At 39.9% G+C, this 576,716-nt stretch overlaps 1 protein-coding gene across 4 annotated transcripts; it reads left to right on the top strand.

Annotated features, from left to right (window-relative positions):
• The first annotated feature begins 123,575 nt into the window (after window positions 1-123,575).
• LOC115608805 (VPS10 domain-containing receptor SorCS1) lies at window positions 123,576-412,521 on the top strand. Of its 4 annotated transcripts, XM_030488153.1 has the most exons (28): window positions 123,577-124,659; window positions 211,946-212,013; window positions 246,636-246,735; window positions 298,626-298,784; window positions 315,541-315,614; window positions 331,602-331,666; window positions 340,383-340,501; window positions 343,370-343,459; window positions 348,576-348,755; window positions 354,024-354,170; window positions 360,794-360,896; window positions 361,236-361,312; window positions 362,538-362,629; window positions 363,573-363,680; window positions 364,697-364,814; window positions 366,428-366,558; window positions 374,022-374,135; window positions 375,131-375,302; window positions 385,727-385,913; window positions 389,911-390,044; window positions 391,738-391,861; window positions 392,860-392,972; window positions 395,743-395,874; window positions 405,039-405,138; window positions 409,015-409,120; window positions 409,292-409,452; window positions 410,787-410,905; window positions 412,159-412,521. In XM_030488153.1, exons 1-28 carry the CDS (start codon window positions 124,036-124,038, stop codon window positions 412,213-412,215), a joined length of 3,774 nt encoding a protein of 1,257 aa, XP_030344013.1. In that variant the 5' UTR covers window positions 123,577-124,035; the 3' UTR covers window positions 412,216-412,521. The 4 variants fall into 4 exon arrangements, with proteins under 4 accessions (XP_032775859.1, XP_030344013.1, XP_030344015.1 ...); XM_032919968.1 differs by lacking the exon at window positions 410,787-410,905 and having other exon boundaries at window positions 123,576-124,659; XM_030488156.2 differs by lacking the exon at window positions 409,292-409,452 and having other exon boundaries at window positions 123,578-124,659.
• Window positions 412,522-576,716: the final 164,195 nt, after the last annotated feature.

The following is a 576,716-nucleotide window of genomic DNA, read 5'->3' as shown; positions in this document are numbered from 1 at the left end:
TATGCCTCACTGTAGGCAAAATATTCCATGATTATCGGCCTAACTTCAACCTGATAGGAATAACAAGGGCAGCCAAGATTAGGTCTTAATTTAGGCCAAGACCTGCAGCCTGCTGGGAGAAACAAATGGCAGTGATCTTGATATTCATCTGCAGAGTGCAGCAAAAGAAAGTCAGACCACCCCCGAACGAGAGGCTGATATGTGGAATAAGATCAGCTGTTGGAGAGAGGACCATTCCCTGCAGGATTCTGCCTTCTGTCTCTATGGTGTCAACAGATGCATGGAAGTCCAACTTGAGTTTCTTCTTTACACTCTTCATGGAAGTTCTGACCTTCTCATGGCAGGTGCAGCTCATCCTTAGAGTGGTAAATTGAATTTTCATATGTTTCTGAGAAGTGTTGAGCCAGCTCTGGGTGCATTAAGAGAGCTGGCCAAAATCCTATTGGCATTACTGGGAATGCTGGATAGCTTGTTCTGTGTTAAGTGCTTAAACTCTGATGCTCTATAGATCTAGGCTTAAACTGATACCATTGTGAGACATTAATAACAAGGTTCTGTCTATTAAATCATCGATCAGTTCTGGGGCTGTCAAAGCCCACAGTATGGGAAAATTGCTGCCTGACAGATAGAAAAAGCTAGAGAAAATAGAAATTGAGCAACTCAACAGCTTTTGAAATCATCAAATTGATGGCTCAGTAGATACCTGGTGAAGATATGGCTTTTTATAAGGACAAGAAAAGACTTAGTCAAAAATCCATTTTTTTGGGTGAAGATTCATGGAATGGTTGGATGGAAAGTAAAACTCTAATAGTAAGAAAAGAAATCCCTAATTGGCAAAGTGATTATTACTTATACCACTGATTACACCTGAGACTGTATTGCTTGAAGCCCATGTCAACTGTCTTTCCAGGTAACTAGGCCTAGATTGTTTGTCCTCAGCCGCTCTCCAGTTCTGTCAATGTGTTTTGGAAATGATTTGTCATGTTTTGCTTGAGCGAGGACACTGCATTTAGAGACAAAGACACAAGCATTGGTAAGAAGGTGCCTCGTGCATGCAGCTAAAAAGATCACTGGTACTCTAACCAGTGTCTTATATGGCTTCCACCAAATGTGACAGGACAGTGTTTCCTTGCAAGTGAATCAGCTGTCCTGCTAGATATCAAAGGTCAGCAATTTGCCCATTACAGACAGAACAGAGATGGTGCCTGTTCTGTCTGCCCTTAAATCTTTGCCTTCACAACTAGCCTGGCTTGTGAAGATACTGGTCTTAAGTATAACTTCAGAATCAGCAGAAACCAGCCATTTTCCATTTTCAGGGAGGCACAATGAATGATCGGAATAGGTATAAAAATCACTTTCTGCTTTATGATGTGTGGATTAATGAAAGTATTAAACCATTCTAAATGATAGATAAGAAAATTATTTCTATTGTAGCTTGAAAGAAATAAAACTGCTCTGTCTTAAATTTAAGAGGTTTAAAACTTTGCAAGCTCATCAAAAGTGCATGGGTAACAAAGAGGGGCAAGTTTATAACCATTTATGGATCACCCTAATTTTTTAACATTCATCATTTTTCTGCTTCATTACTGTTAGTGTTTCCCATAAGCTTTGAGAAACCAACTAATTTCACCAGAAAAGAAGAGTAACTACAAGTCAGGCTAATATGCTTTTATGGGCAGTGCTGGGATTTTCCCATTTTATTGCCATTTTGCACTATTAATTTTATATCACTGACGTTGTCTTCATTGCTCATGTCTCACAGGCTCGAAAGGGATTATTTACTGTGTTCAAAGGTTCAAGCTGGAACTGAAATGATTCAAATGTATGGTTCGGTTGGACAGTACAAGTGCTATAATGTGACTGTTTCTGGCTTTGTACGTGGAGCTTTTTGTTGTTTTCATTTGCAGCTGTGATTGTGGCTTGTGCGTGGTTGTATTTGCATCGGAATATGTGCAATCATGAGTGTAACTGTACATGAATATGTGGTCTCTCGTGTAGTTGTATATACTCACATGTAAATAATGTCATCTTGTTAATGTATAATCCTGATTGTATCCATATACTTGTACTAGTGTTTTCATAGAGGTGCAGTTTAATGAATTTGACATAAAGATGTGTGAATTCAAATGAGAGAATGATGCTCTGTGTAGAGTGACTGCAGAACTATTCATGCATACTTTGTGCAATAATAGTTTGCTTGAGCATGATAATTGCCAATAGAAGTTAACACAGATCATAAACTATTATGATTATTATTATGATCATAAATTATTTCATCTCAAAGAACACCTGGAAAATGGAAGACATGGGTCTGTTTATTGGTGCCCGGAGTTTGTCATGCTGTCTTGAAAACTCAGTCCTAAATAGGTAATAGGCTTTTCTTAACCTAATGTACTGGATAATGACTGGTAGAATGTGATCATTTATTGCATTTATGTAAAAATAGAGAGCAGCTGGTTTAAAAAGAGGCTGATATGTCTCATGTGGGGCAAGAAGTCATGGCTCCAGTGGATGAGTAGAAGAATAGAATTGCAGGGCTAGGGGAGAGGAGTAAGAAGCCAAGGTTTCTTCAGTGAAAGTGGTGAAAAACTACCTTTGATTTCCCAAGAAACAGTCTGTTCCCTCCCCAGCTGCTTTCTGACTTGCACAAAACTTTGTGTAGTTTTCTGATGCTCTAACAAACCAGTCTGTCTATCCTTTTCAAGAACCAGAATCCTCTTGACCTCATAAATCCAGACTCAGAATCATAACTGTGTTATTCATAGTACTAGTTACGTAAAACTGAAGACTCATCTTCCAGATCGTGCACCCTCCTCATATTGCCTGCTCTTGTGAATTTTGATAACATAAGAAACAACTCGAAACAAAGCAGGAAAAAATTACTTTAGCTTTCAAGTCCTGTGTCCTTCAAAACATGTGACACAGAATTTCACCTTGCAAATCTTGTGTCATGCCTGCATAATTAGCAATGGAATTAAGAAGTGGAACTGCAGTGATATCTTTAAGACATCTAGAAAGACAAAAGGATTTTAAGCTGTGACAAATCTGCCATATCCCTGGGTGTCCTGGATACAGAAGATCATCCTTAAAAAAAGAAAAAAGGGGGATGAAATAGACATTTATAAACTGTGATCAAGGAGAAAACTCTCCAACTCAGCCTTCTGCCTCCTATAATGTAATGATCTACTGCTGCTACAATGGTAGAAATTTCCTACCCGGCAGTAGCATAGCGTCACTGGGCTTTGACATTCAGTTTCACCAAAACCACATCAGCTATGTGAAAATTAACAAGGTCAAGTGAGATAATTTTTAGCTGATTAATAATATCCCATTTCTAATCAATAGTTCATTTATCTTAGCAAAATTGGTTAATGTTTCTTGCTTTTTGCTATATCCATTTTACCCCTCCCTAGCACAGGGCAAACCTATTAGAATATTACATAATACTGATGCCAGAAAAATGCTACAGTAATCATGACAGTACTGTCCCAAATCATGATATTCATCTTCTCTTGCCTCTCACTACAGTAATTTACAGCTGATCTGACTTCTCCATGTGCTGGATCCTGTTGTTCAGATGCTGCTGCTTATGCTAGGCACTTCAGATGACTTTCTAAAATTATCATTATCTAATGCATTTCAAAGTCTTACAAGTCATTAATTAATAGGCATGCTCTGCTCAGCTTGTGTATCACAGGGCCAGCAGTTGCTCAGTCTGCTCCTTCTTACGCAGTTACATCAGCTTTCATTATTTTGGTGATCAGAGATTTCTTGAAGAAACCACATGGAGTTCATTAAGCAGATTATAACATGTAGACTTCAGTACCTATTGAATGCCATGGGGATAACTGAAGGTGGTGTTGACTTGATTAAATAATTATGCATGCGATACTACTTGAATGTTCTAAAAAAAATTTAAATATTTATTTTCTTTTTACTACTTCAGATTTTCAAATTAAGTATGGCTCTAATCCTTCAAACCTGGCATATTTGTATCCTTTCAGAGCCAGGGTTGGTATTAATTTATCCCAATTCTACTTATAAGAAACATGAACTGGAGTGGTGTTAATTTCTACAGAGTAATCTGCATGAGTCATGGCATCTCTAAGCAGGGCACAGCACTGGGAGAGCAGCAAAGCAGAGCTAGAAGCAACAGCTGTCATACTAACCTGTGAAGTACCAGGCATTGAGGAACCATGATAAAGCTGCAATTGGTTAAGAGAAAATACTTTCGCAAAACCTCCCACCAGAAAGAAAATGTCAGTGTGTTTATGGTAAACTTCCTGTTACAAAAATATCTGAATAGAAAGCCCAAAATTAAAATTATGAAAAGATAACTTTAGTTAAAGCAAAATTTCAGTATACGTCATAAAATAGTTTATATAGATGTCACATATAACCAAACAAAACTCAGTTCTAACAGAACTGAAATATTCTGGTTATCTGTTCAGCATTTTGAAAAAAAATGAAAAGATATTTAGAAAAACGTCATTCTAAACAAGAGAGTAAAGCAGTGTTTAAAAAACCAAAACACTAAAACGACCATTCAGAGCATCCAGCCTGTAGCTAAGGTATTGACAAACTTCTGATACACTTGCAAAGTGCTCCAGTTGTGCCAAACATGACATTTTGACCAAAAATGGTGTCAGCATGATAACTTCATGTCATGTCCAGGTTTCGGCAAAGCAAATATCTTTAGAAAAATAAGTTCAGTTGGTTTTGGGGCAGGAGACATCCTGTTGTCCTTTCACCTCAACTAAATTTGTGGCTAATGCTGTGAGAGCAGCAGCCACTGACAGGTACATTCTTTTACTGTCAAGCTAAGCAGACGTGAGTGAAAGTTTGTTCCCTGCTCACATCCCATCAAAGTGTTGGGGAATTTTTAAGTGCAGCAACAATCCTTAGTCTTTCTACTTATGCAGAAAGCAATTTTATGTCCCCTTATATGACATCACGTGCTCAGAATCATCCCATCCTAGTTATATTTTATGAAAATGCTCTTTTTCACACATCGGTCAGTAATTTTTTCCCCTTGGCTTGCCATCTCTGACTGGTCATTTGTTATGGCTCTTGAGCAAAATTTCTTCTCTGCCCAGAATACGGTGTGAGAAATTTTTCTACAATCTTGCTGGAGAATGATGTAGAGTGAAAATGAACCTTTTATATAGGATGCTCTGAGCCCAGGCTAAAATTATTTATGAGGCTATGCTAGTTTCTTCCAAGTCCATTTGTTCTCTGACAGGGATGGTTGTCGATGCTCCATCCCTGGTGGTGTTCAAGGCCAGGTTGGACAGAGCCTTGAGCCACATGGTTTAGGGCAAGGTGTCCCTGCCCATGGCAGGAGGGTTGGAACTAGATGATCTTAAGGTCCTTTCCAACCCTTACGATTCTATGATTCTATGATTCTATGTTCATACTTTCCCAACTACGGTTCACACTGACAGTTTTCCAGGCACCTTCAGGCTATGTATGATATTGAGAAATGAGACCAGATAAGAGCTGGCTTGTTTTCTGAACCTGGGTAGTGCTAGTTCTTGATCTTTTTGGTATCTCAGGGGATGGACTGGGAGGACATATGGGTTGTACAGACAACACTCACAATACCTCAGTGGGCCTGATCTTAAAAATCAATGTCTTCAACGGATTTTTGGATCCCAGTACCTTCCCATGGACATCAAGGGAAGCTAGGAGAAAACTAATGACTTGTATCTTAAGGTAACCATGGTCCAAGCACACAAGAGTGGTGCTTCCTAAGAATACAAGTTCCCCTGAGCCTTGTAGTTGGATCAGGACTAACCTCTGAATGACACAGATCTCTTAGATCAAGCCTCTGACCATTTCTGATGCTCATTACCTTCTGTAGTGTGGAGCTGCTGTCTGTTACTCACATTCTTTCTCCTTTGTTGTCCATAGGTTTGACAAAGGGGAAATTCCAATTTGGGATTCACCAGTGACTGTCACAGATCAGTGGCATTTACCCAGGGAGATGTTAAGTGGTGTCATGGAGGCAGAAGAAGTGATTCTTAATTTATTGAGGTTAACTTGTGAAATTAGCTTAATTTGCAATTTATGGCCCTTGACCATCATGAATTGTCCTGTGCAGAAAAATTCTTGCTGCCAGCATAATGATTATATCTTTGAATTAATGTGGAAAGATTTTTCTTTTCGCTTTGCTCCAGCATGCTAGTACACTGTCTTTTTCCCATGCCAGGTGAAATTCAACCCTTTTTGGAGCCTTCTTTATTAACCTGGCTTTGTTCAAATCCTCCAAGGACTTTTAGCTCAGATTTAATATCATCATGTTAGGATTTGATCTTACACGCTTAGGATAGACACCTTTGCAACTATAGACCATACACACTGCTTAACTGCAAGCCTCAACAATTTCTCTACAGCTAAAATGAAAACAGGAGAAGTTGCAGGTGTTGACATGGGCTGTTGCTATGAGCAAGGAATTTCACTTCCTAACTAGATTCTTTGACACTTTGACAGGTCACTTAGACATAGATGCAGATGAATGTAATTACACCCAGGAAGTGATTGCTGAAGTTCTCTTATTGATATGCATGCTGCAGTACTGTTAAGATGGGTTCCTTTTTTCTTTTCCATTGAAAAAATATTCCCCTAGGGATTTATATGCCTTGAGTCAACTTGTCAACCATTATAACAGGGATGCCATGGAATATCTAATGTGGAGGAGGCTTAGTTGAGTGCAGGAAGAAGTGGAGAGTTTTTTTCTTTAGAAAATAAACCAGAAAATATTTCTTTTCTCTTCCGTTCACATCCTGACTGTCACTTTGGTGCTGAGTAGAGGCCACCCATGCTGTCCCATATCTACAAGCAAGAGGCCAAGGTCCTGAGAAGAGATTAGGTGTTGATGGATCTAGCAGTAAATGTGTGACACAGTTCTTATACACAACTCCTCCTACGCTAGACCCACGTATGACTCAGTACAGGCACAGCGAGATATTCATGTGTGACTAAGTATAGCAGCTCATGATTTTTTGCTCTGGGGACCTTGCTTTAGTATCATGGCCAAAATAATTAAAGGTCACACAAGCCTTATTGGAATGGGAACTGCAGCTTATTTTATTAACACCACTGAAAGCGTAGGAAGAAGAATGTGTTAGAAGCATCAGACTGACAACCCATAGGTCCAGAATGGGTGGGTGGCAGCTCAGAAGAGTCATAAGGAGGCTGGGAAAAGCACAGCTGAAATAGCAGACACTAAGCTGGGCCTTGGGGAAAAATCATAAGAGAGAAAATGAATTACTACATCTTTGCTCATTGGTATCTTTCAAGGGGTTGTCCCACAGCTGAATACAGCCTCTCTTCATTAATCCTAAAGGAGGTTCAGTGAAATAGCATCATCTGCCTATTCCCTATGCTCCAAAATCACTGCTGAGTTTAACACACATGACACTAGCGAGGAAGCAAATTCAGATAGTCCAGCTCGTTTCTGGATTTCTGTAATTGTATTCAACATTACCAAAGATAATATATTGGAGTAAATGGTCTAGCAACCAAGGACAAGGGAATAAAAATCATGCTGATCCAAACTGGGATAGCCTTCAAATGGGCTGATATGAAGATGGTTGATACTTCTGCAATGCTAAAAAAAGTTACTAATAGCTATTTTTTTGTCAATGGGAAATGAATTCACAGAATATGGTCTTTAGGCTTGATGATGTGATTGCAGGTAAAAGTAGTAACTAAAGAGAAAATTACTTTCCTTGTTCTAACTCAGGGCTCAGTTAGAGTGCTGTAAGATCAAATCCTGCAGGGTTCTTGGTAGCTCTGCTTAATGGTGCTAAGCACTTCTTATTAAATCAGAAGTCCAATTGGTCTTTTCCAGCAGTTGAGGTTGTTCTGTGCTTCTCTGCTCATAATTGCTTTTGTAAAGAAGAATCAGCATATTGAAATGTGCTCAAGCCCACTTGTCAGCCTCTGAAGCAAAATGACAAGGCAATAAATCCTGATTGAAAGCCTGACTTGATGCTCAGACCTGGACTTTTTAATGTTGATGAAAAGATTGATTGGCATGGCAGGGTGTTATGCTTGCTCTGCAAGCGCGAGCGCTGCAGGGTGATCCAGTAACACTCAAACCAAGCCCTACTCTGGGATAAGAGATGGTTTGATGACCTCAGTTGAGGCTATGTTTAATTCTTTGTGGGTTTAGAAATAAATGCGGCAGCAGCTGAAGAGCTATTGTGGAGATGGTGGCAAACCTGCAGCAAAGAGTAGGGCAGGAAGCACAGAACTCCCTCCCTCTCTTTCACATATTTTTCTGGTTTAAAACAAAAACCAAACAACCCAAACAAACAAAACTCAAAAAGTCTTACTCCACAATAATAACAGACTGTTTTATGGAACCAGTCCTCTGATTTCTGTGCTGATTTTTTATGGTTTTGTTTCTAGCACCCTTTTTGAGAGATTAAGATTTTAAAGGTTTTGAAAAGCTAGGGTTATTGAAGATGTCCTGAAGCGGGCATCCCAAAATAGAGCTCCTCAGGTTATCTTTTTAAAGGGGATTTCCTTCAGTCTTACAGAAAAGCTTGTGGTTAAGGTTCTGAAACATCAGGGGCTATTTGGAACATTTCTTCTCTTAGATTCCTCTAGAGTTTTTAGGCCCTGAATCTCGTTTCCACAAAATCCAGTTAGACTGGAGTTGCTCTGAAAGCTATTTTGTTGTTTGTGAAGCAGTTGGGAACTCATAAGAGATTGGCTGAAGACAAGGGAAAACTTCCCTTTACTATCCATGGACTTTGGACTAGTCCCTATAAGAGGGGTGTATGACAATGTATTGGTGTGTAAATTCAAATTACAGGATTGTCAGGATTATGACTTTTTTTTTTTTTTATTTAATCTCATGTGAAATGTACTAGCTTAATTTGTTGAGCTATGGTGGGGCCATCTTGATCAATTTAGGTATTGTGGATGCTGTGACACAGCCTCATTCTCCATCTGTCAGAGCTACAGGAGAAAATAATTCCTCCTCTCACCCATCTGACATGGCTTTGTTCTGCTTGTCATTAAAAAAACCCCAAATATACCAAAAAAACAACCCCACAAATAAAAATACTTCGGATGTGGATGAGACCATGACTAATAGCTCACACAAGTTGCAGTACTGACAACTGGAGAGGAGCTTAGTTGCACGATCTGAAAGAAAGGGACATGGAAGTGAAACGTGCAGTTGTTACGGGGAGCTCAGTTTCAGAGAGATTATTGGTTTTGTAGTTTTCTACAAAATGCTACAAAATGTTCTGGTTTCTGGCAGTGCTGTCAATTAGCTGGGACTGAAACAGCCTGATATAATGTCTCATGTGAGTTGCACCACATTATTTTGCATTTCCACTTTGTGTTTGCTGCTTACATGCTTGGTCTGTACTGATTATATGCTATTCAGAAATTTTAATGTGGATATTAAGTGGTTAACACAACAATTCTGTAAAGTTCTCCCCTGACATATGATGTTACTTAAGGTATAACAAAATTATTAATAGAAATGAAGGACAATATGTCAAAGACAGTTGTGATTCATAATAATGTTGTGATTAATGGTAAAAGTAATAGTAATATCAATGACAGTAGTAGTAGAAACACATAAGGAAAGAAGGAGAAACCTCTCCCAGGACTCAAATCCTCTTTGCTGTAACATATAAATGATAGGAAGAGCCATGTCGAGTGAGGCCAGAGACTGCTTAGACCTTTAACCTGCTTTTGGCAGTAGTTACTAACATATATATCTCCATGTACGTAAGGAAGAGTCTAAGGGCAGAAAAAGCATGCAGTGCTTTTCTTGTACATGTTCCCAGACCCAGTGATTTGTGGTTTGGGAATTTCCTGAGCTCAAGATGGCATGTTCTTGTTTAATAATCTGTTATTGATTTTTCTTCTATAAATGTGAATTTGCAAACATTTTGGCATGTTCGGTAGCCTACAGGAAGGAGTTCCAAAGTTTATCTTTGAGCTATGCAATGAAGTCCGGGCTGCTCTGAACCCATTGCCTTAAATTTCATTGCCTTTAATTCTTGCATTGGGAGAGGCAGAAACTGACCACTCCTTATTTTGCTTTGCATGCTTTTGAAGGAATTTCCTTCACTCTGGCAATTCTAAACCATCCAGTTTTGAGCACTAACTGAGGCTGACAAGAAATCACTAGGGGAATAATATTTAAAATAATATATATTTGCCATATCAACCAAGTAAGACTCCTTCCTCCACATTTTCAATCTCCGAATCAGTGAATTATAGCTAGATCGTAGTAAGAAAAGTAAAAATAAATTAATGGATAAATAGATCAATAGCAATAAATCCTCCTCCATCACCACCCTCCCCTTCTGTGCAGCACATCTAGTTTTCAGCAGCTATTATTATCTTCTCCTGCTTTCTGAAATGAAATTGATACATTCTGCTGTAATTTTGTACAGTTGCAGCTCTGGGGGTTTTTTGTCTATTAGGCTATTGGTGATTTTTTGCTAAAAAAAAAAAAAAGGTCCAAGTGAACTAATTTTGTTCTTTTAAAAGACTAGCTCTAATTTACAGTAAAGCCATTTTGTAAATTGGAGCTGCAGTCTTGTCTTGGTGTTCGATGGGGTGCTGGTCATTCCCTTTTGAAAAGGATACGTCTGACGTAGAGGGGATTCAAAAAAGGCTGAGCAAAGTATCAAGCACTGAAGAAGACTCCTCCATGAAGAGGCATGAGAAGAATGTGATAGCTCTACCAGCTTCTAGAAACTTCTCAGAAAAAACAAAACCTGGCCATTCAAACCCAATACAATTATCTAGAAAATATAAGATTCTGTTGTGGCATGGCAATTCAATTCAATTAAAAGGTAGGAAATTCAAAACTTACTGAAAGAAATGCTTTTTTGTATGATGTGTAATTACACTTATGAACTCATTGCCACAGGAAATTTCTGAAGTCTGGACAATTTGAAACCTTAAGAAATAGATTGACCACTTATGTGGAAAAATAAAGATGATGGTGCTGAATGCTAAATAACATAGTGAAGAGATATTACTCTTCCTGATTCATATCTTAAACCAATCTTTCATGCCATGTTCTTCTGCATGAGGCATTGGGACGAGGTCTAGGTTAGGTAAAGGAGGGAAATCATCACCCATACATTTGTTGTGGGCTCTTACACCTTTCTCTCTTTGGTTTGTTACTGTACTTTGTCAGATACTGGACCAGATTGTTGGCTTTACCTTAATATGGCAATGTGTCTAGCTTTACTCAGGAAGGGAGAGATGGGAGACAATGATCACGTGTGCTCTTCACCAGAGCCTGAAGTGGAGGCTGTTGCTGCCTTTTACAATTAGATGTTGAGGTACAGGGGCAGAGTAAAACTTGGAGGCCATCACCAGCCACCACCATATCACCAATGGTGATATGAATCACCATTCATATCGCTGAATGAACGAATGAATGGCTGGAGATGCTATCGGAAAAGCTGGAAAGGGCTGGTTGTCCTTATATATATGAGCATGTGTTTTGTTGTCCGTGCTAATTGCTGCATGAGGTAACTTTTCTTACCTGTGGTGCTACTTAAAGTCTTTCCAGAGAAACGTTGTACATCTCCAGCTGGAACTCTGGAGCTATACTGATGGTGTGTCACCAGATTAGGGTGTTCTACCTCTTTTCTCCTAAATGATGCTTTATTCATGCATGCATGACCAGCGATGCAACGGCCACTGGCTTATCTGGTGTGCAAATCCTTCTTCCCTTCTTCTACTCCCAGAAAGACTTTTGAGCTGTTCTTGACTACTGAATTCTTATGAATTCACGGTTATCATATGGGAGACACAGACATAGGAGCTGACCATCCAGTCTATCATTTGAGACATATTTCTATTGCAATTCTTTGGTTTCCAGTATAGCAAATCTTCCAAATATGTTTAATAATAAATCTATGAGAAGTCTATGCAAATCAGGAAAATATTAAAGAATCAGCTTCATTTTTAGTGTACCTAAATCTAGTCCACTTCAACACTGGCAAATTTGTATTAAGCGAGCACTGATATAGGCCTCCAACTTTAAGTACATGTTTATAATCCACTGAAGTGGATTGAGATCAATAGGTTTGAGAAATGTGCTTAAGATGAAGAGTGTACTTGAGTGCTTGTAGAGTCAAGACCCTGGTAAAGAGCTCATCAAAGGTTTTCCTAGATGCAAAGTTGCACTGATATAAATTTTAAAGTGACTTGAAATTGATTGGATCAAACTCATCTGAAAGTTTGGTAAATGTGTTTGATAAAAAGATAGGTTTAACGGATGAGAGACAAATTTTTCTAAAGCTAGTCAGATTCAAAGGCACTGCAACTTTCCCAGGTCTCCTTGCCCCTATCCTGAAGATCACTGCCCCCAGGACAGAATGGCAAAGCAAACGTGTGTTTCTCCCTCTTTGCAGGCTCTTAGATTAAACTGTCTGCAAAAGTAATTTTATTCTAAAATCTCAAATAAGGAACAGAAGCAGTTGAGAGATGTGTCCACATTCCCTTTTGGTCTTACTGAATTAGTGGCCAGTAACCTCTGGCAATGGGACAGGCAAACAGCCAGGGATTCAGAGCATCTTCATCTGCTCCTGCTGCTTATATCAGTGTGTGTGTGTGTGTTAGAAATGGAAATGAATCAGTCCAGAGGGTCTTCATGCAGAAGTATTTAAAGAAGGCTTACATCAGTTTAACAGGATCAGCAGGTTACAGTCACTAAAACCTCTCAAATTTTCACCTACAATACTGGGTTGGGGATGGGAAGTCACTAGTCTAATATGCCTTCTTGAGTGTGTGTTTGTTAGCCAAACCAGAAATTGTGTGCGTGTTCGCAGCTCACAGCAGCCACAGTGTAAATTGTGTTAAATTCATGGTTCACCAGAGTGCCATGTAGTCGAAGCACATTCCCAAAGTTTAATAAAAGAACTCATAAAGCCTTTTACTCCCTCTCTGCCTGCACACAGGGTGTGTCTTTAACATGCTTCTGAATAGGCATCACACTTACAATACACTGTTGATGTCAAAAGAGACTTCATAAATTAGGATGTGGTTCTACAATTCCACACCTTGGGTATTTGTTGCTGCAATGGCTTTCTATTCTATGCAAAGTATTACTATCTATTATTCACTTTATTTCAGCCCTTAATCTCATTCTCATGCTTTTTCTCTTCCTTTTGAAACTTTTATGTAAATGAAAAGACATCCTTAAAAATCTCTCGGTATTCATTCTCCCTGCTGTAGCTTCTGGCAACACAGTCTACTTCAAGTTGAGTTACTTTTATTAAGCCTTTGATTCTCGGGGAAAATAAAAACTTTTTTTTTCCCCCATTATTGCCAGTATGGGATCATCATATGTTTGAGTTCAATCCATTGCCAAGGAAACTCTTCCACAGATGGTCAATAGTTCATGCAAGAATGCAGCAGATCATGTAAACTAAGCGGTTGGATTCAGGCATTATTATTACCAAAGTAGCTTAGTAATAAGGCTAAAGCCTTTGAGAAACTGCTCATTACTGCTGTTAACATTCAAGCCTAGTCTGATTTAGGATTTTAAATAAATGTATAATAAATTGGACTGATGGAAATCTTATTTTTGTTTAAGTTTATACGTATGTGTGTGCATACATACAATTGTAAGAGATAATCAGAACTAGTCTGCTCTGACTATATGTCAATCATTTTTGTTATGTCTCAGCCATTTTCCCGAAGTTCTAAAGTATATGGGATTTTATTGGTATGCATGCTATAAAGTGGAAGCAATAGGAGATCATTATATAGTATGTAGACGCCACAAGGAATACCAGACACAAGTAATAGTTCCTCAGAAGGAAACTGTTCTTTCAGAAGAGGGATTTTTTTATTTTTATTTAATTTTTAGCTCTGCCCACTCTTGATTCAGGATTTGAGCACAGGTTTCACTACTGGATTTTAAATCTCTATGGATGCTGTGCACTACTCTTTAGCCCACCAGTGACAGCTTCACAGCTCTGCAGTCTCATTTTTCTACAAGAAATTTCATCTAGAGAGATCCCCCCAAAGTCCTGAAGAACAGCAGCACTGCTCTTACTCATACTGGCATCTGGCAGTTAATGATTACATTTTAGAAGAATTAATCATGGTTTAAGTTGCTCCCTAGTTTTTAACTTCTATAGAGAAATGGAGCCACACTGCCCGCATGAGCTAGTGGGACTTGGGGGGGGAAGGAGAAGCAGCAAACTTGGTGGAAAAGGAAGCCAGAAAAACGCAGTGGTGCTGGATACAAACTTCATTAGCTATAAGCAAATCTTGGTAATGGTCTTTGCAAAGTAAGGAGTCAGCTGGGTACTGGTGAGTGAGTGGAAATCACCTTCATGTACATGTTCCTGCTCAGGCCTATAAGAAAAAGCAGAGAGGTGAAGGGCTGCTCCTGCAGTTCAGACTTTGGACTGGACTTGCTCTGGAAAAACAGAAGGTGGGAAGAATAGCATGACTCCAGCATAGATGCATTTCCGTTCCCTTTGCTGCTCCCAGGCTTGAGTTAGCAAGAGAACAGAATAAGCAATACTAATAGTACTCTGCAGAGAGCAATGGGGTTTTCTGCTCTGCTGTCTATTTAAAATTCTCCATGTTGTTGACAAAGTTGAGATGCCCTGCTTACCTCTTTCTATTTTTAGGTTGTGATGTGGAGAAATGGGAAAACACATAACCACAAACACTCTTGGGCTCTCTAATGCCCAAGAAACTGTTGAGTTCCCCTAAAATTATGTTTGCTCATTGCCTGAGGAGAGACCACCCATCACACTGCACACATGCATCTCTTATCAGACCTCAGCATATATACTGCCCATTGCAAGACCACTGGAGGCAAGCTGTGGTTATGTGAAGTTGCTAGCTGGCATGTTCCCAGCAAAGCAGAAGTGGTCCTATTTTATATGCCGTGATACCAAACCTCATTTCAGGAAGAACTTCCAAGAGATCCAGAAATGAACTGGATATTTATAAAGCAAGAAGCTACTATGGAAGATTAATCACAAAGACCTCAATTCTCACTCTGGAATGCCATGACCCATAGATTTGTGGATCTGCAGGAGCATTTCTTGGGGGATATTTCTGCTTGCCTTCTCTACTTAAGCATCTGCTGTTGACTGGAGCTGGGCACAGGATGCTGAACTGAAAGGTCTTTGGTTTGACCCAGTATGATTTTCTTATGCATAACTAACACTGAAGAAAACCAGGAGGGCTGGCTCTGCGCCTAGTGAACCATGGTTAGCATTGAATAAACATTGATTAGCCCCAGCTGAGAGCAAGTGCTGGTATGGATTAAATGTCCTATGGCCATGGAACAAGATAGCAGGTTTGTATTTCTTGTGCAAGCCACAGTCATCCTGTGCCTTAAATCACTCTTTGTGTGTGCTGTGGCATTCCAGCTATGTGCTACTTGGGTGTGTCATGTTTCTGAAAGGTGTGTGGGAAGGGGGAAGTCGTATCTTCACCATTCCAGTGATGATCAAATCAGTAGTTATCTCTCTGTGTGAAATCACAGTTGTGTCATTAAAAGCTGAATTGTAGCTTGCTATAACTAAGCTGTTGCTGCTCCTTCATTGGTTTTACGGTAATGTTCTCAAATTGTGTGTAGTGGTCAGCCCTTTTGTCCAGGAAACACGTATGATTTCTTTTCCCGCAATGTCCCTTTCAGCATATAAGGATTTGTATCTGAACATGCCACAGGCAATGTTTAAGATCCATATTTGCCAAGAACAGAGAGAGTACTAACATTTAGAAAACTAGGAGGATGAATCTTCACTGAAGTTACAAAGTTGATAAGGAGACTTGCAGCAACTTGAGAGTAGGTCATGTTGACCTATGTGAAAATAGAGAGAAAAGAATGAAAGGAAAACAAGTTAGAAGAAAAGGCAGCACAAAAAATGTGAGCTGCAGCCATTAATCGCAGTACTGTGAGTTCCTAAAGAGCCTGGCAGTACTTTGCCTTTCCTTGTCTTCTGTGCAGAGGAATCAGCCTGTGCACTGCTCTTCCAGTAAACAAAATAGGTCTGATTTCCTGAACAGGGAAACTGCATCATGGATCAGAAAAATGTTCAAGACCCCATGAGCCTCTGGCTCTGTTCAATCAATGACCATTATGATGCTTTTTTTCTCTCTGACCTCAATGCTTTGGGTGGTGATTATGATCCACAGTTTTATGTCATTACAGGAGCTCTGCATACAGTCACGTAGGATAAGGGGCATGGTTGAAAAAGAATTCAACTATGTCCTTCATCACCCACCAGCCTTGGTACTCTTTGCTTTATGTATTCCAGGCTGGGGACCGTAAAAGAGAATTTGAATGAACTGCAAAGTAGATGTAAGAATATTACACCTCCTTAATTTTCACATTTGTCATGTCCAAGATGTTAGTTGCACAAAAGCATAGGGTGGGGGAAGGAATTTCTTGCCACGTGATTTGGAGATACTCATGGGGATTTTTCTTGCTCTGCAAAGAGATGTCAAGGGAGCAACAGTTAGGATACATAGGAATGTCATAATTAATTTCCTGAAATTACACTCTGAAGTTGTGTTTAGAAAATGAATTAATATTGGTGAAAAGCACAGATATCCTTGGATAAAGGGCAACAGAGAAGAACATATTGTTATTATTAAACTGTTGTAGAAATCCTATCCTTGGCTTTGACTGAATTATTGCAGTGAGTTTCCTTGGTGATGTGACGTAGAATTTACTGGAGTGTTTGTGCTGTATAATTGAAAATGACACTACCTTTATTAAACAATCTATGGGACTCTTTTTTCTATGCTGCAAACCAGCTCTGCTAGTGATTCTTATCAAGGGTCCTGAGCCAGTAAAGTGGAGGCTGGTCAGACATCCAGTATGAGACACCTAAGTTAAGGGAAGGCTGAGGGCAAAATATACATCCCTTGCTTGATGTAAATGCAATAACAGTAGGTGGATAATGAATGTGGCTGAAGTATCAATTAACCACTCCTTAAATTTTTGCCCATTGATAACAAAGGAAAGAGTCAAACGGCATGTCATCCTGTCATTTTCTTCCTCAAACTAAGAACATAAGGTTCAGGATGAAGAGACCTATACGTAAGTCATCAGTTTAGAGCCAGCTTTGTTGGTACTACCTGAAAGCTGTCACCAATGGCTGTTCATTTATCTGTGTAAAATCAGTCAATGGTTCTAGACCAGTTTTTTCTTAGACAGGTGTCTACACCATAACAAATCTCATCTCAGACAACGCTAATTGTTGCTCCTGGCAGCAGCCTCCCAAGAGAGTCTTTAGGGAGCAGGCAAGCTGTGGAAGTCAGATCTCATAGGGTAACACACCTAGGGACCAGTAACAAGGTTTGCCTTTCAAAAGCTGCCAGTCTCGCATTAGATACAACAAGTAGTGGAGACTAATATTGTGGTTTGAATTTCTCTCATGCCTGAGATGTTGGAATGCACAGATTAAAGACGTCTAGCTTGTTAGGTGTTAGTGCAAATTACTAAGCCATCTTTTCAACAGTGCTCTGTTCTGGTGCAGCAGGGTGGTAGTGTTCAGCAACAGCTGAACTCCATCCTACGGCAGCACGGATTTTATCACCTATATTTGCAGTGACTGCAATGCAGCAGTTTTGCTCTCTGATAGTGGGTTTTACTGGTGTTGCATCTATGGTAACCTGTGGGTGTTGATGAAGGAGCTACAGGACTTAACTGTGTTCTCCAAGTATACGTTGACCTCAAAAAAGAAATTACATCTTCATAAGAATATAATCACTCCATTGTCAAATTAAATTGAGTAAATTTTGTTCTCTTAAATTGAGTTTGATTTTCCTAATGACTGCTTAGTCCTACAAATATTCTTATAATGGTAATAGAGATACATTTGATGATTGAATATGGATACTCTCCTGGATAGCCCAACTTGATTACATATCATCACAGTGGATCCTAACTAGGAAGCTGTGATTTCCTTAAATCAAAATGGTTGTTTCTTTGTCACACCATGAAGAAAAAGCCAGGAGCCTTATTAATAGCTGGATGCAGGCCTTCTTCATAAAGACGAGAGAAACTCTGCAAAGAAATAAACAGGTATGCTAAGTATTGATACCTGTGTGGCACTGATGATTTGTAGGTTCTCATTCTGGGATAAGATAGAATAATATATGATGGAAAGAAAGCAGAGTTATTATATACTGTAAGTATATTTAATGAAGGAAATTTAAATTATTTCCCTATTCAAATAAGACAATTCTGTCATTACCAGTCGGACAGTCTCTGATGTTAGACATTAAAATTCTTCACTGTTTGACTAAACAAGAATTAAATTTGTTGTGGATGTTCTGGGAGATCTTAAAATGTGGCAGATTTTTGTTTTATGTTTCTCCCTAAACTTTCTTTTGCCACCCTGTAAATTAATGGTTTAATATAATACTTAATTTCACACTGGTGCACAGCAGGCCAGCCATAGGAGTTGGTTGAACCCTACATCTGTAAAACCAACAGTTACCAATTTGGCAGACTTTCCATGACAGGGTAGACCCTCTCTATTTTATCTTCAGTTTGTGAAATCACCGAGGCATCAGATGCAGAATGGCACAATCCATATCGGTACAGATGGGGGCAGAGTGTGAGCCGAAACTTGATATTTTGCTAGTGATTTGCTTATTACCTACATCTCCCCAGCCTTTGAGGACATGCAAGCCTTGGAGGAGGGAAAGAAAAGCAACTGGATGAATTGAGGTCAAGGAAAAAACACATGACACATTAGATCAAGTTTGAAACTAGATCAGAACAGACAGAAGTTTATCTCTTTTTGCTTTTTCTATGTGTTATCATTACAGATCAATTATTCCTAAGCTATTGATGGTGACACCAGGAATAAATGTTTGCTTTTGGGACTTGTTGAGTACTTTACCCCTGGTGTGAGACCTACTCTGGATCAGGCTTTGCAGCAGGATTTGGGGCTGCTTCCAGCCAGAAGCCCAGTTTCTTACTTTCTCCAAGAAAGTTATTTTTCTTTGTTACTCTAAGTTGTACAAATCTTTCCTCACTGGAATATGATGTCTTTGCAAAATTAGACCCTTTTTTGTTTTGTTATCTAATCCAAAGAATTAAATTATTTTCTTCATATCACTGGAGTCAGAATGGGACAAATCTGAATGACAAAACTCACCAGTGGGCCAGTTCCCTTTCTGTCATCCAACATAGAGAATTGGTGTTAAAAGGCAGTAGGAAAAGCAACTGAATCAGTTTAAAATAACTGTGGAGTTTTTTTCCTGTTGAGTTCTCTCCTTGGATTATTTGGGGTTTTTCCTTGTAATGAGTGCTTGTGAAGATTACAAATGCCAAGAACTGCAACATACTCTGTGCATCTACTCCCTCCAATTACAAGCCATGTACAGTTAGAGAGTGGAGCTACAGCTGCTAATCCCTTCTGACTTCTAGCTGAATTGAAATGCTGGGTTAATACATACCAGGTCACAGGTTCATCTCATTCACAGGGAAAAGTGAGTGCTGTCTGCAAACAAGCCACCAGCTGCAAAATTGAGTCAGGCCAGATTCATGATTCCTTTCCTTTCAGGTCATCAAGTCATCTGCTTCAGAGCCCAGTGGACTCCATCCAAAGCCTACCTTCAATTTCGGAGGTCCAAGGTGGTTATGGGACTTATCCATGGTTGTACCTAGGTGACAGCTAAATGTTGTCTAGGAGCTGGATGAAAACTAGACCATGATTCCCTGAAAATCTTTTTGGATTAACCAACAGTATTAATTAAGTTTTCAGGTCAGGCTCTGCTTCCTGTTAGCTCACGAAATTGGCTTTGTGACACCAATGTTGCATGAGACATTACATCAAATGTGGCTGGATGGCATTGACTTGCTCTGCCATCTACATACTCCGTGCAGAATCCTGAGATGTCTGTTAAAGTTTTCTTTCCTCCTAAATAGATGTCTATTCATACATTCTGTCACTTACTACATATGGATATGTATAATCTGCTCACAATTACTTGAAACTGTTGATTTCATATCCAAGCATACAGTGCATTTAAACTGTTAACATGTTTAGGAAGCTCTATTCCTTTTTGATGCCTTATGCCCAAAGGAAATAATGAAAGGAAACACTTGCATTTTTGAGCAGGAGAAGAAAGAACTGCTCTCAGGAGACTTTCTCCTTAGATTCTGTGATGAGTAATGCTCCTGTCAATTATTGGGTTATTTAGAAACAAGCTTAAAAAATGCTTAAAGTTAGCTTCATTCGCTCTTTGGATTGGTGTTATTTCTACTCCTGTGAAAATAGGTATTCCCCGTGGAAGCGAAGATCTCTCAGCTGGATGACAAATCAATGCCAATTAAAATCACTGTAATGATTAAGGACTTCAAACCCTGGGTCTTCATTGAAGATTTTATTAATAGTTTTGGAGAGAAATATTCAAGGAGTTGTGAAGTTTCTTAACAATATTAGATTTGGAATATTTCATATAAGTCACAAAGTGCTAAAATGAGTAATTTTCTTCTTTGTAGCTATGGTTTCTTGGCATAGTACTATGGACTATAATGACTTGATGAATTAACATCCATGACTTAACACCTGTTCTTGGGGAAGGTAGAGTGTACCGTGCTGCTTGCGTTGTGGTTTTGTGTGTTTGGCTGTTTTGTTTTAAATCTGTGTTAATTATTTGATAGTTATATGACTCTTTCTTCAGCAAAATCCCTCTCCCAGGATGAGAAGTCAGTGTGAGATGTAAAATCTAAATTGATGAAAATGAGGATTTATATCTCGTAATTTAAACAAACAAAAGTGTATGTCTCTAAAGCAGGTTAATTATTTAGGAAGATCCTTCTCTACCTTTGGTGCGTTAAAGAATTCCATGTCTCTTCGCTGAAGAGCTGTAACAGATAGGAGCAGGCTACTCTGGCTTAAAGAATTCTATGTCTTTTTGTCCTGAATTCCACTGCTCCTTCCAGTACTGCTGGACTTTCCAGTGATTTACCACAGATGCAACTGCATTACAGTTGTGGAGCAACAAGTTTAGGTTTGAAACTTTCTAATAATTCTAACAGACAGGTAGTCACAGGACAAGGGACTATTCCTTGGAACAGTATGGAGTGCTACAAGTCTGCAGAAATTCATGCATGGATATTTGCTTCTTTGTTTCTAAATTTCTTTAACCTGCTTTAGTGAAAAGGCTTTGCTCTTGCTGATGTGCCTGGATACAGCATGATGTTTTCCTTTGGGAGCAGATGAAGCTGTAAAAGTCACAACAGACAGCAAAGGTCCTAATTTCCTTTCACAGTCAATGGGGCTTATGCCCTTAAAATCCCAGGAATTTAAAATGGTTTCTTTTTTGTTGGTAAAAAGCTCTACAGTCAAACACAAACATTGCATTAGAAGTGCTTCCTGTTTGTAGTAGCTGAAAAGTATCTTGTGGGTGAATGTTGTATGGATAATGCAAAAATCTGAAAAATAAGAAATGCTTCAGAGAGGTACTCTAAGACTTTTCCCAGCGTCTCTTTACATCTTCATCTTTTGAGCCCTTGACAAAACTCAGTCACAATGCAAATGGAGTAATGTTGGTGAGATATAGGAAAAAAAGAAATTGAAAAACTTATTTGTTAAGTACTAGAGAGAAGGTTAGAGAGAGGGAAAACAGGAAAGAAAAAAAACCAAAACAACCACCAACCTCCTAAGCTAATTTTGCCCTCTGATAAAGGGTTTAGTATTTGCATTATTCAGTGCAATCTGGAATGTAGGATGTAATTCTATGTTGTAAACTCATTTAAGATGAATGAGACTGCCAGTTCACATTCCTCTACCAATATTTCATGTGCCTAAGTTTATGCGTTGGTCCCTTACACTTAGTGAATTTCTTAGTCCTGGTGTCATCCTGATTTCAAAAGGAAGAAAAGAAACCAAAATGTCAAGGTTTGTAAAGGTAAGAGATGCCAGCTGAGCCCTTCTTGCCTGGTGTCCTCTGCACTTTCACTCCCTTCACTTCATTTCCTAAGTCCATGTTTTCTTTCTGCTGATGCATCTGGGGAATGGCTGGTCAAGAGACATGGCAACTGAGGCTTGGATCTTCATGTCTAGGCTAAGGATTTCTTAGGATTTCTTTAAGGATTGAGTATGGAAAAGTTGTTTCCATGAATTGAATGTTGAGGTACTTTCAGCAGATGGTTTCAGCCCTCACCTACATCACAGTTATCTGTGTCTGAGGACAGTGACCATTTCTGGAACATATTGCAGAATCCCTCAAGAGAGCCCTGCATGGTGAAAGAGAATAAATTGCTTCTTCACTTGTAGAAGTGGTCCCCAAAGTTCAGTATAGGAGAGATTTTGCTGCTCCTGTCTATAATAAGGTTAAAAGCTAACTTGATCACATTTTCTAAGCGTCTCCAGTGGGGATATCTAGTATATAGTGCAGAGATGGGAGAGGACTCATTAATTTTAGACAAAGTCATAACAAGAAACAGTAGCTGGAAATTGAAACTAGATGAATTAAAAATGAAAGTGAGGTCTTTTTTATTTGTGTTTTTTTTTATTTTCTTAACAGCAGAGATAATTAACAACCTTGGCTGACTGCTCAGAGATAAAGGAAGGTTTTCCATCACTCTCAGTCTTTAAATTGCAATGATGTTTCTTTCTAAGAGGGAAGTTTTAACCACTCCAGAAACTATTGAGCTGAGTAAAGGAATTCCTAGGTGAAGTGTTGCCATTAATATTATTGAGATTTTGAGGCTGGAGGGTCACCAAGGGTCTTTTTGGCCTTAAAAAAAATCTATAAGCAGCTGTGTATAATACAACCTCTCAAGTCATTTTGTTGAACGGTTGAGCTTTTATGATATTTTCCCTGAACATTTCTGCATACATCTATGCCTCCTTCAGGCTATTTGTGCAGTGCTCTTAAGCTCAATTTTAACTGTACCATAAACTACATTCTCCTTAAAACTGCTGCTGGAAATGAGTAAAATACATGGAAAAAGCACAGATTGTTGTGGTTCTGGTTCTAATTCATCCTCAGGCTCTCAGACTGTTTGAACTCCACCCCAACAGATAGCAATGTGTTTTAAATCCAAATCTTTGTTGGAAGAAAGTATTCAAGTCTCTAGGACTTTTCTTAGCCTGTGCTTATTGTCCTTGTAATTCCTAGAGTTTCCTTGTATTTTCCTCTCCGTGTAAATCTACAATCCCTTTAAATGACTTTAAATGACTTTTCTCCTTCTCCATGGGCTCATATCTCCAGCCTCAGTCCAATGAAGATCTAAATGATTTCCTTCCACACTAATCAACCATCCTCGCTCAATATCATCTGCAGCTAGGGCAGGAAAAGGAGATGAGGTAAAAGAAGGGATCTATTTAGCACCCATATCAGGAATCAACACTCATTTTCATAATGAATTTGCCTGTGTTCATCATCACTGCAGCCTTTCATTAGGAGGATGACAGCTGAGATTTCTACATCTGCCATTTCCATGGTACCCTCAGCAGCAGGTTGCTCAAGGAAAGATCTCTTACTTTAAACACTGCTGTGAAGCATTGGATTGTGGGTGGGACTAGGAGTGTTTCTGACAAGACAAGGAAGGGGAGAGAATTAAAAGAAATCTTTCTGTGCCTACGGCATGTCAACTTAGCACTAATATATGTGCTCCTGAACTATTCTCAATTTACTTCTTTATCGATTTATTTGTATATGTGGTAGTTCATGAGGAAGGAATACTGTCCACCCTTCCTCCAGAAATATGGCCACTTCTGTGGTGGAATGTGACAGGTATTTAACCCCAACAAGACAACATGACATTTAAGAAACAGAAGAAGGGAAAAAAAAATCAAAACAAGATTTCGCAAAAGCTTAGGGAAAACTAAGGAAGTAAAAACATTACAACACCATTTTTGGAGCCCATCTAAACAGCATACAAACATGGCACCTTCATGTGACCCAACGGGTTTTTATATGTGTCTAGCTTGCAGAAGTACTAACCAAGGCTTTTTAACCACACAGTTTAAGATTTTGATATCCTCAATTTACAGAAAAGAATTATTCCTTCAGGAAGGAGGGCGGAAAAGCCCACTAGGCTGTATCAACAACTGGCTTGCCTGCCAGTGTTGTCCCTTGGCAGCTGCTGGGGAACTATAAGTAATCAGTGCGAAGGAACAAAAAAGTGTAATTGCTTTTCTTTGCTGATTGGGATTTATCTAGTCAGTCTTCTGTCATCTGCTTTGCAGTATGAAGAGTTAAGAGTTGAAAAAAGCAGTGGTCATGTATAGATAGAAGCTTCTAGCAGTGACTTACATACATGCATGCACACAGTGTGGCTTGACTCAAGATGAAGACACACGGAGGCTCCTCTTGACGCACTTCAATTTTTCATGTCTTTGCAGGCAGAAGTACCAGGGGAGGTCTCATGTAAATTGGAGACAGAGAAATGATTATCTGTTTGTTTTGCTTTCCTTTCAGAGCAGTACAATGAAATCAGCAGAACTCTCCTCCCCCTCTTCTCTTCTCTTCTTAGCAAATAAACCTTGTTTTAGGAAAATTAGAATGCACTGTGGATACAGGAAGGTGACCCTAGGTCTTGGATCCGTTTTCTTCATTAGCAGCAAATCGGCATGTGGTGATTGCTGCTTCTATTATCAATGCTGGAGCATTTAACTAGTCAAAAGAGTTTACAGATGCCAGAAGAGAAAGCCAGTGATGCATATAATATATTGCTGGACCCATAAATAGCTGAGACAAGGGCTGGTTATTGCTTAGTTCAATATTGTTGTTTAATAGCAACTCTAAATACACTCGCTGTGTTAAATATTGTACTATTAACTCCAGAGATAATGATCTTCCTAGATTGAATGAGGGACAATCATACTATGGTGGGATGTACTTCTTTGATCTCCCCATATGTAATCAGGGTAATTGAGGGGACTAGCAATTCTATAAGCCATTCTGAGGGTCAAATTCTCTCATTGTATGGGCTCCTCATTCCTAGACAAGGCAGGAGGACTTACTCTATGAATACAAAAGCATTATATGACCCTGTTTTTTGTATATTTGTAAAGCACCCATCAACCCAGCTTCCCACACTATGGGTATTATCAGTCTCTATTTATAAGATATCCATTCCAGTAGCAGCTTCAAAGGTAACCATTTTTCTGGGCCTTTCCCTCATCCTTTCATATAGGTAACTGAATGAAGAAATGAGTAGTCTTCTTGTTCATCTTTTTTTCTCTCTCCTGTCTGAGCTAGAAGAAAAATGCAAAAGGACTCATCAGAGAAAAGGGGCCCTGTTTCTAAAGGAACAGAAATATCCCTAGAAAATGTCCTACCCTTAAACCCTGCTGAATACTTCAATGAGATCATAGACAGTTGGAGTGGAAGTTTTTGTGATATTTTAGGAATATATTTTTAGCCATTCAAACAAAAGAGAAACCTAGAGAATGAAAGAAATGTCCACAGTTTACCTTTGCTTGCAACAGTCTATTCACTTTACTCATCTTGTGCATTTGTTACTAGTGTTCCTCCTTTTCTATTTTCCATGTTCCCAGTTCCTGTTTTGTTCAGTGCTGTATTTAAATGTTTCATTTAAAGTATTCAAGTTACTGAGGAGAGGAAATTATATATTTGTGTATATAAATATATACACATATACTCGTGTGTAGGTATATACACATATAAAGTTCTCAGTAACAAAGCTAAATTTTATATAGATCTTTTCTGTTCCCTGGTAATATTTAACCCTTTACTCTGCTTACTATTTTGTTTTAAGTTCAGAACATTTAGAGAGCAGCCTGATATTATCTAAATCCACAAAGGCTACCAGAGGCTGGCATCAGCAGTCAGCAGAGACTTGCACTTCATTTCTGCTATCTCTCCTCCAAATACCATTTTATTTTGCATGATGGACACTTAAGGTCTGCAGAAACTCCACACAAACATATTGAAGAAAATTGTGCTGGTAAGTTAAGTGAACAATTTTAAAACATTTTATTTTCAACTCCAGAACTTTGTGACTCTCTCCACAATTAAATATAATTTACCTTAGCTGTTTGGCACTTTCCTAGTAGCAGTGGTAAATTAGGAATTATCTAGCAAGGACTATAAACAGTTGTTTAAAGTTTAATTTATACTGATCTATCTGCAGAATGACCTCTGGAAGTCTTGCTTACTGGGGGCATTCTGAGCTTCTGCTTACTCTCAGGTTTGTTTCTTTTCTCTCTTTGAAGGTCATTTTCAAAGCAGGTTATCTTTTAGGCCTCCTCCTTCATGAAGATGAGGATTTATTTATATTGCTTTTACAAAACAGGTTAGATGCTTCTGATTTGCTTGCTGGCATCTTTTTAATTTCATAATGGGAGTCTTGCCACTGGACAAACTGTGATTTTGAGTCCTACTTTTATTGTCTAGGTAAAATGAAGGACGAATTTGAAATGTTTTCCACTTGAAGTGCAAGGATACTTTTGATTCACAAGCCTGTTGCTGCCTGTGAAACTACTTGCAAAGTAATGACTGCTAAACTCCTGTAGACATATCCAGGTGTAACTGTTGGGTATGTAAATCTTCACATGATCATCAGCTATAGAATAATTTAAGATAGATACAATAGCAGAGACACATTAAAAGTATAGGTATCTGAATGGGAAGTTTCAGATATTCCTGAACCAAAACAGAAGAAGCAACCAAAAGAGGTTGCTTCTTTGTTATCTTTGTAGTGACTTATGAATTTTTACTTCGCTCCCATTGTTCTATAATACAATTTTTTTCCAGTTAGTAGTCTTTAGATTTGTCTCGATTGCCAGATCGAAGAATGTCTATTGGTTTGGGATTTGGCTTTATTCTATTTAAATCCTAATATGGAATAACACAATGTACTAGAAATAAAACACACACAAAACTTACACTATTGCTTGATTGCAATGTTTTGGAGGAAAACATTAAACTAGTCATATCATTTGAGAGTATATTAATTTGCACTAATTCAAGACCCAGTTATTTTTGTGTCTTCTTTGTTATGATTCTTTTTTCCTTAGAAAATCTATCCTTTTACTCCCAAAACAGAAAGAGACTGAAATTCCATGAGGCATCATATTCTGTGACAGAGACCAGAGAGATATTACTCTAAACCACTTGCATGCTTTATTAAAAAACAAAACAAAACAAAACCAACTTTATTGAATAACTATAATGTAGTGTAATACACAAGATCATAACATGAAGAGACATCAACCATTCTCGTAACAGAAAAATAGAAATTATGGAAAGTTATTGAAGTTGCTATACAGCAGATACTCCTTTTTATGAATGACACAGCCATTAACACTGAAAGAAATATCTGCCTACCTGAACTGACATCATAAGGTAACATGCTAAACCTGAAATAAAGGAGCATGTTGTTTTGGAAATGTCTTGGTTGTGAGTTTCATGAATTTTAATGCTTGAAGCAACATTAGCCTGCCTGCCTACCTATGAAGTAAAGATTTATCTATGTTTTTTGAGGGGGAAGGAGGAAGGAACTGAAAGAGCAGCGTGGGGGCATAAGAGAGAAGTTCCCAGCAAGTGGCTTAAAATAAATGTGTACCAAAAAGAGAAGGGTACAGTTAGTTATGTATCTAACGTTAATCCACCAAGAAATGATGCTGTGTCACCACAAGCAGAGTACCAACAACAGCACAAAATGACAGGTTTACTTTCAGAATAACTGCAGGATGTAGCTGCAACTTACGGTACTGAAAAAAAAGTCATTTTAATACAAGAATAAAGAAAGAGCAGATGGAGAGAGCTGCATCTATTTGTTGGTGGACTAGTCAGTTGTCTAGTACCCCCAAGACCTCTAGTAAGGGCAATAATAGATGTGTTTTTTGATATGGAGAAAATGTTCTGTTGTGTTTAAAATCATGAGGAAAAAAAGATATTCTGTGCAACTGTCACCCCATTGGTCTGATCCCAGTTCTATATAGAGGCTTATAAAGTATTTGGAGAAAAAGAAAAAAATAAAGGCCTGCATTTAAATAGAAATCAGGGCAAGACACCACATAGGTTTGCTAAAAGTTGGTCATACTAAGCAAATACGTTTTTATTTTACTAAACATTTCTCTATACAAGCAAAAAACAGGTATAATTTTTCTTCTTCAGTAAAAGATTTGATGTAGGATTACATGAATAGTTGTTAATTAAAAAGAGGAAGATAGGGTTGAAAAACGAGGGAAGGACTGTATAAAAGAGAATATTAAATGGGGAAGGGTTGGACTGGAAGTAGGCTGCTAGCCAAGTTACTTAAGGACTGTTCTTAGGCTCCGCTTTGTGTAACATTTTCATGAGGGACTTTGGTCCCTCATGGGGAATAGGAATTTGCTGATGGTACAAAATTTGGAGATAGCAGCACAGAGAAGAATCGCGATCTTTTTCAAGTGAACTCAATGACCTTCAAGGGGAAGCACTAGAGGTAGAACGAAATTCAAGCTAGCAAAAGGCAAGTTCATACACTTTGAGAGTAATCATAAGATTTTTCTTATTTAGGCTGGGAACTCTGTAGTGGAAATGATAGAGGAGGAAAAACAAATGGATTAGTTGAGCATGGGATGACTGTGAGTCCTCAACTTGCAGTACTTCAGAAAGAAAAATAGGACCCTTCAGCCTATCAAGATAAGCAATATCCAATGGAGACAGAAAAATCTGAATTCTGTGGCACAACGCAGTGATACAAAGCAAATCATTGCAGAGTACAAAGCAATGGTGAGGCTTTATCTGGAATACCATGCTGAGCCCTGGTGGCTCCTAGAGGAGAAAGGACATGGTTCTGGAACATTTGCAGGTAAGGTCTACCAGGAGAATAAATTAGGGAAAACTGACACAGGCTCATTTGGCAGCCACCGTAGAGGCTGAAGAAGTCCAGTGTACATCGGAGGAGATCAACAGAGCTTGTTCAGGCTGGACCTGCCCGGTTTGCAAAGGCATATGGGCCAGAGCTGTTGAAGTTAATCGCTTTTTCTATCTATCTGATTAGATATACACTGCTGCGCATGTACATGGTGGATCCAATGGACAGCAGCAGTGGGAGACGTGCACCGTATCAGGCCCAGTGAGACTGGGGTGTGCTCTCCGCTTTCCTCTGGTCTGAGCTGAGTAATTCTCCCATCTGGATGAGTAGGGTACTGCAAGCACAGTGTACACCTGGAGACAGAATCCATGCCAACTGCTGCACTGGGTGAGTGGTGTTAGGCTTGTATCTGCTCCTATAATAGAGCTTTCCAGTAGCTGGTTGGTTTGTTTGGTTTGTTTTTCCAGTGGTTTATGCTATTAACTTTCCACCTTGGACGATAATTACAGTTCTGCTCTAAACTTCCCCTGCCCCCAACATGATGGGTCACAGGGTGCATGCTGGACCCAACATCATGTCTCTGGTCAATTGCCGAACTGTGGATGGACTTCGGCACCACATATTAACTTTTATATACCTGCAGAAAGCTTAATTTTTGTGCTTAACTACACTTCTGAACATCATGATTCACCTCTGTCTTGTGCTATCTGGCACCTCCTAAGGTGTCATGCTACTATGTCACAGATTTCAAATAGGGACAACATAATCTCAGTCTGTCATCTCTACTGCTAAAAATTAATTAAACATTATCAAATTAGTCACAGCTTGATGACTATCAGCCTCTTGGTATAATTAAGATACATGAATTATACAAAAGTTTCCACCTACTGGGTAGGCAAGATCTACTGCCACTTGATATTTTTCTGAATTAATCTTTTAGGCTTAATAATAATAGGATAGGCTACAGTGAAGTGTGAAGCATGGCGCATGCAAGAAATTCAGTTGCACAAACACAAGACTATGGCTCAGCAACAGTACTTCTATAAAGGTTTCAATACGGCATAATAGAACAGGGCTCTGCAATAAAATAATCATATTCTCTTCATAGAATCATATAATCATCAAATAGTTTGGGTTGGAAGGGACCTTAAAGGTCATCTGGTTCCACACCCCTTGCCACAGGCAGGGACACCTCCCCATATCATAATAGAGACCTTGAAAGATAACCTCGGAGGGTTCTCCACCTTCTCTCTTTCATCATTACATGTATGATGAATCTCCGGCAGTTCCAGCCATGGATACAGTTTGACCAGAAGACTATGAAGTTCCTGGAGAAAGAGCTGTATTTTCTTGTGTGAAGAAAAAAAGAAGGCATAACTAACTGTATAAACAAACACAGTTGTTCATGAACAACAGATTGATGCAGAAGACATGCAGGATAACTATGTCTTTTCCTCTGGGTCTCTGAAGGCTTCAGGTTATAAAAAAACCTTGTAGGACAGTTTAAGTTGAAATAGGCCTCTGAAGGCGATGTTCTGCATTAAATTTTTGGTACCAGATACTGAGAATCATTGGAAGTAAGTTCTGGAGGAGAACTGCCCAACAGATGAAGTAAGAAAGACTTGCAAAGAAATGTTTAAAATTTGGGTTTGCTCTGGCTGGAAAACGGTAGACTGACGGGGAGGTTTTATTAAAGATTTTGACAATCAATGGATTGTTGTGAAACTTATTATTGTTATGTTGATGTATATATATTGATTGTTGTCCAGACTGTTGGACAAGATGTAGTTGACTGAAATAGCAGGAAGGGAGATTAGAGGTGTATATTAAGCTACAAATTAAGAATATATTATTAGACAAATATATTTCTAAGGTAAACCATACCCTGCCCCAAAGAAGGGAAGAAGGAATTCTATACAGAGAATTTTAGGATTCAGAGAAATTTACAAAAATGGAGAACACAGCCGATAAAATAATGAGACTGCTATATCTACTGAAAATGTTATACAGTCCTGGAAAACTGAGATGATTTCACTGCTTTCAGATGCAATGGGATTCACAAAATGTGGCAGGGACTCTGATCATGAAGGACTTTTATTTTACTTCTCCTGAAACTGTGTATCTTTCCTTTTGTTTGTTACTTAGGCAGCTTGGTAGTCTAATGCATGAAACAAACATGCAGAGAGAGATGAAGTGTAAAAATCTATTTCCAAAGCTGGGGAGTATCTCATTGATTATCAAAAGTACTGTGTGTTAGCTAAATTAGGGTGAAATACAGCTGCAAATAGTTCAGGAAAGAAAATTGTCTGATGAAATCAACAGAAGTTCCCACCTCAGGTAAATCTGTTTCTAATAACTTGGTCTTTCAGGCTGCTGTAAATCCTTGGTGAAAGTCAAGGAAGTGAAAACACCACGCACAAGCAGTGTGTGCCTTACTAGTTCACTGAATTAAGTCTTAGAGCTATTACAGAAGACTCCATAACTTCACGAAAATGCCACTGTTATGATTGCTTGCTTTATTCTTGGAGGATTTGTCTTCCCTAGGAGTCTGCTACAAATTCATCACATCTAACCACACAGGGCAAAAGGCATAAACAAAGCATTTTTTCCACCAGGTGAAATTCTTTTTTAACTTGGGAAAGACAAGTTAACAGGTATGACAGCTAACTGTGGATGAGGAAACTCTCATTATGGCATCTTCCTTATGGCAGATTCTTTTTTCTAATGGGCCTACAAAATCCCTTACCACTTGAGGCATATGACTGACTCACACATCCATTTGTTTTTCCAGGTGAAGATGCAAAGGATTTATTTTTTCTCCTGATGTTTTCTTTTTCTCCTGTGTAGTTCTATATTTGATATCTACAGTGCTTGATTCACTTGGGAAATTTGTATAGTAACTCAAATCAGATCCCAAGTTTACAAATGGGTAGTGTTGCTCTGGCAGAGCCAGATATGCAGTGCTGGCTCCTCTATTTATTGTAGCATTCTGTGGCACACAAAGCCATACAGACCGCATACAGATTAGGTTTTCTTCCACTTTTTCTGCAAACATCTGAGGGGAAAGTGTGCGTCAGTGTTTGCACAAATGTTTAGAGATGGTTGATTCAGATGCACCCCAGCTCCTCAGGGTATATGGAGCAGGGTGGGAGGATGAAAGCAGTGCCTTGCAGAGTGACTCCCAAACAACATAATTGGGCTTCCAGACCAGCCGGCAAGTGCTGATGAATCCTGAAGGCAACCTAATGATTTTTGTTCAGGAAAGGGGTCGGTGAATGATAGATTTGAAACCGGACCTCCCATCTGTTCCCAATTCATCTTCTACTGAAGCTAAAGAATGAGAATGAACAACCACGCAAAAGCTTCATCCAGCTGTCTGGGGATCATGTCAGCAAGCCAGACGGCAGTAATTTAACTTTCCTCTCTTGTAAGACCAGTATATACTGGCAGAAATTTATTGTTTCTTCATTACTAAGGATTTACTGGATGCTCCGTTGTTCTTGGGGGGAAGGCAATATTTCCTGCTTTGTAAATGTGACCTTTCCTTTCTGGGTATTTTTTTAGCCAGCTATATTTTGCTCGTATGAGATAAATGTGTGGAGCATTACAGAGAAGACAAAGTCCTAGGGGAGGATTAATAAGGATAGACCTGCATGCTGAAGAATACTTAGCTGTGTTATTACCTAAATCTTCATATAAAATACTTTCATAGGTCTGTGATATAGCACCAAATGGCTATAGCAAATCACCAGATTGAACTGGGGGGAGGGAAGGTTGGAAAGCAATGAATTTTAGAAAAAAAAAATTGACCAGATCCTTAATGATTAAATTAGTTATGCTTGCTTGGAGATAATGACACTTACATCCACAGAAGTTCTGGCCACAGCAGCTACAGCCAGGGACCTGGGGCTGCAGGAAGTCAGGCCCCAGGATGACATGGAGTATGTACCATAGACCAGTCTGTTCTCAAGCGATGTAAGTACTTCTTGTTTTGCAAAAGGGCAAATCTGCTTTAGCTTAGCTCTAATTAGCCTCCTGTCTCTATGGTTGCAACTGAATAGTGTGGGGTTTTTATGCTGTAAATCTCTTTTTAGTCTATAAGTCTGTCATTTATTTTTCAAAACAGCTGTGTTTTTCTGATAGATAGAGAGACATCTGTTCTGGTTATTGTATCAGCCTATCACATTCATGATGGCTTTCCCACCACCTCACTGTGCTATCACCTCCTTTCCTTGTGAGAGGAAGCAAGAAGGGAGGCATCTTTGATCTTTGAAACCTGTTAAGATTAAGGATGCTATACCTATGTTGGCTATCTGAATTAGGTGAAAATGCAAACCACTGTTTTATAAAATAATCAAAACTTCAAAACAATAACTTTATTCCCTGAAATCAAACAGGCTCCCCATAACATTCAAAGAAGCAGGCTAGGAAAAAATTCCAAATGAAACTTACATAAAGTGAACAAGCTACTTATTGGAAAATTGCTCCCACAGAGTATCAGCTCATGGTTTCCAATCAATTTAGAAGGATGTCTTACATTGGGTACACAGGGAGCTGCTTTCAGGACTGGTGCTAATTATTATTGTATTAATAAATTACATATAAATTAAAATTAATAATTATTTTATTAGCATATCCTGTGATGTAGGTAGTATAGCCTACTGATGGTATGAAACCCAGAAAGTCTGCATATACCACAGACACTGAGAAGAATTCAAAATGAACTTCATAAATCAGAGGAACTGTGTGCAAGAAAAGAAGTCTGTGATTCAGTAAGAGCAAATGCAAAGTATCACATGGAAGTCGAGGATTACCTGGCTCAGCAGGCTTTCTGCAGGAGTTGTTCTAAGGCTTCTATGAGGTTACAGAACAGCAAGAACCAGGAATATCACAAAGGTGCAGAAAACCCAGGGAGCTTTTACCAAAATATAGAGGAAGGAATGTTGTGCATTAAAAAAAAGTCAGCTGCAATGTTTCTTTTGCTATTGGGCTCCATGCTTTGAGAAAAAAGAGGTAAAACTGAAAACAGTCTTATGGGTGGCCTTGGAATTGATCCCAGCATCTAAAAAGAGCCAGACATATGGATTATGGAAAATTCACTGGAGTTTGCAAAGAAGAGGTTAAATAGAATGTCAGATTAGGTATAAATATATTAATTTTCCAATATGATTGAGGAATAGACCAACTGATGTCTCAAAGTCTGGCCATACTGCCTCTAGGTCATGATTTTCTAATTCTTTTTTTTTTTTTTTTCTATTGGAAGTTGTATTTTCCCCACCTTAAAGGAAAATGTGATTTTTTTTTTTTTTTTTTTTGTACCTGGATTTAGAGTAAGAAAAAAAAAGAGTATTGTGGCTTTCAGTGAACAATCCTTAAACCTTTGTTGATTGGAAAACTAGAAGAAATCCATACAGCATTTTAGAGAGTATCTATACCTTTGATAGAATTACACAGGATGAGAGTGCCTGATACCCAAACCTCAGGAATTAAAATGTCAAACCACATCCAATTTGCATAATGTTATTTGTACCACCATAATGCCAAGAAAATGAAGAAAAATTATGATGCTAAAGCACAAGGTACTGTACAAACCAGGTTTGGATGAAACCTCTTGGCCACAGAATCAGGAAAGTCCAGTGTAAAGAAGGATAAACGATGATCATTAGACCAGCAAGCTCAGCAGTGCATAAAATGGTGTGAAGTGGGCTGTCCTTCTGCTCTCCATGCTGGAGGTGTCCATTTAGACTTTGCATTTAGAACAACATCTGCAGGTGAAGCTGCTGCAGTGCAGACTATCAGTCATACCCCTAAGCTGCTTCAAATATTCATCACTGTCTTCTCTTTTAGGGCTTTCTAATATCTTACTATGCTCTCTTGGAGAAAGATTATAGGAGAAATTAACTTCCAGCCTACTGCTCGAACCCCCTTTTTTATTAAATAACCTTTTTTGCTGTCTATAGCTCCTCTTCTTGCATTTATCTGTTAAGGCTTGGTATGGTTGTGATGCTGAGACAGTTTTGTGCCAGCCAATGCAGGAATCGCTTCACTCCTTTCATTACCAACACAGCAGCTTCTATTTTCCAGACATGATGCCAAAAGAGAAATTAACTCCTTTACTTAGGTATCCTGAAGCACCAAGATCAATTATACAAAATCCATGATTTTGGGCTTTAAAGACTGTAGATAGTGCGGATTTTGGAAATTAGACTGAAGTAGTTATGTGTTGCAAATTTTCTCTCTTGAGCGGCTGTGGCTTGATACAGCTGCTTAAAGGATTCTTTGGCAAATGGATTGCATTTCCTAGTGGGATTTGTGCTGTGAATAAATAAATTTCTATAATCAACTACTGATACTTCTGCACTCTTCATAGCCTGTTTTTCAACTAAATACACATGTGTATAAAAATAACTGTTAATTTGAAATCAAGTAAGGCATTGAACTGGCATGAAAACCCCATACCTAGCAAAAAAACCCATGTTTTTTTTACTTTGCCTTGTAAATTTGTGAACTTTGTTAGTGCCGTGGCCTATTTAATGCTAACTATGTGTCAGTCAAATGCAGAGCTTACTTGCCAATGAGAGTGCTCTGGAAATCAGAGGTAGCATCTTGGAACATCCTGCATTTAAAGACTGATATTCCCTCAGCTTTCCAAAGATGTCTAATTTCCTTTTAAAGTCATTCTGCCACAAATCCGAAGAGCTCTGTTGTTTCAAACAGAAGCAGAATTAGGGAATGCCAGCCTGGAGTAAAGGGAGCTTGAGGGAAGAAACTCCCCAAGCTAGACAATGAAAGATCTTTAGGCATTATATTTATGCTTAAGTTGATAGTCGAGCTTCCAGAATACTGATAGATTTGGCTGCAGTTTTTGGCATGTCTTTCAGGGTATATTTTGGTTTTGTTTTCTCTGACCTTTGGAAGGCCTTGACACTTCATATGCACCAAAATAAAACCTAAGTGAAAATCTGGTCACTTATGTGGTCCTGAAGTGGAAAGAAAACTCTTCTGAAGATATTGTTTTCATAGTAGCATCTGGTATCAGGCACAAGGCTGGGGAACCTCCACAGTTACAGTTTTGTGTCTTAATAGCTTCTGACATAAACAGACCGACTGTGAGAAATATTTCCACAGTTGTTGCATGTTGTACACACTTGGTGATGCACAATATTGTGACTGCACCACTCTTCTTCCCTAAATAACCTCCTTACTGCTCTTTGAGTCTTAGCATAGAGATGTCAATGCTCCTGTCAACTTGGGAAGCTCACTTCTTGCCAGTGTGAGAATTATCTGTGAGCTCATTAGTGCTATCTCTTTGAACATCTTGCTCTTGAACTGCCAGCTGTTATAGGATCTGATCTATTTTCTCGACACTGTTGAAGTAAATAAATAAATACCCTACCCACAGCAAACACATACTCACACTTGATATCTATAATTTTCTATAGAAATTTTTGTTCTTTCACTTGTTTGCTTTTCTTTTTCTCCATCCTCTTCTCAATCCCTCCAAACATTAACTTCACCTAGAAACAGAGCTTTGTAGAAACGTATTTCTAGGTGAGTCTCCACTTTGGAGAAGTGAATGTTATCTTCTTTTTCTATTAGAAAATGAAGTTTCCATTTTCAATCATACTACTGGGCTATGGCAACAAGCACCGAGTGGCACTGAAACTTCCAAGTTTAAAATAAAATAAAACAAAGTAAGCAACACGGACTGGTCTTCCAGCTCAGAGCCCAAGAACCGAGGATTCGGTCCTAGTTCTGACAAATAGACTGTTGCCATTTCTGGTGGGAGCAGGATGAAGATGGAAAATAAAGGGTTTCCACTCCATTGGAAAGGGATATAATTGCACAAAGATGGGAACTTAATTCTCTGTCTTATGTCCACTGACTATGGGTTGGTAGTCTAGCTTTGTCTTGCTTTTTTGTCTGTTTTGGCAGCAAAGATCTCGTTCTAAGTTACTTCCTGTAACAACAATACTTCTGTTTCCTCAAATGGTCTATTACATTCATTAGTAGAAGATAACTACTCTTTTTTCATTAACTCACTTAATACTGCACTTGATTAAACACGAAGTGCCTGGAGCTTACACACACACGCACACAAACATGCGTGTGTATATAATTCACCTAAGAAACCTGATCTTCACACATTTTCGATTTGTTTGACTTTCATTGACTGAAGCTGAGCCATTTTAAAAAGCAGAGAATTCTCAGTTGTCACTACTCTGTCACAGCAATTTAGGAGCCAGGTAGCAGAACTCAGGATCCCAATTGTGGCGATATCAAAGCTGTAGCTGTAGCTGCAGCTGCTGATTCCTGGGGTAAACCTTTAACAGGGAAATAGTAGTAGAACAGCCTCCTCTGCACAGAGGTTGCAGCTAAGACTCTAAGAAGAATTTGAGCAAGCAAAAGAATATCTCAGTTCCCTGCCTGAACCCCTAACAAGGGGAGTTACTCTTTTCCCTTACATCCTGTCTATTACAGAAAGCCTTAATATATCTTCTTTGTCAGTTTCCACAGAAAAACTCAAAAGTTTTTGCCTACTTTTATTCTTGTCCTTGCTTACATCTTCATGTGGTTGTCATCATTAATGGAGCCAGCTCTCAGAAAACTATCACAAGCCTGTGGAATTTGGAGTTTGTCTGAAATCCTCAGCTGGAGTCAGAGGTTGTGGGACCAATTTTAGTTCTACAAAATGAGTTTCTAGCTCAGCTCACACTTTAGACTGTGTTCAAAATGTACTGTGCAAAGAACACATTGTTTTCCAGAGCTCTAACAGCATGGAAATGATTTGGTTTCACATGATTGCTTTGAAAGATGGGAATAAGGTAGTTTGGCAAAGACAAGCTCAAAAGTACATGGCTGTTTTCATACAGAAGATGAACGGAGGGGACTAATTGCTATGGAGTGCAATGGAAGCTTCCTCTGTCCTGTATCTGATTATGAGGATCTTTTATTGACTCTGGGAAGCAGATGAATGGTACTGCCTAATAAGTAGAATTGGTCTGAAAGGTGAGTTCCAAAATACCTGAAACAACCTATGACCTGTTGAGTCACTAGCCCACTTTTCCTTTGCATAACGAGAGGGTTTGGGGTAGATATATCTTTGTCCAGCTAATGCTGTCCGCAGCTGAATTCCTGAACTCCATGTTGCAAGCAAGGTGTGATTGGGAGGTTGAGTTGGCATTGGTACATCCAGCTGGCATGCCTGTTTAAATCAAGTGTGCTTTTTCAGCAGTACCCCAGCTGCTGGTGCCAAAGAGATGGTGAAATAAGCCACCTCTTTGGTGGAATAAGAAAGTCAATGGTGGAGGAGGAGCAGCAGATGCCAGGAAAAAGGAGGAAAAAAAAAAAAAAAGGAGAAAGAAACAATAGCATCAATGGATTTTTGATGACAGTACTTTGTGTTCAGCAATTAATGTAGTAAGTACTGCCCAATTGGCACGGACAGGAAAAAAGTTGCAAATAACTCCTTTGACAAATTAAACTCAATTTTCCCCAAGTGTCTTCACCCATTTACAGCCCCAGAAATTACTCCCATGTGCTAATAGCTTTCCTTTTTGTCTTAACAGAATATACAATCAGCATGTCTGCTCTTGAAGTATAGTTATTAGGGTTGGCTTCACCATTCTAGTGAACCTGTAATTTCACAAATAACACCTATTGCAGCTTCATCTTAGGTAAAGAAACGAGAAAGAAAAAGGAACTGGAAGAGAGCAGGGGAATAATTTCTGTCAAGCAAAGGTTTTGGGCCAAATTTTTAGCTACTGAACAACAGTGTGGCAGCCAACGGATGGCACCGTTCCCAGCTGTTTCTGTGCCTTTTTCCTTCACTGAGGCAATAGGTGCTAAGATTTGTCCAGGATGTAAACAATGACTCCAAAGCGGTGCTCAAGTGTCACTCAGGAGCGCTTGAATTTGTCAGAAGAGATGATTCTCCATCCTTGGTTTATTTTGTATTATCTAGATATTTCTTCAATGGGAAGGTTGGATTTACCGAACTGTGTATTAATGATAAGCTCTGTCCAGATGGTCATGAGACGATAAAAATGAATGTCTAGCAAATGAATTCCTCCCAGCTTCATCCAGCTGGAAGGGGGAACCGCTCAAACAGACCTCGGAGTGGAAGGTTTTTCCTTTCTTTGGTTCTTTTACTGTATCTACTCCCCAGCACACTTCTATCAGAGAACCAACAGAATACAGCTGGCAGACACAGAAAGAGCATCTCTGAACCTTATCTTGTCTGTACAAACCAAGGTGCGATATAGTAGTCTGTACACTCCCTACATTGATACCTTCGCTTTTCACATCTATGTTTACAATAGTTTTTGATGAAAACCCTCAGTAAGTGACTTTATACCCTCAGGTAGTAGGATTAGCTAATGCACAATTCTGGGGGGGTTTCTTTCCATTTTTCCCCCCTTTGTTTTTTTTTCCTGCTGCCTGGACTGCACTATCCCTCCAAACCTGCATGGCTTCTATTCTGAAGCTGCCTTGAGCCCAGACAAGTTGGCTCATATGTGGAGCTGGCTTGTGGTCATGCAAACCTATCTTTACTTTCCCTGTTATCTTACATACATTTCTACACTCCGTTTATTGGTTATAATTTGAGCCTGTGTGGTGTTGACACACTGCCTAGAGGACTAAGGCTCATTAGAGTTGTATTATGTGTTTGAAATCACCTTGATTGACGAAGAAGGATTTCAAAACACATATCTAGCTCCTAGCCATAATATATCCTGTTCCTCTGGTATCTCCCTCAGCCTGACACGCTGAGGCATATCCTGATCTCCTAGGCAAATTCTTCTGAATCGCACTAAGTGTCTGTAAAATACTTTTTTCCATAGAAAGGTATAAAACTAGGGCCAGAAGAGACTTATAGGTCACCAGGCACCGTCCCCTGGAATTGCAGGCAACCATATAGTTTAATTCCTTTCATAAGCTTATCAAGGTTTTTCATTCTAAAAGTAGTTTGGCCTTTCTGGGAGACCCAAAAGGAATCTGAAAGGGCAAAGTATATCCGAAGCATTTGACGATAGTGATCGCACAGGCCTTAGAAACCCACATTCTCTATGCTCTTTGGCTTTGCTCCTGTGTCTTGAATGCAGCTGGAAATTTTGCCATTAGAAGCAATAAAATTAGGGCTTCATGGGGAAAACTCCCCAACTTTTTTAAAAAAATTTGTATCATTCGTCTCTTCTCCCAAACTTACAATATTAATACACATTTTTTTCCAATGGATCCTTTATTTTTTGACCTCCACGAAAGGACCTCCAAAATACGTCTTTCTCCTCCCTTTCCCCCACAGTTAAACTTTTATTTGACAAAGTCAAATGAAAAAGTCTCATTAAAAAAAAAAAAAAAAAGAAAGACAGGAATAAAATAGCCCTTGGGACATGAAGGAGAAACTGAGTTTTTGTTTAGAGTGAGTTTTTGAGTTGAGTAATAAATTGGAACATGGAGATGTTGACGAGGCATCAAGTGAAATGATATTTAGCAGTGTTGCCATCACAAATTCTCAGCAGGTGCTAGTTGATATAGTCTGCTATTTACAGGAAATTCAGAAAAAAAACCCAAAATCCAACTGGAATTATTCCTAATATACATTTTTAAAAACATCACCAGGCTCTTGCTTGGCCACTAGTTGGAGGCAGTGCCATGACACGCAATTTCCTTCTTCATTAAGTTTTCTTTTTCTGTTTCAGTTGTTTTTCCATTCTTGTTTCATCTCTTAGCATAGATGCTTATTCCTGATGGTCTAGTTTTACTTGAAAGGAGAGTGGAACTTTTTACAAAGTGTAGGTTTGATTTTAAATATCTTGGAAGTCTGCTTTTTGCCTGTGATGCTGGGAGGCACAGGGAAGTTGTATGTGGTATATGAGAGTTAAGGAACGCATAGACATCATTTAACCATCTGCATCTGTCTTCCAAGCAATTGGTCTAGCCATGGTTTTGTGTGCATACAGAATTTTTGCTGAAGTCAGGAATGAACATCAAGAGACATCCCACAGCTTGTTCTGTGAATATGAAAAGTTTACATGGGTTAAAGGCATGTTTTTAGCTATTCTCTCTCCTCTATATGCCTACAGGAAGCAGCATATGGAAGAAGTCTGCCACCTCAGTGTTAAGATGCTAGTGGAGTTATGAATTTTTGGTACCTTTTCCCTTTTTCGTTCACAAGATGACTGTAGTGCTCAACTCTTTAATTTTTGTAAGGAATCAAATCCCAGGAGGCTTAAAATCTGGGATGACAGGCAAAAGGGACTTGGTCCTTCAATTTGCTGCCCTTCAATTTCCAGACAGTAGGTAAAAATTCAGTTCTGGTTTACCTGAGGGGAGCCCTTGAACTAGTCTGCATGAAAATTTCTTGCTTTGCTCAAAAATGCTCTGAAAGAAATATTAGAATGACCCAAATATACAGATATTTATATGAATAATTAGTTGCATTCTGGGCACATCCACTCCCCTGGCAGACCTCACAATATATCCTCTAGCTGGGTCTTAACAGTGAGAAATGTAACTAAAGAAATTGAGGTTATTCAAGACAATAGTGTGCGAATATTTAAAAACATGTTTTTTATATGGTTGCTTATAACAAGAGTGAGTATAAATATGCCCCTTTCCTCCATCTGTCCTCTGCTCATGCACTGGGGGCTGCTGCTGCGCCTCAGACAGTATAGCTCCATAAATATATTTAAGGCTTTGTTTCTTTGTATTTGGTTGGTTGTTTTGGTTTTTGTATTCTGGACATTTGTTGGTTTTTTTTTTTTATTATTTATTATTATTTTTTTTGTTTGTATTTTGTTGTTGGTTTTGTTGTTATTTTTGTTGCTGTTATTGTTCTTTCTTTTTTTTCCAAGTGGTGAGACAACAAGCACTGGAACCTCTTCTGATAATTAGATCTTGGGAGCCAGCCCATCTGTTTCTGTTTATATGCTACCCAAAAAAACATCTATTTTAGAAACACTAACTGCCAGCAAGGTCCAGAAGTCCTTTTCAGTAATTATGTACTTTTGGTCTTTAGAAAACACATTTAGTAGCCAGCTGACCCTAGAGGAATACCATTTTATAGAGAATATCTTTTCTAGCAGTAATTGGCCAGCTGGAAATTTCCCTTGGGCAAGTTTAAAACACATCTTCTTTATCTACAATGGAAGTTTGTCCTATTATCCTCCCAGACATAAAGATGTGCTTTAGCCTCACAGAGAACTTTGAAAACATTCCCATTAGAGATAGCTCTGCTTATGTATGGGAGGGCTCAATACATTTAGTAATTATTACACAGAGTGCATTTGCAGAAGAAAGGGAATTTTGTGGCTTCACAGTTCATGTATTTCTCAGCCAGATCTGCCATTCGCTGTCACACCTCTAGACTCTTTGTAGCATTTTAGTAAAGAATTAAAATACTGGGTCTGACTCTCCACTTTATTTCCAGCCTTTATAGCAGTGGAACTTCATTTAGCACCGCCATTATGTATATCTATCATCTCCTGGAGGAGGGAGTAAAGCATAGAAAGGTTCTGGCTGGCAAGTCAAACATTGCTAAAGTTCTGGATTGTAATAAAAATATTCATTTTTTGGACAAAATTACGGTGAAGAGGAAGAAAAAAAATAGTTTTCTTATCAGTTACAAGTGACCTCAAGGATATATGATAATATCAGAAGTGAAACCAAGATATGCTAATTTTCAGTATCAGATTTTAATGAAAAGGCTATTCTTTTCCTCTGGTATTGTCACAATTAGTTTCTAGAGGGATAATTGAAATAAAAAGTGATTGATTTCAGGTAGGAAAGCAAGCAGCAGGGGCAAGTGAACTTCTGAGCCACAAAGCTCTTTTTTCTTTCTTTCTATTGTTATTAAGAATAATAATTAAAAGGAGGCATAGCTTAGGATACAGTATTTCTTTAGGATACAATATTTCAGCAGAAATGTCCTTAAAATTAATGTTGTACAAGTTTTCCACCAAGTCTCAGAAGCTGTTTAACTTTCGATCTCTCTTTTTTGTGCTGGTAGCCAAATCCATGTTTCCTCCATTAAGTGTAAGACCATCTATAAGAAAGACTGTCTGCTGCCTGTGGCAGACAAGCACAGGGAAGCTTGCTAGGGCAGGGAGCACTCCTGCTGTGCTGCTATTATTTCATTCACATCACTCACCCAAATGCAGGTTGAGGTCTGCCCCAATGGAGGAGCAGGATGGAGACACAGCTCTGAATGTTGAGGACCCGCCTCGTTTGATTTTCTCACACTGGCTGGAAGATGTAACAAAACCTTTCAGTCATGATGCTGTTGGTCCTTCAAATGCCTGTGGGATGAAGGCTGCTCTGGCACTGCCTCAAGAGCGAGTTTTCATCAGCCAACATCATTCCAGCATTTTCTTCCAGACTAACGCCTATAACAAACCTAACCCATTTTAGCTTATGAATCACTCATGAACTCATCTTCCTGATGGAGAGGCACGCATTTCCCCTAAGCACCTGAGAAAGAAATGAACTGTGTATGGGATATTTCCAGAAAACTCCCTGCTGCTATTTTGCAATTGATGCTGTAAGTAACAACCTGTTTCTGCTCCTTGGTAGGATGACTGCACACAACACAAATATTGCATTGCTGGTGAGACATTCATTTGAAAATGTCATTCAGAAGATGCCAGACAAACTTTTTGTCAGGGTGGGGTTTTTAGTGACTTAAGGTGGCTGAAATCTTTTCTTGTGGAAACATAACTGTTTTGTTGTGACACAGAATCTTGCTTTGACTTTTTTTTTTCTGATGCATTTTGCCGTGCCCAAATCTTGTCCTAATCTGTCTTCGCCTATTTGTTACTAACATGGTCAAGAAGTTTTTCATGTGGTATTAAAAGTTTCAGCTATTTACCTCTTTTTTATTTTTGCTTTTGAAATAAAACCTTTTCATTGTATTTTTTTCAGGAGAAAACTTTTCTTCTGTTATTTTTCTTCACTTAATGAAAAATGTTGAAGTATTGTTATCCTGCTCTGATTTAGAACTGAACCCATTCATGAATCACCCGCACACATAGACACACACACAAACACCCATGACGAGATGGGAATGTAGAAGCTTCTTGCCAAGGGTGCCTCCTTTTTCAGTAGTATAATTTTCAAGAAAACATGTTGGCGAAGCTGCTCAATTGAGAGTGCTGCAAGAAGGGTGGATCTGTAGAGGAAAATGGTGCTGAAAAGGTATGTAGATCTTACAGGTATTTCCAGAAGTTTTACTTTGGTTCAAGTTCAATGGTGTCCCATGAGCTGAAAGCAGATGGAGTGTCTTGGTTTCATGCTACAGGAGTCTAATTCACATGCTCCAAGGCTATGTGGTGAGGTAAATCAAAACTCTGTAAATTGATCAGGAGCTTAAATTTGTTTTAAGAAGTTACTGCAAGATGTAGTCTTAGGTAGTGCATTCTAGCAACTGACCACTGCTATGGACATAGTCTTCTTTTATATTTTACTACCTTAAAATGTTCTCCGCTGCAAATTTTGTATAAAAGGTTATACAGAACATGACAATAAAGGGTGTCCTAGCATGCTTTCTTAATGATCCTGCATTTGTCACATAGAAGGAAAAAAAATCACCATTTGTTGTTATTAATAGCAACTGTTGACTGTGCAATGGTAATTGTAATGTGAATTGCTATGAAAGAAGGGTTATACATTATTGTTGTTAAGAAAACTGTTGCATTATGGAAGCTTTTGTTAAATAAGTCTGAAGGCAAGTTTGGAGAGTTTTATCTTGCTGTTTTTCATCTAAATAAGTGTAATTTCAAGATCTGAGAGACCAAAAATCATACCATTAAATTCCAGAAACATAAATTGTTTTGTCAAGTTATTAGTGGAACTGTCAATTTGACAGTTTTTTTGTAAATGCTGACATGACATGTACATACTTAAGTGGTTTCGCTCTGCAGGAAGTAGATTAATTCAAACTCTTTTTAGCCCCACAAACTGTCATCTTAAGGAGATGGTATTAAATTTACCTGAACATGAAATTAAAATGTGATTGATGTCTTTTTATTTGATGTATGTATAATTTTGTGATACTAGTGAGAGCTGCATATTTTGAACATTGTGTACAATGAGAATTCAGTTGCAATTAGGATAAATAGAGGACGAAGGAGCAGCTGATGAGGTAGGTCTTTCATGACTAGTTAGCTCTTGTAGTCTCAGAAATGCTAATCAACTGGGGAGGATCTGAGGTAACTCTAGCTATTGAAATTGAACTGTCTTTAGGGAGAGTTGTCACTTGGAGGGCAGTTTCTGAAGACATTGACTTTCTGCTATTTATTCATTGAAATCTTTTCACATTTACAGTACTACCTTATGCTTTTATAATCCCAAATGTCTACTAGAAGAAAAAATTTTATTGGAGCTTTCCAAATCCTTCTAATTTTATGGAGATATTAGCAATACTAGCCTGATAATGTTCAGAAGTAAACCAAAGATAGGGTAGTAAAGTTCCACTCTGCTGAACTAAAACTGATGCTGCAGGTTCGTCTCAGAATGAATCCTTATTTCAGTGCTTAAATATATGTGGCTTTCTTTTCCTTGATGGTTGAGAAGAGATTGTAAGTCACTACTCAGTTGTGTTGAAGACATTTACAAATTAAAGTCTTCTAGATAAATCTTGTAGAAAAAGGATTTACATTTCAATATAAATGACAGAAATGAAAGAATTAGTGATTTGCACAACTTCTTAAAATAGTTAACGCAAAAACTTCCTGTAATGCAGTGTTCTGGCTGAAAATTAACATGCAGAAATCCAAGACAATTTAAAATTATAGTTCCCATAGCTACTGTAACTCATCTAGCAATGCAGTTAGGCAGTCCTTGATAAAAGTGTATCTATCTGTCTGTGTCTAATTTGGAGTTTTGGAAATGGATGTATTAACTCTTCTGTGGGATAAAGGTAGATAGATAAGTTGGAATTTTAGTTGCCCACCCACTCCATAAATAAGCATGACAGTGACTCAGCTAAGTTGTACCATAAAGGTAAAATTCCATAATCACCTGGACACATTATTGCAGAACAAAAATGCTTCTTACTTCAAATAAGGAATCTTCTTGGCTGCAGGGTGTTTGGGGAGGGACCCAGACATGTAGCTCGGATTTGCAGGTTGCAAGTGGATGCATACTGTGAAGAAGATCTTCTAGTCTGTCTTCTGCAAACCACAAACATCCTTTTTCTTGGGCAATAAATGAGAGAATAAGAATAAAAGACAACAAGAAAGTTAACATTTCCCTGCCTGTGATCAGAGATAGCTGCCATTTAAAACCTAAGTAACAGCAGCAGTACTGGGAAAAAGGAAAAAAACAAAAAAAAAGAAAAATTAACTGTTAGATGTGTGTGTTTTCAGTAAAAGTGCCTTCTGAGCCTAATAAATCTTACTATCCTGATGATAGTCTCTGAAATTTGGTAGTCTAGATAGTTCAGGGAAAATGGAATCTTGTATATTTGACAGCATAATTATTATGCTCTGTCAGATTTATACAGCTCTTTCATAAGAAACACTTAATACTTCATACGGATATTACTTTTCCCATCAAATATCACTTTAGAAAAAGTTAATAATTTAAGAACTTTTATATTAAAAAATGGCTAATTCGACAGATACATCTGATACCATCATCAGACATTGCGTGAAGGCCACTAAAACTTTTCCCTTTCGTCTTCAATTAAACTCGGTGTTTATGCCAAACCCTCCCAATCTTGATGATCCTGGATTTCAAGCAGTAGTTTAAAGCTACCCTACAGAGGATAGATGGTTGCTCCCTTCAGTATCATTCTTCCTGAGATTCATAGCCAGTTTACTCTCTTTACAGTTCCTTTGCCCTGCTGTACCTCTGACCTCATTAGAAAAAGCCTATTCTATTTATCCTTCTCTTTAAGTTTTGATTGTCAGGTTTATCCCAATTTTATTAGCATAAAAAAATCACCTGTAACATTAAGCACACTGTCAATAAATCTATTTCTTTGAGAAGTAATAAGATCAACCTCTGATACAGTTCTTAAGAACTGGAGAAAAGCATGGGCTTCACTGTGAACATGAACATTTCTTTAGCTAGTTTGAAAAGTGAATATTTCCTTGATTTAGAAGCAACAAATTAATCAGGATACACAGCATAAAATGCGAGACTTGAGGGGAAAAAGAATAAAAATCCTGCTAAATATAATTAATTTAATCTTTTTTTTCATTCATAAATGCATGCTGAGTAAAAGCCTGGATGGGACTCCTTCCTTAGAGACAAATATGAATTAAGATTCATATTTTTTACTCTGCAAACATACACACATGTATTTACTTGAGCCAAAATGTATATATGTGTAATATAAGTACAAGTATATGAGCTTCTTTTCACCTTATTTGCTAGTCACCCTAAAGAAAACAAAGTGCTGTGAAGCCTTGCTGTTTTGGGACCAAACATTTTATTTGGGTGGAATAAATATCCAATGAGTACTGTTTTAGGATATCACTTTGGCTCAAATCTCAGTCTGTGAAGTCAGAGGGAAATCTGGATAAGAGTGAGTAAACAAAATATTGTTTCTGAAGTGCCTTCCATGGGAGCTTAAATATTTCATCATTGACATTGCAAGTGTTCTTACTCCATCAGGGACACCATTGCCACATTCACCTCACTGATTCTCAAGGAAAAAAACTGTAACGCCACTTCATTCTTCACTAATCTGTGGAAGAGTACAATAGACTGGCTGCAGCCCATTAAGTGGAATTAAGGAATGTGTGTAGCATCTTTCTACAGCAGTTCCTGGGACACCCTTCTTCCACTTTGCACAGGAAATGGTAGATCAATGCAACACAGAAGCTGTGCTGTTTAGCTCAACTGAATGCCACCAATAGCCAAACGGATAAATTTGATCAGCCTGGGGTGGGGGCTGTTATTGATTGTTGTGGCTTTTGAAAGTACAAGTGCTTTGTATGACAGGGTTATTTTTCTGCATGTTTGTCTCTTCGAATCTCAGGAGGAGGCAATGTAAATCGTACATCACACAAAAGGTAAGTATAGTGGGAAGTAGCAGGTTTTGGTAGACAAGACTTTCTTCAAGAGGCATTAAGAGTGTTTCTCTCCTTTTATCAGGTAGGGAGTTCAGGCATTTACTTTCAGAGGATTGCTCAGCACCTAAAATTATGTATGACTTGAATTTGCAGTGCTTTTTTTAGGATTCATCAGTTGATACAATAATGGAGTGCAATACCTAAAATTTTTAGGGGTATGAATCCCCTCTCTGGATAGCTTGCTTGATTCAGAAGTAGGGAATAACTTAAAATAAGGATCTTACCTGCCTGTGGTAAGTGAGGTAACTTTCCCACTTCAGGCCTGTCCGCTGTTAGCACAGAAACCAGCACAGAAAGCTGAATTTTGGTAGCTGCTGATACGCAAGCATAGAACTTTTGGGAAAAAACAAACAAAACAACAGTTTTCCTTTGGGAAAACTTGTTCCACGTGAAGTTCAACTCAAGGAAAGAGGTAAGCTGTAAGCCTGTAGAGATGGTATTTACCATCACAGCTGTGTTCTTACCTATATGGAATGAATGGCAAGCCTGCCTTCAGACTGCACTAACCTCCAATTAACAAAAAATAAAAGAGAGTATAGCTGTGTACAATCAGAAGCATCTGGGCAAACAACATGCAACTCCTTAGAGAAAATTGCTTATCTGAGTTGGAGTTGAGGGAGAAGGCACTGACCTTGGTATGTATCCCTGTAAAGATATGGAGTCATCAAATATATAGGTTTGCTTCAGATACCAGCAGTAAAAAAGAGACATTCCTCCAGAGCTATGAAATGCATTTACCAAGAGACTAAGCAGCATATCCACCCTTGAAATATGTGGTCTAGTGAGTTTCTTAAGGATATTTGGCCTGCACAGAAAACATTCAGTCATCCTAATCTTCAGGGATCAAGGAAAATGACTGTCAACATGTTGAGGAAAACTGCAGAGTGAATAGAGCCCATCCTTCTACCTTCTGCCTTGGCTGGACAGAAAACCACTATTAAGAAGAATCAGAGAGGCAAGTGCTGGCACCAATAAAGGGTCTTTGCCACTGAATCCTAACCTGGGATACATTTTTACTAGACAGTGTTTTGCTTGGCCAGGCCAAGGGTTAAATCCAAATCACTGAAAATGAAAATGTTTCTACAAATTTACAATTGGTATTGCTATGGTGACAACTATTTTAATATCCTGTCATGATTAATTGAAATGCTTATCTAACACTTCCTACATATCTGCTTTAAGCATTTAATTCCTTTACTTTGCATCTGTTTCTTGATCACGTGAAGTGTAGTTGAGGCAAAGCATTCAGAAAATCCTATTATTCTGGAAATAAACAGATTTCATCTCTTCCTTCCCCCTCTTCCCGCCCCCAAAATCATAGGCAGGTGTGAGGATGAGGAAGACGGAGTACCTTTACATAGGTGCAGTGTTTAACAGAGAGAAAACATATGTTGTGCTAAAAGAAAAGACATTTTCCAGAGCATAGCTGAATCATCAGTGTGTTTCAGTAAAGCAACACCAGTTTCTACAGCCAGTGGTACCCATGCATGTCACTGGAGCATTTCTGTTTCCAGCCTGACTGCCTGGGGTTGCAATTTTGGGGAGGGAGGAAGGAAGGATAAAAGAAAAAATAGGCAACAGTCCAAGTGGAGATTTAGGATTAAAGGATCAGCATTTCTGGAAATTAAGGCTACCGTTTATCTTTTTGCTATCAAGAAAGTAACTTTTATTGGATAACAAAGCAAATGTTTAGCTAGCATCCAGCTACACCAGTTCAAATAGAAAAGAAACAACATCTAGAAAGGAAGGAATAATTGAGCTTTGGGAAGTACAATCCTTTTTTCTCCACCTTTCTAGGTATAACACTTCTAATTTACACTATAACTTTTTTGTATTTTCATAGTTTTATTATTATTGTCTATATTATAAGTATACAAGGGGACCCATAAAGGTTTGACTGTATTTAAACTGGAGTCATACTAATATGGAAGGTGAGCTAGCACTTTTTCTTGTCTGCTTCTAACATCTGAGTGTATGATGTTGTATTTCAGCACATTGCAGCATTATCTCAATACAACGCAGACTGGTTGTGGTGATCTGTTTGTATATTACCTTCGAGCAATGGAGCAAACTCAGTGTGGTTATACTTTCATCAGGAAACACAATTGCAGTTGCACTTAGACTAATGCCACCAACTTGCAGGCAAACTCTTTTCTGCTGTGTATTGTACATGTAACCAAAAGCTTTCACTGTTTTCCGAGTACAGAGAACCATGTTGCACAGGTACTCTCAATTAAATACATGCATTGAGTAGTTTTCTCCCAAAATATGACACTGGTTCCTGCTATATTATTCTTTGGTAAGGCTTCTGTAAGATTGTCCATTTGGTGGGTTTGTGCATTAAAGATTGCTTCCTTTAAGACTGTTTCCTTGAGACTAAACCAACTGTTATAACAAGCAATGCCAGACAGATAGTGCACTCTGATCTAGATCTTTTTTTCACACAATTGCTAGTTAGCAATTTGCTGCATCTGTGGATGTGAGTTGAGACACAGTAATTGCCCACACTGATGCTCTTGGCACAGCCCAACTGCAAAGAGAGAGCTCGAGTTCAGTTACAGCAAACCTGTTTTGTCTCATAATTGGGGTGAGCTAGAAGTCAGCATCCCAATTGCTATGTGCTGGCTGGAGGTGGGAACTGAAGATGCAATAGGCTGGCTTGCAAAAACATGAGTAGATTCTGTCATTCCTTAAACACAGCTCACTGGGAGCTGATGCAATAGCATAAAGGAAGGCAATGTAAGTCTGATACTGGTCTAACCTATTTCTGGTGGAAGAACCAGGGGAGTGGTGTGAAATCATTAAGCAAGTAACCGTGCAGAGTTACCCATTTTCCCTCTTTTATTTTCTCTTTCTTTTCCTTATCTGGTTCAATAGCTTCTTTGAAACTGCTCAGGGACAGTGTGACTTCATGGAGAAAGGGAATGCGTTGAACCAAAAGAAAATATGAAGTACTGTGGAGATCAGTGCAGAACCCTGAGGTTTTATTAACTAAGTAAAATGACTTGCATGCCAGGAGCCAAAAGGTAACTTCTCAAGCCCAAGATGATGTAAAAAACCACCCCACAACAAAACAAAAAAACCCCACCTGCATAGGAATGGATAATTGAAATTTTGCAAAAGGCATACGAAAAACTGGATTCTATATTAACTCCAGTGGCTGTAAGTTTCTAAAGTAGCTGAATATAGATTACAGCATATTAAAAAGATGCAGCAATGTGAAGGAAAAAAAGAAAAGGTATCTTTCCGAAGTGAAGGTGTTGAAAGCTGCATGCTGACAAGGGGAGAGACTTGGGAGTTTAATCGAAGGTAAAAAATAAAGTAAAAAAATAAAAAGCCACTCTGTTCAGGTACATTTCAGGATACCATAAGTATTCTAAGTAGTCTTGTAAGAGAAATGTAGCATAAATCAAAGAAGATAGTGTTATTGCTAGAAGGCTTGGGAACGAGGACAGCAGTGTCCAGGTTTGGTGACTAAAATTGAGAAAATATATAATTGCGGTTGAAGGGAAAGCAGTGCTGAGCAATCACAGATTAGTTAGGATTTCCAAGATTCAACTACACTAAAAAGAGTAAGAAAAGTCAGGCTTATTTCTGACTGCTAAAGATAAGAAAAAGCTCCATGGGGACCTACACATTTCTGATAGAATCACCAAAAAGCCTGAGAAAATGTGATCCAATTACATTATTTAAATAACCGGCAAGTGGGAATGTTTGGCCGGGTGTGTGGAGGAAAGGAATTTCAAGTGAAAGCCTTGGGTTTTGAAATGACATTGGCAAAATCAGAAAATTGTTTTTTGATGGGGCTGGTCAAAGATCCATTTTACCCATACAGCTCAAGAGTAAAAATGAACAAGTCTTTGTCAGTCTAATAAACCTCTTCCTTATTCTTCATAAAACTAAGACAAAAGTGACCAGAAGGTGCCCTTTGGAAGCACAAGCTGAGAGTGTTTCCTTGCACCTCTCCATTTACATATGACCTACACAAATTCTGTTTCCTAAAGCTGAATGACACTGTTTCACTATTGTAGAATCCTGGGAGTTGATATCAACTTCACAAGGGACAATGGTTTAGTATTTGTACTGCAGTAGTTCATAAATGCTTGAATCTAGTGTTGGTCTCCATGATGAGCAAAAATGGATTTTTCCCTCTCCTAAAGGTGTTACAAGCCACAAAATCAGGAGTTTATTCTGAAAAGGAACTGGTTTCTATATCCCAAATGATTGTGATCAAGGACTTAGGCTGAACTTCTTATATGTTTGGAGCATCATCCAGTGCTTCTAAGATACCATAAAACGTAATAGAAATGTAAAATGGTTGCTAAATGCAAAGAGATCATGTTCCTCATAGGATCTGCAAATCTTTAAAAGCTGGGAGTTATAAAAGCAGAATACTGTTTTTACAACTCTGTTACAGAGTCCGTGTTGTTTCTGGGAAAACAACACTTTGAAAGATGAACATTTGCTCTGAACCAGTAAAGATGCTCTTGTACTATGCATGTTGTATATGAGAAAACTTCCTGATCACTTTGAACTCTCCAAGGTGGTGAGTTCTTAGTTTTGCCACAGTCCACATCAAGCCCTAAATCACTAGATGGTGCTAAATATAATGACACTTTTACCATTTTCCAGTTTGCATGGGTAAAGAAAAAGCTATGTTTAAGGAGGTCTTTTTGCATTCTTCTTTAACACAAAATGTATGAGCTTTGTAAACACTTCAGTGGAAATAAGTATGCAAAAGAGAATTTGGTACAGGCTTCTGCGTGGTTCTGCAGTGGTTTGTGATAACTTATCTGCTTTAAGCTGCTGTGGATTGCATTTGTGCTGGTTTTGGTGCAAAGGGAAAAGGTATTCTGATAAGGAAGGAATGATGGGGGGATCTGACAGTACATGTGAAAAGGCTAAAATTCATTATGCTAATTTTAATTTAAGAGGCTGGTTAATGGAAAAAAAATCATCCCTAATGGTATTCTGGTTTGTGATTTGCCCTTTTTGATTATGAGTGAAGGAGGAAGAGTAAGCCTTCCAGGACCACGTCAAATACCTGACCATTTAAAAGACAATATCTTTGATAGCTTCTCTAGGGGAATGGCTAGGAAAGCATCAGAGAGGGAAATTAGCACAAATCTGCCATGGGATCTCATCCAGAACTGAAATCCAACTAAAAAAATTAAAAGGTCAAAGTTGAGATTTGAACTTCTGATCCAGACCTACCATTTCTGCTGATGCCAATCTCCATTTCAGCTCAGGTTTGTTTGAAACAAGCACACTTTGAATGTGACCTGAATAGGCACACTCATCGTTCAATGAATTATGCATTTGGAATGTGTTGTCACAAGTTTTGCACTATTTGTCACTTTATGCAGTAAGTTTCGCCTTCAGTAGTCTTTACTAGTAACTTTAAAGCAGTAGGCTTTAGAGAATATTTACTATTTAAAGTATCAATAGCAGCATTCAGTTAGAAGGGGGATCTGTTCTGAAAATTTTGGTTTGACCACACATAGAGCAGTCCAAACATGAAGCTTTGCAAATCTTTGCAATGTTTTTCTAGGTTTGTCCAAATTCCTCATTTACCTAAATGCTTCCTGAAAATCCAGGCATGCTTCAAGGAGAAAACTTAGAGAAATCAATGTTTTAATTTGCAGATAACTGTTCAGATCTGCATACAAGTAACCTCATTGCTAAGTACTCCTGGTCATAATTTCCTCAAGGATACAGCATCTCTCTTTTTATTTTTCTTTTTCTTTCTCTTTCTTCTTTCTATTTTATTTTTGTGTGTGTGTGGACATCTATAGCTTGTTACGAGTGCAGAGGGAGTGAAGGATGGAAGTGTAATCTGGAAGAAGCTGTGAGGGCATGAAGGGCCTGGTGAGAAATGACTGGTATCATCTGTTGTTGTTGTTCCAAGCAGCCATAGCGTAAGTGACTTGTGTTTCTTTTGAAAAAGTTCCTCTTATTCCATCTGTTGGCCATACGGGTGCAAACATGTTTTCAGCATTCCCACACCTACTCACTGGCTAACAATCTGTCCTGGCCTAAACACTGCTGCTTACTGTGCCATAGCAAATTGTTCTTCTTAGGAACAACGAAGGAAATCTCTGCCTGCAAAGTGGGCTTTAGGAAAAATCTGAGAAATACTAACATATGCATCGATCTATTTTCAGCTCGTGGGATTCTTTAGCTTGCCTTGCTGCTTTTTCAGTGGATAGAGAGAAGAATTGTGCTGGATTTTCAGCCAACTGGACCAATTGAGCCAGTTTTCTGAAAAGCCTGCAAAGACTTGGTATAAACTAAGCTAGCCACAAGTCAGAAGAAACCAAAAATGGGTCATATCTTAGAATCCATCTCAGATTTTATGCTGGATTCATGTACATTGATTGATTTAGTGTACTGGAGAGGTTGCTTTTAAGTGGGAATCTGCCTTGTGTTTATACTTGGAGTCTTTTGATATGCCCTTGAGCGCAGTGCTGCTGTCCTCAGAGCGGTTTTCTTCCTGGCTGAGCAAAAGTTGAAGCCCATGCTTGAGCATCATCAGAAGCCTGCTGCATATTAAGTGGATCCATGCCCTCCATCAGTTAGCTCTCTACATATGCAAACTGCACACCTGACAAAAGCAACTGGCATAAACTTCACTGCAATAAGCACAGAGTAGACATATGATCCAGAATCGTAAAGGATTTCAGCAAATTAAACTCTGTTCCTTCCCTCTTTCCATTTCACCAGGCAGGAAACATACACACCGAGACCAGGGATTTCTGGAAGGCTATGTGGCAATTCACATGGTACAAGCACCAAAATCCATAATTGTGTGCTTTATGAATGAATCTGAAGATCTGATCCAAACATTATTGATGTACTATGGGAAAGCATTTAAAAAAATTCTCATTGACTTGGTTGGACTTTGGCCTAATTTAGTGCTGGCAATTTTCTCCTAAATATCAAATAGTACTTGCCACAGTTGGTATTCTTTGCTTCTTTTCGGTGCGGAGAAAGAGCATATTCCCATTTACATGGGAAAAGTTTGCTCTCTTCTAATAGTGACTTTTTTTAATTGTTATCTATGGGTGTAATGTTTTTAGTCAAATTGTTCTCACAAAATGATAATATTATGGTAGCCTTCAGAAACATTACAATTTTAAGTTTGTAGCTCCATAAAATATTCTACTCTTTATATTCTGCAAGTTAGTGGGAAAATGATCTCTAACCTCCTATGCATTCAAAACCAACAAGGACTGAGAACAGAGTCTAAAATCCAAAATTTGATCATGCTTGGAACATGAACAACACAGCTTAAATATGAGGTTTGGGGCCCTGAAAAATCTCGACTGTAATGCTGTTAGCTTGCTTCAAAAGCTGTGGGAATCAGAAAAGACTTCCAGGATGAGAAGTGGTTAACGAGGAAGATGCTTCTTCAGCTGATGCCTAGTTTGAGCATTTGGGTCTACTAATTCTCTTCCTGACTTTCTTCAGCTGTTTCTAGATGTGTTTTGGAGTGTGGTTTTTTGCTGCACCCATCATCTATGGGGCTGGGATTTTTAAGAGAAAACAAAGTGAAGTATTAGTCTTAGACTTTGCAGTTCGCTCCTTATGCTATAAAATTACATATAGAGGCAATATCTGGAAGGCCCTGGATAGTAAGTAATCTGAACCGTTCATTATTCTCTTAAACATTGATGCAAATTGCAGGTGCCTAAATTCAGCTGAAGATGTGCTCAAGTATACTCTAAATACAACTCTAAGTGGCTATAAAATGTCAATGTTCCATACCAAGGAAGTATGGAATGATATATGGAATGGAATAACACTTTGGTGACTGTTTATCTCTGTTTTTACAGAGTTACATGAAATTTCTTGTGAAATTAGGACTGTATGTATTGCTGTTGAAAGCAATTATTTTGCTGAGCCTATGTGCACGAAGTTGTTTTTCTCTCCTTTTTATGGTGTGCAGAACTATGTTTTGCCAGGACAAAGGGAATTCTGCCTGTCTGCATTATTTCCAATAAATGCAGAGTCCCTGTTTGCTTCCAGACATCCTCCAGCACTGTGGAGGTAGGTCAATACTTTGCACATGCCTGAACTTTCCTCTTAGATGGCAAGGTATCTTTAAAACCCCAACTATCAAAGGTGGGTGAAAGAATAATGTTCTTATCTAGCAGAGCAAATCTTCTTAATATTCCACTGCTAATGACTTTCTGGGAGCTGTATCTTGGGGGCGTTCCCTTGCTTTTTCACTATCTCCCGCAGCAGAGCAAATAGATTATCCTTAAAGTTTAACTTAGAACCAAGCAAGAGAAGGAAGGAGATGGGCAACATCACAACCTGGCATTGTCTCTTTGTCTGGATTTTCATTTTGAAAATCACCAGGCCACTTTTTATAAGAGAGAAAATATCTTTTTCAGAGTCCTAATGTCAGTCTGTAGGCTCGCATGACTGTATTGAGAGGTCATAGCAAAATCTAGGATACAGTTTCTGGTTTCAAAAAGAGAGGAAACCAAAATCCATTTCAGCAGGCATAGGAGCTCTTGCTAACAGTTTTTTTTTTCCCCCTTGGTTACACTGCAGACTGGTGTGCTCTTCACCTCAAGGGAAAACATTTTTCTAGGTTGTTAACTAACATTATGAACATATTACCTTTTGGTGGAACGTGAGTTTTTATTGCTGTTGCTCCCTGATGCACAAACACAACTGGGAAGGAAAAAAAAATCCCATCATAATAAAACAGATTTATTAAACTGGGGCTATTTGCTTACAGACTGATGCTGAAATTAGAAAAGGCCTTGTTCCCTCAGATAAACTGGTTCTGAGACGTACCTTTTATTAAAGCTAAACACCTACACAGTCCCCTTTTGCAGTGGTGTAAGATAAAAAGAAAAAGGAAAAAAAACCCCAACCAATCGAAGAAACTAAATAAAGTGAAAGTAACTGTGGATTGCACACTAGCTTATAGTGAAAGGAGGACTTTCATGGTAGAAGAATCAATTAATTAATGATCATCTTTGATTACCTGCCCTCAGTGTTTCCTTGCATTCTTATGTCATAAGGTGTTCTAATGTGGCTGGGATGTTCTGTGTGGGTATACTGTGATATTTCTATTTAGTATATAGTCCCTAACTAAGAAAACACTAAAAGTCTGTGAGTGTTCTGCTGAAATACCTGGAAACAGGAGCCTTAGTATTGTTACCCCTAGCAAGTTATGGCTGTTAGATATTAGGGAGACTATATGGCCTACTGGGAGACCTCAGTTTTCTTCCTCATCCTGCTACTTCTGTGAGGTCCTGACTAAATTGTCTCTATTGTTTGTTGGTTGTTTTTTTTTCCCTTGCACCTCTTGTCTGCCTCCCAGTTTCTCTGAAGGCTAGAAATACAGTTTTTTTAAAGCACTCATTACTTTATTTAGCTCTTACTTCATGCCAAATTTTTGCCTGGTAATTACATACACAATTAAGCATTTGTTCTTGATTTAGAAAATCTTTGCAAGATAGAAGCTTTGTCCTTGTGTTGTGGGTGCTTCCTGGTAGCAGGGATACCTTATGGATGAGTCTGGAGAAAGATTTGGGATTTATGAGTCTATGTTCATTCTTTGTAACTGAACAAGTTACAGAACCAGAATGAGCTGCACAGATGACAGCTGATATGGCCTGGGTCTGAAGGCGGCCCATGTTTATCTTATACCTTTCTGCCCCTAAAAGTTAATTGAAGTTGGAGGCAGCTGTTATATATTCTTTAAGGGTTTTCCAATTCTCTACCCAAGCCACCTAATGGAAGTCTGACACAGGTTACTACGTGCTGTAGTCTTCCCCAAATCCAGATGCTTTCTGCTTGACTTGCATGGGGTTAACTAGAAGAGCTACCTCTTTAGTGAATGAGATTCTGCAGGGCTCTACAAGATGTCAGAGATGTAACTCAGGCATGTAAAAGTGCTAAAGGGACGTATGAAGAGAGAGAGGTTGAGGCTAAAATCTGTCCTTTTGTTTGGGGAATGCCAGGAACACACTGTAAGTTTATTTAGGATATGACAAAGACTGTGGAATTTGCAAAGGTTTGTGGTACAGGTCAGCAGTGAGAATCAGCTCATTTTTGTCCTCTATGTGTTATAAGAATACCCTGCAACAGTGCCACTGTGCTGACTTTTTGCAGATGAACAGAAATTCAGACTTCAGTTTCCCTTTGCCCTCCCTTTCCTGAAAAGCTGGATGCTCATCCTCCAATCTTAGCTGCATTTCATTTCTCCAGTTAGCTGAGTGCTTTGGGAAATGTATGTCTGAGTCAATGAAGGTTAACAGGATCAGATCCTTAGTTGGTGTCAAGCAGTATTGCTCCATCGTCACTGAAGAAATGTCACCAACTTAGGTATATCCTATTGTATTTCTCCTGAGGACTAGCATCGTAATGGCTTTGTGCTCATTAAATGGTGTCTTCCTGACTGCTTTTCTCCGCTCCTGTGGAAATACATCAGTTTGAAAGTTGAATCCCTGTAAAATAGCATGTGTAAGGCAGCTATTCACTGAGTAGAAAATTATCTGGTTGGTTACTGGAATGCATATGTAAATCACTGTTGGGAAACACTATGTTAAAACTTATTGTTACCAAATCCTCCACATTCTGAATTGGAAGCATTGTTAACCGAGGAACTATTTTTCCTTGGCATTTTGTAAGAGGGTCCTAAAGACGTCAAGAGGAGAAATGATGTGGGTGTTGATGAATTTGAAAACAGTGACTCGTTTTAGCTCTGGGGCAAAGATGGCTGGTTCTTTGCCATTCCAGGAGAAATTCAGGCTTTATCTGAATAGGTTTTACTAATGGCCAGGACAGAGAGTTCCTTGCTTGGAGAGCTCAGGCTCTGGGTCACTGTAGTGGGAGGCGATGGTAATGAGTGTGGTACAGACCGAATGTGGGAGATGAGAGCTCAGCGAAGAAAAATGCAGGAAGTGCCAGACTGGTTTGCTGCTGTCACCTCACTCTGAGGAGCCAGGTGGTCTTTTTTTTTTTTGCCTCAGCTATTATAAGAGCATGTTTTCTCTTAAAGCCTCTTACAAAGAATCCCTCACTGTCCTAAATGAGTTGGTATCCTCAGGGCATGAGCCACTCAGGAAGACGTGTCCTCTCTCATCTGTCTCCTGTCTAGTTCCTTGGTAGATCACATATACTAACCTGTGTTCATGCTTTTGCTTCCTTCTTGCCATGGGGAAGCATCAGTTTCTTCTAAGAACTCAGTCAAAATTCAAGAGTACTTGGCTAAGGGAAGTTCAATCAGTGCTGCTATGCAATCAATGTAGAGTTTAAATAGAAGTTCAGGATGGTAGAGGTAGGCCAAATTCAATGTATGGGATATCTTGAACTCTTTGTAGAAACATGTTTGCTTTTCCTGTCCTTATCCAGACCCCTTTTTTAAGCATACCTTTTCCAGACTTGGAAAAAGAAAGATGTCTGACCAGAAGATGAATGAGAGCTCTCTCCAAGAGTCAGTCTGAATTGTGCTGAGTACCCTGCAGCCCTCTTGCATGTGTGTGTCATCTCTGTGCCTTTCTTATGCATAACAGGATGATTCTGGGGTTTGAATTAGGTGAAGTATTTTTGTTTAGCCTTTTTAAATATTTGATGGCATAGTGTTGCTTATTCCATTTGTATCCTTTGCATTGTGGGTTTCTGTGGCATCCAGGTCTGTTTCTTAGTTTTCAGGGTTGATTTTTTGTTTATTTTGTGGTTTTGTAATGTGACTTTCTCTCTCTGCCTGTCATGATATTTCAATTATTCATAATCGCTACTATAACACAAGACATCTCATTTACCTGGATTCTTTTGACATTCCTTGTGCTATATGTGACTAAATCTACCTAGATGTTGATGTGACACAGGATTTGACAGCTTTCAGGGAGCTTTCAGAGCCACAGAGCCTTCCTTGTTCCCATGATCTTTTCAGAAACTCTTTCACATATCTTCTCAATTAATATCCATGAGCTCCTAATGGCTATTCTGACTCACCTTCAGACTAAAAGCTAAACATAATGACATTTAGGCGAAATTTTTTATACGCCTTGAAGCAAAATCTTGACAAACTTTGTTTTGAGATTGGGACTGAGTGTCTCGTAGTGTTCATGACAGGCATACGCTTTCCAACTAAGAAAACAGGTGAGAGGCTTATTTATATATTTATGTGCTTCCAGATTCTAGTGGCACCTATCAGACAGCAGTATAGAGAAAGACCAGCAACAGATGATGACAGCAAAATATCTCACTGCTGAATTAAATACCTCTCTACCATCTGGAAAGGCACAGCAACAGTGTCTCAATGCTGAGTCTTTATGTGCTTATGTGTGCCGTGACACAGACACTGACACCAGGTTTCTTTCAGGTGCAGATTCCCAGCTGAAGTATCCTGAAATTCAGGGAATTGTGCTTGGGTAAAACAGCTCTGAGTGACAGCACAGGGGTGATGTGGGAATGTGACAGCAAACACGATATGTACTAAAAGTCTAACCTCAGCATTGCTCCTTTTTCCTGACTGGCCCTTTTTAAGGTCACTGTCTGACTCCTTTTGGTTTATGTAGTAAGCAGTACCTATTTTATTTATTTATTCTCCACTTTTTTATTGTGGCACTTTTTTATAAACAACAGTGACTGGGTCAGGTGGAGGCACCTCGTGGGAAGGAAACATTGCTCCATCCGAAAGGAGCAGTTGAAAGGTGGTCACAGACTTCATAGCAGGGCAGGAAGAAGAAAACCACTCAAGCGCCTGCAGAGCCAGGAGTGCTGCTCAGCAGTGGGGAGAAGTGGGCATGGATACACAGACAAACGTCTGTGGTTACAGGAGAAACCTCCCAGGGAGCAGGCAGGACTGTTATGAGTTTACTGTGCCCCAGAGAGCCTCTGAGCTGACAGCAGCCACACCAGCAACTTCGACCTACCCTCCAGCATGTGAAACCTCCCAGGCCATAAAACGTTCTAACAGTCCTTTCTCATCAAGTCACTTTGAGTTGCCTCTTAAAAAAATAATTGTTCTAGTAAAGCCTGAATTTTGGTTTAAAAGCTTTCAGGAGAACTCATGAAGAAAAGAATGAGGTACATTGGCTGTTTGATGGGATGCTCTGTGGCTCCAAGTTGTTACCAGTGGGGTTTTGGGTAGGGGCAGTGAAAGGGAAGAAGAGCTAAACGTTTCACTGGAGGTTTGCAGAAGGCATTTGTGAGATACAGCACAGTGTGGACAAACCTCCGGATGCTGCTGCTGCAGCCACAAGGTATCACAAAAGTTATTCAGACACTTTCTCATATGGATGACTGCTTTTCTTAAAATATGAATCATAAAGTCCTTCTCAAGATAGGTACCATTCACCTTAAAAAATATCAAGGGAGTGCAGGGAAATATTGAGATCACAAGCCAAAGTAAAAACAAACATAGCCTGTCTAAATCATACACAGTCCCTCCTGTTTTCAGGTCCAGGTGATTTCTATTCAGTTAGAGATAGCCTAGGGGAAGTGGGGGGAAGAGAGCACTGAGAAGATTTTGGCATGAATTTGGATTGTCTGTCTCTAGTTCCCAGCAGCGTGTTGTCACAGATGCTACTTTATCACTTCCCACAGATAAAACAAGGGCAGATCTCCCTTCTCTCCCCACTCCACTTCTTAATTTTCAGCAACAGTTGCTGTGCTTGAATCCTGCTCCCATTTTCATGACAGTGGAACATCCTACCTCCTGGCTAATTGGTGCTCTAGCAGCAGGAGATAATGTGTGGAAGCACCAGAATTCGCTGCCTCTTCAGCATCTGTAGTCTGTTCACATATGTAATTTCAATATGAAGTTTAAATGTTATAAAAGTGAGTCCAGATAGTAATTGTTTGAAATATGCACAGGGATACCAAAGCTTGTGTAGTTTCATGATTCCACTTAAAGTTGCCAGCTTCTTAGAAACAATCATGAGGAACATGCTTAAAAGAAAGTCCCTTAAAATGTATTTTAAAATTTCAGGGTTGATAACTATTGATACATTACTAAGACAAAGACAATGTTCTCTGAGAGGCTATTTCCTAAATGAAGTGTTTTGTATGTCTAGCTTAACAAATACACGCATGCATCCACACTGTCCAGAAACATTCTCTCTTTTAGTGTAGGCTCAAGAATTGCTTCTTATCATATTTACTGTGTAATGTGCTCTTAGGATCCTGCAGATATTGAAGACTAACCAGATAGGCCGTCAGATCAGCCAGGCAATCTCCCTCCTTTCTTTATGAAACTGCTTCTTTCTAGGCCCCAGGCTGGGTGTTGTATGCAAGAGAAACTGAGGTATCCAGAATTTCAGTCTGAAATCATATTTCACCTCTGACCTGTAACCCCCTTAGCTACATCCACAATGCACTGAGATCCACCAGGAGCATCCTCTCAAGCCCCTGTCACCTTTTTCCCTGTCAATGGGGAAGGAGCCATGACAGGAGACAAAGTGTATTCGAAATCTATGCTTGTGGGAATGGTTTATAGACAAAAAGATGGATGTAATCTAATCACCCCACAATAAATTCCTGCCTGCTTCATGCTCTGTTGTTCTATTGCTGTCCTCTCTTGTTCATTCCCATTACCACCCAGGGCATCCCTTTCCCCTTGTCCTGTTCTCCCTGTTCCTGAAACCCCAATCTGCATTTAGTAAATAAAGGGTGAAATGAGTTCTCATCCACCCGACTGTCGCTTCAGGTCTGAAATGAGAAAGGCTCTGTTGACGATGCAGTGCCCAATTTAAAGCAATATCACCTGTCAGTTTGATAAAAGGCAGGGAGAAAATATCCTGTCTTGGCCAAGGGGGAAAAGGTGTCATCTAAAATAAATGCTAACCTTAGAAAAAAAATATACACAAACAAATGGCTGGGAATTGTTTTTATGGTTCTATTCACTGGGGCTAGTCCCTAAAACATAAATTACTGCTTATTTGTGACTCAAACAGAATGGCCAGGAATAAAGCTTGCAGGTTGGCAAAGATGCAAACTTGCTTGTGGTAGTTTTTTATCATAGCCATTGAAACGTGTGGTGTAAAAGGTATGTTTGCAGAACCTTGGGCTCAGCTGTCTCTGTCATCTGATTTTTCTTTCTGTGAGAAAATTTTGCCCTTGCCCTCCTGAGCTTTTGCTCATAGTTCAGCCTATAGAAATGAAAACAGTGTCCTGCTTGCTTGTTTGTTTTTATGTTTGGTTTTTTTTTATAAACATCTTGATGCTCCAGCTCTTTGTTTCACTGCATGTCATGCTGTAGCAGAGCTGCTTCAAGGAGGACAGATGTGGCTCTGGAGTTGGTGCTTGGTTTACGAACGCCCTTTTCACCTTCAGTTGTGGGTTATCATACAAAAGGCTTTACTACTTGTAGACAGTTCACTACCCCATTGGAAATTAGCTCAGTCGCCACCATTCATCAATGATTGCTTCCCCATACCTACGATTTAGAGGGTTTTCCATCCAGATGACCTGCAACACTTCCCCTGAGCAGGAAAGCTGCAAGATACTCGTCTGTGAATGGCAGAATGGGAGTAAATGCTGATGAAGGTGATGTTGCATAACAAGACACCCATCAGAGAGGTGACTCTTCTGGTCTGGGCCCAGCTGACCTGTCCATTAAGCCACAGTATGTGGCTGCTTGTGCAAAAGAAGCACAAAACCTCCAGATAGGTTCTGGGAGTTGACAGCTAGAGCAGGGTTTAGACAAGTCTCTGTTACATGACTTGAACAGATGGTTGCAACAGAAGACTAAATATCTGTGAGATATATAAACAAGTATGTGGTGTTCTGCAGTATAGGAAATCATCATCCAAGAGGTTGTCATCTCCCTTGAGCTGGCTAAGAGAAAGATTACAACAGATATGTGTAAGAAAACATGTATTAACTGGAAAGTGAGACTGAATTTCATCCTAACAGATGACAAATAAACGTTTCCACCTGAGGGTGGTAAAAGATTGAACGGGCAAGAGATCCAGTCTATGTGCCCTCTAAAGAACAGACAGTTTAACCTAGAGCAAGACCAAATTTATTGGCGAGGCTGTGTTTTGGACTTGGGCACTGTCATAATTCTTATTACTATTTTGCTAACTACTAGACTGCAGAGAGGGCAACCTAGCTCTCTCACCCTCAGGGCTTAAGTTTTGCTCCAAAGCCAGTTTGAATCTGATTTCAGACAAAGGCTTTTACTCAATCTGTAATGCACTGTGATATCCAGCAGGTAGAACCCATTGAGTAAAATTGCTTCCCGTGATGATATATAGAATCATTCAGTCACATCTCTGAGCTATTTAGGGGAAATTATCCATGGGATTGTATCATTAGTTTAAAAGCTGCCTCAATTGTTTTTCTGTCAGGGTAATTTTAAACCACACAAGAGTATTAGTTGGAAAAACATATTTGAAAACGAGTCTAACTCCTTCCATATTACTCAAATCTGGTTTTCAGGTAATATTTTCCTCTTCATTTGTAACCACTCTATTGAGGGGTGGAGAGCAGAGTTTTGTCTCTGAGTTGTCCAGTGACTTTCTCTCTGAATACAACTATCCTCTTCCTCTTTTAATCAGATACTCAACTTTCATGGGCTTATAATTCAGCCACTGGCCTTGTCTGCCCTTGCTACATCAAAAGAAAAGGAATACAGCTTTGAAAATTTCCAACCACAGTCCTAACTAATGGCAAAATCCATGAAAACAAAGTGCTAGCAAAGGAAAGACCCTGTTCACATTAATCAGTAATGTGAGCTGGTTTTGAGGCAGTTTGTTTAATTAGAAGTCTCTAGAGCCAGAAAGGAAATTTAGACTAAATGATGAAACTACTCAAAACTAGAGATACTTAACAACAAATATGATTGTTGGAGCATCAATGAGTTGTGAGTTGGTGGAAATACCAAGTTAGAAGCAAATGAAACTTTCCGTACATCATGAAATGTATATGAAATATAAATGAAAAGTTCTGTACATCAAAGAGAAAAATTGAAATAATAAGAATGGTAAATAGCAATGTGACCTAAAGACTGAAGGAAAGACGATGCAGGCAGGCATGAAGGCATTAGGGGAACTCCCAGGTGACCTTTGGCAAGTTGCTTTAGCTTCTAGAAATAAAACGAAGTAGCACAGCTATGTTACATACTGAGGTATAAGGGAAAAGCCATAATGAACTTGAAGAATATGAGTACTCTGGCAGTATGTGCTCTCTGTTGCATCTCAGAATGTAGATTCTGTTTTCAGCTCCACCCTGAGCCTATCATGACTGTGGTTTCCCTTTTGAAATTTGGATGCATGTTAAGATAACAGAGACAAGCACTCTGTCTTGTATGGATGACCTGGACTGGCAAAATGCTATCAGAGCAGGCAGGCTGGGATGACACAATTTGCATGTTTGGTTAATCACAGTGATCTTGAGGCACATGGCAGGACCAGTAGCCTTAGCAATGAAGAAATGTTTTGTAGTAACTGCTCTAAGGGCAGATAGTGAAGAGGGATCCCTCTATTTCATCCATAGTGAAGCAGGATTTAACTTTAGTGATAGGCCAGCTGTACTTACTTGCTTTTTCATAAGCAGCAGTTCAACAGGCCTGACTGTCTTCAGGTAAACAGAAATAATTCCAATATTTCTAGTCCCAAAATTGCTTTTTCAGTTTGAATATTAAATTAGATTTTTCCATCTGAATCCATAAGAATGATCCAAAGTGGTGTGATGTGTATTCAGTTAGCAGAAAGATGGAGCTACATGTATCCTAGACCATGTTTATCACAAAGAAAGAAACAGAGCTTTTGAAGTTGGCTTGGTCTCACTTGTTTTCCACTGGAGGGAAAATAAGACACTGTCATGCACTACTGGCAATATGAATGCTTCTTGAATGAAGTCTGTAACAGAACAGCAGCACTGATGTTTGAAACACACACAAGGAGCAAGTAAGCAAGTAAGCATCTGATGCAAGGAGCATTTCCTTGTGCCTTTTTAATTTTTCAGCAAAAGATACTCAGTAGTTAATAGAAATGGATTCTTCTCACCCTGAAAGAACTGTATAACATCAGACCACAAAAGACAGTATTTTAGAAATGTATGCAGGCAAAAAGGGAAGGCCTTGAAAGATGGTGGTTTATTTTCTGGGAGGAGTCTGGAAATGCATCATTACCATCCTCCTTCTTTCTGTCCTCTAATGTGATCCCTTGGCATTTATGAGCATCAAAAAAGCATTGGTCTTATAGGAAATGTCTTTCTGAAATTGGTGTTATCAATCAGAGAAATATCCAATGACAAAACATTTGAAAGCATTAAATTTACATGACCCAAAGGACACATTTATAGAACTATACACAGAGTCAGATTTCAAGAGCTAACTCCAAGTGTGCTTCAAACAACTGTAAGGTGCCAAACAAATACTTAGATGTAAATAGTAACAAGGAATTACTGGAGTCTGGAGATACTCTGGAATTTATTTGATTAGAGGACTTCTCCAAAACTCTGGATTTGTTTGGATTTGAGCTAAATCTGATTTTTTTCAACTTAAGATCTTCTCTAATTCGAAGGGATGGGATGCAAATGCTGCCTCTTCAAAGTCTGGATTTTATGCAACTAGAAAGGAAGGCTATCTGTATCTCCTTTTCTAGACTTCCCTCTCTCCTATTGTCAATGAGCATTGCAGCAACCTTAGATGGGACTCAGTTGCCTAAACAAGTACATTGTGTCATTTTAGATGTCCTAGGACATTCTACCTGCCTTCCAACTGCCAGAAGAACACATGTCTAGCAGACGAGTAAATTTTACCCGGCAGCCCTGTGCATGCTCGGCACATTGACATTTGTGCAACTGACTCTTAAGTCCTCTCAGCACTGTTGTAATTAAATCCTGTCCCTCCACATATAAAACATACAGATCCTGGTAAAAGTGCAGTTCTCTGTCACCATAGCTGATAGTGTTAGACAGTAAATAGCAAGCCATTACAAGGAAAGAAGTCCGGCCCATGGACAGAGAGATATTACAGACACTAAATTAGTATGTCCCTGAAATAGATGCTCTGAGTAAAACCAGCAAAAAACATCAAGTCATGCCCAAATCTGTGTAACCTGGATGTTACCAATCATGTCAGAGTTCAGTTCAGCTCATTCAGGCATTTTGGCAGCCTTGGGCAATTTCAGCAGAATAAGAAAGTCTGTAAAGAAAGCACCAAAGCATAAAGCATATTTTAGTGTGGCACATTTCAAACAGAAGTAGATGAAGTTTCTGCATAACTGAGGGAAAAAAGAAAAGTCTTTGCAACAACAAAATGTTACCAGAGGATAAACAATCATGTGTTATATTCCTGTTCTTTGTTGTGCTCCTTGCAAATCAAACTTACCTGTCTGTGTATTGTGCTCCATCCTGGTCACTAATGTTGTAAAAAATTTCAATAGAAAAAAAATCTGTTGGAAGAACTGTCCATAACAAAGCCATTTCTCAAACTCCTTGTTGGAAGAGACTGGGGACGGCTGACTATTCTACATATGCTGTCTATGAGCTCATTGAAGAATAGATACTTGGAGCCTGATTAACACATATTTTATGCACTACTAATAATCATTCGTCGTAGATCTACCTCTGAAAACCACATTACGTTACTTCTGTGTTAAACTAAAAAAGATCTTTTTCTGTCTAAGGGCCATTAAGTAGTGATGCGCCCAGTGATCTTGAATACAAGGACATTCGGCATCTAGTATTGATGGAGAGCAAACCCCATCGTCTGTCCATGGTTTGTAATTATCCCTTTTTAATGATTTTCCTGACTGCATGACTTTGTGAAAAATTTTCCACCTGCAGCTTAAAAAGACAATCTCCATTTCATCCTCCAGAGGTACAATACACTACAAGAGATCAGGACTCCACCTTGATTGGGGTACCTTTGCATTAGGAAGAAGTGTGCGCTTTGCACATCTGCCTACTTTGCTGAATCTCAAAAGGCACAAATGTAAACTGTAGTTAAATGTATTCAGAGAGAAATAATATCCAGAATGAACATAAATGTTTATGAGAAAAGATGGATCTGTGATTCAGAATTAAATGTTGTATGAGCCTGACTAATTGAAACCCATGTGTTTGTAATAGTTACACCTTCCCACTTCATGAAATCAACATAGGAGTCTTTCATTCTTATCGTAAATCTAGTTAAGTCATTGTAAATAATTACAAAGTTCATGCTACAATTTTTAACTGATGCTTTTTCAGTGTTCAGTCATGGTAGCGTTTTGGGATGAGAGGATAGCTTCTGAAAAAATGGGGTAGCTCACACGAAAGGCATTACCATAGGAAATGTAACTCTGAGAAGTGCTTGACAGAGTGCAGATGACATATATTTGGAAGATGCAAGATGTATAGTGACTGACTTGGTGAGACCCAAGGCGAAACGTGATAAGTGAACACCAAATACCCAGAGATGCTACAAGTGTTGAGTGATAGCAACATTTCGGCATAATCCTTCTCAGGAATGGTGTCATATTCTCTGATATATACTGAGCTGGTGTCTGGCTTTGCTCTATACCACAGAAAATATGCAGACAATAAGAGAAAATATTAGTGTGTGTGCATGCATGTGTGAGACAGTGAGTGAGAGAGGGAATACCAACCAGTGACCTTTAATGGATGGAGCCAGAAGCAATCAACTTCACGTCATAAGATCAACTGAATGTCAGAAGCTTTTCAGAGTGTTTTCAGACTGTCGGAAATTCCCCTTTACCTCTAATTTTTGAGCTTCATAAGTAGGATGATTTCAGCATCACACCAATATCTCTTCAAAGTTTCTGTGAATTATGATGTGAAACACAAAGGAAAAGTTCCTAAACAATGGTGGCTTTGTTCCAGGGTGTCTGCATATCTACATCTGGAGAATTTACAAATATGAATCTAATGTTAACAAAAGGGAGATAGTAAAACAGCTAAATCTCCTAGGATTTGATGCTTTTGTATTTCCAGTTTTTCCACAAGGCATTTGGTTTTAGACTCTCAGTTTTGTGGTGAGGTTTTTTTTGTTTGTTTGGTTGGTTGATTTGGGGGGGGAGGGTGTTTTTTTGGTTTGGTTTGGGGTTTTTTGGTTTTGTGGGGTTTTTTTTTGCGGAGGGGTGGTTTACATAGAAGTTGTTGAGTAAACTATTTGAAATTCTGGAGTAGGCAATATCAGAGCAGAACAAAACTGTATTATGAGCTCTTCTCACTTTGGGTTTTGCAGGACTAAATATGCCTCTTTACCCTTTTCTCATCTATACCACCTTCAGTTCCGGAAAAACCTGCTGCTGTGGATACTGGGTACTGCTGAAGTACTTTTCTAGTGAAAAAGATTTCTGTGAGAAAATGGGGATCTGACTAAGCTGCTGTCTTTCACAGACAAGTTTTGATTGTTCAGAACTTTTCTGTGCTTCATTTCTGAGAGCCACAGGAGCAGTGCTTCAGCTTCACATATAATAATATGCAATTCAGTTAACACAATCCAATCCATTGCAAGCACTTTTACAAAGGTATTGTGGTATTACCTAGAAGTCTGAAACTTCTGCTTTCTGGCAAACCTCAGAGCTTCAATCTTTTGGTCAACTTTGGGAATAACCCAAATGGTTGAATTTCTTGAGTTTCAGTCAGTTGTAACATGGGTAGATGAATAGTATGCTGAGGTTAAGTGAAATACTGGTGCCTTTTGAGTTTATGTGGTGCGTGCCGACCAAAGCTGCTCTGTCACTCCCGTCCTCAACTGGGCAGGGGAGAGAAAGTATAATGAAAGGCTTGTGGGTTGAGGCAAGGACAGGGAGAGATCACTCACCAATTCCTGTCACAGGCAAAACAGACTTGACTTGGGAAATTTGTATAATTTATTACCAATCAAATCAGAGCAGGATAATGAGAAATAAAACCAAATCTCGAAACACCTTCCCCCTACCCGTCTCTTTTTCCTCAGCTTAACTCTATTCCCAGTTTCTCTACCTCCTTGCCTCCAGTAGCACAGGGGGATGGGGAAGAGGGAGTGTGGTCAGATCATCACATGCTGTCTCTGCTGCTTCTTCCTCCTCATAGAAGGACTCCTCACACTCTTCCCCTGCTCCAGCGTGGGGTCCTTCCCTGGGCTGCAGGTGGATTTTTGCTCCACTATGGACCTCCATGGCCTGCAGGGGCACAGCCTGCCTTACCATGGTCTGCACCACGAGCTGCTGGGGAATCTCTGCTCCGGTGCCTGGAACACCTCCCGCCCTTCTTCTGCACTGACCTTGGGTTCTGCAGAGCTGTTTGTCTTGCATATTCTCGCTCCTCTCCTGAGCTACAATTGCTCCTGTGCAATAACTTTTTCCCATTCTTAAATACACTATCCCAGAGGCGCTACCACCATCTCTGATGGGCGCAGTCTTGGCCAGTGGTGGGTCCATCCTGGAGCTGGCATTGGTTCTGTTGGACATAGGGGAAGTTTCTACCACGCTTATCTCAGAAACCACCCTTGTATCCCTGCTGCTACCAAAACCTTGCCACACAAACCCAATGTAATTTGCAATCTGTCGGCTACTAATTCAGTGCTGAATTTTAGAGTCATAGAAATTGCCACTTGGACTTACGGTAACTATGGTTAGGTACCACAGGTCAGACTGACATCTCCTACTGTAGTTGCAAGTTTGTTAGATCATTTGCAGTTGGAGGAACCTGGGAGCCATATCAATGTCTGATGAATATTTAAGGAATCCCAGCAGCATTCTTAGCTCTCTTGCTTCTCTCTTGTGTTTACCTCAATTGCTGCTTACTCTTATTGCTAGTAATTGCTCCATGGGGGGAAAGAGGTGTCAGTGAAAAAAGAGGTCAGAGAGCTAAGAACAGAGTTAATGGGTAAATTATCTTGCTCTGTTTTGCTTAATGATGGTGTAATCTTGCACACTGGTTAGTTCTTGGCTGGATTTTTGGCAGGGCTGTTTCTCTGGGCTGGTTTGGTGATGCTAGAAAGTTCCTTTCTTCCTTTGTTCAGGATATTTGTCGGAGATTGGAACTGGAGCTCAATAGACAGATTAAGAGAGAAACAAAGGGTCTTTCCCTGTGTTACTGTCTGTTCAGTGAGTATTTTCAGGGGGGCGACAGGGGCATAAAAACCCTAGGTGCCTGAAAAGACTCTTCTCCTTGCTTGGGCTGCAGATTCAGGACAGTTAAAGACCCCTGAGTTATCCAACGGCAACGCCCTGAGCTCCCAGTATACTTCATAGCTCTGTATCTTTGGACCCAAGAATGCTTTTGATTTCATTGACTTCTATACAAATAGGGGTGTTCCTGTACATGCATTGTCTCTCCATGCTTGACATGCATGATGTGCTGGTTTCTGTGGGAAGGAGGTTCAGATCTCGGGATCAGAAAAGAGCTAAACTTCTCTCCCTTGATGCTCCTTGCCTGGAGCATCAAGGGGCTACACTCAGTGTGTGACCAACTTTACTTTTCTATTTAGACATAGCTATGATGTTTCAAAATTAACCCTTGGAAATTTTTGTCATAAACCTACTTTTGATAATCCTTCCATTCATTTCAAACAGAAATCAAATTATGATCACATGCACCTGTTTATCATGCAGTGGCTGCATCTGTAATCTACAAAGACCTCAGTCTTCTATAAGCTGTAAAGACCTCGAAGTTTAGCAGTATTTACATTATATAACACATACAACTTCACATTATTGCTGGACTGCTCCCTCCAGAAATTTGCTAAATGCTCTGTGCAATAGTAAGCAGCTTCCAGCCAGAACATGCTCCTTTTTAACACTCAGGTCATAAAATGCCTATTAAAAGGACATTAAAGCCAAAGAAAATCTATCTGAAGCCTCAAATAGGCACTGGATAAGGCCCACACTAGAGAATATGCTATATAAGCATGCTCATAAATCATTAAAATTAAGATAGAATCTATCATTAATAAGTAAAGTTCAAGGACAGCCTTTATCTTGTTAAATTATCCAAATTTTGCTGTCTATTAGCATAGCATTTAGAATGTAAGAATGGCTGTAGGGTTTTTTTCACCCTTCTTGTTAATGGCATATTATGCAGAATAAAAAGCCTTAACAACTGTTCTAGGATGCCATAATAATGCTGGAATTATTCTTTGGGGGAGGTTGTTGTATTAAGCAGCAAGTAATTAATGGTAAATTGCACTAGAAATTCTTGGAAAAAAGACAAATTACATATGCTTTTGTACTCATACCCAGCAAGTCCCATGTAATTAACAATATTAAGATAAATATGAGAGGAATTATTAATGATGAGATTAACTTCACATTATAGTGCAAACAGATGTATTTCATTTATGCATGTGCTAGAAATTGAGTTAGTTGTAATTGCTAAAAATATCTGACATTATTGCTTCCTGGAAATTCACTGCAAAACTATTGATTATTATACAATCCCTGATATTTGTATTGTGACTTCTGTCCCCACAGATCTCGAGTCACAAGATCAGTTTTGCTGGGTGGATTGAGAGGTATTTTATTGAAGCTGCAACTGTTTGAGAATGTGGAACACTCATCCTAGATAATGTGGGTCAGAGCCTCAGTAAGCATCAAGCTGCTGCAACCATGTAATATATTATAAATTTCTAGCAGGAAAGGGAGCTGATCCACTTGGCACTGTATTCAGCCCAGGTTCATGAGTTAACTCACCATTAAAAAACAAGAATAGGTAGGGAATTACCAGAAAATAAAAGGCAGGACATAACAAGAGAAGGCAACCATTTCAAATGGGAAGTGAAGAAAGGTAGTGTACTCACATGAAGTTTCAAAGGCAAGAGGTGGAAGAAGCACAATAATTTCCTCATCTGAATTTGTCTTCAGTGGTGGTAGTACTTGCTTTAGTACATTTGTTCTGTCTCTTTGGGATCTTTTAGATATAAGAGGAATTCTGCAGATTATTCTTGAATTTAGAAAACCTGTTTTCACTTTCTAACTCTAGTTCAGTTTTTTTGTGCCTCAGTTTTCCCACCTGTACTAACTAATAACTTGATATCCGTTCTCAGGCAGTTCAAGGTATGTTGACAATATGGACTGAGTTCAGCTGAGCTCTCACAAGAGACATACAAGGTTTTATTCTTGTTTCTAGGCAGAGTCATGTGTGCTAATATCAGCTGAAGGGCTATTGCCTTGAGGGAATGTTCACATTTCTCAAGTTGCTAAAACCATTTCTTCTTTGACCTTTCTGGCCCCTGATATTCCTGCCTCCCTAAGGATCTGATTGAATCCTGCTAAAATCATGGATCTGACCAGCTATTACAGTAGACATCACCTGTTTCCACCTTGAGGCAGGCCCTTTACATAGTGGTTTTTAATTCGACAATGAACAGAACATCACTTTGGTGACAGCTGAGAGCATTTTGCTTGTTAAAATTGTCTCCAGGAAGAAAGAGATTTGTGCCTACTTTAGCACAAAGGCATAGGGGGAGTGCTTATAAATCCTGCCTTGTTTGACCTCACTGGCACGTACAGAGGAGCAATCACAAGAGCTTCTATGTTAATTAATCAAGGCTCTCAGAAATGCAGATTCTTAATGGCTTCAGGTGCCTTTCACCTTCGTTGTATGTCCTGGTTTGAATCCAGCTGAAATCGGTAGAGATGGAGGGATGCAAGTGCCTTCTGCCTGCTTTGTTCAGCAGTGGTAAGAACTGGTGACTTCAGCTGAGCCTCTGTTTCACTAGGCAGCTACAGGTTTAATATCAGAGTAGTTATTAGCCACCGTGGTGGGCAGGCTTGGGCTGAATGTGTGTAGAAACACAGATACTAGTCCGAGTCCCTTCAGGTCATGCTGGAGGGATGCTGGTACATGATTGACTGAACACTTCAGGTGTCACAGTGTGCTCTGTACCTGCTCTCATTTTCCATTGCTTGCTCTCTTGCATGTTCCCTCTCTGAGGGAAAGAGGAATTAAAGGCTATCATTTTGCCTGCCAATCAAGTAGACTGGTGTCTCTTGTGAGAACCCAGGTGCACTTGAAGTCATTCAGCTTATTTTCTAGCCATAAGAATAATAGAAAATTGTTCTACTCTTGAATTATATTTCTCTTAGATTTTGTTTATTTATTTATTTAAATACAAAGACCCATTGGTGCCTTTTCCAAGGTAAAATCATTATCTCCTAAAGGTAGAGGTGCCAGACTGTGTGTGCCTCTATGGATTTTTAAAGCTTTGCTATGGGGTCTGTATTTTCTGGTATATCTGTGCAGTGCCTGGCACAAAAGGTCGCCGCTCTTCACTAAGGTCTGCAAATTGGTCCTTGAAGGGAACATGGGGCACTGTATCATCATTTAATGCAATTTTATACATTTTCATGTGTATACACTGCACTTCTGACAAACTACATCCCTTTATTAGGATTTGAAAAGTCTTCATGTAACCTGAGCCAAGGCAGACACAGAGATAGCAAATTATTAGAGGGAACAGTGAAGACCATGGGAAATAAGAGGAAGGAAAAATGTTAGAGAAGAGAGGTCCTTTGGGGTAGACTTTCTGTTATTCTTCTTTTACAGTACTAAATTAAGTTGTTTAAACCTACAATGCGAAGGTTATAGGGAGGAAAGCATGCTTCCTGAAATTGTTTAATGCAGTTTTCCTACCTGTTTGGTGTGGTAATAAGATGACTTTTCAGCTGTGTCTGGTGGTTAACTCTCACATTTCTTTGCTGCCCAAGACAGTGCTTTGTTTACTGTTAGACTGTGGGATTTCCATGGATATTTTTAGTTTCTAATATGCCTGACATATAAATGAAAGAGTTTTGGAATCCACACATAAATAACTGACCCCTAGCATTCTTTTGGGAACCCAAAAGGTTTAGACTTAAAAGTCCCCACAAAATGCAGCATTATTCATGTATGACCTCGACAGTATGTTGAACTTTTGAATGCTTACATCCGTCAAGCCTGGCTTGATGTCCTCATCAGTAATAACGACTCAGAAGATGCCGACAATAATGATTTTTTACTGTGTCCACAAAAGTGCTGCTTTAGCAACTGTAACTTCTGCTTTAAAAGAGGATGTCATCAATGCAAAGGGCAGCTCTATATTTTTCTGTGACTACAGCAGTACCATTACTGTCCTGAAAAATGACAGAGGAATGGATTTACTGTTTTAAGGGCTCCTCAATACGTCATTGGTTTCAGTGGAGAAGCGTTTGCCTAATTTATTGAGGAAGCAATCAGTCACCAGAAAATACATCCCATACATTAAAGTAAGCCTTTGGGTCTCTGCCCAGCTCAAGCAACTAACCCGACACATCTCTGTAATGGTAGCCCAGACTGCTAGTCCAAGTCATTAGGTGGTTTGGAATTTTTTTGTTAGTGGCTTCACAAACAACTTGGAAATGTTAACATGTGGAAGTCACAAGCCTTGAGAGACATCTGAGAGCACCTTGCACAGAGAAAGGGTTTCTGCTGTGAAGAGAACAAGGAGTTGTGGGCTTACATTGCCAAGAGCAGTATCCAGGTCAGGCTTTAGAATAAAATATCTAATGTGAAGGATCACTATGCTTTTGAAATATTCTAAGTTTACAAAGTATAGTTATTTAGTCATTTGGAAGTTTTAAGACCAGGCAGGATATGGTATACCTGTAGGTCATTATAGTAGCTTGAGAAGCATATCACTAGGCCAAGCTTTTTTATACACCTTAGAAGAAACACCTAGAGAGAAGGAGGATATTGAGAAAGAAAGATGAAGCTGAAGTCTCATAGTCAGCTCTTAGAGGAGTCATCCCAGCCTTTGTGGCCACAGGTCACTTGCTCAGCTGACGGGATGAAGGAGAGGGTAGTCCATAACCTCAACCCATGCCCCTTGTTTCTACCAGATGTCATCCTTCACTGTAGTGAATCCATGGTTAAGGCCACACAGGGTGTTCTTTATCCCTGAAAGACATGTTACTGAGGTTTGTCCTAACTGGCTCTCATGACTGCTTTACAGATCTCTTTCCTTGGTGTCAGCATTTTTCCATTTCTTCATTTGCCATAGATGGCAAATCCAGGAACCACAAATGGTCTGCAGCCTTTCAAATATTTTCTGAAGAGCAGGATTTGGGTATAGGTAATAGCTAGTGAATTTAACCACAGGAGATGAAGGAAAGTTAATGGACGCTGACCTGATCCTGTACTGTTGTTCTTAGCCAGCAATACATCAGACCATCAGAGAAATGTACTCCTTGACCCTGGGTTGAGGGGAGCAAACACAATGGCTATTAACAAGTGGCTGGTGCAGAGCACTTGCCACCAATACCACAGCATGCTCAAGAACAAACATTTTATTGCAAACTGGTCAGCTCTACTGTGATCATTTTGTAGGTGACCTCTGCTCTCACATGAGCTATTTACTTCCTATGCAAAAAATGAGCTAACTGCAGCAGCATAAATAATAGGTTAAGTAGCTTTATAAGCTATCATAACAGTCTAATGAAAACATTTCCAAGGTTGAACACTACTGCTTCATATGTGCCTTTTTGATTGCATGTCCTGAATTTGTACTCTAATGGACAATAGTAGAAGAGGAAAGAATGGAGTAATATATATACAGTATTGCAAATTTAACTTATTTCACTTCACTGATTTTGATATTTTTCTTAACTGTCATCTATGAAATATTGTTATGGCTAACATTAACCTCCATTAAAAAGAAAAGTTGATTTTGACCCCTCATAGCCACAGTGAACAGTGAAAGTGTGAGCTGTGAGCAAAAAGCTACAAGGCACATTCTTTTTAAAAAACAACAAAACCCCCACCAAACTGCAAAACATATTTTTCTTTAACCTTTCTCCTTTCAAACCCATGTCATGATTTTGAGACACATGATTCCTTGTTGCTGAAATCATTAGATTAAAAATACCGTGTATGTCAGCAGGCAAAGAGGTATCACTTCTAATGGTCAGGTCTGTTCTGCAGGGGTGTTGTCATACTATTGATTTCTTTTGAAGTCTGCATCTTTACTATTGACTTTCCTAGCAGCCGAGATATTTCCCGTATTTTTTGTATCAGTCCTGCTGGGATCTGGAGCTGAAGCACAAGTGCTTGCCTTTTCTATTTGTATTGCAAATGTTTTATAGCAGCTATATAGCTAGTTGAATAATTTCTGTAAAAACTGGATAAAAGGACAATTTTAAATTCAAAGCTCAGCTTTCAACTAAATGCTACTTTAGTGTTCAGAAAATGTCTGCTACGTTGGGAAAATGTAATCTTTTGGTCAAAACATTTAAATTCAAAGTCTTAAGTAGTTAAACCAAGAAACTGCATTGCCCCGAGTGCAGCGCCTCCAACCTGTCTTTCTCTTCTCTGGGGTGCATCTCCACCACTTGCTGTATCTCCAGCAACTGCTCCTACTCTCGTGAGCACCTGATAGATAATTTCCTTTCCAGAGAAGTACTAGTGGTGCATCATAGAAAATGCATTATCCTCAAGATGCTTCATTTACAAAGGCATTTGAGGCATTTCAGCTACAAGTCCCATGAGGTACCATGAAAGAGCTCGATATCCTTCCTAGTACTTTCTGTAATGGTTCCACTGTGTACACTAATCCTTCCAAGTAGGTGTCTTCGGTTCTGGGATTTTCTTTCTCATTCTATTGATCTGACAAAGTTATTTTTTAAGCTTCCTTGACATATTGTAAACCTTATCTACTCATTCAGGCTTTTGCTGTAGGCCAGGAACTTGAGAAGGTTGAATTTAATTTTGCAGGTGTGAGGGAATTTATTTGAGCTGGTTCTTAGTCAATTTCATGTCTTGTTAATTGATGTTTTATCATTCTTGTACATGCATCCAGAGGTGATCCACATTAGAACCCTTTTTTATGGTGTGTAAAATAAAATGACATAAAGTTCCTCCCTTTCACCGGTGCAGTCTTCTGTAAAAAATGGTGTGGATTCTTCAGGGGTCACTAATTGTTCCAGAAGTCTGGTAGAGATCCCAGGAGAGACTTCACCTTGTCAGATACGTCAGGTGTTAGTTTTCCATTGGGCACATACCCTCTGTATATGGATCTACTTTCAGTATTTGACTTTTTCTAGTGCCATCTTGGGTGTGCAGAAGCAGATCTGTGAGGGAGAGCATCTGAGCATTTTTCTTTGAAATGGTAAGATGTCACTTCATGGGTTTCTTAAAAAAAATAAAAAATACTGAGTGGTATGAGAGCACAGAGTTGGTTACAGAGCACATGCCCTGTAGTATTTGAAATTTCTCCTCCATGGTAGCAATAGCATTGCAGAGCTATGGGTTTGCCATAGCCAGACACTTTAATTAGTGGGACTTTATTTGATCTGAACCTACTAACCATCAAAGAATAAGGTCTCCATAAATATGGTTTAAAAAAATTAACCAGCTAATGCTGATAGAAGCAACTATCTGCTAGACATGGTCTCCATCCTCCTAAATGACATTCAGTTCATATTTTGTATATGAATACAGGTGAAGATACCTCTCAAGTATTTTAAGGCCAAAGAGACCATCACAATTGGTGATTTATACTGTCAATAAGAATATGCATTCCAGTAAGCTTACCACATCCCTTTCAGAAATATTTTAGACAATTGCTGCTTATTATGAATTGGTTTTAGTATTACTGAACCACTTATAATGTGGGGGTGAGTAGAAACTTAGTATGGACCTTTTCCTTGAAAGCTTTCTTTAAGGTTTCATTCATAGTGCACACAGTGTCATTTAGTAAAGTTTCAGTTTAAGCTGATATTAAACTCAACTTCTCTTTTCAACTAGGTAGTTGAGAAAAGAATTTTACACAGATTTTGCAGGTGACCGACGTTTTTATTTCCACTGCATGTTTTCTCCATTTTCAGCTCAGTTTTTTCTGTTTTATTTACTGGAACATATTTGTCTAGTCAAATCTTAGACTGGGTCTGGAAATCTCTTGCTGAATCCCCAAAGAGCTGATCAGTGTGAAAATGCTTTTGTTTGAATAAGCACCATGTGTAAAATATATCTTTCAGTAGTAATTTCCCTTTTGTGATTCCAGTTCATGTGACCAGCACAGCCTCCTATTGTGCACATTGTGAATATTTCTGAGAAAGATTATGAAAATACCTTTCATGTGAATGTATCCAGGGCTTATAATTTTTTGATCTATTTCTCATTTTCCTCTAACTTGTTACTGTCTTCTGATTTCACTCGTCAAGTTCCTTGCTTTCTTTCCCATGTTGATAAAGGCTCTTCATGAATTTCTATTTCTTTCACATTTCTTCCTTCCCCCTTCAGTTCCTTTTTTCCTTTTTAGTTCTTTGATTGATGCTGGGGGCTAAGGTTATAATTTAGTCAGCCTGTTCTGCTCTGCTGCCTAAAAAAAATCCACCTTCTTCCTCAACACTAAATAATTCTTGAGCTTGCCTGCCTGTCCTTCAGCTTACTCTATTATTATTATTCTGGAGTCTTGTCCTGCTGCTACAGTGTCCTCTCACCATTCAGTGGAAATGCCTTCCTTCCCCTGACCTCCCTGCCTTCCCTGCTTCATGCCTTACATTTCTGGGCTGCATGTGACACAATGGAGTGGGATGTCTACCGTTAGGGATTGCAAAGAGATGATCAACCCCAGGGCCATCTCTTCAGCAGCTATGTAGACAGCAATACCTTCTCTATTTCCTGCGTTGCTAGCTGTAATTTGAAACTCTGAATTCTCATTTAAAACCTCAAGCCCTTGCAGAATGATAGCTGTAGTAAATTAGATGTTGTCTTGTTTCAATGAAATGTAAATGAGAGCCAGTAGTGGGCTAAAAACAACACAGGAGATTGAATGAGCATGAACAATGAAGGACCATCTGAGCAGGGGGTCTGGGCTGCCTGAAAGATTATTGAAGTTATGGCTTGATTAAGCTTTTGATCATATGCCTTAATGAATGGTTTTTTTTATGGTGAATCACCACACAGTATGTTTGCTTCAGGAATGATGTTAGGGAGGCTTTTATAAATACTTTTGCAGTTAAGGGCAACAGGTCAATGCTCAGTTTCTGTCTGATATAGATACCTTGTAGGGTGCTCAGCTACTCTTTTAAAATCTTTATACTTTTGTTCTGTAAAATAGCAATGGCAATAATTTTTTTGCTGACCTTGTGCATTTAGACTGTGAACCTTAGGAGCTCTCTGATTGAACAGTACCTGGGCAATAGACCTCCTAGTGCAGAAACTGCACAAAACCTTGGATCCAGAATCCAAATGCCTCTTTTGGTTTGTGACTTCATAGTGTGATGAATCAAAATCTCTAGTTCTGCACTAGAGGTTCTCATGCTCTGCAACTTAGCTGGAACTCAGATTGGGGTTTTAATCTTGCAATTGAAACTCATCTGAAGTCCTTGTGCCACAAGTAACTTCACTGATATACAGAGGACAATACTGGAGAGCAAGGAGTTGAGAACAAATGTGGAAAATTGAAGTCCAGGATGTGATAACCCTCAAGCAATTTTGTACACTTGCAATTCAAAGTTACATCTTCTATCCCCATTTTTTATAATGAAACATAGGTATTCACATGTAGCTCTATACCTCTGCTTACAATCCTAAGGAGAGACACTGCTGATGCATTAATAAAAAGTACCCTCAGCCCAGAAGCAATAAGGAAACTAAAACTGAAAGAAGAGATCATTGCACATTGCAGAGTACATGTTAAAATTCATCAGCCCAGAGGTTATACAACTTGCAGAAAGAACAGATATGAATTAGGAAGAGTCACCATATCCCTGCTATGAACAGATTTGGGAGTCTCAGGAGAATTTCTAATATCAAGAAACTCATGTTTGCAAAAATGTGCCTGGCTGTCTAGTTGCCACAACAGTAAGGGCAAAACTTCAAAAGTATGAAGCACAAATGCAGGCATAACCTGGGGAAACTGATTGGCTTGGACAATATAGGCAGTCTGGTCCTCTTTCACATTTCACTTCATCTGACCTAGCTTCTCTAGAATTACAGCTGCATTTCATTCAACAAAACGCAGAAGAGATATAAAGTGGGGTTTGTTTCAACCAAGCCTTCAGCAAAAAATTCTATATCCTCTACAGCTTCAGGGAATAAGAAAACATTTTATAATTCCCAGTTTTCAGTGAGGGTATTACTTTTTATCTATCCACTGCTCCTCATGCTTTATGCAGCAAAAAAAGGTATCCTTTCACTGTAGTTGTCCCAGCCTTATTAGTACATCAACCTCTTTGTCTACCAATATTTAGAAAATCATTTTCTTGCCAATATCTAGTTCATAATTTTATTATTTCCCAAATTATCACCAAGCTTTTGTATGAGAAAATCTGATTTTATACAGAAATACATTCTCTTTCACATATTTATGTAACCCACTGACTGTGTAGAAGACCTACTCTGGTATTATCAGTTCTTATAATATCAGGTTCAACGTCTGGCTTTTGCTATTGGGTGTTGTGCTTCTAGCTCCTGAGGTTGTTAGTTCAGATTTTTTTTTCATAGTATATAAGATGGTGTATCACAGATTTGTACACACACATTTGTTTTTGCATACATGTACATTACTTTTTCCTCTAGCATATGATATATTAAAGAATAAAGAATATACTATATTAAGGCATATGCCATCCTTTTACATAAGTACATAGATGTGCACAGCCCTCCACACATATATTCTCCTATTGTTAATGTGTTCAAGAAGGAAAGTCTTTGTGCCATTCACTACGACTTCGTACCTCTTGATATTTTTTAACCTTTTGAAAAATCTCAGATCCTCAAAGGCAAAAAAATCTCAGGCGAAAAAGAGCAGAGATGGAGGAGGGTGTTTTTAAGATAATGATAAAAAGCTACCTTGGAAGAAGGTAACATGAGTATTTCTTATTTCTTTCTCTCTCGATTTCTTTGCAAACCTCATTCAAAAAGGAACCATTGATGGGTAAGTTAACATGGATAGGAATGGATTTTAAAATGGATTAAGTATCAATTTGAAGTTAACAGCTTAGGAATCAGTCAAATCCATAGAGATTACTGAAACAAACATCAAAAGACACATTTCAGGACAGATAGTGCTATGAATTAAAAAGGGAATTTGGTATTGATTGTGGGCTGCCTTCTGTGGCAGTCCCATTACTGCTCTAGTCTGAGTAGTTTGAGATTTTCCTCGCACTGCTTTCCTAGTGCGTTGTATCTTCATAGTCCACTTATTGCTCTTCCTACGTCTTTATAAAAAATGTTGCTATTTTCTAGTGGGTAGAATAGAGTGGAGAATTGCTGGGAACTCTTCAGAGAAATCCCGATAAGCCCAACCAGCAAGCTCAATTGAAAAAAAACCCCATTTCCAAGTCAATGGTTTTTAGAAATTTATCCTAGATGAAATATGAAATACTTCCATATGCTGGAGTAGTAAGTTCTCAGAGCTGATGAGTGAGACAGAACTGGTTAGGCTTCAAAGTCAATGGGCAAGCATTGGGCATTGGCCTTTTGGGAGGTTCACTTGTTCAGTACTGTGTGTTTTAGGTGACTGATAGATCTCGCAGTAGTGGCACCAGAGAAGAAAGACTGATGAGTCTTCTTCCTAGGTTTCAAAAGACAGAAAACAGAAGGGAGAAGATTTTTGGAAAGGGGTTGCTGGCTGGGTAGGAAGTTCTGTAAAACTTGCCCTGTGCTTTTTTGGTAACAGCCATCAATTTTGCATCATTTCCATCTGTTGCAGTAAACGGAGAAATAATTTTCTAAAGGTCATCATGCTGGCCAGGCTGATCAGGAATAGACTGAAAAACAACATAGAAGGAGGGAAAAGATCAAAGATGCATTGTTTTGGCACAAAATTAAGGTATTAAGAAAAAATATAAGAACAAAGAGAATTGAAAAGACTGGAGTGTGTTATTATCTATTCTCCAGTACTGGGAACTTTAGTAACAAACAAATCTAATTTTTCATTTATAACCCCAAATTTGTTTTGATGTGTATTACTGAAGTCTAGTAAGCATGTTTACTTGCTGAAATCATGAAAATCAATATTTATAACCAGTTTAGGAAGGCTCAAATTGACAAAGTTTTCTTTTTCAAGAATATCATCTCTGCCATTGACAGCTTTGAGAATGATCTTCTACATTTACAGATCATATTAAAATATTCAAAGAATAAGATGGACATTGGTTGCTGCTATTAACTACCAATCACCAAAGCACAAGAGAACAATATAAACACATCCTTAAAGGTCCCTCTGTAAGCCATATGGAGTGGGAATTGTTATGGGGAGACTGGTATGTTCACACTGATAGTACTAATACATCCTTTATATTTCACAACAATTATATTGTGCTCAACACCAGGGAATTCTGTTTCATGCTTTACATCCACAGTCAAAGAGAAATTGATCTGGGAACTGTGAGTGAGGTGTGCATGATCATGACTTCAGTGCAAACAGAATAAATTCAAAATCATTTATATTTATACCTTGTGCTTTAAAAAGGTCAGATTCTCAGAGCCAGAAACACTTATGAGGTAAATTTGCAGAGAGCAAGCATTTAAATGAAAAAATGTAAAAAATAATTGGGACTTGTTTATGAACGTTTTACTAAATGCCAAAAAGTCACAGTCACATGCTTTGAGGAAAACATTATGTTGCTCAAAAAAACTTGCAACTCTGCTTAGAATGAAAAAGAACATAGCCAAACCTGAATGTGTGTGTGATACATACGTATATACAAGTGACAGCTGGAAGCAAAAAGACATATGTAGAAATTTGTACAGAAGATGTAAAGATAATACCAACATTTTTATATTTTATTTAAGTATGTCAAAAGCATAAGAAACATAACAGTAACATTGTTACATTACTTAGACTTCTCAATAATACTGAAATAGAGCTTAGTAAGGTTTTCTGTTCCAGGTCTCAGAGCCGATGAATATTAACATCAGATAATGATCACAATGAAGAAACAATTTCAACTTGAACAAAAACCTAGGATAATGTCAAACAGAACTTTCAAAATCAGCAGATACAGAGAGCTTGCAGCTAAGAAAAAGAAAAGCAGTTTTCAGTGACCATTAATATTGATTAGCTCTAGGAAGGCAAAGCGTATCCCAGAGAACTTGAATGAAATCACAATACCAATATTTGAAAAAAGAAAACAGGATTATTTAGGTAATTACAAGTTTGTCAGCCCACCATCAGTTCTGGGCAAAATAAAGGTATGCCTGAGACATGACTCCAGTAATAAGAATTAATGAGAGGGGAAATAACAAATGACAATCAACACGTTTTTATGAAAAAGGATCTTTTTTGACTGAATTTATACTATTTTTCAAAATTAAATTTCATTACTTTTTATCAATGTAATATTGTTGATATAATAGACTTCTCAGATATTTGGAATGATACTTACATGATGTATTGATTTGTAAGCTAGAGTGATACAAAATCAATGGGACACACATTGAATGCATTGGAACCCTGTTAAAAAATGGATCTCAAACTAATTACAAAAAGAGATTTTTTTTGTCAATGTCTGTGTTTCTCACAAGAAACTTGCACTATTCAACAAACATATCAACAACTTGGAAATAAAAAATAGAATGTAATTATAGTTTAAGTCTATAAATAAGACAGGCTTGGGGGAGAATGGAAAGGAACAGATTGCTGGCAGTTTGAAGCTACCAAGCAAATAGCATGTGTTTTGGCTGAGCCAAATCTAAGTTTATATGTCTGAAAAATAAAAATATAGGATATGCGCATAACATGGAAGACCTCTGAAGGTAGTTGCAGAGAAGTCATGGGAGTCATAACCTTCCTGCTCCCTGAAAAGCAGGGTTCAAAAAGCTAGTGTAATCTTGGAATGTTTAAATGTGAGAGAACTCAGTAGGAGCAGTGAGGTTAAATTAACTCTGCATTTGGCACTGGTGAGATTGCTGCTGGAATACTGTTTGGTTCTGGTGTCTACACTTCAAATGGATATTGATGAATTGGAAGGGATTCAGAGAAGAGCCACATGAATGGTTGCGGGCTTGGAAAATGTGCTTTGTTGTGAAATACTCAAGCAACTCTATTTAGTTATCAAAGAAGGCTTAGGGGATGACCTGATTGCAGTCTAAATATATGTGCAGCTGGAAGGGAAAGGGCAAAAGGAATAAATTTGATAAGGCTCTGCAATGTAACAAATAAAGGTGAAACAATGGCTTGTAGTTCAAAAAAGTCAAATTCCAACTAAAAATTAAGTGTGGATTTGAATAGTGAGCAAATTAACTGCGACAAGTTGCTAAGGACTGCAATAGATTTCCTATCATTGGAAGTTTTAAATTCACCATTAGATTTATCTTTCCTTCCCTAAAAATTAAAAAAGAAAAAAAAAAAAGGCAAGAGAAAAGCACGCTGGTTCATGGATTTGGAATCTAAATGGGTCTTGTGAAGACCTATGCCTTGTGTTACACATGTCATGCTAGACAATCACTGGGGTCCTTTCTGCCCCCCCCAAAAAAAAAAGCCTATGAATCATTTTCTCCCTACTGACTTCAGGGGATGAAACTGAGCCAAGAGAAACAGAGCCAGAATATAAAGTAAAACCCTCTAACAGTGACTTACATTAATTTCTGGAATGGTCTCCCAAGAGCAGAAGCGGGGAGGGGGCACTTACTTATTTAAAAGGAAAGTGGTAAATATAAAGGAAGAAATATCTCAACATCGAGACAGCAAGCACGGTAATAAGCTCAGGCATATTTTCCTACCCTGGTTTTTATACTGTTGAGCATTTAACAGCCACAGCTGGAAATGAAACTGTCTTGAAAATCTGCTTTACTCTGCAAAGCTGTCAATCCCAGATGTTTGTCCTGATAGGAGAAAGGAAGCCCACCTTTCCGGGCTCTAGTGGTGACCACTGTTCTCATCTCCACTCTATAGTTTAAACTGAAAGGTGGAGTTGGTCGAATACCTCCCCATCAGAAACATGAGCAGCCATGGAAGAGACAAGAGGACACTGAGGGAGTTTCTTTACCCTGTGTTGAATATGGTTCTGTTTGAAACATTATCCTAATGGTAATTTTTTACCTCCTGCCCTGTCTCAACCTGTTCCTTTTAGTATCTTTTTCCATATGCTGCCATGTCTTCCTTTCAAAGGACAGTCTGTCTTTTAGTGGGACATTAAAGCAATATGTCTGGCTTAGCCTGGTAGAACAATGTCTGAAGTTCATCGCTATCAGTTTATATGTCAGTATGCAAATATTATGGAGGAAGACAGGCTATTTCAGTTAAAATAAATATTCCCACAGAAAGAAATGGATATAAATTTTCTACAGCCAACTTTCTGCAGTGTTCTTGCAGAATCTAGAAGAAGGAAAAGCCTAAATAGCTTTAAGATAGATCCTGATATTTTTATCAAGTAATTATCTGCAGTATCAAAGAACTGGTGTGGCTGAGATTTCTTCAGTATGTTTCTGTGAAACATACTTCCATTTTTATCTTTATATGACATATTCCTCTACTTCAGGAGGTCTCTAGTGGCTGTGTATTTCTTATACAGCATAAATCCGTAAGTCTAATGTGGTTTGTCGTATTTAGAAACTCACTGCTCTCATATTCATGACATGCAAGCATCTTTCCCCCAAACCCACTCATAAATCCAAAGTCACTGATAGGGCTCCTGCATGTTCTTATTTATCAAGGAGCATAATGGCGACCCTGGACATAGTAGTAAATGGCAGCAATGATGCAGCTGCAGCTTATAAAGTGATAAAAATTCTGGTGTACCAGAAAGCTGAAATTTCAAAATTAATAAAAACTCCCCCAAACCTGCATGCTAAAGGCATTCTTTTACAGGGAGAGCAAAATTAATTTCCCTCAGAAAAAGATGAAGCAGAAACAAACATATCTCTGTTCCCAAATCCAGTTTATGGCCACAAAGCCTGAAAACACGTTTTTATGATCCCCAAATTATAAATTGCAAAACCTTTAAGTTTCTGTCTGCTTGTTTTTCTGTTGGAAGAGGAAAAGAGAAAAGAACAAAAATTATGTGTTGGACTGAAAGGCCATTTTTCTCTGAGAAAAAAAAAAAGAAAAAAATCAGTGTTGTTACAATACATGTTCAGGCTGCGACAGTTGTCTGAATTTTAGGGGTTCTGAGTGTTGGTGGCTCCCTCCAAAAGGCACCTGTGAGTAGGGACTTGGGATTTTACCCAGGACTGAGTTTTCCTGAATGAAAGTTATTAAGGAAGTACTGAGCAATATTTGCTCTAAGTCACAACTACCAGTACTCTTTAACCCTGGCCTCTTGAGCTTGCTGAGCTCTGCTGGCTTGTGCTCCAGGTGAAGTTACAGCATTTTTAGTTTTGCAGCTAATTGACTGAGACTACTGTATTAACTTGCTGTTGACGAGGTTTAATTGAAAGTACAGAGTTTGCTGCATTAACACCATTTTCTGAGCATAAGCAGGGTGCTCATCACAGCCAACTGCGTCATGGGCTAATGCCAGTTCTCCTTCTATCCCAAGCTAAAAAAATACAGTCTTTATGAACAAGAAAACTCAACACTGAGTAATACTTCAAGGAGCAGGGAGGGAGGGGAAAGGAAGGGCTTATAATCTTTGTGTGTGTGAATGTTTTCTTTCTCCCTTTCAGAGCACGTTTGAGTCACTTCAGTGTGGCAGGTTGGTAGGTCACCTTGTTCACTAGACCCCAGCATTAGGACTGGATTTGGCATTAGCTGAAAATCAGTGTAACTCAATACCCATCAGACAGTGGTGACACTTAGGTGTGGTCTTGAATATTTTTTCTATCCCCTTTCTGGAGAAAAGTGAGGATTTAGATACCAACAAGCCTGCAATAGTCAGCTTAGGAGCATGGCTGGCTTCAGGTTCCCTGCCCAGGAGCTCTATTTTGCGGGGACATATTGGTTTTGCTTGTATGTGATAACTCAGAAGCTTCTGCCCTGTGCAGTGAAAATGTATGTGATTTACATCATCTTACTGAGGGTGAAGCTCCTCAGGGAGTTGGATGTTGCAATGTGAAGTGCAGCAATACCAAAATATGTTTAAAGTCTGAGCTTTAGCCAATTACTTTTCAAGGACAGGGGATTCTCGACTCATTCTCACTATCTCTGCAGCAAGCACATTTCTGACTCATCAATATCTTCCCAAAGCCAAATTGATTTCTTTTTCCTTGCCTTTTTTTTTTTTTTTCCTTTCACTTTGGCCACTGAAGTCAAACAAACAAACATGATTTCCCCTTCCAGCAGGCAGCTTAATGATGGCTGTGGCATCACCAGGGTTTGGAAGGTGACTTTCCTCTAAGGTGGCTTTTCTCGATAATGCCTTGGACCAGCATTGCAGAACTTCCCCAGGGCGCCCAGGACAATTACAGCAGAGCCAGGAAGGATTCCCTTTGATCACACCTTACACCTCTTGTTCTTAAGCATTTTTTGTAATGCACATCCATCCTGAGCCCTGCCCCTCATGTCGTGGCACCTCTGCTGATGTTTTGGGATAGATATAAATGTAGTCCACTTAGCCTTAATCCTCATATTTTCTGCAGCGATATAGTGGAAAGCTGACAACTTCTGTAAGCTCTACTGTATTTTAATAACCCTCTTGACTGCAAAGAAAAGGAAATTAAGGCATTGATCATATCAGAGTTCTCCAAAGCTGTGCACTCTTCTCTTTGTCTTTTTCAACAGGGTATTCTATCAGTCTTCTCAGAAATAAAGATCAATCTCTGAAGACAAGTTGGTGCTTGCAAAAACATAGAAAACTGTCTTTTTGGTATTAATTTTGACTTCTTGGAAGTTATTCTGTGGTGCAGTCTGGGCCTTGAGCATGGCCAACCATATCCTGGGCTGCATCAAAAGAAGCATGACCAGCAGGTCGAAGGAGGTGATCCTGCCCCTCTACTCTGCTCTCGAGACCTCACTTGGAGTGTTGTGTACATAAAAAGGACATGGAGCTGTTGGAACAAGTCCAGAGGAGGCCACAAGGATGGTCAGGGGGCTGGAGCACCTCCTGTATGAAGACAGGCTGAGAAAGTTGGGGCTGTTCAGCCTGGAGAAGAGAAGCTGTGTGGAGACCTCATAGCAGCCTTCCAGTATCTGAGGGGGACCTACAAGGATGCTGGAGAGGAACTCCTCATCGGGGACTGTCGCGATAGGACAAGGGGGGATGGGTTCAAACTTCAACAGGGGAAGTTCAGGTTAGAGATAAGAAAGAAGTTCTTTACAGTGAGGGTGGTGAGCTGGAATGGGTTGCCCAAGGAAGTTGCTAATGCTCCGTCCCTGGCAGTGTTCAAGGCCAGGTTGGACAGAGCCTTGGGTGACATGGTCAAGTGTGAGGCATCCCTGCCCGTAGCATGGGGGTTGGAACTAGATGATCTTACAGTCCTTTCCAACCCATACCATTCTATGATTCTATGTTTAGAGGCAGGTTCCTACCACAGAGCTGGAGCTAGAGTCTAAAGCTTGTACATAGGAAATATGCCCAGTTCCAAGAATGTGAGATGTTTTCAAAGCACACACTACAATTAGATTCATATTTAAAATACTCCAAAATGTTAGTTTATTAAATATTTTCCTTTATACTTAGTTTGTATGTACTATATATAGTACAAAAGACCACTAGTACAATTCTATTTTTAGCTCAGGAAACCTTATGCTTCTATTTTCTCGATTATGCCAGCACTGATTACAAATCTGCTTCGCGATATGCTTAAAATGATACTGTTCTCCAGTTTCTCGACAGTAAGAAAATGCTCATAACATTAATGCCTCAGAGACTAGAGCATGGGAAGGATCATGGAGGTAAGGATGGGAAGAATCATGGATCTAAATTTTTGCTGGCAGTCCTAAAAAGCAGGTCCCTTCCAGACAAGAGTGAGGAGTACTTGCAGTTAGAGGAACTTGCCCTCCCTTTTTCTATCTATTTTCCACATGGCAGATTGATGGAGATTTTCATCCTCCAGGTGTAAATCTGAAGTCATATACTAGTGCACACTCACACAAAAATCATTTAGAAAGAAAAGAATAATGCTATTTGCTGGATAATTAACAGTAAGCAATATCGTTCTGTGATTTATATTTTCATTGAAATTCTTCATCTCATAATAGTATGAACAGAAAATATATTTCAATTATACAGCTATGCATGTCTTTTACGTTAGGTGGAAATGTTTTAATAGATGTTTCAGTTATCCATTTATTGATCTTAATGTATTTTTAATATGCAGGCACCGGTCTCTGCTAACTGAGATATACCTGTTTTTCCCTAGCTGAGTTCTACAAATTAAAAATAATTCTTTATCTCTTCCAATAAGTGGTATATGGTGGGTTTCTGTCTCGTGGGCAGTATGTGCTGTGAGCTGCCTTTTAATTTATGAGATTAATCTGTGTTCACAAAGGAAGATCTGAATGTGAGCAGCAGAATTTGGCTATAGACTGCAGGATAAACAAGATCAGAGAGAAATGTTGACCTAGGTTTTTTGCTTTTTCACGCACTATTTGAGGCCTGCTTTTAGCAGAGAGAAGTCCAAAGTGGACAATAGTTTTTTTTAAATAAAAAGGTTGTTTCCTTCTTCTGCCCTCAAAGGATATTTCCCAGAGATTTTTAAACAGAGGCCACAATCCTCTCTAGGGTCTCTAAGGATCTATATGAAGATTCCTTATGGGAAGTGATAAGCGCTAAGATCTTTATTATTTTCCACGGTAGATATTTGGTCATTTGAGCAATATTTGGTCATTTGAGCACTGAGATAACAGGGAACCTTCATCCTGCAATGATCTGGCTTACTCCAGCAGTTACCTTTACATTTTGTGTCTTATTCTCTTTGTTGGTCAATGAGAATCATAATTTCTGTTTTGCAAAGTGTTTCCAGATAACCAGCTCTGTGAAAGGGCTATGGATTACTTGTGGTCATTTCTTATGCTAGGGTTCTCAAAGGAAATAACCCTTCTCTCAGTGAAACTGGGACCTGATTGTATTGAACTACCTTTGTAAAGATTGTCTGATAGTAGGAATAAGGACATATTCCCAAGATTCCCAACATGGGACTCTAGCAATCAAAATAAAAGTGTGATGAGATTTGATGCACCAAGGCAAAACAAGAAAACCATCCAAAGAAGGTATTAACTTATTCACACAAAAGACAGGAACCACAAGGAACAATAACAGTAAAGAAAATAGTGAAAAGAAGATGACTTTGTGTCATCTTCACCTTGGCAGACAGTAAGCAATGAGTGGAGCCAAGGAGGAAATGAAGGAAGTTGTAGGTGCAAATGACAAACTCAATATCAGATAAAATATTGGAGATGTTAGAAGCACTGAGAATGAAGCTGGAGGGTGGTAAAAGACATGAAAAGTCCTTTGAAGGGTATAGCAACCAACACAGTGGTAACTGTGACAGATTTTTGAGTGTAGTGAATTTGCTTAAGTAGATGGAGATATTTTTTCTTGTTATTACTTTTTGCCCCCTTCTCTTCACTTTTCAGAATAATGAGGCCAAAAAAAACGGGGGAAAAAAACCCTTTTCATCATAGAGAATAAAGATGTCCCTTGTGCACAATCTTTCACCTGCTCAGGTCCAACCTGGAGGTTGCGTCAAATATTGTTGGTCTCTAGTCGTGCATGTTGAAACAGAGAGTGATTCATCAGGAGAGCAGGGTGGCTGCAATCATCCTCCTTCCTGTATGAATCTACTGGAAAACCACCATGTCACTGGGAACTGTGCATCCATCATTAGGGGGTAGCATCATTCCCAGAGGGGGTCCCGGGAAATAGAAGAGATCTTTCATTTGCAACCCAGAGCACTTCTACTCAGGAAGCTGAGGGAAACAGCATGTTTGGACTCCCACCAATTCAGTAGTGTTGATACACCTGTCATCTATCCTAGAACTAGTATACTGCCACTAGTTTTCTTGCCTAAGCCTGTCATCTCCTAGTTCGTATCGGTCTCAGTTGTATGCTGATTATTATTATAAGGCAGAGTTTATTCTTCCCTATGCTGATGTTTTATGGAGCATTGACATGCTTTGCCACCTCAGTGCAGGACTGGTTCATAAGGCAGGGAGTTAATATCCTCATTTACACTTACACAAAGCTGGGCATACTTTTCTCTTCACAGAAATATGCCAGCAGGGTGTAAAAAGGATAATTTTCCTACAGAATATAAAAATGTTCTTTCATTGTTCTGTGAACTTGGGGTTCTGAATGCAAAATGCAAGAGCATGTTCTTGCAAATTGAAAAAAAAAAAAGAAAAATACAAGCTTCAAAGAACTTGTTTTCATCTCATACTAGGGAGAAAAAAAGAGCTAGCGTCCCTTACGTAATTAGTTGACCCACAAGTGCAAGGCAAAAGGTGGGAGCATCAGTACACGTGTCTATAAAATAGACTGGTTTATTAGTGAACTGTCAATTGTAGCCATCATAAAAATGCTTACAGAGGGGAAACAGCATGTTGCACTTGGTAATACACTAAATTAAGAGCTGTGAAACATGCGATCCATTCCTAACTCTTCCAATTTGTATGGCTTTGGCAAATTTGCTTCCTTGTTTTTAACCTGTGTCCCTCTATCTCAGCAAGTTCCTTTGTAATCTCCAGGTTCACCAAACACAACACAAAAAATATGCAATTCCATTGATGAACTCTATCTTATGCTATGATAAACATAATAATGCAATTGAAACAATAATCATGCCTTTGTGTTAACCCTCTTGTAAGAAAAGCCAGTAATCTCCCTGAACAGAATATATAGGCTATTAACTTGTTCCTAGACCAGTCTTTTGACAGCAGGCCATGCAGCATTAGCAAATAGATATATTTCTCATGGTTTTCTGATTAGTTCTCCTAAATGCATTAAAAAAAACCCCAAACATATCTGCCTGAGCAGAAGTGAGCAGAAGTGGAAGTTTTAGATCCTTTCAGATCTATAAAAATGGCATATTTATAATTGAATATTTCTAGGGCATTTGCTCCTTTATTATGTAGGTATTATAAAGATGACATGATATAATATCTGTATATAGTGATGGAAGCATTTGTGTATGTGTCTGTGTGTGTGTTAAGCATACTAGTACATTTCTTGAGGGTGGCAACACTGTGCCATTAACTGAGGATAGGAAGACAGTTTTGATGAGCTCTTCAGAGTTGAAAGTGAGGGCATTTACCTTCTGCAGAGGTAACTTGCTTTGTATTTTGACTTGCTTTGTGTTTTGACAATACTAGCAATGTCATCCTCTGTATTTTGAGTATGAGAATAATGTTGATAACACTGAACAACTAAAACACTGAAGTTTTAGTTGTTCCTGAGTAGCATTTACCCAAATCAAGGGCTTTTCAGTTTCCTGTGACCTGCCAGTGAGGAGGAGCACAAGAAGCCAGGAGGGAGCAGAGACAGTACACCTGACCCAAACTAGCTGAAGGGGTATTCCATACCACAGCATGTCGTATATAAACTGGGACTGTTGGCCAGGAGCCACTGACGGCTGCTGAGGATGGGCTGGGCATCGGTCAGAAGGTAGTGAGCCATTGTATGGCGTCTCGTATTTCTTGAGTTTTACTCCTCTCTCTCCTTTTCCTACTACTATTGCTGTTACTGTTCTTATGTTTGACTTAATTTAAATTATTAAACTGATTCCAATTCTCCTCTCCATCCCACCAGGGTAAAGGGTGAACACGTGGTTGTGTGGAACTTAGTTGCCGGCTGGGGTTAAACCATGACATGTGCCAAAAGGTCTTCCAAAAGCCATGAACAATGTGAACCTCTTATTTCCAATAAAGGAAGTTCTGAAAGCAAGAGTCTAAATACAATGGATGAGCAAGAAATCACAAAGCACTGAAAAAAGAACTCAAACCAAAGCTAAACAGTAAAAGTATAAAGCAAAGGAAAAGCCCATGTCATTATATGCCTACAGTAATCTGTGGCACATGTGGTCTCTTCTAATTACTAACTAACATAGAAGCTTGTTTATGGATGGACTGGAGATAGCAATTGCTTGCTGTCAATGCCTTAGCAATTGTGAAACTAATTATAACCCTTCCTAAATGTAAATAATTAACAGCAAGTATCTTCTCAGCCTTTTATTTATTTGTTTATCATTTTGGAAACAACTGGTTCATCTAGGCATGGGCACATCTGAGCGGGAAAAGCAGGCAATAATTACAGAAATCACAGATGTTCTAAACAATCCTCACCAGGGGAATTTTTCCCTGGAAGTCTGCAGAGGTTTCGTCCTTATTTTTTACAGCATCTGGTAGAACAGTAGGATTTCCCAGGCATAATGCCCATTGTAAGGTCTCTGAAAGTGTTATGCTCCTGTGATAGGATTCAGTTCCACATTAAGACACATTAATTTAGGTGTCCGTGTATCTAGGTGTTCAGTGGCTGCCTCTGCAGTCAATGGAGATGTAGTCACTACAGGGAGTTGAGCCAAGAGAGCTGTTCAGTTGACTGAATATAGGTGTAAACTTCAGACAGAGCTGAGCACCTTTCTGTACTCAACAGATGTTACTGACTAGATCCCTATCAATTGTAATGGAAATATAAGCTCTTGGTTCATGCATCAACCCAGTTCTGTTGGAAGAAGAGGCATTTGAGATGTTAGGGTATTCAAGGCATCTGCATGCAACTAGTACAAATCCATACCTGCGCCATCCTGGAGCAGCACAGGAGTCCAGGAAGGATAGCATAGTGCAGCTGAAATGACTCCACTTGGTACCAAATTCCACCTCTAATCTGGAATTGAATACCTCACTAGGGTTTTACCACAAAGGCCAAGGCCTTTGTGATGGTCCTTGGCCCAAAACACTTGAAATGGTATTCATCTAAATATCTGCACTGTGGATGTCTGCCTTTTAAACTAGACATTCTCTGCTCCCTCTGGAGTCCATAGACAGAAGGAGTACTTTGAGAATAGGTTTTACACATACTACTCTGAAGAAATATTTTAAAATCAAATAAATCATAATCTGGAAGTATCTTTTCTCTCCAGGGTTTATAAACAGGGTCAGTTTGAGACCCAAGATGATTTTCATTGCACCAACTTAATGAAGCATTTATAACTGCACCCAATGCCTAGGTTCCCATTAAATCAGTGTCGCTCTTCTAAGTGCAGTCAGTTGGGTGTGATTCATCAATTCATCCACAAATTAAGAGAGGTATCCACTCAGAATGCAGCAAATCATTCGCCAAACTCCAAGGATGATACTAAGATTGTTTCTCTGGTTATAAATAGAAGGTCTCTCACATTGTAAAAGCTGTACTGAGTCTTATGAATTTTGTTACACAACATCTTCTTGAGCAACTTATTTCCACTTATGTCACCATAAATTTTAATGCCCTTAAGCAGGTGTCAGGAGCCTAAATATTCTGTACTATGGAGAGTTGAAGGTTGCCTCTCTAGTCTTTTTCATTTATCACCTAACTGTAATGACTTAGAGATTACATCCAGAATGAGGAAAACCTTCAGGTCTCTGCCTATCAAGTAAAATATGTATGGTTTTCTTTTCTTCTTTTTTTTTTTCCTTTTTTCTTTTTTTTGGGGGGAAGAGTGGCGAGATATGTTGGGGTTTTTTAGGATCCAAATACTCTTTGGAATCAGAGGCTTCAGGCAGACATCAAACTGAAAAAACAACAGTTCTTCAACGTTCTACTCAAAGCACTTAGACAGCAAGAGATTTCCACTGAATGTTTTCTTGTGGAGAAACAAACACACAGACATTTGTTGAAACATTTGTTGTGGTTCATCAGGGCTGACCATGTTAAATGATTACATTTGCATATCAAAGAGCAATGCATATCTGAGTGGGTTATTACAAGCAACACATACAGGAGCATAGGTAGGGTATCGTTGAAGATGGAGGGCTACCTGCGCCACTTGTGAAGAAGGAGGAAAGGATTAGACAAGAAGGTGCTGCTGGATTTCTCCTGTAGTTTTTGGGTTGCTTGTAGGGTTTTCCATCTTGTCAGACAGGCAGCCCACACCTGACTGGGTTTACTAAAACACAGAAACCGGCAGTGAGAAACAACATAGGATACCTCCGGGAGCAGCCTTAAGGTGCTTGCAGCTGCAGGAGCTCTTGGAGAATCCTTTGAAGTTAGAGAGTTTAGAAAGAAGTGATCTGTCCCCCCTCTGCTTTTGCCTATGGGAAACAAACATCTAAGTCAGCCTAGCTGTATGGTCACAGAGGAGCATGAGATGTCTGGTTGACATGTAGGAGCTCTGGGAAGGGAGCAGGACTTGTTTGGAAAGTTGTCCAACAGGACACTGGGGACAGAGGCAGCACATTAAAAAGTATTGGAAGGGGAATAGAAAAATAACCGATTTTTTTAAAAGAGCTGGCTACTTGCCCCATGAAAAGATTTGATGCCTTCAGATGACATCCTCATTTTCTAAAAACATCTTCTGATTGGTGACATGTACTTGGACAATTTGCTCTGAAAAGCAGGAAGTATTGTGTGCAACAGTAAATTGCAATCATGATCCCTGCAAATTAACAGTGACTCAGAATTCATCAGGTGGCCTTCAGTGATAGGTACCAATTCCATTCAATCCTGGAGACAGTGTTGTGTCATTTTTGCCTATGTTGCTAATTTAGATAAATGGTTTTTATTGTTGGTTGTCAGTTTTGACTGATTAAACAGTAAAGTTATGTTTCATTTCTCATCTTTCATAATGGCACTTAGTGAGAAAAAATACAAATTAATTCACATGTTTAATTGGAGCATAGAAGTATTTTGGGGGGGCTCTGGTTTCAAGAACAAGCACAGGGAGCTGTGTAAAAGCACTAATTGGGCTAGTGATTGTGTTAGTGCAAATTCTCTAGTTGTTTGTTATTTCTATCTGTGGTGAGTAGTTCAGACGGTTGTTTTTCATTGCCAGCTTATCACTTTCTAGGATTCTGTAAATACCTGCAGAAAAAACCCCAGTCAAACTCCTGAAAACAGGGGTTTTTTTTTCCCACTGCCTCAACTTCGGCTCTCTCTCTGAATTTATTTCCTTCTTCTGTATAATCTTCATCTCACTCTCTCTGACCTACCCATAGAGAAGGGAAGGAAGCCTGAGAAAGAGGGCAGGTGTAAGAAGTCAGTGCATGTGCAAATTTAATTGGATACAAGAAAAATGTCAGTCTTAGAAGCTGATCAACCCATCAATGCTGGCAAATGCTCTCATGGACTTTCATAAAGGGTGAAAAATGGACAGCATGGGAATGTCCTTTCTAGGTTTTTTCTACCTGAGCAGGAGAACAGTTTCACTGTTCTCTCCTGGACTTCAAAATGTCATTTTGGTAGATGTTGTAATGCTGAAGGACACCAGTGGCAGTGGTGTTTGAGCTGGTCAGTCACAGGCTCCTGGATTCTATGGGGAGCCAAGTTCAGTCAAAAAGCCAGTTAAACTTATTGGAGTAATGAAGGAGCTCTAGACCCTGAAACCATTGTCCATAGCACTGAGCTGTAGGGAAGTCAGAATAAATTACTTGGAGTGAGCTGTACTTTCTGCAGAAAGAGTGGAGAAGATATTTCAGGTCTACAGGCCGTAGGGCTTGGGAAAACAGGAAAGCTAAGAAGAGGACAAGCAAGGGGATAGCATAGTAAGAGGAAATTGAGTGGAGGAGAGGGAGAATAAAAACCATAAACTGACAGGCTTTCTGATTTCTGGCAGTGATTTTTGACCAAGGACACTACTTTGGTTTCTCACTACACTGCTCAAGAAAAACAGAGCCTGGGTGCGTGTTTTTCAAAATAGAAGAATATATTCTTCTACTGAAGGGAGTATCAGTCTCATAGCACTGGTGATTTTGTATTTCTCTCAGTGCAAAAGAACCTCCAGCACATCAGATGATGGATCACAGTCCAAAAAAAAGGAAAATAGATCTCCTGGGTTGAGCAGATACATTTACAATTAAGCTATTTTTTTCAAGATGCCAAATATACTCAATCCTCTGATCTACTTGAAGTACTTGAGGCCAGGATCCATATCTGTGCTGACCTACCATGGGTGTTCCTAAATCCCATTTTTTAAATTCTTTTTTGAAAGAAGAATATATTTTAGCTATCTAATATTCAAAAAGCACCAAAACATTGTGTCTGACAACAGTGCTTGACCAGATTTGGAGAGTCCTGCAATGGAGACACTTCTAATCATTGCCTGCACTCTGAAAGCTCTTGTGCTAGCGGCCACTAAACATACCTGAAATGCTAAATTAGCAGATTTCCTGATTTGGTGGTAACCTACTTTCTGTCTTTCCATTTGTTTCCTTTTTCCCTGAAATAAATTTGGTGTTGGTAAGCATTGCCATAACAGACAAAATGGCAAAATGCAGGTGTCTGTTGTGTCTAAGCACATGAAGGGCTTTGCTAATTATACAGTGCTCTGCAGTAATTGTATAAACAGTTGTAAGGGCAGGCTTAAGGTTATCGGGTGTTGAAGCAAAGAGTGAATTATTAAGCCTGTGAGTGCTGCCCAATAGGACAGCAATGAGACAAGCCATGATGTGGGATATACTCCTTCCCCTTTTAGGGTCAGAAGAAATAAGTGTGATTTCAAAGAGTTATAATTTCTTCTTTCCTTGCTCTGGAAGTGCAGAAATATTGCAGCCCTTAAAGGGAAAGCAGCATATTCCCATTTATTTCAAGCAGTGGATGAGGAGTCTGCAGAACAGGGAGGAATATGTTCAGAAGGAGTTCAAAGTCCCAACTACTTTGTCCAGTGCATTTTAAAAATCTCCTTAGAAAACAATTTCTTAGTTCTTTGGGGATTTTTTTTCTCTGCAGTCAGGACATTTTTGTCTCTGTTCGATGAGTTTTGTTGTTACCGGAATGCAAGCCATCAAACCTGTCTAGTCTCTTTTCTTCATAAAAAGTGAGCCTGTGCAAACCATGAGCCTTAAATCAGAACTTTGGTAAAAGTCCACTGGCAAGAGGATTCTGGAAAGTTTAGAGGTGAAAATGGCAGATACCTATGAAGTTATTTTGGGAAATCAAGTTGATATAAGGCAAATAATTCAGGAAAGGATTAGGCACTTACATGAATATGAATAACATCAGCAATTGCACTAGCAAAGAGAAAATTTACAGGGGTTATCAATCCTTATGCTTCAGAGCATAGGGCCATTTCTAGGAAGAAATATTTTCCTGCCTATATAGCCCTTAATCCTCAGAGGCCCCTATGTACGACACAAGCCTTTAAAGCACCTCTGAGTGGCTTGGAACAAGAGGCATAACAAAACTCAGGGTGAGGTGGGATGTGTTTCTTTAGAAGCTTAGAAAGGCAGGTGGGCTGGCAATTCCCACTGAACTCTACTAGTCCTGAAGCAGGGAATTAACAGTTTAGCTGTTTTTCTTGGAAATACTGAAATGTGAATTTCTGTTGCCAACTGAAAGGCAATAACTCTTTAAGTGTGGTGGGGGTCTCTGCCAGGTTTCCCTCAGAGTTAAATACGGGAAAACTTTACACTTCCAACCTTTGGCCTGGTGAGCATTTTATGGAGTCACTGCTAAATCATGAAGCATTGGGAGGAAAGTTGTCCTTTGCTCCAACTATACACACTGTCACCTGAATTATGAGCTCCACCTCCAGATACTGTCTCCTTCCATCCTCCTCTTCCTGCTGCAAGGTTACACTCCCTGGAGAAACAAAGAGTCATGAACAGTTTGCACAACTGTGGTGTTAAATCAGTGCAACAAAATTTATGGAAAGATTAAGAGAAGCAAGTTTGTACTGTAATGATGCTCTAAATAGTAATTTTCTGCTGCCTTTCTCAGAAGGCAGAGAAGAGGGATTTATCTTGGGTGTAACTCTGCCAAACTACATAGTGCTGTGTTGGGAGTTTGTCCCTTGTGATGCTGTCTTTACTTAACTGAGGGGGTCTTACATTTAGATTGCTTAAACTACTTGTTCCCCAGCCCAAATGACAAAATAGAGCTTTAGGCTCTGGATGTCCTCCAGGTTTTCCAGTAGGAGTATTTCATTGCCAAAAATACAATACAACCTCATGCTTGTCAACCCTCATTTGCCTTGATGTCTTGAATGCAGTATCCTGGATTTCATCAGGAGATTCCTATCCAATGTGGGAGACAGTGAAGCCAAGGGAATCATTTCGAATTCAAACCCTCCTAAGCACAGCATCATATCATGGTGAAACCACCAGCTGAAATGAAGACTGACAGTTTAATTTCTTGAAGTACTGGAAAAGATGTCTGCCATGATGGCTACTGGCTTCCACAGGCTGATGGTAATAGACAGTGAGGCCCTTTACAGCTAAAGAAATTAATCCTTTTTTCCCTTAACTTACTTGTCATCTTATATATGAGAAAGTATGTTTTTTACAATCTACAGCATGGCTATTTTGTCTCAGTATCTCTTTCTGCCTCTAGCCTCTGCTCTCCATGGATTTTACAAATTTGTCAGTCTAGTCTACCTCGGGATGAGGCAGAAGTGGGTTTGGCCAACAACAAAAGCAAAGACTTGAAAAGGTTTGCTCAAAACATTTTTTTGCTTTGCTTTAAGTGATCATGTCTTGGTTGAATACAAACAGAGGACTTTTAAATAAAATTAAAAAAAAAAAATCTCAGAAATAATCCTCCACATGACACGGCATTTCATAAATGGCTGTTTTCTTCCTTGACTCAGTAAAAGCTTCTGGTATCTTGAATTTGTGACAAAAAATCACCTGAAAGACAAAAAAAAAAAAAAAAAAAAAAAAAAAAAAGGGATGAAATCTGGGATTAGATGAATTAACTGCAAATTTCATAAGCAGCAGAGCCAGAGCAGTCAGATTATGGGTGCATCTGCAGTTGTCACCTCTCCCACCAGAACAGCAGCAGCTTCCTTTACCCATCCCAGTCCTCTGTGTGCCTGTGGGGTACTTGGATCCCTGCCCGCACTAACTTGCCAGCCTTCCTTCCCAGACAGGGTGTTCAGAGCTGAAGGCTCCCTGCCTCTCTTTGCATGCAACCAGTCCTTCACATCTCACTTCTTTACTCAGGCAGTTCAGTGAAATTTGTAAAACATCACTGTTCCTGAGACTTTACCTCCTGCTTTCAAATGTGGTTGAAACCGGCAAGTGTGTTCGAAAGTAATTAAGGGAGGGATGACAGACAGTTTGACAAGGTATCTTATTTCCTTAGGAAATCAGGCTAAAAATAGGGGGGGGGACACACTGTCATGTAAAAATAATAAATTTTTTCCAAAACAAAAACTTCCTTTGTTCCCTTGAGCATTAAAGATTAGCAAAAGCTGGAGGAATTTTAAACTCCAATTTAAACTTCAGTGCTTGCAATAGTGGTTTACTGTTGAATTGTCAATTATCTCAGTCTTTTTAATTAACTCTGCTTTCGGGCTCTGGTACAATATGTATTTATTCTGTTTTTAAAGAAAAAATTGAAACATAGAACTTACAGGGAATAAAACCATTCTTTCATGGAGGAAAAAAAGCCATAAACATAATTTCGTTGCATCTTTGAAGTTTAAGTTTTTTAAGGTTTTCCATTAGTGTGGTCTGGCAAATGATGGGAAAATGATTGTTTTCTAATACATGCTATAGGCTTGTTCTTTCCTGATCAATGCATTATTTGTAGGCTTTTTTATCAGGCTCATTTGTATAGTGTTTTTTCTCTTTTCTTTCTTTTATTTAGTGGAGAACTGAAGGTGCAAAGAGCAGTGTCTGAGATGGCCCATGGTGCGTATGTGTAATTCTTCAGATGGATGTAGCATCTGAAAACAGCCATAATAGTCCTTAGACAGAGGGGAGAAGAAAAGACTTTGCTCCCTAAAGGTTTGACAACAGGACAGAAAACCTCAGTATCATAGTATATAAAATGCAACAAACATTGATGAATTTGTACATTTCCTGTCAATGTAAATGCAGAATTATGGAGGTTGCAAATTGGTCGTGAAGCGAAAAAGAGATGGAATAAAGAAGCTCTCTTCTTTGGCTTCAGCCACAGAGTTTGCAGGATCATCTTTCCTGCAACACTTTCGTAACTCTGTGTGTGTGGGTACTTGACTTACACGCTGGGAATTGGACTGGAAAGCTACAGATCTACAGATTGATCTGAGAAGCAGAGCATCTGTATATTGAGGCTATAACCTTTCATGTTCTTTATGGATTGAGAGAAGAGGATTTTCATGTACGCTGTTTACTGGGTTACATACAGAATACTTAAGCAGAGACAGACTGAGACCAGTACTGCATGAAATTGTACACAGATAAAATTAGACCTTATGCTAGAATGTATCTGTATGAGATTTTCTTCCTCCATACCAAAACAGTCGAATGTTTGCCTAGAGTGCTGCAGAAGTGGCATCTCTCTCAGGAATTCCTCATGAGCTTTCTGATGCACTAAGCTGAAATCTCCTAAAATCTAGTGTTGAGGTAAGATTTTGCAGAACCAGAACCAACAAAACCAACATTTTCACTGCAGCACAGGAACTTTGAGATGTTTTATTTAGCAATTCTGTGAAACTAGATGCCCAAGGTTTGTTTATTTTTTTTTCCCTCTCTATGATTTGCAACAGTACTTCAAAATGTTCTGTCAGGAAAAGGAATGTTAGGAAAAATTCTTTTGACCACTTCTTCATTTTAGGACCGTTTCTTTGGGATATTGTTCTCTCTCAAATTCCTAGGGATGAAAACATAGCAAACATTATCTTGAACTATTTTAATAATGTATGACTGATGACTAGACATAGATCTTTTTGTAGCTTTTTAATTGAATTTTTTTTCTTTAATTAGACCTTGTCTTCGAACAATATCCCAAATCACAGTTTTAATCTTTACCAGGAGACAATTTCCTCTACTTGCACTGTGTTGGTGTCTTTCTGTTGCCAGCAATAAATAAATAAATGCCAGTAACCTAACTTTTTATTACATTGCAGTGGTACACTGAAATCAGAACATTCCAGAGTTATGACGGGACTTGAGTTAATCAATGGACATTTGCAGAGGGCAGACAGGTTCCAGCATTTTCTTCTGTGTCTCTTCCCTTCTATATGGAAATTTATCTATAATCAAGCTGTCTCCAACATAATTTTGTAAGGAAACAGACAAGTCAAACCCATGCCTGTAGGGTTCTTGATGATAGAAATTATGATGTGCCCACTGGGACTCCTGTTACAAAGAAGGAAGAAGGGGAAACTCTTATCTTTTTCTTTTGTAATGATTCCTTATTGGATCATAAGAAAAATTGAATTCAAGATCCTCACTACAGAATTAAAGGCATAATTATTAAGGTGCAAATAGCTGTAAACTCACACATATGTCTGATATAGACTAACATTTGGGAAGGTGAAATGCCTTTTATTCACAAATACCCATTTTCACAGCTCCTAACTGCTGTTGTCAAAAAAAGAGAGGATAACATTGAAAAATCTGAGGAAGAGGGGAGTAATTAACATGCACACATGTTGTATATCAACGTGCATGGTGTATGTGTATTTACATCTATATATATCACATACGTGAGGGCTTTATATGTGTGTATATATATGCATATGCAACGCTTAAAAAATATAGATGTTCTGCTATGGAAATGTAGGAGTCTGGGTATGATTTATATCTTCAGATGGACCACAGAGATTTTCCTGTTCATTTTGACTTCTGTGTATCTATATAGCTGGGCTCCTACTGGATTGCATTAAAGTGTGTGTCCTTATGAGCTGGTGAAAAACTGTGACCTTTGTGGAAATGCTAATGGCACACGTGGTGTGTGGAGGTAGAATCTAGGCAGAGGGGATCTTTAAAAGGCAGGATGGAATGGAGTGGGAAGAGGAAACACTTCCTATAGATTTGCACTTCGTTTCAGAGTTAAAGTGTTTCTGAAAGGTCAAACTGGGAGGACAGGGTCACCAAAGTGAGTTGTGAAATGATCTTTGTGACTTTCCATTGCAGCCATGTATGGTCCTTCAGTTTACATCTGAAATCTTCACCCACACTGAACCTAGCGGTAAACCAAACAGTTAATTGTTCAAGTGTCCTCGTAAAGCTGTAAAAAGGGTGATGGTGTTTCTGTCCTCAGGAAGTAGAAGAGTAGAAATGTCGTAAAGTAAGAATTGCTTGCAGTCAGTATAGTTCGATGTCGAACTGCAGTAATCGCAAAGGCTTTCTCAGGAACAGCCAGGTCATAAGTATTCATTTGTGCTGCCTTCCCAGACTCTTTTGACTATTTTTGGAGCTAAGTGCCTACATGACTGTACTGGGTTCAAGTTGCTTTGGCAGCAATATGGGACTGGATCCAGCCACCGTGCTTCAGAGTGATCAAACTCATCTTTTAGATAGAAAGAATTTCTATTACAGTGATTTTCAACATTTTCCTTGAGAACGCTATTTCCTTGTTCATACTTTCACTTAGAACTGGTGAAGATCCAGGTCTCCACATCTTCCTCGCATCAAGCTGGGAACAGTATGAAATTGCTTCTGCTGGTTCTGGCCAGCATCAATGAACCAAAGACCGAGCAAACTTCTTTCTTCCTCTCGATTATTTTTACTGTCTCCTTTTTCCAGATAAATAGCAGTGAGAGAAGGGTATGTGGTAGCAGGAGAAGGACTGTTTTGAGAAGCAGTTGGTAAGGGGTTTAAATATTTGTCTGCTCCATGTCCCAGGATATTATCTGTGTACTTTCTCCCTGTCCTTACTCAGATTTGCACTGTCCTTGTAGCAGGTGAAGTGCTGCTTTGTGGGCTGCCAGCCCCTGAAATGGCTAAATCAAAATGCTCTGGTGCATTGAATTTTGGCATTATTATTCAGTAAATCATTTATCTTCCCCTCATCTTCTCCCACCTGATACGTCTTGTTATTAAACAGCCACTGCCTCTGACACCAGATGAATGCAGCCCAAATATCCAGGCAGAGCAAAGCACACCCAGGAACAGAAATTGCTCCTGAGGCAACCCTCTTGGAGTGTGTGTCTCCAGACACATTAGCAACACTGCATCCAGAGCTGTTTATCAAGTGCCAGAAGTGGCTCCTGAAGTGCCCGTGGATATGTTTCTAACTCTGTTAGACTGTAAAGCAGAGAAAGAACCAAATCCCAGCAGCAGCAGGAGGTGGGCTGGAAGAGTAAAGACCGTACAGGCTAGAGATTAAATCCAGAAGTTGTATCCCAATGTAAAATCCCCTTAGCTTTTCAGTGAATAATCCTCTGGTCTGCAATATTAATTCACCAGTTTGGAGAAGTTTCTCCAACCAAAAAGGTTCATTCAACCTATGAATTACGTATTTCTCCTTAGCTTGGATTTAATTTGGGTTTGGGGCATTGCTAACTTCCTATAACAAACATATGGTATTTACAGAACTATTTTATTTCAGTTGGGTCAATCTATGCCATGCCCAGATGGGCAGAAAAAAATACTTCATTTTTGAATGTTTTTCAGAAATGAAGGACCTGCTCTGAACCTAATGGTTGATCAGTCTGTTTGGGCTCTTTTACTCAGTTTCCTTTGGTGCTTAACTCAGGTCTGCAATGCCCTTTCACTCTGCAACCTAAAGCATGCTTAGCTTAAGAGTTGTGCCTGTATCACCCTTTCAAGGCAATCTATTATATTTGTGAAAGTTTTTCAATCATGCTTCCAAGTTCCTTGGGTCAGGTAACACTGGTTATCTTTTGGTTAGCTTTTCTGATAATTGCTTCATTTATACATCTCTGTGACTAAGAACACACCTTGATGATGTTGGAATTAGTGGGGAAAGGCCTATACTCAGTGAACACAATCAGTGATTACAAGACAACACAGCTCTTTCTTTGATTTCTATTAATTCTCTGCCCATTTCTTTGACACTGCAACCCTGCTGGCTGCCTTCCCTTTTTGTATGGTCAATCATTAGCCACTGAACGGAGGTAGGTTAACACCTGGAAAACCCTTCCTTCTAATGGAGAAAATCTGAATACATTATTTGAACTCAAGATGATTTCAGAATCATCTCCTTATTTTCCGTCTCAGAATGTTGTACACCACCTTAATAACATCACCTATTGGCATAGCCCTGTGGAGGGCTGTGAGTTAGATGTCTGTATGGCCTGTTCCAGAGCCCAGAGAAAAGCCTGTGCAGAAATTCTCACTGAGTTTATTAAGCTAAGAATTGTGTCTCTGCTAGGATAGCTGTGTTACAGCAATTTGCCTGTTGACACTTGGGGAAGGTGGAGCCAGTAAAATTTGGCCCATTTTAAAAATGAAATTGCTGTCCTTCATAAAAAGCCTGTTTGTTGCTTTGCAATTGCTTCTGGCAAGCCCTGACAAATTGCTGGGATCAGTGGGATGGTTTTGGCAAGGTAGCTTGCTTCTTCTGGTTCTCCCACCCCTCATTTGTTTTGCTAAATTGATGGCATTTAAAAAATAATTAAAAAATGTGGGAAAATCCAGCAAAACAGCTGAAATGCAAAGGCCTTTACTTTTTTGTTGAATTGAAGATCTATTATCAAGGGTAAAACCCACAAAAAATAACAATTTCCTTCAAAAAAGAGGAAGAAAAATAAAAAGGAATAAGCTTTCCTCATCTTAAATATACCTGCAAAACTAAAGGTTAAGCTGTGAATTGGGAATAGCAAAACAGGCCAGTGAAAGAGAAAATCTTTGGCAAAAAATTCAGTAAGGTCTACATGGCACTGATTTGGAGAGATACAGGGGTATGGGACATACAGGGATATGGGAGACACTACTTCAGGACATATGAGCAGTTTCCTGGTGAGAAAGTGTCTCCAGGTACTGTAAGGCTGAGGGATCTGGCTGTCTACTACCTTTATTTGCCTCTCTAGTGTCTCCTGGAATAAACGCAGGCAGCTTTTGCTCAAAAGCTTCATGCTATTGAATTGGTGTACAACCCTGAAAAGGATCGCCATGCCAGTGTCCTTGAGCTTTGTCAGATCTTCAGTCCATCCTCAACCCCTGCAGCTGCAGCAGGCTGTGTTTCATAGAATCATAGAATCATAGAATGGTCCGGGTTGGAAAGGACCTTAAGATCATCCAGTTCCAACCCCTGCCATGGGCAGGGATGCCTCGCACTAGACCATGTTGCCCAAGGCTCTGTCCAACCTGGCCTTGAACACTGCCAGGGATGGAGCATTTACCGCTTCTTTGGGCAACCCGTTCCAGTGTCTCACCACCCCCACAGTAAAGAACTTCTTCCTTATCTCTAACCTGAACTTCCCTTGTTTCAGTTTAAACCCATCCCCCTTGTCCTCTCACTACAGTCCCTAATGAAGTCCCTCTCCAATATTGTCATAGTTCCCCTTCAAATACTGTAAGGCTGCTATGAGGTCTCCATGCAGCCTTCTCTTCTCCAGGCTGAACAGCCCCAACTTTCTCAGCCTGTCTTCATACAGGAGGTGCTCCAGCCCCCTGACCATCCTCGTGGCCCTCCTCTGGACTTGCTCCAACAACTCCATGTCCTTCATATGTTGAGGATGCCAGAACTGTACACAACACTCCAAGTGAGGTCTCACGAGAGCAGAGTAGAGGGGCAGGATCACCTCCTTCGACCTGCTGGTCACGCTTCTTTTGATGCAGCCCAAGATACAGTTGGAGATGTTAGACCTGATGGAGTGGAAGCTGAAGCAAGTGATGGACCCCAAATCATGTCCTATATCCAAAGCCTCTAACGCATACTGTGAGTACGATCGTCATTGAAACGTGGCTTCACATCCATATTCAGGAGAATCAACTTGCTGATAAAACAGGCAAGGGAGATCATTCAGCCTGATGGCGTGAGTTTCGCAGGTGGCACCCAGATGCCACCAGCTTGAGCATCAGTGTAAAATTCTAGCCTGATTTCACTGCCTTGTTGCTCATTCCATTCTGATAACTGGCATATGCTCCATTTATCTACAACAATAGACAGTTTCCTCATCCCTTGCCCTCTCGGTGTGTGACATCTATAAATCGCTGGTTACAAAGCCTGAACATTTCAGAATCTAGTGACATTTAAGGAAAAAGATTCCCAGCCCTTGAAAGAAACACATCACTGAAACAAACAAAGCAGCAAGCACAAATTCCTTGCTGTTAAAGTGATAAAGAAATTAACAGCATACCAAGTTCCAAAACCCCACTGCTGTTTGGAGATACCACCCTTTTTCTTCATAGTTTTTCTAAACTCTCTCTCCCTCCAACATGTATAAAGGTAGCTGCAGTTAAGGGGATGGCGAGACGCAGGAAAGATATTGCTTCCTCTGAGTTTTATGAAGCTGATATCAATCTTTTTTTTTTTTTCATAAACTTCAGGCCTGTTATTACCCTAAAAGCGTGTTCCACGGCATTTAATGTGACACTGATGAGAATACAAATAAGGGGAAGTGAGGGAGATGGAGGACAGGGAGAGAAAAATCAAATGATGTTAAATGCGAGGACCTGAACAGCACTTCCATATCCGTTGCCATTGAGGAGAGTTTAAAAGGGCCATGAAACTGCAGAGCATCTGAATTGTGTTTGGGGGTAGTAAATCAATTTAAGCATCAGCAGTGAGAGGAAAAAATACCATCTGAGGAAGGTGAGAAAAGAAATTTGGGTTATGGAGGCATGAAGGCTTGCATGTGAGCTAATGAGGCATGTTTTCACTGAGTGCTGTGTGTAAAGTCAGATTATAAATGCCCTTGAAATTGGGATGATTTGGAATGCAAAAAAAAAAAATGCTTTGGATTTTCTGAACTTTCACCTGGAAGTGTATGAAATGCTGAATAGTTTTACGCCAAGCTTATCCAGTGCTTGGCTAGATACTAGTCGATGTGCATAACTTTAAGTAGAGAAATGTTCTTGCTCCTGAGTGCTGAGAAAAGGTTGGATTACTTGTTTTGCTTCTTCTCCAGTACATGAAGAGCCAACAATTGGCACATTCAGAAGAAACCAAAAGAGGTAATTCTTCATACAGGGTGTATATATGAAATTCCTTGCTGCAGGACATGGGAATATTTAAAGTCTGCATAGATTCAAGCAGAGACTGGACAAGTTCATGAAGGGAAATCCACTGAGAATTACTGCGTATATATGAACCATGATTGGTTTAGGAAGTCCTGGAGCTGCAAACTGCTGGAGATTGGAGAGTATTCTGAAGAAGTATTGCTTCATGACTGTCCAAGGCTTATATTCCTTCCCTGGCATTTGCTTTTGTTGCTCTCAGGAATGTGATCCCAGGTGACAATGACTACGTTCATTGTGAAGATTATCAGCCTCAAGACAGGAACCATCATGATCTTAGGCATGATTAGAGATTATTCTTAGGAGCATGAGGGACTCCATCATGTCCCACCCCAAGAGGATTTTTGCATGTTTCTTGGAAGCAGTCCACCTTCCTCCTTAGCCCACAGGAGACAGCTCCACAGGCAAAGATGGGATGAGAGAGCAGGTCTTGCCAAGATCATGGTCTTTCTTGACATCATTCTTCCATTGCAGTAGGTATTTACAGGGAGGCATTGTTCAGTGCCAGTCTGAGCCACAGCTAAGTGTCTTTTTTGCAGTTACAGAGCTAGGCTCTTAGATGACATTCATGAGGCTATGTCTGGGGAGAAAATCTTGACCTATCTCAGCTGAAGATCAGACCTCCAGTGCTGTTGGCACAGATGTGCTCACCAGACTGCTGCAGTGATCACTTGGGTTACATAATCCAGCTGCAGTGCCACAGGGTAGCAAAGTGAGCATTTAGCTATCTCATGAATTCACTCCTTTCCCCAAGCCACATCCTCAACTTTATTGCTGTGGGGAAGTTTACAGGATTGGGGGGACCAGGAGGAAGTAACATATACCATCTCTGAACTGAACCTGGAAGAGAAGTGATGGAGTGCAACCTGGACACGGACTTGAATGCAGTCAGAGCAATAATGTCTTTCTGTTCATCCCAATTTTCCAATAGGTTGTACCATCAGCTCTTAAGAGAGTAGTTAAGGAATCTGAGAGCCAGTTCAACAGTATTCTGAGAAATCTATGTTAGCACTTTCAAGAAGTGTTGCTGTGAACAGTATGTAGTTGGTATGGTGATAAATTACCTGATACTGCCATAGGAAACAAGACTGCAGGTGTCTTCTTGCTAACCCTTCCAGACTCCCTAAATGCTCCATAAACATATTCATTTTCTTGAATTAATTGTGCCATATGTATTATCAGTTCTCAGTTCATAACGTAATCTCAGGTACCCTGTGCCAAATTTGCATGTATGAGCACATGAGGAAAATTATGTCATTTTCAGATTATTATTCCAAATGAGAATTCAGAATCTGCACATGAAGATTGTATGTAATTTTCCACATGCATGAAATTTTTCATATAACTCAATATATTACAACTATTACAACTCAACGTTTGTCAAAACAGCTATAATACTATTTAGAAATGAGAAAACAGTGATAAAAATTATAGTAGAGTATGTATGTTTTGAGTTTTGATGAGATGTAAAATTGTCTGAAGTTATTTCTGACTTCTGCAAAAGAAGATCATCTTGAAATGTCAGTATTTCACAAGAGTTTTCAATAGCTCTTCAAGTGACACAAAGTACTCTCATGCCAACCTTAGAAACTCGAATCTATGCAGCTGTTCCTACCTAAGGAATTTCCTTTGCAAAGATAATTCATAGTTGAGGGCCAAAAGAGGACAGTTAGAGAAAACAAGTTTCTGGAGAGACTGGAATTCTGCAAAGCAATGTCTTTCTCATTTTTTTCCTGACTGAATGCTCAATGAAGGAAGAAGGGATATCTGTTGCCATGTTTTGAAAACAACCAACATTAACAATGTAATCTGAAGGCTTAATCCCGGAATTTTTTTGTGGTGAAGTTTTGCTTCAGCCATGTATTTTACACTGACTTAATGTTCGACAGCTTTCAACTCCTCTGTGTATAGGCTAACATCTCTTAATGCTTGGATAACTTGGACTCTAACTTTCTATGGGAAGGGACTGTGGTCTTTGTTCAGTGGTCAGTTTGGGATCTCTAAGATTTTCAATAATTTGGAATTAATTGGAAAAAAATGGTACTTCATGATCTTTAGGCACACTGTTTGTTTTGTGGGGAGCTGTTCTTGAAAAGTGTAATAGGTGTGTGATTATTTGTGGCTTTGGTACATCACACACAGTAGAAATATCCTCCCATGTATCTGTGCACCCACATTTAATCCAGTGCTTAGGATGCCACATTTTTGAACAGCAAAACCCATCAATTCCCAAATAAAAATTCCACTCCAACACTATCAAATCATTCCACAAAAGCCCCAGATCTTTTTTTTTCCTGAAAAGCATTCCAACAGTGGAAAGACACCAAAGAATTCCATTATTTTCTTTAAATCAAATTCAGAAAGAAACCATTCTGAGATACTCAAAAAAGCATGGGGTTTGGACATTTTAAGTAAAGGTAGGAAGGTCACCAGAAGTGTCCAGGTTGTGAAAATAAAAGCTATAATGATGGCATCACTAGGTCACTGCTTGTCTTTCGACAATGGTTGCATGAGACCTTCATGCCATGACAACCCCCAACTTCTGTCACAAGTTTTTTCCTCAGCTGCTTGTGAATATTTTCAGGTATTTTATGAGCAGGGGTAGCTTGTGCTCTGCCTATCTCTCCTTCAGAGGACTATGTTTCTATTTGCTTGATGAACTTCTTCCTATCCTCATCAAGTCTTCATTCTCTTGCATAATACAGGGAGCATACTCTTTTTCCTTAGAGGCAACGATGACCTGTAAGCTAGAGGCAGGACAGGGAGAGAGAGACCAGGTCATGATGTAATTACACCCACTCTCATGAGAGCAGGAATTGATTTATGCCTTCAAAACTAATAAAAAACTCACTTATTTGTGGAATGATTCTGCCAGCGCCCAACAGGTGGCAGAGCAATTTTCACCCAACTGAAATTGTATGCTTAAAAAAGGTCCTTCAGGAAATAGAAACAATTTTATTTTATTTTATTACTTAAAACTTGATTCTGCTGAATACTAAAAGACCTATCTAATAGCGGTACACATTTAAAGTAATGAAATATTTACAGCTGGAGCCTTCAGCAGAGGAACAGTAGAGTATGTTTATTTTGCAGCTCAGTAAATTATATATATACCAAGAATCAAATGGATGTTTTCAGTTGATCATGCTAATCCAAACAAGCTTTCTTTATGCTTTTTAATCTGGAGAATTTGTTTTCCATTCCCATGAACATAATTATCAAAGCATCTATTAAACACTATAAATAAATCCAGGCCCTAAAATTTGTCTCCAGACTCTAAATACATAGTATGACTGCAGGGCATATAATTTCTCAGCAAAAGCTGCTGGGTTTGTCACTCTCCTTGGGCCCTTAAAGGGAAACTGCAGTGATAGCAAAGTAAATATTTGCTAAATAAGAACATATATATTGAAATTTATGCAAAACTGTTGAGAAATATCTGGCAAAATTTCCATCTCTGTACAGTACTAAAGGGTGCTTGTAGCTTTCCACAAGCTTTGCCAAGTTCAGGATGGACGAGAGCAGGATTCATTTTTGACAATTGTTTCCATAACTTGTATACAGAGGAAGTCCCAATGTGGACTTTCTACAGCCATATTCCCCTGAGCATTTGGGAGAATAGGGACAAATTATATGGAAATATAGTGGATGCTGTTGGCCAGACAAGCTCTGCAGTTGCTTGAACTCAGCAGAGTTCATCCCAGCATAAGTTAATAATTTGAGAAAGGCAATTTGCGAGAGAGAAAAATACAAATTCAGAAAGCTTAGAAGACTTGAAAAGTCAGATAAAACCTCATAAACCTGTTAAAAAAATAAGGAACTCAGTTTATGTGAATGTATGTTTACCTGTGCATGAACATCTTTACTCAGAAATTCCTCAGCTTTCCATCAGCTTTCCAGTATCAGTGCTCATCACTCTGGGTACATAACATGAACTGCAGGATCTAATGTTTCTTGGATCTCACTGGAGAACCAGTGGCATGACCCTGACCCTGATTTGTGCTGAAGGCTGCTCCTGGTCACATCATTCAGATATAGCCATTCAGTCACTGGGTCACTAAGGAGGAATTGAAAGTGGCTGGATGTGATGGTACCATTTTCACTCACTGTTTATTATTGAATCTAAGGAACCTCAAGTATGCTAAGCTGCAAGAAGGAAGAGGCATGGACATTATGACAGACAATAAAAAAGAGAAGTGGAAAGAAAAGGGTCACTCAGCCAAAATCAGACTACTGGTTTACCACCAGTCCCTCCAGAATCCCAGACCTGCTCTGGGATTTATGGAGAAGAATCCTTACCACCAATACTGCATTCAGATGGTTTTCCTCTTGCACTTTTCTCCAACGTTGGAACAGGGGCAGCCTTGATTAGATGAACATGCCTTTTGCTTCAGGATGAACTGTTGGATCCCCCCTACACAGTTATTTCATAGTCAGCCCAGTGGAGTCTGCAAGTTAATCTCCATTAGCCAAAGAAAGGGCCCAAGTTGTTATTAGGGTCTTTTTTAAGAAGTTAAATGAGAAAAAAATATCACTAGAAAAAGTGAAGAAAGCAAAAAGCTTGGTATTGCTTAGCTGTTTCTTTCCAGCTGGATTGTTCTCTAATGCTGAATGTTAATTGGGAAATAACAGCATTCCTGCCTGCTTTTAGAAAATCAATACACATTTTTCTGTCCCTCTCCCCCCATTCAGGTTAATTCACTACTGGGGTATTTTTAGACAACTGAATAAATACAAAAAGCCCTTTTTCAGTCAAAAATTAATAACTATACCCAGCCAGAAAGACCTCCCCAGTACAGTCCTTTCCCTGCCTTCAGTGTTGCTCACTGTTGTCCATGCCAACTGCCTGCCCCAAATCACTTGTTACCAATTCCATAAAGCTGGATATGCATCCAATGTTCCTTTGAACTGGAGCAAGTTGGAGGACCAATGGCTCTGTTTGGCAGGGGCTGAGCTGCTGGACATTTTGCAGCAGCAACAGCTTGGCAGTGTTGCCTCAGTACACGGATGTTAACGCCAGTTCACCATTCCCTGTTGACCAAGTGAAAGAACAAGGCAGGAGAAGAGAGGACAGAACTGGAAATGCAAAGAGGCAACATCATATTTCGCAGACGATGCCTCACAAGATAAACAAACAGTAATTCTAGCAACATTTTTTTGCCTTTTTTTTTAGCGCATAGGCCTGCTTAAATCCCCCTGGATCTAATTAAAACTTTGTTGGCCACCCACCAATCAAGATAATTACATTGTCTGGCAAAAACAACAGCAAGAAAGACAAAATAAGATTGTGCAGAGAGATGCACCTATGTGGCGTGGCAAAACAAAAAACAAACCAGGAAAACAATCCAGGCCCCATGCCTTGTTTATCTATTTTTGCCTGTTTTGGAAGCTGCAAAAAGAACTGAACTGTGTAAAAGATGTTGAGTTTGCACCACCTCAAAGAGTCCTTCGACAGATGTTGAAGGCAGTACAATGCCCAGAGTGTGTCAATGAGGATTTGAAATCACAATAAGGGAATCTTGCAGGAGACCAAGGCACCATGTTAAATATTAAAATGAGCTGACTGCTGGGAGAGACTGAATCAGAAAAGAAGCTCTTACTGCAGTGAAAGAGCAGACACTCAAGATGTGTTATTTAGAGCAGTCATCACTAATAAACCAGGACTTGCTTAAGTTCCTCCCAAGCAAGGTCTGAGATCCTTGATTTATTCCTTGCTCTCTCAAGTTCCCTGGCTGCTGCTGCTGTGATAGCTGGCTTTTTCCATGACAGCAAACATATGTAAGTTATGCTGCAAATGAATCTGAACCAAATTTCACTGAAATCAATGAAAAGACTCCCACTGATTGCAATCAGTCATAAATGAACTGAAATGTACACGGAGACTTGGCCAGACTGGAAAATTGAAACCATTTTAAAACAGGATATCAAAGAGTCTTTATCAAAATGTTAAAAATTACTTTGGATTGAACAAATACAAAAGTGAAGCACACTTAATATCTTTTGAAAAAACATTGTTTCAAATGGAGGAGAAAATCAGAGCAATTCAGACTTGGACTACTATATGCGTTTGGAGGGCTCCAAACATTGGCAAGCACAATTTTGGCATAAGAAAACAGAAACTCTGAATTATTATTAATTGCATGAAAATACATTCAAATGGAGTTTTTCCCCATGCTTCCTTGATATGAGAATAGATATTAAACACAGAGGGTAAACACTCCTGAAAATAAATGGAATCTCAGAGAATGGTTGCAATGAAATCAGCAGAAACATCGCTTATGAGTTTCTTCCACTGCTTGGGCTATTTATTGACCTTTGTGTGCATGTGCATGTATTAGACAGACTTACTGTTTTTTATCATCCTTATTTCATATATTTCATTCTTCAAAAAGAAAATATTTTGACTGAACATGAGGGGATTTTTTTCTTTTTCTTTTTTTTTTTTTTAAAGACATTAATTGAAAACTGACATAATTTCAGTTCATTTTGAAATTATTTTATAGAATACCCTTATACCTAGTATCAGATTTAATCTTAACATCAATTAGCATTATCAGGGTCCTGTTTACCAGAAGCAAGTATCCGTATACGAGCTTTATATAGCTTAATCTTCCAGCTGCTACACCCACAGATGTCCCAGATAAATTGCTAAGGGCTCTGAACCCAGTACCAAACTCATGGAAAGAAATTCTTTTATGTTGCAAGGTGTTCTGGCAAGCATCTTAAGTAATTAATGCCATATGAATAACTGATTTTTTTAATTCCCTGTCCAAACTGATTGTATAAAAGGAACAAAAGAGATTCAAAAATTAAAGATTCATTTCAAGCTGAATGCAACGGTTTGTTCCACTTCCAAAACAGTATTTTGTTTTCCTTTCATGTATATATATTTACATATGTATTTAAAACGTATATATTTTTAAAAATCTTTCAGGCAGACCAAATTATCTCCAGAACCATTTTTTAAGGAGGAAAAATAAAGAAAGGAAACCCTTCATTTTCAAAGTGCTCAAATGGAATATTGAAATTTGACTGCTTTGGTTTCATATTTTGTGTTGAAACACTTACCTAATTCAAATTAGATTTTGAGCCAGTAAGAGCCTTGTCTTCATTCTGTTCTCCACAGTTAGGAGGACTAGTAGTTTTTTTGATTTTTTTTTTTCCTTTTTTTTTGGTGGGATTTTTTAAAGGAAGAAAAGAAAACAAAGGAAGAGAGTTGATAATCTCATATAAAACCATGATACCAGGAGCTCAAAATTCACTACATGACTCACAACTAAAAGATTGACAACAGACCTCAAAATTCACTACATGATTCACAACTAAAAGATTGACAACATAGAAATATGGATTTCCTCTGCATTTTCTCCTGATTTTCCACCGCCCATTCTAAGACCTGATACTTTGGTCAGAAGACTGTGGTTTCTCACCAAACATGAGACTGACACATTATCTCTCATAACTACTTCTGCCCTCATTAGAGGGTATAACTTTCTCTGTCCCACCAAGCTACAGAATGGTAGATGGATGCCACAGATCTGAGAAGCTGTTGAAGAAGCTACCAGTCTGGAGGAAGAAAAGGTCAGAGGAAGTTTTCCTCTCTTCATCTGTGTTTCTGGCCAGATAGATCCTCTGAAACCATCACCCTTCCAAACATGTGCCCCAGATGTCTCTGACTATGCATTGTGATGTTCAGATTGTGGATGTCTGTTGGAAAGTATCACACTGCTTATCATGTAGCACAAAAATTCATGCAATTATCCTCTAACTTGCTTTAGGCAGAAATGAGCTGGGTTAGTAAACACAGCTTTAACTGATGGCCAGATGTCTCTCTCCTGGCTTTGTACCATGGGAGTGTGTGTATGAAAAGTGTGTTGGTTGATCTGTGAGTGATGCAAATGTCTCCAGAAAAGGACTTCTGACCATGACTTAAGAAATGATGTACCAGTGAAGCAGGACAGAGTTGCCTCACAAAAATTTTTGCCTGATCATGTTTTCAGTTCTGAAACAAAATACGATAAATGGGCAAGCTCACATCTTCCATCAGCCTCAAAGGTTCTTGGGTGTTTTTTATATGTTTTATTTTTCTTGCAATAAAAATGTAGGATAGAAGAGTAATATTTTTTCTCTGTCTTCTCTTTTTTCTACTAGGAATTTTATCTTTAATTGCACCTGGAACTTCGATGTTGTCAACACTTCTGGCTAAGAGAAGTCAAGCAAGGTGCAGTAGCAAGAAAACACCATCTGTAATGATGACAAACTATAAACACCATTCACAGGCCATTAAGTTTGTAATCTTTTTCTCTTCATCATTATTCTCTTACTTCCATTAAATTCTTCCACAACCAAGTGAAGAAGCCAAAGGTGACAGTGATAGAGTGATAGACAAGAATTTTTATTGTCTTGTCGATACAGATAAACCTAGGGCCGATAGAATGTCAGGTGAACTTCCTCAGTGATGACTAAAGTTCAGTTATGTCTGAAAAAGGGAGAAAATACAAATGATTTTTATGCCTGTTAGGCTTTTAAGAAGATTTATGTGACTGAAGTATCCTGACTTTATGGAAGATGTGTTGAGTGGTATTTATTGTTCACAGGAAACTATTATCTGCACTTGATCAGTCTGCATAATATTGCAGAATTTCAAGGTTGCAGGACAACTAGAGGCATCCCACAGCCACGATTCTCTTGAGGAACAGGAAAGGCCTAGAAGGGAATTAAAATGACTCAATGATCACAGCTAAATGACTTGCAACTGGTTTTGAATAGCTGCAGAGACCCTCTGTTGGTCATGGGAAGGAAGGTTTTCATCTCCACCCAAGGAAAAGAAGAGAAAGGAACATACAGCTACAGAACACATACATGCCTGTGGTAACCTTCCTCAGTTTTCTCCATGTCCCTCTGGAATGGAGGGCTCACACCAGAAACAGTACTGCATGTCCAACCTCCCCAGTGCTAAGAAGGAGATCATAATTTGTTTTGATCTCCTGATGATGCTTTGCCAAAGGCAGATGAATATGCAATTTGCCTTATTCACAAAGAGAGATCCCAGTACAGTCCCCAGTCTTTTTCCAGTCCAGACTGGTGATCCAGCCAACTTTCAAACCTCTCTCAATTGCTTTGACCTGCCCATACTTCCTCAGTTTACCATGAGACTGCTGTGGGAGCCAGTGTTACAATAGTCAGCTATTTAGTAACAGAAGACAATCAGGTTGGTCAAGTGTTATTTGCTTTTGCTAAAACCATTTTCATTTTTCCTGGCTACATTCTTGCATTTCATGTGGTTGGAAATGTCCACAGCGTACATTTCAGTTATTGATGGCAAAAACCTTCTGGGTATTATGGGGTTGCTTTAAAACAGTCAGGATGAAATGTGACAATTGCTGGGTCATCCCTGTGGTTATCATTCATATTGGTGGTGAAGGGCTTGACTACGAGATACACCTCAGGCTTCCTCCTTCTGCTAATGTTTACTAGTTTAAAAGTTGTTATAAAAAACCTCATTCTAGCTCTGAGCTCCAGCTCAGATTTTTCCTTAGCTGCAAGCTCAGAGCAGTAGCTCAGTACGTGCAGTCCTTGCAACTGTACTTTACACTCAACTAAACGACAAAACCCGACAGAATCTAAGACCAGCTTTTCAGGGCAGCTTTCCAGATTTCTTGGGCTGCAAAAGCTGACCAAGACAGAATGCCAGCTTGGAATTCCAAGCAGAAGTTTTTCTCACTGACAGTCTTGTTTGGCCTGGGGTGTTTTCAGCTCCTAAAGTCCATGGTAATCCCTGACATGGGAGCAGCACTGAGGAGCACAGGGTGGCAATGGATTGATGCCTCCAGATAACAAGGGGAGAGCATCGCTGGACCAGTGAAATGCAAGGGGAGCACAGAGGAGCAGATGACACTAGAGAAGAAATGGGATTAAATAACAGGATCCATAGGCATAGTGGCAAAGAGAGCTAAAGCCAACATCAGTGTGGATGTGGTAGTTCAGCAGCCACACAAGTATTGCTTCAGCATGTGACTGGGAGTACAAGCTCATTGGAGGGGGGGGCAGTGGGAGGCGGTGGTGGGGTGCATGTATCATATGCTGCCTTCCTCCCATGGCAAATTCACACTTGGTTTATCACTGAAATCATTGTGCAAAGCTGGCCCAGGAAGTCTCTGCAGCTGTAACAGCAGGAAGGAGGTCTGGACCCAAAAAGTAAAATGCAGAGTCTGTGCCATGGGTATGAGGTTTGCCATCTGTGGTGGGATGGTGCGAGAACCCTTGGGATCCAGAAGTGGAAGTGAAACAGAGAAGCCTACATGAGAGATTTTCCAGAGGAGAAAGATCCAGAGAGCTCCTATTGTGCCCAGAGAGAGCTGCTGGCTGATAAGCATCATTAGGTATTTCAGTATAAACACTGCTTTCAGGAAAACTGGCACCAGGTATTGGTGCTGAGTACTTACTTTCCTGTACTTAGGGACAATCACACTGATGGAATCTGCTTGCCACCCAGCTCTTCTTGCCAGGTAAATTGCTATCTGAAATCTCCATCTGAGGATTTAGCAAAGCAAAATGGCTCTTTAAATTATAAAGTGGAAAAATCTTGCACTTTTTTTTTTTTGAGATTACTTTAAAACTCAGTCTTTGCAACAGGCTGCAGCAAGAGGGAGTAAAAGAACAAAAAGCCCTTGCTGTTAATATTTATGGCAACTAAAGCAAACTCGCATCACATTTGCAGATGAATGGGAGCCCCTGTTAAAAGCTGCAGCAGCTTAATTTGGGGATGGCACGGGTTTGGGGCTTGATTGTCTGGAATAACAAAGGAGAGCTTTCATATTAATTAATTTAGAGGAATTATTAGTGTTAAAAATAAATAGTTCAATCACCTTTCCAAAAATAATCTGAGTGATGGAAATGAAATTCAGTGGAAAGAAGACAGAGATTTTATTTCAGTTCAGATTTTTTCAAGTAATTTTTGTGTGCCAAATGCATTGCCCCTATGTGAGGTCCTAGGATTTACTTTTGATAATACCTACGTAACAGTTATCTAAATATTGCTAAAAAACAAGCTACATAGGTAAATAATTTCCATTTGTTCAGTGGAACAAGAGGTATTTGGAAATAGTTGTTTTGATGTATATAATTAATCTCTATTTTATTTGAAGACTGAAGTATTCAGAACCTTTAAAAAAAAATAAATAAAGCTCTCAAAAGAGAGTTGTAAAAAACTGTAAAACTATATTTACATTTCAAAACCAAGATTTTTTTTCCTAAGGGAAATTGCAACAAGCACTGTTTTATCCTGATTTGTAATTTTTTTTCTTTTTTTTCAAACAGAGATTCCTTTTGAAGGAATTATGTGTAATGTCAAACTACATTATTCATCACTCACCGTGGCTTGATAGGAATCAATGGAGTAGTGTTCTTCTTGGGCTTCCTTCATTACACAGTCTTAAAAGAGAAAACTGATGACTTAAAATGAGTGTAGATTCATTAAATCCTTTTTATACAAATATTTACCAGGAAAAGATTATACTGCTTAGCCTAGAAGACATTTGAGTGCAAAATAGACCAGGCTGTGCTATATCCCTGCTCCATATTGAAAACTCAGCTGGTAAAGCCCACTTAATTATATTTTTTTCTCTCCATCCTTTCATTCCTCTTTCCCTCTTTCTACTCCATCAAAGTGCAGGCAATGTTAGCATAGTCCCTGAGTTGCTTCCATCAGACAAGTTACATAGTCCAGCATGTTTCAGAAGACAGGGAACGTGAGGAGCCAGGAAATATCTCAGCACCACATTTTCACAAGTAGTTTCTGACTGTGAGTGTGAAACACTCTGGAGGAATGGACTCCTGCAGATGGCAGATTATTGCAATCACTGTTGTGAGGATTTACATCCTTGACCAAGCCTGTATTTCCACCCGGCCCTGAATCTGCCCAGTCCCAAATGAAGATTTGTGTACTCATGGACCTTTCATTCTGTTCCTGTTTCTCTCCTCAATGCTATATAAATCCTTAGGAAGATTCTTCCTTCACTGCAACAGCTGCCCAGAACTGCCACCTCCTCCCTTCTCTAGATTCCTCCTTGTGCTTCCTGACACTGAAAGAGAGAACCTCCTCAAACCCTTTTGCAGACCTCTGCCTCTGCAGTAGCTCCTGCCTGGCAAAGAGGAACACCCCCTGCCACTGCTTATCCTGCTAAAGGCAGAGACTGAAGAGGCCAGCTGAGACCTGCAGATTTCATTTGCTCTCACAACTTGTTTTATTGTGCCAACAAGTGTCTCCTCTCCCTGTCTGCCAGGGCTTGCCCCTCTCTCCTCCCTCAAGGCAACACTGGCTGTGTGAAATATAAGAGCAGTCTTCTGATCAGGCAGCATAGCAGTTCTGGGAAAACACATTCTCATCAGAGGTTGAAGCTGGGCATATGATACAGTCTGTGCTATTGAAACATCAGATCGGGTGTAACCTCAGCTCAGGATACCCACGAGTGCAGCCTTTCCTTTCTTGTGAGCACTGCCAGAGAGTTCAGTCACTACACACCAGTGCTTCTTTTTGGCTGAGTATATGAATTCCAACCCTCTCTCATGACAGCATAGCTGTAGCTCCCAACTCAGAAAGCTACCCCTTACATCAAAAGACAAGGGATTATTCTTTTGTGCCAAAGACTCTGGCTTCATATCTCTGATGGCTCAATCATCACAGCATTTGTGGCAGAAAGATGGCTGGCAACAAGATTAGATTACGGCAATTTAAAATGTCTTGCTCAGATTAAGTGCAGACCATGAGTATTCAAAAGCACACATAATCAGACTACAAAATTGAGTACTACAGCATGCCTCAGACACCAAGAGTGTAAATAAGGATTAGGCAAATTTAAGGAAGATGGGTCCATCCGTAGCTATTAAACAGAAGTAATCAGGTGCAATTTCTGCTGCTGGAAGCTCCTAAACTAGTGATAGCTAGAAACAGGGATGAGCGAAAGGCTTGTACTGTACATCTCTGTCCTATATTCATTGACAAAAAAGGTTATGATGAAAAAAAGAGGCTGTGGCCCTCAGGTTGGATCCAGTATTTTCTCTCCATGACTGAGCTGCGTGCATTTGTTGAAGAGCTCTGCAGGTATGGTATTCTCACAGTATATAAGGTGTGCACCATCGCAGGCACATCCACATCTATCACTGGTCACTCATCACAATCCAGAGATTATAATCTGCCTAAATGAGACAGCTATGTTGTTTCCCTCGTTAGCCTTAGCCACTCATTGGCATGCAAATCTCTATGACAATCCCAGAAGAAATTTTCTCTGGCCTCTTATTAATTTCCCTCTTCCAAGTTCTTTTTCTGCATCGCCCAGTCATCTCTTTGAATTTCATCCCTTTAGATTAAAAGGTCTTTAAGACACTTGTCCTAGGAAGGTGTCACTCTTTAGTGCATCGTTTGGGATAGATCCATCTGGTCACTCTATTGCATAGAAAACAAAAGAGTGGATTGATAATAAGGGAGTTCCATCTCCAATCCTTACTGCTTGGCCATTCACACTGTGACTCAGTTTCCCCATTTATACAGCAATAGTGGCCTTTGTGAAGAGCTTTGGGCTTAGTAAAGGAAAGGAGCTGTTTAAATGCAAAGTGTTAATTATTATTACCAGCAGGCTGCAACTAATAGTAACCATTTAGCTGGGAGATCTGGGAACAGGTATGCAGTTAATTGGTAGATTTAGCTGAGGTCTGGTGGTTACACTGCAGACAATCCATCATTGTTGTAAGCAGCATGAAGTTATGCCCAGCTTCAATTACTGTGAGTCTCCCTTCACCTGTGGTCTTGTGCTAATATCCCAAGACGTGTCACCAGTGAGCATTTGAGTGAAATCTCTAGAAGAATGTGGAACAAATCGGTAAATCTCTTTCTGTAATTCACTGCCAAAAAATACAATAAAGTCTTCCATGTCAGGAAGGAAACGTTAAAAACATTAATTAAAAACTGAACTCTCCTGGAAATCAAATGGGAAGGAGTGAGAGCAGGAAGATGGGGTGGAATAAAATTCAGTGGAAGAGTCTTTTAATTCCCACAAGTGTGTAGGCATTTGCAAGTGCCTGTTAAACCTAGGGCCACTGTCCTGCGTGGACAGTGATGCTGCCTGTGGTAAGGGACCAGTGGCTCCCATGGCCAGCAGGCTCCAATCTCTGCAGAGTTTGGTGATCTCCTCTGGCTACTGTTTGTGACTGCTCCCTGGGGAGGAGATCTAGTGAGAGACGAGCACAGCTCCTGGGGGAGAAATTGCTGGTCCTGAAAATGTGAGACAGAGCAGAAAGGGTTTTTTTTTTTTTTTTTTTTTTGTTCTGATAAACCAGTGGTGGAGAATCTCTCTCCCCATCTCCCACCACCAACTGCTGCCATTTAATTTCCAAAATCTTGTCCCTGTCTCCATCAGCATTTATGTGAGTACATCTCTGCCATGCCCGAGTGATTTATTGAAACATCGACAGCTACTGTAAATGACAGTAGAGCGAAGCAAAGGCAGAGGAGGGAACGGAGGGGTAGAAATGTGACTTTCCCTCTGTCAAATCAAGCACAGCTGCCTATTCCCAGCAGCTCTGGTTGAGGAGTTTCAGAGGGACATTTCAGAGCCTGATCAGTCATTTAAGCCCACTTAACAGAGTTAAAATATATCCTCTGGAAACACTATACACACATGTATGTACTTTTATATGTATGTATTGCTCCTTCGCTTTGCATGTTTGCTTCCAAGACCATATGCGATGGGTTTAGTATGTTGGGGAGTGGGTTTTAGGGGTTTGAGCTGATGGAACGGATCGGAAGATGTGAGTTTAAAAGTTGGGGTAAGTAAGTCCTTCATGAAGTGTTATGTGTGTGTATGTGGGGGGGTGGGTGAGTAACCAATCGCTCACGACACACGCGGGGCGTCCTAGCGGGGCGGTTGCGGGAGGAGTGTGATGCAGAAGCGGCGAAGTGGGAGCGAGCAGAGAGAGAGCGAGCGGGAGAGGAGCGAGCGGAGACTTCCACCGAGGCAGCCGGGAAGAATCACCAGCCAGGATTTGCTCCTCTCGCTCTCCCTCTCTCTCTGATTTCAATTCAGCTCCTCCCCCGTGTGGTTGTGGCTTTGCCTTCCATCAAAAGCCTAGTCAGCGACGCCAGTCTTGGGGGGGAAAGAAAAAAAAAAGAAAAAAGGGGGGGGGGGAGGAAAAAGAGGAAAAAGGGAAAAGTGCAAAAGAAGCAAAAGAAAACAAGGGGTAAAGAAGAGGGAGGAAAAGCGCAATCTCCCCTGCCCCCGGCTGCATCTAACACGGCAGAGTCTGAAACTTTGTGGAGTTCTCGCTGTGTTTACCCCGCGGCGGGTAAATCGGCAGCACCCCGCTCTCTCGCTCCTGCTTTCTCCTTCTTGCTCTTTCTCCCTCGCACTCATCAGCACTCAGCAGCGATGGAAAAAGTTGCTGGCTGGTACCCAGCCTGGCACGTTGCTCTCCTATACTGGACATGGCTTTTCCTCTTCACTTTTGGCTTTACCGGTGCAGAAATAACTTGCAGATCCTGCCATTCCCAGGTGAAGCCGCAGCAGCAACATCCGCAGCAGGGATTACTAATGCATTTGAGGACCGACAGAGGAGAAAAGGAGCAGAGGAGATTCCCCGGGAAGAAGGGAGGTGAGAGAGGGCAAGGGGCCGGGATGGAGGCGGAGGATGCCAGGCTGCAAGCGAACCTCTCTCCAGCTCCCCCGGGGACGAAATTCAGCGGCTGGGAGACCCGGCGAGTGACCAGGGACACCGAGAAAGTGGCTGGGGAGAGCCGACCCCGAGCGGCGGCGGCTCCTGCCGAGGACCAACCTCTTCGCGGCCGGGGCTCCCCCGCGCCGGGCGGCCGGCCGGGGTCGGTGCGGCGGCGGCGGGGCCGCAGCCCGCGGGGCGCGGCGGGGCGGGAGCCGGGGGAGGCCGGCGCCGCCCGCTTCGGGCTGGAGGAGCTGCGGCTGGGCAGCACCACCTTCGCCCTTGCCGGCGACTCGGCGCACAACCAAGCCATGGTGCACTGGTCCGGGCACAACAGCAGCGTGAGTACCGCCGCGGCGGGCTGCGGGAGGGAGAGGGGTGCTTTTGTCCGCGTTTCCCATTTTTTTTTCCTTCTTTTTTTCCTTTTTCGTTTTGTTTTTTTTTTTGGGGGGGGGGAGAGGGGAATAGGGTGGGGGTGGTGGATTTTAATTCTTCTTCGAGAGGGAATTTTGCGCCTCCGGGCGCCGGGGATTGGCTTCGCTTAGCAGTGTGCAGTGGGGCAGAAGTGCTTCAAAAGGGCCATTCTTCTGGAGCAAAAAAACTTTCCGCCGCCCGCCCGCTGAGCACAGCCCCCTCCAACCAACCCCCTTCTCCTTCACCCCGGAGGCAGAGAGGGATAAACCAGAGCACAACCCCCTCCAGCCCACTTCTCCCTCCCTCTGGGAGCAGGGGGGGATAAACCACCGCCTGTGACGGGGAGGGGAAGGGTCGCTTCGCCGGGGGATCCGTCCTTGCACCCTGCCTTCTCCCCAGAGTAACCTCCGCCGGGAGCCTGGTAGGCTCAGCTGCAAGCAAGGCCTGGGAAAGCCGCTCTGGTGCTAGTGCTCCTCCTCCTCCTAGCCCTGGGGCCCACGTCAGCCCAAGGGCTCATCCCTAGGCTCTCCTGATAGGGAGATGCTGGAGGGCTTCAGGACTTTATCTCCGAGGTGCCTGTGTGCAAGGGATAAAGCTGCTTTTAGCCTCTTGTCAGCAAGGTGTTAAAATGAGCCAATTCTTGTCTCTTTCCCGGAATAACAGCAGAACGGCTCCAAGATAAGCCAAGCAAAGCAAAACCAGCTACAGCAGTAGGTGACTGGTTTCCAAGTGGGACCGATGGTCACGGCATTAAAGTTAACTTGGTAACCTGAGCCCTGTATTCCTCCTCTGTTGCGGGGGCAACCTGGAGCCAAGGGCTTATGCTTGGGAAAGGCAGAGCGAGTTGCCTGGTGGGCTTTCTGCTTGCCATTAACTCTGCTTGTGGACTAGCAGAAGTGAGGGGAACTGCCTGCCTGAATGCTCCAACTTCTGTCACTTTGCCTCTTAGAGACAGCAAGCAGAACACTAGTAAGAGAGAAAAGAATGCTGGCACCACATGGTTGTTCCCCATACAACTTCCCAGGAGAAAGGGGGACTTGGGCTCTTCTCCTTTAAGGTGTCTGCAGCTGTAATGCCAGGTGTCTGGCTGCTTGGCAGAAATTCTTCACCTCCTTTTCAGCTTTTAGTCCTAGGAGCCTGGCAACATTATGAAATAATGGTCTAATCATTATGAATTCCTCGTGGTATAGATTGTATTGAGGTATATCACAGCCACCCAATTTAGAATTACAGCGGATGTCATAAGCACCTCACTGTGAGGTTCAGCCCTACTTAATTGGGACATGGTTTTATGGTCTTATCAGGAGCTTTTTAATCAATTAATTGACAGAGGAATACTTGTGATCTCTGTTTTGAAGAACTTTCCCCTTTCTTCACAACTCAGCTAGCCTGTCTCTTACGTAGTTGTGTGAAGAGAAGCTGCCCTGTAGGAGCTCAGGTCTGTTCATACAAATTGATTTGAGGCTGACGCTGGTTTAAAGTGACCCATTTGCTAAGAAAAAGCTTCTGATATAAAAAGTCATCCAGCAGGCATCGGTTTTCCTGGTCTATCACTGCAGTTATGTTTCATCTGTACATTTATCAGGTCAATCACTGCAATTATGTTTCATCTATATATTTATCAAGACACATACATTATTATTATATATGTGTTTTATTATACGTGTGGTTAGGTATACACATACATGTATCTGTGGTTCTGCCCTCTATAGTAGTATGGACTACTAATGCCACGGACTGATTTACTTCCCTATTATATTTGTTATATTTCCTAGTGTCATGGTGTACAAATGTTTTCAGGGAGCTGTGGGGAAATGTTTCGCTACTGTCCTTCCCAAAGAGCTGCAGGTTATATTGCACATGGGGAGATTACTGGGGGCTCTGGCAGCGCTGTGCTATCTTGTGCTGTGATTGCATCCCCCTTGCAACATGGAATGAAGCTGGGTCTCAACAGGACTTGGGTGCTCAACAGGCTCATCTGGGCCCAGGTGAAGCAATAGAGTGTGTTCATTAGGTAGCCCAAAGTGGCACTGACCCAATGTCCCTGAAGGTTTTGAGGACTCATCTGTGGAAGATCTGGGAGTGGGTTGGGGTGAAATGCTTTCTTTAGGGTACAACATATGTCTTTCTGCCTGCACAGGGATCTCTGGGGATCCCATGGTGTTGCTTGTGAGGGATGCTGTGTAACCCTGGTGTTCCAGCCACACTCCAGCAGTGGTAGCTGCTGGCTTCCTGCCTGCATTTCTCTGCCATGGCAAGGGAATGCAACACACCTCTTCATGTTTTCATTTTATGTGCTCCCTAAATGCTGCTGTCAAACAGCTTTTGCCTTTCACCCAGGCACAGGGGCACTATGAAGATGATCATAGTTTGTGGCATCTGTGTCAGTACAGGAAAAAAACAAAACAAAAATCAAAATATTTGAAATCTCTTTAGATGGAAAAGCTGGAAAATTAAAGCACTATCAGCACCAAGTTTTTCTGTTGCAATGTATTTGATTCTGCCAGTATCAGTGTGGTTCCTTGAATCCTGGGTATAATTACAATGCCTCTGTTGGAGGAGAAGGGACCTCTGAAAGGACTCCTGGTTTCTATAAGGGATTGTTCTTAGTGTTTGCAGATACTTTCAGCCTTGGCTGTGATTTCATGTTGAGTGTGTGCACCATCTCACTGACAGCATTCTGGTCTGAGAATAAACTTGCTGTTTGCCTGGCCACAGGTACAATAAGAAGGGTAAATAATAGTCCGAGTCATCCAGGTATAACTCCATGAATTTAAATTGTCTTATATCAGGGATTATTTTGGCCTATCAACGAATTTGGGTACTCCCTCGACAGCTTGCCCACCAGCACAATATCCCTATCTAGACATTTGGGGCGTGCCCAGCTCACACAGTAGGGATATGCTGCACATGTAAGATAATCCCTCCTGTCTACCTTAGCTTTTTCACTGGTGGAGCCAGCAGGAGCTCCCCAGAGGAGAGCATAGGTGTAGGGAGACTGGATGTCAGATGTCTGATGAGGAAGAAGCCAGGAGTGTATCCAGTGTTGTATTAAAACACAGGTTGGCCTCATGCTTTCTCTGCTCCAGTGGAGGTGGGCAAGGCCACACAAGGCTGACTGGCATCTCCACAATCCTGAGCTCTCAAACTGCAAAACAGAGGAGAGTGGCTGCAGCTAAATTGGGTGCTGTAAATAGTCTTTGGCTTTTTCTGAGCCCCAGACTGTCTGGGAATGATCCAGGAAGGTGTTAACTGGCCCATACCAGCACCCTACCTGGAACCATTTTGGCAATACAATAAGAGTATAGACTATTGAGTCTGTGAATGGGTCCTGGTGTTGCTTAATTTACGTGCATTGATACATCCTGAGGAGTTTTCCACTGACCTCTGTAGTAACTGGAGTAAAAGATCCTGTAAGGTAAAATCTTTCTCAAATGACACACAAGTGAGATCTGCCTTTTTGTATCACTTCTTGCAATTTCATCATCGGTGTGGAAGTTGGCATGTTTTCTAGTTCACAGAGATAGCAAAAGTGCTTCCTGATGTGGTGTATTAGACACTGTAGATTTGGAGTCCCCATAGCTCCCTTAATGCTATGCTATAGACTAGGAGAAAACAGCTAGCAGAGATTTGTGTGAGGAGCTAAAAGAGGGGCTTGGTTTAAATGGGGAGAAGCAAATCTCTAGGAGACGTCCATTACGAGCTTTTGGGAAATGGATGGCTCAGAGCTTACAAGACACAAGACTGCTTATGTCCTCTCCTGGCTTGGAGTGAGATCAGTGCCTTACTTGTGCCTCTGAAGGTATCCTGGAGAAAGAGCAAAAAAACTGGAGGAGGTCAGAAGGCAAGGGAGTCTGAACAAGAGCCTTGATGCTATAGTTTGTGCTATTAAGTGTGCAGTGAGGGAAAGCAGCATGGGTTTCACATTTACTTAATAGGGCAGCTTACCGTTGCCTTGCACTGGACTGAATGCTCTCCTGGGCCAGACATTGGTGTAGATCTCTGGGGATTGGCTTTCACATGGTCACGATATCTTTAAACAGTGGTTCAAACTTCTGTGATTTACATGGCTGGAAAGACAAAGCGGGGCTTCTCATAGGTCCTCCACAATAGAAGATCCTCAAAAGACTGATGGAGGTGGAGTCTGGACCAGATGCAAAACAATCATGGCCAGACAGGTTTTATATTCCATCCACAGCAGAAAATCAATACAACTGATGGTCCAGTGCAGGATGAAACCTGCAAGGTCATCACTGCTGTTGTCAAGTGATTACACTAGACAACAGGGGAAGAGTTAGGTCTCTTATGAGAGAGCTTTTAGGCAAGATGAGACTCTGTGTTGCAAGATTTTACTTGACAGGACAAAGTGGGTACAGGTAAGGCAGAATAATAATGTACCTATATATTTCCAGTGTGTTGTATTTCCTGCTGGACAAAGTAATTATGAATGACCTGTTGTTGGATTTTGAGTTGAAGTGTTCAAACCTACTTTATAAATTAGGAACTTCAAGAACAGCACAGGGCCGCAGCAGGTACTGCATCCTATAGCCATAAACTGATCAAACTGCGTCTTAAAAACAGTTGGGTTTCTTTCAACCCTCCTATTGCTGCCTTCCTTTTCAGATAGCTTTACAAGCCTTATTCTCCTGGCTGCTGGAAACTTCTATCTGATTTCTATTCTAACATTGCCATTGGGCAGTTTAGATTTTTTTTTTTCCCCATTTGTGCATGTACCTTTTATTTAAAGTTATCTTCCCTTCCTGGCACTTACGCCCCCTGGAATTATTTTAGAGGCAGTGATCATATTCCCTTTCAGCCTCTGGTTTGCTAAATCAAGCAAGCACTGTTCTTTCTGTATCTGCTTGTAAGACACGTTGTGGAAAGTGAACTGTGAATTTCTAGGAGTCAGGTACCCGAGAGCTCTAATTTGAATCAGATTTTTGCTTTTTATGAACGCATTCCATGCAGATGATAAGAAATGTATTCTCTTTTACAAGTGAGACAGCAAAGTCATGGCAAAAATACATTAAATCGCCAGTGTTCTGTTCACACCAGAAAGGGGTATCACAATCAAAATGTCACTTTTCATATCATCTCACTCTAAGACTTCTTTGCTCAGATGCTGTGTTCATGCAGCAGGCTGTAGTTGGCAGCCTTTGTCCTTCCCTTGCTGGTAGAGCTGTGGCTCCAATGTAAAACTGCCAGGGATGGATGAAGAATCTGCAAACATCATCCCATGAGTGACCGACATTGTGTTGTATGGCACTGATAGCCTACTGCTCCCTTCTTCCTATGGCAATTGCATTATTATAAAGGAGGAGTTTTAAGGACATGAACATAGAGGTGGAGCCCAGACCCAGATGCGCAGTGAGACACACAGTGAGGAATGACCCCACTGTCAGTCACTTTGCATTTAGATTGGTTCCTAAGGTGCAGGAAGCAGGTCCCCAAAAAGATTCATCTGAGGAGCATGCCTGCATTAAAATACTTCAGTGAGATGTAGTATCTACTGCTTACATATTACAACAATATGTAATAGTATTAATAGTGTTATGCACCAGATGCAGAGACTGTTTCAGGCTAATCTCTTGCTAAAGCTAATGAGAATATATTTAGAAAGGGCTGAATAAAAAGTGAGGAAACAAAAATGAGGCTTTAAACCAGAAAAAAAATCAAGTAAAAATATAGTATTGCTAAAAGTCCCCTGCTTCAAATTTTGGTCTTCTGAACTGGATTTACTACTGTGTAGATCATAAAATACTTCACATCCATTCTACATATGAAGCATCCTTTAAAAACAAGCCTCCAGTGAGAGAAGACACTGGACAATTTCCTGTAACTTTGAGTAGGACTTTATTTAACCAGAATGTTTTGAGGTGTGTGGGTTTTTTGGAGGGTGTGTGTGTTTGATTTGGCAAAAATGAGTCAATAGCCATAGTATTTCTTTTTTCTGTGTTGCTGTCCATCTCTAGATATATTTCTTGACCGGATAAAACGTAGGCTTTTCCTATACAGAATATGAAATAGGATACGTGGGAAATCATTAATAAGAATAGCTGTGCACTGAGCGAAAGCAGTGGGTGAAAGAGAATCCCTGAGGACAAGAAGAAAGTCTTGTCTGTGTGAATCTGGTCTCTGTGAAAGTTTGGGAGATGGTGAGGAGCTTCCACCCGGACTGACAGGTGGAATATGCAAATCTTATCATGAGGGAAGATTAAGGAGAATAATGGAAGAGCTCTGACAGTTGCAATGGCATTCTTGCAATATTGAGAGGCTATAAACTGTATAAAGCAATAGGGTTATAGTTTTCAATCTACTTAATACTGTACTTTATAATAGAAAAGTTTTTTTCCCCCTTTCCTCCTGACTTCAAAGAAGACCTTTGTATTTCCCTGACCTGGCAGTCATGATGAGGGCTGTCCAGAGGGGGAAGCAAGGAGGTCAGAAGTCCTCAATTCATTCTGGAGAGGTTAGAGACCATTCTGACCCATTCAGCTGTGGTTCAGCTTTACATGTGAAGGGCTGCAAGATTAGCATTGGCCTTGGACAATCTTGTGTCCTCTGGGCCTTTCTTACTATGCCAGACTGAATACAACCCCCACATTGTGCAGAGTTCCAGTGAGGCGAGTGAAACTGCCCCATCAAAGACCTCTTCCTCTGGAAAATACTGTCGTAGCTTGGCCAGAGCATTTCATAGGTTCACACTGATTTCCTTTAGATCCCAAGGCTCCTGAGAAACAGCCCCAAGCAAGCTAAAATCATGAAAGCTTACATGTAATGCCTTTTTCATTGTTTTGTTTCAAGGCAGCATTTTTTTTTAAATGGATTTCCGATTCCTTCATTCTATATTTAAAAATGATCCAGTGATATAAATACCTTGATTCAGTGCCCCACACCGTGACATTTGAGATGGCATTGCCTCTAGCTGCTGCTTCACAGGGCAAGAGCATCCTGTGAGCCCTACGTCATAATCTGGTGTGCAGGCCTGGGAATAGTAGAGCATCTAAAACTGTATTTGCCTATATTTGGGCAACTAGTATCATAAAAACTGTGTTTGTTGGTTCTTGTTCATCCAGAGCCAAAGCTACACTCAGGTTTTCATTTCATAGGAGGAGAAAAAGAATCAGACTGATAGAAGGCACTTCTTTTCTCTCAATTTTTTTTTTTATATCTGGCCAGCAAACCAAAAAATCAATGACTCCCACAGCTCTAATTGACATTTCTATGTGAAATGAAAATGGGCCTTGATTCCAATTCAAATGGCAGCATTGGGTGATAGACTAATTATTTTTGAATTTTAAATGCATATAAAAGTTGATGCAGTAAAATGATTTTCAGCCACTTGCAATTTTTTTGGCTGTCTCTTAAATCAAACAACAGTTAACATGAGAGCACTTAATCCCTAATTCTCTGTGCTGGTAACAAAATAACACTTTTACTTGGTACCACACTTTCTCTCCTTGGGGAACATAAAAGGAAAGTGCTTTAAGATGGAAATGGATATTTAAGGATATGTCCTAAAATGTAATTCCTTTCTTTTAGAGGGTCTCCAAGAACTTAATTTAACCTCACATTCTGTCCCTAATTAGGGGAGTGATGTTCTCGTGTGATAGCACATTGGGACTCAGAGCTGCCTCTGAACTTCTCCCCTGTGTGCTGCCATGCCAGGGACATGCTCGGGGCAAGCAGTGCTGAGATGCCTCTGACGTGGGGCGAGAGGGGAGGAGAAGGCTGAGAAAAGAGATGGAAATTTAGGCGATGCAGGGGAAGAAGATGGGAAGTCAGACCTATTTCTGCTGCTATGGAGGGATGTCAGTGCTAAGCATCCTCACCATGAGCAGCCCATGCTGGGGCAGGGCCTCTAATGCTTGCTCCCTGTGCTGTGGTTAGGGGCAGAACTGCTTCTGCAGGGGTAGGAAGTTAAACGGAGTCACAGGCCTTGTGATTTCTCTTTTCGTGGAAGGAAAACTCAGAGACAGCCCAGATGAGGCAAAGCCCACCTCAAGTGATTGGCAGGGTGACATGAAGAGGTTGACCTATGCTGTGCTGCTGGGAAGTGTGGCTGAGGAACCTCAAGGCAGGATAAGGAGACCACAAAGTGTGAATAAGGCAGCAAATTACATGATACCAGCAACCATCTGTCACCTTCACCCCTGGAGAGGTGGTCCACATGAAGAAAAAGAAAGCTACTTTTCCCCCTAGTATTGCATTTCCTAATGCAGAAGCAGCAAAGCAGGGAAGATACTTTTGGACTGTCTGGGCTGGCAAAAATATTGGAGTGCATCTAGTACATGAAGATATGGCTGGTGTTTAGAGAGGGTGTCTGAAATTCATCAAGACAGCTTTCAGACTGCCACCAGGAATTTGTCCTCCATGGCCTGTGTATCACTTCTTGCTGCCTCTTGGAACCTAAGAGCCCGTTTGCAGAGTCTTCCATGCTTTGCACAAATATGGTAAATCAAGAGATGAAGGAGAATAGATGGAAAGGGAAGATTTGCAATTTTCATTTCAAGGCAAACATGTTCCCAAGGCATGGAAGGGCTGGTTTGGGGATTTTTTGTTTGGTTGGAGCGTGTTCAGCTGCACATGGGAAGCTCTTGATTCCTTAAACACTGCTCCCAACTCATCATCAGTACTCACATGCTGTTTGTGTTAGGTTTTATATCACCTTTGCTGGTGATTATTTAAGGACAGCAGTGCCAACAGCTCTTGCAGATCATTTTCATGCAGGTCTTCAGGAAGGAAGTGAAAGGCTTTTTAGAAAATCTCAGACTATTTAGATAACCCAACAGAGACATCCCATGTCTTTCCCCAGATGTCTTTTCCTCCCTCTGTCTCACCTCTCCCACTACATTTAAGGTTGAGAAAATACATTGAGAGAAATATTTTATATAACAAACGTAGTGTTGTTTTTCTCTTCATAAATTGTCCCTGCTCAATATATGATTTTGTCAGGTGCACTTTTTTTTATTCGGAGGGGGGATGGAGTAATCATAAAATTCCTGATTCAGAAATCAGTGGGAAATTCTTCAGTAACGGGGGAATGGACCCCATTTAATCATTTGGAATAGGTTTGCATGGAAAAATTTTATTTTAAATCTAAGGTATATTTTCAATAGGTGAAAAAGGTCATACTCTCTCTTTCTCTGTGTGTGCCTGGGTTGGTATAAACCTTTAGAAATAGCTTAATGTTCCCTGCCTTGGCTAAGGGTGTTGCCAGTACCTTTCACTTTATATTCTATGAAAACAGACCAAGGAGAAACGAATTCCACTGAATATTCAAATTGTCCGTATTTTTTTTTTTTTTTGAAGAATTTACCTATGTGTAAATGTAAATATATGTAAAAATCATACTTGAGGTGAAAATCAAGCTGTATGTGCCAAAGAATATGATATGGAAAATTAATTTGTTTTCTGTTGAGTTTTGGTTCAGGTTTCGAAGAGGAAAACGGCATTTCTATAGACGAAAGAGAAACGCTTTAAATTAATCATTATTAGAAACAAAATCAGATTTTGGAAATGACTATCTGCAAATAAATTTTTGATTTTACATTGATTGAGTGAAACTTAATAGATGATTTTTTTTTTTTTTTAAGGAAAGGATAAACAGGTAAATAAAAGACGCACGAGTGAAACAGCAGATGCATTAAACTTAATACCTAGGCTAGAGATAAGAATATAGATCTGGGCTTAGCCTGGATCCAGTGATCTAGCATCTCTACAGAAGAGCTGCTGAAGTTTAGCAATAACAATTTAGGGTATTGTAACCCAAAGATGCTTTGATGCAGATCTGCATCTGTTTGTTTAAATGACAAATGCCTGTTTAATTGTGTATCTCCTGAAAAACAAAATGAAACAAAACATTCTCTGGCTCATCTTTTGGATGAAAAACTCCAAGATCAGTGTTGCCTTCCATTTCATTTTCAACTTTTATAAGTTGACATGTGGCCTTTCATTTGTCTTCAGAAACTCCCCACCCACTCCCAAATAACTCATTTTAAAGTTGTTAAACGAATAAATGTGGCTGATTCCAGCTGTCTCTAACTACAGGCTGTGCCCATGGCTGCAAGCCAGGCAGGACAGCAGAGCTCTGCCAGCCCACCTGTGATGGAGGGAGCTGGACCATGGACACCTATGAGAGCTGGAGCAAGGAACCCAGCTCTGCATTACTGTGCCCTGTGCCATGGGCCAAGGTCCTGTCATCTTTTCTTCCTCCACCAAAACACTGGATTTTGCAATCACTGAAATCCCTGTTATTTTCATCATACTGCAAGCAGGGATCCCATCAGATAACCTTAGCCGGCCCTGTGCCTCCCTCTCCCATAGGAACGTGAGTTCTTCCTTCCTGCAAGCTCTGGTGTGCTTCATCCTCCTCCTCCTCACCAGCCACCCACAGCCCTGTCTGTTGATGCTGTTGCCTGGCGACCACCCTGTGATGGACAGCTTGGAGGGAAGCGATGATTAAACCTGAACTGGCTTCTGAAAGCCGCGATCGTTATTGTAATGTGATAAGCAGTGACAGCTGAGACAGCAGCACATTTGGAGTGTGACTCCTAAAAACCCATAAAACAATAAACACATGAGGAAAGAGCCACACTCACCTGTGTGTAGGTGTGCTAGTGCTGATGTTTTCCATTGATGCAGAAGGACTGGGGAAGGGGAGTGTTTCTTTATTAATGAAAGGCAAACATAACCCTAATAATTGTCATGATGAACAGGCCTGCCCACGAGCCAGTGCAGCTTGCATTGACAGAGTAGCTGTCAAACATCTCAGATACTCTGGCAGGCCAAGCAGCAATTAGATGGGATGCTGCAGGTGTTAGCGACAGGGAGCTGCACAGCCAGCAGCCCTTTGCTGACTTCCAGCAGGAATACCCTCTGTGCAGAGAGGAACATGCTGAAGCTTCCGTGGTGGTCCTGCTAGGTCCACCTGCTGTTTTTCCTCCTGGCTTCCAGATGGATGAGGCAAGTACAGACAGGCACAAGGATGCAGGGTGGACTCAGCAGTGATAGGAAATGCATGTGGCTGTATGACCACAGTGCCTGGTTTAGAGAGCTGTGCATCACATCTTCTAGCATCAACTGAGAGACTCCTGTCCTGTTACCCTTTCTTCCAAATCCAGGTGACACCAAGTGTTGTTCTTGTGGAACAAATTCGAAAACAAGAACACATGCGCCTTAAGGATTGGGTGGGCCAGGACACTGAAGAAATGAATTCCTTCTAGTTGAGAAATCTGAAGAAAGCCCTACTTGTTAGGTTGGAGGATAAAAAGCTATCTAGGTTTTCTTTGGGTTTATAGTTGGGTTTTTTTGTTTGGTTGGTTTTGGTTTTTTGGGGTTGTGTGTTTGGAATGCGCCAGTTCTACAACAGCTGGACTGGGGCTGTGTAGCTTTAGTAATTAAAGTTTCTGTAAGATACAGGTTCCTATAGTCTCTTCCCTATTACACAGTCAAAGCCTTCCTGAAAAGCTTCCATAGAAAACATAGTGTTTCCTTTTTAATTCAGCTTCCCTTGACTTCATTCCTTGTAACATAGCTCAGAATTAGGCCAGGAGCTGTGATTGCAGTAGGCTATTTGCATAGCTGAGGAGCTGCTGGCCAGGATACAGCTGAGGTCTGACAAAACTCAGCATCCCCACATTGCAGAGATGTGGGCCAGTTTTGCCACTTTTGCTCTGAAGCCCAGAAATAGAGGATTTACATCCCCTCTTTTTTTTTTTTTTTCTTTTTGTTGTTGTTGTTGTTTTCAAGTGTAACAGGCTGTAGGGAATTTAAGTGTTGTCACTTTTCAGGACTCATTACAATGTTAAAGCTTGTCTTTATGATTTTCCCATGCACATAGGACGTAGATCCACTTATACTGATGGTTTTTCTGATTTGTGCATGGATTTGGAATGGGTCAGTTGATTTAGAGGGAGAAAAAAAAAAGTTTCTAGTGCTTCCCACTTTCTTCTCAATATTCCTGTTCAGTTTTATCCCAAGTTAGAATTGATTTCTGCTATTCTGTCCTATCTGGGTTTTGATCCCTTTCAGCCATCCTCAGGGAAATAGCCCTGTCTTGGCAGGTTCTTTACACCTGTATTTTCTATACCACAAAGAACAGTGTGGGTAAAGTACAGCTTCAGTGCAGGTAAACATCACCTTTCTCTTAAAGTTAACCAAAGATATGCTGCTGTTTCTTTGAACTTTTGAAGTGATGTTAAGTGTAGTAAGTATTTCCAGGAAATGTTTGTGCTCTGGATGATCTGCCAATGCTTTGGTGGCTGCTTATGTCCTTTAAAAATTACTGTCAATGTCTGTGCTTAGTACAGCAGCACCGATTTTCTTCGGTGCTATTCAAGTTTTTAAGGCACACATATCAGCAAGGCATCTGAGTGATGGCTTTAAAGTGAAATAAGAAAACAAACTCAAAAGTACTTTACAAAGATCCTTCCAAGAAGAGTTAAGAAGTGCTCCTGTCAGACTAAAGAGAAAGAAGCGCACACACACACACAAACAGAAGAAAATTTTGTTGCCTGCCTTGCTCTATCCTTTCCATATCTCCATTGTGTCTGGCACCATGTCAGAATGAAATAGTTGAGGAGGAATGTTGAGTCTGTGTGTTTGGGCCTTTTCCACTCATGTAAATCAGGATTCACTTGAAGGAAGCCAAGAACTGCTTTGTGGCAAGCAGAAAGAGAATCCATCTATTCCTTTCGAACGTTGAGGTATTGAAAGACCAGGCAGAAAGAGTAATTTCTGAGAAATCCTGTGTTTGACAAGGTGGATTTTGATGAGAAACAAACCTTTATGAGCAAGTAGGGGAAAGAGATACTTTGAGAAATTTTATGAGCAGCAGAGAATATAGTACAAAGGAATCATCATCTCATTATAGAATGTTACTCAGGAAACCTGCACTTAATCCTTTATATAGAGAGCATTTTGTTTAAATAAGGACATACATGGGGATCTTTACTTGAGAAAGTTCAGAGAAAAGGAAAGATGCCTGTAATTTGGTGCCTCTGCTTAAATACATGAATTTTGTGGTTGACATTTGAACTGGGATGATACGATATTAATTAAATTTTAACCCATTTGTGAATTTGTCCTTCTAAGAAGCTGCTCAAATGAACCAGAAATATGTTATATGGTAGCAGCTACTAGAAGATGAAAATACGTCATTGTAGAAACACATCGTATAATGAGGTATGGGAAATGAATGCAGTATCTCAATAAGGACAAAAGAAGATAGATGACATACAGTTTTAAATATTCACCTTCTGTGTTGAATTTACGAAGGACAGATGACGTCAGTAAATTGAAAACGCCACTGAGACACATAAATTATTAAACATAACTATTAAAGCCACTTGGGGAAAGAAAGTTGTCAACAGAGTTCGCCATTAAAAAATATAGTTTAGTCAAAATCAGAAAATTTCTTGGGGGTATGTCATTTTCAGTGACATTTGCTACATTAAAGTATCAGCCAAAATTGTCTGCATTCTGATAGTGTCAAAAACTGTAGTGAGAAGCATTCCCAGTTGACTTCTGTTTTAGCACAAAGATTATGACAAGATATTAATGCTGTATCATGGACACATCTTTTATACTGACTATATATGAATATGTGGAGTATATGGGACTACATGATACATTATCTCATTCCCAGGAGGCGTAAAGTTCATTGCTCCTCTGTCCTCTTCCACCTTCCCTTCTGGGAATGGGCCCTATGAACAAGCTGTATTCTTTCTCCCTCATAGACTCATAGAATGTTTGGGTTGGAAGCGACCTTAAAGATCATGTAGTTCCAACACCTCTGCCAAGGGCAGGGACACCCTTCACTAAACCAAGTTGCTCCTTCAGGGATTTTGTCTTCTTTTTGCATGTCTCTTTGTTCGCATGGTGGGTATCACCGAAGGTTTTTTGCTGAAGGTAGTAAGTTCTTTGCCAGTGATGAGGGCACCGCAGAGAGGCAAGTTGGTGGGTAGTCTCAAAGGCAATGCAATGTTTTCGTTTCAGAACCAGTACTTGTGGGGATTTTATCACCGATAACCCCTGGAATGTGTGGAACAACATCTCTCTCTATGTTTTAAATTAATGTGCAATGTTCTGACATTATTAAAAGGAAATGCTTTAGTGCTGTTGATTATCAGCTGAAAAATATTTACTGATACTAATTTTCATGGGAAATTTCATGGTTTTACCTTTCCCTCTTGGAACAGAAACCAAGCATTAGCCTGTCTGAATCCCTCACGTAACAGAAATGCTGGCTTCTCAGAAATTTAGATAGAGAATGTAGCTTGGAAGGCAGCTTTTAAATGAATCTTGGCAATTTTTGCATTCGATAAAATGATCCTCATTGGCTCCTACAAATTTACAGTGAAGGTAACTTAAATAGCAAATACTCCTTTTTGTTCCTGAAACAGTCTCAGCTTTACTAACTATAGATGTATGGAAAGTCAGAAGTGTAGCAGGTCAGCCATTTCTTAACTAGCCAGAAACAAAAAGGGAGAATAGATGGCAAGAGGAACATTTGGAAACTCAAATAGCTCTTTTTCATTGATGAGCAGATTGACAGCTGAGATTCTATGGTACACGATTTCCACCCAAGCAGGATCCTCTGAAAGGTGTTAATTGCACGCATTGTTTTAGTGTTTAACAAAACAATGTTTTCTCTTTGTTAATTGCAAATCCTGTGCAGTGTTCCTTTTACGGCCCTGAAATGCTTTAAAAACAAGTACTTGATTCCTGGCTTGAAGAACTGACAGTCTCAGCCATGATTTGGGAGGCAGATACAGTCACCACTGCAGAAAGAGTTACAAGGAATCTTTGGGATTGCTTTATGTAGGAGTCAGGTAACTTGATTGCAGTGGTCTTTTTTAGGCAGGAGGTAGACCAGGTAGTTGGTTCTTCCTTAATTGTGTGAACAGGCAACAAGTAGCAGCAGAAACATGAGGTTTACTAATGCATTAGTTATGTGATTGCTCAGTTCAGCCTGGTAAAGTTTTTTTGTGATTTATATAATTAAATTTTAAAAGGAAAATAATAATAATAAAGGCGGTACGGATGGGCACAAACACAAGAGACGAGCATGGATTCTAGGGTGTGGTGAGGCAGTTGAAGGCAATTAGAAGGAAGCCCTCAGGGTGTAAATTTCTTGAAAGAAAGGCAGGCAGGGGACTTAGCTGACTGTGATTGCCTGGCTTCTCAGGTGGAAGAAATAAGTGATTAAGAAGGAGGAGGATGAGATATAAGGGTAAGAGTAGAGGGGTGAGGGTCTCTTGTAGGGCTGCATGAAGTTGTAGGTAGTCTGTTGAGGAATAGTTTTGTTTTTTCCTACTAGAGAAGCTGATCTGTGGTTGTTGAGTAAGCTTTGGAAAAAGCAAATGCTGAGTGATCTCAACAACTGAAGAAAAACACTGTGGTCTGAAGCGTTTCCTACTAGAGAAGAGGTGTCAAGGAAGAAATGTGTCCTAAGCAGGTAGGAAGTCTCTCTGTTGGGGGAGGGTGGTGGTGGTGGTAAGTGGAGAATGAGAGAAGATTGGCAGAATAGGGGAGGGTAAGGCTGGGAAGCAGTGTGCCTGAAAAATGCAAGGAATGGAGCAGCAAATTGGAGTTGCTGATAGAGTAGAATAATGTGATGGTATCAGAAAGCAAGCTTTGTGGAAGACATGGTCTTGAGAAGAGAAAGAGCAAGCAATGGAAAAAGTGGAGACAAAACAAGGTTTGTGGACTGGAATAATGTAAATCAAAGCAATTGGTTTTAAGGATGGTTTTAGCTCTGGAATTGGCTAAAAAAGATATGCTAGAGGTGAAGGAACATTTCACTAGTCAAGATGCAGACAGATGGATTGATTTAATTAAAATCCAAGAGCATGAGCTTTTTGAGAAGGAGTGTGGATTTTCTGTTGGGGATTTTGGACTTAAATGATGTAGAAGTACTGGCTGGTAACAAGGAGGCAGAAAGAGGATGAGAGCCAGGATAAAAGTGAAGAAGCCTGATTATGCACTGGTGAGTGTTGTATGTCACTGGTGAGTGAAACAGCTTGGAGGGGGAGATAAGGAAATCAATTGGCAGATATTAAAATTGCTAGCCAAAATCTAATATTCAGTGAGCAGAAAGTTGCTGGAGGGTGGGACATGGATGGAATAGTTTACCCAAAAGTAGTTTTCCATGCTGTGACTTTCCCTGCATGTGCTGTGCTATTTGTTCTCAGTATCTCTGAATGAAAGGCATCTCTTAGCCACCACCTGTGGCGATTTGACATGAGCCAGCCAGCAAGTCATGTCTGATGCATCTGGTTTAATTGTATTTCAGTACTTAGAGTCAGAGCATAATATGTGAACAAGACTCTCTTCAGGGATGTAGGCAATTACACAAATTGGTGTGGAGACATTTTGCCAGAAGAGATGTATTTTGTTTACCTTCTTGAATTTGGCAGGGAATGGCCTTGCTACTTGTAGAGGTACAAGTTCTTATAGCTGGAGAGTTGCTGTCTGGGCTCAGAAAGGAACAAAATAATTGGCCACTACAAAAGCCTGTAGCCTAGCAGCTAATGTTTTCAGAAGGATGATGTAAGCAAAACCAGAGGCCTTCAGACCCTCCTGTATGTTTGTGACAAAAGCTAATATGGACAAGGGATTGCACTGGTCTCAGTGGGGAATCCTAGTGGTGCATTCTTGCCTTTTGAGCATGCAGCCTTAGAAACAAGCTGTCCTGTGGCTGATGATGCAACTGCAGCAGAATGTTTGCAGCCTTGCTTGGATTTGAGGCTTAGACCGCAGGTACAGTAGGATGGCACTGTTCAGCTGGGGAGGGGCACGTCATACATGCTCTTGGCTTGCAGCAAGTTACCCAAAGTCCCTGTATTTACCTCAGCTTATGTGGAGTGGCATTCAAGCTTAATTTTGTGTCAAGATGGGAAACCCTCATGTGGACAGTTACCGCAGATGGGCTAATGTGTGGCAACTCCTTAAGTTGTACTAATGTGAGCTACTTCTTTTAAATCCTCAGTTTTTTCTAGCTGAAGCTTTTGCATGTCTGCCCAGAGAAGCTTGCACTGCAGCATTGCTGCTTGGTGGCTTGTTGGTTGTGGTTTTTTTAAACTGGTCTTGGCAACCTGTGGCAAAGGGTTGATCTTAAATAAGCTGGTATGTTATAAAAAGCACAGAGGCAGCTTCTAGCACCTGATATCCTGCAGTATGTCACCTCAAGGGAGCTGGGAGTCTCTAGTCTGACCAAGAATCACAACCCCCTTTACCATCTGCTGAGTCCCTTTAGCTTCTTTCAAAGGTGATTTCTCCCATTCCTATTGAGAGAGATATATATATAAAAAAAATTATTTTTCTTTTATACCCCCAACCCCCCCATTCCAATTTCTTTAACTTGTGAAAGTGAAGCACGGCTTGGCTTGCTTCTCTTGAAGATTTGCCAACACCCACATTAACCCACAAGTATCTTCTTTCTAGCCAGTGTTTTGGCAGGAACTTCACACTGCATAGTTCCTTCGGGAGAGCAGAAGGGACAGATTTTGCACTGCTGTTCATAGTTCCACTTAGAACATTTTCAAATTTGTGCCTTGAGGTCAAAAGGATTTTTCTGCACGAATTTCTGAATTTTCTACATGATTTCTATTGTATGAGATGCAAAAACAAACTGGTGATCTTCAAGGATGCATTTGGCTTGCTCTGGCTATTAGTGTTGTCTGGTCCTTGGCATATTTGTGTGCATTGAAAGGCAGTGAGGTTGGCCACTTCCATTGGTGAATGATAACTGACAGATAATAACATCCCAATGTCCCTTCCTCCACCTCTTACACCAGCACCCCTTCTGGTGTCACACAATGAATGCTATCACTGAGAAAATGGCAGATAGTATCTTCCCAGAAGATGAAGATGATGTAGCTGTCAGGTTAACGCATTGCAGTTGCATGGGCCAAAGCATAATGCAGCCAATGGTGTAGCTACTCCACGTACCTCAGTAACAATTATCATCTGTCTGCTTATTGCTCATTTGCTGGTAGAACTGATAATATAAACCTATGTTCTGCAGATGTAATAGGGTGAATAAGATCTTGGACTAACCCGGAAGTGATTTTCTGAAATCAATTGATTTAGGTTGTGTTGTTTCTCTCCTGAACTTTGCAGTTTGATATTTTTCATCACTTTTTGGTATTAAAAAGATGAGAATAAGGAGGTCTAATATTTTATTCTTTTGTTTGGCTCTAATTATGTTGGAATAAAGGGACCATCTCAATGGAAGTCTGGGATTGTATCTTGTGCTGTATTACTATTGAATCATTGAACAGTTAGGGTTGAAAAGAACCTTAAGATCATCTAGTTCAAGCCCCCTGCCATGGGCAGGGACACCTCACACTGGACCATGTTGCCCAAGGCTCTGTCCAACCTGGCCTTGAACACTGCCAGGGATGGAGCATTTACCACTTCTTTGGGCAACCCGTTCCAGTGCTTCACCACCCTCACAGTAAAGAACTTCTTCCTTACCTCTAACCTGAACTTCCCCTGTTTCAGTTTAAACCCATCCCCCCTTGTCCTCTCACTACAGTCTCTAATGAAGAGTCCCTCTCCAGCATCCTTGTACGCCCCCTTCAGATATTGGAAGGCTGCTATGAGGTCTTCACACAGCTTCTCTTCTCCAGGCTGAACAGCCCCAACTTTCTCAGCCTGTCTTCATACAGGAGGTGCTCCAGCCCCCTCATCATCCTCGTGGCCTCCTCTGAACTCGCTCCAACAGCTCCGTGCCCTTCCTGTGTTGAGGACACCAGAACTGCACACAGTACTCCAAGTGGGGTCTCATGAGGGCAGAGTAGAGGGGCAGGATCACCTCCTTCGACCTGCTGGTCATGCTGCTTTTGATTCAGCCCAATATATTGAGGTGCCAGCCTTTCCTTGTCAGTGTCTTCAGGGTAGGAACTGACTTGTTCAAGACAGTTCTTGGCACTTGTCTTGCCTTTTAATCCACTTCAACATACCCCTAACTTTCTAAATAAATTAGAAGTGTTTGCTTTGGAATAGAAAAGCGGTATTTTAAGGGTGTGTAGGAGAAGTGTTTGTTTCCAGCTTAGTCCTATTATCAGAAATTAAATGCTCCAGTAATTCCATCCATTATGCAAAGTGGGAAGAACCATGCAGAAACCTTGAAAATACCCTTCCAGTTGGTCTCCTTTGCCACTGAACATTGTTTCCCCTAGTGCATGCATAAGCAGAATGTAGGTCTGACCACATAGCCACAACTAGCTGCAACCTGCCATTGACACCACTTCTGTTCCCTCACACAGAAGGTAGATTGTAGCCAGGATGAAATATTTTCCTAATTAAAAAACATTAAATGATCTCCATCTACCTTTTCCCCAATGAACAATGCAATTGTATTATCATTAGAGCTTGTACAGAACCTTTGATAACAATGGAGCCATTTCTATAAAATTCAGCCTTAGTTTTCTTATTCCACAAAGTCCTATCATTGTGTTCATTGTACTTTGAAGTCATAGCAAGCTTCCCTCTCCTGCTATTCACCTGATTTATTTTAGCTCTAGCACATAGCTCCCAAATTCTTTTTAACTTTGTTTCTGAACAGAAGGACTAAAATCAGAGTCTCTTTTAAATGAAAGACATGAGGCAGTTACGGTTCCATTCATTTGCTTGTATCTATTTGCTGTATCTAGAGAGCTATTGTTATGCATGCAGTACTGGAAAATAATAATACTAATGAAAAATAATAATTCTCCCAGGGTTTGCTGTCAATAGCAACAATCCAAAGAGAACTCAAGCCTAGAAAGTGAGTGATGATATTTCAGTTCTGCTGCTAAACTTTAATGCTTTCTGGATGTGAGAAGTGACAGGAGAAGACAGACAGGAGCTAGAGGGATCTGCTCAGCCTCTGAAGCCAGCTCCTTGTGTATTGTAAATGGGGTCATTCAGCTTTACCCTGGACCCTTGCAGTGGAGATATGCCAGCTGCTCAATGATGTGTGACTTTGAGTGTTGTTATAAAGGAGTGGTAACCTATGTGGGAACTCTGCCTCCTCATGGCCCTTCTGTCTTTCTCCTCTTTCCCTGCGAAACACTTTCTGACTCGGGTACATGCAACAGCTGAAGTTTTATCTCTCTCTTGAGCAGGCCTGGAGCAGGAGTTCAAGAGCTTAGGGAGACATTTGTGTGAACTTGGTGTGTGTGAAAGGGTTATAAAGCTGCTGGAGGTTGTTTGTGGCTCTGGGGACTGTGTGGATGATGCTGAGTGTACAGTAGGATGTTACTGCTGCCTTTAATCCTTCAAATATCACGCATTTGACTGGCTTCTGAGAACTGACCTTTCCCAGAGAAGAAATTAAAACTTCTTGTTGGCACTCAGTTTGGGTTGAATCAGGATCAGCATTGGTGATGAACTTGGCCTTGTAGAAGTTATGTTTCTCCAGGCTAGGTGGATTGTCCTCACTCTGAGGAATATTCTCCCCCCCCCCCCTCCCCCCCAACATAGATGAGTAAAAACCACCCAAACCTAAGTTCTATGAAAAGCCTGAGTGTTTAAAACCTACTGCCTCTGTGTCAGTCTCCTCTGAAAACAGAGAACAGAAGAGCTGGGCAGGTGGGATTAGTTTCCTTTTTCTGATGAAAGCAGATTAATTTTAATGCTGGCTAAAATTGCATCCATTTTCTCTTGGTAAATGAACCATAAGACACATTGTCAGAAGTGAGCCTTCCATAATGACTGTGGTTAATATTTTAGAGCCATTTTCTCTGTGGATCAGAGCTTAGACTCGGGTGCGTGAGAATCTGCTATATATGCTGTACATTAGCTTGATTTCTATTCATTTGCAGCTCAAGAGTGTTCTTCCCTTCCCCCATGCTAATTTCAGAATACCCGAGTTCTGTAGAGCAAGGGATTTGCATCTATTTCATACCTAGGTATGTGTGTATTTACTTTGGGAGAGTTGTCTCACAGGCAGAAGCTCATGTGCTTGTAGGTCTAGGCTGAGGCTTGTGAAATCTCGGTTCGGTTATCTGTTCTGCTGCAGAGTTCCTATGTGTTTTCCAGAGAATCCCTGTGCCTTGTGGTGACTCAGTTTCCTGAATTGCACCATGCATATTAAAATCCTTGCTCTGTTTCTCATGAGCTTAAATCTCTTAAAAGGCTGGGGTGCATTAAGAAATCTCGTTAATAAGATGCAAAGGTAAAGGGGGAAGATATCCTAGGGCTATTTGGCAAAGACATTCTAGTCATGCGTAGTTCTTTCCAAAGGCTCACTTTGGATGTTACTTCTACTCTCCTGATTTTTGTTCTTTAATCATGGCAGTCAGCTTAAACATAGCTCAGCAAGAAACATTCATTTTCATTTCTAGAAGTGGCTACTGAATTAGATAAGGACCATTTCTGCAGCAGTTCTATGAAGCTCATGTAAGTAATTGTTCCTACTGTTCTGACTTGGTCCTGTCCCTTCCTGGTGGAAGGAAGGGATGAAAATTGTTTTGGGAACAATATGGAAAGTTGGACCCCAGCAGGGAGTAGAGTGGCTGAGGCAGCAATGGAACCATGCCCATGGTGTAATGTGGCTAGTCAAGTTTCTCAGCCTGAATGTTTACTGTGGGAGTGGGAAGAGACTAGTGAGAGGAGGTTATTGTGGACAGCACTTCCACTAGTGTATTTCTCTTCAGACTTGGATCCTGCAAAGTATTTAATGAAGAATTAGTCTTACTTGCTGAAGGACAGCTGGTTGAATTGTGCAAATGCAAATTCCTGTGGTCTGAGGAATATTGCATATACCAAGGTGTGTGCCCTGACTGGTTCTACTGGTCTTCTTCCTTGGCTTTCCTGCAATGCTACATCTATTCTGTACTGCACAGTACAGGTAACACTGGGACCAGCTACAAAGTGCTCAACACATACATAGACAGCGTGTCTTCTCAACCCGATATGAATCTCAGGACAGTACCCCTTCCTTAAATGCCAGGCAAAGGATGGCTTTTGTCCCATGTTTTGCTCCTGTGCTAACCATTTTCTGCAAAGAGGGTCTTTGGCCAGATCCCACTCATATTGTCCATGAGTGCTGCTTCATTTGGAGAGAACATGAATGGCTGAATGCAGTTTCCATTTGTGATGTACTCTAAACGGCTGTTTTCTGCCTGATTCCTGCTCTCACTTTCCTGGAATAAAACATTGCATTTCAGACCATGGCACCTCTGCTGTTAAAGCCCCGTCTGCGTCTGACTGCCTGGGTTTCTCATTATTTTCTAGTCCTAATGCTTAAACCAGTGCTGCCAAGTAAACTATATAGTGCTTAAAAATGACTTGACCATAATATTCATTCTTAACATCTGCTTTGGCACTGCTTGGGGTCTGGAACAACTGAATAGCCCTTGTGGCTGGCAAGGCTGTAGTTGAGAAAATACAGCAGGAATATTAAAGTTTTAAGACAGCCACTTGGGAATGTAAGTTGAGACAAATTATGCTGTGAATGTAGGATAATGGCCTGAGTCTAAGAGGAGAAGTTATAGGACAAATGCAACAGCTCTGGTGTGCTAATAAAAATAATTGGGCACAGCCAAGGTAGTAGTTTTCTTAAGAGCTCTTGAAACAACTGAATTTGTTAACATTGCAATTATTCTCAATAAAGTAGTTTTCTTCTACTTACACATTCTGTTGTCTTGCCTTCCCCCCCCCCCCCCCCCATTGGGGAAGTGAATTTCTTTCATAATTATCCAGTTCTCAAGCCCTGATGTAGATTTCTGACAGTTTGAGGTATATTTAACTAGATCCTTGTTTATGAAGTTGGGGGGGGGAGGGGAAACAGGGGTATTTGGAAAATATATTTACCTCCAACAAGTCCTTAGTGAAAGCATACTGTTCTACTGATTGATAACCAGTAATGCTAACTGTCGTTTCTAGAACTGGGGTGTTGTATTCATTCCAGAGGGGTGACAAGATGGAAGCAGTTATTCCTGCTGTTTTCCCTTGATAAGCCATTATGTTTTCCCCGAAAAACATTTACCGTTTTAATACTTTTCATCCTTACATAAGGAAAGGGTTCTGGAAAGACTCAGGAAAGGTTTCAGGACGTTAACCCTTAATGAAAAGAAATTAGGAAGCACCAGCAACACAGCTGGTTGAGCCAGAATTCTCATTTTACATCTTTATTATGGGACTCCCCAGGGCTCTTGCTGGGACTTTGCTCTTTGCTTTCTCTGCCCCATTTCACAGCTCTGTCACTGCAGCGTTGCCACAAAGGAGCCCACTTTTTAATTTACAAGTATCTGAGAAAGAAATTATCAGCACCATCTGTTGGAGAAACAGAGGTATTGGTTTCTTCACTGATTTGAATATGCAAAGTCTTATGGGTTTTTTGCTTGGGGCCCTCCCCCCCCCCTTTTTTTTTTTTTAATTATTCCTAGCTATAGTTTGAAGTGAAAATGTGCCTAGACAACCTGCTTGGTTTTTAACTTATAGCAACCTGAAATATGTGCTTGGGGGATTGTTCCTTATTTTAAAAGGTACCTTCAAGAAATGCGGTGAACCATTTAAAAGAGGGCAAGCAGACAAAGATTCAAATGTCAGAATGGTAGCTTAGCCATGGCAGGTTCTGTCACATCAATAGGACAAGGGCAACAGTTGAGAAACAATTTGCAGCTGAGAAGATAGGCATGTCTAACGCCTGGAGTCAATCTAGACTAGCGTGTCTGAGAAATTTGGGTGAAAAATGGGATATTTGACCTTCTTGTTCCTTTTAGGAGAAGGAAAACTCTATAGCATTAAGAAAAAGCATAGGAATTATTATTGTTAGCAGAAGACTGACCTCAAGGCATGTCTTGGGGTTAGAGAAGAGTCATGATCTCAAGTAATTTTAGGACAAGTGTGGTTTGACTGGTGTGGTAACTGCTGATAAGATTAGCAACCTTCCTAGCATGTTTCAGGCAATTTGCAGGTGTAGAGCCTACTGAGACTTCCACGGTGAAGTTATCTCTGAACTCACTTATTCTACTGTATTATGTGTTTATTGCTGGTTTGCTGGTACTTTTATTCATGGCATTTTTGTGCTGTTCCTGTAGCTGTACGTCAGAGGTGCTTTTGTCTTTTCCCTGTGTTCCTCCTTGATTAACAGGTAATTACTTGCTGGGAGCACCATGCTAGCAGGCCAAGGTTCAAATCCCACTATTAATAAGCAATGATACTGCAAGAACACAGTAGGTAGCAGTGTCTTAGTTCAACAAGGTCTGATCCTTGCTGTTGTAAGAAATACGTAGCCTCTGAACTAGTGGATCCAGGTCTGTTTTACTTCTGGTTTTAAATGGTTTGCCCTACAATATTTGTTGGTGAACACTTAAATCTTTCTGTCCATTGAAAAATCTTTCCTTAATGTCCAGCATAATTATATTTAGATCTTGTTTATTCATGTGCTGTTCTGCCAACACAATCTGTTCATTTTCACTCTGTAGTATTTGCACTGCCACCTTCTATTTAGAAATAAAAGTCGCATCCTTTTGTAGTCTCTATTTTGGTTGGTAAACAAACAAAGGTCTTTTATGGCATGGCCACATGATTGCAGCTAACTGAATTAGTGCTTTAAGAAGCTAAGGTCTCACAGCTAACTCAATCAGTAAAAGTTTAGCTTTTTAAACACGGGACAATTTATTCCAGACTCTTTGCATGGCTATTGTAGAGACCCAGGTATTTTCTATCATAAATTCCTATTTTAGTAGCTTGCTCTTTCAGTGATAAGATTGCTAGATTTCAGATAATCAACACCCTAATACTCGGTGACTGTTAGCTACATGAATGCCATTCTGAGAGTATGGGAGGATTAAATAGGAGAGGAGCGAGCATAGAGCTGTATTACCTTTTGGAGCGTAGACTTGTTATAGATACAAAAAGGTTATTAAGACGTTTGTGGATAGTGTAAGCTGGACAGCTTTGACTTTGATCCCATGGGCTAGAGGGAATTGCAGCACTCCTGAAATGCAAACTGTAGAATTGCTTATGCAGTGACAACCTCCGGAGCTCCTTCATTCCAGTTTTAAATGATCCTGGTGGCAGGTTTCCTTGCATGCTTCCCTTGAGAGCTGTGAGCTCAGTCTAATTGATTGACCCATTAGCAAAGCAAATTTCTCTTGCTATTCAGCCAAAATTTTCCTTCTGCTTAATTTCAGCCCATCACTCCTAGTTATGCCCCCTGTGAGCCTGCCTGAGCTGCTTCTGCCACACTATAGCTTTATTGATCTTGTCTCTGTACAAGTAATTCTTAACTGACTGAACTTACTATTGGCAGTACCAGGGCAGTGATGGCACTGGGGAGAACTTGTTTCTTGGCTTTTTCTTCCATGGGGCTGGAAGAGAGGAATGAAGTGAAAGGCTTTGACATTGTTCAGTAAACTTTCTGAATGGCTGATGAAGTGATTTCTGAGACTTCCCCCAAGTCTTCAGATGTTTGAGTTTGCAGAGCTCTGGGAGTGTGTGTGTGGGATGTTGTGCGCAAATATCCAGGCCACTGTCCTGAAATCAGAAGCTGCCTCATAAGTATCCGGCCGTTGGAAGATTTCTCAAGGGTAGTTTTGTGTATTCTTGTAAGTCAGTATGTGGATGTGTTTTGTGGGGACAGGAGAGGGATAATGTCTGGGGAAAGTGTTTTTCTGCAAGCGCTTAGTTGAGAAAACCTGTTGCTGTGTGGAAGAGAAGCATCAGGAGAACCGACCACCAAAATTCATACCCTATGATTCCAGTCCTCATGAGCTGGGCGGGGAGAGGATAATCACCCCTGGACTTGCTCACACCCTATTTAGATCTACGTCGTACTGGGTAGATTTCTCTCTCACCATAAGGTTTGTGCTAGTGAGTTTATTCTGCTTCTGGGGGTGCCACTCATCTGAGTGGCTGAGCAGGAAAAAGATTAATGATGCTGCTGGATTGCCAAGTTCCACGCACGTATGCTTTCTGTGCCTCAGTTTACCCCTGGATGCAACAAGATCTCTTTTTTAGAGGTACTGGTGTGGAAAGGGAGAGAATAGTATTTCTTTCAGTGAGATTTAATTTGAAGGCCATTTACAAGACATTTTGGGCAGCCTGCTCATGCTATTGTGGAAGCAATAACAGATCAACATGAGAGGGGCACTATTAGTAAGAGCTGTAAAACTAAACCCACTGATCAAAGTGTTTACAGTATAGGTGAAAGTAAGGGAGCATGTGTGGGGTAATATATGCTAGTAATATACAACCATTCTGTGGAAAACCAGCATATACTCATCTGTACTGTTACTTTCCCCATAGAGTTTGTTGAAGGACTAGCAAGAAACTGTAGCTCTCAAGCCTTAGGCACTACACAGTGTTTAAAAGCTGAGGTACAAAACTCCCTGTTTTAGGATACAGCAGCCCTGTCAATGTAAGGAGACGAGCTAAGCACGTAAAAATTGCAGCAGCCTACTGCCGAAATACTGATGGACACTGAGCCACCCACATGCTGCTGTGTCTTCCCAAAGGCTGGCTTTGTGAGTATATTAATAAATGTGAGCTGTGCACCTTTCCGCTGTGACTGCAGAAGCAAAGCCAAGCCAATTATTTACCCATCAGAGTGAGGTTACGGTGTCCCTCCTCCCCTTTTCTCTATCCATTCTTTTGTTTTGTATTGTTTTGCTGAGAGTGTAAATGCAGCGGTGATTAATTGCCTTGCTGACCTGATTCTGTCTCTACATGGGATCTCCTTATATCAAAATGCTCCAGCTCAAATGACTAAAGTGTGGTGATTAAAGAATTATAAAATACTTTCTGAAAATCCTATTCTCAACTCGCTGTGTCTTTGGACAGAAGCCAGACAAAAGGAGAGGAGAGAAGGGTGAAAAATAAAAAAAAAAAAAAAAAAAAAAAAAAAAAAAAAAGACTAAATTCAGGGAGAGGAATTTCTGCAATATTTTGCTCCCATTTTATTGAGAAGATTGATAACAAACATTACTGAGACAAAATTACAGTGACTTGTATAAATTCCCAGGTGGGTAAGTTTAACATTAATAAAATACTATAGGCTGCTCTATCATAGAACTATTGTACTGATCATAAAATGAAAGGGCTTTATATATAAGCAGGTGAGTATGTGTGCTCTTATAATAAGGAGGCATCTCATTTTCTACTAATAGATTAAAATCCTGTGATGGGCTGGAACACTGAAGTGTTCAACTGTCTGTTAATGCTGTGGATGATTACTCTGGGAGAGGATGCACCTGGCAAACTCTTATTCAGATGCCAAAGCAAACCCATAGGGTCTTGCTGAAAGGACCCCATAGCCACCAGTCAATGCCTTAAACCCAGCAGCTCAGGTGCCCTGTCTGTTTCTGTTGAGCTTGTCAGCAAGCTGTGCACCCCTGTGGCTCTTGTAGGTGTAAGTGTGGCGCAGCACATCAGAGTTGACAGCTTAAGTGCTTTCTCCCTGCTGCTCTAGAGTCTGTGGCAGGAACTGTGCAAAACTGAAAAACAACTAAATAGAAATAAACACTTCATGATGAGAATCTTTTATGTGGTGTTTTAAAAATAAGCTGCTTTGGGGTTTCTTTAATGACTGGTTTTATTTTATTGCAGATGATGCTGAGTGATAGGCTGGGTGATGCTGCCTTGTGCTGGCTTACCAGCAGTCATCTGCCTCTGCTATGGTGGGAGAGGAGCTGATGTTCCCTCCTGATCCTGGGACACTTTTCTGGTGATTGCTGTAGTTTACAGCAAATACCTACTGATCTGGGGCTCTAAAGTGGTAGAGGAAAAGCAGAGATGAATTTCACCATGATGCAACACCGTTTACTGCTGCCTTGATGCACTGACTTTGGCCACACTGCCAAGCAGGTGAAATGAATTTACTTTGAAGTTTAGCCCTCCTGTGTACTTCAGGTGTATCTTAATTTCCTTAACTTAGTATGTTTAACTTATCACCAAGATAAAAGGAGAGGCAAATTTGTGGTGATCGTATTTAGCCAATAAATTCCTATTGGCTTGATGTTTCATTCTCCAGAGTGATAAACTAGTGTGGCATACTGGACATCTGCTTTCCCTTAAAACATGCAGAACTGATGAATTGCTAGTTTAATTATTTCTAGGAATTTAAAAAATGAAGTTAATCTTTTCTTCCAATATTAAATATTTCAAATGCTATTACTTTTTGCGAAAGAAAGATAACATTTACTGCAAAATCATGTTTGTTTTGACAGCGTTGTATGTTTCAGTCATGTGAAATGAAGTAAACAGGTAAACACTTTAATTTCTTTCACTTTATTTTGGCTAAAACTCCTGTTTCTGTTTTCAATTAAAGAACAGTATCATCCTAACCCTGTTACTCTCTCTGGATTTTTGCCCCAACCTGTTTCCAGTTTTTCCTACTGTATATGTTTAAGAAATAGAAAATACAAAAGTAGTCCCTACTCTCCTTTCTTTTCTACATTCTCCGCCTATATTCTACATACTGGTTTGAAATGAGATGTAAAGAAAAGTTCTTTTTTTTCCAAACAAGGTCAAAGTAAAACTCAGTCTAGAAATCAAATCAAAATTCAATGGAGAAATTTCAATAAACATTTTCGGAGAAAGATTATTTTTCTCTGTGTTTTCCTGGAAAAGAAAGCCATAGGTTTTCTGACCAACTCTCATTACTAATAACAAAGGGGACTATCAGAAGGAAAAGTGATATTGATGCTTCACTTAATTTCCACTTTTTTGTTTCTCTTTTGAGTCAGATGATTGACTGATGCTTCCCAGAGCTGGAACTTGGGATACTTTGGTTCAGCTTCCTGTTCCATCATAGTGTTCCTGTTTGGGATCAAATAAATTAATTTCTCAAGATGGGGTATATTTTTAATCCAGGCTTATCCTGCCACCAGCACACTGGAGTTCCTTGCTGTGCTTAGGTTTTTGAATCCTATCGAGAGCAGTGCAGTATCTGGCTCTGGCAGAATATATTTATTGGTTTTGGTCCTTTCTCATAAACTAGTCTTTACTGCTTGCTGTGAGTTCTCTTATGCTTTGAGTTCACTTTAATATATGGGAGTCTTTTGTCATGTGCTGTGGACCAAAGAAAGTAAACTGAGAAGGGACGTTGAAGGACTGTGTGTGTGTACATTTGTAAGTTTTCCTAAGCATGAGCTATGGGGTGCAATGTTGGAGGAATGGGGAGGGAGATTCAGTCCTGCCCATGCCAAAGATGTACAGTTTTTTGGAAATTATTGAAGAGAAACTCAGTAGAAGGGGGAAATCTACAAAAATGTTCAGATTTGAAGCAACAGTTCTCATTACACCCTGAATTTTTTTTCTCTGTCAGGTAATTTCTGTTCAAGCAGACCAAGTGGTCCTGTATTTCAGATGCCTATATTCTGGGGGAACCAATCTCTGCTCTTTCTTGAGCAGAAAGCAAGAATGGAATTAGGACACCCAATTCCATTGGTTTAGTTCATAGCTTGCTGACTCTGCTGGGCAGCTTCTAGCATGTTCCTCCACTGGTGTGCCAGTTCTCTGAGGCAGCGGCCTTCCCTGGGATTGTTATGTTTCTTTTGGAGTCTTTGGGTCAGTGGTCTGCATGCCTTTCTGATCAGTAGGTAAAAATATAGAGCACATAACACCCTGGACTGGCTGAATCTTTTCCTTCCTTCCTTTTGAGGAAGGCATGACTGCTTCATGTGGCCTCAGCCTGGTATACAAATCTTCAGGAGCCAGAAGTTAGGTACCACTGCTTTAGGTGCTGCTGTTAGGCATTTATTATCCCCAATTTTAAGGCCGCTATCCATGCACTTCCCTTTAAATAGACTGGGGGGCTGTAGTGGGGGAAGAGCTCTGTAAAGCCATTATTTCCCCCAAGAAGTAAAGATTAACGTTTCTGCACAGCCTCTGTTGTTATTCAGGCAGCTTTAGAACAGCTGCGCTAAAAGTGAAACCATGGGTTGTCACTTCCAAAATGCTGGTGCTGTAAAGACAAGGAAGGAAAAGAATGGCAGATGTTTATCTCCATGTTTATACCAAGTTTTAGTGCATCAATCACTCGGTGCTATCAAGACTTGTGGAGGAAAGATAATAAGATTTATTGGTGGCTGTTGGCATAACCCACCCGGTGCATAAATATGTTCGTAAAACTCTGGGGAGTCTTGGTCTATCAAAATGAAATCAGCAGAAAAGAGCATGGACCTCCCAGCTATGGAGCAGATGAGCTCTTTGCGGGAGGTCAGTTCTCTATGATCAACATGAATCGCATGATGCTCCTGGTGGCTATATTTCTCTTCCCCCTACATTCGGTGAAGGACTGAGAGGCAGAAATCAAGAAAGCAGAGACTTGCAGTGTAGGAAGGGTAAACGGGAAGGAATAAGACGTGCTTTGCATGTTTGCTTACCTCTGGTGTTAAGCTATTAGCGTGGCTATGGCAGTTAGACTAGCAGTAGGCTGGTCGCGTGATGCTTGAATGGAGAAGTAGGGATTGTGACAGGGGAAAAAACTCAGCTGAAGAACTGAAGTAACCTATAAGCAGTTGAACAATGAGGAAAAAGTTTGACTTATGATTACTGGTAATTAAAGAGTAGTAAATAGAAGTGGATGATTTGGAGCATCTTGGGGAAAGAACAGCCCTGCTATGACTACGTCCTCTTCTTGATGAACACCCTGTTGTCTCTGAGTGTGACTTGTGAACCCCCAAAGCAATCTGTCTGGGCTGAGCAAGCCTTGTTCCTGTAGCCTGTCTGCAGAGGTGCTCCAGCCCCACCTTCCAGGCAGCTCTGCCCTGAGCAAGCTCCACTTTATTCAAGGCTTTGCTCAACTTCATTCAAGGCTTCCCTCCACTGGAGGTGCCAAAACTGCAGATGGTATCTTACAAGTGCTGAGCAGTAGGAATAATCACTTCCCTGGATCACTGGCTGGGTCCTAGAGTTTTGGAGGCTGCCAGGCTGCAGGGCTGGCTTATGCTCTGCTTGCTGTCTGCCTGGGCCCCCAGGCCTCCCCAGTGAGCTGCTCTCCAGCCAGGCAGACCCCTGCCTCTTTTGAGAACTTGGGATCCCGTTACAAGAAGCAGACCATAAGCACAACACAGTTCCTGGGCTTGTCCATGTTACATGTGTCCAGAAAATGAGGTTGCATTCAGGCATCCTGATGCAGAAGCTCAGTTTCTTTGAGCACGTTGCAACTTGCCATTGTTTGAAGCACGAGTGTGGCAGTCTTTTGTCATGTGCTGTGGACCAAAGAAAGTAAATTGAGAAAGGACATTGAAGGACTGTGTATGTGTACACTTGCATGTTTTCCTAAGCATGAGCTATGGGTTGCAATGTTGGAGGAGTGGGGAGGAATATTCAGTCCTGCCCATGCCAAAGATTGTTCAGTTTTTTGGAAATTATTGAAGAGAAACTCAGTAGAAGGGGGAAATTACAAAAATATTCAGATTTGAAGCAACAGTTCTCATTATACCCTTAATTTTTTTTTTCTCTGCCAGGTAATTTCTGTTCAAGCAGACCAAGTGGTCATGTGTTTCAGATGCCTATATTCTGGGGGAACCAGAATAATTCTATGAATAAAAAACAAAAGACCTCCTCCTAACAGCCCTGAGTGAAATGTTTTATACCTAGAGTCAATTCTAGTCTAGGGACTTTTTTATTCACCTCTCTTCTCTTCCTGAACAGGATGTCTTCAAGAACACATTGTATAATCCAGGAAATGTCTCTGAGTCTTAAACAGCAGCTACTCAATGTGACTGTGTATTTGCTTCACCACAATAAAAATTCTTCTTTGCAACCACTTGTTACTGACATTGCTTGGAAGCAGCACTGCATGTGCTTCCTTCCTTTTCTCAAAGATGCTGTAAAATTCTATCTTTGATACGTTAAAAAACAATCTCCCTCTTAACTTCTGAATGACTCAGCTGGGTGAGGATTAGCTGCAGAGAGACCGCTGTTCCTTGTGCTTAATTGAACCGGTATGTTAGGCTGAACAAATTTTATTTCAGTAGTGTTAAAGCTCCTTGGGTGTGTTAACTAGGTGTCTTGGTTTAAGCCTGGCTGGCAAATCAGAACCACGCAGCCGTTCATTCGCTTCCGCTTTTTGTCCCCCCTCCAGGTGGGATGGGGAGGAGAATCGAATGAATGTAAAACCCTTGCCCCTCCTCACTGCAGAGCATGAGAGACTGAAAAGTCCTTGATCAGGGTAGGCATTACTCAGCAACAACTAAAACATTGGTATGTTATCAGCATCGTTCTTAGACTAAAACCAAAACATAGCACTGCACCAGCTACTAGGAAGGAGAAAAATAACTGTTACAGCTGAACCCAGGACACTAGGGTTTATCTAACAGGGGTATTATTACTTTATAATCAACTTTTAATAATGCTTTTTAATTAAAAAAAGTAACCATACAAGGCTGAGAGTGGACTTAATGTATTTTGGCTTTTTTAAATACTGGCATGCTGCAGTTGCCTTGCTAACAGCATTAGTGGTGGGCTCTTCCCATCACAAGAGCCCCACGTGCTATCATGGGACCAGATAATGAAGCTGATGTGCTGTGCTTTGCCCTTGAGTGAATGGACATGTGTCTAGCCCCAGACCTGCATGCTGGTTGGAACCCAGCAGTTAATTTCTCTAGTGGGCTGCAGAAGCTCTGTGGCCTCACAGAGCACAAATATTTGAATAGCTCAACAAGAGCCTGTTCTACCCTGTCAGTCATCCCATAGTTTGCCTAGTCCAGCTACGGATGACTCCATTTTTAGTGACAAATTTATGCAGTCTAACAGAATTAAAATGTATTTCTCCACTTACGTTTTCTGATCTGTTTCATCTTTAATTTGTCACACTACCATATTTACTCAAACACAGACCTTTTCCTTTCTTCGATTCCATCCCTTATCTATTTGTATTCCATGCTGTTTTCTTTGCTAAAACTATTATTCAAACATAATGATTTACCAGGAGTACTGTTTTAATGAACAATAGATTTCGTAGCTTGAGGTGTATCCTCCTATAGTTCTGATTTTTCATGGGCACTGAAATTATTCCATGCAAGACATATCTGATGTCTTGTTTTAGTTATGTACAATCCAGTTTTCCAGCTGCTGGAGAGGCAGATTGTGACTAACATTTAACATCTTTTGTAGCACTGGGGGATGTAAAGTTAGGGATGGGAGGATCTGTTTTATTTTTTATTCTCTTATGTTTTCATTTTTGGACTCAAAGGTGCTATCCACCTACCTCTAGCCAGCTGGGAAGCAATGCTCTGACTTCAGGTGCTTTGGAGCTCAAGAAAAATCATGTGGCTGGAAACTGAAAAGAAAAACACAATTTGGCAATAAAAATAGACCTGACATGGACGGCTTATTTAACATGAAGTCCTAATTATCAGGGACAGTTGACTGAAAGATGGACAAGCTTTTGTTACCACTTTTCTGGATATCTGCAGGAGGAACTCCATCTGCTTGGAGTTTCAGGTCTGCATCTAAGGCCAGACTCATTGCCCATACGCACAGCGAGTCAGCAAGGCTGGCCCTGCAGGATGCTTTCCAGAGCCTGTGCACTGGGATGGCTGAAGCTGATCCGCAAGACACAGGTTTCACAGTCAGAGGCGAGTGAGCTGCTGTGTACCCAGTGTTTACAACTGCTCTTGCACCCAGCTATAAAGCCTAGCCTAGGCATAGCTGTGGTCCATGCAAAACCAGAGCAGAGGTGCAACTGAGCAGACTTGCTGTGAGATGTGGCAGTCTTCAGATTGAGCCAAAGTAGGAAGAGGTTCAGAACAAATCAGGACTTGCTAGTTTCATCACAGTGTACTGATTGGCCTCCTGTGCAGATGGGGCTATCTGGGTTTTGTGCTGTGGAACTGCTGTAAAGTCCTGCAAATGTGACTCAAATTGAGTGCCTTTATTGGAGAAAAAGACCAGAAAGGCAGGACTCATGGGTCCTTGTGCCGCACCTCCTGTGTGGTCACAGGTAACTCAATTAACTGCTCAGTGCTTCAGTGCAAGCCATCTGTAACATAAGCATACTTACCTGCTTCTGAGAGCCATTTACTTAATTAAACTGCTGAGATCCTCAGGTAGGAGATACTTTAAACAAGTAGTTCTGTATGCAGTAGAACTAATGGAGCTTGGTTTCCAGTGGTTTTGTCTTGTGGTTCATTGCCAGCTATGATTGAAACTTTCCCCCTGGGCCAGGACTTCATGAGGGTTTTCTTTCTCTTTCTAATTCTCTCTCCAGGATTCACAGGTGTTCAATAAAAGGTAAGCGTGGCCTTTCCTGTAGAAAGGGCACTCCCAGGGGATGTTTCTTGGATGTCTCTTTTCTGCCCAGTTGCTTGGTGCTTTTTTAGAGATTTTTCTGTGTTACTGCAGCTGTAAAACTTGGTCCAAGTCAGTAGGTTTAAGCAGAAAGGGAAAATTCACAGCAATGCTTGCAAAAGCCTTGCTTTCTTCGGAAAGCATGTGGAAACCTGAGCACGACAGCGCAGACTTATTGCTTATAAATGATGGAGGAGCAGTGAAATGATGAGGCAGGCAGTGAGGTTCAAGTGTCCAACTTGGCCACTATTAGAAAGAGTTGTGACCAAGGCTCCTAAATCACTTGGACACTTTGCTTATCTGCTCCAGTGCTGTCCTAAGGATGCCTATATCCCTGTCTCCTTTTTAATTGTTCCCTTTGCATTGGAGCCATTCCAGTGAGGAAAATGTGGTTTATGGATTTTCCTCAGTTCTTAAGGCCAAGGAGAGCCTATCAAAAGCAGTTAGCTGATCCCAAGTCTCTTGTGTTAATAGCTCTGCTGCAGCTCCCCTTCCTGTAATTCCTTCCTGCTGACAGGCTGCCCGATTGGAGGTTTTGTAGGATTTTCTTCAGCTGTTCCAGCTTTTGTGCACACTGCCTTCTGGGACTTCCACAAACAGGCTGCGGATAATGCACCTTGGCACCCTACTTTAAACTAGGCTGGGGAATGCATTGCAAGTCTAGGACAGTATCTGGAGAATTGCTCACTGCAAAGGGTGTCTGAAGGGGCTTGAGATGGGGATCAGGGATTGGGGTGAATATATCTGGTGGCCTCTCTTTGAATGTGAGTATCACTACATCTGCACCCTTTAGGCAGTACTCCTGTTGTGGTTAAGCTTGTTATCAAATCAGTTCAGGAGTTCCCACTTTCTCTCTGTTACAGTCTGAGTGAAGCACAGAGAAATTCCTCTGAGCTACATTTCTGTTTCCTTGGGTGCTGCTCAGCTGAAGCTAGGAATAAAGTGAATGTAGGGTGTAAATGCAGAGTAACATCATTTACTGGTGGAGGAATCCATGGGTGCAGGAATTACACTGCAGATGCAGAGTCTGGCTTCTGGGCTTGCAGCTGCAGAGAGAATGAGTAATGAATAGGCAGTTAATTGAAAGCTAAAGTAGCTATTTACTGACAGTATAGTCTTGCCTTTTCTCTTATGTGTAATCTGTGTGAGATCACTCGAAGTAAGCCTCTTTGACCCAACTCGTTTCCAATATTTGTTTGTTTTCCCTCTTCCAGCTGAATTTTTATGTCATGCTTTTCATGCTTTTTCTTTTTTTGATGCCAGCTTCTTGTGTTGTTGATCCTCACTGTCAAACTGCATCAGTGATGGAAAATTGGTTCTTTCACTGAGCCAGTTAAATTCTGCTAATCTCCGCTCAAGTAATTGCAACTTTAGAGAACAGGGATGCAAGAAGGACTGCTTGAATAAAGAAGGGTTTACAGGTCTGGGCAAAAAGGGTTTTAAAATTCTTTTGGGATACCTAGAGTAATGATTGAGTTGGGAAAAGAGGTAAATATTTGTGGGATCTCATTGAACAAAGCTACTTAAGTCTGCTTGAATTTTTTTCAGGGCTGAGGGGTTCATTCCTTGAAAGAATAATGTGGTTAATAATGCTCCTACTGACTGAGTTGCTGAGTGGTAGTTTGTACCTGCTCAGCTTTTTCATATTTAAATACACTGTCTTATGAATATGTAGTGTCAATGCTTTCATTTAGAAAATCACATTGGTTGCAAGTGTAGATCGGGAAAGCATTTTACTGAGAAGATGAAGTTTCTCATGTGGGAGATTATAGAAAACAGTACAATAGCATTCTTTACTATTCTGATGATGAAGCTGCTCATGGCCTCTGACTCTAAAAGCTCCCCATAAGCTGATGCAGAATGTGATTACCGAGAGGAAGCCCTGACTGTGTGTGTGTGTGGATACAGTATTGACAGCATCTTAAACACAGCCAATATAGGAAATGTTCAGGAGCAGTTGCCAGTAGAGCTGGCTGGCATTTCTTTCATTAATATTAAAAATAATTAGCAGTATGTGAAAGTTTTTGGTTTGGTTTTTTTTTTTTTGTTCTCCAAAATGTCAAAAAAACTGGGAGAAGAACGGAAGTGAAATATAGGTCTCTTTCTACTTACATAGAAGCTTCATGCCCCATTCCCAATCTGTCTACAGATAGAAAGTGAGGCCAAGAAGAGCTTTCCAACTGAGCTGCCAGAGACGGAGGCAGGCAGGCAGGCCATCTTCAGTGAAATCCATGAGTGTACTTAAAAGAGCTTGCATAGCTGAGAGGACCAAATGGAGGCACTCTACTTCTATCAGCCTGCTTCGATACCACTAGGCAGGTATTAGTTCTATTTTAATATATATATATATTTACTTTTTTTTCCCCCTCTGGTAGAAAATCCCTTTTAGATGCAAAAGGGAGAGAAGGAAATGGATCTGAAAATGATCTATGGAAAACTCATTTTAAGAATGTTCCCAACTGCAAATTACTCTGATACAAAATTCCCAACCAGTGAGTAATTGTCTTCAAATATTTGAAGAGCAGTCGATCACAAGAAGTGTCTTAGGACAGGATTTTGCTTTAATGAGGCTCAAGGTGTGCAATAAAGAAGGTTAGAACAGCTCTTTAACTGCTTAATATCTGGACGCCATGCTACTTCAGAAAATGACACTTCAGAAATGCCAGAAGCCCAGAACAGACTTGCGTTAGTTTTTACATTGAAGAAATGTCCACATCATAAAACAAGGACCCAGTGTTGTAGATGCTAGGCAAGAGATGGTTTATAGTTGGAAGGTACTCATGGCAGGGGCACCTTCAATGAGACCAGGTTGCTCCAAGCCCCATCCAACCTGTGCTCGAACACTGCCAGGGCTGGGACAGCCACAGCTTCTATGGGCAACCTGTGCCAGTGTCTTGCTGTCCTCACAGTAAAGAATTTATTCCTAATGTCTAATCTAAATCTCCCCTCTGTCAGTTTAAAGCCATTCCCCCTTGTCCTGTCATTACACGTCCTTGTAAAAAGTCCCTCTCTGAGTTTCTGTAGGGCCCCCTTCAGGTACTGGAAGCTGCTCTAAGGTCTCCCTGGATCCTTCCCTTCTCTAGGCTGAACAACCCCAACTCTCTCAGCCTGTCTCTATAGGAGAGGTGCTCCAGCCTTCTGACAATCTTCGTGGCGAAGTCCCTGCTCTTGCCTTCTGTGACTTGGGCGGTGTGGCTGGAGCTCTTGCCAGTGAAGATCAGGGCAAAAAAAGTCGTTGAATACCTCACTCTTCTCCATGTCCCAAGTCTCCTATTTCCTTCTGGAGGGGACCCACATTTTCCCTTATCTTCCTTTTATCCCAAATGTACCTATAAAAGTTCTTAAGTTCTGTTAGGGCTTTAGCTTTCCTGACCTGATCCCTGGCTGCTCTGACTATTTATATTCCTTCCCGGCTTCCTCTCCTTGTTTCCACCCTCTGTAGGTCTTCTTTTTTATGCTTCTTTTTGTCCAAGAGCTCCTTGTTCATCTACGCAGGCCTCCTGGTGTTCCTGCCCAACTTCTTTTTTGTCAGGATGTATTGCTTCTGCAGTTGGAGGAGGTGATCCTAGAATATTATACAACTTTTCTGGGCTCTGCTTCTCTCCAGGGCTTTATCCCATGGCACTCTTCCAAGCAGATCCCTCAAGAGGCCATGACATAAAGCAGTAGCTTTTAGTAAAAGGCTGGCTTTGCCATGGACTCTTGGTTACCAGGTGGCCCACCATACTGTCATGTACTTGTGTAGCTGCTGTGTGGGGTCTTGCATGTAGGGAAGAGAACTATTTTGAAGAGCTTATAGGTGTCTAGTGCGATGTGATATTGGGCAAAGGTTTGGCCAGCTTTCATTTTCTTTATTGTGTCAGTTTGAGAGACACACTAAGATGGCTTGCCTTGCCCAAGATGGTGGAAATGTTCTGTTATTAAAATAAGTCCTCCAGGAAAATTGAAGTGATGCACCATTTTCTGAAAATGGGAACTTCTGGACAAAGTATGCAAAATAATTAAAACTTCAACCAGCTAAACTAGAAACCAAAGCTTTAATTATTCACCAATGTTCTAATAAGAAATCAAGGTCAGTTGAGAGCAAGTCAAGAGCACTTATGGTAATCTTCTTTCACATTCTGGTAGAATAAATGCTCCTTCACTCAAGACCACTTTTTTTATTCTCGGTGGCTCCAACTGGATGAAGCTTCATTGTAGTGCTCAGAAGACCTGGGTTCCAGCTGTGCTTGTCTGATGGCAGAAGATAAGCTGGTTTGAACATTCAGTGGCCCATCAGATTTGCACCCACAAAGATGGTATCTGCAAGGGGGTTAAATTAGAGCAGTTTAAGGAAGCAGTGTATTGCATCATCAGGGCAGGAGCCAGGTTACTTGGCTTGAGATATCATGCTGAAGCAAGCTCTGATCTTAGGTGGCTGTGGAAGACATAACCATATGGGTTAGCGTAGACAACAGTGCATACTCTGTGCTTCTGTCTGCATAGCCATGCAAATTTAATACGAGTGCTGACCATCCCTAGCCTAAACAGCTAGGATTTGGGGGTTTGGTTTGAAAATCTGCCATGTCCCCATGAGTTCCAGTGCTTCCAAAGTAAGACCTTGTTTGTTCAAAGTAAACCTTCAAATTGTTGATACTAAGCTGCTACGAATACCACCTTTTGAGGGGAGCTGGCTTGGCTCTGACAGGTTTGGCCTTAGTTTTCAATTCTGTTCATGCATGTGCAGCATTAACAGCTTGAATTGATGGAATAGCTGAGGAGCAGAGGTTACCATTTCAGCTGTCTTGCAAATCCGATATCCAAAGCATGTAATGTGGTGCTACAGCAGCATTTGTGCTTGTTTGTTGTTTTGGTTTTTTTAACTGGAAAGTACAACCTACTTAACAAAATGTTACCAACATAACAGCTGCTCAGAAAATTGGCCTATAAATATCACCTACTGAATGTGACAAGGGATCTGCAGATGCTGTTTGTGATATATGCACTTTTCCTGTCCAGGATGGGACTTCAGCTTGCTGCAGGTGAGCTGCTGTAGCCATTTAAAAGGAAGCAGTGCTGGCAATAAATAAGGGGGAGCAGAATCTCCAGAGACTCACAGCATGGCTGTGCATTGCCGTGAGCCTTTGGGTTGTAAATATCACCACTCCCACTCACACAGAACTACCGCAATAAGTTTTGGAACTGAAAGGATGTTCAGTTCAGTGGCCCAGGTGTGTGCAGGAGGTGAAGGGCTTGTTAAGGGGATGTGTGTAGGGGGACAGTGCTCAGAAGGAAGAGGAAAGAGGATGCTTAGAGAGAACAAAAAAGAAATAATAAAATCTAGAAGAATGAGAAGAGTGGGTGAAATTTCTAAGTAATGGAAGAATCCAAACCCTGAGATTTCCACAGATTCAGAAGGATTGTTTGCACGGTACCTCAAGGGATGGCTTTAAACTCCTTGGGGGGAGTTACATTAGATAACTGGAACAATTCCTTTAGGTGATGAAAACCCACAGACGTGGCAACCTGTCCTAGGGGGCTTGCATTGAGATGAGATCAAGTAAAGCAGTGCAGGATAAGTGATGTACCCAGGTTACCTGCAAAGTCGTAAGCAATCCCTTACTCCCTGGCACTCCTATTCTGCACTCAGTGCACCCTGCTTGCCAGACAGTTGTTCAAATTCATCACTGTAGCAGTGTTCTTTCTGAACTCTAGGGAGAACAAACCCAAAAAACCCCCCAACAACAAACAAACAAAAAAACCCTGTGAAAAACTCAACAGCAACAACAAAAAAAACCAAACCAACAACAAAATGCGTTTTAGTTTATTAAGGAAATAACAGTCGTGCTTCTGAGGATGTTCAAGCATTCACTTTCTGAAGATACAGGCAGCCTGTCTGTTTGGAAACTGAATGAACCCCCCACTTCCTTCTTTTTCTAAATGGAAACTAAATAGTACTGCAGTACAAATCCAGCAGCACTTCACAGTGAGAAAGGGCAGTTCAGGGTGAGGTGCTGAAAAACACTAAAAAGTAAATAAGTGAGCTGACAACAGTGAGCCCAGAGAATGTATCACATGTTGCACTCTGTCTTACTGGAGAAGGACTTACTATGTGGGGAAATGTGCAAAATGGTATCAGTGCATGTTTCAGGAGTGCTGCTCAGTAAATGGTTTTGAACCAAGTCTGTATTAGTACTGGAGCTGTAGGGAACTCAGCACAGTGATGGAGGGACCCTTCCTGTATGTTTGACAAAGCCACTTTTAACTGTGTTTTGTTCCTTTAGTGTGTTTGAAAAGTGCTAGTGTTCCAAGGAAAAAATTTAGTGCTTAATAAAAAATAAAAGGAGGGAGAAAACCCCCAAACATAACTAGAAATAAATGCCCTCAAAATTCACATTTTTGCTAGAATGGTTCAATTTGAAAGGATGTCAAAATACCTCTTGACTTTTTATGCCTTAAGGTCCCTTTCTCTCGGGGTCTGCAGTGCTCACCCCCAGGATGGGCTTGTCAGATGGACTGTGTCCATGTTGTACTTGCGTGACTTCATCTCCTCTCACCTATTATCACACTTTCCACCAACATTACATGGGACTAACTTCAGTATGGCACATACTACACCTTATGAAGAGACCAGCATTTTTAAAGTTAGTTACCTCTTTTGCCACAATACTTATCTTGGGTATTACCAACAGCTAATTTTTTCCAGAAAGATATCTGAAGTTCAAGTGAGGAACAAACATCCTTTGAAATCCAGTCCTTTAAAAGAGTATAAACTTTACTGTTGATGGCAAGATGGTTTTCCCCTTGCTAGTCTGAAAGTATGGCACAAAAAGAAAACAACTGCTTTCTCAAAAAGCCTGATACAAAGCTTACAGACATTACTGAAATGATTCTTGTCTCCTAATGAGCTGTAGATCAGGCCTTCATTAGGTTAAGAGGCTGAATGAAACATTGCTGAGTCTGCTTCTCATTACAAACTCTTTCTTGAAGTATAATAGAAAGTTCCCTACACTTCTATTTGTTAAGAAGATGGACCAAGCCCAGGCTACTTCCTTAAATTTATCATTGGCAATATGTGCAAAGTTCTTGGTGGAAGGTCTAAATTACCTTTGATTATGGTAAGATTTTTTTTTCAGGTTTAATTAAATATAGATAGAAGTTCTTCCTTAGTAATTATTTCTTGGGATAATTATTTTAGAGTGGATACATTTTATAAGAAATGTTTCTAAGGGATTCAGTCTTGGCAGAGACAGGAGTGATGGGAGCAAAGTGGGACAAAAAGTAATTTTATCACTTGATAATAAAGTTTTGCTAATTTTTAGAGTTAAACTTACTGTGTTCTTAGCTGCTGCTGAATTAAGAGTTCCTGAGTGAAACATTCACACAAAGCACTTGGGTTTCGAGGAGCTTCTGCCTAAGTTCTGGTGCATTAACCCTATTTGGATTTGTTCTTTGCATTGTGACTGTGGCCCAGGTTTTGTGTCCTGGGCTCTGCAGATACCAGAGTAAGCCCCCTTATTCCAGGAGTGTGCAGTGTTCAGTAAAGATGTGCCTTCACTGTTGAGGTTTTTTTGGCAAGAAAAATCATAGGATAGTTTGGGTTGGAAAGGACCTTAAGATCATCTAGTTCCAACTCCCCCGCCATGGGCAGGGGTACCTCACCCTAGACCATGTTGCCCAAGGCTCTGTCCAACCTTGCCTTGAACACTGCAGTCCTGGGTAGTCATAGCTACATTCCGATGAGTATCTAAGTTCATGTGAAATCAGGCTAAGCAGTTTTATCCTCTCCTGTATTTTGGATAATGCAAAGGCAGTGCTGTCATCTCTCCTGGAGTGGAAGGTTGGAATAGCAGTAGGAAGAAACTAGATGGACTAAGCTTTTTAAGGAAAGCTTGTAGCCAAATGAGAATTGTGGCAAGTTCTCCAGAGTACGTAGTTTATGACTTAAAGCAGGGCTGGCTTCTCTTTCTATTGTTTCTAAAAGTGTCGTCTTTTTTTCTTCTGCAATTTCTTGTGTTGCATGTATTTTAGTAATCCGACAGAAGGTTGGGTTTTTTTTTTTTTTTTTCCTGTTTCTAAGTCTACTGTGACCAGTTACAGCTGTGTTAAGGCTGTTCTGCTTTGTCTTATGATTGTATTCTGACTTGGCACAGAACAGTATTCATCTTCACAGTAAAGAGCAGTTAATGACTCCACACTGTTCCCTAAAAAGCATGAAGTAAATGTAATTGTCCTCATTATGTTGATTACAAAGCTAAAGTAATATAAAAACTTTCTAGTCAGGGTAATGAGGCCTTAATATCACTCTGTGTGGTTAGGTGCTGAAGTAAGAGTTAACCTTGTAAGACAAGTTTCTTGCTAACATCGATGAGAATTGGGAATTATTCGCACACTTGTGTATGTTGACATTTCATTGACTCTACTCTTGCTGCAATGTTGATATTGCTGAATTGTTCAAGGCTGTAAGAAAGATAAAGTGGAGATCAGATCCAGAAGAGTGTTTTCCTGTCCTGTGCTGGGGTCTTGCTCTTTCTTGGCCTCAAAAAAATTTATTGATCTTCAAGTACTGTTGTTGCTAGACCAAACTGTATATTTAAGTTGCTGTTTTCTGCTGACTGGTTTCAAGTTTCACATAGTGTGGGGAATACTGGCTGAAGTAGTAATCCTACAACAGGGAAACCTGTCAAGTGTAGCTATTAGGTATAAATATCTGGCAATACAGAGGCAATGCAAAAGTGTGAGCATGTTTTGTTTAGAAGTATTTCATTTAGTATTTAGTATTAGCCTGTATTCAACTGAGACACATAAGATGTAGCTAGCTGCAAACTGAATGTGGAGTCTGTTATAGACACCATGCCAGCAACGTGCAAGAGCCCCCCTTGGAGCTGCTTGTCTTTATACGTTGAGTGTAATGGGAGTCTGCGCAATGACAGAGCATTGAGAGAGAGAACTAAAATGATTTTAGAAAACTAAAATGATTTTGGCTTAATTCTGTCTTAAGCGACAAGTGGCATCTACTGTGGAAAAATGAATTGGTGACTTCTTCACTCCAAATGACCTAAGATATCTTAGAGATTGTATATACGCAGATATTCCCTGAACTGCTGACACAATCTTTAAACACAGTTACCAGTGATTCTGTTAACTGTGAATTCTTGCATGCTTTTATTTTTTTTTGTTTGTTCCTGAATTAGAAGGGTAGGAGAGACTTCTTCTTCCCTAAAATCCACAGGTATGATTTCTCTTGTGTAGATAGTATTCTTCTGTGTGACAGTTTAATCTGGAAACTGATGATAATGTTTTTGTACTTGCACGAAAAGCTCATGAACACTTAAAAGCCTGTGCAGTCTGCAGACCTATTCTTGCCACATCTCTCCTGACAGGTGAGATGTACTTCTTTTTAGACCACCTGTTTCAAAGGGTTTTATACATGTAGTGGATAACTGACAAATATCAACTGCTTGAAAGACAGAAAGAGTTTGACTTCGCTCTTTGATCAGGAAGAGAAGGGGCCATTCAGTCACAATCATATCTAGATCCTTGGAGATCTTTCTGTAACAGAGTCCAACTAAATCACCCACTAAAATGCAGAGTAGGAAGAGAAGAGTCATCAAAGATATAACACCTTAGTGAGGTTTTCTCTTCCTTCTCTCATTATTGAGGTTGACAGCAGTCCAGAAGCAGGCTTACATCTTCAGGCTAAGGATGGTACTTTCCAGCATCCCATAACACTGTCATGTAAAGGTAAATATTAAAGAGATCTGAAATAGAGTTGGCACTTGTTATGAATAAGCAGTTCTGCCTTTTTTTTTTTTTTTTTTTCCCCTTAAACGCATGCTTGAGCTGACCTGTGATAGGTTTCCTTGGTATTGCATCAAAAATCCTCTTCACTGAAAAACTGGAGCTGTCATATACCTTGTCAAAAGTGTCAAAGATTTAAAGCACAAACTTGCTCGACTAACCCTGCTGGTTCACTCTGTTAGTACATGGTTACCTAGGAAAAATGTGCCTCAGGTAAGGTGATTTTTTTTTTTTTTTTTTTTTTTTTTTTAATGCATACTAATCACAGACTTGGAGAGACCAGTGGAAGCTGTGGAGACTGGTGATGAGTGACATTCCTCAGGTGCTGTTTAACATCTGTGTTAGTGACATGGACAGTGGAATTGAGTGCACCCTCAGCAAGTTTGCTGATGACACCAAGCTGTGTGGTGCAGTCGACATGCTGGAGGGAAGGTATGTCCTCCAGTGAGATCTTGCACGCTTGAGAGGTGGGCCTGTCTGAATGTCACGAAGTTCAACAAGGCCCAGTGCAAGGTCAACACGTGGATAGGGTATTTGCTAGTCAGGATTTAGATCATACATTAAACCTGGCATTGGGTCAAAAACATCACCTTGGACTGGTAAATATTTCAAATCCAGATTGTTTTATTTCTAGAGTAAGTAATTGGAAGACATTTGTACTAGTATCGTAGTTTCATAGATGTACTGAAATGAGATATACAAGTAAAATATACTCTTATGTTGAGTTGTAATGACATCTGCAGGTTGTTTCTTTAGCTATATTGATTTATAAACAAAATTATAATGAGATCATATGTGTAGAGGAGACCTTAGAGTTGTGTTTATGTAGCCAAGGATATGGAGACATAACACACAACACAACAGTGCAATGAAAAGAACTCAGGCTGATAATTTTATATAAATCACATGGTAACAATTTGCAGGGGAAGGACACATGGGTGCTTGGTGAAAGCTATCTGAAAAAGCTGCTCTGCTCAAATTGTGAATAAGGTGGGTGGAGATCACTTTTGGGAAGGCACATGACAAATGTTTTGCCTAGAAATACTTGATGTGTCAAGGAAGTGCTCCAGTCTTGCTCTGTCTGCTTAGCTCCAAAGCACAGAGGTAAGTATGATGGAAGAGCTTTCAGCAGTGGCAGGGGAACCATTTTAAGCAAAGCAGTATCTTTTTTCCCCTGTGTCTCAACCTCAATTCAGTTTGAGTACTTGGAGGAGCAAATTAAATTCACCGTTGCTAAATTTTTCTGTAGCAAGGGTCAGGAAGAGTTTGGGAACCTCACATTTTAGTTAATGTCAAACTGTACAAGTATGGTTGTGGGAGGGGAGGAGAAAGTGAGGCGATATCCACATGAGTCAAGGTCCACAATGTTGTACTTGCTTTGTCACAACCAAAAGTACAGTGGAGAATCCTGTAAGAACCAATGTGCAATTTAAAATCAGAATTTTCTGAACTTTCAGATTTTTTCAGATGCACAAGATGACTAGCTCCTTTTCCCTTTTCCTAATAAAACATAACTAAAGCCATACCAGACACTTCGACATTATGATCACATGTCTTTTCATGGGAGTACTGAAAGCTGTCAGTTTTCCATGCTCTTCTCTGACCAGGAATAGCACTACTAGGCCACCTATATTGAGCTCAGAGTAATTTCTTTTGTTAAGAAATTCTCTTGAGTGTGCAGAAAATATCTTGGGAAAGGGGACATTGTTTTGGGAAATTGTAGCTGTCTTCTTTCAAGGTATCATCAAAACAAAGTCTACATTTACCGTTTCCTGTTGAAAAAAGAACTCTTTTTAAGTTGCTAATGGGATTTGTTTGCGAATGTTTTAACAGATTTCTCTAAAGCCTCTGTTTCTGACTTAAATACTGCTCCAAAGCCTTGTTTGGTGGTGTGACAGTAAGCTGACAGGCCAATAGAAAACAAAGGGCTTATCTGGCATGGATTATGTGAGGGGCATTTCATGCATGTGTTGTTGTGTCTGAGGAGGAGAAAATACGTTCTGAACATGCTTCATATTTTCATTGATGAGTTTTGTTGGTCTCAGAGGCAGGTAACACCATAAAATAATTGCTTTGTATTAAAATGCCTGAAGCACTATTGCACTTTCTAGCAGTACTGAGGCACAGCTTTTGCTTTCTAGGCTGGATTAGAGTGTTCCTTTTGCAAACTGCATTATGCCAACATGCTTACCAGGTGGGGAGAATGCTTTTCCAGTCTGGTTTAAAAAATTGTAATTTAATTTTTCAAAAGCAAGGTCTGGAAGCACAGAAAGAAATAGAGCTTCAGAGCTGTGTGGTTTTCAGGAGGTAAAAGTACCTGCCCAATACAAGCCTAGACTTTTTCCAGTCTTAATGAGGTGGGTAGCCAGGATCATTAAAGACTTCTGAATCTTGAGCTAGATGAACGTGGCTTCTGTGATACTGAAGAGTTCACCTGGTAACTCTAGCACTTGTTTTTTCCCCCCCACTAAGGAAAAAACGAATCAAACAGTCCTGTTCATCTCAAATGAGACAATAGTGCTAATACAGTTTGCAAGGAGTTCTCTTCTTGGAATATAGGGCCTGAATTCATGCCAGCTAGTAGCAGTATTTTTTGGTCACACTAAGATAAGTAAAGCAGTACTGCTAGAGCTCTTGAGATTCCAAGGGTTTGACCAGCAGAGTTAAGGGGGGAAGAGATATATCTGACATACAAGGAATTAAATCAAAGGTCTTTATATTTAGAATTTCCTGCCTGAAACACGTATAGGTTTTCATAAAAGATATCAGATCCAGTGTATTTGTTATCAGGGTCAATCTACAGTATATCACCCTTTTAGTGAGATCTGGTTAGCTAGATCTCAGTGTATCTGTGATTCCCCCCCCCTTTTTTTTTTTCCCTCCATCATCTCTGACTTCCCCTGGTTTGTTTCCTTTTTTTTTTTTTCCTTCTCAACTGACAGTTCTGTCCACCATTTCTGTAATTACTGTCTATCATTTTAAGCGATGGCTAAGGGCCAATATTTAAGGTCAGGGCCATGAACATCTGACTTCCCTTGAGAGTGAACTGGTTGAGTAGGAGGAATATTGATTCACTGAGTAGATCAACCGAAAACAAGGAAATTTTTTCAAATGCTTTTGACCTAATAGCATCCAACTATCTCTACTTGAGGCAAGCTAATGAAAGGATAGATCATATCTTGTATGAATCATGCATCAAAATACATGATTTGAAAAAGCAGCCCAGAGGCTAGCTGCAGACAGCTGGGAGTGTGTCTTAGCCAGGGGTTAGACTAGATCTATGGAACATTTCTAGATTTATAGAAAATGCAGAAATGAGTGAATTTGACTCCTAATTCAAAGTGGAAACTGATTCACCTCTGTGGCTACTTTAGTGGATTGCATACAGCAGCAGAATTCACTGTTTTACCTAAAACTTTATGATCTAATTCACATAAATGGAGACTGTAACTTATTCTTCCCAGTTCTTATTCTTCCCTAAACTTGTCCCAGTTTCTACTTGGGTTCCCCCCCCCCATACGTATAACAAATGAGCAAACAGACTTTTCATCATTAGGTAGTAGCAGCAATTACAGAGCACTAAAAACTTCCCAAGCTACTCAGAGATCATAGCAGATAGCAGATGATGAAAAAAACCACTCTCTCCTGTTCCCTAAAAACAAAACTGAAGATGGATCCATCATGCCCCTTATGACTGGTATTTAGAAACATCCTAATTGAGTTCAAATGCCCATCTACTAGCTGGAGTCTACTGGTGTCTGATTATCTGAAACCCTTGAATTCTGTAATTCTGCTCCTGGTCTGAATGAGTGATGTGGAAATGTTAAAGTAGATTTTTGTATGATGGACAGTAATAGGGAGAGAAGAAAAATAGTTATCTAAAAAGATCTTTAGATGGTTTTGGCCAAATTTAACTTTCTTGGCAAGTCTTAGCTACAAATAACAGAAACAGCCTGCCCTACAGAAGGAGCAAAGTAGCATGCAAGAAATGTCCTAATCTTCTGGGTTATCCACTTGTCCACTCTGATACTTTTATCCTTGCACATGAATAATTTATGCTCAGGAAGTTGGTTTCACTGTGACAGACAAGTATTTGTTGAGAAAGCTCAGCATTGGTCTTTTCAAAGCTATCAGAGTGCTTCCTGTTGCCGTTTTCAGAAGAAATGGAAAATGAAGAAAAGCTCAGGCATTTTTGTAAGGGAGTCTAACAGAAATGCTTCTACCTTCTTTGATTTATTTATTTATTTTTTAACTCTGTTAAGAAGCTCATGAAATACTGCTGACTAGCAGAATGCTATTGCTGTTCACACTTAAGCATTTCAATACAGATGAGCAAGAAAGTATAGTGTAAATGGTGTTGCAATCAGGTGCAGTGGAAATGAGGTCAAAAGGATAATGAACAAAGTGAGGGCAATTTTGACAAACCTCTCTAGGAGAAGCTTCTGACAGTCAAAGCCACTTTCTGATGTAGCATGGCACCTTGTCTGTTCTGGCAGTTTTAGGACCACATATGCTAACTAAGCCAGCCTGTGTATGTGGTGAGGCTGGAATGTATCTGGCTTGACGGAGGTGGGTTCAACTACAGATCTATAGCCTGACCCCACTCCTTGTTGATGAGCACTGACATGGCCCAGGTTTTGCCTGTGGTTCTGGACATGAGGTTTGTGATTGTTATAATCCAATCTTCCTCTGCCCACCCTTAGAAGAAAGATATGACGTGATTTTTGTTCTAAAGTGAAATACTTTCATTCTACTGAGAGCAAAGAAAAGCAACTAGAATTAGGTAAAATTCATCTCCTTTGCTGCAAAGAAAGATGATGTAACAACCCAATTTGTATCATCGTGTGTTGTCAACATGAGCGTTAAAAATGAAAGTAGCTAAAACTCTTATGGGCATAGGTCTTAAAATAGTTACCTTGTAACAACAGAGAGCAAATACAGGACTAGAAATAAGCAGAGAAATTAAAATAAGCAATTTGCTGGCATCAGTATGTTACAGACTGAACTCTGGTAGGAGGGAGCACAGCTGTCCAGCTCTCAAGGTGTGCCTACTGCAGTGCCCAGCAGAGGTACTTGGAGGTAATGTGCCCTTTGTAGCATGATACTGAAATTACACTAATTATTCCTGCTTCTTGAAAGGGCTAATTAGCTCAAGAGTAGGGTCATGCAGAAGGGATACCTGCCTTGCAGGGTCTCAGTTATTTTCTTTTCACCTGAGGCCATTTGAACATACTGTCTAATTCAAGCAGAGTGGGTTCAGATACCTCTGTACCTTCGCACTTTGCCCTTAGCAATCGCCAACTTTCAGACAAGAACAATGTCTAATTAGCTTTTTCTTTTTGCCTTTTTGTTTGTTTGTTTCTGTGCAGTTTTTTTGTTTGTTTTCACAGGCTCTGATTTCACTAGCTGTTGTTGAAAGGAAGCTAAACAGAGAAATCTCTAAGCTCTTGTCTCTTTAAACTCAGGACAGACAGCGAGCTGCATCTTTAGTGGGAGATGTTTTGTCTCTGCCAATTGCTTCCCAGCTGGAAAGAGTATCCAGCAAGCAGTTACTTTTGCTCATATTGTGTATTATTGGCTACTTTATTTTTTTGTGGTAATGGCCTGTTTCTGCATAGAGAAGTGTTATGGTTTCCTGGGAAAAGCAAAAATAATATTGCCCACTTAGGTAGTTAAATTAGAAACAAGTTTAAATGGTACAGCTAAGTAAGCGTTGGAACAAGTGATCTAAGGGTTATGGTAGATTCACTATCTCACAAAACCTTCATCAAAATTGATATTTCTCTACAAGAGATTTTCCAGCCCAAAGGAGCTGTTGGTCTTAATGTGAGACTGTGAAGGGTGTTCTTTGATCTGCATTACACAAAAAGGTGGATACCACCATTATAATAGCCTTAAAGGCCATGGGTCTGATTAAATTGCAATGGTTCAGTAGACAGTAAGAATCTCGGTAGTCTTTTCTATGTCCAGTGCTGGTACAACTGAGAGTTTGCCTAAGAGACTATGGAAGTTTCTGGAACAACCAACTCTTATCTAAAAATATTAAATAATGTTAGACAAGAGCTGAAAGTTTCACTCCCCCCCCCCCCCCCCCCCATTCATTTCCTCTTGTGCCTCTCAAATGTAAACTTTGTTTTTCCTTTTCCATTTTTGCAATGGTGATCCGTTCCTCCTGAATCACTCTTCCTTGAATCTACTTCCCTTGCTGTTTGCATCATTACCATATCACGATGTTGCAGCTTGGCAACATGTGTGATTGTGGAGGCAGAAAGGTGTAACCTTGGGAAGGATGCAGTAGGTTAGAAAAAGAAGTGCAATAAAATGTGAAGCTTCAAAGTTATGTTTTCTATCTTTGAGATGTTTAGTGATTTTTCTGACTTACGGGCTTCAGATAGTGATTCTGAAGAGCAATAAAGAAACTAGTTGGATCTGAGTTGATGGCCTTCGATCTCTGGGGCTGATGAGCAATGAACAGTTGCATCACTCCCTATTTTTGTTACCTTATTTTTAATCCCATAATACCTTACCTCATGTTTTAAATGACACATGCCCACACAAAGTAATCAGTTCTTTGTGCTGATTTTTTTCTTGTAACGTCTGACTGGATGTATTAACCATAAGGTTAAAATGTTATGTTGCACAAAACATTAAAAAAAGATCCAAAAAACCTGTTTCTTATGTATAGTTTAAGACAAGTATAGGTGTATTAATGTATGGAAACGGTGAAGATCTCAGTGCTTTGAAAAAGATACAACAACTTAAAACTTTTAAATTTCTGATCTTAAAAAATATGGAATTGTAGAAAAGTAGAGCTGGAAGAGATCATGAGAGATCATGTAGCTCATCTCTGCCCTGTGGCAAGAACAACTCAACCTGAACTCTTTTTGACAGAAGGGCATCCAGCCTATTCTTCAAGATGTCCAGGCTACTGATAATAGATGCTCCACAAAAAGACTCACTAACTTATTCTCAGGCTTTATTGCTGTAGGGAAAGTTTCTTTTACTGTCTAGTTTGCATTTTCTTTGTAGGTGTTCTAAGTTATGATTCCTGTTGTGTCCACAAACCTGGAGAAAACTTACTTTTTTTTTCCCCCCCCTCTTTGAAACAGCCCTGCTCAAATCTGTCCTAGACAGGGTTAGGATAATACATTATGATGGTTTAAAATATTTTATTTTTAGTTCTTAAATTCACAACCTTAAAAAGTTGTAATATAGGAGAGGAAAGAAAAGCATCAAAAAATGAACTGGCTTGTATAGCTCAACAAATCCAAAAGTAGAGACCAGCCCTCCTGACTCCAGATCTGATTCCTTGCCTTTTACATAAGTCCATCTTCCTTACCTAAAAAGTACTGAGACACACGAGGGACACTTGTCATTAAAGTAGCCTATTAAAATAGGGATAGTCATTTGGTCAGATTTGAATCCAGGTGCTGGTGGTTCTATGCAAGCCAGATTGCATGAGATTTGAGCAAGCACCTTTTGCTGCAATAGCTCCAACAAATGGGATGCAGAAAGAGGCATACATAGCCTATACATGGTGAAGAGAGGCACTGAAAAGAGATGCTGCTAAAAACCTAAAAGCTCTCTCCGAAATCCCATCATTTTTTATTGCATAATTAAGCACTATTGCTGACACATCCTCCCTTATGATTCCCTTTAAGTTGGAGCATCTGGCCGGGTGTTGCACAAGAGCACAGTTTTCTTCTCTCTATACAACAGAGTTTTGATTAATTAATCATTGCTTCAGTTTGAATAATACATTAAAGATACACTTGAATGTTCTAGGAAAAAAGTAAAATAGATCCCTTCAACACACAAAAGGAAATACTGCTCTGGCTTGTGAAAGGATGTGCTCTTCAAATGGCAAAACAGTTGTAAAGGTAAATGTGTTACCGGTCAGCCTGTATTTCTCTTCCTGCTTGTTTATTTTTTTGTGCATTTGACTTGACACTTGCACCATCATGCACAAAGAAATATGAACTTTACACAATAATATTAAAAAATGCTACAGTTATGATGAATATACATTCCAAGTCAGTGTTTTGCTGTATTAAACCAAAAGGAATTATGAAACTTGTATATTGTTGGCTGCTGTCCATACTTGTGGCTTCACAATTCCTGTTTTATGCTGATATGACCACAAGAAGTTGGGTAGTTGTCATTTGAAAAATCCTACTATGCTTTCAAAAGTGCAGGGTTTGTGTTTGCTCAGCACTGAATCTGCCGCTTCAGCAGCTATTGACAGTCCTGAGGTTGTATAGGGACCTTAAATCTAAACCATGCATATTCCCCTACAATCTGGAAGCAGTGAGACACAGTTTCTGAAAGCACAGAGCAAAAATGCGTTGTATCAAAAGGCCGGGCTTTGGTGGTGATGTGCTTTTTTTCTCCATATCTAACCATGGTCAGTATCTTCAAAAGAGGACATCACGCAGCAGTTGCTATCATACTGCATGTAGGCTTTAATGTAGGTGCTCAGTTCTTGAAAATCTGGATTTTAACTCATGGACTGAGATTTTTTTAAAGAAATGTTCAGGGTTGGCCTAAGCTTGTCTTTACATCATTTGAGCTTTCTGGAGTTGCTCAGTGCTTTCTGTAGAAAGCCAGAGAAGCAGCATGTGTTGATGTCAGATCTGGCATGTTCTGTGTACCTGGTAAATGTGACTCTGCAATCCTGTTGTATTGACTTTAAAAAGAAGTCTTAGTAGTGTTAAGAATAGAAGAGATAACATGATGCTGAGTGTGGAAATGAGACATAGCGCCTGGGTAACTTTGATCGCTGAGGAGTTGGGGTGTGAGAAGAGCTTGCTGACAAAATCCTGGCTATGCAGAACTGAGGCGGCTTCTATACCTAACCTCGAGAGACTAAGCGCTTCCTTGTTCCTAAAGGAAAGAATGTGGGGAAATTAAGACCCAGTGCAAAATTAATGTCACTGTTAGCATGTGTCTCATGAGTGGTAGCAGCACCAAGGTACAGGATGCATCTGCAGGTTTGATTTGGATCTGTCTTCCTAGGTGACTGAGCAGGAGAGCTTTCCAATCTTTGCATTGACCCACTCCTGCTGTTAGATGTGACACTCAGCCAAAAGCCCCTGCTCTGAAAGCCATCAAAGTGGAGCCCAAATGACCACTTGATCTCACTAGATGGAGTGGAGGCACTGCTGGATTTTACCCTTGGAGGCAGTTGTAAGAGCTTTCCTTCCTCCCTGCTCCCTTTAATCCATTTTCAAGCCTGGCAATGCCTCATGTTTACCCAGCAGTCCCACATGAAAAGGTCAGTTTTATTTCTTTGACCTTTTTCAGCTCAGTAAACATTGGCAGCTGGAGGTCCTCACTGTAGTCATGTCAGCCGCAATGAAATGGTGTTGCAGGTAATGACATGCATACAGAGCATCTCTGACCTCTGATGTTGTTCGACCATCACACAGTAGTCATCCCAAAATCTTAGCCACTCCAAAAGCGTTGAGACTGATCTGCTCTCAAGGAACTTGTAGGTGGGTTTTCTTTCCTTTTCCCTTTGGCACTGTTTGGATTTCCCCCTTTTTAAGTTAAGATCTAATTTGCAATTTTAAAATTACAGGTGTAATGGTTACCACTAGCGCGTAGCCCTGAGTTTTATCCCTGATGTGTACTGTCAGTTTCTTAGGATAGGAGGAAGATATTTTTCTTGACAATTTGCTTCGTAACTTTTCCTTTGAACTGGGAGCTGTTGTCTGGGACCTGCATGGACTAATGTCTGGTGAGGGTGGAGGGGAAAGTAGTGTGAGGTACCCACTGATACTTGGATTGTGGCCTTATAACCAGCATCAACCAGAAACCAGTTATTGAAATCAATGACGCTGCTATGGAAGTACAGAGGCAGTGTGAGCACCATCAGTAGCAGAGGTTTGTCCTGCTTCCATTTTAGAAGTTTGCCTCTAGCATCTCTGGTCCCTCTCTGAACCTTCTTCCTAAGATAGAAGTTAAAGTAGTATCCATGTCTCCAATGTCAAACTTAATCTGTGGCCATGTATTATTGTCATCCACTGCTGTGTAAGTCCTGTAGTCCCATCAGTGGGAACGCTCATGGGAAGGGATGAAAAGCAAGATGTCATGTTGTGTTCAACTTGTGAGTGGTTCTAGGTGGAGTGATAGCTACACAATTCCCATTAGACAAGTGATGTTTTCCTACCTGTCCTGTGCAAATCTGAACCTTATTTACTACCTTCGATTTCTGATGAACATGAATATCTCTACTGACTGAATTACAACCAACGTTCAATCTGCAGAGTGTTTTTCATTTTCTGGAATGTAGTGTAGAATTTGTCTTGATGAATTTTGATAAAATTTTGACAAATTTTATAGCTTGATTAGTACCATACAAAAAACGCAAGACTATGTGTGATATAGAAAGTGTCTACTGTGTCAAATCTGTTACTGAACTTTCAACAAGCACAATAACCTTAGAAGTAATTTCTGAGTAGTAATAGGAAGACTCGTGGGTACTCTGTAAGTACTTTTGTCCCTTGTTAATACCTCATTTTGATTGTTGCATTTTTAATACTTGGATTAAGACAGTGACACGCTCTGATCATTTCTGTTGAATGCGTGAACATCTGTTTTTTGTTGTGGTTTAGTGGTGTTTGCTGTTGGCTGGGGATGAAAGGAGAGATCAAATGGTTTGAAGTTAACTTTTTTAGTTTTTCAAAGTTGCCTTTGTTCATAAGATATAACCCAGGAACTAAGCAGCAATTCTAACTGTGACTGGCAAGCAATGATGGGAGGGAAGAAAGCATAAGTGACGATACATTAGCTGTGCTAGCTCAGCAGTGACAGAAAAAATCTTGCGATTGCTCCTTAAAATTGTCCATGCTTTACCTAATGGAGAGATGAGGTTGCAAAAAGAAGGTACTTCATTATGCACTGAGCAATCCAAGTATGCTGCATGCTGATTAGGGACTTGCTGCTTGCCCAGAAAAAGAAAAGTATTTGGCATCTGCAGCCTGGTGACCCGAGGGCTAGGACATGGGTTCTCTGACCTGTGCCAGCTCAAAGTGGTAAAGAGTGAAACCCCTATGCCTATAGATTATTGAAACCTGAACAAGAGCCAAAACCTTTCAACAGGTCATAGTTTGTAGGCTTCCCCTCCCTTGCCCCTCCTCTTTTCTTTGAATATTTTGTGATTTCATATAGTAACAATGGTGGTTACTTTGTGCCATTAAACAATAACGTCAAGGAAAGGCAGTTCCACCGTGTGTGTTTAATGATATATGTTTGAAGATGGATAACTGGCAAGCATCAGTGTCTAGGGAGAACTTGGACAGCTCAGGGTACAGAAGTGGGTGATTAAATGATCTGAAAGCATGTACAATTGCTTGCTTGCTCTGTGAGTGAAGTACTTTTGCAAGCTTGATGAGTATTGTTTCATGCAATGTGCTGTATGCAGCTGGCTAAAGGTTTCTTTAAATACTTACCACATCTCCTGTGCTTGTTGGAGGGGCTGTGCTGTCAGCTCTGGAGAATGGAGAGATCAGTCTCTGCTACACTTGCTCTGAACAAATACCCTTTTAAATGAAAACACATCTTCTGTGTTTCAAGTTAGGCAAGAAAAATCTGTCTTGCTGTAAAAACTAGTGCCTGAGCTCCTGCTGGGCAGAGAGGAGGTGATACAACTTCCAAAGGATAAGCCAGAAAAATGTATTAAATGGATTTTGCAAGAATGGATTATTTTTTCCCTCTAGGACTGCCTCTCTTACCATTGTTCAGAGAAAGTGTTGGGATGACCAACTTAAATTCCTGAAATTTAACTTAATTTCTGAGACATGAAGCCTACCCTGAGTGAATAACAAACTTCTGAACATACAATAATTTCGGTTAAAAACTAGACTAGAAGGTGAGGAGATAGTAAGTACACCATCCCCCTGTCTTGAAGCTGGGGTTTAGTGCCAGAGTGTTGCTCAGTGCGGAGTCTGGTGTCTACACCCGCAACTGCCAATCACTCCACATCAAGGAGGTTGCTTCTGTGGTCTGTTTGCTAAAAGTCTTATTGGTCTCAGTTTTCTTGTTTTCCTCCTTGTGCTTGGGGAGATTCTGACTTAACATTATGTAATGTGTTTTAGCTTAGGAAATTCTTATCACGAAGATGATAGTTGATCTAGGTGCTCACAAACCCCTTCTTTCCACTCTTCATGTCATTGCACCATCCGCGGCTGAAATGACATAGTTTAATGCTGCTGCTAAAAGAGACACGAGTACACCATGTCCCCAGTACAGCAAGCAAAGAACAGGGGGGAAGAATGGGATAAATATGCTGGTGGTATTATATAGGGATGAATTTAATCTGCTTAAGCCATGTTAAAGCAAAGGGAGGAATTTGCAGAGGCAAATAGCAATTACCTCAATGTGAATACGGCCAGGGCGTCAAGATTAACATTAGTGAAAAAATGCAATATGATGGATCTTTATTGATTCTTGGGGTTAGGACCTTGGCTTTACATCTGATCTGAGACACAACAACTTCTGAAGCACAGCACAAGATGGTTTGGTTCAATATTTGATGAAAAGATGCTGCCTGGTTATTTTGTAAATAAAAAATTCTGCTATCTGTCCCTACACTACTGGAAGGGTGCACAAAGTGAAGTACTGCTGTACCTTCGACGTATTCTAGTCCCAGTTGGGAGCAGGACGTATACAGTGCCTTTGCTCTGTCCTGGGCTCACAGTTGCTCTGTGTTCTTATGGCAATGTTCCTTGTGGGCCTAAGTACTATAGCATGTCCAAACCTGGTCACGCTAGAGGGTGTGCAGTTCATTAGCCTTGATCTATCTGTGCTCAGTGGCTGTAGAGAGGACTTTTACCAAGGTATCATCAGTGTCAGACCTAATTTACAGGAGTTGTGCTATAGCAAGTTTCCAGCCCTCTGTGGGGGGAAAACTAAATTTGCTTAAGCAGCTTATTTCACAGAGGGAAGTTCCTATTTAATATCCTGAAGACGGTGATGTGTAGAAGAGCCTCAGTTTTTCTAACCATTGGACTGCAAAATCTCCTCTATTGAAAGCTTCAATGGACCTGATCAATTCATTTGTAATCTCTCTAAGCATGAATAAAAAATGTTACTCACCTGATTAGCCTGTTTTATAGCACTTCAGAAACCTTGATAAAACTCATCAATGCAATAAATACATAATGAGCACTGAGCCTCCTTCCTTGGCAAATAAATAAATAAATCATAGTACAAACTCTAGGTAATGCTTTCAATCAATCAGCATAAATCCTTCTTTGGCTGCAGGAATGAAGCCTGAGAAAATAAAATGCAGCGGCTTTGGATGTGCTACACTGATTACATGAATTCTTTTTCCCCACAGTAATAGGGACAAACACAAGTCACTTCCCTTTTCCAGTTTAAATGCAGTCTGCTGGTCATTTCACATCCTCTTCTAGTCTGTGGTACTCGCAGCATTGCTATTTTAATGTTTTAAAGGAATGTGCTTTGCTGGTATTGAGTTTATTTGACTACATCATTTTCACAAGGTACTCTCAGTGATGGATAGGTTGAGACTCCAGAAGGAAGCCTTTTATTTGCTTTGTGGTCCTGTTGACATTTTTTAACTCACACCCCCACAGCCACTTACATAAGCGATCTTGTTGGTGCTAGCAGGTTTATTCTTGGAATAATTATTTAGAGGTGTAATAAACCAAAGTGTCGTGATGGCAGAGGATGCTGTCTTGATAATTGCTGTAGGAAAATATTTGAGAGAATACTGGTGCTGTAGAATGAAGAGAATACCTTAATGTTTGTCATCCCTCTGATCTCTTTTTAATATGGCTAAAACCACTATGATGCTGGGTAGTCTGGAAGCAATGAAGAGATCTCAGCATGGTTCATGATAGCTGATCCATGTTATACTCCTGTTCTTTGTATTAACCTTTCCTGGTCATTGCACTGTGCCTTAATGCATTTTGTTCTTTCATAGCAGCTCAGGCTTATGGATGATCTATTGAAATCCTGTGCATGTGTTAATTAAACCACAATAAAAGTGGCTGTGACCATTCCTGCTGGTGGTCTGAAAGGTATGCTGAGTTGATCAAGCTGCTAAGGACTCTAGCAGTGAGAATAAAAGTATCTGGTTTTGTGCAGGGTGCTTTGTATCCCATGCTAATTTGCTTTTGTTTCTTCAAATTCTTATTTTAAGATGCCTGCAGCACACTGGCTCAGTCCCTGATAATACTGTGTCAACAGCAAAAATATGGAAGATTTTAAGCATATCCCTTTCAGGTTATAGCGTAACCTCAGCATGTTCCCCTGCAGCCACCTGTACCTTCACAATGGCATAAGGAGCAGTAAAAAAAACCTCTACACTTCCACTGAATGTGATGCATCAGATCTTTGTGAAAAGCAGTGAAGTTATAATCTGGATTTTTTGGTGCCTATTAATGACTCAGTCACTTGTTTTTCATAAGCATAGAATTTGGCTCTTCTCTCGCTTCTTCATATCCTACTGAAAATTCACTTCTGACATCCTTCCTTTTTTGCTAAATTTAACTGAAATTAGCAAATGCTTTCTCAAATAGGTTCTGTTCCAGATAGGAGCATCTTAAAGATCACCAGTAATGTCTTAAGTTTTACTCGTTGTCATAATATATGGACTATGAATGTCAAATTCTTCAAACTTTCATAGAACCTATGTGTAATATCAGTAGTAAATTTTCAAGGCTTTTTCTGGCAGCTTTTAAGAGATTCCATGACTAATCCAACCTTCTGCAGTATGGCTAATTAAAAAAAGTAGCAGACTTCCAAGTAAAGCTGGAAGAAAATATTCATCATTCCTTTTTTTCCGCCAAGAATGGCGTTGAGCTGGCAACTCCCACAGTTTCTCAAGTTCATTAAGTTTCACCAAATTGGTATAAATAACTCCACAGCAGCAAATAAAAACACTTTACCTTTATAAACAACAACAAACAAAAGTATTTGAATGAGGGGGGAAAAAATTTGTCTGTAATAATAATTATTATTATTTAATTTTTTTCTACACAAACTTTCTGCCTTTAAAATACATGGAAAAAATGAGGAGGGATGGCACTGGGTTTTGCGTTGATTTCACAAGATTGGTTTTCACACACACAAGTATAAATTTATGAAGAGTTTTTTACGTACATGTATGCATACAAGTATAACTGTCTAGAAAATGTAGTAAATTTGCAGGTTATGAGTCAGGTTTATCTGGTTTTAAGGAAGGGATTAATGCAAAGGCTAGCTTGGGTTTTTGTTTATTCTTCTGATGGCACTGAAATTGGCATTTTGTGTGTGTGTGTGTTTTGCCCTTTTCCTGAGAAATCATCTTGGTTAATAACCTGCCCATAGGAATGAAACCTAAGTGCAAAAATGTTCTTTGGCTAACAGAAAGTAAAGGCAACCTTTCCTGTAGCTGGGGCTATCTGCTTCTCTGGGTCTGCTAAGCAAAAACTGTCCTTGTTTGTCCTGACCATTCTGATGCCATCTTAAACAGGGTCCAAAATTCCCATCTCGATCCTTAAGACTGCAGTGCAAACAAAAGACTTGCGTTTAAAAGCATTTATTTTATGTATTGGTGTTTTTCGCTTAGTTTTGTGCCAGTCTTTTGACAATCACCGGGGATGTTTGAGTATCTGCTTCCCTGTTGCAGAACGCATCTTTCTTGCTATTAATATTATGACATCTATTATCTGTGTGATTATAACCCATGACAAATTGCCAAACAGTGCATTGTATAGAGAGTAGCCTTTTTTCCTCTCTAATGGATGTAAAAGTAGTGCCCAAATTCATTATGTAGGTAATGGCTTTTGGGCCCAGTGACTTGGCCAACGTGAGAAACATAAATCCTTCCCAACTTGGTTGTCCATGTCAATGATGCATTTAAAATTTGCGAGAATTAATCTTCATGATTCACATAAGCCACTTCTGTTGAAGGCCACCATCTGCTAGTGACTGGATGCTCAGGGCAGTTCTTTGTTGATGGGCAGACCCTTTAGTGAGGAAGTCAGTTCTGTTCAGGATTTACTGAAGGCTTCCTTGAAAGGATATCGTAGCTATTTTGGGAGATTTTGAAGACCCTTTTCCCAAAGCCAAGGTGAGTGTGTCAAGAGTTGAGTTTGGTCTCCAGCCATGAGGATAAAGGAAAAATAACCCAGAGACTTGTGACTGTTGTACCTGTTTGCTGGGGTCTGCCATCAAACAGCTTTTGAAGGAAGATGGGTTTTTCTGGCCAGCCCTTGGAAGACATGACGAGGAGAACAGGTCCCTGTGTCACACTCCTGGAGGATTCTGGCAGAGGTGGAGTCCTTCAACATGTGCTTTGTCTGAATTCTCTGGCATGTGTTTTCAGAGTAAACAGATATTTACTTATAGTAAACAAGCAGGTCACTTGATGTTACAGTCAGCCCTAGCAAAGTAATATCCAGCAGCCCAGCATGGGCAACTGTCCTGACAACAGAAAAGCAGAGTTGCTCTAACAGTAGAAGGAACTGAAATGTTAGAAAACGCACGGGGATAATTTTTATCAAAGGTTTGCAGAAATGAACTTGTTGGGCTGGAAAAAGTATGGAAAAAGAAGCTGTGCTAATGAAAACCTCCTTTGATGATGGTCCACAGACTGTCTGATTTGTGACAGTAGGGTACCAGCACTGACACCTACTGAAAGGGTAAATGTAGTGAAGAATTTCCTGATGGAGGATGAGATGATAACTTAAGGACTTGCATACCCTTGCTGTTTGCACTAATAAATTGGGTTTGAGCCATTGTTCTGGTTTTTGATGCTGTCCTTGGAAAAGTCTGTCATGCAGTTGCTTAGGAGGGAGCATAATGGCTTGTGACTACAGCACCTGAAATCCTCTCATTCAATGAGTTCCCAGGAGGTCTTAATCATACAAAGCTAATATTGCTTAGCTAGTGATAATGTCATGCTGCCAAGCTGAGTTACATAGATTGCTGTGGCAAATGCCTGACTGATTAATTTTAATTCAGTGTAAATAGAAATGGTGTCAAGGATATATTGTAAACAAGAAATGGCTTTGCATGTGAAGATATTAGTGGGTAACTGATCAGCCAAGATGGCATGACCACCACTTTTCTCAGTCATGTCTGACAGCACTGCTGAGGTAATCAGTGATCTGCAGCTCAGCTATGAAATAGTGCTGTAAGCTCTCCGAAGACCTGAACAGAAGGAATTTCGCTCTAGAGGTGTGGATGTAAAACAAAAACCAACTAACCAACCAAAAATAGAAGAGGCCAAAATGAGGAGGAAAAGCAGTGATACAGGAGTATGAAGTGAGGTTCTTCACATTGATGGAAAAACTTTGTGCCAGAGTCAGTGTCAGTACTGCAGGCTATACCTTTCTCCAATGATTTCAGGGGGAGCTCAGGGCTCCTGATACCACCCAGACCTATGCAAGAAAGTTTAGTGCCTTCTGCTTTGACTGATGAGGGAGCTGAGAAAGGGTGAAGGGAAGCACCACCCTGAAGGGAACAGGGGGTGAAACACTGATCTTTTCTCTCAAAGCACTTTTGTCTCTAATTGAGGTAGTTCATAGATTATGAAGGCAGAACCCAAGTGTGGGTGTGCTGTGCTGTGGACCCCGGCTCAGGTTTGTTTATGGGGGCTAATTCTCCTACTGAATGAATCCATCAGTAAAATTATTTCCGGTAACCCTGGGGAACAAAGAGAAACAATCAGCTGCAGGTCTGTATTACTGAGGAAATAGCTAACAAATTGCTTCTGTTCCTGAAGTAAGGAAGTTAGGCTTGTTTATAACTTACCCTCTACCCCCCAAAAAAATCCAAATATGTATGTAAAGGAAGTGAATCACTTAAGCCTCTGTCAAGTTGCCAGTTCAAACATACTTACTGTGGGCGCATCTCTCTTTATCATCAGAACCTGGTTGCTCACTTTGGACTCAGTCCACAGACCTTCCTTTTTGCCTTTCAGGTTACACATAAACAGTTAATCACATTACAGCAAATAAACGACTCCAAGTTGCTGTAGGTTGTTAGATTATTTACTTTTTTAGTAGGTTGTTATTCCAGAGCATTCTGAGAGAGAAACTCTGATGTGAATATTCATGAAAATACTAAAAAGTGAGAAGATGGTCCTGTTATTTATGTTTGAGGAAGAAACTGCAGCCTTGCTTTCATCATATCGAGTTATAGTAATTTGCATAGTGGACTGCAATAATTTAATTACATGGGTTATGAAGAAAAGGATGGTTCTCTGGCTAAAGTGCTGCACTGGAGTTATGAGCGCTCTGTTCTGTGTCGTACACCTTGTTTGACCTGGGCAAATCATTCTCCTTTAGTTTTTCCACTTGTGCTGAATGGGGATAGTAATTACCCACTTCATAGAGGAGGGCATGTGGCTGAAATTAATTAATATTTATAATGTACTTGGGTTTCTCTGGTGAGGTTTGTAGCTCTGTTGCTACAAACAGTTATTTCTGGGTTTTGGCTTGTGTGTGTGCATATGGTGTACACAGGTTGTCTCCAGCCAAAAACTAGTAAGATGCAGTCTTAAGAATAACATTCCTTGGCACTTGTATAAATTCCATTAATTGCTAAAGATTTTAAAGCATTAATGCAGCTGGTACTGGCTTTGTTACTGCAATGTAATCGCTCTCTGGAAAGCAAGAAAGTAAATAGCAAGGAAGAAAGCTTATGGTGGTTTTTTAATGGAAGGGGCAAAAATATTGGCCCTCAGGGACAGCCCCCTGAGAAAAGACGTCTTTAGGACATGGAACATAGTTCACCTGAAACCTTGCAGATAAAGGTGACTGAAAAATGTGGTCACCTTATTGACTTCAGTGCCGAATAGTTGGAAAAAAATGAAATCCCAATTAAGCCCTAAATGCTTATTTTACAATATGGCAGTAAGTGGAAGATGTTACAAATAATAAACAAGCTAAAGATCATACCAATAGATAGGTACAAAATACTTAATGTCTGTCTTGGTATAATAGCCAGAGGATTTGTTTTTAGCTGGATTTCTGTACCAGCTGTAATTTCTGCCAAACTATTTTGTATCAGTTGCATAAATCCAGTGAAACCTAATAATATGCTCCACCTTTCAGACTGTTTGCTGGAAAGCAAATTTAGGTAAATGTGCTTAAGAGTGAGCTCTTGATAAAAAACATTGTGGTGAATGAATTGCCTTACGATGTCAAACAAAACTTTTCAATACGAGGGGCCCACTGACGACAAACCCACGTATGCAGTTGTGCATTGCAATCAGCAACACTCAGTTTCAGTAACAGGTTGAGTTAAGCAGAGGCTTAAATCTTGTCAGGGAAATAATCCTCAGAATTAAGCATATTTTCATGCATTTTGTTAGATTGGGATGCTATCAAGGAGATATTCAATGTAATGGATGTGTTTAAGTGCTTTGCTGAATCCAGGCCATAATGGCCAAGATCTTCACCCTTCATTGTAATGATAGGTAGCCTCTACCAGGTGAATTACTTCACTGCTTGAAACACTGAGCTTTTGAGCCAGCCTTAACTGTAACACAGATTTTTCAGATAGGTGCCCTAGCATTTTCCATAGAGTCCCTTTGACGCTGTCAGTGAATCCTACTTAATTCAGCTACCCAAGGAGGGCTCCAGAGAACTCCTGTTTTCTCATCCTGGAGTGGGTTTTTATTTTCTAATAACTTCTCCCTGAATTTTGACTCTGATTAGCAGCGTGCCTGCATTTTAATAAATGATCTTAAAGAGCTCCCTTCTGTCTTCCCCCAGCACTTAATTACAGTGTGTAAATATGCACACAGCCCTATTACTGATGTTAATCCCAGTGCTGATAAAGCCGGATAGGAGAGACTAGAAATGAACTGGAATAAGGATAAGCACAGGTCTTTCATTAGCTCAACTAAAAGTAATCACAGATCTCTTGCTGATAATATACATCTTCCAGATAGAGCACTAATTACTTCTGGCAGTGCTGTGCTACATCACAGAGATAACTTTATTGTAATCCTGCAGTGATCTAATGCTTTCACATACCAGTAGCTGCTTTTCCCTCTTTCTCTCCTTGATAATGTGACCTTACAGATTTTGAACCTCCAAAGTATACTGTAAGGTGTCAAGGCTGAGGAAATCTGACAAGCTTTTTATTTTTTTATCTCCCCCCCCCCCCCCCCCCCCCCCCCCGTTTCTCTTCCATTGTTTGCCATAAAGTAAAGTTGTACAGAATTCAGGGAAATTAACTTGTATGTTAGATGTAATAATTTAAGCAGCAGTCAGTATGGTTGCAAATGTCATTCATAGACAAATCAACTACTCCTTTCTGCTCAAGGAACCTGAAGTGCTTCCATATATGTTTTGTGTTCCCTGCCCATGGCAGGGGGATTGGAACTAGATGATCTTAAGGTCCTTTCCAACCCTAACTTTTCTATGATTCTGTGATACATTATGGCTAGTCTTTTCAAACTTCAGTACCTAAAATTAAGGTCTGAAGTCTGAAGTTAGGGCCAGATTCTCATCTGAGTTCTTTTCAAGGAATACTAAACTCCATAAATAAAACTCATTACGTAGTACTAATTAGTAGACTCAAATTCTGCTTGAAATGATTGAGAAAGGTGCTGGGACATGGTCCATAGGAACCTGTGGAAGTTGTCTGGATTTTGTGTTGTAGTGTTTGGGGGTTTTTTTTGGTGTTATTGGGGTTTTTTGGGGGGTTGTGTTTTGGTTTTTTTTTTGGTCTTTTTTTTTTTTTGTTTGTTTTTGGGTTTTTTTGTGTGGGGGTTGGTGGTTTTGGGTTTTTTTTTTGTGTTTTTGGTTTTTTGTGGGTTTTTTTTGGTTTTGTTTTGTTTTCTTTTTGGTTTTTGGTTTTTGTTTTTGGGTGTTTGTGTGTGTGTGTTTAGGGTAGTGGTATTTATACCTAGAGGTGCAGCTCCATGGGTAACTGATAGTTTTGTTTAGTTGTCTTAAAGGCAAACAACTGGAGAAGGCCTTGTATGGGTTGACTGAGAAAAACGATTGGGGACATTAAAAGGCTGCAATGTTGTTCCCTTAACCTGACATCCAGTTAAATTATTTTGTTCAAGATGGATTACCAGATTCGGCATGAAGCATTCATCATCAGTGTGTTAATCGGCAAAACTGAAGGAGCTTTCAAGCTGAAGTAGTTTTTATTACAAAAACATCCCCATTCAATATATGCCATTTACATGCAATTCCTCTTATATTTTTGATATTTTTTAAATAGAAAATGGTTCAACTGAAAATGGGTCAATGGAACAACTTCTTGCCACTGCCTGTTTGGTTGAAAAAATCATTGTCAATGAAAAATTAGCCAGCTTGTACTGACAGCCCAGTTCAGGGTCCTTTGACTATGTCTCTTGGGCAGCGCTAGCTTAGAAATATCAGAGGTATGAGCAAGTGCAGCTGTATGGTATTGAGCTATGAGCTGTGTGGATGTACTCATCCCAGTACCATGTTGTGTGTTTATCTCATCTCCTTACCTCCTGCTGGTCATGTTCGTACCACACCAGATTCTCACTAAGGAGGTATTGTGGACTTTGAGAATCTGAATGGTCCCTTTGGCTTTGAGAGTACTCTATTGTATGATGTGCCAAATCCAGTCAGCACAGGGTTCTGCCACTTTCTCCCTTGGGAATACCTGTGATCATGTCACTTTTCTTTCTCGAGATGTTAATTCCCACCTCTGTTGGTAGAGAAGTTGTTTCACTGTTACTGAGAAACACTGTCATTTTGAATAACATACTTTTTGCCTGCAGATAAAAGCCCTTTCTGTGAGCTTGCGTAAAAGATTTTTGTAAGTACTTGTGTGTACAAATGAAGAAAGTTGCCAGAATAGGAGGCTGAAGCATACGTGCTGAGATGTAGCACGTAAAAATCTCCCAGAGGCTGACAAGGTCTAGAGATGAGTGGTCCGTTCTTATTTACAGCTTAAGAAAATGTGTTGAAGTAAATACTGGTTGTGGTTTGGGACCCAGCTTGGTGCTGTACTGGGGAAAAAAAAATTCATTTATAACAGCTTGACCAAATTCTTTTTTATGTCCACAACCTTTTTAGCCTTTCTTCCTGTGTGATGTGGTCTCACGTGCTTGCATTAGGCTCTCACTGTTTTATAGACCTGTCTTCCTTTTCTGACTGCAATGAAATAATTTCTTGTTTCCTGAAAGCATAGCAGGGTTTGGTTATATGACTGCTCCTTGATCATAGCATCACACTGAGTCTTGGCTGTTTGCTTTTAAATAAAATGGTGCCTGATATTTTATTCTTGTTCCAAATCAAAACAAACAATTTGGAGGGATTCGTGTCTAGTCTGTAAACAATTTACTTCAATTACTGTTTGTCACAGCATTTATGAAACTTGCACACTGGAATGCAATTTAATGAATTATTAAGGACATCAATCTTATTTTACTATAAACATGAAGCCAAAGTATCAAGAACTGAAAGAAAAATCATAAAGGCTGACTTGTATTTTAACTAATACCAAGAAATGAGTATCAGATTTTGTCTGTGCAGTTAGTTTCTCTGTAGTGGTTGCAAAGACTCAGTCCAGAGGAGGTATTTCTGAAATTGTATGAGATTTTAAACTAATTTATTTGCACAGCACCTTATTAAAATTTCTAGAAATAGTCTATTTCAATTCTTATGAAAGACTTCAGGACTTTTCTCATATAGAGCAAACTGTGGTGCTTCTCTTTTGGCAAGGGCAATGAGAATAACATCAGTAGGTAAGGTGTGAGGTTGCAAAGAAACAGATGTGCAGAAAAGAAAAAGCGGGTTACTAAGAGACGCCTGTTTGACAGAGCTATGTAACTACAGAAATGTAGTTTTCTGGTGCAAGACCTGGGGGTGATTTGGCTGTAAGGCAGGGGGTTGAAACGTCTGGCCTGAGATTTCCAGTTCGCAGTGAAGCTTCTGAGCTGCTTACCAGGGGCGGCAAGTCAATTATGCCCAGTAACTAAGGGCACTTAGATAATGTGCTGCCTTGCAGTATGGTGTCTAAAAGAAAACTGGGAGCAGATGGCAGATGCATGTCTGTCTTGCAAGCAGTAGGTTGTGTAGGCAGCTCTATGATATCCTCTCCTGTGTCTTTTCATGCCCAGCAGCATCCCAACCAGCACCACTTCCACACACTCCTTTTACATGAAATAACCAAAGGCTATAGGAAACTTTGTACTGCACAGTGCATGTAAAACTACAACTCATGAATAGAAGCCAAGCTAAGCACTGCTAATGTGCATATGATAATATATTTGGCCATGAAGATGAATTGAACATGTCTGTCTTTCTCTGAAACCAGGAAGTATAAGGCCTCTCTGAGACCCGTAGGCTTGCATTGTAACCACCACTGCATTTCAAACTAAGGATTCAGCAGAATCTCCCATATGAGACTCACAATACTCTGCTGGCTAATGGAAATAATTAATCTATCCATCTTAATGTGCAAATGATGAGGCTCAGGTATCCTGTTTGGATAGGATGACAGAAACTGGGGATTTGAAGTGTGAGCATATAGTGCTGATCATTGATTTTGTACAGCTGATTTTTATTTACATTGTTTAGATTTTAAACTACAGGGCTGCCTAAAATGTCATTCTTGGGTTGTGTTACTTCAACGGTCCTGTGAATGATGCTGCAGGTCCGAAGATAGTTTGCTTCCTACAGACAGTTGCATTCTCAAAACTTACTTTTGGAAGAAGAGTGGTCTCTGGTATTGCTATACAGATTCTGAGGTGATTTGAGTCTAAAACAGGGAGAAAAATGACTTTTGATATCTGATTTTAGGACTGTGATAAGTCTTCTGTCCGCTTTACAGGTGAAGAGCTAATAAATGTCAGTGTTATAGCCAGTGAAAATATCAGGGAATGAAACACAAAGAAACAGTCCACAAATACAGTTTAATTTTCTCTTTGATGTTGCTGCCCCCTGTTTTCCTTGAACACCAGCACTTAGAAACTCATCATCTCACTTCATCTTTTGCGTGATGCCTGAAGAGTTCAAAGTCACCTAGGAGATGCAATATCCTGAGTTCTTACTCACTTTGTATTTTCACATGGATATCTGCACCCTTTTGTTTCCAGATAATCTAAAGCTGTAGCCCTTCAAAGAAGGGAGAGAGGAAACACTGTTTGACTAATTTGTGTGGTTTTGATTTGTTTTTTTCCCCCTCTTTTCTTTCAGAAACTAATATCTGGAACCTCATTCCTTCATTCTCTTAGAAAGACAGACAACAGCTGCTGATAGGAGGTGACTCATAAGTGCAAATGACAGGCTTGGAGAAGCTAGATTTGGATAGAAAAAGAGAGACACAAACTTACAGTCAGAGTGAAAGTTGAACCTGTTTGGCTTTTGTTTTTGTTTGTGTGGGTTTTTTTTTTTGTTTGGGATTTGGTGTCCCCCCCCCCAGCTTGCTTTATTTCTTTAGTACTACCCATAAAATGAGATTATTCGTCCTGTAAGTGGAAAGCAAAGGAGAATGACGTTTCTGATTTAACACATTAGGGCGAAGTGGAAAAAAACAGTCACAAATGTTTTTAGTTGCCTAATTCACTATTGAGAATGAGGGACAGAAAGCCTGCTGAGGGACTAGGTCTCTGTTAGTGTGGTGGCTGGAATAACTAGTGATACCTTGGAATAGATGACTGAAATGTTAAGTATTAGGCAGCTCAGGGGAGAACTGATTGTGAACCCCGTGCTGGAGGGGATTTTGCTATGTGTTTTCATGTTTTATTGGTTTGGGGCTTTATCTGGAAGGGAGGGAGGGAAGGATGGAGCAGTTCTAAAGATAATGGGTAAGTGGAGAAAACAGCTGTTTAGAGATTTCTTATTTTTAAAGCTTTTGAATAATTTTTTTCAGTATTAGTGAATAAGACCGTGCCTTTTTAATGTAAAAATAGACAAGTTCAGTTGAGATTGAACAGTGCACTTGAAGGGAGTTTAGATTGAATGTTTCTATTCTAGCTAAGTCATCAGCATTTAAAAGCAATTTAAGAACCTGCAATCATAATAGTCTATTTACTTAAGGAAAAAAAAAAAGAAATTAAATATGGCATTTTGTTTAGTAAGTAGAAAGTATTTTGTTTAATTGCAGAGCAGTTGCCTTCAATCTAGAGACTGCTGATAATGGTACAGAACCGAGCCTGTAAGCCTGTGCTAAAAGTCATTTGCATATGTAGATATGTTTATATATTGTACTGGTAAAATACTCTCTAAACATAAATGGCTGTGTTGACAACATGGGGATGTGCACTGCTGTGATGGAAGTAGCATTACTGTCCCTTGACCAAGTTTGACCAGCACAATCAATATAGCTGTTAAGTGCTTCTTTGGCGACCTCTGGTCCATGCAGGGTCATGTGGCTGGTCAGTGCAGGCAGGCAAGCAGAAAGATAAACATATCTGACATTCTGAATTGTATCTGAAGCTAAGCTGAGAAAATCAGTATTTTTCACTCTTATTTTTTTTCCATCAAAATTCAGAAGATATGTCTTGATTTACACCTAAGAACCTGACAAACTTAGTTTTGAATGGTAATACTTGATTTTTTGGAAAGCTTTTCTCCCACTTGTTGCATGTGTTTTGGTTTTGTTCTATTTTTATTTTCCTATGGGGGCTTTCCTTCCTCTTCCTGTTCCATTTTCCTATATTTATCCTCTTTTCTAACAAGTAATATAAAAAAGAATTTTAGAAGGGCAAAGAACAGTGAGTAACACTTTTCTGTTTCCTGCAAGTGGCGAGACTCATTTCATATGAGAGACAGACTTTTTGTTTCATACCATCTTGATCTTCTGCACCTCACTTACAAAAAAATCCTAAACCCAAACAACCCAAAAATCTTCTGAATCTTTACTGTGAATTGCTGATTATACATATGGAAGGAGGAACTATATTAATCATATGATTTTGCAAGTCATCTAGAATTGAAACAGTAATTTGCTCCCATACTAATGCAAACTGCTTGTCATTATAAGCCTACATCCCCTTGCTATCTATGCTCTGCTTTTTTCAAGGTACTTGCAGGCAGAAATCAGAACTTTGGTCCTCAGGAAGTGAAAAAGAAGAAAGTGAATTTGTTATTCAGCAAAACAGCAGTATCTCTATGAAATGAACACTCATCTCCAGAAAAAAACATGATCTACTGCCCTTCCTGCTTTCCAGTCTTTCAATATCAGCCACTAAAAGGTTTAGGGCCAGATTAAAAAAAATAATAATAATTGGAAATGGAGATCACTGCATAAACAACGTGCTCATGCCACGCTGTGTCTAATTTGTGCATGGAATTAGTGTAATTGCTAGCACAAGTTGTGTAATTGGGCGTGGAAGTTATGATGATCATTTCCTCATCTGCACAATCTGAAACGAAAATCAGTCGTGCTTTAGTTACATAGTGGCCTTTTCCACAATAGCTTATTATTTGGTGTAGGTGAACAGTCTTTGCTGTGGCAGCATGTGGTTTCAGAAGTCCAAGGGTAGCAAGCACAGTGGGTCTGGAAAAGACAACTGAATATCGGAGAGTTTTTCACCTAAACAGTCAGCATGTGCTGTTCACCCAGGAGCTGCTCTGTTCTCTCCTGATTTTTTACGCATATTCTCCCAATTAGGAGGTGAAGGTATTTTTTTGAGTAACTCGAACTTGTGTGAGTGTTTCCCTGTGACTGATGTTGGCATTTTAATGATTTCTATTGAGCAAGAATGAAGACAAACACCAGCATGTGGCAGCTGCATTACCTGGCAGTTCTTCCAGGAGCTGCCCCTCTGTGGAGGAGGTCAGGAGGGGTTTGCAGAGGCACTGGAGGTGATTACTGGGGGTTTCCTGGATCCAGCAGCATCAGGCTGCCGTTTGTGCCATTCTCTGTTTCCCGTGCTGCTGCTGCGGCTGGATGGGATGGTCTGAGCTGTGCTGTGTGCAGCTAACAGCAAGGATTGCATTCAGTTTGTGCCTTTCTTTCTGCCAGGCATAGAATTCCTTGTCACTGTGCTGTTTTGACATGAGCAATTACTTTGCTTTCTGCATATAAAGGGAGGAAGGAATAAGGAAAACTGGAAGGAAACAAACAACAAAAAACTTTTTGGCTCTGTCTGACTCCAGGGTGTCTGCTTTTTCCTAGTGCGATTGGTATTGGTGAACCAGAGTTATTGCCTGAAGATCTGTTTCTTCTCAAGCAAAATGTTCTGGTTAATTCTGTGCTGATATTTTTTGCACCTTTTGAAAATGTGCTAGAAATTTAACATGGAGCTAACACTAAATAACATGTTTTCTCTGTGAAGGAAAATAAAGCCGAAGGACTTTTTTTTTTTTTTTTTTTTTAATATTTATTTTTTTACTTGGAAAACAATATGACATTTTTCTTTTTCAGCCTAGTTTTGCTTTAATAATCTTCTAAAATGCTTAACATTCTTTTTTCTATTGACAAAGAAACTGATTTAAAAAGAGGAAGAGTAAGACAGTTTTTGTTGAAAGATTCTACTGGTTTAAGGACATGTCTGCCAGTTACAGCTGAGTAGTCTTTAATCTTTAGACGTGTTTGTGCAGTGATAATCCCTTGTAAAATGCTAGGAAGCTCATTACTTAGAGCTGAATTTTATTTTGGGTTGTCGCTAGTAAATCTGTGGAGCTGATAACTTTTCATGCTTGCTGTGACTTACCCCAGAAAAGGGAGAGGCCGCTGTCTGGCAGTACTTGATCTTGGTATTACATCTTCGCCATTCAAAAAAATCATAATGACAGCTTTTAGGTTCTTGAGATTTTTCCCAGATGAAAGATATATATGTTTGTATCTGCTTCAATAGGTTTTTTGCGTTTTGTTTTTTTAAAGTCATATTTTCTATCTTTTTAAGACAATGGGAAAGCAAGCTTTTTTATTTCATAAAAATGCATATAAACCCCTGCTGTAGTATCAGGCAACTCTTTAGCACCAGAGATATTACAAGATCCATGATAAAACTGAGTGGAGCATTTTCACAGTGAAGGCAATATACAGTGCTGCTTCCTCAGTCACCCTCTACTATCAGGCATGTATTTTCCGTGAGCATGGTGCAATTAACACCCTTAGGAAAAGGCTTTCATTATTCTTTCTGACAAACTTAATTTTAATAAGTTTGGTACTAACTGAATTTCTTGTTTCATTGGTGGTGGTGGTGGAGGGGAGGTAACTTTCAAATGTTTTTATTAAACTTTCTCTGCAGTGGAAAAAAAATAAGGGAAGTCCCTTGGGGAAAGCTCAGCTTCCTGCAGCTTACAAATCTTTTTTGGATCTCCTAGACTTAGTGCAGTTTGTGCGGTGGAAGAGTTGCAGCCCTTGCGTATATTATCACTTTGATTTGGGTTTTTCTAGTTGTAGTGAGGCAAATCTGTCAGTGAAGGAAATTTGAGGTAATAATTCATGATGTTTTGCTGCTTTCCACTGGCGAAAGGTCTGTTCATCTGAGTGCGTTACCCCAGATGTAGGAATTTCTCAGTGTCTTGCCTTCCCTGAATGATATTCCCAAACAGTGGAAATTATTTGTTTTCCACTGGAAACCTATAGAGTGGCACCAGTTTGTTCTCCTACTTCTTTAATCTCTTTAGGAAATACACGCTGTTAGCTGTGCTTATAGTACAACACGAACTACCTGATTAACAGCAAGCCAAGGGTAAAGGCTAATAATCTACTTTCCCTACTGAGCTTTATGGAACAGGCAGCTGAGGATAAAGGTGGTAGGTGACATGATGAGAATATTTTTCTTCTGTAAGGCTTATTTATTCAGTTGCTTGGGTAGCTCAAAGGCAGAAATACAGAAATACCATTCTCCCTGAGAACAGGTGTTGAGCAAGCAGAAGAGGTGGGAGGAAGAAATTGTATGTGCTTCCCTGGAGGCACACGTGTCAAATGTAAAACATGAGTCGAAGCGAATGGAATATAAAGCTTCATTCCATACCTGTGTCTTGATAAATGGCTGACTACAAGCATAAGACAAATTAGTTCAGTAGATGGGTCACTGAACTGGTGACAGGGCTGAAAGTTTCAGTTAGAAATAATTCAGGAGGATTCTCTGCTATAATGAATGAATCTATGATATTTCTCTAGCGTTTTTGGGCGATAATGGCTTTCAGGTGAAATGCAAAATATGGAAGCAATATCCAGCGTTGGGGCAAAATTGAGATCTCTAAAACCCCTTCTTAGTTGAGGCCAAAGGCAGGTTGGTTTGCTATAGGATGAAGTTTAATAAGGCTGAGTGGAAAGGTCAGTGGACTAGAATTTGGGAATGCAATGCTGGACATCAGAAATGCGAGTGGGAGAGAGATACTTATTTGGCTGCTATTTGCGTTCAGAAATAAAGTTTCTTTTGTAAAGAAAGGAGTAAGAGAGGGTGGAGAAATAATTTTCAAGCTATTTAAGTGCTTCTAAAATGAAATATCTAAACCAATGCTTTAGTGCTCCCAGAGTATCTGTCACTTACCAGAGCTTCAAGTGTCTGGATCCCTTGTCAGACTTTGAACTTGCCCATAGAGCTTGGGAATCAATGCTTCTATATTTGTAGTAAGGAACTCATACGATGTTAATATGCTGTGCAAAGGCACCCAGAAGTCCTGAAACCCCAAAGTTTTCAGTCTAAAACATTTGTATTGCGCAGTCTGAACTTCTCAGAAGAACTTAAAATAGGTTTCTTCCAGCTTTCACTGTTGCACTGGTACAGCTGATGAAACAATAGAGTTCTCTGCAGTGCGTTGAGAGGAACGGGATGATGAAATCTTTCAGATTTCAGAACGGAAAGATGAAATGCACGCTTGTTGCATTACAAGGATAGTTGTTTACTATATTACACCTTCCAGGCAGGGTGGTTAATTTTGTGGATAAGCATTAATAGCATTTTGTCTAAGTTATAGGAATTTTGAAAATGATATTTAATACACTTCTTTCCATTTTTGACAACCTTAATAAGGGATATGGCAAAGCCAGCAGGGGGACTGGGATGTATGGCTTAGTTCCAGGATCATGTTGATACCCCAGAAGGAAATCTTTCTTGCACTTGTGTGTTGGTTTGCTTTTGTTTAATGTAAGAGCTGGGGGTTTGCTCCAAAACCTAGCTAAAGGAGTTGAAGGAAGTGATGAAGAGACAGACAAAGGACCTTATGCTTTTTTAGAGATCAAAGATACTCTCACTAGTGGGAATGACCAGTCCAGTGCTGTTTCTTAACATCATGTCTGGAAGTCCAAAAGGGCATCTGATTCCATATATTTTAATCATCATTGTTCAACCTGGAAGACAGCACTTGCCAGATGTCATGAAAAAAGGTCAGTGACTTAGGTGCTACAGTTCTGGTAACGGGCTTTCACCCAGTAGCTTTTTATTGTTCGTTTTGCCCTCTGCCGAGAGAGGAAGTCAGGAATTTACTTGGCTTTTTCGCTCCAAAAAGACTGCATGAAATCCCCAAATTTAAATAGTTTATATATAGTAAAATAAGGATATCTCCCCCTACATCCCACTTGACAGTGAATGAAGATGAGGAGAAAGGAAGATGAAGGTCATTAGTCACTTGGGACTGCTGTGCCTCCCCAGTGCTTTCTGGTAAAGCCTTGAGGATAAATGCAGAAGGTAGCTTAGGTTTGTTATCCTTCAGATAATAGGATCTTAGTCATACATCTTAGTGGGATAATAGGAGTTTTGAGCATTGGTTTGTAATATGCTTTGACTTCCCCCTCCTTTTGACTTAGCTTCCCGATAAAATGCAGCTGAGGGAGAGATGTGAGATGCAAGTTACCATCCTGCCCCTTAGCTTTAAGACATGAATCCTCTGCAGGAGATAGGCATGTGCCTTTCTTTTTATTTTATAACTAGGAGGCAGTTAAAATCTAGTGGGTTCTCTTCCTGACAGATGGGAAGAACCCCAGGTCAGAATGTCTTGTGATTACACAGTCGTGATTGTCTTATCATCCTTTTATACCCTCATCATTCCTTGTTCTGCTGAAGGGATGCAGTTCTTATCCCTCACTGCTTGGTGGAAAACCTTCATCTGTTCCATCAGTTGTTCTCTCTCCCCGCTTTTCCCTCCAGCATGGTTAAAAAATATAGCAGGAGAAATAAGAGACTGGAGTTTACAGGGTGGGAAAGGTGTGGAGGGTAATGAGGGCCTTTTTAAAAAATAAAAGACTTGGTGTTTATTTTATTTTTTTATTAACTTGAGGGGACTGTCATTTTGGCCACAGTGCTGCTTGAAAGTTTCTCAGGCCTAATATCTTCCCTAAACGTATTTAGCATCAATATGTCTTGACTTATATAGTAGTTATAAATAGTATGGCCCATTAAAAGATGGAATCATTCATTCCTGTTGGACTCCTTCCCAAAGGCTGTGAGCTGAATGTGCTTTGAACTCTGTGGAGGTAAATATCAGATAGACTCTTTGTATATGGAGGTTGTTTAATACACGCTGCCTTTGCACTTCAGTCAGTGGTGAGTCTGCAGCTGGTGCAGATAACTTGTGAGCTAGCTCATGTGCAGTTGATTTGATCTTTTGACTGGAGACTCAGTAGCAGGTTTTCTGTCCTGCGTGAATCTTTTTCTGACAGTCTTGTCACACTCTTGAGCTTTTTCTGTGTGTGTGTGGCTGTGCTCTAAGTAAGATCAGGAAAATGAAAATCTAACCATTTTGTCTGGAGGAAGTTTGCCCTCATCAGGTGGATATGTCTCCTCATCACAACGTTAATTTCAGGCTTTTCAGATGATGGACCATGAATCCTATCTTGTGACCACAGGCAGTTGCTTTATTTTGAGATAATAGACACAATTTAAATCTTTCTGTGGGGATATGACTATGCAGCTCCATTTTAAGGTTTGTGTGATCTGCTCCTTGAGGAAGTTTGCATCAGTGCTGCAGCAGATGTTGTCAGTTTCCAAAAGTATTGTTTTAACAGCACTATTTTCATGGGGATCTTAGATGGGAATGCAGCAAGAGGCCCTACTCAGTGGCTGCAGCTTTCCAAGGTGAAAACTTTATATGTTGTTGTTATACGGGTGCTTGTGCTTGTTACTAGTGTTGCCCTAGCTGGCTGTTGAAGTTGATGATGCCAGTGGGATCTGGTTCATCTTTAGCTGCTGGCTGTAAATTGGATGGGGAGGTAGGGAGGAACAGGAAAAGAAACAACCTGTAATTCATGTTTTAATGCCAGGGCTTTTTTTGTGTGTGTGTTTTTATTTTTAGTTTTATTTTTTTTTTTTCTAATTTATTTTTATTTTTTGTTCTTCCCCCACCCCAAAATAACTGGGGCAGGGATCTTTGAATATATCTTACTTCCTTTAACAAGTTGTTTTTGACCAAGTCCTCCCCTCTTTGCTGAAATATGACTGTTTTTATTCTGACAGCATCAACCTGTTCTACAGAATATAGAGCCCCAGTGAGAATAGACCTTTAACAGGAATTTATATCCCAACTCTGAAATGTGCACTTTGTCTTTTATGATCCCTGGGTGCCTGTTAAGGGATTACTTATGTCTTAACATCCTAAGTTTCTTTCCATAAACAAATGAAACCTTTGAATCTGAGGTTCAAGGAATATGCACAGATAAAATGTGGTTTAACAGCGCTTTGGGGAGAAAGAGATAAGGTGGGAAGTGAAGAATTGATGACCTATTAACTGTTTCAATTTCCCATCTTGAATTATTGACAACATGTGACATTACAACCTTACAAATTACTGTCAATAAATAGCTCAGAAAAATATGACCTTTGCATTACAATTGGTCTCAAGATGCCTTCCAGCTTATTACAAACAGCTGCTGCTGGCATATTTTGTTGCAGCTGGAGTGGGTGAAGGAATGCAAGGAACTAAAGAACTTTCCTTGTGTAATGAGACAAATCTCAGATGACAAATATACTGCGTGATGGCTGAAATGTCTTTTTTGGAGACTGGGCTCACTCCTCTGAAGTTTTGGGGTCATCTAATTTTCAGTGATAAAGACATCTAATTAATTTAGTTGTCCTGATGTTCTGCAAGTGGCGAGTCTGTTCATAGATTCTAGAAAGTGCTGTTACTCTTATTCCTCCCACTTCATTGACTGTGGTGACCAGTGAGTGCAAGCTGAATGGATGGTTTGTCTCATTTGTTCATGGCAAACCAAGTGCGCTAAATTCTTGCCTTGTTTTGTTGTTCATGTGATTAACACACAAACTAAAGTAAGTGTTGTGCTGAATTTGGCCCTGAGATTTCTGCTGATCTGGGAGAAGCTGCGAACACAAGGACTTGATTTTTCAGCTTTCCTTCTTGGCACTATTGAGGAGTAACAAGTCACCAAATTAGTGTTGGCACCCAGAAAGCTCATAAGGCACTTTCTGAGTCATAGGCCCGAGCCAAATTAATTTTTAATGTAAGTCCATTAACAAAGGATCGCTATAAGATGAGACATACCATGTTTGTTTACAGAGTGATGCGTTTTATTGTCATTTGCTAGTGTAAGATGTATAGGGAGTGCTAGCAGAGTGGTTTCGGTGGGAAAACTAGATGTCCTGAACACATGTAACAGAAGACTGATGAATATGAATGATTTTTGCACCAACCTTGGGTGGTTTTTTTTCTCAGTTTCTGGAAAACATACCTTGTGTCTGTTAGTATTCATCACTGTACATCACTGACTGAAAATCAGTCAAAAAAGTATGTTCCCATCTGTGGTGATGCAAAAAGATAGAAGGGTTAGAGGAAGTGGAATAGAAAGCTTGAATTTGACTCATGCCCTGTTAGAGACAGACAGGGTGGAAGTTGTGATTTGAAGTTAGAGCAGGTTAGGGCCTTATGAAGTCCATCTCTCCATGCACTCAAGGACAGGGAAGAACGATTTCAAGAGTAAAGACCCAGGAGTTCATCACAGTAAGTATTCCCTCCCTGCCTTCTGTAACAAACTCTTTTAAACTTTGCATGCTTGATGTGTAATAAAACCAACCTATATCACAGAGCTGTTATTAGGAGTGATCAGTTAATGTTTTCAGGCACTCTGGGGACCTAAAGATGAAAGGCACTTATGGTTGTAAGTTTCACTACCCCTACTGCCCCACGATGAAAGTTTTAAAGATTCAGTTTCTTCTCTAGGGTGAGAGGGAGGCAGTCTATTATTCAAGGATGTCATCCTTATCTCTCGTGTAGTTTCCTTGTGGCTATGCAACACCACTCAATAATTCTGTCAAGTAGTATCTTTTGCTTGTGACAGAGTGCTAAACAGTGATTTATTGCTTGAATACACATTGTTTTCATGAAAGTGATTTGTTTAAACAGTAAAGTGCTAAATAAATTATTCATTGCATGCTAATTTTTCACTTTTATATTCTGTAGTGAGCTCCAGAATAAGCAATCTGGGTATTGTATTTACCACATGAATCCCAGTTTTCTGACTGTGTGTATCCCTGCATATCCAGTCTTCCCCTAGGACATGGTTTCTTTCCCAATGAAAGACCTAGTTTCAGTCTTTCAGCTTTGTTGCCCTTTATGATATTTTTCCTCTTCATTCTTTCTTCACACAGAGTTGTGTGAATTATGTTCAGGTAGAGACTTGGATTGCTGGTTTGGGAAATACTGTGTGTGTTTGGAGTTTATGGGTATTTCTAAATCCTTCAGAAACTTTGAGGTCTTAACCAGAGAGGCTCTGCCATAAATACAGCTTGCAAAGCAGGATCCTAATGGCTGAGTGGCATGTTTCCATAAAGTCTTTTCTTACGTGCTTCCTCTTTTTCTGAAAGTGTTGTATGCTGCTGTCTTTTAGCTGCCAGTGTGGGTAAGATCAGGTGTCTGAGACTCAGCAGCAGCTAGTTTTTACTTGCAGATATGCAGGCTTTCCAAATTTGCTTCAGAAATGGCTTCTCAGCGCTTAAAATCTTTTGTCCCTTGGCAAAGCCCAGAGCCTCCAGAATGTCTCTAAGTGTTTCAATAGCAAGCCCAAGAGCAGGCCAGGCACAGAACAGCTTAGTGCTTTTCTGCAGTCAACCCTTTCACCCTTTCTGGGTGTCCATTCTAAATCACTGGCAGTAACTGCATGTTTAAGCAAGAGCTACTGATTGACAGTGAATATAATAGAGTGTAAGAAAAGAAATTTCTTTCCAAGTGGTTTAGGGCTTCACCCTTCTCTGGTCTTAATTCTGAAATAATCCCTTAAAGGTCTATGTGGGTATTCAGGAAAATGAATAAACAGAAGACTACATTTCCCTCTTGAAACGTGTACAGGGCTCTCATGCTAATGGCATTTAAGCATCAATGCAATTAGAGTGTGTAATCGATTCCCTCTGTACTAACTTTTGTCTTCTGAAAGGAAATCTTGTCTCTTTCTTAACTATGTGCCTTTGTATTAAAACATTTCAGGATGACGGGTGTTTTTTTCCCCTTGTTTTTCTCCTCCTTTACCTCTTTCCTGCGTATTTCTGCCATTGGAAGAAAATCTGTCATTACGTTTACTTTGGAACCTGACTATTTCTGTTTTCTGTTTTTAATTCATTAATCACATGTAGAGCTGCTCAGAAATATTTCCATGAAAGAGGAATTTGTGAAAATGGGTTTCAATGTTAGAAAAAGGGCTGAAAGCAGGGAATCTTTTCTGAGCCAGGAGAAGCTGTCACTCAGTGTCTTGACCTTTGGGCTTTAGCTATTATAGAAACACAATTTCCTTCTCTGTGCTTTGGCAGTGGTAGTATTTTAAATTCTTCTTAGACTGAGTAAATTTGTTTCGTTCTGTTGACAAGCATGAAGATTGGGGCTATCTTTAAAAGATTTGAGGGAGAGAGATGCCTCATTTTGCCTCTCTTCATTGGAATTTGTACTATTGTCGCCTCTAAAAGTTGTCACCATGCCAGGGACCCCTGTAAGCTGAGTACAATAGAAACTGCCATACATCTTCCTCAACTGATTGAATTATACAAGAGTAAGAAAGGAAATACTAGTATCCATGTTTGGCAAACATTGAATTTATTGTCTACAGGTGGTTTTTATAGATACCAAAAATATGAATAACTATAAACAGATTTAGACAAATTCATGAGGGCTGAAGCTACCTGTAGTTGCTATAAGAACAAAAGAATTGTCATACTTGGCCGTATTCCCTAACAGTGGCTAAAATTGCATGCCGGGAAAGCTTGCCCAAACATTGTGCTAGATATATTTTTATTTAGTTGACCTAGTGCACATCTCTTCCCTGAACTTCTCCTGTCTCCCCTTGGACTGACGTTGTTTTCAGTATCCACAAAATGCAGTGGGTAGGAATTTCCTTACTCGTGTAGATGTGGTATTTTGAACCTCCCAGTTTCACTTGCTGTGCTGGATCTTGTGTACTCAAAATCAGCAAATAATCAATTCGGGACACTCGTGACTTTGGAGATTTCTTTCATCTCTCCTTTGTTTTTTTTTGGATTGAAAGTTGGAGTAATTTCTCACTTAAAAAAAAAGACCATTCCACATCTTTGTTGATCCTTGCTTGCTTTCTCTTATTAGGCACGATAGTCGCAATAGTTTTTGAATTAAGAAGAGTATAATATGCTGATTGCTGAAAATTAAGAAGGGGAAGAATCACACTCTACATAGACGATTTTTAATGCTTTCTCCATAAACATCTGCTATTGCCTGCTGTCACGGATGGGATAGTGGTCAATATCGGACCTCTTTTCTGTCCATTGAAGGATATAGAAAAATGAAGGGATTTTTAGTTTACAGGTTCTTTGTAACAGGCTGTGGGGAAAAGGGGTATCAGTAGTCTAGCTGTGTAAACATGTGGCTATCCTTCTCTGTCATCACACTTTTCCCCTCTTCCTTTGCCTGCTGATATGTTTATATAAGAAAGTAGTTGATCTGCAGTCCAGGTGGGAAGCAAATCACAGTCTTCATGCATCCATAGTTCTTGGTACTTGCATAGTTGTTAGAGACCCTGATACTTGCTGACTGGTATAAAATTGCTAAATAATAATAATACAAAGAACAAGATTTGTACAAGTTCTCTGAAGTTTGTCTTTTTCTATTCATGAGCAGCCTGTAAACTCTGTCATGAATTATTCAGACTTAGTTTTGAATTTACTTGAAAATATTTCCTCACAGAGCTGCCTCACCAAACAGCTCATTGAGAATATTCCTGAGTTCTGGTTGTGTTCCCACTTTTTTTCCCAGTCCTAAAGTTCTGTGCTGTATTGGGAAGGTAAAGATGAAGGAAGGGAACAGGTAAGTGTTACCCAATTATTGATAGTGGTTGATTGAATGGTACATACTCTCAAACACTGCAGTCTAGCCTGAGAAACATGGTTTATTAACACATAATGCATAAGAAAGCTTCAAGTCCTTTGGCTTCTTGCTCAATTATAGGAGACCAACAAGCTTGTGAAGACTTAATTTAGTTCTTCTTTGTTATTGACTTATGCTCTTGCTAAGTAGGCAATGGAAAGGATCTCTAGAGTTTAATAAGGGATTCATAGATCACTGCGCATTGAGGTGTACTTAAACTGTCTTGATTGTGGCTGGATATTTGTTTCTCTCGTCCCAATTAGGAGGCAGTGTGACGGTTTCATCAGGAGAGTCTTGTAAAGGATAGTTACACCATTACCATTTTTTACAAGGCTATATGTATTACAGTACCTTATTAACAAAATATTGTTATATTGAAGACTGCTTGTGTTCTGTGCCTCTGTGAGACAATGGAGCAGGCAAACTGCACATGCGGTGTTTTGCATCCCAGAAGCTCTGGATGTGTTTGTGTTGCGTGCTCCTTGTATGGGTGGAGAGCGAAGACTGTCGTCTCCCACCAGAGAGGGAAGACTGTTGCGACAGCTCTTTTTCAAACTGTGGCACATCCTGAATATCAGGTCATAGTGTTGAGTGTGTAGCTGGCACATGAATGAAACAAGAAGCTTTCTATCAATACAGGACTAATGTTTGGAGTTCATGAAGACCCTTAGTTATCCTATGCTGGAAATTAATATGCTCCTAAGGCTGGGGCTTGAGACAGAAAAATCCATGGTGCTGAATAAGAAATCAGGACAGAATAGCATCCTGAAAGCTTTCATTGGGCTGTAGGGTGGCAGAGCAGGGGGAATAGCACGAAAAGCACACCTTTTTTCTTCCTGGGATTCTGGTGGTCGGAGAGATGTCTGATCACTGCACTAAGTCTGCAAAAGAAACTGATTCTCAAACTGATTCAGAAAGATGCTCTAAGTGGTTTGCAGTCAAGTATTAGAAATATTTCATCTATTTTATTTATTTCAAATGGTTTCAACGAAATGTTGAGCAAGTCTGTACATAAGTAATGTGAGCTGATTGTGTGTAAGCCAGTAAAGGAATCCTGTAGGACCAATCTTTCTGGCAGAGTTTTAGGTCAGTGTAGAGCTAACATTGTAAAAATCAGAGCCCTAGAAGTTATAGGGAACACCTTTAAAAATTTGATTGTGTTCTTCTGTTTGAAGAAATAAAGAAAAGGCGAGACAATATTTTTCATTTCATTACTGTGCTGCTTCACAGCCCTTATTCTGACATTTAGAACAACATAATATGCATGTCTCTGTTCATTAGGTTCCTCCGTACTACATAATGACAGCCACAGAGAGAAAAAAAATAAAGAAAAAGAGACAATCTTAAACATGAACTAACCTTTGCAGGCTAAATAACAAAGAAATGAGAACAGCAAAGAAGAAATACGTTTTCTGAAAAAGTAAATATAACCAAAATCATTGACTCGCATAGGTTATTCAAATATCATTACAAAGGGGAAAAGAGACTACTGAACTCTGGGGCAGAAATACCTGATTTTCTGCCCGGTGACTTGTTTGTTTTGCACATATATGTTTGAGCAGATGTGTTGCTAGTATTTGAACCACAGTAAATGGCACAAAGAGACTGCTGAAACTAGGCAGGCTTAAAGATGTTTGTAAGCTGATATAGGTCCACAAAAATGAGAGAGCTTCCTATAGAAAAGCCCTTTTGTGTTTTGGAAAGAGGATATGTGCACCAAGTGGAGATATCTAAGCTATTACCCAACAAACCGGTGCATAAGTAGTGTGTTGCATTATGGCATCAAATATTAGTGTGGAAGTGTTAATAAGATTTTATCCTAAATTTACTAAGTAGAGAGGGTATAGCAATATTATTTAGGGTTCTAGATGTAGCTAATCTGCAACTAATGTACATATTTGGATTGGTCCAGGGATGCCTCTACAGAAGGATTGTTAGAGTTACATCAAAAAGAAGTGTGATGGAATGCAGTTGGTTTTTTCCCCCCGTAAATTCCAAGACAGCTACAACACTTTAAGACTGTGTGGGTTTTAATGAAATTTCTGGGGGAATTAAAAAGAACAAGAAAGATGGTTCAGCTCTCTGGAAGTGAAATATTTTGATTTCTTATATTGGCACTTTTAATTTTTTGTCTTTTCATATTCTTTTGGGGATATCAATTACACTTTTTTTTTTTTTTTTCTTTTCCCTTAAGTGAGGAGGTTAAAATTCTCAGTGGAGATTTCTTTCATGGAAGTTTTGAGATTTGTAATTTTCCTCAGTTGGAAAAAAGAAAAAATTGAAGAATTTGTGGAAAATAATTCTCAATCTGTTTAGCAGCAGTAATTACACACTTCTAATCTTAGTATTCCATAAAATTAGCCTGATTCTAATCCTTGGGTTTTACAGATGGGGAAAGTGTTCCTTGATTCCTTTATGATCTTCTCTAAGATTACATCAGCCAGTAGCAAAGAATGGGGGGAAAAAAACCTACTGTTTTTCCTATTTACTCTTTCCAGTTTCTATGCCTGCTATCTTCAGTTCTGCTTCTAAACCTACCAGATGTCACAATATTCATTAGGGGAAATATTCATTAGTTATTTACATCTCTGGTTCCTCTGGTAAGCAGAGAAGAGGGCCAAGAGAAGACAAGACTTGGAGAAAAATGTAAGTAACTGTCCAGTTGCTTTGTAGATCTAAAGGATGCTCAAAGCCAAGGGTATGCGCAACTTCCGTGTGATGTCTCCAAGCAGGTCTCCATGCAGGCTGACACTGAATCTCATTGAATTCACTGCTACCTTTGATTGGGAGAGTTGCTATTCAGAAGAGTTTTATGTGCACACCTCTTCCTTTTCCTTTTTCTCCCCATGTAATCTTTATTTATTAAAGTAGGGGATTTACAGACCCATTCAGGGGGTGCTGTGAGGGATGTCAGTGACACAGTTCTGTATCTGGAGCAGACAGCTGCCCTGCTGTCACTGATAAGCATTCCTGGGAGGGTGGAGATTGAAATTTAGCACTTCTAAAGCCCTAATTGGCACAAGCCTTTGCAAAGCATATGTGCCCACTGCAGCTCTGCCATCTGATGTCTCAGCAGGTGGCTGGCGCTTTGCACATTGTCCGCCTCTTCAAAGAGGGACCCTCCAGGCTAGAGAGAAGTACTTCTGGACAGCCGTTGGATTGTGTGTTTTGGGGAGTGCAGGGGTATATCTGTGTCAGAGGGATGGAACACCTTTCCTATGAGGAATGGCTGAGAGAGTTGGGGTTGTTCAGCCTGGAGAAGAGAAGACTCCAGGGAGACCTTTAATTCTTACAAGGGACCTATAAGAAAGATGCGGAAAGACTTTTTAGCAAGGCCTGTTGCGATAGGATGAGGGGTGATGGTTTTAAACTAAAAGAGGGGAGATTCAGGCCAGATATGAGGAAAAAATTCTTTGCAATGAAGGTGGTAAAATACTAGAACAGGTTGGATGTGGTTCTGGCAACCTGATCTAGATGAAGATGTCCTTGCTCATTGCAAGGGGTTGGACTAGATGACCTTTGAAGGTCCCTTCTAATCCAAACTATTCTATGATTCTATGTCAGGGTGCCCTGGGAGCAGCAGAGGAGGGATCATGGCTGCTGTGTGAGCCCACCCTCACTGTAGCAGGGGATGCATGCTGTCCTCTGGGTCTGGCCAAAGCAGGGGCTATTTCAGGGAAACACAGAACTTGGAGGGTTGGGGTCACTGCGTTGCCCTAGTTGCCACAAATGGGTGTTGCTGGGGACATGGTGGGTCCAGGGCACCTGGAGGTGGCTTGCTACTGTGGGACCATGGAGCACGGCTGGCACGGGAAAATGTGAGGGAGCCACTGAGGAAATCAGGACCGGAGAACAGACTGGGATGTCATGGAAGAGTTGAAGGCTGGTGGGAGAAACTTGCGGCAGGCTCCTTGTCACTGCTTAGGGAACCTCAGGGCTGTCCTCTGCACTGCCATGGCTAGGCCCCCTATAGACCTCAGAGTGAGGGGCAGCAGGGCTGAACCTTGCAGCCAGGGTCTGTCCCATGTCCAGCCAGGGAGCAGGGCAGCCCTGGGTGTCGGGCACCTCCCTGGGGATGCTCTCCCACAGTCTTCATTTCTCTATGGAGCTGTTTGTGTAGTGTCACTGAGATACAAAGTCAAGGTGTCTGCCCTCTGCCTTGTCTTCTGCCTGGTGGGGTTTGCATTTTAATAGCCTGAGTTTGCAGCCAGTTATTTATGGAGAGCAGGATGAATCTCTAACTTTAAACATAAAGATTAAAATGGGAACAGATAATGAGAGGCTGCTTTTCTTCTGGAGGATGTTTGGTGATGGTTGGCCTTGGTAAAGCACTGTTTTTTCTGGTGCCTTTCCTGTCTCCCCCGTCATCTGCATGTAACTTGCATTCATGCAGATAAGAAATACTTTGGGCAGCCTCTCCCCATGCTGTGAGTCATTTAACATAGTTGTGTTGTTGAAACAGATGTGTGTGCTCTGTCCCATATACCTTTGTCTACTGCAGTAACTACATGCTCGCTTATGTCCTCAGCTCCCACATTGCCAAGCTTTTTCTGCTCTGTCTTACATGCTGAGCATATTTGAAAGACACAGTTCCTGGTGTGGCTGGTTCAGGGCTATTAGTGTGTAAAAGGTAGGATAGCTTTCGGCTTGGCTTTGGAAATGGTAGTGGTGAGATCTGTTCCTCTACCCCCAGTGCAAGCAGCCATGTGGCTATTCCTCTGCCATGCTGGTACCAGCTTGCTCAGGGACTGAATTTCCTCCAGTCCTTTGCTTCTCTGCCAAATTGGTTGTAGTTGACGATGTTGTCAAGGAAGCAGGGGGGTGTGTATCTGTGAGCCTTATTTCTTAGGAACCCAGGCTGAAAATATGTAGATCAGGGGTTTTGCCAGGTGAGAAGTGTTGCACCTCTAACTTACTGTGGTTTTAATGGGATAGAGAGGAGGATAAGATATACAGTGACCTGGCAGGGAGAAATGCAAAATAAATCAGTAGCAATAGTAATGGTCTAGTAGTTTTCCCCAAATGTAGGTCGTCTTAAAGAAGCCCATCATCTTGAAAGTCAGAAATTACTCTTTTTTAAGACATTAATGAAAAAGCAGGCTGAAATGTTTTGCTGGAAATTCTTTTTGCTAAAATTGCTTTCCTCCCCCTGGTAAGATAATTTTATTCTAGAAGTGTCTGTTTTGGCAGGAGGGAAAAGCTGTTTATCAAAAGAGCTAATAAAACTCCTAAATGTGGAAACACTTTCATTCTGGCTAAATGTAAAACTTTTCACTGAAGTCATAGAAACGTTGGTGGTTAGAGACATTTGGAGGTCCGTAGTTCAGCCTGCTTACTGAAAGCAGGGTTATCACCAGCTATAAATTAGGTCAGCCATGACTTTGTCTAGCCAGGTCTTTATAACCTGTAGGGATGGAGGCTTTACAGATGTTCTGGGTAGCCTTGTCTTAGTGTTGAACTATTTTCCTTACAGAGATATTTTTTTTTTTTCTTTCCCTAATGTCCAGTCTGAATCTCCCAGGCAAGAACTGGTGATTGTTTGCTTGTGTTATGTCATCTGCTACAACCAAAAAAGGTTTGACTGGAGACAGGCCAGTGGGTTAGCTGTGCACCAGAGCTGTGAAAAAGATCAGCAGTTTCAGTGCTTGTGAAACAGAGCAGAAAGTAATCACTATTTCTACTGCATACAGCAGATCTCATCTTGTATCCTGAAACATTGTCTAACACGTCAGCTCCTTCCCACTGCACTCTGCCTCCTGGAGTTAAGGGAAGAACCTGTTGGCAATATCATGCAGAGGAGCTGAGCAAAAAAAGGTCTGTTTGGCTCAACTATGTCTCTGCAAATACTTCCCATGTCAGTTTAGGCAAATGCTTTTAACAATTCATTCAATTATGTTAAGCACCCATTAAAGGAATCGTAAGCCCTCCCTGGGGTCATTTCAGTTCTATGAGATTGTAATTGTTTGAGACTAACCATGATTTCTTCTTTTGCCTTCAGGTGATTCTAATTCTGACAAAGCTGTATGACTACAACCTGGGAAGCATCACAGAGAGCTCTCTTTGGAGGTATGGAGATAAATTGAGTTAATAATTACCACCTTACTTAAATAGGAAGAGCCTGATACTATTCTTTTATTGAATTTAATTGGATTTTTTAAAATGTGCTGGAAGGTTTGTAGCTAAACTCCCTCTCTCTCACTTCTCTCATACTCAAGGACAAAGAGCCCGAAGTTTGTCTTACTTCAGCTAGATAATGTACTTCATGAATGGGCTATCATTTGATTTCCCCTTTACCATCTTATTCAAAATCAAATCAACCAATTGGTTTATCTTTAGGAGAACTCAATGGCCTTAAGTCTTTGTTTATAATGAGGCTTAAGGCTGTCTACTGTCCACATGATCCTTATGAAAATTCAAGACTAGGGGAATACTTGTGAGTGAATATTCAATGTCTGTTTATTCGGAACTGATAGTACTAGTACCAGATAATTGATTTCCACTTGTGTGATGTTGCCTACTAGACTGATTTCTGGAGAATGCCATGATACTTCCATGATTTCAAAGCATATCATGCTCTCTGTGAACCAAAGTAAAGAGCTGGGTTATGGTCAATTCCTTCAGGCTTTTATTCGGATTCAATGAGAGCAGATGGTGCCTGTTTTTATCTTTCTGAAAAACGGATCTAACGGGTGTTTACTTCACATGCCCCTAGTGGTACTTTCATAAACTGTAAGGGATGAAAAAGGTTTTCTAGTGGTTCCATCTGTGAAACTTTGGAGGGAAATAGGAGTTTTGTATGGAGGTGGATGGGCTACTGTCGTGATACAAGAAAACTTTGGGTATTTGAAACTACAACTTCTTGTTAGTTAGCTGAATTGCTGTTAGGATGGACTTGTTTTGGTAAATTCATTTAGGAAAGGGGTTTTTACTTCCAAGGAGGAATTTTGGGTCAGAAGTAAAACAAATAAGCTTTCTGTTCAAGGAAGAAGTGGTCAGGGGTTTAGGAGAATGACAGAGGAGGGATTTGCCATGAAGTATATTCTGAACTCGGGCTAATGCTCTACCCACTGGCCTGAAGAAATATAAAAACCCAAACAAACAAAAAAGGCAAAACCAATAAATAAATAAAAACAACAAACCCAAAAAACTCAACAAAAAACCCCTAGGTTTTCTTCTGAACAGCAACAGGAAACTCGAATGTTTTAGTATTTTGTGTGGTTGGAGACATGATTTCTTATCCTGCTGTAGGGGGAAAAGCAGGTTTTTCCATTTCATATACATTGCTGCTATGGGTAGAGACCAAAAGTGATTCTATTTGCTCTACTACCTTTGTCTTTTCTATGGTGTATACACCATAATAAAGGGTTTTTCAGGACTGTGGCTTTGGCAATGTTTTTCTGAAGGTGGTTTGGGCTAGAGTGTTTTATTTCTCAATGGTTTCAAGGAAAATATTCATAAATATAAAATACTATTTTTTTTTGTTTTGTTTTTGTTTTTACTCTTACTATCCTCAGTCATTTCACCCTGAGAAATATTTATCTCTGTTTCATCAGTCATCGAGGGAAAAATGGCATTTCAGCATGTGGAGACACCTCCTTACTCATTGCTGACAGTGCTGACGTACTATTTTACTCATGTGATGTGTTGAGATATTTGTTTAGGACTGAAAACAGAACAGACAGATCAGAGTGGAAAACATGCTTCTTCTGAGGTATATCGATATGGACACAAAATTGTGCTGATAACTTGATGCTGTTGTCTTGTTTCAGAGCTGGTTTCTGTGAAGCATGCCACAATGTCATAAATTTTACCCTGATTAAAAGAGAAGGGACTGTAGGGATGTCACTGGAGGATGTACCAGAAGCTGGGGCCTTGACAATATAGCAGTCCTAGAGCTAGTGAGAGCAGTGCACTGTTCTGGACTTCATACAGTTCTAATTTCAGAACGTGATTAATAACATAGGAATAGCCTGATTGTTTCGTCTAGCCCAGTATCCTATTACCAAAAAGCAGTCCAAGGAATGAACACACTTATATCTGACACTTCCTCCTAGTGTTCTCCTAGCATTCATTCGTATGGTTGAAGTTGAGGGTCCTTCCTCAAACCTTCAGTTTAAGGTCTCTCAGGGTCTGAATAATCTTTTAGTTTTAGTATATGGGGGTATATTTAATAATATTTAGTATATTGAGACCCCATGAGCCAATATCTCTTGAAGTGCGTCAAAATCTTTAGTACCTGTGACATCTTAAAGCAAGGAATTCTGTAGATTATTTGAGAAACCACTTATCGTATTTTGAACCCTTCAGCTTCACTCACTTGGCACATGTCACATCAGGACTTGATTACAGTTGTATGGCCAGCCATCTGGAATCCCTGGGCAAATGAGACTGGGAAAAGTTGAAGGAGAACCAGGATAGCTGAAATCAACCCATTTGTCTGTGCAGTGCTCCATTATTCTTGATTGGTTCTTCAGTGCTCATGACTGGTCTGAAAGCTGCCAGTGCACTTCATTGCCATTCCTCGATCCTGTTGCCTTATGTAAGCCTTAGGTGACTGTGCTCTGTCCCAAGTCTGGCTCTGCTGTAAGATCCCCACTCACCATGCAGGCATGCCTTCAGGTCACTAATAAATGTCCCTATGAAGATCCCAGGACAGCTTCTCTGTTCTTAGTGTTATGGAAAGGAATGAGAAGAAGGGCATATCTTGTCATTCAATGCACCTGACAGAGAGGTTATTAGCTGTTGCTCCTCCTGCCTGCTTAAGTGACACGTTAATTTAAATCTGCCTGCTTGTTTGAAAAGGATAGAAAAAAATAGAATTGAGGGAACGGAAGAAACATATCTTGCACTTTAATTTATTTCATGCCTCTAGGTTTGATGCTGGGGAATGGAAGAAAGCATGATCTCATGCTCTGAACTCTATTTCTTGTGACAAGAGGTTTGTTTCTGAAGGATAGAGGAGAAAGACAGGTTGTTCTGCAGATAACCATGACTGAAATCTCTGCCTTGAACAGATGACAAAGAAATACCACTTTTGCCTCCTGTGCTGAGTACATATTCAAAAGGTTGATGAATGATGAGGGGCTGTTTAGAAGCATGTCACAGACTCGAGTCATTTATGCTATAGCTGGTTCTAAGCACATCTGTCATTTGAAGGTGTAGTTGGGTGATTTAAGCAGTCTTGTGACTGCTGGGACTGTAACCATCTATAACACAGCTATGCCATCTTCAAGATATGAGTCTGTCTTCTTTTTAAACACACTACTACCTGCTCAGATGGCATTTCTTTGTAATTTTTCAGCCAGTTTAACTGGCTGCAGCACTAATGGATGGACATCGCTGTTCTAAAACTACCAATGAATTAAGAGACCACTGGCAACAGACATGAAGGGATGAACTGCAGAAAGAGAAAAGAGGTGGGGAGAATTTGTACAACCTTCTACAGTGCTAAGGCTCTGTGCTCACAGAGCTTTGGATGGCAAGTGGGCTGCTGCTTCTGTACAAGGTAAATGAGGTTTTGCATCAGTCTGGGCCTGACTTTAATTATGCTGCTATCCTCTCAGCAGACTTCTTCCACAGTTTTAGTCAAGGGCTTTTTATTAAATTTTGGTTATTCTTTTTATAGAAGAGGAAGAAAATGGAGAGAAAAGATTATCTGTCACTGAGCAATTAACTGAGTGTACTGGATTTATTTCTTTTCCTCTCCTAGGTATCTCTCAGATCACAAAGAGGATTAAGCTGTAAGAGTTAGATAGTTTTTACCAGTAGAGTAAGATAAGCCTACATTTCCAATAAATACAAATGTTAGAATAGCGACTATGGTATCCACGAGCTGCAGACAGCTGTGGGGGAGGACTAATCTTTCTTTCCGTTTGTGTAAATATGATGCTCCGGAAAGATGTGCATACAGGATGCTTTCCCTCAGGGCCTTGAGAAGCTGACAAGTAATGAGTGCTGCCATTCACCTCTGCTTTCTTATAGCTCTCTATTTGGTCAGGAATGAGTAATTTCATGGAACTTGATGTAAAAATAGCAGTAATTAAACTTCATTTTTCATCCAGAAAGTAGGAAGATGTGGAGTTTGTTTGGTTTGAGAGCATTTATGTTCTAAATTGTGATCTGTTGTTCTGTTAGTTCTGGAAGTTATTGATGATACTCCAACTCTCCAACACTGTGCTTGAACTCTGAGCTCCCCAGTTCAGGAGTGCTTAACACTTCTAGCCTGTCCTTCACTGCTCCCGGTTCTGCAGTAAAGAAACTTTAGCACATATGCTCAAGGACTCCAAAAATTACCTATGCCTTATATAGATCTAGCTTTAACTTCCCATATGTAAAGCAGGGAAACAAGGGATGTTAATAGTTGCCTTCATCCTCCTTCCCCCCAACTCCCCCGGAGAGCTTAGAATGGATTTAGCTAACTGGCACCTGCAGTATTTTGAAGATTGGCTGGTGATAAATATTACGGATGTCACAGCAAGATAAAAATTCTCAGAACTCCAAGGCTCTGTTTCTAGCTTCTTCATGGCCTTTTTGCTTAATCTTGAACTAGTGCTTTAACCCCTCCATCACTTTTACCCATTCCCACTTTCCAACACTACCACTGCCATCATCTTGCAATTCTGTACCTTCAAGAAGGGCAATTGAGTACGCGAGCCAGAGAAGAATCGGAAGCTTCAGAGTGTCTCTGCCTCTTGGTGTAGGAATAGCCTTCATGTATTCCAAGGGACAGTTTGATGAAATACAAAATTTGCTGTCCTTACTGTGTTCTTATCCTCTTCCACTTTCAGCCACTGCTGAAGATGAAATATTGGGCTAATTGACCACGGTACTTGGTACTAAGGTCAAAGTACCATTGGGTAGTCTGTGTGTTGGGTAGTCCCATAATCACCATTGCAATAGTATGTTAGATAATGAAAAGCAGCAATGGAACAACAGGCATGTGTTCTTTTATCTTGTAGCTGCTCTAGGGATAGAAGCCTCGGAGAGAGGTAAGTATAGATTGAAGATCATATCTGAATATCTGAACCTTGCAATATTAGCCGTATGATCTGTTTGACACCTTTCTTTACTTTGAATCCTGTTGTTTCAAAAGTCTTGTCTGTGAGTATATGGTTATAAATACTACAGATGTTTTGAAGCCTCACATATTTAGGTTTCTGCATGCAATTTTCTGGCTCCTTGTTATGTAAGAATGCCTTCTCTACAGATCAGAACTATAGCCACCCATGTCATCTTTAGTATTGTTGTTGTGTTTGTGGAGATCTTCTTCTCTAGACTAAAGAGAGAATGCAACAGGATACTTGAAATATTGTCAATATTTGCTTACTTCCTTTGAGGGGAATTTCCAGGGTATGTCTGTTATTGTATTCATTAGTCTCCTGCAAGTTTTATCCTGGCTTCTTACTTCTGTTTGGCAGATGGGCTGTTCTCAATTCACATTTATTTTCTACCTGCTGAGCCACATTAATAAGGTCATAATGTGTGGCTTAGTGACACAGTGTGCTCTGCAACAGCAGATTAAGGTCTTTTAGCTGAAGTAGGTAGGAGAAGCAAATCCATATGAGAGGAACTGACAAAGTGAGGGGAAGGAAAGTCTCATTAAGTACATTTTAACCAGCAGTTTTCTGGGAAAGGGGAACTTGAAAAGGACTGTTTGAAATGCTTTTATCTATAAATATGGTGCTTCAGTTGCTCAGTGTAAGTCACTTTTCTTAACTGAATATCAGAGCTTGATAAATGCTGCTACATTATCTCCTATGGGCATTTAGTGAGATCGTAACAATGACATTTCCTTGTGTCTTTTATTTTAGTTTTTTGTATTTTTGCTCCTGCAAACATATAAACTACTGGCTGCTGTGTGTATAGATGCTGGAGGGTATCTGGGGGGAGGGAAAGAATGAGTTTGCGCACTCAGCTATTTGTGTAGGAAGCAGTATCTTTTTATGGTTTGATCACAGCGGGAGATCTGCTTGCGCTGGAAGCAGGCTTAGAACATGGATTTCATGCACTGATGGAGTGTGGAGCTGAGTGCAGCCTTTTTTCTGTGTGATGGGACACTCTATTCAGCCATCAGGACCCCATGGGACCTCACAGTTTCTATAGTTATAAGTTTTTATTTGAAAGGGTTCATTTTACCCTGGTGACTAACAGTAATAAAAACTTCTAGCACAGTCAACTCTTCTAGTTGGTTGCCAAAGTTTCCTGGGATGTTTTGCTTGCTATCAGAAAGAGCTCCAGTGACACTGAGGAGAGTAAAACAACCAACCAACCAATCAAAAACCCACCTGGAAAAGAAAATAAACCAAAAAAGACCAACCTAGGAAACAACCCACAGCAGATGCCTAAATAGATCCTAATTTAGCAGAAAACTTAAATGTCACTGAATTTTACTACATTCTTACCTTCCCTGAAGAATAAGGGCCAGTATAACCCTTGTGTTTTGCGGAATAACATGTGGTTGTTTAATCAATCTCAAGTAAGTTCTGCCTTGATGTGGCTTGAAGAATCATACCCTGATATTTTAAAATATTAGATTTGGTTGCGGATTTAGTAACGTGCTCCACATTATCTGGTCTGTGTGGATAAAATATACAGCACTAATGACAATGAAAATTTATTAAGCATATTAAAAACGTGTTCTCTGTTGCAGTCAGTCATGAAATGTAGGAATGTTATTAAGTAAATAAAAAAGAACCCCAATCCATTTTCTGCATGAAAAACCATGTAAATCAAGATAATGAATATTAATGCTGACATATATTATCAATATACTGTAAATGACAGATGCACAATGTTCATGCCATTTTATGGACATACAGTATTTAAATGCAGTTTGTCATGCTTGTTCTGCAAATTAGAAGATGAACTTGCACATCTGTTTCCTAGACTGTACCTGCTTGCACAGATGATATTGGTAAAACATAGCAGAACTTTCTCTGTTTACGGTCCATTGAGTTCATCTGTTTGTTGTGGCTATGTGAGAACTGCAGACAAGCTAGACTAGAGCTGATATATAAGAAGACAGATAAACAACACAGCAGTTACTGGTTCATAAACAGGGAGTAAAACATCCTTTATGTTCTGATATTTCTGTCCCTTTTGTATCTATGCAGTTACCCTTCCTTTTGCAAAGGTGGGTAAAATTGTACTTATTTTTTCAGAGGGATATATCCTCCACTAATCTTAAAATGGAAAGAATGTATTTGGGCTAAGCCTGGGTAAGCAAAGAACAACTCCAGTTGAGTGAGTTGTACTGGCTTGAGATCTGAACTCTAAGGTCTATAGATTCAGGTAGCAAGTATTTCTGCATTTACACCATGGGAATTATCTAGGTAAACATTCAAAGTTTATTGTTGCTACATAAAGAGCCAGATGTGTCAGTAGGTCTCTATTCAAGGACTTAGTGAAACACTTAGAAACTACGCATTGTAAAAATGCATATTTAAATATATACAATGGTAGGTTTGTTGTGCAGCATAAACTTACTTCTGTTTACACCGAAACATCGTGACTTGCTTGGGCATGTCCTTTTTTTCTCAAACCTAGCAAATAATAATTGGACAAAACAGAAAAGGAAAAATAAACCCCACAGTTAATCAGCTTGTGTCTTCAATAGTGACAGCAAAGCCAGCTTTTGAGTGTGATCCTGCTGACGGCTCCTGTGTCTCGCAGTACAACGTTCTCGGCAGCAGCAGGTTTTTCTTTCTCATGTCAGAGCTTAGTGAGGGTAGGAAAATAGTAGGACATCAATGTGCGAGTTGTTCATCAGGAGGACACAGAGTCCCTTAGGGGGAGACTTCCTAAGTCTCATCCAGGCCTACTGGGTGAGACTCCAGATCTCTGTGTGTGTGTGCACCAGTATTGTTAGTCAGAGCTAGAGCAATTAGGACAAAAAAGGTTCATTTTGCCTCTTGTCATTAGGATGTACTGTTGAGGGCCTATATACTCAGCACTGAGAAGGTTTGTACTTGTATAGCAGGGACAACTTGAGTGAGATTTGATTCCTGGTGAGCAAGAAATTAGTTTGCAACTCAATTTCCCCTTATGAAGGTTTGGAGAAGGCATGTGGGAGTTCAAGAACTTTTCTATCCTGGCTGGCAACCTCCTACTGCTATTGCATTGACTCATTTCACTGGTGAGATACATGAAGTGGTGAGTGAAGATGTCCTGTCGATTATGAACATCAATTGTAATGCGCTCTAAACTGATACAGTGCTTTGCCAATAGGAGGTAAAAAGCCTTCCTTCTCTCTTTCACCCATTATTTTCCCTTAACCCCCTAGTGAGTTTTTTCTGTAAGGAAGTTGCATGAATTTCCCTAGCATGCATTTTAATGTGTGCTGTGTAGTTGAGTGTGAAGATAAAAACCTCTTTTCAATAATCTTGCGATCTTGATAGGGTATCTATGAGAGACGCTGAGTTGAAAAGTAATAGAGATTAGAGATTTAGAGATGACACATGTATTGTGTATCATACAATTTCGTAAGGAGAGATAGACTGATACCTGATCTACTCTCAAGGCAAAATTCTTGCAGAAGGACAATGTTCATTCTACTAATGTGCTTTTACTGCTGTATTTATACACATATCTGTTCCCAACTTGTATAAGTTCCCATTCAAGCCTGAGCTCCTGGACTCAGGTGATGCTCACAGTCTCAGCTTTTCTGTGATGGGACAAAGCCCCGCTTTCTGTTTTTCACATAGTGAAGAGGAAAATGAATGGCTTCAACTGCTGTACAGATGGGAAAGCTCAAACAGAGAATCTTCGCACTTGGTTCCTGAGAGCCAAGCAGAACCTTGAGCCTGGTTTTCCTGCAAGCCCGCTGAATGTTGATTGTTGGCTTATGTGTTTACAATTTCTAAAACCAAACCAAAACAACCAAGAAAACCCAAACTTCTTTCTGTTCTGCTGGTGAAGAAAAGCAATTTCTTTCTTTTTTTTTTTTTTTTTTTTTTTTTTTTTTTTTTTTCCACTTTTGATAAAACTGGAGCGTTTTGCTCTTTGGTGGTGGTGATGGTACAAAGTTGTGTTCTCTCTTAAGGTAGAACAGGAGGAGATGAGACACCCTGTCAGAGATAAGTGGGAACCAGGTATTTTCCATATATAGGGAGAAACACAGCTGGGTGGAAAGGACAGAGACATTAGAAGGCAGTCTGAGGAGATGGCAGGTTCTTTGTTATGGATTAAAAGCTGTTAGTCTTCCCCAGCAGGCTGTGACTGCTGATCTTGAATCCCCAAGATATTTTGTGCTGAACTTCAGGCTTTAAAATCTGCACAGCACTCAGCTGCCAATCTGTTGGCCCTGTAACCTCTGAGGAGAAAGGGACTGCAATCAAAATCAGTTTGGCATTGTCCTTTTACATTTGGATACAAAATCCATTTTAAATAAGCTAAAAGGGAAACAGGAGGCCAGAAGAACTGTGTGCTAAATAACCTTTTTGTAAGACAGGAGGATGAAAGGAAGCTGTAGACAAGTCTAAGATCCCATTGTGCTTTACCAGCATGTCACTGTGTTCTTACTGATAGTTTGGGTGTATTTACATTGTCCCAGGCCGTCTCAGCTCCAAAAGATCAGTCTAGGAGGCTGAAAACCACACTTTTTTGGTCTCTTCTATTTTGTTCTTGCTTGTTGAAAGTAGCGTATCTGCTGTTTAGAGCTGTGGAATGGGAACCACAGCTGGGAGTTCTAGCCTTCTTAGATACAGCTTTAGGTAAGCTTCTTCACCATTGCCTGTGTGTGCAATGGAGTTATGCTACTTGTCCATCTGTAGTAAATGGATGAAACTGGCGAATAGAACCAGTCCTGGAAGAATTAGAGTGTAAACAGAGCTGTATAAGCCTACAGTCTCCATCCATGGTTGAAGCCTAACAGAGATTTGGCCTATGCTTTACTAAGCCGAGTGTCTGGTATGTTCTCATTCAGTACTGAACAGGACATTGAGAAACTCTTGGATATCTTTGCAGGCAGGGTGGTTTGTCATCTTTGGGTCAATGTATATGATATTTCTAGTTTGGATTTTTCCTGAACAGAGGTTAGTCCTTGCATAAAGGTAAGAAATGAGATTCAAAATTATTCTTTTTAAATAGCCAGTTCTCTTTCCAAGGAAGGAAAATCAACACAGATGTTTTAGGACCATAGACTGTGTGGCATTACTGGGAAGAATTGCTAGATGGGAGAAGCAACCATACTACATTTTTATGAACCTCACTTTTAGTAGTTGTTTGTTTATGAAGATATGAAACAACCTTTTTTCCTAATTGTGTTTGTAACTTCTCAGCTCCTCTGTTCTTGTGTTTTCTGGAAGATGAGAGAGGCAGAATTACAATGTTTTTTCCTCCTTAATCCATGGCAGCTCAGCCTAAATGGAAGCAACACAGTGCCCCATAAATGACAGCTAGACAGCTATTACCAGTATTAAACTCCCAATACAAAACCTACTACCTTTGGGATAATTTTTCTTTCTTGCCCCACTAGAGAAATCAGCTTATGCCCTGAAACATGAGTTCTGATGGTGAGTTGCCATTTTAACATTAATACCTAGTTAAAAATGTTTTATAAATATATTAGAGACTATTAAATTATTGGCCCTTTCCAGTAAGCACATCTGTGGCTTGCAAGAGTCTGACCTCCTTTTTCTGGGAGCAGTGTGCACTGACTACAGGCATTGTGGAAATATAATTTCTCTTCACTTCCCTGCCAATGCTCTAGTGACGATGTGCTCTCTTGTTACGAGGCAGCATAAAATTTAGAGGCTAGTCACGATGAAGGTAGTAAGAAAGAAACTCAGACCTCAGTAAATTTCCTTTCTAAGTGTTCCCTTTTCAAAGGTAAATGGTCTTATTCTTTGTAATCTCTCTTTGTATGCTAACAGCTTTCACAATGCTAACTCTTTTGTAAGAAAAGCACATTACAATCCCAGACTGCTTTATCTCTGGTAAAGGAGCCAAAGGAGGAAGAAGCCAATATGTTATTTTTAAACTCCACCAGCTACTCAGCACACATGAACTGTAAATTCAAGATGTGGATGTTACTCAAAGAAGTAAGTGTGATGTCACAAGTGTTTTAATAGCTTTTGATTTATTTCCTTAAGTGCTTTATTAAGATGATGCACAACAGCATTTGGAAGCCAAATGCAGTCTTAGTAGAGTTTTGGAGGAGTTATTTTCCATCTCCTGACTTTTCTTCCTCAACACAGTAATTTGATTGGGACAGAAGGGTCCTGGATCCAGAACAGGATTGTACTTCTTTAGTGTTCCTTTGTGAGTTAATCAGCCCAGTTTGTGATCTGAGTGAGTAGGGGTATGAATGAACTTACTGTGATACGAAAGTGCTGCATGCTTCAGAGAGCAGGATGCTGACTGGGGTTGGGAGATTCGTGTTCTGTTGCTTGTATGGGTTTGTGGCTCATCGATGGTGAAATACTTGCTTAGGCATAACCAAGAATCAGCAAATTCATGTGTATCAAAAGTCAGCTGCAAGGATTCCTTTCCTGGCAAGATATTTCTAATGACATTCTGCAAGGTTAGTTCTAGGTGCTGTGATATAGGGCATTTTTGCCATTAGCCTTGTAATAAATCTGGTATAATTTCCAAGTTTTAAGACAGGTAGGGTAGTGAATCAAAAAGAGACCTGAGGGTAGTCACAGTGAGCAAATGGATTACTTGGTAAGCTAGGCTCATTTGAAGAAATGTATTTTAGTCCAAAAAAGCATAATAGTAGGACAAAGGCTGAAAGTTGTACTTACAGGACTGTATACTGTCTAGTTACAAGGTGGAGAAAAGCTGTGGTTGGACAGTGTGTAGGAGCTGGAACACACAAAGAACTGGACCTTATGTCCCATTGTGAAGGGTCCAAAATGCACTGACTTGATCAATGGCTATGTAAGCTGAGGAGCCAGGAATTAATTTTTTTCTTTTTTTAATTAAAACTATGAAACGTTTATTTTAAGATACTGATTGGGCATGAAGAGCTTTTTGTGACAACATACAAATTTCGACAAAACTCTACACTCAGGAGTGGGTTTCTGGGCAGAATTGAAAGAGAAATGAAAAGTGCAGTGGTGCATTGCTTAGGAAGCTTCTGTGCTCCAGACACAATCTAAATATGCCTATGAAGGATGCTGTCTGTGGCCCAGAAAGTCACAGAATCCCAGCTGTTGGATGCTGGGAGAGTATTTGGAGGATATACTAATTCGTGCTTCCCCAGGTTTCACACAGGTATCTGTTGTTAACCATCTTCTGAGACAGGGTACTGAGCTAAATGAACTTCTGCTCTGGCACAAGATGCCCACCCTGATGACATGGTAGAACAGAACTCTGTACAGGTAAATGTATGCATTGGAAGCATCGCTATTGTGATGTAGTTGCACCTCGTAGCTAAATTTGCTCATTTCCATTTTGCAAAGATAATTATTTTACATTAATTCATTCCTGAGTATTCAATTCAGCACAAGGCTAACTTGGTGAAGTATTGATTTGAATTGAAGAATAGACATAAGATTAAACAGATCTGAAACATCCCCCTAAAATCATACACGCCGCAGATGCTTAAAATTGCAATTGAACCAAGGTTGGTGTCTGTAAGAGTAAATAGACTTGGGAGGTGAAACAAAGGAAAGAAAATACATCACAAATGAGTGGAATAAGGTGGGCAAAAGATTGGTCAGGCCAGGTAAAAGATGACAAGTACTGACAAGAGATGGGGGAGGCAATCTAGTTTCTGAAGTGAAGATTAGACATGGTTAAGATTAGAGGGGTTGCATAAGGAGTCAGCTCTTCTGCTTGTAGAAACTGGTATGCGCTCACTCCCTGAAACAAACTGCACCACTTTCTGCTAGCTGGTGATCTGCTCCAGAAATGAATTCTGGACACTGATACACAAGCAGCATCACCTTTCTTGTTAGGCTTTTCTTTTTCTTATTATTTTGATAGCTGCTTTTTGTTTTGATGATGCTATAAATCTAAGTAAACAGAAAAGGTGGTTGAAAATACAGTAGTATAGCTATGAAGTCTACTCAGTCTATGTCCCATTGGAAAATAATGGTCAGTATTGTAATAAGTACAATTCATTGTCCAGCCTTCCTATTAACATAATTAAAAAGGCATTGTTTGGCAGTTGGCTTCTCTTACATTCAGTTGCTCTTTATTGTTTCAGAAGAAATATGCTGAGTCAATTGGTTTAGAAAGAAGATGGAATAAACCTACCAGTAAACAAGGCTTGTTAATTTGCAGAATTTAGATTGAAATTGCTTGAAAAGAACTATTGTTGAGATATAATAGCCTAGTTTTATGTATATAGATTATCTCTGACGTGCAATAACTGGAATGCTGGTTAGTGCCCTGAAAAAAAAGGGGAGAAATGTAGGGTTTTTTGGTATGGGAGAAAATGAAAGATTTAGAATTGTTCGTAAAATTGATTCCAGTGACAGAGGAGCTGCATGTTGCAACTTTCTTCCAAACCAAATCAAAAAATCCAAGTGTGTGTTATTTAGCTGAGGTAAGGTCTAAGGCTATTTACTCCTGTTACAACAGCTAGCACTCTAGCCTTTCTTTATTACAAGTAATCCCATCAAGACAGTAAGAATTGATCATTGAATAATGGAGGTCATATCAGTTGTCTGTTTTGGACCAAATCAAAGATTGGTTTGACCTAGTGCTTGTCTTCAGTGTGAACCTGCAACAGACAAGAAAGCATGTAAGAACAAGGCCAGGCATGTGTTACTTTCCTGATACAGCCTTCCAGCTAATACTGACTTCTAGCTCCAGGACTTTATAAAACAGCAGAAGTGCTTAATAGGGATGTTTATTAGCCCTTGGTGGGTGTGTTTATGTGGGGGTTATTTTCCTTCTCAGAACGTATCCATCATTTGAAGCAATACAAACTTTCAGCATTCAGAATGGTGGACAGCTGAAAAGCACCAGGTGGTGGTTGGCATGTGTCAACTGCAGTGACAGCTGAATTAATGCTTGAGAAGTGAGAAGTTTTCTGTGCCTTTAGCTGTCCTGTTTCTTTTCCTCACACCTCCTTATATATGTAAAGTCCTGCTGTGTGATGAAAGCAGATTCACCCAGCTGTATTTTATCTTATAAAATGAACTGGTCACTCACTGTGTTGGATAGAGTACCCTATGGAAGTGAAAAAGAAGTAAATGACATAAAATTGCACTTATGTGTAGCCTTTAGGGCAAGGAACTCCATATGGCAGATGGAGAACAGAGTGTCTTTGAGTTTTATTGATTGCTGTTTAAGCATTGCCTTATCCTTTTAATGAATGGAGAGGGTAAACGAGATAACTTTGGAAAGCTTCATTAAGTAGTAAGAAAAAAATTCTGGTTCATTAGTAAGCTTGTGCTGTACCAATTTGTACCATGGTGCTTAGTAGAAAACAGAAGTATGGAAGAACAAAGCAGTTGTGGCCTTGATGATCTTCAGTTATGTATTATTTCCGGGCTGGCCATATCTTTCCTACTCTTCAGAGAGGTAGCAGCGACCCTGACTCTGAAGACCCAGCTGCTTGGGACACGATTCAACACACCAGTGACTCCTATTTAATTGGTGTGCCTGAACCTACAATAGGGACATTATTGGCTTGCTACTTAATTTAATTTTCTGAATGAACTTAGTGGTGACTGCCCTGCCTTATTCTGGTTGAATGTGATGTAGAGAATTGAATCTAGCTCCTCCTTCCCTGTTTGATAGATCTGATTATCCATGAGAAAGAACCCCTCCAAAAGTACCTGTAGAAATCTTGGTCAGAAAGGAAAAAGCAAAGGGAATGTAAATTCTAGCAAATTGTGTCTTCTCTGTTGTGGGAAAGAAATCTGAAAGGCAGCGTTAGCTTCTATACGTCCTATACGTTCACCACTTTGATAGGATGAGTCAGCCTCTACTGGCTGCAAAGTATCTTTTCATTCATGGAGAGAAAAGTTGGGGAAAAGGGGAATCATGTAGTTATTGACAGTACTACTTTCAGTGGCTCCAGGTAATATCATGCATGGGATGATACCAACACTCACTCTGTCTACCTGCCCTTGTGCAGCAACTTCCCCTCCCTCCTTAAAGATTGAGCATTGACACCTATGCTAGTAACTTTAAGTATCTACTCTTGAGGGAGAGTTTTCTGTTACTTTGGAAAACCCAGAAAATCCATAGCTCAGTCTGGCACACAGGTAAACTACATGAGATGTGTGGGGTAGATCTGGCTGCATAATTCCATTCATTTTGGCACCTGTTTTATTTCACATAGAAACTGATGCCTTCCAGCTGCATTTAATGAGCTCAAATCCATCCAGGAAGGGGGAGAGGATGCTGAGTGAATCAGCAACATCTCAGATGCCTTAGAGCCTTAATTTTCATGTGTATTTGGCCTACAATTGACAGTTGTTGTGTACCTGCCTTAACAATATCCCCCTGGGCATTGTCATCCTGTCCTCCCACATAGGTTTGTCCCTCCGTTCCTTTTCTAAAGTGCTGCTTCTCTGGACTCCCTGCTTCTTTTGCTTCCTTTGTTAGTTTGAAGAAGTTTTAAGTCTTGTTCTGAAAGCTACATAATACATTTATATTTTCTTATGGAATATCACATAAGAGCTCAGAACTTTTCTGAATGCTGGTGTCATAAACATTTGTCTTCTCAATCACTAAACCTCTAACAGGCTTTTATGTAATTATATATGATAATTACACAGACTCTCCTGTAAGCTGTCAGAGCTTGTACAGATTTCAGTAAGCCTTGGATCAGGTTCATTACCAATTTTTCCCTATCCAAAGAGACAGAATGTTGTTTTCTGCTCTCTTTTGTCTTTTCTGTACCATCATAAGTACATAAATTGAATAAGTATTTGTAAAATGGTATGTTCCTTTCTGTTTGTACCTCCTATGAAAACAGCCCTTGCACTAGGACTCTTGCAGTGGAGTATCACACAAGCCAGGTAGATACAGCAGGCGAGCCCAATGCAGTGGGGAAGGAAGTGTTGCTAGCACATGAGGCAATGACTCAAAGCTTGCAGCCCTACTTCTTGGAGGAGTTACCACCATCTACTGTTGGTATCTGTTTCCCAGGAAAGATTTAACATATGTGAAGAGATGCTAAATAACAGAGATTAGCAACCTCAGAGGGCTCTGTGGAGAATCAAACACAGTTGCCTCAATAGCATCAATAGATTATTGTCCAAGGGATTGGAGATGCTAAGGCAGAGGTAAATTCTAAGGAAAAATTTGACAAAGATTAAAGGATTTTTTTTTTTTTTTTTTTTCCTTAAATATCTGATTGGCAGCTGCTGTGCTGTGTTGGATCAAATGAGTGCAGGTGACTACATTTGATCAGTGGCCAGCTGCGGCTGTTGCCCTTGCTGATGTCTTGTTGGAATCACCATGCTCTTTCTGGGAGACAAAAGGGAGAAAAAATTCACTAGTCACCCCACAGTAACTGTTAGACTCTCCTGACCAACCCTAGCTCCTGGTTCTCTGCAGCAGGGTGCCATAGCTTCTCTCTTGCTCTGTAGTTCTGTGTAGTGGGTGCAGGTGGTTGCACTGATTTTTAAGTCACCAGCTGTGCCTGGTATGTGGCTGTAACGTTGCTGTACTGCTGTGGCAGAGACCTGTGGGTGGGAGATGAATCCCATCTGCTCAGATCATGAGGTGGCAGTAGTCCTGCTAAGAGGCGGAAGCTTGCTGCTGCTAATCCACTGAGCTCACAGAACAGTGTTCAGAAATTCAGCTTTCTTAAATATTGCTCTGTAATGTCTAAATGAAAAAAAAAAAAGTAAAGATAGGATAAACTGCCAAGAGGCCAAGATTCTTTGTAGGAACAGGGCTGGCAGCATAAGTCTTCTACTGACAGAGTCCTGCAAAAATAGGGTAGTTACACTCAAGGAACTGAACTTGCTGGCCTCTGAATCGGACAGGGCTTGTAAACACTATCAACTGAGTTAATGCCCAGTGGTACAGTAAGGAAGATGCAGTTAGTGTTGCCTTTCTGCCAGAGTCAGAGTAGGCAAGTAATAATGTGTTCATTCAGCATAAAAAGACTGTTCCATTAGCTGAAATAATAGACTAGGAGTGGGTTTGTCTGGAGATAGCAGAGATCCAGTCCTCGGGCAGGAGTGTATGTGATTTACTTACTGCTTGTGGTCTAGCATTGTCATTTGCTGGATTCAAGCTGACTTTCTGGGATTAATAATTTATTATGCTTAGTTACTAGTGCTTACTCTTTACTACTGAGTTACCCACCAGCGCTGCAGACCGGGTGGTTTTATCCATTGCCACAAGAATCGCTTCTGTCTGTCTTCATTCCTAATTTTCTAAAGTAAACTTTACTCTTTAACTGCTGCTTCGCTTCCTGCATCTTTTTAGCTCTGTCAGCCAAAGACTTTTATTCCAGCAGGTCCCAAAGGTGTGGTTTCTTAATTCCCAGGTTCATTTTGAAATGATTCCCCAGCTGGTACCAATCACTGGTATGCTGATTAGCTGGTATGACAACTATGTCTAATTAGCTGAGCTGGTATCCTCTGTCCTGAATACCCAAAGGAGATGTTTTATTTGAAGGTTTCATTTAGATGAGCTAGGAGTTAATCATTGTGCACAAGTCCAGTGGCTGAGGACAGTTCAGCCCCTGATCTACCTCAATAGCTTTAATTCCTGGAGGCAGAAGAGGCTTCGTGTTTCAGGATGACAGTGTGAGTTTTCCATTTGACCCTCTTTTTCCCTACAGAATAAGATTCCTTTTCTTGCTTGCTTTACCACAGCCCTCAGAAGATATATTTGTGCTCTTTCAGGTTCAAATGCAGAGATGTAACACCAGGCATTTTGCCCTGGCTGTAAATTCCGTTTGGATAGTTCAGCAACATCACATTTAGGAATGGTGACATGAGTTAAGTATCTCCTTCCCTTCGAAAAGAAACTCAGTAAAGCAGAACTGGGACCTAATACACATGAATTCCCAAAGGGCTGTAAATGTCTGGAGTGTAGAAGTGGGAATGTAACAGTTTCGTGGTCCCAAGACTGGCTGTATTTCTACTTTTGGCCAATAAGAGCTCACAGTGCTGATGGCTACATCTGTCCTGCAGAATTCAATTATCTTCCTGAGTCTTGGCCAAAATACAGTTTGTGTTCTTCCATGCTTATTGATGTGGCTGAAGAAATTTGGTAACATGTAGGTATTGTTCTTTTGGTGTCTGTAAACCACTGGTAAATATGAAGGGAAGCTTCCTTAAAATTAAGATTTTTTTTGTTTAAACAGTAAGAGGAAATGTGTAGAAAGTATACTGTAAATCTTAAGGTGATGAAAACATTTTGGAGCATGCAATATCTCACACCCTCTATTCTCCCGCATCAGTGACAAAACCATAAAGCCAGTCTTGGGACACTAGTCCCTTTGGTGGTTGTCGTTCACAAGGTTTGGAAGTGTTTGTCCCACTTACATGCCTTCCTGAGGCATTTTCAGGGTCTCTCCCAGACACAGTTGCTCCTTCATCAGAAGTAAGGTCAAAGCACTTCCTCTACCTGATTCTATCGATGTCCCTTAATGATCCTTAAGTGCCATTTAAGAAGTAGCTTTTCCTGAGCCATTTTTTCCCTCTTAAATACCAATAGTTTATTTTTACAGCAAACACCCCACAAACCAAACCAGAACAAACTATGATACAACAGCCCCACATCTGTTGCATTTTCTATACTCCATTTTGAAATGTCCTTTATAAAAACTGTTGGCAGCTCAGGAATCCAATTAAACCTGTAGTTTTTTAAGCCATTAATAACTTTAGGATTTTCCTATTAAGTCTTAACATGAAATAAAAAATAATCACAAGAGTTTTATTTCATTTTCTCCAACAGTTCTGTTTTACTCTCATAAATAAAACATTCCTGCAAAAATATACTTACTTTAATATATTCTCACACTGCCACCCAGGCTGAGTTTCATGACTCTCAGCAACCTCACACAGTGTTGATAACTTCATGGGACCACTTCTGTGCTGTGCCTGAATGAGACAGTTTTCCATTTTCAAGGCAGCTTTGCTAATTTCTTGCAACCACACATTTCTCGTACAAAACCTAGCTCACTTCCTGAGGTTTGTCATGACCCTCCCTCAGAGCCATAGTTGTCTCCATTGCTGCAAGAAGACCTGTCATCTTCAACTACTGTTTCCAGTCACCTTACCAAAATGGTTCTGTAGGTATAAGGGCTTTCTTTGCAGAACCTCTTTGTAGATTTTGTTTGTTGATCCTCTGCAATAAAACTAGAAGAATCAGTCCAGTTTTAGCTGCGCCCTACACCTGATTTTTATTATCTGTATCTTGCTGATAGTAGAGGTTATCCAGGCTATTCCTTTTCCTTCCATTTTATGGACCAGTAATTCCTTTTTGTTATGCTGGAAATGTGCAGAGTTTCATTTTTATTTTAATGAACTGCTGCTGGGAGAGTCCTTCCCTTTTTGAACCCAATCACTTTGTCAGCTTGATTAGTCAAATTGCTGGTGAATCTATTTCTTTCCTCCATAATCATAAGTGTAGTTGAATTATTAAACATTTCTTTGTCCTACACACAAGCAGAGTTCGAAAGCTGAAGGAGAGCATCACCCACAATAATTAGTGGTATAGTATCTCAGAGACCCCTCTTCAGATAGAACAGGCTCCTAAATTGAAATTCTGCATCATTCAAGAATGACTATCTTAGTGTTTGCCTTGCCATAAAAGAAGATTTGATTGAAACTAGTTTCATTGTATTGGTGGTTGCTGCAATAACAGCCCCAATGGTTGTTTTCATGCTTAGAGAGCTACCAGCGCATCAGTACTTTATCTGATTATTTTGCTGTGCGCTGTCTTCTCCTTCCACCAAAGCATGGACCTTTCACATCTTAGGTGGCTATCTTCCCAGAACTAATCTGCTCCTTCTGATGTTCTGCCAGAAAATTCCATTCAGGAGCCTTTCTGAAAAGTTTTGCTTTGGCAGGTTGGCATTTTCTAAAGCGAAAACATGTGTCTGAAACATTTCCAAGTTGACTGAAATGAGTTTCAGTTTTATCCATGAACTTTCAATGTGTGTGGGGTTTGGTTTTTTTGGTGTTTCGGGTTTTTTTGTTTGCTTGCTTGTTTTTCCCAACCACCCCTTCTAGGCAGAAGCACAAGTGTCTCAAATAATGAAGATTGTTCAGGCAGTGACTGTACATATGTCAAAGATAATCTTCGATGCCTCTCCAGGACTCCTGGAGAGCTTAGGAGGTTGACAGGTGAAATTTACACCATGATGAACCTACTTAACTGGCTGGAAAAGTAGAATTTCGGTTTCATAAGGAATTAATATTTCTGAAACTGTAGTGTAAAACGTGATGGCAAGTGTGAAAGTTGTAACTAAATGGATGATGTCATTCAGCCAGCCATTTGGTTGGGAAGGTTGGACAGTCCCTGGAGGATGTTTTGGTTCTGTCCAGAAACTGTCATCTGATATAAAACATCCTCAGGGAAAATCTTACTTTCAATGAAAAAATGTACTTGGACACATCATATTCTTGTATGGGTGGGACAGTAACAGGAGGTTTTAATCTTGGTAACTGTTAACAATGAAAGGCTCTGAGGAATGCAGATATGCTACAAGATCTTGTGTTGCTAAGTGTTCTCTAGAGATACTGGTTCAGATTCAAAAGCTACAGATTATTTCTTGCTTTTTATTTGTGATGATGCCAGCTGTCTCCAGCTGCAGGTTAGGGAGAAGGTACAGCAAGGGGATAGCTTTTCTCCCCTTTTTGGGTTGAACTTGCTTTGAGCTCTCACAGAGTATTTTCTTGCCTCCAAGCAGGACGAGTCTTTCTGTTTCCAAGGAAGTGTGAGCACAGGGACTTTTAGCACAAAAAGATTCTGCTGAATTCATGGGAGTAGGCATCTTCTGATTCAGATCAATTAAGTGGCTATGTACCACTTTTTGCATGACAGTAGGTTCATCCTGAAGCTCTTGTAAGTAGTGAAAGTCAAGAACTGAGGTCTTGATTAAGGAACCATGCAATAATAAAATAAATACTGTTTTGTGTACAGTTCTGGTCAGTCTTATTTCAAAAAGGGTATGTTAGAAGTAGGGAAGGTTCAGAGAAGCAGTAAGGATAGGTCAAGGTATGGAGTGATTTGTGTAGCAGGAATGATTGAGCTGATGAGGAATCTTCGGTCTGGAAAGTGACGACTAATGGGCATATGTCAGAGACCTGTAAAATCATGAAAGTCTCAAGGAAGACAAGAATTGCTTGTTCCCTCTCTTCTGCTACAGGAATTAGCATAAAATAAATAGATCAGAAACAAATTCAAGGCAGTGGTGTGTTAATTGCCTATGCTACTCTCAATTTGACATCTCAGTGATAACGTAAGATTGGAACTGGGAAACTTAACTGACTTGATCCTACATTGTAGGTGTAAACCCTTGGTATAAACCTGGGAACCTGTGACTTTATGAAGGTGTCCCCTGACAAAGACTGTCTAAAACTTTGGAGATTGCTGCTGAGGCCAGCTCCAGCAAGAATAGAAAATTTTTCTGTCTCCACATAGTGGGTTTGACCAGAACTCTAGAGAACTGTCCTGGCAAAACCAAAACAAAACAAATGGGTACTGGTTTTCTGTCTCACCCAGAACAGGGAAGGCAGTACCTGCCACTTACGGTCCACTCAGGACCTGTGGTAGTGCTGCTGTGAAGCCTTTTACTAAAGAAAATATTTCGTAGAAGAGCTGTCTGTGTGACTGCTGCAGGGCTGGAGGCAGGATCAACTCCATCTGTAGGGGAATTGGGCTACTATTGAGAGTGCCACTGAGAACAGCATTACAGGTATCATCACCTCTCTGCTTACCATGCCACTGTCCTGGAAAGCTGAACTGCCTCTGGCAGGCACAGGAGCAATAGTAAATCCTCATGGGACAGATGCATGATAAGCCGTTCCTGTAGCACACAAGGTTGTTCACATTGCATTCCTGTGCTGCAGCAATTAGAAGTCTGACTTGTCAGGGGTTTGCCTAAACACTCCAACTCTGCCTTCCCTACTTTCTGTGGTATGGTCTGATTCCAGTCCTTCAACAGTAGGGCAGGAATATGTCAGTTTTGACAATGTGACTGAGCAGCCTTTGGGCTGGCTGTGTAGGGAGGCATCAGTGAACTTTCTCCCTGGGGCACCTGATACTTTTCTCTTTTGATTGACATGCTTCTGTTGAAGCTGGCTTGAAAAGTGTTTGCCTTTGAAACAAGTGGAGCAAATTCTAATTTGTCTGGAATGGGCCTTCCTGTTAAATGTTAAACTGACCTTTTCAAGAGAAATTTACTTGGTAATTTTAAGCGAAGCCCTGCTTTAAACTAAACCTGTCACTACAACATGATTAAACTCACTTAAATGTACATCAGTTGCACATATTATTAATGGAAATTGAAATCAGCCTAAATGGTAACCATAAATTTTAAAACAGGGGGAAGAGGATGGAGATAGAAAAAAAAGCCACAAATGATGTGAAGGTTAAGGTGCCTTATTCACCCAAAGATTAGATGGGCTAAACAAGGAATTTTATTTTGACAGTGAAAAAATCACTGTCATCTTTTTTGTGTATTTACAGAGCTCCAATTCTAATCCTCCGAAGAAGGGGGATTCGATGCCTTTTTGGCAGGGGTTTGATCTGTGGAGACCTAGAAGAATTCATCACAGTTTCTGGTCCTATTTCACCAGCTACTGAACCTTTAAGCAACAAAGTATCAGATTTCTGGCAGTCTGTTTGATAGATGGTGGAGGAATATGTGTGTAGATAGTGCTGAAAGCGGAGTTTTGGGCATACGTGTGATACAGGAATGTCTGCTCCCCAGTTGATCTGCACATTTAAAATCTTGCACCAATTATTGCCTCCTTTCTCTTCCCCACCATCCAGCACGACAGTTCCAGGTCTGGCTGTTGTGTCTGGCTGTTACTTAAAGTGTCTGTTCTAATCGGGCCCTAATAAATCAAAACTAAATTGAAGACCTTCCACTTATGGGCATTTATCAGTGACTTTACATCAAGCAGAAGGACAGGACTTGGCAGGCGTCTTCCAGACAAATGTCCAGGGACATATGAAGGTTCTTTTTGAGGGTGTTGTCTTTACGTAGCTCTGTGAACTTTGTCATTCAAAGCGCAATGTTCTACTAGACCTTGCTTTCACACAGGTGAAATTAGCATGGCTTTTTCCAGCTGATGCAGGATATAGAGTACTTCCATATAGCCACTTCTGTTTGCTATGATAACAATGTGGATGGGCATGTATAATATATACCACCACCTGCCTGCTGTCCAGTATGGGATGTGTATTGCAGCCTGTTTGAGGCCATTCCACTAGAAGCTACATCATTGTGTTAGCACAGTGCAGTAGTATGCCTGGAAATGAAGGATTCTGTTGGATATAAGTTGTGATATTACACATAAATCTGGGGGTTTACATGGCTCTTGTGGTCATGTGTGAGATTTGTGGGTCAGTGAAGCTGAAATTTGCTGACTTTTTGAGCACGTTGGATTCCCTTTTTTTAAGGGGAATTGGTGGTGGCTGAGGATGATAGGTATGTTATAAGAAGGTAGAAGGACTTTGCAGGTATTTGGCTGAATTCTTGTTGTAGCATTATTTTACTGACTTGATTATATAATTAATGTCTTCATGCACCCATAGCTTTGGAAAGACATTTATTTTCTAATTTTAATTCCAAGTAAATTAAAACCAGATACCTTGGGAATCTTCTGGTTGATTTCCATATTTTTTTTTTATTACTCACTTGAATATAAGTTGAGAGTAATGGACAAATATGACCCATCAGTAAGAATTTTAGTATCAAGGAATCTTTGCAAGATGTTTCAATCTGCAGTCTTTATTTTCTCACAAACTGAAAATATAATTAATACGAGATGTTTTTGTAATGCAGACCAAAGTGGTAGCTTGATCTTGTGCAGCTGTTCCTGATACAGAATTTACAGCCTAGTTTTAACTTTCTTTTATCATTTACCAGTAACATAAAAGCAAGATCCCACTTTGTCTGTAGCTGGCACTGACTTCAAGATGACTGTCAAAATCAAAGAACCAGAAGAGCTGAGCTGTTTTCTAGACTATCAGCCTGCAATTCTTCTAAACGCAAATGTCAGTGTATCAGTTTGCTAATAAACTGTTTGAACACCTCACCTTGACCACATCTTGCTCTATTCTTAACACATAGCACATGTTCCTGACCATTTTTTCTGAAGTGATTGGGAGCATGTATTCTCCTCAGGCCTAGGAAATAATATTAATCTTCTGCTGTATACTTTCATTTCACTTCTTGTAAAAAATCCATCTTCTGCTACTGGAGTTGACCTAAGGTTAGATGTCAAAGGAACAAATTACTGTCACTTGCTTGATACCCCAAGAGTAGCTATAAATAGCAAGCTTTATAACCCCACTGATCCTTGAGATATAAAATGATAAATATGCTTCTACCAACCAAGAGGAAAAACAAAAGCTGCGTGGCTCTGGCTGATGTATATTATTTGAAACTGACACAGACGGTGCAGCTGTATCATTCAAATGGTTTCAAAAAGAAGAAAGTAACATTCATATTTGCCTGCTTTAAAACATTAGTTAGTGATTCTTGGGTAGAATAATCCATATAATCCACTAGCAAAGCTTTTAAATCCAGCAACAACAAATTCTTAAGTGATGTGGTACAGTAACAGTCTAGCTAACAGCTTAGCCTATGCACTACTAGGATGTGGAGAACTAATTGAAACCTTTTCAGTGGAACAATTTTCTGCTGGAAAATGCAGCATTAGTCAGGTAAATCTTTTGCAATATTTTAAAAATGAAATCTTGACAAAAAATATCAGAATGATTTGAAAGTATGTTAAGTGTGTTTCGTTTGATTTTTATCCTTGTTTCATTTGAGCTTTTTCCTGTGGGGTGACAGCCAGACTGTATTATAAAATATTCAGTTGAACGGATAATAACAACACTGGTAGTAGTGGGATGAAACACTGAATTTTTTTCTTTTTACTGAATATCTTTTCCTTTGTATTCTTATTCTATCCAGATGTTGGGATTCATGTAGTTTAAAACAGGGCAAAAGAGAAAAAATTATTAACGTTGCCTGAGGAATGGCAGTTCCATCTTCCAACTCACTTTAATATAAAGTAATACATGAGGCACGTTTTTTGCTGTTTGCAAAATGCTACTGGTCCTTGGGAATTACTCCATTATAACAACTAAGGGGCTTGGACAATGATTGTGAAAATAATGTTTTGGGCTGTCTGGATCTTTTAAGCTTTCTAGCTGTTGATTTGCACTGGCAGGACAGAATGAAGATTGCATAATGTGTTGCAAATGCTTGGATGGTGTAAGATAAAAAGCCTCTTCTGTACGGTATGTACTGAAAGCCATAGAAAACCTGAAACATTTTAATGGCACAATAAAACTCTTTCTTACTGTTAATTGGAGATTGGCTAAAGCAGTTTTCTGAATGTATAACGTGACTATGGATGCTAACATAGCTCTCTTGCACTAGTGTATCAAGCTTTGTAACTGTGTTCAGCTTGTTGTGACGGTAGTTTTTTTTGCCTGGCAACACCCACCTTTTCAACAAAGCTGCAATGACCTCCGTGTTATGATGGGTTGGGGAGTGTAGGACATGCATGGTTGTCTAATCTCACTGATTAATGGAAAAGCTTCCTGTTGCTCTGCCCTCAAGCTACAAAATCCATTAACCACCCCTTGGGGTGCCTGAAATTTATTCTGGCCATTACCATCAATTAGAAAGTTAATAGTGTGATGATTACTGGGCTACAGTCCTAGCTATTTATGTGATTTACATCAGACTGAGGTGGAAATGGGAAAATGCAACACTCAACCACTTTATAAGTTAGAATTTGGCATTAAGGTTGCCATAATGTCAGTATGTCCCATGTAAACATACGGCAAGAAGAATAATTAGTCATTCTCAATTTGTCTAATTCGAAAAGCAGCTTTTAATTTAAATATAGGGAAGAACAACTTTAATATTGATCAAAACTAAGCTGAGATCTTTTTTTGTTGATGGCTATAAGCCTTGAGTAGGTGGACCTATGGGAATGGCTTCATTCCGAGTTGCAGTGTTGCTTGATGTCAAATACTCCAATGAAAGAAGGGTGGAAATTTGCATCCTAGCCAGCTTGCTTGTTTTGACATACAAGTCAGGAGGACAAGGAGATCTTCCAGAGAGTTGATTTTCCACTTGTAGTTCACTGATTCCCAGAAATTTCCCTATGGTAGCAAGGAACAAGCCTGTTGCCAGCAAACTTTCATTTCTTTCTTCAGGGTCTACTCCTTCATTGAAAACAATGCTGTGATGGCAAATGGAAAAAGTATTGAAAAACAGTACTGTGGACTTAGGGAAGGAGAAAAAACTTGGAGTGTAACTACAGTCAGATGCACAAGTTAAATAATGTATCAGCTTTTGGTATATATTAGCTCTGAAAAATTAGTGGTCCTACTGGAGTTACTGATCCTTCCCGTATGTGCCTGGGCATCATGGCACAGAATGTCTCAGAAAAAACAGGAGAGATTGCACTAGTGTTTCAGCCAGAACACCACTGTTGCCTCTTGAGTCTCTAAGTGAGAGGGTTATGTAGAAGTCTTGCTTTGATGGCTGTCCCTTTGTCCTTGCTGCAGGCTTTCACCTAACACTGACATTGGATTAGAACAGTTAGAGTGGTTCTGAGTGCTAGCATCCCCACACTCTTCTTGACTTTTCCTCCTTCTATCAGTGAAGGACTGGAGATGAGTCTTTCAGGCCACAGTAAGATAGGAAGCTGGAAGTGAGATTTGAGGGGGAGAGCCCTGGAGAGTCATCCTCTCTGCTGCTCAAGCAGTGGAAAAGTGTCCAGTTCCATGTTTACAGTGGTGCATCTCTGTAGTAAATACTTTGGATTTAACTGAGAGTGTGATCATGATCTGACCTCTGATCATCAGGCAGAGGAGTGGGGAATCTGAATATGGATATCTGAATATCAACTGCCAGAATCTTCTGTTCTCAGCCTGATGGCAGGAGAAACCAGTGTACTGTGAAGTAAAAAGGGGATTATCGGTCAAACAAGACAGGACAGACATCTAAAATTAGAGAATCAGTTAAAGTGTGTGTGTGTCAAAGTGCATTATTCCCATCTAATCCAAATTTGATCTTTTATTTTGCTAAAGTATTCGATCTTGCTCTTTTCTTTGGGTATCCAACCTTTATGCAGCAATTTCTCTGAAGCCTGAATGTAAAAAAGCCCATTTACACAGTACAGTGGAACGTTACTTCTCCTGAAAAAGGCAGTAGCATCAGAAACTGATGTAGAAAAAGCCCTTTAATGTCAGCTTGCACTCGTAAGATGCCTCCGGATAGTTAAACATGAATGTTTGATCTGAGTTATGCTGTTCCATGGCTAGTTTAGTAAAATTGAATGATCTGAAGGGATATTATGCAGTGGGATACACATGTCATCAGAGCTGAAGCATTTAGATATGTCCACACAGGTTTTTTGGCTTTACCTTATTTTATTTTGATTCTTTATTTGTGATGATCTATGCCACAGACTATCTCTTCCCTAGGTTTTCATTTCCAGTGAATTTACTAGGTGTCTCCAAGAATAATCTGGGTAAGAAACAGAGACTAGTTTGTTCTAAGGATTGTTTACCATAGACATTATAGGTGTGACTAATCTCTGCCAAGAATACTATGCTTTAGCAGAATAGATGTGAGCTAGTCTTTAGCAGTTCACAGAGGGGAAAAGGTTTGTATCATAGCACAGACAGTATAGATGATCATAGGAGTGTGGATGGCTGTGAAATGGTGACATATACCTACAGCTTGCATCAACAGATGGAAGTTTTCCATGTGGCTACAATTTCTGGCAGGCCCGTTACTAAATATATGCAAAGGCATAGATGGTTGTTAATTTGGGTATGATAGAGACAGAGGAACAGGTATTCTCTGCTTAGGATGCTAACTTGAATTACTCTCAACTGAAATAGCAGTGAAGGCAAGTTACGCAAGTTTGTGTTTCTTCAATCATTACTCTAAGGAGAAATAAACAACTCATCTGGGTCACCTACAGATAATATATCCTGGCCCTCCCACCCCTCTGTTTCCTTTCTTTATGATTTGAGTAAGATTTTGAATAAATATCCAATGCAATATATAAACTCTGAATTGGGTGATAAAATATGAGCTGCTTCTCCTGCTTGTCACATCTTTTAAATTATTTATAGCAATAATCAGCTGAACTACATTAAGCCAAAAATTGAAAGAATTTTGAGTGTGTATATTTCTGTTCATTTAGATTACTCCAAATAAAGGTTGATTAAAAAGGAGAGGAAAAATATTGAATTAATTTAACTGATTATGCAAAGAAATGTCAATTCCATAGTTTCCTATTGTTTCTTTGTAATTGTTTGCCCCTTCTTGTCCTCCAAGTATTTTTGATGGCTTCTGTAGGCGGGAAACTATTTTGTGATGAGAAAATTCTTTCCATAAGGGAAAAAAATACACACTTTAGATGAGTAAACTCATCTAAAACTTCATAACTTCATTTCTAGCAAAATCTACAGTCACAAACTGGAAGCAAACCATTTTCAAAATGGAGGCTTAAATCTGTTTTAAAATGCACATTTAAACTGTATTTAGTTTTGTGTTTCTTCTTTTTGACATTGATATTATAAGGCTCTTTCCAAGCCTTATTTACACATGCAATACCCCAGAAAACTTATGCTGTCAGGATGGAGGGGGAAGTCAGGGGAGCCTGAGGGGACTTGCATTTGGCTTCGTTGGAGACTTCCTTCAAACGTTAAGATTAACTATCTAGACTTTCCCTCTGTTTCCCCTGTCTAGACAGTGGGAACACAAACACTTGCCAACCTGCTGAGGGCCTCATGAGAAAAAAAAGTCATCAGAAATACATTCATTTAGGGAGTGAGACATGTGGATCCCTTGAGTTTTAAAGTCGCTCCTTTTTCTTTACCCTAGAGATGTCTTTAAAGCTAATCTCAACCTCCCAGGGTAAATTTGAAGTGTTTTAATGCTGTGACATGTGCAGTGCCATTACAGACTTTTAAAGCAATGCTAATCAACTCTTGGGCTTGCCACTGTTGTCAGACTGCTTAGCACTGCCCTCTTAAACCAAAATCAGGAAGGCAAAAAAGCCTCTCTGAATTAGCTCTGCTTTAGCTTAATCCATGTTTAAAACAAACTAGCTATAGCTAAAAATCAGCCAAGATTCATTAATAAAGTGAGGAATAGGAGGCCAAGGAAGGCATAAAAACACAGTATGGCTGGTCCCAAGCTGCAGAATGGCCTTTAGCAGAGGCCTGGGCTGCTCAGTAGGATGCGGAAGGTTTAAATAAAAATCCTGTTTCCTGCCTTAAAAAGTCCATTCCAAGTGCGACCTCAGGAGAGAAACATGTACAAATGAGGGCAAGGTCTGCCTCTTTGCTGCATGGAAACTGTGTCCAAGGACGCAGGATTCACTGTGTTTACGTCTTGCAATTGCTTTTCAACATGGAGATATAAACCTCTCCTCAAAATGTGTCAGTCTCTATGAGCTAAGTGAACAGTTTCCATTAGAAATGGGCCAGGCCTTAGGGAATTATTTACACAATGAGTTAGAAAGACAGTCACTGGTGAGAAACATCCAGGTGAAGCTAGTCAATTTGTAAAGCAAGAGTAACTTTCTATGAAAATAAAGAAGAGGATAAAAAACTCTAGTTCCTTCCTGAGAGAAACCTGAGATCAAACATTATTACTTTCTGGAAAAAAATACCAGGGTTATACATGAAGGAGTTAAATCAAAACAGGCATCAGACCAGAAGTGTTATCTATCAATGGCTTGTGAAGGGCTTAATAGGAAGAACATATAAACTTAAATGGTTAGGTGTTGAAGAAGATTTTGACATTACTAGCTTTTGTGAAACATGGTGGCATGGCAAAAATCAATGGGAAACTTTAGTACTTGGCTATAAAACCATAAAGAAAAGAGCTTCAATTTAAGTGGTGAGGGAATAACATCTCAGCCTAGAAACATCCCCAGAAACAAAGAATTCAGAAGTCACCAACAGCAGAGTAAGTGCAGCATGTGACTCCACGGTTCTGTCTTCTGTGATCTGAAAGCCTTGTGTCCAAAAATCTGCTCATGTAGAGATTAAGACAATGGCAACTGGCAAATCTTGTGCTTGGCTGGCCAGTCCCTTTGGAGGCAAACCAGGTGGCAAACTTAGTTATGTGGGAGGTTGGAACAGATGATCTAATAGTCATTGCAGTTTCTTAAAATACCTGGTGCCAGGGGTGAATTAATGTGCAGAAGGAGAGACAGGCTAAAGCCCATCTCTTCACACTGCTTCTGCTCATGACAGGCTGCCCTGCTCTGCTGCTCTGTAATCACATTGCAGATGCTTCTGGTTCTGCCTTCCAGGGTTGGCTGCCGCTCGGACAGCAGTTAGAGCAGCAAATTAAACTGTGAAGGAGGGAAGTGAGGGCATGATACATAGACAATCCTCTCATGGTGGAGGAGGGGGGAGCAGCCATACTAATACATGAAAACCTGGGGTAATGGGTGGACAAAGAAAAAAAAATAAATAGTAAAGGGTGCTAATCAAAGTGATTGCTTCTTAATGATGTCTTATAACAGGGAACTTCATCTGTTAACGCATCTTTCATGGGAAGAAAGCTGTATTTCAATAGGCAGGAGACATGATGTTGCACACCTTAAAGTCTGCATGTGATGTTTTTCTTTTTTCTCATCCAGAAGGGTCTTGTCGCAAAAGAAACTTTGACCAAACAATCAACTGGTTGATTCTTCAAGTCTTCAGCAGCTAATGTAAAATAAGTACAGACAGCCTTAAATTTGTAACAAAGGAGAGTAAACTGCAACTTGCTAGGGAATTAATTTAATCAATATATTCAAACTGACAGTCAGCTGAATTTCAGTCTGCACTTCTTGAAAAAGACAAAAATTTCCGTAGGGTACATGTTACCGGTTGATTCAGAATGCCTGTTATGATTGTGAAATATTGCTAGGAATGGATTGAGATATATTCAGGACAGTAGGTGGACTAATGGAATTCAGTGACTTTATTTAAAACATGCAGGAGTTTATTATAATACTGTAATAGAAATGTCATTTACCCTGATGGGAAGAGAGGGAAAAGCCCTGTCAATGGATAATAATAAAGTTATTTAAATATCAACTTTCTTGCAAATAGTTTGCAAAATATAAATTATTCTACATGTTTCTAGTTTTGTTTTAATTTATTACTCAGGGAAATCAGAGCTTCAGTCCCACAGTTTCTGTAATTTTTTATACTGTGAAATGAACTAGTCATAATTAAAATGTTGGGTGTTTGCAGAAATCATTCTGCTTTAGTGAAAAAATAGGGAGTCTGATTCTAAACAGCTAATGGTAAAATTTGGGATTTAATGGAGCCAATTAGCACTAAAATGGTGGGGACGTCTGAAGTTCAGAATTGAGTCTAAGTACTCTGTTTCTGAATATTCTTTTACAAGGTGTCATCTGTGTTTCAGCAACATCCACAATGTGCTAACACATCTTCTTCCATATTTAGACTTGCACATATATCAAATCTCTCTGCAGGCCTCCCTATTTCAGACTCATCTGACTTATTTTGACTTAGTTTGTCAAATGGTACATGACTGTACCAAACCAAAATGAAACAATTTACACAGGGATTTAAACTAATTTGAAGAAACGTGTATAAACACTCCCTTCCTCTAAACAATTTGAAAACCCATTGCAACATGCATGTCTACACAAGAGCTAATAAAATTTGGCTTACTGTTCAATCGTTACGCATAGTTATTTCAGTAGCTGTGGCTTTTTGGCAGATGGTTGAGAAGGTTTAGAGTTTCATTTTTATGTTTTCAGCTCTACAGGTCCTGGGTTTAGTCCTTTCATATGATTTATCCAGGCATTTGCTTGCTCTGCTCATGCTATACAGATGCACTGAAACTGTGTTCTGTTTGCAGAGCTTTGGAGAAGCAGCCTGTCACACAAGGTGTGGGTGATGATGTTGGTTGATACATATCCATTCGCCTTCAGATAAATGGGATTGAATTTGTTGATGTTGTTACTGCCTACACCCTGCTGAGGTGCATCTGCCTTTTGCAATGCTTCCAGGTTAGGCTGGCTTCCTGGATCACCAAATGGCTGATGCGTTTTCCTGTATTAGGAGTCTCATGCTGTTTTATACACCCATTTAATAAGACAAATTAAGAGCTCAATTATCTAAGGGCTGCTAATCAATGCTTGTATACATATACATATATATACATACACACATATATATACACACATATATATAATAGGAGTAAGATGAATGCAGGTTGGTAATACTCCTTGGATTAGATCCCAACAGAGGCTTCATGTAGACAGTGTTTCATTCAATACAATTCTTTTGTTTCAGTGCTCTCTGTGTATTTTCACCATTTTTTTGTGTTAAAACGCTTCTAGGTGCCTGTCTGCTCTAATTAGGCAGGTAGAAGGACTGGCTATTGCTAGTTTAGAAGATGATATTGACAGTAAGTGCTAATAGTAACTCCTTTGATTGCTTGTGTATTTGTTCACCTGCAAAAAAAGATGTTTTTCTAAGCTTTCCAATCTTTCAGTTGCTTTTATGGATGTTGACAGGAGCACACATTTCCATCTGTATGTAACATTACCTGTAAATAAAGCTATGAATGCAAAATAATTGCCTAGAGATTTGAAGAAAGAAATGGATGGCAATTCTGACCAAGATTAGCATTTGCAATAGTCCTTTGACATCTGTTTGCCTGTGCTGTGGCAGGGATACTGGCTGCTTTTCTTTAACAATTTCAAAGCAAGTTTTTTTTGTGTGTCAGATTTTCTTCACTCCTGTCGCCCTTTGAAGGGTCCCATTTTGAAATCACTGTCACTGGTGTAAAGAAGAGTTGCATCACTTCATTAATTATTTTTTCCTAGTTTGGCAGGTCAGACTTAGTCCTTAAAATCTTTACATGTCTTTATCAGCCCAAACACCACACAGGATAGGTTTTGGGATTTAGGCAGGCGACAATGGAAGTATAATTTCTGAGAAAGCTGGGTAGCGAGGTAACCAAAGCAGTCCTTGGCAGGACTGTGTTCAGCATCCTGCTGTGGCTCCCTTTACCTGAATGCTGGAACATCTCTGAAATATTCAGTAACTGAAATAGGTGTAACAGTATCCTCCTTTTCCTCAATCCAGTGAGGAAACAGCTTGGTTACTTTATATGTGCTTCTTTATAAAGAGAAAGATCCATCAGTAGATGAGAATTCAATGTTAATGTTCTAACCAGGGGTGCTGGTGTTTGCTGGGAGGAGAGGAAAAAGCTGTTGTCATTTGTTATATGACCAGGACAGATACATGCAAATGCTTCTACGAAGTTCCTGATAGAAAAAACTCGACTTTAATGCGAATCCACATTTTAGTGCTATTCATCTTAATGGGTAAAACTCCAAGCTGCTGTCATCTTGTTTTATTCACTGATTGCAAAATCTGAAGTCCCAGAAGCTGTGGTATGAATGTAGGTGTGGAACCTGATCCAGGAATTTAACAACCTCCACACTCTGGGTTAAATAAAAAATAAATATAAACAATTAAGTGTCTTAAATACTTTTGTGAATTTAGCCATTGCTTCCCAAATAGGAGAGAACCTGGAAATAATGGGTTGCAAGGTTTGCTTTAGAATAACTGGTTTTGGAGCGATTAGCAGGAGGGAAAATTCATGTTACTGCTTGCAAATGAAGTTCTATATGGACCCATTTGTACATTTTAAAGACAAGATGCAGGTTTATTATCTGCAAGAATATCTTATACTTTTAAATGTCTGTGTTACCCAGATTCATGTAACTTTTTTTGCAATTTGTGTGTACCAGCTGATTATCTAAATCCTCTGGTTATTAGGACATAATTCAGGCAAGCACGAGCTACATAATGAACAAAACCTCTGCTAGTAATTGATCTTAGTTCCAGTAACATGTTAAGATGTTATAGGAACTCTGCACAATCTCACTAGTTTTGTTCTTCCCAAGGCATTTATTCAGTGTCTCTGTGGACAACCCTTATATCAGAAATATATTCTCTACTGAACAGTGGCTCTTGAAGCAAGAATGAAGCAGAAGTGTCCATGCTGTCTGCTAGTCCATGTGAAAAAGCCTTATAAATTGTAGGTGTAATGCTCATGTAGTTCGGTTTTCAAATGGACGTCAATGTGTTTTGCAGAAACTGAACTCCAATTTCACTGAAAAATCAGCTGGAGCAGCTACTTAGAATATGCTGAGAAAAGACTTAACAAAATTAGTCTAATCTTGGAGTATACAATGAACTGATAACTTTAGTCTCTTGCTGTCTGCTATTTGGCATTTCTGACAATCATTCTCATTTTCTAGACACAAAATTTAGCATTTCTTATTGTACATGTTTATTTTAAAATGCTTTGGGAAGCTGCTGGTTTAATTTTTCCTAATCTAATTTAAATGCAAATTATAAGCACTCACATGATGCTATGTGTATATAATTAAGTATCATTATATACTACATGAATCATTCAAAAAGCTCTAGAGAGCCATTCTGCTATGTAAAGCATGACTTATGTTGAAAAGCTGCCAAGTGACTTGTGGTTTTGTGATTAAGTGTTTGTACTTATGAAATCTCTATTTGAATTGCAGGTCAACAGATTATGGGACAACGTATGAGAAATTGAATGATAAAGTCGGTCTGAAGACTATTTTGAGCTACTTGTATGTTTGTCCAACAAACAAACGTAAGGTAGGTGATAATGTGGTTGGCTCATTTTGACTTTATGGTGCAATTTAAACCCTGGTGATCTCTCCTGTTTTCCTCAATATCTGTTACTATCTAAATGGCTCGAAAGTCTCTCTTTCTGTCTCCTTCCTGCTAAAAAAATATGTAGCTTTACCAAAATACAAGCCAGCTTATAGCACCTACACTGCCTACCGGTGTACTTTAGGGAATATATGTTAGCAAAAGATAGTCATTAAATGGATAGGTATCATGTGTTTAATTGTTTGCTTACCTTCTGGATGGTGATGATTTTGTTGTCTGAAACTGAGAAAGACTCATTAAAGTGGCAGAAATGCATCTACAGTGGCCAGATTGTATGTAACATTATTTGTCATTTAAGTGCTCCCAATAGTGAACTGAGCAGGATTTGACAAATTCCTGCAGAGAAAATGCCTTCAGAAGCCCAGAAGATTTTAATCATGCAAGCACCCTACTGACTAACAATTTTCTAAGAATTTATAATGCTGACATAGTCATAAAAGGAATCTGATGCCTTCTTTCAAATATGTTTTTGACAAAATTTTTGTTATTTTGATGTATACAGTAGGAAGTGCTGAAGCACAGTTCATAATGATGGCGAAGACTTGTATTCTCATATATGCTAGTAAACAATATTGTGTTTAAAGACTCTCCTTCACTGTTTTCTCCTTCACTTTTTTAAACATGCTGTTTAAAAACGGAATTAACTCCTCGTATTTGGTGATAGGTAATCATTACTATTGGTGTTTTGGTGTGAAAATTAAGTAGTAGTTTAAGTCATCTGAAATTACTAGCAATTTCATTTCAGATTTCCTCATATGTAGGTCCAGAAAAAAATGAATGAAAAGAAAATCAAAGCATGATTAAAAAATGGTAGTGGTGACACCATTGTTATCTTGATTTATTAGCTGTGAGGCTACAGTGCACACGCTGGGTGGAAGGCCCAACTCCAGCTCTTTACCAGAGGGGATACCAGCCTGGCTATAGTAGTTTTTATTCCTTGCTTTCTGTCCCAGTGGATAGTTTGAATTACTACAGGCAAAACACAATTGCATCAGCAGAAAATGTTAGTGAATACTCACTTCTAAAAGAGGCTGTGTATATTTGGACAGCTGAGGTCACTATGATGCTGTTTTCATTATACTGAGACATTTCTGTATTCTTTAAGACAGGCTGTGAAAGGAAGAGGGAGCTGTCCTAACGAGAGGGGAGAATGCTTAGCTTAGTTCTACTGTAGTTCATATTTAAGCCTTTGTACAAAAAACCCAGGCACTTCTAGGCATGAGTCATTTGACTTGTTAAGAAATTCACTTTAGGATGATACAAATCATGTCCTAATGTCACCTGCTTTTCCCCAATTGACTGCGAGTAGAAGTCCATACCACCATCTGAGAGGTAGTCACATGACAAGGTGTCCTTGATCCTACTATCGATTCCCCCACTTGAGCCTTTGAATAATGTTTTGTTCTTAACCAAAGAAGTTTTGTCTGATCATAGGATCATAGAATGGTTTGAGTTGGAAAGGATCTTAATATCATCTAGTTCCAACCCCCTGCCGTGGGCAGGGATGCCTCACACTAGACCATGTCGCCCAAGGCTCTGTCAAACCTGGCCTTGAACACTGCCAGGGATGGAGCATTTACCAAGGATGTTCAAGGACTTTCTTCCTTCCTCTGTTAAATGAGCGTTTGCAAACAGTGGAACATAAAACTAGAGTGGACTTTTGGGATCATGCGTTCTACTTCTTTGTTACAGGCAGGTGCTTCGTGTGGTCCTAACAAGACAGCTATCAAGAGCTCTCTTAATGGTATTCTGAGTAATGGATTGTAGGTGTGAAATTTCAGTCCTTACCTATTCTGATGAATTTAGGTTTTGCTGGAAGACTCTTAGAAAAAAAGAAGGTGGCTACTGCTTACCTTTGTAATACTGCCTGTTTGATTCCTCATACCTGCCTACATTGCTAGGTAAAGACATGGAGAGATAAATGATTGTAATCAAAACAGACAAGAAACAGTATGGGTTCAAGTCTCCTACTGTGTCAGATTCAATTGGGATTAAATGGTCCCAAATTAATGGAGAGATGTCATCTCATTGCAGCTGACCCCTGTTAAGTTACAAAGCTTTTCACTAGAAGCTAAAGAATGAAATTATCAGATCACTCAAATGCCCTTCAGGTTTGAGGTTTGAAATGTTGGTCTCTTGGCACAGAAAATGTGGTGTGGAGGGTATATATGTAATTGTGCCTGTTGTTTGTTGGAGAATAATACTGTTCTTTAGAAGTAAGAATGGTTTTAGTTAGACAAAGTCTACATGATCCCTTATCTACTGTGGTGCAGAGAAATCCAAGAAGAAACTAAGGGGTTTTCAAGCATGTTAAGCCTTCGTAAGCACAAGCTGGCTTGAAAATCCCTCACTACCCCTGGCTGCATCTTCTTACTCCCTTCCTTATACTGCCAGCCTTGTTTGTGTAGCCATCTGGTAAACTGGATGGAGGACTAACCTAGCTGACAACTAATCCCCTTCCAGCTCAAAAAACAAATAGATGAAAGGAAAAAGCTTTCAAGTGGAAGGATGGAACTGCCTGTGCTGGCAGTAGACTGCACTACAGTTGGCCTATAATCAATGTGGGACAGTGCCAAAGGAAAGCTGCAACACCTGGGATGAAAGGACCTGTGTAATAGTCTAAGATACAATTTTTCAAAATTTATTTCAGTGGGAGCAGAGTTAAGCTTTCAGGGAGAACTTTTGGAGGCCCTGCTTATGCTGTCTACCTCTGTAAACATTAGACTATTCCTAGAATAAACATTTAACTTTAGGCACCTAACTAGTCCCCCACGTTTAAGAGGGCATGGGGAAGAGAGTGTAGAGCTGTATTGTATTTTCACATTAAAAATACTTTCACAGTGAAAGCAAAAATACTAAAACTTAGGGTCTTTACCCAGAAGCATTGGTAGATGAAAAGTTGACTGTGAGCCAGCAATGTGCACTTGTGGCCAGGAGGGCCAATAGTATTGTGGGGTGCATCGGGAGGAGTGTGGCCAGAAGGTCGAGTGAGGTGATCCTCCCCCCTACTTGACACTGGCTAGGCTAAATCTGGAGTGCTGTATCCAGTTCTGGGCTCCTTGGTGCAGGAAGGACAAGGAGCTGGTGGAGACGGTCCAGCGGAGGGCCACAGGGATGATCAGAGGTTTGGAGCATCTCTCTTACGGGGAGAGATTGCAGGAGCTGGGCTGTTCAGTTTAAAGAAGAGGAGACTAAGAGGGGATTTCATTAATACATAAAAATATCTCAAAGGTGGGTGCCGGGAGGATGGTGCCAGACTCTTTACAGTGGTGCCCAGTGACAGGCCGAGGAGCAGTGGCCATAAACTAAAACACACGAAGTTTCACTTCAACTTGAGGAAGAACTTCTTTATGTTAAGGGTGCAGAGCACTGGAACAGGCTGCCCAGGGGGCTTATTTTGCCATCGAGAACATTTTTGGCAAAAACCTGTGGGTCCTGAGATTTTTCCACCTCCTTCTCCTACCTACCCCCCCCCACCGCCCTCCCCCCCCCCCCCCAATAAATTCAGATAACACTGTGAGAAACTGGTTACTTTGCAAGTTGCATCTTGTTTCACTAATGTGGGCTGGGTGGGTAGCTGCAGACATTCTTTTAAAGCTAATACTTAACTACTCTAAAATCCATGAATTTTATAACCCGCATACTGTCTGTCTGTCTGAAGGGTTTATACATTTCTGCAGTTAATACCAGGCAAATGCTGCTAGTGTGTTTTCCCTAAATATTTGTTACATGTGGTAAGTAATTTTTCTGACTGCACCTGCAGCCTTTGATGTTCTTTGTTCCACAAGGCATTCCTTAGCAGAGAGAGAAGGCCTCTTCCCTTGAGGAAAAGATATGGTGCATTTTTTTAATCCTGCAGCTATTGGACAAGAGACCTTGCTACAAGTGATTCATTAGTGGGGCCAGCATGTACTTATTGAAGCTGCCTTCTTTCGGGGGAGAGGGGGGAGACAAGGGGAGACAAATAAATATCCTTTTAGCACATGCTTAACTCTTAGGAATAGTCCCATTGAAACAGAAAGTAAATGTTGAACTTTGCTGACTCAAGGCTGATTGCTTCTAAACTAAAAAACAAGTGTATCTTGCACATAGTCTTGTCTGTTCCTTGCAAAGCAGAGCAGTTGAAACAATAAGCTGTAGAATGCATGTAATGGGATTTATTCAAATAATTAATAGACTTGTTCATGAATTTCTGGTTATTTTCACATTCTGAAAAAAAACACAGCAACGTGCATTGAATAAATTTTGTTATAATTTATTTGCTCTTCTCCACCTAGAAAAAAAGATATATCTATAAATACACAGGATTTGCAGAGGTTCCCACAGTCTGTGAATGCCAATTTCTTTCCAAAAGCTTCTGACTTCCAATTCTTGTTTCTTTATTGAACAGAATTAAATCATTTAACTAGACATTGCAGGCAATGTCATATTACAAAAGGGTGCTTTGAAAATAATAATGAGAACAAAGTCAACTGTTATTTGCAATTTAAACTGATGACCTATTACTGTTGCTGGTATTTTCTGAATTACAGTATTTTCATATGGAAATTGCAGGAATAGTGAGTAACGTAGTGATGCATACACCCTGCCAATAAGAGAGGTGGAAACCCTGTTTTTCAATATTCCTTCTTTCTCAGAGTTACTGTACTACCTGGTTGTATGACTGATGACACAGATCAGGGGGAGAAAAAATTTTAACTCGTGGATCTTCCCAAAGACACGGAGCCAGTCTGAGTATTTGTCAACAAGTCTCCAGAAGAAAGAATCCCCAATGTGCAATAAATACCTAGGCTTAGGTGTGTCAACGTTGGTTTATTTGTTAGGTTCATAGAGACTTTTGTGAGGGGGGAATAAAATGATTTAAATGCTTTTACATGAAGAAATAGTGTTTGAGAATAATGCACCGGTGGGTTAAAAATTAAACTAAAATAGAAATGCAAGTATAGGTGCCTTGAAAATCCATTTTCACAAATGTTTGTCATTCACTTTCCCAGAAACTCACATGCACTGGGTTTCATGGTCTATGTATATAAGCCTTTCAGACAGGTTGCTTTTAAGCATTGCATGGAAAAATCATAGACCTATGCAAATGAAAAGTGAATGAGCCATGGTGGGGACTCTACAATTGGGTTAACTAGAGGTTTCCTTTGACTCAAAAAGTGCTGATGGCTAATTTAGACACTGTATCCTCTTACGAAGTACACTGCGTTCTTTGCGAAGAGCCAGTTTGTGCAGCACATTCATTTTTTGTACTTTAAAATCCCTTGTACCCATCTTCAGTTAATTAATAAAATGCTGGGTGATAGTGTTTGCCAGTAACTTTTATGCTATTAATGGGACTAGTGAATCAGATGCTTCCTGTGGGTTTGAATTTTTGTGTTAGTTTTGCTGCTGCTGTTGTTGTTTCTTCTTCTTGTTTTCTGCAGGCCTGGCTTAAATTTTCCCTTTATTCCTCAAACTGTTCATGTTTTAACCGATGCGTGGTACAGTGTCCTCTTTTCTTTCTCTCTAAAGATGAATGTATTACTAATGCCTCCCTCTTATGTTTAGTGGTCATGATTAGTGCCTTTATCACAGGATGTTAAGCACTGTCCTGTTGTGTGTTTAACTCCAAGATAATGGATATTTATTGTAAATATAATTGCATGGGTTTCAATGCTGGTAGATCTCTTACTACTTCAAATTCATTTCTGTAAATGAGTTTTAAATGAAAGAAGTGGCGGCCTTGCTTTCTGTTCTTTCTAGCATTGGGTGGTGGACAGAATAGTTGGCAAATATTTCTATTGGTCAAGGCAGGAAATTTACCTTTATTAGCTGAAATGGGAGTTATCCAGTGCTACTTTGTAGCCTGTGGTGTTAGAGGAGTTCACTTGCTTCAGGAAGGTTCTGGTTTTGGAATGTAAACTGCCCATTTGTATAAAGGGTAGACCTTTTCTGATCTTGCTGTTTCATAGAAGCTGCTACCCTCAGTTGCTAAAATCAGATTGGGAACACATCTGGGAATGCTCTTGCTGACCCATCTCGCCATGAAAGCTTTTAGAAGTCTGATGTGATAGCAAGTCTAGATTTTTTTACTCAATGAAAAACAGTTATTTAGAGTAGTTTCCTCCTTGTAGGCCTCTATAAATCTTGGTGTGAAGACTACCAGTTTATATTGGAGAGGTTAGAGCTCAGCAGAGCTCTAAACACACCTCACTTTAGCCACTGAGCCAGATCCTGTGGCTGTCAAAGGATGGCATCCTTAGCAAATTAGGCACAGTGGGAGACCCCGGGTCTATGGTTGATCAATCATGCCAGTAACCCAAAGTGCTATTGCAGTCCACTCTTGCAGAGAGAGAATCAATTATTCTGTTGCTCTCCTCTTTTCATGTGGAAGGAAAGGTCCTTGTTAGCTGCAGGCTGCAAGTGCAGCCTTCAGAGACAGTCATAAGAGACCAAAAAAGGCATTGTCTCACAGATGTGCATGGTGTTTTGTTTGAGTGGGGTTTTTTGTTGTTGCTTTGTTTTGTTTTTGTTAATGATGTAGTGCCCAGGAGATTTTAAGGAGATATTTAATGAAAGTCTTTTCTTACCTTGTAAAAGGGAAGAACTACCTTGTACTGAAGCGTTTAGCAGATTGAAACAGAAGTTTTGTCAAATAAAAACTTCTGTTTGGATTAAGCCCCATACAGCATAGGAAGGTATATGAAGACGACCACAGTTTTGTTTTAAATGTCTCCTACACTGTGACTATAGGTAGTGATTCTTCATAGTCTCATCTTTCAAGGAGAACATTTTGGAGGGAGGGAGTCGAGAATGAGGGTGGAATTTATCTGCTGGTTTTGCTGACCTGATAGGCAGTTTGGGGTAGAAGAACTACACAAGCCTTTCTACAGTGGTCTTCCAGTTGGAGAAAAAGGGATTCTTCATCACTTGCATTTTTTCTTTAAGCACAGTCATCTAAATCTGTTTCAGCGGTTTCGACTTGAGATTTTTCCTCCTGATCAGCAATGAGTTGAAATCCTGAACATAGGAGGGTCAGAATTATTATCTTGGATGACAGGAGTAGTTCAGTGGGCTTCTGATAACACTATTCACATATAAACAGTTCACTACTCACAGGAAGAGGAATGTCTCGCCCCGTGAATTAGGCGATTTTTCATTTCTGCAGTTCAGCAATAATGATGAAGGAAGTCTACTGCTATTAAAAGCTACTGTCAGTGGTGACTGGGAAGTTTTATATCTTTATGATAGTTCATATATTACAATTTTCATTTCCGCGTGTCTGTAATATCTTTAGATTCAAGACTAAGGTTTTTACCTGTGCACCAGGTAAGTATAGATGACGGTCTTTTCTGCCCCCTATTCCACATGAAAACAAGGATAAAACCAACATTTATTGTTAGTTTAGAAAGGTAGATTGTTCCTGGAATCTTTTGGATAGGATGTAACACATCTGCAGCTCAGTAGAGTTTCTTTGGAGTCAATGAAGACCTGTAAAGTGGCAGTGACTGAAGAGCTGGTCTTGTATTGATAGTCTTTAATACTGAGTTCATAGGAAACCAATAATTAACAAGCATTTGGTCCCTGTTAACAAAGTGAAGGCAGAGTGTCATGTTTCAAATTGAATATTTTGACTTCTGAAGCGTCTGGCAGCATTTACTACCAAACTTTCTGATTTATGGCTATAGTATATGACAGCTCTCACAGTAGCCATTAAACACAAAGCCCTTGCCATTATTCTACATCCATATTTCTTCTTGGATATGAAGTGAAATCAAAGCCCATTTATTCCACTGCTGTTCTTCTAAGTCTATCAAAAATAGTGGCAGTTTTGACATTTTCCCACTCAAAGTAGTACTACAGTATGCTGTTGTATCTCATGGAAGTCTCCAAGGACACACTGAGTGTTGAAACTAATGATAGGGAAGTATGAGTCATGGAATTTAGCTTAAAAGCTAAGATTCACCCAGGCTGAGGAGGGTTTCAAAAGTATTCTTTCCATTGTGACTCTGACTCCTGTTTTCTATAAACCGGACAGTTAAAATTTATGCAAGATAATCTCTTGTTGAATGTCCTTCAATTCTTTTATCCCTTTTTCATTCCTTGGTGATTTATCAAATATTCTGGAACAGATGATACCCCTTTTGTCAACGGAGGATATATGCCATCAGCTTAGAGAGAAGAGGAGCGATATGTTGCTAGTTGCAGTCCAAATACAGGCAGCTGGGATTGATGATAGTGCAAGAATGTGTCTAACTACAGAACAGACCTGTCTTATTGTCAAACTTGTAGCTCCATCCATTCCCATAAGTAAGACAGGGTGTTTAAACCAGGAAGAAAACAGTTGCCATAATATTGTTTGGGGGTTTTTTTTGTTTTGTTTTGTTTTGTTTTGTTTTTGTTTTTTTTTTTTTTCCTGTGAAAAACTAGCCCCAAGCAGTTGAAAATCCATTTGTTTAGTGTCCCATGAAGTTGGGCTAAAAATATGTACAGCAGAGTTGGTTTCATTTACCTTCTGGATTTTGAGCCATTAAAGATACATACCTACATCTCACTTTTATATCTTTTCACTGCTCTATTGTTGTAGGAACATACTTCTTTGGTCATGAAATGTGGACATTGTCTTGTTACTATATGACTTCAGAAGTTGGCCTTAAAGGGAAAAATAGCATGATACTGTGGCATAACTGTATGGTGGCTGTTTTGTTGGGGATTGGAACTGGTAATGTAAAAAATAAGAAATGGATGCATATTGACCACAGGAGCTCTGAACTTAACCCTCCCTTGCCAGGCCTTGTTTTTCAGATGGGTACAGCTCTCCCACAAATTTGCACAAACCCAATTTCCCTATGGAGGAGTCTCTTCTATCATGTTCAGAAGCACTGAATTGTGGTCAATGGTTCTTCAAAGGTAGGGTTTTTTTTAGGGATAAGTGGCAGCAAAATGGACGAAGCTGTTGAGGAAGTAGAATGGTGATAATGGCAATAGTAGGAGACAGTGCTGAGGGTGGTGACATCAATTGAGTAGACCAAAATATGTTCATAAAGAACTATCGGAGGACTTGTTGTTATGTATCCTGATATGATGGATCAAGCCCTAGACTACCATTTACTAAACTTTCCTTCATTATTAGGGGGTGGTTATCTGACCTGAACAAATGTTCACAGCATATTTGTACTGTCATTGGGGGGTTGTGTATGTTTGCTAAGGACATGTGAGGATTTGAGAGGAATACTTGGTAGTAAATTTTAAGTATGACCAACTGTTCCCATAAATTTGGGATCCAAAACATTGTTGCTTTTTCTTAAACTGTCAGGGCAGTTAAGAAACTGGAGTTGGTGGAATATTTTCAAAAGCTAAGAAATGTTTAAATTAACACATTATTTGACAAGAATGAATCAAATTTGCAAAGTGTTCTATTGCCTATAGAACATTATGAATAATGGATTTTGCTATTTAGAGTAAAAAAAAAAATCATATTGATTGAAAGCACTTATTCCTATTCAAACCATTATTTTTTTTTTCTGTGGAGGTCATCCAAGGCTTTTCTGTCTTCAAGAGATTAACATTAAATTGACAATGCTTTGGGGGTGAAAAGCTAAAATAATTTTGTTTCGAAACATTTCCACTTTTAAATTCTTAAGAAGTTTACTGAGATAAAACCTACTGAAAACAATGGAACTTAATGATACTTAAATTACATTTTTAATTGCTTTTCTGATTCTTTTGTTGTTAAAAGTCTGCCCTTAACTATTTCAATAGGGTAAAACACTGCATTCTCATCAGTGAGTGGCTGCATGGTACCTAGTTGCTGGCTAGGCTTAACCAATGGCACCTCTGCACATATGTATTTAGACCTTTGTATGCTCCTGTGTACACATAAAATGCCTTCACAGTCTCCAGTCCCATAGATCTGATTCTTTCATCAGAGGAAATAAGGAGAATTAGAAGGGAATTTAGTAGACAACAGATGGCAATAGAAAAAAGGGGGAGAATGTTACTAGAAGTTTAAGTAATTTACAATAGCTAAGCCATTTAGATGTAGAAGGAACTTTCAGACATTAGCCTTAGATGATCTTCAGGAATATGCACGAAGAAATGTGAGAATAAACTGTGATCTAGTCCTTGCATCCTAAATTCCCTGTTTGCAGTCATTTCTCAGGGTTTTGTGTCTCCTATTGAATGATGAAATGGTTATGTGCTTGTATCAATTTTTATTTTTTCCACACAGACCAAAGGTATAGATAGAAAGCAATGGGATATATTCGCCATGAAACTGCATACTCAGCAAGAAAAACCTGCATCATTTTTTGATGACTAATCTTGCTCCAAAATTTGAAGGTGTATCTTCAGCAGACAACATTTTGAAAAATTCACCTTTCCCTGTTTTAGGGCTCCTTTGCACAGCAAATTACACAAATTTTGAACATTATTTTGGTGTGTTGGTCTTTTTCAGCCATAATATGTTTTAGAGGATTTAGCCTTGAGGATGTAGTGTGGTTGCTGAGCTCTGTTTGCTCGTAGGTTCAACACTTTCTCTGAACTCTACTCTTGAGCATGTTATCTGCTCTGGATGTGGCTTTCTGGTGAAGACAATCAACTAGAAGTAGTTCCTTAATAGTAGGTATGGCAATGGGTTTACAGCTGGTTTAGGACATTATGCAGCACTGAGAACTTAATATCATATTATTGTGTTGTATCCTCCTGCATCAAACCCAAGTTTCTTATATTTATAGGTTAAGAATTTATTGGTAGAGAGGTAGAGATGTTTTTTTTCTCCATGTTTGAACAGCATCTGTTCCTTTAGGTTCTGGTGCACAACTTATCTCCCATTTATCACTAAAGTTAAATAATGAATGTGATAGCATATCAAATTGAAGGACAGCAATCTGTGCATAGTTTTTGGCATTTAGGGAAGAAATGCAGACACATCCATATGCCTTCCCTGATGTAATCTTGTTCAGCTCCCAGAAAGTAAAGAATAATTGCAAATGAACCGAAGGCAGCCAAATAGTATCAACTGGGGAGGAAATTGTAACAGCTTCTCTGCTTACATCTTGAGACCCTTGGTCATTTATGGATTTTGTGTGAATGGGTACTTGAGAAGAGATATTGTTAGTCCTAGTTTATGAATAAGTTCAAATATATGTTTTGCTAAAGTCAGAAAATAATCAGCTGCAAAGATAGGAGCTGAACACAGGGTTTTGGTTGAAATCCTAGCCACAAAATCATTTTTCCTCATGATTCATGTAATTCTGGAAGACCTGTTCTCCTTTTATACCATTCTTTCCCAGCAGGGAATCCTAAACTGCATCCTGTCTATGCAGGTTTGTACCCCTCATTTGTATTGCTAAAAAAAAAAAAAAGTTACAATCTTTCCACCACAAAAAAGAGCAGAAATGAAAGGAAAAAACCTCATTCAAAGCCTGCCTGGGAGAAGAGTAGCCCTAGGGTGTTGCAGAGGGATAGGGGAAGCTTAAGTCAGTCATCTAATGTAGCAGTGGTCAGAGTTCACTGATCATCTGCTGCCCCAGACCCCTGTCTGTCTAACAGCAGTGTGCACTGCAATATTCCTTTTTGTATCTTGAAAATACATTTCTCCCACACCTTTTGAAAATGTCTGTCATTTCAAACCCTGGAGCCGAGAGCTATCTTGAAAGTCACTTCCCTTGTTAAAGTGTTTCACCATTCTCTTTTTATAATACATCTACTAGAAAAACTCTTCCATATGTTCCAGGATGCCAAACCTTTCCTTTTGCTACTGTTTCAAATGTGTTACTGACATTTACAAGCTCTCACAGGAGCATTCAGTCAATTCCCACCAAAGACTCCCATTGTTCCAAGGAGACTGACCTTCCACCTTCGGCACCAATTAAAATCTATTACTTCTATTCCCATAGTGCTTGTTGTAATTGGAGCTTTGGCTCTTTGCCAGGTAGAACTTGTTAGGTTTTTGTCTCCTTTTCTTTATGTCTGAAACTTTGCTAATGATAGCAATAGTGAAAATTCCAAAACATATGTATATACTTTGGGGAAAACAACATAGTTTTAATGGGGCTTATAAACTGATCTCTTTTAATTGTCATCAGGAGTATATGAAAAATCCAAGTGAAAATAGGTATGTTACATGATTGCATGGCTTGCTTGCTTCCCTTTTTGTTTCCTTGGTTCAGCTAATGTGCTCCAATTATTCTACAGAAGAGATTTGCCAGCAATGGAAGAACAAACATGCTGTGGTCCTTGCTAGTACTTCACTACCGTGCTGTGAAAGTTGAGGGGAGAAAGGTGGAGAACTGTGTACCTGTCAAGTGTCTTGAGTCTCAAGGCCTGTCCTTTCTTGTATTACAAACCGCTAGAAACAGCGACTGTAAACACTGCATTGCTAGTTTAAAATTAATGCATATTAATTCTTTCAACCAATTTATGTTTCCTCTTTTGGTTGGAATTTGTGAGGGTAGAAGTGATTGCTGATTGAATATGGAAGGTTTCTTCTCTACTGAACGTGCCTGGAGAGCTATTCAGACATCTGCCAGAATATGATTTTTGTGAAAAATCAGGATTTTGAAAAATGTGCTCAGGTATCTGATTTTTGTCATCTCTTCTTGTTTGGCATCTTTGAGGTTATATGAAAATTCTGTATGCTCAATCTATTGCCAGATCCTCAGAGCTGCTTAATGAAAAAAGTAATCTGGATATTCATCGTAGAAGGAAATTCAGTTTTAAGACCAGCATAATAAACAGGCTTATGGTATAGATGGATGGGTATAAACCAGATATTAGTAAGTTGTCCAGAGGTTTCTAAATCATTATAATGATGAAGAGTTCTGGAAAATCTAGTGTCTATCAGTTTGCACAAACCTAATTACAAGAGTATTGTACGTGCATATAAAATGCTGTATTGTGTATAAGCCAGTATAATACCTGCCAGTACCTTACTGCCTGATAACTACAGAGCTAATTCTGGTTCCTTTTGCATTCTGCTTTTGGAGTAAGGCAGCTTGATTTGGTTGCTTATTCACTTGTTTGTCTTTGAATGTTCTAGTAAGCTAGTGGGCCATACTTTGACATTTTTTGTGCAGGATGATTTATGTGCCTTCATGACCAAGTCAAATAATCACCAGAGCCTAAATTTACCAGCTGGCACCAAATAACTTTACACTTGTCACTTACAGAAGTCACGGGTAGTTCTAGAAATGTGTGTTGGTAACAGCAAGAATTAATTTTTGCTTCACCTACATAACTCTGTGTGGTATCTTGAACAACTAGCGTTATCAACAGTGGTTTCCCACAGCTCGTATTCTACCTTTAGGAGAATTTGATGAAACATTAAATTTTCTTCCTCACAGTAACTTGAAACTGGCCTTTTTTCACCCACTAGATGGGATTTAAATGAACCAAACCTGTTAAGAGCCACTGAGTAGCTTCGCTGTTGAGAAGGAACAAGAGTGAAAGATTTCTTCTCTGGGACAAGAAGGAGCCCAAGTCCTAGGAGAGGGTTGCCTGTGCATTTAGGTTTCACATGTACTTTTTATCTTAATGTTTCCATCTCTGCAGATGTAGAGAACCACGTTTCCACCATCTTCTCTAGAACAAGGCTACAAATAATTGAAAACACTGACAGTCCTTTATACCATTCTGGGCTTTTAATGCTCTTTCTGATTGCTTGTTTGCTTCTGCCAGTTCCAGAATGTTATTTTAGATGCGAATCAGGCTCAAGATTGATTTTTATGTCTAATAAACCTGGAAAAATAAAACTTTCTGGACTGGGAGCTTTATTATCTGCAGGAACAGGTTTGTCAAGCCCTGCTAGATACTATTTCATATATTATGGCGAAATAAAAAATATCCAAAAGTAAAAAGTATTTTATAGAATGGTTTGAGATTTCCCTGGGATAAACTAAACTCCCTGCCTTTTTTTTTTTTTTTTTTTTCTTTTTTTTTTTTTTTTCTCCAACCCTGGCCATCAGAAGAGGTAAGTAAAAGATTATGACTTAGGAGGCAACAAGGCAGGAATGAATGCAAACTTTCTATCATCTGAAGCCAGCAGGAGGCAACTAGGTTTGCACGATAAAGAGGCAGTTTATCTTCTGTGCCATTATGTGCTTTAACATTACAAATCCAAAGCAGCACCAGTTAATTATTAAGTCTTTTTTTATATGGGGGATAAAACCAACCTTGATTCATTATAGCCTACCTCAAGATAAGTGGAAGTATTGAGGCTTTCCTGTATTCAGGTTTTTCTAAGAAGGTGAAGAGGTAGAATTCACCTCAGCTTTTTTGCTTTCACTAGAAGTTTCCTTCATAGCTGAAAAGAACCATTGAAGATGATCGTGGAGAAAATAAAAAGTCCACAAATCTCTTTCTAATGTACAGTAATAGAAAAAAATATGTCATAGGCTTTATAGGGTCGAGTAGTGCATGACTTGAGATTATTGGTGTCTAAAGAATGTTTGACTTTGGCCTGAAGCTTGTAATCACATCTGTATTACATTTATTATTTATGTCTTCACCTTCTGTAAGCTCTTCTAGCTGGGTTAGTCTGAGTTTGAGTTTTTGCTTAACTTCCATATCATTTTCTCTGATACCAAGCTACTGCTCTGACAGCTAGGAAAACCCGTGTATAGCAGTTCTCTGGAAATACCTTACTCTGAGAAATCTCCCACTCTGTCTTCATATTACAAACTCTGACAGGAGATGTCATTGGCTGTGTTAGAAGAGAGGTAGCAGATACTAGAGGTTAGGACTTGGCACCTGGGTTCATACCATACTAAGACAGGTATTTCAATTAAAGCATTTTTAAGTGCTTTAGGAGTGTATGCACTATTTTCCTGACTTTGCAGTCAGCTTGAAAAATAACTCTGAAATATGTGAAGTGCCTTGCGTATCCCAATGAGTTAATAATTCCAGTTCTAGGTAATCAAAAAGTCCCTCTTCAGTTTTAACGTTACCATGAGTGCAGGTATATGCAATTAACTCACTGACATCACATACCTAAGCTGATGGTTAATCTTGATCCTATTGCTCTTATACAGGTCATGTATTGCAATAAACATTTTTCCCTTTACAACAAAATGAAGTTGGAAGGGTCATCCTTACAGGCAATAATTGGACAGGAAATTAAAATCATCTGATGTGAATTTGGCATACAGGAGAAGCCCATAGCTATGATCACTGTTTACAGTGGATAGGCGTACTTCACTTCTCACAGTAACTCTGTAGCTCACACCCTCTAAATAAATAGCCAAAGAAGGTTTATAAAAGCCTTTCTTTCTCTCCTAGTGGTTAATAATGATCAAGCAGAGTATGCTAACTGGCTAGCAGCATGTACTATGCTTGTCACTGCAGAGACCCACAAACCCAGAAGCAGCAAAATAAAGGTGGATGTATTATTTTTCAGCTGTGTCAACCTGTGTCGTGGTTTAAACAGGACAACCTGCCTGTTTACTTGACCCTGTAATTAGGATCATACCATTGGCTGTTCAGATCAAGGCTGTGGTTACTACGAGGGGTAGGAAGAAAAGAAAATAAAATACTGCAAAGCAATAAGACATTTTTGGGAGTGTTCCAGTTTCCAACATTTGTCCACTTCTCAGTCTGTTTCTGTGATATTAGAGCCCCTAAAATCATGCTGCCATACCCCTGTTCTTATGTTAGGTGTGGCTGCCTCCTCACTTGGTATCTTTCAAGAATGAGCCAAGTCCTCTCCTAAGGATGAGATTTGCAAACATGCTGAGTGTGTGCTAAAAGGAAAGTTGGAGAGAAAACAAACCACTTCTTTTTCTGGGCTTCAGGGTTCCCTTGCATTTGGCAAGGATATTCTAAGCTAATAGCATGCAATTGATTATCTCCGAATGGTTGATGTTGATTAGAAAAGTCAACAACAAAGTGGCTCTTTGAGGTTGTTGATGGTGTTTGCATGGTGATGCAGGCAGGATCTTCAGGCAGTATGAGTTTGGCTGTTTTTTCCACCATTTGGGACAACAGATGCAGTGTGACAAGTTTGCATATTCAGCAATGTAGCCTGATGGAGCTAAGTCAGGAGGACTCAAGATTTTGATTCTTTATCTAGCTCCCCAAAGACACTGTAGGTATAGCCAAATTTATATATAGTTCTAACTTGCTAGGGCACCTCAATCATAAAACCACCCACAGGTTGATGAGGAGGATCCCAAGATGAATAAAGCTTAGAGTGTGTCTCTTTTGCAGCTGACTCCTACAGATGATAGGCTGGCACAGTCCAGGGTAGCATTCAGCTAATTCAGCTACCACCAAAAGAGCATGGGCTTCATTATAGCCTGTCAGGAACTTGCAGTGCTTTCCTTATGTGGCTAAAACCTGTGTCACTGCATCTCAACTGATGTCAGTATTCAAGTTAGCTGAATTATATTCCTATCTGTAGGAGTCTTATCTTCCCAGAGCAGTGGGAAGGTGACTTTAAGAAATATAAGAATTTTTAATAATCTAGAATTTAAATAATCTGGGTTTATTTCTTTATCTGCTTCCCAATTTACCACATAACTTTGAAAAACTGTATTGATGTTTTGCACTTGGAAGTGCTAGCTCTTGACCTCTGCAAAACAGAACTGTGTTTAACTGAGAAATGCTTAGAGTTTCTTTGGGTGAGGTGCTGCATAAGTACAAACAATTTTTATTAATAGTCAATTCATGTGCATAATAAAAAAAATAAGTTTCCAGTATAAAGAAGGTTATATTATTCAATATATCTAAATTACAGCCACAGTAAAACTGCAAGTATAGGTTCTGTTTGGAATTATATGAATAGGTGCTACATTATACTATATGCTCTTGTACGTTATTGCTTTGTGAGAGACATACTGTCTGTACACTAAAGATGGAAAAAAACATGTCTTTCACTAAAAAGACATTTCCTAGGCAGGATGCACTAATCTTTTATGAAAACATGAATAAGTGAAGCAGATTCCTCAAAAGGATAATGAGAAAACAACATTATTTTTGCTGGGTGGAGGACAGTTTAAAAATAAAAGTCATCCCCCTGAACAGCATCTCTCTAGGTTATCTGCTTTCAAATTCTAAGAGAAAGGGCGATTCTCTCCTTAAAATGCAAAATCTCAGGAAAAAAGTAAATGTCTCATCCTTTTGAAAAAATCCATCCCTAAATGTCATAAAATATTACACTGTAATCCGTCAAATCATTCACACTGAAGTCTTCTGCGGTCCAGGTTGAGTTTAAAGTGAAATTAGCTCCCATGTTTCTTCCTTGTGGGTCAGACTTTCATCCCATGCAGGTTCTTTCCCAGGAGTTCTCCCAGGACAGGGTGGTCATGATCAGAGATAGCATTAGTGGTGGTGAATGTGTAATGGGAGCAGTGATTTTCAGAGGAAGAGAGGGCAAGCATCCAGCTCTCAGGAAGTGCCTTCAGTGAATACTCTTTATATGCAAGTCTCCTTTTTAATGTGTTTCAATCCAGATAATGTGTTCCACCTCACTGATCTGTGGAGAGCAGCAGCAAAGATAAGTTCTTCCCCCTGTTTGAACATGTGGAAGAGCCCCTTTCTGCCTTCAGTCTGTGAATATTTGTGATTATCTTAGTCATCAGCAGGTGGATGTGTGTTTTCGACTATCTTTGCTGCTTTGGCAACCCAAAAGAGCACTGAATCCCTCTGAACTAGATTGACAGTCTTATGCATGACTGCACAAGAGCACATCTTGCTTTCTTCTTTAGACTGTGCTTCTTGTACATCAGTCTGGTCATTGGTAGTGTCTGGGTTTCAGTGGACCTGATGTTGTTGCCACGTTGCAGGGGAATGAAAAGGTGAGAGGCTTCAAGTAGTCACCCAGTAAATGAAAATATAGTGGGTACAGGCGTTGTAGGTTAGGCTTACCCTGGCTAAAGCTGCCTCCATTCCTCTCAGACCACTGAGGAGCCAACACAGAGACAGGATATGCAGACCCACTCCTCTCAGCCCTCTGAGGGCAGGTAGGTAGGTAAACCTTGACAATTTAACAGTACAGTGATCACAGAGCAAGCTCAGCCTCCACCTCTAACTTCTCTTTTGACTTGATGATAGCCACCTATGAATAGTTCAGCAGGGAAAGGTGCTGCAGTCTTCACTGTCCATTTAGGTCTTTGCTTCAAGTTGGTAACAGGAGATTCATTGATTACCACATGCAGTCTGTGCTGTGATGGGCACATGTACAGTACAGATTCAGATGCCTTCCCAAATTACTTCATGTGAAACATCAAACAATGGCTGGAGAACGACTGTTCTCATTGTTCTGGGTGTTAGAGGTTTTCTTAAGTGCTACCCACTATTATTAGCTCCAAAGGCCTTTTATTCATGTTCTTGAAAATAGTCTTCTCTTTCCAGCCTGTCTTTCAGCTGTTTCTTAGAAAGTGCCTATCCCACCACCTTGGTCTCAAACCTCATTTTCACTACCAGAGCTCTATGAACACATTACAGATGATGAGCATCATTTAAATTGACCAACTGAAGTGTTGAAGATATATCATTAGTTAGACTAATAACCTGTATAAGATACTCCTTGATTCACTCTTTTCTGCATTGCTTTAATGTTAGAGCAAATAGAGGTTCAAACCTCATCTTTACTGCCCTCCAGACTTGCCCACCCAGTTGCGTGTCTGTTCTGTTTTCCTTCTCAGTGGCCCTGGGTATTTTCCTTTGAAAGCAAAGGAGGAATCTTGGCATCATTCAGGGAACAGAGAGAAGAGTGGGGGTGAAGCTCAGGGATTTTTATGCATCTGACTTCTTTTGGTCTTAGTAGCTAATTGCTCCTCTCTTCAAAGACTTGCCAAGAAAAAAAGAACTGAGCTATGTGTCATCACTGCTACATCATTTGACTGTCATTTTTGAAGTTTTCCCCAAGTAGCAAAAGCATTTAGGAGGAGCTTGGCACTAAGCAGCCCACACTGCTGGCACACAGCAAATTGTGCTGCTGTTTAGACAAGCAAGCTGGGGTGAGAGAGCTCTCCGTGGGGTGAGAACATGCATTTCTGAGGGTAGATGAGTTTGATGAGCCGCGTTGTGGATGTGTTTCCACATTTGTTAACGTATGGACTGAGAAGAAGAACCTAAACCTAGTAACAAGGAGGTTTTAGATCGAAAAGAGTTGTTCAAAGTGTCTGTAGCTTGGATTTTTCTGGACTTTTCACTGTCAATTCTTTTTTGATCAGCGATGTCCCTCCACCAAACACAGACACACAAATGCATGCAAACAGGTCTGAAAAAGCCAGTTTCGGCTTTGTCTTTTGACTTTTTGCAAAGTTTTTTATGGACTAATACCTAAATCTGTATGCTAAAGGATTACTGCATCTACTCCTGAAATTAGATTTGATTAGTACTTTTAGAGGACTCCCCTCTGCCAGAGCTGGGAATTCATGGAAGATGAAAAATACTGCTTTTCCAAGGGTGCCAGAGTCTTTGTGAAAGACAACTTCAGTGCAGACTAGAAATAGTAATTAAAAGTAGAGAAAAAGAAGGAATCTAAAGGATCTGGTAGTAAAGATAATCCTAAAGGAAGAGAGAATGTCAAATCCTGGTCTCTAGAGTCCATGCATTATGAATTTTGTACAGTGTAGATGTGTTCAATGAGAAGCAGACTGACTTTTCTAAAGCTAGGAAAAAAAAAGTGAAGGATTTCAGAAATTTCCTTCTGATGAAGGAAAATAATGAACATCTTTAAGAAGCAGTGATGCAAAAATAAACAAAATTCTCTGTTTCCTTTCTCCGTTGTACCTGAAATATATTTTCTTCTAGGTCAGAATGTATTTGGTCCAATTTAACAGGATGTGGTGAAACTATAAAAATGTTTGTGAGGAAATGAAGGAGGAAATAATCTCTTTCTGAAGCTTCAGGGGAAATTTAGGCAGAGAATGTAATTAGCCAAGCTAAAAAATGCCTGAGAGAACAAAAATTGCCAGCATTGTTCCCATACAGTGTTTTGACAACTTTAATGAATGCAAGTGGCTCTCACAGTAGTTTTAAGTATAGTCTGGAGGCCTGCAGTAAAAAAAAAAACAAACCAAGCAACCAACCAAACCTGATAACTACAACAAAATTGCAAGTATTTTGGGGGGAGGGAGCTTTACTTATTTAACCTTTGCCATAAATACTTAATCTACAGCTAGGCTATTTGGGGAGAGTAAGTATGTTTACTGGTTATACAATAGGATATTTGCTGATACTTCAGTGTTCACTTAGTAAAAGCGTTTATTGAGTCTTAAAAGCGAAATTTAGATGTGACTTTGCATATGTGAAACTAATATGTCCACCATTTAATTCCAGATTCAGGAACATAAGGAAAGGGATGCTTCATCTCTGCTACTCCACCACCTTGACATGACCTTGTTTGTTGCAGTATTAAGAATATGCCCATTTAAAAACCATTTGTTCCATGGCCATAAAATGTTCCTATGCTATATAACTATGTCATGTAATATGCGTTAAAGTAGCTACAATAAAAGGTAGTATAGGAAAGGAGGAAAAACAAAAAAGAATAAGAAACCCAAAAGTTCTTTATGCAATAATATTTGATTATTAGACTATAGCTTTGTTAAGCTAAGTAATTACCAGAATAATTAACATGTTTTGCTCTGATTTTGTGATTATAGCTGGAGTAATTTGAAAAATAGAGGTTTAATTATGATGTTAAACAAGATCCTTTTACCCTTCTTAAGTTGCCATTATTAATTTAGTACAATATTAAGGTCTTTGGTGAAAATAAGAACAAGGTCCATTATAAATCAAAAATAAGGGTGTACAGAGAATAGTACTACGTGAACTGGAATGAAAACTTAGAGAATCAGAGCCTATCCTGGGAATGGTTTACAAGCTTTTAAAAGCAAATGTATCAAAGCTTTTCGTAAGCCATGGATCTCATTTTTAATCACTATTCCACTGTTTGAAAATCATCCACATAGGCTCTCTCACTTGGTTGACATTAATTTTACTAGTCTCAGATCTTGATCCAAAATCTACTGAAGTCAATAAAAAGACTCACTTTGAATGCAAGATGAAATTGTTCTTATTAGCACGTCAGAAGAGCTTCCTCTTGTAGTATTCCCACCATTGCAGCATGGAAAACCAGAGCACAGCAAAATACTTGGCATTTTCTTTTTAAGCTTGAGATTTTCTTTTTAAGATTTTATTTTTAAGCTTGCAGATGAGCTTGGCTGGGCTTGCAGTAGGTGTTAGAACCCATAAACTTTTGAGGTGTTTCAGAGGTTATCCCTATAGGAGTAATTTTTTTATATTTCACTCCAATTTGTACTGAAGGCCCATATATAAGCCCACATATTTAACATCTAGTTCATGTATTAGTTTCACATGCTCAGATACCGCTGTGGTTTCCCAACCAGACATTGGTGCAAGATCTACTGTATTGAAAACATAAATAAAAGAAATATATATCTAAAACACTCATTGTAGTTTTGTAGTCAACATTGTACACATACCAGGAAACCAGTACTGCAGTCAACAACAGTTAATATCCTGTATATCAGTCCTAGGTTGTTCTTGTATGTTATATATCCGCCATAAAATTTAGTTGAGTGTAACCATTTGCAAAAAAGATTTATGATGTCTTGCAGAATAATTTCTATGCTGATGTCAAAAGAAAATACCAGTGACATAATTTGAAATGAGAGCTTTAAAAATGCTGGCCAGCCAAGCAGTCGGACCTGAGTATTCAGTATGTTGTCCTGTTTACCCATGTGCCCATTCACACATTTAGGTGCCTTTTTACTGGTGTGTGTATATGTATTGAGGTATCTAGTTTTCCTATGCGTATGTAGAATTTCTTTTACATCTGAAAGAAATCTGTTGTAATTATTCTGTTTGCATTAAGTTCAAAGTTGCTATTGTCTCCTACATCCAATGTTATATATGAGATAAAAGAACTGCTATGGTCTCTTCTGCCCTTAACATCCATATGTCAAGACTGACGGTTAATGGTCTAAAAACGCTAAATAATTTGTCTACATCTGTAAGACCACTGGTGAAATGGGAATCTGAATCCCGGTGTAAATCTGAATCCCTAGCCTTTTGTCCTATGAATTTGGCAATGCTTTTTTCCTCAGAAGGTTTCAGATTCAGTTAAAATGCTGCTGAGAACATGTACATGTGCTAAATCAGTGGAAGGTCAGCAGCAAATAGGAAGTTAATGGAAGCCAAGCAAAGGAGAGCATCACACTTGTGATTAGATTGAATCACATGTGACTGCAATTCCTTGTGTTTAAATTTTCATTAATTAAAAATCATAAATTATTTTTATCAAACTCACCTGAAGGGAGCATTTATGGATGATATACATTAATAGTTAATGGCATGACTTGCAACAATGGTAACACTGAGTTCTTTATGTAAGTAATTTACCCAGTGCATTCTAGAGAGAGATGTAAGTGTGACACTAACGGAAAAACACACACGTGCATGCATACATTCATACTGATGGAATACATATAGTCATAGAGGTACAGATATATATGTACCAAAGGAGAAAGGATGGACTTCTGGGTCCTAATGACCAGGTATCCCAGCCCTTGGAGTGGTACATCAGTTTTTCATCCCACAGACATTACAGACTAGAGGAGAGGGAAGATCTGGGATGGTTTTGCAGCTTTCAGTTTGGTAATGGCTCCCAGTCATTGCAAGATAGAGTTGACAGGCTCTATAACAGCACCGATCTGGTTTTTAGAGAAGTCTCTTCTTGCTCATTTCTTCGCAGTCAGGGTTTAGTCTACCCACTGGACTGTGAAGCAGTATAACACCATTTCTGACTGCATGCCATTGAATTTCTTGCAGTTGAATTGCTTGTTGCTGTTCGGGTATCACTGGTCTCCTGGGTGATATTCTAACCTGCAGATGAAGAGATACAAATGTATTATCCTGCGTGCTATTGTTTTACTTCATATACTTCATTTTTGTCTTTTGTGAAATGACTGAAGTTGGGATCAATGAGAGTCTATACATGCGTAGTTCCCCTGGTTTCACAGGAGCTAAATAAGAGCTGAATTCCTTCTTTCCTTTAGTCTGTACCAAAGTCTGCTGCTGGCCTAAATTTCCGAAAAGGTGGGACATGGGTGGAAAGTGCTCTGGAGGTCTCCTCACTTCTTCTCTCTTGTCAAGGTTTTGGAACTGTAGCTTTTCTCATCAGAAAGTTGTATAGCCAAGTATTAACAGCTGTAGTAGTTACTCAGATACTGCAGTAATGAATAGATAGATTCATAAATATACATAGCTGTATTCTTTACTGTTAATTTAGTAGTGCTTTGCCTGCATTTACCCACACTTAGGTATGCACTGAACTTTGCTTCCCTCTGGCTTCCTCTTTGCTGCTGTGGAGCGAGCCACATGCCTGATGTTCTGAACCAGCAAAACTCAGTGTCTGCCTTGCTGATTTCCAAATAAGTCACTGCAAGTGCAGGTCCATGGAGACACTTAGTCCTTTCCTGTGAATCAGGGTTTATTTGCTTTTGAAGTATTAATACTAGAGAGGAGGAGGAGATGTCTTCCTCAGCTGCCTTAAGTCATTTACTATTTTAATATGTTGCTGCAGATTAAGAGGACTGCTGAAGGGCAGAATGGCAACTTCCTCTTTGATCCAGATGACTGACTCTGTAGGTAGTGGTCATTAGAAAGGAGAAACAGCTCCATCCATCCTGTGACTCCACCTGGAGGGAGAAATAAAGCTGGTTTATATCAGGCCAGGGTTTTCTATGCAGGTTGTGTCAAAACCTGGCCAATTCATTTCGCATTCCTATTTTTAACACACCGCCTTTCCTAGCTATCTGCAGAGCTAAAGTTCTTATTCAGGCTTTCAGCATCTCGTGTCTCAATTATTGCAATGTCCTTTCCCCTGGCCCTGACAAATGTGACATGGCCATCTCTGATTCATTCAGAATGCAGCTGCAGAAATCAGACACCTAGCTTTCTGCTTCAGCCATATTACACATCTTTTTTGAAATGCTCCCCAGCTTGTTACACTAAAAATAGGGCTGCCAGCCTTTGCTTTCCAGATATCACTACCTTTGCCATATCTCAGTGTGTATTAGGAGGTCAGCTGCTGCCTCCATTAACCTGTAATGCTAGTCTCCACTTCTGCCTGCAACCTTTTCAATTACGTGCCTTTATATGTTTCTCATATTGCCCTTCATGCACGGGAGGAGATGCTTTCTAGGGAACATCCACTACCCTAGCCAATACTTTCCTTAAAAAAGGAGGGTTTTTTCTCTCTTTATTTTATTTTTTTTTTTTCCTCCTTCTATCATTCACACAAAACTCTGAACATAGTTGGGTTTGGACCCTCTTTTGGCTGCCTTTAGTTTGTACCTTTGCAGGTACTGTACTTTGTTAATATTTGCATGTTAATTAGAGCAATAGACTCCTGAACTGTGGTTGGGCTGCTGAGATTCTAAGTTAAGACAAGAAATAATTAATGAAGTAGTTGGAAAGAGCTATATGAAATAATGACCCAGACAGGGAACAGGCAGTTATCTGTCTGCTGGCACAGAAATGAGGGGGGGGGGGGTGGAAAAGCTGGTAAAAGAGAAGGAACCAGAGGAAGGAAGAAAAGAAAGGATGGACTCAAGATGGGGGAGGGATTGAGAGGATTAACAAGAGGGATTTGCAGAATCACAGGTAGGGGGTTCTTGCAAAATCAAGCTGTTATTTTTTTTTTTGTCTGATAGGTACACAATGCATTAAATCATTTGCATAACATTCCCAGGCCCTCCAGCTTAATCCTTACAGTTCTGAAAGATTCTTTGTTTCAGGGGATTAAATTCTCTAAAGAATTTAGGGCCAGGTCTACAAGAAGAGTTAACACCAACTCATTTTTTCTTTTGACTGTGTTGGGAGTTACACACTTAATTAGGCCTTAAATATTTAGCCTTTTGTGGAGTTAAGATTTCATTCTTTTTTATTGTATTTATGTATGATTGATATTTCATTTGTCTGAAATAGGAGATGGAGGAAACATAATTTTGGGTCAAAAAACTTATTGTATTTCCTCCTGGGCATCAGTTCTGGGGAAAATTAAACATGTTATGATTAATTTTTGTTAAATTGTTGAAATTTGCAAAACAAAGTAATGTTTTGGGACATATTTAAACATTTCATTTTGAAGTGGTTAAAATAAAACATTTAGGCTTTCCTGACTTTACAGTGGCCCTCCTGAAGCTTTGAAACACACAAAATATTTGCAAAAAAAATATGTCCATTTCTGCTTTTTAGAAATCAGAGTCATATATCAGTCAGCATAGTTGTGAGATGTAGGCTTTTCCTTGGATGTCTTGAACAAACAGTGTCCTGTCCTGCATGCAGCTTTTTGAAAATCTGTTGCTTTATCTGCTTTCTTCCTTTTCTTTCTTTTGATTTAGATTGGTGGCATTATCCCTGTTTTGTAATTTTTACAGAAAGAAAAACAGGAAATTAACTAAATGATTAGTAAGTCAGAGGGCCAGTCTGAATGATATCAGTTTTGTCACCATAGTATTTGATGATTTTCTTTTTTTTTTTTTTTTTTTTACTAGCTGCTGTAATTGTCCTTGCATATGTAACTGTTTATCTGTAGGAGCAGACATGGCTCTGCTGTAAAGGGACGACTATCTGTGATTCATTGTGTTGTATGACACAGGAGGATTATGTACCCTCAGTTTATCTCTGTTGTATCCATATTGGCTTCATTCACATCCAACTATTTTTAAGGGTAAAAAGCAAGAAAAGCAAATACAAACTTGCAACTCCCTCAGATGTTCTTAAAAGCAACTCCAGTGAAAACCCTATGAAGAATTATTTGCGAAGTTAAACCAGCTTTATTTGGATTGGACACTGGGAGGAAGTTCCTTACTGGGAGGGTGCTGAGGCACTGGAACAGGTTGCCCAGAGAAGCTGTGGCTGCCCCATCGCTGGCAGTGTTCAAGGCCAGATTGGACGGGGCTTTGGGCAACCTGGTCTAGTGGAAGGTGTCCCTGCCTGTGGCAGGGGGGCTGGGACCAGATGATTCCTTCCAACCTTCTATGATTCTATATTCTGTCAGAGCTGATTATTACAGGGTCTTTCAAATCGTTTTTTGTGTAATGCTTGGTGTACCCCAGATTCTCTGCTAATCCTGCATCTGCTCCTGCTAATTCCACCCTATTTAGGGGTATAAGCAATACATTCTATTTATTGGTTAATTAATATGTCTGGACATGGACTACCAAACCCGTCTGGGGACAGATGAAATCTGATGAAGTTGTAATGGAGGGGAAAAAATTAGAATCAACTTCTGAAATGCATCTTGGTTGTTCTAAGATCTGTGTATTGCTGGTCTTGCTCATTTTTAGATAGCGTTGGAGGAATTTCTCAGAGGAATTAAATTTAATGTCTTCAAATGTTGCTTATAACTATGAACTATTCTTTCAGTAGCTGAATGCTCAGGGGGAATGTCTTCATGCTGCAAATATTCCCTGCTTTTGTAGGGTTCTTTTCATTAGCATTGAAAGATCATGTTTTTTCCCCCCTTAAAAAAAGGGGAAAAGAAAGAAAAAGAAGAAAAAGTCCTTCAGGGTAGCACATACCCTAAAGCTATTTATACTAACTTAGAAATGTATTTAAGGCCTAGCAGATTATCACATCTTACAAACTGGTCAACATTTTAACATGTAAACCAAACATTTTCTTCTAAAAATGTTGTATTTTCACAGAAATATTGATGTGTTTATTTGCACATACACATTCTGCTAAATATGGGAATATCTGCTATGTGAAATAGGTTAAAATATTTTAACTACTTCTTGTTCTATTAGCTTTTTGCTTTTCACAAAACAGCATCATTAAAAAATGAGATCAATGGAGCTTCCTCTCAACAATGTTTTCAGTAACCAAAACTCATAAAGGTAGGGGCCAGATCATCAGCTACATGACTTTTAGTACATGAGCACATATACTATCAAATTAACTTTCACAATGCTGTAGCATAAACCTCTCTCTCACATGCTGACCTTAAACTGATTTACACTCATTTTATACTTGAGTGACAATATGGAGTTATAGTCACAGCTATACAATTTTATAGAACTAATTTATCAGGCTCATAGGTGAACTGCTAATTAATTGATTAGCATCACCATCCGTGCATGTTCTCTTACCTTGGCAATGCAAAGTGACAGAACTTAGTTTAGGTCAAAGCAAAAAATGTTTAAACAAAGTCTAATTATCCTGTGTGTACTGGGGATAAAAATATATGCATAGACAGGTAAATGCTTCAGGTAACACACAGTAAGTTGTTAAGCTGAGATGAAATGACTGCAAATCTGAAGAGTTACTTTTGACTTGTCTTAGTGTTACCAAGATCAAAATAAGGTGATGACTCTTTTAAAAAAACATGAAAATTGAGACTGAGTTTTATGAAGTATTGATTTTTAGTGCAACCACTTATCTGTGAGAATGGACCCTTAAAATGAGGCCAAGTATAAATTTTTCCCTTCCAGGGTACCCGAATTTTAGGCTCTCATATCTCACAATTTGTAGAGGATGGGGTGAGAACTGAAGCTGTTTGAGAAATAGCAATCAGGAGGCGTGAATATAATATGAAGAGTATCTAACAGAATATCTAACAAATTCTCACTTCTGTAGTCCTGGCTCTTGCATAACACTGTTGGTCTCTTTGTTGTCATCTCTCATTGTAGAAATAATTTAAGCTATTTGGGACAAAGACCTCACATTTTAGTTGTAACTGTGGTGTCTCTGAGGCTGTATAAATAGTTCTCTGATTGGAAGCAGAGAATTCCATGTTTCCAAAGCTACAAAACTTTTAGGCTGGATGCCCTTTGAGGTATTGAATCCTAAGGATATCTGTCACCACCCCTTTGATTAGCTCTGCTTTTTTGGCACTGTTCTCCAGCTTAATGTCTGGGGCCTTCTAATACTGAAGGCTCTCATCTTTGGTATGTAGAGTTAGAGTGGAAAGGAGACAAGGTTAGATCAGAAAGCCCTAATTCTGATCTGAAGAAGACCTAATTCTTCTGGGTCTGAAAAAGAATTTTGGGAGATTAAGTAGTATTGATGCAACCTGGCATGATGATTTGTTTCCAAATAAAACCTTATTCTGATATGAATCGAGCTAGCCGTTTACCTTTGAAGTAAAGGGGCAAAACAGTCTTACAAAGCATGTTCATCTTGCCTTTTGTAGGCCTGTTAAGATCACAAAGCTATGAGATTATCATTCTCGACTCTGTGTAATGAAGACCACAGAGCTATCTGGAGAAGAGTTCAGCAATCAAACGAAAGGTGAAGTTCCGCTGCAGCCTAGGTCAGTCTATGTCAGGTTACTGTCCTCCTTCACACCCTACTAACAGTTGTGTTTCTCATTTGTTCTAGCATTAGGGTTATGTATCCCTATAGTGGGCTGGTTCAGGTTGATAAACGAGCAGGGACGTTGAGTTGAATGAGTGTCAATGATAATACAAGAGGAGGGGCAAGAAAATCTGCAGCTAGAGGCAGAAGAGTCAGGAAGATCCTAGTATCTGTGACTTGCGTGAGATTATATTGATGTGCCATTAGATTTTCTAAAGCAGTATCTAAAAAAACCTTTCTCTCTGCTGGTCCAGAGGTTCCAGAGCTGTGTATATGAGGTGTCTGACGTGAACCAATATGACTACTCTTCTCCCCATCATTTCCAGTCAAAGGAACAGGTGACGAAGCCAAAATAAACTCAGAATTCAAGTTTTTTTATTCTTCTTCCGTACCTGTTTTGTCTTGTTAGTTGATATCACTGCCGTGAGGGAGCTTGAGAGGAAAAACATCAATATGGACAGGACACACTGAGCTGGAATCTGCTTAATTAGCTTTCTGCCAGCTTTCTGAAAGACTCCAGTGAGAAGATCATGCCGAGCGACTACACTCACAGACGTCAGTGTAGTTTTTCCAGTGCCTCTTAGGCAACCCACAGCTAAATGTGAAAGCTGGCACTGTTCTCCTACTTGGATTTTGCTCTGGCTCTTCTCAGAGCTTTAAGAAGGTTGAAACCACTGAGTTTTCTGGAGTTCTGCCATGTTACTCACTATTTAAATTGTCCCAGTGACTTTATTATGTTAGAGAACATGGACAAGGCAGATCTGAGTATAATAAAAGGGGGAAAGCTGTGCCAAATCGGCACCTGAATCAAAGAAGAATTTAGTCATCTGACATCTGTTCCAAAGTCAGCTAAAAAAACATATTATCTCAGATACATGCCTACAAAAAAATCTACAGATGTGTCAGTAGGATTACAAAGCTGGAAAGCTGTAAGGTTTACATTTCTGAACAGGTGCTCTGGAACTAGGGGAAAAATCCACATACAACTGCTGACCAAATGCTTATAACTTAAATAATTGTTTGAGAGGGTGTACAGAATCAGATAACAAACTTCCTAGAGATTTGGTTAGCATACAAAGTAGACTTTCTTTTGAAAGGCTTTTAAAATTCGTTTTAATGGGTGAGAAAAGCTGGCTGACGTTTTAGAATTAACCAAGTGCTGATATAAAAGCTATCTCATCCACAGCCCATGCAAATGTTGAACATTCACTGGAGTTTAAATCTCTGGTGAATTTTCTGCTATAGCTATATAACAGCCTAATATTTCTGTCAGAACAGATTTGCAAATGACCCATAAACCTAAGAAGAAACTAAACCTGAAAGGATGCTCTGGGCAATATCGCTCTCTTTAGTGACTTTTTGTCTAAATCTGAGTCACTGATGAAGTTTTCTGGATGCAGCTCCTATTCAAGCTTAATAAGGAAATCAGGACATGTGGAGGAGTAAACATTGGTTTATTAAGAAAAGCGGTTAATTATTATCATATGGTAATGAGACTTTATTGGCTTCCATGACAGTTGGTCTAGGCTGTGGAGAGAGTAGTTTTCAGAATCTCTTTAAAGAAGGCGGCTGTCCAGAGGACCGAGAATAGAACATACTATCCATTACATCTCAGCTATGCAGAGTAAGCCAGCCAGCTCTACAGTGACAAATGTGATTATTGATAAAATTTTAGATTAATTGGTCAGCGGTCTTAGAAAACTTAGAATGGTAGAATAATAGAAGAGTTGAGGTTGGAAAAGATCTTTAAAATCATTGAGTCCTATCATTAACCCAGCACTGCCAAGCCCACCGCTAAACCATTTCTTTTAAATACCTCCAGGGATGGTTACTCAACCACTTCCCTGAGCAGCCTGTTCCAATGCTTGACAACCCTTTCTGTGAAGAATTTTTTCCTAATATTTTTCCTATCCAATCTAAACCTTCCCTGGTGCAACTTGAAGCAATTTCCTCTTGTGCTATTGCTTGTTACCTGGGAGAAGAGATCGACACTTACCTAGCTACAACCTCCTTTCAGGTAGTTGTAGAGAGTGATAAGTTCTCCCCTGAGCCTTCTTTTCTCCAGGCTAAACAGCCTCAGTTCCCTCAGCTACTTCTCATAAGACTTGTGCTCCAGACCCTTCACCATCTTCATTGCTCTTCTGTGGACACGCTCCAGCAACTCAATATCTCTTTTGTAATGAGGGGCCTAGAACTGAACACAGGATTTGAGGTGCAGCCTCACCAGTGCCCTGTACAGAGGGACAATCACTGCCCTGGCTCGTCTGGCCACACTATTTCTGATACAGGACTGGATGCTGTTGCCCGCCTTGGCTGCCTGGGCAGAAGCTGGCTCATGTTCAGCCGTCTGTCTGCCAGCACCTCCAGGTGCTTTTCCACCGAGCAGCTTTCCAGCCACTCTTCCCCAAGCCTGTAGCTTTGCATGGCGTGGCTCCGGAACTTTGGAACTTAACAAAAAGACATAAAGTATATCAAACAAGTTAAATACCCTTTAAAGCATAGCTGTGGAGCTGGTAACCTGAAGGAACCATTCCACTTCCAACTTCTAGTAAAGCGTAATCTCTGACTCAGACTTTGCCTCAGACTGGGATGTTCAGCTGGATGAATTTTAACTTTTTAAAAGGAGACAATCACCATATCCAAAACTCCTCAGAGACTGGAATTTAAATGTCATGAAGTACATGTTTGTCAACAACTCTTTTCTTGACAGTATGTCTATAGACTGATTGTCCCACAAAGAAGACACTTGGCCCATAAGTATGAGATAGGAAGAAGGATAGTATTCTGTTGAAGATACTGTACTCAAGCATTTGAGGTTTGGCACAGGCTTTCTTAAGTCTTTTAATGAATGTGTTCTTTAATTGCTTTGTGCTTTATCTTTCATGATTAAAACTGAAGGTGAGAACATTTGCTCTACTGTTGATATTCAAAGGATAACTGGCTGAATGCATGTGAGGTAATCAATTTTTCTGGAGATCATTTGACCCATAGAAATCAATGGTAGATAGATGTAATTATCATGATGAGATTGATGTAAATTTGATGACAATTATTTCTAAAGTAAAAATAATTTAAACTTCACAAATCAGTTATAGAAATGTTAATAATTTCTCTGCTTTTGAATGTTAACAATAGAGCATACCATTATCTATTAGAATTTGGGGAAATGGGGAATGAGACACTTTTGACACTTTTTTGATGGATCAGGTACAATAGAATAATATCATGGGAACTGATTAGGCAAATGCTTTTCAAATAATTTATTCAATAAAAAGCCCTAGTAAAGTCTGCTATTTGTCATGTTCGTAGCTCTAATTCTGTTTTTTTATAGCGACAGTTCAACTAATGAGGGCGGCAAATACCTTGTTGGAGACTCAAGAAGATTAAGCAATTATGTGAAAAAGATTGTCTTCACCACATCCAGTAATTATTACAAAATCACACCACTTGTAATCCTGAGCACTGTTCGATGACCCACTATAGTCAGGAGGAACATCTTTTAGTTTATTGAGGTGACAATGTAAATCTCTCATATCCTTGTTTTCAGGGACCTGGATGTTCAGCATATGCTAGGAGCTCTTTTAGGCAGTTCTTTTATTGTCCTAGAACATAATGTAGCCTCAAGAGAAAGTTTCTCCTGCTTGTAGACTAAGGGAAGCAGAAAATTCATCATGAACTCTGTTTCTCTGTGTGCTTTCGTTTAATTCACAGGCAAAGTATTCCTTTAGCGGGGTTAATGCCTCATCTGGAGAAGGATACATTTTTTGAATGATCCATTTATCTTTAAAAACTGGGCTTGGTATGGTATTTATGAGCAGGGACTGTGGTTAGAGCTGATTGCCAAGACCACTAACACTGTTAACTTTTTTGCCTCTGTTTCTTTCTGACTGCCAGTCCTCAACTGTTTTCTGTTTCCGGTTATGTCTCCATAACATACTACTCTTAAGCACCTTGGGCTGTCGATTTCTATCATGTTAACTAGGGCACACTCACTCTTAGAGTGTCATAAATTTCATGGTGCTTACTACTTAGTGAAAATGAGGAAAAATATGAATACATGGGCAACTAATGTACAAGAAATAAAGGACAGTTATCTTGCGTTGTGGGAATTGACTTATAGAGCTATAGTTTTTACTTCTTTTCTAGCCTTTTTAGTACATACAATTTTTTCATTCAGCCAATCATGTGGAGTGAAACTGGTGTGTTTCGTTGGTGTGATCCCTGTTTTCAGGATCTTAGAACATGTAGTGCATGAACAAATTATAATTGACACTTTTATGGCTCGAGCTGACTAGGACAGCAAACGATCCAGCGTAATTGGGACTTCACAATGTTGTTTGGCTTCCTCTCTGTTCTTCCTTTTTTTTTGCACCGACCATATTTGTTGTGAAAGGCTTTGCATGTAATTCTGGTACTTTTGTCTTAACTGATTCTAAGTCTGTTCTGAAATTTCACAATGGTAAATGCTCCATCCCTGGCAGTGCTGAAGGCCAGGTTGGACAGAGCCTTGGGTGACATGGTCTAGTATGACTCTCATGGCGGGAGTTTTGGAACTAGATGATCTTAAGGTCCTTTCCAACCCTAATCGTTCTATGACTCTATAAAATGCAGTCCTTCTCCTTGGCTTCTGATTTACCTAAACCCTTTCTGTAGTAAAGTTGTTAGATCCTATTCCCTCAGCTTTCTACTTTTTCCTGTGCTAGTGTGGTTTCTGCAATGTGCCTGGAACGTATTCTTTCCATCACTGGCATATCACATCTTGTTTTCTTTACTTGTGGAATCTACTGCCATCTGAAATTATATGTTTCAGGCACTTTTAAAACTTGTGCACCAAAAATCTTAGAAGTCAATTGTGCTGTCTTAAGCTGTTGCCCACTATGGCAGTGGACGTAGTGTTCCTAGTGGACAGAATGGCCTAGCATTTGTTTTTTGCTTGTGAGTTGATCATGGCCAGAGGAAGCTTAAGAAGAGGCTACTTTACATGTTGAGAGCAAACTGTAGAGCTGTTGCTAGGAACATCTAATCAACTAACTTTATCTGCGTCACTGAGCAACTGACAGACCTGGATGTATCCCTGCCCATGGCAGGGGGGTTGGAACTTGAAGATCTTAAGGTCCTTTCCAACCCTTACTATTCTATGATTCTATAAATACACGTCTATATCTGGAGTATATCCTCAAGGAGGTAGTGCAATAAAATGCTGGTATTATATGTTCTTGTTTGAGGCTTCTTGAATAGTAAGAAATGGTAGCTCTGCTCTCACCTAGTATCCATTAAGCATTATAGAAATAAAAAATTATTAGTATGCAACTCAAGAGTCCTGCAGCATATTAGCTGTAAGCATCTAAGCATTGGGATCACCAGTTTTTAATAAGGGGTTGGGCAGGGCAGAGACAACTGAAGAAGTACATATTGGATATTAAGCAGCACGTGGACTAACAAGAAATATTCAACACTGGAATTTGCTGTGGCTGATGATATAATAATTCCTAACTTATTTTCCCTATCACCAGAAGCAGCCCCATTACAGTCTGAATTGTGTCATTAGAAATACTATTGATCAAGTTCTCATTAGCAGTCTTTGGCACTCAACAGCCATTGTTGCATGAGTTATCTGTGCTGCTGAAATGATACTGATCATTGGCTTCTGATAACAAAAATGCATCTCCATCTTTGAAGCTAGCTAGCTCATTGAGTTAAATTTGTCTATACTCTCCAAAGTTAGACTTGAGCTATCACATGGTTTAACTTACCCAGCTGTTTGAAGCCATTAAAGCATTACAGGCTGAATCCAAGATTCGTTTGTCATCTCATGAGTAATAGCACTGCTTGAAGTCATTAGTGGTTCAACCTTTCAAACATTAGTTGAAGTTTGGTTAGCAGACACCCAAATACCTGTCATTAAGTATGATACAGAAGGACAATTTGTGCTTTCAAAGAACTTTGCGAGGAGTAGAAGCAGAAGGTGATTTTTGAGTTTGACTCTAGAATGACATCAAGTCACTAAAAAAAATCAGAAATGCTAGTGTCCTCTTCAAACAGGCAATTTAAAAATTGTTTTTACGTATGATTCCTCTCTTCACTATTGCAGAATTACTTCTCTACAGCTTTGGCAATCAGTCTGGTAATGGGTAGGATTCTGATTTAGCAAGATCATCTACACAGCTAGGAAGGCCATTTTAAAGTACCCACCATCTTTTATTCCTTTTAAAAAAGCCTAAAATGAGAGTAGGTTTTTATGCCCTTCCTTGTATGCTGTATTTGAAGTAGAAAGATAAATTCTATTGTAGCAATATTCATACAAAAATCCAGCAATGCTTTACCCTGGTTTAGTTCTAGTAACTGTTATAGAAGGGCAATTAACCATAATGTCTCTTGTGCAAGAAAGCCTTCTTGCAAGCTTCACAGCTGTGTGACTGCTAAAAGCTTTACTCACACTATTAAAAAAGCCAAAGAGGGGTATAGATTAAACTTTCGATCAGGTTTCTCAGGATGTCTCTGGAGGTACAGACAGGTGACATTCAGTCTTAAAGAAAGCTTTATTTAGAAGTGACAACATTAAAACGTATAACTTGCTGGACTACTTCAGCAAAATCCATGCTCTCAAAAGAACATGGAGCCTCCTTTTGTTCTCATTGATGAAATTTGCACTGGATGATGAAGATGGGAATGTATAGGCTCAGTTGGTTCAACTACTAATAATGCCATTAACTTCTGATCGTGCTTTATTAGCCACAGTAAGCTTTTGCACCAGCTGAATTTCTCCGAAAAAGTTGGTTTCTGTCTGTATTGAACTAATTGATGATGCCTGTCATGGTGGTATATGAGGACAAATCAAGAATGCTACTCCTTTGCTTTAGATGTTATAAATGTAGGTTAGATCATGAATTGAAGGTGGAATATTAACAAAATCCCAGCACACCGATGCATCATATTCATTTTGTCACTTTTATTTAAAAGCTTTGAGGAAATTACTTTTTTTAGAAGAGGGCAAATTGCATGGAAGGAAAAGAGAAAGACAAGAGGGTCAAGGAGGAGAAGCATCAGCAACTCTGAATGGAGTAGTAGTAGGATAAGAGTACCTTTTTACATTGTCATCTGTCTTAGATGTCGTATAGTACGTGCAAGAAGGGAAATGAGGCATGGGGCATCATTTCCTCATGAATATTTTATCCCTTATGCTCTTTCAACATCTGGATATGACCCAGAAGAGCTTTCAGATACATGTGTCTGAATAAGCTCAGGAAGTCATCTCTGTGAGAAACAGTTATACAGCTGAACAACGGTGCCCTTGCTTAGTGTGAGTTTAATGCTTATATTACAGTTGCCTAAATATCGCAGGTGGTCTGTGACACTGTAGTTCCATTTGAAACCCAGTATTATGGTAACCAGAGGGTAATAGCAGAATTGAAAGATTTAATACAGTAGCTACCTAGATGCATATGTGAAAGACCATGTAAGAATGTTACAGGCTGACTCTGCATAAGAATTCAACCATTATACCAAAACTGGAAATCTTAAAGTGTTTTGTGCTATTGCTTAACAGACTGCACCGAATTTCCTCAGCAAAAACCAATACAGAAAGTAAAGAGAATTATTTGTTGTTGGAGGTGGAATTCTTCTCAGGCATGTTCGGTATGGATAATTTGAGTTTATCAACTGCAGCAACAAAAATAAAAAGCCAAACTAACAACTTGCAAGCAGATGCTAATTCCCCAATTGTTCATGCAACATAGAACGTAATTTGAAATGATTATTAAATAAATGCATTAATACAAAAAATGTTTTGGAGAGAAGCAAGTCAGATAAATGTGCATAAAAGGAACTAGCTGTAAACATAATTTGTGAAGCTGTGCTTTATTCTCAGTCAGAGGGAGAAAAATAAAACTAAAGAGAAATTTTAAAGAACGTTTCAAATTACCATGTAAGAAACGAAAATGAAACAAAGCATGGAGCTTCAGGAAAACCAATGTGTAGAGACTGCTTTGGACTTAAAACATACGGAAAACATCATGTCATATATTTGGGAAAAGAGCACCTGCTTAAGTAAGAATAGTAAGGAAGAATTTCAGTCTGTATGAGCATGTATCCTGGATAAAGATGACAGCCTGGAAGCTGGAAGTAGATGGTAGAACAGAACTGTATGCCATGAATCTGAAGAGACTTTATACTGAACGGTGAGAATTGGAAAATTAATAGACAAGGTTGAGAGACTCTGTTGTCTTTGGTGTTTTCTCATCTAAGTGCATGCTTGTTTTCTTACTGTAGCTGGCAGCGGAAGAACCTACCCTCCACTGTCCTCATTCACAGCTTAGATTCTAAGCTTACCTTTCCCATAGTGCAACAGCTTTATTTGTAGCATCTTTGTTATTTCTGTAATAGTGTTTTGAAATTAACTTTGATGGCCCAGGAGAATAGGCTTATCATGAGGCTTGAAATGTTTGGTCTAGGTTTAGTGAACTTGTTTGTTAAACTTACAGGGGATTTTGTTGCTTACTTTCACCACTGCCAGAGAATTCACCACAAAGTAGCTTCTTTCTGGTTTTCCTTCACATCTTGTTTTGATGAGAAACATAGGGTAGAAAAATTATCCTGACGCACACCCTCAAGCAAGAGACTTCATTCATGCTGAACTCCTTTCCTTGCACTCACTTTTTTTCCATGTCCACACCTACAAATATAGAAGTAGCAGAACCAGATATACCATGCCAAAGTTTATAATGATCCAGCAAATGTATGCTCAGCTATCTCCATCCGTTGCATGGACGTGTGTTGAAAGATAGATAATTGCTTGAAAGGAATTTCATTTAAATCTAGTCAGAAAATATCACTAAAAACTATTAAATTGTATAGCCATACCCCAAGAGAACAGAGGTGTAACCCTTAGTGCAGAATTGTGGTGCTAGTTCTCATAAGATTCTGTCAGGAGTCTTGTGTGTCTTTTCTAATGTTGGTAGCTGGTAGAATCAATGTTAGATTGGAAAGAATTTAAATTTTTGTTAAAATAAAGTTTCTAGACCTCAGAGTTCCACAGAAAGTGGAAGTAATGTAAACACTGTCTAATGAAACCTTCTTTTCTCACCCCAAGAACAGCCAAAAGGTAAGCAAAATCCTGAATGAAATGAGATTTTTATTAATGACTCTTCGGAGCCAGATTCTTGTATTTCAGGTAATTAAGTTTGAAGATACTGTTGGAATCTTTATAAAATACATGAGCAAAATAATTGGAAAAAGCAATAAAATCCCACAAGCTGAAGAGTAGCATTAATTTTTTTAGACAGTTAAGTAATTTTACTGCTTTTTTACTGTATATGAGTTTTTGTTTTCTTTTTCATAGGTTCCCTACAATTTCAGGGGAATAAAAAAATAAAGTCTCAGATGTGAATTACTTTTCTTCAAAATATTGATAACTATTGTGAAAAATTGTACTTTTACTTGCTCCCTTCCTCTTCCCCCCACTCCCATGTCTCTTTGGGAAAAATGGAATAATCCAAGTCCTATCTTCTTATACTTTCTATTAACGTTGTACTGTCTTACTTTCACAACATAACAGTAGCAGAAGCTAAAGGATCTATCTGGTACTTGCCTCGGAAAGGTATAATATCACCAGCTGCAATGAAGTCAGTCCCAAGACTTTTGCTAGTTAGGGCAACACAGGTGAAGGAAAAATAGGAGTTTCTTACCAGCTCTACCTGGTTCAAACAGCTACTGTTTGAAGTTATTACTGGGTTACAGCAGTTCGTAAGCACTCTTCTTGCTGAAGGCACCAACCCTCCACCTGAGAAGTGGTGGACTGGTTTAAGTGCTTTGGATAAAATCAGCCATGTTTATTGAACAGTTTCGGCTAGTGGATTTTAGGTAAAATGAGAGTTTTTATAAGAAATAGAGGGATAAGAACTTGTGCAGAGAGATGAGAGGTAAGCAGGTACAGATAGATAATTATGTCCTTAGGACCAGCAGGGCACCGCTGCCCGCAGTCTGAGGTGCATGTAGCTTTGTGATGTTCCTTCCCCCTTAGTTCTTCACTTTGGCTATGCTGTGAAACACAGGCAAGAGTAACAGCCTTGGAAATATTAAACCGCACAGTGCCACATGGCTGCTAGGGCTGGCCAGAGGCAAGTGGCATGGGTTGAAACAGTTGGCTATGAACAAAGTGTTTAGTGAATTGACCATCTGTCCAAGCTTGTCATAACTGTGGTACAGCAGAGATTGTCATCAGACCATCAACATGGCTACTTAAAATTGTTTACTGTGTTAACATTTTCTAACATTCATGGCCACAGACTTTTCACCATTTCCATCTTTTCTCTCACTTTACGAAATATCCCTGACACAAGGAAATGGATTTCACAGTGTAATGGAGTTGCGTGTGATAAAGTCAGGGTGACGGCCAGGTAGATCTGAAACAGATCTTTGACCAGCTTTGTCTTGTGAAAGATGTCTCTACCCATGGTAGGAGGTTAGACTGATCTTCAAAGATCCCTTCTCATTCAAACCATACTACGACTCTGTGTTCTCTAGTTATGATTGCGTGCGCTGACATAACAGTGGGAATGCAAGAGATATCTTTGTACCAAAATGTTTGAGGTGAGACAATGGTCTTGTTGCCTCTTGTGTTACCATTAAAGTGTAGTGTTCCTCCCAGTTCTTCTCATTTGTGGACGGCTGAGAGAGAGCAGGAGTTAATTTTTGCTGGGCTGAAAAGTGTACAGTTCCCTTACCAGTCAGTCCATTTATCCTTATTCCAGTAGCCAGTATGGTATTACTGTTTCTCTGATTGCACCTCCTTTTCTATGCATCTTCCTTCCTATCATGATAGTTGTGTCTAAGTGAGTCTGAGTCTTTCTTTTAGTGGCATAATCATCCTTAATACAGCATTTTTATAAAGAATGTGTATCTGTCTTAGGAGAGAGACTGACAATGAATCACCTGAGAATGTCTCTTCCAAGAAGAAAATTGTACTATAGAGGTGTATGAAGGAGCCATAATTAGGGGAAATGGAAAACTAGGCATCACATGGAAAACAGGGGTATAAAAGATGAATATAATGAGAAGCTTCCTTTATAATGAGCTTAATTTACTTTGGAGTAGTCTCCCTTGTAAACTTGATAAAAGATTCATGCAAAGATTTTAGTGTTCATGAGGCCTAATAAAAATAAACAGACCAGAAACTCCTGAAATGATCAGTCTCTCAGGCCAGGTAAATTCCTGATAACTCTCCTGTAGATGGGGCTTGAAACCTGTGAGCAGTTTGTCTGACTGTCAACTCATCCATTTTCACAATTTATTAGAGATTTTTCCTGCCACAGGCTATCATTGTTCATATCCCGATAATGGGGTACCCTCCACTGTTTATATCCAGTGAACATGTGTCTATAAACTTTACAGCTCAGGGTGCGTTAGTCATCCTTGCTCTTAGGTTATTTTCAATGTCTTTCAGGATTAAGGTGAAAGCACTTGAAGTCCAAGTCACATTTTAGGGAATATGACAAGAAATGGGAAAGAAGATCACGTGGATTGTGAGTTTATCACTAACTCACCCTTTCAGGGAAAAAATGCTCCCTCTTCTCTCTGTCCCCTTCATAGCTCTGATTGGGTTACAATACTTTTAGGCCAAGAGTCTCCTCTTGCTTTGATTAGGATTAACAACCCTTAGAGCCCAGTATTTGGGGCTGGAAGATGCTATTGTTTTTAATATGCTTACAGTGCAAGTGGCTTCTTTCTTTTTGTGCCATTGATTGATTAGTGGAGTTTGTCCAAGTAATTTTCCCTCTTGATATGTGCACTTTCCTTCTCTACCACAAAGTTGTGAAGATTAACTAATTAATCTCATGAGATTCTTTAATGAAAGGAATGCCTTACCGAGCAAAAGAACAAAGTACAAAGTACAGGCAATATGTATGAACACAACTCATTCCAGACCTCTACAAAGCTGAGGTTTCTTTTCTCCTCTGAGCAAGTAAGACTGTAAGAATGTCTCAGCTTAATTTTTTTTTCCTTGTTCAGTACAATGCAGAACATCTGTTGCAAAAGAACAGATGATTAATGATTGAAACTAGGTTGCACTGCCCGAAACAAAGTGCCTCTAGTACTGTAGCTTTCCTGAGTTTTTTGTCTGTTTCATTTCTTCTTAAAATATAATAATAAAATACAATCATTGTTATGAAATAGATTTTATTCCAGAATGGAAGATTCTACAGTGTTTTGCTTAAGTTTTAAGGAATAGATTTTCAAGCTGGCTTGGGTGATAAAACTTTTATGCCAATATATGTAAAAGAAAGAAAGACGGTGTGTAATAATAATGAAATAAGAATGGGAAAATTTTATTCCATGTCAGGCTACTAAATTAGACCCAAACAGGCTGTGAAATGAAGAGATGAGAATCTAGATTTTGCTATAAGGGAGATTTGAAAAACACAGAAGCTTAATTTTTTCATGTTCCTTCTCCCAGAACTGATTACTCCAGAGCTAATGTTTATGCGTGTGATTAGGAGCTGAGCCTGACAAATTCTATTTTCAGCACCGCTACAGGTTTACGGCAGGTGAAACTAACCTTGGTGCTTTGGGTTCATACGGCATTTCTAGTCTCCAAAGGTCTTGTTAAGAGGACCTTTAATTTAAAAGGAATGTAAAATTGAAGGTGATCATCTTTGTTCTAAACCTGACATTATAACCCTCGACATTTAAAATTAAGACTAACACTGAATGGAAACTAAACAGTTTCAGATTGGATAGGCCCAAAGAGATTGTGGAATCTCCATGACCGAAGGGATTTAAATATTGATAGGACAAGGTCCTGAGAATCTATCTGTACCTTTGAAGCTGGCTCAGTATGAAGCAAGAGTTCGGAGTAAAAGACCTCCAGAGGTCTTCACCTAACTATATTAAATAATTTAAAGTCACTTTATAATTTGAGATAAAGCAAAAGTATCTCTGAAGCATCCTGCACTAATCTACTAAGTTACATTAGTAAAAGGTTTTCTTTATTGTTTTTAGTATTACATTTCTATTTTTGCATAAGGATGACGCAAACAAGAGTCTGTTTCCTTTTTTACAGTCCTCATTAAGACACTAGGTGCATTAACTCAAGTAAGGGCAAAACATAGAATCTTTATTTTCATTTAATTCTTGAGTAATGGAAATAGAAGCTGTACTTTAAAAAGCTAAGATTTAAAAAGTGATGCTAATTTTCAGGGACTTCTTTCTCCCCGTCTCATCTTTTTTCCTCCTTTATTTAAGTTATTACCTCAAAGCAAAGGCATATATTTTAAGAATTCACCCTAGCTGCTGGGATTGCAAATACTCTTGGGAAGGTGAAGGTTGATGTTTCTCTCTGTTCAGTCCAGCCCACAAGCAGTGACAGCACCACACAAAAAACCTGAAGATGTGGGAACTTCTTAACTTTTAATAGAAAAAGAATTAGTTGGATCTTTTCAGGTCTGGTCCAAGGATAGGCACTTGGTAATGGAGCTTCTGTCAAAGCTTAGCCACAGGGAGAAAAGGCTGTAGGTAGGAACCTGTCCACTTGATGAACATTCCGACACTAATGAGCTGCGAGTAATGAATCAGGCTGTGTGTGAGTGCACTGCCCTCTTTTGGATTTTGATAGAAACAGGATCGGTCCCATTCCACCCGGTACTTTGATGTTTTCAGAACTGAGGTTTAGAGTAAGGAGTGGTTGTTAGTATATACTGTTTTCTCTTAGGAGAATTCTTCCCCCCCCAACACCTCTGGTCTCTTTATAACTCCATATTAGCAGAGAGAACAACTGAATGGCACCTGCACAGATGTCTCAGCCTCATGTTTCCTTTCCATGAGTACATCACATTGACCAAAACATATACCTGGGACTTTAGTGGTATTAAAATTCAGATAATGTGGAGAAACCACATTAAACTGGGATTAGTCTAGGTAGAGAAAGCTGAGCAACAATAACAGGAGTTGTTAATACAGTTAATACGACATGCTGATTTGGGTTTGCTATGTTTAAAGTCAAGTCACTAGTACTTTTTCACTGGCATTCAGACAAAACTCACATATTAATGAAAATCTGTTGTTGTGTACCATGCTTGCAAAAGAAACACTGAAATGTCATCTGACTATTAAGAGTATGATTATCACTGAAAATCATAGTAATAGTTGTAATTCTGGAATTGTCCTAAATACAAAAAAAAGAGGAGGTTTTGTTTAACTTTAATGTTGAGATATTGAGAGAATTAAAGCTTTTTTCTTTTATTGGAAATATTAATTATTTCAGTCGATATGGGAAGGGGAAGCAGTGAGCTGCAATGACCTTGTATTCACCTGTAACCAGATATAAGTTCTTAAAGCTCAAGTTATAGAATCATAGAATAGTTAGGGTTGGAAAGGACCTTAAGATCATCTAGTTCCAGCGCCCCTGCCATGGGCAGGAACACCTCGCCCTAAACCATGTTGCGCAAGGCTCTGTCCAACCTGGCCTTGAACACCACCGGGGATGGAGCATTCACAACTTCCTTGGGCAACCTGTTCCAGTGCCTCACCACCCTCACTGTAAAGAACTTCTTCCTTATATCTAATCTAAACTTCCCCTGTTTAAGTTTGAAGCCATTACCCCTTGTCCTATCACTGCAGTCTCTAATGAAGAGTCCCTCCCCAGCATCCTTATAGGCCCCCTTCAGATACTGGAAGGCTGCTATGAGAGTTATTAGTCAATAACTTTTGACAAATTTTTAAAACAAGTTCATTAAAAAAAGGAATCTGGAAAGGACTCCAAATATTGTGCTCAAACAAAACTGGGCTAGAGACAAAAAGCAGAGAATTAGGCAATTTATAATATAAATGTTTGAGGCAATGTATTTCTTAAATCCTGTAACAGAAGGAAGACATCATGTTTAGCCAAGGTAGCCAATCAATGATCTTGTTCAGTGCATAGGGTAACAGCACTACTCTAGTTTCTAGGAATGTAATTTCAATAGGTGTGTTTGCTAAGACAGATGGTGGGGTTTTCCATTTGATGTGGAATATTCTTTAAAAACAGATGAAATGTCTTGTTTGTTTATTGGTTGCTGGGTGGGTTTTTTTTGGTTAGCATGTGTGCATTGTGGGGTTCAGTGGCTTTTCAATGTTCTTTGCTTAGCCGCTTATAAGCATATGCTGTAAAAACAAGTAAAATCACTCATACTATTGGTATTCCAAAACCTTTAAACAGGACACTGTACAGGAGAGCTACTAACGTGCAGAAGGAAAGATGACCTGGAGAAGCCTCTGAGGAGACCCTATAGCAGCCTTCCAGTACCTTAAGGAGGGGCTACAAGAATGCTGCAGAGAGACTTGTTACAAGGTCATGTAGTGTCAGGGCAAGGGGGAATGTCTTTAAACGGAAAGAGGGTAGATATAGATTAGATATTATGAAACACTTCTTTACTGTGAAGGAGGTGAGGCACTGGCACAGTTTGCCCCAAGAAGTTGTGGCTGCCCAATCCCTGGCAGTGTTCAAGGCCAGGTTGGACGGGGCTTGGAGCAACCTGGTCTAGTGGAAGGTGTCCCTGCCCCTGGCAGGGGGGTTGGAACTGGACGAGCTTTAAGGTCCCTTCCAACCCAAACTGTTCTGCTACTCTACGGCATCTCATGTATCTGTGATAACTTCCATATGTAGATGCATGCTATTTTCTGCCTATGTTGTCCTGGTTTCAGGGAGGCAGACGTATTCTTAAGGTAAAAACTTCTTCCAAAATTTCTCCTCTTCCTTTTGAGATAGTTTCAGACTTTCACTAAATAATGGTTTTATTCTGTATGACTGAAGAGGCAATCAGCAGATTTTTGGAAGTGACTGTTTATGTCTCTGTCTGAAGCTTGGATAAGGGGGAGTTACACAGTGTTTCTTTTATTTTTGTAAGTTGTTGTTGATGCATACATTGACTTTTCCTGCCTAGTAAAACAATCCCATATGATTCCCATAGATAATAAAAAATAGAACGTTCATTGGCTGTTTTCTTTTGTGGTCACTTTGGGCCTCTAATGAACTTCTTCACTAATACAGAACAGGTAAATGGATTCTTTTTTCCAGCCATTAGCCAGCTTTTTATTTCAAACCACATTCATCAAGATGCCAGATGCAATTTTCAACAATTTTTCCATTAGGAACACTGTAAAATCCCAGCTTTCAAAAATATTGGCAGGTGATAATTTTTCTCTCTTATAAGATAGTCCTTCCTCAAAAGATAGTCCTTTACCATCTAGCATTCTGCTGACAAGAGATTGTTTTATCACTCAGTGAGCACTAAATCTTTCATGTGTGCAAACAAGACTAATTCACCAGCTGAACCTTTCACCACATCGTTTCTCTCACCTTTAAACAGATAAGATTTAAGGAAGACAGTAGTATCCTATATGGACCCTCCTTTGGATTCTTGGGAGAAATGATGCTAGAGTTTCCTCTGCCCAGATCTGGACTGATTCTGAATCTGAATTACACTGTCTAGTAATCATGAGTATAGTTTTATTTGGGTGAGACTTGGAATATGTTACCTTCCATATCTGCAAAGTGCAGACTGATTTAGTGAGCTTGGGTTATGTGTGTTTGTAAGAATAAGAACCTTTTTATTCTAAAGTTGCTGGGTTATAGCTGCAAAATCACTTGTCCACAGACCTTTTCCTTATATTAAAGTGGTCATTCTGAGACCGTTCCAAACCAGGTCATCATTCAAAGGCAAACATATTTTTTTCCTTCAGTGTTCAAGGTGTAATTGTCACTGAAGTCTTTTCTTTCTCTACAATATTACTGTGCTTTCTAAGTTAACAAGAATTTCTGGCAATAAAACACTTCACAGTGCTTTGATTGAATTATTAGTGTATTATATTAATGGGATCTTGCTCGGCAACTAACCTTGTCTTTAGCTGGCGATAGAGACAGCTTAAAAATGGTCAGCTCTAGTTCATTTAATGTTTTCATTTCGGTGCTAATACTATTAACCAATTTATTTAAAGCAGAGACTTGAGCCAAATTGTGGTGGCATTACTCATGAATGCAGTTCTACAGCAGCTGATGCTAGCCCATGAGTAAAGCTTATTAAACTTTGTAAAGGCTTTGGTCTCCTCTTTCTCTATCAATTATCAGAATAAATGCTTGAGTTATTTCTTTATGGTAATTTTGTTCCTCTAATTTTCTATAAATTAGTATTGCATTCATTTCAGAATGTCATGGACAAAGCAATTCCTTTATTTGGCTTGTTCCATTTTATTTCTTATTCTAGGTCTTAAAAAGCTTGAGCAATGAACTAGGTTGATTAGTTAAAAGCAGGGTATGTTGCTTTGAAATGCATGTGTGAATTCCTGAGTCTGAGAATCAGGTTCTCTCTTTACACGATCTTTATGCCTTGTAAATGGCAATCCAAATTCAGAAGTGATATGTAAAGTGGCAGAAATTACATTTCATTATGTTGGAACTCCATAGCACTGATGCTTTTGCAATCAGTTACCATGTAAAAAAAAAAACCAAACCCCAGAGAAGCTGGAAAAAATACATCTATTTAGAGTATTTAAGAAGGGAATGCACTGCTTTTGTGAAGAGTAGGACATTTCTCCCTTGCTGATTTCCTCTTTTTCTGTACTTCACTCTTATGTTTTCTTGTGAAAAATGTTACTTATTTCATGTGGGTCACCAGTGCTAGCTCTGTGCAAGAAGCAGGTAATAGGTGAGGAAGGTGAAGGTTCTTCCAGGAGATTTGACCCTATTTGCATTTCATCACTATTTCTGGTCAGGTGATATAACTTAGATCTGTTAATACATCAGAATTAAATTAAAGAATATGTCAATCAAATACTCATAAAATGGTTTGGGTTGGAAGGGATGTTAAAGATCATTTATTTCCAACACCCTTGCCATGGGTAGGGACACCTTCCACTAGGCCTGGCAGAATCTATGAAATACATTTGTAATATTTTCATACTATTTCATTTCACTAATACTACACTCTTTCTTACAAAATGTTAGAGGAAAGTTGGTCCAAGTGGAGATATGAGGACCAAAAATAAAGATTGAGAGCAGTTCTGGACTTGTTTTAACAAAGCTACTGAATCTAGTATTCAGGGCACTTGTTAAGGATCACAATTCCATCTGCGGAAGCAAAATCAGAATTCTCTTGTGAAGTGTCCCTGGGTTTTTTTGTGAGGACAGCAAATATCCACACAACTGTCAAGGGCTATCTGCCGTCAGCAGAGTTGGCACCAAAGAGGGGTGAAAATAATATGGATTGTTTAAGATCTATAAATTTTGTTTTGCGTTCATTTGTCACTTCTAGGAAAAACAAATCAAGCTTCTCCCTTTTCAGGGGATGGATGATTAATGCATGTCTTGCATTTGGTTGAAAAAGACTGTGTCAACTTTCTTGACTCTTTTTTATACAGGAAAAAAACCCCCACCAATTCTGCAGCATTAGAAAGTGCAGCGTGTGCTTGCTGTGCCTGGTGTGAGTAAGCAGATTTTGATCACTGATGAGCACTGATCTGAACAGAGAGCAATTACTTTTGCTGGGGAGAAGTAGAGTCTTGGCTTGTCCTCAGTCTTCATTTTTGTTTAGTATTTTCATATCAATGTTACCATAAAACAACAATAAACAATACCAGTGATGCTCTACAGTTGGTCTCCCTTTACTAAGTGACTTTGCTGACTTCGAGAGGCGGATATGTATGCCTCTTTTTACTCCTACATTAATAGCTTTATTGTGTGATGCTGGAATCAGAGGTAGTTTAAAATCTGTCAAGATAAAAATGATGGGCCTAATTCTTCACAAAAGAAATTGCAAGATCAGCCTGCCTGAGCTGATAAGGTTGTTATTGTTTATAATTTGCATTCACTCTCTAGTGACATATGTAAGAACAGCCATGCTAAATCAGACTGAATCTCAACTAATCCCACTCCCCCATATAACCAATTGCTCATCCACAGGACAGTTCACCCATCAAAATCCATCTGATTTAGAGAGAAGGATGGTGTAGGGGACCATGTCAAAGGCCTTATAGAATTCCAGATAGATGACATCAGTAGTTCTTCCCTTGTCATGTCATCTGTGTTCTATATCTCACTCTTGATGATCATGGGTTTCAAATTATGAGAGAGTGAATAATTATTCTCTAAGCATTTCCAGGCCATTCATAGTTTTGTAGACTTAGGTCAAATTGGCTCTCATTTATCTCTTTTGGAAGTTGAATAGTTCATTTATTTGCTGATTGTATGAATAAATGTTTCCTAGTTTTCTTCAGTCATCCTTATATCTATTCTGTGTTTTCAGCTATAGCTTTTTTATTGTTGTTCTTAAGGTGGAGGATAAGAATAACACCCAGTGTAAAACTTGTGGGAACACTTCGCAATGGCCTATTGGCGTTATTTATTATCCTGTTTAATTCTCTCCTAGTAATTCCTACTGCTGTAATTGAAGGTTTTTTGATAGGATCTGAGGACCGAGTTTTTATCTTCACAGACCCCTTCACTGAAATCTGCAAACTCCTTTCCTGAAAGGAGTTATCTACTCAGAGTCTATTGTTCTGTCTGTTATGCTGGGATTGCTTTTCTCTTTCTCTGTTGGGTTCTTGTTTTTTGGTTTTTTTTTTTGGGGTTTTTTTTTTTTTTCATACCTTATCACTGAATTTCACCTGTCATTTTAGTGCTCAGGTACTCAGTATTGTGAAATCCTTTTACGGATCTTCATAGCTGACTTTTGTCTTCATCATTCTGAATACATTACTGCCATCAGCAAACTTTGTCACTTATCTTTCCTTCCTCTTTCCAGATCATTAACGAATAAATTGAACACCACAAATCACTGGGAAAATTCCAAGTGAATACTTCTTTCCATTGTGGAAATGGAAAGGTTTTCCCCTGAAGTTTGATGCTGATCTTCTAACCATAAATTAATCTATGGAAAAGCCTTTTATACAATGACAGATCCTTTGGCAAGGGAACCTCTCAAAAATCTTATTAGATATCTTTCCCTACAACCTCTAAGAACCTGGATAGATATACAATGTAATTTTCCTGTGCAAAAGTCATGTTGATTGTGCAATGATGTCCAGAAAATACTTGTCCAGAAACCAGTGTTAGCTGGGAAAGCAGTAATATGTTGTATTAGGCATTGTCGAAATAAAGCAAGAAGATAGCTCCTTTGATGAGCTCACACTTAAAGGAATCCAGCATACTTCCTACAGTGAAGTCAGAAATATACCAATAATGTTTTTCTAATCTCTTATCTTAGATATTCTTAAATATTAATGTTTATGACTTCTAAACTTAGGTTCACTTTGTTATTGTTGCTGGTTTTATTTTCCATGCTTTTCTTGTTCAACGTGTGTGTGTTCATTTTTATTTTCTGTATAGGCAACTGTATCAAGTCAGTGGGTAATAGACTACTTCAAAGCAGAAGTTGGCTTCTTTTATTGCAAAGAATATTCTAAAATTTATTTATTCTGTATTTCATATGCTGCAACAACAGCAAAAATTAAAGACATTGTACTTTCCCTCCTTCCTCACTGGTGCTTCAGGCAACTTAAGCAATAAAACTAAGCTAATGTGGCTGCAACTGCATCAACACATAGTGCAGTTCAGTGGAAGTGGGTTTGTTGAATGAAATGGTTGATGTTGAAATGACACCTTATAATGCAGTACGGGCATTTTGGAGGCAGAGGGTCTGACTTTAGAGTAGCACTAACCTGATACTCTGGGCTAACTGTCCAGTAGTGGTTGGAATGCTATCTTTTGGGCTTGTATCTCTGATTGTTTACGAGAAGAAATGTTGTAATTAAATTTGCTTTTCTTATCTTGTAAGAAGTATGGTGCTTTGACTATGATGTAAGTAGTGACTGCTTAGCCAACTCTAGCTTGTTTTCTTTTACGGCATCTGTGCAAAATAATTGGCAATACAGTGGACAAAAGTGAAGCAGATAATGCTGTCCCAAGCACTGAAAGTTGGTCTTTAGTTAACAATCTGACAAGTGGCTAGAGTCATCTGTCAACTCCTTCACCTGTCTTCGACTCTCTGTATGCCCTTGCGTAAATCTGTGGCAGTTCTGCACAGCTTCGTGACATCTAAGACACTGTTGCTATTGTCACATATATCAAAACTGATGTGTCCTGGAACACTTCATACGTACAAAATAGCTGGCTATTACAATGCAACTGCTAAGGCTTCTGGAGACTGTAGATACCTGAAAACATGCTAGGAATAGCCTAGGGCAGTAGTTAGCAGATTAAAGCCAAAGTCAGCAGTGCTGGCAAGTCTGTTTAGGCACTTAAATTTTATTGATTGAATGAGGAATTAAGTGCTTCAGTGCCTCAAGAGCTCATCCCTCAATTCCCTTTCTAAGAAATGGAGATAAGAGCACTTTCAGACTTCAGAGGAGTGGCTTGACAGAAAATGTGTTAAGGCAGTGATGTGCTTGGATGTGACAGTGATGAGGTCAGATGAGTTCCTTATGCGGGTAGAAGAAAATACATGAGACTAGAGTGGATCTTGATTAACAACTTGCCTTAGAGGCACAATACAAAGTCAGTGACAAGACTGTTATTAACTTCAGGGAACTTGGATCAAGCTCATTGATTTGTGCTTATTTCTGCTCCAGTTGCTGTAGTCCAAATTAATGCTGTGCTGTGATATTTTCAAATACCAACATAAACAAAATCCACTCAAGAAGGAAGTCATAAAAATAGGAAAATCATAATGCTTGAATCATTGTACTGAATCAATAAATGTTAACCATAGGAACATTGTCCCAGAAATCAGTCTGGTAAGAAACAAGAACCAACTGATAAACATCACAATAAATTTTTGGCTTCAGAAGCTAGATAGGCTACTTAGTGACAGTAAATGATCTATATATTGACATTTTGATTATTGATGCTTTCTGTGTAGTTTCTATCAAGCAATCTTAGTTGAGAAGTCACGTAAATGATATGCTTGATGTATTTGGAAGTATTAAATGGAAATAAGAATGTTTAATAATGCACGTTTTCTTCACAAGATTTCAAAAGTAAATTGGAGATACAAAAGGAGACAGTACCTTTATGCTACAATCGAAACATTACCCTATTTTATGTTCAAGATACAGTGTGATGATGTAACAGGTTTATGAAGAACCCCAAACTTCCAAGTCACAGGCCAAATTGTTATGCTACCAAGGGTTTTTCTAGAGATAGATTAAAAACCTCTGGCAGTTACCCAATAATGAAGGACATTTCCTGTGTAGATTATATGTGTATTTACACCTTCATGTACAAATAGTTCTTTAGTATCTGGTGTCTACCAAGACTTACGGCTCCCTATAATTCATAGGTAATGAGTTAAGTTGTGTCTAACTCTGCCTGCCTAAATGAAAGAAAGAGAAGAAAATGGAATGCCTGATTTTTTCAGCACCCAAACACAGATAGGAATTTGCTCTGAGAAATGCCCGTAGGGGATCCTTTCATTTCAGGCTTGCCTAAGAACATATCGGTGTTTGCCATTTGCAAAGCAACAGCAGCACAAATATTTGAAGCAAACAAACAAACAAACAACAACCCCAAAGCTAATGATTCAAGGCTTTAATACTTTCCCAGGCAAATATTCTTCAGAGCTCTTCATGTATGTCATTCATAGTGCCTCATTCCCATTCCTTAAGGGTATTATTCTGTTGCTTGCTGAAATACTGGAATGATCTCTTTTTACTGCTCAAACCTATATATTCTTTCATGCAGAGGCACATGAGAGGAGTATCTCATTATTCTCTCTGATTCATCAGGAATGCAGACCAATTAATACCATAGTTAATGGGGAGAAGTAGCTACTACAACTGCAAGCTGTATGTCTTCTGCCACTCCTGAACTAGCACTCTTGGACAAAGCTAGAAAGCAACTTTACTATGCAGAGATTATTTTTGATAGACTACCAAATCTATAATTCACAGCACCACAGAAACTGGAGATGGAAAGAACCCAGCATGTTATCAAACGTGTTCTCCTGCCAAAACAAGATGGGTTGTTGCAGCCAGCCAGGTTATAACGTTCCAGGCAATGAAACTGTCATATTCCTTAGAATTCTGCCAGAGTCTAACAAATCTCACCATTAGGGATCATTCTGTGCGTGTCTCTCTCTCCTTTTCCTATGTCTCTTTTTTCCTTAACACCTAACTTTTTGTCTGCCCCTCCAATAGATCATTCATGAAGACACTAGCAGCCCACTGTGGCTGTCTGGTAATTCAGTAAGTTTGCACTCTGGTGAATTTCAGGAACCTAAGCATAGCTTCATTAGGACTGTTTTAACTACTGGTAAAGTCGTTTTGCCTAGTTAATCATATGTTATGTGTTTATATACATAGCTGAAATGTACTTGTTTTCCTTACTGAAAGATTGGCTATGTTTAGTTTTGACATTACAAACACCGTGAAATAGATGTATTTAATAAGCTTATCTGCAGTTCCTAGCTGCTTATTTTTCTATCTGATGCCTCTTCACCACTCTATTTTTATCTTTCCCTGCCATATAGATTATGCTGCTGACTGATCCAGAAGTTGAGAGCAGCTTATTAATCAGTTCTGATGAAGGGGCTACCTATCAAAAATACCGTCTGAACTTCTATATCAACAGTCTGCTCTTCCACCCCAAGAAGGAAGATTGGATCTTAGCATACAGCCAAGATCAGAAGGTAAGAATCTTTGGCAGCATTTTGCTTTGTTTTCTTAGTGAGAACCTAGGGTTTTCCCATCTCTCTATGTAACAGCCACAAGGCATGCAGGACAGTCTTTGGGGTGATACCAGGATAGTCTTTGGAAATACTGAACTGGTATTTCCAAGCGGGAAATAATGGAGTAAGCCTCAATGTAAAGGGCAAAGTAAAGGACATGGGCAACTACTGTGTTCTTGGGGCCTAGCCCTCTACGCAGACCTGGCAGTCTGCATTTATTCATCAGTCCTTTTGGCAATACCGTGTGACAGGCAGTGGGCAGAGAAGACAGCTAGGATCCTTCATGATAGGAATAACAACCTCTAATGAGGCTTTTTGTCCTCTTCCTTAACAATTCTCTTTCTCTAGCCTAGCACCAGCTCCAAGAACAGTATGAGACACTTCTTGTTCCTATCTGGTTGGCATATTTTCAAGTAGTCTTTGATTTCTAAGAGAAAAGTAGTAGTGAATCAATTTTCTTTGGAGTCCAGTTCCTTCAGTACGGGTAATCCATCAGCCAAATAAATACGCTGTGAGTTTTGCCTTGATTTTTCGCTGCCCAACTTGAGACAACAAAACAGGACTTGATTGTAAGAGACCACATTGTTAGAACTTTTTGAAAATCAGGAACATCAATACTCACAAATCAGTCATCTTTCAGTGAAGGATTTATAGAGCTGAATCTGTTTATTCCACAAAAAAGCAGATGGAAGGGAAACTATGTTGTTGTGCATAAATATCTCCATGGGGGAAGACAAAACATAGAGGTAAGCATTTTGATCTAGTGGAAAAAAACCAACCTTCTAACAGGAACTGATGGCTAGAAGTCAATGGCAGATAAACTCAACTGTGAAGTAACTAGCCATTGGAGCAAACTGTTCTGGGAAATGGCAGATTAATGCTTTTTTTGATGTTTTGAGTAAAACTGGAAAAAGACCAAAACAATTTCTTGAGTTCCCGAAGAGTGAAATATCTTGGCATTTATTATATAAGCCTTTATGCAAAGGAGTTTAGTGGTCTCTTTTTGGTTTACATATGATGAATCTATGAGAATCTGATTCAATAATCAAAGTAGTGGCTGAATTGCTCTGGTTATACATTAATGTAAATATCAGCATTAATATTTGAATTCCATGATGCCTTCTGCCTGTGTATATGAATTCATTTAACAAATATTAAACAACTAATTTTCCTCTACCTTACATTAAGCTTCTTTTTACTATTACTGTAAGCCTGAGAAAATAAAGGCAAAAGGAAGCTAAATAAGTAGGTAAGGTCACAAAATGATCTTATGGGAATTTTTGGAATAGAATTTCAGTCTGTGCTTTAAACTCAAAAACAGTATCCTTCCAGGACTCTAGCTTAATAGCTTTCCCAACTATGAGAAATGCCTGCCTAATTCTTCTTGTAGAGTCAATTTCATGTCATGTTTTTCATTCACCCCTCTCAGAGCATTTTGTATTTTGTAATATGCATTATAATCTGTTCAGAGGAAGGTGCAGATTACATTTTTGGCTGTTTAGTATGTAATTAGAAGAGGTCAAAATGTTTCATTTCCCTTGTGGCTGTTGAATTCTCTGGACTGATATGAAGCTGAACAGAATCTGGTCTCTGCTGCCTTTTAGGACCCATTGGAATGAAAGTTGCTGTGTATTAGTAATAGGAAATTTATTACATGAGGATCAATTAAACTTTCAGTGGTAGATTTGTCAAATAAAAGTAGGATATAGTAGAAAACGAATTTCAGATGTTGTGGTATTCAGCCTGCTCAGGAAATAATTTTTAATTAGAGTCCATACAGCTAATGCTCATCTAATTTATGGTAGATGGCTACCAGCACATATATTGTCACTATTCCGTAGGAAACTCCCACTCTTCTATAGAATCCTAAAAACCAGTTCATTACTGTAGCAGTTAACTCTAAAATAAAATTTAAAAAGTACTCTGTACGGGTGTGAGTCACAGGCCTGGTTTCCACTTTAAAGCCTAATGGATACGTTTTCTGACTTGAACAAGCTTTGGCCAAGAACCGTGGAGGGTAACTAGCAGGCAACGAGTATTAATCAGCTTGGGCTAAATTAAATGCAACTTGAACTAAGGGTCAAGTTCAGCCTGTGGCTAAGTGTAAATGACTCCCATTGGTTTCATGCTTGTATATCCAAAGGCAGAATTTTCTCAGAGTAATTAAGAGGTCCTGCAGGTATTTAGATAATTGCAATGGGAGCTATGGGGTAGTTTGGAACAAATGACACTACTGGTTGCTATTTCATGATCTCATGCTAAGGCCATATGTAGGGAATTTACTCCTTGGATTCCAGGCACTGTGTGCATGCTAAGAGTCACCCAAGGAAGCAAGGGGAATGTATCTCCATGGCAAGGAATTTATATTTTGATATCACCGACTTTGATACCACTGATTGAAGAGGCTGTGAAGGTTTTATTAGTGGGGGCAGTAACGAGTAAGTTGGATTTTGACCAGTTAGCATTGTTACAGTCATTTAATTTTGCTGTTGACAGCCAGGAGGGAGGTGAGAATCAGATAGAAGATACATTTACATGCTTCTAGCAAGTCACATCTTTGCTGCCATCCAGTTGCATCTTGTCAATGCAGCAGGTGGGACCAGGAAAATCAGGTGGTGAATAGAGCTGGAGAGAAAGGAATCACACTGGGTTTGGATTGTTTGTTTCTCAGAAGTTGTTCATCCAATTCAGGACTGCTGAGGGCAAACCCAATAGTCAGAGTATGCCTTTCATTGGTTATTTGTAATGAACAGGAAATGGGTCATATAGCATCATCTCTTAATCTTGTCACAGCCCACTGAGTCTATCAGTATAAGTACTACAGATCATCTTTTGTGTAGTTGAATACAGATTTACTCAATGGAAGGGAAATCTATGGTAAATGAAGTAATTTCATGTCCCAGTTTCTTGGGTGTTGTGTGTGTGGGAATGTTGTAATTACTGGGGTTCAGCTGATGAGCAACAACTCATTAAGCTTCAGCAAATCTGTTCCTTTTGTTCACATATCTCTTCCCCTTGTCTCTGCCTTGGGCAGCAGACTTGAATTACCACTGCTGACAGACCAGTCCCTTATTCAGTCATGACTTTTTCCTGCCAGTGTTGAGAAAAAAAGAGCAGCAAACCATCTGCTGCCTGCACTAATTGCTTCATGATTGCACTCACTGTTTTGGCTTAAAGTACAGTTGTTATATGGCTGATTCTTACCACATAATTGCAGAACTGCTGCATGCTCCTCCATTTTCTGTGTAAGAGGAGTTACAAATCAGGAGGAAACTTCAGACATAGTATAGCATTACTTGTGAAGCAAAAGCTTGTTGGAGGTCTTGTACATGTGAGCTCTTGTGGATTTAATCAGCACGCTTGTAGGATGAGGAGCTGTGTTTTATGGGATTATTGCTTATGCATTACCATCTAATCTTCAAAAGTGGTTTGCTGTGTAATCAGAGGGTAGGATGTAAGAGCCTCTACTTCATGTGGAGATATCTTCTGCATTCAGGTGGGTCAGACACACAGAGGAATGGGTAGCAATCAGCCATGAATAACAGAGCTATTTGGAGAGACGAAATACAGGTGAAATTAGGAAACACAAGTCAGACGGGCAAAATTCAGGGTTGTAATTGCCCAGCTCAGGAATAAATGTGCAGAGGCACTCAAACAGTGAAAGGTAGAAACAGAGGCTGAAAAAACAGGTTTAAAATGGAGTTGTTGTTGTTGCTTCTTCTCTCTTATTTTAAATGAACTCTTGAAAAGTAAGCTGCCCCAGACTAAAGGAGCTCTGTCAATGCAGCAATAATAAATGAAGAGGTTTACATTTCCTTTTTCTTTCTTTTTTTTTTTTTTCCTTTCATTATGGCCTTTCCCAGGTATCTGATTCCACTCATCTACCTTTATATACTGTGAATGTTATGGTGGAGATCAGTGAATTAGGGGCTGATACTTGGGTATATAGCTGAAGTTTAGCAAATCGGGATTTTGTTGCTTGTGGGACAGCATATCTTCTGTCATCAGACCATGTCATGTTCAGTTTCGTACAGTAATGGAGGTCCAGTCCTCATGCATTCAAGTGGAAAAGAAAGATGTTCTCACATAAGGGTTGATAGAGGAACCACTTAGAATAGAGATAGTGATGCATATTGCCAAGGAGGTCTGTGTGAGAGAACAGGCCAACTCTTAAAAGTACCGTCAGCCCCATCTATCCATGTGTTTGCCCTAATGGTATGTTTGACAAGAGAGTATCTGCCATAGAGATAACCAGTATTCATTCTTCAAGATGTGATGGACTATTCTGAATGCACTTCATAATCCTAAAACCTCTCATTTCACTGCATTAGGATCTAACTTTGAGAGTCACCTTGTTTGGAAAAGGGTCAGACCGAGGACCTCCTGAAGTTCCTTTCAACCTAAATTATTCTGTTCCTACTTACACCCTCTCAGTTTCAGTGGTAACAGTTGCTGAATACATAGACTAGAGAAGGGGGAATAAAATCCAGGTTTATTGTATCAGAAATTGCATCATAGCTTTTTTAAAAAAATTGCTGTTAACATGAGGTGACATAATTTTAGGGGAGTGGGTTTTTTTTTCTTCCCACACTGCTGACAACATTTAGAGGACTATTCACTTGTGCTGCTGTTAGCTGAGGGAGACTAATCCCATCTAAAATTAATGGAGAGGGAAAAAGCTTCTCTAGTGGTAAGCATTAGCCACTCTGAATCATCCTCTAGAAAAGATGATCTCTTTTGACAGACTACAGATACAACCAGGGAGCTAGTTTGCATGAAGCCAACATTAGCCTATGTGAATAACTCCCCCTTTCCCTACGGCATTACTCCTGCAACAGTCTGCACTATTTGTGTTCATATTTGCGGCACCACTAATCAACCAAGCCAGTTTTCCAGCAGACTTGATTCTCTTTGATGCATATGGTTGAAGTTGAAAAATAATACAGAATTTGCATGTTAAAAGTTGTGCCAGCCTTTGCAATGTTGCACTTTCTGCACGAACTTAGATAACCTGTCTGGGTTACCAGCACTTGTGCCAGGGATGGAAAGGGCTTTCCATGCAAAGGCCTTGTGAGCTCTAGGCCCCTTTTCTTAAGACTTTCCATGTGACATGTTTCTAAGCAAGTGATCAGTCATGCACAGAAATATCCACGTTTGTAGCTAGGGCCATGCATGCCATTTGTGCGAAGACCTTGAGCACAGACACTTGATGAGCATCCTGATAACACATCTTGCACACAACTCTTCACAAATATGCCTTGTTATCTCTAGGCATACTGATAAGCATTTGGTGGCAACCAGCATACTGAAAATGAACAAGGAAAGGACACCAAAACTATTCATCTGGCTCTTATTTTATTAGTTTTCCTCCTTTCTTCTCAAACCATGAGTTCCTCAACATTGTCTCAGTAAGAATAATGGTGTCAAATGGTTGTTGTGGGGTTTTTTTAGTGGGCCATAAGCCTGTGTACAAACTGTGTCATGAAATATGCTTTCCTAGGCTACCCATCAGTCTTTTACAGACCTCACTAAGCATAATATGCTGGGGTAGCAATTTAAAATAGAGAATGGAATTAAAAGTGGGAGTAATCTCTAACATTCTTTCCTCCTTTAATAAGTGATAAAAAGTAAAAAGGAAAAAAAAAAAGTAAAAATTAAAAATCAGCAGAGCTCAGTCGCAGCCTGGCAGTCTAGAGAAGAAGATATATTTCTGGGCAAGAAGTGTGACTAGTGAACAGAAGGAAAGACTCGAGCAGTAATCGCTGTGCTCTTTACCACTGACTCACTCATCTTTAGGCAAATCAATATGTTCTTGCTTATCCATCTGTATAAATATCAGCCCTCTGTACCCCTAGAGAACTTGTTCTTTTGCTGCTTTGGAATCCTTGGATGAATTCTTACAGCTATAGGTAGATCTGTTGTTTCTCTGCAAGATTTTTCTGTGCTCTGCATAACTCCGGTTTTCCTACTTCCATGGGAAAAGTGACTTTTTTCCTTTCCCTCAGAGTTGGAGAGTTCATCGATTGGGAATAAAGAAATGTACTCCATATTACTGGGTCTACTACTGATCTCTGTGGTGTTAAGCAACTCCATTCACTTTTCTGTGGATGAGTCACCTTTCATTTCTCTGTCTGTCACTTGTTTTGGCTGTACTCTCCAACATATCTCCAGTTTCTTATTATATAAAGTGCTGTCAACACTAAATTCACTTGGAGACATAGGTTTTAATGTAATGCAAAAGATAAACAATAATAATTTATTTTTAAATTCAAAGCTATTCTTGTGTGCATGAAAATTCTGACACTTTGACCTAAATTCCGCTGTAATAAGTCTTGTCTATTCTGTCTCATTCTAATACAGAATGACAGAATGGTTGGGGTTGGAAGGGACCTCTGTAGATCATGTAGCCCAAGCCCCCTGCTAAAGCAGATTTACCTAGAGCAGGTTACACAGAATCACATCCAGGCAGGTTTTGAATATCTCCAGAGAAGGAGACTCTACCACCTCTCTGGACAACCTATTCCAATTCTCAGTCACCCTCCAAGTAAAGAAGTTTTCCTCACAATCAGCTGGAACTTCCTGTGTTTCAGTTTGTGCCTGTTGTCCCTTATCTTGTTGCTGGGCATCACTGAAGAGTCTGGCCCCATCCTCTTGACACCCACCCTTAAGGTACTTGTATGCATTGATGAGATCCCCTCTCAGTCTTCTCTAGACTAAAGAGGCCCAGCTCTCTCAGCCTTTCTTCATAAGAGAAATGTTCTAGTCCTCTAACCATCTTCATAGTTCTGTGATCCAGTTTTCAAACACAGCTGCATCTATTTAATGCAATTATCTAAGCAGTTATCTACCTACCTAGTAAATTTACAAGACAACAGAAAACAAGTGCAGGATACCCTGTTACCTGTTACAGAGAAAGTATTTTTTAACAGAGAAGAGAATTAACCTTGAGGACAGCATACTAAGTGGAGTGGTAAATTCATCATCCCTTGGACTTGAGATTGGATGTCTTTCCAAATGATAAAATCTCGTTCAGCCATCAGTTGTTGGCCTGAATAATTCTCTTTACTGCTTGAGTTACTGGTAAAGATTCTGCAACATCTGTTAGGAGGAGAACAGACTGCTGATACTAGTGGTTCCTTCTGGCTTTATATATGCCAGGCAGACTTCTTTAAATATCTGCTGGTAAAAATATGTTTCCTGTCACTTTTTTAATATAGGCGTTTAATGCACTGGAGACATCATGCTAATACAGTTACTTGCAAGCAGCCACAAAATCAGAACACCAGCTGATGTGGCTCATGTCTGAGAATGTGTGAGAAGTAATTGAGGGATAGGTAGGAAGAAAGCTGAAGGTCATCTCCAGAATGCTTTGATCTGATGAACATGCACAAAAGAAAATACTGTGTTATAATAATTCTGAACAAGTCTACATGACAGTAGTGTGTGTCTCATCAGCAAAAGCAGCCAGAGAGCTGCAGGCCTCACTGGTATTTGAGTGGGCTATGCAGCAGTTATAGAATCATAGAATAGTTAGGGTTGGAAAGGACCTTAAGATCATCTAGTTCCAACCCCCCTGCCATGGGCAGGGGCACCTCGCACTAAACCATGTGGCCCAAGGCTCTGTCCAGCCTGGCCTTGAACACTGCCAGGGATGGAGCATTCACAACTTCCTTGGGCAACCCATTCCAGTGCCTCACCACCCTCACTGTAAAGAACTTCCTTGTATCTAATCTAAACTTCCCCTGTTTAAGTTTGAACCCATTACCCCTTGTCCTACCACTACAGTCCCTAAGGAAGAGTCCCTCCCCAGCATCCTTGTAGACCCCCTTCAGATACTGGAAGGCTGCTATGAGGTCTCCATGCAGCCTTCTCTTCTCCAGGCTGAACAGCCCCAACTTTCTCAGCCTGTCTTCAAGCACAAGAAGTGCTCCAGCCCCCTGACCATCCTCGTGGCCCTCCTCTGGACTTGCTCCAACAGCTCCATGTCCTTTTTATGTTGAGGACACCAGAACTGTACACAATACTCCAAGTGGGGTCTCACAAGAGCAGAGTAGAGGGGCAGGATCACCTCCTTTGACCTGCTGGTCACGCTTCTTTTGATGCAGCCCAGGATACGGTTGGCTTTCTGGGCTGCGAGCACACGCTGCTGGCTCATGTTAAACTTCTCATTAACCAACACCCCCAAGTCCTTCTCCGCAGGGCTGCTCTGAATCTCTTCTCCTCCCAAGCTGTAGCTGTGCCTGGGATTGCCCCGACCCAGGTGTAGGACCTTACACTTGGTTTGGTTAAACTTCATAAGGTTGGCATCGGCCCACCTCACAAGCATGTCAGGGTCCCTCTGGATGGCATTCCTTCCCTCCAGCATTATCAACTGAACCACACAGCTTGGTGTTGTCAGCAAACTTGCTGAGGGCGCACTCAATCCCACTGTCCACGTCGCCGACAAAGATGTAGAACAGGACCGATCCCTGAGGGACACCACTCGTTACAGGTTTCCAACTGGACATCGAGCTGTTTACCACAACTCTTTGCGTGCGGCCATCCGGCCAGTTCTTTTTCCACCGAGTGGTCCATCTATCAAATTGATGTCTCTCCAATTTAGAGACAAGGATGTCGTGCGGGACAGTGTCTAATGCTTTGCACAAGTCCAGGTAGATGATGTCAACTGCTCTGCTGCTGTCCATCAGTTCCGTGGCTCCACCATAGAAGGCCACCAAATTGGTCAGGCAGGATTTCCCCTTACTGAAACCATGTTGGCTGTCACCAACCACCTCGTTGTTTTTCATGTGCCTTCGCATGCTTTCCAGGAGAATCTGCTCCAGGATTTTGCCAGGTACAGAGGTGAGGCTGACTGGTCTGTAGTTCCCCGGGTCTTCCACCTTCCCCTTCTTGAAAATGGGGCTTATATTACCCTTCTTCCAGTCATTGGGAACTTCACCTGACTGCCATGATTTTTCGAATATGATGGACAGTGGTTTAGCAACTTCATTTGCCAGCTCCTTCAGGACCTGCGGATGGATTTCATCAGGTCCCATGGATTTGTGCACATTCAGGTTCTTAAGATGGTCTTGAACCTGATCCTCTCCTACAGTGGGCCTAAGGTCTTCATTCTCACAGTCCCTGCATCTGCTTTCCAAGACTTTCGTGGTGTGGTCAGAGCATTTGCTAGTGAAGACTGAGGCAAAGAAGTCATTAAGAACCTCAGCCTTCTCCAAATCCACAGTAGCTAGTTCTCCCGATAGCTTCCGGAGAGGGCCCACGTTGTCCCTAGTCTGTCTTTTATTTGCTACATACCTATAGAATCCTTTCCTGTTATCTTTCACATCCCTTGCCAGATTTAATTCTAGCTGGGCCTTAGCTTTCCTAACCCGGTCCCTAGCTTCCCGGACAATGCTCCTATATTCTTCCCAGGCCACCTGTCCTTGCTTCCACCTTCCACCAAGCTTCTTTTTTCCCTCTAAGTTTCCTCAGCAGCTCCTTGTCCATTCATGGAGGTGTCCTGGCCCTCCTGCTGCACTGTCTTCTAGTCGGGATGCAACACTCCTGAGCATGTAGCAGGTGATCCTTGAATATCAACCAGCAGTCTTGGGCCCCCCTGCCCTCTAGGACTATATCCCATGGAACCTTACTAAGGAGGTTCCTGAAGAGGCCAAAGTCTGCTTTCTTGAAGTCCAGGGCAGTGAGCTTGCTGCATGCTCTTCTCACTGCCCTGGGGATCTCGAACTCGACTATCTCATGACCACTAGAGCCAAGGCTGCCCTGGAGTGTCACATTTCCAACCAGTCCCTACCTGTTGATGAGCACGAGGTCCAGCATGGCACCTCTCCTTGTCGGCTCCTCTATTGCTTGAAAGAGGAAGTTGTCTTCCACACAATCGAGGAATGTCCTGGATTGCTTGTGCTGGGCCGTACTGTCCCTCCAACAGATGTCAGGATGGTTGAAATCCCCCATGAGGAGAAGGGCCTGCGAGCATGAGGCTGCTCCTATCTGTCTGTAGAACGCTTCGTTCACAGAGTCCTCTTGATCAGGCAAAAAAGCTGAAGATCCTCATCAGCATAGGAAGCGCATGGAGCTACTGTGTGATTCAAGATCACGATGTAAAGAAACATCAGAACCAAATATAACCCATTCCCTGTCCCCCTGAGCTGCAAGGTGGGAGGAGGTAGAGAAATTGGGAGTGAAGTTAAGTCTGGGAAGAAGGGAGGAGTGGAAGGAAGCTGCTTTAAAATTTGGTTTTATTTCTCATTACCCTACTCTGATTTGATTGGTAATAAATTAAGCTAATTTCCCCAAGTTGAGTCTGTTTTTCCCATGACGGTAATTGATGAATGATCTCCCAGTCCTATATCAACCCACGAGCCTTTTGCTGCATTTTCTCATCCTTATCCAGTTGAGGAGGAGAAAGATAAAGCAGATTTGGTAGGCACCTGGCATCCAGTCAGGGTCAGCCAACCTCGGTAACTTTGCTTTCAAAGTCAGATGTTAAATGAGAAAATGTTTGTGTGTCTTCTTGGATGATACATAGATTATTTTACATGTAAGTTTATGGTATGGTGAGTTTGCTGAGTATGCAGGTAGCAGAGTTACCCACTGGCTCTGGGGAGTACTGAGCTTGTCAGAACTGGAGAGTAATGGGGATTGCTCTCTTTAAGACAAGTATGCATTTACGATCAACATCTGGTTGATGCCATGCTTTCTTACCCGTTGAGTTCAACAGCCAAATAAACAATTCAATTGTTTCATAAGAACCAGATTTTTTGGCTGGGAATATCTCAGGGAAAATCCATTGTTTGTAAGGGAAACAAGTGGTACACAGTACAATTTTATTAAAGTGCTTGTCCAGGTGAAATACTTTATGAAACTGTTACAGTTCATTTTGTTTGTCCTAAAAATGTGGGTTTATGTCAGGAGATCTCAACTTCATAATTCAGTCAAACCTGGGTAGAAAAGCAGAGTTCTGTAGGTCATAATCTCATACTTTTGGTGATTACATCAGAATGAATCAAACTTATGTGGTGCCTAGGGAACATTAGGCCCTCAAAGCTTATATTTTAGTTGCTTGTTTTGGAGTTTTTAAAATGCATATAGACTAATAAAAAAAAAAAAACGAACAAAGTGAAATAAGGCTGCCAGTAAATTAAAGAGAGATGAATCCTCAGTGTAATTTGGTTTAGCTCCATAAAAGTGAGTGAAGGTCTGATGGTTTATAGCAATTGTGACTCCCACATAATCCCTTTAGGAGAGGTGTTTTAAGGATGATTCTGTATATTATACATTAATGTTTCTCTATAGTTTTTCAGTGGAAATATACAACCTTTCCCTGTAAAATGGTGAGATTGTGCTCTTTACAGTTTTTGTTTGTTAGAAATATTGCTCACTAAGGTGTGTCCATTGGAAAAACTATTAGAGTTGATTACCTTCTGTATCCTTTTTTTGATAGCGCAGTAACATAAGCTATGCATAAGACATATGTATGGTTTATATATATATAAAATACAAGTTAATACCAACTTCACTGGTATTAATGCTAGTGTTCAAATGTGATAGTACTTCAGAGACTTATAAAACAAGACATTGATGAACAATAAAAAGAATGGAATCAATGGTTATCTTAATATTCTCTTAGTCCTGTGAATTATTGAAAGCTGGTTTTGAAGCCAATGTAATGTGGAAATCTTATGGCAGAACCATTGTTTTGTCTTACCAAACATTTCCAACAGTAGCCACCTTGTTCCAGATGAAAGTATAAAACTCCTAGATTGCTATGTTGCTTTGTGGATGAAATCCACAAGTATTAGAAATAATATGGGAAAATCATCTAATTTCACCCATTCTGAATAATGGAACCTTTAACTAAAGTATCTGTTGTGGGGAAAACCTGGCCTTATGCTTATCTGCACTTGTATTTATACACTTACCTCCTTGTATTTGTAATAGCTACTGAGAGCCCCAGCAGTCTTTATATTGTGGAAGCACATTGTACAACAGATGATTTCTACTCTAGAGAGCTTAGAAATCTGAGTAAAGATGTGTAGGAGGTACAATACATGGGTAAACCAGGGAAGAATAAAATAGATCTAGTCAAACGATAGAAGGGGCAAGAGGTCTTTTACAGTTGTAAACTAGCACACAGTACATTATGAAACAATGTAAGTGTTCATTCTATGCAATACAAGGCAGAAGGGCAAAGAAAGATGTATGGAAGACTGTATTTAGAACCATCCAGAAAATAGAGGGGTTTATGAAGCTAAGATCTTTAGACCTTTCTGCTTTGAAATATTTTCCAGAGCTGAAGTGAAGAAAGAAGAGTTCTTTTTCCTCTGCCATAGTACACACTTTCCCTTCTAGAGTGATGTTTCAGTCTAGATCAGTCGCAGTCAGATAAAATTCCAATTATTCTTAATGGAACATTTTGGAAAAACATAATTTTTTCTCCCTACATTTTCCTGGAATTTAGTTGTGGGGTTTTTTTTAATAGTGCAGCTGTCAAACAAGAACTAAATAAACCAATCAGGTTTGACTTGTTTCTCTTAAATATTTTACTTTCACTCAGAATTTATACATACAGCTTTTTCCCCTTCATCAAATGCTTTGTTTTTTTAACTACGGACATTTCTAAAATATTTTATTTTGCTTCTGTATTTTCATTGAATTATAGGAAAGTTATCCTTAGATTAAAAACAATGATGTTTTTTGTTTTAAAAAATGTCTATATATTAAAGAATGTTTTGACTATCTCAAATTGAAAATGTTATCAATGAATATAGCCCAAGATGCAAAAAAAAAAAAAACAAAACCAAAAAACCACTGAAATTAGTGCTGGAAAGATCAGGAAATTGGAAGGGAAAGAGAAGATTGTATGGCAACTGCATCCTGCTGTTTCTGAGATATCCCATAGTATTTTAAGATGAAGCTTATGCTATCACTATGGAATAAATACAAGAGCAGCTCTTACGCTTCTCATACAGGTTGGAAAACAAATAACAGAGATAGTGAGTAGCAAATGTGTATGGTTTGGGGTAGGTAAGGAAAGGTTTCACATGTCAGCTTTCCCTACTCCGGAAGATAGTAGTGTCATGTTGTGAGAAAGCTCTTTCGATAGCTGGAGGATTGTCTTGCATTTCTGAGGGTTCACTTGAACCTCAGGCTCAGCCTCAGAAGGTATTTGGGGCAGCCTTTCCTTTTCCTTTGCATTTATGTGTTCCCACATAAAAGAGGTAGGTGGTATGTTTCTACTTCACAGAATATTAGGATTTTTAAAAGCAAAATAAAGCAAAACCAGGCTATTAATGTTTTCTAAGTGCTTGGGTATTGCACAAGAAAATAAATATGCAAGAGAAGAGATAGCAAGAAGGGGATAATTCCCTGATGAACAAGGGTCAAATCTGAGAGATCAATACAAGATTTGTACTTCATAACAGTTTTGTCTCACTGAAAACGAATGTCAGATCACTACTTGGCTCTCAGGTGAAAACATACATTGAAATTGTAATAGGTTCCTTTTCTATTTGTGGTTGAAAAAGAAGTGTAGCAAAGAACATTATCTAACTTAAGTCTAACAATGAAAATTGTCATCAGATGGCAGTGCTTGCCAAAGAAAATAAAACGTCACCTCTGAAGGGACTGCATGCACAGGTCTGTCACAAGAAGTCCCAGGAGGGAGGGGGCTTTTATAGGAAAATATGATGCTGAGTTTAAAAAATATCCATCCAAGCACTATAATTGCTAAATGGGGGAAAATAATCCCAGCTGTATCATAACTGATACCTGAGAAAAGTCTAGCCTCAAAATATTTCTTTTTTCCTGGTCTAACTAAACAAACTTGGTCTAAATTGAATGATACTTAGAATAAAATATCTGGAAAAAAACTCACTGCAAAGGATTTTTTTTTTTTCTCCTTTTTGTCAGGGTTGACACGTAAGCTGGGGAATTTCCCCTTTGCTAAAATACATTTATGCTTCTTGTGCTGCTGTGAGCCAGTAAAGGCTGGGATTGGTGCTGAGATAATGGCAAAGGAGGAAAACCCTTCTAAAGCCTGGTTATTAAAGTGTCTCATCAAAGACAATGAAAGCTTTGGGCATGGGTTCCCAGGGAGCTGATATTTCCCTTTGAGAACGGTTGCCTTTTCTCATGCGCTGTCTCCAGTTCACTGGGCACTGGCTTCTAATTTGAGAGGCCAATCCTGACAGGAGAATTGCTATAGCTGTTTCCTCCCTTTGAAACAAACTTAAAAAGTCTTGCTTTTCTCCACTTTCTGCCTGAATCACGTCTCATTCAGGGCACACACTAAGAGAAATCAGGGTTTCCTGGGTACTATGCAGCATCACAGCTTCTCTTCTGCTGGAGGAGTTGTCAGATGCACCAGGTGAATAGACCCTCTGAAAAGCTGTGCTAAAGGAACAGGGCAGGGGATGCTGTGGCACTGGGGCCCTTCAGGCATGTGCTACACAAGCACAGGGAAAGTTTTTGCAGGGCTCTAATTAATTCATCCTGGATACTGGTACCATCGCTAGCAAACTCAGAGAGGGGATAACCTGCTGAAAGTTGTGCTCAGGGAAACTAGAGATGGAATAGAGTGAGGGGTACAAAACAGGGAATATAAAATTTGTTGTGGTGATTTCAGCCATCTGGACATGGGTGTCCCTGGAAAGCTTACCTCCTATACATTTCTGACCTGGAAGCACAGAGGCTTCTGCTAAATTGTTTGGATTGCTCCCTGTTCTTAAAGGATGATCTGAACCTTATTAAAGCTTAAGTTACTGTATGTCAAAGACATGTTCCTTAGCATGGAAGAAACTACTTTCCCATGAAAAAGAAAACATTAACATTGGAGAGATAGTTTGACAATAGCTTAGTGTTATTATGTTTTTATTTTTGCAGCAATTACAAAAGCAGGTCTAAAAATTGATTTTGAATGTGAAGGGGGAAAAATACCTCCTGTAATGGTAGAGTTCTCAATTAGGTGGCCTAAAAGCACCTTACAAAAGTCATTGTTAAATGTTCCAAAAGATTTTCTTTAATTTTCAAAAAAGAAAGTTTTTCCTTTAGTTATTGTGTCTCCTAAAGTTTCAAATAAAAATGTATCCAGAATCTTCTACTTAAGGAACGATAATAGACTCATCACTGAAGTTTTAAAATTGGATGCATTTCTATCCACTGTATTTCGTTTTCTTACCATCATTGTCTTCTATTCCCTCTGCCTTCTTCCCCCTCTCTTCTTTGAGGGTGTTCAAGAGAAAGGGAAATGAAAAAGAGAGGTGAATTTTTACCTTTTATATTTTAAAGTAGATTTCAACATATGTCAGTCTACTATTTACGCAAAAGCTGTCGTAATTAATTTCTCCATGTCCTTCTAAGATTTTACAGCAGGGAAGCTGAGGCATATAGGGGTTTGCATTGAGAATGTGGTGCAGAATAAGAAGTAAATCTCAAGGTTTCTTACATCCCTGTCACATAATTCTTAGAAAACATTCAAGTCATCTTTCTGATCAACACAAAGCTTTTAAATCACCTTCTTTCCTTCTCATTCTCATAGGCGTTCTCTTCCCTGCCAATCCACTGCCACTACTGATTCCAAAAATATTTGTCAAGGTTGGCACATAAAAATTCAGATTGTTTGCATTTTATGCAAGAACTCTAAAGTTGTGTCATGAAAAGGCAGATTGCACTTCAGAGAAGGGGTCCAACATCTTCCTTGCTAGAAAAAGGGACTGACCAAGTCTATCAAGCAAGGGAGGAAGGGTAAATCAGATGAATCTGCAAGGAAAGTTTGGGGCTGACTGCCTCAAAGTGCTTCCATGTGAGAAATTTGAAGTTAAACAAAGCAAAAGAGAGAGCCCAAGTGATCGTTCCCTCTACTATCCTTCCGAGAATTACCTGATGGCAGCATTTATGGAGAGCAGCTGTTTGTAAGTGCTCTATAACAGTAACATTTGTATATCATTCCACAAAGACGTGTCAAAGTATTTATAATACCTGTAACATGCCTTTTTGCTGACCTTTCTCAGCCTAGTTTGGTATTTATCCTGGAAAGATTTTCTGAAATGATTGATGTATTTGGGTATTGTTTGTGTAACCAGACTAGGAGAAGGTGTCATGTTGTTTGCAGGACAGGAGCAAAGGGAGAATAGCTGGTTTCCATGGTACAAGTAACTGGTGCTATTTAGACTTATTCAGACTTGCAAGAGAAGTTTAGACATGTTAGAGCATCTTTTTGGTGCCAGATCGAACAAGCTCTCTAGGGATGGCTTCTGGTAACTAGAAAGAAAACAACCTTCTACCATAATATCAAGGTAGGCAGCTGTGTTTATCTGTTGTCATAGCTAACCTAGTATATCAAAATGCTGTGTTACACTTTACATTTGGTGTCCAACACAAGTTTAAAAAAGTAAAAGGCAGCCTTCCCACGCTCCATGATGTTGTTACTTGGGGGTGCCACAAAGAGCTAGATGATGAGTTTTCTGTCATGGCAGGTTGTTGGGTGTACAGTGATCCCTCAGGTAATACCAGTTGTGTGCCATGTCACACAGCTCAGTATTGCCTCTGCCAATAAAAGGCACCACAGACACTTTTCAGCTGCCCCAGGTATGTCCCTTTGAGACTGGAGGACATAAAAGTCGAAGTCACTACCTCAGAAGTGATACAGGCTTCTTCAGATTAATTTCTCTATTATCTTTCAGGTTTACTGTGGTTCATGACTGTTTGTTTTTGTCTCCAGTTATTCAGTTCAGTGGAGTTTGGCAGAAGATGGCTGCTTCTTCACGAGCAAGTTGCACCAAACAGATTCTACTGGTAAGAGCAAAAATCTCTTCTTCATTTCCTAGACACAGCTTCCTTATACATACAGAGATGTTGAGATGGCGGCTTGAAGGCAGTGTGACTGAATGCAATCTGCACTGCTGATTTGTTGAGGTTAATTTAGAGCTGGTATGAAAGTGGCTTTAATCCTCCAGCACTTGAAAATGAGTCTTTGATCTAAGGATGATGCACAACTGAAAAATACTGAATAATAGTCTTGCCATGTGTAACAGTGGACATCTTCTAGTGGCTGGTGTTACGCTTTTAACCACTGTTAGACCTACTTCAGTCCTTGAAAGTGAGCAAGTTAATGACCATTGAACTAGGCACTACAGTTCTTCATTATGAGCTTAAATCACTCTGCAGTATTGCTTCTAAGCAGCAATGCAAGATTTTCCGGTCAGATTTCAACCTGTATGAATCGGCCATGTGTCAGTTCTTGCTGAATTTTTGAATGTCAGTCATTTGGCAAATGAATGTCAGTCAATGGCAAAATGTTTGCAAGTTTGATACCAAAGTTACCTTAAAGAAGTATCATAGCTTTTTGTCACTGATGCAAGCTTAATTCTTTCTGCATTAACTTCTGCTGTACAATTTATATCTAAATTCGCTTAAGGACTTATTCTACATGCATATGATGGAATCTGAGCATCTCATAATTTTTAATATATGGTACATCTATAATGGATGATTTCACTTCAGATTCAAACACTTGTAGTGGTCACAACCACTGAAAAATAACCCCTGAACGTAGGTACAAACTTTATTCTGCAGTTTTTTACTACTAGCAAGTTTCTTTGTATTTTGAGTCTTGCCTCCTTCAGTTTCAATCATCACAGATTCACCCAGTGATTCTGGTGTAGTGAGCCTCTTCTCATGATTCTGATTGCAGGCGGATCTATTTGCATTTGCTTTCCATAGTAATGATTTGCATACCTAGTGTAAAGCTCTGTAACCAAGCTTGCAGTCAAATACATATCCTTCCATGTTGTCACTCAGTAGCAATTAGTATAACTTTGAATTACATGGAAAAGAAAGCTGAGGAACGGAAGAGACTTTGGACTGCAAATATGCTTGTCATATTCTAAATAAAAGTTTATTTTTTTTATATTTCAGTTTACTCCTCTTTTAGCTTACAGTGGTGTAAATCTGCTACAGTTCTCACCAGCTCTTTATTGAGGTGATAGTCAGCCTGTGAGCAGAAGTTGGTTCTTGTCCTGGGCTTTGAAAGAGAAGCTTTTGATAAAATAGTCATCTTGAAATAAGGAGGAGCTGAACCAAACGACCAAAATGAGACCCCCACAGTAGGTTCTAAAACTATAAGTTTGTGCCAAACCCACAGGTTTTGAATATAAAAGTGTTCAGGAGTGGTTCAGTCAAATATTTTCTTTTAATTTATGAAAGAAATAAGAGGTCTAGATCAAATTTACTTCTGAAGTTAAATTTATATTTGGTCTGCAAAGGATATACCAGAGATTTTGTTTGCTGCTTCTGCTTTTTAATCCTTTTCTCAGAACCTGTGTTAGCTGAAACTTTTGCAAACTAAATTCCATTTTTAACTTTAACCTGTTTTTGAGTGAGTGTCTGTATAGACAGGCATATATATATTTCTATTACTCCTTATTCTTTCCTGAAGGACTTCTATCAGGATTTCAAAATGTCAGATGTAAACACACAGCCCCACACAACTCTTGTTAGTTTTTTTTCTGGGCTAATAAAAGCAGAAAGTCCTAGAAATCTGGGGACCCAGTCTTTGAGACATCTAACAAAATTGTGCTCACTGAAGAGGGTCAAAGAGCTGGAAAGAATGTACCTATTCCTGGTTTCCTGTGTCCTGCACGGCACTCCAAGCCTTTGAAAGTTTCCTGTCATTACTTACAGCAGTGGTTTATTGTGAATTGAGCTGATGGATGCAGCAATAAGAATAATGATGAAAATGATCATTTTCCCTTTCCATGGAGTTCAAACTTTGAAGGCCTCTTAGAACCTAACAAATAAGAGAACTCAGGCTTGGAGCTTCAAAGGCAAAGAGTAAGATGAAAAGATGTTCCAACCACCCATCTAATTCCCTACAGCCATAAACAAAACATGAAACTGCAAGCCTGTATTTTCACCTTGAACAAAATGTCCCTTGCATAATACACCTCAGTGTAAGCTAGACTGTACTTCTGCTATCAAAAGTAAAAATAATACAACTTGTGAAGACAGTGTTGCACCTCATTCTGGCTTATTTATTATGATCATCATCACCTTGGAAAAAAAATACTGTTAGCTGCAATGATAGGGACACTGTCCTCAAAGCCATCCATAGTAGAAAACAGAGCTATGCATGTGTAATTGAGAATATATACACAACAGAGAGCAACACTGGGCTTTTCTGTGCATTTCCATTTCTGTGCAGCCAAGTAAGTACCTGAGGACAAAACAGGCACTGAAGTGCTGAATCAGAAGGGCAGCCCTTTGCACTCAGAACCTGGCCACTGCTGCCTCTCCATGCAAGGAAAGCAATAAAGACTGGAACATAAGAAGGTGCAGATGTGTAGTTGAAATCCAGACTTCTACAGCAACATCTCTCTAGTCAGTGCTGATGTACAAGTTGGGTAGAGCCTTGCTCAGTGTCCTGTAGTTGGTTTGTTGTTGGTTTTGTTTGTTTATTTTTTAATTAATTATTAAACACTTTGGCTTGGAAATATGTAGGGTCTAATCAACCTGAAAAGTGAGAAGACTGCCTTCACTTCTAAAGATCAGAAATGAATAGTGAATGAAAATGTCCTGAAGTCACAAATTTTCCAAGGAAGGCAGACTGTGGGCATACTCTTTTCTGTTCCTGATGTTTTCTTTAAAACAAACTGTTTTGAAGGGATAAACCAGGACACAACTGTTGTTTTGTGGAGAGTGAGGGCAATATCTATGGAGAATGAGGTCTGTATGCTGATATGCTGATATCAAAGGAAGGCTGAAGAGTTGCTTCAATACAGGCTGCTTCCAGGACTATCTAAAGCAGGGCTTTTCTAAGATCAGGAAGACACAAAGCAAAGCCTTTGGCATCCAGCCTTCTGGATGATGCATTAACTTAATGCTGCTTCTTTTGACAGGGAAGGAACATCTGGAAGACTTTAAAGACTTTTAAACTGATTTGAATGATTAATGAAAGCAGAGATGCATTTTCCCAATTGCTCACTGATATTTTAATTACCATTTTTACTCTGCATGTGGTCTTGTAAATAGTTTGTGGGTCACTCTTAAGTTTGTGAATAAATATCACTGAACTTGCCAGTTTTAGTCTTGAGAAGGCTTTGCCTGGAAATGCTGTCAGAGAAACTGTAGTGTCTTTTACAGCTGCATTTCTTATATCTGTTTCCAAGATTTTAGTAATGGGCAGGTTTTAGTGATGGGCTACTATATACACCTGAGACCTCTAATTGTTATAATTCAGGTATTCTACCACATATCTTTTTTGCATAAACTAGGTGTGTGTAAGTGTTATACCAAGGAAAGCATAATCCACTCAAAGAGTTGGCTGTATGTTATATGTCTGATGAAAACATACAAGAATCCACACTGCATACAGCCCCAAGGCACTGAAGTTCTGCACTGTATCAACAGTTTTCATGGGTTTTATTATTTCTCTGGCAGGTTCTTGAGTTTTTGCTGTTAAATATACTGTGACAGGAAAATGTATGAAAATTATCAAGGTACTTAGTAATTCTGGAGCTGTGCTTTATGAAAATACCCTAATTACTAGGAGGGAGCATTCTAAGCAATATTAGTTCCTCAGGGTAAGATGGAAACAGCAAGTTAACATGGGTTATGCTGATAGCACAGTGTTTACTAATGTAGTTGGTATTAGAGGAAGAGAATGCAGTAGATGTTAGTTAGAAGAGTTGGATAAATGCTTTATCTAAATGCCTCTGACTTTATTTTTGTAATACTTGGTGATTCTCCACATATATTCCTGTGGTGGTATTTGCTGGTAAAGATGCTGGTTTGTAGCAAATACAAATGTGAGCACAGTTGGTGAATCAGTCATGCTGGTAATTACTTAACTTTTTCTTGCTTTTTTAAAGGGGTCCAGTCATCTAGTCAAAGTTCAATAGTGATACCCTTGTGACTTGCAAATCCAAATATTCATAACCAGTAGTTCCAAAAAAACTGTTCAAAGTGCATATAGTTCAATATGGTCAAAGTACGTGTGCAGAAAACACTCATTAAAAGGTAGATTTTTATTCTGGTCCTCAGATTAAGTCATGCCTTGAAACACAAATTATTTTCTGGAAGTCAGTAAGTCAAGGTGTCACAATTAGAGCAGGCCCTAAAGTAAATAAAAATAAAAGGTTAAAAAGCTTATTAAAATGTCTGCAAAATATTATGTTGGGGGGGGGAGTAGTGAAAATGAGACATTTTCAGAAAAGATTCCTAACTAATTCTACTCATAACCTAACATTGAAAAACTTGGAGGGGAATAAAGCCAGATAATAAAAATGTCTTAAAAATTAGCATAGTTTTAAAGAATAAGCCCAGCTAGTAAATTATGTCATCAAGTTATAATCATTAACTGTATCAGTGCTACTGATTTTTTTGTTGTTGTTATCTATCTGGGTGTTGCACCCAGACAAGTGAGTAGGAGAAATACAAAAGAAATACCACTCCATACTTTGAGAAGATCAGGGAGCTTAATGATCAGAGGGCTGGATCTCCTCTCCAATGAAGACAGGCTGGGAGAGTTGGGGTTGTTCAGCCTGGAGGAGAAAAGGCTTCCGGGAAACCTTACAGCAGCTTCCAGTACCTAAGGGGGGCCTACAAGAGAAACAGAGAGACTCCCCTGGTGCAGAGACTGTAGTCATACGACAAATGTAATTTTTTTAAACTTAAAGTGGATGGATTTATGTTAGATATAAGGAAGAAATTCTTACTGTGAAGAGTGGTGAGATACTTGCCCAGAGAAGTACCTCATCCCTGAAAGTGTTCAAAGTAAAGATGGATAGGACTTTGAACAACCAGATGTAGTGAAAGAAGTCCCAGCACATGGCAGGGGGTTGGACTAGATTATTGTTAGAGGTCCATTCCCACCAAAACCATTTTATGATCCTAAAACGACTGCCTTGATTAGATGAAATGTACAATTCAGGGCTTTCATGCGCGACGTAGATGTAATAGGCTGATTAGAAGCAAAAACATATAGTATATCTCATTTCCAATAGGGTCATGTGTCCATGATGTTAGTGATTCCCTGAAGAAATTACAGGAGAGTTTGGTAAGACATGTTGCTGAGTATCTATTCTGACTTTTTTTTTTTTTTCCTTTTTGCTGAGTACAAGGAGAAGAAAATGGGTTCAAACATTATAAAAAAGCAGCCGACCGACTTTTCCCCTCAAACAATAACCAATATACATACACACGTTGAAAGGGAGAAAAAGATAAACCAGTAAGCAGCTGGAAGGACAGATGAATAGATAAGGCTATATTTGTGTTACTTTTATGAGCAATGGCAAAGAAAGTTAATCTTCAGAGTAGAATTATAGAGTATATTTCTTTTCCAGAGACCATGTTTTAAAACCTCTGACTGTGTTCGTTGGAGCAGGTGAAAGAGCTGAAAATCAAGGGGAAAAAAATGTCAAAGCCCTGTTAAAAACTTCATTATATTCAAGCAGTTAGAGTGATCTGGGCGAACTGTCTCGGTGTTCTTGTCACATCCTGGCTTGGTGGGATTTGCATGCCCACCCAGGTGGGCTGAGGCAATTTATTTGGCATGGTATCTTGGTTGTTTACAAATGATGCTGTGTATTGCTGAAGACCTTTTAATCACTGTAGGGCAACTGCTGGAGGCTGATGGGGAAGATGCCAATCAAAGGGCATTGCGATAGCCTTTCCAGAAAATCATCCACTTGGTCTAATATGCAAACCATACCCAAGGAGTTGAAGTGTACTAGAAATTTAATTAAAATATATGTATTACATAGCTTAAGTAGGGTGAAGATGGGCACATCACAGAGGGACCCATGAGAGTTTTCAGGAGATCTGAATTAAGCAGCTGACTGATAGGGAATAGCAAGACTAATGAATTTTGCGTGTTTTCTGTATTTATTTATTTTTTGTCTGAATTGAACACCTCTCATTTGCTTCCAGTTTGGCTTTGAGAGAAAGTCAGACTGAAGGTCGGAGCCTCTATAACACAGGCTGCTACTACCTTGCTAATATATTTAGGCAGCTTCATGGCTGCCAGCTTAAAGATACAAATGAACTGCAGGCAAGCAACACTGCCAGGGACCAGAGCGAAGAGCAAATCTGCAACCGTGCCCTTCCTTGGCCCTTACCATGCTGCTGCTGCTAACATTTCTGATGGTGAGTAACACATATTAGAGCTCTTTGCCACTAGTTAGTGTCCCTGACATTTACTGTTTTCCTACCAGAAAGGTTAGTGTTACACCCTGCCCAGCCAGGGTGCAAGGAAGCATACTCTCAGATGGCAGTGTTCACTAAATATCCCACTGGCTTTTCAATGAATTTAGTGAAAGACTCTGCTTACAGTTCTCAGCTTCACCCTGATGTAACTGTACCTGTTTGGTACAAACAGAGGCTGAAATCTCTTAGGTTTATCTTGGGAATTAAGATTTTATTCCTGTCTGGCTTCCAGAGATACAAACTTGCCAGCCCCATGTGGGTCAGCAAGGACAGAAAAAAGACTTAAAGCATCCTCTTTCAATTGCTGTTAAAAACTCATTTAGAATCTTTGGATTTGTGATAAGTTTTAGTTCTTAAGAAACTGAGATCCAAAATACACATCTTTATTCCCTGGACAAGGCTGAGAAAATTGCCCAAAGTCACACAGCAGAGGTTGATAGCCCTCTGAACCTCTGAGTCTGTAATAACCAGATCCTCTGGTGCCAGTAGTCCCTTGAGAGAACATGTTACTCATAATCAAATCAAGATTTGTCACAGCAAAATATAACTCCTCAGTCCCAAATCCTTAGCTTAGCAGAGTTCCACCATGTATGAGAAAAAGTCTCCTCAAACTTGTTCGGTTATCATGGGGACTCTAAAGATGGGGATAGAATAGTAACTTGAATGTTCTCCTAAAAGTCATAACTGAATAGAATCTTGACCATTTACATGACTCTCACACCTTCTTCCCTTAGAGTCTTATCCTACAGTTGTGAACAGGTTACAGAAACGCTACAGAGATCTGATAAAATCTGCCTTTCCCTGTGCTTATTCTGGCAGAGGGGAACCAGTGACGATTCCAATGCAGAGGTACCCAAGCTTGCTGCATGTAAACAATAGAGCTGACTTTATGCTATTTAGATCTGTGTTGTTTATAAACACAATGCCAGTATCCATGCATGGCATGATTGGCTGGACTCTCAGCTGGCTTGGGACTCTTTGCACTGTATTCCACTGAATGGGACACAAGTGCCTCTTATGTCCCTGTGCCCTCAAGCCTTAACACAGTGGGTGTTCTAGTTTTTTGTATCCACAGACTTCACTCTTAACTTTTTCTTAAAGGTTTAGGTAGACAGGGAAAACAAATTGACCAAAATGAGCTTTGTAGTGCAAAACAGATTTTCATAACAGAAGCATTAGATTCTTGAGGTAATTGCAGAGGCAATGTTGGCATTGAAATAAAAGTAAAGGTGTGACAATAATTTTTTGTTTATACATTGCATGTGTACAGAATTTGTCAAATGCTTCACTCCTGTTTATGTTGACTAACTTGTGCCCCTGCCTATGGCAGGGGGATTTGAACTAGATGATCTTTAAGGTCCCTTACAACCCAAAACATTCTATGATTCACCTGCATAAGCCTTTCTGGACTGAGAGGCCCCAGTCTGATGGATGCATAAGTTGGTGTGTTTTGGTTTTCCCTATTCAGTAGATTTATCTTAAAATCATCCAGAGATACTTTATAAATGAGTACAGACTCCCATGAGCTTCATCTTCAATCTCATCCACTTCTCCCCATTTAAGATCTGCAGAAGTAGGCAAGCATCAGGATACCAGGTTCAAAATCTTAAGTTGAGGGCTAGTCCGTAGCAGAAGCTGCAGTGCTATGTAGCATGTCTGGAACATGGAACATGGCACATGGAACATGGCAATCTTCAGAAGGGCATTGGACTAAGCAGCTGATTTCTCCATATGCACCTATAAAGGACAGCTCTTGAGAAGGTGAGGCAGTTGCATGGTATAGTTACCTGTGGATTTGTCTAGATTTATGTCAGGAAGGTTTCACTGCTGTTTTCTGTTGTATGTTTAGTGAGCAGCATACTGTGTTACCAGAGTTGACTTGACACTCTTGATGTAATTGGCTTCCTGGCCTCCTTTAGAGCGCAGTGGCTGGGACACAGCACTACAAGATGCCAGAAACATGCATCTTAGCACAGTGGGAAACCTATTGATCCTATTAGACTGTAACAGCAGAGAAGCAGTAAATAAGGTAGGTTTGGTCCTTTATATCAGGTAGCCAAGTTCAGGGCTATAACTAAAGGATGCCTTCCTCTTTCTCACCCTTTAACCCAGTACGATGTCGTAAGTTTCCTGCAATATATGAAAAAGAGATGTAGGACAGGAGGACTATCTTAAAATCAGGATCTAATCCTTGTAACTGAATTTTAGCCACTTAGTTTAGATCATCATTTTAAGACATTCCTCCCACCCAGCATTACCAGCAATAGATATGTGTCTCCCTGAGAATTTTTCATCCATCTATTTCAGAGTTTTAGGAAGTTTCTGCTCTAGAGCATCCCACAAAGGTGTTAATGCAGCGGGGGAGAAGGCTTGGTTTGCTACTGTCCTCAAAGCTGTAGGGAATGTGGACATCATGGGGTAGAAGGCTGTGGATAATCCCACTCTGGGTGGGATTATGGTGAGAGTAGAAGTGACTCCCCATGGCCTGGAAATCACATCACCTGTTTACCTACATATCTATTTTAGTGTAAGTAGCAACAGCCACCAGTTTTTCTGGGTCAGTGTTGTGAGGTGGCACAACTAAAAGCTGGGCTTTACTCACTGCACTGCTATTTTCCATCAGTTCTAGAGAAAAGGTGACAAACCGCACAAAGCATACCACAGGATGGATTTGGCCGAGTGGCTGCCAGTTGAATTGCTCAAATCTGTATCATTCATCTAATTGGACAATGTGGGAAAGAATAGTGCAGAGATGTAGCAGGGAAAATCTAATTAGATTATTGCCAGGGGAGATTTATTGGCCAGATACAAAGAAATGAAATGCTGATTTATGCCTGTCTGGGATCTGGTCCTTTGTTTCTAAAACATGTCAAGAGAATATTGTTAAGAGATGTTAAATCTAGAAAGCAATCTTTACAGTGTGTTCCAGGAAGAGTAAAATGTCTAAAATTTCACTTACTAGGGACTGAACTAAACAAACCACAAGAATTCCCTCTCACACTAAACTCCCAGGGGCAGATTCGTTGACCTCTGCAAGCAAAAAAAGGAACAGAGAGTATCTGCAAAGTCATCATGGAGTCAATATAGTAGTAAAAGAAAAAGGAGCCTGGAGGACTCTCACTCTCTATTTTTGTCTCTGCCACATAAAAACTGTGTGATCTTGGTCAAATCAATGAGGTCCCTGTGCTCTTGACTAATCAGTGGAGTTTATCTGAATAGCTGAGAACAAAAATTTTCCTCAGCCCTGCTTTCTAACTTGGTCTGCTGGTCTTGTACTTTTCCATAGGTCTTGAACAAATCAGTAGCATGCAGTGAAGGTTACTTAAAGGTTGATTGTCGACTACTTTTGTATCTTTGGACAAAAAGCTCCCTGTTCAGTTCTGTGTGTTACTATTTTTATGAATGGCAATTAGGATTTAGAGTGTTATAGAAGCATCAGTGGAACCAAAAAAATGATGCTACTAAGGACTCTGGACATCATCCACTGTTGTTGTTTTCACACTGTCCTTTAAAACAAAACCCTGCTATTCTATAAGTTGAAATAACCTGTCAATTTTTTAACATGAAGTAGCACAATGTGTCCCAGAGGCAGTGGGGGAGCTGATTTTGCCTTGGCAAGATTTACGATAAGGGATTCTCATGAGTGCTGAGGCTAAAGGAAGATAAATCCCCAAAGGCAAATTTTACCAATAATTGAATTACAAAACCATTATCATGTGCTGAACAGAACAACTTTATGGCTCTATTGTGACAGGATAAAGCTTGTTAGAATATTTATGTTCACAGGACAACTTTGGCATAAGGATCTTTGAGAGTATGTTCTCTCTTCCACCTGCCTGTTGCAGCTTATTAGCCTTTCTGTGTAATGCAATGTATATGAAGATGGAGTTGTGCTCAAATTGGGGTTGGGAAGAAGGAATGCTGAAGGTCAGGAGACATCTCAAAAGAAATAGCACAGTAATCACAAAGTCATCTGCAGAATGCAACTAGAGTCTAAGTTCCAGAAGGAGAATCAGGACAGGTTTCAGGAAGTGGAAGAGAGGGCACAGAGGCAAATGATAAGGGGTCACTCAGGATTTTTGAAGTGATATGCCGCTTTTCTGTTTGGTGTTGCATTGCAGCCACTTCTAACCTACTCTGAGTCTGTGTCAATAAGCTCAAAATGCCCAGAAATATGTGGATCTCATTCCACCCACCTTACTAGAGTCATGCTGTTATCTGTTATTTATCTGACATCCTTTGCTGCATGAACAAATCATACCTTATTCTGTTCAAAAGAAGGTGAGAGATGGTTGTAGGAGTCCTGATTCTGCATTTGTTCATTTCCTCTGAGCAGTGGGAAAGTGGCATAAGATCTCTGTTCTCATATAAAGAACAAATGACATTCGCATTGGTTCTGTCTGTGAAAAGGGAATAACATTTCTGTTCTTCCAGGCTTTCATTCTGGGCCATTTGCATTGGATATTCTGTAAAATAACGTTGTCATTTATTGCCTAGCTTAAAAGACCTTTGATCTTGGCTGCTGTGATCATATATGGTACAAGAAATACATAAGAAACGTTTGTCATCAAGTTTCTTGTGCATGTAGTCCCAGACTGTGTCTGAAGTCAAGTATCCAAAAACAAGGGCACCCAGCCAGAATGCCCTTGAGATGGAGCCCTGATTGTCTGTTGCTTCGAGTTCTTTGTTTATTAAACATGGTGCTTTGAAGTTTAGTACACCAAGTGGAAGCTTTTGCTATCTTCACAATGATGCCTTTTTGCAGTTCGGAGTGGTCTGACTGCCTTGCAAACCTCATCAGTTCCCAGCATCCATTAACAATTGCTTTTGTCCCTAGAAGTGAAATAAGATAGAAGAGGTGGAAACCCCAGGATAACAGGGTCTCTATTGAATTTTCTTGGCTCACAAGAGCTGACAGGCCAAGAAAGCCAAGGTTTTAGAAATGTTTCAGACAGAGAGATGGCAAGGGGTTGGTCACCGCAGAAATATGCCAACTAGCATTTACTGTGCAATGGGCATTGCCAGGCTGCTTTTGTTTAGTTCAGACTAGTTCTAATCCAGAGGATGATTCGGGGTCTTTTCCCTGTGCTGCTTCTCATGGTGAATGTAGAATCTGCATTGAACAATTACTGCACTGCAGCCAGTGATATCAATTTGTGGAGCTCTCAAGTGCAGATGACTGCTTGATAGTGATTAAAATTTTAGAAGGCAACTTTGTAATAGGACTGTGGGGGTCCTACATTTTTCATAATGTGAGCATCTTCTGCCTAAAGGCAGCAGGGTCACTGCCTTGCACTCCTCTTGGCTTTTTAAATCCTCATTTTCCCCAAAGATATCTTTTAATGGTTTTTTTTTTTTTTTTCTCTCTCTGTCTCTTTTTATTTTTTTTTCAAAACACCCAGACAATTATACCAGAAAAACTCAAAAAGCTAATCCCAAAAATACAATAGGCACCATTCAGCAGAAAGTGTTGAAAGCATATCCCTGGTGTACTAAAGTTTCAGGGAGTATTACAGAAAGCCTGAGATTAAAGAGATGGACAAAAGGGCATGCTGGCATTTTACTATAAAGTGAAAACATAGACCACGGCAAGAAGAAAAGTTTGTGGGTATATGAACGATTGGTCTTTGAGAATGGATGCTAAAAGGAAAGAATAGAAGTGAGAAATATGAGAAGAAAGTGCTGCCAGCATAGCTAACAAAAATTGCTCAGAATAGGGCATGGCCAAGTTTTGGACTGCTGTTTATTTTTAGAGAAATTTCTGAGAGACATCAATAACTTGGTGGGTCCCAGAGTGGTGTTCATCCATACCCTTGATCATTATAGGATACTTAGTTTATAGACTAGCAAAAGCACAGTGCTTTTCTTTGTTTAGCTTGTGAAGTGTAGCTTGACCAGGTTGCTTTGTCTGTGTGCACAAAAGATAATGAAGTAGAGCAGGCAGTTGTATCATGTTAGATTCACTGAGCTTGAGGCTTTGGTGTTATCTAGGGCAAATCCAGCATGTAGTTTTCTCTTCCATGTGTGAAACTTGTATTTATTGATCACTCTAGTTTTGGTATAAGAACCTTTGAACCTGATCAGTCAGGACTGGAATTTCTTTGTAATCAGTTAGGTTTATTAATTTTGTTTTATACTAATGCCATGGGCTTAACGCTGTTACTTAATAATACTAGGCTTGTAGATGTACAGTGTCTTCCTCAGCTTCTAGGGATGATTGGGGTTTTTTCCCCCCAACCAAATGAAAAAGCCAAGAAAGCTCACTAAAAGTGTAGCTGCATGCTCAGTGGTGGTGTGATAGATCTGGTTGACATACTAAATATTGAAGATTTCTGATATATATTCCACAGTTCCTAGCACCTTGTTTCCAGTAAGTGCCTTAAGAACTGATTTTCCTATGCATGTAAAAGGATGTGTCTGTCCTATAGGTGCAGTGCAACCAAGAAAAGGATATTTATCTCCTGTACATGCTCGTTGTGGTCAATATTGCATTCTGAATGTCTTGTAGCTTTTACATCCATATAGTAAATAATAAAGCTGAGGTAAACTATATAAAACGTGTAAAACTCTGAGAGAAGGCAGCACAGGACATTCTATTTCCCCTTTACTTACAGTCCATAATTTGTCTGTAATTCATGTTTTGAACTTAGGTAAAGATATTTCAAGTCTGCTTTGGAACCTTTATGTGTTCACATGTGGTCAACTGTAGTATAGGTGTCCAGACATCTTATATTCAATGGAGAGAAACAGCCTTTTCTAGGATAAAGCTTGTGTTCTCATGAAGTCATATTTAACACCGTTGCGATGAACCACAGTGCAAAACTTCCTGTTTCTCCCCACTGCCTGCAAAGATAGTTGTGTGTGATTAGCTCAGAATTAAATATCTGTAGTGTATAACTGGGTAGGATGAATATTACTTTGTGTGGCTTTTCAGGTGTTATGGAGGGATATATAGAGAAATATCACAGGGCTAGCATGGAACAAGACAGCACAATACAAGAAAATGTGACATTAAAAAAGTTCTGATCAGTAAGTTCTTAGCAGAGAGTGGTATGTTTCCCGATGTCAGCTGTGTACAGCTAATATTGATTTCAACAGATATGTATTTGTATTTTACCTGTCTTTTGCAATTGATTGTTATTTATATTATGGGTCTAAGTGTGACCTTTTGTTGTCACAAGTGAATTAAGCCTATTATATATCAAAGCAGTGAAATGTGTATTTTCTATGGGAGGAAGAAAGATCTAGCAGATAGGAAGACCTGGATATGGTTGTTTCCTCTACCTCAGATGTCCTGTTTGACTTTAGGAACTCCCTTAGGTTCTCTGCACCTCAGTTTTCATCTTCATTTGTCATCACTTTTCCAATTTACAGAGGTTAGGCGATATCAGAAGAAAGCAAGCCCTTGAATAGATGAATAATGTTTATCACCAGTTATGTTTCGGCCATCCTTGTTTTGTACATCCTTGTGACAATTGATGGCTTAATTCTGCCTTGAGTTGAAACTTCTGCAGTCCTAGTAACTGGCTGTCACAGTTAATATGCAGCTCACTGCAGCTGTAGCCTTCTAGCTTTCAGGGTGTAGTGGGTTCAGATGTTTATATCCTGCTTTTAAGACATTTAAAGTTTGATGTAAATTATAGCTCATATCACAAGTGAAAACAACAATCATGTCTCATCCGTCAGTGAGACATCTCATTCTGAATTAGCTGACTTTGCCCAAGAAGATGCAATAGAGAAGTGTCAGAATAGCACTGTGAGGAGGAAACTCACAAAGAACCTGACTGCAGAGTCTCAGGCTTTCATTAGGGCAACAAGTTCTTTGCTGGATGAATACCATTGTTGCGTGTCTCTGAGGAGACAGTGTGTTCAAAGCTGTGGAATATAATCGTTGTTTCTTTGGAGAGTTCACATCCCCATGGGGCTGTGTGAGGTCAGGAGAAGGTATGTGCTGCAAAGCTGTTCTGTGTCTTCTGTAATAACCCAGTTCCAGATGTGCTTAAAGCCAGCTTGAATAAACAAGAATAAAAAGGAGATACGCCAAATTACAAACTTAGGCCTTCTGCAGTTTTTCAGAGGTGCTTGTCACTGACATCCATCTGCCTTGAACTGAATTATTACTAGCGGGTCCAGCATTTTGACCCTAAATGTGTTGATGTTAGCAGGTGAATGAAGAATGCCTCCCTTCCCGCCCATGTGGTATCAATTATCAGGAAACAGATAATTTAAATATAAGTTGAAAGGAGAAAGGAGAAAAAGACCTTGCCATAAACGTTATTAAAAATGGAGAAGAGGTGGAAGCAGTGCTGGCTCAGAGTCTTTTCTGAAACTTCCATTCCTCAGCAAAGGAGAACAAAAAAATCTAAACCTTTTCGAGCTAGAGAATTGCTACAGATTTTGTCAAGCATAGCTAAGGATTAATCAGGACACAGTCTTGTTAACATTTTTATAATGGTTATTAGGTAATGTGCATGATGATTAAGGGCTGGAGCTGCCTCTGATTGCAGTCAGTGGGAACTGAGTGAAGGTCTAAATCGCTGTTTGAACTTCACTTTTGATTTCCCGAAAAATAATGAGATTTTGAACAGAACAACATCTAATTTATCTATCACTAGAAATGAATTGTTTCTCTTCCCTCATGCAGCTAGTAACTTGGAGGTCAGGCAGCTAACAAGAAACTGGTTGTTTAACCTTTAGCCTTAATCTAGGATTATGACCTGGATGATAGAGCAAAGACCAGAAACAAGGCTGATTGTCAGAGACACTGCTGAGGCTGCTGTTTAATGGGATTAGCACACACTTGCAGTCTGTACTGCCATAATTCAGACTGTCTACCAATCCACAGACCATTTGGACTGTCCCAGGGAGTTGTCAAGGCCAGCAGTGGCAGTGCAGGGGAACCTCAAAAATGGAAGCAAAGCTTGAGTCCAAGAAACCCTTATTTGCAGTGCTCATTGACTTTATGTTGTTGCTTGTTAATTCAGACTGAATGAACAGTCATTTTTTGAGTCAATCTGAAACTTCTTTTATTAATGGAACACTGTTTTTATTAGATCAGAAGTGATAAAATGTCTCGATGAAATGGGGTTTTAAAATATCTTAATTAATGAGGGAACATTGATCATGAAGAGTGTCAATTAAGCAAATGTGCATAAAATGTCCAATATACAGGAACAGCTATAATTAGTATGCTGGCAAACACTATTATCTCATCAATTAAAGTCTTCTTTATCCCACCCAGAACTGAAAAGCATCCTTCTGATGAAACCAGGAGACACATCAGAACATCAGGCACCAACAAGAACAGAAACAAGTTTCCAGGTGGAAATAAGTGAAGTACAGGGGTCAGAAATAAAGAACTCATAAGTACAATGGCATTGACTTGATAAAATGGTAGGATTTCTTTCAAATTTTCAGGTTTATTTTAGGGAAAACTCCAAAATGCTTTCAACATGATCAGCTCTTACTTGTGAGTTTGAGTTTAGGTTCAGCTAAACAGGACCTCCTGTGGAATTAATATCTCAGACATTCATGATATCTGTTGTTTTTAATGCCTTTGTATCAATTTGTCTTTTAAAGGTCTATGATGGGGTCTGGTAGAGAGCCTGATCTCGTGCACCTGGAGGCAAAGACAGTGGATGGTCGTAAGTACATCAGCTTTCAAATATTGCCGTATTCTGGACTGCCCTTATATTCTTGTAACCATGTGATATCATGATAGAAATCTGGCTTCTATTTAGTGATTCACTCATTTAATATGAGGGATTTGACTGATTCAGGGCAGGTCTGCCAGAAGAGAAGCTTTTCCAGCAAGGCAAAAAGTTGGGACAGGCTGTGAAAGGAGCTGAGAACATAGTAAGGAAGAACAGATGATAAGCAGTAATTGGCATTAGCGTATACAACACTATTCTTTCTTCCTATGTGATTTTTTTCATAGGAACATGGCATTGTGTTCCTGGGTCACAGAGTCTAGCTGCTGCTGTTTCACACAGTGCATAATATCACCTCGTTCATAGCTTTACAGTTTTAACAGACCAGGGATACTCTGCCTTAGGTACTACCTTTGAAAAAACGTTGTTTATCTCACTTTAGAAACCTTTTAATGATCAGCTTAAGTATATTCTTTACTGTTGTTGCTTGTCCTGTCATTGTCCTTCACTTTCATCAGCTCCTCTCCCTCCTTGCTTTGCCTCTTGAGGTGTTTTTCTCCATTCCAGGAACCTTATTTTACCTGCAACTCCAAAATATTCTGCTAATTGGCTGTAAATTCTCTCAGGCACCCTAAGCCACCCGCTGGCCTTTTCTCCTCCCACCCATGCTTCCTCAAGGTTTATCTTTGACCTCCACTGCTTTTGCAGATCTTCCTCCATGGATTTCTTTTCCACAACACTGAATTGCCTCAGGAAGGCATCACACCAAAAGCCTGGCTGCTATAGATCTTGTCATTGTAATTCCATATTGTTTCTTCTGTAAATAGCAGCTTTGCTGCAACAGAACAAGCAGATATTTACCATTTGCAATATATAGGTATTAATGTTGCAGTTAATTAATTCCTTTAAAACTGAAATTGTAGCCCCAAATGCAGTGGTGTTACTTAAAATGTGCATTTTGTCACTGGAAACTGACTGAAAAGGTAACTGTAAGGTAACCTGGTTCTTAGCTAACTGAAATTTAGCATAAAAGAGAATTTTTTGGAAGATGAATTTTGACAAGAAATAGTTGTGATAGAAACCATAAAGTTTAAAAGGTCTTTCCATTTCAAGATACGCAAGATTAGTGGAAGTGAAAGAATGTATTATCTATTTCTTATCATTTATGATCTCTGATGATTATTATTTCTCCTGTCAAATTCACTTACCTGGACATGGCAGCAAGGCTGGGAACATGGGGCTTTTTCTGGACATGCTAAATGAGAATGAAATATTCCAACAGAACTCTCTATTTCAGCACAAGATATTACTGGTTTAAGGCATTAAGAATTTGGGGTCATTGAGGTAAGGCACTAAAGCTGATGTTTAAGGATCTATATTCTGGTGATGCTTTTGAGGGATGTTCAGCTCACAGTGGGCACAGAAAGTGCCATGCTCCAAATGCCTTGAATGGTCTTGTTCGAGTTCTTAGGCTATAATAAGAACATTTTGCACAGCTGTTGGACATTTCTGCAAAAGACTTTTTGACTGTTTAACAAATTAGTAAGCTTTATGACAGCTTTTAAGTTGGAAACCAAAAAACAGGTAGATGAAACTGGCCTCACTGAGGAGTTGGGCATGTTAGTAAAGAATTATGGAATTAATTATTGCTTATTAGCTGAGCTCTGGTAACTGATTCTGTGCACTTATATTGGCTTAGTTGTGAGGCAGCACAGCTGAGGTTTTTCTGTCAATGAGGCAGTGCCAGATCTACTGATGTAAATGTAGCGGTGGTGTCAAACCTTCAGCCAGTGTCACCCCTCTTGCAAATCACTCATTGAGCTGAAACTTCTCATGAGTCAGAAGGTCTCTAGTTCAGCATATTGGCAATATAAGAAAGTGTGTTGGATTTTCAGTAAGTGTATGCTCTGTTTTGCCCATTTTTCCAGGAAGCATTGGTCTCTGGCAGAGGACTATGGTGGGTAGCTGCAAGCAGTAACCTTGGAACATAGCGCAGTATTTTTTGCCAGAAGACATTTGGTAGCACTGCAGGTCACAGGACTTTGAGAAAGAGACATGCTAAGAGTGTGCACATGGTCCATTACTCTAGTTACCATGACCAACTTCATGTATACAGGTCTGTTAGTTACTAGAGCCTTCTTCTAAGAACTAAATCAGTTTCCTTTTCCTGGATGAAGTAATCATGACCCTCCAATAGATGAACAAACATTTCTCCTCTGGAATGAAGGTGTGTGGCTGCCACTGGGGTGATGGGCCGAAGTGTGCTGAAGTGAGCTTTTTATCAAGCTGAGAGTAATTGGCGAATAATTTTTTGTGGGCTTTTTTGTGTTGTTTTTTGATTTAGGGTTGGGTTGTTTTGTTGGTTTTTTTTTCTTACTCTTCTTGCATTTACTTATTTATACTTTGTTTGGAATATCTCTTTTGAGAGTTAACCAAGTGTAAAAATCTAATAAAGGGATTAAATTTGAGCAGGTAGACTTGCCAAAACAAGGCAGGGAGAAACAAGAGAAGAAAGGGGAGCAATGTGGAAACAACCACACAATCTGTACAATAAAATAAAAGATCCTGAAGTGGAAATATAAGGGCTAAGCAAAAACCTGCTGAACTCAGTACAAATAAGAAAAAACACCTCATTCTGGTGCTGGTATCTTTTCCAGCAGAAGCTGAGTGGTACAACTGCAGCTTTAGGTGAGAAGAAGTAGAAATGTCAGCAGAATATGATGGTAGCCCATCTCCCTGGCAGGGTTGTTTGAGAACATCTATCAGCAACAACCTTAGTATTGGGCTTTCCCTGCTAGAAAACCAAGAACACTCTGTGTTCCATGATGATGATCTGTCTGTGCATTTTATTTATTGTGTTTATATACATAATGTAAAAGGTTTACAAGGCCCAAAATAGGAGTGTCTTACCAGGCATAAATCAGTATAACTTCAGTGGCATGTTGATTTACACCTGCTGAGGATCTAGCTAACGATGTAATACCTGAGCACACATTTTCGCATCTATATTTTTTTTCCTCGGGATCAAGAAAGCTCTGGATTCCTTCTGGACATAGTGTGTCTCATCAAACTAGGGCGCAAGTAGTAATGAACAAAATGAGTACAGACTCCGCAATTTGGTTGTACTGATGGAGATATATTTGCAGGACTAAACATTGACATTTATGTTTTTAATCCTACTGTGTAATTTTGGAGAGTACCAGGCAAATTTTATCTTCTCAAACGTGATTTTTATTTTTTTTTTTTTTTTTTAATTTTATTTTTTAAAGGCTTCAGGCCCAATCTGCATCAAGCTGGGGCTGACAACACAGTGGTAAAACTGTTTTTTCTGGTTGGAATAAGTTCATATGAATCTTATCTTACCTTTCTGTTTGTACACTTGGGTGTTCCTGGTGTTCCACTTTGATTTTGGAACAGGATCAAAGGCAAGCCAGCAATGTCAGCAGGAATTGTGGATATTTTTTGCCTGTTTTCAGGTCAACACCCCAGTAAGACAATTAATCCCCTACCGTTCTTAACCGCACGATAAGCTTCTCTTTGTTATGTTCACCACCGTAGACAGCAAGCAGAGCGACTAGTGGAAGTTAAATCTAGTTTTGCTCAAATGCAGATTGAAGTGCTTTCTTCCCTGTTCACTAATTAATGACATGTGGGTTTTAGGTTTTTAAAGAATGCACAAGTCCTGAAAGATCCTTAATTATGGGCTTATCTCGCTTGAGCTAGGGAAGGTTATCCCAGTATTCAAGCTAATTGAAATGGGAGGTAACTTTTATTCAGGTGATGCCTCGAGAGGAATCCAGGCTGCTGGTGAGAATTAGAAAGATGGATTCCTGCAAGGCATTTGGAGATGAACTGTACCCATTGGCCCTTCAGAGAATGGCAAAGCTGACTCAGACGATGTCTGAGTGACAGTTTCTATAGCTGCATGTCAAGAAAGCCAACTGTAACCTTTATGAGATAGGCATTCACTTATGTAGACAGATGTCAATTGATTTTGAGTGAAGTTTTTAATTTATGAATTTTTATTTTTTTTTTTAAGTGTAGGTGAAAAAGCTAGAGGGTTTTCTAATGTGCTGGCAAAAATTTAGAGAACTTCTGATATTTGAAAAGTACTTTTGATTCCTTTGCTTTTCTTCTGTTGCCCTGATTTACACAGCAACTTTTCTTATGAAAAGGTAATTTAAGTGCTGCTGTGATAGCAGTTAAGACCAAAGCCTCACCTGGGGTCAGCAGGCATGCTCTGTTTGCTGATCAACAGGGACTGAACATCTGGCCAGTAGTGTCTGAATCACAAAGTTGTGCTAAGACTGTTTTCACAGAAGGTTGCTAGGAAGAATAAAATAATCACTGCTGTGGAAAAACCCAAGTAGGCAGCCTAGCCTTGTAATCTTTTGCTAATATAGCTAGAGTGGTGAGTTAATTCCCATAGTGCCCTAAACCTGTGCAGTGTAATTTTTTTTTTTCCCCTGGTTCTGATTAGTATTTTTTTCTTGATCATGATTAGCATTTGTCCTGGAGAATGATATCTGTTAGTTTCTCTAATTATAGTCTTATGCCACAAATGGCAGAGGATATACTTCCTCATGTAAAGAAAAACTCCTGACTATGACATGCAATGAAGAAAGAGTGTCAGCAGAATACAAACAGATTTGTGAGTAGTTAGTAAATGGGATGGCTTCATTTCACTCATCTTCATTACTAGTTAATTGCTTTGCAGTTGCTCAGTCCTGAAGAGTCCTGAATAAATTTCCATATCATAAACGTTTCACAAATCGACATTCAGACCAGATGGAAATGGATTAAGAACAGCCATTTTGTGTGTTTCTTAAAAAAGGAGTAGAAAGTTTAAAGTATGGGAGAACATTTAGTTAAATTGTGGAACTCATTGCCAGGGAAGGTTGTGGATGCTGAAGGTGTACCTGGACTACCAAGTCAACTTGACAAATTCTTGTGACCTTTTCCAGGCTTCTATTATTAGTCACTGTTGGAGAGGGGTTACAGGCCTGGGTCTTTCAGTGAAATATGTTGCTACTGTGTTCGTATGGTTCAGGATGTCAGTCATCCTTCAAAAGCTGAAACTAATCTACTCAATTAGAACTGGGAAACTCCATAGAAAATCTGGAAGACAAACAAGTCATAGATTATGTGGATGCTTTTTGCATAAACTCCTGATTTATTCTTAGTGGATTTATTTGTGAAGAGGATACATTCCTCAATATACTAAAGACAAGAAAAATAAAATTTATACATTTTCAGTGGGTACAGTGAATATTTTCTCTGGCTCTTGTGATCAGATCAGGATTTTGAAAGATCTACATGCAAGCTTAGACTAGAAAGCAGTGAGTATTAGGTTTGATATGCTGTCCAAAATAACACTCGGCAGCATGTATCCTGAAGAAAGTCCTACTCTGCTTCAGGAAGGGGTTTGAAACTCTCCTGGGTACATTTGCAGAGGCTCACCAACCTCCAGTAACAACCAGCAACCATTCATCTCCACCATCTGAGCCAAGAAATGTCTCAGAGATAGAGGGGTGCATTTCTCTTGGGAACATATTAACATGGAGCTTGAGCTAAACAGAAAAGACTAAAATATTTCATGGCACAGTGTCCCTCTGGGTCTCATCTTTTGCTATGTGTTAGTATTTACAATTCTTTTTCACCACTGAAAGATTAATTTTGTCAGAGGTTTCCCTTACAAGATGTCTCCTTCATTCTTGTGTTCTTGTGACTTCTTGCTTACACTTCAGAAAAAGTTGCCATTCCCCAAGAAGAATCCTACTCTAGGTATCTAAACCTGTCAAAATCAAAGTGTCTGGGAGTGTAAGAGCTGGGAGTTGCTATGTTCTTCTCTTCAGGCACAGTGTGACTTTTTTGTTGTATATTAAAAACAGCAGCTGTTGTTGGAGGTGAGGGTTCTGGAAATGAAAAGCATAATGTACTAATTACCTATTGCAGGGAAAACATCTGTGCGGGAAAACTAATGAAATTAATTCCAGAGCCTAGCAACTGAATACATTAATTGACATTAATTAATGCTAAATTACAAAGCTCTGCCAATGGAATCACATAAAATGTCCACAAGAATCAAATGCCCTCCCCAAAAAAATCCTTACATTAATTTGAACACAACAAAAGTTCCCTTAGGAAAAAGGAGGAATCCAGGTGCTACAAAAAGGCTGTTTCTCCTTCTTTTTGTCTCCGATAGGAGAGAGAGCTTTTCTTGGTGTGCCCATCTCAGGGTTTGGTTGTTTGGGAGGTTAGCTTAAGCAATTTCAGTGCTCTGCCCTTTAGTAGTTATTACTGGCATTTTAGAATTGAAGCTTTAGAGAATTGCACTGTCAAAATTCACAAGAATTGCCTTAGTAAATCTTCATCAGTGGTGCAATCACTGCTGCACAGACTCCTGTGATCACAGCAGAAATAGACATAGTCCCCATTCCTCCATTAAAACAGGATCAAAAAACCTTAAGTCACCTCTAATGGATGTCAACCTGGCCTGCTCTTTAAATTCTCTTGTAGAGGAGATCCCTTAATCTTCTTTGCTGGCTGGTCCTGGCAGCACCCGTCATGTTACCTCCCTGTGCTCGCAGGGTAGATAACCCAATGGCACTGCAGTCTATGTCTCCCAGACAGCTGGTGTGCCTGTGGAAGTAAAAGGAAAGAATGGTGTTGAGGGCAAAAAAGGAAACAGGGTGGGAATTGGAGATCTGATGCTATACAGCACTATGCTGGGCTGATTCGATCCCATGTGTGAAAAGCCACCCAGTCTTGCCAAAAACTCAGGGGATGGTGAGGCCAGACATTTTAACTGTGATGCTGCTTTGTTTAAGCTCAGGATTGCGAGGCATTTCACTCAGGAACCTTCTTCGGAGAGAATGAGACACCCTATCTGCAATACTGTGTTCAGATCTGAAGCCCCACTGAGGGTGGTCTAACACCGGAACAGGATGCCCGGAGAGGTGGTAGATGCCCCATCCCTAGAAGTGTTCAAGTCAGGCTGGATGGAGCTCTAAGAAACTTGGTATAGTTAAAGATGTGCCTGCTCATTGCAAGAGGGTTGGAACTAGATGGCCTTTCAATGTCCCTTCCAACCACACTATTCTTCAATTCTGTGAATGTGGGGGTAAGTGTGGGGAGCTCTCCTTCATGATACAGTGGACTGAACTGAAGAGGAGTGGGAATTGTGTTGCAGGTGAAGAGATGCATGTCTAAGAGGAGTGGGAATTGTGTTGCAGGTGAAGAGATGCATGCCTAATCTCCATCGTATGACAAAGAGGGGACATGCTGCACCACAGTGTACTAGTGGGTGGTGGAAGAGTCTCTGGCCCCCTTGTCACCCTCCTTCCTGGGAGAAGAGGGACAGAGGGCTGAATAGCTCTGAAAGGGAACGTTCCTGAGCTCACTGGAGTGAGCAGGCTGGGAGTTATGTCGTTCCCTGCCCCCTCGTGGCTAATGTGGAAAAAATCATGTCCCTCTGAAGGAAAATGCATTTCAATCATGCTGTCCAGCGTGTATTAATTAATGTTTTGCAGTGAGCTGCAAAAGCATAAAATGTTATAAACTGCAGTGACTAATAATATTTAGCACATTATATATTCCAAGAACTCTGCAAATGCTGGGGGAAAATCATCCCTCACCAAACTTTCCTGAAGGTTCATTACCCTGCATGTCTTTTTCAAGCAGAAGTCAACAGCCCTTAGAAGGAAGGAAAGAAATGTCAAATGATAGATTTTAATTAAAACCAAGGTTAAATATGAGATGGTAAAAATCTAGCCATTTCTATTTCAGTGTAAAATGCTGCTTCTCTGATCAGAAAGTGGTAATTATATTAAAAAAGGCCTGTGCTTCTCCAAGAAAAAAGAAGTAGTTCTAACATTAAATGCCATGTACTGTTTCTGTCATATAAGTGCTAGTGCTAAAATGCCAAAATCCTTCTTCCTGTAAATCAGCTTTGTTATTAAGCAAAGCGCAACTTCTGAATTGATCTGAAAGAGCGCAGATTGAATACTGAGAATCTGGTTCTGTATTCTAGGATAAACTAACACCACGAAGAAATTACAATTGTTTTTTCTTCAGGTGATGGATTATGATATGAGCACCCTGCAGCGCTTCAGAATAGGAGATGAGGGCATCTCATACAGTGACAGTGGATGAGATGGCTTTAGGACTGTATTTAGGCCATTTACTTTGAAACATATGATTGATTGAAACTGCTAAGGCTTCTAGTTTCAAGAGGGTGTGGAATGATTGCCCAGGTTGCCAAAGTACATCTACCCACACTGTCAACAGGGAAGTATGTAAAACCTCTGAATAGGAGGTGGTCTGAATTACCTTCCAAGGTGATCTCTGCAGAGTGTAAGTGCTGTAGGAAATACAGAAGTGCGCCATGGAATGCATTCTCAGCGGTGACACTATGGGGCAGGTTTCCGCATACCTGTGTATGCTCTGGACCTTGGCCATGTTCTGAATAAACTCAACGTGTGACCATGGAGAAGCCATCATGCTCCACAGAAAATCCTACACCATGGGAATGACAGAGAAACTGTAGAAGCTCAGTACAGAGAGCATCTGTCCTGCTGAATAGACACAAATCTTTAGATCCACAGTTACTTTGGGAGTCAAAGGACTTTGGCTGCCTCAGCTAATAGGTTTGTGACAGTAGGAAGAATCTGTGCTCAGGATCTCACATGTCTTGTTCTTTTCCTTTCAGATGCCCAGTACATCACCTGCAAGATGCAGAACTGCAGTGAAGCCACTCACGGCAAGCCCTTTCCAGGCTATATTGACCGTAATTCCCTGATTGTCCAGGATGATTATGTCTTTGTTCAGGTGCAGAACATCCTCTTCTCTTATTTATTCTATTTTATATTCTATTATTCTAATATTATTTTCTCTTCCATTCCTTTGCATGTGTGTGCATGTCTGTTAGCTCCCAACTACTCAGACAACACTGGATCCAAATAATAAAGGCACTGAGTGAATTGTAGAAGTTCATTACAATGCTAATAGTCTTCCTATTACCTCTAGTATCTTGTCACTGTAGGGTTATAGTGTTTCTGCCTGGAGCATCCACCATATGTATTGGAGTGCTCTGTGCCACCTCCTGCAATCCCATCAGCACTCTAGGGTTACTGCTCTAACCCCCCAGCTTGAAGTGATGTGTCAGTCATCTGTTGTTAAAGGGAATACACCAGAACGTTTTTGAGCATGAGAGAGAAAGAGAAAAGGAGGGAGGGAGTCAGAGGAAGAACTAAAGAAGGAGTAATCAGGCTTTATTGTTATGCCTCACTTGTGATTACAGTGAAAAGGCTGAAGATGAGATGTACTCAGCCAAGCTGTGTTCCAGGTGGGACCTGGTGAATAGATAACTACTGTGGGTTTCATTAGGCTGCCACCAGTGTCCATCTAATAGCAGTTGAAGAGGACAAAAATAACAACAGAATTGCAGGGAACATGGAGGTGAACTGGAAATCATTAGGACTAAACAGGTTTTCCAGACAGTTTGTATTCTGCTATGCTTGGGAGTGGAGGAAAGAGAGAGGACTGCTATTTTAAATTGGGTGAGTTGATTGCTAATTACCTTCAGTTAATGAAGTCAGTCATAAACACCAGTCTAAATCATTCACTAATAAATCTGGGACATGCATTTCAGACTACATTTTGTGCTTAGCGTGTCTGAAGCAGAAATGAAATATTTCTGTGGTAAGGAAAACAGGGGCACGCATCATTGTTCAGCCATGCTCTCTCGTTTCAGAATCACTGTGTTTGTGTCTTGAGCTGGGTAATTTCTCTTCATATGTGAATTCATTCATTACTTCATCACTTGATTTTGTGCTCTTCAAGATTGTTAGTCTTCTCTGTTCTGACCTGATGTTGTTATACACTGTAAAGAATCAACCCCTTTGCCTCATCGAAAGTTAATGCTGGAGAGATTTACTGCCTTTCTGGGTAGCCCTTGTATTTTGATGCATTTTTCTTTCTGTCTATGTAAACTGCTGTATAGTGTTCCCAATGCTGTCAGTTTTCGGCTTTCTTCCACCTCTGTGCTAGCTGCACGGTGCCAGGATGAAGGAGCATATGAGGAGAGGCAGCCTTTTATGGTGTTCCCCTTAATGCCCAATGAGACTTTGCACAACTTTATATATTCATGTTTGTAATGCAGTTTGAGAGGGTATCATGTAATATTTGGATTTTGAAAGCTCCCATTTTAATCCTTAGACATCTTAAGATTCTTAAATATAACAGGTCAAAGAGATAGTACTTGCCAATCATCAATAATTGACACTTTCAGGTATGAAATAAGAATACTGTAGTCCCTGGAAACAACCTCTGCTTTGTTCAAAGTAGACAGTGAATTCACTGTTGGCTGGTAATATAAAATGGAATTCTTCAAGTGGTTACATATTTATCTGGATGTATCTGGCTGGCAAGGAACAGCTAAATAACACGCTGTGGCTAATGTTGGACTCTGCCTTATCCCAGGCACTGTTCTTCAGAGGATGAATAGCCTTAAACCTACCAGACTGTAAAAGCTTGGAAAAACAGACAAACACCCTGAGCATCCTCCCCAAGCCTTCCCCACCTTTCTTGATCTTTATCTAGCTTTTCTGCAGCTAAGGCTGTATTCTTATTTGGAATGAGAATTAGTAGGCTGAAAAGCATGAGAATAAGGGTATGTGGGTTTATTTCTCCCATTACACCGTGTTTTATTTGTAAACTCGCACTCTCTCATAAACAATGCTTCTGGACTTCCTCCCCTTAAATTTTGCCCAATTCCCTTAAAAAAAATTGTCGAAGAGATTTAAAATAAGAAATAGTTCTTATTTTACTTCATCTGGTATGAACCTAGCCTCTGTCTGTCTCGCATTTTAAACTACTGCAGTGCATTTTAAAATACTTACTACTAATGAAAAGTCTTGATAAGCCCAGATATCAGGCAATTAAAGCAAATATCTACATAGAGAATCCCTTGGAATATTTGTTCTTCAGTATCTTTCATCCAAAGATTTCAAAAAGTGCTTTACAAACATTGATTATACCTCAGCAGCACTGGAAGCCAGATAACATTGATTGCTTTTTTTCTTTCAATTTCCCGCCCCTTTAATATGTGATAGGAAATGAAACCTCATATTGCTCTAACCCAGCATTTTTGAGGTCTTGTCATCAGTATTTAAAGACTTAAATAAATGGCCAGATTCACAGAAATACTAAATCAACTGAGCTGTTAATGCTTAGCTGATCTTGTGACGGTGGCTTGCGTGGGGGCACACAGGAACCAAAGCTGGAGGCAGAAAGAGAAATCAATCTTCATGTCTGCCAATTTGCTAATCTAACCAATAGCCTATACAGCACCTCTGTAGATAGCAAAGAGACTGTTTTGTGGTAAAGCAGAAGACAGCTATGGTATCTGCAGGTGACATAATTGTCCAAGTGAAGCCAGGACTTCACTTCCCCAGTCTTGCACCTGCAATTCTGTCCTTTATCTCTCTTTGCAGATAATAGGTTTTCTCTTACTTTCCTTTTCAGCCACTGTCAGTCGGATCAATGTTTATTCATCAACTGTAATACTGCTGCAGTTTTAAGCCATTGCCACCAACACTGTGGTATTTCCCTTGACAACGTTAGCTTGATATTTTCCCTGATAATAAAAAAATATTTTGTAAAATCCTGATGATAACTTGCCTGCTTCTCTCATAGTTGACATCAGGAGGGAGACCACATTATTACGTTTCTTATAGGAGGAATGCATTTACACAGATGAAGCTGCCAAAGTACTCCTTGCCCAAGGTAAGTTGTTGTTGCTGGAATGCCCATATGAACCTACAGTTCAGATTGTACAGAAATTCTTGAACCCAACGCAAGTAACTATAAGATGACATGTAATGAGTGAAAACATTCTTCTTTAGCAGAACATTTGCAAGCAAGAAAGGACTGGAAACAAAGTCAGCTCTATGGTTAGTCAAGGACATCAGCATGAAATGTAAATGGATACCACAGCCCATGTCAATTACCATTTCTTTATAGTTAGTTAAATAAGTTTTGGAGGGGACACTCTTTTTTTTTTTTGCCCTTTTTTTTGGTCTTGAAATTCCCTTCTCTTGTCTCTAGCCTGTGTGGGTTGCTTTTTGTGCTCTGCCTCATTAGCAGATTTTAATGGGAACCAAGCAAAGAGACGTCTTTGTGTGTCTGCTCCATATCTTCCCTAATTAAGAACAACGGTGAATTAGCATTGGAGCTTGAAAGGCTATTGCTGCCTTCTAGAGCTGATTTTTTTTAAAGACCAATCTAAAATGTTAGCTCCATTTTGAAGAAATCACCATTTTGCAGCTGGACTTCTAACAGCTCCTAACTGCTAACAAAGACAGAGGATTCTTTTTTTTTAGGCCTTTTCATTCTTGATATAATCTGGCTTCAATGAATTCAAGCTCAAAGGTAGCAAAAGATGTTTTAGATTCTGTTTGAGGTCTAACATCTGGAGAAAAATGCATTCCCAAAAGTTAAGCAGAGAATGACAAAAGGAAGAGGAGAAAGTGCAAGGTGAGCCTGTTCCTAGTAGTTGAAAGTGTATCAAATTTTGTACGTGGAAATATTCAAAGGGATAATTTGGCTAATATCACAATAGGCTGTCTTTGATTCCTCAAACCAACAGATCTGTTTATAGTAGATTGACTGAGTGACCTTCGTATGACCACACTGCAACTGAAACCCAGGCCTTCAATGCTCTGCCTTACTTACTCTGCTGTTGTATCCTTTGCTTCTGCTTACATCACCTGAAAACCCAGCTTACAGGACATTGAGGACTCTACTAAAAGAGATGGGTCTTCTTGGCTCTGATACAGGAGACCTGTGGTCTGCCCCAGAATCTTCACTTAAAGATAGGTTGGTTTGAAACTTCCTGCCCAAGCAGGAAGGAATTACTCAGCTCAAATTTAAACAATTGTTATTTGAAGTAGCCCTTAGCAAAGCGGTTGCATTTTTAACATGATTATTCTAACACCCACATCAAAATTGTCATTTACAGCTGATTCAAACCACCTGTAGAGAGGCTGCTTGCTTTGAACTGGTTATCTCCTTTAGCCCACACTTTTCCAAATGTTCACCTTCTCAAAGAGATCTCTGGAGAGCCAGGGAAAATGCACTACAATTAAATTGCAATGTGTTCTTAGAGAATAGGAACTGGAGCAGTACAATCATGTTATTTGACCCAAAGAAAAAGGCAGATATATAAGGAGATAAGACGCTTTGTCACAATCTCGGAATATCTTCAAAGACTGAAAAGCTACATTTGGCTTGGAAGGAGCTACAGTGGAGCTGTGGCTGTCTAAAAGGCTCCTATCAAACCAAGATAGCTGCTTTTATTAAAAATGCACAAAGCATTATGCTATTTGAGGAACTGAAACATAGAGTTTCTCTTATGCTTAAATTCTCTTTTATCTCCTTCAGCTAAGAAAGAGGGGCCAAATACAGTAAACAGTACTAAGTGACTTCTGAAATTGAAGAAGGAAATACCAAGCTTTTTGTCTCTCAATGTTACTCTTCCTAAGCAGTGTGAAGAAAGGGTGTGAAGGCAGGCAGCTTTGGCAGGTGATACTGCTGCTCAGGCAGGAATAGCCTACAGCAAATCAAAACTAAAATAATCTTATTGACATTGATAACCTGGTAGCCAGTTTGATTAAAAGTCTAAATGAACTTGAAACTCTCTCCTTTACAAGATGCCTACCTATGTCTATACTGGTTATACTGTGTAAATGGTCATTCTTGAAACCTGTTAATTTCTGCAGTAATATTGATCTATGGGTTGGTACTACGTATTCTGTATCACAGCAGCACAGCGTGGGCTCTGTCACAGACCCTGGTACGTCACTCATGATAATCACCTTGAATGTACACACAGGGTATATTCGCTCTATTTTAGACCAATGTACTGTGCAGACATCTGTAAATACTGAAGCAAGCCAACCAATTTCTCTTTTAAAAAGACCTCTCCTTAACTGGTGCTGGGCTGAATACTGATGGAATGGGTGTGTGTGGTACCTGCTTTAAATTCATCACCTTCTTTCAATCTCAAGAGGCACATCCTGATGGAAGAAGCAATAACCACAAAAAAATCCTTAAATACAGACCTTAAAAAGAGCTGACAGTCCCAGTAGTTGACAGGCTAAAACAGGCATTACACATTCCTGCTATTTAACTTCTCAGGAAGAAAAGTTCCTTGACCAATTTCAAAAAGGGCGATTGAAGCATGTTTATTAATTCAGAAAGCCTTGGCCTTTAGTCATTTGAGTAGGCACCCGGTCAAACTCATGCACAGATTCATGCTCTTACTTTTGTCTTTGGAAAGGCAAGAGGGACAGGTAGTAGAACTGCATTTTAATGTATTTCCACTATGTGTTGGAACAGAGAGAGAAAAACTCAGCCTCTGAGAAGGCAGATGCAAAGGGAGGCCCTGAAGATGATGACTGAGGATGGTGCCTTGCTTCACGTTTGTGTCCTCTTCCCTTTCTGTAAGGAGGTGAAATGTACGTCTCTCGTAGTAGTGGAAGATGCAGTGAAGCTCTTGCTCCATATCAAGATGAAGGGATTTTTTAATTATTATTCCTCCTCCTTAAAAAAACAACCGTCACCCTGAAAAAAATTGAATAGAAAGGAATGTGATATTGCAGATTAATTTTCATTTTCCCAGTGTGGAAACCAAAAAATTCCTGATGTTGGCCAAAGACCTCTTTGATCCCCAGATATTGATCCCTCCCTATCAAAGCTTTGCATGTTTACTGCATCTATTGAACAAGACCATATTAAATGGAAAAGTTAATTGATCCCCAAAGGCAAACATTCGGAATGCTATCTTTTTTGACTTTCTGCACTATGTATATGCTAATTCTGTCTCAATCTCTGCTTCTTCAGGCTTAAATTCCTTCAGCCTTACTGGGATCTTCTTTAGACTTGAATCTTACAGCATGGTGTGATCAAACTCAGGAAGCATCTAGTGAATAAAATAACTTATTTGCTTCTTAAGCATTCATGTAATTGCCTTTAGTTTTCCCTGGTGTTGATCAAAACATCTTTTACCTCTCTCCCCTAGTTATTACAAAACTATTGATTGAAATGGTAAGTTAATGAGACTGTACATTCACCAGACAAAAGAGATTTTACATATGATCTCTGTCTACGTTTAAATAGAGAGGTCTGCCTATGTGTTTATGGGCATATGCCGAAGTTTAAACTTGAGATTAGAGCTGTGCTAACCAATTTTGGCTGAAGCACACTGGGAATAACTACTCATGTAGATCTACCATCAGGTTGACAAGGGTGACAGTCTGAAATAAGGAGCCTCTGACAAACAGCTGTGGCACTAATTCCTGCTAGCACAGCTGGAGCTAAGAGACGATATCTATTTACTATCACAATTAGTAGAAGGCAGTAGGATTTATATTGCCTTTCATGTTGCCTCAGGATTTAAGCCAATCTGTTCCTTCACAAAACCAGCCCATCTTCTGGGATGTATTTTTCTCCAGCACAAAGAAGCGGGTAAATCAAGTGAATATTCATCCACTCCATTCTCAGATCTGGACCTGGATGAACAAACAACTGTTCTGAATCTTAACTTCACTTTCAAATTTATAGATCAGATTTCTTCATTATATTATTTTTCATCTTTACGTTGCAAGGGTCCATCTGAAGGTATTAATTCCTCCTACAAAACCACTAGAAAGTGAATTGTCAAGACTATTATTAACAGAAGGAAGAAGTAGTATCAGTTTCCAAAGAGCATATTTTCTGATAAAGTTCCCAGTTTTGCATATAGAAAGCTCTGGCTGAGATTCATGGAAGCAGAATAACTCTGGGATATCTGCCCAAACCAGACAGAATAGCTGAATCTTCTGGGAATCTCCAAGTGAAAAAAACCCTGCATTTATTTTCCTACCTCCGCAGATTTTTGTGGCACCAGAGAACTCTGAGTGCCTATGCTAGGCAGATAGAACCTAGGAATTTCATTATAAAAACCTCTCTCTTGATGGCTTTTTCCACTGAGTAGTAATTTCTCCAGACATTGAAAGAGGGAATCGGGTTTAATAGTTTCTGGGTTTTCCTTAATTACACAATCTTTTCATTGCTTCCTGCCTGCTGGAACACACAGACCAAACAGAGTAAAACAAAACCTTACTCACACTAGTGATCTAACTAAAATTCTGCTCTTTACATTTAGTGAGGATCCAGGTTGTCTTTCTGTTATATTTCTTGGAGGCTGGGGATGTTTGTGGGTGTGTGGTGTGTTTAGCACAGTGGTCCAGGGCTTTGGCTTCTAGTCAACACCGTCATTAGAATTAATAACAGCAGCACTGGCTGCAGACATTGACCCATTAGATCTTCCTTGTATCAGTTCCCAAGCATACTTGGTTTCTGGATGCTAGGCAAGAAGCAGATGTTTCAGATGCTGTTTTTTCTTCTTAAAAAAACTCCAACAAAACAAAACCAAACCAAACAAAACCCCAAACAAAGAAAAACATATTTTAACATCTGTGATTCCACAGCCACAAGTGGAATCACTCAGGTGCCAAAAAAATCCCAAAACGACCAACAAATAAACATCATCACCACCTCCCAACAAAGTATTCATTAAAATAAAAGTGTTGGTGGGGGGAGTGCTGCTCTGTAACACTGTATTGCCGATGTAAATGTTCCGTTAACACCTCATCAGTTAGTTACCACTTTGAAAACTGGCAGAAGAGAGCTGGTGTAAAATATTCCTAGATGAAATTATCTGCTTACAAGAGCGTTGTCTACAGTTTCTGATTAAACTGCCCTAAATTTATCCCTTGCTCCTCCACAATTACTTTGGTGCCCTTCGAAATGACAGGACAGAGCTCCTTCTAGTAACCTTCCTCTCTTTTTCCTTCCCCAGGACATGCATGTTATCAGCACAGATGAGAATCAGGTGTTTGCAGCTGTACAAGAGTGGAACCAGAACGACACATACAATCTGTATATCTCAGACACCCGAGGGGTGTACTTCACCCTGGCCTTGGAAAATGTCAAGAGTAGTCAAGGTCTGGAGGGGAATGTGATGATTGACCTCTATGAGGTATGTCATGACTCCAAACATCTCATTCGTATTTTAGGATCTCATGTGATGCCAGTACCATTTCCTTCTTGCACATCAGTCTTGTAACATGCATGTGAACAGCAGAGCCAAAAAGTGACTAAATACATAGTTTTACTCTCCTTTTACTTTAGGGCCTCAGTGCAATCAGCTGAGTTTCAAGGCCAGGTTTTACACAGATGTTCAATTTAGGCCCAGCCTAACATTATGAACAGATTCACTGCTGTACTCTCCAGTAGGTTCTCAGGTGAAGAATAGCTCATGGCTCTGTCATGCAATGAAATATGAATTGCATCAGAAGATGTCGTGGAATACTACATTCAGTCCCTATGAGGAGCTCTTTAAGTTTCTCAGCCAAAATCCTGCTGACCCACGTTGGTCCAGCCTATGGCTCTGAACACTCCCAGTACTCTGAATAGCATCACTCTCCAATTTTTGTTGCACTTCTGAAAGCTTAATCTCTTGGTTTAGAAGTAAGGAGAGACAGCAGTTTTCAGTTGATTCTGTCACCTTCCTCAGCTTGGACTATTCTGGGAACTGAAGTGATTTTTAGATACACCCTCCTGGGCTGTCCTATGACCATGGAAACTCTCCTACCTCATTTTAATGTCCTTTTTACCCCTGAGCCTTTTTCTGAGCAAGTACATTTGCCTGAGCTCACCTGTAAAAAGGACAATATACATTGTCTTCTATGACAGCTGATCCTAAGAATAAGACTTTTAATGTGTCCTTGTACTTCTCTTGCTCTGCTGCCTGTTTTATGTCCGGAGATGACATTGAGCTAAGTAGAAACTCAATCCTCAGCTGCTGTTTTGAGGGTCAGCTTTTCTTTTGAGGTCTCCTCCACAGACTTTTCTGGCCATGTAGAATAAGGGCCATGAACTAGATCTGAGTTCCTTTCAAAATAAAACATTTCCCCATCACCATCTAAATATTAGTTCTGCTGCATAGTTTGCCTTCATCTGCCCTTTGCTTGGAAACACCTGGAATTGTTGAAACAGAGAGCCCAAGTGTTACACATAAATGCAGATGAACTGTAGGAAGATGGGCACTGGCATTTCAGTCATTTGGAGATTTTTACTATTAATCTCTCTGCAGCACTGGCAGCCCATGGAAAAACTGTTGTCTCTTATTACTGTCAGCTTGACAAACAGTTTCACTGCATTATGTAAAGGTGTCCTGCACCTGGTGGTGGTGGGGGGGGTGGGGGGTTGAAATTACCACCTTTGTTTTGTTTTATTAAGCTGACACCACACAGTTACCTGGATTGAAATTGATGGAATCGGACTTGTAGCATCATATCTGCTGATTATATAGGTAGAAAGATATTGGCTGACACTGAACCTGGCACAAACCTTCTTTTCAATTTGATGTTCTAGCTGGAAGGGAACAGAAAGCCAACTAGTGTAATTCTTGAAGTAGTGTTGCTGCAAATGGAGTAAATGGAGATGAAGATAAAAAAACCCATAGATAAATTAAAACAAAATAGAGAGATTGCAAAATTAGTCCTTCTAGGGTGACAGTGCTATATTTAGAATAGGAAGATTGAGGAGATGGCAGAGAAAGACAGGCTGATAAAATTGGGGCTGTTCAGCCTGGAGAAGAGAGCCTTTTACAGACAGCTGGAAGTAGCCTCACAATTACAGGCCCTGGTTCTCATGGGGGACTTCAACCACCCTGACATCTGCTGGAGGAACAAACAATACACAAGTTCCTGGAAGACATTGATGATAACTTTCTGAGAGAGGTGATGGAGAACCCAATAAGGAGAGGTGTGCTGCTGGAACTTATACGAACAAACGAGGAAGGACTGGTTGGTAATGTGAAAGTTGAGGGCAGCCTGGGCTACAGTGACCATAAGATCATGGAGTTCAGTATCATGTTAGGAAGAAGCAGGGCTATAAGTAAGATCACAACCCTGGACTTCAGGAGAGCTAACTTTAGCCTCTTTAGGGACTTTCTTGGAAGAATCCCATGGGAACAAGCCTAGAGGGAAGAGGGGTCCAAGAGAGCTGGTTACTATTCAAGGCTCAAGATTATTAGGTCGATATTCTCCAGGCTCAAGAATGGTGCATCTCTATGGGCAAGAAATTGAGCAAAGTGGGCAGGAGACCTGCATGGATGAAGAGGCAACTCCTGTCAAAACTCAAGCACAAGCAGGAGATATACGAGAGGTGGAAGCACAGACAGACTAGCTGGGATTAATATACATATGTTATCATAGTATACAGAAACATGATACAAGAGGATGGGGCCAGATTCTTCTTGGTGGTGCCAGGCAATAGGATGAGAGGCAATGGGCAGAAACGAAAACACAGGAAGTTCCACCTGAACATGAGGAAAGACTTCTTTACTGCGAAGGTGACTGAGCATTGGAATAGGTTGCCCAGAGAGGTTGTGGAGATATTCAAGAGCCATCTGGACACAATTCTGAATAATATGTTCTAGGTGACCCTCCTTGAGCAGGGAGGTTGGACTAGATGACCTCTGGTGGTCCCTTCCAACCTCAACCATTCTGTGATTCTGTGAAAAAATCTGCTCAATGCTGCTCAGGGTATTGCACTGGGCGTGAAGAGAAAATAAAAATTTTTTCATAGTGCTTCATCATGTTCTCCCTTCTCTTCTCCTGTAAGTTTTCAGGAGCCTTTCGCTCAAAAGTTGCTATTTCAGTGTGTAAGCTCTTCTACTGCTGGACCTTGTAGAGGATGAGGAGACCACTTCTAGAGGACACTATTCTCCTTCTGCATGTTGGACAGAGCAGGGTATGCGAATAGCACTTCACCACCTTGCAGTGACATTTCATGAGTAGCACACTAGACTCAGCATTCAGTGGGTCTGTAGTCACAGAAGGACTGTCCTAGAAATGATCTCCTAGAGCAAGGGAAGAGTGAGATTCGCTGGCCATTGGGTCTGAGTGCCCTTTCTAGTTCCTGCACCTCTCCAATGACGTGCTATGGCTCTTCTTGGCTCTGTATTTGCACTGGTCTGCAGCAAAACAATCCTGCGTATGGGAATCCATGTCTGAACTGATAACAGACTATGAGAAGATATGTCTATAGTATGGTATATAAGCCTATCACTCTAGGACTTATTTTTTTTAGCAGTACACCTCTTGGATAAGAAGTATATGTTTGACATACGAAGTTGATGGAGAGTGAAGAATGTGTTTTAAGTTACGTGTCCGAGTGTCTTGTATGAATCTTTTTAAAACTGTCAACAGCATTTGTATCCACACACATTGGATTCGGGGCAGTGAAGACTCTCTACAATGCCTGCATGGAAGTTGATGGAGTACTTTTCTTTCTGATCACTGGTGGTCATGCACTTACTTGTGTGAGTCTTCCTTTCCTGTGGTTGTACAAACAGCAGTGATGAACAGATCACTGTGTGTGTCATGGTTGTGTATATGCAATAGGTATATCTCCTCCAACTGAGAGCACACAAACATGTATAGTGTGTGCAGTCTTTTTTTAAGATAAAGCTGTCCAAGACTGACAGTATAACTTACTTACACTTTGCTTTCTTGAGAAAGGAATCTGAGTCCCAGCCCATGGCTAGAATCATAAAAAGGAAGATTCAGACGATTTCAGAACACATTTATCACCTGATATATAAAAAGCTCTTTAATCATTTATGGCCAGCATTTCACAGGGACTATATAATACAACTATTTCAGGACAACAATGAAACAAAGTACAAATGGACCTGTAGGCTCTGGCCTCTGGTAGTAAAGGCAGAACTATGTTATTTTTCCAGCCCTGTCTTATCATGCAGTATCACTTGAAGCCAGAGTGCCCTTATCGTTTTAGGATGCCTTTAGACTGCAACAAAGAAATCTTGAATACTCAGTTGGGTGGGACCAATCCAGCTGAGAAATTGAAAATATTATCTTTTTATGCTAATAATGACAATAAATTAGTTAACTGCTTCATTTAAAGACTATTGCCCATTATAACAAATCATGACTAAGTCTTTACATAACTTCAAATGAAATTCAATGCCATTGCTCAAGCAGGAAAATTCTATTCAGAATGACTTAGTACACCAGTGTACTGTACCAGTGCACTGTACATTGGTAGTCCCACAGCATATGACTTGAAATGCAATAAGGTTGTATTCAGCAGGAGTGGTAGCATCCAAATCCAAACACACAATTAAAGTTAGTTGAGCTGGAACAAGCTCTGAACTTGCTGTGTAACCATTTGCCATGTGATGCCATTTAGGTAATAATCTGTATGAATAAAAAGCCTTGATGAAAATAATTCTGTGTATTAGCTCCAAACAGATGACTGAACAGACTTGCTGGAAACAAAAAAGTTTCTCGCTTTCCCCCTCCTCCCAGTTTTGCCTCCCTTTTTATTGCAGCACTAAGATTACAAAATGACAGCCCAACAAATTCATTCACAAGCTGCAGCAGCTATTGGGCTATTGATTTTCAGCGTGCTGAGAAGATGGGAACATTCTGCAGTGTGAGTTGTGGTTTGAGGTTGACTTTTTTCTCCCCACTAAGACACTTTTGGGCTTGGTGCCAATGTAAGTCTGTTAGCATCACATCTTTACAAAATCCTCCTGCAGGTCTATGGATTAAAGCTGTTGGGTAAAACACCAGGAAAAATAAATCTCATTGCTAGCTCTATCACTAGCATGCTGGGTGGCCTTGCTTGAGTCACTAGTGCTTTGGTTTCCTCAAAATATGAAACAGTAAGAAAAATACCTCTGTATCCCTAGTTATCCTGCCAAAACACTGATAATTAAGAAACACATTAGGATCTTTAGATGAAATGTCTTAAGCAGGCTTAGTTTGTGTGAGAATAGAAGTACTGAACTGCAAGTTTATGTGTGTGTCGCATTTTCTTTGCAAGGCCAAAATTGCTGCTGTTTCCTCCTCTGGCAGTGCAAGAAATTAATAATTGCCCTGTACATATTGTATCTTTCAGGGGAAAGGATGCCTGCACAGCTGAGAGATTGTCTCTTTACAGATAATGCTATCGACACCTTACCATGTTCCCACGCTGATTCTGAAATATAAGCTTTCTTTTCCATTTGTCAACTTTCCACCTGTGATAGTCTTATCTTGTCTCTAGCACCTCAGTTTGTCTTCCTTTGATGTTCCTTGGCAATTCTTGGCCCTGATATCCACCACACTGACACAGCCTTCAGGTCCCTGTTGGGTTTGACAGGACAAGAGAGAGACATGTGCAGAACCTGCAACGGCTTGGTCTATTTTTCAGCCATGTCAATTTTTCCTAGGTAGCAGGGATAAAGGGAATGTTCTTGGCTAACAAGAAGATTGACAACCAAGTGAAAACTTTCATCACCTACAATAAAGGGAGAGACTGGAGTTTGTTGCAGGCTCCAAACACTGATCTGAGAGGAAACCCCATTCACTGTCTCCTGGTAAGTACTGGAGAGGGAACTTGGGTGGTGGCAACATCCCAGAACAATCTTTTTCTACAAGATAACACAAGAAGGTATAGCCAGCAGTGTAACTCATGGAAGGAATACTGCATATTAAAAGTGCAGTACCTCAGGCTTGGGCTGCCAGGTGGTATTGCAAGAGCTGTCATTGTAATTTAGCTGAATTTAATTAAATTTCTGGAAGCATCGTAGATCAGCTTGCTTCTGCACAACTCATGGTCTCCCCTTAAGCAGCAGGTGAAGCTGGATGCTGTTTCTGCGCAGTTGATTCTTTGGACACTAGATGGGAGGAGTGAGCTATTGTAACTCAGGAACTGTCAGGGACCTAAAAACTTGTGGCAGGCTCAAATGAAAGAAGAACTCTGATTTCTTTCAGGCCCCTCTGTTGGCAGTGTTAATATTTATAATTTTCTCTTTGAGCTCAGAAGTAAGAATTGACACATTCATCCAAATATATATATAGCTATGTGTTTGGTGTATATTGTATCTGTCTCTGTACTTACTAATATAGATCCACATAGAGACGAGTCTTTAACCATCATTTTATGCAAACAGCTTCCAAGAGTGAAAAATATAACCAGTGTGAATAGAATTGGAGATGTCTGTCAAATTAGAAAGCATAGACTGATCTCGACATGTTTTTCAGCCGATATAATCTGTACACATTAGTGGGATAATACTCAGAACCCAAGACTTTGGGATTCTCAATAGCTTTTATATTACACAAATTCTAACACGGTTCCAGGCAGAATCAGAGGCACTATTGAGACCGCTCTTCTTCCTGCTGTCCTGTACCTTAACTGAACCCCACGCGTTACTGCAAGAGCAAAGAATAAATAACTTGATATTTGAAGCTGTTCAAATAATTTATTTTTGATTGAGCCAAGATGCAAGCCTTTCATTTTCTGTATGAAAAAAATATTTATTTTTTTTAGGGAGGACTGCAGGTCAAAGAGAAGAGTTCTTTCAGAACATGACTAAATTTGGGTTTGTTTTCTTCTTCTTCCAAGTTTTTAAAAATTGTAACTAAGGGCTTTTGTAAATTGAATCTTTCTGAGAGATGAAAACCAAAAAGATGACATTCAGAAAACTTTTCAGGCATAAAACAATTGAACTGTTTTGGAAGGGCCTATCTGTAGAAGCTGTTGTGTTTCAAATAGATTGTAATCTAGTTTGACTCAAGTGAACATATTTGAACCCCACACCTTGACTTTTTAAAATTATGACCAATTTTATCAGAAACCCAAGATTCTTATTATATGTTATGATAGTGTAATATTTTAGGGAGCTGGCAGGGCAGACGAAATAAAAACCATGCAAGCAAGTAAAGTAAAGTAAACTTTATTCTCTTTCCATACATTTGAAGTTTGAGTTCTGAGAAATGGTCTTTCCTGGTATTGTTGTGCACTGATCAAGAGAGACCTGACTTGCCATTGTAGTTAGAAATGAACCAAAGGTACTGTTCCGTGGGGTCCTTATGGAACAGTCATTTGCAGGAACTGTGTATTTTATGGACAAAGTATGTTCCCACTGTAGTTATCCACAGTGTAGTGGAAGTGGTCGTATGACTGCATATAGCCCATCCAGGACTGGATGGTTCTTATGGAGAGAGGGGATTATGGCTCCCCTAAGCCTTCCCATCCATACTGTGTCTGCTGCTATACTCTTGGGGACCTGAGAACACAATTCATTTCATTTAAAATTAGAACAGATATGCCTGAACGAGCTGGCATTCCCTTAAGGGTAGTAAACTTGAACAACCCAGGCAAGGGTCATGACCAGTGGCAGAAGTGTGGGCACTTGTGGAGGCACAGTGAGAACTGGCTCACAGGAGCTCTTGGTTCTTTGTGTTTTGTTTTTACATCCTTGTAGTTCCACTGTGCACAAACCACATCTTAAACACTGGTTCGTTTTTATGTTGCACTCTATGCAACCATGTACTGGCTCTGAGAATTGCTTCTGAGAATTGTGCAGGCCCGATGTAGACTTGTCATCCTGTTTGCACTGGAAAGCAACCACTTCTTAAATGTTCAGTGACTTGGGCTGAGGTATGCATCTCAGATCTGTGGGGATCTGTAGAAATGAGTCCATGATTTCAGGGTGGTAAGGGGCAAATCTTCAGTGAACTTAAAATGTGTAGCTCAGTTTTTGCCCTTCCAGAAGGAGAATGTAATGGAACTTAGCCCTTCCCTGTGATAAGGCCAGAGGAATGTATAGCCCTGTTTATTTTTCCTGTTCCCTCAACATCAGGTAAAATAGACAAGAGGCCTCTTTCATGATCTGAGCCTGTCTGAGCACTCCTTCATGCTTAGGTTGTCACAAACTAGTGGAATGTTAGTAGAGCAGGGATCATCAGCTGAGCATACAGGGTCTCAGGTGGTCGCCTTGCAGCTTCGCAAGAAAGCAAATAGATGAAATCTGAACTAAACTGACTTGTTAGGTCTTTTACAGGAACAGGCAGTCTGCCCGCAAGAGAAAGGGAGGATATTGGTACAGAAAATGCATTAAAAACACAAAGTAAAATAACAGCCCTGCAAAAGAGAGCCAAGCTAATTAAAAGTCTGATTTGGGCTTCGCACCCAATAGGGGGCAAGATGAAGGCAGAATATGGAATATGAGAATTCAAGAAATGATAGAGAAGAGAACACAGAAGTTGGGAGTGGTAGGGCAATTTTTGAAACAAAAGCATTGGAAATATATGTCAGGAAATAAGTCCTGGAAATAAGTCGGGGATCCATAAGGGTGTTCTGCTGAGGGAAAATCAGGAATTGTCCCCTGATCTAGGGCAAGTCTGTTTCTTGACAGTGTGACACAGCTGTAGTATTTAAACAGTTCACAAACTTCACTCACCTCTTTAGTCACACTCTGTCTGCCTCTGCGTCACCAGAAGTTTTACCTCTTTACGTCAGCTCCTTTTTCTACTACTTATTACTGTTCCTTATGGCATAGCTAAGTGAATTCTTAATAGTCCATTGTACATCTAGCTTAGCTCCCATCCTTACTCCATGGCAGATACTAATGCTCTCACACACTGCTGGCTTTCAGCATAATTGTCTCTAGCAATAGCTTGGGACCCAGCAATGATGTGTGTTCCAGCTTGTTGGCAGAATGGGATCTGCCAGAGTGACAGGATGGTCCCCAGCCTGCAAGTGTAATGCTGTGTCCTCTGTGCATCTGGTCTTTAAACCTAAACTAAGGGAGAGTTAATGCAGAAAGAACTACATAGCAGCTAAGTTGGCAGCTAAGGAGGTTAAGAGAGAGTCTGGTTGAAACACAAGGCAAGCCAGACGGAATCATCCCTCTACTGACAGTACGGTCGAGGTGCTTTTTTCAAAGCAACTTCAAGAACTTCTTTGCATTTTTTGTGAGATGGCTATGAATAATGAGGTTGGAGGAAAGCAATGAAATTCCATACAATCTCAAGGTTTTATTTTTCTTGTTTATACCACTTATTTTCTAAGCTGAATACACTTAATCGTCATAAAGTAGCTGCCAAGGTATTATATCCCGAAGATGCTGTTTTTGTTTGATTCTGATATTGTGAAGTGGTTAGCTTCACGATATAAGTTCTATCTTAAAAGTTATGGGCATCTCTCTAGGAGACAGAATCAATTAGCTTTCAGGGGTGGTCTTGTGGTTAAAACACAGGGCTAAATCTCAGGAGAATCTTGATTCACTTTTTAGGCCTGTCTCCAATCTTCTGTGTGAACCTTGGCCAAGTCACTTATTTTCTCTGTGCCTTCCTTCCCCAGACATCTATTTATTCCTTCCCACATTTTGTTATTCTTATCTATTTGGATTACAAGGATTTCAGGACAAAGACCCATTTCTCATAAGGAGGAGGGCATTCATACCATCTGCTGTAGAATAATTTAAGCACCTAAGTGAGGAGTTTTGAATATCTCTCCTGGAAGTGTTTATCTCTCATCATTACTCCTTGCTATTGCAGGTGAGCAAATATTGTGGCTACCCCTAGGTTTGTGAATGGTGTCTAGCATCATCCTTGTGTTATAATGCTTTGCCCAACTCCTGGTCAGGGATAGTCACTAATAGCTGTTTTGTATGTGCCACACCATTGGAGACAGTTCAGGTGGGCTTTGAAGAACAGCGAAGAAGTGGGTTTGCGGGTATTTATGAGAAATTTTACTAAGGACTGATGAGCTTCCTGAGAGGGGAACATAAAAGTGCTGGCCTGAAAATACTAGGAAGCAAGTAATGAAGCCAGCATGATTGTAAGAGCTATGCCAGCGAGCAGAGCAATGAGCTATGTCACTCATGCTTTACCTTCTATCTAGGTTTTAAATGCTCCGTGGCAGTGGTTGTCTTTCCCTTGGTGTCTGTGCATCAGCTAGCACAGCTGGGTGAAAGCAAATAGATGAAATCTGAACTAAACTGACTGACAGGGGAACCCAAAATTGGTGATTCTGATGATGATAGTGATTTCAGTAGCCTGTTGGTAACAACAAAGGTGATAGAGACAATTCATGGAAATACTAAAAAACAAAGCTGAGATATCTGTATATGAGTTAAGCTGTGGGAGCTAAAGGAGGAACACAAAGGTACTGACAGTATGATGGAACACAAACCAGTCTGGAAAAATATCTGTTGATGAACCATTTAAAGATACAGATGGAGAAGATATACGTCAGGGATGGATATGAGAATGCTTCCACGGTAATAATGCAAGATAGCCATGGGCAGTAACTTTAGGTGTTTGGCTGGAGTGGTTTATTTTTACACCATACCCACTTGTCACTAGAGACTTAAACATTACTGCATTCCAACCAATAAGAAGTCATGCCAGTAAAAATACCATGTCTGTCTCTGTTTAGACAGGTGACTGGCTTTTAATACTTGAGATATTTATTCCATTTCTGTGTACTATGTCTGTGAAATGAGACAAATTTGAAAGAAAACTGGTAGCACGAAGATTTGAATCAAACAAGGTCTACTCACTGTCAGAGTGGGGAATTGCCTGAGTTGCTGCCATTAGCTACTGTCTTCAAAATGCTGAAGTGGACTTGGAATATGTTAGTTTTAAAAATATGTTCTGAATTTAGTCTTTTCACAATGTATTAAAATGTAAAAGGGAAGAATTCATGCTCTTGCAGTGCTTTTCCACTTTTTGCATGCATGTCAGCTCGATTTGGATCCCATTCCCTCCCTGCGCCCCCGGGCTGCTCTAGCGGCTGCCCTCGCAAGGCTGTCAGTTAGAGTTAGGCTGCTCAGTACATTCCACTTGGCAGGTTGTATTCCCTTCTGCACGAACCATGTCCCCTTTTCCTGTCTCACATAAGTGAGAACTTCCATCCCTCCTCACCACCCTCATTTGCCTTTGCCAAAAAAAAAAAAAGCCCTGCCATTCTCCACGAGGGGATTTTCATGTCAGATTCATAGACGCCTACTTTGACATGATCTTCATCCAGTGATCTTCATCCAGTGATCTGTGGGGCTAGGTCTCCTACAGAGAAAACAAACAGAGAAACCTACAAAACTTTAGGGGCTGCAGACCTAGCCTTTAGGCAGCTGATATTAAAAAGACCTGCCTCCTTAGAGACTGTGGGTCATTCTGCATAGCCTGTCCTGCTCATCCGAGAGAGATGTGCAAGGTGAAACATGGGCTTTGCTGTATTTGTGTTGCTATCTGATGTCCCCCTCATCTGGGGCAGTTTGTTTCAGATTTTTTGCCAGTATTTTTCCACCTCCCTTTCCTTAGCATGTTTCATGAAGGGCTTTTCATGAGGTTTATAAGAAAAAAATGCTGAAACTAAAACCCAAGAGAAGGAAAAAATTACAAGAAATTTTCAGAAATCATCGCATTACAGATCTGGAGGGAATTGTAATGGAAACTTTGGAAATCTGCCTGTCTTACCTTCTTGCTCAGCTCATTTATTCTATCCCATTCTTGTATTATCTGAGTATCTGACATACAAAATCAATAACAAATAGGTGAGGTTTCCATTAATGTATTTGTTTTGAAATCTCAAAGGTCACATCCAGATAGGGTGATGAAGCATTGTTTCAAGCAACTTTTAAGCTAACACTTTCTAGTCCTGGTATTTATTCTTAGTGCAGTGCGGAACAGTCATGTGTCAAAAATAGAGTCAGGAAATGGTATGACACTGTCCAAATTAAGTTCTTTCTTATGGCTAATTAATGGTCACTCAACACCACACCAATAGGGTTATTGTTGCATTTTGTTTCATTAGATAGCTTGAACACTGCTGCTCTGAGAGTCACTTCTGTATCTGCAGCCTTGCTTGTTTCTCAAGAGAGCTAGGGACCAGGAGAGCTAGGTAGTCATTACCATTACCTGCCTTCACAAGCCAGGTTGCCTCCTTTGTTGGTTTGGCCTCAAGAGATCTTGTCGTTGTGATAGGGTTTAAGCTTTGTGAATTGGTTTCCCAGTGGGAATGGGTTGCATCAGAAAATGATAGCAAAGCTCTTGCAACAGAATCAGGACAGTGGTTGTATCTTTCTAAAGGTGACTGCAGCAATTAGAAAGTCGTACAGAAAGACACTATATTTCTAAACCTGTAGAAATAGAAGCACGCATTTCATGTTGTGTCTGCTCTTTACTTTTATTTCCCATTTTTCCATAGCCCTATTGCTCCCTTCATCTTCACCTGAAGGTCTCAGAGAATCCCTATACCTCAGGAAACATCGCCAGCCGAGACACTGCCCCTAGTATTATTGTGGCATCAGGTATGAAACATTTAAAGATTGCCTGACATGATGTGGAAACACTGACAAAATCTTGAGTTTGTGATGGGTATGGAGGGTGTTGGGTGGCTTGTGGGGTGTCACACCACCAGTGTTGGGAAGGAAGACAGGCTACCAAATGGATCTTTTACATATATATATATGTTCTTCGAGCTGAAAGTCTTTCCCTTTTCTATTCTTCACTCCCCCTCCTCCCCCTTTCATTTTCGAAACCTAGAAGTGCTATAATTGCAAAAGGTAAATAAATACATTTACTCACCTGAATTGCTGATTTTACTGTTTTTTAGACTTTAGCATCATTAATCAATGCTCATCTTACAGGCAATATAGGCACTGAACTATCAGACAAGGACATCAGCATGTTTGTTTCTTCTGATGCTGGGAACACTTGGAGACAGGTAAATGACACAGAATCACAGGTTTAAATCGTAATCATAGGAAATTGTGATCAAAGTAGGTTCAAACTAATTTTTTTTTTTAATTTCTTTTTCTATTTCTTTTTTGTTCCTAATTTTTATTTCTTTTGGTTCAGAGTAGCTTTTTGCAAATCTTTACAAAAAGGTAAGCTTCCCTTCTGAGAGGTAGAGAGATGCTCAAACAAAAAGGCTGAATATGTTGTTAGATTTTATATAACTGAAAATTATTTTTATAATTCTACTCAGAATTTTACTTCAGTTTAACCCTCTAGCTAAAAGAATAGGTTAAAATATGAATACTAAGGGGAGAGAATGTGTTTGCTTTTACAGTTATACATCCCTTGTACCTACCAAACCATTTTTCTCTTTGTCCATTATTATACTTTCCTAAGAATCAGCAGTTGCCCTGGCCTACCTTCCCTCACTCTGTGTTTCTTTGGACAACTCAATTTAGGTGGATCACCTAAAAGTTCAGAGTCCATATAAACAGATTATGTTGCCTTGCTTTTAAGCTAATGGAGGAAAAGACAGAATTCAGTTCGTCTTGTTCCGAAGCTACCTATCTCTCCATTAATTGTGGAAAAAGACTGGATGATGAAGTTAAATCAAGTTCCTAATATTTAGTGGAATCACTTGTTAACAAAACATTCCTACTCTTTAATGTGTTTATCCTTAGAACAGGAAGTTCTATTATTCATATTTTCTGAATGGGGTATCAAGTCATGGAAAGAAAGAGTGACTTTCTCAGACAAATGCTGCTATACAAACTAGAGCAGGTGTTTGCAGAAAGTTAATTCAGAAAAGACACAGGAAAAGCAAATCTTTTTAAATATTTGATATTCCAAGAATCTAATTATTTTACAGTGTTTGTCCAGCCCTCATTTTTCCATCTACATCACTTACGTGAGATAGGGCCAGTTATGTGCAAACAAATTAAGTTCTTCAAACAAAAATCTGTCATTGAAAGAAGAGAAGTTGTTGATCCTTTCAAAAATTTGTTTTTCTAACTTTGTCAAGCAGAGAGGGAAAAAGAAGCCCCCAAACAATAAAAAACAAAACCCAGGAATTGTCTCTATACAGAATGTCTTTTTCTACTCTGTAAGTTTCTTATCACTTACCTCTCCTCCGTCATGCTTGTGCTTAAAGAACTATGACATTTTCTTGATCCTAAGGAAAATAGCTTCAAATATATGCTTTTTTTCCCCAGATCTTTGAGGAAGAGCACAGTGTTCTGTACCTGGATCAAGGTGGAGTACTGGTTGCCATGAAACACACATCTCTGCCTATCAGACATCTCTGGTAATGGCTCCGTGTGTGCTGAATGTCTGCTGTCCCTCTTTCCAGGTGCCAGGAAGTAGGCAGTTAGGCTGCATCCAGAGTTTTCTACAGCTGCAATCTAGAAAATATCAGTTAAGATACTGGCAAAGATTAACATAGATAAAGCTAAGAAATCCCGGCAATTCCAATTTACATAGTTTCAGCTCAGCCACATCTGAGATATTGTCAATGTACTTCTACAGCTTCCCTGGTTTACTACAACTTGGCTTCTTGAATTTGGTTGGTAATGTTGTGTGTATTTGGATTATGTCTTTGTCTCTTATTAAGTTACCAAAGTACTCATTATTTTCAAAATTATTGATAAACTTGTCTTCTATGTGGCAGGCAGCACTTATGAACCAGAATTTTGTTGAATAGATTCAGGGCTATATAGCCAAAACCACAAAAGTGTCCCCTCTAGTTAGCACTCTTGAGTTTGTGTGGTGAGTAAATATAGTTTGTACTGTTCGGCATTAATTACTTCTGCTACAGTTGGTGCCGTATCAATATCTGCAACACACAGACCTAAGTCTTAGGAAGAGATGAGTGGTTCCGAGATTTCACTTAGACCTACCACTGGGAAGACTGCTGGCAGAAGAGGCAAACATCTTGTGCTCCAGAAATCTAACCTCCTTAAAATGTCTTATGTTGGGATCCCAAAAATAAGATGCTCAAAATCACTTGTGTATTTAAAAAAAAAAAAAATACTAGCTAGCCCTAGACTACATTTTGCCCTGAAAGCATCAATGACCTGATTTATGATGCTTCCCAAACCCATAGTTTTTTAAAGGACTAAAAATGCAGCATCCAAGAATAGAAGCTGCTTTCCACTTCTCCATAGCAGCTGCAGTGGACTAGAGAGTCTCCTCAAGTAAAGTTGGAGGAGAGTAACAAAAGACAACATTAATTCTGCTTTCTCCACTAGGTTAAGTTTTGATGAAGGGAGATCTTGGAGCAAGTACAGTTTCACATCCCTCCCACTGTTTGTAGATGGAGTTTTAGGGGAACCTGGAGAGGAAACTCTCATCATGACGTAAGTGAGCATGCCATCATGCTGCTGTTGATGGGAACTGCATCATAAATATCCTATGAGGGTTTCTTGTAACGTAATAGAATTTTTGGTTAGGGACCAAACCAAGTACAGTCTGAAGCCAGGAGCATGCAGACTTCTGTTGCTAAATCATCACTGTTTAGCTGTGGTATGATTGAAGGAATGACAACATGGTTCCTTGCAAGCTGCAAAACATTATCATTTAGCTTATCAGCATGAAACCTGACTCCTCATATTGAATGTGATTTAAAGCAGAATTACTCTTGACAGATGAACATTTGAAAGAGAAATCATGGGGTATTTTTATAACTGTGCTTTTGCTGCTACTTTCTTTAAAAGAAAAAACAAAACCTGAGACACAGAAAAATGAAGACATTCTTTTGTAAAAATGAATGACAAAATGTTGCCGGGAGCAACTAATGAAAAATTATGTTTAGTTTCAGTGTGGTATGCTGAGTTCTGCATGCTGAATAAATCTGGATTCACCCTGCCAGAAACTGTGACATTTTACCTGAGATCAGATTTGCAAAAACAGGAGGAAAATTCACTTTTTGTCTGTAAAAAATGGACCAAGCTCTAATAAACAGAATATGTGGCTTGGAAACTGACCTGAGTTAATAGAAATATATGAAGAATGTTCCCTTCAGGTTCTGATTTTAATTTGTGTGGAAGGGATTCCCAATGCTTGTAATTGAGATATCAGACTCTTATAGGTATAACTGTCTCCAGCCCCACACCAAGTCTTCTCTGTATGGTCATTTTGGGTATTGACATAAGTGGGAGGATCTTGATCCACAGAATAAAAGCTACATACAATTTTTAAGAGGGCTGTAGATATTTAGCAGCCTAAGTTTTACTATATCAGTCAAGGGAAAATCAGTGGCACTCCTAAAGCAATTAATCTCTGTTCGAAATTTGTGAGTGACTGTATCTCTGTGACTACCAGACTTCATCTGGTGCTACCTTTTACTATATGCTGTTTCTGCTGTATTCTGTAGAGTGTTTGGACATTTCAGCCACCGCTCAGAGTGGCAGCTGGTGAAAGTAGACTACAAGTCCATTTTTGATCGGAGGTGTGAAGAAGAGGACTACAGGCCTTGGCAACTCCATAGCCAGGTAAAAAGCAAGGAGAGTGGGATCTGACCTGAAGTAGCTAATGATCCTACAGTTAAAGAACAGCGTGATCCAGTGCCTTTTGCTGTTTGGTGTATCGGATTGTCCCTCACAGTGGGTCTGTTTTGTTTAATATGTTTGTGGGCCTCAGATTGCACTCTGTGAGCCCTGAAGGATGAACAGCTGTCTTCTGGGTTTTGTTCCCAATGCAGACAGTTAGCTCAGACTTATCCAGAGCTGAAGAATGCAACAACAGCAGAAGCACTGCCACTGAAAGAGTCCTGAACTCCTTCACTCCTACATCTCCCATCCAATTTCCCCATCCTTACCTCCCTTCTCTTCACTCCATCCTTCTGTTGCCCTGTCGTTTACATCCTGGATGCAGCTGCTGCATCACTTCCAGAACCATTTCTTAAATGCCCAGCAAGGTAATGTGCTCTGCACAGTTACTGCACCTGCCTTGGGGCACCTTCCCAGCTCCACCAAGTCTGACACAACAGCTTGTGTTATATCAGGTTAGAATAAAATATAGCCCAAATTCTGTGATTATATAAACACCAAAGGCTTCACTGAAGTCTAAAGCAAAACACCCATTTATATCATCAAAGGTTGTCTTTCTGTATATATCTTGCTGGGCAAGAATTTAATAATGAATATGAAATGAAAGTAGCTTAACTCAGACGAGCTGTTCACACAAGGCACAACTCCACACTAAAAATACCAGTTATGACTTAGATCTTTAGGTTTTGAAAATCTGTACAGCTTCCTTGAAATTCAAGGAGGCACAGCATTTTACACCAGTTGCCATTTGAGCCCTTCTGTTTTATGGGCAAATCAAAGCCATGAAAAGATTCTCTTTCCTACAGCAATTTTAACAGCATGAAAGGTAACAAGTGAGACCCCACTGTATTTTGTTCTTTACTTTCTTGTGCTTGCATAAGTAAAAATGCCAAGGATTTTGCACTATATGTTTGAGGATGTTGGCTTTGAAGCTTGTAGAACTATTTTTAGGAAGGCTGCTGTGGACTCCTGCCTTTTCATTTTCTTTCCATTGCGATTGCAAGGCTCAGCATTGTTCCCTAGATGGAAATATTTAGCAGCGTACTAAAGATGGAAGTGAAAAGACAGGGAAGTTTTAGCATCCACATAGCAAATCACACCCTGATTAACTGAACTCATAGTCCATGGAAAGTATTTACATATACACATATAACTAGTTTCTGCTGAACTAGTTATTGTCAGAGATCAGGCCAAGGAAACAGACCTGCTCTGTGTCTCAGATTGCAGAAGGATCATACCGTGTTTTCAGTTGCTGTGAAACCTAATCTATAAATGAGAAATGGGCCTGGATCAATTGCTCATTGGCTTTGGAACAAATTCAGAGCTGAATCAGATACGTAAGTAACCTCAGATCATTTCTTAAGTGTGTATTGGAAAAGCTGTTCTAGTTTCAGTTAAAGCTTCAGTAGCTTTAATTAGTTGCCATATACTGACATGGCATTTGACTTCCCATCCTCTTCCCTTGAGTCACAGCTCCCATTGCACAGGCTTGGAAAAATGGGGTGATACAAATAGCCTGGTGGGTGTCAGAGAGATATTTTTGGTTTTGTTTCCAGGGAGAAGCTTGCATCATGGGAGCAAAAAGGATCTACAGGAAGCGCAAGTCAGAGAAGAAATGCATGCAAGGAAAATATGCTGGGGCTATGACCTCGGAGCCATGTGTGTGCACAGAGGCAGATTTTGACTGGTGAGCAATAGGCACAAGAACTGTGTGCCTTACACCACACCGATGCAGAGTTCACTAGAGAGGCTGTAGCCTTGCAGAGAGTAGAAATTACTAAATGTGTAACTGGCCAAATAGATTGCTCCCTGATGGCGCAGGTATGTCAAAAGAAGGAAAGGTGGAATAGATATTTTTAATCTGCTAAGGCTGCCACAAAATTGATTCTGAACACACCATTTTCCAGGTCACATCTGAGCTCTCTGCAGCATTAAGATAAAAGGTCCATTTAGCACATCTAACCTCAGCAATGACCAGGGGTGGCTGTGAAAGCAGTATGCAAGACACGACATATATAGTGTATGTAAAAAATAAAAGAAATTCTTCATACATACACACACATATATGTATATACATGTAAAAGTAAATATATGCATATGCAAAATAGGTCTTCAGCTTCTGGAAATCAAGTATTAGGTAATTCCAGGGTAAATTGTTATACTTGGACCATCATGTTTGACAGTACGATTTGGGTTAATCTCCTTCTGAGGCATTTTCTCCTCTGCTGCATGCTGTGGGAAATGGAGTCCATTGGTGAGCTATGAATGGAGTGATAAAATGTTCAGCTTCTAGTTTCATTTCAAGATTCCTGCCGACTCACAGCAATTTGCACAAAAAAGGCAGGGAACCACATTATTGAAATCTTTCTACCACCTGTTTTCTCCAAGGCCGAGACAGTGCTGAGTATCTCAGAAGAGAGAAATGGTGGCTCTTTGGCAGTGCTGATAAACCCCTTATGCCTCACCCAGCTAGATCTGTGCCATGTTATTAATTAAACCCAGAATTTGTAGCACGCACCCTGAAGAGGTTCATCTCATAAATATTTTGTTTCTTGCTATATGAGTCCACACCAGGACCATGGAAATCTACAGTGTTTCTCTTCTCACTCTCCTATAACTGTAGTTATATCAATTTTTCCATGTAAAATCATAGAATCACAAGAGGCTTTTCCATGTGACAAAAAAAAGTAAATCTTCTTGCAGCAAAGAATAAAAAACAATCATGCTTGGGCACCGATACTCTGAATATGGTTTCCAGATGATTTCCCCATCTTCCATTGCATTCTTTGTTAGGGAGAAGATACCTTAGTTCTGTGTGTAGTTCACCATTCAGGTGCCAAAGGTCCTGGATTTCAACTGTTTAACATACCTCTAGCAATGTAAAAAAGATAGCAGCCAACCAGAAAATAAGCCACGTGAATAGGAATAACATTCCCTAAAGATTTTGACCCTCTTGTAGAGCATACAGTACAAAGCTGTGCCAAGCTCATGCCAGGCTCATGTGCCAGGCTCAGTAAAATAACTAATGGAATTGACTCATGATGGTTAAACCCATTACACTCTTAAGGGACACACACTCATGAAACACTTCTGATAAAAATAAAAGAAGTTCCTTCCTGAACTTCTCTCTCTCTGAGAATATATGTTTTTATTCCATTAAAATTGATTGTGTGGTTTGTTACTACAAAACTTTGTTGCTAGGTACAGAACAAAAGTACCACGGTGACATTTTCTGGGGGAAACATGCTTTTATGTCTTTTACATTCATTTTAAGGAAACTTCCTCCAAAAGGTCTGCTGAGTTGTGACAGAATATCTAACAGAAAGCTTGGATAGTTGTGGCTGTATGGTACGTTCTCACAGTTTACATACACCAAGACCCATGAAATCTCTTGGAAGAGGTAGAATTAGGAGTTTGTGGTGAAAGTAATCTTGTTAAAGATTTGCCTGAGAAAAATATCTGCAAAAATACTGCAGATTTCTGTGCTGATCTGACTGATAGAAAACCTTACTGACCTAGGAGGGCCTTCCTCCTTCTGATGGAATCAGTTGGGGTTTTTTTGTTGTGATCCCCTCCAGTTCTCTCTGAGCTCTGTTGTTCCTGCAGTCCTAAGATCTGGATTTTTACTTTATCCATTTCAGCTTCCTTCCCCACCACCTCTGAAGAAAAAAACCTGAAACCTTGCTTTGAGCATCCAGTTCAGACATATTTACCAGCAATATTCATCGCTTATTTATCTACTTAATAAAGCGAGGAGATATTTTGACGTAGATTTGCCTGAGACGGACAGAAAAGCCACAGGGAACAGAACACAGAGGTTTATCAAGGAAGGAGAAAAGAAATGGCAAGAAAAAAAGCAATTCCGTTGGGTCTACTGAATTTATCAGCCCAGTTTTATAGTGCTAAAAAAAGGCAAAGCTGCTGCTGTACTGGAGCATTCAGTGCCTGCCTTGTTGAACTCTGCATTAGGCTTCACTGCCAATGCACCCTGCAGAATATGGTCCAAAGGGGCATTTGGAGGAAAATCAGTGAAGGAATTCTTGCTGTGGAAGGATGTCATCTGTGGGGTCCTTCCTGTAAAAGGAAGAAACACTTTCTCATCCTCACTCGTGACATTTCAGCAGTGCTTTTGAGTCCTCTAGCTCTCTTTTTTTTACTGGGCGGGGCTTTTAACTGAAGGACATTGAAGGGGACATGTATCCGCCAGGCAGGGAGAAGCCCCTTAGATTACTGCACTTGATTTTGCAATCTTGAAATAAACTGGGCAACTTTTTATATTAACATCAGTGGTTATAGGACCTGGCATTGTTATTCTTGTTAATCCTACAAGTGCTTTTTTATCAGTTCGGGGGGAAAAATGCTGGTTATAAAAGATATAAAGGTTTTATAATGTTTTTTCTTCTTGTGATACCATAAAACTCCAGGATTGATTTCTAATCTGTATTCCATGGTAGTTCTCTCTCAGATAAAAGGGCATAGCAACAAAACTGAGTGACATCAGAAATCATTGTACTTTCTCCAGCCTTGGGAACCTGAACTCTTCTGACAGCAGACATCTCTTATCATGGGCTAGAACCAAAACTAGCTGGGGACAGGACTGAACCGCAGGTATTTATTCTCCATGCAGGGCTGAGGCTCGCAGCCAGAGGGCAATAATGCTTCAGGAATAGGGTGGAGTGGAGCTGTGCAGAATCTCTCTGCAAATCTGTCCTAGCAGCAGCCTGGAAACGAGAATGTCCTTCTTCATTTAATTGATTTGAGTAAATGGATGATACCATTACTTGTGTGTTATTAAAGCATTAATTTACCAGGTTTCCTTACATTGTGTACCTTCCTGCCGTTTGAGCATTATTGCAGCAATATCTCTTCAATAGAAACACTTCCTAGACGCAGATGGAAGTCTTTGGTGATGTTCATCCTTCAGCTACCTGTCTCCCAGGTCCTTTAATAGAAACTTTCAGTAGTTGTAGTTTCACTACCATCCTTCCCTCTGAACCCTCTGTCGTTAATACTGAGGGCTTCTTCTATCAGTATTCCCATATCTCACCTTCATGGGACGTATGAGCCTTTTGATACTGGTTCTAGTGACTTTTTATAGCCAAAGTGGCAAAAATGAGCCTTAGTGCTTTTGAGAATCAGGCCTATCTATTTCATTGATGATATCAGTAAGGATCTGGTGAGCTCTTTTTTTGTTATATTAAATAAATGAGGCATTTAAATGACAGGCCTGTCTACTAGGTTTAGTTTTTATGCTAAAACACCAGAGTCCTGCATCATGAGAAACTGTCCCAACAAACCATGGGGAGGCAGAAGGCAGAATGTGATCAGATTCTTTTGGCTTCATGTGTTGCTACTCATCATGTCAGGCAAGCACCAGTTCTGAAATACACACACTTTTGCACCCTCAGGTTAACTAACTTTGTTTATCACTGAGGTAGGTTTGGTTAGCTAATGAATATTAATTCTAAATGAATTTTTAGTTCATTTTGAATGCTTATGGAAAATGCAGATTCACCATGCAAGGTCGATGGTGTATCTCTGCATCTTTAGAGCCCTAGATATTTACCAGGCATGGATTTACTGGAAAGTTTCTGGGGATTTTAGATTCCCTATTAACATAAGCTGGTACAGGTTGACTCCTAATACTTTGATGCAACTATAATCATATGTCTTCATAGATCCATAATTCAAACTGCAGTTCAATCCATCCTTCTCTGTGATAAATCCCATGTTAGATCCCGTAGAATTGGGAAGCAAGCACAGCTCCCCTTTAACACAAATACACACTTGCATCATAGTTCAGTATTAGACAATGATATTAAAAGAATAAGAAAGTGGTAAGACTTTTCCACAGCTGTGGCCAGAGTTATTTTTTTCCACAAGTGCTTTTTGAAACTGCAGGACAAAGGTGATTATAATCACAAATACCTCAATTTACCCCATTCAATGTCTGAAAAGTTCAGAAAGCACAGCATACAAACCAGCAAGTAGCATTTTCAGTTTCTGGCATAGCTGATGTTAAGGTGAAGCTGCTAGTTTTGAGGGAGTCCTGTTGGTTGTGTGTTAAGTCACACTTTGATTTTTAGAAGGTATGAGCTTGGCAGTCACTCATCTGACTTGACTTGTTATTTCTGCATCTTAAAATAGCGGTATTTTAATAATTTCACATGGATTTACAGTTCTTCCATGACATTATGTTTTTAAGGTCTGTATTCAAAGTACAAATTTCCTTAAGGGATTTCTTTTCCTTTGATTATTACCTGTGCTGCAAATAATCTTAGATAAGGGAACTTACCATGCACTTTGAGCAGGGATATAGAACTTCTGGAATGAATTTATATCTGTCTCTAATTACAAAGAAGGACTTGCAATCCTCCTTGATCAAGACAAGTAGAATTCCAGTTTAAACCAGTAAAAGTGGCCAGGGTAAAACTGTCATCAGTGAGAGCCACAAGATAGTCTGCTTCATGCTGACAAAACAATCCCTGCTGGTAACTGCTCCACTCCTTTTTTATAGGCACATTAACTGTTTCACCTGACTTCTTTTCAGGCAGGCACAAAATATCATTACTATATGCAAATTCCAATTCCCAGTCACCAGGCAATGACTCGGCTAGCTGATTGCAGTCTAAAGCTGATGCTTTCCCTGTCTCCAGATTTTGCTATACTATGGCAGTCCAATTGATGCTAATGCTTGTTGATTGCTACAAAGCCTGTTGTGCCAAATTGTAAGCAGCAATTTGTTGTCAGCATCAGTGTTCTGCATGCACCAGCCTGTAGCCAAGGAATTCATTAGATTCCAAGGCTGTGGAGGTGAAGGGTGGCTGGTGCATCTGCAAAGAGATATGGAACAGCAATTGATGTCATTTACTGGGATGATGTTTCTGTAGGGCCTTAATGAGCCAGATGATTTGCAAGCCTGAAAACAACACTGTGAAACTTCTGTGCTTAGAACTATTTCTGCTGTGAAAATTCCTAGTATTTCATTCTCTTGACTTTGAGAATTATGGTCCAACAAGCTTAGCTAAGTCAAACTTGGCTTGTCCAGATGTGCAGGTACAAATAGGAACCAAAATTATGGCACGAGTCTAGATGCATGTATAGTAAGAAATCACAGAACAATACTACTGCATCAAATTGGACTGTGGCACTGATCCCCTCTGAGACAGATTTCACTGTATCATTTTGTTTTGTTTTCACCAAACTGATCATGGAACATTGTGTGTGTCCAGCATTGCAGCTTTTTAATTAGTGACAAATGATAACTTCAGAATACAGTGCTGCAGAGTGTTGACAAATGAATTACAAAAATACAGGAGTCCCACTTGTACGTAAATACTTGTTTTCTCTAAGCAAATCAGAATGGTATTATTCTTCATTATAAAGTATATTCTGAAGCTATAGTGTTCTCATTCCAACAAAAATGATTGGAGAAGCGCATGGCAGTGGGAGAATACGCTGGCTGATGCTTGCAAAGCAATTAAGCAACATTCAGTCACTAGCATATGAGTAAATATATTGATAAAAATTCAGTCAAAAAACTGCAGAAAAGACCATAGCACTCATGCAAACACCAGTTGCCTCATCCTATTCCCCTCTCTGGTTCATCAAGATGAAATCCCATTTGTGGAAAATATGTGCACTATAAACATACATACAGTATTGATTCCACCTTTGCCTGGTCTTAGACACCCAGGTCTGTCCAGTATCTAGCCCTTGAATGCTTTGTCTTCCCGTTTGCTGAGAACTAGACATCTCCAATTGCCTCATGGCAAAACATGACATACGCACATGTAACAGGTCTCACGAACAGGTCCAGATGTATATGGCTTTACACCAGTAGCCATTCCCCCAGACCTCTTGGTCTCTTCAATAATTAATTCACAAACCTAGTATCCAGCCCTGACTTACGGCCCCAGCAGCTAGCTTCCAAGTCTTTTATTCTACTCACCGGCCTCTCCCATTGATGATCTGGTAGGTCTCAGCCTGGTCATGAGCTGATGGCTGTCCTGTGACAACCCTGGGAGGAGTTGGGGTAGGGGCTCTACTGGCTCCTATCAAGTTATTGGGTTTCCTCCACCTCCTATTTTCCTCTCTGCTTCTTTACATATACAGAGATGACCCTACGATCACATAATCTCATGCTGTCCTAATCCTCATTTCCTAGAACATCAAGCTACTTCATACCAAAATATTAAAGATAATCATCAAAAAAAGTGCTTTACAAAGAAGTATAATTTTAAGATCAAGGGTCATGTTACAACTGGAATATTGGAATGGAGTTGGTAGACTCTGTATAGCAGTTCTCAGAAATGACATCCCCTTGACTTCTCCATTATGGGCTACGGAGAAAGCTTAGTAAGAGGAGTAAAAATTATTTTCAGCCAAACAGTCCTCATTACTCAACAGCTGGAGAGTAAACCCACATGTGCAGGGAATACTGATTAAAGAGGGGTTTTGTTCATTTATTTGTTCCACAATAACAATTTTTATAGAATCTTTGTTTACCTGGAATCAAAACCCAATTTGGACAGTTCTTTAGTGGAACAAAGTTAATTTAGTCGTAGCTAAACCCAAATTGGGACAAAAGATTACAGTTGACTCAATTGTTTCGAACACCATTTTTGGTAGCATTTCCTCTTCCAAACAAAAATAGAATTGAAGATTGCAGCCTTCTTTTCCATTACCAAATACACTGTCAATGCCTTCAGCTCAGAGCTCTCTCAGGGCTGTAAATTTTCCTCTACAGCTGATGTGATATAGTTTCCAAATACAATTAACTTTTTAGCATTTCAGTTTTGTAAGATATGATTGAACTTAGCTTAGATCTCTAACTTTTATTATATTTTAGTCTAGAGTTGAACCCGAAAAGCACTGTTAGACTGCGGAGGGAGAATACTTCATGCAATAGCTCACAAACTACCTAGTCTGATTCTGCTTGTTTTTACCGGGGCATATGCAAGGTAACTCTACCACCCCCAAAAAAGCTTAATCAGGATGAAGAATCTGTTCTAGGAATAAAAAAATCAGAAATCATTGTAAATAGGTTGAGTAAACCCAAAACTTGTATCAATTGTAGAGAGCATGAACTAACACCTGTATTTGTTCTTTTTGTTTTTTATGTGACCGTTTCTTTTAATGCTAAAACAGTGATTATGGATATGAACGTCACAGCAATGGGCAGTGTTTACCAGCATTTTGGTATAATCCATCTTCCTTGTCGAAAGACTGTAGCCTTGGACAGAGTTATCTCAACAGCACTGGGTAAGTGACACACCAGACTTTATTTAGCTAGAGCACCCATGCGGATTTTAACCCTATGAAAACTACAGATTGCATTTACTGTAGGCATCTCAAAGCTGGCTGAAGCCCTTGGGACCTCTTGTTCACTGATTTTGTTTGGGTGAACAGTTGGCACTCCAGATCTCCATCATATATGGTCCAGAGCTTTGTCTGAAAAATGCCTTGAAGAAACTTGGGGGGAAAACTGTAAGGCCAAGGCCAAATCATTAAAGTCTCTGAAAAGACTCCTCTTAAAATCATGTGGGATCAGGTGAGGCAGAAATGGTGGAAAAGAAATTAGAAGAAAGAGATTAAACTGATAAATGTGTGAACTGGAGCAATAGATGGGCAGCTAGCCTGAGGCCGCCTTAGAAGTCAATGGAGGATGTAGGTAAAGTTAAGATACTGACCTCAGACTTCATTTCTGATGCACATGATTGAAGCAAACAAAGTAACCCAAGCTGTTTTGGCATTGCTACACTCAAAGATAGGCAGCATTTGCTTTTTTCTTCGATTCTTATTTTTGTAGCTCTTGAAGGTTGCATCTTTAGAGAGAGTGGCCTCACAACTGATTAAATTGGAGAGCATGTGAGGAAAGCTGTTAAACTACGCCTAACAGTATAATAATTGAATACAATTCCATACTGTATGTGTATATCATATAACTTTATGGTTATTTAACATATAGAGAAGAATATAATTTTATGTTTTATATGGTTTATTAGTATGTGGTATATAGTTTATTAATATGTGGTATATGGGTGTGTTATGCAGGAAAATATTACGTGCCATTAACTACAGTATTAACTACTTGTATGTTAGGCATATGAGGAGTGCTTGGCTGAGACAAATGCTAAAATATATCTGTCAATCTGTTTTCTTCTAACCCTCTTAGTCCTCAAAACTGCCTCCCTGTTCCCAGTTAACCCTGTTATACTCTGTCAGCATCTTCCACAGATTTCTCTCTTCCTTTTCAGATACCGGAAAGTTGTTTCTAATAACTGCACGGATGGCGTGAGAGAACGGTACACAGCAAAACCACAGCAATGCCCTGGCAAAGCCCCCCAGGGCCTTCACATAATTACGTCTGATGGCAAACTGACAGCTGAGCAAGGGCACAATGTCACTTTCCTGGTGCAGCTGGAGGAGGTAGGCTCTATTTTTATGTTGCATCCCAGGCCCCGTGGGTCTATTTGAGTCTGATTCATGCTAGACAAAGTTTGCAGAGTGGTGAAGAGGTGAACCAAGAGAGTGTGGGGTAAAGTCAGTCAGCTCCATGGTGTAGCTGGGTAGAGTTTACCCTAAAATGTAACAGGTGATGTATGGACATGAGATGACTGTAACAGTATTGCAGTGCATACAGTGATATCAAGGGAGACCTTGATAAAAACTGGGAACTGGTTTAGTTTGGGAATTTTACAGTAAAACTGGAGAGCACAGGTTTGAATCCTGATCTCCACCCTTAACTGTGCTTTTGACTTCTTGCTGTGTTTGAAGGTGAATTTCCATTTTTACTTGACACTGACTTTCAACCAAACATGGCTAATGTTGTAATCTGATGTGCAGAACTGTCTTCATCACACAAGTTAGTATATATTGTTTAGGTGTTTGTGGATGAAATCTCAAGATGTCAGCAGCAACATTAATTTTGAAACCAATTGCAAACGTGAACCTGACACAGACTGACCAGAGCCTGTGTTTTTGTTACATCTGTAACTTAACTTGATGTGTCATTGTTCTCATCTGTTCCATTTCTGAATCCTTAGAAGATGATGTTTAAAACCTTTTTGACTGTTTTTTCTTCTTGGCACTTCTTTATCCATGTTTAATTGTAGGTGCTCAAATAATAACATTCACAAAGTATCTGTTTTCTCTTTTTCCATAATGTAATTTAATTTCTTATGCTTTTATACTACATCCCTTTGCAGCTTAGAGCATTCATGGAAATTACTTCTGACCCTCTCCATTGTAAATGTCATTTGTAGTGAGGAAAGACAAATGAGGATGACCTCTAGAGCTGAGTTTTGTAGGGGTGTGTTGAGGTTTTTGCATCTCTATTATTGATGCTTTCTGCTGCAAACAGGTGTCCTTATTTGTAGAGGCAATAACATATAATAAATCATATCTAACCTGAAGCAGTTGTTTGATCTGAATGTTCATTTTCTCCAAAATGTGATGATTTTATTTCAGTGGTGACAATAATACAACATTACTGCTGTAGGTGCAGTCATAACAGTATAAACGTATAATTTCATCTGGATAAATTACTGATTTCTGTGTTTAAAGATTAAGAATAAAAAGTCCAAATCAAGATTCAAAGTCTTTAGGCTTTAAAAAAAGTAATTACAAAATCAATGAAGTTTTCATTGCATTGCCTTTTTATTCTCAGCAAAGTTTTGAAACAGATTGAGAGAAAGAGATAGGTAATATGAGAAGTCAGACACAAAACTATCAAAGAATAACGCCAGTAGTCAGAGGGAGAGACCATCACCAAAGTGTGAGAAGCTCAGGACAAATGTGCTGCTCTTCCTTCTGTGAGTATTTCAGCTCGCACATCCTGTAAGAATACCCTGACCACTCTGTCATACAGGGATTTGCTGTGAATTGTTCTGTCTTATCTGTTGATTCGGATTTTTTTTGATAGCCCTGATTCAGTATTCATCAGAGTCTGGAAGCAGCATCTTCTCCATTAGGAGATGATGTCTTTCTCATGCTGTGTATCAAGCACTTAAAGTATATTTTTGATGAGTGAGTTAGTTTCTGAAGAGCTCTAAAGGGGGGCCTTCTTTTACTATATCTGATAAGGAAGAGGTTAGGAATTGCTCTGAGTGCTGAAACAGTATTGATCAACCTCCAGCCTTTCTGATTACTCTCTCTGCTAGACAAATTTTGACCTGCTCCTAGATTTGTCAATATAAAGAGCAACCAACAAAACTTTTAGGTGAATTTGACCTAATCTGACAATGATTTTGGGCTGATGTTGCAGCAAAAGAAATACTCCACAAAGATGAAAATTTGCCTGGCTATTTGCAAGCTATAGGAGAATAAACTGTGTTTATAACAGTATAATTGTACGTACATGTTTTTACCGTATGAACTGAGTAGCAAAATCACGCTACTCATTAGAAATATTAAAGAACAACCCAGCAAAAGAACCACCACCCTTTTATATAATAGATACTGATTTCACAGAATCACAGAATATTTGAGATTGCAAGGGATCTCTGCAGATTTAGTCCTACCCTGCTTCTCAAAGGGAAATTTATTTCCCTTGCAAACATAGAAGAGGTATCACAAAACAAGAACTTGCCATTTTCCAGTTAGTTCTGCCCTACACAGGTATACAGCATAGTACAATCCAGGATGTTCAGCATCCACAAAATCTGTGACACTCCATTTTTGCTGAAAAGAAGGCATCAGGCAAGTTAAAAAAGGCTGGATATGTCTGTGTATGCATGCACAGTTTTTCCCAGTGGCAGGTGAAGAAAGTACGTCCTGTTCAACCCTTGTCCTCTGGAGTGGAAGTCAATATTTTTAAGTGCTACACCCTGGTGAGGGCTCTTCCTTTAGCTTGTGTCATAGTTAATATCTTTTAGGATGTAAAAAACCAGCAGCCTTTGCTTGTGTCATAGTTCCTTTGCATCTTAACATCTCCTGTATCCCTCTGAGACAGTTTGTTTGAAGCCTTCAGATCTGCAGAGCTGAAGCCTCTCAGCTACCTTTTGAGCCAAGGTACAAGAGTTCGTTTGATATTTGCACTCCTATTATCTTGCTAGGGCTTTCTGATCCATGTAAGGACCCACTCGGGTTTGAAAAGAAGAGCAAACTGCAGAGGCAGGCTCACTGGAGGTCCTGAAAAGTCACTGCATCTCTGTAGTGGAATGGATTACTAAGAGGGTAGGGGGAGGCAAATGGCAGCAGTAAAGACCTGATGTGTTCACTCAGGTGTGGGAATCCGGGCAGGAACCACACAGCACAGAGTTTTCTTGTAGATCTTGCTTGTGCCTGCAGTAATGCTGAAGGCTGGGACTGTGTCATTCTGACAATAACACAATATCAGTAAAAGATGTCTAAAGAGAAACAAAGGCAAGTCATTCAGAAATGTTCTGCTATTGAGGAAGACAGAAAAGGAAAGCAATGACTGAGTCTGTGCAAGTGGAGGCACCAAAACCATCAGTGTGTAGAGCATTGCTGATTCCCGAGAGCTGGGATTCTGGCTCAGTTTCTCTAACCCTGACTCACATAAAATTTTCCTGTAAAGCATTTATATTTGGTAGCATATAAATATCATTAAAGCAAAGCCAACCAACAGCTCATATTTAAATGATCTGAATATAAGTATGCTTTACAAAGTGGTCTTTTTTGTCACCTTTTAGGATTTCTAAAACTGTTCGTAATGTCACTTCACACTTAATATCTTTGGTCTCATTACTGGAAAGGTTTTCCAGGTTAGTTCTCTGGGTACAATCATCATGATATTGTGTGACAACAGCCAGGAAGCATCATAAATTCCTTTTGTAATTAGCATATGTCCCATTTTACAAAACATTGCGAAAGTGTTTAACAAGGAGAGCACCATACTTAAGCTGGTAATTTTGTTCTTAAATTTCTATTGAGCTAAGCAGAACAGCAACAGCATCTTTATCACTAAATGGCAGCACAGGAGAAAACTAGTTATGCTTAAAAGCAAATTTTTCCATTGCCTCAAAATCCTACCAGTTTAAATGTTAATCTTTTGCCCTGGCCTGGGCTGTATGCCCAGACTCAAGGCTGGTACCTCTCACACTGCAGTGTTGAACAATAGAGTTGTTCTCAGCCTAAATAACATGAATCCTTACTCTGTTTTTGCACAGCAACAAAAGAATCCCCAAACCAAAAATTACAAAGCTGTTTTTTCTGCTGAAGTTCTTCAACCCAATGTCCTTGACATATTTTGCTGCTCTGTTGTAGAAAATAGAAGAATTTTATTGTGTGTTGTTTCTGTGTGTTTTTCTTGTCACATGGCCATGTAGGTCTCTTGCCTGTCACAAACCCATTGTTATTTGTGTGTTTGAGTTATTTGTTAGAACATCAGATACTTGTGCTTTCAGCAGAGACACTGAAAGCTGCAGCCTCCAGAACAACGCTATTCAGCACAATAGCTTTCAAACTTGTTTCATCTGATTTCTCATACATCTTTGCTGAGGAGATGGACAGTAAAGACATTCAGAGTAGAAAGGTTCAGAGATTTGGCTCTTTCATTACAGATAATTCACAGAGAAACTGCCTCCTCTAATTTATTTTTTATCTTGATAAAATAACAATCAAAATTCTTTGACATTCAGGTCTGCCTCAGTTCTCACTTGAAAAAGTCACTCCACTGTTAGTAGGTTTTGGTTTGCCTGTCACTACTTGCTGCTGCTATATGATGTTTGGATTAAACTATGTGTGGGGAAAGCTCATTTGTTCCTACAGTTCAGGCTATGGGATAGAATTCTGGCAATCTGAACTCATTCCTGAGCCGCACTCTGAGCTCTTTCTGCATGACCTTGAGTAAGAAACCTAAACTTCCTGCTTTTTTATTCCCTCATTTGATATTCCCTCATTAGAAGAAAGATCTTTGTTTTCTTCCTCATGCCCTCCATGCCTTTCATTTATGTGCTGAATGCTCATAAGGCCAGAGAACTCTCTCTCACTTAAAGACCACTATGGTTTTCTGTAATAACAATGTTTCTAAATGGCTGTACAATGTATGTTGCGTCTCAGGCGCATTTAATGAGCTCGGGAATCTTGCTGGGGGGACAATACCGTTAGCATTTCCCACCTCAGCACTGACATTTGGTGCAATTCAGAATTCAACTCAGCTGAAGTCTCTGGAGATGAGCTTAGCATCAAGATTGTTTTGATTTTTGATGAACTCAAAGATGCAAAGCTAGTAGTACTTAAAAGCACAGTCTGTAGTTTTTCATGGTATCCTACTGTGTTCCCTCTCTTGATATCACGAGTTAGTTTGTAATGATTACAGAAATAGGAAACCTTCATCCTAACTTTCAGTGCCCATGCTGAATCATGGCTGTTTATCTTACTAATATCACCACATTGCTGTTAATAACACATAGATGAAAGACCAGCACATCCCTTCTCCCCAACAGCTGTCTTCTGAATTACAATTGCATTTGCTGTGTTACTGATGATGACGAGCTGGTTGGGAGAAATCAAATACTTTCATGCATTTTTAAATTCACTGCTGAAATTCCATGAAAATGTATGAACATTGACCTCACCTTCATGGTAACACACAGTACTACAGTCTACCAATGCACTTCCAGTCACACAAGTTGAATTATTCTGCATAATCCTGAGACGCTGTACTTATTGATTCCTGTGGAGCACAGAAGATCTGGTCCTGTAGAAAAAGCTCATAGCTGAATTGAGCTAGCATAACTGGCAGTCAGAATGCATGATTTGATTAGGAAAATTAACCGGTTTGGTGCAGAAAAAGAAGTACATGTGAAAAGCATCAAGCTATTTGCTTTGATAAAAGGCATATTTCTGTTCAGTTTCTGATTTTAAAAAGTTGAAAGCATCTCTCTGAAAGCAGGAGTTTACACAGGAAGGCATGTTTTTCAGTACTTGATCAAGTTGGACTTGAATGTCTATTTAAAATTAAGCATATGCTTTAAACAGACGTAGACTAAAGATATCCCAATTGTAGATGTTCAGTTGCAACACAAATATCTTTGATGGATGCTTTCTGACGGTGACAGGAACATACCAAAAAGGGTTACTCTAAAGAAAGCACAAAACATTAATCCATTAAGACAATCCAAAACAATAGCAGTGTCTGTCTCTTGTAAAGGATAATTCCATTATCAACAAGTGTAAGGAAGACGCACAAGTCGGTGCATAATTGAAGACTTAAAAATGAAATCTGAAACATGGGAACCAAAATTAAAAACCTTGAGCTGTGTTTCAGTGCTTAACTACTTCCACTTAAATACAAGTATTTGAAGTCAATAAGGAAAATTAATTATTACTGCCTTCTGGGCAAGATTCAGACAGAATGAGAGAGAATCATTCTAGGCGGTTCTCACATACACTAAAATACTGAGAGTTGCATAAAAGTAATCAAAATTTAAAAATATCGTTGCAAACTGTACAGGCTGCTTCTCGATATACCCTGAGGCAGGAAGCTTCACAAAGTTTTTTTGAGCACACAGGTCCTGTGTACACTCCACACTTATTATTTTGGCAAGATTCAGGAAAAATGTGCATTTGGGTAGGAAAAGAGGAGGGAATCATTTGTGTATGCTTGGAAACCGCTGGATATTTAATGAGAAAATTCCTTAGAAAACAGTAAATTTCTGATTTACATTTTACTAACAAATGTTGTATAGGTAAAGGGCATAATATGGGGGCTTAGGAAACTTGTTTTTAATTCGCAGGGTTTCTTTTCAGGCTAAAAAGAGTATTCATACTTGAAGTTCAGCATATGCTCGAGTCTTTGGCTGGTCTAAAACTTTTACCAAGATGGCAGTGTATTTCGGGTTATATCCAAGCATATAAATATTGCATATATCTAGTACAAGGTACAAAACATCCATCAGAAGTTCTTTCAATTTTTCAGCAGTTTTAATTGATTGTTGACTAGCTTAGTGTGCTTAAGATATAGGAGCTGAATGCAGAGATATCACCACAAGCAACCAGCTTGGCATATTTCTCCCTTGACACCTAAGAACTCTGGCATTAAAGACTTCTTACAATGAAGGCCAGAAAGCCTGCCCAAACATAGTTTCTTGCTGATTGCATCCGTGTGCTTCACTGTGGCTGCAGAAGTAATGCAGGGAGCTTTGTGTCTGCCTTAATCAAGCTAAAAGCTTCAGAAAAACTTTATCATGTAGTATTGGGCTTGTCAAAATGATGATGAGAAGCTGGAACAAGCAACAAGAAAGGTTTTTGCAAGATGTATATGTATGCATCAGATTGTCACAAAATAAAACTTCTCTTCATAGAATCACAGAATCAACTAGCTTAGAAAAGACCTCTAAGATCATCAAGTCTAACCATTACCCCAGGACTGCCACGACCACCACTAAACCATGTCACTGAGGGCCTCATCTATATGAGTTTTGAACACTTCCAGGGATGATGATTCCACCACTTTCCTAGGCAGCCTGTTCCAATGCCTGATTACCTCTCTCGGTAAAACAGCCCCTTGCAAGTGGCTTTGGAGAGTTGCCTGAGACAAAGGCAGCTGAAGTTGATGTTGGTCAGCTGTGGGCTGTATGGGAAATGTTTTGATTTTGGCTCACCTGCTTTCTCTTCCTGTCTTATTCTGCCTGTGCTCTAAGCTGGCACAGATAAAACATTAGAACGCATCAACACACAGTCTCTTTGTTTTCCTGACATTTTTTTTTCCTCCGACTTCCTAAGCTAGAATTTTAAATGCCAGCTTTTCAAAATATGGTATTTTCAGATAAGTGTTATAACCTGGATCTTTCTGAATGGAAAATGTATTTCCAGTTCACAGGGTTTTAACACAAACCAGGAAAGGCCAGGACAAATGAAAAAGACAGGGGGAACAGCAGCTGAAGCTCTTCTTTAATTAGATTTTCAGATGCCTCTGTCAGCATCTTTTCTCCCTGGGAATTTGAAAGAAAATTTGAAATCTAAATCTTGCATGCCTTAGAAATGGTTCACTTCCCTGGCAGTACCTGTAGACACTGTAGGTTTCATGGCTATGGACAAAATGAAGACGAGAAAAAAAACATTAGAGTACAAATTTTGACACTTGCGGATTCAGGGCTGTTCTAAAATGCTGTCAGTCTTTTCATCTTCCTCTGCAACCTCAAATATGCAGAGGAATATACTTTGACCTGAAACAGACTTCAACCTCATGACCTCAGATACGCTCTGAGAGGATAAAGCCAGCAGGATCCATGTGATAGTGCAGCTTTAACCATGGGAGCAGCAGTATGGCTTTACTCTTTGGAGACATCGTCTCTTTTTCAGCAGGAAAAGATGACTAAAACCCTGGTGGTGATGCCCTAGAAGAATTGGGAGAGCATCTAAGAGTACTTCAGAGATCTCTGTCTTTGGTCTGAGTCCAGCATCGTGCTTGAAAGAATATATTCCCTCTCTAAAAGGGGTTTAGAGCTGAGGAGCTCATGTATGTTCACTTCTGTCTGTGGAGAATGCCTTCTGTTAAATGCCGTTTGGTGCCTTCTGTTGGCTTGGTCAAACAGTCAGGAGTGCTGAAACCACTGCATCATGTTTGAAACTGCACATCTTCTTTCATATAACTCAGTTCAACGAAGGACATAACTCTGTACTTAAGACCATCTCCTCTGTTCCTCATGGCTCTTCATGAGGACTTGAATGATTCCCTTAGTTTGATTCTCTGTGTAACACGGGTAGGAGCCCTTGCCTCAGCAATTTGTGTCACAAAGAACAGAAGCAGGTGCTTGAACTTCTAGTAAAGCATCCAATGGAGAATTTGCAGAGAGCTTTGCTGAATGGAGGCCTTAGTAGTTTGCATTGCTCAAGCACCTTTCTTAGGCTTGACAATATGTCATTGAAAACTCTAGATATTACTGAGTTAATTACCAAGAGAAACTTAGTTGAGAACTACCCAAGGGCAATCTGGAGCTGAGTTAGCATGCAGTGTAACCGCTACAGCTTCAGTCTATAAAAAGAGACGATCTGGGAAAATTTCTCTCTCTTGCCATCCCCAGGTATAGCTCTGGTCTTCCCACTTTCCATTCAGGCAAGCCTCCACTATTTCTGTCTTCACACCAAGTTATAAAAAGACTGAGAGAACATGAGGAATAAAAAGCTTATGTTACAATTCGCTCCCATAGTCACACACACACACACAAAATTTCCCTTTCTGATGTGGAAACCTGCCTGATGCCAACCATTTACTTGGGTATTTTTCATTGCAATTGGGCATGCAGTGGACCATTTCCCTCTCAAGCGAAAAACAAAACAAAGCAAAAAACCAAACAAATAAAATTAAAAAAAAAAAAAAAAGAAATCAAGCCAAAGTAAAATCAACGTCCTTTCAGCCAGTTTTATGAACTGCCCTCAGCTATTAATTTACCATCATGCTTCCAGACAGTGACAGTTGCTTCAGTGCGCCAGGCTGTGGAGTGAGCTGCTCCATAGCAACAGCCAGCCAACATACCCTGCAAAAGCATCGTGCAGAGCCACTGAGGACGACATTCAAAAGGAGTAAAAATGCTTAAAATTTAAGACAAGGTACAGCATCTTACCTAAAAGTGAGAGGATCTATAGCAGCCACATTTATTATACAGGTCAGTGTAGGCTGTCTAACTGTTCAGCTGTCAGAAACTGCCCTTATCATAGATGTATCACTGCCTTGTGATACGAGAAAATGTTACGAGTGTTTCATGTGTGTGTGACATAGGTTAAATGGATTTCTGTATGCAAGCATGACTCACTTTTCAGTCTTTTAAACAGGCTTATAAACAAACAAAAAAATTTAAAAATTGGGGTTTTTTTTGTGGAGAAGAATAATGACATTGCTTTCTTCCTTTGGGTTTTAAAAGCCTTTTTGGTCTAGGTGACTCTGATGTAGAGTTTGATGAAGCTGCATGCACCAGGCTGGAATTCAATTTCAGGAGTGGAAGATAAAAGCCTGTTTCAGGATTGTTTCACATTAGCAGATCTCTGTTCTGGCATGGAGAATACAGATTCCTGATCCTTGACTTTTGGTTTGTGGTGGGGGTTGTTTGTTTCCCAGCTGTGATTTTCCTTTATTTATTGTAATTTATGGTAACAATTCTGAAACATTCTAGATTAGCAGCCCAGGAGACTAATGTCACAAAATGGCATTCTGAGTTACACCACAAACCTACTCTGCTGGGATTATCTCTAGGCAGGAGAAGAGTTTAATCAGGTCTGTCAGTTCATTAGCCTTTCCCTTCTGAGGCAGGCACAAAGGGTCCCACTTAGTGTCAGTAGTGTTGGTAGCTGTTCTGAAATAAATACAAACCCAGCTCATTTTAAATCAGGCCACTGAGCAAGTCATAAGCTGCTGTAAGCTGTCATTATCATGTGAAGCTGAAGCAGTTCTTTTGACACCCCACCACTTTGATATAGTTGACCTTTCCCTGAAGACTTCTCAGTTTTATCTTTCTGCTTTTTATGGGTTTAAATACAAAAGCTCACAATGTGGGTTGTGCAAAAGGCTCCTGAGGCAATCTCAATAGCTACCCATGTCCTGAGTGCTTGCTGACAGGAACACCAGTCCTCACTACACCTCTGCTCCTCATTATAAGGAAACCCAGAGAAAGGAGACAACATATTTTACAGAAGATTCCCTAGTCGTCCTAATAATTGGGAAAGCCAGGGCTTACACCTTGGAGGACACCTTCACAGTGCAACTGTGTCAGCCTCAAGGAGGAGTCACTTTCTCTCCACTGAATACCAAGCAAGTTTATGAAATGACCACCTTTCTTCTGGTAACATCAGACCTTGTGACTATCCACTGGTTGGTCTAGGTCACCCCACTGATCCAGTCTCTCAAAAGAAAAGCAGAGTTGATTCTGACCCTTTCTCTATTACCACAGGGAGACCTCCAGAGATCCCTCATTCAGGTGGATTTTGGAGATGGCATCGCTGTGTCATATGCCAATCTCAGCTCAACAGAAGATGGGATCAAGCACATCTACCAGAATGTGGGCATATTCCGAGTGACTGTGATGGTGGAAAACAGCCTGGGTTCTGACAATGCTGTCCTCTACCTGCATGTAACATGTATGTATGTTCATACTTGCTGTTAGCTGCTGTCATTAGAGATGACATTTGGGGCTTTGCAGCTGGGAGCTGAGTGGTGCGGTATGATGAGTGTTTGTCTGTCCTCCAGGAGAGGACTCCAGACTGAGAGGAGCCACAAGCAACAGTGACATTTTCTTTTTAAACTATTTTTGGGTATTCTAATTTGAGACACCTCAAAGGAGTGTCCAGCTCTTTCTGAAACTCACCTTCATTAGCATGTTTACACTTCCAGAAAAACAAAGACATTGAGGATCTTGAATCACTTTTAAAAGCCTTGACTTTTACTTTGTACATGTATTTTGCCCGCTAATGAAATACAACCACCTCTGGGATGGAAAACAGTACATTTCAGTCTTTCTGTTGTCATAGGAACCAAAATCATGGTGTTAAAGAGTATTACAAGAAAAAATATTATCTTCACATTGCTCTTCTGTTGTTCTTTTCAACCTTTTTATACTTCAGCTGTCTCTGATTTACAACTGAAATGTATCTCAAGTCCTTGCATAAAACCAGCAATGTGTTCTTTCATATTTATTCCAGCACATGGTTATGAACGCAAAAGGGTCAACCTATTATTGAAATGTTGTAACACACCTAATGGATTTTGTTTGGACCATCATTTTCTTTATACCGGGGGGTGGGTGGGGGGTGTGTTTGTTGATGATTTATGTTTCAACTGTGTGCTTCTGTGCCAGATTTACTGGGGGGAAAAAAAAAAAGGAAACTCCAAAACTCGAAGTTATTATAATAGAAATGCCACTTACCCTCTACCAAATTAACTCCATATACTGTCTAGATAATTTAGCACATTCCATATATTTTAACTCCAGTTTTGGAATTACTTGATACAGCATGAAAGCAGATGCCTCTTCAGTGGAAGAGGGCAGCTCTTTAACAGTGCACTGTCATATCAACAGATGGGAGCAGTGGGAGTTATAACTGTGGGAGATAGGAGGTTTATGAGGGAACACTAGAAAAGTAGGAGCACGTATCTCCCTGAATGCCTCCCTTCAGAAATACCTTTGGCTGGCAGGTGTCCAGCCTTCACTCTCACTCATAGTGGCTTTCTGGTTTATAGCTGGTTTAATCCATTTTCTTGAGGCATTGGAAGCTTAAGAACCATTTTGATTGTTTAAGCAGTAGATGAAATAAACAGTAGTCGGACATGTTTGTGCAACTTAGCAGCTGATAGCATGTGTTTCTGTGTTTTGAATAGGTAATACCAGCATAAGACTTAAATACTTCATGATCATTGCAGCCAGGCCCAGATTACATGTGCCTGAGCCCCTGCAGAAGTGACAGCTCCAAGGGCTATGTCTCACCTTTCTCTACATGATAAGAATTAGGGACTTCAAAACAGGTTGCAAACCAAGCATATTGTCACTCAGACTAGCAATAGATTGGCTGAGGTCAGAGATGCACAGTAAATCCAGACGCTCCAGAGCCTAACACCTAGATCCACAAATTTTCTAAATCCTGTTTAAATGCTTTCATTGCCATTCAGCTCTCTGCTTGGGGTATGTGAGCTTAGCCTTTGGGGAGTTTTGTAACAATATCTGTCCTTACAATAGACACATATACTGTATTGCTAAGATCCACAGAAAAGCAGTGTGCAGCCTGAACATCCAGAGAGTTTGAGGAAGAGCTGGTGACTACGTGACACCTTGTTTCAGGGTTAATACATGAGTATGTGCAGCCAGATCTGTGCCTTCCAACACCCTTTTCTATCTGTGGCCAGCAGCCTTGCTTAGGGGAGAACTGCAGGCACTGAACCACAGTGCTTGTGAACTCAAACATAAGAGTAAAGCCTTCACCGCTTGCCCTCCTCATCCTGCTGCTGCTGCAGGGCCAATGTGTTTGCTGCACTTGGTCCAGGGATACAGAAATGCAGGTTATTGGAAAGCAGGAGCATTTTGGGGTGGATGGAAAGTAAATTCTACATAAACTGCTTCTCCAGCCAATCCTCTATCTCTGGACTGTCCTGACAGGTCAAAATTTTCCCCTGGAAAGTTAGTTACACATTTGCCTGAATGCTTCAGAATAACGTGACCTGTCCAAGTGAACCTCTTGAGAAGCTTCTCCCTTTCTGTTGTCTGGGACTTGAGCTTCTCCCTTTCTGTTGTCTGGGACTTGTACCCAGTTTTTTCCTGGGGCAGGTGAAGGTTTGTAATCTCCATAGCCCTGCGTGAAGCTCAAAAATGAATTCTCTTCAAACTAATGCGGGAGAAAGCAGTCTTGCAGTCTTCTACCAAGGGCCTATCCAGAGTGAGCTATCCCCATCTGCTGGCCAGATAATAGTTCAGCATTTCAGCCACTTTGACCCATCATCTCTGTGCACAGAAATACTCAGATTTGGCTTCCTTGAGCCATTCTTTCATGTCCTTTCCTAGCTGACATATAGTGAAGGTCCAAGGAGATGCTGGGCACCCTCTGCAGTGCGGGATCATTTGAGACATATTCAGAGCAGTTATGTTGGAGTGTATCAGGCTTTACATGGGCTCCATTGTCATTGCTGTCACTGCATCCAGTGTTACAAAATGTATTCCTTTAGAGGACTGTGCTGACATCGGGCATTTGGCAAACATCCCAAAGGATACCAGAGCTGCAAAATGTCTAGCCTGGGAAACTGCTGTTTTTTAGGTCTCAGAGTCTTGCTGAAAGCAGGCACAGCCTTGTCATGGAAATGCATCTGAGCAGGGGAATGCCATTAAAATCATAAGGGCGAAATTCTGGCTTCTCATGACTTTTCAAGAAGAGTGTTGACTGCTGATTATAAAAGAGAACATGAGCCATGGTCTGGTTTATAGCAGGCTTTAGTTAGTCTGATTGTGGATAACTCTTAATTGGACTACTTCAGGTTAAGCAGTGGCTGTGTCTAGGGCCCAGAGAAAGCGGCATTTCAGTAGTAAGTCAGAAACACTGGTCCTTGTTTATGTTTTGGCATTGTTCATACAGTCTGATTTGGGAAAATGTTTTCATATCTCTCTCTCTCTGCCTATGTGTGCTGTACAGGGGTATAGGGTGCTTTCTCCAAAATAGGTAGTATTCCTTTAGATTGAAAAGCAAGGTCTAAGTGGTGATACGTGTAGGGATATGTCCTCAAAAATCCTGTCCTGAAATAGATAAAATCCTTTAGTAGTGCGTCTCAACTCCATATGGACAATCAATCCTCCCAGGCTGTGTTTTTTGTTTATCATCACAGGGGTGCTTGCAGATGTAGGACATGTAGCTGTGGCCTTAATTTGTTTAAGAAACCCATGTCCCCTGGGCTTTCTTTCTTTTTCTTTCTCTGTCACTCGGGACAATTGCTTTGTTCTCTAAGTGAACAGTCAGAACACATTTTAAAAAATAATCTATAGAATAAGATGTAACAACAAAGGCCTATCTGTCTCCAGAAGATGGGAAATGTGTAACCCTGGGCATAATGTCACTTGTCGAATGAATTATGTTCTGTTTATACTAAAGAAATAAAAGAGTTCATTGAGGAAAAGGAGGGAGTATAAGGTAACATTAAAATTAAGGCACTCAGTGAATAGCTGCCTTCAGATAAACATTTAGCTGATATAAACAGATATGCCGCTGCTGAAGTTCACCAAATCATAGCAGTTTGCATCAGCAGAGATGCTTCATGTCCGCTGAAGTGATTCGTCTTGCACATCGTTATGTCTTCCTGGTGAAGGCCATATTTACATAACAGGGCTCTGCCCCTATTGTTTAAGTTGTATATAACATCCCTGAGCATATGACATTCATCCAAGTTTTTCAGGTCTAAGTACATGGGTAGCTCCTGTTCTATGAGGAACAGATTTCAGCTTACCTCTCTAGAAATGGCACCATGCTGAAACATTAATTGCCATGCCTCACAGTGATTAGGAGGATTTCTTTCCCCTAAACCAATGGATTTCACCCCAGTTCCATTCTCCCCCAGGTTATTTCAGATGGAGGAAGGACTCACCTACTGCTTCTGTCTCTGCAGGCCCCTTGGAACATGTTCACTTATCTCTACCATTCGTCACCACAAAGAACAAGGAGGTCAATGCCACAGCAGTACTGTGGCCGAGCCAAGTGGGAACGCTTACTTATGTCTGGTGGTTTGGGAACAACACAGAGGTTTGTATTCCCCATGGACTGAGGACAGAATAGTCCTGGAGGAGCTATCTGACTGAGAAGGGAGGGAGAGAGGGATCTGGGAATGCTTCAAAATAGTCATGCAAGAAAATTATAATCCAGAGACCAAGAGACTAATGGTTCTTTGGTATACCAAAGCTGGAATGTAAGAACTGCTTTGTATTTGTTGCTGTGACTTAGCTGTAGGATTTATTGCCATTTCATGCAAATTGACAATAGCTTTCTTCCTGCATTTTCATCAAGGTGGATGTAGAGAACCAAAAACTGAAAGAGTTTCTAGTATGTTTTCCCCCACCATCCCTTCTTCAATAACAACAGCAAATCTCAGGGGGGTGGGTATTTTTTGGTTTTTCTTTTTGGTTTTTTTTTTTAGCAACTAACCTTTCAAACTGAAGCTGGTTTTATATCTAGAAGTGACTTTACATAGCCCTAGATTTTAAACCTCATTTCTCTGGTGACTAACAAGAGAAGAGACTGCCATCAGTTCTGTGCCTCCCCTTAAATATGCTGAACCCAGTCCTGAGCCCCCACACTCTATGCTAAACCATGTGTGTGAGAAGACCTAATTATCATGTGCTACTGGTGGATAAAATGGTTCCCAACACACCTCCGTGCCTCTCGGCTCTGCTCGGATATGAGAACAGTATGTAACACATTCCACTGCCTCTATGCTTGCAGTGCAGGGAAATCTGCACAGGCATTGTCTTTACATACCTTTGTGGCTGAAGTTCCTGGAGACCCTAGCTAGTTCTGAGGGGAGAGATTCACATGGATTTTGTAGAGCCAATAGGGACCTTCAACCACACATGGTTACCTTCTGTATAATGCAGGTCCAAGGGTTTAATCAGTACCTTCTGCTCTATTTAACTCTTTGTGATTAAGGCAGAACCTGACTTTTTTTGGTGTTAATGATTCCCCTCAGGTGATGGAGAATTCATTGCTTCTCTTTCTTACCCTCTCCCCATCTATTTCCCCACAGCTAATTATCCTGAGCATTGAACACATGCACTGTGTTTGTAGTCAGAATGTATCTAGCTTCGGTTTCAAGCTGTTAGATCTTGTTATGTCTTTGTTTGTAGATTAAAGAACTCTCTGTACTATCAGAAATCATCTTCCCCTGGAGGTACTTACAGGCTGTGATTGTCACCTTTTAACCTTCCCTCTGATCTGCTAAGCTCATAAGTGATCAGAGTTGGTCTAACTCTGTTCTTGTTGAAGTGAGAGTTTTACTACAGACTACAATAGCAACAGAGTATGACTTAATACTGGCTGCCTTGAAGATCTCAGTTCATTAATAAGCAAAAACAGAAGTTAGGGCAGAGACTGCTGCAAGAGGACACAACTCATTGATAAACTGGTTTCATACCAAGGCAAGGGGAGGTGATCTGTGTCCTCAGTAAACACCATCATTTTCCAAAAACAAGATCTCCATGTTCAAACAGAACAACTGAGAAATTTTAATTTGCCTCCTGATTCTGTCACAATCTCCTTGAGTTGTGACAGAACAAATGACTAGCTCCCAGAGCTATTTCTAGGAAAGAAGTGTGACATTTGAGCAAGCCCTTGTATTAGGATCTAGGCCTCCCCAACCCATCCCAATAAGCTAGATGGGGTTTTTTTGCTTTTCATTTCCAGTCAAATTAATTTAATTTGTCTTTTTCTGGTACATTTGCAGCCACTGATCACATTGGAAGGGAGCATCACATTCACGTTTTCTGTGGAAGGGATGAACACCATCACTGTTCAGGTCTCAGCAGGGAACACAATTCTTCAGGACACAAAGACTATTGCTGTGTATGGTGAGTTCTTCCCCCTTCATTTCACATAGGATTCTCCACAGGCAAGAGCTAGAGAGCCAGGTTAGCTGGCAGCAACGTGAGGTCTTTATTCCAGGATGCTTTGAGTTAGATGATTAGCTTGGTTCCAGTGTCACCAGTTCAGAACAACATCTCTGAAGGCCACTGATTGGAATTAGTTCAGACTGGGATGATTGCAGATCATTGATCTCCTTTCCAGAGCCCTTACATCTGCTCTATTACTATTTGGTCATCTTTACATAATTGTCAAAATGTTAGGTTGTTTTGCAAGCTGGTTTTCCCCCTTCTCGGCCAGCAGGGGCCTCTTAACTCATGCAAAAGCTGCTTAGCTTGAAAGGTAAGTCAGTGCTGTGTGCTGTAGTTCTGTACAGAAATCTGTACTGATTTGATACTGTATTCAGGCCTTGGAAGCAGTCAGGTCACACAAATATGTAACGTAGATGGAGCTTAAGAACCACTGAGAATCTCAGTTTTAGCTTTTTATACTAAGCATGTGGTCATAATGGCCAATGTGGCATACCTCTTAACAGCAACAGAGATTAAGTATGTTTTCCAAGGCTAGTCCTCTCCCACCTTTATCCCTGTCCCCTTCCAGTTAAGATTTCAAGTTTTTGGGGCATGTCTATGAGAGTATAATCACAGCTTACTTTCACAGGGCTTGCCTGGTTCAAAAGTCAAAGAGAAGGTAGCATTTACTTTATGTTCCCAACACAGTTCCCTTTCCATTGCTGTTCATCCATTGAAGTAAGGAGTGATCACCTTTTTCAGTTCTGTGACACTCAATCAGTGAATCTCTCAGATTCTCCAGATCTCTCAATGAACCTCTGGGACACACTGCTGGATTCTCTGACAGTCTGTGCATCACCTGCAGACTGATTAAGCAAAATCATGAGCTGCAGCAGGTTTCACTAGGTTTTGCTCATTTATTTAGCACTAAGGCATTTTAGTCTTTACTCACCACCATGTCATTGTATCTGCAGAGCAATTTCGGTCCCTGCGGTTATCATTCTCTCCGAATCTGGATGACTACAACCCAGATATCCCTGAGTGGAGAAGGGACATCAGTAGAGTAGTCAAGAGAGCTCTGGTGGAGGTAAGCAACATGCAAAACCTGTGTTACAGTCATTCTGATTTCTGCTTTTTGCCTACATTACCACTAGATCAGCTGTTCTCTCTGTTTCTACCAACTATAAAAGGAGACTGGGCTAGTGTTTGGGGCCAGAATGCTAAATTTTAAACAGGTTGAATTATCCCATCCTATGACAATCTGCTGCTCAGAACCAGCCTTCAGTATGTTCTTTTTAATGACAGCAGAATATGTGGCTGAAGATTTGGATTTCAAACTGAGAGGGTAAAAAAAGTCAGAAGAGACAGCTGGGGTTTCTCAGCTCAGCAGAAAAAAGATAGTGAAAGGAACTCTTTGAAACAGGGTTTCTGCTTTGTAAAAATAAAGATACTCAGATTTGGAAGGGATGCAAGGCTTATAGCTATTATTAGCAAGCTTATATGTTCATTCATGGCATCATCTATGAAAAAAGACTGGAAAGACGCTGTGCACTGATCAGGTGCACACGCACTCATCTGGATTGTTTCAGAGATTTTTTCTTCAGTTTCCTCAAAAGACAGAAGGTGAGGAGGAAACCAGAAAAAAATTCTGGAGCTTCTTCTGACTTATTTATGTCTGTATCAAGTATTCAAGGATCTATTTATCTTCAGGATGAATTTTCAAAATATAAACAACTCAATAAAACAAAATCGAGCCATAAAAAAAAAAAAAATTACAAAACTACAGTACCAAGGCTACATTCCAAAAGCAGAGCAGTGAAAACAGTCTTTTTGTTGTTTGAGTAAAAAAAAAAAAGAAACCTAATTATCTCTCTATATATAGCTAAATGATTCAGCATAAACAAGCCTTTGTGAGAAGTTCCTGTAAAAATTAAAGATAAAACCAATAGATTTCTACAGCAATTAAGTAAACTGTATAAAAATGAGTTGAATAACTAAATAATTCAATAGGAAATTATAGCTGTGCTACAGAATTTTTATGAACTTTTATTAAAGTATTACATTCGTATTACAAAGTACCATAGACTTAGATAAAAATTCTGCATAAGAAATTACAGTTCTTTACTAAAATCTGATCTTCTCTCTGTGTAGGGATGATTTCATATTATCACAAAATATCCTATTTTATATTATGATCATTATTATTTGCTCACATCATTGACTTTCTGAGTCTTGTCTCCCACTTTTGATGAATACACAAATTAACTGAGTAGATCAGCCAAAAAGATTCCAGACCAAAAAAAATAAAAATCATTCCCAGCCTCTGAAAAGGAAGACTTTCCATTAATTGGTAATACTGTGTCTTTTTCTTGACATCTTAGAACAACCTGTTAGGCAAGCACAGATAATGCAAGCCCTGGCTTCACAGAATACTTGGAAAGAATATATGAGACCTTCATATTGTTATAGTTCTTTTTCTAAATCCACATTAAGAAAAAATGAACAGCAACACCAACTTCTTTTCCTTGGTGTGTCATTGAGAGGAAGGGTTCCCTTTTCATTGCTCCACGGGGTATTCCCTGGACTGTCAGCAGTCACACATGGGATGGCCACAGACTCAGCTCAGGTAATGGTGATTTGTAACCAGTTTTGCTGCCTCCTTGTCCTCCATCCATTGTTTCCTTCAACAAGCAGCTGATACAAGTCTTTGCTCTTGAACCACTAGGGAGAAGAATTCATGAGGTTTAGGTCCAGTTAATGTCTGAGAGGGCTGCAAGTCCTGACTGCAAGGGAATCTCTGTGCTGCATCCAGCTGCTGTGGTCTGTCTTTATATCTGAGAACACTTTTTCTTTTCCTTTAAAAGTGATCTACTAAATTGAGCACTTGGAAACAAGATTTAAATCAGGATCTTGAGATTTAAATGTGTTTGCTGGATAATCCACAACACAAAGAGTCAGTGGAGGAAGATTGAGTAAACTATGTTTCTCTCCTTTCAGCTCACAAAACTTCCTGAAGGCCAGACTATCTCCTTTTCTGGAGACTAACTCTGCAACCTGGTCGTGTAGTGTCATGGTAACAGTGGCTGAAACACATGACCAAAGATGACCCTGGTAGTGATGCCTGTGGGGTACTTTTTTCTGAATTTTGACTAATTTGTGTTGAAGGGAGATTTCAGTTTTACCTGGTTACTTAAGATTTTCAGCCAACAAGAGAAAAAAATAAAAATTTGCAGATTTATGCAATCTTTAACACTTAAAAAAAAAAATTAAAAAAAAATAGAAAAAGGTCCTCATTAACTTGTGGACTTGACCCAGGATGTGAACTATTAAGAATGTGTTTGGCTTTTGGGATTTAAATTTGATTCATCATCTTCTCTCTCCCTGAGTCTCCACAAAGCTGTTAAGATGTTTTGGCTAATCATACCTCTAAAATGCAACTCTGCCCACATGTTCTTGCCCTATAATATGCTGTTTCTTACCATTGACTAAATGAAGAACCTCAGGGACTAAGTTGGTATACTCACGTAACTTTAAAATAGCTAAATTTAGGCAAAGCAAATCATACGTTATGCAACTGTTAATTACGAGCTCCTTATAGCATGCCTGATTATCACTGTTGCCTTAGGACCCTGCATATTTTACTGGAGAACGGTAAAATAGCTTAGATCGGGAAATCATTAATCCCTGATGTTTTACCTGCAGTGGATTTTAACAAGATTCTCCCTCTTGTACCAGATATACTCTACCAGATATACTCTATATCATTTGTATAAATACTGTGATGCCTTAGCAAAGAAGCTGTCAGCATTCAGTGCCATCCCCACTGTTTATCTGTCCATTATTTGTCTATGTATCAGGCAACAGGTATTTCAAGCAAGCATATTCTGGTCGCAGTGCTCCCTGGTCTACCCACATCTGCTGAACTCTTCATTTTACCATATCGAGAGGCCACAGCAGAAAATAAAAGAACATCAGCAGACCTAGAGCAGGTATTGTGTCCATTACTTCGGGAATTGTGTGTTTATGCATTTGTGAAATAACCTCTCTTGGGATTTCCAAGAAAGGTTAGAGCAAATAATTGTGGTACAAATGCATCTTATTCACTGGGGTCTAAACAATAACTGTAGTACTTGCTCCATCCTCTCTGGCTTTTGTTGGTTTTTTTTTTTTTGGTGGGGTTTTTTTTTTTTTTTGTTTTTTTGTTTTTTTTTTTTTTTATTTGTTTTTTCTTTTGTAGTATTTAATGGTGTTTTTTTTTTCTTCTAAACACTGGAAAAAGGTTTTGAAGCTGTATTTAGGAGTTGAGACTGCTATTTGGTTTCCCTTAGTAATATTAAATTTGCAAACATTTGTATGATATCATGTCCTTAGAAGTTTCATTCTACTTCATGGAAGTAGGAAGAAAGGAGGTAGGATTTAGGGGATGATTCCTGCCAACATGTATTGGAGTAGCCTCATCAGGCAAAGTTTATGAGGCTGTGAGGAGTCTAGAAAGCACTGGAGGACAGAGCTGGGTGGTGGACCTTGGCAGATCAGAATTTCATTACTTTAATGCACAGGGATGGAGTTGGATTATCTGCTAGCCCTCTTAATTATACTGGTAGTGGGGTTCAGCCACTATAAATTGTTTTCTCTTGCAAGGCTGAAGTGGTTTATGACAACTGGAGCAGTATATGACCCTGCATACACAAAAGATCCTGCCCACCAGGTGGGCCAAGCATGATTAAAAGATAAAACACTCTGCTGAGCAAAAATCCTGGAATATCTGTCAATTTATTACCGCAGATTCCAGGGGCAAAGATAACTAGCCTTGAATGAAGCACCACTGGTTCTCTACCTCTCTATACAATATGTCCATGGCTCAAGCAAGCATACCTCATGTTGGTATGGGCTATATGAGTACGAGGTATAGGGTGTCATCAGCCCACAAATAACAGCCTTAGTGCTACAGTGAAATCCTCAGCATTACTGGATGCCTGCTGCTCCACTGGATGGCGCAAGGGTTGTAGCATTTCTCTTTGGATTTGTCCCTCGATTTGTGAATCAGTGAAATATACCCATCAGTGCATGTATCAACAGTATTTTCTCCTTTTTGTATTCTTGTCTTCTAATAGCCTTTTCATCTGCCTGACCTGTTACTGCCTGTTGCTACTGCCTCTTGTAGTGGTCTAAAGCCCTGTTAACTTAGTTGTGGGCCTAAAACCACTAGGTAACCCATATCCTTAAGCTTTCCCCTGTTCAGCATCCTTAGCCATCAGTTTTTATTGACAAATGACTTTCCTCTGCAATTTTCACCACCCATGCACTAAACTAAAAAAATGGAGATTTACTGCTCTGCATTTCTCCTTCATCCCCCTTCTCCTTTCCTCCATTACAAATTGGCAAGGAAGCCTGTCCATAAACTTTCAAATTTACATCTGACCCAGCGCCCCTCCGGCATTCAGCAGCATTTGCCAATTACTCCGTCTCTTTGCCCCTTACTTTCTTCCCCTGTACAAATGGAGTCTCTGTGGCTGTGAAGAAAGGAAGCTCCGACAGTGGTCTCATGACCCTTTTTATGGACAAGAAGAAATTTAATTTTCAGTGAGATTCCAGCAACTTCTCTGGCATCCTGCAGGATCCAAGTGGTAACTTTTGCAGAGAGAGAAACTATTTCCCATTTGCATCTAGCTGTTTCTTGTGGAGAAATATCTCCCCTGCTCCCATTAGGATGATCAGAATGTTTTTCTCACTAGTCTGCAGTTACTGCATTCCCCTTCCTTATTACTCCAATAGAAAAGGGCATTATTTTCACTGGGAAGGGCTTAAGGAGGGCCTGGAAAGATGTCTCTGCCCTCAGCTCTGAAGCATAATCTGATACTGTCACTGTGTAATCCGTTTGGCCTATGATCCTTCACTATCCCTTTCTCAAAGTTTTTCAGAAAAACTCCCTGTGCCTGAAGTCACTGGGATGAGTACTGGGTGCAGATGTTTTTGCTGATAAGTACGTATGTTGCTTCCTAGGTACTTTATAATGTGTAGTATTCTCTTCTGGAAGGAACAGAAATCTGTTTTGTATTCATAAGCAAGCAACAAGCTATTCAAAAGCACATATAGGAGTTTGTGGGTTTGCAGGTGCACACCCAAAGGAGTTATAGTTCCGGATGACTTTTTCTAATTTGGAAGAGAAACTTCAAACTATACAGGAACAAAATGGAACTAGTTTGCACAAACACTGCAATAAAATAAAGTTTCTTAAGGAAGTACTTAATTATATAGGTCTTTTTTTTTCATGGTGGTGTATTACATGTAGAAGCTACTCTCCAAACCTGACACAAACCTGGTGAGCCTGTCCAGAGACAAAGTGACAAATAGTTTCAGTCCCTGGAAAACGTGCAATCAGAATAAATCAAGTGGAAAGGAGTTACAGAAATTAATATTTCTATTCTGCAAAAGCCCTTGTTTCAGTACCCAAGGGAAGGAAAACCTAACTCGTTGTCAAAATCAAAAATTGGTGAAACTGAGTTAAACACCACAGAAGGACACAAAACCCACCATGCACACCATAGGCACAGATTTACCAGGAGAACGAAATTTGCTATAGCCCCCTCCTTCTTTTCCCCCCTTATTAAAGCCTCCTAAACTCAGCATGTATACTTGTCATCATATGATATGGATATAGGGATACAGCCCTGAATCCACCATATTCATATGCCAGGTGCCAGAACAGAGGCAAGGGACACTCTGTGGTATACACTTGGTTCCCCTGTTTCATTTCACAGTAACTGAGGACAGACTACCTACCTGCTTAAACATGTAGAAATAATTGGCAGTTGTAAAACACTGCTGCTTGATTTGCATGTTGTCACTGCAACACCACTAAAATATCCCAAATCTTAGAAAAACAGCTACGCAGATTGCCATTGGCTACTTGGGCTGGCATGCAGTTGTTACACCATCTTTATGAGCAGGCTTAGTGAATGTGATGGTTAAACTCAGATCTGCTGCTTCAAAAGCGCTGAGTTCTTTCTCTTCAGTGAAGGGCAAACTTCTAATTAGTTGCATTTCAAGTAATTTTTTGAGTAATTTATAGTACTAATCCAATTCAAAATGAATGTGCAGTAGGAAGATATTCTACTTACAATTCAGTAGAGGGCAGTATACAAATCTATGTACAAATACATAGATTTGTACTCAGTTTATTTCAGTATACAGTTTTACTCAGTAGGCAGATTCTGAAGAGTTATCTTATTTATACGTTTCACAAGTTATCTTCTTTACACATTAGTGAAGGCTTTTTGTCAAACACAGCAAACATGTCTCCTGTTAGTCAAATGAGATGTAAGCAGAAGATACATAAGTCTAAAGTGATGCTTTCGTACCAAGTCACGATTTGCATGTTTTCACGTGTTTCCCTTTAGTTCTCCATTTGCATGCTTTTACTATGCAAAATAACTGTAAAAGCAGAATACAAAATAGAAGTAGGAGCAACTAGTTAATGTCATTTTAGGCCATTAATCTTTTCTCTGGGAAGAGCTATCAAACAAAGTAGCAAGCATGATGGAGTCTTTGGCAAACAGCAACACCAGCTGGTTGGTACCCAACTGTGCTCAACATGTTGCAGCTGTGGCCAGTATCTGTATCCAGCCAAAGAGGTGGAGAATGACATGGATAACTGAATATCAAATGGGCATTGATGAACTGAGATGAAATACCTCTGGTGAATTCAACGCTATGGAGAGTGGCATTCAGGAAGCCTGTATGTGTATGCATCTTAGGATTCTTTCCTTAAAGCAGGTTTAATTTTACTTCTGCTTCATTGTAGCTGATGGAGCTTCTATCTTTTTTTTATATATATATTTTTTTCACTCACTCTCCTAAGCTTGAGTATTTTAGCATATTTACTTTCACTACTCTTCTTTCCTCTGATGTATTTTAGATGTGCCTGTCACCTAAATATTTTAGCAACAAGATCATGATGGTAAATACCTTCAAATCTTACAGAAAATGGTGCCAATCAGTCATGGAAATTAAATTCCAGGCAGAGGGGTAAATCATCTAGTGTTTACTAGGGAGACATTTTTTTAACATCTGTACCTTTGTATGCAGACCGTCTTCCACTGGGTGCTTAGGAAAGGTTGAGACAGTCTTTTAAGAAGCAAAGGCAGGTGTGGAAAGAATGGAATAATATGAACCAGAAGACCTTGTACCAGGGGATTTTTTCCTTATCCAGCTGTTCTTGATCAGCTGCTTATATGCTGTAGAAGAGGCTGTCTATATAATTTGTCTTAGTACCTTTGAGTTAACTCCTTCCATATGACTGTCAGCCCTCTTGCCTTCTCATCTTTTGCTCAGTGTACAGAGCAGCCCTTGATTCTCAAGTCTCCTTCTCATCACCTTTGTTCATTTAAAGTGGATCCTGGCTTTTATGTCCAGGTTCATATCTGCTGGTCAGTTCTTGCCTCAAATTAACACAGGAAGGTCCTTTCCTTTGTGCTCTCACAGTATCTCTGGATACTAATGGCAACTTGAATTTAGTATCTGTCACTAAAAGGTCTCAAGAAATTCCTGGTGGACCCTCCAAGTCAGCGATTATGCTCTTTTCAGTGCTAAGCAAGCAAGCTTTGGAGGCCTCATGTGAAGTAACCAAGATTATGCAGGGCGAGTGACACAATTTAAAGTAATCCACATTTGCCCTGACTCCTGATTCACTTTTGTAATGCCAGTTCAAGTTGCTTCCTACCAATCAATGTGCATAATTTTTTCCTTAGTTGTTTATTGATTTACTCAATGAATTGAAGTGTAACAGTCATTAGTAGAGATCCTTACACAGTATCTATAAAATTATCTAGATTCTTAGCTGGTACATACTGGCACAGTTGAATCACATTCAATTAGTCTAAACCAATTTACACCAGAGGTTTCAAAATTCAATAAAGTTATGGGAAAATGACCTTCTGAGTGATAATTCTGCTTCTTGGTACACATGGTTCTTTCACAGTCCTGATTCTGACAAAATGCTAAGAGAAGCCAAATTAATTTTTGTTTTGTTTCATTTTTAAATTGGAATCTCTTTTTTTTTTCCCCCTTCACAAATTGTCTGTTATTATTATTCATTATGTGTCCTTTGATGAAAAATGGTACATGAAGAATGGTTTCTGTTACTGAATTATTTTTGCACATCATGCTTATTTCTGCAAATGAAGCAGATAAAGTCAATGAGGCTCAGTTAAGGACCAAAACTAATTCTGAAAGCTAATTATTTTCACAAGGGAGACTCTTGAAGACTATAAATTAGGAGGTTGCTATTCTAAGAAGTTTAGTCATCAGCTGAGTTAGTTGCATCTCCAGAAGTGAGGCCTGAGGCCAACCTGCTCCTCAATTGAAGTTCGAGCTGTTCAACTGGAGGTGCGTAGCTATTCTTTAAACAGGCCAAAGTATTTTGATATTTCCTTTTTTGCTTTTTAACAAAAATGCATCCATAGTACTGTTTTGAATGCAGAAATAAAGGGAGGCACAAGACCCAAAATGTCTCCCATCGAAACCTTTTCATTACCTTGGTGATCAGGCTTTGATCAAAGATCAGGCTTTGTGCGGAGATTTACTTCAGAGACACTTTATGTTGTAAACAAATGACTCAGAACCACTCCTGGTTAAAGTCTGATAACTGAGTTAGAATAGACTTGATAGAACAAGAAAAGCTGAAGAGCCACTTTTCCAATCTCAAAGTGACTGTCACGAGAGATCTGCAGTTCATAGATCTCCTCAGGACCATATCAGGACCAGAAACGTTGTCAGGTCCAACTCTGGAGAGCAGTGTACAATCCCAATGGCCCTTTAGCTGCGTGTAACCTGCTTGTTGAGTTCAAATAGTGATGTTTGTAAACCATTGTGTAGGTTTTCTATTTCAGATATTTTTAGAAGTACAGAAATGCATTTTTCTCTCTCTCTCTATACTGTCTATATGTCTATTTTGAAGAGAATCTGACTTTCTACATAAAGAAAAATGAAATTATTGTACTAAGCAAGCTAGCATTTTAAAAACATGTCTGAATGCATCTGTTCTTCCCTCAGAAGTGTGTGTCCGGAATCTCCAGAGCTGCCTAAGGAAGGCAGATGTCTGATTCTCACAAGAACTTCTGGCACTTTGGAAAGTCTCAGTCTGTTACTCATTTTTTGACTTGTTCAGATTCCATAAAGACTCAGGCAAAAAAGCTGTACCCAAAAAGCCGCTGGGAGAGCATATAATTAATTGAGCCAAGGAAATATGCTGTATACTCTCAGCAGCATGAGCAATTGCTTCCCGTTTTGACACTTTGCAGATAGTCCTAGAACAGTGACGGTTATTTCAGGCTTCTGATGAGATACTGATGGTTTCAGGCAGAAATAATTTTATTCTGAGTTGCATTTGTATTGGGTATAGTACAATGAGGTCCTCATTCATGATGAGGTAACAATGTAATACAATAATAGTAAACTTCAGTTGTGATTGTTTCTCTCTGCCGTTCTTCCTTTTTCTTGCTACCACTCTTATTGCCTCTCCCCTTCCTATTATTCTTTTTCATCAGCTTGCCAAACAAGAATGTTGGTTGAGCTTTCTCTCACATACTCCACTCACCTGCTGGGAGGCTGCCACAGCACCTCTCAGCTGTAATGTAAACATTACAGCTTAGTTATTACATGACTGTAAAGCATTAATATAAACAGTGCTATTGTTTTGCCCTTTTCACTCTGCACTCCAGGAGTCCTCTAGCAGGCCAGGTCAGTGTTCTTTCATGTCACTGGTGCCCAACGAAGTCTCTGATCCCTTCTCATGCTGACTTTCTCAAGCTTCTCCTGTTCTTCCATTTCTTGTCCAAATCCGTGATGAAACCGTTCTCCAATACTAGATAGCAACATTTGCTAGCTGCATTCTCAGTTATACATCACATTAAGCCTCTTTTTGTCTAGAAGGTATCATGTATGGTGACTACTGCTACTATTTCCCTGACCATTTTGTGTAGCTATCACAATGTTTTGAAGAGGAATGGCACAATGTGGTTGTCTTTTTTTCTTCAGTTTACTGTCTTGTGGTGGCTTTTTTTCAGAGGCTCAGTTCCCCCAGCAGCCTCGGGACCTCAGAGCACATAATTCTTGCAGGGGTGTGGAGGTCATGTTTGGGACTGGAAATAGCCAGAATACTTTTCCCTTTAATTTCCACAAGCCATTAATGTACCTGGGTTATGGCATGTTGATCTGCATCTGTTGCTCCAGTTTTAGAGAAGAAGCACTTATTAAATTCGTCAATCTTGGTTATTAATATGCTAAAATTCTTAAAGAGGGATATAATTTGCTTCCCAGGCTTTCCTCATGTACTGCTCATCTTTGTGTCACCGTCCCTGCTGCTCTGAGCTCAGCAGATGGCTCTTTGTAAGCAGGTGGTATTTTTTTCTTGCTATTGGAAGAAATATATTTACTGCTTATTCTGGCACCCATAAAGAATTGTAAACTTTGAAGAGATATATTAAAAAATATAAATAAAATGCCTGTAAGAGTTATTGCCAAATTGATATTGTACCAAAGCACCTATTCAAGTGATCAGCAGCCAGAAATGAAGTGTATAAGCCAAGAGTATTGAAAGAGCCATTAAGAATGTTAAAAAAAAATAAAAAGGGCAGATAAATCTCATACTGTGATGAATGATAGCCAAAGAACATCTAATCATATCTGGGTAGCATTTACTGAAATAACAAGACAAAAATGAAGAACATGAAAAAGATGGTGTAAAAATTATTGGAATGTTCTTTTTTCTGACAATTTTTCATTAATCTTCAAAAGGGAATCAGGATTTATTTAAAACAAATTAAATTAAGTGATGAGCACTAGAATACGGTTCCTCTTGCTCCTTGTACGGCTATAAGAACATGCTGCCAGCAACTGCATAATAAGGGTTAGGGGGTGCCAGTGGGTTTTTTTGCAGTTTTCCCACCACTTTTCCCTAATAAAGCAACATGCAGAACAGTGGCTAGGTTAAACTGGAAAATTACTTACTGCTGTAAGAAAATATGAAATACATGAAACATCTAACAAATGAACATACAAAAGACACACAACAAACTATCAACACCATGACTATAGGCTTCCATTCCTCGATTCATTTATCTGTATTTTTTGCTTTTAATGGCAACATACCTGGAACTTCTTGGATATAATTAAAAGTGAAATGGAGATAGTGGCTCTGTGCATATTGTGGCAAACTGACTTAAAAAAATGAATGTTTACCAACAGATTGGACCAAAGTTGGTTTCCTCACAGTGCAAATACAGATTTCATAGGGTCTTATCTCAGCAAATGCTCTTTTCTTTTGTGTTCTTTAAGGAGGAGTAGCCTGCTTCATTTCTGCTAGAGCTTTTGTCATCAGAGTTATGGCAAGATAATCTAGTCATCTAAAAGCTCTGTGGAATGTCTCTCGTATGAAAGAGAGAATATAAAAGATTGTTCTCTCTATGTGTGAACCATAAGAATAGATGGAACATGGATTTTGTTTAAGCCACACTGTGTAGTCAGTAAGTGCTGTCAGATTTGTGCTGGGTTTGGTACATACTTAAGGATTAGGGAGCAGCTGGCTTGAATTCAGAGCTTCATTAGATGAAATTTGGTTTTAGGACTTGAAATTAAAGTGCAAGCTGGGGTAAGGACTTTTTGATTCAGGTGTATCATGGGTTATGAACATGCTCTAAGCTCATGGAGCTGGCCTTTCAACAAGCAAAAAGTTATTTGTTATAAGTGCATAACTGTTACCAATTGAAATGCTTCTCTTTGCTTGAATAGAAAACATAATTCACCGATGTGCAGTTGCTGGCTGGTCCTGCAGATACTTATACTTGGGAGTATAATGTTCCTTTGGGACTCAATTCCCTTTTGCTGCTGGGTTGTTCCTCCAGAGGTGTGACAGGGCAACTTGTCGCTATCAGTCATTGCTAACTGTTTACACAAACCACTCTAGACATAATGCTGGCAGATGTTCAGCTTTCATGAACTCCCTCCTCATAAGGTGATAGGAAATTGCGCTCGGAAAGTCCGGTGCCTCTGCAAAATCTTTGGTTTGTGCTCAGCTTCATTTCCTACCACCCATTGGCAATCTAAACCAATGATCAAGAAACAAATGCATTTCTTATTTTCTCCTTTTTCCCAGATTTCAGAAAGACTGATCCAGAAACTGAACCAAAACCTGGTCCATTTTGAGTTGAAGCCAGGAGTTCGAATCCTTGTCCATGCTGCCCATTTAACAACAGGTCAGTACACTTTTTCTGTGTACACCCTCTGTTACTTGTAGCAGAGCCAGCAATATGTTCCTTGATGGCAGTAGTGTGCTACCAGCTGTATTTTAAACATTTCTTATTTTTATGTTGCAATAACAGCTCAGTGTATGGGCAGACATTAAAATGCCTGTTCCACCTCCCCTTTCTTTATCATACGAAAAAAAATATAGTGGCTTTTGCGTTTGCAACTAATCCTTTTGTTTACTTATGTGCAAGAATTTGCTGCTGTTGATGGAAATGCAGTATAAGTATCAGTAGAAACGTGTACTTCTTGGCTGTCCCTGAAATATTCAACAGCTGGGCAGCACCATGGCATATTCAGCCTGGATCACACAGTGCAAAGATTACCAGCTAGCCTTGGATTTATTCAGATATTCTAGACTCAACAAACATTCAAAGCAACTAATCACATTTCAGGAGTTGTTCAGCAATCTGAAAGACTAGAATCAATTTGCATATTGCACAAACATAAGATTAGGCAGTCTGGACTTTAACTAATCTTACGTCAAAATGAACCACCTCCAAAGTCCTGATATTTAATTACATGAGTCTCTGTCTATTCTGTATGCTAAACCCTCATTTAACAGCACAGGCCCTATTTAACAAGAGATAGGATTTATTACAAGAAATAGGAGCGTGATGAGGCACTGGAACAGGTTGCCCAGAGAAGATGTGGATGTCCATCCCTGGCAGTGTTCAAGGCCAGGTTGGATGGGGCTTGGAGCAACCTGGTCTAGTGGAAAGTGCCCCTGCCAATGGTAGGGTGTTTGGAACTAGATGATCTTTAAGGATCTTTAAGGAATTCCATTCCCAGGAATTCCTTTTCTTCAGGAGCTGTTGATAATTCTGATCAGTTGGTATCATCTTCTTTTCCTAACTTGCAAACTAATAGCCTCAGTTCCCTTGCACTGGCAAAATGGCTTTTTATGGTATGAAAAGGTCTGCCCAAGCTGGTGTCAGTCCTTGTGAATTTTCAACAATAACCAGTGATTCTATATGTACTTTTAGAAAATGCTCAGTACCTATCTCATAAAGGAAACATATCTAAAAGCATCTTAATGTCAGCTTCAAATGCAGAGTTACCTTCAGAGGGTGCTTGGCTCAGACATGCTCTTTGTGCTAACCAAAAATGCACATTTTTGTTTGTATTTGCACACACACCAGGAATGAGTACATTTTGTCCATAATAGATGCAAAACTCATTTGTGTAGGTGGGCTTTGTTATACTTCCCTTCAAAGCCACTGGTGAGATGTGAGTGATTGATTGCTGTAACTGGCTTCACAATGTCGTATAAGAACACTACAGGATTTTGTCTCTTGCAGAAATATGATTCAGTAAGAATGCAAAATGAGTCTGAACTGCCAAACTAGATACTAAAAAGCCCAGAGAGCAGCTACTGTAAGGTCTTTGAGGGAATATGGGTCCTTATCAAGCTACAGAGGTCATGACTCAGTTCCCTGTCTAAATAAAAGGCCCAATTTCACAACATCAAAACTTAGGAATAATTTAGAATTTGACAAAACAGCAAAAAAGAGATTTACATTGCTACTGAAAACTATTGTTTTGGTTGACAAGGAAGAAGAATTATTGTCCTTTTGAAATCCAATTTTATAAACAAATAAAATAAAGCATGGAAACTTGGAACATAAGCCAGTACCAGAAGCAGTCTCTAGAAAACATAATCCAGGGGGATGCATGTGGCACAGAAGTTCTGCTCTGGTCCATGGTATCCCTTCTTTCCCAGCCTTTTCACTATGACTTTATGTAGAACTCTGGGCAGCCATGGGCCAAAGTGGACCAAACCACAAAGATCAGCATGTGTTTTTGTAAGTGCACATGTATGTATACATATACCTACATTTATGTTCCCATGCCTCAGCACACGTGTGTTCTTCTCTGCATGTGTGTCTGGTCACACACAGCAGCAATTTGTGCAGCAGAGGTGCTGAAGGGAATAAAAGTGCAGGTATCTAAACTAGCTTGGTGTGGATATTCAAGCAGAACCTGTAGAAATGAAACTCTCTGTGGTGTGTGTTATATGTGAGTATGTGCATTCCCTGGAGCACAAAAGAATGACAGGCATTGGCCTCAGCACATTTCACACCTCTGTCATCTTTGTTCAGGCCACACTGACGCAGGGATTAAATTTACTGCAACTGTGGAAAACAGATTGCAATCCATTCATCATGTTCATTCCTTCTCATGAAAAAAAACCAAACAACAACGTCCCCAACTCAAAAGACAACAACCTCAATTTTAAGACAGGGTAAAATATGCTAATATTCCTCACAAAGCAGTTAAATAGCTGTTTATTACCAGACTCTCAGTACAGCATCATAACAAGAACATTGAATGATGCCGAGTCTGAATCGGTCAGAGAGCCACTTTGTCATCCCAGAGAACTGCAGAGACCCACAAAATACAGACTCAAAGGGGGATAGATGTGTGAGGAATTCCAGTTAATGGATCATTTAATCCCGGTTCCTCCCCTTCCCAAGGATAGCATGCTCGATGTGGGAAGGAAGAGTTTTTTCACTTCTCTTTGTGAATTTTGGCTTTATCAGGCTGGGTGTGACAGACAAAAATGTGTGTGCATGTGATGTGTGTGCCTGCCTATTGCTTGTTGCGTGCATGTTTTCTTGTGTCTTCTGGCTCTGGTTTAGGATGGGTTGAAGAAAGGGAGAGAAAGAGGATGTGTATGACATGTATGGTTCAAGTTAACTTTCACTGCCTTGCAGAGGAAGGTACTACCTACCCCTTGTTTGTGTGAGGCCAGATAGAGACAGTCAGTGAGGCTGTATCTGCTGTACTAGCCCTGTATAATGGCAAGCTACAGCTGCATGTCTGACTACAGTATGTATTATTACTGTCTGCATGAACAACTGAGACTACTGGACCTATATGTGTCCTTTTTGGATGCTAAGTGCCTTTCTGTTTGTGTGTGTGTGTATGAATGCTAGAAACTCTCTCTTTTAATACAATTTACTTTGTATTTCTGGGAAAACCATGCTCTTGGCTGTCTTGTGTGGCCTTATTTTGCAAGCAGCTACGAAAAGGTGGTGAGCAAAACTCTGAGGAGAAGCACAGACAGATTTTTCTTTGATTAGGGTTGGTTCTGGGGGTGTTTTTTTAACTTGAAACTCTGCATGCTCTTGCATGGAAGACTTGTGGGAGAGAGGGCAAGGCACCAAGGGAAAGAGTAGAACATGTTCAGAAGCATCGGAAAGAGATAAAGGAAGAAACTTAAAATGTCAGAGGTGTGAGAAGAGCTTCCCATGATAAGGCATGGATGCTGAGGCAGTGTCTGTGAAGGGCACTGCACTTCTGGTTGGGAAGGAGCAGGACTGAGCAGAGAACAATACATTTGGTGAATATTGTTGCTTCAGTACAGTTGAGGAGTCAGTTGTTCATTATTCACTATCCTTTGGGAGCTACTCAAACTAGGTCTAAGCAAAACAGAAAGTCAACATGACAAGTTAGCCCACGGATAGCTCCAGGATTGTCCAGAAAATGCTAGTTTTGGTACCCAAATGACCTCATTTGCAACTACCTTGGGTGACTGCAATATGAGAGAGTATGTTTCAGGCAGTCCTCTCAGGCCAGAGGAGAGAGGCCTCTAATGAGAAAGCCATGGGACTTCACATCAAGGTGTAGGTTGAGCACTGCAAGTGATCTGAACCCAGATTTCTTCCCAGGTGGATTAGAAAGGGAGAGAAGAAGCCCTGGAGACATCTCGATAGATGAGGGCTGCTACAAGTGCAATAAAGGGAGGATGAACTATGTTTCTGGAAGGAGAAACTTTCGCTCCAGGCTGGGGGTGGCTCTAACCTTCTCTCCCTCTCTTGCAGCTCCCCTGGTGGACCTCACTCCCAGTCACAGTGGTTCAGCTATGCTGATGCTCCTCTCTGTTGTTTTTGTGGGACTAGCTGTCTTTGTAATCTACAAGTTCAAAAGGTATGACCCTCCCCCAGCCATTTGCTTCTCCCCATTGCTGCCTTTCACTGAGGTGTTTTGTTTTGGTTTTGTTGGGTTTTCTTTTTTGCAGTGATTTGTTTCTTGGTTTGTAAAAGCTGATACATCATATGCCAGAGTACCCCACAATGATGGTTTCTGTTAATGTTTTAGGAAGATTCCTGGCCTTAATATATATGCACAGATGCAGAATGAAAAAGATCAAGAGATGGTCAGTCCAGTCAGTCAGAGGGAAAGCATACCTAATATCCCTCAAAGTGAGCTGATGAGCCCTGAGCAACTAGTAGATGAGAAGTTGGAAGTCCAGCCCATAGGTAAATAACTTGCAGCATCCCGCAGCTGGTCAGTCTCTGACTTATAATTGGCTAACCCTTTTCTCAGCCTCCCCCCTTCCCATATTCCTGCACACTCCTTCCCCTGTCCTCTTCTGCTGCAACATTAGTTTTGCTACAGGAAACTTTGCTAACTCTTCCCTTTCCCTCACTGCCATGTGATGAAAGGGAGGGGAAAAACTTTAAGCTTTTTCTCTCTCCTAGTTGCTCTATGTAGATCCCTTCCCCTTCTCAAAAATCCTGCCAGCACTTAACTTGTGCAGTAAGGCAATTTAATTTATTTTGCTGGGGCTGATGTAGTTGCGGGGCTAAACCCCACATCCAGGAGAACTTCAGCCACCCTCACCTGGAACGTGAAGGTGCGCAGGTGATTTGGTAAGTCACATCTGAAATCTAAACATTCCCTGATGTTTTGACTGCTCTGGTCTTTGTGCTGTGCCAGACCTTGTTGCCAGCAATAATGCTAGCCTGGTTGATTCCCAGGGAAATCAAGCAAAACCTGGGATCTCAGCATTGGACAGCTGGGTTTGCCCTCAGGCTGGTGTCTCTCACAGGCCTCTGTGGTTGAAAATTTGCAAAGCAGGCTTTCACAGGGCCTAAAATGAATAGACTTCAAGCGGGCATACTGGCATCAGTAACACATTTGCTCATGCTTATATGTTTTCTGTTACCCTACCTACAGTAAAAGTGTTGGGGTGGAGTAGGGGGTTTTCAGCCTAGGTACATGTTCTGCTAAAGAACATGGCATTGCTTGGGCATTGCTCGGACATTTCTCAGTTTCACCTGTGGGGTGACAGTTCTGCGGGCCCAGACTAGAAGTACGGTACAGGACCCCTGCAAATAAGGACATGGACCTACTTTAGAGGAATTGAAGTTTATAGCTGTCTTGACTTACACAGGAGTGAGGCATAGTTGTAACTGAGATCCCTTATTTACACAATTTCATGAGCCTAACCAAACCTTAGATTCTACCTAAGGATGTCCCTAAAATATATGGGAGTATTCACTAAAGCAGGCTTGGAGTCATAGCTACTGCTGAGAGGGAGCAAGGGGAAGGACAGTTAAAGGAGGGAATGTGATATGCTAAGATTGTGGCCTGTGAAACAACCTGGGAGGAAAAAGAAGTCTCTTGATGAAACTAATGTCTAAGTTGGAAGCCCCACTGCAATGAATACTCATCTCACCTGCTCACTGAGGAGAGATCTGATAGCTATTAAAAGCTTTTAAGAAGCTATCCATCAGCAGACCCGGACATCCCTGCTTAGCAGAATATGGAGTGAGGGGACCAACCTTCCCATGTGGTGTTCCCCATACAGAGCAACCTCAGGCCACAGTCCAGAACCCAAGGAAAGGAAATGCAACCAAGGTAGTCTGGACAGAGGACTTCCAAAAGGCTTGTGGATCACCAAGAGGTTTCAAGCCAAGACCCGGAGCGGTGGGTCCTAAACTTTAACAATTCTTTTTTGTTTGTTTGTTTGGGTTTTTTTCTTTTTTTTCCCTCAGAAGCCTCCAAGGCAAAATTAGTGCTAAGGGAGAAACACCCAATTTCAGTTCAGGAACGCTCTTTCTAGAATTAGATGGCCTTTGAGCTTCCCCTTTCTAAAAGAATGTAATGACCATGGTTCATGCTGTTCCAGGGGTAGGGAAACATTTTTTCACGGGTCACTGAGACAGAAGTGCCAGGAGTCAGTCACTTGCTAGCTCTACTCAAGGTACCTTCAAGACTGCTCTTGCTGGTGTTGGAAGCTAAACCCTTGAAGCCTTTTGGGGGTAGGTTTTCATTTGGTGTAACTGTAGCATTTCTGGCTTCCTACAATTGCCAGCATTTTGTGTGTTTCTCAGCCATGATACTGGACACTATTGAATCAGAAATTAGCCTTTTTATAACTCCTTGGTTTGTACCTGTAACTGCAAAAGGTAAATGTGTGGTATAAATGGACTCAATTCTCTATCAAAAGGAATCAGTCCAACAATCAGAGCTCATTGACAAAATGAAAAGGTCTGGACCTAGGTATGAACAGAATAGGAAGTGCAAAGGCTCTTCACTCTCCTCCTCTAGAACCACCTCATCTGTTTCTGGAAAACAGCAATTTCTTTTTAAATGAGTTTTCTTTATTTTGGGAAAACAAAGCAAGACTGTAATTGGGTGTTTCTCTTCTGTATGCTTGTTCAGAAGCCAGGTTTTTTGAACCCCTTTGACTAACATTCAGGGATCCTTCCTTGGAGGAATCTGAATGAATGTCCCTGGATCATTTAATTTTCTCTCCAAACTCTGGCAGCAAAAAACCATGGTTCCTATTTTCATTATGTGAGTGGTTTAGGCTCTTCTTTTGCAAATGCAAAGCTTAATGTTATTTGTGAAATCTCCAACACCTTATCATTGCAAATGAGTTTCCTCTGAGGACCACAACCCCTCCTTCCTTCCACCCTTCTGCTCTGGCCTCTCCCTCTTCTATTCAACATGGGTGAATCATACTCATTAGCAAAAGAACAGGACATCACCTTCAGTGTTTTGAATGACAAGAAAACATTTCTGGGAAGAATGTGTCAGTCTGGAACAATTGAATCCCAAAGGGAGCAAGGTGATACCTTCTAACATCTTCCTTGGCTAAATGCACTTGTTATTTACTGACTCTTTTATTTTGTTCCTTTTTTTTTTTTTTTTTTTTTTTTTTTTTTTTGCCACAGGAAGTATTTCCACAGCTGCTGAGTCCCAGAGCACAAAAGAAATCCCTACCTATGTAAATGGTTGAATTGAGGACACCGATATATATCTGTATCTAAAAAAATAGGAGAGCTCACTGCATTTGGACTTTTTAATTCTTCAGATGACAAAGGGTTTTTAGCTTTAAGCCTGTGCATGTGGACATTATACTGAGACCATAGTGGAACTGCATTGTACAGGTGTTCAATTTTAGTGGGGTGGGTGGGGGGAGAGGATCTGGTACCACTATTCACTCCTGCGGCCCTTCCCCTCACCCCTCCACTCTCTTTTTTCAGATCTGTCTCTAATTTGTAGAAAATTCATAATGATATTGCCAAGAATATGCATGGGGGTCTCTTCTTTAGGGAGAGGGGTGGGCTGGGATATGGGGGGAGAAGTGCTGGGGGAGGTGGGAGGGGATGTTTAGAGTTCTTGGCTTTAGATTTAACTGCTCTTTTAGCACTTTGGGCTGCAGGAGGGCTAGCCGCCTCAGCAGACTTTCATAGGACACACACACTGGAGTTTCAAGGCACTGAAAGTATTCTTGGTCAGTCTGGTTTATGTCTTTCTTTGGACTCTGCCCTTCGTTCCTTTAGCTGCAGCTGCTGCTTGTGCCCCATGGCTGCGAGGAGGCTGAGTGCAATTATGGGTGACCCCAACCACAAGGCCAGGCTCTTTCTTAAACAGCTTTTTTAGCCTACTCTCACCAAGGCATTCCACTGATAGTGTTGTTGAAAGATAACTTTTTGCCTCTTAACCTTGAATGGAACAGAACTAGCATGCTTTACAGGCACGGAGGTCTGTCCATACTGCAGTTGCAGAAGGTTATTGCCAGCATGAACTTACACTGTATTTTGTACCAGCCTTACACCTTCAATTTTGGCTAAGAGAAAGCCCTAGTAACACCCTCAGCTGCATTTGGTGCTGATGCTTGGATTTGTCTGGGGAAGCCCCAGGAGATTTTGCCTTTGGGAGTCATCCCAAGGCTTGTCAGTTTTTTGAAAGACACTTTGCCCATAGGATAGGGAGCAGGTCTATGCACAGTTTCCTATGACCTTCTCAGCAACCCATCTTGGTTGGAGATCTGGACAAACTCCTGCCACTCTGGGCACAGGAGGGAGAATAAAGGAGGATTTGGCCTGAGATTGTTGCCATGCATGTTGAGTCCCAGCTCCACAGGACTACTCTTGTACAAGATTTGATTTCTTACCAATAAGCTTGTATCTTACACTGAAACTAGAAATTACGCTGCAGGATATGTTCACGTAGAGTATGAAAGGGAACAGCAGGAAAACAAGTTTAGCATACCTCAAACAAGTCCTCCCAAGACACTGGCTATCTGCATACTAACCTGTGGTCTTTACAGCTGTTGATTTCCAACCCAACTCAGGTAAACCTAGCTTCAGGACTTTTATTTGAAGTGCAAACAACGATCGACAGTAACCAATATACACTTAACTGTGTTAGATGAAGGCAAATAGAGACCAGTTCATAATCAGTGTAGCACATGTAGGAGACGCTCTGATTCCTGACAAGAGTGGATTTTGGTCAGTAGACATTGTGCACAGCAAACTGAGTCAAAACCAGGAGAAAGCAGTGTTGCTGGTGTTGCCCAGAGCCCTGAGACAGGGGTTTTGTGATGGTGGTGGGTTTGAATTTCTCTGGCACAAATTGGGTATAAGCCCGAATCAGCTTCCTTGCTGGCAAATTAAAAAAGTGATACCACGTGTGAGAACGTTAGACACATTGTAGTTAAAGGCTAAACATTGAACAGGGTCCTCTGCCTCTTTCTGTAGTTTCTCTAAGGACAGGTAGAGAAACACAGCAGTTTGGCTTTGCTATTGTCTTTGCAACTACAGCTTTACGAAAGATGGGCAAGTATTGGCAGAAACTGTACAATAGTCCCCACTGAAGTCCAACATTAGCCAACTTATTTTTATAGTAAGCCTATCAAAAACTTTTCTTATAGTGTTGGAACTATTTCTAATTTTAAAATTACTTTTTTTGATGTACTTTTTCATCTTCTTTTCCCCTTTCGTTAAATACAATGTAGCTTAATGTATAATTGTTATTGTTTATTGCTTTTACAGTCATATTTATTAAACAGATTATGTCTCTAAAGGAAGGCTCATGGTTTTGTTGCTAATTTTAGCTTTCTGTCCTTGGTTTGGATCACTGACATTAATAAGAAGTTGACGACTGCAAAAGGAGTGTTCAGCAGAAGTGGGAGAGGGTGGTGATAGTATTCTGAAAATATAGTTCCTAGAAGCAAGATGCCAGTATGAAAGTAAATTTCTTGTCAAAGTGGTTTATAAAGTGAAGTTTGGTACTGTTATCTCCATTTTATGTATAAAGAAGCTAAGGAATGCGGAGGTGCAGTGCTGGTTTCCGAACAAGCAATGGTAGAGCTCTAAGCATCTCCCTGGAACTCCAGCTCTGTTCCCTGCCCATGGTTATCCTTCCCCATACACACTCTCTGTTAAAGGTTCCTATAAAATACCTTTTTTGACTACCATTTGCCAACACTGACAGAGGAAAGTTTAAATTATTTGTATTAGTGATTAATCAGGTTTTACATGTGAAGAAAATGAAGCATAGGAAGTTTCTGTCAGCTTGCCAGATGACAGTGGATGCATGTTGCTGAGAAAAAGAAAACATAGCTCCTCTGCTTTGCAATTCAGGATGCAATCACCAGATCATTCTAGCTCTTATAACTGGCTCCTGGTTCAGTTCTCTAGCTTTCTTTTGTACCCTTGGCATAAGGATTTATATGTGCACAGAAATAGTCAAAAGATCTGGGGTTCAGGCATCATCAACAACCAAGGCCGTGGTATTGTATATTAAGTCCAGGAATGACAAGTTTGCTTATTTGAGGAGTTTTCACATCCTGGGCAAATCCCAGCATAATCACAATTATTAGCCTAAGGCAGACACTGCAGCCTTTCTCCACCTTTCGTGCAGGCTGGATGTGCAGCTGGCACAGGCGTGGCCATAGCACAGGTGACTTGGAGATGTGTGCGTAAACATAATCTGCTTTTATAGTTTAAGTGCCCACCTGAATTAGCAGGCATCTGTTCCGGCCATAAAGAGTAAGTCTGATTTTGGCAAGCATCTCTAAAGAATTTTCAGATCATTCTCTTCAGCATGTGTGTCCTGAGGCAGAGACTGATTGTTATTTGTAGTTGTTGTTTTCTGGTTTGTATAACAACACAGCGATTCACTGCTAATGGCTGAACACTGAGACAATAAACAAAGAATATACCAAATACTTATAAAATCCAATATAAATTTTCTCTGAGAGTATTATCATACCTTGAGAGAATGAAAAAAAATAAATATCCTTTGTCAGAAGGAATGGTGAGTTAAAATATAGTTAATAACTCAAATAAAGTATTTTCCTGATTTGTTGTTGATTCTCTACCATCATCTTAACTACCATAAAACAGACATATGGATGGGACAGACGTATTGGCTTCAGAGAGATTTCTGCTTCTCCACCTAGCAGGACATTTGTGCTAAGATGCTGGATTGCCTTTCCTGAAATCAGTAAGAGTAAATACTTTTGAGGATTTGGGCCTTAGATATTGTTAAGATGTGGCTATGTTTAACTGCTTAAACTTTTGCTGGAAAGCAATACTCTCAGAGCACTTGCTGAAATGCTTATGCAAATGATGCAGGAATTTCCAGTGGCCCCAAATAAACCCTATCTTTGTCCTGTCAACTTCTGCTGAGAATTTCTGACAATTGCATTTAGTCTGGTACCTAGAGCTAATAACAAGGGATTAGTATTTTATCTGTGTGCTGTTACCTCTCATTGAATGCATGGAAAGTTTCCTTGTCACATTATATCTCTAGCTACATTCAATGTTTTAAACATTACCCTTGATTGCGGAGCTACCATGTTCATGATGTTAAAAAAGAAAATTTATTTTTCCTTTCGAGATGCTGTCCTTGAATTTCTCCATGAAACAGAATAGCAAAGCATGTGAATAAACAATGCTTGAACTAGAACAAATCTTTTTAGTTTAGAGTGTTGATATGATCCTGGCCATAATACCCAGAAGAAAAGACAAAAGTCAAATTGTTTTCTAATTTCAAAGTGCTATTATTACCAACTCATCAGCCTAAGAGATATGTTCCATCTGCAGTTTTAAGTTCAGCTTCTTCCTTTCCCTTACTATGCTATTGTTGTTCACTGTGCTGAAAGCAGGACATGGAGGAAACCTGTGTTGTGCATTTCTTGGTGTGAGAATTTCAAGATGTTTGTTTGCATTGTTATACAGCCAACCCAGTGCTAGGTGTTGTATGCAGTAGATGTGACATTGTAACTGGATAAAGCGATCAATATAAGGGAGCAAGTTTTCTCACCACGTCTGTATTGTATATTGAGTCTCGCATTATAATCTTGGGTCATTTTAACAAGTGGACCTTAACCAGACCTTCTCTACATGAAAAAAACCCAAAAACCCTCATCACTCTGTATGAGAGCTCTGAATGAAATGGACAACCCAACATCTAAACAGGCCAGCTCAGTACAGGATTAGTGACTTGGGTTCTTAGAGGTACAGACATGCATGCGAGACCAGCCAGCCTTCCAGGGCAGCAGCTCCATGCTGTTCTGTCTGTGCAAAGGCTTGCTTTCTGCTGGGATACATTAGAGATTTGAAGTTTGTGCTAACTTATGTGGTTTCGTCTAGGAATTTTATGAGCTTTTTTTAGCGGAGAGAGTACCATAACTAAAATACATATATCAAATATCCAACCTTGACTCTAAGTGCTTAGAGGGTGGTGCTGTGCTTGGGTTTATATAATGATCTCTCACCAAGCTGTAATAGCCCAGCCACGTATAAGCAGAATGGGAGCCAGACAACTGTTGGATTTCCTCAGCTTTGTTGCTTGAACCACGACACTGTATCACATCCAGCCATTGTGGACACAGTTATCACTAAGAGTTGCCAGAATATTGCTTATGTTTTGCTTAATATTCAAATTAGTTGTATAGAAGGATCCCAACTAGAATCATTAGTGTGACATGCAAGGTGCTGTATCCCCCAAACTGCAGAGAAAATAAGCTACAGTCCCAAAAGTTTGAAGTTTTTATAATCTTTTATGGAGCAGCCCTGAGGGAAAAAGGTGCGAGAGAAGGAATGTAGCAAAGCTGTTGAGGGGAGACTCATGATTGCCTGTTTTCAGTACAAAGAGATGCAAGAAACCCTCCTCTCTTTTTGTTACAAATTCCTCCTCTGGCCTTACCTAGATAGGGCTGGATATGGTGGTTTTAGGACTGCAGCTGCCTTGGCAAAGAATTGTTCCTCAGCCCAAAAGCGTGGGCCACTGGTCCCATGGACCACGTCGTTCCTTATCGTGCCCCCCAGAGGCAGCTGGAGGGTAGAGCTCTGACATGCTAATTGGACTGACAGCTGCCTCTGCTCTTGCTGCTTGCTGCAAGAAGATTAATAATGCATGCAGTGCATTTAAATGTAGTGTTACAATGTGGTTTCAGGGAGACACTCTTTGACTATTAACCCTTCCTGCATGGGAGAAACATGCTTATTCTGTTGCTGCAGAGAAAGCCTGAACTGAGGGGCTGAACCCTTACCCCCACACCAGAAGGGTCTGGGATGCAGCATGCAGTCCAGACTGAGAAACCCTCCTGGGGCTAAGGCAAAATCAGTGCAGAGTCCTGCTCTTGGCATTTGGGCTGAAACTGGAAACCTTCCTTAAGCTCTACAGCACACACAGTATCGCACAGACTGCCCGTTTTAAGTGATTCCTGATGTCAACTCAGGTGAGTAGAAGAGACTCAGCACTGTAGAAAAGTGGATGCTGTACCTCGTGCAATATTTACACTAGATGTTTCACAACTAATAAGTCTTTTTCTCCCACTTCCCACATCTGCCTAGTCCCACCCAGGGAGTGTGGGATACAAACCACTTTAATCTGCCTTCATGCTCACCTGAAGCTACAACGTGTCTGAGGCAGAGACATGAGGTTTCTTCCCTTCCTTCTGTGGCCTTATGCATGAGCTGAAGCTGTTTGGTCTGAGCTGCAATCCCCTAACTTATGTGTGTCTCTGGAAAGCACTTGCTCAGGAGATCCAGAAGAAACAACAACAAACGTACAACCAAAATCCTTTTTCAGACCCTGCTGCAGAGCCACAGGGCTGGAGAAACCGACCTCTGAGGCACCGATTTCCTGGACAAGATCTTGGAGTGGGCTGTTCACAGAGTTGGTTTTCCCCTGCTGCTGCATTTGCTTGTGTAGATAAAAGTGTTTTCCACTACAGATGAACTTGCAGGAGTATCACTTGGTTAATTATTTATGTTCCATTAGTAACTAGAGGCCCTGACACTACTAACTGTCACAGGATGAAAAACAGCTTGTACCCAAAATAACTTGCAGCTCAGGGAAGAGATTTTCAAAGCCACAGAAAGCAGTTAGTTTCCCAGCCGATGTTTACACTTTGAAAAACACTTCCTTAATGGACAAGAGAGAGGCCCTTCCTGAGCCCAGAGGCTTTTCTTGGTCAGTTGGAGTACTAAAACACAGCAGTTGGGTTATGAGTCTTGCTTGCCATCACATTGCTTGAACCAGGGTCAGAGCCAGCATGCCCATCTAAGCTCAGATGTGGCTGCAGAGGAAAGCTTTGTAGTTAGGCTGCTGACAGTACCCCATAAGAAAGGCTGATCTGCCCATCCACACTGACTCACTGTTCATTACTGGATTTTTCCTCATTCCCTGTCTTCGTGTCACATTGACCTGAAAACTTACTGCATTGCCTCCTACTGTGGGCCTTCCTCTCATTCCATGAGGGTATCCAAAAAGCCCACAGCCTTTAGCTGGCCTCGGTGTTTATGTATAAAACAGAGTCACTTCTTTATTTTACATTGGTTTTTAAGGTTCCTCAGCCCTTTGATACACTTATAAGAACAGCTCGGTTCTTCTAAGGCACAATCAGGGTTATTGGAGTTAACTTCAGGGGAAAATAAGCACTAGTTTATTTTCAGCAACACTTTGTTGCTGAAACACCTCAAAGCACTCAGTGCATGTTATGATATAGGAGGACTACATTTAGCAGCTCTCAACAAAAATGAAATTATGATCCATCCTTAACAATCTATTTAGCTTTCCTCTTAGTATAAACATTTTATTAATTAAAAGCAGTGCTTCTTTTCCCTGTAATTATTGCACCTTTTTTTTTCTAATTTCACAGAATGTTCTAGTTTCAGGGAGAGGAAATTCACCTTTCATCTTTAGTTTTTCTTGAACTTTTCCTTCATCCATATAATACTTCCCATAATTATCCTTTTCAATTGAGATGCTAATGCAGAAGGCAGCCAACATTATTTTGTCAACTTGTTTGAACGAGGTTCTAAAAATATATCATTGTATTGGCTCCCTTTTGAATTTCTGATTTCCACATTGTGCATGGCAAGATACTAACATGCATTTTTCTGAAACTTGCAGAGGAAGAAAGCTTCAACTCTTGAGAAACAAAAAGATAACGAGAAGAAGTGATGAGTGTTTCTAGCTCTGGAGTTAGATCCCATTTTCAGATCTTACTGTGTTTTCCCTAGTTTTCATGAACAATCATGCACAAATTAAATGATAGAGAAGCTAGAACTTGGGCACCTGGGGAAATAATAATCATCATAATTAAAAAAAAGCTGTCTTTTTTCTCCTTTTTCCTTTTTTACTAGATAATGTCTGAAAGACATGTCACTGACATCATGTCTATAGAGAACTCCACCAGCTACCTGCAGACACCTGCTGGTTGTACTAACTGGACACTAGCTAGCCTTTGATTTTGGTATCTTTGAATATTTCAGTGCTTTTCCAATGGACAGTTAAGTGTACAGTTAAAAAGAGAATTTTAGAAGCATACTCAGGACCCCTTGTGTGAGTTCTAGTCATATATTTCAAAGAATTAAAAAGGCTTTCTTGAAGAACAGATGAATTTGTTATAAATCCAGCTTTGAGAGACCATCAGAGTTACCAAGGCGCACTGTCATACAGAATTTGGCAGCAGATCTGAAAGATTAAAGTATCTACCCTGTGAGTATTTCTACTCACTTGGACCTTCTTTATGCCCTTATCGTGTGTGCCTGATCCCAGAATGGAAAAGCTGTGGGAATAAACTCCACTACTGAGGTGCCGCATGATATTGGCATACAGGCATCTGCGGAGAGGAAGGGGCCTCCAGGGAAAGATACTGTCCTGTGAGCTACCTTTCCCTCCTGTAATCCACAGGAGTCCCTTTCCTCATTGTCTTGCTAGGTCTTGCTCTGGCACAATGGCCTGAGGTGACAGGGAATCTGATGCGATGGTTCATGTAGTCCCTTCCCATCCTATACACCTATGGTAACTTCTCCAGCCTCGTTTGTCACAGGCATTGTAGCTGAACAATTAGCTCCCAGAAAACTCCACCTGTCTTTCCAAGCTGACACCTTTGCTGATTAATTGCTAAGACTGCAACAAAGGAGTGTTGTGCAAAACCCTCTCAGCATACATTGCAAATAACACCATTCTAACATCAGATATCTTATTTTTCCAAAAATGAAGTGACATTGGAAAAAGCTAAAAGATCTGTCACATTATCTCCTTTAAAATATTACTATTTTATTAAGAAACCAGAAGCTATTTCTTTTTAGTCAAACAGTTCCCATTTTCTTTTTTTTTTTCTAAAACAGCATCTTAAACCCTTTTAGAACACACAATAAAGAGGAAAAATAGAAGCCCAGTTCTCTTTATCAGAAGATTTGGTGATAAATATTGTCAGACTCCCTCCTCTTCTGAATCTTGTTCAATCCTAAAAAACCAGCACGTTAACAGTTTGTAGATTTTGAGATAAGTAATACCATCATTATAAATATGTATAAATGCAGCCAGAAGGTTGCTCCAAGAAAAAACCTCTGTGAACACTGAGGATGATTACTAGCAGTTTTTTGTTTATTTGATTAGAGTTCTTAGTTGTTACAAATGTGGTCATGATTATCATATTAATGAGCAAGCACGGTAATTACCAAAAGACAAACCTGCAGGTTACTACTGGATTGAAGTCAGTAAAGAATCCCAGTCTTGATTAAATTCACCAGAATACTTCCTTAGCCTGAAGATTTATAAGTAGATCTTATTTTTAAAATCCCTTTCAGCCAAATAACCACTTAAGTAATTTAAAATTAAATATCTTAGGATATTTCTCAGGGAATTGCAATTGAATATTATTATAATATTATCTAGGGGAATGTTTTCTTCCCAGCTATGAAAAGAGGAAAAAAAAAAGTAAATAAAACATTCTTTTCAATGGGATTTTATTTATTTTTCTAAAAGTGAATTCAGCTCTTGGCCACCGTGGAAACCAACACCCTTCATTTAGCCGCGGACTGCAAGTGCTATACCCTGTTCACATAATTCATCAATGTACCTAGGTCATAATTAGCAACATCTCTATCTTTGCATTCCACGAATGTTTCATCATTGCTGGAAGTCCAAATTGGTGTTATTTCTTTCAATGAATAGTAAATTTTTCAAAGAATTGGGGTTTGGGGAGAGGAGAAACCAAATTACACACTCATCTGAGGGAAATTCTGCCATGTGTTTTCTTCTTTGATGGGTTTTTTTTCATCAGTTTTATTTTTAATACGTTGGTTTCACTGGAATGGACAGCTATGTTTATCCTCACTTTTTTTATTCACCAGAACAGTGACAAATCTGTCTGTCTTTACTTCTGAGGTGTTCATAGCAGCCAGCAGTATTTGCTAAAAAGAGCCCAGGAGAGCTCATGTGAGTCTGTCTGTACCATTCCCTGCCATTTTGAAGTGCAGCAAAGACAGTTTAGCTCTCAGTCTGACATCTTTTCCAAAATAATGAACCATAGGAGGAATCTTCTGGAACTCAGTGATGCAGGCACCAGGGTTGGGAAGCTCCTCCAGGCGAGCCCATGCAGCCCTGCAGCTGCAGTACTCTGCCATGGGATGCACTGGGTCAGGTCTGCATCAATGTGCTGACATAGGCAGAGCAGGGAGCTAAAAGGAAATGCAGATAAGTTCCCACAGGTTTGTATTTCTCTTGTATGGATGATGTTTTCTCTAACTCTTCCAGTTGCAGTTATACCACAAGACATCATCCAGAAAGGATTGTCCAGGGTTGTTTCAAGAACGACCTTTTTGTAAAGATGCTTTTATGGCAAGAGGACGTTGTAGCCAACCCAGGCTTACCCTGATTCAGACTTATCCACCAGGGCAGTCAGAGCATGAGATCAAAGCTTTTGAAGGTATCCCCCTTCTCAGCCTGCTCCTGATTCCAACCAGCAAAGAGACAGTGAAGACAGAGTGACTGTCTTGAGCACTAAAACCCCACAAACTAGAAAATTCCAGTCCAGTTCCCGCTTTGAGCTTAGTGATGTCTAATTGAGCTGGGAAATTTCCTTTAGAAAGCCATATATTGTTAATTAAAGCACTTGTGTCTTTCTGGTGTAAAGATTCACTTTCAGAAGAAAGTGAATTATGTGAGAAATTAAATACAAAGTATTCTACAGGGTTCTGCAGAGCTTCCTCATGACAGAAACCCCATTCAGTAACCTGATAACAAACAAGAGCAGAGCGGTCCCCTTTTCTCTACCACTGCAGCTATGCAGGAAAGATGAGTCCCTGGAGGAGGTCTGGAAGCCACCAGGACTTGTCTGAGTTTGAACACAAATGGTAATGACATAACACCTTTTTCCATTTAGTCTAATGACAGACTAGGAAAGATAAATAATCATGTGGAAGTGTAATTTGGAAGCTAAACTTGAAGTATTCATATCCAGAAGGAAACCGTCAGTGGGAATTCACTCACTTCTAGGGCTGGGCTTTTTTTAAATGTCCTGGGTTTGTAGACTATAAAAATTAAAAATTAAGATATAGACTGGAAAAAATGGTCTTTTGTCGCTTATGAAGGCCATTTGCCTGCTTTTTGAGCAATGCCATGTAATCTTTTGTGAGCACTGGGAACGAAAAGGCTACAGTAATCGCTATAAATTCTGCATCCTCAGGCAGACTGCCTACTGATAAGTTGTTCCACAAATTAGCCATAGAAATCCTTCCTTCTGGAAGGTAACAGTGCACTAAGTAGTATGAGAAAAGCACTGCTTAAGCAACAGGATCTGAGCACTGATGTTCCTACTTGTGTTTCTACAGTGGCTTTTCAACCCATTTTCATGCCTATACATCATACTATGGCAAGTATCCACTCATCAGAACAATGCAGTTTAGCTCCCAGCCCAAAACACTTTATTTGCCTATGTCTGAACCACTCTGAGGGTGAAGTCCTGCTTTATAGCACTTTTCATGGGATATATTTTGCTCTTCTAGCTCAGAACTACCATGCTGCTTATTTCTTTTTTTAATCCTTTAATCAAGTCATCGAGAAGACACTTCAGCAAGCTGAAGAAAGAGAGAAAACAGAATGGCTCCATTATGAAATGAGAACAGACCTCACCCTGCCAAATTTCCAGCAAACCAGGCCTCTGCCCTTGTTTTGGAGGAAGCTGAGAGGGTTGTCGTGATACGTGCAGGCGAACAAGAAGTCTCCGGGGTGATATTGCTTTAATCACTTCAGTGAGTAAGAGAATCTGGCTGTGATGAGATGTCATGTAATGAGCTCATGAATAAAACCCACTGAAGCAAAACCCACTACGTGGGGAGATGCTGTTATTTTCTAGAAGACCTTTCAAACTTAATGCTGGGGGTTTTAGCTGAGTTTGTATGTAATTATACTATTTAGTCATGACAACAAAGAGAAAGATAAAAGAGTCACTGGGCCTAGAACTGCAGAGTCATGGACCTCCCATAGGGGAAAGATCTTCAGCCATGACTGGATGTATCTTGCCAGCTGAGGAAAGACAAAGCTATTTCTGGTCTTCTAGATAAAGAAAGATTTTTGTAATGCCTCAGTTCACCAAGGTCTTCTTGTCACATTGATGGTGGTTTCTAATTGCTTCTGCTCCAACAGACAGACTGTGGAGAAGCCTCCTCTCAGCAACGTGAGAGGATCTGCTCATTATAGCCTGGATATTAATGTTACCTTTGGCCTAACTCAGGGGTGCTTTAATTAGGTTGCTTTCAGACCTTCTGCAATTGTATTTTCAGTACAAATTGCTGATCCTTCTCTGTTGCTGTCTGGAGTGATAGGCTATGTTGCAGCCATAGGGCCTGATGAGGTATGACTACAAGAAAATGTGTTAATAATCAAGTGTGTCATCAATAAGAATGGGAAAAAGGGAGGAATAGGTGAAAATCCTGTCTCTGTGGCTGTCATTGGGAGATTGCCAGGATTTTGTTTCCATTCATCATCCATATGAGCATTTAGAGGGCATCTAATGACTGCTCAGACAGGATATTTTAGCTATCCACACATTGCAATTGACCTATAAAAGGTCAATTGATGTCCTACTGAAATCAGCGTGAACTGATTAAACATGCAGCAATTGTGGCGGACGGTATTGGGTGGAGAAACCAATGTAATTCCACTGACAGCTTCAATAGAAATCTGATGATTTGCACCAGAAATCATCCAAATGCTCTTGAAGTGCACTGGACTTATTCCACTAACTTCAAGGAGCTTCTAATCAGAGCACAGATCTGGATAAGGCATAAAATTAGAGTGTTATTCTTTAAACATGGAAAGAATTATATTGAAAATTCATTTTATTTCATTTAGGCAGCTGTGATTCCTTACTACCACTGCCCTGCCCTTCATTTGTCCTCATGCTTTTCATTACCAGAATTCCAATGTAGTAAAGTTAATTCTCTTTCTTTGTTGTAGTACAAAAATTACGACTGAATGCTTGGAAGTTTAACAAAGGTAGAGATTAAAATAAAACAAAAACTAAAATCCAGAAAAGACAAAAGACTTAGCTTAAGTACACAAAAATATTGAGAGAAGGCCTTTAAACATTGCCTTAACAGTTGCAACTGCCAACTTCAGCAGCAACATCAGAAAAATAAAAGAAATTAGATGGTGTCTTGCTTTGTGTTTGCAGGGCTGGATGTGAAGTGAAAGGAAAAATGATACTATGAAATGCGCTAATATTCTTGATTTAGATTAATACACCCAGAGTGCTTGGAGTGAAGAATATAACCAAGAGATGGCAGCAGTTCATGCACTATTCATTTACTTTATTTAGTTTGCAACATTATTTTCTTCTTATAATGTACAAGGAAATTAAGTTGTGTTTGTCTTATGATGCAATTGTTTCCACTATTATTAAAGGAAAAGGAGGGGCAGAGACAAAGGAGAGAGGGAGGACTAGTTTGATGAAGGGATTTGGAAACTTGTTTTAGGCATGCATCTAAGGACTCTTTTTGGAAATAAATTATAAAAGTTTTCTGTATAAAAGAGCTAAAAGCCAAATTGAGTTGGAAGTCTCTTATGGATGTACATACTGTACAGCTACACTACTAACTGGTGAAACACATTTCCTGTGATCTGCTATGGTTCTAGGACCATAAATCCATATCTCATTTTCATAGGTAAAGATAACTGTTACCATCTGGAGAACCTTACATTTGTTTTGAAGGTGGGATGCTCTAAATAGTGCTCTGGTGAGTAGCTTCAACCTTACTTCTCCGAGGAGGGAAACTGCTTCAAGTACAGATGTGGTGTGCTAAAAAGAAAACCACAAGGCTTATGTTTAGTTACAAATGTGCATCTAGAAAGAAACCCTCCTGAACACCAAATTACTGATTTTCATTCAATCATGCATACCCGAAGACATCCCACATTTCACATTCGGTAGGGGTTAGACACTTTCCAGCGGCTTCCATCATTATTATTAATGAAAATGTGACACCTGTAAAATCCAGCAATTTTTTGGATAGGCAATAGAATTTAAAAAGAAAAGCTGAAATGACCTCATTTGCGAGGGTGGATTACTTCAAAGAGAATGTGGAATGGATGAGGCATTGCTACAACAGTCAGAGGAAAATACTGCAATTATTAGTCACATAAAGAGCTGAACACAGGGACACAGACACACTCCAACTTGCTGATTATTTCAAGGAAGAACATTTTGCATTAAGAAACTGAGTTAAAACATCTTGAGGGATTCAGTAAATGGTGACTTGAGAAAAGGGGATTGCAATAGAAAACTTAGATCATAGCTCTTATTTGCCCCCACCACAAATTTTGCATTTCAGGGCACAAAGTGGTCCTGTTTTGAAAAGAAGAGGGTAGTGCATACTCTATTTCCTGAGTAGTCCGGGTGCTAATTCAGGATAAAAATTTTGAATCTTACTAGGCCAGAACCCAAATTCCCCATCTTCAGGGTAATGGCTTAAAATCAGAGGTAATTCAACAGAAAGGATAGAACAATAGTATATTTCTTTCTAAAACTCTTGAGTAGTGCCTCATGATTATTATTGGCCAACTCTAAGTGGCTGGTCTTTCAGCATAGAGAACATTCCTGACTATTTTTCAGAAATTACTCTTTCTTTCGTTCACACCATTCACTATCAAGGTAAGCTAATGCAAAGAGTATAGTTTTCTGCCCTAAAACGAGGTGGCAAGATGATACAGTTAAATGGTTAAGGACTTCATTCACATGTTCTTATAAATTGATATAACACTCATCTCTTCACTTGCAACTAAAGAAAGCAGTAAAGCATGGTGATTCTAATTATAATATATTTATATAGAGTACATTTCTTAAACAAATTCCAATTCCAGTTAAACTTTTTTAAAAATCTGAACATTTCAAAATTTATATAAAGAATTAATATGCATTTAAAAAAATGGTGCCAAATTAGCACTTCAGAATTAATTTAATGAGCAAGGCTCTGCCAAAGCTTTTGAGAAACTTCTGTGTCATTGTGAATTTGCTTCGTAAGTAATGTGGTAGCCATGGATGCTCATTTACAGGCAATAGCTGTTGTCAAGCTACAGTTATTTTCAAAATTATCATGGGACATAAATTCTGAACTCATTATAGAGATCCTACTCAATTTTTTTTCAGTCTTCCACCACTTTGATTTTATGCTAATGTAATGCCATTGAATCTGTTAGGATCAAAATGATGTTAAATTGTAGTAACTTCTTACTGGAGGGAGATTGAAAAGGAATTGATTGAACAGGTCAGTCCACTACTGGCATGAGACTCCTAAATGTAGAAGGTGCAGCTTAGCTTCCTGTAGTCCAGAGGGGATCCAGGCCTGGAGCCATTAGATCGTCCAGCCAAGGGTGGTTTCTTACTGTGTCAATAGCACATTAGGCCGCCAAGCCTGTCTGTAGCTTTTACCAATACCTCTAGGGCCATGAAAGATCTAGAAAAAGCTAAGGAGCCTAGGGCTGACACACCTTCTGCCTACATTGCTGACTTCATCTCAGGAAAAGCCTGGCAATAACATTTTTGTGCTTGTACAAAGTTCTTAGTGCATATGCAGGAAGTGTTCCATAGACCTTTATTGCAGTAATGAGCCTTCTAGGGATGGCTTCTAAGGTTTCTGAGATATCTGTTGGAAGACTGAGCATTATCACCTTGAAGTCTTCTCAGTCCATTCAGGCACTGAAAGGATGCTGAGAAATCCTAGGGACCTCACTTGGAGTATTGTGTACAGTTCTGGCGTCCTCAACAAAAAAAGGACATGGAGCTGTTGGAGCAAGTCCAGAGGAGGGCCACAAGGACTATAAGGGGGCTGGAGCACCTCCGGAATGAAGACAGGCTGAGAAAGTTGGGGCTGTTCAGCCTGGAGAAGAGAAGCTGCGTGGAGATCTCATAGCAGCCTTCCATTATCTGAAGGGGACCTATAAGGATGCTGGGGAGGGACTCTTCCTTAGGGACTGTAGTGGTAGGACAAGGGGTAATGGCTTCAAACTTAAACAGGGGAAGTTTAGGTTAGATATAAGGAAGAAGTTCTTTACAGTGAGGTTTGTAAGGCACTGGAACAGGTTGCCCAAGGAAGTTGTGAGTGTTCCATCCCTGGCAGTGTTTCAAGCCAGGTTGGATGGAGTCTTGGGTGACATGGTTTAGTGCGAGGTGTCCCTGCCCATGGCAGGGGGGTTGGAACTAGATGATCTTAAGGTCCTTTCCAACCCTAACTATTCTATGATTCTATGACATGAGCAAAGCATTCCTGTGAAGACCTTGGATGAAATTTATGTGAAAAGTGCAAAACATGATTGTAACAATAGGGTAAAAATGCAGATAACATGGAAAAAAAGTAGGCAGGGAGATGCAAATTTTGAGTCGGTCTTTTCATATAGTCAAACCTGTGAGAGTGCCAGCAACGTAGGAAGTCAGTGGGTGTCTGATTATCATCTCCTGAAGACAGAAAAATTGCCATTGTAACATCTTTTTCTTTAGTCAGATGAATTTTTAAATAATAATTGAACACACATATAGCAGCTTCATTTGCTTTTTTTTTTCCCCATTTCCCTCCACCTGGCTTTCTCATACAAAAGCTTCCCCTTCTCATACCAGTGGCAGCTTGGAATATGAACAATCTTTTTTGTCTTCATCTTAAGTTCAGTATGTGTTTCTGAACTACCTGGCGTGGGGTGGGGGGAATCCCTTTGTAATGGCTTCTAAATAAATTCGGTATCAATTTAAACTGCTCGAGGAAGTTAAATCAAAATAATTAGGATATTAAAATACTTTGTGCATTTCCAATCACTGGTTTATTGCAAATCTGGATCTTTTCCAAGGAACAATAATAGAAAGAATACATTAGAATGTTTCCTTCCCCTTAATATGAAACCATTTGCTCATGAAAAGATGATTGATAACTTGCATTAAACACAAAACCAGATTGATTTACAGACATGCTTCAGGAGGGGCTGTAAGCAAAGGAGAATAAATGTCACATTAACAAAACATTGCACAGATCCACATTCACACGCACTAAGAGTATTAACCAAATAAAAAAGCAAACAACATAAAAGCTTTCATAACACCTCTTCTCATTAGAAAAATATACTAACCCTGTGCAACGTAATTGCTAAATACATCTTGGCATGGAGAAAGAAAGATATTTGGAGATTCTGATTGCAAGTGCTCTGAACCAGTTCAGGAAAAAGCTAGAGCAGAGTATAGAAGGAGATAAATGCAAGCTGATTGCAGTGTCAACTAAGTTATTGGCTCTGTCTTGTTTCTGATACCTCTACCATCCTTCTTCAAAAAATGAAGAATTATGTCTTCCAACTGTGTAGCCTACTGGGACTAAGGAGCGTAAATAAGACTGCACTGTGCTAGTCCTTGGTCTGCAGGAATTGCCATGCTCTTCTCTCTGCCACTGCCACAGAAAGGGTCTGTCTCTCATAGTTGCCACATTTAGTCTTAGGGCTGACTCAAATTTCCAGCCTTATAGGTGTTTGTTTCAAGCCCTGGTGCATTGTCCAAGGTGGCAAGTGTTACTCAGATGCATATGCACCCACGGAAAGGCCTCTGCCAGCTGGAGAGATCAGGGCTGCAATCAAAGCCCAGACTTCAGCAAAACACTGGAGGTTGAAGAGTGTCACTTGAAAAGATCTCTGTGTATTTCTGTGACTCAGTTGGGTTTCTTTTTTGCTCTGCTTACTTCTGGGAAAGAACTGTCATTTATCATATCTCCCTATTAGCTTTCCTCTTCTTTTTTATCCTCTCCCTTGAAGAAGATAAGAGTTGCTGTACTGGATCAGATTAAGTCTGTCCATCTCACGTACTCATTTGCATATTCTTGGGGAAGAATTTAAGAAACAATGTTAAGAAACAATTCAGCCATCTGTGGCACATTGGCACATTCCTCCATCTTTCTGGAGAGCAAATAATATACCCATTTTCTGTTCACGTAAATGCATTTAGATTCACTGCTTGGGCTATCTGGAGTTCACAAAGTTGCAGAGTCTCCCAATGTGCCTGATGTACGTGCCGCATAGGAGTCTAGTTCCTGCTGCAGAGGTCCTTGCAGCTTAAATCAGTCTGTATGCAACTAATGTATCCCAGCAGAGATAGAAGGAGAATGAACAGCGTTAGACACAGCTACAGCCTATATAAATGGGGAAGAACAGAATTCTGCTTAGTGAATTTGAAACAAGGATAAGCATTCTTGAACCGAGTGAACATGGTGCTGTCAACAAAAAACTCCAGTGAAATATGTGTGTTATGGTATAAACAAGACACTTCTGAGTAGAGATCTAGATGCTAGATTTCCTTGGCATTTGACAATGCTGCAATCACTGTAGGAATATTATGTCCAGGTCTGGTGTCTACAATTCGGGAAGGATATTGCCAAATGTTCTGAAAATGGGCGTGAGTGAAGTATTGAAAAGTATGCCCAAAAGACAAATATTTAAAGAATTCAATCTATTAGTTTATAAAAGAAATGGAGTAGCTTCATCCCATTTCGTATAGATTTCAGTGGGGAGGATGAGTTTGCTATTGAAACTCAAGCTGATAAACTACAGCAAACTCAGGGATTAGAATCCAAAGTTGAACAAACAATCTGTGTGATGAATATATATATATATAAAGTACATATATATTTAATAGAGAAGATATTAACCATTAGAATAATGCAAGAACAGTTTTCACAATATCACTGGACAATTTTAGATTACCATCTAAAGCTTATAGATTTTGCTTCATTTTGTTTTCTTTCAAAAAATTTATTGTTTAAAACAAGCTTAAACAAAATGTAGTTCAAGCATGTTGGGATATCCACATTATACAAGTAATCCCTTAGAAGTTCCCTTTGGGTCCCTTCTGGATTTTATAATGTAGGAGCTGATCACATCTGAAATACCTAAGGATGTTCAGCTGCACCTAGTGAAACACAACTCTATTTCTGCAAACATATTTCAGTGCCAAAGCAAAGCAAAACCATACCTGATGCAGTGGACCATTGATATTTGAAAGTAAATCCCTTGGTTTTTAATTTGTATATCCTAAGATCCCTGTTTAAAAACGTGTTTCCTTTCTTGTAAATCACCACATAACTCCCTGCTAATCCCCTTTATTTACACTGAATATTAGCTTTATGGAGAATGGTACTAATTAATCCTGCATAACTATAATTTAGTGGCTGGGCTGCAAAACAGCAGGAGAATTAGCATGGCACTGGGGCCAGGTTATCAGATCCTTTTTTTTGGGTAAGTCCTCTTATGTTCTGCAGGATGGGCACAGCACACAATGAATTTCATTACACTGCCTTTCAATCAGCTTTCTTGTAAGCTAGAAGACTACCTTCTAGGCCTTTCACTTTACGATAAGCAATGCTTTCTATGAAGCTACTTTTGCATTGTAACTTGATTGGCTGACTGACAGTTCTACCTGGACACCAATTACTAGTAATAGCTAATGACTAATGACCTTTCCTGCAGGGTCATGTACCAAGATGACACCAAAGTCCATAAACATTCTCCTAAATTGGTAATGACCAGTAGTAAAAATTATGATTAACAGCAAACAGCCCACTTTTTGAATAAAATATAAATGAACGTATCACAATAAAACCAATATTACACTAATTAATATCATGGATAAATAAATAAATATAGTCTTAACTTCACTTGATGATGAAGTGTCATGTTGTCATACGTCATTCTCTCCAAAGGGACATGATCCTTAAGATGTTGTTCATTAAAAGACCTCAGTAATGTTGCCAGGTCTGGCTGTGACCTACCTCAATGAATCACTCTGACTTTCTTTGCCTGATTCCCCTACAGCTCTTCCTTACTTTTTCCAGTGTCAGTAGTAAAGTAGTTTTTTTCAGTATCCTGACACCAACACCCCCAGCAGAGACCTGTCCCATGAAGGTGATTCTCAGATTGTCTTTGTGCTGTCAGTGGATACAGAGAGTATTTTGAGGGGGTACCTCAAATCTACAGAAGAATGAAGCATCCTTTGGAAGTTCTTCTTCAGGATGCACAATAAGTAGGTTCCTAGTTTTGATGATTTGGTGGCTTATGAATGCTTATTTCTCTTCTTTGTCACCTAAGGCAAAAGGCATGGCAGAGTAAGGGGGATTTTTAGGCTTTCTTACTGCTCAAATATTCAGATTATAGAGATATACCACTGAATTTCACCAAGAAAAGAAAAAGCAAGCCCAGTGAAGTGAAAACATTCAGATATGAGAAAAGCAGCACATGACTACAAAGAGATTGCTGGAGATTCTCCTTGTTTCATTATTTATATTTCCCCTTAGTAGAAAAAAAACCACATTCTTATATTACATATAAAATATAATGCACTTAATTGATCTAAGTAATTTCAAGGCTGCTGAATAGCAGAAGCCTCCAGAGTGGAATATTCTGACTTAATGATCACATAAAATTGCTCGAAGTGTTTTTAATGTCATTGTAATTTCTGAGTTTATTTAATAGTTGAGGGGGAGAGAGGATAACATTAACAGTCATCTGCGTGGCTTGCATGACTGTATATAACAAATGAGACATGTGTATGCCATAAGAGCCATCATTTTAAAATGGCTGCAGTAAAAATGCAGTTATACTGAGCGTTTGCTTTAGGCCATGACACAGTTTAATGAGGATGATATTGCATTAGGATTCAGGACACCTCAGATTTGTTTCCAAGTGTTTGACCTTTTAAACAATCAGATCTCTTCTTGATTCCACTGATTCCTTCCTCTCTTTTTCAACCTCATCCATTCAGTTCATAAACACTTCAGGCAGGAGCTATTATAATCCACGTTACACCTGCGGAGTATGTGGTAAAGAGATTTCTATATTTATTTTTTTTATTTAGTATGGCGCAAACAACTGCCTTTCATCCCTAATCATCAGAACAATGGTTAATTTCAGATATATTTTTTCTCACTGTCCTAAGCCCAGACTCGCTCACACATGAGGGTCAACAATCACAGGCCAAAAGTGCAAAGCCACTATGGGCTTATTTTGCAAAACAAATGGATATTATGTATGCAGTCTGCACAGATGCTTTTTTTCAGTGCAGGTGGCCTCACTGATTTCAAAACACTCATAGGTGCAGTAGCAGCATGTGATGCTCTGCTGAATACTTTTATTCTCCTCAGCCTGGTGTTTGCCTTCTCTTGAAGTCTTTTCTCCAGTTTCTACCAGCACTGTTCAGAGTTATTTGGCAATATTAAAACAAGAATTAAGATTTTAAAGCTAATTCCACGTGCTTCTCTACTCCTTCTACCCCTCTGCTCTGTTTGAAGTTATTTTAATCTCCTCTCAACCCTGCCATTTTTTTTTTTTTCCTATTGGACTTGTCTAATTTGCCTCATTTCTAAGTCATGATGATATCCTCAAGACACCAATTCATAACTTCCTCGTGTTGAAATTGTTCATTAAAATCTAATTTTTACCATCTAATTCTGGCTTTTTAGCTAATGAAATCAGAGTAATTATAAATATCCATCTCGCAACATAGCATATTGACATTTGAATATACTCAGAATGGAAGAAAAGCATCACTGGAGAACTTATTTTCTTTCCTCTAGCTGCAAAGGAAATCAGCTTAATAATAAATATATAGATTAAAATACTCTCATTGAAGTTCATTTCAATATTAACTTTACATTACCATTTAAGGTTTGCCTGAACATGAACCATAAGGAACCCTACCTAATTACACATGAGATATGTTTGGTTTGCTCAGATCCATTATTTAACAAAGGGACCTGAAATGCTCAGAAAGGTACAGCTCACACTGTGTTTGATTCAGAGTTCAACAAGAGCATTAACATCTTCCAAAAATATTAGCTTATATTGAAGGAAAGAATCGCTCAGGAGAACTTTTACTACTTTTTTTCTAGTCTTATTTTAGTTGATGACTGCAGACTAGGTTCATGGCTGAATTCTACGGCCTCCCATTGTGTTAAGACTCCCTGTGACACCAAATAGCTAACCCACAATTTTATAAGGTTATGACAAGAATTTCTTTATATTTTTAAATTTTAGCAACACCAACTGGAAGTTATAGACACTGATGGATATTATTAATAATCTATATACTGATGCAACAGTCTGAAAAATATATGGATTGGGGAAAAACAATCAGCCCTGTAATGGGTTAATATATTATCACCACAGGATGGGGATCTGATCCTGGATGTCAGTTCTGCAGATATACACATCTTCAAAAAAAGCTTCAGAAAATCATAGGTCAGATATTGTAAGGATGATCAAGTAGGTACATTGTTATCAGAAAAAAATGATTTGTTGAAACCAAAATTATTTACCCAGTGGGATCCATTTTTATAAATTTCCTGTATACCCTTCTCTAGTTTCTTGCCAAACTGTTTTCTGAAATGTGGGGATGCTCACTTACTTTTTGTGCTCCAGTGAGGCATCCAAACTTCAGATCACCTTGCAAATGTACCCTGCCGGGCTTCCAGGCTCTGCACCACAGAGCCAAGAGTCTGAGTGACCTGAAAGCCCCAGTCCAAGGCTGAGTTCATGTCCTGTCTGTACTATGCAATCTGAGAAAAAGGTTTCAACCCCACTGCAACTGGGAATTGACTTAAAGCTGATGATAAGTGGAGAAGTTTAACACGTTTTTTGGAATCTAAGAGCTTAGAGTCCTAGATTTGTCCTTATTCTAATTTTTTAACATTATACAAAGAAATACTTTGATGTTCTGTATCCCTTTATTTTTGTTTTTAAATTTAATGAAGCAGTAGATATAGTCACTGAGGAGAAGAGAACTGCTGGGAAAAGTGAAGATGCTAGACAGAAAATCTTCACTCAGAATGCCTCAGCCACAACAGAGATGTTCTCTCACTCCATATTTTACACAACAGCTCCAAAGAGAAGAAGTTTGTTTAGTGGAAGCAGCAAGTTGTCATTGCCAGTCCTCATAACGTACAATTACTTTGATTCATGCAATCTGCCTCTGTGATGAGATGTCTCACACTAAAGACATCATAACCACTGAAATAACTATTTAGTTATTATGGCTAGATGATTCTAAGTTAATTTTAATCAAAAGCTTCAGTATCAGCTGTTTTGATATCCGTTGGCAAAAATACTCTTCTTGGCAATGGACCAATGGATTCACAGAACAAACACAAGGGAGACTTGTTTCAGGCCCAACATCGGTTAAAAGAAAGTATTCTTCATGGACTGTCATTATGTTACTGCAGAGAATGGTGAGATTCAGTGGCAGACATGAGAAATTCCTGCATATAAGAGCATGTTCAGGCAAGCATTCCCTGTGCATGAGTACAGGCTGACCCTGCAGAAATTTGCAATTGCAGCTTTTCATGCTGGAATTGTGAGCATTGGTCTGCAGCTTTTGCATAGTGGGTCCTAATGAGATAACTGGTGGGCTGATGTTAGTTGGCACCCAAGAATTTAATCTTTTTATCAGTCAAAAAAGAACGTAATACCTCATACCATGCGAATGTTTGTTCTATTTCAAAGCAGGGAATGTTGAAACTTTATGGCAGTCTGCTGTCTCTAATTTCACTTGGAATAATGGAGACATAGATTATTTTGTAAAGTCAGCTTTCTTTTGGAAATAAAAAGCATCTGGCAATTACTGCAATTCAGTATTAACATGAACAGAAAAAGGATCAAACAAAGCAGTCTTACAACAGCTATTATTTACTTCTGTTGCCAGTTTAGTGGTGTTAATGCACTGCATACATGCATTTCAGAGAGGTCAGTGATAGGCGACACACGACTTTTTCAGAAGATGTAAACAGTAGAATAAATATTTTGAAAGCATTGGTCTTAGAAAATGGCAGTTACAATATCATGGGCATAAAGCTAATGAAGCAAGGATACGGAAAATAACCTGGACCTTGGAACATCTTTGATTTTAACCCAGTGCTCAGTTAAGAACCTTTTGTACCAGGGAGGCCAAGTGTAAGGTTTACCAAGACAGTTAATCCAAATAAGGTCCACACTGCAGCCTAGAGCTAAACAAAGAGCTGGTATGATTGTCTGCTGTCTTCCTCTGGGCACCAAGATCTACAACCAAAATGTGCAGATACCAATACGTTGGCTTGTCTGCCCCAATGCAAAACTCTAAAAAAGAATAGTAGTATTCTTGACAGGATCAAGAAGTCAGCAGAACTAAGGGCAATTGATTCTTTAGGGCACTCAGACCTATTTTCTAGTTTTCCTTTGTATGATTATCTAAGCCACTGTCTTTTGGTATCATTGGTGCAGGGCCCAGATATCCATGCCAGTAGCCTGACTGCTATTGCCAGAAAGTTGCATAATTCATCAAGGAACTATGAAGGTTTCATGTAATTTATCCTTTTATTCCATAAGCTATGAAGCAACTATATACACAACACTATGAATAAAGCATCCCATCTCACCAGCCTTTGCCCCACACTTAGATACCAGATGCACGTCAGGAAAAGACCACAAACCAAAGAATATAAATGCACTTTTTAAAAGGCCTTGGCTAGTTTAATGCCACCTAACTCTAGGCACCTAAGCAGAAAGCCTAATTAAGGAGTCTGGTCACTTTTGGCACCTTACATCTTCAGTGAAGAAACACACATCAATCTGAATAGATATTTTCATCTCAGGTTCACCTCCTCCTGTCAAGACTCTTTTCCCCCATTTCTTGCAGTGGAAGTGCATGACAACCCGACTTAGAAAACTCAATCCTTTCCTAAAACTGACTGGGAAGGATAATCTGTGGGGTTATTTTGCATTATTCCCACTCTCCAGCATATTATCCCTATTTCTCTCCCTGTGAATCTTCAGATTCTTCCTCTACTTTTACCCTTTTTCCATTCTCTATTTTCTCTGTATACGGTATTCCTTCCTTTTAATTCTCCCTTTCTCATTGCACCCTCAGTCGTTCAGTTCCTTCCTCTCTCTGATCATGTATTATGTATTTAAGTAAGTGAACATTGAATTAACAGTCAGTTTTCCCAAAGCTGGTCTTGAAGAAACAAAAACCTGTACTGGAAGCTGGCAACTGATATCAGATTTAGTTAATAGTATCAACTTGAAAGAAGACATTAAAAAAATATATATATATAAAAACTATTACAAATTTTGTCTTTGAAATGTCATTTTTCTCGAAGAATGAAAACAAAGGAGTTTTAAAGCTAAAAAATATTTTCCCTTGAAAAGAGATTTTTAAATTATTACATGACTGTAAAAGAACACAAATCAAAATAGAAAAATCTCAAGACTTTTAATTTCAAGTTAAACAAAATACCTCAGTGAAATTCAAAATCACTATTTTAATGTTAGATTTTTGTGGTTTTTCTTTTTTAAAGTTTGTTACCTTTAAGCCGTGAGAAATTTTTTAAATCTCTTTTGATCTACCACAGAAATGAAAGATCTATTATTCACCAAACCCTGCCTCCTGTTCTTCCTTTCCATCCTATTTTTGAATCGTCAGTTTTCTCTTTGGCTGGCTGCCATCGATATTACATTGTCTCTACATGGTCTAGCTCAACCTTTCACACAATAGCACTCACTGGTCTATAAACACTAACAAATTAATGCTATATTCAATGGAATGAAGCAGTAGTGTTGAAAGAGATTGAGGGCTAGCAATAGAGAAATCACAGATGAATTTGCAATGTGATACAGCAACAAAAGGAAGGGCAGTGCAATCTTCGCCTACGGTCAGAGACATTACATTATGGAGAAAGAAAATAAAGCCAATAATTTTCCTGTGTACAGCTTGGCTATGACCTCACCTGGAATATTATATTCAGTCCAGGGCAGCAGAGACATATCGACAAATGGGCATTCAGAGAGCAGTGCCGTAGCAGCTGATTTAATGGGGAAAGTTTAAATGAGTTAAGTAAGACAGCTGTGCTCCTCCGGGTGGCACAGTACAGAGAGCATCATAGCTGGGAGCAGAGCATGTGCTGCCATGGGGATATGGATGTGACACTATATTCTAAGGAAGGTCAGAGCACTGCCAGTCTGCGTCTACATCCCACCTTTTTTTTCACCTATTCCCTCAGGATATGCCCTTCTGAAAATGGAATTTTCTGACAACCAAGCTGTAAAAGCAAATTCCTCCTTTGTCTATGGGCAGGATATTTACCCTCATAACAACAAAGCTCCAGACTATCTGCTAGAGGTTTGTAACCTCTGCTTAGCTGTATGGACTGGACCTTTGGGGCCAGTTCAGTCCACTCCTTTGCCTGTCACAGCTGGGAGAGGCTAAAGCCACAAATCTTATTTTCACCTCCCACTTTCATATCAGAATTTGGCACAAGATACTCTAAGAATGGGGTACAACAAACAAGATTAATAATAGAATTAAATCAGCTGTGCAAGACCCAGCCAAGATCAGAGTCCAGATACTCTTTGGTTTTGCAAATATGTACTGTGGAAAGCCTTGAAATATCAAGAATTTAAGCAAACATCCTGTAACAGCATGTGATATGTTTGTATCGGATTATGCAGAATATTTGCTTTTCCTGATGCTTTGAGAACATCTGCACTGCTCCTGTCCAAGCTATAAACTCTATTTCTGCAAACAACCTGCCTGCCAAAAAGACACATTAGACTTCACCAGAAAAACAGGTTATTGCCCTAGCCCCAGAGAGTTTCTCTCCCAGTTTCTGTGTCACATCTGAGGAAAAGCAACTTTTTTGCAGGTGGTTGTAAGATGATGTGAGTTGAGAGTAGGTATAGGAACTGAAATTTCAAAGTTCAGGTTAGATATAAGGAAGATGATGGTCTTCACTGACGGTGGTGAGGTACTGGAACAGGTTGCCCAAAGAAGTAGTAAATGCCCCATCCCTGGCAGTGTTCAAGGCCAGGTTGGGCAGAGCCTTAGGCAACGTGGTCTAGTGTGAGGTGCCCCTGCCCGTGACAGGGAGTTGGAACTAGATGATCTTAAGGTCCTTTCCAACCCAAACCATTCTATGATTCCATGATTCTATGATTCTATGATATGGAAATAGCTTGTTTTTTAAGAACTGACTACTTCTGGTGTAGCACACTTCGTATGAGGACAACTGTCATGCAGACAGGAAGTGGAAAAAAGGACCATGACCAAGCACTTATTGGCACTTGGCTTCTTTAAGGATGATTCAACTCTTCAGTGTTTTCAATACCGATTTTTTTCTCTGTTAAGGCTCTGTTCTCTGTCTTAATCTATTTTGTTGTGCATTGTGTCTCTGAAGACACTTGCAAAGTCAGTAGATACCTGGTGAAGCTAGAGAGGTGTGGTGCAGTGGATGGCAGGCTCTGGAGGCCAAAGACTACAACCTTATCACCACATCTCCAGGCAGACCCCATCTGAAAGGTCTGAGAATGGTCCTGTGATCTGCAAGACCACACGAGAAACTGGCATTGAGGATCTAATCAGACCTATCTGACTTGAAAATTGCCCACACTCAACAAAATGTCCCCAAAAGAGGTGTGTGGTGACAGCAAGGGAGACTGACTTAAGTGTGACAGAAAGGAAATAAAACCGTTGTCATTTTATAGGGAGGAGATGTATGTAGGACATTTTACTAGAAGAAACAGGAAAAATCAAAATCTAATATATACACTCAGGAGTTATTTGAAGCTAAGAATTAGTTGTGCAGTAAGAAGTAGAACTTGTTAACTGGCTCAACTATCATTTAGGAATCTACAGTGAAATGGTTAATTTATTATACAAATTAGACTCAGGCAGAATAAGTCATTCTGTTTAATCATGAGGATTTGGGGGGGTGGAAGTCTTGTACTTTTGAGCAATACTGAATACTCCATAAAGTCAAATTTCCTCACTTAAATGAAGGTATTAAAATAGAGGAAAAAAAGTGAAAGAGGTCACTCTGTTTCATCAGGATTACTTTCAAGTAGTTATTCACTAACTCATTGAGTTTTTCATGAGAAAAACGGCTCAAGTCTCTACTGTAGCTAACTCAGTTGTTACATGGTGTGAAAAGTGGTTAGTTAAATGACTAATATAAACCAAGAAAGGTCAGGATTTATTGCCAAAATTTCTATCTGGGGGATAAGTATATTTCTTTTTCCGCTGTTCCCAGGATGTATTACCTATATAAGCTCTCAGTGACATTAGCAATAAGTTGAAGAAGTGCTTGATTTACCAATTGGTTCACAAGTGGAGATAATACTTATCTTCACAGGCAGAAAAAGTGTCTGGTAGGAGGAAAAGCTGCAGTTCATTTCAAGTGTTAATTATGGTCAGTGGCCAAATTTGTGAGGATTATGTTAAAACTATATAGTCCTTTAGTCAGTAAGATGCCTAAATCTCTTTACACCCTAACCCCTTTTTTGTTTTATCTGGTCTGTGATTGCTTTCTTAACTCAGTTATACTGTGGAAAGAATGCAAAGGTAATGTAATTCCTTGAACTGCTCAGCTCATCCTGACCTCCATGGCTTTGCTAGAAATAGATGGAGTGAGAGAAATACCAGCCACCTGAGCCCTCTTTTCTTCCTATTCCAAGCAGTTTGAAAGGAAAAGTTATAGAGCAGATGAAACCACAAAGAACATTGCTTTGTCGCTGGTAAGAGAGCCAGCAAAGCCGGTTTCAGACTTTTTTTTTATTTTGCCACTGAAGTCCATTGTGTGAAGTACTGCACGGGACATGTGCATGCTTTGTCTTTTAAAGGCCTAGTCTAAACTTCTATGAAGTTGAGGCAAACTGTCAATTTGTTCGTAGGCTTGGGATTAATCTGAAACTTCTGGCATAAAGCCATTACTTCAAGATCCAGACTCTCATCAAAAAGTTCCTGAATTTTAGAGATGCTTCTGTGAAGAGTTCCTTGGGGAAGTGTCATTATTTTTAATCAATTTTTGGGATTCACAAAGAAGCTGATGTTGATTACATGATTTATATATGCTCTCTATAGACTTGGAGGGGCTTCATACATTATTTTACAGAGTTTATTGCTTATTATGGAAACTACATGATAATGGTGGTTTCAATTATAAGCCTATTAGGCAGGTAATTGACAACACAAGTACACCATGAAGTTACACTCTGCTTGCTTCCATACAAGTGCTGCGTTATGTTTTTAGGCAGGAGGTGCTGATAATCAGTGCATAAATGATTTCCTAATTAACTGCTTCTGTCAGAGGCTCAGTTTCACTCAACAAACAAGTTGGCCAAGAATTCATTTCTCTCTTCCCTTTCCCCCTCAGCCGTATCATCTCCAACAATGAGAAACTGCTCATCTCAACAGGAGTCTTGTCCAGACTGCGGCAGCAAATGCATACTGCCAGTTGTACTGTCAGCAATTACATCTCTTTCAAGTTTGTAACTGCAGAAGATCACTGAAAAAAACAGCTTGACAATGCTTGAAAGTAGATTCTGATTCTTACCCCTGAGAGATGCTTCTGTGGTTTTCAGTTCAGCCTGACTCTCACTGACTTTTCAGGACAGTTGCAAAGGATACCTAAGATCTCAAATGCCTTACAAGTTTTAACCCATATTCCTAAGAATATCAGAAAAGTCAATAGTGTTTTATGGGATTATAGTGAGGAGAGATCAAATCCTGTGTGAAAGGATACACAACAGAAAACAAAAACCAAAACCAAGCATGAGGGAAATACCAGGAACAGAATCCAGGTGTTCTGGAAGCTTGTTCTTCTTTTTGAAATAAGAAAGGTGACAGTCCAAAAAAAAAAAAAAAGGATTTTGCAGGTAATTAGCAAAGGCCCATAAAAACAGTGGTTAAAGGTTGACCTGTAAGGAGTGACACATTCTTCTCTTTCGCCGACTGAGGTGCTGAGATGTCTGAACATGGATTCCTCTTTATATCAGTCAGAAGGATATACAAGTTTTCCAAATGCTTTCCTCTGTATGAAAGACTGAACACAAAAGAAAAACAACACTTTCAACCAGGCATCTGCCTACAGCCTATTAGGAAACTATTCATCTTATCTCTGAAATTTCCATCATACTCCAGCTGTAGTAGATCTATGGTGGAGACAACGAAGAAGTTTCTTATCTTTCTTAATTATTCTTAAACCTTTATGCTTTCCTAGACATCTACATGAGATAGAAGCTGAACATGTGTTTCTCACAAAAATTCTTACAGGTGCTTTCCATCAAATTTAATCTTAGTTTACTCATGACCAGCTCAGGGTGACCTTGTTTGGAGTTGAATTTCTGATCGACAATGGTGAGATAGCACAGACACATTTTGCATTCAAATGTCTGAACTGTCTGCTGTGGAGTTGAAAATACTGTCAGACTAGTTCAGAGAATTAGCAAATCATAATTTTTGTCTGGCTGCCACTGATCTTGTTGCTTTCATCATTGTAGATCACTGCAAATCTCCAACATGTAGCATGTTCTCTGTGATTTCAGTCTATTTTTCTCATTTAGGTGTGCCATCCAGCTTTTCTGGAAAGGGGAGATGCTTGAAAAGTCTCCTTTCACAGTAACAATTTCTCTTTAATCTCTGAGTGTAAGCTGACTTGTAATTAGCAGTTTGATCCATTTTGTTCAGAGAGGTTCTAGTAGGACAAATAAGCAAATGAAATTTGTTTCATCTTTGCCTTCAAAATGCTGCTTCTCTTGCAGCAGCTCAAAGGGAGAAGGAAAAGGAAACAAATACTGCTTTGATATTGCCAGTGTCCGGAGTATATATGATAGTTAGTGTTTGCTGGATAATAGGCATAGTAAAGAAGACAGAGCCTCTGCGTTACTTCTTCACTTATGAAAAACAAAATGGCATCACTGATGGCAAACATCTTTTGTGAATATATGCAAGTGCACTGCCTATTTTTCTATCTTCCAACACCTCTTTTTGGCCTGGCGAAGAGTTAGGACCTTCTCACCCAGCATCTGCTCCTCTGTAAGGGCCTCCCAAAAGGTTAAAGGGTAAAAGGAGATAATACACTAGTTAACCGCTAATTAAGAAATCTGCTTTTAGTGGCCAAGAAAACAAGTCTAACTCACAGGAGGTATTTCAGATGGACAGATGATTTTCTCTGTTAGCCATATTTTAAAGTTGCCTCTTTTCATTATTCAAAGTTTCTAGGTGCAGTCATCATTACTAATAAGGGAAAATAACGTGGCACTATAAAAATACAAGTTTACCTGCAGTCACAGTTATCCTGCTGATCCTAACTCCACTAATCCTGTTATGGCGTTTGATTTGCAACCAGAAATCAGGTCAATATTGGATTTCCTACAGTTCACTAGACTGCCAAAAACCTCGTTTAAACTTTTCCATGGAAAAAAAAAAATCCAGTTATGAAGTCCTCCTCTGAGGGGCTTCAGTCTTTCAGGGGGTATGTATGCAACAGTCTGTCTATAAGCGATTCTGACTGAAAAAGTCCTTGAATGAACAATTAATTTTCTCAGGTATTTTGAACATGCCAAGCACACTAGAGATCATACTGCAAATAATTTTATTATTTGTTCTTCTTCTTGCTAAGTTGAGGAGACAGAGTGACAACGTATGCTTTCTGACTCTGAGTTGTTTAAGCATAAATTTTAAGCTCCAAGCTTCAGGTTTACAGTTCATTTTCATATCTAATCCTTAGATGCTGAAATAATGGCTTTTTACTTCAGTTCACAACAATTAGGCCTACAGTCCATTTCAGATATTTCTGTCTGGGAGAAAAAAATTTGGCACCAATGAATGAAGGGAGCTGATACTCAGTACTACACTGATAAATATATATTGCAGAATAGGAAGTTCAGGCAGAAAAGCTTAGGAAATTAAACCTGGTCATTTCATGCCATCTACATAGAATGGCAATGTTACTGTTTATATGAGAACTGAAATTAAGATTTCAATTGCTTCTAAATTAGGAAGCGCACATGCACATCCACGCGCACATGCACAGAAATTAATAAACCCCAGAAACAGAGAGGACAACAACAATGGGTGCAGAGGTTTTGGATTATTTCAGCATGTGGCCTAAAATGCGGCACATTCAGCAAGATGCAGATTTGCATAATGTAATCAGACTGGAATCAAAGTGTCAGGAAGACAGACCGAGTGCTAATTAACTAGACTCTGCATCAAAAATACCAGAATGGCAGGACAGTTCAACGAAGGAAAACGTTCCAGGGACAAATGGATAGTGGTGTTAATGGCATTAGAAAAAAACCAACAAAACAAAAACTTTTTGCTAGCATACTCTGGAGCCATTGCTGCAAACTTTAGCAGACCATTCAAAAAGACCATTCAAAAAGACCATTCAAAAAGATTAATGTCAGCTTGAAGTCTTTTGGAGCTACACGTTTCTGACAGTTGCTAGACTGGCAAAGAACTCGATCAGTCCTTCTCTGAATAGAGGCAGCCCAAATCTATAGCTTAGTGCCACAGCTCTAACATGGACAGAAAGAAATAAACCCTTCATCCCCTCTGGAAACATCTGCTGGTTTTAGCTTGACTTATTTTTAATCTGTGCATGCAGGCCACTGAAGATACTCTGTAAAGGACTCCATGCCCTCTTTCTTTGGTGTTCTGGCAGTGTGCCATGGCTGGGAAGTAAAAGTTTGGGATCTTCCCTTATTCCGAGGACTGAGATTTGAGACCAGGGTTGTTATCAGCATCACTGCTCTCCCAGAAAGTCCTAACAGTTTTGTTTTTCATTTTTTGTTGGTTTTTTCCTGCCTTCAGGATTCTATAACCAGAGCTAAATTGATAAAAAGCTTTTTTAATAAAAAAATAATGAATATTTAACAGCTGGCATAAAACTTAGAAATGTATGTGTGTCTATTTTACGTAAAGGTCTGCAGTGCTCTATCAATAATTGAGGCATGTGAGTTTCTTTAGACATCTTCAGCAGTTATGTTAAGATGATCCTTTCTTTAAAAAGATTGAGTGGGTAGTTTTGGGTGTTTGGATAGCTGTACAAGGGGAGAGTAAATTCTGGAGGACTATTATACCACCACTGTAGCACTCTCATGGAAAGGAAAAGGAGCAGAAGTACAGGTTTCTCAAGTCTGAGGCCAGCTGCAAAAGTTTCTCTTGAACTCAAGCAGCAGTAGTTTATGCTTTCAGCTCTGACACACCCTTCTACAGCCTGCCACCTAAAACACAACCATCACAATGGTGTAGTCTTCTTAATGGGAAATCTAGTCCTCCCCTCAATGGCCTGTTCAGAGGGAACAAAGCTCACTTAGAAGTGAGCTCATGTGGCCACAAGATGAGGCCACTTTCAGGGAAGAGGACCCGGAAAACTTTAAGACACTTACTTTTTGCTTTCATTAGATAAGTGGATCTTCAATGAGTGTATTAGGTGAGGAGGGGTTTTGAATCCTGCTTAGCAGCTAGAAATAATGATGAGTTCATTATATGTGTTATACTGTTGTTTTAGCTACTGCCACTTGAGCGTAGAACTGTTCAGAAGTGAAAAAAAGTTATTTACAAATGAAATTCAGAAATCTGAAATTCAGAAATCACAGGTAACAGATGTGACAAAAACATTTTGACCATTTTCTCAGATAAAAGGGAAAAGTTAATTTCAAATAATTTATGCAGTAGGTGATAGACATTAGTTGAACAGGTTAGCCAGAATCTTTTGCTAGCTATTATGAATGACCTCACTCCATGTACTTAACTATGTGAGGATATTCCTTTTTCATAATTTTCTGTGGAATACCTGGCTTCATTTTTACCGGCTCTTATACATTGAGTTTACACACCCTCTGAAGACAATTTAGAGGAGGACTAGAACAGGTGTTTCTCAATCAGGTAAGAGAATAAATTAAACCCAGCCTGAAATATTTAACTAAATCGAAGGGAAAGTAAAAAGGATTGTTCTATTTGATTATTAAAAGACTCCCAAAACACAACAATGAAAATGCCCAGGTGCTTACATTTCAGAAGTTTCTGAGATGTGAAAGCTGAAACAGTCTTTTCTGTCCATTAGCTGTGACTAATGGTTGGTGAGGCAACCAGCACCATGAGGAATAAAAAAGATATTAAGCCATCAACTCTCTCCAGGAATAAGTTTTGTTAGAGACACAGGTTCATCTATAGACAGACAAATAAGGACACTGAAGTGAAAAAACCATGAAAAGAAATCATGTTGAGATGGGAAGAGGTAAAGTAAGGGGACCTCTTTTTGTCTCTTCTACTTTCTCTTCAAGATCATTAATATTAATATGCCTTGATGCATAGAGCTATCCTACCAGAATTAAAGGAGTTTACTTTGTATAATGTGATCCACTTCATCCCTACTCATTGCCCCCAGGAAAATAGGGAAGGTCAGAGGTTTCTGTATACCTGATAAAAATCAAAGCTGAGAAATCCATCAATTCCATTTGCATTCAATATCAGTGATGGGTTGGATCCAGCATTTCTTCTTCTTCTTCCAATTTCACACTGTATTTGCTATCAGAAGATATATATTTTTCCCTGTTCGCATTCCTCCTTACTACTGCCACATTCCAGGTATATACTCCTCCTGGAAATTGCCAATGGCTTTTTCAGAGGTGAAAGCTGATGTATAGGGAGCTTCTATTCATGAACAATGTCCACCTCCTATAAGGCAGGTTCACCTATTTATGCAGAATGAACTGTGTCCTTGAACTATATCAGCCGGCATGGGGGGAAAAAAAATGTCTTCTGAGTACATGGATGAATGCATATAATAGTCTTAAATTATTTTGACAGTTTCCTCTGGTTTTGGCTTTCTACTTCAACTTACTATGCCCTTCACTAGCTAGTAGATACCCCTCAGGTAGTAAAGTATTGCTCATGGCCATACATTATCTGCGGTATTTCTCACATATACTTGAATTCATCCCTGCAAATCTCAGGACTAATGCAATACTCAATCATACAGGCAACACATACAGAATACAGGAAACAGCATGGGGCTGCCTCCTTAGGAAAACTCTTGATATATCAGTGCATAGTTATTAACCTCATTTGTTAAGGAATGTGTCATGATCACAGCCACACTGTAGGCTTACAGCACTCATTGATCTCCCAAACAAACTCAGCAAATAATTGGTTTTAACTGTCAGATGCCAAAAAATACACCCACACCTTATATATTTGGATTTGATTCCAGATTATTCTTATTTTAATGTTATGCAGTGAGAGAGAAGGAACATGAAAAATGATGGTCAAATGACAGCTGTAATCAACTCTAGAGAAATAGGGTTTCGTCCTGTATTTTGTATGGGTGTATCTTTTACCCATTTCTCACTCCTCCTTTGAATTACATTCCTGATAATTTTCAACAGAGGATGTAATCTAAAATGCATTTATTTATTTGAAAATATCTGACTAAATTGTTTTGATTTTTCAGGTTTTATTATTTTTTCTTTACTTTTATTATCTGAAAGATTCTAGTTGTTATCACTCATTTCCACCAGTTCAACCAGCGTAAAACTGCAATTTAAAAAGAAATATTATCTGGAAAAAGATAACTAAAATTTCCACCTCAATGCAACATATTCTCAGTCAAAGAAATTACATGGTGTCAGTTAGTTTGATCCTATATTTGTACAAAACATGTTAGCAATCTTCCTGTCCCTCTGTCCAAGTAAATTCTACTTTCATATGGAAACAAATCGTTAGATTATATAGTATATTAGATTAACACCTTAAAAAAGTACAAATCCCAGCAGGGAACGAGCCCTTTCTGCTAGAATATCATTCCAGTTTGCTCCCAGGCATTTCTCACCCAGCAAGAATTTCAAGCAAAATGTCAGTAAAATTTGATATTTTGAGATGTAGCTGACAGGAGATTTCTAGCCTAGCAGAGTGTGGTGGGTTTTAAAATATTTTCTGTACAGAAATTCACTGTTGTTTTGCTGTTTTGGGTTTTTCTTTTTTAAAAAATAAAAAATAAAAATGGCCAAGTGCCATCAGTCAAAGTTTTAATGTGATAAGAATAGTCATGTTCCTGATCCATTAAACTTGTGACACATATTCTGTAAACGCTTCAAGGAATATGATGCAGTAATGTGGTGGTAAAACCTGTATCTGCTGAAGGGAAGAGTGCCACTAAAATAAAAGAACACTTTGTAAAGAAATGCTGGTTTTATGAGGTAAGGTAGGGCAGGTAAGCATGATGATGCTAATTTATATCTTTCACAACACAGTCTTCACTGCTACAGCAGGAACTAATCTTCTGTGGAAAAGAGCAAATGTTGGAGACAGACAGCACCGGGTACCACATCAGTGATGAACATCACTTTTTTAGAAGTGGTCTGATCAGCTTAGTGCCTTTGCATCAGGAAGTCTCTCCCAAAGGTCTTATCCTGGCATGGTTCAACGGTTTCCACAGAGGTGAAATTTCTTCCTAGTTCCCTGCAAGATCAGACCAGCAGTGAGAGAGAAAAAGTGGGAAAGCACAGAGCAGCAAATTCCCAATTTAGAGCTATTGGGAAATGGACATGAGGAGCTTTGAGAAGGCCTGAGACACCCTAAGGCAGGCCAGGCAAGCTGGACAGAACAGGGACAGATTCCCTGCCAGGTGAAGGGGACTGCGGAGTCCCTTCCTCCAGCTCTCTTCTTTATTAGCACTATGGTTGCACCCAGCCTTGCTGGATGTGGGTGAAGGCAGATGGTCTATTCACTCTGCCCTTCACTGTGATTTTGTCCTGAAGAGCAGCCGACATACTTTGTGTATTTCACACCCAGACATTCAGGTTTGGTAAAGCTAGACCACCTCGTACCAGTGCTTTCTAAATGAAGCATTTACACTCTTTCTTTCAAAATGGCATGTTTAATTTCAGAAAACGTCTTTTCTGAGAAAGGAGACTTTTCCTTTGTAGCAGTACTTTTTCAGTCTGGCAATGAATTGACTACCCTAATTATTCATCCAGCTCCAGCCTTTTGCAAACACACTAGAATCACAGAGAATAGGATCTAGGACATGTTCTTTCTACCCACGTAGATATGGTTTCCAGGCATTTTCAGTATCTCCTTGATTGCTTCTTTGGTCTAGTGAGAACTTTTCTACTTCTATACCGTTCACATTTGAGCAAAGTGAGAGGGAAGTTGCTTCCAGTGTGTGGTTAACGAGATAAGAATGAAAATAATGAGAGCTTGGCCGCACTATGGAACAACAGGATTCTGTCCTTCGTCACTTCCTTCTTTTTATTAATTCCATTGGCAATTTAAAATCCACGAGGTACAGAACTTAGGCAGTTTGGAGCAAAATAATAATGATAAGATTAAAAATAAAGCCTTAAATGCTATTCAGTAGTTTGGGAGCATGTTTCATTATAACCTGCAGAGGAATTCAAATAGAAAAGCACAGCTGTTTTGGATTCCTGTCCAGAGAAACCACACAAGCACAGCTTGCATAAAAATAAATGCTTTGCATATTAAGGAAATGGCCTGTTATTTGCCATAGAAACATTCTAATCTTATTCTTCCTTTTTTTAAAAACCATCTATTATAGAGCCTCAGGGTTGTTCGTTCACATTCTTACCGGAATAATTTTCATGCCTTTGACCGATGAATGACTGTAATTACTAGCCAGGACACAGACAGGAGAACATCAGCCATTTACTGTTTCTGGTCATCTCCTACCTAATCCCAAAGGGCCAGCAACACATCAGGAGCTCATCCGAGGAGCCCAGAGCAATTCCTCACTCCTCCTTTTTGAAATGCTCTAAAATTATAGATGATTGTTAATATAATTTAAAAAAAAAAAAAAAAAAGATCCTCTGCCAGAACTGTGCATCACAGGAGATCTCAAAGGCAAAACAAATGCTTTAGGCCTGCAGGATGAACACATTTGTTAGGTGCAAATATCCAGATGTTGATGTAAAATGCAGTATTTCCCACAGTAAAAATACAAGGTAAAACCTTCAATGGCCACTGCTAATCTGCCTGAGGAATTAATTTCTTCCCAACTCTAGCTCTGGAGCTTGTTTTCATCATACCACTGTGAGGATGTTACATCAGTCTGGCCAGGAAAAAACTTCTTTCCATAAGAGGTTGTGAGAGCATCTCTCCTCCTGAGTTCACCTCTGAGACAGGACAGCCCAGCCAAGGCAGAAATGAAATTTTGAGCCCTAGACTGAAGAACAAGAAACCATCAACAAGAGGTGTACTTTCTCTTTGCCCATAAAACAAGATTTTTGGGTATAACAGTTCTTGTAATGCAGCGCTTTTGTACTTTGAAGTCATCTTTGGAAGTAAAAAAGCACTCAAAGTTACCAAGCATTCCAAAGTTCTTATAGTATTTTCTGTCCAAGTACAAGAATAATCTAAAAATCTCTTCAAAAAGTAACAGTAAAAATGTATTTCCTTAGTAACAATTAATCTAATTGTTCCTCTACCAATTCCAATATCTACTATATCCCACTATATTTATCAACTATATCTACTATATTTCTCTAAAAATTTATTGGATATGCAGAAATATCTAGTGTCAATCTGGTGTGTTTAAAATTTATCATACTACACGATGCTTAACAGTACATGTTGTATTTTGAAGGAGGTTGTATGAATCATAAAATTTTCAAAAAGTGAAATAAGGCATTTAGTAAGATGCTCATCAGTATTACAATTTTTCATCGAAACCTGAATATTGGGGGAAAAAAGTGTTTCTTCAACAATTAAGATCATTATTTCACAATGACACATTCTTGACATGCATTGTTCTATGCCAAGTGTAAGTTTTGATGTAAGAATTATCACGTGATGTGATGTTCTTTGGGTTTTGTAACTTAGGAGAGCAACAAACTTAAAATCTGTGCTTCTACAAATCACGTACTGAACTAATAACATTTATGGATGATGAACAATTCTTGTGTTTTGATGAAAGAAAATTGGTTGAAACTTGAGAAACACTTGACGAGGTTAAAAAACTGGGCAGATATAATGTGAGTGCAAACAAACACTAATATGAAACCCAGTAGTGACATTAGAAACTTTGCCTCCTCAACACTGAACCCTAGAGGACCTTAGCTGTTCCTTGCAATGCACGCTACATTCCTCAGCACAAGCCTTAGCATCTCTATTTCAATCTCCTGTCTCAGCCAAAAAGGCAAATGTCACAACTGCAGAGTGCAAGGAATTACTTCTACACATTGCTGAGTTTTAATTTCATTGCAAAGAAAAGCAAAACAAAATAATAATTTAGCACCACATGGGCACAGACTAGATGTGTTCCTAAAAATCTGGAATCCAGGTCTGTGCAGGGTTAATTTGTGTAGACGGAAGCATGAAAATGAGCAAGCATGGCACAAGTTCCCCAAAGACAAAAAATCCCCAAGATTTTCTTCCCTGTGCTTTTTTCCTCCTTCCCAGGCATATTCTATGTGTGCTACTCCTATTTTTCCCACATCTGCCCACATGCGGAAGTGCTGTTGGAGACTTTTAGGAGTGGAGAACATTGGTGGATGCAGCTGGGAAGAGGTAACCAAGCATGGGGTAGCATCACAGGCTGAAGCAAATCTGAACTGCCCACACTTAGTATTATCAGGGCTGGTCTATGCTCAGAGCAATGACTTGCAGCCACTGGGTGACATCCCCTGCTCCACTCTCAGGGACTGTAAAGTCAGTAGTGTTGGACATGGTACACCCTCCAGCTGAATAACTACTTCTGATATCTCCATTTTGGTGCTGATGTAGCCAAAAAGACAAAGCAGAGAAGAAGTGAGGCACCTGAAGAACACTTTCACTTGGGAAGCCACAAGTGACAACTCCTTTCTTTCAGAAATTCATGTAGTATCTCCTTCTTTGTCAGATGGAGAGTTACAGAGAGTGGTGGGAGAGACAAGTTAGCACCTTGAGTCTAAATTTGACTGTTCTCTAGAATAAATTAAGCTGCTAACTCAGCCAACCAGAGAAATTAGTTGAGGGAAATGTTGGCATTTCCAGACTGGAAAAGAAAACTGCCATTCCCTTGCATGCATGTAGTGTTTCAGTGGAGCAGCTCACTGTTAATAGTCTTTAACAGTCAAAGATGTGAAGAAGTAGATATCCATCTTGCCAGTAACTAATGACAAATGTGTTTGCTTCACACTGGGATCTCATTTCAGTTGGGGTTTGCATTCAAAATATCAAATACTATTTCCATTCTCACTGAATCCCAGAGCCACCAGAAATATATATTTCTTCAGCTGATTATGTAAAACCTAAGCAGTCTACAACGAAAAGTAAACTCTTAAGCAATGCTGGTTTTAAAGTACTTTTGCAGAAACAGGTACATCTCCTATACATGTTGATTGGTTGCATTTTAGCCACCTAAACTTTGCTTTTCAGGCTGAGAAATTCTTCTCATGCAAGTGCTGCAGCATCCCATCCTGGATGACACTAGCATAATCAATTAACAAAGCTCCAAGCAAACACAGGTCCTAAAAGAAAAGGAGAGATAGATAGGGACAGAGACACAAGACATCTTGGAGAAAGCTGCAAATTATTAGTATCTTCAAAACAGGGGAAATGAGATTATGTTTAAAATCTCCTTGAATGGCAGATACAGTTCAGAGGAAGATACACTTCCAAGATCATTTATGATCAGCCCCTTCCACAAACAAAGACATATCAACACATATAAACACGAAAGTCCACCATATATAAAGGCATTCTCCTTCATTCAACACAGCAGGAACACTGATCAGCAAGGATACTTTGAGCAGTTCTCAGCAGCGATGAAAAAAATAATGTTTATCATCTGACAAGAACCCAAATAAAAACCAAGGCAACCCAAAAATATGGCTTTAAAAGAAAAGCAGGTCTGAGAATTTTGAGGAGGAAATAGAGTAGTAGTTTCTAAAAGGCTATTGAAAAAAAAAAAAGGAAAAGTAAGGTGTTGAAAGTTAGCATTTATGAACTGAGTGAGTGAGATTCAGTTTACCTTTGGAGAGAAACTTCCTAACAGAAAGGAAGATGAAAGATTGAGGTGGACATCCTGGGAAGGTGAAAAGGGTGAAAGTCTTTTAAGGCAGACTGGAAAACTCTCTATTAGGATTAACCCTAGCACAGACTGATGAAATAAATGTCCACTTGAAATTCTTTCCAACAATGTGAATTTATGAAATATGATGTATTTGTGGGAATTGAGCATTTCACTTCGGCATGTGCCTGACTAGTAGTGGATATAAGGTGAATTAGAGGCTGATCTTGTGAGGAAGGAAAGAGTGAGATGTTTAATTCTTAGCTTCCTGGAAACATCTCTCTTCACCTTTCAAACTTGGGTAATTTAGGCAGACACAAGATGTGTGATACAATGCTCTGTAACAGGTAAATGGCAGAGGAGCTTTAAAACATTTATTTCTAAGTCATGCATTCAGCTCTTTCATAAGGAACAGATTGCAGATCAATCTTTAAGTAGTCATTGATGTGAGCAACATTTGCTTACCCTCACAACAATGCAACGAGAGTAGCTCAACAAAAGGTGTTAATATTTTTCTCTGCATCTTCCTCCTTCACAAGATCTCTTAGTAACACACATTTCTCTGTCACACTAATGAGTGTAGTATTGATGCCTCAAAGAAAAGATGCGTCTCTAGTAATGGGACATAGCAGAACATGGCTGATGTAGCTGGGCTGAAACTGCTCCAAAGGAGGTTTTAGCTTTAGGGATCACAGGAAAACTGAGCCTCCTCTGTGTGTACTGCACCCTTTCTTACCTCTCTGTTTAAATTATAATGTTAACTGAGACAATCAAAATTTATGACTATTTACCCAAAAGAACTTTTGCCATTTCCTGATGTCTTCCAAACAATCACACATCAGAAACAAAACCTGGCACACTCAATATTTTCTCTACTTTGTTGGCCTTGCTCCAGAGGGTTTGTCATGGTAACCCAGAACCTCGCAGCCGCTCACTCATTCCCCACCCTTCTTCCTCCCCCCGCTCCCGGGGGGATGGGGAGGAGAATCAAAAGAATGTAACTCCCACAGGTGGAGATAAGAACAGTCCAGTAACCAAGGTATAATACAAAACCACTACTGCTACCACCAATAATAATAATGATAAGGGAAATAACAAGGGGAGAAAATACAATTGCTCACCACCTGCTGACACCTAGCCCGACCCGAGCAGCAATCTGGGCCTTTCGGGTAACTCCTCCCAGTTTACATACTGGGCATGACGTGCTGTGGTATGGAATACCCCTTTGGCTAGTTTGGGTCAGGTGTCCTGTCTCTGCTTCCTCCCAGTTTCCCCTCCTCCCTGGCAGAGCATGAGACTGAGAAAGTCCTTGGTCGGAGTAAACATTACTTAGCAAGAATCAGAAACATCGGTGTTGTCAGCACTATTCCCGGACTAAAATTGAAAACACAGCACTGCATCAGCTACTAAGAAGGAGAAAAATGACTGCTACAGCTGAACCCAGGACAGGATTAAATGGATCATTATGGTAGAAGGGGCCCCTGAAGACCTCATGAACATATACAATGGTATGGGATGTAACCCACAACATACAACTGCCTGACATTGTTCAGAGATACAGACTTCATCCCAAAGTAGTACAGACATGATGCTGCCTCTGAAATACTTGGTTCTGTTTCTGCAGAAGGCCAATTAGTCCCACTTTCTTAACCTGGCTGTATGATCTCCTATGCCACTCTTACCCCTAGATCATCTCTCATTGCCTGGAGCATCATGGCCTAATTCAGGTAAGATAAAGTTGTATCATGGGAGAAAGGGCTACTGCGAAACCTTTTAACGTCTGTTCACTTCAATGAACCTTGTGTCCTAACTGTGCAAAGCGTTTGACACTCCCGCATGCCATCCTTGTCTCTAAATTGGAGACACATCACTTTGATGGATAGACCACTCGGTGGGTAAAGAACTGGCTGGATGGCCACACGCAAAGAGTTGTGGTCAATGGCTCGATGTCCAGCGGTGTCCCTCAGGGATCGGTGTTGGGACCTACCTTGTTCAACATCTTTGTTGGCGACATGGACAGTGGGATTGAGTGTGCCCTCAGCAGGTTTGCCGATGACACCAAGCTGTGTGGTTCGGTTGATACGCTGGAGGGAAGGGATGCCATCCAGAGGGACCTTGACACGCTTGTGAGGTGGGCCAATGCCAATCTCATGAAGTTCAACCAAGCTAAGTATAAGGTCCTGCACCTGGGTTGGGGCAATCTCAGGCACAGCTACAGGTTGGGCGGAGAAGAGATTCAGGGTGGAGAAGGACTTGGGGGTGTTGGTTGATGAGAAACTTAACATGAGCCGGCAGTGTGCGCTTGCAGCCCAGAAAGCCAACCGTATCCTGGGCTGCATCAAACGAAGCGTGACCAGCAGGTCAAAGGAGGTGATCCTGCCCCTCTACTCTGCTCTTGAGACCTCACTTGGAGTACTGTGTACAGTTCTGGTGTCCTCAACATAAAAAGGACATGGAGCTGTTGGAGCAAGTCCAGAGGAGGGCCACGAGGATGATAAGAGGGCTGGAGCACCTCCCGTATGAAGACAGGCTGAGAGAGTTGGGGCTGTTCAGCCTGGAGAAGAGAAGGCTGTGTGGAGACCTCATAGCAGCCTTCCAGTATCTGAATGGGCCTACAAGGATGCCAGAGAGGGACTCTTCCTCAGGGACTGTAGAGATAGGACAAGGGGTAATGGCTTCAAACTTAAACAAGGAAGTTCAGGTTAGATATAAGGAAGAAGTTCTTTACAGTGAGGGTTGTAAGGCACTGGAACAGGTTGCCCAAGGAAATTGTGAATGCTCCATTCCTGGCAGTGTTCAAGGCCAGGTTGGATGGAGTCTTGGGTGACATAGTTTAGTGCGACGTGTCGCTGTCCATGGCAGGGGGGTTGGAACTAGATGATCTTGAGGTCCTTTCCAACCCTAACTATTCTATGATTCTATGATTCTAATAACAGTAACAGAAATCCAGCTGAGATCTGAAAAAGAAATGAAGTGAATCAAATAGAAAAGGATGCACTTTTTATAAGAGTCATTTGGAATATATATATGTGAATATTACTCTAAGTCTTTAGGAGAAAGATTTATGAAATATATGTGAAGGGAGAATATCTCTGAAAATATCTCTCCAGGAGATTGGCAGAGGGTGGGATTCATTAGATGGGATTTCATTGTGCGAAAATAATGAAAAACCTGAAAACAGTTAACCAACAAGTCTGGTGACATACCTATACCTTCTTGCCACTCAGCCATAGGCTGGATACAGAGCATCTTATTTTACTGGGAGGTTTTTCAAAGTAGGAATTACTATTACAAGATTTGGGGCAGCTAGATTGAACAGTGAGAAGGACACTTATTGTGCAAGTCTGACAATGCAGTCTTGCCTCAACTTCAATGCAATCTTCACGGGCTTTTTAAGAATACTATAGCATTTTCAAATGTACTGTATCTACACAGTAAAATGGAGAAAAAAACCCACAATTGTTTCTTTAAACACTTTTGTATTACTAAAGCCTGTGAACTACCATAACCAGCCTGCACTGCAGAGCAAGTCTGAGGGAAGCAATTGATCAAGACCATTAAAAATATGTTGATGCCTGTAGTTACCAATTTATCATATCTACCTCCCTGGTTTTTTTTGCAGTGAAATGAATGATGAACCTATTCCAAATCATCAGTTCCCATAAAATGTATACCTCCAAGTAGGAACATTCTAAAGGATTTATAAAAAGCACAGTGGGCCTGGATACATTGTCTTGTTTGACATTGCTTATACAAGAAACCTTAAATACACAAATTGATTGACTTGTATATTTCATTAAAGCTTGATTTAATTTATCAAGGCAAGAATGCCAATTTACATTCGTTAACAGATAAAGTCAGGTTACAGTTGAGCTGCTGGCTCAAACCCTGTTTTCATATTGCCTTTATTGTACTCCTTATTTTCTTTGGTTAGTTTTAAAGGCACAGGTATGAAACTCTCCCTTTTTAAATGTCTTTTGAAATGTTTAGGAGAATGAGACAGTAACGTCACTTACTCTGTGACTGTGCAGGACTTCCACAATTGGTAAAGTTTCAGGTTGGTTAGTTTTTTGACCTTGCTACTATAGTAGTGATCTTTTCACAGCCCTGGAGAAAGTCCATGTAATCTTTCTGCAAGCTGAATTAAGGCAGAATTTGAGGATTTTTACAGCAGATGTGAGACTTAATGCCTCTGATATTTCCCAGTTGTGTATATAGCCTGAGATATGCAGCCCACAACACAAATAGGAGTTGCGCATCTAAACTCCATGGTAAACTTTAAAAGTTTGTGTCTTTTTTTTCCTGTTCCCTCTGTTGGCTGATATTTCTCTCCTTTATTTTACCTCCAAATCCATCTGGTTTTTAAGGTAGTAGCTCTTTCTGCCAGCAGCCATAAAATCTGCCCCTACTTCCCTGAATTTAGTCTGAGTCTTTGTCAGCTCTGTCCTGGCTTCAGCTGGAATAATTTTCTTAATAGCTGGTGCAGTGCTGTGTTCTGGCTTTTGTCTGAGAACAATGCTGTTAACACACTGATGTTTTAGTTGTTAAGTAACAGTTACCCTGATCAAAGTATTTTCAGTCTCTCATGCTCTGCCAGTGAGGAGGGACTGAGAGTCCAGTGGGAGAGAGCAGAGACCAGACCCAAACTAGCCAAAGGGGTATTCTGTACCACAGCACATCATGCCCAGTATACAAACTCAGGAGAGCTAGCTGGAAAGGGTCAATCACTGCTTGATGATGGGCTGGGTATTGGTCAGCGAGTGGTAAGCAGTTGTATTGTGCATCAGTTGGACTTCTCTCTTACTTTTTGTTGTCTCCATTTTCATTATTTTTATTTTATTTTATTTCTATTATTAAATTATTCTTATCTCAACCCCCAAGTTTTACCTTTTTTTCTCATTCTCCTCTCCATTCCACAGCAGGGAGGTGGGTAAGTGAGCAAGTGGCTGTGTTGCTGGCTGGAGTTAAACCACAACAAAATCCTTGCTAGGGAAAAGGACTTACTCATCTCCCCGACTATCAGATATGGGTGATATTTCTACAGCCATCTCTCAGACAAAAGCCTCATGCAGCTCATGAGGCTTATTCTCTGATCTGGCTTTCACTCACTGCACAGAGACAAGCCAGCAGTCATCTTATTTCCCTGCAAAATAAGATGTCCAAACTCTAAGATAGGTCCTGAAGTCAGTCTAGTTTTCAACACCTGTGTTTTCTGCTGATTTTAATGAAATTTCATAAGAGCTGTGCCACTTTCCATGAAGCGTCTCCTTAAGTGAGAAGTTGCATAATTTGGAGCCTAATTTCAGACTGATTTAAAAATGTTCTGCTCTTTCTGCAGCTTTATTGGCAAAATACCTTTCTGATCCGTGTTTTCTTTCTTTTTAATAAGGGAGGCTTTCTATTTAGAGGAAAAGATACTTTAATGTAAAGATGTCACATCTGTTAGATAAGGGCCAATGAACTCTGAAGCATTACCTGTGGTTGAGCTGAATGCTAATATTCAGTGGCTCTGATGTAATTAAACAGTACATTGCTCAACCTAGTCAGGAGCATAGGAAGAGAGAAACACTATTTAGGAGAGGCTGGATTGTCATTACAGAGCCTGATTCAACAAAGCACTTGAGCATTATCTTCAGATTAAGCACATATTTAATTCTTCCTTCTGCTTTTTTCTACTGCAAAATATGTCAAAGTAAGCATATGCATAACTCGTCATGCAGAATATGTTAATTATATTCAGATAAGAAACTTTCAGGGCCCACTTCACTGGGACCATGTCATAAACTTTAATGTTTCTATCTTCACAATCCTTCTACAACAGACAAACGTGCTATTATCTTCATTATTTTTTAATTCAAACTGAGAGTTGAGGAACAAGAGAAAAAAGACTATGCTCATGAAATTATTTAGCCCTTCAGCAGCCAACTGATGTTGATAATGTGAAGGTACCTAGTATGTTGGGACAATTTTGTAAGTGTCATTAGGAGCAAAGTACATGGACATATTTTAGCAAATATGGACCAAAAGTCCTAATCCTGAAAGGCGCTTTGTGATATATTGGGATCCCAGTGATCCCAATAGTAGGTGCATGGCAAAGCAGCTTAGCTTTCCTCTTCAAAAAAATCTAAAGTGAAACCTAAATTTACATTTCTTTGTGCAGAGCAAGACACTTAAATACAAACATATCCATGTTTACCAAGATTATGGTAAAAACCCACTCTTCATGTCAGAGCTTTCAGTTTTGTCTATCACCAAGGTGTCTTGGGTGCTTAGATGTGAGCCTGAACTCGGTCCAAAAAAATAGGCCAGGTAAAATTAAAACCAGATTAAATTATGACATTGCCAAAGTATTTCAAACTCCTCTCAAGCTTGTATCATAAGATGCAATTTGTTTGTTTCATTAAAAGAAAAAGAGATTTAAAAAAAATCTAGAGGCGTTGGGGAGAAAAATGTGTACCATTTGTTTAAAATTGCAGTATTATAACTGATGATCCAACATCTTTTCTCTAGAGCTGAATAAATCTAAGAAGATAAAAATAAGTCAGGAAGAGTTTCAAAAGTACTTTGATATCACAGTGGAAATATAGAGAAAAAAAATGCAAGGAAAATGTTGAGTTGATTAATATGTTAAACTTCTAAATTAAATGAGTTCTGTTAATGAATTAATTCCAAAGTTTCACTTGCCTAAATCTTGGTAAGAACCCATTCTATGAATCACTCTTCCACAGTTGTTGAAATCTATCAAAACTACAGAGATGAGAGTGCAGTTGTTTGGCTGAAAATTCTCAGGAATTCACTTTAAATGTGCAGCATTACAACACGGTGCACTTTCCAATTTTATTCTTTGTTCCAAGAAACCTGCTAGAGGGCAGGAAAATGCATCTGACTTCCATTAGCCTTTTCAGTAAGACTGTCATAAATTTCTTCCCTATCCTCAGGATACATCAACAGAAAAACAGACCGCTGTATGCACAAAGTAAAGCTAATCTGTTACACAGAAGAAAGGTAATTTTCTTCCGGTTCATTTGTCTGGGTGCATAATTTATTATATTACAGACCAATGAGTTTGGCATGGAAGAAAAAGAAGAGAGTTGACTAAAAATAATCTGTGTTCTAAATCCTAAAACTTTTATTTCCTAATGAGCTCATTTGATACAGGTAGATGACTGTACTCTTTGATAAACCAATTGAAAAATAAATTGCATTTACAAAAGCCTGTTTGCTGTAATCCACATAGAAGAGGATTATATTCCAAGGAAACTACGTGAAGCATACTGGAATAAGAACTGTGATGACAAGAACACAATAAAGCAAAATAATATTGGGAGTAAATATGAAAAGCTTTTTGATGAAACACCAATTATAGATCCCTGAAGAATTACCTGAATGGCTATTTCCAGGGTTACTGCTTCATTCCATGAAGTTTATTTTTGGGCTGGGAAATTTTTAGTTGCGGATGCTGCCTTCTAGCACTGTTAAGAATTGAGACAGCCACAAAAGGATGAAAACACATTACAAGAATTGTATGGCTAAACAAGCAGGGACAGTTGATGCAGTCCTTCTAGTTACTATTATCATTATGAAAATACTCATAGATCCTATCAATTTAAATGCTGTGATTAGATTAGTTCTGTGCAAAAAAAGCATAGACGAAATAAAGTAGGAATTGCAAAATGTGATTTTGTGGGAATAGAATTTCTATCTGCACAGAAATACTCCATGCACTGTTCAGCTGAGATTTCACTGGAGAGGAGGGTCTGGGGAAGGTTTGGTAATATTTAATGGAAATGTGTAACAAAGCTGCTTTGATTTTTTATTTCATACTGAATTTTAGGCATACATTCTGCAGATTTTAAATGTAACATTCAATGCTGAAATAAGTTGGTTTTTTTCTTAGTATTTCTGAATCTGTCCAGGCATAACATAGGTTCCCTCCATTCTCCCCATGGTTTTCTGCTTTTAGTTTTGATTAGAAGAAAAGCAAATCTCATTACCTCAAAACCTTTCCCCCCGACACATCTCAGCCCTTTCCTTTGGAAGGTTAGGAAGATTAGACAGAGGAGGGATGTGGGTGAGGCCAGGGTACATGTACACACCGTGATCAATGGCAGAAAAAGGACCAGAACTCGAAGACCTGAATCCAGGTCCAGTGTTACAATGCTGCAACAGAGCTGACACGAACAGGGAAATAACTTACTGTCATCAGGGGATAGCTGAAAGATTTAAAATGCCTGTCATATTTGGGAACAGTGTTACTGTAATACTTGGTGCCTAAGGTACCCATCTTTCTGTTACTTCCTCCCCTGCGCTTCAACTGCAACCTGTTCGGAATAGGGATACTCTCTTTCAAACCTTTTCTTGGAGCAGTTCTCACACTGAACTCCATTAAATGTTTCCAAACAAGACAGTTGTATTTAGTCCAGACTCATTCTGTTTTCAAATACACAGGCATACTCTCTTAATCTAAATACATGGTGAAAACAATGCCTTACACTGCATCTGAACAAAAGAAAGCATCTATCTTTTATGGAAATATATTGATATACATGACACAAAGTAGAGCAATACCCATTTAGAGCATCTAAAAATTCAGTATTCAACAACAGCCTCACATTATTTACTACAGTTGGTTAATGGTCTTCTGCTAAAAAGAAAAAACCCAACCAATCAACAACAACAACAAATCCCCCACCAAGCAAAAAAAACCCCACCCAAATTCATTAGAATAGCTAAAAAAAGTAAATTCCTGCCAGCTAAGACGTGGTTGGTGAGGTGGAATAGAACATCTTTTCAAGAACGGGCTCTTAATCTGTTTCTTAACATATCAAAATTGCTGCCAGTCCTCCTGGACACCTTAGCACCAAGAAATACTGGTAAAACTATGCTCTTATCTGAATCCATGCCAAGAAGACCATCAGTTTCAGTAAGACAGAATGCAGCTGGGAATAAATAATAGAGTGAAAGGCTCTTTGCAGGCAGACATAAGCTCTCCATGTGTGCGCTCTGAACACAGATGCTGAATAGTTGCTGTATGCTCAAGCTAATAAGCCTTCCCAAAAGGCAGGGTGTCTTACTTCAAGCTCACATGTGCCACTTCCCTAAAGCTGATTTGCACTGTTTTTTCAGGTATTTAGAGCACAGACAAAGAGCCTAGCATCTGTCTGAAAAAAAACCAAGATCAACCACCAAACAGGTAAATGATCCTAAGAAACAACTGTAACCCCAGTTGCTGGAGTGGAAGCCACTGGAATGGCAAAAGAAACCTGTCCTTGTGCTGTTCCACAGATCAGTAAGTGAGCAGGGTTTTGCATTTACTGCAGTTCAAACAAAGAGAAAGAATCTCACTGGAAATCAAATCAGAATCAGTCTAAACCCTAACCGATAACATTAGGAAAGCTAAACAAAGGCAAGGACATGGTTCTAGTTGTTTAAAGGCTGTAGGGATGCAAAAGAAAATCCATTTGTCCCAGGGCAGGTCAAGAACTTTCGAAGAATATTTACACTTACCCCTTGTGAGTAGGGTTTGGCATGACTTTGTGTAATTACTGCAGTGTGTAGAAGAAAAACACTTTCAAAGAATTCTTTGTAGGCAACATTTTTTAACTGGCTCAAAGCACTAATGCTGGTATTTATTATACAGATACACATTAGCTACATTCCCCAAAGCTTAGTGGGCTGGGCAGCAGAGACAGTTGTTTTCTATTTCTACACCTATCTTGGACAGTAGTGATGGTTTTGCAGTAGAAAGCTATCCAGCCTAGTGCTGGGGCTGCGAGTTCCACATGCAACACAGCAACCATCTGCTAAACTGTAGATGTCAGACTGTGAAGCTCCTCTCCTCATTGCTGTTTGAGGTAAGGATATGAGAGGGGGCACAGCACAATATATTTGCCAGTTGGAGCTATTCCTGCCAGCAACAGGAATTACTCTCCTGCTGATAGCAAGGGAAGGGAGAAGTCACCCTCTGAGAAGAGAAAGCTTCACACTTTCTCAGTGACTGGAAATGTGTTGTGCCCACACGGAGGACGGAAATTTCACAGGTTCTCTGATGGCTTTCATCCCTTGGGCAGCAACATGCAGAAGTGGAAATCAGAAGGAATTATTATGAGAAGATGTGAAACAGAAGGGAATTTTGAGAAAGACAAAGAAAGTAAGGGACCCTCTCAATCAATACACAGGTGTTTTTCAAACAAATGATGCTGAACATTTATGATAATCCTCTGTGTACCCTAAAGAACTTTTATGTGGTAGGGCAATAGACCATTAATTATGGGTTAGCAAATACCAATTACATCAATTGACAGAGACAATATGGTAAGAGAAACAGCACCTATCTATTATGGGGGAAAGCAAGAGGGGCCTTTCCTCTCTGGCTGGGTCATACATAATTCTCCTTTCCTAGTTCAAAGGATAAGCACCCTTCAGTTCCCATAAGGTTCAATGTTGTGGTCTTTTCTGTCAGGAAATAATCGGTCTTTAACAGCTAGCTAAAACAGGTTGACCTGGTCACCATAGTTACAAAGACACAAATACTGCTGAATGTCTCAAGGTTTGAATGTCCAAGGTGAGACAGATCACCAGGATATCAGATCATGAGGGAAATCCTTCTCCTTAAAAAAACCCTCAAATTTATATTTTCAGAGTTGGAAACAGAAATATCTAGAAAGTTCTTTGACCTAGAAGTTTGGTACAAATATGAGTTGTTTATTTATACTTCTTAATTCTGTTCTTTCATAAAGTTGTGCTGTACTCATAGATTTTGTTAAAATATTCAGTGTCTTCCATTCCAGAGATGTCTGCATTTCGCAGGTGAGTGATCACAGCACGCAGTTATCTGTAGAGCACTTGCTGAACTTTTGTAAGCTTTATTATTACTGATCCAATCTGTGTAAAAGGAAAAAGGGCATCCAAATAGCACTTAAGATGGAATAAGGAGCCCTTCATAAAGCTATTAAGAAATTAATAATTACAGGAAGACAGATGTAATTACATCCAGAAGATCAATGCAGCTTTTAATGAAGAAGAATTTCAAGACCCTAAATACAAATTGACAGAAGAAACTTCCGAGGCTCTCACACATACACCCTGTCAGATAAATGTGGCCAGGGAACAAAGGAATTATGATGATGTTACAAAAAACAAAGCACCTTTAGTGTGCTTACTGCAAATGGAGCAAATGATATGAAAAGCCTCCTGTTGTAAACAGTTTCTGGTTTTCAGCAGAGATGAAAAATCTTAAAGGGTCCCGAAGACTTAAGGAATTGTAAAAAATAAAAAATTTTCCCTCCCACCATGCAGAAATCTCTATGTAATGACATGTTAGAGAAGGAAAGTCATCATCCTTTGCCCGTGGCTGAAGCTAGGAAACAACAAAAGCTCCTTGCATGTTACGTGTCTGTGTTAGGGTTGTAGTTTGGTCAAGGCAGAAGAGAGAGAATGTCATCTTTCCTTTGCTCTTCATTCGAATCCCCTGTGTTTAATGTGGGCAAGCAATACATGACTGAAAGAGCAATTCCATTGGGCAGGAATTTTTCTTTACCTTCTGTCTTCTGTGGAGAAAGTATACAAAGGGGAACAATATTATCTGACTCCTGTATATAGTGAGAAACTATATGGGAACATAAGCACAGAGGAAACCATTATTTTAAAATAAGCCTACAAAACCCAGCCACTCCAGTTATGTCCAGCAATGAAGTAAATGCCCTTCAAACAGTCAAATACACATTACAGTGAATTAAGCGTTTCGTCAAAATATCAAAGAAGGAAAAAAAAATCAGTTCCTAACTGAATCAAACAAACCTAGAGCATCTTAAAAACAGAGCAAGGGGGAATAAGCTATTGCTAAAGTCTTAGAGGCTTAAGAAAGAGCTGAAAATGCCGATACACGGAAGGAACATAAGCATTAGCTACAGAAAAAGGCAAATGCAAAGAGAAAATGTTTTTGCCAGTGAAATCTTGGAAGGAAATTCTGTCTTGACCTCTCTTTCTGCCCCTCAGCATTCCAGCACATCTCTGCAGTGTCCTTTACCTATGACTGTCTCCATACGTATGTTTGTACCTCATCAGGAGAAATAACAAATAATGCATTACTTGCAACATACCTCAACTTAATTCAAAACAATGCTTTGTCTGATCAATGGGAGAGTTGAAGGAAAAGATAATCAAACTGGTCTTAGCACAAAATAGACATTGAAAGATAGCTGCAGCTAAAACATTGCAGAACACACTGTGAAGAACAATTCTTCATTCACTAAGGGTGGGATCCAGCTCTGCTCCAGATTTGCAGCTCTTACAGCTCTGCAAGTTCTGCAGGAAGCATGTCAGTTTGTACTAGCCGAAGATCTAGCTTACAGTGGAGCACATTTGAAGGAACTTCCTGGTCAATATCTGTCTGAAGTTTATTTCCAGCCCTTATCAGAGAAGTTCATTTGTTGTTATGGCAAAAATAAAACCCTTTTTGGAAGAGAAAGAAAATCCTCAATTATCGAACTACTGGCTTTAGCAGTATTTTTTGAGAGAGCAGGTAAAAAGACAACCTCTCAAGGGATTTTGAGGATTAATGGGGATTTAATGGAAAGACTCCATAGGCAGGAACATGTGTCAGTAATTTGAAGACCTGGATGTATTGAACAGGACAGAAGAGAAGAGAATCTGACACCGAGAAAAGATTTAACAACAGAATTATAAAGTTATGAAACAGCAAGGCCAAACTCCTTTTTACAAAGTCAGTGCATATTATCTTTCTCAATCTGCTTCAAACCACAGTTACAGTATTACTTCTGGGTGTACATTGATCAATTGAAAAACTTTACAAACAAAATGTTGACTTTGTTATAATATGCTGAATATCTGGCTCTGGGGTTCAGCTTGGAAAAATTCCCTGTTCTTAAAGTGGAATACGCCTCAAAACACAAAGCCTTCAGTAGAAAAGGAGGACTGCTTAGCACAGTATCACATGCGGCCACAAGGTGTGTAGAAAGATGTGCAGAATGCCCATCTGGGAAAAAGAATGTCTGGGACCTTGTCTGGTCCCACAAAAGGTCTTACACAGTATAGGTCTAGCCCTATATAGCTGTTTAAGATGATTATTGACAAGAATTTGAACTGTAAAGTTGCCATAGCAATTTAATTACAAGGTTTTTAACCCACCTGTATGAGTTTCCTCTTAGTAGAAGAAAGAGGCCTTTGCCTGGCCCTGGGTTTTCAAATAGGACTCGGAAACAGATTGTCCACTATAAATAAGAAGTTATCAGATTTGATAGCCTGCTGTCTACAATATTGCCAGATGGGGATGGGGAGGGATTAAACACAGGAAAAGAGTTTACAGTGTGACCGCACTATCCACCAGGTCACAGAACTCCAATGTATTATTAATATACTAAGTAATTTCCTTGGCTTTCCTTACAAGCATATCATAAGAAAAAGATATTTCAGATTGAACAGAACACTTTGTGTGATACAGAAGAAATGCTTTTCTTTTTGTTTCAGTAATAACCCTCCCCGATTAAATGTTATCAGAGCTGATTTTTCCTTTGATTTGTTGGTGTGGGTATTGGACAAAAAATCAATTATTCATTTCAGCACACAAATAAGTGTCCTCAGCACTTTTTGTAGGATAATGAATGTACTTAGCAGAATATGAATGTCAACAACAAGATCTTTGTGGGTGTCTTTGGTTTTGGTTAGGATTTAGGTTTTTGGGTGGTTTTCTTTAAAATGTGTGATATATGAGGCTTAGCAGAAATGTGAGCATTTCAGCCTAGTGCTACACTTTGCGATCAGAAACCTGCCTGACATGTTTCTGTGAAATGGATGGAAAAATCCCCTCTGAATTGCTTTGATTTCCATTGTTCTGTTTCTGTTTTGGGCCCTTATTCAAAAAAAAAAAAAAAAAAAGGGAAATTAAAAAAAAAAAAAAAGCAGTGTTTGGAGCTGTGTTCAAAACTTAGAAGGTTGTTCACTAACAGTGAAACATACTGCATTTGAACGGCCTTACACCCGCAAACTTCTGAGGCAGGGACAGGAAAGAGCTCACAATTCATCTCTACTGCTCTGTCCTCCTAGTTACTGGTCAAAAAAAGGAAAGGCAAACCCAATTCAACTTTGGAACTCCTACACATTGATTTAAGTCTTCAGGGGTAGTTTGTGTTATCATGGAAGCCAAAGAAGCCTATCTTATGTTTCCAGGAGCATTAAATTTATAATCCTCTTTGTCCGCATTAGTTTTCATATTATTTTTCCACAAAAGGATAGCATTTAAATTCACACCAGTACCCAGCCATACAGAATTGAAATGAACATTGGGTCCTCCAAACACTGTCAATCTCCAACAAAATTAGTTATGATCACTAAAGATAGGGTCCTGCAGGGCATCCAGGTTTTCTCTATACGTGGTCTGGCAGCCTTCCTACTATGCCAGACTTCACAGGAGTCCAGTATGAATCCCTAGGCTCTCAGCCAGGACAACCCAGTGACAGGATCTAGGAGCCTACCATCTTCCTCATTAGGGGTTGGCAGTGGCTACTCTGCAACTGAAGCTGCAAGTCCATCTGTGTGGGTGTGTGTGGTTACTTATAACCTGGGCAAGGCTGGAAAGGTATTTCAGGCAAGTCCACTTCTGTAGCCTTACTAAAGCATTAGCCTGTAGCTGCTGACACTATTTTGAGAAGGATTTGAGCCTTTAGAGACAGTGCCCTAGGAGCTCAGTTTATGCAATTGAAACAGGATTTAAATGCATGAATGTTCACTGGACTCAACAGACTGTTGTTCTCTTCACTTTTACTATAACAAAGATTACTCTTCGCTACTCATAATCAATCTATTGGAGAAGAGAAGATATCCTATTGACAAGTATTATTAGCCATACACAGGCCTAAAAAGGTTATATAGATTAAGCAATTGTAGTTTCTTTGCCTACGAAGATTTCGTTCTTTCATTCATATCAGAAATTAACATGATCAGCTCTTTGCCCTTTCCATCCACTAAACTGTTCAGGACCTCTTAAGGTTTCTTTTACACGATTTCTAAAGCAGTAACATATTAGTCTATGCAACATAGCTTAAATCATATGAATAATAAAATAATTTATTGTTCATGAGGCAAAACATCATCTTGCCGTCACTGCTTTTCCCCCTTTTCCTCTAATGCCCCCCTCCCACTCTCCATTGTGCATCAGAAGGGGCACTTTGAAAACAACAGAATTAATTAGTCGAGCCAGCTACTGTGGCTTCATAACTCATTCCCCTTGTTACTCAATATTAAGTCATAGAACAGAAGGTGGGTGTCTTGATCTTGAAGGTAGGACAATGATACAATATATTTCCAATCAGATATTGGAAGAAAGGTTGCAACCTGCTTCATACAGAATTCAATTAGGAATCAAAGAGAAGGGAAGCAAGTTTATATTAACTCCTATAGATGCCAGAATGCTTTCAATCTATTTCTGTTTCATCTCTTTCCTCTAAAAGATTTTTAACTAATCACAACATTAGATTAGTTCTTTTAAAACAGTAGGCAATCAATTTTGTTTCAATGCCCGGGGAAAGAAATTTAAAGATACCCAGATGTTTCATGGAAATCACACAAAAGGATTCAATCGAGAAGCAATTCTGACACTAACTAAATTATCTTCCCAAGTATTTTCTATTACACTGCTATATGGGCATCTTTGTATCCTAAAACATTTCCTGCTTGCTCAGTAGGAAATGTGGATAGACATAAGCAGAGAGGGTTTCACTTGTTTGTATCTTTAAAGGCAGAGCTGTACCAAGTTGATGTCTGGAATACTACATTTGGCTTTTAGTTCTAATTATCTATGCAAAAGGCCTTACCAAAAAAATAATTTAACACCTGTTTTTTATGCCAGTGAATGCCAGGAGGGCATATGAGGTCTTCTGCTGGAAATTATCAGCTGCCCCCATAGATGTGGGCCAGATCCTGATCTAATGTTGTGTTAGAATAGAAAGTGACATTTTTATTCCTTGAAACATTCTGAATTATCACCATTTTATTTCCTCTAATACTTGGAACAAGTAGAAATAAACTTTTCTTTCTTTCCTTGTTTGTGTGTATGCACATGTGTGGGTATAAAAATGAAAGTATCTATACAAAGCTGATGAATCCATATGTAAAATAAGATAGATACGCTTGGAAATGACAAAACAATTTTACTAAAAAAAAAAAATAAATAATCTGATCTTCCCAAATCTAGACATGTAATTTAAATTTGCTGTTCCAACAGATTAACCTTTGAGGCAGTTTGACATTTAACTGCCTGCCTTTTTTGCAAAACTCTATCAGCTTGGAGCAGTAGCCTAATTTTCTGATGCTACCATTTTTCCTGATGAGTCAGGAACCATCTGGAAGAAAATTCATATTTTGATGCCTGATGGAGATAGTTTCTTGTGCATGGATTTATGTCATGCATTTATGTTAACATTACCAGATCTATCTGTTACTTTCATAAAGTTCAGGTTCCAGAAGTTCATAAAGGGCATTGATGAGTAATTGAATCCGTAGCCTTCTTGTGTCAGTCAACAATGGTTTTGCTCTATCTTCATATTCATTATGGCTGTAAAGACAGTTAATGAGGAATTAAAGTTAAAGCTGCATCCTCTGTGCAGATGGCACATATTTGATGGGTCAGATCTTCTTGCATGAGGTGCTTATTATTTTATTCATTTCATCTACTGTCTGAGCCATGTCACTAGTCGAAAGTGCAAGATCTTAACTTGTTATTTAATTAGGAGTTATTTAGAGTGCTTGGAAAAGGACAGTCTCATGATAAAGGCACTGAACAAAGGAGATATTTATTTCCCACCTTCCATTTCACAGATTCTTGATGGAACAGCAATGAATTAAAATCTCTCTGTTGGTAGGTGTCTCTGAGTGCTGTGTTGTAGATTGTAGACTGAGAAGATGCTTCTCAGCCAGCAGATTTGATGAAAAGAGTGGTCAGGCTGCCTCCCATGGACCACTTCATAAACCTGATTTCAGGACCTGGAGATGCATGGTTTAAGAAAACAGTGTGAGAAATTCCACGCAATAACTTCACTGACTTTTGCAACGTAGATGACACACAGTTGGATTTAGACTTGCAACTTCTAGCAAGTGGCACCGAAACAATGCACAAGAGAAGCACTGACTGCTGCCCACTCTGCCTTTCTGCCAAAGTTCATCACCTTTTTAGCTGAGGCAGCAGAACCAATTGTGTGTCCACCTCTGAGCCACTGTAATTCAGAACTTGATGTGTTCACTGCATGGCCCACCTGGAGAGGCACCTAAATCTGTGGTGGTTACATCCATCCCTGCAATGGACAGTGCAAGGCTCACAGAGCCAGTAAAGTTTTCTCACCAGTGGAACCAAAAGCAAATAATACTCCTCTGGGCTAAAATCTGATGCCAGCTCCTGGCTGTCCTGGGAAGCAGAGTTGAAGGAGAAGAAAGAAGGACTGGAGTTAGAGACATGGAGAGCTGTGTTGCCTGTGTTTGCATCTTTCCAGAGAGTGGGATGAGTGAGATGGTGAGAAGTCATGTTCAGCACAACCATGAGTCTGCATGCCCAAGTCCTGCTCAGCAGCAAGCAGAAGTTTCTGGAGCTGTGCCACAGCAGTGGAGCCACAGCCTAGTCAACAGCCCATCCTGATGCCTGAGGAGCTTCTGCCTCCTGTGCTGCCAGCCTGGTTCTTCATACTGTGTTTGTAGGGAACATCGCACAGGACCTAGCTTTAAAGTAACTGACAAATAGTGCAAGAACGATAACTGAGACAGCATGAGCACAGCAGAGACCAGCTAGTAAAGTCTTCATCTTTCTTCTCAGTTCCTCTAAGTTGTGTGGGGCTGCAGCTGGCCTGAGTATTAGCAGCACTCCCCTACTGAGTCTGCAGAGCAGGCAGGGAAGGAATTTAGCCACGTTAGTTACAAGATGTAAATCAATACAATCCTTTTGCTTGTTCAAAGTGAAGGCATATATGTTCCTAGGCAACCATGGCTTTTGGGGGAATTTTGAAACTCTTGATTCTCTCTCCTAAGGCATAGACTGAGACCTGACCAATTCAGTTTCCTACTGAATATTTATTACTATTTTCTATATAATGTTGTCTAGTGCTTGGTATAAATGGTGGCAAGTTCAGTGAGGAGTTTTATCCACCACCACTAATACAAACTATGCCTTAGCAATACTAATGATTAATTTACAGTGATGGAAAGTGCAGATTTCTAGCTAAGCAATAATAAATTCAATAAAGGTAAACCTGGATAATCTACTGTGCATTCAATTACAATGCTTCCCTGCCATGAAAAGCAAGTACAAAACCCTGCTTATTAAAACTATCCCCTGCACCCCCCAAAAAAAGAAACCAAGATGTCCTTCCAAGGAGATTATTCCTCCTTTCTACCTCGCCTACCCATCGCTGTTAGCCTAACAGCAGAGAGAATACATAAGAATTCAAACTGGGTCTTCCTTGGAGGGATGCAGAAGACAACCCAATGAATAATGCTGTGATAGTGATTTGTAGTTTTCCCCAAAGTGTGAGCTGATTTGTTATGAATAGAACTCAGCCTGCTGCTCTGTTGAAAGCCAAATCTATGTGACTGATTTTCTTTTAATGTATTTATGGGAAAGAATGATCCTGCATTTGATTGTGTGACAGATCACCCTGACACATACAGCTGATATTCTACCTGTGCAATCATATCTCTACATGTACTGACAAGAGAAAAGCAAAAAAAAAAAAAAAAAAAAAAGCCATGTCTTAGTTGACTGCCTTTCTCATTTCACTAGTGAAAATGCCATCTGATTCAAATTCTTTAAAGACACATCTGTTGAAAAGAAGCATTTTAGGTAATCATTTTAAGATTGTATTTTCAGTGTGGTTTAAAAGGATAACATGGATTTTGTCTAGAGAGAGCACTTACTGGAATAATAATTTGTTAAAAATATTTGGGATTACATAATTGATTTTTGCATGTTCTTGTTAATCAATTAAGTTTAAAAAAACAAGATCCAGTTTTACATTTCAGGGCAGAAACTTACTCTTCCTGTAGGACTGAGGGATTAAATCCTGGTGTAAGATGCCATCTTTACTCAGAGTGTTTAAATACAGTCTTATAACTCAGGATCTGGACGGAAATTATTTGGCATGATATAGTGAAAAAAAAACCCTTGTGTTGTTCCTACCTCTGCTGGCTTGCTTCTGTAGATGACTAATTTATAACCAAAACAGCTGTTCTATACAGTAGCTTCTGCGGCCAGGGACAAGACCCAGAAGAAGGTGGTTCAAGGCACAGGTAATTTTCCTGCCATGGGTCTGGCCCACAAAGGAGGTAATGTTGGTGAGTTCCCATTCTTCAGGGGACAAAGATATTTCATAATGCTGCATCCTCTGCAGAATATAGGAAAATTCACTGGAAATAGCTTGTGCTTTTAGATACCTGGGAGACAGGACAATGGATAACTCACCAAGAGGCTGACCCACGGCTGGAAGAGGAAAGAGATCTTTAAAGAGGAAAGAGATCTTTAAACAGATGAAAATAGCAGTGGATAGAGAATACAGCATAACACCTTTCCCTCCTATTTGCTATGCATTAAACAGAGATGATATCTTGGGGTTTTGAGGAATATCATTCACATAGTTCTGTGCCATCACTCTCCCAAATCAGAGATAAAACTGGGAAAAATGTAACCGATAAAACTGGGAAAAATGTAACCACTAAAACTGGCCAGAAGTGACCAGTGACCAAATCTTAGCAATGTTGGGTCCATATTAGGTTCAGATACTCATGCTCACAGAAAAGGCAGACAGACACCATTTTGTCTCAAGAAGCACTTCCCAGTACATCTGGTTTGGTCCTGGTTGCTGCATCACTATTACTTGAATGAACTACCCAGCACATTCAAAAGCTACTCCTCCCCATTCATAATCAGTTGTAGGGGCTACTGTGGTACCAGTCATTGCAAGATAGAGCCAGTTTTATCTGACAGTGTTATTTTAACCATGTTGTTTCTGATTTTTAGGGACAGATGACAACACTGCTGTCATGAGCATTACACGCAAACAGGCAGTGCTGGTTTAACTGTAGTTTTGCAATAAATATAGAGAGTAATAGCACGAGGTAATACTGACCTGTGAACAAAAGACTCTAACTGTAATTTTTCATGGATATGTTTATACCGACAAAAATGTGTGAACAAAGCATTTAAATTACATCTAAGTTACCTAATAGCAAATTACCACTGCTACAACTACTGCTAACAATATTGTTGGGAGCTGATTTTACACAGCATGTCATGTTGTCTCTGCCTATGAACTCAGATTGTTCCACACCAAGGCGTGCTACCACATTCATAGTTTAGGCAAATATCTCCAATAAATTTCAAAGGCATTTGGAAATCCAATTAATTTTCGAGGTTTTGACTCAATTTTGTAGGCAATGAGGCTAGAATTGGATGTGACTGTTTCTCGCCTGCTATCAGGCAGCCATTTGTCCGTTGAGCAGTGAAATAGTTAATTGATGATAAGTGGGTCAGGTGTAACAAGAAAAATGCAATGAACACTTGCTAATTTTTTTTAAAGGGGAAAAATCCTTTGGTGTTAATCCCCATGATTCATATGAAGTAGAGGCAGGCTGGCAAAGTTTAAATGATTGAAAATGATGCCCGTGGCCTTCTGCAAAATCTGATTACAGCTCCAATGATCGATGGGTTGCCATTAGCAGAAGTGAAAAAAAAAAGTTCAGAAATAGAGTCAAGTAAATCAAGAAAGACCTTTCGAGTTTACAATGAACACTTCAACATGATTCAAAAAGTGCTTTAACCAAGATTTCATGTTCTGTAAATATATGTTGCCTTCAGAATATGAACTATTCATTTCTACGAGTCCCTTTTGAGCCAGGCTTTCATTTGGCCTGAAAAAATGCCCAACTTTCCCTGCCAGCTTTTCAAGGCTTTCTTTGATTTACTTCAATGACATTGGGGGACTTTAGCTTCTGCATCTGAGGTTTAGCAGAAACTCTGCTCTTTTCAGCTATAGGTGGATCAGATGCATGGAACTTTGAAGTTCTCATCATGCATTTGCGGAATTATTTTACTTTTTTAAATAACTGAAACCATTCTCTTTTTTTTAAACAAGAAAACTAGTTTCAGGTTCATGAAAATATGCTATGAATTCCTGTCATGACCGGCAAATTCACTCCACTGCAAAATAAAAAGCAGAATGAAAAGCACTTAAAATCTGAAAATAAAATTGTTCCAATTTTATAAGCAGTTAAGTAACAGGTGTGAGTGGTTCACTGACTCAATTGAGAGAGATGGGTGCTTTCATGTTAGGACAATATTTAATAATTTTTAAAAATCTGAAAATTGAAAAACAGGGTTTTTTTTATTTTATCTTAAGTCTAATATTTCCTTTTGGTTTTGAGCTTTCAAATATATATTTTTTTATTTTTTAGAATGGAATATGTCTCAAAAAAGAAGAAAATCTTTTGATTCAAAATGTACTCATTTTGTTTGACAAGAAAAAGATTATTTTCATTTGCCAAGTGAAGAGGGACATCCTGCCAGTCACACTACCCAAGAGAGAAATGGTCTCAGGCAAAATTACAGCTCATCTCCTAATGTTTGTCCTAGCCTCAAATCAAAACCCAGCTGTACTATTTTGTAATTTTCCTGTAAGATCAGTATCTCATTCTTTTTCTCTCAAGAGCTCTGAACTGAAGCCTCAGCTCTGAAACAGACTACCGGTGCAAACCAGTGCCAATCCTAGTCTCTTTTTTAATTCAGCAGAAATTATCTGCAATTTGCAAACAGTATCTTCAGAGTTATCCTGAACGCCACTTCAACTTTCTAAATCATCTGCTTTTTGCTGATGACCAGATGTTTTGATGTGTCACAGAGAAGATCAGAACAGCTTTCAAATGAATTTTGAGCACACTTGAGTCTATTGACAAAGCCTAGACAATTGTTGCCATTTTTGCCCCTGAATATGCTGGCCACACATGAAAAATCTTGAAAGCACATGTACCATCAGGGCAGCATTTGAAGATTTTTAAATTAAACCAGATCATGTAAAGCAAACAGAAGAGCAACAGATAATCTCTTCATTTACTAGGCCTCCTAGCGAGCCCTGTGACATAAATAGATGAATTATGGGTAAGTTGATTTCAGTTTGGTTTTACTCATACAGTGTAATGCAGTTTTTTGTTAATTAAGAAATACAGCATATCCTGACACTATTTGGGGAATAGGATTATAAAGATGAGATTTTATGTTAGACTGCTGTGGAAATAGACTCATTCCTAGATTGTCTTAGCAGTGAGCATTTTGATAAGATTGTTGAAACAATGGAAAGTGAACACACAGTAGATCAAAAGGAGTGTCATTTACAGAAGTGCACATAAGCATAAAGGTTTAAGACTGATGCAGAAAGTAGATTAATACAATTGAGCATTTAAATAGCATCGTTTGGGACACTACATGAAAATCCTTGCAGTATTCTTGTTCAGAAAAAGCAGCATGGGTTTGCAGGCAGAAAAGGAAGAGCCCATTTCAGAGACACGAAGGGCTGTAGTAAGCCCCCTTCTCGTTGCATGTTCATAGCACATTGCAAATCCCTCTCTCTTTCCTTTTTCTCATTCCAAACTGATACTATCCAGCTCCTCCTCATGATGACGAAGACCAAGTCCTAATAAGGCACCAAAACCAAATTCCATATGAGACTGCTTCCCCTTTCTTCCTCCTCATACTTCATGGCTACACCATCCTTTGCTGCACCTCTGGTGGGGGTTCAAAATGGCATCTTGCAGGCTCAAACGCAATTTGTTCCCTCACTTTTGCAGAAGGGCCTCTGGGAATGGGAACGACCCTTACCATGTGATCATAGAATAGTTTGGTTTGGAAGGTACCTTCAAAGGTCATCTAAGTCCATCCGCCCCGCAATAAGTAGGGACATCTTCAACTAGATCAGGTTGCCCAGAACCACATCCAGCCTGGCTTTGAATGTCTCCAGGGATGGCGCATCCACTACCTCTCTGGGAAACCTATACCAGTGTTTTGCCACTCTTGTTGTAAAGAATTTTCTCCTCACATCCAGCCTGAATTCTCTATCTTTCTTATAGGCCCGATTTTAAGTGCTGAAAGGCTCCAATAAAGTCTTCCTGGAGTCTTCTCCAGACTGAACAACCCCAACTCTCAATCTTTCCACACAAGAGAGGTGCTCCAGCCCTCTGATCATTTTTGTGGCCCTCCTCTGGACCCTCTCCGACAGGTCCATGTCTTTCCTGTACTGAGGACTCCAGAATTGGATGCAGTACTGCAGGTGGGGGTTGAGCAGAGCTGAGGGGCAGAATCACCTCCCTTGACCTGTGAGACAGCTCCTTCTGCAAGAAAGCCACCAGAGGGAGCGATGCCATCAGAGCTGCCCTTTAAATAAACCTATTTCGGATTGCTGAAGTTGCTTGGTGTCAGCTCACTGGAAGATAAGTACTGCTTGTTGAGTGCTATTTTTAATTAAGCAAAGATAGCACTCCAGCAATCATGCGACTGATGATGCAGCAACTTGCCAGCTTCATTATAACTGAAAATATATTCCTAGGTCTGTCCTAGATTGCTCTTCAAGCACCTGTGTAACAGCATCATTCCATCACATTTCCAAGGAATCTTAGATTCAGTTTTGTTTGGAACCACAAAAGCTCTTAGGCAAGAAGTTGTAGCAGAGCCAGGACCATTTGCTAAACATGCAGGACTCTGAAGTTTCCTGGTTTGTCACCATAGTCTTTTGTGACACCTTAGAGGGTATAACAGAGTGCCCCAAAGTGACTAACTGAGCCTTGCCTGTTCTTGCTATGCTGATCTAGTACAACACAGAGAGCTTGGGCACAGAAAGCTAACTAATAGTTGTCTTTGAGATTCCTTAGTCAAGATGCCATTGCCAGGTCATCATTTCCCTGCCTCTGAAGCATTTGGCTGGCAAAGGCCACAGTCTCAAAATGTTGGGTGGGTACAGTTTCTTTCAGGTTTATCCACACTGCTCACAAGGATAGCCCCATAAACGCACTCTGGACCAGCCTCACATGAAATCATTGCCTAGCCTAAAAATTCAGCCTCCAGAGCACATGCTTAAGAGCAGTAGTTGGGTTCTACATACCCAAACTCCACAGGGTAAGTTAACATCTTAGGAACTCCTATCCAGAGGGGCTACACTAGCTGGGCAGCCATGGGGATAGAGATGAGGCATGTGACCTTCATGGATGGTCTTGAAATGTCTTCTTCAGCACCATATATATGTTGGCTGCAATTTTTCAATTAACTTCAGAGACAAGATCATTTTGTGGAACACCTAGGTGAGTTCCTGCAGTTATAGACACATCTATTGACCATCTTTAAATTAAAGATGTGCTTTCACCATTATCAGATGTATACCAGAACAGCCTTGGTCCAATGTTTAGGAAAAAGAATTATTTATTATTATGGTTAGTTTAGACTTGCTTGTTCTTGGGCCAATATCTTCTTTCCAAAATGTTTCTCTTCCCTATAAAACCTACCTAGTGTAAGACATCATCATCCCTTGAAGTAGTCATTTTTCTTTGATTAAAAAAATGTTCTTTTTTCAGTCTGTAAAACTGGATCAAAGTGTTCTTTTTTGCTTACATCATTGTTTGATTGGCACTTGAAGTTTGATAGCTTCTTGGGCCAGCTATGGGATCCTAACTGTATTTATTATGTGATGATACCGCCCCCCCCCCACACACACACTTCCCTGGCTCATAGTAATGTCACAAAGCAGAGAGTGCAACAGGTAGTGGAGCTGGCATTTCACAACAGTAAGAGCTGAGTACTGTTCCTGATGTTGCCAATAATCTCCACCAAGCTTTGCAGATGCCTGCATCTCCCCCTTTCCTTCAGTTAAACAGTTGTAGCAGCTAAAACTTGCCTCCTTTACAGACTATTCTGAAAAATGATGAAAAGACTGTACTACAGACAAGTATGATATTTTTCCAAACTATCTTTGCTTAAAATTTCCTTCTGTATACTACATGTAAATACAACTACAATTCACAGTTAAATGCAAATGTTTTCTCCTCTCCTGGCATAAAGGAGTCCATCAATTAAACAAAAATTCAGGGCATTTGGGATTAGGGCTATAAAGAACCTCCACTCTTGAAATAACCCATCCTCACTTCTTTAATTTAAATCCTGCTTAAAACCCATTTTTCAAGTTTCCAGAGCAGTTATAAGTTGCTTTAATACACATGAAGCAAATGAAATTATTTTGTAATGAAAGTCTTGTCATACATCATTAGGATCTTCCTCCTACCTATAGGGCCATTTAGGAAGCTGAATAAATCTATCCAGCTTTATAGCTGTAAGAGATGGTACATTAAATTTGCTGGTCCCAGCGTGCCTAAAGAAATCCAAACACTGGTATTCTTCAAGTCCAGCAGATTTTATTTTCTAACTTCCAAATTTTGATCAGCAGAGATTTTGAACAACAAACCCTCAGCTGGCAACCATGCACAGATGTCTACAAGCTTAAAGGAGACATATTTACTGCAAAGCACACCTAAAGATGCTAGTGCTGAATTTATAGTGAACTCGAATCTATTGCTTCCTCACATCCATGTTGTTGGTCTTTTCAAGGCACAGAAACCTGGTATTCTGGACCCTTATTCAATCACAGTCTCCTGCAGTAACGGAGCTTGCTGTAAACTGCAAGCAGCCTTAGTCAGCCCTCAGATCTCACAGCCTGGGATATTGGACCCCCACCACCTGAACCCCAAGGTGATGCTCCCAGCATTTAGTGTCCCCCAGCTGTGAGAGCACAGCTACTTCTGGGGCTGCAGCACCATCTGAGCCACAGAACTGCTCAGTATTAAGAAGCTGGTGATGGTATCCATGGAAGCACATAAAAAGAAAAATCCTAGAGCTTTTAGGCACTTAGATTTTTAAATGAAAAATCATGGAGGACAGACACTTTTAATAAAAATATGCATGATCGAAATCCCTTTCTTTCTTTTCCACACCTATTGGAATTACTTTCTATCTTTTTTCAGCTGTATCTATCTTTGAATCAGACCTAAATTATTTTCATTCCTGTTATGCTAGTATCATTTTCTATTATCCCAGCGGAAAGGATGTAATCAAACTAATGCATTTATCAGTTTTGATGCTGATTGTGACATTTTGCTTTTTGCTCTGCTGGAAAACTGACAGTTGCTTGGTTTCATTTGTGTTTCTACTGTAGCTGTATGAATAATACATTTTTCAAAGCCATCTGACTCTGTGTGAGGGGGGAGGGGGAAAGGGGGATTTCAAATAGAGTAAGTTTTGTTTCTTTTTTGTAGTTGGTTTGTTGAAGTTAAGCAAAAACCCAAGCAAGTGACCCACTTTTCACAATTAGTGAACTTTATGGGTTGCCTGCTCTAGTATTGAGAGTGGGAAGGAGAAGGAGGATGCACAGATATATAAGTTGACTTATTGGGACTTGGATGAAACACCATTGCTTTTTAGGGATCAGTAACAGAAACATTATTAATTAGCTTTTTTTATGTTTGTGTAGAATTTGTTGCACCTTTTGCTCATGCTTATATTTAGTGTCTTGCATGAATGCAGTCTGAGAAAACCATTGTGACAAATCCCAAACCACTGTACTTCCCTTCTTTCAGAAAGTCGTTGTCTGAAGTCTAAGCTAGATGTCAAGATTAACTTCCTACATGGTTTGCATTTTGTTAAACACAGTTGCATTCCCAAACCAAGGTATGAGTCACAGATGGACTGTGCAGCTCACAAAGTCAAGGAAGACCGACCACACAAATCTTTGCAGAGATCACTCACAGGACTATTTAGGTGCACTGTTACATATCTCTGGCTTTCCGTATAGTCAGTATGACATTCACTGATGGGAAGTAAAAAATGCCTTCTTAGTCTTCATCCATCTAGTTAAAATATGGGGAGGAACACAGTGGCAAAGGATGAGGAAAAGGCTGAGGTACTTAATGCCTTCTTTGCCTCAATCTTACCAGCCCCCTGAGCTGGAAGACAGGGACAGGCAGCAGAATCAAGCCCCCATAATCCAAGGGGAAATGGTTAGCAACCTTATACACAGCCTATGGGGCTAGATGGGATCCCTCAGGGCAAAATTTATTAGTCTCTTTATGTGCTGGATGAATTACCTTAATGTTTATATTAATACTTAGATAAAATCTAGTCTGAAAAGAGGAACTGAGTATATCGCATCCCATCAGCTGTCCATCTGCTGTCCATGGTGATACCTCTGTCCTGCTGAACAACAGGCTCAGAATGTCCACAGTGCTAGACTTCAGTAGGAGCTCATGCTGCTGACCTCATCTGACTGAGCTCTGATCCTAAAGCACCCTCAGATAGAAGCTTCAGCCAAAACAGGGGTATCAGACAGGTTGCCAGCAGATTTGCAAACTAAACTGGGTATTAGCGTACTTAGTTTCTAAAGTTGTCAATGCATGAAGAATATGGGGTAAGCAGAACATGTTTTGCTCTTATATGATAATATTTACTTAGCGCCTCTTGGAAGGGTGGAAAGGATTTAAGACTTGTCTTTGAAAGCACCTCTTTGTGTCAGTGGCTGACCTCTTGCTCTATCTACACTTCCATTGTCCGAGAAACACTGCACTCTTCAGGTACTTTTAAAATCCTAAATCCATTCTCTCAAAAGAGTTTTGAACTAATGGGCATCTTAGGGATGAGAAAACAAAAAAATCTTTCCCACTTTTTTTGAGGCTGGATTGGTAGAAAAAGGTTACTCGATTATCTGTAGACAGAATTGTGTTTAGCTTATTCTTCTGTTCTTGTCTTTAGCAGAGGAAGTCTTGGGCCTGTTTAATAAGTAGTGGAGCCCTCCCAAAAAATCTGATTTCAAATGCATTGATCTGTATACAATAGGAGTTTCAGAGACTGAGAATGTCTGCCTACTAGTTGTCTCTTTTCCAAACAAAACTGTTTTTTGGTGTCCTAAAACATTTCATACCTATCTTTGTGTGTGTTCTATAAGCTTACTCCAATATTTTTGTCAAACTGCTAACATCCAAAAATACTAATTTAGCTGAATTTTTTTGCTTTCTTTTGCTCCTTACAGTTAAGGGAGACTGAAGAACCCACTCATCAGCCCCACGTAGATTGCACCCCTATCAGTTAGTGAATGATAACCTTCTAACACCCTCCACAAGTATCCCTGTGGCCACAGAAATCTATCATCCCAGTGGTAACACAAGAATGGAGTACATACCCAGTTTAAAGTCTGCCTTTGCTCTCAACAGTTCCTCTTAAATTGTCTTAGACTTAATATGAAGCTCAGGTTTTAGCTGTCCTACCTCCACTCTGGAGGCAAAACCAGATTTAAACACCATTGAAAATCAACTAAAAAGATATGGTCATTGTCATGGTTTAAGGCCAGCTAGTAACTCACAACCATGCAGCCGCTCACTCACTCCCTGCCCCGCTCCCGGAGGGATGGGGAGGAGAATTGAAAGAATGTAACTCCCACAGGTTGAGATAAGAACAGTCCAGTAACTAAGGTATAATACAAAACCACTACTGCTACCACCAATAATAATAGTGATAAGGGAAATAACAAGGGGAGAAAATATGATTGCTCACCACCTGCTGACCGATACCCAGTCTGACCCAAGCAGCAATCTGGGCCTTCCAGGTGACTCCCACCAGTTTATACACTGGGCATGATGTGCCATGGTATGGAATACCCCTTTGGCTAGTTTGGGTCAGGTGTCCTGTCTCTGCTTCCTCCCAGTTTCCCCTCCTCCCTGGCAGAGCATGAGACTGAGAAAGTCCTTGGTCAGAGTAAACATTACTTAGCAAGAACCAGAAACATCAGTGTTATCAGCACTGTTCCCAGACTAAAGTTGAAAACACAGCACTGCATCAGCTATTAAGAAGGAGAAAAATGACTGCTACTGCTGAACCCAGGATAGTCATTAAACTCTGAAGGAGCCTGATCCAAAGGCCTGTTGGATGAAGCTCTGGACACTGCCACAGGAAGGTCTGAATACTGCCAACTTTTCGAAAGTCAGTTTCAGATGGCAAGGCAGGGAAGCTGATCAAGGAGTCACTTGACAAAAGAGAGAGTAGAAGCTTCCCAAGGGAAATATCCTTCACTTGTCACCATGTCACTTCCCTTCACTGCGTTTTGTTTTCCATTAACAAACACTGCGTAGGTAAATCTCCCTAAGGATCACATGGTACAGAAATAATTACAATGTTATCACATGAGAGACCAATAAAAAAAACCAAATTTGCTTTTAAAATACGGAAGTAGTGCTCTTCTCCCATTCGCTCCCCATTAGCTGTGTATTAAATTGGCCAGCAGCTACTTCAGAAGTGGCTACTAGATATTTATTGCATGTTGTGCACTGTAGCTCAATTTTATGAATTCTAGTAGTGGGAAAGCACAGACTGGAGATGCATCTAATATGCAAAGGGGGTGGAATGAAAGCCCCAGGCAGGGCTGCAGTTATCTAACCAAGTGTTGTACGTTCTCGTGGAATAGAGAAATGCAAATGTTCTCTCTGTCCAGACTTGTAAGTTTTGCTGGACCATCCTGGCAGCTTGACTCCTGGTATAAAAATCTCCTTCAAATTTAAAGTAAACACCCCCCCCCCCCCCCCCCAACAAACAAACCTATAGAAAATCCTACAAATTCAAGCAGCCTCCATAACTACCAAGACAAGTGGATGAAAATCCAGGGAAAATATAAGCTTTGAAAGTATAGTGAAACATAATGTACAAGCTTTTGTTATTATGTCCATTACCAAGACAAGTGGATGAAAATCCAGGGAAAACATAAGCTTTGAAAGTATAGTGGAACATATAGTACAAGCTTTTGTTATTATATTCATTTCCTTACTGCCCTGAGCCTAGCTGACACCACTGTGCTAAGCAGTTTGTAATATGCAGTGCCAACAGACAACAGCTGCCCCAAAGCCAAACCAACATAAATAAACAATGGAAGGAATACAGAACAAATACCAAGAAACATTTTATCATAATCAATACTTGGATTTCTAGAAGGCCTGAAGAAATGCTTGTGCACTCAAATGTTTGTCTTTTTTCAAATATACCAGCTAGTCTAACAGAATCCCTTCTACTGACAGACTTTGTTTGCCTATATCATCATATGATCTTGGCTACAGTAACACTATTATTTAAGCTCCCAAAATATTTATATTACTTAAATTTTATGTTAAGTTAAACAAATCTTGAAATGGAGAAGACTGTCTTATCACAACACAGATGGTGTCTGTGCCAGGTGTTAGTACAGTTTTCTTACTAGCTTGTAAAGCTGGCCAAAGCAAGGATAAAGAACAGGTCAAAATTCATTTAAAAAGTAACATGGAAAATTTACGTAGGTATTTCTTAGCCTTTGTATTTTAGTAATTCAATGCAATGCAACTATCATCACCCTGCTGCCCAGAGAGGTAACATGCTTGCTTTGCTTAAGTATTGCCTTTGAAAACTCATCATCTACTGTGTTAATAGAAGTACAGCTTTTTAAACATTAAACCTTAAGAGTCCAGTTTATAGATTTGTAACAACCGCACAAGGCAAGAGGCATCTGTCCAACAGGGCAACCTTAAAGAGATAAAAGGAAAGGAAGATGAGAACATACCTTTCTTGTCACACCTAAATGTCATGTTTGGGTAAAAGAATTGAAGTCTCACCTGAAAAAAACAAAAACCACCACTGACAAAACAAAATGTAAATGCTACCCCCCAACTACCAGAACACAGCAGAATAGCCAAAAGAAGAATTAAATAGAGACGAAAGACTCAGTCTCACAGGGACCAGGGGTCATGACAAAGATTCAGTCACAGCATACCAAAGCAAATCAGAAAAGACAATGTTCCTTTTCCCAGGCTTTATAAAGCCCTCTCACAACAGCTGCTTGTAGCCAAGCTAATAAAAGGAGAGAGAGGAAGAGGAGAGAGGCAGAAGGAGCAGGTGGGGAGGGATAAATGTTGCCATCATTGCTCAAATGTTTTATGACAACTCTGGCAATGAATGTTAGCTGTAAATCAAAATTCATTGTGATACACTAAAACAGGCTGCTTATGAAAATGTAGGAACTAAATCTTTTATGTTCTTGTTATTTAAACAAGACAAAAGGATTAGGAAAGAGCCTGAGGAAGGTTAGCAAGACAGTTTTGCAAATGTTTATAAGGAATTCCTCCTGAGCAAGATGAAAGGGTGACTGTATCTGTTTGATTATCAAACAAATTACAGCCTTCAGCTGCAGCACATTAGGTTTTTAGCCAGGCTGGCCTAAAGCAACAGATCAGAAACCTCCTTCCAAAATGAGTACTGTACAATAGCTTACTGTTTACTTGGTGGTCTAAAATGTCCTTTTTTACATTTTTGCTACATTTTACTTTGCCTGTAAGTGTCCATCCTTCCCAAGCTCCCGGCTAGTGGCTGAGGCTCCCTCTTGTATATCAGTCTAGAATGAAATCCGTTGCCTTAAATAGTGTTTTTTCCTAAGACTTTCAGTTCTCATATAACACTCACCTATGGAACTGGTTAATGTAGCTGTAAAATAGTTTCTCTGGCCCAGTCTGTAGCCCACCTCTTACAATGTTGTTGCGAGGAGTTGATGTGACAAATTTCCTGAAACAAAATTAAGGTTTATTTCCCATTGTACCAAAGAAGTGACACAGAAACACAGGCTACAGGGTTACAGGGAATTCTGAACATTTAAAAAAGGCTATTGGCTAGCAGTTATATCAGCAACAAAAAGTTGGAAATGAATCAACATTTACCCAACTCCCTCCAAGGTTATTTCAACCTGTGTGAAGCCTGCTTCCTCTGAGCTATCTAAAAGTTTCAAGATGACATGAAAGCCTTCTGTTACTGGGTAAGGCTTCTGGGGTTGGGAGGAGAAAAGGGTATAATGACAAGCCAGCTGGATGCATGTTTGCTCTTTTAAGAAGTTAGAAATGTTACTTTATGATATTGGTCAACACAGAGAAGGTAAGGGTCTCAGCCTTCACTGGGTCACTGGTATCTTCTGATTGCCCTTTCTGCAGGGCTGCAGAGAACTACATACTGCCAAAGCCCACATGTAACCAACCTTGCCAAGAATTTGCAGGAAGCCTAGAGCCACTGGCAGGTGTGTGAAAGACAAATGAGCATAATGAACTACTAAGAGAATTAGTGCTAGACTATTAAGTCCAGGTCCCTAGTGGTACGTAGGTATTTAAAATTCAGAGGGAGCGAGGAGTCTAAATATATGTGCAGCTTTGGTCCTACACATTAGATTGCTGTACTGGAAGTTTTAGAGCAATCCGATGGGTTCTGGATTCCCCTTGGAAAATCAAATGAGAAAATAAAATTGAAGCTCCTTAGAGTTTTTCTCTCTGCAGAAACCTCCCTTTGCTTTGGCAATATAGCTTTCACAACAATTGTCTTTCACCTCTGAGATTCCAACCATCCCATATACTGTTTCCAGAAATTTGAGGCTGCAACCTTTTCTAGAAAAATTGTACCAGTTTTCCTGGCCTGATTTTGGTTATTCAGAGGAACAGTAAGAAAATATACCATTATCTCATGAAGAATTTAGAATTTCAGCTATGCAGATCAACAAACGTTCCAGAAAATGCATGTGGACATTTGTGTGGTCTTGCCAGGGGAATGGCTGAGAAAAAGATTATGTAAATAACAAAGAATGATAATAAAAAAAACTAAGTTAGGTGACCCAGGTCATGTCTATTTCCTTATTTATTTCCCTGTATTGTTCTAGTGTTTATTCCAGGAGAGAGAAAAATAAAAGGAAAGGGGGAGGAAAAGAATAAACAGAGGTAGTTTATAAAAATGTTGTAAGAATAATGCTGTTCCCATTATCACAGTGCACATCTGTCAACTCTATCCATTTCTTCTATATGAGGTGGAGAGACCTCTGACATTTCAAATGCATCATCCTAATCAAATCCCTATCCTCCTGAAATGCTTTCTGAGACTGCATTATAGGTCTATAGAAAACCATGAATGAATAATACTTTGGAGAACAATAAGTTAAGTAGCAGGAACAGAGCTGAAATAACTGGGTTCACCAACATTAAAAAGTGAGGGGACCATAAATCCCTCAAGGTAAAGTATTTTCAGCTCTACACCACCGAGATGTGCAAGGCTGTAGGGAGAAGCCACTCAATGTGCTCCCATTTACCACCACAGAGGAGTGACATTATCAGCACTTCTCACTCTACTTCGCTGCCTGGCTGGAGATCCAAACATTGAGTTTCATGAAGAACTGAAATGCCTTTAAAGGCAGTTGTCAGTCTCATTTTTTTTAGCCAGAGGATTTATCTGACTTTCTTTTCTCACAGCCCTCAGCAGGTACTTTTCAACCTCTCTCTCAATCACAAAGTTTCTCTTGTCCTTAGAGTCAGCATTGCAGAAAAATAGTCATGAGGTGATACAAGTCATGGTCCAGTACCTAGTACCATTTAAGAGTAACATTTGTTGGTTCAATTACAAGCACTGTAACTGGCTTGTTCTGTGATTCTGTATTTCTCTTCAGACACAATTCACCTCATTTGAGCTCAGCCACCAAAACAGGGTGTATTTATCTATCATCTACTCTGAACCAGAGATGTGGGCTTCTACAGTCAATGAGGATAGGTAAGCACATGCAAAAAGCAATTCTGGTCTCAGGATTCACTTAAGACTAAGTTATTTGACATAAATTCCCTTCTTTTTCTCCTTCCATTAACTACAGAGAAAGTGTAGAGGATAAGTTTAGGTGAGGATTTGTTTCATCTAACCATAGGTGTCTAGAAAATTACTACCTAAATAGTCAGTGAGAGTAATAGGAATCCATACAGAGTAATTTTTCCTTCTGTCTTTAACAAGGACCTTAGGGTAGATTGGGGCACCCTGTGGAAGTCCTTGTTTCTGCCTGTTGACTGTTGAGGGAGTCTAAGGATGGGTTTTATAACACTTCTTTCTGGATGTTTACCACACAGGGGAAGCACACAAACACTTAAATTTCTCTTATAGTTAATATAATTTATGTAGAATAAGGTCAAGAAATGAAAGAAATAGGGTAGCAAGGGGTAGAAAATGAGAAATATAAAGTCAAAAGGAAGCAGAAAGTAGTCTAGAATCACTAAAGGGACTTTGAGAAGTCGTTTAGTCTATTGCCATGATCAAGTCTTGATAAACAAGAAGCAGTCATGTAGCAATGAGGAGTTTGCTTTGACTGGGTACAAACATTGCAATGCTATTAACCCAGCTGCTTAGATTCTTGGCACATGTGTTTCTTCTACTTCTGGGAGAAGAGTACTCCAGATTTCAAATACAAGCAAAAAGGGAGAAGAAGGAGGATCCCAGTGAATGACTTCATGCTCTGTTGACACACTTCTTTCATTTGCAGTACTATCAGGAGACTAACGATTAAGGATAAATACACTGAAATGTTCTGGTCAAGGTACTTACTTGATGTTATTGTTTCTGGAAATGAGAAGCAAGTGAAAACAGCTTTCTGCAAAGAATTTATGGCAAGAAGTATAACATATGACAGGTGGAAAAAGTTCGCGTAGTTAAGCTGAATCCATTAGCAGGATCCCAACTGGAGATACACTGATTTATGCCACTTAGGATTCTGGTTCAAAATACCTTCCTAACAAAGTAGCATCAGAGTAAAACTAGTAATGGGACCTTCTACAAGGGGAACTCACAGCTGATTTACAACTACTGTGCAAGGCTTAGTTAAAAGCCTAAATCATGAGCCTGACTAATCAAACTTGCTTGAAAATTTGAGACAAAATTTTGATGTAAAAAGTTCTCTCAGTATTTTCCTACAGAAAACTGTTTTATTTTTCTGTTTTAAACTTAATCTGCTAAAAAAAAGAAAAAGTATTTTCAGTCTTCTCAGTCATATTTCTTTTAGTAATATTTTGATTAGCTGAAATGTAATAACACATTTAGTACAGTTTCCAATCAGGCAAAGGCAGTCTAGGATGTCTCAAAGCCCCACAAGATTCATACTGGATCTGTCTCAAATATAATTCTTTCCAAAAGGGAGGTTCCACCACCTGGACTGTATCTACCATGATATAATGCAACTTCTCCGTATTGCATATTTATGAATATAGTGCTACTCTCCCCACTGAGGCCACAGCTTCTGTCAGGACCCTGCTTCAGGGCAGGCTTCCCACAGGGTCACACCTGCTCTGGGGTGTACCATCCATGAGCTGCAGGGGCACAGCCTGCCTCACCATGGTCTGCACCATGGGCTGCAGGGGAATCTCTGCTCTGGTGCCCGAAGCACCTCCTGCCCTCCTTCTGCACTAGCCTTGGTGTCTGCATAGCTGTTTCTCTCACATATTCTCACTCTCCTCTCTGGCTGCCATTGCATGGCTGTTTTGGTTTTTTTTTTTCCCCTATTTCTATACCCAGAGACACTACCACCATCACTGATGGGCTTGGACTTTGCCATTGGCAGGTCTGTCTTGAATGTGGCCGGCATTGTCTCTGCTGGACACAGGGGAAGCTTCTAGCAGCTTCTCACAGAAAACACTCCTTTAGTTCCAGCTGCTACAAAAACCTTTCCACACAAACCCAATACAACACTGAATTCATCAATACAGCTAGAGAGGCAGGGAAGGGCTAATACTCTTTATTTAGGAAGCTGCTCTAATACTAATAAAAAGTAGGCTTGTAGATCTACATGTACCTCCATAGGAAAAGGAAATCTGGTTTTGTTTCCTCTTGTCATCTAATCTGTTCTCAGCTATCCTAAGTTCATTATGGTAAATGTAGTTTTTCAAGACTACAGTGGTGAAAGGAGCCTTGTCCAGTTCTCAGTGTGACTCTCCAGCTGTGACATTTCTTTTGCTAATTCTCTGGAAGAACAACCCTGCAGCTCCTGACAATAATTATACAAATCCCTGCACAAATTCCTGCTGTGAAAACAGGATCAGACTCTATGCTTCACACTACTAAGAAGAGTTTTACAAGGTTTTCTCTTTATTTTTTAGATGCATACGTCTAAATCTTGCCAGTAAGCTGTAATGTGAATGTTGTCTCCCATGAATTTTCACTATGCCCTGAGAAAAATAGTGTCTGTCCTAATGATAAAATATCACTTTGCAGATAGAGAAGTAATAGTTTTAGGAGTGACCCAATCCCTCACCTTTCTTTTTGCTGGTAAAAATTCCTTCTGGATTTTCTTCTTTCTTTTGACCTTGAGTGAGGCAGAGAAAAGCAGACAGCCAGTTCATGGGGGCTTAGTCTATGGGTTCTGTGGTCTGCAAAAGCATTTAGTCTTTAGTTTCCAGGGATCCTGTTCCACTGGTACAGACCAGGGAAGGGTTATGCTATAAAGAGCTGAAGATTAGGAGAATTCCTGAGCCATGAAAACCCACACCTCAGCTCCACTCTCTGCCGAACTCAGATTCTGCCACCCTCAGTTTTGTGAGAAAACACGAGATGAACTCCATCTCTCAGAAGGCCTATTCTGTTCCAGATCCAGTTGTTGTTACCTCATACACAGCCTGCTGGCACTCCCGTCATGATATAACCTCATTTGAAAATTCTTCACAGGGATGAATAGCTTTGCTTTCATTTCTTCTTATAGTCAGTGCCACCTAAAGGGGAAGAAAATGCTGTCACAATGTAATTTTTTTTCAAATGTATCTCAAATGACTTTGACTCAGGAGAAAAAAGAAAAAAACAAAACAAAAATTCACCAAAAGCAAAGCAGAAATCATTAAACTACTAAAGTAAGAAAAAGAACAGGGAACAACATGGAGAGAAACATCCCAGGAGCGCAGTTGATCCGGAAGACTCCAGTGCTCTTGGGTTACCTATTTCTGTCACAGTATGTCAGACTGCCTCACCATCAAAATTCGTGTTTGAGGTGGAGCTGGTTTGCTGCTATCAGAAAGAGCCTGCAAGCTAACCATTGTGTGCCCTGATGAGGTGTAATGAGAGGAACATGAGGAATATTGTCTTTGCCATCCTTTTCTGACATATCTGAAAGGAGAGTTCAGCATTGCTATCATCTCTTACTATCTTACATCTCATGCTATTTTTACTACAGGAGCCTGGAATTTATCTATCTGACATTTTATGCTGCACTGATGCTGTCTTTTGTTGGGCAAAAGAAAAACAAAAGTGCTTCCACAGCAATTTAAAGATTTTCCGGAGAAGCAGTGAGGTGATCATTTGTAACAGGATAAGTCAAACCACTCTCGGTAATTACTAACCCAAAACCTCTACTTTTAATTCAGATAGCCATCAAGATATACTGCAACTGTGGTCTATTTCGGGCTTTCTGCTACATACAGCAGTAAACTTGCTTTTCCCACTACTCTGGTAGAATCTTTCTAAAGGTAGTAAAAAGTTCATGGTTTATAGGACAGATTCAGAAATTATACCTAAATTCAGCTCTAGGTTTGCCCTTTGCACAGTAAAAGACACTACATTTCACCTGCTTACTCTGTGTATTCAGCTTATTTTAACTCTGCCTTCATGAGCAGCTTGCTCTTGCCAACTTCTGCTGATAATTAGTTTATAAAATCTGAAAAGGACTGACTGTGTGAACATTCTTAATATGATGGTGTTTAAAGTCATGCAAGATTGCATAACTAACCTTCAGACACGGCTAATCTAAATTATTTCACTTGCCTTCTAAAAGATTGACACAGGCAGCCCAAGAACCCAAGTAGGCAGCTCTCCACTGAAAGGCAGTATCTCATTCCTGAAAAGGAGGTATGATTGGTGTTTGCTACCAAATCAAGAAATCAAATGCAAATGCTAAATTTTCATTGCACTTGGTTTAGCCCATTTGAGATTTTGTTTGAATATGTCTTTATAATTTTGTAATTATCCTTAAATTTTTTTCCAGTCTACTTCAATACACAAGAATTACTCACATACTGAGATGCAGGAAGGGTGTGTGAGACAGAAGGGGTATCTCAAGTTAAAACAACTTTGCAGAAGTTATTCAATTAGACTTGTCTGTTTGATACAAGAGTGGATATCTGCAGGACTAGGAGTGGCAGTGAGGGAAGGGCCGATACACATAAATGTTTTGAAGAAGAAGAATCAAACTGAAGAAAGTGTGTGTCCTCCAATAAATTTTTAAAATTTAGAAGATATTTGATAGAAAAAGGGAAAAATATAGAAACGCTTTTTGAAGGCAATGAAGCTACTCTTAAGGTTAAAGCCAACCTTATGGCTGCATCACGAGAATAAGTCCTGTTTGAACACAGCGGTTGAAAGACTTTGAAGCTTGTTGCTGAGGATAAGTAGTGGAAAACAAGATTTGAACTGCATATGTGCCTAAAGGGAAGGTGGAAATAGTTCCAAAGAGTTCAGCTTATAAACATGACTTCAGAAACTGGTAAGGCAACCCTACACTATACTGGAACTTCTTTAACGGAATTTCATGAAACTAGCAGTTGTTGGTAATGTTTATTTTACAATTATATATATGGGTATAAGTATTGTAGTGCATGAAAAAATGTACTGTTGCCTCGTGTAACTGGTCTTTCATCGAACAATGCTAGACAGCTGTACTGCTAATACTGAATAGTGAATAAATAATATACACGGTATTTCTTATTAATTGCCCAGACATCAGCAACAGAAGCATGAGCTCAGAGAAACAGGAGCAACGTGGCAGGAGACTATGGTGATTAGAATCCATAAACTTCAGTTAAAGTCCCAGTCAGAAAACAGTAAAAAGAATAATGACATCTTTCAGTGAATGAGTCTCGGTATTATGAAAGGTTTTGGTGCATCTCAAGACCACAGGAAAAACACTAGGACACAGAGGAATTACTCTAGAATCCTCAGCACCTGAGCTATATCTTTAAGTAGTATTCCTTAGTTTCCACCCTTAAAGTGCGTATAAACTAATGTAAAGCTTCATTCAGGACCTGAACAGGGCAGAGAAACCTGAACAAAAATGAGACTGCAGGAATGCAGGCACTTCCACTTTTAGGCTGAAGCTGTGATTTCATTTTCTGCCTTTGCTCCTAGAACTTTTTATTATAAATTTAAGGAAAGATTATACTGTAATAAAGAGGTTATTCAGTGGAATTAATGGCTGGGAAATTTAGAAGAGATTAACAGGAGACTTGCTGTGCCACGTGTCATTGGTTCATGTAATAATTCGCTGTTGTCTCACAGGAGGTCAGCTAGTTAAACACAGTAGCTCAAATCTGGGAAAGGACTATTAATATATGGCTCCTACTATAGCTTACAGTTACGCAGGCTTTAAACTCAAGCAATCAATTTTCATACTTTGGAGAAAAAAGCAACCATTGTAGAAAGAAGGCATTTGAAACTGCTTCCTCCATGCTACTGATGCTGAGGGCTGGATGGAGTCACCCTCCGATTTGATGAGCAGTACCACAGCCATTACCCAGTCTTTCATGAAGTCACCAAAAGTTTTCTTTTGATTTTCCTTCAAACAGAAAGTCCTCTCACACACACACATACTTCTTCCAGGCTCTTGAAAGGGTGAAGGTGGTGTTGTACAGGAAGACAGAGAGAGAGAGAGAAGAAAAAGGCAATCTTTATTGTTTGGCCACCTTCGGCAAAGGCATCTGTAAATGGCAAGAAATCAGACTTGATGAGCTTCCATTGCTGGTCCAATTTCCATAATTTCCATGGAAACCTGACCAATTGCCAGACTGTACATGGCAGTGTACATGAGTCTGGTGTGTGTGGGAAAGGAATATCGGAGCAACCTGTTTCTCTAAGCTGTTCCCATAAATCGACTAACTTTAATAGAAATGAAAGGTGGACAGAGGAAAGAATGCACAAAAATCAGAGCGTGTAGAAGCCCGTATGAGCCCAGGTAGTTCTTTGCAAGGAGTGCTACATTCATTAAATGCATCTGGGGCACAGCCAGCACTGTATGCCATACAAACATTTATGTGAACTGAGGTATCTCTTTTTGCTCAAGTGATAGAGCACTAGAAGAAAGATCAGAATTATGAATTTCTAAGCTGAAAGGCTGCTTGCTGATTGTTTAACAGCCAATTTATAAACTCATATAAACCTTTGTATATGCATTTTGGACATTGAAACACATAGTGAAAGGACAAATCTAACCTACATAAGAAATCTATTACAATTTTTAATAGAAATGAATTTACAAGGAGGTCAAAAAAAAAAACAAAAAAACAAAAAACCAAAAAACAAAGCAAAGCAATCAGATAAGGAGCAACAGTTATTGGAACAGAACAGCTTAAACCTGGACTGGAAAATCAGCCAGTTTGTAAGGCTGACACCTAGTTAGCCAATGAATGGGCTTTCGTAGCAACAAATCCCAAGCAGTGATTGAATTCAGCACAGGATTTCTTTCTCACTTGTGAGTCCTAGTTTATAGACCTCAGGACAAAGTTTGTTAAATTAGGCTATAATTCCTCCATTATAAAATGACATCTTAATGATTCTGATCTTTTGGAAGACTTTTAGCAGATTAGGAGGTGATGGGATAAGGGAAAAGATTTATTGCATGCTCAAAGCCATGTGGTAATCCAAAGGGATTTATAGACAGTACTCTTCTACTACTTGTGCTGAACAAGGATGTGAATTATTTGATTCTGATAACATAAGAATCCTCTTACAATACAGTATGAGCTTGACAAAATGTGAATATTGCTAAAAAAAACATTCAGAAGTTGATTTTTCACCTTTTCCTGTTAGTTACCCCTGAAGGTGTAGAAACTTGGTTTTGCATAGTTTTTAAGTCTCTTTAGATAGTTTTTTGTTCAGAGCTTCGGTCTGAGTTGAATGTCTATGAATACAGCTGACACTGAACTTAAAACTTTGTGCAAGTATATTAATTTCAGTTTGGACAGGATTTTGGAGAGAATTTTAGGTCAGGGTAGGGGAAACCCAAATTCATGGCCGTGTTCAACCTAGTTCAGATAAAACACTGGGCTTAACGGTTCCTTTAGACATGTTGTTCTGCTTCATCTGAGTCACATTAATTTGTAGCTCTCCAGTTGCTTTCCACTGCTGATCCATTGCAAGGAGAAAAAATCCTTTCCAAGACTTTCCAGCGAAACTGAATGTATAGCCAATAGTTACTCCATTTTCATCAGGCTATGAACAAAAAACATTTTAAAGAGTTTGTACATAATATAGTGTATATAATAGCAACTACTTGTTCATTTGAATCTGAAATATTCATGCATCTCTGATTAGATTTCTTTATGAGACTCATTAATATATAGCTCTGTATTAATTACAGAAATGTTTTCATAACGACTTTAGGAGGTAGTGAAAAATTATTGTCTTCATATACTGGAGGAGACAAAGGGATTATATGATCAATCCAAGGTTATGGATGATATTCGTGGGAGACCCCGTAGCAGAAGAGTCAAACCCTAATGTCTTATCCTTGCTTCACTCTCCACACTTTGCAAATTTGCTTTCAAGATTTGTCTAAGAATTGACAAAAGAATTGATATTTTTAGCTGGAACAATTGATATTCTTAGCTGGAGCAGTAGGGAAATCCTAGAGCAGAAATACGAGCATGAGAGGAAGTTCAATTGGGAAAGAAACAGTTGTTGGTTCAATAATAATATCATAGGAGAAAAACAAAACACAGCTAAATAAGCCTGATATACTTTTTTCCCTCTTTTTATTAAATAAAATCACAAGTTTAGTTCCAAAGGGGTCTACTCTTTAGACCGATCTGATATGCTAGACAAGATAGACTCCCTTAAAAATTTGTGTGATTTTGGTACATCTGATTTCTAGGTGACATAGTAAATACTCAAAATTTTGGCCACATACAGAGATGATATCTCTCATACCTAGAGAGTTTTAAGATACCCTGGAAAAGGCAGAGCAAAAGCTGTAGATTAGCAGTGGAAGCCAGTCAAATTTAGTCTCACAACAGGCCTTGATTTTTTTTAAGTCGTGATAAGTTCGGAGCGGCAAGAGCCACTGAGGGAGCTTCAAATCCTCGACAGGACTTGCCCAGGAGCCCGCAGCTCAGCTCACGCGAGCAGCTGACTCACAGGGGGCGGTGCCAGGAATGAAGACACCAGCCCTCAGTGGGTAAAAACCCATCCCAGGGAGCGCGGGCGATCAGGAGCGCAGCGTGGCAGTTTGTGCAGGCAGGGTGAGCGGGCAGCGAGTGGGATGGTGAGTACTCGCCTCAGGACCAGGGCCCTCTGTGGGACTTCTGCTCCGGCAGTTGCCAGCGTAGGCACCCAGACAGAGCTAATGAGAGCGGAGGCTGCGGCGCAGACCTCGGAGTGTAGAAAGTGCCTCGACTGGTCTCTTGAGGTGAGGGTGCACAATGGACAGGGCTGCACTCGGTGCGCCCTGGTGGAGGTCCTCCTGCAGCAGGTGGCTGAGCTGCGGGAGGCTGTTGGAGAGCTAAAAGATGCCAAGGAAGCTGAGAGGAAGCTGGGCTGCTTGCTCCAAGCCCAGACTGTACAGGGGCTGCAAACGTCCAGCATTGCTCGTATAGGAAAGAAGGAGGGCAGCAACCCAGGAAGCTGGGAATTAGTCACGAGAAAAACCAACAAAAAAAGGAGGAAGAGGACAATAACGGCAAGGGACTTCCTCCTAAATCTGATGTCCCCACCCAGAACCGCTCCTCGGTTCTGCAGGGGGCTAACGAGAAAGCACCCACCACACCTAATGAGCATCCTGCTGATGCACCAGTAAAAAGGATCACTACTTGTGCCTCCAGGAAAAAGTGGCGGGTCATAGTAGTAGGGGACTCTACTTTGAAAGGTACAGAGGCACCCATCTGCTGGCCTGATCCAGTCTCGAGGGAGGTGTGTTGCCTGCCAGGGGCTCGGATCAGGGATGTTGCTGAGAGGCTGCCTGCTCTAGTAAGTCCTGCTGACTATTACCCCCTCCTAGTGGTCCATGTGGGTGCTAGAGATATAGATAGCAGTAGCCTGGAAAACATTAAGAAGGACTACAGAGCCCTGGGAGAGGTGGTTAGGGGCTCTGGAGCTCAGATAGTTTTTTCATCGGTTCTCCAGGGCAAAGGGGAGGACCTTAAAAAAGCTAGGCATGTTTGGCAGGTTAATAAATGGTTAGAATGCTGGTGCCATAGTCAGGGGTTTGGCTATTTAGAACCTGGGGCTCGATTTTGGAGGCCAGGTCTACTGGAGGCTGGTGGAGCTGGTCTGACAAAGAAGGGGAAGAGCTGTTTTGGTAGGAGGCTTGCCAGGCTGGTCAGGAAAGCTTTAAACTAGATGTGTTGGGGGAGGGGAGCATTGATCCATTCCAACACTCCTGGTCAGTTGCCAGCACCTGTAATAAGTGCTTGGAGCAATGTAGAGATGTTTCAGCTGCCCCAGCCATTGAGTCGGCTTCATTTGGAGCTCGTCTAAGGTGCCTCTATACAAACGCCCATAGTATGGGGAACAAGCAAGAGGAATTAGAGATGTGTGCAAGGCTACGGGGATATGATGTCATTGGTATCACAGAAACATGGTGGGATGGCTCCTATGACTGGAGTGTTGGAATGGAAGGTTACAGGCTGTTTAGAAAAGACAGGCCAGGCAAATGGGGAGGGGGAGTTGCTATTTATGTCAGTGATAGTCTGGAGAGTATGGAACTCTGTCTGGGGATGGGTGATGAGGTAACAGAGTGTTTGTGGGTCAGGATCAAAGGGAGGACAGCAATGGGAGACGTTATGGTGGGGATCTGTTACAGGCCGCCTAATCAAGAGGACTCTGTGGATGAAGTGCTCTACAGACAGACAGGAGCAGCCTCACGCTCGCAGGCCCTTCTCCTCATGGGGGACTTCAGCCATCCTCACATCTGTTGGAGGGACAGTACAGCCCATCAGAAACAATCCAGGAGGTTCCTCGATTGTGTGGAAGACAACTTCCTCTTTCAAGCAATAGAGGAGCCGACAAGGAGAGGTGCCATGCTGGACCTTGTGCTAACTAACAGGGAGGGACTGGTTGGAAATGTGATGCTCCAGGGCAGCCTTGGCTGTAGTGATCATGAGATGGTTGAGTTTGAGATCCTCAGGACAGTGAGAAGAGCATGCAGCAAGCTCACTGCCCTCGACTTCAAGAAAGCAGACTTTGGCCTCTTCAGGAACCTGCTTAGTAAGGTTCCATGGGATAAAGCCCTAGAGGGCGGGGGGCTCAAGACTGCTGGTTTATATTCAAGGATCACCTGCTACATGCTCAGGAGTGTTGCCTCCCGACTAGAAGGGAGTGTGGCAGGAGGGCCAGGAGACCTCCATGGATGGACAAGGAGCTGCTGAGGAAACTTAGAGGGAAAAAAGAAGCTTATAGAAGGTGGAAGCGAGGACAGGCAGCCTGGGAAGAATATAGGAACATTGCCTGGGAAGCTAGGGACCGGGTTAGGAAAGCTAAGGCCCAGCTAGAATTAAGTTTGGCAAGGGATGTGAAAGATAACAGGAAAGGATTCTATAGGTACGTAGCAAATAAAAGAGAGACTAGGGACAACGTGGGCCCCCTCTGGAAGCTATTGGGAGAACTGGCTACCATGGATTTGGAGAAGGCTGAGGTTCTTAATGACTTCTTTGCCTCAGTCTTCACTAGCAAATGCTCTGACCACACAACGAAAGTCTTGGAAAGCAGATGCAGACACTGTGAAAATGAAGACCTTAGGCCCACTGTAGGAGAGGATCAGGTTCGAGACCATCTTAAGAACCTGAATGTGCACAAGTCCATGGGACCTGATGAAATCCATCCACGGGTCCTGAAGGAGCTGGCGAATGAAGTTGCTAAGCCACCATCCATCATATTTGAAAAATCCTGGCAGTCAGGTGAAGTTCCCGATGACTGGAAGAAGGGTAATATAAGCCCCATTTTCAAGAAAGGGAAGGTAGAAGACTCGGGAAACTACAGACCAGTCAGCCTCACCTCTGTACCTGGCAAAATCCTGGAGCAGTTTCTCCTGGAAAGCATGCTAAGGCACACGAAAAACAACGAGGTGGTTGGTGACAGCCAACATGGCTTCAGTAAGGGGAAATCCTGCCTGACCAATTTGGTGGCCTTCTATGATGGAGCCACGGAACTGATGGACAGCGGCAGAGCAGTTGACATCATCTACCTGGACTTGTGCAAAGCATTCGACACTGTCCCGCACGACATCCTTGTCTCTAAATTGGAGAGACATCAATTTGATAGATGGACCACTCGGTGGATAAAGAACTGGCTCGATGGCCGCACGCAAAGAGTTGTGGTAAATGGCTCGATGTCCAGTTGGAAACCTGTAACGAGTGGTGTCCCTCAGGGATCGGTGTTGGGACCGGTCCTGTTCAACATCTTTGTCGGCGACATGGACAGTGGGATTGAGTGTGCCCTCAGCAAGTTTGCCGACGACACCAAGCTGTGTGGTTCAGTTGATACACTGGTGGGAAGGGATGCCATCCAGAGGGACCTTGACACGCTTGTGAGGTGGGCCGATGCCAACCTTATGAAGTTTAACCAAGCCAAGTGTAAGGTCCTACACCTGGGTCGGGGCAACCCCAGGCACTGCTACAGGTTGGGCAGAGAAGAGATTCAGAGCAGCCCTGCGGAGGGCTTGGGGGTGTTGGTTGACGAGAAGCTTAACATGAGCCGGCAGTGTGCGCTTGCAGCCCAGAAAGCCAACCGTATCCTGGTCCACATCAAAAGAAGCGTGACCAGCAGGTCGAAGGAGGTGATCCTGCCCCTCTACTCTGCTCTTGTGAGACCTCACTTGGAGTACTGCGTACAGTTCTGGTGTCCTCAACATAAAAAGGACATGGAGCTGTTGGAGCGAGTCCAGAGGAGGGCCACGAGGATGATAAGAGGGCTGGAGCACCTCCCGTATGAAGACAGGCAGAGAGAGTTGGGGCTGTTCAGCCTGGAGAAGAGAAGCTGCATGGAGACCTCATAGCAGCCTTCCACTATCTGAAGGGAGTCTATAAGGATGCTGGGGAGGGACTCTTCCTTAGGGACTGTAGTGGTAGGACAAGGGGGAATGGCTTCAAACTTAAACAGAGGAAGTTTAGATTAGATATAAGGAAGAAGTTCTTTACAGTGAGGGTGGGGAAGCACTGGAACGGGTTGCCCAGGGAGGTTGTGGATGCTCCATCCCTGCAGTGTTCAAGGCCAGGTTGGACAGAGCCTTGGGCGACACGGTTTAGTGCAAAGTGTTCCTGCCCATGGCAGGGGGTTTGGAACTAGATGATCTTAAGGTCCTTTCCATCCCTAACTATTCTATGATTCTATGATTCTATGAAGTAATCATTTGCACAATTTATCATGGTACAAAGAAGATACTCCATTACTTTAAAATTTTAAATGAAGTCTGAGTGGTTTGGTTTTTTTGATGATATGCGTTTACTAAGCTGGCAGCATCATGCTTCAGTGGTTTGGGAGAGGGTAGAAATTACCTGATGAAACTTGTTACTGTGCATCATGAAGGAAAAATTACACAGGACCCAACATCTTTCTTTTCTGGTATGCAGTGACAGGATTTCAGTGTTGTTAAAGTCTGCTTTAACCCTTATGAGTTTCTGAAGAAAGGCAGTAAATGACCCCAAAGAACTAAATATGAAAATTCTGATATAATTGCTCAGGTTAACATTTTGCTACTCACAAACGGAAAAGTGCTTGTGCATGTTTCTTTCTGCTTTTGCTCAGAGCTAAACCTTTGCAAAGATTTGTATGTTTCCATCACAACTGCCAGCTGCTGCATCTTTTTTGATTTTACATACTTCTATACCAATGGACTGCTTTTGATTATTTTATTTTGCCCCTCTGTATTCTTCCTACTGGAATCCAATTTGTAATGCTACTTAAAAGCCAATGCCATTTCAACTGGTGAATATTCCACCCCTTCTAAAATATATGCATTTATTTCCTTTATTTGCAGAATAACTGTACTCACAAAATAGTTGCCACAGAGCATAAAATTACTTCAATGCTAAGTTAGCAATCAGAATTACACCTTTGATGCAGTGTTTTTAATTAGTCATTGCTCATTGGAATGGAAACTTTCCTAATAGTTCTTTTACTTGACGTGACTGATTTCCACTGGAAGAAAAAGCAGGTCTCCCTAGCCATGCTGAATTTAAGATTATGACAAGCCATAGGGTTGTATCCAGGGTGTACGGTATGCTCACTCTGCTTGGCAACAGCTCAGTGCTATGGTCAGTGTTGTATGGATTGCCCTGTAATATGTTTACAGAGTACCCAATAATCTGCAGTGAGTCATAACAAGAGGATCCTTATCATTATAGTTTTAAGATCAAATTTAGGAAATTCAACAGGATTCATAAATAAGAGTGAGACATTCACCTCCATGTAATAATAGTGTCAAGTCCATTTAGAGCTTCATCTTATGGGCTGAATTTAAATTGTTATGAAGTGTAACACATCGTCACTCTTGAGTGAGGATCTGAGCTCTGTATGGCAACTGAGCAAGTTTTCAGTTGTGACTTGACTGTCTCAGACCAACTGCATGCCAGGCAGCAAAACCTGGGAATGGTAGATGCTTGCCTTGTATTTGGGCTCATGTCAATGAGCTTTATAGACCCCAAGTAATGAGGGAGAGATGGCAGTGAGGCAACTACAGCAGTTTCTGGATTGAAGGGATCACTGTGTTGCAGTTGCCATACTAAGCATTCCTTTCCGGTCACAGCTCTTTCTATCCTCTCTCCCACTTTGCAAGAGACATTGCATTGTCCACAGACTCCCTATTTAGTGTCAGACATCATGTTTGGCTGTTCGTTCCAGGCTTTGTTTTTGCTCACTGCTTCCCTTGCTCTGAGATCCCTCTTCTGATGAGGCAAGCACACCTTCATTACTCCAGTATTTTGGGCATTTTCCGGATCTGTGCCAGCCCAGGAGGTTTAGGCAGACTGTTTTCACTAAGCAACCACCAGCTACTGTTTTCACTAAGCAACCACCAGCTATGCCCTCCCCTCACCCAAAGACATAACAGCAGCCCCTGGCACCACTTCACCACTGTGAGAGTAATTTACTGGTTTTAATGTTTTTCTGCTTCTGCAGAGATGCAGATGTAACCTCCTTGAGTTAAGTCCAGCCCCACTTTATAAAGGGGAATAAGACACTGGAAGTGGGAGTAAAATCGATGAGTTTGTTCATGTCACGTTGACTGTCCACAGCCAAATACACAAGACTAGACTCTAAAGGCAAAATGTGCTTACTAGACTTTATTTCTTCTCTCGCTTAAATGTGCACACAAAAGTGGGTTACTTGTTGGCTCCCTGAAATACAATGTTTGTAACTGGTGGTGGATAATAAACATCCCTAACCCTAAAAAGTAAGAGTGGTCTTTGTCTCACTCCTACTCCAAACACTTTACCAAAGCACTGCATTAGGCAATGGTAGTTCAACAGCTGTCTAGTTAAACAAAATGACCAACAGTCTCTCTGCAGTTGGAGCTTATGAAGTTTCCATCCCATTCTGCTGATGAAGGAATCCTATCTAAAGCAATGATGCTTCTGCTGTTCCTACCTAAGTTTTGATCAGCTGGGCAACTTCAACTTAATTGATGAGACGTAGGACTCCTACACGCAGCACTCCTACAGGGTGTGCATCAAGAATACTCTCAAGGGACAATTATGTAGGCCCTGAACATCGTATAAGTCTTTAGGTAAGTTTTTATTCATATGAAGTAGGAAAGCCAAGGGCATTCATGTAGTGTAAAGGGATATAAAGCTATTGGCTTGGAGAAGATGTGGGGTTGTAAAGGATGCAGTAGGAAATCCAGTGTAATACAACCAAATATAAAACTCATATAAAATCAGACTTTGTTAGGCCTATTACTATTGGAACAACTAGTTCATTAGAAATGCTGGTTTCTGAAAAATGGCTGTTTCATTTTGGGCTATGCTATTTGTTACAGCCATTTTCAGTCTTCCCCTTGGGCAGGAAAACCAAATGGAAATAAAACATATTTTTAATTTGGGTTAAATTTGCCTAAGATAACAGACAGTGTGTTTCATTCAAATGCTCCTCACATTCTCCTCCATGGAACTGATTTTATGGCCAAGCTACCTGTCTCATGAACAGTCACTGCTGCTGAGATTTCCCCCCATATTGCAATATTATAGCTAAGACAACTTAATTTTGAACTTACTCCAAACAAAAATTAAACACTTCTAAATGGAATTATGTTTAAAAAATATTATTCCAGGAAAGACGTTCCATGCTTTCCCATTTTTTCCCAATTAGGATAAAACCAGGAATGAAAATATAAGAATTTTATATGGGAGGAGAAATCCAATTTCTGAATTAGTTTATCTGCAATAATATAGTTACTTAAAAATCGCATCTTTTTATCTGCTTATTTATAATTTCCTAACCTACATTATCCTCTTAAAATTAATCTCTTGATAACAATTAGTGAATGATGCCATCTTACAAGTGAGGAAATATCACAACATGTGTTTCTTATGCAAATGCACTGAAATCTCTGGAAATTCTCTTTGACTTCAGTGGCCTTTGGATCAGGTCCCTGCTGTGTTTATTGAAAATGTTCCCAAGGTTGTGTTGCCCTGAATGAAAAATAAAGTAATGCAATTCCAGTTATTACATAACTTAGCAGAAGGGGGAAAAAAAAAAAGGGAAATCATGGTGTGGTTATGAATTTTTTGTTCTTTTTGCTGCTTTTTCTAAGTACAGAAGTAGGTAGAGCTTCTGGGCTAGCAGTTATGTGGATTAGGTAATAGGAAGATTTTCACTTAATCAGTTCAATGAATTTTGCCTCATTAGAAATTCAAGCAAATTGTTAAGTTCTAAGTCCTCCCAAAATTGCCCTGTCTTTTTTTTGAGAAGTGCATAGAAAGGTTTTATCCATAGACTGTTGGGCTCAGCTAATTACATTAAAAGCTAATACGATTTCCTTGTTTATGCTGTTTATACAAGAAGATGATTGTCTAATCCTTTAAGCAGTACATTTAATTTTAGTTTCTATTTCAAGTCTTTAAATTGTGTTAACTACTTCTAGTTCTCAAGGTAAATGTAGTTTAAATCTTAAATGTTTACTTCTGGGTAGCTTTAAGGATGAAGCTGCTCTGGTTTCGTTTCAGACAAGAAACATCATTTCATGCCCATTGGTTCTAAGCTGGAGGGCAGTGGTGGAAGCAGGGGAGTAGGAACAAGAAAACTACTTTTCTAAAGCAAGTCCAGGACTTTGCAAAATTCTCACACAGTGGCTGACTAAATTGTTCATTGCTGCATTGTACTCATTATCACTAATTATCTGTCTGTCTGTCACATATGTCTACTCTGTCCATCCATCTCTATCTAAGTATTTATATTTGCATTTGGAAGGACATAATAAAATTATACTTGGCCTAGCAAATCCATGTACAATAATTATATTTCCTCTCTTTGGAAGTTATGTTTCTATGGTATCTTTGAAATAATATTGGAGGAAAAAGGAGTCTAGAAAGTTCTGAGAAACATATAGATAAATGTCACCTTGTCATGCTAGACTTCCTTCTGATTTCCTAGTTTTTAGTAAAAGATAAAAATTAAAATTAGGGATGCTGACAATTGTCAGTATTGAAGCCCTGGAGCTTTGATGGGAGTTGAACACCCCTTTCTGCCCTCAACCTCGTGTATTTCACCACTGACCTTTATTCGGATTCTATGCATACATTATAAAGATCTGTGCTGCAATACACTAAAGTATGATGTCAAGGTGTCATCACCCAAGGGGCAGTAATACTCCATTCTCTATGACATTTCCCACAGGTCTTCTCTAGAAGAGCTTTCAGCCTGTGATCCATTATTTTTAGGCAACTCGTGAAAGATGACATTGAAAACAAGTTCTTACAATTTCTCCAGAAATCTACCTAACCCAGAAATCTGAATCTCCCCTGGAAAATTTGTAGGAAGAGTCTTTAAAAAAACCCCAAGACAAAACAAACAACATCCTGAAATTGATTGGTTTCTACTATCGCTAAGCATGAGTCTCAAATGCAGATATACCCTACCACACACTAGGTAACACATTACCTCCAGGTATTGATAATGGAGGCATCTACACTCGAGCTACCTGAGGATGTGCTTTTAGGGCATGCTGTAAGGAGAGAGACATGTAAACAGAGAGATTAGATGAATTCAGTTAAATCACTCCCGTTATTTCCATTTCTACAGAAGAGAACTGGTGATACCTCTTCTCTTTCCTTTACCTTTCATACCTATTTAGGTGATAGAATCTTTGTATCAAAGACATTTTAGATTGCATGTCAATCCTTTAACTTAGTTACACCTAGAAACATAGAATATCTCAAGTTGGAAGGGACCCACAAGGATAATTTCATCATCAAATCAGTGATGAAAACAATGGAGTAATTATTAAGAAAACCATGGAGAATTAACAGAAAACCCTATATAAGCCACTGCATACCTCTATGGTGCACCATCATCCTGACTACTGAGAAGAGCACTTCTCATTCTATGCCAAAAAAGGGACACACTCAAAAGGGCACAAAACAGAATGACAACTTAATCAGGAAAGTTAGAATTACAACCATACAAGGAGACAGTAAAGAGCCTGGAATTTTTCAGCTTCATAGACAGATGACAGCAATCATGGGTATACAGTCAGTTATCAAAAATTGCATATTATGTAAAGACAGTGAAAAGAGATGATGTGTTTCTGCTTTCCACAGTCTAAGAACAGAGGGAACACAGTATTATTACTGGGTGTCAGAGATTATAAAACTCGGAACAGAAGAACATTTCCCACCATCACATGAGTAAATTGTGTTGACACAGTGTTTTGAGATGGTCAAGGTATTGCTGGATTAAAGTAGAGGTTAAGTAAGATATAGCCTTACAGGTACCTGATAACTTCTTTAATTGGTATATAAACTCAATTGAAAAAAAAGACTTTTTTCTCTGTCAGTCTCTGAGAGACCTCAGCCTTACATATGCGAAAACTACTGGGTGCAATCCTCTTCTCCACCCAGTCCAAGAATAAATGAAAACCATATTATTTTGATTGTTTTAAACCTGATTATTTCCATTATAGTGACGGACAGCAGAAAACAGAGTAAACAGAAATGTGCTCATCATTGCAGAAGACCAGGCTGCCAGAGCTCAGGCCCTGAGTTTCCTGCTAGCCTACAGAGGAGATAAAAGGAGGCCTTTGGCTCATTCTTGCTAGTGATAGCTCACCAGCAACGGAGAGCTGACTTTCAAGCTCCCGCCTCTGCCTCTGGTAATCATAATATAAAATCCGAATTCTGATGAGCCACGGTTTGTTGCAAAAGATAACATAGACAATTTATGTCTTTGTAATCTCTTCAGTGTAACAGAGCTAAAATGCACTAGCCTATATTAAAAAGGTACGATAACTGATGCAGTAATTCAGGAGGTTACCTGGGTGTATTTCAGTTGTGATGTGTCTTATCAAGGACGCTGCACATTTACCTTTATTTACAAACTCTTTTGGACATGCAGTTAAAAAGTAATGTCTTAGACTGGTCTTGAAACTCAGATAAAACAGTTCAGTTAGACTTTATCAACACTCTTTTTTTCTTCATATTCTTTATAAATGGGAAAAAAATCCCATATACTTGAGTATTGTCTGGTAACCTCTAGACACAGAATTTTCACTTTCCAAAGAATGTGTTACATTTGTGTGTAAATCATAAATTTGTAGCTGAAAAATATGGTGCATAGATTACAAATTTAGCTCAATAACTGTTTAAATTAAAGTTGTACTTTATGTTGACTGCTTTCTCCTTACTAGCTACATCACTAGCATGAATATTGATGCAGAAAGGAAATTTCTTGGAAATACTTAAACAGTTGTTGGGATTTCTCATCATTAAAATTCTATCCAAAGATAGTTTTCATTATTAAAAATTTCTTAAGACAGAAGAGGTATTATTGTTAGGGTTTTGATTGAAACTATAAGATTTTTAGGAGAAAGGTTGATTTATTGGAAAAGCAATAATCTGTTTTGTTAAAAAGACATTTTTCTTCAAAATCACTATGCTTTTATTGATCTGCTTCAGTGGTTATATACCATATTTCAATCCAGCAAAATAGACTTTATAACACTTCATTATTTCAGGTGTATAATAACACTTCTGAACACGGGAAACAGATTAATAATGTTAGTTCCTCACATTCCATTGATTAACAAAGCTTCTGGCAACCCTTTCTCAATATCTGAAGGGCAAAATAAATAAATTAAAGAAAAATTAAAAGACAAGCAGAATTCATGTCTGGATTGAAGACTGCTGATGAGAAGGATTTGAGCTTCATTTGAACACATTTTCCTTGCAGGCTTGTACTTCAGAGACAGTCCAGTCTTACTGTAAAGACATCAGGTTATAATTTTCAAGTGAAATTAGACTGGATATGTACTCTAAATTTTAGTATTTTGCACATGTGTTTAGATAAAATATATATGTCAATTTGAAAAAACTGTAGAATTGTAATAGTCAAGAAGCTATCTATCTGAATTGCTAGGAAAAATTAAAATTTGTTTGGCCATATAAAATCATTGCTATCTCAACATGTTGCACCAAAAATATAAGCTATTTTATCTTTATTTGCAGGAACATTCCTATGATTTCAAAAAGGCTTATTGCCACAGCTAATACTACATACGTGTTCTGATTATAACCTCATGCTCAGGGTAAAATATTGCCCAGAACCAGATACAGTGATGCTTTTACAGCTAAAAGGAGTTCTTACAATCTGTGTAATAACGGCCCCCATGTCAGAATCAAACCCAAGGGACTGACTGTGATTTAGCCATCTGCAGGCAGCAGCTTTTTGCAACACCAGGAAGAATTTCTCTACCAGGAATTTCTCTTCTGCAGAAGTCAGCTTAAAAGAGTAAATTTGCCCTGGTCAGACTTGATGCCTATCTGAAAGCCTAATTATTTGCAAATACCTGTGTTTGCTAGTGGTTGATGTTCAGGCAGAAAGGGCCATGAAGATGTGCACTCCACCACTGTGGCAAGCATCTAATCTCTGGCCTTGATCCTCAGGAGCCAGAAAACCTGCATGGTCCCACCTACTAAGGACACAGGAATGCACTTTTGTTCTGGAAATCGGCAAGGTCTAAAGTTTCCTCGCAAAGAAGAGAATTATCTGCTAAAAGCAATGTTAACCTTAAAAGGAATTTTACTTGCCTTGTCAGGGCTCTGGTCTCCACGACCTGTTCACTCCCAGGAAGACCTGTGACTGAGCTCAGCAGGTTAGCGCTTCTCTGACTATAGAGTCATAATAGTGCCATGACCCTACTAAAGGGAAGAGCAACTGTATAAAAGAGGGATCAGTCAGCACAAATTCTGGCTCAGATCTGAGCTGGACATGCAGAACAGATGTCGCTTTTCCATAAAACTATTCAGATAACCTCCGGCCTCAGTCCCAGGTCTGAGTGACCGCCTGGTTCATCCTCATTAAACTGTGGATGAACAGAATCTCGGACAAAGTTAATATTTAGGTAATTAGGACATACAAATTCTTCAGATGCTCTCACAATTGCAATCAGTTACCTTTGAACAGTGCTGGAGACCCAAGTCCTCTTTCTATCCACTGAGCATACCATGTGCAGACACCATTGCTACTAGCCTCTACTTGACACAGAATATTCAAGAACAAATTTTTCTAAAACCATCTCAAAACAGTCGTTTGTGTTTCAGAAGAGCATTAAAAGCCACACGGACTTTCAAAGGTCCTTGTAGAAAACACTATATTAAAAATACTGTTGGTAGATTCATAGTAGGCAACAGTCTCTATCCTAGAAGTCTAAAAAGGATAGGAATATACATATTTACGCATATACACACACATATACATGGAGGTATACCTACACATAAATGTATATATAAGTGCATGCACAGGTGTACACACATTACTTCTGCTTGACACTTGAGAAACCAGTGGGCTGAGGAACTACCACGTTTAACCTTATCCAAATCAGCTGAGACAGCTAAGGAACCATGCTTTTGTCCTGGGCCCTGAGTCCATGAACCATAAAATGATTCAGAGATATATTAGGTGGCAGGAGAGGTCATTCCGCAGGTAGGGTCTGTCCTCAGGGAGCTGATACTGATGTCAGAAGAGGTTAAAAGTGTACAAAATGGGCAATCATGATGGTCTGTCCTGAGCCCATAGCAACAGGAGCACAGGAGAGGAAAGTCCTTAGAATACTATAAGTACTTACTTCATGGTCAACTGGTGTTTAAGCAAGACCTGCATCATGATATAGGATTGAACAGTAACTTAGTGGTAGCTAATAGAATAAAGGTATAACCTCTACTTACCTTAGATTATTATAATACTAACAAATATACCTCTAGGAGGGGGTTTTATATATAAATATAGGACCACCTTGACACAATGAGCTGGACGAAAATGAAGACGTGTTTGAGATTTGTTATGTAAAGCACAGGTAACCAATCACTTATTCCCTCTTTGTTAGTATTTTGTATAAAAGGCTTTGCCTGCGTACTGGAAGGTGTGCTGGCTTGGTGTCCTGGCACCTTTTTCTGCAGAATCATAATAAAAGAAAATATCTTGACTTGGCTTTTGCACAGAAGGTAAAAGAACCCTGCTTTTAGAACAATACTAGATGAGCTGCAATTCTAAGTGAGACCTTGCCATACACGTATCCAGCCTGCCTCCCTACCCCTTCGGGGATAGCCACATCACACAGTAGCTGAACAGCTTTTCCTGGCTCTCAGTTCTGTGCCCTGGATCACAGAGATCCAGGCATTTCTTTTTCTAGTCACAACAGCAGGTATTAGGTGAAATCAGTGTCAGTTGTAGAGTTTCATATTCTGGCACACCCTGATGTGCCAATATCTACAACCCGAGACCCCTGCATCAGCATGCATTTCTGAAGTAAGACTAAATCATTCCCGACAAATAGATGCCTGCAGTAGCTGATGAAAAATGAATGGGCTTGCCTAACATAAACAGGGTTTTGGAGAAGGAACTTTTTGGACTGTCTTGCAAAATTTCTCTCCTGGTTGAGGATTCTGGGGTTCAGTGCATTAATGCTGAGTGCTTAATTCATTAGCTTACTAGTTTTCTTACTCAACTTTATTCATTTTCCCCTAGCTGCTCTTCTTCCTCCTTTTTCCTCCTGTCCCCAGTTTCGGGTATCAGGATATCTGAGAGTCAAAATTCAGGTTTTTTTCTTCCATCTCTCAAGTTTTCAGGAGGCTGAGATCTGCTCGGCAACAATATTTTTAAAATACACTCGTGCCAACAAATCTCAACCTAATGTATTCCTCCCTGGCTGTGCTGCAAGTAACTCCTCCCATCCTCCTGTTTTGTGTGATTTTCATGAAAGTGATCAGCAGGAGCTATTTGAGAAGGCCATTTTCCACATGAAATGAGGAAAATATTAGGTGACAGGAGAGAAGCAAAGTAACGTTTCATGAATGCAGACTTCCCTTACTGTCCAAAAATGACCCCCCCCCCCAAATACACATACTAGAATCTCCACCATTTCCCTCCCATTGTGAAGGCATGATGTTTCTCGATTTGCTCTGAATGCCAGTTAAACAAAACATCATATATTCTGCAGAGCTCAAATGAAAAAACCCCACAACCTCCTCCCTCAGAAAAACAGACCAGCAAAGCCTGATATCAAGTGAACTTAAATCCTTTGTTCTGTAATTTCTCTGGCCTTGTAGTTTCCACAGGACATGTCATTATCACACACTGCCTGTTGACAAACATGGTGGGAGCTGAATCAATGGGGAAAATGTCCCTGTTAGGAGGGATATTGTCCAGGTTTTTTTATTTCCACGCCTGCAGAGAACAGTTACAGTTCTCTCTGTAGTGCCTTTTTTATGATATAGATGACAAGCAAGAACACTGATTTTGAGTAGTACTTGCAGGCAATCAATACTAGTGATGAAGCCTTTGAAATTCAGGTTCACTGCTTGTTAAACTGAGCTACATACTGTCCATGGGAAAATTAATGGCCTTTCTACACTCTTGAATCTGAGTAAAACAGGGGTCCATTTCTGCCCACTGCAAGCAAAAAAACCCCCATACAAAATAAAACCAAATTCAGAAAAAAACATAATTTCTATACAAAAGGAGACTCGTGAAAGGAAGAACAGTCCTGTGATTTGAGCAGTAGCCTGGGTTTGCGAGACAAGCACTAGCCCCTCAAACTGATTCTATGATCTTAGGTGACTAGGACTGTCAGATGTATATAGATACTGTTTTAAGGTCACCAAATAATCTGGTACCTCTGCACATGATCCCTCAGGTACTTTTACATTGTCAAATTAGAGTACTCACGATTTAGCCCCAGGTCCTCGTCCCCCGCATGCTTACTATGCACAGTGCAGGGGTTGAATCCTCTCTTTCAAAGACAGTACCCAAAGCACCACTTGGTTCTCAGTCTACTTGCTGCTCAGAAGAGTTACATCAGGAAGGCAATAACACCAAAAAGACTCTCCTACAGCAGATGCACGTTGAAGCCTCCCCAAGGCTTGCAGATATGCTGTGTCCCAACCAGAGTCATCCTTCAAGAAGTTGTCCTGCAAGAGGACCTTCAAAAGAATTTGTCTTGTTAAAGCACCCATGTACAAATGTGAAGCTTAAGGTGAACATACATCAAGGGGACACTCCTAGCAGACAGGCTATACCTTTGTGAGGGAAAGCTTCCTACCAAACATGCTTGAAATCCAGGTCTTGGAAGATCATGTTACCTAGCCTGCAGTATTTTACAGGCACTGAGGGCTGGAAAAGGAAAGGCAGCGGACGTGTTTTTGGTCAGGCATGAAAAATTAAGTGCTTTAAGTGTGTAAACAAAGGAACAGCTCCTGGTGTCCATAGGAAAGGTATGGTGGTCTCAATTCCACTGAGGTAGTTTGTGTCAGGAAATGTCAGCATGGCTGTGCAGAGTGGCAAAGAAAGGCAGAAAGATGCCATAGCTTGACAAAAGGGCATAGGTCTTATAACACCCTAGCCCCCTGGCTGCAAGCACACAACCAAGGCCTCATAAACAACGTTTTGGACATGTTCCTTCCGTATGTCTCAAAGGGATCGTATGAAAATATGTGCACTTTAAGGATGCCAAGATATACTCATAGAGGACACATGTATATATACATATTGTTTCCTTATTTGGAAAGAGCACGTAAATCTCGAGAGAGGAGCTTTTTTTCAAGAGCTCTTTCTAAGTAGTAAGAGAGAAGAGGCTGTTACTGCATGATAAGGAAGTTTCTGAATGATAACTTAGAGATAACCTTTTAAGATTTGGAGCAACCAAATTATGCACCCTTCTAAGTGACTTAACTACAAGTTTTAATTATTTCTATCTCTATCTTGCAGTTTACTCAAGAAGCCTTTCAAAAAAAACCATACAGCTCTTAGCTCAACTGGGGCCTTGCAACTCATAAACTATACTTCAACTTCGGTTGACTGGAAATAGGTCTAATCCAATTGCGTGCCAACCTCCACTGGAATAATAATATGAACAAATAATCCCAAAGGCAGTAACACATTGCTTTTCCTGCCAATCTCAATTTTAACTTGATTATTTCTTAATGCCATAGGCGATGTCAGGGAGACTCAGGACAATATGTTGCCGAGAGACATGAGTAGAAGAAGAATAGTCTGAACCATTACTCTTAATCCTAGTTTATATGTACCTGTAAATATTAGTTGTAAACCATAGCCAGATACCTGCGGGGAGATTTGATAAGATTCTTATTTCCCTGCTTTAAGCAGTTAATGTGAAAAGTAGGAGAAAGACAGGCAGGCAGGCAAAGACAAAAAGAGAGAAAGATAATAAAAAAGAGTGTTGCCCAATGTTTTAGGGTTTTTTAACCTCTGTTCTTATTATCTGAATTAATAGATTTTACCTCACATTTATCTTATGGTCTTGCTTCTTTCCTGATTCTGAGAAACATTTAGCACACTTGAAAGGGCTACATGAACTCTTTGCCAAACTGAAACCAAAGACTGACAGGGCACCGTAGGCAGAGGACAAAATATGGCACCTGAGACCTGCTTTTTCCTCCTCCTCTGAAGACCACTCTGTGATTCTGTGATTTCTCACTTGTAGTAGTGAAGTATGTACAGGGAAGGAAAGGTTAGTTTAACACTAAAAACCTCACACAGGGTCAGCAGTTGCGAATTCAGCTGTGAAGGAGCCTCAGTGAAACAGCTCATTTCACTTGTTGAGTCCAGAATGAAAGAAGGAAGAAAATAACACATCCTTTATTTTTTTTTATATTGCACATGCATAAAAGGAAAAGTTTGTGAACGACTCATATCCTGGACTAGATAGCAATCTCTATATAACAGCATTGATACCTAGCTCCATACTTCCTAGGATTGTGTTTGACTTTTTAATGTGCAGCACCACTTTGGCTAACAGTCAAGAGTGATATGTACTTGACTCTTGAGTGTATTCATATCCTCCTTGTGCTGTTTCCAGCAGACAAACTTGATTTTCTCCCATTCTTAGTTTCTAAACACATACATTTGATATGGGTTTTTTTTATCGTACATTTGATATTCTTGATTCTCTCCCAACATTAAGACTCTAGTCCTCGAATTCTTTCTGTAGGATAACCTGACCATCTGTGTTAATAATACTTCCCATCTTCATTTCATCAACATATTAGCCTAAGAAGTGGGACTGTGTTAATACAAGGTTATTGTTGAAAATATTAGGTATAATCAATTACAAAATGTGTCCTTTACAAACTATATTAGTTACCTTTTTCAAGCTTCATATACCTCCTTTAAACACTGCTTGTTGTCTTCTAATTTCTTATTCCTCCATCATAATACCTCTTTTTTTAATCTTTCTCTTTTCTTTTCCTTGTCTGTACTTTTTCTTGTTTGGAAGCTATAAAATGCCCTTTTTTTTTTTTTTTTTTTTTTTTTAAATACAAAAACACCTGTCTTTCTGGAAGAAAAATTCCCTTATCAAATACAGTTATTGAGTTAGCCTTTTGTGATCTACTTTTGGGAAACCCATATTTTATTTGATCCCATTTTTCAGCTTCTTTGACATCTTGGATTACTCTTTCTACCAAAGTGTTTTAAACATTTGAAGGTTACAAAGAACTGACAAATGGGTCTGCATCATCATTTTCCACTTCTTAAAGAAATATTTACTCTTTATTCTTCTCCAGTCTTACACTACCACCTCCTAACACAACACACTAATGAAAATAACTTCCTATAAATTAAAATTCCTTGCATAAACTAGTCTCATTCATGGTCACTTCCATGTGGAATGATACGGTGATGTTTCCTGTTTTGAACTCAAGAAAATGGGACTTATTCCAAGAAAGAATGATCGAACCTATCAATGTAAGAATCTTTGCATCTAAATTGCTGAATTTTCATATCTTGTTTTTAACTGATGGAGTAGACTGTTGAAATAAATCTTCTTTAAAGCACAGGAGAGCTTGAGGGTTTATTAGATTAATCTGAAAAAAAGAACAAGTATGATGTGCACTATGCAGTGTCTTTCAACCTCATTGCCTGCCTATTAGGCTGCAAGAAAAGAGTATTTAAGTGTCTGTTTATTAACTGATTGTCAGAGAGGCCTGATTATTTCAAGGAGATAGCTTTGCACAAGAAAGAATAAGATGAACTAAAGAGTAACAAAATGATTGATTCATTTCCTTTGGGGGAGGGGAGAGAATAAAATAAAATAATGAAACATAAATGTGTCAGATCCATTTATACAGGTTTGATATTTAATGTAGCTCCTTTTGAATTCGAAATTAAATTTTCTTAAGAGATATTATTAAGAGGGAGATGGGATGTAACCTTCCATCAAGATACCATTATTTTAATACAGCTAAAAAAAATGAACTTTTTTTCCTGAAATGTGCTAGTAAATTGATTTAAGCAGATCTAAGCAGTAATTATGAAATGTGCTTATCTAGACACCTTCTGTTTCTATTGATCCTACATGTTATTCTGATGAAAAGCTCATAATTCATAGCATTCTTGATGTTTAGAATTGGTGGAATTATTTATAACTTGCAGTCCAAGGGTGCTGCTAACGAAATGGAGTTTGAAACTGATTTGCAATGCACCAAATTGTCTGTTTTCAAGCCCTGAGCACAGATAGTTACAGCACTCTGCTTTGAAACCCAAAAATGGAGAAAACAGCACCACTGTGGAAAAAACAAGACCAATGTGGGAAAGGGAAGTGCCAGTCTTTCCAAGGGTTGGCAATGGATAAAGCCAGGAGATAAAGAAACTTCTAGAACCGTTGCAACAGATAAAACGAGTGGATGGGTGCTAGGAAAAGAGACTTGATTGTCTTCTAATTCTCATCTACTAGTGACAGCTACCTCTTCCAACGGCCTGTGATGTTTTAATTTTTACAGAGGTTTTTCTATCAACCAAAGCATCTGTTGAAGTTGTAACTGTTACCGCAATTAGAAATTTTGGGGAAAAAATACTAGGCATTCCTTCTCTGAGCATTATGGACTAAATTGAAGGCTTCTAGTCCTTATCACAATATTGCTCCAAAAATACCTTCTCATGTGGTCATTGCAGAGGAAGATGTCGTGTTTCAGTCCCGAGAGCTCATTCCTACTGCTCTGCTGTCACCTGAAACTCACACAGGAGTTTGTGCAGGGAAGGCAGCTTCCCTTGTATGGGTTTGCTGCGAAGGAGGAGTGTGGAGGCAGGTGAAAGAAAACAGAGAAATGAGAGGGGCAAGTCATTTAGTGAACAGCTGATAATTGCTTTGACCACAGTCCAGTCTGGAGGTATGTGAAACAGGGGTGAAGTGTCACAACCTTTGTCTGTTCCTTGTGGTGCTACTGGGCTTTAACTGCTCCCACATGTGCTTTTCATGGGGACAAACACCAGTATTTGTGGTTATGCTTTCCAAGTATTGACTTTAGGAGGTAATGGGCATTTCTTTAACCTTTTGCCTCCCATCAGGGACATATCTTACCACAGTCTATTTGGGCAACTTTTGTATCTGCAGAAAGTTCTTGTGCGATGACTATTTGAAGAGAGGGTGGCATTTATGCTCAACACATTTCTACCTTATCAGGTAGCAGAGCAGCAGATCTAGTCCACAGGAAGAACATTCCCAGAAACACAGCTATGGCAACACAGCCTGACAACCACCAGAGCCATTATCATTTATCATTATGGTACCAGCTAATAGCTTCTAGGCCATCTCAGAAGTCCATTTAAAGGCAAATTTCTAGTCCCATAGCAGAAAGAGAGCTGGTCTAAATTAACATGGAGATTAGACTTGGAAATTCCTGATCCGCATGTAAACACAGTGATACACAAAACAAAACTTTTATTTTCCTATCATTATTGCCCCTTTGAATGCTCCATTGGACTAGAAAGAGAACATTTTTCCTCATCCAGACAGGCCTCTCAAATATCCTTGGTAGACCTTCTATTAACATGCATCTTGGTGTTATCCAGAATAAAATTGTTGTCTACCACAGGCTCTGTGAAACAAAATTGCAAGTCACAGGCGACCCAGAGGCTGTAAATTACCCACCTGTCAATTAAGTATAACAAAACAAAGCATAACCAGGGAGCTGTTAGAAACACAGAATGACACAATGAGCTACAGCACACTGTCTGGAACCAAACACAGCACAACGATACTCTAAAACAATTCCATAAAGTAGTGCATAAAGAGAAGCACAATTAATTATAAATACTAAACAAATTCATAGCATTTTTTAAAATCCAATAGAACTTTTTGAACTGAAGCCAAATGCCATCCCTATTGGCACGGATCTTTACATTTAAGGATTATGCTAGGTCTTAATAGAATTACGAAATTATAACTGCTCAGCAAAACCAAAAAGAATTAGGCCCACTAATAGGCAAGAATCCCAAGAGTCACTTGCGTTTCTGTTCAGTGTGTTGTCACATACTCCATCCAAACAGGTGCTGGACATGGCATTTACAACAGGAATTGAAATTCTAAAGTAGACAAAATTGTTTTGATTTAAATTCAGTTATGCTTTGTTGGAAAGAACTGACCATCAGCAGCAGATTTTTCCTTAGATGTGAGTGACTATGTAGTTGACATTTCATATAGGAAAAAATCCTGAACAAAAGGGATTACACCGTTCTTTGTCTCATAATGACTTCTCATGTCTAAATCTATTTTCAGAAAACAGAAATTCAGATAAAGACAACCAAGGAAACAAAATATGCTCAAATAATTTTAAAAACTTAAGCTGGGGCTGCTTTTCACTATCAATCTCCTGGGGCTTTCAGATTTATTTTACAGAATAATTCAAGAGTACACTCACTTCATCCCTGAAATTGTTCTGTGGAGGTCCTGCTACTTACAGTGACCAGTTATTTCTAATCCTGTGTTTGAACTGCCTGTCTTTCAAGCCCCAATGTACAAAGCTGCTCTTACTCAATGCTAATCACAAAATAGCACACTCAACCACTCAAATTAATACACCTTGGACTGACCAATGCAATCCCAGCCCTGGAAGGGGTACCCACACATTGACCTGGAACATGGCTTGCACCCAGAGAGGGTGGAACAAGATGGTCTTTGGCTGTGGGAAGCACATACTTTACCATTAATGTAGTTTCTGTCTCTGTTGCTTATTTCTAATCAGATGTCAAAGGAGAATACTTTTCTCCTGAATTTAGGCACAGATGTGACAGTGTATTTGTCACATCTTTAGCCAAACAGGACTTCATTTAGCAAGACACAAGTTGGAAGGGAGAATACCAATCATAGGTATCAGGCTCTGACCTCAATGACCAAGAGGCTCATGGTGTTCAGTGGGCAAGAAACATTGACATGTCAGTGATGTTAGTAAGGTATTGCCTTAGGATTAATTTACTTTTCAAAATCGCTATTTTTTTCCCCCTATACTTCTCTCTCTTCCAAAGATACCATAACAGAAGTCTTTGGAACTTGGTCAACAACTCAGGTTCCCTCAATAATTTAATGAGAAACATGCTTTTAACTTTGAATAACACTTTCTTTTCATCTTGTTTCAGAGCTTCCAACTCATTTCATCTGCAGGCACAACCTTTCTCTGGTGCTTCTGTTCCTGGTCATAGTGTTTGCAAATTCTTGGAAAATGAAATGGACAGTGACTCTTCTTTGACGTTGATCCAGTCAGCTATGCTACCAGATGTCCTTCCTCATACGGGATTTTTTTTTGGTGGGGAGAGAGGAGGTTGAGGGGAGCGATATGTTTTTGATCAATATGATTCTACAAAAGCTCACCCAGGAACATGTCAATGAGAACATTGACCCTGATAGCAAATTAAAGGGTAAACACTGCAGACTGAGCCAAAGGCTGAGAAAGTTGATGAGAACTGCTCTTCCATCACCTACTGCTTCCTGCATTTTGTATTAGGTCATTAATGATCCTCAGTTGATGTTGGTTGAAAGGTAAAAAAAATATCCCCTGAGCATTAGATTCAAACTACATGGAACCAATTATTTTAACAGATACTGCACCTTATGTTCCATGGGGAACCAGCCAAGAAAGAAAGGAAATCCCTAACTTAGTGAAATAGAAAACTATAACTTAGTGAAGTTCAGGAAACATTTCTCACAAGGATAGCCATAAACAGGTTTGAGATTGCAGATCTATGGCCATTGTGGCCCTACAAACTTTGGCATAACACTCCAAAGAAGTGTTTTGTAAGATGTCATCTGAGGAGAGGAAAACTTCTTGTAGAAATTAGAAAGTTTTCTTTAGAGCTCAGCCCTAAAGACAATTAGATCTCAGAGCACCTCAGGGGGCTGCTGCCAATAGAGGCTTGATTTGCTGTCCATCATCAGCTTGCTTTGTTTTCTTAGAAACTGTTCCTTTCAGGCTAACTCATTATTTTACCATTATACCCTGGGGTGACATGTATCTACTGTGAGAGCAACTAGGAAAGAATATTGTGACTGGTGAGGTTTGGTACAGAGTTTTGGTAAAGTATCTTTCTGAGTTTTGAGATATATTGCTTGTATTTCAGAGTCAGAATCAGATTGGTTTTATACCATCCTTCCTCCTATTTGGCCAGAGGGGAATGGCCAGCTTTGAAGGATCTATTTCAATTTGGCCATTACAACCTGGCTACTGAATAGCCACCAACACGCCTTCATCTTTCTTATTTTCCAAGGACAGTCCATCTAGTAAAAAGAAAAGGAACCTGAACAGGAATACCAACACCTTGACATTTTGGAGGCTGGGATCTCAAACAAACTTTTGTTGTTTTTTCTACATTCTGTTTGTCTCCATGTTATGCAGAAATTATAAGGCCTTTGTCCTTTTATCAAGGCTGTACTGAACTCAAATACAGAATGCTAAACTACTGTGGCTGCTAGGAACTAAAAAACCTTTTTTCTCACTCAGTGTTAATAGCAGCCACAGCACAGTAAGAAAACTCATACGTAATGGTGGTGTCACAGAGTACACCAGACACCTACCACAGATGTAGATGTAATCTAGAGTTAGGAAAAAATCAAATAAATCAACAAATGACACCTGAAAAACAAACAAACAAACAGAAAACCCCACACCACTTTCAGGCAGAAACCTAACATTAGATTTCAAAGGTAGTCTGAAGTAGAGATGTGGCAAAAATCTTCCAGAGTACTCTGAGTGGGCATTCCCATATACATAAGAAATATATTTTCAAATATTTCAATGCATAAAGTGATAAAAGTGAGATTTACCTTCTGCTTGGGTTCCAGTATTCAGAAGCAAATGAATCCTGATTTAGTTCTTTGTTTTGCACATGGTGTTTTCCATCCCTGTGTTTTCTTTCTCTCTTCTCTCATTTTTTGTCTTCTGCCTCCTGTCTTTGTTTCTATTGTTCTTCTTGCTTTTGCTCTCCCTCCTAGTGATACCTGCACTGTAAACAGCACCTGGAAAATCACATCAAAACGGCTTCTTAACGCCACAGGAGATATGGAAAGGAATGCTTTCAGTTTAGTCAAACTGTTTTTACTATCTCTATAATAGGCAGAAATACAGACAATCCTTCTTGTAGAATATGCAACATGACTTGCTAAATACATATTTGATTCACACTTCATTAAAATATGCATGTATATGAATGAGAGAATCCAGTGTTCTACAGTCTATATTTATGTATTTTAAATTAATTTTATTCAACCATAGTTTATTATTATTAAAAGTTTGTGGGCTTTTTCTGTTTATTAGCTGGCTGGCTGGATTTGTTGTTGTTTGGTAAAGGGTTTACAGCAAAACCCCTCTTACAGCATTTAAGCTAAAGTTACAGAAAGGTCTTATGGAAAATAAACACTGGTTTGGCAAACACAAGTATTCATATGGACATGTCTGCAAATCCCCTTAGTCTACTCAGGGAGCAAAAAATAGGATTATTTTACCAGGGCTGGTGTTAGATTCAGAACCAAAGTTGTTGGACAATGTTATTGACTGAATAAAATGACTAAATTAATAATACCTGTTTGAGGCATTTGTCATGCTGTGAGATTTTCCAGTAAGCCAGAAAGAAAGGGGCTTTACAAATTACTCGTTATAAGTTTTTTATTCCCCTCTGTAGTAGCCTAGCACTTAGTGTTACCTTGACACACAATGCCCTTTGTGACAAGGTAATTTAAGAGTAAATCCAGTCCCACAGTGAGTTTGCCCAGCACCCAAAAATTTATTTTACATTCTTTTACCCAGGGAAGGGTTCTTGTCTTTCTCAGCATGCTGATAGCATCAGGAATACCTCTGCTGCTCCTGCATGCTAATGTTAAACAACAGCATTTATTCAGGATAAAGGTCAATGTATAAAGACCAATCTAGAAATGTTCACAGATTCTTCTTCCCTGACCTGAAACCAGTGCATTTTCCTGCAGATACTGTGCCACCAAATGTCAGCCCCTGCTAGCTCCAATTTCCATATTAGTCACTTACTGAAGAACTTCATTAAGGAGTTGCTTAAAAACCTGCCCTTTATCAGGCTCCTGATGGTGCGAATTCATTGCAAATGAGCAGAATTGATTAACTTAGGCCCAGAGATATTTCCTAAAGCCTTCTAGCTGCCTTTTAGCAATTTTGTCTGTATGCAGCCTACTGCAAGAGCTTCTCCTCTAGATGCTTTATTTTTCTTTTTTTTTTAATTTGAATTAAAAGCTTAACATTGATAACTGAAGTGTAATTAATGCAAACTAGGTAGATTATTTAAACTAGATTCACTGTGGGACATGGATCCCAGTCCAAAGGGAGGTAAGGAAACACCAAAAATGGAAAAAGCATACAGGTATAAGTACAGGTGGGAAATTTCCAGGAAACTAGTCTGGTTTTTTACTAGCATTAAGCTGGCTCTTAAAACATGAGAAATAAACCCTGTTTATTTAGACAAAGCTAAGAGAGCACTTTGATTCCTGTAATCATAAAGTATATAAGAAGGGGACAATAGAAGAGACAATGTGTATGCTGTGCTTTTGGCACCTGTTGCAGTGGATGATTTTATTTCAAGACTAAGCTGTGTCTCTTCATAGATCCCATTCTTTCTATTAGAAAGGCCAATTTGCAACATGTGAGCATCTTCTCTTTCTATTATGTTCAGGATTTTCCTTCCTGAAGCAGCATGTGCCAGCATATGTTCCATTGTAAACAAATTACTAGTTGCCGCTTACCCCCATTTGATAGAAATTGAATTTACCTTAGCTTCCTTTAAGATGCAAGTTCAGCCATGTCCCTGGCTTTGAATACTTGATTGATGTATATGATTTTGCCTGATTCCCAGTATGTTTTGCATGCCTTTCCCTCTAACTCCAGTATGCTTATTTTGCCTGTCTCTTCTCTCAGGAATGTTTCTTTTTCAGGCAGAGCAACAGTTTCCCCCCATCTCTGCATCTCTCTGTGGCACAGGGCTTCCCAGATTGTGCTCTCTCCCCCTGGTTGTCTCATGTGAGAAGACTAGTAGCTTTACTAATTCAGCTAAGATGCTCCTTCAGTGAAATCTGTCTGATATATTCTATGTTTAACATTAAGCTCTATGTTTAACATTAAGCTTTATGCAAGTAGAAGGGAGAGACATCTCCGGACCCAAAGTGAAAGGGCTCACCAGGCAGTAGAACTTTATCATGTTATCCACCATGATGAAAAAAGGCTCCAAACCATTGTGTTTTGTAATGTTAAAAAGACTGTTTAAAAGCACCGTAATAAAAGAAAGAGGGAAATAAAGCAAAGAGTAATGAGAGAAGCCATAAACAGCTTTCCAGGGAAGCTAGGGAAACAAACAAAACAAACCAAAACAAACCAACAAAGAAGAAAAAGAACAACCAACCAAACGAAAAAAAAAAAAAAAGAAAAAAGGAAAAGAGGAGTTGATGAAACATAGATGGAAGCAAGGCTGCTCCAGATGCTAGACGTGCTACAAGAGAAGAGGGTTGCAATAACATGCAGACTGTGTAAAATGGCAAAAAGTTATTCTTAAACTAAAGTACTCTTCAGCTAGAGGAAAAGAGAAGGAGGATATTAATTAACTAACAGTGACTGAGACCAACTTAGAAGGTAGTTTACCCAAAATATATTTACAAGAAGTAGATAAGAAGAGACTCCAGAAGACAGTAAAAATATCAAGATCATTTAGTTAACTTGCAGTCACACATGTCATCGAGGTCTTAAAAAAATAAACTATCTGGGGGACTCACTCAATGAGTCTTCAGCAATTAGATTGAGACCTCACAAGATTGATGAAGGGCAACTAAATAACTTATTCAGGGAAAAAAGTTTAAAACTGATCATGTTATCTTTGAATCTGGAAAATCTGGAATGATTTTGGAACAAAACATTATACAATCTGTTTGCAAGTACCTGAAAGATAAACCAAGTTACACTAATGGTTCTATCAAAACTGGACCATATCAAACCAGTCTAATTTCCTTGTTTGTCAGGGTATTCTTGTTAGTGAAAAAAGTAGCAGGCAGTTTAATACACATGGACCTTAATGAAGTTTCTTTTGCTCAGACTCATATGACATTCTCATGAGGGACCTAAGGAAGTATGGTCAGGTTAAAATTAAAAAGAGATAGATGCACAAAGAGTTAAAAAATAGTTATCAGAAAGTGATTATGACAGATTTGCTGAAATTAAAGAAATGCAGCAAAGTCCCTCTTGTTGAAAAAAGGATCGGTAGCTGAGCTACTACATATTAAATCAGCTGCTGCAGTTTTGGTTCCAAGTCGAGTGCACACGTGTGCACCCACAGTTCAAGTGAATTTAACACTCAATAGTGATCCTGGGCTTTGCTAAAACTTCTGGTTGGAGACTGTGGTAGGCACTACCCCTTGATGATAGGTTTCACAGCTGACACATATCCCGACTGCACTACCATGTTTCTCTTTAGTATCCAAACTTCCTACATATCTCTGTAACTTCCCTGTCCCATGCTAACCTCTGTGATTTTGAAAATTAACATAATTTCTTGGTTTCTTACTTGCACATTTGAACATCTTCACTGTAATTCAATACCATTACAGAGATGATGGAGCAACGGACCTCTTCTAGCAAACTCGTTACCCTAAAGTGCTCTACTTGAAATTGGTTCTTATGAGAGAAGAAGGATGCAGAGCAGATAACTCCAGCAATAGCTTTACCTATACTGGGGCACACCAGGATGCCTCCATTTTCAAACCAGAATTTAGAAATGGTTTTTAGTGAGATGCACAAAGTAGATGCTACAGTATTTCAATCAAATAGGAGTGATCAAACTGAAAACGAACAATTTCTGAGTTTAAAATCTAAAGAACCATTTTGGTTCAGTATTATCTTTCTATATTTTCCAATTAAAAAGGCAAATCCTAAAGTCTTTCCATATTGTTTAATCTGTCTATATTCAGCTCCAGATGAAGCCAATAAGAATTTATCATCTCTTCAAAGAGTAAGTATAGATTATACCCCTGTTCAGAAAGATTATATAAAATACACCATGGTTGTCTGTGGTGCTAAATATGACAGTTCAATAGCATAACACACAAAAAGTATAATATTTCTTTTTTTAATTGTGGAGAAAATTACATCCAATTGCTTTGCCAGCTTTCTTAGATTCCAATTAGATCTATGCTAACAAGAAACTTGTACTAAGAACATTTCTCCTCTTTAACATGCACAATGCGGCTTCACATCAAAAACCAGCAGGATCTGGCAGTCAGCAGCACATTCCTACGGGGAAATATCACACACAGTTGTTTTCTACGGTGAAACACAGGCTGGAGGGACTCACTTGTCAAACCGGTTGTTACCACCTATAATTACTTTTAAACATTCATGTCCTGTAATGATCCAAGACACTCCTGTTATCTCTTTCCCGTGATTGATCTGAAACATCTGTCATCAACACCCGCATGGCTAAAAGAGTTATTTTGTTCAGGAATGATATGGAAAGCAGACATTGCCATTGAGTTACAGTATGTTATGCATGCAAAATCAAAAATGTCACACAGCAGTCTCCAGCTGAAGATTTAATGGCATCTAAACTGAAGCCAGTAGCATTTTGTTTTGCAATGTGGCAATGTAAACGTGTTTGTTTACAAGCCTGATGCTCTGCAGGTCTGATGTGGCAAAGCATCAGCAGAGGATGACAAAGGGAAACCATTTTCTGATGCCTCCAGCCCCTGTCAAATCACTCCTGGTCTGATAAATGATCTTAAGGTCCTTTCCAACCCTAACCATTCTATGCTTCTATGATAGAGAAGGATAGATTCAGAACCTGCCCCTGTTTTGCTAGTTTAGTTAATCTGTCAATTACTCTTCACAGAGCGAGCTCAAGAAACATGATTGCATGGAGAAACCTTGAAGCATTTGTAGAACAAGCTTTTGAGCAGATCTAAACATCATTAACCTATATGTATTGAACTTCTTATTTTACTTTAATGGACAAAGTATGGCAAAGTATTTGTAATGTGTAATTAGTAAAGATAAGCTGGCTTCTCTAGATTAAATAACTGAAGACCAGATTGTAAACTGAGCTCATTAAAGCTCTTTGGATTTAAATTACCTCAGAAGTTAGTTCTGATACAAACTTTGGCTTCATATTCAAACAAGGCTGACACGGTTTAGGGGAAATTGGCATTTATTTCATTATTTCCCCATTCACCTTTTCACATTATGGAGAGAACAGGACAGAAAAATCTGGAAATGATTGTTTCTGGCTTGGCTGAAAGGCTGGAGCAGGGAAGCTTTGCCTCACATATGATTCACTGTCCAGTTTCTAATGGATGAAGTTTATGAGTTTTTCAAACAACTAGTCAGAAATTGCTAACTATTTGCTGTTGAAAATCAAGATTATTTAAAAAAACCCCTGATATATAAAAAAGAAAAAAAAAATAAACTCCACAAATGTCCCATTTTTGTGCGTATGTGTTCATTAGTTTGTGTGTGTGCATGCATTTGAAATTTTCTTTCAGAAACCAAAAAATCATGAAGTGATGAATGGGTCAGTTTCTTTCTGGTTCTGTTTTGTTCCTGTTCATAATGTAGGGGAAAACAAGACAAGACAAACCCACAAAAAGTTAGAAGACAGAAGTTTAAAGTTGAAATCCTTTTGGTTTTAATTTGTTGTTGGAAAGTATCAGTTTTTACCGGGGAAAAAAGAAAAAAAAATTGACACTTTTCCCTGTCACTGTTTCTCTCTTCCCATCTCCATTTCTAATATATCAAGTAACCTTTCTTAGAATTCTACACATTTGAAGACATACGAAAGTATTAGCTTTGATCTATGGGTGTCCTCATAGAAGCCCTGAATGACAAGTAACCGCTGCACTGAAATCCACACTTGCTTTACCCATTACCCACCCTAGATTGCTGGAAGGAAAGAAATCCAGTTCATATAAAACTTATGTAAATGAAGACTATAAAACACTTTCCATCAAAGTTATAATATTGAGAAAATGTAGCACTTTAAGGTAAGGACCTCTTAGGTAATTGTTACACTAAGAAAAGTACACATTACGTACACAAATCACAATATAGAATCATAGAATCATAGAATCGTAAGGGTTGGAAAGGACCTTAAGATCATCTAGTTCCAACCCCCCTGCCATGGGCAGGGACACCTTGCCCTAAACCATGTGGCTCAAGGCTCTGTCCAACCTGGCCTTGAACACCGCCAGGGATGGAGCATCCACAACCTCCCTGGGCAACCCATTCCAGTGCTTCACCACCCTCACTGTAAAGAACTTCTTCCTTATATCTAATCTAAACTTCCTCTGTTTAAGTTTGAACCCATTACCCCTTGTCCTACCACTACAGTCCCTAAGGAAGAGTCCCTCCCCAGCATCCTTGTAGACCCCCTTCAGATACTGGAAGGCTGCTATGAGGTCACCACGCAGCCTTCTCTTCTCCAGGCTGAACAGCCCCAACTTTCTCAGCCTGTCTTCATATGGGAGGTGCTCCAGCCCTCTTATCATCCTCGTGGCCCTCCTCTGGACTCGCTCCAACAGCTCCATGTCCTTTTTATGTTGAGGACACCAGAACTGTACGCAGTACTCCAAGTGGGGTCTCACAAGAGCAGAGTAGAGGGGCAGGATCACCTCCTTTGACCTGCTGGCCACGCTTCTTTTGATGCAGCCCAGGATACGGTTGGCTTTCTGGGCTGCAAGCGCACACTGCCGGCTCTTGTTAAGCTTCTCGTCAACCAACACCCCCAAGTCCTTTTCTGCAGGGCTGCTCTGAATCTCTTCTCTGCCCAGCCTGTAGCAGTGCCTGGGGTTGCCCCGACCCAGATGTAGGACCTTGCACTTGCCTTGGTTAAACTTCATAAGGTTGGCATCGGCCCACCTCACAAGTGTGTCAAGGTCCCTCTGGATGGCATCCCTTCCCTCCAGCGTATCAACCGAACCACACAGCTTGGTGTCGTCGGCAAACTTGCTGAGGGCGCACTCAATCCCACTGTCCATGTCACCGACAAAGATGTTGAACAGGACCGGTCCCAACACCGATCCCTGAGGGACACCACTCGTTACAGGTTTCCAACTGGACATCGAGCCATTTACCACAACTCTTTGCGTGCGGCCATCGAGCCAGTTTTTTATCCACCGAGTGGTCCATCTATCAAATTGATGTCTCTCCAATTTAGAGACAAGGATGTCATGTGGGACAGTGTCGAACGCTTTGCACAAGTCCAGGTAGATGACATCAACTGCTCTGCCGCTGTCCATCAGTTCCGTGGCTCCATCATAGAAGGCCACCAAATTGGTCAGGCAGGATTTCCCCTTAGTGAAGCCATGTTGGCTGTCACCAACCACCTCGTTGTTTTTCATGTGCCTTAGCATGTTTTCCAGGAGAAACTGTTCCAAGATTTTGCCAGGCACAGAGGTGAGGCTGACTGGTCTGTAGTTCCCCGGGTCTTCCACCTTCCCCTTCTTGAAAATGGGGGTTATATTACCCTTCTTCCAGTCATCGGGAACTTCACCTGACTGCCAGGATTTTTCGAATATGATGGACAGTGGCTTAGCAACTTCATTCGCCAGCTCCTTCAGGACCCGTGGATGGATTTCATCAGGTCCCATGGACTTGTGCACGATCAGGTTCTTAAGATGGTCTCGAACCTGATCCTCTCCTACAGTGGGCCTAAGGTCTTCGTTCTCACAGTCCCTGCATTTGCTTTCCAAGACTTGGGTTGTGTGGTCAGAGCATTTGCTGGTGAAGACTGAGGCAAAGAAGTCATTAAGAACCTCAGCCTTCTCCAAATCCATGGTAGCCAGTTCTCCTGATAGCTTCTGGAGAGGGCCTACACTGTCCCTAGCCTGTCTTTTATTTGCTACATATCTACAGAATCCTTTCCTGTTATCTTTTACATCCCTTGCCAAACTTAATTCTAGCTGGGCCTTAGCTTTCCTAACCTGGTCCCTAGCTTCTCGGGCAATGTTCCTGTATTCTTCCCAGGCCGCCTGTCCTCGCTTCCACCTTCTATAAGCTTCTTTTTTCCCTCTAAGTTTCCTCAGCAGCTCCTTGTCCATCCATGGAGGTCTCCTGGCCCTCCTGCTGCACTGTCTTCTAGTCGGGATGCAACACTCTTGAGCACGTAGCAGGTGATCCTTGAATACCAACCAGCAGTCTTGGGCCCCCCTGCCCTCTAGGACTGTATCCCATGAAACCTTACTAAGGAGGTTCCTGAAGAGGCCAAAGTCTGCTTTCTTGAAGTCGAGGGCAGTGAGCTTGCTGCACGCTCTTCTCACCGTCCTGAGGATCTCAAACTCAACCATCTCGTGATCACTAGAGCCAAGGCTGCCCTGGAGCGTTACATTTCCAACCAGTCCCTCCCTGTTGGTGAGCACAAGGTCCAGCATGGCACCTCTCCTCGTCGGCTCCTCTACTGCTTGAAAGAGGAAGTTGTCTTCCACACAATCGAGGAACCTCCTGGATTGCTTGTGCCGGGCCGTACCGTCCCTCCAACAGATGTCAGGATGGTTGAAGTCCCCCATGAGGACCAGGGCCTGCGAGCGTGAGGCTGCTCCTATCTGTCTGTAGAGCGCTTCATCCACGGAGTCCTCTTGATCAGGCGGCCTGTAACAGATCCCCACCGTAATGTCCCCTGTTGCTGTTTTCCCTTTGATCCTGACCCACAAACACTCTGTTACCTCATCACCCATCCCCAGACAGAGTTCCATACTCTCTAGCCTATCACTGACATAGATAGCAACGCCCCCTCCCCGTCTGCCTGGCCTGTCTTTTCTAAACAGCCTGTAACCTTCCATTCCAACATTCCAGTCATAGGAGCCATCCCACCATGTTTCTGTGATACCAATGACATCATATTCCCATAGCCTTGCACACATCTCTAATTCCTCTTGCTTGTTCCCCATACTACGGGCGTTTGTATAGAGGCACCTTAGCCGAGCTCCAAATGAAGCCGACTCAATGGCTGGGGCAGCTGGAACATCTCTACATCGCTCCAAGCACTTATTACAGGTGCTGGCAACTGACCAGGAATGTTGGGATGGATCAATGCTCCCCTCCCCCAACACATCTAGTTTAAAGCTTTCCTGACCAGCCTGGCAAGCCTCCTACCAAAACAGCTCTTCCCCTTCTTTGTCAGACCAGCTCCACCAGCCTCCAGTAGATCTGGCCTCCCAAATGGAGCCCCAGGTTCTAAATAGCCAAACCCCTGACTATGGCACCAGCTTTCTAACCATTTATTAACCTGCCAGACACGCCTAGCTTTTTTAAGGTCCTCCCCTTTGCCCTGGAGAATCGATGAAAAAACTATCTGAGCTCCAGAGCCCCTAACCACCTCTCCCAGGGCTCTGTAGTCCTTCTTAATGTCCTCCAGGCAACTGCTGTCTATATCTCTAGCACCCACATGGACCACTACAAGGGGGTAATAGTCAGCAGGACTTACTAGAGCAGGCAGCCTCTCAGCAACATCCCTGATCCGAGCCCCCGGCAGGCAACACACCTCCCTCGAGACTGGATCAGGCCGGCAGATGGGTGCCTCTGTGCCTTTCAAAGTAGAGTCCCCTACTACTATGACCCTCCGCTTCTTCCTGGAGGCACCAGTAGCGATCCTCTTTACTGGTGCATCAGCAGGGTGCTCATTAGGTGTGGTGGGTGCTTTCTCATTAGCCCCCTGCAGAACCGCGAAGCGGTTCTGGGTGGGGACATCAGATTTAGGAGGAAGCCCCTTGTCGTTAATTGTCCTCTTCCTCCTTTTTTTGTTCGTTTTTCTCGTGACTAATTCCCAGCTTCCTGGGTTGCTGCCCTCCTTCGTTCCTATACGAGCAATGCTGGACGTTTGCAGCCCCTGCGCAGTTTGAGCCTGGAGCAAGCAGCCCAGCTTCCTCTCAGCTTCCCTGGCATCTTTTAGCTCTCCAACAGCCTCCCGCAGCTCAGCCACCTGCTGCAGGAGGACCTCCACCAGAGCGCACCGAGTGCAGCCCTGTCCATCGTGCACCCCCGCCTCACGAGACCAGTCGAGGCACTTTCTACACTCCGAGGTCTGCGCCGCAGCCTCCCCTCTCATCGGCTCTGTCTGGGTGCCTACGCTGGCCACCGCCGGGGCAGAGCTCCCACAGCGGGCCCTGCTCCTAAGGCGAGTGCTCACCATCCCGCTCGCTGCCCGCTCGCCCTGCCTGCGCGAACTGCCGTGCCACGCCCTGACTGCCCGCCCTGTTCGCCGCGCTCCTGGTCGCTCGCGCTCCCTGGGATGGGTTTTACCCACTGAGGGCTGGTGCCGTCACTCCTGGCGCCGCCCCCTGTGAGTCAGCTGCTCGCGTTAGCTGAGCTGCCGGCTCCTGAGCAAGTCCTGTCGAGGACTTGAGGCTCCCTCGGTCTCTCTTGCCGCTCCGAACTGAGGCTCCGGGACGCTGTGCTTCCCCCCGCTCCGGTGTTAAAGGCGTCCTCTCTTCAATATTGTGTGTTAAAAAGAAAGTAAATATCAATAAAACAGACTTCTGAAACACAGATGTTTCTATCAAAATTCAAGAAGTCTTGCTGCAGCAGTGTTTCCATTTTCAACAGGTCTTCCCCAAAGCCTTGCCTGAAAGTTGTGACGACCCTCCAGGTGCCCAGCTCGCCCTGCTGTTCCAGATCATTAGTGTGATCCCCACTGACACACCGTATGGCAGTGAACAGCTCCACTCCAAGCCACAAGCAATACCAAGCTGTTAATGATGCCCTCAGCCCAAAGCATGTATTTTAATGAATGCGGTGGGAACTTTCAGTTCTCAGCACAGAGATATCACTGGCAAACAAATGCTTGAGGTTATGTTTTACTGCTGTACCCCAGAAAGGCACGTACACATTCACACATACATATTTAAAGTCTAACCCATGTTGAAGCAGAAATATGCTTTGTTTTATTCTGCAACCTCAAAGTGGCTACAGAAAGCCAACTGAAGAGGTCAGGGTAGTTTAGGAGAGACTACAGGCAGGTCTGACACGTAGTAGGGAGAGGGAGAACTCTTTTTTTGCTGTATTCTAGCTCTGATGTTTTAATATTTAATATTATTGTAAGGAAGCCTGAAATGTGAGGGCAGACTTGCAAATATTTTCAGGCCATTGAGCCATCTCAGTTCCCCACCACTAGGTCAAATGGTGCTGAAAACCTGTAGCAGCCCAAACTTCCAGCATGTTAAGTAAGAACAATATAAGCACATAATTTCTTCTCCCTGATTCACTCTTTTTATTTTTTTTTTATTTTTTCATTTTTTATGTCGATTTCAACTATGAATGGACCACAGATCAACAGCCAGCAATTAAACACTTAATGAAGAAACACAGCAAGATCAAACAAACATGTTGGAATGGATATGTTGGAAAGGGAAAGAGTTATCTGTATTATTTTCACGCTCTTCTCTCAAAATGGACATATGCACAAAGGGTTGTCTCTGAAAACTTGAGTATCAGTTTTCCACATTATGAAATCCCACTGTTGAGGCCAGATACTCAAAACACATGATGTTATTGAAACAACCATCTACACAGCAAATTTTCAAATGTGATTGTCACCCAAAAAGGACAGAAAAGAAGAACTGCAAATTCACTTTACTGTGCATTTCTTTCATGGGCAAGAAAAACATGGACTAGATAAGCACCAAAACACACTAGTTTTACTCCTCTTGACTGAACTGGAGTGTTTATGGGTTGGGTACATTAAGAAGACTCTAATCCTGCATCCAAGACTTCTTTTTCCCACCTTCACCACCCTAAAACACCAGTCCAAAAGTAATACTATCCATTTCCTTCAGCACCATTTGGGACATTTCTAGGCCAGGTGAAAGGATGTCAGGAGGGCTGAAGGCAGCAGCTCTGCAGTGCCAGGAGTGAGCTTCAAAACAGTCTGCATGAGATACGCCCAAAGTAAAGCCCTGGATCATCATCAGAAGTGGGAAGACAATCAAAAAGTATAAATGACATTTCTCTACCATCTTTCTCATATCTGCTGTAAATATGAGGGAAAACTCCTTCCTCCTGTCCAGAGGAACAGCCTGCGTTTAAACCACAACACTCCATAGCAGTGATCATGAACATTTTATTGCCGCAAGAGGAACTTGGCTTTGCATTTCCCACTGCCACATTCTCTTGCAAATAGGAGGAACAAATAATTCTGAGGATTAAAATGATCACAAAGCTGCTATTCCTTCAAAGCTAAACAAGCCCAGTTAAATGGATGTATCTCACTGTATCTGAGCTGTTTTGCCGTATAGCCAGAAGTTTCTCTTAAAGTCATCTGTATGAAAATAATGCAGATAACTCTTTTCCCCTCACTGATGATAAGAGGTGCACATGAGAAGACAGAAATTCAGAGGAGTCAGATTGCTTATGGGCACTGTTGAGTGTTTTTAAAACAGTAGATTAGGGGACTTCTTATCAGCTGCTGAAAGCAAATCAGGAAACTAAGGCAGTTAAAGGAGTTTATCCTCCAAGCAGGCAAAAACACATGAAAAGCAGTTTTCAGACAAGATAGGATGTAGGTGGATCTTGTCCTCCCCGACTGAGCTGAGCAGGAGAATAAAAAAAGTTATTTTATTTGTATCAGGCATATTTATTTTCTTGAATGTGCTCTCTTCAATAGGAACAATATCAGTAACTGGTTTTTATAATTTTCTTTTTTCTCATGGCATAATCCCCAGGGATCACAATGATTTCCAGGGTGCAGGCCCACAGAAAAACACTCTTTTAGCAGTATACCTTGAACAGATACAAAGGCTAAAGACTTTGTTTTTTCCTGGCTCCTTCAAACACCACCACCACATCAGCTGCTCATCACGCACAATAGAAATCCCATGTTTTATGGCTGCATCCACACTAACCAAAATTGACATACAAAAGAAGCTGCTCTCCAGTTGTGAAATGATCATATGCAGTTTGATAAGAAAGCTTTGTTTCCAAAATCATATGATGCTAGTAGGGAACAGCGCTTGTCTTTGCCAATAGGTGCTTTGCATCTTAAACAAAATACAGTGAGACAGTGTGCTAATAGTTGTCTTAGGACTGTTTCATTTTTTAATGCTTTTCAGGCTGCCTAACATGCTGAAGAAAGATGCAATTAGAGGCTACTCTCCATATGAACATTCAAGTCTCTTTAAAAATCAAATATTTCTGAGATTTCTCAACTGAAGATTAAAGACGGGAAAGTTAAAGGTCAAGAGAAAAAAAGCCCTGATAGGACAAAGACAGATTGCCATGTTTTTCTGCCATTTAGGGGTCAAATTTTGTTGTCAATGTCCTTAAGGGTCAATGTTTGCCATTTATTTTATTAGAGACTTATTTAGAAATTCTCTCAGATCAGTTTTTGAAGAACCGGCAGCCTGTCAGACATTAAAAGTTATTTACAATATGATTACATGATTAATATATCAGGCTGTCACAGGAACCATGTGTCCACACATAGTGGGCTTACAGACATAAAGAGAAGAAATAAAAGAAAGAATCAAATGTTGAAAAATTAAGTTAAGATGTATTTAACTCTAAATGAAATTTTTAAGGATGTCCTTCACAAGACGCTTCATACATATGACTACTATTCCAAGGAAAGTTTTAGGTGGTCACTAGGTTAAAAATAATAACAGTAATAGAAATAGTAGGATTCAAGAAAACAGCAGACATCTTTTCACTGAGTTTTTCACAGTGCACAAGACAAGCCAGTAGCTGTGAAGAAAGCTGGAGAAAGTCAGAGGGTTTATGATAAAAAGCAGTCCTGTTTTTATTCATTGTTAATTTCTTGTCTGAAGCACATCAGCCTTTCAGCTTGACTAATGATGAGTTTTGCTCCCTTTTCCCGTGCCCTTCAGCCCCCAACACAAACACCCCCATTTTTCAGCCATGTCTCTCACTTCCGCTTGGCCACCTTCCCCACAACCTGCAATGCAGCAGTCACCACCAGGATATGCTCTGCTCTCTTGTACAAAACAAGAGGACATGACTTGCCCCAGGTCACTCAACAGACCTTAGCATCATAAGGCACGCATCACAACGGGCTCCATAACTCTACCTGACAGCTGCCAGGGTAAGTAAGAGCAGTCTGTGGCTAACAGGGGCCATCCAGCAGTATCCCACTTACTCAGTTCAACAGTAATACTGGCACTAGCAGGAACTGCATGCTGCTTTTCTTAGACTTCTCAAACACCAGATTACTTTTCAGCAGTGGAGAAGCTGCTGTTCTGTGTTGGCAATCAAGTCAGGTTTATAAACAATATGGAAAAGAAGACTTATTGGGATTTCTACACAACAGTCACAAAAATCAGTGAAAGATAGATTGGTTTTTTTCAGTGTAGCTCATGTTAGGGTCTCACTGGAAGTAGGGAATAACCTTCAAAATTCCAGTAAGCAGAAGTGCTATTTACGTCACCCAACACCAGAGGACAAAACACATATGTTTCTAAAAGGCCAGATGAAACTGTGCAAGAGGCCAGAGAAGCCATTATTTTATTTCACTGACTACCACTGAGTCTGAGGAAACTAGCTCAGATAGAGATATCTGTATTGTGAACACACACAATTAAGACAGATAACTCATCTGAGACTTCCTCCTACTCATGCTTTTTTTTTTTTTTTTTTTTTAAATGTGCTGGGATCAACTCTTGGACTTCGAATTTTTAGAATTCTCAATGACTTGAACTTAAAAAGCAAACTGCAGAATCAACTTCTTCTGCCCAAGCCAGCTCTGGATGTTTCAGGAACATGATGTTTTGGCTTCTTCCGCTGGTTCAATCACAAAAAGTGAGCAGAGACTTCTGTGCTTTTTATGTTGTGACTTTCCAGCAATTATGTGTGGATATGAAAATAAACAGCTATAGATTTTATTTTTAGAAATTTTGCTTTCATAGTCTACTACCATTTGGTCATATTTCTCACACACTATCATGTGTTGTTTGTATCCTTCATACACACACAAAAAACTTTTCCACAAAGCAAGAAAGTTGAAATTTTAGTCTATTTCAAATTAAACTGAGTGTGGCTTCAAGTTCTACAAATCAAAGCTGTGGCAGCTTGTAACCACTGTCCCATTTAATGAGTTAATATCTGTAGAGTTTTGAATATCTCAGACATTGCATAAATTGTGCATATTATTATGAATTTATCTGATTTCATGACAAGCTGTACATTTCACAGTTTTCAGTTTTGATGCATCTCTAAGGCCTTATCTGAATTTAGAAGGTTTCAAAGAAAGTGATCCTAAAAAACTCTCTTAGTATGCATGAAAGTTAACCTAGGAAAGAAAACAAGAAAGCCAACCCAACTCGGCAGTTCTGGTCTGTTAAAGAAATGGCTAACAGAACCTCTCTGAGCTGTACTGATAAAAAGTTCTTGCCATTAGAGGTGCTATATAAGCCATTGTCTTGCATACATAACTGCAAGAAATATGTTATATTTACCAGTGTAATGTCTAGTTACAGGATGATGGCTGGACTGACCTCTGCAGGTGAACTTTAGATCAGATGGACACCTGAGGGGTCTCGCCATCACTCTTATCCACAGTTTCCCTCATCACAGTTGGTCACCAGATCACAGGGCAGACTGATCAGTTGTGTTTCTTGCTCCCAGAGAAACAAACTGGACTACAAACACACACAGAAGTATGAGGTGAGAGTTCATTATCCACGTCACAATGTGAAGTGAATAAGATGTGACTGATCAACATGCTCCAAAAATAGCATTCATTTCCCATGAAAAAAGAAATTGAGACAGAAAATAGTGTATAGATTTCATCCTGTTGCATGATTCTTGCAGTTTCTCATTACAGCACTCTCTTATACATAAGAAAGAAATGTTTTAATAGAAAGATAAAATATCTTTGTGTTGGACATTCTCCATGTCTGGGGATTCCTGCGTTAGCATTTCATTTTGGGGTACTCAAACTCCAAAGACCAACCAAGAAAGTATACTCAAATTTCTTTTATAACAATTTTTTAAGCAAACTTCTGTTTCCCCTGATCTCTGTAAACAAATAAATAGATTAATAAAATGTTAATGGTCCTTGCTAATCTGGCAGTATATTCCCAGCCTTTGATGTCCATGGGGGAAAGATGATCAGAAAAGAATATTAATGGATGTCAAAGTCTGACATTGATCGTCTTTGCCTTGGGTCCTTTATTTTCAAGATTATGTTCATGTGGCAAACTTGATGGAGCAGCATTAAATAAGATCAGCCACTAGAGTCTCTTAGAATGCTATGACAGTAGATTTTCGTGAAGAATGTGACTCAGAATATAAAGAAGCAAAATCCATATTGAAACTCGTTCTGAAAATACATTCTGGAGTTATTTACTTCTGAGTTAAGGCTAAGGATGGAGGGAAAGATACGGAAAGATTTTTTTAATCTTGGAATGTAGTTTGTTAAATATTCATCAGTAGCTGTACATTCATACTGCATCTCCTCACTGAGCTAGGGGAATCTATTTCTAAAGAAGTGGCAGAGCTCATACATGTTCTTAGCCCTAGGTTCTGATTTTGGGGAGATAAGAATACAGGCTAGTAGTCCTATGCTTCAAGAATCCTATTTCCATCCACCCTGTGCCAAGACTGCGACAGCACCAGCAAGGAATGAAGAAAGATCCCTGTTTTTCCTTTTTATTCTTCCTTACTCCATTGAAGAAATAACAAAGTTGAACAGAAGGGCCAAGACCTGCATTGACTCCGAGAGCTCTACAACTTTAAAATCTAGAAACTGAACAAGATACATTTTATCAAAGATGAAATGAGGCTGTGGCTCTGTCTTAGCAAAAAGGAAGCTGCCACAGAACCTTCTACCTATTCTATAACAGGGATGTCCAGCTCCAGCCTTCTGCCCATAGAAGGCCAATATCGACTTCAGACCTCCTTTTCCAGATATACCACCACCACGTTTCAGTCTGTCTTCCTCCTCATTTCCCAGAGCAAAATCAATGGAATACCTCTTAATCATTAAGACTTCCTTCTTCCAAGGAAGAAATCTTCAAAGACAAACACTTTTCCAGATTTCCCACTCATTACTGTGGGAAATTACTCATTTTTAAAGTTACTGAAGCTTTGCTTCCATGTTCTAGTTTATATTTTGATACTCCAAGATTAATTTATACTAGGGATACAGTAAAATTGCAACACCTAATAAATCTCTCTCCAACTTGGCTTTCTCTTGGCACCTGGCAAATGAGGTGGCTGTTCCTATATTTCGATCTTTTGAAGTCACAATTCAGTCCATCACTTTATCTCCAAGAGAGAGATGCAGCTAATAGATGTCACACACAAACAGTTACAGTGGCATTCCCTCCCGTGCAATGACTCTTTCAAAAGGGCAAAGGTTGTTGTTGCACAGAACTTAATTATTGTAGGCCCTGTCCCAAGGCTGCAAAATGAACTATACTAGAAACTAAGGACTACGAGAAACAATCTCCTCTTCTCCTCCCAGTTTCACACTCTCTGTCTCACATTATAATTCTCTAGCACAAATTGAGAGCCACATGGATGTTTTTAACTAAAAGAACAAAGTTTTCCTTCAAATTGATACCAGAATAAGACAATAAGACATAGCCAAGTAGGAGTCTGAAAAAACAACACAGAACCAATGAGTCACATTATTCACTAGGATACCAATAGATACACAGCTATTATTGGAAGAAATATACAAAGCTCTAATTGAAACAGAAACACAATTATTGCTGGGGTGGAACGAAGTAGCAAAGTGCATAGAAAGAGTAGCAGGAATGAAGACATATCGCTGAAAATGAAGGGGAAAGAAAAATTACGTTTTGCCATTACCCCAAATGGAAAAGACTAGTCTGGGAAGAAGATACTGAAGGGAGATTATCATAGTTGGAGATAGGCAGGGATGCAGTATTACATCCATCTGTCAGATGAACACCATTTCCTGCAGAGCCTCCAGTTCTACAGGCTAATATCTCGTTCAGCAATCAGCTTGAGAGAAGAGAAACGACCTCTGAATCACCTAGATTTTCCCTTTAGTTCCTCCATTACAAAGAACAGATTCTTTCTGACTCAACTTAAACATGTGAGATGGGGTGAGAACACAGCATGAGCAATTAAAGCTACAGAACCTGAACTTTTATGGTCTGCATCTTTGCTATAGCAAAGATAAGATTTAAAGGCTCAGAGGGTAACTTAGTCTTTTTGTTGAGGAAGAAAATAATTTTCTTGCCTGACATAATTCTTCACACAAGGCCAATCTAAATACACAGTTTTAGTACCATACCATTTACGACTCTGAAAGAATCAGAAAGCTTACTTACCTGGAAATGATCAATATCTCAAGTTTCAGAGTTGGCACTGATAAAACTGAAAGGGAAAAAAAACCCTACAAAAAACCAACCAAACAAGAAACTCTAAGAAGAATCACATGAATTTTTCACCAGCTGCTGCATTTATTTACCCCCCACTATCTTCTCTGCAATGCACAGGCCTCCAACACAGGCACAGGAGACACAAATTGCAGATTACTCTTTGACCCCCGTAGACTTCAATCAATAGAATCACATGTGATCCAAAAATTAACTCTCTGAGGTTTTCATGCACGTGAGTGAGACTGGAAATTCCAGTACTACTGACAAAGCTATAATCTCGTTGTACAAATGTATCGCTTCAGCTGAAATATTATTAATATTGACATTTGACAATGGATGCATCACTGGGAGGAGGGGTAGGACATGAGTTAAAATGGAGCAAATCTAATAATCAAACCAATAATGCTGTAGCACTGGATTTCATTCTGGTATAAGCTCTGTACATTACACTTTGTTTTTCATGCTACTGAAATATTTTAGAGCATTTTTCTTGCAACACTGAGGTGTAAAGAAATTTTAAATAGCATGAAAGGATACAAACCCAATCAATCATGTTTTATGCTGTAAATTCACCCAGTCATTCTCTTAAGGTAACACTGAGCATCAATCACAGTTATATTATTCGTTTATGACTTGCTGTATCCAATTCTTGAAAGCATGTTGTTTCTCTGTTCCAAAGAGCTACTTTCATAGGGAAAGAACTGCTTGTAGCATCAACTAAGGTAGGTTCATCTAAGGACAGACTTTGCCTATGGCTCTCAGTGGTCTAGATGGGAGTTTTAACTTCACTAGAGTATGAAGACAACAAAAGTTGCTTGGCTGTTCTATAGGGATCATTTCTAAAGCTTAATAACAAAGGAAAAAGAAAAAGAAATCAAGCTGAAGTAGCCCATCTTGATAACAGAGCTAAATGATGTTGGGAAAGTGCAAAGTATCTTCTGCTGTTACTTAAATGATTATCATGGTCAGAGATAAACCTAAGAGAGAAGAGATCCACACTGAGGGCTGAGCAGTTATAAAAAGCACTTAAAGAAAGGGATAATGTTTGAATCAATCTTCATCTTTCTCTGGCTGCTACTGACACCTCTGGCAAGCCTATATTGATCTTTTCACTTCTTCCTCATCACATACAACTAGTGGCACCTGGGTGGGAACAAACACTATGTCAGAAGCTCATGTAACCTGGTCTTCAATATATAGGGCTGGAGTCAGAAAGTAAAACCCAGGAACTTTGCATTATAAGGGCAATGCATGCGTAACTTCTATCATTCAGATTCAGCCCTGTGAAAGGAGTCCAGCAATATGAAAGGTGAAATGATGTGATGACTAGGCACATCCGGCTAACTCTTTAGGCAATGCTCCACAGACCTTTTTAAAAAAAAAATACACCTTAATTTTCTACATTAAAAATGAATTAACACATCACAGGAGCACATCCTCTAAAGTCCTGACATTAGTATGCATTTTAATAGCTAATTAAAACATTTTCACCTCTTACAATTGCCAGTAAATCCCAGACAGGACCTTGTTATTGCGCTCTAAACCAAGAAAGAAGAGGAAAGAAGGAAGTTAAAATATGCCACTATTGAAACTGTGGATGAGAGGCAGAAGAACAGATTTTCACGTTACCTTTTACTAAGGACTCACTGTGTGAATCTAGCAATAATTTCAGTCCAGTAGTCTTTCAGAAGAGCCATTTCTCTTTCTGCTCTGGAATTTTGGGTGTCAAAGTCACACTGGCCTTTTATTTTATTATTATTTTCAGAAGCGCAAAGGCAGAAATTCAGACATGCTCAGCTTTCATAGCTGCCATTGTCTTTAACTGCATGGCAGCCAGACAGGTCATTGCTTCCTCTCACACAACTGTCTGACAAATTTTACAATGTCATTGTGTGATGGTGACAGTTACTCATATTCCAATAAGACCTGAAAATCTACACAGGTGTCCATCTGCATTAAGGAAATTCCTCTGGAAACACCTCTGAAAACTCTGTATGCATATATTTCAAATCCAAAGAGAAAGGAGCAAAGAACATGACATTTAGTGAGTTTACAATGAGCATTTACTGTGACTTTTACCACTAAGGCTCTGTAGCTAGAGTAAAGCTTGTTTTCCCCATGCAAAGGAGCATAGAGCAAATATAACACAAAAGGTTTTACAGAGGAGTTCCTACGGTTTGGCAGAACTATTGCATTTGGGTTGCCTGTGAATTCACATCTTGAAAGGAATTCCCTGTATTTATTGTGGTTGCTTGTATTACCTAAAGAGGTAAAAAAAATGATGTATTTAAGATATCCCCTCTTCCTATCATCATCTGATCAAAACTGGCCCATGAGTTCAAAGGCAAGCAGGAACACATACACGCTGTGCTAACAAGTCTATTTTCTTTCAAGAAAGGACCTGATGCTATACCAAAGGCTGTATGTAGGGTTCTTATGTGTTCTGTATTTTTCACATGTGAACCTTAGCCAGAGACACCTGCATACATCAGACTTGGAACTGCTGCACTCAACTGATTTGTTTTGTTTTTGAGAAAATGGATTCACAGGCCAACATCCACAGCAAAGAAAGGCAGATTTCCTATGAATCGGGGTTCTACATGCCCGTGCAGAGAGGGCATACAACGTAACACATAGTTACATCCTATGGAGGAAAAAGCACATGAAGAACACTGGTCCATAGCTGGCAAAAGGCATCATTTAGTTTTACATCAGGCTCAAACAAAAACAGGTTCCAGGTGGGAAAGACAGGGTATGAATTTTCATCAAACCAGTTAGCCTTGCTTGCCTTAGGCTCAGATAAACACTCTTTTCAAGAATGATTAAGTGATTAAATAGAAGTAACCAGGGTTAAAATGTGTTCATACCTTACACTGCCGAGAAAATTTAGCCTGTAAATCAATACTGTGATGTTATAGGAAAGGATATGGTTGAGGGAGAAGACGAAGAGCTTCAGATACTCTGGCAAGAGTTTGGAAAGAGATTTTAAAGTCCTGGTATAGATACCTTATTACTGTCTGGAGCCAGTGTTGAGCTTTCTGCAGCTCCTTCTGTTTCCAACCAGCTAAAAGACTGAAGAAGGCATCAAACCTCCCACGAACTGGAGAATTCTACTCTGTGTGTCCTATTTCCAAACTGGCAGGGTTAAAGAGACAATCTTGAGGCAGGAGCAGAGATGGGAAATGCTAGAATTTCTGCCTGTGTTGTAAAATGCAAACCCATTTGCCTTGAGATGTTTCCTTTGGAGTTTCATTGTCAATAGGAACTAAAAAAAAAAGAGGAATTTTGGTGATCCCATCCAGGTTTGGGAGAGAGATAAAAAAATAAATTCCCCCTCACAACACATTTCTGCAGGTGTGGGTTTTATGATGAATCTAGAAAAAAATAGCAAAACCCCACCCACAGGGTCTCCAATTCTGCAATTGGAGAAAGGAGAAAAGCAGGGAGAAGGACTTTTTCCATGTCACTAAGGTCATGAGAAATTAATACTGCTAAATATAATAAATAAAAAAGATAATCAAAATGGCAGTTCCTTCTCCTGTTACATGCTGCATCTCCACGAGGGGTCTCTGGAGATGTGGCTATGGCAGTGAGGTGCTGTACTGTGTGGGCCCCCAGCAAGAGCGGGCAATGCGATGGGTGGCTTCGCAGCTACACCAGGTTTGACAGAGGCAGTCTGAGGAAGAGGCCAGAAGCACACAGATGTGTCACATCCTCTTGTATGTAGAACATGCTCCCTCTCAGTGCTGGTGTAGTACAGCGCTAAGCTATAAATCTTACCTGCAGGTCAGGCTACTTAGGTGGTAGCAGTTTGTACTCTGTGCTGCTCTGAAAGTTGTTTCCTTCGCCAGGCTAGCCACATGCTGTGCAACACCAGGACATGAACCCACACCTTCAGCCCCTAGAAGTCAGCAACAACTGCAGCTCTTGGCATTCATTCAAAAATAACTGCACACAGCTGTGGCAGATAAAGTTTTTTTCTGCCTTTTCCTCACTGCATTCATTTTCAAGATAGGCAGAGTGGAAGTAGGAGTTTTCCAAGGCTTTTTAATTCTTTTGAGTAGCCCTCTTGTTCCTGTTGTTCCTTTATTAAGACTTACTCCTACAAGTAGTTTGCCAGTGCAGGACACCAAGCTGTTTTTTGATGAGACAGACTAATTTGATCATCATCTTGAAGGATGCTTTACTAAATTTCAAACAATTAACTCTACAGGCATTGTGTTCACACTCTCCATGTTTGTCTGTCTGTGCATGTGCACACACAGAAGCACTCACATTTAACTGTCAGAAAATGAATCATTTTCTGTAACACAATTATGAAAACTGGAGAAAATAGAGTCAAAAAAGACCTCAGGATGACTACCTCACACACCCACCTTCAGAAAATAAGAATCAACAATATGTAACGCATTTTTTATAATTAGCAGTTCAAACAGTTCATAGAATCATAGAATCATAGAATCATCGAATCGTAAGGGTTGGAAAGGACCTTAAGATCATCTAGTTCCAAACCCCCTGCCATGGGCAGGGACACCTTGCCCTAAACCACGTGGTTCAAGGCTCTGTCCAACCTGGCCTTGAACACTGCCAGGAATGGAGCATCCACATCCTCCCTGGGCAACCCATTCCAGTGCTTCCCCACCCTCACTGTAAAGAACTTCTTCCTTATATCTAATCTAAACTTCCCCTGTTGAAGTTTGAACCCATTACCCCTTGTCCTACCACTACAGTCCCTAAGGAAGAGTCCCTCCCCAGCATCCTTATAGACCCCCTTCAGATACTGGAAGGCTGCTATGAGGTCACCACGCAGCCTTCTCTTCTCCAGGCTGAACAGCCCCAACTCTCTCTGCCTGTCTTCATACGGGAGGTGCTCCAGCCCTCTTATCATCCTCGTGGCCCTCCTCTGGACTCGCTCCAACAGCTCCATGTCCTTTTTATGTTGAGGACACCAGAACTGTACACAGTACTCCAAGTGAGGTCTCACGAGAGCAGAGTAGAGGGGCAGGATCACCTCCTTCGACCTGCTGGTCACGCTTCTTTTGATGCAGCCCAGGATATGGTTGGCTTTCTGGGCTGCAAGCGCACACTGCCGGCTCTTGTTAAGCTTCTCGTCAACCAACACCCCCAAGTCCTTTTCTGCAGGGCTGCTCTGAATCTCTTCTCTGCCCAGCCTGTAGCAGTGCCTGGGATTGCCCCGACCCAGGTATAGGACCTTACACTTGGCTTGGTTAAACTTCATAAGGTTGGCATCAGCCCACCTCACAAGTGTGTCAAGGTCCCTCTGGATGGCATCCCTTCCCTCCAGCTTATCAACCGAACCATACAGCTTGGTGTCGTCGGCAAACTTGCTGAGGGCGCACTCAATCCCACTGTCCATGTCGCCGACAAAGATGTTGAGCAGGACCGGTCCCAACATCAATCCCTGAGGGACACCACTCGTTACAGGTTTCCAACTGGACATCGAGCCATTTACCACAACTCTTTGCGTGCGGCCATCGAGCCAGTTCTTTATCCACCGAGTGGTCCATCTATCAAATTGATGTCTCTCCAATTTAGAGACAAGGATGTCGTGCGGGACAGTGTCGAACGCTTTGCACAAGTCCAGGTAGATGATGTCAACTGCTCTGCCCCTGTCCATCAGTTCCGTGGCTCCATCATAGAAGGCCACCAAATTGGTCAGGCAGGATTTCCCCTTAGTGAAACCATGTTGGCTGTCACCAACCACCTCGTTGTTTTTCATGTGCCTTAGCATGCTTTCCAGGAGAAACTGTTCCAAGATTTTGCCAGGCACAGAGGTGAGGCTGACTGGTCTGTAGTTCCCCGGGTCTTCCACCTTCCCCTTCTTGAAAATGGGGGTTATATTACCCTTCTTCCAGTCATCGGGAACTTCACCTGACTGCCAGGATTTTTCGCATATGATGGACAGTGGCTTAGCAACTTCATTTGCCAGCTCCTTCAGGACCCGTGGATGGATTTCATCAGGTCCCATGGACTTGTGCGCGTTCAGGTTCTTAAGATGGTCTCGAACCTGATCCTCTCCTACAGTGGGCCTAAGGTCTTCCTTCTCACAGTCCCTGCATTTGCTTTCCAAGACTTGGGTGGTGTGGTCAGAGCATTTGCTGGTGAAGACTGAGGCAAAGAAGTCATTAAGAACCTCAGCCTTCTCCAAATCCATGGTAGCCAGTTCTCCTGATAGCTTCTGAAGAGGGCCTACATTGTCCCTAGTCTGTCTTTTATTTGCTACGTATCTATAGAATCCTTTCCTGTTATCTTTTACATCCCTTGCCAAACTTAATTCTAGCTGGGCCTTAGCTTTCCTAACCTGGTCCCTAGCTTCCTGGGCAATGCTCCTATATTCTTCCCAGGCTGCCTGTCCTCGCTTCCACCTTCTATAAGCTTCTTTTTTCCCTCTAAGTTTCCTCAGCAGCTCCTTGTCCATCCATGGAGGTCTCCTGGCCCTCCTGCTGCACTTTCTTCTAGCCGGGATGCAACACTCTTGAGCACGTAGCAGGTGATCCTTGAATACCAACCAGCAGTCTTGGGCTCCCCTGCCCTCTAGGACTGTATCCCATGAAACCTTACTAAGGAGGTTCCTGAAGAGGCCAAAGTCTGCTTTCTTGAAGTCCAGGGCAGTGAGCTTGCTGCACGCTCTTCTCACTGTCCTGAGGATCTCAAACTCAACCATCTCGTGATCACTAGAGCCAAGGCTGCCCTGGAGCGTTACATTTCCAACCAGTCCCTCCCTGTTGGTGAGCACAAGGTCCAGCATGGTGCCTCTCCTCGTCGGCTCCTCTATTGCTTGAAAGAGGAAGTTGTCTTCCACACAATCGAGGAACCTCCTGGATCGCTTGTGCCGGGCCGTACCGTCCCTCCAACAGATGTCAGGATGGTTGAAGTCCCCCATGAGGACAAGGGCCTTCGAGCGTGAGGCTGCTCCTGTCTGTCTGTAGAACGCTTCATCCACAGAGTCCTCTTGATCAGGCGGCCTGTAACAGATCCCCACCGTAATGTCCCCTGTTGCTGTTTTCCCTTTGATCCTGACCCACAAACACTCTGTTACCTCATCACCCGTCCCCAGACAGAGTTCCATACTCTCTAGCCTATCACTGACATAGATAGCAACACCCCCTCCCCATTTGCCTGGCCTGTCTTTTCTAAACAGCCTGTAACCTTCCATTCCAACATTCCAGTCATAGGAGCCACCCCACCATGTTTCTGTGATACCAATGACATCATATTCCCATAGCCTTGCACACATCTCTAATTCCTCTTGCTTGTTCCCCATACTACGGGCATTTGTATAGAGGCACCTTAGACGAGCTCCAAATGAAGCCGACTCAATGGCTGGAGCAGCTGAAACATCTCTACATTGCTCCAAGCACTTATTACAGGTGCTGGCAACTGACCAGGAATGTTGGGATGGATCAATGCTCCCCTCCCCCAACACATCTAGTTTAAAGCTTTCCTGACCAGCCTGGCAAGCCTCCTACCAAAACAGCTCTTCCCCTTCTTTGTCAGACCAGCTCCACCAGCCTCCAGTAGATCTGGCCTCCCAAATGGAGCCCCAGGTTCTAAATAGCCAAACCCCTGACTATGGCACCAGCATTCTAACCATTTATTAACCTGCCAAACACGCCTAGCTTTTTTAAGGTCCTCCCCTTTGCCCTGGAGAATCGATGAAAAAACTATCTGAGCTCCAGAGCCCCTAACCACCTCTCCCAGGGCTCTGTAGTCCTTAATGTTTTCCAGGCTACTGCTATCTATATCTCTAGCACCCACATGGACCACTAGGAGGGGGTAATAGTCAGCAGGACTTACTAGAGCAGGCAGCTTCTCAGCAACATCCCTGATCTGGGCCCCTGGCAGGCAACACACCTCCCTCGAGACTGGATCAGGCCAGCAGATGAGTGCCTCTGTGCCTTTCAAAGTAGAGTCCCCTACTATTATGACCCTCCGCTTTTTCCTGGAGGCACCAGTAGCGATCCTCTTTACTGGTGCATCAGCAGGGTGCTCATTAGGTGTGGTGGGTGCTTTCTCATTAGCCCCCTGCAGAACCGCGAAGCGGTTCTGGGTGGGGACATCAGATTTAGGAGGAAGCCCCTTGTCGTTAATTGTCCTCTTCCTCCTTTTTTTGTTCGTTTTTCTCGTGACTGATTCCCAGCTTCCTGGGTTGCTGCCCTCCTTCTTTCCTATATGAGCAGTGCTAGACGTTTGCAGCCCCTGCGCAGTTTGGGCCTGGAGCAAGCAGCCCAGCTTCCTCTCAGCTTCCCCGGCATCTTTTAGCTCTCCAACAGCCTGCCGCAGCTCAGCCACCTGCTGCAGGAGGACCTCCACCAGGGCGCACCGAGTGCAGCCCTGTCCATTGCGCACCCTCGCCTCAAGAGACCAGTCGAGGCACTCTCTACACTCCGAGGTCTGCGCCGCAGCCTCCCCTCTCATCGGCTCTGTCTGGGTGCCTACGCTGGCCACCGCCGGGGCAGAGCTCCCACAGCGGGCCCTGCTCCTGAGGCGAGTGCTCACCATCCCGCTCGCTGCCCGCTCGCCCTGCCCGTGCAAACTGCCGCGCCGCGCCCTGACTGACGTGCCACGCCCTGGTCGCCGCGCTCCCTGGGGTGAGGGCTGGTGCCGTCACTCCTGGCGCCGCCCCCTGTGAGTCAGCTGCTCGCGTCAGCTGAGCTGCCGGCTCCTAGGCAAGTCCTGTCGAGGACTTGAGGCTCCCTCGGTCGCTCTTGTCGCTCCGAACTGAGGCTCCGGGACGCTGTGCTTCCCCCCGCTCCGGTGTTAAAGGCGTCCTCTCTGGAGATACTCACCTCGGCAATTGAGGTGAGAACTCGGTAAGTTCTTTAATACTTACAGCGATGGACATTTCCAGCATTCCCAAGTAATTGATTTCCATCTTTCCCATTAGAAGGTTTCCTGATTTCTTACCTGTGGCTACTCTGGTATCTCTTAAATCCATATGTCTTTGTATGCTTGACCATGGTGTCCTAGTTTCAACTGGGATAGAGTTATTGTTCTTTCTAATAGCTGGTACAGTGCTGTGTTTTGGCTTTAGTTACATTGATGTTTTAGTTGTTGTGAAGTAGTGTTTACCCTAATCAAGGACTCTTCCTTTTCCCATACTCAGCCAGTGAGGAGGGGCACAAGAAGCTGGAAAGCAGCAGAGGCAGGACACCTGATCCAAACTAGCCGAAGGAATATTCCATAACACAGTATGCCATGATTGGTACATAAACTGAGGGAATTAACTGGAAGAGGCTGATCACTGCTCAGGGACTGGCTGGACATTGTCAGCTGATGGTGAGAAATTGTGTTGTGCATTACTTGTTGGGTATTCTTGGGGGATGGGGTTTATTTCTTCCTTTTTGTCTCCTTATTCCCTATTATTGTTATTATTGGTGGTGGTGGTGTTGATGATATATTTTACTTACTAGTAAATTTTGATTATTAAACTGTTCTTACCTCAACCCGTGGGTTTTTACCTTTTTCTGATTCTCCTCCCCATTCCACTGAGTGGGGGAGGAGGAAGCGAGCATACTTAGTTGCTGGCTGGCCCTCAAAAAAATCTCAATCCCTTCTTTGGCTACATGGCTAAGGACACGCTTTGCTCTTCCCTGCTAATCACTGAACTGCTTTCACACCAGAGACTGAATCAAAGCCCAGTCTACCCTGTGCCTGTTGACTCACTGTGATAGAAAACTTCTCAATTTAAAATATGAGCTATTTTATGCATGTAAATAATACAAATATTTTGAATGTGTTCACTTTAATAAAAGATTTGCGGCTTCAGTATAAAATTGGTACATAAGCAGAACTTGCCAGGCACTTAGACCTCTCTTGCCTGACTAAATTTTCCAATTAATTTCAGCTTATTTCATACCTTGAAAAGCTACTCTGAAACATGTAAACTAGAGCAGCTTTTTCCATTATTTTGGTTTAAACACTGCTGTGGTTAGAGAAAAAATTGGACTCTTTCTCCTCATCTGAATCAGAGAATTAGATCTCTGTACACCAAGAGAAGCAAAAAATCTGTCCTGGATTAAAATATTTCCAAATGATGTCTGATCCCAGGCCTCAAGTACAGCTGCTTTCTGTGATATTGAATGCCTCTTTAGTACATTCATGCTTTCCTAAGCATGGATGGGATGGAAAGGCTGAGTTTAACACTCCTATTTTCATGTCACATTTTGATATGGAAAGCTGATCAGATAGAGGTGAAAGGTTATTTAACACTTTATTAATTCAATCAGTATTACATATCTACTGGTCTGGAAAAGTATCTTAAGATGCAAGACTCATTCCACGTGATCACCTAAAGCAAAAAGCATCCCAAACCCTGTCAGTGCTGAGTCTGAATGCTCAAGGTCTGAAACAGGTTCTGGTTCAGCAAACTCCAGTTTCCTTAGTTCCCAGCAAGAGTGAGCCTCCAGAGCCTCACAGAAAAAAAGAAAAAAAGAAACCAAAATGCCTACCAAAAGTAATCAAACAAGCACTTTCCTGCTTCACTGATTTTCTATCCTATGAAGCATTAACCAATTATAATGCATACAGCCTTTCCCCTGAAGATTACTGGAGCCTTTTGCAAGCATTTTATTCAAGACTCAGATGTAACAGTGTTGAATTCCATGTTTACAAAGTTTGACAACAATTTACTCCAGATTTTACAATAAACTTTGTGTGTGTATGAGTTCGAGGTACATATTTTGCCATGTTGCCTTCTAATGGCTTTTTCTTAGAGGGCAGGAGAGACAATGTATTTGTATTGGCTGTGAAAAAGTCTCATCTCAAACAGTGGGGGCTTTCACACCAGGCAAGGCATACGTCTCCTGCCTCCCTGTTTGAATATGGTGCTCTGTATCATAGAAGATAAATGATAAAAAACAACTAGAGGAACCAGGACATAGACAGCAAGCTCTGATAATATCTTGGAAAAAAAGAACCAACTCAAAACTCGGTCATGTCCCTATTGTCTTTTTCCATCAAATTTTGTGTTTCTTGTGCACATTGTAATAGCATGCATTCTATATTTGGTTTTGTTTTGGTTTATGTGGTTGCATACCAACACTGCATGAGTGACTAGGAGCCACCTTTCTCAGGTTACTTAAAGCAGCTGCATGTGTACATCAAACTGTAATTCCCTAAAGTAAAAGTGAAAGCTTGGAAACTGGCACCAAGAGAAATCTGGCATTTGATGGGTATCTCATAGCATCACTGAAGGACTGTCATGTAATGAAGTATGCTCAAGTTGATCTCACATAACAAACAACTACCCAAGGTGACTTGTATTATTTATATTTTTTATTTCTGAGGATAAAAACATGTTTAACAACTCAGTTTAAAACCACCTTTTTGGAAACTTACAGCCACTTCTGAGTAATAGATCTATATTAGACCCCTTTGGGACCTCACAAGAAGAGCTGTTTTCTACTTAATTTCTACCCGAGGAAGATTTGTAGAAAATAGCATCAGAAAGTAAGTACCTAAGCCCAATCAAAAAGCTCAGACCCATCAACTTGGTGAGACAGGCATATAAACATTTTCCTGGCCACAAGTGTGCCTCACTTGGCAACTTTGAGCGCTTTCTCTTTCAGTTTGCAGGTTCAGAGCAAATGTAGACTAGTTCAGAGCAAATGCTGTTGAACTAGTCCACATGGATTTTAGTTCTATCTATATAATCCAAGGGGATAAGAATTAATAGTGACAGGGGCTAATTATGGTACTTGAGCAGAAGAATCTTAATTGAAATAAATCAATGCAGTAAGGATGGTAGGAAGAAAGAGCTGATTGAAGAGATTTAAAATGGAAAAGAAGAAACTGAATAACCCTTTTGAAGTTTCCAGAGAGTCATGAGTGGTTGAGAGCAGAATAGTTTTTCACAGGAAAAAAAACAACCAACCAACCAACCAACCAACCAAAAAACTCAGCCAAAACAAACAAAACCCAAACAAACAAAAAACCCAAACAGCACCACATGCAACTGCTCCTTTTTATGTCACTCAGTTATTGCCACAAGCAATTTGCAGACATGAAACTGAGACTTGCGGTTGTTATGACTGTCTGGCTCAAGAATTCAAGAAGATATCTAAAACCTGAGAGAACTGGAATACAGAAGGCAAAGACTACAAAGACTGATTAAGAATATGATGAGCTGCATTGCAGTTCTGTTCTCCCTGAGCAGTCTGATATCTGGGCAGATGGTCATCTGAGCTTTCCTGGGTCTCTAAAGTTCCAGGATTTAGAAATGTCTCAGTAAACAATTCCCTTAAATTCTTTTTTCTTTTTCATCTGTGATGAACATAGTAGAACTGGTAAAAACATTTCCATTTCAGTTCTCTCTCATTAAAACCAAAATGTGGTCATAACAATTGCTTGATTTTAATTTCTTCCACATCTCATAAAAGTTTACAGGAAAAGTTCTGTAACAGCTGACTGGCTGATAGCAGAACATTTTCTAAAGTTTCGTCCTTGTATCTGCAGCACCAGATGAGGTATTTTTGTTGTCCAGCTTTGTCACTTACCGGTACACAGGTACAGTCTCTTGGAGTGAATCTATAATGATTTATGATAACTTAATGTGGACAGCAGTGGTAGAAAATAAACAGTCACCATCATCTGTTGTTGCCATAGAAGGGTTAGAGCTAGAGATCAGAGCAACTCGGGTACCAGAAACTAACCATCAGCTATCCATCCTCCCACCCTGGAAACTCATTTATCCTTCAGAATTGGAAACGACCAAATCAAATTAGGGAAGATCAGCTGGCAACAAAAAATTTGTCTCTCCTGCTTAGACTCCATTTAATCTCGGTCTGTGTTTTGCCTTGTTCACTCTCCTGTTTTATTCATTTCCCTACCTTCTTGTCTGTCTCTTTCTGAAATAACACTGCATTTTACTCTGACAGATGCTTTTATTGTCATGTATCCTCCTTGTTTATTGACACATGGCTAGACAGCTATTAGAAATGAATTAGAGGATTAATTATACCAAAGTCTGCTCTGCACACAGCATTAAAGACTGTTGCCACAGTCGAGGTCAGAAAAACAGCAGAAGGAAATTGAAGAGGGTTTCATGTTTTTTCACAACATTACGGTTAACCATGTGAAGCAGTTTCCTGTTTAGGATACATGATAGTGAGGGTTGATCACTGCTGCAGGTCAAACTTAAAGATTGCCCTTGAGGAAGTCATCAATGAACTTGACCATCAGATTCCCCAGTGTGAGTCTCACCCTTCTGCTTGTCATTAATGTGTTTGTTGTGCAGAGTGTAACAAGGTCAGCTGGCCATGGAGGACAGAGCTCTTTCCCAGCCTCGCTTCCATATTAATTTTCTGTTTGTATTTTTCAAGATTACTTTTGCCTTAAGAGATTGTCCAAACCCAGAAATAATAGCTAGAATCACCTGACATTCTGGAAGTCTGTTTAGAAAGCAACTTCAGAAAGCTAAAGGAAGAAAAAAAGTTAAAAAACCTGCAAAACTGAATTTTATTCAATTTTTTCTTGTCTTCCCCTACAACACTGAATGTTCCTTTAGTGCAAGAGGAAAGTTTTTGCCATTAAACTCTTGTCAGCCAGCATAGAGTTTTTCAGAAAAAAACATGAGTTATCAATATGGTAGCAGCTAGAATGTGGATTTATTTTGCATGACCCAAATTTGACTGTGACATTTTTTCTCATGTATATCTGCGTAATATTTCCCCACAAAAATACCTCAGTTATCTTTCACTTTTAATACCATTTCTTGGAAACACAGAGGTCAACAATTAGTAAGCTCATTAAAACTTACAAGCTGCTTTGATTAATATTCCTTGTCTAGTTCCTAGAGAAATGTACTGTATCTCCCAGGCTAATGACGACAAGGCAGAGTTATTTAGGTGTTTGTTAACAAAGCTTATTTGCATATAATTAACTGAAAAGATCCCTGTATTTACAACACAAACTCTGCCAATCTCTTTTGCTAGAGTATTTTATGTAAACAGACTAACTCCATGCTAAATTAACAAAACAAGTTATGTTTTTTCAAAACTAAATTAACTCAAAGGGATACAATTTTGGAAGCTGTAACTGATAAAAACTAAAGCATGCATTAGAAAACAAACTGCATTCTTTCAAATGCTGTTTGTTTCATTATATGAGATTTTTCTGTTGTATGGTCTCTAGACCATACAGATTGTTTTTATACATTTAAACAAACAAAGACTGTCACATTGGATTGCTCTTTCCTCTGACCTACTTATGGGAAAAATGAGTATCATTTCAGCAAAGACATGCTTGTGCACAGATGTCTTCTATAAAATTACCTATCTGTCATACACCCTGAAGCTCTGAATATGAAAGGCTATATAAAATAACTACTACATGCAGCCTGTAGGGTGACCAAAACTTCATTTAAAATATATTCGCATTCAGACAAAAATAAAGGCTTTTTGTCATTCACTTCCCATTTTGTAGGTTTTTCAGCACATGGGTCATCATAATTCAGAGGGACACTTGGGGGAGCATTTTAAGACTCAAGATGATCCAAACAAAATCACCCTAAACTAAAAACTATCCAGTGGGATCTTAAAAATTAGGCTCATAAGGAGTTGCATAATAACATAGCAGAGTTGAAGGTAGGTGAATTCTAGACTAAATACCGGAGAGGGACACAACAGCTTCTAGTTCATGACCTGGTTATGCTACATGATCCTGTGTGACTTTGGTCTCTAAGGCTAAGAGGTAATAGATTAAAAAAATTTAAAAACTATAACCCTGTTACATTCAACTTCCAATCTTCCTCTTCTAGAGCTACTTCATCTATTATTTTATATTCCAACTTTATAGCAGTTTCTCCCATTTATTTCTTTATAAGAAATAAGAATTTCTTTATAATATAAGAAAACACAGCACATCATAATCCAATTCTTGCAGGGGACAGGAAATTTTAGGAAACTTTCCTGAGGAACTTCATCTACACCAAGAAAAACTCAAGGAACTCGACGAAGCATTTAGGTCCTTAAATAGAAATAAAACTCTGTATTAAAACAGAGATGAACAACAGTGAACAACAGAGCTTCCAGATTTTCAAACCTTTCTCTGTTTTAGTTGCTGTTGTAGCAGCAGTATGCATCATGAAGAAGAAAAAGAACTTATTAAAGAAAAGCTTATGAACACACTAGCACTTCCAGTTATGGACTTGTTATGTGAGATGTTCAGTTGTTAATAGTCTGCCTTCTGTGGGGAAAAAAACCAAACAATGAACAAACAAGCAAACCCCCCCAAATCATCAGTAACAATCAAAGTAGTGCATCTGGTGTTGTTTGATGAGAAGAGATAAACAAAACAATAACAACAATAAAAAAAAACCCAAAACACAAAGAATCTGGTGGTGACCAAATGGGGGCGCGGGATCAAGGTGTAAGCAATATGCTGAGTATGAGGATTCTTCTACTCTGCTGCACTCATCTCATTTCTTCATTTCAGAGAGATGATTTTCTCAACAGTCTCCATAATTTACATGTGAGAAGTTCAACACAGCCTTTTGCTACTGCTGGCATCCTGCTGGTGCATGACTGAGAAGTGACCTATTTGCAAAGCAATAAGAGACCAGGTACTAGTTGCAAACAAATAATAGTTGGTCTCTCTGCTACTGGTCTAAATCATACCCAATTACCCAACACAGGTAACAGAGAAAGGCAAACCAAATGAAAACATTAGAATTAAAAAAATTAGTAGAATTAGTTTTGACTTTGGAATGTGATAAGGAAGTCAAAAGCTTTCTAGGCTAAGAGGTCTGCTTCAAAATAGAGTATCTTATACACTAATTTACTATTGCTTTAATTTAAGTGTGTTACAGCTGAAATACTGCTGGTCAGGATCATTCTAAGCTACTGTGTAAGAAAGTACCTTGATGACTAGTCCTACTGAATTGAGTACAAAAACTGGTGGTGTAAAAGAGACCAACCAATATAAGAAGCAGTCTTCAATTGTAAGCATCATTAGCAGCAAGAACATTGATTATTCAGTGATGCTAAGCATAATCCCGCTGGAAAGAAACCTGAGGGAGAGACTAGACAACAGTATTAAAAGATAATTCACCATTTTCTCCTGGCCTAGATCATTCTTATTTTACCTCCTACAACACTTTAGAACTTTATCACTTCATAATACTGCTCAAAAAACCCCCCAACAAACCAACAACGAAAACGAAACCAAGCCAAAACCCAACACAGAATCCCCTCAAAACCCCCAGATGGCACTAAAGAAAGTATTCCTCCCACCACTACTGGATAATTCAAGTCACACACAGATGAATGGACATAAGTGAGTTTTATGCCAACTCTCATTTTGCTGCGTCATTAGTAATAGTAGGATACTTACTCTAATCACAATCACTACTCTGTACACAGATTCTACAAAATACAGTAAATATTAATCAAGCCACTTTAAAAAATTTACTGCTGGAGGTGGATGAACGTAAAAGGGTCAGGCCCCAAGCACCTATCTCACAACCTCCTTTGCATCAACCTGAAATGTCGATGCTGTTTACTGATGTGGCTAGGGAGTCCACACTAAATCTAATTAAATTGATGAACAAAAGGACTCTGGAGTGTGCAGAACCATGAATGGAGCCCGCCTTTTAGGCCATTTGCTCTGCATGATTGTGTTTTCCCAAGGCTTTCAGAGACTTTCTCTTTGAAACAACGAAGGACTGAAAAAAGAACTTTTCTTCCTACTGCAAGGTGAGGGAGTTAGATAATGCACCTCATTAATTACAGAGAAATCATAACCACAGCACATGAAGCCAAATAAGAAGCCAGATTGACTTTTTTTTTGGTATTATTGTTCAGCCACAGTGACAGGAAAATAAGTAATAAATCAGAATCAGAGTGCACTTGATGGTTTTATTTTGCAACTCATCTTGCTATTGTGATAGACTGACACTAATTAGTACTCGATGCACAGGGGATGGATTGTCATGGCCAATGGATCTCATTAACTGCTGTGAAATTTTCATGCCAAGACCAAGCACAACAAAGAACAGAGACCCCAGCAAATCATCTGTCAGCAGCTGTAAGTATCATCATGGAGCCATGGGTGCATAGATCAAAGGGCACAAAGAGAGTCCACATAGCCAGCTGTCTAGATTTTAATGGATTTATTAATTTATTTTCTCTTGAAGGCAAAGAACCTGCTAAAATGAAGACCAGTGCCCACAGTTTCTCATCACTGAACTGAGACAGCCCCTGGAGAGGGAAACCGAGGGCACATCAAAGCCTGTGGCATTCCTCTTTCATGAAGCCTTGTATCGGCAGATGTGCCATTCCAAGGCTGACCCAGTTAGTGATTAGCCAGGAGGCAGGGGATGGAAAGACACATTGTGGACTTTCTTCTTTGTCCAGCTGCCTATTTGCATTAAGCTTATAAGAAGTTGATTCTCTGAGACTTCTCAAGCATGGTTGGAACTGCCCAGCAGCTTCATTAATAAAAAATGAAGGACAGGAGGGAAGAAGAGTGAAGAGAGATATCAAAACAACCATACCCACAAGCACCGAATGACTGCATGATCTGCCTTCTTTAGGAAACAGGGCTATCGGCCTGCTCTCCCTAGTGAATCCCTTCAGCTGAGCCCATCTCCTGTCCCCATATGCCCACCTCCCACAGGCACTGTCAGAATGGTCCTGGGCACATGACTGAGGGCAGATAACCTCTACTTCATGGCCAAAACCCTAAAAGGCAAGAGGATCACTACAATAGCAGAGACTCCTTTGATATAGACTTTTTTTAGGTCAACTGAGACCCAGCAGCCTGTTTTCGTCAGTAGCCTGTGCTTTACCTAAAAGATAAAATAGCAAAAAAAGCCAACAACACAGGCTCTCAGGTGATCTCATATGGATGGTGGGGTGTGACTGACTCCCTTGTCTGATGGCACTTTCCTCGCTTCAAATTGTACTGCCTTTTGGAAGCAGGCACAGTAAACAGCTATATCACAACCAGTTAGGTGACAGTTTCCCTCCCCTTCTCCTACAGCTCTTCTAAGACAGATGGAGCCAACTCTGCCTAAAAACATATTTTAGGGACAAGAAAAAGAGTCAGCATATTTTGTTACACATTACCATGAGCTGGTGTAGAGACTGGCAGTTCCTTTGGCTTATGGCACCTCGTAGGAAATAAAAATTCAGTCAAACAATAAAACACCAGGGCTTGAATGGATTAATTTTCTTAACACACCTGCAACGAATAAAGCATTTATGAGCCCAAATGTTTGTGCTGATGGTATAATTAGTCTTTTTTTTAAGGGTGACTTCTGAACTGGAAAAAGGAATAAACCTTTTTCTTAAAAATCCTCTTTTAAGGACTGTATGTAAAAAGGTTGGGTTTTAATTAAAAGTTCTTTTCCTTTCTGTTTGCAATTTTGAAAAGTAAAACAGATCAGAATTGAGCATTCAAGTAACCTCGATGATCCAGTTGCTTTTAGATTTCTCTTTCCCAAAAAACGTGACTAAAGACACGGAATTTAGACTGCAGGCAGTAGGAAAAGGTCATTATTATATTTTTCCTTTTTATTTTTTTTTTTAGATGAAAACCAGTTCTGTTTATTCATAGTGCCTTTCAGAGATTCCTTGGGTTATTTTAACCAGGAAGCAAGAGAAATATCTTCTTATGTTTATGGTACAACAGTCAAGAAAGTAGAGGTGTGCTATCTACCCACAACCTTCCGGGCTCAGCTGAATACTTCATCAAACAGAAGATAGTTTCTGGTATACAGGACTGGAGTATCTTGGACTGTGCTGTTTCTGGTCAGGCCTGTGTACGTAGCTTATTTATTTATTTATGGCATTTTTAATAGATGGAGCATCAATATTTGATGATGTCCTATGAATGATTAAAAATAAAGAAAATCAAAAACATGAAATAAAAACTTACTTCTAAGTGACGATGGGGTTGTGATATCCATAAATAAAACATTTGGTGGCCGGTTCCAGCTTTCTGAGATGGAGTTAAATGAAGAGGCATTTCAGTGGATTTACAGCATGTTTACAGCCATGTCTAGGGGAGCAGAATCTGACCAAGGGATTTCAGACTGGAGTCTAATGAAGTTATCCCAGAGCAGTGTGTGAATTTTTAGCTCCTTAGAAAATGTATTTTTTGAATGAATATATATATAAAGTCTTTGGTTAGAAAGGGACAAGCAAATTAAATTTAGACAGATGCAGGTCTATGTTTGCTTTTTGGCTTCTTCATGATAAACAACAAAGGCCTAGGTTTACCTCAAAGAAATTTATTTTAAAACCAGAAAAAATAGCTTTCAAAACACGTGAAATAGTATACCTGAAAAGAATTTTCTGCAGCCAGAAACTTCTTTACAGTTTATACTCTCATAATTTAATTGACAGGTAACACTCATTAGATTTGCTGTTGTTGTCGTTTAGCTGTTTATTAAAAAAAAAAGTGTTTGTTAGCCAGTAGGAAATATTACTTTTCTTTGCAGAAGTGAACTGAGATAAAGGCCATAATAGCTAAGTATCTAATCTTCATATTGTAACAGCCTAGAATCATGGAATCGTAGAATACCAGGTTGGAAGGAACCTCAAGGATCATCTGGTCCAACCTTTATAAGCAAAACATGACCTAGACTATATATCCCAGCTCATAGTACATCTGAATCTTAAAAGTGTCCACTGTTGGGTAATCAAGAAGAGTTTATTGCCTTGAATAACAAAAACCAAAATACAGGGGTAACCCTAATATCATAGAATCATAGAATATTTAGGGTTGGAAAGGACCTCAAGATCATCTAATTCCAACTCCCCTGCCATGCGCAGGGACACCTTGCACTAAACCATGTCGCCCAAGGCTCTGTCCAACCTGGCCTTGAACACTACCAGGGATGGAGCATCCACAACCTCCCTGGGCAACCCATTCCAGTGCTTCACCACCCTCACGGTAAAGAACTTCTTCCTTATATCTAATCTAAACTTCCCCTGTTGAAGTTTGAACCCATTACTCCTTGTTCTAACACTACAGTCCCTAAGGAAGAGTCCCTCCTCAGCATCCTTATAGACCACCTTCAGATACTGGAAGGCTGCTATGAGGTCACCACGCAGCCTTCTCTTCTCCAGGCTGAACAGCCCCAACTCTCTCTGCCTGTCTTCATACGGGAGGTGCTCCAGCCCTCTTATCATCCTCGTGGCCCTCCTCTGGACTCGCTCCAACAGCTCCATGTCCTTTTTATGTTGAGGACACCAGAACTGTACACAGTACTCCAAGTGGGGTCTCACAAGAGCAGAGTACAGGGGCAGGATCACCTCCTTCAACCTGCTGGTCACGCTTCTTTTGATGCAGCCCAGGATACGGTTGGCTTTCTGGGCTGTGAGTGCACACTGCTGGCTCATGTTAAGCTTCTTGTCAACCAACACCCCCAAGTCCTTCTCCGCAGGGCTGCTCTGAATCTCTTCTCCGCCTAACCTGTAGCAGTGCCTGGGATTGCCCCGACCCAGGTGTAGGACCTTACACTTGGTTTGGTTAAACTTCATAAGGTTGGCATCGGCCCACCTCACAAGCGTGTCAAGGTCCCTCTGGATGGCATCCCTTCCCTCCAGCGTATCAACCGAACCACACAGCTTGGTGTCGTCGGCAAACTTGCTGAGGGCGCACTCAATCCCACTGTCCATGTCGCCGACAAAGATGTTGAACAGGACCGGTCCCAACATCAATCCCTGAGGGACACCACTCGTTACAGGTTTCCAACTGGACATCGAGCCATTTACCACAACTCTTTGCGTGCGGTCATCGAGCCAGTTCTTTATCCACCGAGTGGTCCATCTATCAAATTGATGTCTCTCCAATTTAGAGACAAGGATGTCGTGCGGGACAGTGTCGAACGCTTTGCACAAGTCCAGGTAGATGATGTTAACTGCTCTGCCGCTGTCCATCAGTTCCGTGGCTCCACCATAGAAGGCCACCAAATTGGTCAGGCAGGATTTCCCCTTACTGAAACCATGTTGGCTGTCACCAACCACCTCGTTGTTTTTCATGTGCCTTAGCATGCTTTCCAGGAGAATCTGCTCCAAGATTTTGCCAGGTACAGAGGTGAGGCTGACTGGTCTGTAGTTTCCTGGGTCTTCCACCTTCCCCTTCTTGAAAATGGGGCTTATATTACCCTTCTTCCAGTCATCAGGAACTTCACCTGACTGCCAGGCTTTTTTGAATATGATGGACAGTGGTTTAGCAACTTCATTTGCCAGCTCCTTCAGGACCCGTGGATGGATTTCATCAGGTCCCATGGACTTGTGCACGTTCAGGTTCTTAAGATGGTCTCGAACCTGATCCTCTCCTACAGTGGGCCTAAGGTCTTCATTTTCACAGTGCCTGCATTTGCTTTCCAAGACTTGGGTGGTGTGGTCAGAGCTCTGCTAGTGAAGACTGAGGCAAAGAAGTCATTAAGAACCTCAGCCTTCTCCAAATCCATGGTAACCAGTTCTCCCGATAGCTTCCGGAGAGGGCCCACGTTTTCCCTAGTCTCTCTTTTATTTGCTAAGTACCTATAGAATCCTTTCCTGTTATCTTTCACATCCCTTGCCAAACTTAATTCTAGGTGGGCCTTAGCTTTCCTAACCTGGTCCCTAGCTTCCTGGGCAATGCTCCTATATTCTTCCCAGGCTGCCTTTCCTCGCTTCCACCTTCTATAAGCTTCTTTTTTCCCTCTAAGTTTCCTCAGCAGCTCCTTGTCCATCCATGGAGGTCTCCTGGCCCTCCTGCTGCACTTTCTTCTAGCCGGGATGCAACACTCCTGACCACGTAGTTTCACAGATGTGGACTGATTCCAAGAGAAATAGTTAAGTGAGTCTGGTAGTACAATGACTGAATATACTTCTCATGTACCCTCTGTCTTTAACAGTAAGAAAATTCCTTTGTTTCAGCACAAATTTTTTTAAGAATATGAAACTCTTTAAAAACACACTTTCTTTTCTTTGTGGATAACTGGGCACCAAAGAGGTTAAAGTGTGCAAACATAGAGACAGGAGACAGAGAAATAGGTTTTAGAGCAATTAAAGTGAAAACTTCTAGGAGATTTTATGTCAAAAAACCACCATTCTAGTAAGGACAACTCAAGAGAGACTGTAGCCACTTCTAAAGGAAGATACTCTGAGCCAAAATTCAGATTTTCCCTGACGTGGTTCATATTAACAAATTGAATATTATTTTTTTTTAAATCCCAAAGTAACTTTTTCTAAATATGTTTGTGTGTATTTATGCATGTTTTTAATTTAGGAAACAAAACCAACTAGATTAGTACAAGTAGGTGTATATATATGTGCATGACAGAGAATTTAACAAGTGTCATTTATCTGTTTCTAGGCACTAAGCAGAGAAACAGATAAATGCTTGGTTGTGCTTTGTTACTGCTTTGTGAATAGCTTTCTGAAAAGTACCTTAGACATCTCTGACTTTTCCAGACCCTCTAAGTTGTTCATGAACTATTTGTTTATGCAGTTAATTTACCTGATTCCCTCATATTTAGTGTGTATGTATGTGCCAGTAGGACATTGCAGATACACCAGTTTTACCAGTATGATAGTTTTATGCGTAGATCTCAAACACCACTATAAGGTTGTATGAATCATTATTCTACATCAGATAATACAGAGATGTGGATAAGAAAAGAGAGATGACCAAGAGCTGACAGCTAATTAATAGATCAACCATGAAAGGGTTGAGATCTCTTGACTCCCAGATCACTGCCAAAAACTTTCTTATAATCATAGTGATTATGAGCATCAGTATCACAAAAAAGTGCAAACTGTCTTTTGCCTTCGTAGCTGAAGTATCAGTCCTTAAATGAAGGGACACGGAACTTGCTTAACAGCATCACTTTTATACCATCTATAGATCGTACATTCCTGATAGACAGCTAAAGCATCATTATTCTTATCTGCAATATCACCCTCAGTGAGAGATGGGGACACCACATGACAGATCCAGCACGAACCCCGGCATTAAGATGTCCCTCGACACATAGATTTTTGTTAAGGACGTGAAGCCACTGAAGAATCCTGCTGGCAATATTGCAGAAGCGACAGCAATTAGCCAGGATCCATCTGACACAGGGCTATCTTAAAGAACTGCAATTTTAATTAAAAGCTGGGGCACTTCACAGATTTGCACAATACTCTCCTATCTGGTTCCTCTCTGTGGTGGTTGCAAATTACAGCTACTCCTACCCTCCATTTTAATTAAATGTTGTTAAATGTTGTTAACCTGACATAATCAACTCCCCTCATACTTGTTTTTTTAAAAGTCATTAAAGAAACAGAACTCAAGTGTTATTTGATATTTGCCAGATTCACTGGTGGTTAAATACAATAATGCTCATTAGATGTCTCAGGGTTAACTTGATTAATTAATTTACCTCCTTTAGAAAATTTCCCTCTCTATGCTGACAAAAGATCAAATCACAGCAGAAAGGGTCTCTGCTCAATGAGGACAAGCACATTGTCGATGTGTCAAATGCAGTTGATGGTAGTTTCATCTAAAACACAGACATGGCTATGTTCCGGGGACACAGAGTCCGTGGCATTGCTTTCCATTCTGCTGAGTTGTTGTGAACTACACAGCTTCACTCGTAGCAAGGTTGGAGAGCTACAGGTCTGCTGCAGCATATTTCTCCTCTCATGTGCAATTCTTCACTCCCTTTCTTTCCCAGGGCATATCCAGACATGGGAATTTCCCCAGAGATGTGACTTTAGCAGAGTTCAGCTCACACTTTTGCTGAACCTGTGTCTGTACTGAAAGACTGAAAAATGTCGCTTTTCAGAGTAACATCTCACACAAATGTTCAGAACAGACACAGCCCATTCTTTACAAAACAAAGCAGGAGAATGGCTCTTGTGAATCACAGCAAGGGTCCATGTAAGTCTGCTCTCCTGTCTCTATCACTGACCATAAAGAATAACCAGGTAAGTATACAGAGTGCTTTCCCAAAATAATCTCCAGTCTGCAACCACTGGAGGCTTGGAGCCTTCTTGAGGCAGGCATAGCTTCTGTGCATTTAATAACAATCAGTAGACCTGTTTTTCATGAAGTTGCCCAGCACAGCACAAACCTGTGCAGTCCTTTGTCTTCTGTAGTGTCATTCAACCAGGAACGGGGGAACACTTCAGAAAACCTCACTGCCCTCAAGGATGCTGGGCTGTCAAGTGGGCCATCAGCAATGGTTTGGCTCTGTCTTTTCTGCTACACTGTGCAACTGAGACTTTAATGCCTCAAAATCAAACACTACTTCATTTTGGTATTGCTGAACTTTGAACATATAGTTTGGGGAGGTGGGTTAGGAAACCAGATTCAAGCAGAAGGGGAGAGAGAAGCAGAAACAGCTCCAGAAAGCCATACAAGGAATTTAAACTGTGATTTAAACTAAAAGATCCTTTTTATTTTTACAGATGAAGTTTAACTGCCAAGGGAGTGTGTCAAGTTTGATAGTGGCTCAAAGAGGAGCTCAGCCTCTCCTTCTAGCAGGAGCCATGTGAACTGGTCCCTCTCTTTCAAGCTTTCATCGCTCTTGCTTTCACATAAAATTGACAGGTCCACCCATTCTGTAACCTACCTCCAGCCATGGCCAGCAGCTGATATTGTGAGCTGCCTCATTTAATTTCCATGAGGAGAATCATCCAGATAGACTGAGAAGCCATTTATGAATCTCCCAGGGCTTGGCTCATTGAAACCACTCCTGTTTATGATGCTTGTGAAATAGGATCTATAAATGAGATATACTTTCCTAAAGCAAACTTCTCCCTTTAATTTCAACTTCATCTTCCTAAAGCTTCTCTGATGTTGGTTGCCTGGCATCCTGCCAAACATTCATTCCTTTGCTGTTCATTCATTCCTTTCCCTGTTTGTCATGCACCAGTGGGCTTAATGTTTGGGTTTTTTTAAAGAGGTTAATTAAATACTGATTCTAAGGTTTGGTGCATACAGTCACTTGTCCAGAAGAGAGCTAATTTACGTGTCTATATCCTTAAAAATCTCTGTTGCTTTTTATTTCACCTCCTTTGCTTCCAGACTTTTTTCCTCTGTGGATTTGTGTAAATTACTCTCCAGGGCCAGGAATACCATTTTTGGTAGACTTGATTTGATCGATCTATTTTAAAGCTCAGAACACCATCATAGTAAAACAATAATTTCTGCAGTAAGTTAATAGGAAAATGGAAATAACTAATAATAAGGGAGAAGAGGTTTTCATTTCTGAAACAGCTCTTTGCATACATATGGGCTCTCGGCTGAATTACTCTTCCTGCTTAGCTAGTAAATCCAGCTTGATTGCATTTACTGAGGTTGGAAGTTTTGTAACTGAAGGTAGGATTTAGCCAGGCAAAGAGGGAAGCTTAAATATACGTTACATTTTCATATCTCCTCCTGTGCCTGATGCTCTATACTTACAGCTCTTACATCCCTCTGAAATTGCAGAAGGCTATGTAAATGTTCATTATTGTTATTACCCACTTCACATCCCTATTCCACATGCCTTTTACAGCGTACGGTCTCCCATTCGGCAAGTTACATAGGCATATGCTTAATGTTAGGCTTCTTAAGTGCTTTTTCTAAATAGAGAAAACTGTTAAAGCTGGCTGATACTTTTACCTAAAATATTTTCTTTAGCGTAGACAGAGGTAAGACCCTCTCTGTTCAGCTGCTTTAATGCTTTAGGTTGAAAGGTAAGTCTGAGCATTTACTTCAAATTGATCTTTTTAGGGAAAGCGTCTGGAAAACTGATTAATTTTATTAAAAAAAAAACCACCCACTTACCCAAACTTCTGGAACAGGCACTTGGATTTTTGCAGTTACCCTAATTCCTGCCCAGAGGAGCCAAAGATTACCCTGGGATGGATGGAGGATGATATCATTCCTGGCAAAATCACACATCCTCTTGGAGTGCTTTCCTGATGAACAGAGAGCCTCAGCACTCAGCCAGGGTCTGATATGCAAGTTATAGGTGGGAAGGCTGAATCCAGCTCTGAATGCATGAGCACTCAAAATTGCTAGCTTCATTTATTTAAAAAGAAATTACGAACAATTTCCCCATGCCTCAATTTCTTTTCAGTAAACTGGAAGTTACAGTGTCTCTTACTCCAGAAACGTAACATGCAAATAAGCGCTTTATCATTTTAACCTGCTCCAAAACTAAATATACCCAACCTTCATTTTGTCTGAAAGGAGCAAAATTACTCTGGTTTGTGCAACTTGCAGCCAGTGGTTCCTGATTTACAGTCAAGCACTCCAGCTTTTCATGTAAGATTTTTGTCTATATATGTTTGCACAAGTAAGCTTGCATATCCACACACACACAGAGTAAAATTTGCCCGAGGAAATAAACCATCTTCCTCATCAGGAAGCAAGAGACAAACACGATGTCCAATTAAGGATAGAGCCATTTTTCTCTTTAAGTCAATCCTTGACGTGCCTAAATTTTAATCATCTCATGCTAGCTGTAACAAAGGTCTGGTTTTAGCAAGGGTGTATGATTTTTATTTTGACACATATCAGTGTCCCATGGAGACAGTAGACACTGAATTTTTTGGCAGCAAGTTCTTTAACTGGAGGCTGTGTATTATCAGCCTTCATCCAGCTCCTCTCTGCTCTGTTTCACTGGGATCCAGGTACCAAAGTTGTTCCTTTTTTTCTGTGTTTTTTCAAAATCTCTCAAGTTCAAATACCATTTGGTGATCACATGCAGTTTGCATGTGATTGAGTGAGTCAGGCTTTCAGCAGAGTAAAAAGAATGGGGGTCACATCGTCTGGGGACTTAACAAACAAGAAAAGTCAATGGCAAACAATATTAATAATTCACCTGTCCATCACTCGAACTAACAATTGCAGAAAGATCGTCTCTCCTCTTGATAGATAGGCAGGAGGAAAAGCCCTGTCTAAAATGATTAAAGAAGGTAGTATATAACAAGCTTTCCCCATGCTGAGAGTGCCAAGAAAGAGGCTGGTCACTGATATTTAAACACACACTATCCTTCCATCTTCCTCTCATTTTGTTCTGCAAGCTGTTCAGATTTGTCTGTGCCAGTAAGGCAGCTGTGAAAAGCAGCTGAGCAAACAAAGAGAAAAATCAGTCTGAGAACAGGATTTGGATTTCAAAATCTGTCCCTGGATTTTTTTGCCCTATTTCCTTTCTTCTTTTTCCTCCCTCTCCTCTCTTTCAGACCCCACATCCCATTAACTTTCAAATGCACCAATACCCAAGCAGAAAAGAAGCAATGCAGGCAAATGGAGAAAATGTTCTGTGAAGTAGTGTGATTTTTTACATGAGGAGGAAGAGGAAAGCATAGCCTCAAACTTTTCTAATCCCCTTTCAGAGTACGTTTTAAGCATGGTGGAATTAGTTATGTCTCTCTGTATGCCCTCTCTGCTTCACCTGCCCTCCTCAGCAGGACCAGCCTGTTGAATCCTTCAGGGCTAAGGCACAGAAAACACTTTGTCTGTTGCTATTGTTCGGTGCTCAGGGACTACTGACTCCAGCTGTATGATGATACAGCACATCTTAGATGTGAAGTTAAAGTTCCCTTGTGTTCTTCTTAGATGTTGCTTCCTTCTCTGCAGAAACGACACTCAGACTGGTGGCCACCATAGCAGTGCAGGACTTGTTTCCCTGGAGGGACCTGCCCCAACCCTACCTGCTGTCCTGCTCTCACCAGACCTCCACAAGGCTTATTGGACAAGCAGTTTTCCTTCTGAAGGGATGGGGAGGGAGGGATCAGGAGACAGAGGCCTTAGCTGAACAGGATTTATAACAACCTGGAATAACGCCTAGATTTTATTTGCAATGTGAGTGGTCACAAAAGCACTTGAAAACAACATGTAATGTATTAGAAATGGCTGAATTTAGCCTCCTTCCACTTGGACATAAACTGAGATCCACAGAAGGCAAAGAAGGTATTTACACAGCCTTTCTCTAAGACAAATTTCCTTTAAAGCAGTAGCATCAGGCTGGCTATGGAAGAAAGGATGGAGTTTACGTGGCAGCTACACCTAGATGGCAAAGTGGTTCTAGCTGTTAATAAAATAGATCTTCATGATTCCTAACAGCTGTCATGGAGTTTAGCTAATCTTTCTGGTTCTAACCTTTATTATTCTTGACCAGCCACTTCAGGTCTTTTAAAATGGCCAACCCTCTTCTTGTCCCCAGGATGAACTGATGTGGATAGGAGAAACCAAAGGTGACAAAGAACTTAGTATAGTTGGTAGATTTATTATTTTTTTATTCTAACACTTTGTAGATTTTGAAAGTGTTAACCCGTAATATTTGGCAGCTCACACCATCTTTTAACATGCTCCAAAGCTCAGGCATATGTGAATGAAGTAATATTTATTTCATCACTAGGAGATAGGGATGTAATCTTGTCTGTAGATGAAAATGCCTCTGAAAGAACAGAAATGCTAATGGACTTTTTGAACCCACAAAATGCCAAGCAACTGTATGCTTATAAACCCATCCTTAAGCAAAAAATTCCTTATGATTCCCTTGATTTTCAGGGAAATACGTACTTAAAAACTTTTCTAAGGTGAAATGAAAGTGAATGAGGCAAAATCAGAGCTTTCTTCTGAGATTTCTTTCAGGATCCCTTATTCTACATGTACATATGGAGGCTGTTGACATTTGTAACAGCTGCAAAACATATCAGCCCCAGTTTAGAAAGATTAGTGATAAGATACCTTAGTAATAACAACGAGCAGCCCAAATTAGATCTGCGAGAATAAAATGATCTTCGATTTCACAGTCAGACTGAATGCATTGGTTTGGAAAAAATCAATTCTTTTGGAAGCAGATTCGAAATTCTGGAGTTCAGGAAGTTTCTTTGTTTAATACGAATGTTCTGAGCAGAGGAGAAGAAAATTTGTTCAGCTGCCTTCAAAATAAATAAAAAAAAAAAGCAGCAAAAACTACCTGTGTTTTGGATTACCATCAAAATGTGATTTCTACCACACCAAGGCAGGTTAAAGTGTGTTTGACTTTATTAATAACCAGATATAGTTCTCTTTAAAATCACAGATTAGGGGGTGTCTTACTAGTTGAGCTTTGCATTCAAGGTATACAGTAACCATTAAGCTGCCTCTTTATTTTACATTTCAAAGATTTAAATAAGATACACAAACACAATCTATGTTATTTACTTTAATGGAGTAGCTTAATTGCTCCCCAAGCTTTTCCATATGCATTATAAATTATCACAAGACTCGGAGAGCAAATGGAGCAGCCACACAAATGGCACTGTAACCTTCCAGTGACACACGCTACCACTCCTCTGCACTGAACACTTAACAGCATTATGTATGTTAAATACACAGTGCCTTAGACAAAAAATTGTTTAAGTCCAGGACAAGTTAAAGATTTATTTTTAAAAGAAAGAAAAGAAGATGGTCATTCCAATTATGCAATTAGACTAAAAACGGTAAAATGAAACAGCTATTAGCCATGGTTTTATGGTTGTTACTCCCAACCCATGAAGCTGGCAAGAAACCACATAAGAATTCTGGGGTGCATCAGAAAAGATATTACAAACCACAGCTACACGTATGATGGCAAGAAATACATCTCGTTACTCCCCGCTATGAAGGAATAAATCTTTCCCACTAGAGCTGAGAAAACATAGACATTGAAGGCTTTCTAAGGAAAATTAGTAGGACGCAAATGTTTGCTATACTGGTAGATAGAAGGTGGAGGCATTCACACTCTACTGCTCATTCTGGAGCCCTCATGCCCCAGAGAATAAGTGTGAATGTCTCTCGGTCACTGGGCAACGAGATGCACCTCCAAGGTCAGGAATGCCAATGAATGAAATGTTAATGCCTTTTGCTTATACTCCTGAATTCCCTCAGATCCCTTTTTGCTTTGTTTCTCTAAGGAAATGACACACAGATCCACATTGAGACCTAAAACTGATAAGAAACGTTAGCTCTTCATAAACATTGGGCTTGATCTCATGGAACAACATCAATTTATCAAGAGAAAGTGAAGACATTTTTTCTGCACAGTTCGAGTAGAGCTAGTTAGAAGAGGAGAAAAACAAACAAACAAACAAAAAAATCACTTCTTTAAAGGAATCATCTCTTATTGCAAAACAAAACAATGCTTTGTGAAATCAGCTAGATTTTTCCAGAACTGCATTTTGAATAAATATGTGCATTCATGTATGTGAGTGTTTGTGTGGGTTGTGTGTGCATGTTGGGGAGGAAAGTCTAACAATCTAAATCCGTCCTGCATCAGCAGTTTGGACATTAAATTCAGCAGAATGTTCTTTTGACAAAGCAATCAAGTTCAATTTTCATTATTATATTTTACTTTATATGATTAAAAAAAGAGCAGAGATGGTAGAGGCAGGTCAGTGAAGCTTGTTTGAATATATAGTGTGAAGTTTCTTATGATTGTTTTTTCCAATGTTTTTTTTCATAGGATATTTTTTTTAAATTCCCTTTTTATCCACTAAGGATAGAAAAATAGCAAAGATACAAACCTCAGCATCGTCACACAAACAGTGAGCTCACCTGAGACCTGCGGAGCTTCATGGGTTTTACCAATATTTCTGATGCTTCAATATGGCAACCTGACACACACTGAGATTTGATGGGACTCTGGGTGGAGCTAGTTCCCTGGCTCGAATCTGTTTACAGGAATTGGGACTTTGCAGTCCTTGCAGCTGGCTGCAGGAGCCAACCAGGAAGCCTCTGAGCCAAGGGAAAGATCTCTTTTAATAAAAAGAGATCCCTTAATAAAAAGGGAGCTTCCGTGTCAGATTCTGTAATCAAATATTGCTGTGATGAAAGTGAGAAAATGTAGATGCAGGTGAAAAGACAGATCACCAGAACTACTTCAATACATTTTTGAAATAACTAAAACAAAGGGATACAGAAAACTCAGGTATTACAAAAGGAAAAATTGAATTTATATCTTTTATATGAGATACTGTGTTCAATCATGTGCCTCCTTTTTAACTATGTTATTTCCATATGCACATTGAGCAGATAGTGTAAACCTCTTGGTGTACCAAATCAAAGCTTTGTCACTTAAAATAATGAAGATTTGTTAATATGACAGCCTGCATAGAAGACTGATTATCTGCAAGGCCTGGTAGAAAACTTTGACCTACTAAACCCTCATTAATTTACTATCATTTGTTAACATTAACTCACACACACACAAAAAAAAGAAATAAAAGTCACAGTGACTTTGGATTTGTTTTACGCTACTATGCAGCACTCTACTACCACATCCATTCCTGTGTTTTACCATCAGCTCATCCTCCTTAGGACATGAGCATTTGCAAGCAGCAGAAACTGCCTTTGGTCAAAGGAGTTTGTATCACTTGACTGTATAGAAAAAGTCAGCAATTCATAAAAGGTCTCTTCCACAATTGCAAATTCTAGTCCTTCTCTGCTGAACAGAGTAAAAATGCCATCTGCCTGTCTAAACCCACAATATGTTTTTTATGTATCTTTTGTTTTAGACACACCTGATAAAAGCAGATTTGATTAACATTCTCCCAAAGGGAAAAATGTAACTAATCAATCTTAGCACTTCTAAAGGTTTAGGTCCAAACCACCAATGAGTTGCATGTGGCTTTCCAAAAGGTTCTCACATGAAGTGGTGGAGGATAAAATTGGGCCTGCTGTGTGAGGCTCAATGTCTGTCCCATCATCTTATAAAGTTTAAGGGACACAGTCCATCTGTGACTTACCTGATTTAATAGGTTAATCAGATTGTTTTATTTCATTGGGATAATTTTTGTTATCCAATTTCCTTTTTTTGTTCTTTTTCTGTGAGATGTCTTGCATCCATGATTCCCACAGCTTAATTCTGTGTTGTAAGAAAGAATCAAAAGTTGGACAGTAGTTTTCTTTCTAGATTTTTCTCATCTGAACAGCTACAGACTAGCTTGAGATGACCTGGCCGTTTAACAGCTGCTTGGTTCTATCAGCTTGAGTAGTATCAGCTCTCTATTTGAAATTCTATACTACCTGTGATCAATACACTTCTGATGTTATTCTTAATAGGACTCAATTAAGGAACAATTAAGTCTTAAGAAGAAAAAAAATCCTAAGATTTGACTGGAATTTTTATGAGGAAATATTTTTCTCATAGAAATAACTGACTCGTTAATAGCTCTACAAATTGTCATACAAATGAATATGTACACTGAATAGGCCTTTCTATAGAAAGTGTTTCTACAGGTGTGTTGGATAGCTGGGATCAGGACTCTTTAGCAATAGTCATGCAGCAGAACTACTGCACCAGGAAGAAAAAGAGCTCCAGCACTGGTAACTAAGGTATAGGTTAGTTCAAGTACAAAATACACAGTAAGACATGAAAGGTGGGAAAGAATGATTTGTGCTGCCACAGTGCTGGCATTTAAAGACCTCTCACATCCTAACTGCATCTCAGATTTAGGTCTTTCATTCGCATGTTAGATTAATATTTTTCCAGTGCATATCTGTGGAAGCCAGTGAAATCATCCATTGCTACAGGTAAGTTATTAGACCAGGTGGTCCACTGGCCTGTACCTCAAGATAGCAAAAATGGAGTCCTAAGCTTTAAAGACTCTTAAAACCTTTCTTTTTAGGAAAGAAAGGTGACTGAAGAAAAACACCTCCCTGCCCCTAATCTCCCCAAACCAGGAACATTACAAGCTTTTCCGCTGATGTTGGCTTAGTGATTCCTACATTAATTCATTTAAGAAAGTAGGCTGATGTTGTAGGTAATACAGCTCTCTATTATCAGTAGAGGTGGAAAAGCTTGATATTGATATTACCTGAGCAAGACCATCATACTGTCACTAAAGTCTATGCAATGCATGATCAGCATTCCCATGGTAGGTATATATTTCTTTAAAGCTGGGATCTTGATTCCTTGTCTTCCTGATCATCCACTGCCACTGCATTTACTGTCATGTATTTTAAAACTCTCAGTTATCCACCTCTCTCTACCCATTTTTTTTCCTGCATTTTGAAAGGTTGCTTCTGAATGACATTGACACCTGGCACCCCTCTCCAGTGCATAACCTGTCATACTGAAAATGTATAGTGTCATCACCTCACACAGAGGAGAATGTGCAAAAATGGGACAGGACCATTTTCTTCCTTGGCTCACTGCTTGTACATTTTTCCTTAATTCATGCGAAGTTCCACATTATGAGCCTACAAGGTCAAGAATAGGGAAGTTCTTGAGCATTTCCCAGTAACAGGAGTATAAAGAAGGAATAATCTTTAATTTACAGTAATGGGGTACATTTATTTTATTTTTTTAAGTCATGATGTTATAACCATTTAATTAAGATAATAATGGGGCACAAAAGAGCAGAGCTTGCTTGATATACATCATCTTGGAAAATTCCCTCTCTCACTCGCAAACTAACAGGTCATATTGTATACCATTAATTCATCTGAGTAGCTCTAGGGCACTCTTGAACTTCAACCCAGAGCACAAGGGAGCAGAGGCAGGCTGCCAGCTAGTCACTCTGAGGAAGGAAAAAGAAAGAAGGAAAAAGAAAGAAGGAAAAAGAAAGAAGGAAAAAGAAAGAAGGAAAAGAAGGAAAAGAAAGAAGGAAAAAGAAAGAAGGAAAAAGAAAGAAGGAAAAGAAGAAGGAGGAAAAGAAGGAGGAGGAAAAGAAGGAGGAAGAGGAGGAAAAGAAGGAGGAGGAAAAGAAGGAGGAAGAGGAGGAAAAGAAGGAAGAGGAGGAAGAGGAGGAAGAGGAGGAAGAGGAGGAAGAGAAGAAGGAAAAGAAGGAAAAGAAGGAAAAGAAGGAAAAGGAAAAGAAAAGAAGGAAAAGAAGGAAAAGAAGGAAAAGAAGGAAAAGAAGGAAAAGAAGGAAAAGAAGGAAAAATGGTCTCAGTTACAGATAATGATTTTGGTCTAACTAAAGATGGGCTGGCCACATGTGCTAAGACTTAGGGACAGTAAGGAGAGGCCAAAATTTTTTTGTCACGCTCTAAGGTTGCAAACAAGTCTCAGAGGCTGAAGGGAGATGGGATTTTACATCAGCAAGCTAAATGTTAACATTCATCATCAAGCTTAGCATCTTTGAGCAAGAGTCTGCAGAAACCAAGTCTTTCCTCCATTGCTCCAGGAACAATCACAGAAACCCTTTAAATGTTGGTTTTAGTTATCTCTGGAAACTGATGGTAGCCAAGTCATTCTCTAAGAGCTTACTCAGGAGGAGTTTGGCTTTTAAACGTCCTAACAACTATATACTTCTGTGGCTTTGAAGACTGTGGGTGAAGAAGAGCTATCCAAGTAATAGGTTGAAGGAAGCATTTGTATTCCTTTCCTAAGAAAACTGTTTTACAGGCATGGTCGTTCTGAATTCAACAAAATGGTGCATATATGTGGACATGCAAAGTGTGACGGATTAAAGAATATAGCCAGTCACTAAACTTTTCTTAATGAAGGATAAGTGTGTTAAGGTAATCATGAACAGAACTTTTAAAGGAGGGCAGAGGTTCATTTCTGATATAATTCAAAGATTAGCCATAATTCTTCAACCTCATTAGTCAGTGCACAGATTTAATCTTTTCTGAAATCATCTTTACAGAGGGAAAGCTTTCAGATACTAGAACAACAGATCACCTCAAACAAGTTTTATCCGGGTTCCTAAAACCAGTCCCAAAGCCATCTCACAGCTATATGCCTGTTATGCTAATAGGTTTCTCAGTGTTTCATTTAATCAGCATGGATTCTTCAAACAGGCCTGGATTTATAATGATATCACTAAAGTATAGATTCCTTGCAAAATAAATAAATAGAGAAATGAAACTCCCTGGGGAGAGGTAAAATTGTTTATTGCTGTTCCTGTTAGCAAAGAGTAGCCACCTCTACACTTAACAGAAGGTGATCTTTAGCTGCAGCAAGTCTGTCTAAGTGCTTCCTGGATTCACAGAATGGTACTGATTCGGAAAAACAAAACAAAACAAAAGCAGTCTGTGGAAACTCTAGTAGCACCTGAAATCTGTCATAACATGATTTATTTTCCTTCTTGCCAATGCAAAGGAGTTTAGCCCTATATTTATTTTAAATGCATTGTGATATGTCCCAGCTGGGTTTCTCTTTTGGGAATGGATCTTGTGAATTGTTATATTTGAACCATGAGAAGGGAAATTCTATGCATGATCATTCCCCAGATCTTTATAGGATTGGCCCCTGAGAGAAGTGGTGTGTTAACTCTTACAGAAGAGGGAAAAGAAAGCACAAAGAGAATGTGAGTCTTTTGAAAATTAAATGGGAATGAGACTGACATAGGCAATAACAACAGCCTGCCCACATTATTTATTTTTACCACCCCCAAATCCACTATTTGCTTATTTAGAAATTACAGTTCCTATATTTCCTACAATAAAGAATATCAGATCAAGAGTCCCTTTCTACTCCCTTCGCCAAAAAATGCAGATGAAAACTTATTCCAGATTTAAGCTAGGCTCCTTGAAACCTCTTACAGCAGAAAAACACTGAGGTGTCTCTGAATTACTCTTGTCCCTTGAATCCATCACACTGACAAGATGCATCTACTTCTTTCTTCAGAGAATATAACAATGACATGGTCCCACACACAGTTCTATAGGCCACTAATGGCAAATATCACTGAATAAATTTCTTTCACCTGTCAACTCCATTCATTCTAGATAAATACAGTTCTTCTCTCTGGTGCAGTGACCACCACAGTCCAAAGATGAGATTTGACTCGGGATGGGCATATCAAATTTATACGTGTGCTTACTGCTGCTGTAATATCAGCAGCTTTGTAACTTCTACTTTTTTTTCCCATCTGTCAACCTCAGAGCTGAATATGTTCCTGTGTGAAAGGAGAAGACTAGGGAAACTCACAGGAAGGAAGAAAAACGGAGAAAGGTGCTCTTGAAGACCAACACGTTCATTTCCAGACTCTGATAGTGCTTTCCTATTGCGTAATTCAGTCTGGGTCTTGTACATAACAAGAATCACAACTCGATTGTTTATAACCTCTTTCAAAGTCAATAAAAATCAAGGCAGTGCATTCACTTCTCACCTTTTTGGCCATATGCTCGTGTGTACTGTCATCATCGTGGTCAAGGCGTACATAAAGCTCCAGTACTAAATGCTTCACGTTATCATATGGATTCCTAGCAAAGAGCAGAGAGACTAGAAAGCAGCCTACACCCTCCACCGTACACATACATCTGGTCTCTTCTGGACCATATTTTAATACAACTTAGGCTGTATTTTTATTTAAAGAAATAGTTACAAGCTGCCCCAAAAACTCCACAGAATCTTAGAAAAAGAACGTACTCACTGCTGCCACAGGGCACAAGCGTGGTCTGCATGTGAGGTATCTCTCTGTAAGTACTTCATTTACTTACTTCATAATTTCCAATAGGCTCCACTAGAGATTGTAAATTCCAGTTATAGGACTTTGTAGGATCAATACAAAATGTGGTGGTGTTTCCTCTATGCAGCTTTTCACCTAAAACCTCTCAAGGCAATGCACACTGCTACAAACATGAACATCCATGTCCTTTCTTTGAAGCAAGGCTAACCACCACCCCATATCAGCACAGCTCTGGGGCCATGCAGGGATGGTAGATACTTGCTGTCGTCACACAACCTCATGCACTTTTGGATAAGGCACACAGACCAAAATGAGGAAAAAAGGCATAATCCAGCACTACCCAGCAGGTGTCAGGTGTCCCAAACTTCCTAAGCAGATCTAATGAATGACAAGGTGACAGACAATAACAAGAATAGTAAGCTCAAGGATAAAATGGGATTATGTTAATTCAAATCAATTTTAGCACAACAGACTTCAGTTATATCCAGAAAAGTTGTCAGGTTAAACACAGAAATATCACTGCAACCTTTTCTGCTTAATTTACTTTTTTCCTCCTCTATGTTACTGACATTTTTGCAATGTACTTTCTTACTCTGTTATTTGTAAAAATATTTGAATTATATGACTGAGCCAAATTGGCATGTGCTAAAGTTGCCTTAATCTAGTCAACTCTTTTATTTCCTTTTAGAAAGAGGTCTTTTTTTTCTGTTGTATTTTTTTCCCCAAAGCAATGTTTTCTAGAGTTATGTGATTAAATACGTTAACCTTGTCTTTTTTAAAAATAAATAAGTTAAAAAAAAAAAAGTCCACTGAAGTGTTTTGAGCTTGCTTGACCTGTAGAATAAAAAAACCTTGAAAAGAAGCAATTTGAGCTGAAGTTTCATCCACTTTATACTAGGCAGAGGCAAATTAAAGGAGACTTTGAAACTATTTTTCACATTTTAAAACTCATGATCTTTAAGCCACTGCATGATAGAAGCTCCTCCATCATCTGGAAGGTTTGTGATTTGCAATACCACAGTGTTAGAGCTGTAGTCCCAGAATTAATCCATATCCTTGCCCCTTTTAAGTGGCTTGTGACCTAAAGGTTGCCAGTAATAAATGCAATATGCATTGGGGAGCAAGTGATGGACGAAACTTTGCCTGTGGAAGGGAACTCCTCTTTTGTCCTGCTGTTCAGCCTCTGTACATCAGCCTGTCTTTTTGCAACCTAATCGTGTGTATAAGGTTAAATATATGCTTTGAAAGGTGAAAAATTCCCTGGGATCAGTCCTAGTGCTAACCTATATCAAGTACAGACCCAACTGAATCAATTAGGTGCAACTGCTGCTCAGGATTTTGAGCTGACTGTTTCCAGGCCATTTGTTCTTTGTCTTTTGTCACAGCTGTTGTATACAAACCATTCAACCAGATCTAGTGTTTCAGTTTTCAAATTACTTATTGATTCATATACAAGGAAGGGGATACAAGGGGCAGATAATTTGAATCTAAAAGTATCTTTTCCACTCATAAAATTACACAGAATTTTTTTACTGGGTAATAGAGAAAAGTAAGTGGTATTCTGTGATGTTCCTTTGTCTGAGACTTGAGAAAAGTATTGCATTGAACTTCTACTTGAGAATGCCAAAAAACAAGGCATTTCAGCTATCTCAGGTGCTTAGTTTTCAGAAAAGGCCTCTTCTTTTGCTTCCAAGGCTCTTAAACTATACTAAGAACATGAAGTTCAAAGCAAGCTCTACTTGAATTCAAAATTTTTGTTTGTCATAAGAGTTGCTCTGCTGTTTTATGTTTCTTTTTCCCCACCAGGAAAAGCATTGCTTTCTGTGGCGAGAACTGTAAAATTCCATCTTCCCTCCAAAACTATACTTCAGATCAGCAAGTTTAGAGGTGCAGTAACAGAAATATGTAAGTACCAAAAAAAGCAGCATCACCAACAAAAAGACTTTTCAGGAGAAATCAGCACATTCTTTTGCCATATGGTCTATGTCCAACATTGTCATTCCCCACCATGTTTAACATTAGTCTTTGATCAAATAGGTTCAAATCTTAGATAACTGTTACCAAAATAACTGCTGTTTCATTTATTCATTTGGTTCCATTTCTTAGCACAAATAATTAGACATCCAAGAACTATCCCATAGACATTTGTGGTACCTCAGTAACACCCTTCAAGCCAACTTTTTCACAGTGATCATAACAACATTCTCAGATCTGTAATCCTTCCTTACACAGGTAGGATAACCAATACATAAAAAACTCGTTATGGTGGAAGGTGCTAAATGCAACAACTGCTTTTTGTCCAGAAGTAAAAGCTATTTACATCTATGCAAATAGCAGCTGGAGAATCAAAGATCCTGCTAATACATCAAAGGTTTGAGTAAGCTCTTGCTTTCAAGCTCAAAAAGCCTGTGTCCAGTAGAAAAACCTACAGGCAAGAAAAGGGATCATGACCTAAGGTCTGAACAGTTGGTTATGTGGGTGCACTGAAATATGTAATTCGGATAACATCTCAAAGGTAGCAACACATTGGATGACAGAGTCATACAGGTGGGGATTTCTGCACAAATAAATTGCCTACCATGGTTTTTCCACACACGATGTACTCAGGTTAATAAAAAAAAAAAAGTATCTACCAACAGTGCTTCCACTTAAGAGAAATAGCCCTGCAAGCCCTAAATGTTGGTCAACTCATAACAAAGGAAACCATCTCTTTTTTATAAAAAAATAGTTATATAGAACTAAAAAGCAAGATCATTCATCATTCCTGCTATAACCTTATAAAGCCTCTGTGGGTCAGTTCATAGAGTAAAAAAGAACATAGCTTTCTAATACTTTTAAATTTTTTACTCTTTACTATTCCCCACTATTGAGAAAGCTATCTTGAGAGCAGAATATTCAAAGAGAACATTGTCTTTCTCTTTCTGCCCCCCCAAGTAAAGGCACTTGAAATTAATTTCTGGATAAGTTTTAGGAAAGATACTAGTTATTTAATAATTATCTACAAGATATATTTTTGGACTGCTAGTAAATTTCAACCAGCTCTATATAATAAAGTCGTTAATTAATTACAAATGGATGTACCCTGTATTTTTATAAGCAAGTACAACGGAAATGTCAATAAGGTGACTTATGAATGTTCATTATAAAATCCATCATATTATGGGAGATGAGCCGGAAGACTAAAGCTGGGACAGACAATCTTCTGATTTCCTGTCACCCACTTTGATTAAATGTGTATTGAAAACCAGTAAGGAGGTATCTAGCCTGATGTAGATACCTTCTTAAGCTTAGATGTATAAAGCAGGTCTTTAAGGTCTGATGTCCCTCAGCAGTGGAAGGAACCGTATGATAAAAAAAAACTTCCAAC

This window comes from Strigops habroptila, chromosome 5 (genome assembly GCF_004027225.2).
Source record: "Strigops habroptila isolate Jane chromosome 5, bStrHab1.2.pri, whole genome shotgun sequence".
NCBI lineage: Eukaryota > Metazoa > Chordata > Aves > Psittaciformes > Psittacidae > Strigops > Strigops habroptila.
This window is presented reverse-complemented; position numbering and strand designations above follow the sequence as displayed.

Excerpts from the sequence above, each read along its gene's own strand:
- LOC115608805 (XM_030488153.1), top strand. The coding sequence starts at position 124,036 with ATGGAAAAAGTTGCTGGCTGGTACCCAGCCTGGCACGTTGCTCTCCTA. Across the intron at positions 331,667-340,382 it reads GGCAAAGACAGTGGATGGTC|ATGCCCAGTACATCACCTGC; the intron begins GTAAGTACATCA and ends TTTTCCTTTCAG. Across the intron at positions 364,815-366,427 it reads CTTGGCAACTCCATAGCCAG|GGAGAAGCTTGCATCATGGG; the intron begins GTAAAAAGCAAG and ends TTTTGTTTCCAG.